This window comes from Ischnura elegans, chromosome 9 (genome assembly GCF_921293095.1).
Source record: "Ischnura elegans chromosome 9, ioIscEleg1.1, whole genome shotgun sequence".
Taxonomy (NCBI): Eukaryota; Metazoa; Arthropoda; class Insecta; order Odonata; family Coenagrionidae; genus Ischnura; species Ischnura elegans.
In genome coordinates, this window is record NC_060254.1 from 57,069,167 (window position 1) to 57,645,882 (window position 576,716).

A 576,716-nucleotide genomic window follows, 5' to 3' on the forward strand; every position below is an offset into this window, starting at 1 on the left:
GGACTAAATGATCCACCATATTTTTTATGATACCAACTTATTTTATTTTTCAAATAAATAACACATTATTTATTTATTGCACCGTAAACCGAGGCTTTAAATGGTGGGGCAACTTCAAATGGTTACTTACTTATTTTTAAAAGGTCTTACATTATTATAATCTTAACAATCATCTCAAGGCACACCACATCATCCACTGTATTTTATTTTATATTATCACTTCATCTATATATTTTATTAATAAATAATAGGTACATTATTTACCGCAAACCGGGGTTGCTTGAAATGGTAAATTACCGATTTTAAAATGCTCTTGAATCAATATAATATTAACAGTCATTAAACGACCCACTAAATAATGCACTGTATTTGTACTTTGCACATAATTGTGCACTGGTACGTAATGCCAACCCAAGCAAGAAAATGCTTCCAATTATTTTTTTTTTAATCCTGATTTACGGTACATATATTTTTACAAAAAAATTTGCAAAGAGCGTGAGAAATTTCCATGGAGTAAAAACGAGACTCAAAATTCCAATCCCAAAATCAATTCACAGAAATACTTTCAATACAATAGTTAAAGCCACCCTTTTAAGATAAACATTTCATACAGTTATGCCACTCCTAAGGAAGGTCTGAGATAGGTCCCTTATTTATGAATTGCAATTTTGACTCCAAATAAATAGCCATGTATACAATCACGTTATAAATTTAAGAGAATATCTGTTGCAAAATTTTGAGAAAAATGGAATCGATCTGCATTCATCTCTGCAGTGTAGAAATATTTGAAAGCATATTAAAATGCGATCCAATAAGCAGCGTTAATCAAGACTACGGAGTAGACTGGGGCATCATCTACTTAGCATGAGGTTCGTTCAATAAGTCCCTGGAATCTCCGAGAGATTACACTCTTAGAATCAAATATGTATTGTATCCAGAGAGCAGAACTCGTGAATAGTCAGCTGTTTGAGTTTCACCGGTTGCGATGGCCAAAATGACGGAATTGAAGCTACAATTTTTATTAAATGTACAGTGCTCACCAAATTTTGCCCCCACTGGGTGCTTTCCATTCATCGACACACGTCGACACAAGTCGACTTGTGTCGCGGTTTTCGTGTTCTGTGTGTGTCACCGATTGTTGTGACGCAAGTCAAACGATTACGCGCAGGAATTGAGAGTTATAAACAGTTACCGTGAGTCGACACTAGTCGAGTGAGTCGCATGAATGGAAAGCTCTCATTGACTTGAATTATAAAACTTGAAGAAATAGCTTGGTGAACAGCGGTTTACGTCTAAGGAGGTGGTTTTGCCTAAACTAATGTCAATTTTGATGAGATTCCGAATTTCTACCTTTTGAAAGGTTAAAAATGCTTGTAACAAATCCTTGCCGAAATTTTTAAGAGCTGAAAGGAGAGACTGTTGAAAAATAAAAATAAAATTGACCCAATAGTATTTGTTTTCTACCTTTTTCTGATGTCTTATGAAAAGATCCTCGTACTTTTGGCTATATTTCTGATTTCAGCGCTTATCTGCTCTACGCTACGAATTCCAATGAACTCACTCGGTGTTGTAACGCCTAACAACAAGCTGTTTCATGTTGATGAGTTTGATTTATTGGTAGGTAGGGATAGATAGGGTTTGATAGGTATAGATTCGTTAAAAGGCTTCCAACTCGTGTAGGATGGTGTCACCATGTTTTTTTTATATTTGAGGAGGGTATACTTGAAAGAAGATGGAGGAATTTTTGAAAAATGATTCCATTTTACTAATTAGAAGAAATAAAATTTGTGTTGATTCCGTGTCTTGGAGTAAAGGTCTTGAAGTATTTTAAACGCAGATTTTTTCCAAAGTTACAATATGTTTATAAACCTTCATTAAAGCTTAAATTTATCCCTGATCAAGTTGTATAAATATATCGAAATTTTGGCAAAAATTTGTATTTAAAATTCTTCATAGCCTTCTTCATAGCCTCTTCATATAATCTCAAGATAATGAATCAACATTTAATATAGAGGTCAAGAGAAAGAAGAAACATTTAATTAAATTTGTTGAAAAACAGTTACCCACGTGTGATCGACGTGACTGTCCTTGAATGCACACATTTATATTTTTGGCGCGATGCCAGTTTTTCCTCTTTCGGTATCAACGTGTATAATTCATCCTTTTCTTTCATGGAACCATTCGGGCGGATTGGCTCGACATCTCTCGGAAAAGGAATTTCTCCTAAAAGCGGCGTCCCAAGCCAAACTTTAGGTTTCTCCCGCCTCTTCGTCCATTATTCTTTTAGTGATATTCATTTGTTTGTCTGACCCGATAACGCAATGCAAACACAACCCCTCAACCCCCTGGGACCTCTCCTTTTCGCGCTTATCTGATGCCCTCAGACCCCTTGCCAACGTGAAGAAAGGGGGGAAAGAATCAGAAACTAAAGGAAAAAGTCGTTAAATTGAATGATATTTTCCCTTCCCACAGTGCTAAGCACCTCGTTTACATGCGTATACATTTATATTTGCGAATGGGAATAAATTTATGGTTTCACTTCGGAACCCTGAGTGAGCAATAAAAAGAGGCGGAAACTTAGGTTAGTTCCCTCTCTCCTTCCATAGTGTGCAGCTCAATGCTTTGTCACGCCTCCGACAGAGGCGCTGGCTCCGGCCTTAAGGCTTGACGCTGACCGATCGACGAAATTCGTGCGGGGCACGATAGGAAGGGGAAGGTCACGTGGTCTCCTTCCCCGTTCCCTTTTACCTTCCTCATTTTTCATATTTCAAACCCTCTGCTCGATATTTATAAGTATATATAATATTATTGCATCGCGTAGGCGTATATTAATATTTGCTCCTATGGGCCCTCGTTCGCCCGTTTGTTAGCTTTTAGCCTTCCACCACGGCGGCGCGGCGGTCGCTCATATCAATTATCAATCTCCGACCTGCCAAGCGTTTCATTTCCATATTTCACTCGTCTCTCCTTTTCATTTTTTTCCTGCTTTTTTTACATTTTCTTTCTCTTCAACGTGCTGAGTTTTTCCATTTCTTACCGATATTTTCCCTTCTCAAATCCTCACGCGCCTCTCATGGCGGATTGAACCCAACTTGTAAAGTCAATGAAAATGATAAATAACTAAGCTTTTCCTTTAGAAGTTGTGGAAGAAACATACCATATTTTGGTTTCTTCTGGTTTCAGCTATCCAGGGTTAAAATTTCGTGACAATTTTTCTCCCCCCTATTAAAAAAATGGCGGGAAAAGTAGTACACGCCAGAGCCAATCAGATTACACCCGAGCAATGGAATTCAGAAAACCCCCTGAGGTTGAAGAACAGGTCGTTCTTCGAGACGCTCGGAGACATGCAGCCAATTACACGATGGAGAACCCGAAAATCCTATCTGAAACCATTAAATTATACACAAATTATGTTGCGGTATTACATCATGGTACTAAACTTTGGTATTTCATAGTAGGGGGTACACGTACAGTTGTACCTAGGACATGGTGCACCTTGGACCAGTACACGTATCTAGTAAGTACTTCAACCTAGCAGATTCTGGGTGAACCCTGATCACCACTGTGGCCAAGGCAGTGCATATGTAGCTGTCAGTTCCTGATTTCGGTTTTGCGTGGCAAAAGTTGTTTTTTAGTAGTAAAAGTAAAATTTTCGTGTGTCGGTTGAGTCCCCGTGCTTTCGGGGATTTGGAGCTAGCATTTCTACTGACTGACAACGAAAATAAAGCATTTTTTGTGGGTAAAACGCCCACTCTGTTTTGAAAATTTGTTCGGTATTTACTTGTAGGCGGTCATTTTTGTTTAATACAAGACCATCGTGTACCTCGGATACAAAAGTCATCCTGTATCTTGGACTTCTGGTCCATGGTACAGGGCGTTGAAGCATGTGTGTTCTGGGTTAGGTTACAGATGTATGGAGGGAAATGCCGCGAAGCAAAGAAAGAGTTCAAGTAATCCAGAAAAGAAAATAACTTAAGCAACAAAAGTGTTTGGTAAAAGTAAAACTGCCCTAATGAGACATGTAAATAAATTTAAAAGCGCTGATAATCCCAATATGAATACCACTATTTACCGTACTTTGCGGGAAAGCTGATATTAACGGAAGAAGAAGAAGAAAAAGGCCTAATAGCCTATATTAAAAATGTAGCCCACATGCAGTACGAATCGACCAAAAGGGTGCGAGGCTCCTAGCTTCCAAGTATGCAAGGACCGATGAGAAAAAATGCTTGCCACTTAGAATGAGGAAGAAAATGCCGTGGAAGAATGGATGTGAGGGTTTTTAGAGAGGAACAACCCAGCAATCGTCTCTTGTTCAATCTTAGATCCTGGACCATCTATTTTATAATCAGTCGCTTCTTCGCCATCAAGCACATCTTCAGTTCCTGAGCCCTTAGATCATGAGCCTTCATCTGAATCAGTAATTTAAATGCCAAATACGACTACACGTAACAAAGCACGAAAACCATTCCTTCTCCCTGAAGAGGTTCAACCTCATCCCAAGGCAGAGCAACGTAAGAAGAAGATGCAAGGTGGACACCATGGAGAACCATAGTAGCCTCTGATTTGCCAGAGAAAAACGCTACTTAAGAACAAAATTCCAAAGGAGATGAGAAAAAGGAGGTGTTACTAAAAGGAAACCCTTTTCAAAAGATAGAAGATGAACAAACATAACAAGAAAAATCAAGACAAGAAGATGAAGAAAATCAAACAGGAATCAAGCTCCTCCTCCGATTCAGATGCAGCGTTAAGACTTGTTTCCACTGATGATGAGGACAGTGGAAACGAAACCCTAGGGCGGGTTCGCGGGGATACACTCCTGGGGCAGGTACTGTAAGCGCGAGCTTTTCTCCTCTGCACCCAGAAGGGGAAGGACGGGAAGGAACAAGGAAAGGAGGCGCCGCCGCGATGAGAGCCCGACGACGCCTCCGGGGAGGGGATAGGGAAGGAAGGGAAGGGACGAGGAATCCCGCACCGTCACAAAGGCGGGCGGGTCCTACTACTAACGAAACCAAGCTTACGCAATTAATATACTACCAATCCTAGTGGATTTTCCTATGAGAAAGAAAAATCCATCGATCGAATCGGTAGATTGATAATGAGGACAGTTATGAAGAAGAATGCTAATATTGTTGTCCTTCAAATTTGAGTGGTAAAGATGGAGAGAAGTGGTGCAAATACACTTCATGTGGCCGTTGGGAGCACTATTTTTGAACCGGAATTGAAGGGAAAAACTGTCTGTGCGACTTTGGTGAAATAAAAAACAAAAATAAACTTTCATGCAGCCGATTAAAAATCGATAAGGCCATGTTCAATTTGCATAATTTCATTTTTCTAGAAATTTAAGATTGTCACCACTAAAACATTAATTAAGACCGATACTTCTGTATTACCCCTTAAGTTTATAATACCTGGCCTAAGGCACACGAGTCTCGTGTTCCATGGACCACTTTACATGTCGATGGATTTAAATTCCTCTTGACTTAAATTATACAAATATATAATTTAACAATAACTTTTGTTTTTGGGAAAGGTTTAAACATAGCTGGATATGGTTTAAGTATAATAATTTCAAAAACCTTTGGCGTAAAAAAGTAAAATGTAAAAAGTGGTCCTGGGTACAACAATCTCCCCTAAATACTAGCTTTTACTGACCAAACCTCTAGATTTAAAAAAAACATTGATACTAATCGTAATCGTCTGGGAAGCAGATTTGGTGAAAGGGCCACCTCTTCCGAAGCTGTCCTCTATTACTGTGGACAAATCATTAATACGGATAAAATCCCCCTCCCCCTCTGAATCCCGATTGTGGTAATTAAAAGACTTTATAGCTCATGCTACCGAGAAACCGAAAGGGATAGCATTTAATTCATAAATGAAAAGGTAGATGGCACGCGATACGCCTCCTCGCTTTCCCTTTGCCCGCCACTCCGTCTCCAAGGCAACCGACGCCGCTCAAAGCAATTCTGCAATTCAAATTCACTCTGATTTTTTTTTTCCAAAATGTATTAATTTACATAACTTACCTCCGAGAACCTTATTCGTGCCCTTTTGAAGAAGGATAGTGGATTTTTCTGATTCAAAATGCTTTTCTCGAAATACCTACTTCTACTATATCATATTTACCAAGCTAGATCGGCGTTGAGCAGGAAAAGTGAATAAATTTCCAACATCTCGATAGCGGGAGCTGAATAAATAAACGATTAATCATGCGCAGAAAATCTATGGATCCAAATTTGCTTTGAAACGCTTCTATAAATGTAGTGAATTGTGGAGAGAAATAAAGGTCCAATATCTATTGAAAGAAATGAATTTTGCCATCCAAATGCACTATGGTGTTCAAAAATTTATTACTAGAAAAGTGACAGCGCGCATGAATTTTTGGCGTACACGGAAAAAAAAGAATTTTCAATAACTCTTGAGCACATCAGGTATATGGTGGGGAGTATATGAGTCAATCCTTAAAATTTGTTGCAAATAATAAAGATCTTACTTTATTTTATCAAGTGATCATGATGAATCCTATGAAAAATTTCGAATTTTTATAAATTGAGCAATCGTGCGAAATAGTTCGGTAAAAATAACGGTTGGTTTCCAAGGCTGACATTGAGGTCATCAGCAACAAAAAAGTGCGGATGATAATTGCTACCGTTTTCAATTAAAGCCTTATGCTTGAATAGGTTATAATTCCTATTTTCAACTAAAATATTCCCATAGTTGGGAACAATTACCGTAAGACCTAAGGTCTGAAGCCTCCTAACTACGTTCCTGCTTACAGGCTGAACTTTCCTTTCAAAGTGATAACAATTCCAGGTCTTCTTAACGAATGGCTTAGTTAATGCCCGCAGTGATGAGAAATGATATAGTACTAAAATACTTGGCAAACATCACATAGGAAGAAGGAAATTTTCAATGAGTTGTAAATATCGTATATAAATAAGCTATGCGTGTGTTCAAAAAAATGTCCATTCATAAATGTAATTTAAATAATATTTTTAGGCCATTGTACGCATGCTCACCAGATAAATGTAATAAGGCGAATTCCGTTCAGATTTAACTTGTATTTCATTAAGTTCGAGATTTAAACCTTTCGCTAACATGGGTCTTTATTAAGGTATTGACTGAATTACAGTCTGAGTAAAACCAATCAGAGTTGTCTGAGTAAGCGGCAAATTTATAACGATCAATGAGAGCCAATGGTAAGACGGATAGTGGATTTTTCAGGTGAATACACCATTACCGGTCCCAGGTCATCGCCTCACTCCAACTAAGGCGGCTTGCGCAATAGTATGTAGGTGTATATATACTGTATATATTCCCTGAAGAATCACGAGTAATGGAATCTTCCACGGAAGTGCACACAGCTTGGAGCTAGTAGTACAATACATCCTCAGTGGAATGGGATACAGCTCGAATTCGCGTATAAAAAGAATTCGTTGCTCAGAACTAGATCCAAAACACTGCATAGAACAAGTATCTTTGAACGCAGTCACACGCTCAGATGCAAAATTATATACCAAGGTTGATATTCGCCATACCACAATTCGCACGACATCGCAAAAGCCTTTGAAGACTCCCTACAGAGAACACAAAAATAAATACTTACACAAATCTGGACATACCAAGACAACCCACACTTAAAATACCACCGATCTAGAAGAGCACTCACTCACCCTACACAATAATACAATAAATAACCATATAACCACATAACCGCCGAACGCACACACTACCGAAAAACGATTACCATCAACAGCTGAATATCAGGACAATAACTGCTAACAACAGTTACCGATAATGCGATGCGATGCGATGCCATGGAAAAATCATTTGGTTTGGCTAGGATTCGAACCCGGATCTCCTGATTGTCAGTCAAGTAGGTATGCTACGAGTCACCATGTTACTAGTTACGCTACGATGGCATGGTTTGGCAAAATGACCCTCATGATTGCAAGCATAGACTTTTGTTAAGTAAATATGTAATAGTCCTAAATACGTGATAAAAATTATTCATGATGATGAAATTTTATAGCAGTTACTAGTATTTAGCATGCTATAAAGAAAATCTATTCATATAGCATTCATGTCGATGACTATCGAAATAGCATTCCTGAAAAAATATTCTTCCTGTTGCTGACCATGGCTTTTTGGTGCAACTTGTAGCATATCTGACCGGCAATAGGGTGACATAAGTTCGATTCCCGGCTAAATCAAATTGCTTTTTATGGCAGAGCTTGATGCCGAAAGCCACCAGCGTCAGTTAAAATCGATACTGGAAAGTAATCGTTCGACCCACCTCTATCCGATATTCGCCTGAATTCATTTGTTTATTTTTCCCGTCTGTAACAATGACGCGCCATAGCACACATTGTCGTCCTCCGGGGGGGAGGGGAAGGTCTCCAGGGAGACAGCACTTAGGACACGCAAATAAGCCAATCCACTAAAGTGACCCTCCATCCAAGTTTGATCCTGCGTGATCACGATCTGCCCCCTGTTCTCTCCCTAGGGGCAACCCTGGATGGCCACTAGATACGATAGGACAGGAAGGAATCACTCAGTCGCAATATGGGAAGCACGCCAGCGTGAAGCAATCGGCCGTGGAATGGGGGGAGTGTAGGAAGTGGACGTATTGATCTTTCTCTTCCCTTTCTTAGCTTCTCCCTTCCTCCATTCTTCGGCCGCGGTTGGAACTTGATTGAAAAACAATATGTGCTCTAGCGCGTCAGTGATGCCGGGGGAGGAGGGGGGGTTAGATAAACAAATGAAATCGAGCAAGCGCCGGGAGTCACGGAAACGGAAGGGGCATGCAAGCAGTAATGGAAAGGGCATTCGGACCTCTCGAATTTTTTCCGTTGTGGCGACTAACAGCGATACATCTGATGAGGCGACCACTAGCCCAGGAGCATCCATCCTCCATTTGTTCATAATGTTGCATTCCTTGAGATCTACCGACACGAATATTGCAAAAGAGGATACTCAAGATGGCCTCTAAATGTGCTGTCAACCGCATTTAAATACATTAAAACGGGTTTACAAAAGTCACCACTCGCGTCGCTGTCGAAAAAATTGATCTGAGTTACGAGGATAAATCTAAATATGATATATATAAAAGAAAGTCGAAAATCGTGTTAGCTAGAACACATAACTCGAGAACGGCTGCACCGATTTTAATGATATTAGGTTCTTTGGATTTGTCTCAGCCCCGGATAACATATAAAACCATAAAAAATAGGAAAAGTTCACCAAAAAATTCATCTTTTTCTGAGGGATATGTTTTAGATTTTATAATATTTCTTGGAGTTTAGGTCAATGTAAAACAAGTTACAGCCAAAGTTAACTATAGTTATAGTTAACTCCTAGAAATATTATAAAATGTATTGAACAAGGTCAAGAATAGAAGAGGAAAAAAATAATAATGATATTTTTTAGGAGTTGTTAGCACTACAACAATTGATAAGTCGGTCAAAACTACAACTTAAATTATTTGTTTTATTTTTACCAATTTAATGACTGAATTTCGTAGCAATTTAACATTTAAATTGTAAAATTAGAAATTTAAATAAAAACAGCCCGCTTTTGATCAATAAATGGTGTAAATAAACTGTTCAGTGATTAATAGGCAGTACGAAGTTCGCCGGGTCAGCTAGCAAGGTATGCGTGTTAAGAGAAATTTAAATACTTGATGATGTGATCAATCTAACTCATAACTTTTCAATGCTATTCGTCGCAATTAAAAACATTATACTACAAAATATTGCAATCTTCGCGAAATATTGCAAAAACATTATAATGCAAAACATTGGGAAAAGTGGGTCGCATTGCATTCATCACCATTCCAAGGAAATTTTTGAAAACCGATTAAAATGCGACCGAAGTGACAACAGAAATCAGCCTTCAATAGGATGGAATTGGATCCCTATGCAATCTATGCAGTCCCCTCCACCGATAACAAATATGTATTTAAATTTTAGAAGTTTCTTTTAAGTTTCGTAGCCCACGATGGTCACATGAAGTACGTCTAAAGACGTCGGGAAAACAAAGGCCCTTTGCACACACACCGATTTTGGACGGCCGGTAAAATATCGGCCGTCCACATTCCAATAGTGAACAATAGGAGAACATGGGAGCTTGCACACATACCGACCACGCGCCGGCACCGGCAAAATGCCGGTTAGCTGCCGGACATTGTCACTGTGGATCGCCGGCGCTGGCTCAAAAACATAGCAACTTATCGTTTGACCGGTAAAAATCCGGCGTGTGTGCAAGCATCGCTTCGCCGGTAAAATATCGGCCGTCAACATTCCAATAGTGAACAATGGGAGGACATGGGAGCTTGCACAATGATCGACCACGTACCGGACCGATAATAAGTCGGTTAGCAGACTGCCTTTGCCACTGAGGATCACGACAACCAAGTGCAAGTGATCGTTTTACTGGCTTATGTGTAAGCAGCGATCCACCGATAAGCTATTAGCCGGCAGAAAACCGGCCGTCCAACATCAGTGTGTGTAAGATGCCCAAGACACTAAACTGAACGAACACCGCAGGCAAAGGTAGGAGCGCAGATAGGAATTAAGGCTGAGGCGGGTTTAGGTGTAATTACACCCCGGTATTAGTTAACTACTGAGTTAACTAATTAGTTAACTGTGTGGGGGTATAGAATACCCACCAGGATAAGCGGTAGGTGCGATATTAATAAATGCAGAATTATAAGATAAATGGTTCAAAATGGAGAGCGTTACGACTTTGAGAGGGATATTTTATTAATGCTTACGCTATTCTATTAGTAATATCAATCCAATTAAGTAAAATGGATTAAACTAAAAAATTTATCTGAGCTCTGGGGGGGGGGTTATCCCCCAAACCCCCCCTCGCTGCGCCACTGGGCAACGGGACTGCATAGAAGAGGTCCAATTTCATTCCATAGAAGGCTACTTTCTGATCACACTTCGGTCGCATTTTAATCGGTTTAAAAAAATGTCCGTGGCACGTGATGAGTGCAATGCGATCCACTTTTTTCCATATTTTGCACTATAATGTTTGCCATTGCGAGGAATAGCATTGAAAAGTAATAAATTCGAAAGCCTAGGGTATATACGGTTGGTAGGGTATTCGATTTCCATTCCAACAGTGTATTTCTTGTGACACCAACACGCGGATTTCCTTTCGTCTAGAATGGGTTACCCTACCGAGAGAAATTTACAAGTACTCCTGCCAGTCCTGCTCTAGAGATCATTGGAACCCGCAAACCTTTCCACCGCTGCAAGGTTGTAGACCAGGGGTTCCCAAACTGGGGGGCGCGCCCCCCTGGGGTGGCGTGGAGAAAGTCCAGGGGGGGGGGGCGTTACACCCAAATGAAATAAATAAAAAAATGGCAAAAATAATTTCCTCAGATCTTTGAAATAAATTCTTTCTAAGTTTTCATAATTGTAATCTTTCCATTCTGCGTTACCGCATTCAACAGTGGACAAAAAATCTACCTACTCACCGTATCAAGTAGGCACATACTTGTACGAGTACAAGTACTTGTGCAAGTAGGAGTTGATACGTACGGCACCGTGGAAATAGGGTATTGCAAAATGGAAAGCTGATATGAGTAGCGGGAGGGGGGCCGTGGTACAAAAAAGTTTGGGAACCCCTGTTGTAGACTAAGGGAACAGTATACCGGTATTTAATTCGCAATATCAATTTACATGAGTGTTAGAATCCCCGCGTAAGCTTTTAGAACTCGTTTGCAGGACTAGTTATTAAATAAAAAATAATAAAATTTGGCAGTATTTCTCTGGAATCCTACTAATTCTCCATATATATATCCTTGATTCGCACGGAATTCAATGCGATAACTTCGTCTATCTGGGTGGAGTGCAATTCTACCTCTTACAGTCTGTCCTAACAGGAAAGTCGTGTAAGAGATAAAAGGCATCGCTCGAGAGCCCAACAATAGCCGCGTACCTGCCGACCGCCAAACAGTAGCCGGGGTCCAGTCGACAGCGTGAGCTATTATGAGCCACGAATCATGAAAAATTATCGCATAATAATAAGCGTAAGTAATTTGTAATTTTTTCACGAAAATGAAAAGGATTGATTTCCACAGATTTATTTCGTCCGTACGACATGCTTCGAACCATAGAGGTCATTATCAAGTACGTAGTCATGGTACCTAGTCAATCCTTTTCATTTTCGTGTATTAATTTCCACATAGTTGAGCCTAATACAATTGAACGTTGTAATTTTTTATTACAGTTTTGATTTCTCCGGGCGATCTCATGAAAAAAGGGTCTAAACATGACGAAGTAATGATAAATGAAAAATGAAAAACTTTTTTTATGTCCACAGTATTTATCGTACGACGCGTCTCAGCGAATCGCCTTCGCCATCATCAGGTACAAATGCGCCAACCACTCCGGTCTCCACTGGCTAACCATACTGGCAACGCTGCGCTGTAGCATACGGAGCTTATTACACTAGGTCGCCAGTCTCACGTTGCCACCCGGTCAGTACACATCGCTGGACACTGAGAAAAAACGGAAAAAATTCTGGCTACTGAACTGGCTAATAGGTTTGGTAGCCAGTGCGTCACCAGCTATTATCGCTGGCTACCTTTTCTAATGAGGGCCATAGATGACAACACTTTTAGAGTCCGACTTAAGAATTTCCTTGTGAAATATTCGTGGTGGCGGTACTTTCTTTGTTGGGATACCTTTATTCACATTGTACGTCCACGTATCAAGAAGGGTGTTCTTCAAAAGCACTAGTCACGTGACCTGAAGCCAAGGCCGTAGCCAGGGGGGGAGATCAAGGGGGATTGATCCCCCCCCGAAATGAAAAAAATTAAATAGATACTTTATGCTCGCTTGGTGCTCACACGACGATATTATATAGCGGCGCAGGGACATATAGTAGTCCAATGCGACTTAAGTCAATAACTATCTAAGCGAATTTGTAGGTGCAGTGTGTGCAGTTGTAGTGCAGTGTGTGAAATAATAGTGCTGTGAATTAGTAGAGAGGTGAGTGACTTATGAGCCTCCTGAGGGACCGCAGAATACGGTAGTTTCCTATTATTTTTTTATTGCCTAAATCGAAAGATTATTACTCCTGGAGTACGTATTTCACGCATTTTGATTTTTAAATGACGATATCTATTTTTCGCGATTAAATGAAAAGTGAAAATTTTCAAGCGCGCGAAAACGCGACGCGTAAGTAGGAATGATGGGAAAAAGTCCGTGCGACGCATTTCTGGTTCCCCCTCCCGCCTTGTGATGTGACCTTGATCGAGGCTCTGAGCGCTGATAGGACGCAGGATGCTAGCGGATAGCTGAGTACCTTGCTGGCTGGTAGCGCTTGGCTTAAAAAAGGTTTATTAATACCTTATCAAACGAAGAAAACTTTCCGACCTTAGCCAGTTTTAATAGGTGATTATTAAGACATGTTTCCCTGAGCTCTGTGCCTCATGCATGTATTGGTAACCTCAGACGATGTATAACTCCTATCCTCTCGTATAGAAACTAGGTCCCTGTGACGTCATGCGGAGTGGAATCGCATGGGCGCCAATCTGGCCTTTTTCAAATGAGGATAAAATTTGACCCTTGCCATTCGTCAAAACCGGTATTTCAAAAACCAAATAATTTGTGTATTATGAATACACTAATGGTGGGTAACGAATTACAATCAATGCCTTTCGTTTTCTTTGATGAAGGAAACTACCCTATTGACATCGACACCGAGGAGTTTATTCATTTGGTCGCTGCAAAAAAAGCTAGAAGGCTAAATTCAATTTTATAATAATATTTTTATATTTTCCTTTAAGGGTTTATAACAATTATGTATATTTAACCGTATACGCTATTTTATTGATCTTGTAAATATAATTTTATCTTTGTCTACTATTCCATAAAACCCCCCCCGAAAATATTTTCTGGCTACGGCCTTGCCTGAAGCGGGACGGTGGGACGGGAGGTTGATTCAGAAAGCTCATGCGTACGACTATCTCCGGAAAGTGAATTATTTCCAGTTTTAAGACTTTACGACAGGAGGCCAGGTAATGAGTGTACAAACAGGAATGAGGGGAGGGGGATAAGCATGCAACCCACTTGCAGCCAGCGCAGTGATTAATGACACACGAGGGCCCAGCAGAGCGGGTAGTCAAATGCTCACAAACCCGCACAATGCTTTTCCGTAATCATCTGCGATATCTCGACTGATGAGAGGCAAAGAAACGGCCTTTCACTTTCATGTGAATCTTACTGTGAGCGTATTTTTTTCGGTTGTCCTTGCGATACTTAATATTCTGCAGTGCCGTATTTTGCAACGAAGCGTCACAACACCACGCATAATAGCCATTTCCAAATGAGGTCGACAATAACTTTATTTTTATTCTCTTTTGTGGCTGTGATTAAAACATTAAAATACCCCATAAGAGAGTTTCCATTTTTTTCGATCCATCGACAACTTATGGAACTAATTGCGGTGAAGAATTGATAATCAACCCCTTCTCCGATAAGTTGCTGACGTCACAGGCTCATGCTGAACTGCTAGTTGTTCCTCAGCAGCTCCTCCTCACTTCCCCTCGTTTTCGCATAGTTCGCTACTGTTAAACCCATCGTAATACTGAATTATAAGGTTTTCGCGTTTATAAAAGTATTTAGTGGTGATGTCATTGGAGAGTATTTTCAAATTTTGAATCAAAACGTTTACATGTGTTACAAAGTGTTAGGATTAGTAGAGGTCGTGTGATGTCACTACTTAGATCCCAAAACACCTCGATCGTCTCAATGGTAACGACGTTTCGGTGACACAGACGCGTATCTAGGAATGTGCTTTGGGGGGATGGGATGGCTTGGGGTGGCGATCCTCCCCCAGGCAACGAGGGGTCCGGGAATATCCGGGTTCCATTTCTGTTTTTGAGGAAATATAAAATTATTTTGGATTAAAAACAATAATTAATAAATCGAAATCGATTATAAACTTTTTAGCCCTTTTTAAAATATCATTCTAAATGGAAAAATTGAATTCCTAGCGGTTAACTTCAACCATAATGCAATTAATACCATCGGTGTGGACAATGACTAAAGCTGTTTGTAATTTCTCAGATTTAGTCATCCAAGGTACCTACATTTCTGTTTCATCTGCGGTTTAGGCATAATATGGCCAATGCCCGCATTTCTATTGCTAAGGCTTGGAACGCAAGAGAATTATATCAGAGACAAAAGTCAGGGTATAATTTTCATTGGAAGTGCATTAAGCATGGGCTTGAATAAGTGACGTCATGGCACACTTTGCAGTGCCGGAACGTTCTTTCCTTAACTTTCTTTATAAGTAAAATATTACTCTGTGTTTTTTATTACAAGTCATAATTGACATTTCATTTCTATTTTTTTTTTTGTTTTGGTTATGAATTTATAAATAAGAAATTTTGAGGCAAGAAATTTGATTAAAGTGTTATTATATAGTGTTATAGAGTTATTATAAAGTATAAAGTATTGACTATTATGTCTTTTGTTAACCTGTTCCGGAACGGGGTTCCGGCATCATGGCACCATTGGCTTGAATTGACAGTAATAAACATTTACTGATTATGTGAGGAAAATTTGTGCAATGTTACTCCAATAGACATCAGGAGAAACAGTAAAGACCACGCATCATTCCAGCACGATCAGTGATCGTGACGATTCTTTTGTGTAAAATTTACAGTACCGTCTCTAAATTTTCAGATAACATAGAGACTGCCCTTATCAAGGGTTAACCGATTCTCAAATGCGAATATGGCTCGGGTAGGTGTGGCACGAGGGTAATCCCAAAAGTAAGATCTCCAATTTTAAAAAAATATTTAAAAATTATTTTTTTATTAATAAATTAATTATTTTTCGTTTTTTATTAATTATTAAAAAATATTTTAATGATATATGTATACATAATTTTAAAGATTCTTAGACTCTGTTACCATGAATGATAAATATGATCTCCATAGTGAATGCTGACAGGTACTGTGATACATCGAAAAAACTAAAACTATCAATTCAGAACCGGAGAAGAGGAATGTTGAGCAAGGACGCAGGCTCCACGACAACGCTGACCCACACCATGGACGGATCCAGGATTTCTTTCTGGGAGGGGGGAAGCAAGGCCGTATCCAGAATTTTGTTCTGGGGGGGGCACAAGGATACCTCGTAATACTAAGCGAACGCAATGAGAATGGGATCGTATTGAAAATCTTGCGTATTTTTTAAGGGTCTGGGGCTCGTACCCCGTGCCCCCCCCCCCCCCCTAGATCCGCCTATCGCCCACACGTTGCCCGCCAAACCGTCGCTCTCCTGCACCTGACTTTGACTGGGACACTGTCAACCACCCCACCCCATAGTGGCCTCTAGCGAATTTCACCTGTTCCCTAGGTTGAAAGAACAATTGCATCGTAGCGGCGCTCATAGCCTCGCACCAAGGTGGCCTCACACGGCGGAATCCGGAACCAGAATGACGTCACAAGGGCTTTTCCCAGCAATCATACTTAGCCGTCGTGTTTACGGTGCTTGAAAATTTTCACTTTTCATTTTATCGCGAAAAAGTAGATGTCGTCATTTAAAAATCTAAAAGCGTGAAATACGTACTCCAGGAGTAATAATCTATCGATTTAGGCAACAAAAAATAATAGGAAACCACCCTATTCCCCATTCCGCGAGCAATTCAGCTGAATTACGTGCTATTGAGGTTTGAAATTAAAATGCGTAGACGGTACGCTAGCTTTGTGAATCTTTTCATTTTTGAAAAACCAAAATATTGCGTCCATAGCGGGTGCCTAAGTAAAGCTTCTACGGGAAGGAATGGGGTCTTACCTTCGTATTCCCCAAAGCTTCCGAGTGAGAGAACCTCCTCAATAGGGAAGAGTGCCTTTTTATGGCGCTCATCCGTGACCCATCAACTCTCGGGAAATGCACACAAATGAAAAGGACACGAAAGCACTTGAGTAAACTGAAGGGTCGCCAATTTATAATATGGGACGACTCCTCTCTCTCCCATTTCCTTCCAAATGGGTCACAGTTCGCCCACAGATTTCCCCAGAGTGTAAAACACACACAAACACATATACACGCACCGTGCATATAATCACGTGGCCACTCACTCAACCATCCTCGCACGGTCACGTCGCTTCGGCTCTTGTTTGATTCCGCCAGATTGCGAGGGAGTGGACAGTCGCGTGCTTGGTCATTCAGCTGGGATAGGGAAGAGGGAGGTCGGGAAGGGGGTGGCAGCTGTCGCACAGAAGAGGGAAACGAGCTGAACCACCCCATACAAGCCCTTTATACATGTATAAGCGAGTGATTCGGCCATGGTCATGCCAGTTTGAGAGCATAAAACATACATCGCGCTGGCAGGGAGTCACCTTCGTAAATCATCGTACCTTCCCAGCCTACAGTTCGTTTAAAACTTTCCCCCGTGGCCCATGCTCGGACATAGGGTTTGAGCGAGTCTGTTTTGAAGAAGTAGGTACTGCCAGTGAGGCAGCCAAGAATTTTGTTCGGGGGGAAATTTTTGAAAAACAGGGTATTAACCCTTCGTAACCCAGTGCTTATTCTGGAAGAAATCAATCTAACAACTGGAAGAAATCAGTCTACATCAACCTGAAGACGCCTGTTGGAATACCGGAGAAACTGTCGTCGCAAAGAAAATCCACGCGGTGAAACCCAGAAGCATGGAGACATCATCTAGACAACGCCGCGGGAAACTACGCATCAATCTTCAAGATTTTTCATTTTGAGAACTTGAAAATTTTACACTCGGTTATAATTACCGTGGAAGCCAAATATTTCGTCATTAAAATTTACACAACAAAATAATTGGTATTTTAGATGTTTCCTAAAAAGAGCACAAAGTTTAAACGTTTTTGATGTTGTTTAGAAGCAGCATTGGGTTATAAAGGGTTAATTAGAGGGTTTTAAACTAATTTCAATACTTTTCACTATCGAAAAATCGATTTCTTTCACACACCGTCGAAAACAGCACTGATTTGGGCTTTAAATCGGGATTGATAACATTTAACAATCAAACGTTCGCAAACATCCATGCCCTTGTCGTCGTGACATTAAGGAATAAACAATAAGTACTTATTTGTTGGCCGCAGTTTATTACATATACATCTTACAGCAAAGTCTGAGCCCGGTGGTCGGGAGGAGGATCTTCGGGTCTTGCGAGGGCGCAGACCGGAAAGGAATAGTGGAAGGTGCGGGTCTTGCGAGGGCGCACACCAAGGGAGAGGTATGGCAAGCAGGGTCCCTTGTCCTTTGGGTACCCCATATTTATATCAATACGGGGGTCCCAAGGACAAATTGATAACAAGAGAGTGATGCGTCAGGGAGGGATGACAGTGCAGGCAGACGCGATGACTTCACAGGAGTTCCGTTACTGCACTCCACCCACCTCCCGCGACACCCTAGATAAGGATGACTCGAACCCGCGACCTTTGGTTTGGCAGACGAGGACTTTACCCCACCGCCACCGAGGCCGGCATATTTAGTAAAATCATGACTTTTCTATATTTTTTTCCTTTTGTGAAGCCAAGTGATTGTGTTATATTTCGGGGGGGGGGGGCAGAGGCCCAACACCCTCTCCCTCGCTACGCCACACGGAGGTATAAAATGTGGATCATCCGTACTACGCACATTTAACCTTCCTCGATTGGATAAGAACGTCCGTTTTCCGCACAGTGCCCAAAACCGCCTTGACCGCAACTGTCCGTTTTCCGCACAGTGCCCAAAGCCAAATTTCCTGACCGCGAGCATCCAAACCGACCGAATCAGGTCGATCTGAAGATGCCGGTTGGAATACCGGCGAAACTGTCATCACAAAGAAATCCACGCGGTGAAACCCAGGAACATGGAGTCATCATATATTGTCCAGTTACGTGAGACTTCAAATACACTGTATTTCCTTGTTCAGTCTCCCTTCCACCAAATTATCAGCAATAGAAACTAATATAATGTCCAAAATCATAATTTTGTTTCGACACATTTCGACGCCTCAGTTTCGTCATCAGGGTAAATTTTGTAGAAAAACAGATTAATTCACACACGAAAGGTCTTTTATGTAGTCATGGCTTTATTGAAGATCATGATAGAAGATGCAACCGACATCTGAGGTCATTAGTGCCATAAGGGAAGGGTAGGGAGGGAACGGTGGACAGAAACCCGGCGTCAGCATTACCCTTCTCTCAACGAAAAGCGCCAAGGCGGCCACGTCTTAACGTCCTAGCCGACGGATGGTGTACTGTACACGAACTTCCCCCCGCTAATAACTTAAGCAAGGGTCAGGAAGTCAATGAAAAATCTCTTACACCGACCCCTTATGGAGGAGTTTTCATGTGGAGCATAAGCTCATTGATTCGTAAGTGAGATTATCATTTGCGGTAGATTTGAGAGGTGACCAAAAGTTAAGTGAACTTTCGCCACGAGTGAGGGTGGATAGAAACCTCATTGGTAGAGATGCGTGAAAATCGCAAATGCGATAAATACGATATAGATGCGATGTGCGCAAATAAATGCGACATAGATGTGATGACTACACTTTTATGATATTTTTAAGCAAATTTGCCTTTTCGACGGAAAAATTCGTATGTACATTTTGTGCCGAGCGCAGTTTAAATGCTCCGCCGACACTCACCGCTTAACGCATGTGAGCGACTGGCCAGCTGCTAGTTGGCTGGGACTCTACGTGGCCGCGAACTACAAGTGGGCGCGGGCAAGCTACACCTCCGCCACTATATGTCTTAGTCCTTAATTTATTTTTGTTCTACAAAATAATTATTTAAAATATTCTGTATTTTGTCATATAGCTGTGTTTCACTACATTTTATCGTCATCTACCTCATCATGAAAATAAAAAAACAGACGCCACAAAATGCGATAAACTGTTATTGAAAATGCGATGAAATAAAAATGAAAGTACGATTTTCACGTATCTCTACCCATTGGGTTTTGCCATTAGCCTGCTATTTACGAAAAGCGCAAAAGAGGACCGCGTATGAACGTCTTTTCTGACGGACGGATTGCTGTAAGTACCTATACAGACCTCCATTTAGCACTCAAGCGAGGATCAGGAAGTCTATGCTTGGATTTAAATCGAGGCCCACGGGACGGAAGGCAAGCACACTAGCCAACACACCAACCCGATACCAAATAACTCAAGTTTTTAGAGTTTCGCCGGGTTGATTTCCACAAAAAGAATGCGGGGTTGCTAAATTTCGCCACTGAACAAGTTAAATGGAATTTTAATAAAGTGATGCCTTCATTTTATCCGATAGAAAAATGTCACACGAAAAAGGAGGGACGTAAGGGGCAGCCTATCGAATTTCACGGGAGACTCAGCCCCGCGCCTCTTCTTAAATTCAAATGTTCGCGCCGCCCGTGCTGGAAGTAGTCCTCAGATTGTCCGCTAAAGAGCAGCACTTACAGATATATTGCTCCTTTAAGGAACTCGATATTGCTATCTCCATCGTTCGAGGAGTTTTGGAACTAGAGGAATGCTCGCGGAAACTGCGTGGGTTTCAAACAACACCCAGGAAAATTCAATTTCAAACACCCATTTGGAATAAAGTACTTGAACAAAAAGGGGTTGAGGAGCAATAACAAGCATAAATAGCTGTCCTTACCATTCAATTGTTTGTGGTTTGGGAAATACAATCGACCGAAGCAAATATAACTCCTCCCAGCAATACTGTGTCAACTCAATCGAGATAATTAACACTAAGGTACACGTACCAAAATACCCATGTGATATTTTATTACTTTAGAAAATATACCCTTGGAGTAATGCATCGATAAATTATATTTTTGTTAACCCGAATATAATATCTAAAATTCCAATAAAAGATCATTTTCGGACTGTAAATTGTTATTATCCATACACATTCGTAAAATTCACTTTTAATAAAAGGGAATTTGTTCGAAACTGGGCTGTGTGATTAAACACCCCAGCACCATGAGCTAAAATTTCCATGTGTTTGAATACTACCACGGGAATTTATCCGATTCCCCTTGAAATAAACCGCAAAAGGTGTCAAGCGGCTTTCTAACTTCTCTAAAAACTGTATTCATTCATAACAAATTTTCTACACACTCAAGATCTACGAGATGCAAATTTTCTTCAACATCCTGATGTAAACATGAGGCGATTCGTGCTACTGCAATTCAAAATATTTGTTCTCCATTATTATATAAGATAAGGTTTGCCTACAACTTCGAAACGTTTTTACAGTAATGTAAGCGGATGATTTGGTTGGCTTTCCAGTTTTACTCGTCTAGTTTTAGCATATCATCTTACATATTTTACAAAATGATACTAAGTATAATACTGATAGGATTCTAACCATCCCAGAGCTTCACCGCAATAGGGTAGTTTCCTTCATCAAAGAAAACGAAAGGCATTGATTGCGATTCGTTACCCACCATTAGTGTATTCATAATACACAAATTATTTGGTTTTTGAAATACCGGTTTAGACGAATGGCAAGGGTCAAATTTTATCCTCATTTGAAAAAGGCCAGATTGGCGCCCATGCGATTCCACTCCGCATGACGTCACAGGGACCTAGTTTCTACACGAGAGGATAGGAGTTATACATCGTCTGAGGTTACCAATGCATGCATGAGGCACAGAGCTCAGGGAAACATGTCTTAATAATCACCTATTAAAACTGGCTAAGTTCGGAAAGTTTTCTTCGTTTTATAAGGTATTAATAAAACTTTTTTAAGCCAAGCGCTACCATTCAGCAAGGTACTCAGCTATCCGCTAGCATCCTGCGACGTATCAGCGGTCAGAGCCTCGCCTCAAGGTCACCTCACCGGGCGGGAGGGGGAACGAGATATACGACGTACGGAGAGATTTCCCAGCATTCATACTTACCCGTCGCGTTTTCGCGCGCTTGAAATTTTTCACTTTTCATTTAATCGCGAAAAATAGATGTCATTTAAAAATCTAAAAGCGTGAAATACGTACTCCAGGAGTAATAATATTTCGATTAAAGCAATAAAAAAATAATAGGAAACCACCCTATTACCGCGTTTGGAATTAACATACTCGGCTGTGGAGTCTCGTCTTCAGGAAATATAAACGGATGAGTCCACATTTGAATTCAAAGAGAAGAAAAACCTCCCTAAATAGTCCGAAAGAAAACACTCCCACGGCTCAACTTGTGCGTGGACGTAACTTTCCTCAACATATTCCTTTCGCTCGGGCTCTTGCCATGGAATTTGACTACAGTTTGACAATCGCGTTGGAATCCTCGTCCGTCCTTGTCGGCTTTTGTTGGCGTAAAAGTAAGGGGTATATCTTGTCTCATGCGCCCAACTTAAAGTTTTCTTCGAACCGGCCCCATCAATAAAACGGGACATGTGTCTCCATCATCATCATCACTGGTCAACAATCCTAGGGTTGGTTTGACGCAGCTCTCCACTCAGTTCTCCTATCAGCTAATCTTTTCACACCTACGTATTTCTTCTCTTTCACATCTCTCTTTGCTTGTTCCATATATTTTGTTCGAGGTCTTCCTTTTCCATTCTTGCCTTCCACTTGTCCTTCGACGATTGTCTTCATCAGGCCATCATGCCTCAAGATGTGGCCTATAAGGTTGTTCCGCCTTCTTATTAAGGTTTTCATGAGGCTTCTCTCCTCTCCTACTCTTCTTAGGACTTCCTCGTTACTAACTCGGTCGATCCATTTGATTTTCATCATTCTTCTGTAGCACCACATTTCGAAGGCCTCTATATTGTTGAAAACGATTGCACACAACAGGAAACACACCAAGGGACTTTGAGACGTCATTCTTAATACTAAAAAGAAGATAGCCGAGAAAGGTGAAGGTTTCAGAAACATTAACCAAACGACTAGTGCGTCGAATATGTTGACAAGAATCATTGACAGGGAAACGGAAAGGAAAGCAGAGGGGTGACTGAATGGGACCAATTAGGATTTAATAAAAACGACGGCAAATGGGTGGACACCTTAGCCCCTCGGTTACCCATAGAGAAGAGAATGTAGAAAAAAACCTACATTCTTCACGTTGTTTGACTTGGAAAAGGGTTTTCATTAACGTAGATTCTAGTGCAGTGCACGCATTCCGGAAAAACATCGAAGTTGATTATAATGAAGGGAGAATAATTCACAATAAATAAATTCCAAAAGGCTGTGATTAAATCTGAATCCAGCTTCGTAGAAGCAAGGATAAGGAAAGGGATGTGCACTGTCTCTCGTAATTTTCAATGTATTCATTGGAGACATAAGTGCAAAATAAAAGAAAAAGCGCCAGGATAGAAATTCAAGGAGAAAAAACAAGCATGGTAAAACGAATAATTCACTAATTAAGTATGGTTATTGCCTTAGCGACCAATTTCGTAGTTAAAAATAGTTGTTCGAAGAGGTGTTTGACTGTATCGGAATGGGAAAACGATATCTCAATCCAATTTGCTCATACAAAGTCATTTATGCGATGTAACCGTGCGGCAAATTCCGCGTGTGACCCCATGGTGAATTTTTTATCACCATAAAAATAGTATTCATGCCATCAGTCAAGGCAGAAATAAAACAGCTTTAATATTGTTTTATTTATTAAATCGAATGAGCGATATTATTTGAAGCAGAATAGCCCAAGAAAAGTGAGTATTCCATCAAAAGAGACACCTGCTTACGGCGGGAAACTTAAACATGGAAGTAAAAAACAATTTATAAGAACCTACATTTGGAGTATGCTTCTATACGTAAGTGAGGCATAGACAATGACAAGCGGAGAAAGCAAGGATTGATGCCTTCGAAATATCGTGCTACGGAAGAATGATGACGATCAAATTGATTGACCAAGTTAGTAAGGAGGAGGTTCTAAAAAGAATAGGAGAGAAGAGAAGCCTCATGAAAATCTTAATGAGAATACGGAAAAACCTTATAGGCAACATCGTGAGACGTGATGGCTTGATGAAGACAATCGTCGAGGGACAAGTGGATGGCAAGGACGGAAAAGGAAGACCTCGAACAATAAATATGGAACAGGTGAAGAAGGATGTGAAAGAGAAGAAATTCGTAGGTTTAAAAAGATAAGCTGATAGGAGCAGGGGCGCAGCTAGGAATTAAGGCTGGACCTGGGGTGTGTTGTATACCCGCCAGGATAAGCGGAAGATGCGGGGGCCCTCCCCCAGAAATGTTTTTTAGATAAATGGTTCAAAATGGTGAATTTTATGGCTTTCTGAGGGATATTTTATAAATCCTTACACTTTTTTATAAGTATATTAATCAAATGAAGTAAAATGGATGAAACTTAAAAGTTTCTCTGAAATCTGGGGGGGGGGGTTTATCCCCCAAACCTTATATCTATCTTATATCTAAACCTTATATTTATCCCCCAAACCCCCCCCTCTTTTTTTAAGATTTTCAGAGAGAGAATCCCCAATTATCTCCGGGAAATCTTTATGAACAGATCAGTTACCACCCATCTGTCTTCCCGCAAAAAGGACTATTTATGTTATCCTACTCCACGTACTAATATCTACCAGAAATCATTTCTGATAACGGGATCAAAATTCTGGAATTCTCTTTCTGAGGATCTTAGACAGAGGGGCTCCATCCATGCTTTTAAAATTAAATTGTACATGGATTTACTCAGTGGAGAGCTAAAATAAACTCCCACGAAAATACAGCCTATTATGTATCATTATTATGTATTATGTACTATTGCCCAATATTCCGTCTGCCTATGATGTCAAATTTCAATCCTTGTTACGTGTTATTTCTTTTTTTTATAGATGCGTATCAAACAACTTTACTTGACATTTTTCATGAACTTTTTGCTTTGATGAGCCATTTTTTTTAATTGTGTTTTTTGCTCCAAGGGTTTTTTCCCAGAGCATAATAAATATCTATTCTATTCTATTATATTCCCCTCTCGCTGCGCCACTGGATAAGAGAGTTGAGTGGTGAGGTGCGTCAAACCAGTCTTAAGGCCGTTTTACACGGGGCACGGAATTGCGCAGGTTAGAGCTGCATTTCTTTCTAAAATGGCGTAGAATTGCGCGAATGCATGAACGAAATTAGAACAGGGGCTATTTTGCCGTCTCGCATCCACGCATTCTCGCATGTGTTCTAGCAATTCACCGCTTTACACGACGCAATTTTGACTGCGCCTTCGCACGTACGTAAGTTTGCGCAATTCCGTGAATCGCGTAAAACGGCCTTTAGGATTTCTGGCTAGTGATGATGATGATGATGATATGAGCTATTCAATACAATTCACACTTTAAAATATTATGACAGCAATTAAGCACGTCGTTTGGTGCTGTGAATAAAGGTCTAAAGGGTAACCTGCAATATCTCATAAACGTTAAAACTTAATCATATTTAACTTATTTCAAAATAAAGAAATAAGATAAACCCTGCCACCGCATGGAATTACTGGCTGCGGCACGCGGTCGGCTGCCTGCGAATTCCACGCAAAATCAAACGAATTTTCGCTATGAAAATTGAACGGCAAGCTGAGGGTTTGATATATAAGGTTATCATAAAAGAATGGTGCGGGTTCAGTAATTTACAGGAAGAAAGTTTGTTTAGAGTAGCAAAGACTTTTCTGAGGCTACCCGATCCCTGCTTGAGTGCCTTGAGATGGGCACTTAAAGTGCAGAACTCCGTCCGTTGGATGGGACGTTGAGTCGTGGTCCCCTTGGTACCTTTCGTTAGGAGTAGGCTAATTCCGACGCCGGGTTTCTCTCCTGTCGAGCGATTAGTGGCGCACGTATTGAAATATATTAATAATAGAAAAAAAAAACTTTTAGGGACGAAAAATTGGAAAAATAAAACACATAAACTGTAAGTAATTCTGTTTTCATTTAAACCACTTTCAAAACCGCACCATCCTTAAATTATAACTCTGTACAATGGCCGCTATACGCAGTGAATGATCGTGCCAACATTCACGGGATCATGCGAGCAAAATAGAACACGCTCTAATTTTCACTGAATGATCATGCGTATGACGGTTCATTCGTGAATTTTTCCATAGTACACGGAGAACGATTTCATTCGCATGATCATTGACCGCGTATAGCGGCCTTAATACAGCAGAGAGGAATGATATAGTAATCATTAAGCAGTGATAATCTTTTTACGGACTAGTAATGTATCATATTATAGTGTATATATTCATTATCGCTATTCACGAAAAATATGCCCCCCCGGGAAATTTCACTCAGAAAAACATTAAGACAAGGTGCCCTCTGGGTACTTACTCGAAATGGTGAGATGTCCTCCCGCTGAATAACTGCAAGCCAATTGTCCTTCATTCTATCAAAAGTAATGCTAAAACCTTCGGTCTCACAGAGGCACGCAGTAATTTCGCCAAGGCAATTCTGGTGCCTTGCTTGTCCATCGTAACTTCTCAAGGAACTTTACCAGCCACGAATTATTCCATCAACACCAAAATAAAGATTTATCGCAACCAAACCAGGCTCAATATTGGCCCGCACGATTATTCCGCACGAAATCCAAACTCTTACTCTGCTCTTTGGACACGAAAACACTCGGTATGCACCGCGTAAATTCCAGCAGGGAACTGCGGCCGGTTTGCTATACCAAGCTTGTCCTATGGTGTGTCGTGAGCGAGTAGCATGAGGTCATGGAGATAAAGTGATCCTTTTTGTAAGCTTTCTAATGGGAGGTGTTGCCTAAGTACGAGATAGGGCCGCATCAGACAGCAGACAATACGCGACGGATTTGACTGCGAACCCTGTAACTCAGCTGTTTTTTTCACGATATTACAAAAGAGGATCCTCAAGTCTGCCTCTAAAAGTGCTGTCAACCACCGTGCATTTAAATGAGTTTACAGAAGTCGCCACTCGCGTCGCTAACGGACAAACTGATCCGAGTGTCACCGGGAAATGAGGTATAATCAGGGGCGGTCTGGGGTGATTGGGGGCCCTCGGCTGGGGGTCCTCCCCCGGAAAATTTTTACGAAATCCCCGGAAATGGATTTTGACGCTATTCTGGGACTTAAAAATCAGATAAAAGTTGATAAAAAAATAGAAATTTCTTTTAAAAAAATAGAATGCAAAGTGACAGCGTCACAGCATTATAAAATTTTAATAATGCATCATGGTTCTATTATCTATTATTTAGTGTATTTTTTCTTGAAGCTGCGATAGGTTTTCAGGGACCGAACGAGTAATCGCTCGACTGATCAACTCCTGAATCACACATTCAATCCCACCGTCCCACTTTCTATCGTTTTTTCCGTCAATTTCCGAATTTACAACTGCCATACAATAGGGTGGTTACCTATTATTTTTTTATTGCCAAAATCGAAAGATTATCTATTACTCGTGGAGTAAGCATTTCACGCTTTTAGATTTTTAAATGACGATATCTATTTTTCGCGATTAAATGAGAAGTGAAAATTTTCAAGCGCGCGAAAACGAGACGGCCAAGTATAAATGCTGGGATTAGCCCGTGTGACGTCATTCTGGTTCCCGCTGCCGCCGTGTGAGGTGACCTTGGGGCGAGGGTATGCGCGCCGCTGCGATGCTGGCTGCTAGCAGGTAGCAGAGTACCCAGCTAGCAGGTAGCTACTTGGGGTAGCCAAAATTGGCCCAATGTGGTAGGCTACTGGGGTTCTTACATAGAAAGGGTAATCTGATCCAATGTCAAATCATAACCTAACTACTTGAAAATAACGATCTTTTTCGCAAAATTTTCAAATCTCACACTGAATAGCATGAATTATTTCATATTTGAAGAGCTTTCACATTATTTATGTATGAATTTAACAAAGCATGCTTCTTACAAACTATTAAGAGACATTTATCTTCAAACTAGTTTTCCACCTCTGCAAAACTTTTCCTTGAGCAGTTAGCAGCTATAAATTAATTTTTTAAATGCGCAATAACATTTACACATACAAATTACCTTTTTTGTTGAGATATGTAGTGAAGTTGATGAATACATACATAATTCCCCTTTTCAAATTTCAAATTTTCAATGAAAGGATATTTTCTATTGTACCAGGTGCCCACGGGTAAATCCCTCACCTTGTGTTTTGCATGATGAATTTTGGAAAATTATTATTTCGAAAAAATGTGGACAAGATAATATGTGTACTATTAAAAAAATGACAGAATTTACCTTTATATAATGATACAGTTTAATACGAAACAACAAACTTCCTTTAACTACTTGTGGCCACCAACATCACCAGTTTACTTGCTCACCATGCAAACAAGATAAATGATAAGGACAGTTACCTTGGTGGGTGGACCCACCTCTGGGCAGGGCCGTTTTAAGGTCATCGTAGGCCCTAAGCACTTTCAAAGTCGTAGGCCCTCCCCGACTTCATTTTTAATATTTTTCAAAAATGCACCCACACTTCTTTGCGATTTGAAATCTAAATGAACTTTCCGCATTGTTAATTATTCTATGCAGACTCTATGCAGTGATGATGCAGTAATTCCGGTGTTACATCATGCGCTAGGCATTCGTTGTTAATTGTTAATCGTGTGCTTCTTTTTTCTTAAAAAATTTAAAAAGTTTTAAAGTAAGTTTCCTTTTCTAGACTCAAATTGATAAAAACGTATCTTCGGTCAACGATGGGACAAACACGACTATGCTCCCTGGCATTACTTTCAATTGAAAAGGATTTAATGAGGGAAATGGCATTTGAGGACGCCGTATGTGACTTTGTTAAGACAAAGAGCGGAAAAGTTTACTCTAAAGATACTGTAATTTACAGATCTAAAGCACTGCAGCTTGACTTGCTCAGGTGCTTATCTCACACGGTTATATATAGTTACTTTAATACAAACATTATTAAATTTCCTGGTATTCTGAACTTGTTTTCCCTTTATGTTCTGGCTTTCGTAGGCCTTTGAAAAGTCCGTAGGCCCTAGGCACAGTGCCTACTGCGCCTAATTGATGAAGCGGCCCTGTCTCTGGGTGCCGTAGATGGCAGGGAAAGATTAGAAATAAAGAAAGAAATCGTAGGTTGGAGCTTGTTAATAGCCTTTAATTGCCATTCCTATAGATGCTATACTAGGATAGCTGATCACCAAGACATTGTATGAATTAAGGCACTTCGCAATTCTCACAGTCCAATTGCACGTCAACATCTGCTACAATGTGAAGGTGGATCTTTTGAGACTCCTTCTTGCATCCTTCCCCACTGCTATCAACCACATATCCTTGCCGACACTGACAGCTGTAATCGCCAATCTCGTCCAGCTTGCACTCCATTCCAGGGTCGGAACAGCCAGTAGTCGGTATGCACATCCCTCCTACAGCTTCAGGGGAACGAATCAATATCAGCAAAAGCTTCATCACTAGAGGTAAAGTTTGCCACACAACCAGGGGAGGGGTCTGGGATGATTGGGGGCCCTCGGCTGGGTCTGGCCTTGTCTCATGGGGTCCTCCTTACCAGGGAATTCAGAGGTCCTCCTCCAGAAAATTTAAGGAAATTGTATGTGCGGAAATGTATTTTGACACTATTCTGGCTCTTAAAAAACAGATAAAAGTTAGTAAAAAGTAACTATTTCGCAAGAGAAATAATGTAAAAATTGAGAATTTCTAATAAAATTTCTCACTGCTCATAAAATTTAATAACGTACATACTATTGTTCCAGTATCTATTTTTTGAATTTGTTCCTCGAAATTGCACTGAAATTTGAAAAAACCATCTAAAATAACCTTGGAAATAAGGAATAAAACTCTTCAATGTTCACTATTATATTAATATGGGCTCAACCCGGGTTTTGTAACGTAGTTCAGGTGACTGATCTTACATGCATTTTATATTTACACATACATATTGAATACGACAGTAAGGACATCTATCGGAGGGGAGTGAATTGGTTTAGTGGGCGGGGTTGGGTGTGGGCAATCCACTCCATTCCCTGTTTAACCCCTACCCCCGTCCACTCAACCAATCCACCCCCTTCCAATAGATGTCCTTACTGTCGTATTCAGTATGTATGTATAAATATAAAATTGCGTTAAAATCAATTTTTATACATGCAATTTCCTAAAAATTTTCAGGGAGAGGAAGAACCCTGATTGTATGAGCCCCAGCTGAGGGCCCCCAATCACCCCAGACCAGTGGCGTAGCAAGCGGGGGGGTTTAGGGGTCTGGACCCCCCCGAAATATATAAACCCCCAAAATTACTATGCTTCATTAAAGATAAGAAATATTGAAAAATAATGGCTTACAAAAGATTTCTTTGACAAGTGAAGTTTGTTTGATTATTAAAAGTGCTAAAATTAGTTAAAAACCCTCTATTCAGGACTCAGTTTTTCCAAAATTTTCCCCTCTGGTTTTGGACCCCCCCCAACGAAATTCCTGGCTAAGCTACTGTCCCAGACCGACCCCGATGCAAATCCAAAATTTTCATACTATCCCAGTGAGAAATGGGTGGTGGAATCCACGTGGAACCCACGTGGAGATGTAACGTGGATACCACGTGTTTTTGGTCGTGGAATCAACGTGGAATCCACGTGGAAATTTGGTGGAAAAATTAAAACAGCAGTAGGTGCTGTCCTAAAACCATTAAAACCTCAACCACTCTATATCTAAACCTTCTATATATGTGTCTACGAATTTTCATGTGCTCTCATGGCTGCCTTTCCACGAATTATATAAAAATAGAATGTGCGATACATTTTCACATAACTAGTATGGTTTCAGGATGATAAATGACGCAATGTCACCAGAGAGTTAAGTTCCACAAATTAGAAATTCTGTTTAACATTTAATGCTAATCACCACAAATCCACTTGAAATCAACGTGGATTCCACGTGGGTCCAACCACTCAATATCCACCACCACCAAATATCCCCCGCTCAACATGGATTCCACGTGGGTTCCACGTGGATTCCACCACCCATTTCTCACTGGGATGGGACATATGAATAGCAGCATTTTCTGGGTTTCCAACGGTGTTAATTGTTTATAGTGACAATAGTTCCTGCAGGCCTGTAGTAGCAGAAAATAGTGCCTGTGTTCCAGCAGGTGTCTTCAGCTCCTAAAGTGTAATGATGATGCGGGTGGTTTCCCCTTGTATAGGGCCGTCTTGGTTCTGATTGGTGCCTGCAGGAACGCATGCCGCAATTGTCACTATAATCATCAAACCTCAGAACAAGTTCCATTCATCATGCACACCATGGAAGCCTTTGCACCATCGGGAGATGCATGCTTGACATGTTCTTGACTTGTGCGTCAGGATTCACTGAATGACCCATTGCATAATGGAAAAGACTGCATCTTCATTAAGTGGAAACATTTTGAATGAGAAAACAATGATTTTAATGCACTTGTAAGGTGACCTTAGCACAGTGGCAGGTACATATGGTGGGTGAGGGGGTCATTCAATGCTTAAATTCATTTTACATTATAATAACTTTGTAGATCATTGTAAAATTTCAATTGCAATAAAGTTTACTCGTGAAAATAAATGGGCAGTGTGGCTGAGCTTCTACTTCAATGTACCAGCACTAGGGACCGCCATCTGGCCTAGGTCGCAGCCCTATGTCCCCTAGGCCCCTGGCAAGACCACCAGGCACACCGATATGAAAACCTGACTGAGAAAAATGGGCACTTACTGGATATGCATGTATTATTCACACTAGGTGGCATTCCGTTTGCACACTGACATGATGATTCTGTTGAATTCCACATGCAAACAGAGTTGGGTACACCTATACAGTCGTCATTGGTGTTGCATGGATCGCCTAGTTCAGCTGGAAACACGAGATTGAATGTATAAGAATACCACTATGGAACCAAATCAAAACTGATTTGTGAGCCGCATTAAAATTTAGGGTAAGGGTACTTTACCCCACTTTCTGAGAAGCATAATATGTATGATTAGCTTAAACTCGGAAAGGGCGCATGGGGTGTTAATGACACCCCATGGTTCTTCTTTGACCCACTGCTTATACATCGTGGTACAGTGGAACCTTGATAATTTGAATTTTTTTAATTCGAAATATTCTTCAAGTCGAATATTTCTCTTGGTCCCTAGCATTTTGTATACATGCAATGCTAAAAATATTGGATAATTCGAATTTTAGGTGTGTCAAATTAAGGTATAAATTATAGTATGTGACTCAAAATAATTGTGAATCCATCGGGAAATATGCTTTACCGATGCTTTTGTCAAAAGGTTTGTGTTGGACAAAATTCGTGCCATCATAGAGTCAGATAACTCACCCTTCCCTTCCCGCCCGCCGCTCTGACCGTTCCAAACCAACTTCATAGTTAATTGAAATAAATATTCCTGTTTTGATGTTACTTTACTCATGTTAATAGGCGTTAATCAACGTATTTATATTCCAAGAGTATCGGTTAAATAAAGAGTTTTGATTGAAAATACGAATTATTGTTTTGGACCTACAGCAAACTCCCGATTATCCGAGCTAATGGCGGGTAGAGGGGGCACGGATAATCGGAAAACACGGATAACCCAAACTTTCACTTTAATTTCATGCTATTTTCACAATTTTCGTAAATCACAAAATGTACTATTATTTACGCACATTGTCCGTTGTTTCAGATAGCTTTCTTTTCCCAACCACTATCTTTTTAGTGGCGATAACGTGATTCTTCTCTTATTCCTAATGCTCCACATAATACCTGGTTTCCGAAAACCATACATCCATGGCTGCAAGATCAAGGATTTTGAATAGAGATGCGCGCAGTGATTATGCACGGATGCTGCATAGTTACAGCGAGACATCGGGTATTACACTGTCACTGTGTAAACTCATGCAAGGATAATCTGCAACACGGATAACCCGCATCCGGATAATCGGGAGTCGGCTGTATTTATTAAGGACTTCTTTAATTCGAATTTTTGGATAATACAAAGTTTTTAACTGTTCCCTTGATGTTTGAATTATCCAAGTTCCACTGTATCTACGGCGTTGTTAGTTCTTATACCTTCAAGTCTCATACATTTTGACAAAATACTGCCAGTATTCCATAAACTTTTCATTCCGCTTCGGGATCGGAACGAGTTAAAGTGTCCTGGGGTGTCACCTACACCCCACGAGCCCTTACACTTTCCTCTTCCGAGCCATTGGACTTCCCCTGCGCTTTTTCTATTCATGAAAGATAATTAATTTTTTCTCTTTTAGCACGAAACATGATAAAAGATACACTGTAGTATGTTCCACAGAATTTTACTTAACCAACCCACGTTTCGACATTATTTATTCCATATTTTTTATGAGTCGGCACCCCTGTTGACAGCAATTTAACAGATGGAAAATTTAGTGTTTGGACAATAATGCACAGGGTTTCAGATGCTTTAATAGGGGGTCGTTTCGACGACTTTTGTTGCATTTCGTCTCGTTCACTCCAAACATTTGAATGAAATAGTGAATCAGTCAGTGAGAGGTCCGAAGTGGGTTTTATAGTAAATACATGAAAGTTCAACTGAAATCTTTTGATGCACTCAGTCTCTCAAATTACTACTAAGCTTCACCGCTCCAAGATATAAAAATTCTAGACCAATGTGATACATCCAAGTTAACTTGTGTACTAAACAGTAATGGAATGAAATGAAGTGTGGGCTTGTAAAGCTTCTGGCTTCATTGTGATGTCTAGTGTTGAGAGATGATATGTATCTCCATTCGATTATGAGTTACTCACAGGGGCGGATCCAGGATTTTTTTCTGGGTGGGGCACAAGGATACCTTGTAATACAAAACGAATGCAATGATAATGGGACCGTATTAAAAATCTTGCATATTTTTGAGGGTCTGGGGGGGGGTACGTGCCCCCCCTGGATCCGCCTATGGTTACTCACACTAATATTAAAAATACGTACTTGGAACACAAAATTCATCGCCAATTACGTGGAATCCTTCCATACAGATGCAAATAGAGTTGTTACCACAAATTCCATTTGCCAGGCCAATGCAGTCAGAATCATAATGGCACAAGTCACCATACTTTGAATCTGAAAAATAAAATTGATTTTTATTTAAACCTCTCTCCCCCACTTTGATTCCAACAGTAAGCTGACTAATAATTGTCAATCATGGAAAATAAAGAAATAAACTTTGTAAAGTTCCCTCAAGGCATTTAAGGCGCTTTGTACGGCCAAATTTTGTAGATGTAGATGCAGAAATGAGATGAAACGTGGGAGATACAAGCTTCAATGCCATATCTAGTGGAGATAGGTAATATTTCCACTCCATATTCAATTATGATAAACACATTAATAATTAAACTATGTACCTGATACACAGAATTCATTGCCATCTACATGGAATCCATCCTTGCAGTTGCAAGTAGAGTTATCACAGATTCCATTTGCTAGACCAATGCAGTCAGCATCACTTTTGCATGAGTCACCATACTTTGCATCTGAAAAATAAAGTTCATTCTTATTTGAGCCTGCATGGATAAAAAAGAGGCAATTCTCTTCGTCTTATTTGGTGCCCCTAGATAAACACGTTCAAATTTAATTTTGTTCCCCCAGTAGCCCTAGATCTACAGGGTGTTTCAGGAGGTTACTGCTATTCTTCAAAAAGTGATAGGAGAAATTATTTTAAGCATTTTTTGTCCAAAAAGATGAGGTCGCAACTCCTTATTGCTTCAGCTATGGAAACACAAACAATTTTTTGAATGCACTTTGCAGAAATATGTGAAAACGGTAATTTTCGGTGCCCAGCCCATTAACATTTTCTTTAGTACATACTCTGAACTTTTATGGATGTTAAATAATTAAGGTTTGATGAAAATGTATTATTATAATTGTCTGAAAAAATTAATCTTTGAGCTTAATTGAACAAGAGCTTTGATCGAGTACATATCAACAATATGGTAGTTCAATCTCACCCATTTTGAGAAATAGGTATATACTTAAAATTGTCTCCCCAACCACCTCCTGAATAATTGAAGAATTCTCTTGGAATACTATGTACAACTGTGTACCAAAGATGGGAAAATTTATGTAACTTTTCATTGTCACTACGATTTTGCGAGAATTCTGCAGAGAAAAAAATCATTCGACTTCACCTGTGTTTGAACCTGGATCCCCCCATTTCCGGTTGAGTGCTTTAGGCAGTTAAGCTACCCAGATGCCATTCCTCCATTTGAAAAATTTGTGGACTATTCCGGAGAGGATGGTCTGGACTGCTGAGCATATTATGTGACTAACAGTCCGAATCATGTGCACTGTTCCACAGTGGGAGAGCGAAGCCCGATCTTTGAACTCTAGAGGTGTTCATTCAGGTAAGTCTCTCAAATTACCACTAAGCTTCATTACTGCTAGACAAAAATTATGGACTGATCTGATTCATCTGAGTTAACTTGATAAGCATAATGATGGAAAGATGCAAGATTGGTGTTCACTCATACCACCCACTGGCATGTGCTATGGCCTATTTTTGCAACAACTACGAATACATAGCTAATTGTTTGCCGCATGTTGGTGTATACTCAACCCCTGCCAAACACCATGGAGATTGCTCAGAGGGTATAACGTAGATGTTAATATGGAAATGAGATGAAGTGTGGGCGTGAAAGACTTCAATGTTAAATCTAGTGGAGAGAGCTAATATCTCCACTCAGGGCTGGCGACTTATCAAAAATATTGGGAGGTCCATACTGGGGTTTTGCTCTGGGAAATTTGATAAATAGTGAGTTTTGAAGTTTTTTAAAAGCATTTTAGAAAAGTCATATGATCAACATTAGAACCCTGAAAACTTGACGCTCGATAACTCGACACTACAGTAAAATCGACAAGCCTGACATCTTTTCTTCCCCCAATAACAACATTTTGGGGGGTTTCGGGCTCCTTCAAGCCCCATGGAGTCGGCACCACTGTCTCCACTCCATAGTGATAGCACAATAATAATTTAAATATGTACCCTTAACGCAGACTTCATTGTCATCAACATGGAATCCATCCTTGCAGATGCATGTTAAGTTTTTGCACATTCCATTTGCCAGGCCAATGCAGTCAGAATCACTTTTGCACGAGTCACCATACATTGCATCTGAAAAATAAGGTAAATTTATATTTGAGCGTTCATTTTTTTAGAGCACATTACAAATCTGTTTCTCTTCTTCTCCTTATTTTGTGTCTCTTCACGATCATGTTCCAATCATATTATGTATGCCTTCCAGCCAAGGGCATACCCAGGATCATAACTAGGGGGGGGGCAAGCCAAGTTGTGACAATTTGGTATGGAAAAGGTGAATGAAACCAACATTCTAAGGAAATTATAACAACGCTTTATTAGTTTATGGGATTATTTCCTTGAAAAAATAGTTTTATTTTAGTTACATATCTTATACTAATACATATAATTTTTTGTGATTTCAAATAAAATTTGTTGAATACTTTCGTTTCAATTCAGAACTGATTTTGCTTAAAGACATTTGTAATGTTTGCTTCCAGGCAGTAGGCAAGCCCCCCCCCCCTTTCCCTCGCTGGGTACGCCCATGCTTCCAGCAATGAATTCATAGCAATATACCAGAGTCAAAAATATTTATGCATGTGACTTTTCATTGTCATAAAGATTATTATAACCAGTTCAAATTCAGTCGTTCATACAGACTTGAAAACATAATGCATTGAAATAATTCCGTATACGCGAGGGAGAAACATGAATGACCCAGTCCTTCCCCAGTGAATCAATTGTGTGAACTTTTCTCAAGTTTACCACTAGTTGAGTGACTCCATCTTGGCTAATGTTTTGCTAATCATCTTGGCTATCATCCTAGGAATTTCCCAATGCAGTTGTGCTGACTTCTTCATCTTAATTAACACTTTCCGTCTATAAGCATGTGCCTCATCATTGATCAGTGGGTCCAACCAGGGGCGGATCCAGGATTTTTTTCTGGGAGGGGCACAAGCAAGGCCGTATCCAGGATTTTGTTCTGGGTGGGGCACAAGGATACCTCGTAATGCAAAACGAACGCAATGATAATGGGACCGTATTAAAAATCATGCATATTTTTGAGGGTCTGGGGGGGGCACGTGCCCCCGTGCCCCCCCCCTGGATCCGCCTATGGGTCCAACTTTCCTATCCTGTTGGATCTTCTTGAGGAAAATGGCGGATACAGATGGGGAGCGCATGCTAAATTTATCCAATTAGGTTAGTAAAATGGATTAAATTTTAAAATTTCTCTGAGTTCTTGGGGGGTGATATCCCCCAAAACCCCCCTCGCTGCGCCACTGATTACTGATATGAAAATATTAATAAGTTACATGTTTAATAAGGACAGTTTTTGAGCCCAATGGCTCAAAGAATTTCTCAGCTTATTAAATTTTATAATGCATTATGGTTCTATTATATATTTAGTGAATTTTTTCCTTGATACTGCATTGTAACCTAAAAATAACCTTTTCAAATAGCACTTTCAAAAAAGCCTCAGGTTCTCTTCTATCTTCTGACACCTTTATTTTATTTTTTTTTCATTTTGTCTTTTTACAAATGAGTCTGTTATAAATAAGGTAACTAATGAAAACATAGAATTTTATATTTGCAAAAAAAAGCTTTGGTTCAAGTAATCTGAGTCTTTTTTTATTACACCTTTCATATAGGCTTGAGCATAGATCGTCCTGACAATGCCGAGAAATGAAATTCTTGTCTCGACCTCCGAGACGAGACTCTTGCACAGCACAAGACTTATTACCCCTCCTTCCCCTAATTTGATATAAAAAGTTCTATCTTGAATTGTTTAACAATTTTTGTATCGTTGTAAAGGAGTTAAGGAAGTGTACATGCAAATGCATGGCTACAAGCATAGGCGGACAGATGGGGAAATGGTTGGAAAGGGGCTCAAAAACTGTCCTTATTAAACATGCAACTTATTAGTATTTTCATATCAGTTATCAGTGGCACAAGGCAGGGTTTTGGGGGATAAACCACCCCTCCAGATCTCAGAGAAATTTAATCCATTTTACTCAATTGGATAAATATTACTTATAGAATAGTGTAAGGATGAATAAAATATCCCTCAGAAAGCCGTAAAACTCACCATTTTGAATCATTTATCATAAAAACTTTTTGGCGGAGGGCACCTTCCCCTCCTGTATTCCATACACCCCAGTATTAGTTGCTCCTAAAACCCCCCTAGCCTTAATTCCTAGCTGTGCACCTGTCAGTAATAACTTTTACATTTAAAAAAAAAGTATGTTTTGAACAGTAAATGTAGAACGTTGTTTTTAATCTGAAATATGAGAAGACCATAAGCTTGTTAGCCCCTTGCACCTCCCGCAGAAAAAATCCTGAATCCACCCTTGGCCACAAGTCCCAAACGTGAAAGAAGTTTGGATTGCGTTTATCGTAGACCGTATTGCATTCCCTACTGTAAAAACGACCCTCTCTCCCAGGAGGTATTCCATACTCCCCAGGTCGTGACTCCACATCCTCAAATTTGATGCTGAATGTGCCCCTGCGTGGGAAGTTACCATAGGGGAAAAATTTGTGGGGTCCTGTGGTGGTGAAGTCCCCTAACACCCCCTCCCCCCAATATATATGCTTGCTTGGTCTTTTCAGAAACGAACAAAGTGATATCATTTATTTTGTGATTTGAAACCAATTATTTTTTATGTGCAGTTTACTTACCAGCCACGCACTTCTTTTCGTCATCAGAATGGAATCCCTTCTCGCAGGTGCAAGTTCCCTTCCCCTGGAAGGTACTACACATTCCATGAGCCAGAGTTTCGCACCCTAGTCCATTTTCACATACGTCACCGACCAATGCATCTGGGAGAGCAAACGTATTTATCGCACGTTAGAACAGGCATGCACAAAATATTTTGCCCAAGGACCAGGAATGTTTATGAAGGGCCCTCTAATAATTCAGTCCCTTGGTTATTCTCAATCAATCCTGTGCATATATGTACACCACAAGGGAGTTTTTAGGTTGATAACAGTTTTGCCAGTATGAGCACTTGCGTTGTGACCCCGCAAGCCCACCCTGAGTGCTCATTTCCATTGTAAAGCTTTACCATGCAGAAAGGTGGAAGCTGTTGACAAGAAAAGTCTAGGGGCATGCGAGATGTGGATGTGGAGAAAAATGGAGAAGTTGAAGTGGACTAAGAGGGAGAGGAACAAGGAAGTGCTGGTCATGAAGGGCAAGAAGAGAAGATCTCTAAATGAGGAACGTAGGTGACATAGGGTGTGAATGGACGGAGTACTATATGGGGAGGGAACGGTGACATAGCAAGGGGGGAGGTTCGAGGGGTCGCGACTCCCCCCCCAAATGTAAAAACGTAATTACTTTCCTTCATTAGAAAAACAAAATATTAAAAAATCTTGGATTTAAAAAAGATTGCTTTGACAAATGAAGTTTTTTCGATTATGAAAAGCGTTAAAATTAGTTTAAAACCCTCTACTTAGTAACCTGTTTTTTTATTTTCCCTGGTTTTGGACCCCCCCTAACAAAATTCCTGGCTACCCCACTGGTCTCTGTGCATTGAAGTTGCCAAGTTTTTCATATGTTTCAATTTCCTAATACATAATGTTTGAATGGAAGAAAATTATATTGAAAATTGAAGAAATAATATTGGGAGCTCTAATAAAATGGATGGATCAGTTAATTGTTCTTGTAGCCACTTATAAATCTGAATAAAGAAATGAAGTTTCAATAGTGAATAACAGATTTTCGAAGTCATTGTATACGTACTAGGTTACAAGCTGTTATAAAGGAGAGGAAAAAAAAGGATTATGAAAAGGGAAACACCACCTCTATTATGAATACTTTTAAAGCTTATTGCTACAAAGAACTTGAGATATCACACCGTGGTTTGAGAGGTTGAAATGGGGATAGAACAGGTAATATCATTGTTATTTTTGGGAACATTAAAAGGGGAGATCTCATTATCATTGTAACTCAAAAGTAAATGATCAATAATACAAAGAAAATTTTCATACCAGCCTCACACTTCTTCCTGTAATCAGTATGGTAACCTTGAATGCAGACGCACTTTCCATCGCCAGTATTGGTACTACACATTCCATTGGATAGACCTTCACATCCTTTTCCATCCATACACTTGTCTCCAACAAATGCATCTGGAAATATAAAAATATCCATGCTCTTATCTTACCACAGGGATTTAATTGTATTTCAAATTCCTGAAAATTTTTTTTACAGGCAATCGTTATTCATGTGCAATAGGGTAGTTCCCTTCATCAAAGAAAATGAAAGGCATTGATTGCAATACGTTAACCGCCATCAGTATATTCATAATATACAAATTATTTGGTTTTATAAATCCCAGTTTAGACGAATGTTAATGGTAAATTTTAACCTCATTTGAAAAAGCCCAAATTGGTGGCCATGCGATGCCACTCCACGTGACGTTACAGGGACCTAGTTTCTATAAGACTAGATAGGAGTTTTACATTGTCTGAGATTACCAATGCATGCATGAGGCACAGCACTTAGGGAAACATCTCTTAATAATCACCTATCAAAATTGCCTAAGGTCGGAAAGTTTCCTTCGTTTGATAGGGTATTAATAATCCTTATTGAAGCCAAGCGCTACCTGCTGGCAGCCTGCATTGTAGTGGCACTCTTAGCCTTGCTCCAAGGAGGCCTCACACAGCGGCAGCCGGAACCAGAATGACATCACTCGGGCTTTTCCCAGCATTCAAACTTAGCCGTCGCATTTTCGTGCACTTGAAAATTTTCACTTTTCATTTAATTGCAAAAAATATATGATCATTTAAAAATCTAAAAGCGTGAAATACATACTCCAATTAACCTTTCGATTTAGGCAATAAAAAAGTAGGAAACCACCCTATTGTAATAATAGCCACAGGCCCTGATTTGGACTCTATAGGCCCATACTGAAGGGAGTAATAATTCACTATTATATGAACAACAACAAACCGCTCATGGCCAAGCAGTAGCTGTGTAGCGGCGACCTGCTCTGCATGAGCTCATGAAGTCATCAACTTATCTGCAATAAGAATAAAGCTGTCAAAATGTGGTGTGGACCATTTCTAATACCAGCATGAGGCCCTGATTTAGAATCTAATGCCCATAGGCCCTACCTGTAATATGAACCCTTCGGGCTCAGAGCAGTATGGAATACCACCCTAGCATGGTGATCCCCAAAGTTCTTAAAAGAGCACCCTCACCACCTTGAAAATACAGTTAAACCTCTTTACATCGTAATGGAGGGGGCCAAAATTTGGGCAATTTGATGTATGGAGGTTCACTATAGAGAGGTTTTAGTGATATGCACCATTTTTTCATATCCTTTGGAAATGAAAGGCACTATGTATTGTCTTTTAAACCATTATGTTTATGAGTTTAAATAAAGATGCATGCATTAGTGAACATATATTTATTATTTAATGATAACAGAGAGTGCTATTGAGTGATTTTTTCCGTGATTCAAGAGAAAACGACGTGATCTCTCTTAATTCAACAGCCTCTGAAAATGATTAGGATAGTTGGATATCTTTTTTCTTATTTACTGTTAGGTATGCTTTCATATGGAACAAAATGGCCATAACTAATGGTTAATGTGAAAATTACAGCATCTTAAAGGTGTAAAAGAAAAAAATTAAGGGTGAAAAATTTATTGCTGAAAATGTCATTCCATATATGTATGTAATCGCGGCTGCATTAATGGTCTCTAGCTGTCTCGGTACAATTTGCAGAGGTAGTTGGGCCATCTTGGGGGTGTCTCCTTGGTATGATAAGTGGAGGTTTTATGATTTAAAGAGGTTCACTACATAGAGATTTTACTGTATTAACCCTTTCTAACCCAGAGCTGTTTCTGCAAGAAATCAAATTTCCAGATTTTTCATTTTGAAAGCTAGAAAATTTTACACTCAATGATAATTATCCAGGCAGCTAAATATTTCGTCATTAAAATTTACACTGCTAAATAATATTTAGTTTAGATATCTCCTAAATACAACTGAAAGTGTAAACATTTTTGATGTTGCTTAAAAGCAACATAAGGTTATAAAGGGTTAAGGGGATTAAGCAGTAAGCTGGGCTAGTGCATACACAAATGAATGGCTACAAGTCCCAAAGAGAATTTTGAGTTGCATTTATCATAGAGCGTTGTACTCTTTGCAATAAATTTGGCATGGGAGAATACCCCTCTCTCCAGGGGTTCATTCCATACTCCCTGCACCCAGGTCATGACCTCCCAAAGTTTGATGTTGAATTCACCCCTGGCCACCACAAAGCTACTCTTCAGTCTTGGGCATGCACCATAAGTTGTCCACTGTCCTTTACACCAGTGGCGCAGCGAGGGGGGGGTTTTGGGGGATAAAACCCCCCCAAGAGCTCAGACAATTTTTTAAGTTTAATCTATTTTATTTAATTGGATTAATGTTACCTATAGAATAGTGTAAGGATTAATAAAATATCCCTCATAAGGCTGTAGAACTCACCATTTTGAGCCATTCATCTTAATTTTTTCTGGCGGAGGGCCTTCGCACCTCCCTGGAAGGTATGCCATACCCCCAGACACCCCAGTATTAGTTGCGCCTGAAACCCCCCTAGCCTTAATTCCTAGCTGCACCCCTACTTCACACTCATTGTGAGTGATTCCTTCCCTCGACGAAAGCTCCTCCCCCGAACAAACAAATGATCTACCACTCTAATGGCATCCACAACTCATGAAAAAGGGAAACAAATTTTGGATTTTTTTTTAAACTTAATTTTCACTTCTTTCTACTGACTTTCCAAATAAATTTCAATATATGTCCTGAAAATGAGTAAACAAACGTACCCCACAAGCCATCTGAATAGGCATGTAGCAGGGCATTTAAGGACATCAGCCGTTTACTCATAAAAAGGAAAGGCTCTAACATAATTACGCATAGCATTTATTAAAGTTGTTTATCCTCAGAGAAACATGAATTCCCATACCTATCTGATAGGCAAAATACCTCTTAATTCATCATTTCTGTCAGACCTGGAAGTATAGTGGGGCTCTAATATGATGTTGTCCGTGTCGCTATTAAAGATACCTATTCTCCATTACTTAAGCAATCTAAGCCTAGTGTGCAGTTTCCGAGTCTCTAGTGGCTCCCAACCTAATTCATTCAATAATTTCTCTTTCTCTCATTATTAATTCATTAACCGAATTCAAGTAGGTAATACGGGCAGATTAAATTAGACAGAAGGAGAGCTGCAAAATGTAGCCTTCCAGATGTATCTAAAAAAATTTGCATCATTACCATTGTAACAACGCATCATACCAGAGTATGGCAACTTACCAACTATGCAGTTTCGATTTTCACCCTCTCGGTACCCTGAATCGCATTTGCAATGACCAAGTCCTGAGTTAGTGTCACATGTACCATGCATCAGGGTTTCACATCCAACACCATTCAAGCAGGTATCCCCAACCCTTGCATCTGAAAGTAAATTGCGTTAAGCCATCAACAGTTTAATGTGATATATTCATAGAGCATATTTACAGTATTAAGGAAGTGAGACGTACAAACTAAAATGATTATTTCAAGTAGTTGAATATTCTGCAGATCACCACAGCTATATTTGCTATTATCAGTCGTATCATGCATTTTAATTAAGATACAGCCTGATGTCAATTACAAAATGTGGGGGGAATGATATTTGTGGTATGCCTGCAACCTCATTTATAAAAAAATATTCATGAACATTTTGCAATGAATTAGGGAATACAATTGGAAGGAGCTGATGAGGTGATTATTACGTAAGAATTCGAAGAAAAGATTAGGGAAGAGTCTGATTGGGAGTTTGCACTTTTACGTTGTGAAAATGTGGATGTTAAGAAACCTCAGTAGTCACTCAATATTGGCTAATGATGGCTATTCAATGGAACCCCATATTGGCTATACGCTTGCAGTGGCATTAGAAGCAATGAATAGACAATATCTGATTTTTGAGAGGCTAGCCACGGGTCTGGGACATCTTGGTGTGGCACCCTTTGGCATGGCGGTCTTGGCACGGACCACCTTGGCAGTTGCTACGTTTTCTTTTCAATGAAATAGAAGTGGTAGTTTTTAGGTTCAGCTCATTACACACCATTAAAGTATGTATTCGAATAATTAAAGAATTGATAAATGAGCACAGGTATGCCGACTTACAAAAAATATTGGGGGGGCCCAAACCGGGGATCTTTCCCCGGGAAATTTTATGAGTATGTAGTGGGTTTTAAGTTTTTTAAGCATTTTAGAAGAGTCATATGATCAACATTAGAGCCCTGATAACTCGAATCTCGACATCTGGACACTCCAGGGAAAATCGAGAAGCCTGACACACTTTTTCCTCACACCCATAACGAATTTTTGAGGGGGCTCGGGCCCCCTCAGGCCCCATGGAGTCGGTGCTACTGAATGAGCATATTTCTTTAGCCTAACTTATAAAACAAATATTAATGGGTGGAGGAATTTTAATAAAGAATACAATCGTGCACAAAATTATGCATTCTTTTTTGGGTGCCTTGTATTACTATTTTTCTACGAGGGAGATCGAGAAATCAATATTGATTTAGCCTTTTGTGTGATGTTGAACCTTTTTTTTCTTTAATACCATCAGCTGCATTTTGTCATTGAAGGATTGAAGCAGTTCAGGCATCTATAATAAATTAATTTCAAATCATGAAGTACTGAGATCTTGAGATTCTGCCAGATCCTTTGCTTTTGTTTCACTTTGAAATTGTGAGTCATGCCTCGACTTCATGATTTCACTAATTTAAATGCTTTTCATATTAATCAGCCTGAAAAGTTGCCGTCATTCATCTTTCCTACCTCTTCCATTGGGTCGAAACACGCAGTAGATAAAATTGAAATTTTTTGAGGTTGCCATTTAGTAAAAAAGTATTTAGTTATATTTTTCGGTATTTTTTTCCTACTTTAACGAATTTAAATACAATTTAGCTCTAAACTTTGGGCCTATTTTACATGCTTTTGGCATGTCACAATCCGGTGGCAGATCCAGAGAGGCTATATCCCCCCTTGGGTATCCCATTTACACTAGATAGAATGGTAATTTTGTTAGTACCCCCACTACTGCTGGGAGGTTACCCCAAATAGCTCCCCCCTTGTCCCTATCCTGGATCTGTCGCTGACTGGTAGCACACCTGATTGACAATCGAGAGATCAGGGTTCGAATCCTGGCAAAGCTATATGGTTTTTTCATGGCCAATTTCATGCTTGGTGGAGTTAGCCATATTTTTATTTGATGAGGGAAGTCCGATTTGAGGGTGGAGAAGACCTGCTGTGATTCTTAAGTACCTACACCATGCAAACCTTTCTTAACTGCTAGAGTTCTTTCTTGGTGAAATGTGGTACTTTACCATTCATACAGTCAAGCATGCTGTTCGGATGGAATCCTGGTTGGCAGATACAAGTCCCAGATGTGTCAGAGCACATACCATTCTCCATTGATTCACAATCTTTCCCATCATGGCACTTGTCTCCATACTTCGCATCTGCAAATGAAAATGAATGGATAAAAACATATTAAGAAAAACACGCATTTTTCAAAAAGTGCTGATTAGCAGGTTTCTTAGAAATTAGTGCAGAAGAGGCTGATGGATGAGTAAGGATTGAGACCAAAGTTTAATTCTCTGAGTGAAGACAAGCCTTCTTTTGCTATTTAATGAATTTTATACTGTTTTGGAGAAAGCGAGTTTTTTTAACCTCTTTTGATCGATCGATCGATGTGGATAATTGATGTCGATCAATAATCAATGTCAATCTTAGCATCTGTTTTCAAATACCAAATATGTATAATATAATTATTATTTTCGGTGAGGGAGGTATATTTTTCATGACGTAGTATCTTCACGGTTATACTTCCACATGCCTTCTAACGGTTTCAAGCTGGGATTGTTTTTAATTCTATAGTAGCATGAATGGGATCGTCCACCCTGACTCGAAATTGACCAGAATCGAAAGACTAAAAAAAAAAGAAAATAATATAGCACTTTTGCCACAATTTTTATTTTTCCACTGCGCTTTTTAACCGCTAGGTAATCCTCAGGCACACACATAAGAAAAAAATAACCTTTTCATCAGTCAGAGAATAAAAAGTTGATGATATTAGGTTTTGATATTAATATCACGTGTCAATCCTCACTCACATATCAGGCTCTTCTGCACTTATTTGTAATTAACAAAACCAGCACCCGGTTTTACTCTACCAGTGAATAAATGCCTATTTTTTACTATTAAGTGCACTTTATACTGTTTTGTATATATGTGTGTGACGGTAACCTAGCGATTGAAATACATATAATAAATGGTTGCAGTGGGCTAACTATGGGGGTGGGGACGAGGGAATAGATTCCTCCTCCCACCCCCCCCCAAAAGCCTCAGAAAAAAAAATATTTTAAGCTACTTCCTAGGTTTGACATGCAACAACTCCGTCTGCTTAAAGTAAAATCCTTATAAGTGCCTAACTATAGTGCCAAAATGTTGTAAAATGTATTTCCAGGCAAGGGCGCAGCTAGGAATTAAGGCTGGGAGGGGTTTTAGGCGCAACTAATACTGGGATGTTTGGGGGTACGGCATACCCATCAGGGTAAGCGGGAGGTGCGGGGGCCCTCCCCAGAAACATTTTAGGATAAATAGTCAGTTTTACGGCTTTCTCAGGGATATTTTATGAATCCTTACACTGTTCTATAAGTAATATAAATGCAATTAAGTAAAATGGATTTGACTTGAAAATTTCTCTGAGCTCTGGGGGGGGGGTTAATGCCCCAAAACTCCCCCCTCGCTGCGCCACTGTTTCCAGGCATGTCATTTTTCAAAAATTTGCCGTTTGACCCCTTCCCCGTCGCCACCCCATGCCATCCTTTCCCCCCCCCCCCCCCAATAGCGTAATCCTAGTTACGCCACTGGATGTTAGTACCAAAGTAAAACTTAAGGAAAAAAGTGCTAACTTGTTTTCTCCCACTAATATGTAGATATTTTTTCCACGACATCTCGCTTGCCTCAATAAGTTTTATTCAGAATCTAAAATTTTTAAAAGAATTTTGTAGATTGGAAAAAAAAGATTCGTAAGGACAAAAAATATCACACGCTAAGCCATTCCACGTCGGTTTGAATGATAAAACGGGAATGTCACGCCCACTTTTCACAAGCTGGTGACATCATTTGAGTACCGATTAATATACTCGTGGAGAAATAGTAAGTCGTTGAGGGAAGTATTCGCTCACAACAACCAACAGACGCGAGCGTGTGCCAACTGAAACGAACTATGTTTGCACGACACGCGAGGACGAGGAGTAGCTGGGAAACGGCGATACTGATGGAAAAAAATGGCGTTCAAATCGATTTTTCGAGCAATCGATTATCAATCAAAACGAAAAGCTCTACTGTTCAACAGAAATCGAAGTTTAAACCAAAAGATCGATTTCGTGAATTTCTATTTCCCGGGTTTTCGCCGCGTTTTGTAGTCAGAGGTGACGAGAGTTTCGCCAGGAATCCACCAGACGTCTTCAGGTCTTCGAAACTGTCGTCACCTCTGCCAACAAAACGCGGCGAAAACCCGGGAAATGGAAGGATCCACGAATTCTGAACGGCATGGAAGACTAAGAGATAGCATAAAAGCGATTAATCGAAAACATCGATGGTTCTCTAATAAAGAAATACAGTTCGTACAAAAAGATGTTAATTTTTCACACGATTAACACGGCAAACACACATTGAAGTAGCATAAAAAAAATCCCAAAAAATCAACTCAGAATACATGATTGAATTATAAGGAGTAAAAATTTACAAATGCACGCACATTAAAATTTTTGGGATCACCGCTGGTAACCATTCGTCTCTTCTTAAATATTTAAGATGGATTTCTTTCTTAATAATAGAGGGCATGCTTTTCCAATTTTACCGGCCTAAGATATCAAGATGACTGCATAGAGAAGACCCAATTCCATTCCATAGAATGTTAATTTCTGTTGCCACTTCGGTCGCATTTTAATCGGTTTTCAATAATGCCCTCGTCGCGGTGATGAGTGCTATGCGATCCAATTTTTTTCCAATATTTTGCAGTATCATGTTTGCTATTGAGAGGAGTAACAAAATGAGCTTAGGTATATGAATTTGATAGATCACATCATTATGTATATAAACTTCGGCCAAAATCGCTGATTATGCCTTATTTTCCCGCGAAACTAACAAGGCGAGACCACGAAACTTGCTCCGCCTTTTTCAATGACGTATTTTTTATGGCCTTCGGAGTGGTGAACACATCCCTGAACTAGTAGTGGTTCCGTTGAATGGGCCTTGAGTTTGGCTGTAATTAATTAATTTTCATGCGGTACTTTTCATAAGCCTTGTATACTTCCATCATATCGCACCACTCATCAGACGGATCAAGTGGGGTAATGGTAGCGTTTAAATCTACCACCCAGAGGACAAGGATTCGGGGCTTCGTGACGGTTGTATATTTTGTTGTCTTCATTGTGATCATACGGCGTCAACTTTTTCATAAATTTTAATTGCGACAAACATAGACATGAGACTATTTTTTTTATCATCATCATGGCGCGTAGGTATTTAAGCAGTGTCATTTCAAACACGGAGATTCGGCATTGAAAAAGGCGGCCATAAAAATACGGCATTGAAAAAGGCGGAGCAAGTTTCGTGGTCTGCCCTGGTAAGATAAATTTGTCCGTCAGCGACGCTAGTGGCGACTTATGTAAACCCATTTAAATGCGCGGTGGATGACAACATATTTAGAGGTCATCTTGAGGATCCTCTTTAGTAGTATTCGTGAGAAAAGTCTTTCACTCCGGACTAGTGAAGTCACCATGGGGGGGATGAGGGGATAGATCTCCCACGCAAAGCATCAGAAAGTTTTATAGCATGCTAATGTTTTCCCTGCTGTGACGATTTCCCGTGGAATTACGAGCGAATCCCAATTTTTAGAGCCAAAATAGTGTAAAATGCATTTCTAAGCATGTCAGTTTTCAAAAATTTTCCCGTCGCCTGGGGGGGGGGAGGAGACCCCTCTATCCCCCCCAAAGCATATTCCTATTTACGCTACTGCTCGGGACGAATGACGTTATCATAGGGCGGTTGTGACGCAGCTGAAATCAAACGAAATGGTCATGATCTAAGTTGAAAAATCGAATTTGGATTGAAACTCGAAGATTATGGCTCGATTTCGATTTCCCCGATCTTTAACTTTATAAATTCTATTTTCATCCAAATCGATTTTTTTTATCACTAAACGATGATTCACTTGGCAGGAGTTCGTGATGTCATCAACTTTCGTGCGAAAGGGTTAAATGCCACCGATTTTTCACCTCAAACAGCTCGAATAGCGTGTAAATAATAATGAACCTCGTGGTTCATTATTGGTGTGGCGTACGCGAGACCCTCGCATAGAAGGGAGAGGTAGCCGAGATGCAACGACCCGCTCGACATGAGCGCGTTACGACATCAACTCATCTGCGGAAGGTTTTATACTTTATATTTTTCGTCGCGAATATCTTGAGAAGTAGTTGACTGATCGCAAAAACGAAAAAATACAAGTTTCCTGATTTTTTCCAGCTGGTACAATACACAATTAAATCATTGAATATGTAAGCGCTGTACGCATATCACATTCCTATTATACATCTCAACCCGCTCTTCTTGAGCTTTTTCTCCCGGTAGTTTTAGCCTGTGTGTTTTGGTGACTACGTGTGATTGTGTGCAGTGGTGCCGACTCCATGGGGCCTGAGGGGGCCCGAGCCCCCTCAAAAATTCGTTATCGGTGTGAGGAAAAAATGTGTCAGGCTTGTTGATTTTCCCCGGAGTGTCCAGATATCAAGATTTGAGTCATCAGGGTTCTAATGTTGATCATATGACTCTTCTAAAATCCTAAAAAAAACTTAAAACTCGCTACTTATAAAATTTCCCGGGGTAATATCCCCTGTTTGGGCCCCCCGAATATTTTTTGTAAGTCGGCGTCCCTGATTGTGTGTGAGTGAGTGAGTGAGTGCCAAGGCTGGCCGGTTGAGAGGCTATATATGGTCCCTGTAGTCCAGTGGCGCAGCGAGGGAGGGTTTTGGGGGATATCGTGGAAAATCGTGCAAGTATTTATTTCAACGTTATTTCAAGATTCGAGCATTCTTACCTCTCAGATGATGTGGTAACATTGAAAACTAGGTCGTAATAAATTTTATAATCGTGAAAAATGCTAATTATTTATTTCAATATGGAAATATCCCATTCCATCATGCTTGAATCTTCGAATTTTATCCCCATCAATGATTCTATGAAAAATATTTATCTTCCCAGATTAAACATCCCCAGAGCTCAGACAATTTTTTAAGTTTAATCTATTTTATTTATTTAAATTAATATTACTTATAGAATAGTGTAAGGATTAATAAAATATCCCTAAGAAGACCGTAAAACTCACCATTTCTAACCATTTATCTTAAATTTTTCCCGTCAGAGGGCCCTTGCACCTCCCGCTTACCCTGGCAGGTATGCCATACCCCCAGACACCCTAGTATTAGTTGCGCCTGAAACCCCTTCTAGCCTTAATTTCTAGCTGCGCCCTTGCTATAGCCCTTTTCCATCTTAGCAATCCATTGCAGCAAACCCGGGTCGGTGTAAAACAGCAAGTGTACGCTTCTCATTTTCCTACTATACATCTTGACCCGGTCTTCTTGAGCTTATTCTCCTGGCAGTTTCAGCTTGGCGTGTGGGTGTGACTAAGTGCAAAGGCTTACCGGTTGAATGGTTATTTTTGGCCCCAGAAGACCTTTCCATCTCGCAAAATATCTCGGCAAATTCCGGGTCAGTGTAAAACGGATACGTGTAACTTGTTACGGCTTTTGGAACATTTTATATAACATTTACACAATAGGGTGGTTTCCTCTTATTTTTTATTGCCTAAATCGAAAGATTATTACTCCTGGAGTAGGTATTTCACGCTTTTAGATTTTTAAATGACGATATCTATTTTTCGCGATAAAATGAAAAGTGAAAATTTTCAAGCGCGCGAAAACGCGACGGCTAAGTATGTATGCCGGGAAAAACTCTGCGTGACGTCGTTCTGCTTCCCGCTGCCGCAAGTGAGGTGACCTTGGGGCGAGGCTTTGAGCGCTGATACGACGCAGGATGCTAGCAGGTAGCCGAGTACCCTGCTAGCTGGTAGCGCTTGGCTTAAATAAGGATTATTAATACACTATCAAACGAAGAAAACTTTCCGACCTTAGCCAGTTTTAATAGGTGATAATTAAGATATGTTTCCCTGATCTCTGCGCCTCATGCATGCCTTGGTAATCTCAGACGATGTAAAACTCCTATCTACTCGTATAGAAACTAGGTCCCTGTGACGTCACGTGGAGTGGCATCGCATGGGCGCCAATCTGGCCTTTTTCAAATGCGGTTAAAATTGACCTTTGCCATTCATCTAAACCGGTATTTCGAAAACCAAATAATTTGTACATTATGAATACACTAATGGTGGGTAACGAATCGCAATCAATGCCTTTCGTTTCCTTTGATGAAGGAAACTACCCTATTAAATATTGTTGCATGTCCCCATTATACTTCCTTCCTAAACGTTACTATTAAAGGATCCAATCTTGGGAAGTGGTTAATTCTTTAGGAGCGCTAATTAATCACTTGGATCCATGAGGCTACATCAGGGTTCAGAGTTGTAGACAGTGGCGCCGCCCGACCTGGACAACTTGAACTGCATGCATTTTACAAAAAAAAGCATTCGTTACACCGGCCTTCTAGAAACATAAACTTGTTGGAGTAGCAAGGCTCCCGGGTTTTCCTCCGCGTCGATTCATATTCGTGACAACAGTTTCGCCGGCGTTGCAGTAGGCTTCTTAAGGTTTGAAGTAACATCAGGAAAACCCGGAGGATTATCCGGAAACCTTGCTGTGCCTACTATACCACTCCACGGAAGCCTTCTTCAACAGCGTATACCTGTTGCCCGACCTGAAAACCTGTCTCCCCTCTTGGACAATAATCCTGGTTACGTCCCTGTCAGAGTCACGTTTGTTCATATAAAAAATGTTTGCAAGGAGAAAGTCTTTTCACTTACTCAAACTTTTGTGCCTGATTTGGAAATTTTTAACTAAATTACTAACAAGTTATGTAAGTGTTTTGTATATAATTTTTATTGTTCACCTGCATGGAATCTCAAAGCTTACTTCTCTCGCAGAGGCCATTGGCATCAGCATGGAATTCTGGGGCACATAAACATTTCCCATCTCCATAATTTGAGCTACACACGCCATTTGCCAGTCCTTCACAGCCTTCTCCGTTCTTGCACGGGTCACCAACATGGGCATCTGAAACATTATTTTTTTTGTTTATTAATTCAATGGTTTGCGAGTTCACTTTGTGGAATGACGTCATAATAGATTCAAAAATAAACATTCTTCTACTCCACTAAGTATTTATTAAAATCCTCAACCGGTTTCGACCTTTTTACGTCATTATCAAGATGTGAACAACTACCTAATGACGAATTATTTTGTTAATGACCTGAAAAGGTCGGAACCGGTTGTTTTTTTAATATCGTCTGGTATATAACAAAGTTAATTTTTGAATCTATCAATTGGTTTTTTATTTAAAATCTATTTTACACACAGAAAGTACGACCAATTTACATAGAAAGGTTCATAAACACGAAAGGTTAAAGAAACAATTAAAGCATAAAAATAAGCAATCAATAACACAACATGGAATTTTAACTTTTTTAATTAGTTGACGGGTAAAAAGAGTAGGATAAAACATTAGGTGGCTGAATTTTTGCGTGAGAAATATAAATTCATCGATAGTGTGGGATATGTGAATTCAGTAGGGAGGAGAGGCGATATAAAACTGAGCATTTGGTGAGATATATCCAGGAACTCGCGAATGAGCTTAAAGTCACTGAGTACGTCGCGGGAGAAGCAAGAAATAAATTATCATCATAATAGCCCAAGCGAAGAGAGCCGAAAGAGATACCTGATTACAGCGGGAAATTTAAACATAGAGCTAAGGAAAAAGTTTATAAAAACCTACATTTGGAGTATGCTCCTATACGGAAGTGAGGCATGGACAATGACCGCAGCGGAGAAAGAAAGTATAGAGGCCTTCGAAATACGGAGCTATAGAATAATGATGAGGATCAAATGGGCTCAAACAAATCAAATGGACCGAGTTACTAATAATAATAAACGCATTTATTGCCCCACGAGCTTCAACTCCTTTGGAACATGGAAATTATCAAAGTGGTGAGCAGTACAATTAACATAGTAATAAACCAATCTGAAAACAAATAAAGGAAGTGGTCATATGCATTGCTACCAATTGGCATATACTATGTTATCATTTAACAATGAACTGGGACAGAATAATTTCTTTTTCTAATAAAAAAACGAACATTAAACATACCAAGAAACAAATAACACAACTTTTAAAAACGAAATTCAGCTTAACAATTGAAAAAAGAACTAAATTACTACTTCTCACACAACAATAGGTATTAATCACATCAATGAGCAGATAAATGATTATTAAATTACATGATCAATGTTCATGGGTCGCCAGAAAGTAGGTGGGTGACAATCCTTTTCTTAAATACGAGTATTTTCTGTGATGCACTGTCTTTTACCTGTTTCGGAAAATCACAGTTTCGACGGCTTTGAGGCAACAACAGTAAATGATTTCTGAACTGTAGCTGTGCGGAACTGTGGGGCATATACAAAAAACAGGGGTTTTTTCTTGTAACGACATTAGTGTGTTTACAACTGGGGAGAAAAAGATCCTTTAAATACAGAGGGCTACCATATTTAAAGAGATTGAACATAAACTAGGCCATGTTATATTTTCTCCTTGATATAAGATCAAACCAGGGCAGCTTTTTAAAATAATGACTAAGTCCTAAGAAGAGTAGGAGAGAAGAGAAGCCTCATGAAAACCTTAATAAGAAGACGGAACAACCTTATACGCCACATCTTGAGACATGATGGCCTGATGAAGACAATCATCGAAGCAGTGGCGCAGCGCGGGGGAGGGGGGAGTTTGGGGGATCAAATCCCCCCCAGAGATCACAGAAATTTTTAAATTAAATCTATTTTACTTAATTGGATTAATATTGCCAATAGAATAGTGTGAGGATTAATATAATATCCCTCAGAAGGCCGTAAAAATCACCATTTTGAACCATTTATCTTATATTTTTTCTGGCGGAGGGCCTCCACACCTCCCGCTTACCCTGGAGGGTATTGCCACACCCCCAACCCTCCCCCCAGTATTAGTTGCCCACAACCCTCCCCCCAGTATTAGTTGCGCCTTAAACCCTCCTAGCCTCAATTCCTAGCTGCGCCCCATAATCAAAGGAAAAGTAGATGGCAAGAACGGTAAAGGAAGACCTCGAACAAAATATATGGAACATGTAAATAAGGATGTGAAAGAGAAGAAATACATAGGCGTGAAAAGATTAGCTGATCGGAGAAATGGCTGAAGAGCTGCGTCAAACCAATCTTAGGATTGTTGACCATTGATGATAATGATAATATCCTGGGAATAGGCAGATTGATTCGGGGATGCGAGCGGGTGGATCGAGTTTTTGTCGTAAAGCTGAACAGAGAAAGCAGTCCAGAGTAGTCAATGGTAGAGTTTTGTGAAGAAGGTTTAGACCCATTTTAAGTAGCAAGGGAAGTCCCTCCAGTGTCACCACCAGATCTCGTTCAAATTTTGCTAAGTGATAGAAAATGCGTACCTATGAGGTGTAGTTTTTGTTTAAGCCGCCAACGATCAATAGCTTTCGAGCTATTAGCGACGGCAAGTGACAGGAAAGCGCCTAAATGTTATGCAACCCACAGCACGTCAATGCACCGTCGCGACTACAAACAGTGTCCACCATTTCGTAACTGCATTGTAAAAATTTATCGAGGATATTCGTTGAGATTACGGAAATCAAAATGAATAATACCATTATAATAGATAATATAGTTTTTTATTCCATAAGAATCCACCTTATTGACACCCTCGAGCAAAAACTTGCAACCACAAAAATGAGACAACAGATGTAATAAATGCACAAGAAGAAAACAACAGAATTCCCAATTTTAAAATAATCAACGAAAGTTTTATAGAACATTGGACAAAAACCAACAGCAGAAATCCATTTCTTGTGAAAATAAAAACCCGAGTAATAATAACTCTCAGGAAGTGGAGAAGTTTTGGTCAAATATATGGTCGAATGATACATCCCATAATGGAAATGCGCCCTGGATGAGAAATGAAAGAGCAACAGCGGAAAACATAGAAACTATGCTTCCCTCCATAATTACAATTGAAATTCTAGAAAAAATTCTTAGCCGAATCCATAACTTGAAAAGCCCAGGAAGTGATAATGTACACAACTTTTGGTACCAAAAATTCACAAGCTGCCATAAACATCTACTAAAATATACAAACGAATTCTTGAAGTTTCCAGAAAATATTACAGCTTTTTTGATGGAAAAGGGTAAAAAATATTTACTACCAAAAGAAGTCCCATCTAATAATCCATCAAAATATAGACCGATAACTTGTCTACAAACATTTTATACAATTTTCACCTTTTGCATAACGGAAGTAATCAACAACCATATAGATGAGAACCACATTTTAAGGGAAGAACAAAAGGGGTGTCGCAGAGGAAGCAAAGGGTGCAAGGAACAGTTGATAATTGATTCAATAATTCTTAAACAAATACAAGAAAAGAAGAGGAACCTACACAATTGCTACAGAGATTACAAAAAAGCTTTCGACTCTGATCCCCATTCCTGGCTTATAGAAGTATTAAACATCTATAAAATTCACACAGAAGTTATCAAATGCCTCCATACCGTGATGAAAAAATGGAGCAATATCTTGCACGTAAAACTGACGAGGGTCTTTCACAGACAAATAATATCAAAATCAAACGGGGAATATTTCAAGGTGACTCTTTGAGTGCGTTATGGTTCTGCCTTGCGCCAAACCCTTTATCAAACCTGAATAATACTCAATATGGAGTCAAAATAAAAGGAAAAGAACCAAGATGCCTTACTCTATATCACATCTTTTCTATATGGACGATCTCAAGCTGTACGCAGGATCTAATAATAATCTAAATCAATTAGCCCGTTTAACTGAAACATTTTCTAAGGATATAAACATGGAATTTGGAATAGATAAATGTAAAACTATCACAATAGTCCGAGGTAAAGTACACAGGAATGATATTCCACTACAAGATGGGCAAATAATAGAGGCCATGGATGAGGGAGATACCTAAAAATACCAAGGATTCCAAAATCAAGACGACTAGACCACTCTACGATAAAGCAAAAGCTTACAACTGAATTCCAAATCAAGAAACTTGTTCGCACTAAATTAAACAGCAAAAACCTTCCTAATTCAATTAATACCTTTGCTATCCCTCTCCTGACATACTTCTTGGGTATAATCAAATGGTCACAAACAGATCCAGATGACCTACGAAGAAAACTTCGGTCCCAAATGACAGAGAAAAGCATGCTGCATCCATCAAGGTCTTAAAACTGTAGGACTGCCGAAAAACTTGTTCATTACAATATAAATCGAATATAGAGAGGAGCAGGTTGCCCAGAAAATTTGGTGGAAGGGCTATCGTAGACATCAAGAATAAGCAAAACTCGCAACTTAATCAACTACGGAAATATTTTTTCAGCTAGAAATATACCTCGGATCTCCTGAGAACTACCTGCGACGCAGACAATAAATACACACCGTTAAACCTATCTGACGTAAGTACGCAAATTAGTGAAACCACTGGTACTATAGGCAGTAAAATGTCAATATGGAAAGCTAAATCCCATCATGGAATACACCCTCATGCCCTGGAGGTCCCTGAAATCGATAAAAATGCACCACACGCATGGCTCAGGCATGGGCAACTCTTCCCAGAAACAGAAGGATTTATGATCGCTATACAAGACCAGGTGGTGAAAACAAAAAATTATGAAAAATATATAATGAAAAACCAAAATTTATTGGGTGACAGATGCAGAATATGTGATATAGACCCTGAGACGATACAGCACATCACAAGTAGATGCACTAACTTATCCCAAAAAGACTATCTGCACCGACACAATCAAATATGCAACATCATCCACCAGAAATTAGCTCTGAAGTATAAAGTCATAGAAAATGCAGTTCTTTATAATAAATACGCACCTAAAACTATCTATGAAAACGATCACTGTAAGATTTATTATGACCGATCAATTATCACTGATAAAACAGTCCACAGCAATAGACCTGATCTAGTAGTGCAAGATAAAACTCACAATGAAACGTACTTGATAGACATTGCCGTATCTAATTCGCATAGCATCACGACAGCCTACACCAACAAAATGGAAAAGCACGAAGAACTTAAAGATGAAATTAAGAGATTATGGAAATCAGATAAAGTACACATAAATACCAATCATTATCTCTGCCACAGGAATAGTGCCTCATTCAATCCATCAAGGTCTTGAAACTATTGGACTGCCGAAAAACTTGTTCATTACAATACAAAAAGCAGCAATTTTAAATACATGTCGGATTGTCAGAAAAATTTTCAACACAGAGTAAAAAGACGAGAGTATTTGGTGATACCTGTACCTCCCCTAAAACCAGCATAAATGCTGTGAAACAAAAGAAATAACAATAATAATTGACAATTATTGTTAGTAAACAATTGTAAGAAATGGTGGTATGGTATTTGGAGGAGGCGACCGACAGCTGAGGTCATTTGCGCCATGAGGGAAGGGTATGGAAGGAAGGGTGGAGAGAAACCCGGCGTCGGCATTAGCCTCCTCTTAACGAAAGGTGCCAAGGGGACCACGGCTTAACGTCCCATCCGACGGACGGAGTGTTGCGCTTGAAATGTCCTCCTCACAACACTCAAGTAGGGATCGGGCAGTCTTTGAAAATTCTCTGCCTTTGCCGGAATTTGAACCCGAGTCCACCGGTTGGGAAGCCAACATTCTAGCCACAACACCAACCCGATCCCGCATTTATACGAAATCAATGTTCCTTTTGTTGTACTTGGTCAACTATTTAGTTTTAAAGGCCGTTTTACACGGGATACGGAATTGAGCAGGTTAGAGCTGCATTAATTTCTAAAATGGCGCGGAATTGCGCGAATGCGTAAACGAAATTAGAACAGGGGCTATTTTGACGTCTCGCATCCACGCATCCTCGCATGTGTTCTGTCAATTCACCGCTTTACACGACGCAATTTTGATTGCGCCTTCGCACGTACGTCAGATTGCGCAATTCCGTCTACCGTGTAAAACGGCTATAAAGTTTCATTTTCACGCAAACAATACTTCAGACGACAACAGTATCTACATATGCGCAAGCCATTTTTTTGTACTACTGCTATCTGACTGGTTGAGGTGAGATCGGCTCACCGGTACAGTTCCGTACATTGGCGCCTACGGCGGCGCTGCCAGTGAGTGAAGTATATTGGCATCATCATCAGCCCTGAAGATGTTGGGAAAGTCTCTTGACGAAACGTCGGCCTACACCATGCAGACCCAGACCCGGTTGGAAACCCGAGAAGCTTTCATTTAAATTTCCTCAAGTTTTCTGTTGGAGGACCTTTGAATTCCCTGGTAAGAAAGGCCCCGTCATGAGACCCAGCAGAGGGCCCCCAATCACCTCAGACCGCCCCTGGGAACGTTGGCTCTACATCGTCGACTAATAATAAGGCCCTCAACCCTTTAATGACAGAACTAAGTTACCAACTGATTTTCATCATATTTTGTATATACTATTTATTTTATAACTAATCAAGAAATATTATGAAAGAAAACCCGAACAAAAAATTTCAAATGCGTTTTCAAGCACATTCCAAATGTGAACACGGCACAAATATTTGCGATTGTTTGAGAAATAAATATACACCTGACCAAAAAACTAAATTTAACAACGCAATATATGTTACCTTTTTGAATAAATGAGCATTTAAAACTGGAGAGCGAGTGTAGAGAAAAATATTGAATAAACCGCGTCCTCACTACAGAGGTGGTGAAGATAACCAATTTTGAAAAGGTACAATTAACGACCAATGTATATACGTACAATCATACAATTCACTTTTAAAAATTTTTCCATACTATATTTACATAAAAAATTTGTAAAAGTAATCACAGATACGAAATATAATTTTTATGTATTTTTACAAATATGTTCCCAAATGGGAACGTATTTGTTAACGGTTAACGGTTAATCCTTATACGACGGAAACATAAAACTTATGGTAGAATAGTTACCAGAAATCGGAGTTATCAGGACGTGGCCGCTTCCAAGTCTCAATGCCGCGACCGAGATGAGCAAGGTGTGGAATAGAATGGAAGGCATCTCCGTTTCTTTTCCCAAACAATTGGAGCTTTTCTCGGCAGAGAAAAAAGAAGAAAATTGTCTCACGCTAATTTGAAAGGAATACATGATTAGCGCTTCCTACCATTACGTATGGGGGACATGTTCATTGAGTGTGGTGATGGAAAAAGTCGATTGAAATCGATTTTTCGAGCAATCGATTTTTTAATCGAAATGAAAAGATAGACCCTTCAAAAAAAAAATCTAAATTTCCACCGAAATATCAATTAATCTAAAACAATTGACGGCTCTTTTTTTAAACACAGTTTATACAAAAGCATGTTTATTATAAATGCGAAAATACACATTTGGATTTAGAAAAAAATCCAAAAAATGTAATAGAATACATGCGTAAATCATTGGCCGTGAGATTATTAGACAAACGATCGATTAATCAAAAACAAAATCGATGGTTCTTTAAAAACTAGTTTGTAAAAATAGGTTTATTATTGATTCGAAAGACATTCAAAATACACATTCGAGTGGAAGAAAAAATCTAATTCGAATACATTCTTGAATTACTAGAAGTAGAAGTTTACAATGCGCGAAAATTAAGGTTTTTGGATCACCGCTCGGAAGCATTCGGCTTCACAAACTTTTTTCTATGATGTCTGTGACGCTCTGAAAGATATATGTTCCTAATTGTTCAATCAAGGTAAGTCTAGCACTTAACCTCCAGTTCTAACAGCTCCAAGGTTAAGTCACGTTCGAGCTGCGCCAAGCTCTCTGTTCGATCGCTATACTTTTTCTAACAAACCAAGTCACTTTGATTTGCATTTTATTTAGTTCGCGGGTTTAGTCTTCTTGCGCTCTTCGCATTTTCGAGAAGCAACCAGATTAGCGCGAGGTTGAATATCTAAGAAATATCTACTTGAATCAATTCACTAGTTATAGCTGGAAAAAAAAACTTTTGGCAAAAGCATTTGAACGATTCCGGAAGACCCTGTTTTGAATACAGGCAAATGTATTTTTTATCTAATGACCGCTTTTGGCCTCTTGACCTTTTCTAACCCAGAGCTGCTCCTCGGAGAAATAAAATTTCAAGATTTTTCATTTTGAAAACTTGAAAATTTTGCACTCAATCATATATATCATATTCTATATATTATGTCTCGTAATTTACGCCACAAAATAATCCATACTTTAGATATTTACTAAATAGAGCTGAAAATGTATGCAATATTGATGTAGCTTGGAGGTAACATTGTGTTATAATGGATTAAAAGTCCACGAAAGTTCACATTCCTACATGTTTCAGAAGATAAATAGTCGCGTATCGAATATTTTTAATGCATACGTTTCTGAACAGTTGATAACTTTGCATCTATGTAACTGGGCATCTTATATGATGTGGTGGAATGTATCAATATTTGTTTATGAATAATACATTGCGATGTTTCCACTTAATTCAGTTTAGCACGATGCGTCTCGTTGTTACAGCAACATTCTCACTCAAAACTTGAAGGAAACAAAAGTGAAACACTCGTGGATATATTGAAATGTCTAATTTAACTAGTATGTACCTGGGAATTAGGGTTACATGAAATATTTTATGCAATAAGCTGCGTTAAAATATTCATTTTTTCCTTGAACGGTTCATGAGGATAGGGGTTCAAATAGTTTCCATGGAGATACTTAAACGGCAAAGATTATGGAGTGAATTGAATATTCATCCCCACCGGAGCAATTCCGTATTGACTATAATTGACCGTTTTCGACATTTTTCTACCTCACTGACTAATTATCTAATTATAATATTGAAAATACAACACGTATTCTGTGAAAAACACTATCATACGACGGATCACAGTGAGCTACTGGGAAAATGATTTATTAAGAAATAAATAAGCGTTATACATAAAGATAACTCTATGTAAACCTTTGTGATGCGCATAATCAAAAAGTACGACAGAAAAAAATGAGTTATTTAGAAATAAAATAATCAATTCATAGAGAGTATGTACTTAGAATGCTTTGTATCTTTTCCTTTAGGTGGCGGAAAACTCACAGAAAATGCACTTATTCTTCAACTGTTTGCTTTGAAAAACTATAGTTACTCTTACCGGGATTAAGATTGACTGCTGCACTAGGATGGAGATTGCTTTCACACAAACACCAGTATACTGGGGTATCGCATAAAGGCAACTGGAAACAAATTGAACTGGCAGAGTATAAATATCTCTATTTATCAGAGATTTATAATTTCATACACTTTCGATATTATCAGGAAAAAAATCTTAATTTGGAAAAGAACTTTATGTTATCTGATTTACTCTCACAGAAATCAAAAGATACGGGATATTTAAAAAAAACGTGTGCATCGAGTGTGAAGAACTGGCCGATTTTTCGAAAAAAATTTACAGTTGATATAATCTTGCACAGCGCAAAAAAACAGAAGGGCCAAGTAATTAATTCTCAAAGATGTCCAGTTCCTACGGCGCACCAAACGGTCTGCGTGAAAAGGGCTAAGGGATCTGACGTGAAAGAAGACGGACGAAATTAATTACCGTATCCAGAATTGGCTCATTGACTTTTTTTCATTATTTTCCATTGTAGAGCTTGGAAACTAAAGATGCCCATGTTTATTCCGTTCTTCGATCGATCCCATACTTCCTCGAGCTATTCCCGGCGAATAGTCGGCGGTCTTAACCCTATCGCACATCAGTTGATGACGTCACCGACTCTCGTCGCGTGGGTCAGTGTGTTTTAACTACTCTTGTGCCTCGTGCATCAATCTGGGGTGGTTTGAAGTTGCATTCGCTATCGTGTGAGATTCCTTCTTTCAATGAGCACCTCTCTCTGAACGAGCAAATGTGCCTCAACTCGAATGACGTCACCAACTCATGAATAGTGGGGGACGACCTTCGCGATATTTAATTTTTGACTCACGAAAAGAGGCTGAATAGTGATTCTGAGACGGATTATTTGACAATATTCCGTAACCCATTTTTAAATACTATAAGTTTAGATTTTAGATTTATATAGTTTAGTTATTTTAGGTTTTCACTCCCACAGAAGTTCAAAAAAATTAGGGAAAGGTATGAATTGATTTCATTGATATTGGTTTGCTATATTTTGATATCACTAAATTGATATAAATGTTTTAAGAAAAGTCTTGCCTTAAAATGAGTTATCATTCATGGCTGTACGACTATGTTGAGAAGGGATGGAGGAAAATTAAATGGTTCAACAAGCGTTTCTTTAATGTGAAATTAAAATTATAAAATTAAAATGCAGTTAAAGTGGCACGATATTTTTTTTCGCACCACGGTCTTGGGATATTTCATAAGAAGAAGTTTACATTCATGCAGAAATAGGGTAGTTTCCTTCATCAAAGAAAACGAAAGGCATTGATTGCGATTCGTTACCCACCATTAGTGTATTCATAATATACAAATTATTTGGTTTTAGAAATACTGGTTTAGACGAATGACGAATTTTCACTTTTCATTCACGAAAAATAGATATCGTCATTTAAAAATCTAAAAGCGTGAAATACGTACTCCAGGAGTAATAATCTTTCGATTTAGGCAATAAAAAAATAATAGGAAACCACCCTATTCTTATCAAATTCTGATACACTTAATGATCAAGCACTTTTTAGGTTGGTATACGTGGAACGGCACATTTGAAAAAATCGGAATCTTGGATAATGCTCAGCAACAGGACTGTGCACATATGACGGCTATTTTTTTGCGTAAACTCCTTAAAAAATTCAATCAAGATTTTGGATATAATCACTTGAAACGCGGAACAGTAAGCCCGAGGACACCGTGATCAGTAGATCTTCACTTGCGAAGATAACACTTGCATTCGCAAATTGAGCACGCTAATTGATAAATCGTGTACATCACTTCAAAATATATTTGCTAATCTATCTCAAGCAGTCACTAATCTCCGAGGGGTCCTGAATTTGATTCAAAGCCACGTCGCGTTGCTTAAGAGTCGTATCGGGGGAGAGGAGCGTCCCTTTTTACATGCTTTTTCTCAACGCATTATAACCAAGGATGGCAAGTGACACGAAACGAAAATATTTCGTTTCGATCCGATGGGATACGAAAATACAAGGCCAAGGTATAGTTCCTGCACGAAACCCTGAACCGGTGACGTGCGGTCTGAGAGACTTCTGCGTTTTTGAAATAATGAATATTTTCAAAATGACTGTTTTTAAATGTCCATGATCATCGTTAGCTTCATATTTCTGTATATTAAAATTAGAACACCCTTAATATGAAGCTTTTTTATTATTTGATTCCGTAAATTTGCAGATTAATTTTATTAGCGGTATGAGAGGCCTCACGCCATGCCTGCAGAATGCATCAAGAAAAGGAATAAACGAGATAAATTCAATTGTTTCTAATTAGCTAGTCTTATTTTGAAATGTGGCGAGATATTGACACTTAAAAACGATAGTAATAAGTCAAGTGTTTTTTTATCCCGTTTTAAATTACTTTTTAACTAAAAATTGATGCGTATTGATAACGCATAAAAAATAGAGTTTAGAATAGTTTAGCAGATAAAGAAAAATTAACCTAAGCAATAAAAATGACGTTGCAACATTTTAGGAATATTTGATTGATTGCGGTCACCCAAACAGCAAGCCACTGGTAGTGTAACAAATGTTTCACGTCGCTAGTTAAGGGTTAAAATCACCAAGGAGTTCAGTTTCAATCCGGGACGTAACTCTACTACCGGGAATGAAACTAAATTAATCGAAACTACGCAGCTCATAGTTTAGTTTCGATCCCAAAAGTAAGGTGGAGAGGGATAACAGAGAATAGTAATCGACCCATTACGTTTGACATGTGTAGAGAGGTTAAAACTATACACGTTAAAAACTATACTAAAAATATACACGTTGCCACAAAAATATACGCAAATAACAGTGGACTAATATAGTTGACTCTAGAGTCCGACTCATAATTAAGTACCCGTGCAATGATGGAAAGGCTATTGTTGAGTATAAAAAGCAGAAATAAGTTGTTAAATGTATACTGAAGTGCCGTTTGTAGACGAGGAAGTCGTAGCAAAGCAGGGAAAGTCGGTCTTTAGCGAGCGCGCCGTGTGCAAAATGTTGAGCAAAATGTATTTAAACTGAAGCATTTGCTCCCGCGTAGTAATAGTAGCGCTTATGTATACCAAATGGAGCACATGCTTATGATCTTACCTTTTGCTCGAAGCAAATGCTCATGCTCCGAGCTTATGCTCATGAGCATTTGCTCAACTTATATTCATCTGGCCCATTGAGCTTAAAAATAGAATGATCAGTTTGCGTTCACCGTTCTCCTGTTTGTGGTAAAAATATGAGTGCTCCATGCATCTAATGACTTTAGGCCGAACCTCTACTTCATTCGACCATTCTTCGCACTCGGTGTGTGAGTCGAAACTAAACTGTTCGAAGGTGAATCACGTGGTCTACTCTGTGCGAAACATTATCTACGTTTGGTTTCGTCCCAGAGTTTTTGTTTCGACCCGAAGTAGTTTTGACTCCGATTTCGTTTCGACCCTGAGTATAGCTCCACGGGTTTAAATCTATTTCGTTTCTACATTTCACTCCTGGGAACGAAACTATTGAAATTTTACTAGTTTTGACTTTCTTTTTGTTTCTATTGCCATCCCTGATTACAACCCAATGTTGCTTCTTGGTAACATAAAAAAATGTATACATTTTCAGCTCTATTCAAGAAAGATTTAAACTACGTATGATTTTGTCCTGTAAAGTAAAATGGCAAAATATGTAGCTGCCATAATAATTATGATTGAGTAGAAACTTTTCACTCTTTTAAAATGAGAAGCGTTGAAATTTAATTTCTCCCAGAAGCAGCTCTAGGTTAGAAAGGGTTAACTTGCTTCGTCAGCTTGTGAGTCTCATCGGTGTGATCTTTAAATTGATTTTGAACCCACTTCCAATTGCCGGATCGGCTTGGAATTTTCATTTAATATCGTAACCGGATAAAAATGCATTCTTACACTATTCCTCGATCTTCAGAGGCAGAATGAGCCACAAATTTATTTAAAGTATTCGCTCAGTTCCAGGGTAAGTGTCACCCCAAGCATCAGACGACATCCATCGAATATCTAAATAAGGTTGATATATCCAAAACGCGTTGTTATTACACGATGGATATATTGACCACGTTATGAGGATATCCTGTTCGTAGCATCCATGATGTGTTGTAAAAATTACGTTATATAGATATCCAAGTTGTAATATCCATGGCATAAAAAAATTTTATTCCAAAGAGTATCCATATGTAGCGATGTTCTGTATGGAATTAAAGAGCACAAATGTTTTGCTTTGTCTGGTGATTATCAAAAGCCATTATAAGCACACCCATTATCTGTTCATAAGATGGATGAAATCTTCTCGGATATTCAACCGGGTCAGGGTTTGCATGGTGCAGTGGCGCAGCGAGGGGGGTGGGTTTGGGGGATAAAACCCCCCCAGAGCTAAGAGAAATTTTAATCCATTTTACTTAATTTGATTGATATTACTAATAAAACAGTGTAAGGATTAATAAAATATCCCACAGAAAGTCTTAAAACTCACCATTTTCAACAATTTATATTAAACTTCCACAATTTATTAATCTCGCACCTACCGCTTATCCTGGTGGGATGACCATACCCCCACACACCCCGGTACTAGTTGCACCTAAACCCCCCCCCCCCCCCCAGCCTTAATTCCTAGCTGCGCCCCTGCCTGATAGCATCCTGCGTCGAATCAGCGCTCAAAGCCTCGCCCCAAGGTCACCTCACTTGGCGACAGCGGGAACCAGAACGACGTCACCCGGGGTTTTCCCAGCATTCATACTTAGCCGTCGCGTTTTCGCGCGCTTGAAAATTTTCACTTTTCATTTGATCGCGAAAAATAGATGTCGCTGTTTAAAAATCTAAAATCGTTTTAATCCAGGAGTAATAATCTTTCGATTTAGGCGATAAAAAAATAATAGGAAACCACCCTATTCCTAGCTGTGCCCCTAGCATGGTGTAGGCCGGCGTTTCGTTGGGAGACTTTCCCAACATCCTCAGGGAATGTGTACAGTAAAGTTGCTAACAGACACAATATTATACATTAATAGAAGTATCGCAAATGATGGGAAAAATCCGATGACAATCACCGGAAAAATACTAATGATTACGGTAGCATTTTTCACTTAATGTAGTTCATCTTCAGAAAAAAACATAGCCACCTAAAAATATCAGTCGGAGACTAAGCCCAAAAATTATCAAAACAAGATGGCGGAACTTTGAAAAACTCTAAAAACTCGGAAACAGCGCCTTCAGATGCTTACAACCTCCTTGGTTAACGCCGGCGATGTTGTCTGGATGTTTTTGGTATATTGATCGCTGGTTGGTTAGCGATTTCATTCCACGTCTGTTGAGAATGTGTCATCTGACGCAACGGTTAACGAGTCTGAAAAAAGATATGACACTTTCACTGTCGTATGCAGGTAGTGAAGGTTTCTCGGGTGATCCGAAGGGTAATCTGCACCATGGCCGCCTAGGATTTCCCCGTGGCAACCGAGGAGGAGATTACCCTTCGGAGTACTCGAATACCCTTCACTACCAGTTAACGAGTCTACCTAACGAACAGAAGAATACAGGTTTGATTCCTGGAATGGGGTGAAAATGATATTCAAATGGATTTGAAAAATCCATTTGAATATCATTTTCACACTCATTACATTAAAATCACATTTACATTCTTACTGAAAAGAAGAAAATAAAAAAGATAGAAATCTTGGTTTTTTTCAAAGTACAGAATAAAATTCTCTGAAAAAAAAGATTTTCTTCATTTGGAGAATAAAGCGTGGGAGCCAATCCTTACTCGCCTATCAGGTTATTCTAAACACATTTCTGATAAACCCAATCAGCAGATTTTGAAAAAAGCTCTTTTTTTATCTCTTTTTTTTACCGATAACTTTTAGTATCTAAATTCTAGGTATAGCTTGCGCAGTTACACGAATGACGTGTATTATTTCAAATGACGCAGATTTCAGTGGGCGGCAAAATTTTTGAAGTTTATTTTTTTAAAGAATGTTTTCCCTTGGGCTACAACCTTGTCGCGGTGGAAAGGCTTGCGCGTTCCTATCACCCCTAGAGCTGCATTGGCGGGATTAATTCTAAATTATTCCCGGTAGGGCCACCCATGCCAGATAGGTCGAAGGGTAGGAGCCAGACGAAAGGTTGTCCACGTGATGGTGTCACGTAAAAAACACTGTTGGAATGGAAGTGGGAAACCCTACCAACTATCTCTTCCCTGAACACATGGAGTACAACCAAATGAGCCTCGGAATCTCATCGCCCGGGACCCGTCCGCAAAGGGCGGGTGTCGGGCACGGCAGCGAGGTCGGCAAGGTCCTCGGGGTCGCCAACATGCGAAATCCTTGCAGAGACGTGGAATGCCGAAAGATTTGAAAAAGGAAAAAAAATAAATGCCCATTCAATTATAATTATACATCTAATTAATCACAGTGTTTTTTTCAGTCGCACATATCGAAAAAGTAAGAAAAACACGAAAAAAATAGCGCGAGAAGTTCGTATTTGTAGCCGTGGGGCGCTTGCCAGAACGTCCCAATCCATCGCCATGCTGTTATATGAAGAGTGGTAGTGGTGGGGGCTGCTGGTGCTATGACGCGTCTAACATAAGCTTGTGCCTCATGGAAGTCTTGGGACGCCGTCCGAGCATGCGCAGAGCGACTATGTAGTGAGTTCACATCGCGACATCGCCGCGCCGGCCGGCGGGCGTATAATCTGGCGTCTTAGGCCCGTATCATAAAAGTCCCCTCGAAGTTTGAGATGAGGAGGGCCTCGTTTGAAGCCGGCCTAGCTCGACGAGGAGATCCCTCGATCGCATCATATCATAAAACCCTCCTCCAGCTCGGTTCATAGGAGGAGGGGTTTGAGCCAGCGGAAATGACGCATTGTTGTCGACGATGTTTCGGGTTTCAGAGTTGACAGTCTTCCAGTATTGTTCCACGTTAAATTTTTCGAATCGTAATTTCGCAGACATGCGCAGTAGCGATACACCGAATGCGACCGGGGATATACCCGCCAATATCAACAATATAAACAGAAATGGCTAAGTCGGAGCGGATGGCCAGGCAGGAGCAGGAAATTTTGTGCAATTTGGTGGTCAAGTACAAGGACGTAATTGAGTGCAAGCGCACGGATGCGGAGTCCGTTTTGAGCAAGGCAAGATGTTGGCAGAAATTAACTGAAGAATTTAATAATCACGGATGTGTAAGACAGGTAAGTCGACATCATATAGAATGATCTAATAATCAAATAGTTTTTGATATATAACGCTTTCGAGATCGGTTCTGGAATATATATGTAAATCAGTTCAACTGTGCTTATCTTATGATGTATTTCGGTTTTATTTTATTCGTGTAACTTATAATTTGTTATTACTTAGCCGTTATATCTTTCACGAAATGTTTCTTTGTTTTCCATTTATTTAGCGAAACTGTAGACAATTGAGGAAGGCGTGGGATAATATAAAAATGAGGAGGAAAAGGGTGCTAGCAGAGGAAGCACGACGTCGGATGGGTACAGGCGGAGGACCTTGCCCATCCACGTCGAAAGACAGCACCATCCCAGAGTTGGAAGTGGCAATTCCATCGATCGATCACCATCTGTTGTCAGTTGGGGATAGTGATCGATTGATGGAAGCACCCAGCGGCCCTGAAGACTTTGTTATCATTGATGGAGACCTCGGAGGAGAAGGTAAGTTCAACGGGTCATTGAAATGTATTCATTAATAATGTTGATTACTTATTTAATATTTTTGTCGAACAAAATTCTGTCAACTGTACACCTCAAAGTTTATCAAGACATAATTAGATTGCACTAATGAGTGGAAGTAATGTTCAAGGATACCTAAATACCCATGCACTATTTTTCTTATCCCTGGCAAAAATATACAGTGACTTTTCAGTGATGTACACAGTGAATTCAGTGACTACTCAGTGAGACCGTGATTTGCCCCGTGACATTGGGCCAGTGGGCTTGACAGTGATCAATATGTAATTGATATTTTAAGTTAAAACATAGATATATTAAGTCAAAAATTGAACAAATCAGTCAATTTAAGAATAGTTTATCTCGCCATATTTCAACATGACCAGTGATTTGTTTTAAAATCAAGAATCACTGGCTAAGTCACAGGCTGCCACTGCCTAGGTCAATGGATATTTTTGCCGGGGATCTTGGGTGTTGTGCTGTGCAATGGCCTTTAAAATAATCAGTTATTGATTTTCAAAGATTTTCCATGATACTATGAAACTTGTAACATAACTTTCATAAGTAATAATTCCATGTAGTCATATCTGAAAGTATCCATTTTATGACAATTATTTCTCATGTTTGCAACCAGGTTAAAGCTTTTATGCAAGCCAACGTTTCGGAAGACTATTTGTCTCCCATCCTCAAGGCTGTGTTATTTAATGGAAGTCCAATTTCAAGATTTAACCTGGTTGCAAGCCCGAGAAATATTCATCAGAAGTATTCACCACTAAAAATTAAATTCGTTTATCCATTTTATTTTTCAAAATGAAGATGCCGCTGGGTCATGGAGTGAACCCCACCAGTTGGAGGAGACACCCATAGTGGAAGCTGTGGGATCCACAGCTGTTGTCTCTGGCTCTGCTTCGGAGCCAAGGCAGGCTGTGGATACCCTACAGTCCCCTATGGGACCTGGTCCCTCTCCACAGCAGCCAACAGACTGTGTGGGGGGAACCAGAAACACCACAGCACCAAGGGCTCTCACAAGAGCTGAAGCTCATCAAAGGGAGTTGGATGCAAGGTTAGCCAGAATCCAGACTGCCTCAGATGATGAAGCGAAGATGAGGCAGGCTGCCGCAGAGGATGAAGCTCTTCTGCGGCAGATAAGGATTCAGGCAGCACTCGAGGAATTGGAGCATCAAAGAACATTGCATGCAATGGAAGTAGAACATAAGCGGGTATGGTATCTCTGTTTGTAGATCCTTATGTAACTTAGTCACTTTAGGAACTCTTATGTTAATGTATGCTTATTGTTTTTATATCTTACTTGCATCATTTAAATAATAGTATGTTTTTTATCTCTCCTGTCTTCCATGTGGATTTGACTGATTCCTGAGTAACTTATAATTCATAAAATGGCATTCATGTACCTACACAAATTCATGATAATACTTGAATAATATAAATAACAGGCTGCATTTTTAGTTACATTTAATAATGACAATTTGTACTTGCAGGGGCATAGTGGAAGAGTGCCTTGGAATTTTAGATGATTAATTGTTAATTTTCTTTTCTTTCTAGCAACAATATAGTAAGTGAAAGGTGCTGCTTATATTCTACTTGCAATTCCTCGAGTGCTACAACCTTGCATCCATCTCTCCTGAGTGCCCTTGGTGCTGTTGGTTTACCTCCACTGCTGTGATTCACTCCATGTGCCTATAGCTCTGGGTGGTGCTTGTCACTTGCTTTCGCTCCAAGCACCCTTTTCCTCACTCCAACGCCTTCCTCAATTGCTGCATGTCCATGATTATTTCTGCCAACATCTAGCATTGCTTATGACGGACTGCATACACTCAATTATGTCCTTGTACTACCAAATTGCACAAAATAATCTGCTTCTGCCTGCATGGCCTGAAATATATTTATCTGATATGGCATGAAATTGTTTTCTTTACAATGCCTGTTTATCCCTTAATATGCATGCTGGTCAATTGGTGTTGCTTCTTTTAACTGTATTTATTTAAGAAAGTTATTAATTTCGGGGGTATGGAATTTGCAGAATTTTCCTCTGGGTCATTCAATCAATTAATTTGTCATTAGTTGGTAAAAACCACAATAAACATTGTCAAGTAGTGACCTTGGAAAAAATATACATTTTCATGCAAAGCTAAATAGGAAATTTTGAATCATTATCTAACTATATCATTGCTTGCATCACTATCTGCACTCTTTGATTTTTACAATATAGTTAGTAATAAAATTATTTTTAGGTTAGAATTTAAATTTATCTGGAAAGTAATCACCTAAGATTTTATTCAATAATATATTAGAAAAAAAGGCATCAGTTGCTTGATATTTTTTTAATAATTGCAAGAGCAGGGATAAAATACATAAATTTTGGCAGAAACCTCAGTAATCATATACTTTAGCAGGTATAACAAGTTAACAATAACATATTATCTGGAAAAGAAAATAATGTAATATGATGTAATACACAGTTACAGGTAGTAGGAAAGCATATGATTTTAGAGAATTTTCTTTTGTTAAAATAATTACATAATCTAATCAGTTAATATCCAGTGATAATTATTATGAGCCAAGGAGCAGACGGGGCAGCATGTCCACTAATGTCAAAGGCAGCATCACCTAGTTATAATAAGAAAAGCTGTAATTAGTCACAACATTTATTTAAACAAACACTGTACTTGGGAGTATTTTAAGTAAAAACCAATTTCCAATCCAAGGGTGGGTGGTGATATTGGTGGGTGGTGGAGGTGTGTGACAGCTGAAACATAATCACTGATACACTATTTCATGTTCCACAAAACCTTTTAATAATCTGACCTAGGTTTCGACTTGGTACAATATGTCATTCTCAAAAGTTAAAATACATGTTTGGTGATCTTATACTGTTTTCTTATACCTTATACTGTTTGATCTTATACCTTCAAATGACTTGTCTTTACCCCCCTTCACCTTTCCAAAACAGTATAAGAACATAAAACATGTATTTTATCTTTTGAGAATGACATATTGTACCAAGTCGAAACCTAGGTCAGACTATTATAAGGTTTTGTGGAACATGATATAGTATATCAGGGATTATGCTACCAAAAGCCAATTTAATTTGAAACTGGATCTCAAAAGTTTACATGCACCACAATATAGACATGCTAATATTGTTTAACCCCTCAAAAATATCATTTACCACTATCAGCAGCCAACCATTATTTGTCATAATTTAAAACCTGATTTATCTCTGTTTTCATGTATGTATGTAACAAAATGATCATGGCGTGACATTGTGCACTCTATGCTATGCTTTTGCGGTCTCTTGATGTCTTGCATACATTGCATTGCTTCATTACCCTCCTGACAATTTCATTTCCTATTCAGAGCCCAGACATCCCATTCTCCTATTTTCAATCATGTTGTGGGAAGTTTCCCCACCTCCCTCTTTCACCTTACAGCATGCAGTTATCCTTGGATGAAGGTAAAGTAGCGATTAGTGAAAGCCCTTCTTTCAACTATGGCACTGAGATTTCTATTTTGCACGGCAGGTATTGGAACATCAGCATGGGGATCTTGCAATTGTATGTGCTCTGGAACTGGCTCCCTCTGGCTGATGGCCACGTTGTGGAGCACAGCTCAAGCCAGTATTATTTTAGCTGATGTTTGAGTGGCTGTTCTCATTTTCATTGAGAGGCAGGGAAATCGCCTCTTCCATATCCCAAATGCCCTCTCCACTGCAGATCTGGTTGCAATGTGTGATGCATTGTACCTGAAAAAAATAAATAATATGTATACAACCGCTATCATTTCCATGAAATCATTTTGTCACTGCACATCACCCTTTTCAATAAAAGTTAGACAATTTATTTTTTCCTCTAACCAACCTATGCTCAGCTGGTGTGGCTGGGTTGTGCACTGGTGTGTAAAGGTATCTTAGCTATGCTATCTCCCAGCAATAAGCCATTGACTTCATCTCTGTTGAAGCGGAGACAGTCAGCTGTTGTGGAAGATCCCAGCATCGTGTGTAGACCCAGGCCATCGACAAACAATATCCAAAATCTCCAGCCTGGGACCAGCAACCACCTGTTACATGCAGAGCAAAGCAAATATCACTTGTATTTGTTCTAATACTAAGGTAAATAATCATATCAAATCAACCCCAGGAAAGTGTGCCACTCGATACAAAAGTCTTCTTGCAGTGGCTAATTCCTCGTGTGATTGAAGAATCTTCACTACCTTTGGCAGCTTCCCAGTAATTTCTGTACTAATAACCTGCAATTTAATTGGGTCAAATCATCAAACCAATGTATTGTATATTTTTAAAGAAGTATTAATCATTACATTTACGACGTAGTAACACAAGTTAAATTTAATTAGGTTTCCAACTCTATTGTTCTCTTTGACCAAGGCAAAAGATAAATGTAGAGAGATGATTCAGATTTGTGCACAAGGGCGTACCCAGGATAATGACTAGGGGGGCAAGCCATGGTCTAAATGGAGGGGAACCAAGATGTAATATTACTCAGGGAAAAATTTCTGATGTGTAAGTCATTTGGAACTGTCATTTATCTGCTTTGTACCACTGATTTGTATGTGCTTTTGAACTACTGTGGAATTGAAACACGGTACACAGCAGTTCATGACGTCATAGCATCCTACCATGTCATCAACTCATTTGTAACACATTTTGAACTGCCTTGGATTTCCATTGGAAACTGCTATGGGACTCATTTGGATTTAAATTTGGAACTCGTTTGTACCACTCGTTCATCCGTTTTGAAACTGATTTGTACCATTTGGAACTCATTTGTACACCATGCCACCTGCTTTGTAGCAGTTCAAGATGGCGTACTCAATTTTATTGAAGTTTATTTTAGTCTGTTTCGGATATTTAGGCAAGATGAGTATTACGAATTGAAGTGCGGCAGTGCCGCCATTTCGCAATAGCTCCATTGCTTTGAAAAGCATTAGTCATTAACGAAAGACCTTCAAGCTTGACAAGCTTTACTCAAGGTTCATGTTTTCCTAATGCGTAGTGAGGGGTAAGTCACTTTGGTGGTCAAGAAAGTCCTTATCGAGAGCTTAATTCCAATCTTACGTGGTTGATGTGGATCATTCAGTGTCCATTTTTGAGTGAAATGCCTTCGTTTTTGGGAATTTTTTCTTGAAAACCGTCATGTTAAATATCTAAAAATGCAATGGGAAATGCGAAAAAAGGCCTTTCCGGGTAATCGAACTTGTCAACCTCGACATAGAAATATATTTTCGAAGGAGGGATTCATGGCGAAAAAATTCAGCCCTAAAATACGGATCCAAATATGGACATAAACCATTTCCTAGGGATCGCGAAGACAATTAATACATCGGTATGTTTTATCATAGAGTAAGTATATTATATACTTACTCTATGGTTTTATGTATATTAATCTATGGAAAATACTACTTTTCCGGTAATATCAAAGAACGAAAGCAATGAAAGAAAAGGTTGCAAAAATGCCGTAAAATTCGCAATATTTATAATTGCGAAGTATACTTTGAAAGTATAGACATTGAATTTTTACGATAATAATATACTTGGAAACGCAAAAAAACGCGAGCGCTATGAATTTGTTATTGAATACCTTTATTATACGCAACCAAAATTCTCGGTACGTAGTGAAGATAATCTTGTCGCATTTCAAATCGGACCCAAAAATACGATTTAAGCCACAAGGAAAATAGAATAATTTTTAAACTAATTCGAGTGATTATTTGGGAGTTCCGTTTCTATTAACTGACTTGCGATTATTTCTTAAACCACTTATGCATTTTTATTGCATATATTAAAGAATTTTCGTTTTCTCGACCTAACGTATCAGACTGAACCTGGCCATGGTATGTTGGCGCGTAGAAGACAGTTCCAAAACAAATGATGACGTATATAAATCGCATGGATTTGTTCACAAAGAATTACAAACGTATGGAAAGCCGTTATACATGAATCTTCTCAGTACACAACAGTTACAATACGAATGATGACGCCCGGAAATCCTGTCATCTCGTTCAAAGGGAGTTCCAAATGAATTTTCTCCGTACACAGCAGTTACAATACGAATGATGACGTCTGGAAATCCTGCCGAATCGTTCAAAAGTAGTTCCAAATGAGTAGAAAGCAGTTCCAAACGAACACACTCTGTACAAAGGAGTTCCAAAGGGGATCACAAATGAGTTACAAACGTCTTCATATTTCTAATTTTTGGTACAAATGAGTAAAAATGAGTTTCACAGCAGTTCCAATGCAGATTTTGGTGTTCCAAAGCAGTTTCAAAAGGGTTCCAAAGCAGTTGCAAAGCAAAAATTTTTCCCTGAGTAGTGTATGAGATTATTTCCATGAAAAAATAGTTTTACTTTAGTTACATGTATTGTGCGTATAATTTTTCACCGGTTTAAATAAAATGTGTTGAATGCTTTCGTTTAAATTCAGAATAGATTTTGTTTAAAGACTTGCGATTTTTTCTTCTGGGGGGGGGGGGGAAAGCTGCCCCTCGCTGGGTACGCCCATGATTGAGCTTAAATAAACAAAACCGCATGCCTTAATTAACTTCGATATTGTCGACTGAGCCAGTTCGTGGAAATCGCCAGAGACTATCTACAACAATGACAGAAACACATGATAATTATCTATGGCGTTTCGAAGAATATAAATGATATACTATGTAAACATTTATCTGAAATTCGTAGAGAGTTGCACGTATGTAACACCTTTAGCTTATAATAAGTTAATATATAAATGCTTTCGTCAACTAATATAATTTGTGCCTGGTGTTTCATGATTATTAGTTATACAGTGACCGCGAGAAGAATAAAAGCAATGATGTACGTAACAAAAAATATCAATGCACTACTACACCACTACAAATATGTTAGGAAAAGTATTTAAATCACTCACCTGAAAACTGTCCGTGGAATAAAACCTTAGGAAAGCAAGCAATTATAATAACCTTGGGTCAGGAACGCCTCTCAAGTCGGCGTTATCCCGGCCGTAGCATCGGAAGTAACACGTCGGTTATATTTACTTTTTGAAACCTGTACCTGACGAAGAATTCCTCGTTCGTGTACCAATCTAGTGGATTGTCTCCATCCGCTAGACGGATTCTGGGTGCATATACGAAGGCATCTTCCTCAATATGACCCAAAAACTCTTCCAGATCGTATTAATCCTTCACATTCGGGAAAGCATCCATCTTCTCACAATGGCGGAAGACACCTCAAACGCTTTGAGCCGACAACAATCTAACCTCAAAGTTTGAGTCGAGGCTGGCTTCAAAATTCGACGTTTTTGAGGTTGAGGTCGGTTTTATGATATCGCATCTCCTCCTCCTGACGACAATGAGGTGGAGGCCGGCTTCGAGGGGACTTTTATGATACGGGCCTTAGTGTTGCAGAATACCTTGTTTTGGTTCAAATTTTATTATTATAAATATTTCAATTATATTATTTTAAATTAAACAAATTTGACACCTAGATAGCCTTAAAAACTAAACGTACACTAAAAGTACACAAAATATTCAAAAATGTTGACCCCCCGAGCATTTGACTCACGACCCGCCACTGTTTGAGGAACCTCTTTTGTGATATTTGTGGTTGCGAATGGAGCGAAGCGGAAATCACATACAAAATATTGCATCAGAGTCAACCTGGCTGTGGAGCAAGCAGGTTGGCACTGCCAGTGGCGTAACTAGGAATATGCTTTGGGGGGGAATGGGATGGCCTGGGGTGGCGACGGGGGGAGGGGTTAACGGCAATTTTTTTAAAAATGACATGCCTGGAAACAGTGGCGCAGCGAGGGGGAGGTTTTTGAGGATAAACCCTCCCCCCCCCCCAAGGCTCAGAGTAATTTTCAAGTTAAATCCATTTCACTTAATTGCATTAATATTACTGATAGAATAGTGTAAGGATTTATAAAATATCCCAGAGAAAGCCGTAAAACTCACTATTTATCCTAAAATGTTTCTGGGGAGGGCCCCCTCACCTCCCGCTTACCCTGGCGGGTATGCCGTACCCCCAAACATCCCAGTATTAGTTGCGCCTAAAACCCCTTGCGCCCCTGCCTGAAAATACATTTTACAACATTTTGGCACTATAGTTAGGCACTTATAAGGATTTAACTTTAAGCAGACGGAGCTATTGCATGTCAAAACTAGGCAATAGCTTAAAATATTTTTTTTCTGAGGCTTTTGGGGGGGGGGAGGAATCTATCCCCTCACCCCGCCATAGTTAGCCCACTGCAACCATTTATTATATGTATTTCAATCGCTAGGTTACCGTCACGCACATTTATACAAAACAGTATAAAATGCACTTACTAATAGTAAAAAATAGGCATTTATTTACTGATAGAGTAAATTCAGGTGCTGGTTATGTTAATTACTAATGAGTTCAAAAGAGCCTGATATGTGAGGATTGACACGTGATATTAATATCAAAACCCCGCTCTCAGGTAACGGAGGCCCGTGAAAATTTTTGAAAAATGAGATGCCTGGAAATGCATTTTACATCATTTAGACACAAAAAATTTAACTTTAACCAGATGCAATTATTAAATGTCAAAACTAGACAATATAATTAATTTTTTTTTTAATTTCTCCGAGGCTTTGGGGGGGATCTATCCCCTAATCCCCCGCATAGTTACGCCACTGGACACTGCAAGTCGATTATGTTATTAGAGGAAAATACAATAGGTGGCAGGAGTAACGAACGAAGAGGATTTTTAGGGATATGTGCAAGAACCCTATATAAGGACGATTGTCTTCGTGCGCTTCGATCGTCATTTGTCCAAAATTCGTGTCGCAAGTTAATATGGTTCCTAATCCCACCGATGGCAGCGACGACCAACAATAGGGTTGTTCACCATATTTTTTTTATTTAAGAAATCGAAAGATCGTGCTTCAGAAGGAGCAATGACAATAATATTATGCTATTTTCTTCATTGTACATGTTTAGAAGGCAAAAAAACAAATTAACGTAAAATAAAAACAGTGACAAATTTTACGTTACGCCAAAAAGCCCTACTTCCATCTTGAATTGGTGTGTGACGTCACAAGCCTGTAGATGCCCTACTGCAGTGTTTGAAGTGGCTCAGCAGGGTTATTCTACTTTTTTTTAAAGATCTCCAGCGTCTGCCGCCAGATCAGCGTTTAAAGAAAATCCAAATTTATCCTTTAATAAGAGTAATAATAAGCAAAATTACCCTTACTTGTACATATTTATTGCTCATCATATCACAAATGGCACTACAACGCACACATTTCACGAGCTGTCTTTTTGATACGTATAATCAGTATATTCCAAATCAACTGATTCAATAAAAAACTTTTCTCACAATAAATATAAAACACTATTATGTAACACTAATAAAACATGACAATCGGTTTTCCAATCACTCTGCACACACAAAAGAATTTGCACTCCATTGAAGTTCGTAAGGATTGTCCACACCTCACTTACCACTCATCACCAACGACTTAGAATCAGTTTACGTTATTTTACATTGACATTTTCGAAGACAATGAAATGAATAGGCTGAAACAAATTATTAAACTAGCTAAACCAGTTACTGTAACATCAAAAAACTTCGAATTTCACTTTCACTATTACCGTAACCAAAATATGACCAAAACAAACAACAGCGCAACGAATTTCGTGAAATGTAAACACTGACGAATGCTCCAAATGAATTGGCAATAGGTAATAAAATCAAACAGAACTTAGAGGCGAACAAACGAATGAAAATTAATATACGTTCGATGTATATATCCTCTAGGTACAACTAGCTCAAATATGAAACATATCCTTCGCAATAGTTAGATACCTTAGATCGAAATGTATAGGGTTGATTGAACCAGCATGGAAAAAATAAATAATTTCGTCGAAGATGTTACATTCACAACTCACTTCACTTGTCGCTTCACTCTTTACTTCATCGTCTATATGCAATCAATTCACTCAGGGGTACATTAAGGGCACAAATTTTGTTCACTTGCACTAGCGGCAAAATGAAAGTTCACTGCACGTAGGTAGTTTCCTTGCAAATGCAGCTAGACAAAACTTTCAATTCCTGTCAACAATTACACTACATACGTTGCCTGCCTAACTTGAATAATGGATTTTATGTCGCCTTGATCCATCCGGAAGCTTCATGCACAACATAGGCCATTTCAAAATAAGGAATAACCTTGGCAAATGTCCAGTCGGCACGCAGAGTGCTCAGCTTGGCATCGAGCGATCGAGGGTACAGGCCAGCCGTACAGGCTTGTTTCGTCATCACCTCTATTTCAAGATGGCCGACCGTTTTTGGCGGCGTTTAAAATTGTTCGAATTTTGATTGCTAATAATTCCATCATTACGTTTTCAACGCATCTGTCATTCATCCCAATCAAAATTAAATTACATCAGAAGTGATATACATTCGTTTTTTTAGACCGTTCTGATAGGCTTGAACAACCCTATTGGAGGCAGCGTCACAGCCATTTTGCCATTACCTCTTATGGGAGATAAGTGAGCGTCTCTTCTAAAATCGAAGATTACTCAGGAAGAAATGGGTTTACGTAATTTTTGGTAGCCAGGATTCTTTTGCGGAAATTCATCTGCGAATGTGAATAATAAACTTCAGGGTGTGAAGATCAGGAGGTTGTTTAAAGACAAAGTAAGTACACGTGAGTCATTGTCGTCCGCCATTGCGGTTGCATGAAAATTTGAAGTCATTTTGCTCCTAATTTTGTGCGTTAAGTCTCATTATTCACATTATTTTAATAAATATCGAAATTTAAAAGGGTATTACGATACTTTTGCAGATGGAGTCCGAGCTTGAGAAATGGATGAAGGCTATTCCAAGGAAGGATTGCGCTTTAGCACTTACCGTGTTTGCAAATGTGTTTTTAAATGTGTGACCTACACTTTCGCCCTGAAGACATCACATAATTAATTATTTAGGCGTATAATTATTTTATTTTGTGGTTAGTAGTGACAGCATTGATTTTATTGTGTTGGTGTGTATCTTTTAGCGTGACTTGTTTACATCGATTGCTTTAGTGTTCGCTACGAATCTACGACTTCCGCAGAAGTTTTTATGTTGTAAGATAACATTTCTGTTGCTTGAAATCACATGCGGAACGATTAAAAGGTAATTCGTAGAGAAAAAATGATCGAGTGTTGTGATTGAGAGTTCGTGTGATACAATTCTCTGCTGATTATAATTTCAGTGTTGTTAGAAACGATTGTTGAAGTGTAAATGTTTGCCTTTTGATATTATTCGTATGTTACTTCAACTGCCTTTGCAAGGATAAGACTCTGAATTACTGAATAGACTGGATCAGGGTAAAATTGTGATATATCGCTGCAAGTATGAAGACTTTGCCTTGTTCTACTGCAATGTATGCTGTTTCAAGATGAGTAATTCATTAAATTTCTTTTTGTCTCGAGCAATCATTCTGTTTATTGCCCGTTTATTCCGTTGGAATGCAAGGTACGTATTCGGTGATCTTAAAATGAAGAAAATCTTTTAAAGTCGTTTTAGGTGTTCGGTTAGTACCTGTGGTGAAAGAAATAGTATTGCTTGATACAAAATCCGTGCGCACGATATCGGCATCAGTGAGGGCGAGTGTTGTATTTTCAAGGGGCGATGCTGTCTGTGTACGTGAAAGAATGCCCGCTAAGGTATTTTTAGTACAATGACGATAAAGCCGATGTCCCACGGTCAAATTTGCGTCAAAATATTTTGATCAAAATTTGATGCAACTGACGCGCACCCTGTCCCACGGTCAAAATTTTGTCCAACTGGCTTTTGGTCCTATCGTTTGTACAAATCACCGATTTGTACAAATGGATAGGACAGGTTCTAAATTTTCATCCAATTGGATGAAACCAACCAATCACAGGGCCTTTGACAAAAAAGCATCGCCAAGCGCTGACACACAGGCCAAATACGTTAAACTTATTTATCGTCTGCATGAGTATTTTAATTAATAATTATGTATATTATGGACACAAAAATAAACTTTGTTGTATTCCACACAGTATGCATTAAAAACCCAACTGGTTTCCACCTTTTCAGGTCGTTATCTTAGTCGTAAACCTCTAGATAAGGACCTGAAAAGATCGAAACCGGTTGAGTTTTTTCATTAGTATTGTATGGAATACTAAAAGGTTTAGTTTTAAATTTATAATATCACCATACCACGAAGTGAATTCACAAAACATTATTTCAAATATATATACGTTCGTGATCGTCTATTTCATCGCCTGGTGTGGCCCTGAAGGTAAATATGAGCAAAAATTTGTCTTAGTGATAGGCGATGGAAGCTCTCAACTAGGAAATCCGTAATAATCAGTTGATCTTAAATAGAAAGGAAGCGATCTTTAGAATCGCAATAGCAGGAGGGATGTTCTGGAAATAATAAAAGATTTACTTAAGGTATCGAGGCCGAATTTTACGCTTTATGGAAGGCATACAATGCGAGCGAGCAGCTGGAGAAATGACTAATATGAACTGACGATTGTACCTGTGAAACACTACAGCTGCCCATTTCTATTACTATGATTATAGGATAAGGACCTTATTTTAGAAACTGCTAGATTAGGAGAGAAAAATGTGATTTAAATGCACGCTTACAGCACTATTCATAACATCTCCTCAACCACAATGTCCATCATTTATTAATAACATTTTCCTCGCGGGAATAAACTGCCTCACGTTTGTATCCTGGCGTTTTATTCTGCCCTCAACCTTGCTGATAAGGGACATGAAAATATCCTGACTTGTCGTCAATTATTATCGATAATAAAAGGGAACATCGGCGACCAACTCCTTCTCCAACATGTTTAGCATGCTTATTCCAACGCTTTCATACCCCTTTTCCAGCCAAGGCCAAGTTCAGCATTCCTTCTGTTTTCTTTTTTTCGCATCTTTAATGTTCAAGAGGCCTGTTCAAACAATTTCGCCTGCTTAAAAAGAAAGAATCCTCCACCTCCACAAGTTTCCTAGTTGTTTACATAAATATCGTCTTTCGTTTGTTTTTGATCAAAATGAGATGCATCGTGGGACACCCCCAGTCCAGTTGTATCAAAATATTTGCATCAAAATTTTTGGACAAAAATTTTGATCAAAATATTTTGACGCAAATTTGACCGTGGGACATCGGCTTAAGAAAGTTTAAGGTATTGTCGTTTTAATTCTATATTCTGCCGGTCACAGCAATTATTGAAGTTACGTAGAAAGTGAACTGAATGCATGAAAATTTGTCAACAACAATGCATCGATCTTGCATAGCGGAGCAGTTGTTTAAAGGCCTGGTTACACGGTACATTAGAATGTACAAGATTCTGTACGTTTTTCTGAATGGTTTTCTGAACAGATTCTTGTACATTCTCATGGACAAGATCCACGAGTAGGTGGTTACACGGTACATTTTTTCGGACATTTTTTCGTACATTTTTTAATGCGCAACAAATTATTTCAACTTCAAATATAAACCAATGGGGAACATGCAAACTTTTTTAAAAGTACTAGAATAATAAGATCCTTACCTCAAATGTACTTGCCGAAAATTTCGCTGATGAATAATGTTTTATAGCTGAGATATGAGTCTTTAAAAATAATCTTCATCGACTGTTTGAAAACACGTGACGGAGCGTGCGCGCGTTACATCACGGCCTGGAATCCACTGATGACAGACTGAGGAAGTGGATAGAAAAACTGTCTATTTAGGGACTCAAACGCAAATTTGGCGAATATAATTGCTGCTTTAACGTCAAACTTCGGATTGTGAATATATTGGGTTGCCAAGGCGTTGTTGAAATAAATAAAGGCGATTGTTTGGGGGGCTTTGGAAAGATTAAATTAAAATAAGTTGATTGCAGATTGTGATCTACGTTACACACCAACATCATTTGCTTAATGCAGTAAGTATATTGTAGCATGGACCTTCAATAGAAAAACGTGTGAAAACCATATAAATAGTGTATCCCATAAAACCATATAAAGTGCCCCGACGTCTAGTACCTCTATTTACTCGCCGGAGAAGTTTTTTGCTTGTGTTCGAAGGGACAAAAATAAGAGTAATGAGTGGTTGATGATTCACAGAATGGAGTCAAATACATTATCTATATTGTCAACGGGATATCCTCAACGTAAGTACACTATTAAATAAGGGTTACCGCAGGATTTTATCAAGTTACTTATTTCACCTTGTAAACAACTCTATAAATGTACCTATAATTCTACCCATTGTAGGATCAAATTATAAGGAAAGTGGCTGTTTACGAGAATAAATACTGATTACGATTAACCCTCATATGGATTCTCTGCGCCTTAGCGGCGCTCGTGGTTTTAAAAGTGGTGTAAAAATTTTCCATTCCAATGGATCATTCTGAAATTTTCAGTAGTCTATTTTTTCTGCCTTCTTCGTCTACGTATAAAATTTTGTTAGCATAGTGTCGATAGTTTACATTTTATTGGCCTCTAATGGAAAAAGTTACGTCGTTGGATTTTCGGCGCCGCTGCGGCGCTCAGTATTTCCTCGTCGCTACGTCATTGACTGCACTCCCAATGTTAATGTCAAATCATTTATGTTTCGTATGAAATGCTATAATATATTTATTATCATATTATTTATATTTTTAAACATTATAAACAAAATGAAATTGTTAAACAAAAGGAAAATTTTACCATACCTATTATGCTTTCTATTACAGCTAAAAATCAAAATATTTGCCTCAATATGATGTTCATTGACAAAACTTCATCTTTTTACAAAATTATTCATAAAAACTTATGGCTAGTCAAAGTTTTTTTTCTCATGGGCCGCCGACTTAGTTTTGCTTGGACCGAGAATTTCCTCATCGTTACGTCAGGGTCTGCACTTTCAACGCTAATGTCAAAGCAATAATGTTTCATATGAAATGCTATAATCTATTTTAATCCTATTATTTAATTTTTAACTTATAAACCAAGTGAAATTGTTTAACAAAAGGAAAATATTACAATACCAATTGTGCTTTCTCTTTTAGCTAAGAATCATTACGTTTGCTTCGTTATATTGTTCATTGACAAAACTTCATCTTTTTGCGAGAATTATTCATAGAAACTCATGGCTATTCAAAGTTGTTTTTCCATGGCTTCCGACTTAGTTTTGCTTGGGCACCTTCTCCGCTCCGCGTCCACGTTACTGCCGTGGTGATAGTCAGCTTTGGGTAAATACTAGAGTGACTCTGTTTAGAATTACTCCAAGCAGCAATTCTAAGAAAAATTTAACACAATGCATTATCCGAATTCGTAGAATAATGCTTCCTCACCGTTGTGTGAATATTTCTCGCTGAATGAGTAACTGTAACTTGCCAGGAGATTCAGAAGTTTCCCCGACTACCGTGAAGAACACATCGCACAGTTATTGTTATATGTCTTGTACCTTTCATTCGAAAAAAATCCCTTTGCGGCTACGATAGTCTATACAAAATTGCTGGCGTTTATATAGCTACTGATGACGTGACAGTTTACCATTGAGGTGAAATCAAGATAACTACCCAACTAATTTCGTGATAGAAAATAATTTCTCTTTCCTGACGATGAGTTTAGACTTTACATGGTAAAAATCGTTTCATTATGAATAGATGAAAAGACAATTTACCATGAGGTGAAAATTTGTAAACATATATCTCGTTTCTATGTGTACTGAAATGTACAGATGTTTTATGCATTGGGGGTGTTACTAACGTAAAGGGATGAGTGAGAAGGAGAAAGGAGAAGGAATGCCAGGAGGTTGTTTTGAGGTGAAGGGGCAGTAGTGTGTAGACTGCCAAGGATCGGGGAATACCCAGATCGTTAGGACAGGTAGGAGTAGAAAATCCTTATCGCAAAAAAGGTTGGGAGTGCAAGGAGGCAATTAGATACAAAAGCCTGCTTTTTCTTCATCCTTCCAACGCTGCATGAAGGACAGGGAACAAAAGCCTTGTCAAAACGCCCCGCGGTGGCCCTCCCTTCATTCCAAGAAGTTCCAGCTCGGTGGGTCATTAGGGTGGTGAGAAGTTCAATCAAGTTTTGTGGGAGGGGGTAAGAAGGTGGTGAATGAAGAATAAGGGAGCTTAGTGGGAAAGTATGGAGAGTCTCAATGTTTGGGTCAGTGAAACGCTAAGAAAGGAAACGGAAAGAAAATGTAAGGGAAGTCCTTCCAAAGTGAGGGTATTTTTGTCACCCCAGAGCATATTATCATCAGTTTCTCACGCAGATTTGGACGAAAAAAAGGCAGCCGCTCATTCCCCTCTACCACCAATAACACATACTTCTAAGAATTTATTTTTGGACTTCCCACCAATCCAGGAGTAAAACCTAATCTTATGCACTCCCACGCAAAACATTTACCCGTCCATATCTAAGGAAACCTTTCGCTTGGGCTACACGTCCCCAGTGGGGGAATGGGGCTCCGTGGTAGGAAAAGAGTACCGACTCTTCTAGCTCCATCTCCAAAGAAGCGTTGAGTTCTTTGACACGCCGCTTATCATCCCATATTATTTATATTTCAAAAGCCATAAGACTTGATTTTTTTAATTTCAGGACATAAGCTCCCAGAATATTCGTAAGATTTGTCTTGATCGCCAGAATCTTGTAAAAATCACGAAAGTTACACTCGTCTCTTCACACTTAACCTACATCTGTTCCATTATTAACGCTTAATAACTTATCCTTCTATATACACTACAAAGATATAACATATCGGTGGACGCATTGAAGCAAAATTATGTCATATGGGCATAAACGAATTTTATTTGGTCATCATTTTTAGCATTTAGATACATAAAATTATAAACAATATAAACATTAAAAAGCGGAGTTTGCCGAGCTCTGCATATCAGAAAAATATTTCAAACAACAATTACTCACGAAATTAAAACTTTCACTCAAAAATAACATACAAAGGGAACTGAAATAAAGAGCATTACGGCAAGAAATGGAAAAGAATGCAGCGTTTAATTTTTTTTGTTATTACTTCAACAATAAGGGTTTAAATCTAGCAAAACACGGTAAGAAATAAAGATAATAGATGTATTTACCATTATCAATCAAAAAACTTGTAAATTCAGGCTAACTTTGAAAGATAATAGCAAAAAATGACGCGGCGCCGCTGCGGCGCCGAGAATCCAACGACGTAACTAATTTTGTAAATCCATATGAGGGTTAAACCACGGAGAAAAATAAGGAATGCAAGGGGCGGCCGGCCTCTCGTCGAAAGGAGCCCCTAACAAGGAATATTCACGAAGTGTCTTTCGCCGATATCGTTAAAATTTTGTTGGATAGTAGTGTTCCATAATAAAAGCACATTTTCAAAATTTCTCGTGCCTTAAGCCTTGTGATATAATAAACAGGACATAATAAAGGCAGTTGAATTTTAGATTTGAAAGCGAGTGTGTCGTGATTTCTCTCCATCCTTCTCCTATGAATCGGCGCACGCTACAGGAATATACGAGAAATATGAGACTTTTGGCAAGGTAAATTCAATATTTATTACTGCGATGCCCATAATGTTCGCTGCATGTCAACGCAACACCTAAAATTTCGACTCGCTTTGCAGTCGGTCTCGATTCAAAAACAGGAACTTGAGTAAATACAGCGTAAATAGCACTTGAATCTTATTTCTTTGCCTATCACATGCTTTTTATGACCTTTTAACGATCATTTGGATCTCAATCTTGGACAATTCTCGCGGATCATACATTCAGCGCCTTTCCATCTGATCCTTCATTTTACCCATCCCCTTTTCTTGTGTTCCATTCTTTCGCTACATATATCCAATCAGTGAGATATCCAAGTCAAGCAAGATCATATCAAATCGAAATAACTATCGGGGCCGTACGTAAACAAAGAAGTCGCCTATACAAGCCAGATGAAATGAATGTGTCGTTTTCGTATTCTGCCACCAGGTGACTCTGAGTTCAAATTGTATGATTGTCTGAATGAAATTAGAGCAGGCGTTCAGAAATTCATACATTCTTACATTTTGCGTGGTTACACGGTGCATTTTCGCGTTCATTCTGAGATTCAGACATTCTCACATTTTCTTGTACATTCTCATGTACCGTGTAACCAGGCCTTAAGTATACTTTGATTTCAGAACCATTTACTTATTCAATCGTGGATACCTATGGACCGTGTTTACCTCTTTTTTAATGAGTGATATCGAAGCAATTTGTTTCAATCGTGAAATGAAGGAATAAATATAAATTCGTAATGCATTCATATGACGTAGTGTAATGTGAGTGTAAAATTAGCAATTAGTAAAGTTAATCACTGCTCCCACAGCGTAAATATTATATTTCGAGGGTTAAATCAATCATTTACTGTACAAACCTAAAATGTGAGCGCTTCCATGTCTGTATAGCGTCCGAGATAATGGTTTAAAGTCATCAGCTAGTACCGAAAAATTGTAAACAAAGATCCGCCATGTTTCAAATGTGTCGGTAGGCTGCAGCTGAGCTTTTCTCGAAATAGACTGTCAAGATAGATGGCTAACAGACTTGCATGCTGCAAATTTCTTGTATATTCATTCATTTATCGATTTCCTTCCTTGATTATATCGTGCACCTGAGGTTCATTGGCGGATTTTCGACTTTTTCAGACAGTTAAAACAGTTTCTTACGGATGGCACCGGTGCGAATATAATTTCACTTCGCTGTACTATCACAGACATCTGGGTTTATTCCATCCCATCAAATAGAGTTATGACTATTATCTAACTCATCCCATCAGAAAAATTGGTAAAACTCATCATTGTTCGCCGTAATTTGGTTAAACAAAATTGAAAAATAACATTGTTTCCCTATTGTAGCGTCTGCTACCAGCCTCGCCTGCGGTGGGCGGCGCCACAGCGGCCAAAGTAGGAACTTGAATTACTTGCGCAGCCATTGATAACATGTTTCAGATAGGACATTACCGTCCTTATGTAGGGTTCTTGGATATGTGTAACACGGTGTCTAAAATTAGTGTGAAATAGGAGAATGAAAGCCTGGATTGGCCGTATTCTCCGACATGAAAGCTTGGTGGAAACCATAGCGGAAGGTACAGTTTGAACTAGAACCCAGGGCGGGCTCGCGGAGTTACAGTCCTGAGGGCCGGAAACCAAGTCGGAGACTTCTACTACGCCCATACTCCTCAGGAGGGGTAGGAAAAAGGGCAAGGAGACGCCGCGGCGCGCGGTAAACACATCGCTATTATTTTGCTTGACGCCAACGGTCGTGGTTGATTTCTTCCCACGGACACTAAAAGAAGGTTGATGTAATTTTTATGTAAATATCTCGTAGTAACTCGGTGATCATTTTTTTAAATCGTACATGAACACAAAATTTCGACAAAAAATAGGGTCCACCATTTTGTATCGTATCGGCGATGAATATCGTAATACAGTGAATAAATTAGGTTATATGAAATGAAAAATAAATGTGGCACTAGTATATCATAGCTTTTACACAATTACTCTGCTTTAAATGATTCATTTCCAACATATGTCGAGCACGATTTTCCCGTGGCCAACAGCGAGCTCTGGACTGTGCCGCACGTTGGAAAAATCAATCTTAAATTCGGCGTCGCAGGTGGTAGCAATTCTCCTTTAGGTATCATTCTCGACAGGCTTTGCTATATATATCCCAGACAGCACACTGGTAACGGTATACGTATACCGTAAGTATACCAGGTGTATACTGTTTCCTTGAGAATCTGTATACATGTTTTAGATTCTAGGTATACATAAACAGTATCCTGAAGCGTATACGTATACAGTATACGAAAGGTATCTGTATACCTTTCATATACTGTATACGTATGTGCTACATATGGAAACAGTATCTGAGAGGTATACGTATACCTTTCATATACTGTTTCCATATGTAATCTCAGTGGCGGATGCATATGGGAGGCGCGCCCCCCAACCCTTTCCTGGCCGCCCGCATAACCAAAAATTGCAGGACTACAATTTTAACTTTTTTATGTCATAAGATGGCTTTGTATTTCATGTGCGTATAATCAGTTCAAATAACACTTTCTTAAACTTTGCATGTGACTTGATTATTTTTTTAGGATAAAAGTAAAGGTTGGTCAAGATATCTTTTACGCCCCCCTCTAGAGTTTTTTTCTGTATCCGCTACTGTGTAGCCATTAGTAAACAATTAGTGTCCTTTAAAGGTTACTCTGTCCGTATACTATTTCCATATGTAGCCTTCAGCATACACAGCGTCCTTTCCAATGGGCTAAAACCTTTCCGTTACTTGCGTGCTCCTATGACCCCAAGAGCTACACTGACAGGAATAAATCTAAATTACCTCAGGAAGGGCCACTCACGCCAACTATGTGGAAGGGTAGGAGCCAGACGAATGGTAGTCCACGTGATGGTGTCACGTGAAAAACACTGTTGGAATTTAGTTGGAAAACCTTACCAGCTAACTCTTCCCTGAAAACATGGAGTGGGACCTGTTCGCAAAGGGCAGGTGTCATTCACGGCAGCGAGGTTGGCAAAACAAATAATTACGTTTGTACATGTATCTTCATTCTATGTAAAGGTATCGGCTCGAGCCGCTACTCTCTTCTTATTCTCCTTCTGGTTTCATTGGATAAAGACGTCGTCTCATTTAATATCTTTAAACTGATTCATCAGTGAATTTATTTTCCCCGGTTGGCTTCAGGCAGCCCTGGCAAAAATGAAGGAGGCTGATAACGGTACTGGAGAGTGTTTTATCATTTCTGTTCGGAACACCCAAGAACGCCGTCCGCCTGGGTTATTAAGAAATCCAGATTAATTTAAAAAATCAATGAACTGCCTTAAGATGTAAAAAATCCTGCCATGAAAAGTCCCTCTTTTCATAAAGAAAAATGCTCTTCGAAATGTGATTTCAATCGTGCTTTTTTATCTACTGAGGCGATGAAACAAAAAAGATATTTTTCAGTGGAATTTATTCCTCGAGTCATAACGCGAAACTTAATTTTTTTGAATGCCAAGATTTGGACTCCCGCCCGTGATTTCGACCTATCGATAGTGGATTCCGTCGATAGTCGATTCCACCAGTTGTCGATTTCCACAGATAACATATGCAAATGTATGCAAACGTAAATGCGTCCATAACCGCTTTCACAATCAAAGACCACGGGAATTGTTGCGTTCACTGTGTTGTGTTCGTCGTTTGCGAAATTGATCCTGCCGAAGTTTATCAGCCTCTTAAGTTCTTCATTTACTTGTTTCACCTGCACCTAGGCAATCAATTACCGTTATAACTTAACTTTTGTAGTGTTGTGTTTGTTGTTTGCGAAACTTGTCCAATGAAAGTTTATCAACCGCTCAAGTGCTACTTTTGCTTCCTTCATCACAATCTGGGTAAGTAGAAGTGTTGCCATTGCCACATTTTTCTTTCTTAAATGACGCAAATTCTTAATATTTTCAACCTTCTCACACTTTCTGAGACTGAGGGATCCATCTTCTATTGATTGAAAAACTTTGCATTTGCGTAAACTTTAATTTATTTATGTGCTTGACGCATTTAATCACCGTAGTGTGGGAGGAATGTGAACAAACATTTCTCGACTTTACTATTTATTAAGTCATTTAAAGTTATTTACATTTTTTTAATTGGCTGTTGTGCCATTAGTGTTGCTTCCTTTAAAATGTAATCATATTTGTTGGAGATCATAGGGTATTTCACTCTTTAGGTTTAGACAAATCGGTTTTAAATTATTAAGAATTAAATTCTCAAATCAATTTAGTACTTCGATTATTCAAGGTGAATAACTTATCGTTTTTTACATATAGAACTGATGGGGAATTTTTTCGAAATATCCTTTGTTGATAGTTGGTATTTATATAGCTTAAGGGAAAATCACATCAATAGAGATTACTTTTTAACAAAATGACTTACTTTAACTAGACAAATTAGATGTATCACTAATAGATTCTAATAAAGTTTATGTGATATTATTTACAGGTGTAGAAAGGAAGACTTTTCCAAATTGCCAATGATGAAGAAATACGAGGAAAAGTGAGCTTGTTCTTCATGGATTCTTGTGACCTTAAGGAAGGATAATCAGGCAAAAACATTGATATTGATCCTATTGGTCTTTATTTTCGTTTACATTGAATAAAGGCATTTCTAACGGTATTTGTTATTTATCAACACTCATCAAAATATTCAGAAAATATTTGTCTAGTTATATTTGACATCTAAATTCTTACTACTACTTAAATTGACTTTTAACTTACTATGCTTAGTGAATTTACTCATACGATAAGATGTTTTTTTACATTGGATGAATAGACAGATTAAATAATACTGTGAGAGGATCCACTAAAACCTCTTGACGATAATTAAGCACAAAATGTGGTTTACCATCCGGGCTTGGCCCCTTTATTGTGTCTAATGAATTCAATATCTTATGTATTTCTGAGATTGTGTGGTATATTAGTAAAATGTGTAATATTTAGTTAAATATAATTATTTTGTTTTAACAGCACATTTGTTTTCCATTTCCTCTGTAGACCCTGTAAGACCTGAATCTCACAGATTTTTTTCTCTATTCACTTTATTGTCAGCAAGAAGTCTCAAACAAACTGGTAAGTGTTCCCACAGAACAATGCAAAACACACTAGCATGTTACATTATGTTTATGAACGCTCTCTGCTGCTTAGACAGGATGTTCTCAAATGTACGTAAACACACTGAAATGCTGGAGATGTCACTCACACTAAATGACAAAATGAATGTACTAGTACTTCCACGCTTGCACTAAATTCACACTGGCACCAGAACAGAGATTTAGTTTTCGTTTTGCTACTTTAATTTCAGTTTTAATACGGCAGTGTATGTCAACAGCTGCATTCAGGATTTTGCTCAATGAAGAAAAATATACTCAGGGTGTTTAGTGATTGGGAATCTGGAAATATGCATGATTTTTTGTCACTAAAAATATCCATGAATTTTTGCTCCTGCTTTGCATTTAAAATCTTTTATTTCAAACTCGTTTCACATGAAATTTGTCAGTGCAAGGCCAATTTTCAGGCCTATTTTATATACTTACATGCATGCTTCAAAATGCATTGATTGCATTTTAAATTGCACTTTATGAATGCAAACACTGTTTAGATAACTTTTACAATTTTGACAAATTTGTTGATATTCCAAGTGTTGCATTCATAAAATAAGTGAATAATTTCTTTTAAAAATGTAAGAATTTTAATTAGGTCAATACATAATTATAGAATTAATTAAAAGTATTAAGTAAATGCAGTGTTGTAAAATTCGTATACATAGCTTTTATCTCGTAAGATTGACCTGGAATTTAGTAAAATTTCCCTAGAAAACCTGGAATTCTGCAGTAATTTTCTGCTTTCATACATATATACGTCTTGTATACTGTATATATATATATGTCTTGTATACTGTATATGCGTGGTAGGAGGACATTTGCTGCGTTATATACATTTGGTAGATGGTGGGTAGAAGGTTTTTATACGTATATAGTATACGTGTATCTTCTACTGTATACGCATGTTATACACTACGTATACGTATATTTAATGTATACAGTAGCATGTGTGCTGTCTGGGATATGAGGTGTAAATATCTCGAGGTTACTCGGTGATACAGGGAAAGGTAGTGCCAGTGGCGCAGCGAGGGGGGGGGGGTTTGGGGGATAAACCCCCCCCAGAGCTAAGAGAAATTTTAAGTTTAATCCATTTTACTTAATTGGATTGATATTACTACTAGGATAGTGTAAGGATGAGTAAAATATCCCTCAGAAAGCCATAAAACTCACCATTTTGAACCATTTACCTTAAAATTCCGCAATGTATTAATCTCGCACCTACCACTTATCCTGGTGGGTATTCCATACCCCCACCCCCATACCCAAACACCCCTCATGGAAGGTTAAGCATATGAAGTAATTACATGTCAAAATTAGTCAATAGTTTAAAAATATATTTATATTGCTCTGAGGCTTTGGGGGGGGGGGGATCTATCCCCTCATATCCCCCCATAATTATGCCACTGTCTAGATTCCTCCCTAGGTTCTTCCCGTGATAACACATTCCGTATGGTCTGGACTTTGCCATCATTACTGTTCCAAGAAGTGAATGAAATAATGATTTTCAACAGGCTGACGTTTTACTCTGAAAGAAATACATTAAAGTTTTCATTCCTTCAAGGGAGATTCCTGTATATACCTACCCCAATATCGCTACATACATATTGACTCTTTTGTTTTACCTAACTTATTTCAATTTTCAATTCAAAAATATATTCTAATGTACCTACCACGCATGGCCTCAGGTAAAGCCTTCATCATGTATTTTATGCAATGAATTTAGCGAAATAATAATTATGAAAAAATTTGCGCAAGATAATGTGTAATATTAAACAGCAAAGCAACAGAATTTACATAATTATAATGGAACAGTTTCCAACTGTTTCAAAATACACAACAAACTTGCTTTTACAATTTTTGGCCACCAACCTCAGCAACTTGCTTGTGCACCATGAACACGACATACACAGTGACAGCACCAACCATGATAGGTGGCTACACCACTAGTTGCTGCAACTGGCAGGTAAAGATCAGAAAAAAAGAGAAAGCAATAACCGTCCGGAGCTTGGAAATAGCCTTCAAGTGTCATTCATATGGATACTGTACCAAGATAGCAGATCACGTGGACACATTTTTAATTAATTCACTTCACAATTCTCTCAGAGCGATTGCACATCCAAATCAATTTCCATGTGAATGTGGATCCCATGAGACTTTTTCTTGCAGACTTTCCCATCATCATCCTCATATCCTTCCCGACACTGACAGCTGTATTTGCCCATCTCGTTCAGCTTGCACTCCATAGTTGTAGGGTCGGAACAGCCAGTAGAAGGTGTGCATGACCCTCCCACTACTACAGGGGAACAAATCAAAGTCGATATCAGCAAATTTTGCATCACCAGATAATAATTGTTTCACAACTTCTCTTTGTTTTCATAAGGAAGCGATAAAGCTAAAATAGTACAAGACATCATCATGCTCATGTGCTTACTCAAAAGTAATGCAATTATTTTAAAAAGAAATTTATTGAAAATATTTTCACAAACTCTTTAAACACTTCAAAGTACTGCCCTTGGGCCTCTATACATTTTTCCAGCGACTCTATCGTGACAAGTACGTGCCCTGGAAGACTTCTCCGGGGACCTCTCACATGGTCTTCGTCATGGGTGACTGGATCTCTTCTATGGATGAAAAATGGTTTTTGTAGGGGACATTTCAAGGCTGCCTTAATCCAAGGGAACAGAAAGAATCCCAGCAGGCTTCTTCTGGGACCTCTTGCAAGATTGAATACACCAAAGGATGAAGTTTGCCATGAAAAAATATTTGACTTAGCCGGTATTCGAACCCGGATCTCCCAATTCACATGGCGAACTTCATCTTTAGGTGTATTTAACTTTGCACCCGTGTGCGTGACTGTGTACAAAGTCACTTGTTCCTGCAGCTCTTGCAAGGCCCTCATCACGATTGATTGCCTCTCTTATAAGGCCAAAAAAATAGGTTTATTTCAAGGCTACCTTAATCTGAGGTAATAGAAAGAAGTATGCTGGGTTGACTTTAGAACTATAAAGTGGGTTGGTCATCGTTTGAACCTGGAGTTTGGATAGGAACTCGTGGAATCGTAGCGTGTTGTGGCAAGGCATGTTGTCGAGATGGAGTAGCCACATAGCAGATTTGTCTTTCTCGTCCTTTTTCGGAGTCTTTCCCACCCAAACATATGATGGGCGCCAGCAGCAAAAATGCTGCACAACATTAACTGTCTGCCCTTGAGGAGCAAATTCCTTAAGGACCATTATTATAATTCCTCCTTATTCCTTATCTTCACTGTCGTAGAAGGCAATTCACACTGATTTCACTTCGGATTTGCTCATTCTTGCCTTTTTGGCGTGAACCTCTTCCTGGCCCTCTTGAAAGGCCTTTAGCCAACTCAAACTCGGTAAGCCTTACAAATCATTTTTATAGTCTCCTTGAGAGATTTTTCTTCAGTTTAGTACAAAACTTTAACTTTTCTCGGTTGTGGATTCCATTTTTTTGTGAGACAGGTGTTGTACAAAGGTTTGGTATAACTGATGCCCTGCTACTTCTATAGCTTGGAGAGCACTGAGTCTGATTTTGTGGTAAAGGTTAGTGTCCTCTCCACCAACTCCAATTGGTTTCATCCCTTTCCAACCAATAGGAGCGGTGCTGGAAATTCAATTGCATTACTTTCAGAATGTACCCGATTTTATGTTATCTGGTTAATTTGCAGGCTAATTTTGATTTTATGACCTTAATAATCAAACACTCTAGGCCTAGCACATAGTCTCCTAGTGCCAAATGGCTCCAAATTTAATTCATGTAAAAGCTGAGTAATGCTCTGTCTTTGCTGGTATCAGTTTTGTCAGACAAAAGCTTGATGAATCCTAGCTTCTTCAGGGCTCATCCTCAAATATTTTCCATTAGCATTTCCCATGATAGATTTGAAGCTATCCTCACTCCCACACATTTGACTTCATCTGATACCTTTGATTTCCCTTACAAATATTTACATATATGTAGTAGGTACGTAAGAAATTTACTAGCTATAGATAGTTCATTTTCTAGGTCATTCTACCTCTGATCCCATGAAAATCAGAATCTTTTTTCATTTGAGGACAATATATGCACACACTCTTGAGTCATTAACAGAGTTTCATTGCTACAGGGCCTGAAATCTCATTCTTCTTAGGATACCTACAGTGTAATGCTCATTCAGGGGGGAAGGTCCAGACCTTCTAGCCCCCTTTTCCCTATGATATTTTACAGTAGACCCCTGATTTAACATTGGTTCAAATTATCTCGGATACAATACACAATCTGAGATGATTTTTATAAACCTTTTAAAACTTCTAATTTCACAGATATTTCGTTCTGCTTGCTCAATGTATCAAATCTGCAATTATATGCCATATTTGAGGAGCTTAATTTCAACCAAAACATGCTGGAACAGCATTCCAGCACCTCTCTGGGGAAATAGAGTTCAGTCAAAAAATTTCATGGTTTTTTTATGTTTGGTATAACATAATTCCTCAATGTAACTTTTATTACAAGTTTTAAAAAGGGGCTTGTATTTGAAAATCATGTGGAATAAATATGTTGGAATGTGTTCCTGTACCTTCAATATTAGAAATTAAGCACTGCATATTTGTTAATGCAACATAATTCAAACATAGCAACTTTTTCATGCCCTAATGCTCTCTAAACTGATACTTTATACGGAACTAGGCAATGCTGATGCAACGTACGACGGAATTCGTTTTCCGATCGGTCCATTAAAATGCATCAATATGGTAAAGCAAGGTTCTACTATACATTTAAACTAATACAAATATTTAGTATGATTAGAGACATGAAATGGTATCACTGAATACCACGGCCATACCCTCTCGGATGATTGATTAAACTATTTCAGACTACAGTGCTTAAATTTTACTCATTTTTGAGTCAGGAGGACCCCTAGCTTTTAGGACCCCCATCATGCATGCCGGTGGTTTAGGGTAATGGCTTGAGGCATAGTGAACACAGTATTAACTGGCTCTAATGGATACAAATCAGTGGTGTCATGGTGCCGGATCGAGCCAGAACGACATTAACAAAACACTGTTTAAAAGTAGACACAATTGTCAATTAACATTTTTATCAATTTTGTTGCCCCAGAATTTCTAATATATGCATTCTTAATAAAAAAATTGCAATAAAATGTAAATAATAACTTGTAATAAATAACACACAAAGTAATACTGCACTTACAAAAAAAGTAACGGAAAGTGAGTTCCGGCACTGCTAATTTTGCAATGATTTCACTGATGCAAATCCAAAATATTTCATTCCAGGAGACACATGCTTGACATATTCTTGAATAGTAATGCATGGTAATTCTCCATATCACCTATTTCCCAATGGAAAAGACTGCATCTTCATTAAGGGAGGTATTTTAAACAGGAAAGCAAAATTTTATAGTACTTGCAAAATTTTCCAATGAAAAAAACTTTATTTGTGAAAATAAATGGGCAGTAATGAGTGCACGCACAGGAAGCCTGATGGATAAAAATGGGTACTTACTGGATTGACATGAATTATTCCCACTGGGTTGCATTCCGTCAACACACTGACATGTCTTTGTTGAATTCCCCACACAAACAGAGTTGGGCACACCTTTGCAGTCATCAGTGATGTTGCATGGATCCCCTAATTCACCTGATAAGATGAGATAGAATTTATAAGAATACCACCATGGCAACCCAATTCAAAATAATTACTGAATTTACTTAAAGGGTCAAATTTGCAATGGAAACACCATTTGGTATATACAGCTGAATTCAAAACCAGAACATTGCTTGCTCTCCATATGCTAGTACCACTGGTGGTGGCTTCTTGTAAGTCCTTATTTCTTTTGCATTCCAATCCTAAATTGATCACAAGACCCTAACTTCTACCACCATACATTATCATAAGTAAATATCCACAGTAATCAATGAGCCTAGATAGTTTAGCGGTCTGCACAGTGGCTTGGAAAGTCAAAGATTTGTGGTTTGACTCCATGTACAGGGGAATGTTTTAACTTTGCAATCAACATAAATTTCTCCACACTTCATGCAGAAGGACCAAAATATTCCATGAGACTTGTAAGTGTTCAAGAGACCAGTCTCTCTGTACTCAAGAATACATACATTAGATGGATGTACGCATACTACAGCAGATAGGAATTTGTGCATGTTCCATCCAGCCGGTTGGGAGTCTACCTACTGACATTTAGACCTCCAAAGCTAACCAAGCCGACCAAACAGGGCCGGCCCTAGCAGGTGCGGGGCTAGGGGCGAACCTTCAGTGCGGGGCCCTTCACTTAAAATATTTAACTCTATACCCCATCTACAAACTCGAGCAGCATTTTGAATCCCTACCACTCTCTGGCTAAGTATGTGTTCCCCTCCCAAATTCAGACTTTGTAATTACGCCGTTATGATACCATCACGCAGTTGAGTTCGAAATAGTATTATACAAATAAAATTTTTAATTATATTTATTCATAAAATTATAACGTAAAATAAACATAAAAAGCATGCTTTTTCAATAGGTACATATTTTTATAAGTTAGATTATGAAAGTTAATTAGTTTTAAGTCTAAAGCAATTACTGTAAAATGAAAAAAGATAGTTTTAATAGAATGCGGGGCCCCCCAAAGCATGGGGCCCGGGGCGGTTGCCCCGGTCGCCCCGCCCTAAGGCCGGCCCTGCGACCAAACACTTAACCACACCTTGCTGCATTAAACTTTTGGTTATAAGTAATTTTACCCCACTTTCTTGGTAGCATAGTACAGATGTTTGAGCTTAATTAGTACGTGATAAAGGTTAAACTGAAATCAATTCAGAAACACTCAGTCTCCCAAATTACGACTAAGCTTTACCACAGCAGCATAAAAATATTCTGGACTTATTTGATTCATCTAAGTTAACTTGATTCACATAGTGATAGAATGAGATGGAGTGTAGGTTTGCAATGCTTCTTTCCGACTTCACTGTTATAAGTAATGGAGAGAGCTGATATCTCCATTCCAGTTTTAGTAACTCACTAATGATTAAATACGTACTTGAGACACAGACGTCATTGCCAACTACATGGAATCCTTCCTGGCATATGCAAGTATAGTTACGACACATCCCATTTGCTAGGCCAGAGCAGTCATAATCATTTTTGCACAAGTCACCATACCTTCCATCTGAAAAATAAAGTTGATTCTTATTTGACCTTTCATTTCTCTTGAGAAAATTACAATTATTTTTCTCATAATCTTACTCGGTGCCTTTAAATGATCATATTCAAATAATATTTATTCATCTTATAGCTCTTCATCTATAACAGTACACTACAGTCAGAAATATTGATGTGACTTTTCATTGCCATTAAAATTACCTATTTAAATTAATTAGAATGGGGTCATTCACTTGCACTTGTTCAATCACAATGCATTGCAAGAATCTCGTACAAAGGAGGGAGCAAGAGAAAGATCAGTGAATCAATTACATGAGCTTTGAGCAACTTCCCCATTCTTAACATTTTGATTACCACCTTGGCAGTCATTCTCAGGACTTCTCTATGCCATCTTTCATTTTGTTTACTCTCCATCTACAATCAGGTGCCTGAGGTTCTTCGTGAATATCAGCCTTCCTGGTACTCCTTAACTGATAATCTGAACCTCTATTGATGTTTTTCTTTTACGGGCAGGTTTCAATGAATTCTTCTCTCTTGCTAAGGCTGTTTTACACAGTACACGGAATTGTGCAATCTGACGTCGTGCGAAGGCGCTATCAAAATTGCGTCGTGAAAAGCGGTGAATTGCTAGAACACATGCGTGGATGCAAGACGGCAAAATAGCCCCCATTCTAATTTCGTTCATGCATTCACGCAATTTCACGCCATTTTAGAAATTAATGCAGCTCTAACCTGCGCAATTCTGTGGCCTTTAGTTCACACATAATTCAGAATTGGAAAAAGCTGAAGGTGTACTATTCATGAGGTGGTGATGTCATTCAGGGGCGCAGCTAGGAATTATGGCTAGGGGGGGGGGTTTAGGTGCAACTAATACCGGGGTGTGTGGGGGTATGGAATACCCACCAGGATAAGCGGTAGGTGGGAGATTGATAAATTGAGGGATTTTAAGATAAATGGTTCAAAACAGTGAGTTTTACGGCTTTCTGGGGGATATTTTATTAATTTTTACACTATTATATGGGTAATATCAATCCAATTAAGTAAAATGGATTAAACTTAAAAATTTCTCTGCACTCCAGGGGGGGGAGGTTTCATCCCCCAAAACCCCCCCTTGCTGCGCCACTGATGTCATTAGAGTATCAGAAATTCTCGCCTTGCCCGGAAGTCTTGACCCGTGTCAAGAAATCTTGTAGGGTCGAGACTTCTCGACTCTCGTCAAGACTCTCGACCCAGGCGAGACTCTCGCCATGCCGAGAGTCTCGTCCCAACAATGCCGAGAAACGAAGTTCTCGTCTCGACAGCCAAGACAAGACTCTCGCACAGCTATGAAGGAGGCACGATGCAGGGGAGGACTACCGGAATGATTCAGAATGAATTAATTATATTAATTTAAATTATTGTTTCGTTCACTAAAGACGGTGTTAATTATCCTGTAAAATGAGACATGCTTGAAATCAAGGTCCCGGCGGCCAAATTTCGCAACACAAATTTTATTAGCATCAGCATGAAATCCTTCCTTACAGAGACATATTCCTTCTCCAAGTACAAGAACACAAGCTCCATTGGCCAGGCCGTAGCAATCGCTGTTACTTTTGCATCTGTCACCTAATTTTACATCTCAAAAATAAAGATAAATATTATTCCAGCCTCAAAAGTCTATTCATAAAAGGCAATTCTGTTATTCTACCTCTTATATAATGGCACCACCAAGCGAGTACATATTTTCAGGTCATGGATTTCAACCTTGGTATTGATATGTCTCTTTGCATTGAAGTTGCCAACATTTTTGTATATGTATTTCCATCATCTCTAAATTACTGCAAGGAAGAAATTTATATAAAAAACTTGAAGAAATAATATCGGGAGTTAAAATAAATGGATGGAAGAGTTGATAGCTCTTGCAGCCACTTACAAATCTGAATTAATAATGAAGTCTCAGTATTGTATAACAGACAGCCATTTCAGGTATGTACAGTGGAACCTCGTTAAAGCGAGTACGGGTTATAGCGACACCCCCGCTATTACGAGAGATAGCCGATGCACCGTCAATTGACCCTATAATAAGCGTGTTAAAAAATTCGTTTTTACGAGACCCTTTCGGTGTTGGCTCTCGCCATAGCGAGGGTTTCACCGCCGGAAGACTTTCATCAAGACTCCTTAACCTCTGTAATTGCTAGCGATCTGTTAGAAATGAAGTTAATGGAGTGCTCAGTCTCAAATTTATGTGGTAAACTGTCGTTCGATAAATATAATGATTGACGAAACAATGCTCTGCATGATTTTTATTCAGTGCGGCGCTTATAAATTGTTTGAATAGTTAGTCGTTATTTGAGTAAGGAAATTTAGTGATGCAAAAAAACATCGCCTTTCGTCTGGATTTATGCTTACGTTTATCGGATAGATGTTTATCTGTCGCCGCACCACTCCTGTTCCTGTATATCTGTTCGCAACAGGTATATTGGCTATTATTTGCTCCACCTCCGGTAAAGCGACAATTCGTTATAGCGAGTGTTTATTAGTGCACCGTGGGGTGTCGTTATATCGAGGTTTCACTGTAATCAGTTTATACTAGGTTACTGGCAGTCGTAAAAGAGAGGAAAGCAAGTGTTATGAAAAGAGGAAACACCAAAAACTCAACTATGAATACTGAAATAAAAGTTGGTTGCACTTTTCCACAATTATTTCATGTATACTGAGTCTTGAACCAGATGATGGCTCTATGAGAGCCGACATGCATTATACAGCTGTACACCTTAAATAATTGTGGAAAAAGGCAGCCTTTTAATTCAATACATTTGTCAAACTTCCACTTTATCATGCCTGAATCAGTTGTACTTATTCTACTATGAAATATAATAACCTTTCCACCTCCTGTCTCCATTTTCCATTTGTACATCTGTGCTTCTGACTCTGAATAGGGTGAGCTCTAACTTCACCTATCCAAACCAAAGTTCTGGTTGAAACACTAACTGAGTGAGTGGGTGCAGATACATATGTATTAAAAACAGCAGTAATTTTGGCTGGATGTAAAGCAATCGAGGTAACTTTTGCATCTGTCACCTAATTTTACATCTCAAAAATAAAGATACATAAATATTATTCCAGCCTCAAAAGTCTATTCATAAAAGGCAATTCTGTTATTCTACCTCTTATATAATGGCACCATCAAGCGAGTACATATTTTCAGGTCATGGATTTCATGGTTTAGACATGTATTAATCCATTCACAGTAACGTCATGCAATGAAATAAAGTAACTGAATTAACCTTTACAACTGCATCTTTGGTATTTTTTACGGGAGATACATAGATTCAAGCGTAAAAAATTAAGTTTTACTTATCTCCTCCAAAGCTCATACAAGTAATCCTAATCCACTGATACTATAGGGACTTTAATATAAGACTATATTTTTTTGGAAACTGAATTAATTGAGTGAAATAAAGGCTTAAAATAGTACCTAACTCATAGTCAGGTACTTTTTCTCCATCATCAGTCTAAGGTTGAGAATGAGATCGATCGAGAATGGATATGGGGAGATCTCATTATGATTGGAACTCAAAAATAAATGGTCAAAATTATTTTAAAAAAACATTTTCTTACCAGCCACACATTTCTGCCTATAGTCAGTATGATAGCCCTTCATGCAGACACATATTCCGTCACCAGTAATGGTATTACACATTCCATGGGGAAGACCTTCACACCCTTTTCCATCTGTGCATTTGTCTCCGACTAATGCATCTGCAAATGCAAAAATATCTTCGCTCTTATCTAAACACAAGAATTTAAAGGCGTGTCAAATTCTTGAAATTTTTTTTGTGTAAAATCGTGATTCATGTGAACTTGCACTACAAGAAACAGGCCCTGCCTGTTCAGAGGAGTGTGGACCCCTCGAGTTCAGAAGAGTCTGGAATACCACCCTATAGGGTGTTGTAGTTGATGCACAATGCATAGTTTTTAAAAGTACACCCTCACCACCTTAATATTAATGGGATCAAGTCATTGCACAGTATTACCTATCCATGATTTGAATCCCATTAAATTCAAATTATCTAATGCTTAGAGTGATCAAAATTTCCAATGCGATGGTTCACCGTTTTTTTATTATATGTTGTGATATTGTTTGACAATCAAAGAGACAGGTATTAATCCATTCACAGTAACGTCATGTAATGAAATAAAAGTAACTGAATTCACCTTTACGATTGCATCTTTGGTATTTTTTGCGGGAGATACATAGATTCAAGCATAAAAAATTAAGTTTTACTTATCTCCTCCAAAGCTCATGCAAGTAATCCTAACCTACATTTGAGTAACCATTACATTTTTTCTACCAAAATTTGAAATTGAAAATTCAAATTCAAATTCCACGCATTGTGATCAGAAGGCATTTTCAGCAGCATTAATCTCATCCACGGGCGAAAACTTTTGATAGAACATATTTATTTAAGTGCAAAAATCAAAAATTTTCATTAATATTTCATGGAATTACATTTAAAAAATTTGGCAGTGACTGTATCATGTCATGCCTTAAATTAAAAGTAATTCTAATCATAATGGTAATCCTACTGATTAATTTTCCTGAGAGCAATTTGTTATTGTAAGTAATTACAAATTTGAAAGTATAATTACAGTTTAGCCCAATCATATTTTTTCAATGATTTGGAGGCTTCTGTGGTACATAACTAAATGAGTGTATTATCCCTGGGTTTTGGCCCTTTAGATTCATTTTGAGAGACAACTGCCTGCCTTCTAGCTGGTGTCGTTAGGTCCTAAAATTTGCCATTCAGAACCCGATGTTTGTCCCATCACTGTACGTTTCTTCATTCATTGCCTACTTCCCCAAAAATTTGTATTATATTTAGACGGCCTAATTATAGATGAGTTGATGATGTCATGAGGTCATGCCGAGTGGGTCACCACAGCACAGCTACTACTCAGTTTCTTGTATGTGCCACAAGTGGTTCGTTGTCATTCACAAATATAGTTGCACAAAGGTTAAGAAAAAGACATTTACTTATTTTAAATTGTTGTCAACTTTGGCAGTGTTTGGAAAATAAATTGACCATAATTTTTCTGTTTTTCGAACCGTAACCTACTTCTCGAGCTCTTCTTGGCGAATAATCGGTGGATTTAACCATACGGAAGATGGATGGGTTTTTCTTAACCTTTGTGCATCATGAAGGAGTTTCACCATGTTACGCCAACCACCATCGCATTACACAAATATAGTGATGGATTCCTTCCTATATTTTTTTAAAACTTAATTGTCACTGCTTCCTACCAACTTATTGTACTCCATCTATAATTATTTCCTCTCCTGTAATTAAGTAATATGGCCCTGCCAGTAATCAGGCATTTTTTTAAAGGCAGTTAGTGTTCAAAATGTCATTTAGAGTAAAAAAAGCAGATAAAATAAAAAACTATTTTATGCCTTCCACTTCAACTTTTTTCATTCTCTGAGGCTTTGGAGGGGATCTGTCCCCCTCATCCCCCCATAGTTATGACGCTAGCTCCTGCTATTTAATTGCATCATTATTAGTGATTACCAGTAATTCGGTATCTGCAGCAACCCAGCAGTGCTCTGATCTGATATCTGCCAATTTACTGAGAAACCACTGTATTCAAATAATTTGAAATTTTGGGTCTGAGTAAAAAAAAACCCATTGAGTAATTTGGGCTGATTAAATTGAAGGAGAGTTGCAGAGTCTAGCTTTTCAGATGTAACTCAAAAACAATTTGCACAGTTACCATTGTAATAGCACATAACGATAGTGCATGGAAACCATAGAGTATTAATACTCTGTGTTGGCAACTTACCAATCACACAGTTTCCATCCACATCTTGTCGGAACCCAGAGAGGCATCTGCAATGTCCAATTCCTGAGGCGGTATCACATGCTCCATGTGTCAGCGTTTCACATCCAACGCCATCTTTGCAGTTGTCTCCAACCTTCGCATCTGAAAATAATTGGCATTAACTGCCCACAGTTTAATTTGATATATTTGGAGAGAATATAAACAATTTTAAGAAAGTGAGACCAACAAACTTAAATGATATTTGTTTAATTTGTTAAATACTCCGCAGAATTCTAAAGCTATATTTGCTGTTATCAGCCGTACCATGCCTACTGATTACAATATAGCCTGATGACAATTATAAAGTGCAGTGGGGCTGAGATGTGTGACATGTCAGTAGCCTCAGATTGAATAAATATTCATGAACATGTTGCAGTAAATAGGAGCAAATGAAGGGGCTGGTGTGGGGATCATTGTGAAAGAATTTGAGGAAAAGATAACGGAATAGTGAGTGACGCAGTGTATGTGGGACAGATGGGTAGGGCGTTCCGGACCAGAACTGAAGAGCACAAAAGGTGTTTACGCAGGGGGAATTTACAGCAATCCCACTTTGCAAAGCACCTGTGGGAAGAGGGACATCATAGTGACTTCGAACCGGACATTCTACACAAAGTCAAGAAGAGGAGTTGGAGATAAAAAGAAATTTGAGTTTGGGACATGTTCTTATTTACATCGTCTTCTTGAGAAACTCACCTCTCATTACCACTGCACTTAACCTTAACAATTTACCCTGCTCCAAACCGACCCTTTCCCCCGGCCCAGGAATCTTACCTGCCTCTCCTAGCGTGGGCTTAGTCACGCATCCCAACCATTCCCTCACCAACCCTCCCACTCCACCCCAAATTTCCCCCCCTGTATAACCCTTCTCCCTCCCCCCCGGCCAGAATTGGGTATATATTGGATTGTCGATATTATACAGAGTGTACTTGATAATGACGCCTCAGTGTCGAAACGCGTCGTACCAATAAATTTTCCTGTGAAAAAGTTACCAAGGTTGTATATTTTCATTTCAACATGAATTTTCACAAAGTTAAAGCCAAAGCAATTGAATTCGTGAGGGATCAGGTTGGTGCGGTGGATAGAGCATTGGCTTCCCACCCTGTTGGCTCCGTTTCAAATCCACAGGGTGGCAAAGAATTTTCAGAGACTGCCCGATCCCTGCTTGAGTGTTGCGTGGAAAGGAAATTCAAGCTCAACACTACGTCCGTTGGATGGGACGTTAAGCCGTGGTCCTCGTCTTTCATTAAGAGCAGGCTTATGCCGACGACGGGTTCCTCTCCACTGTTCCTTCCATACCCTTCCCTCATGGCACAAATGACCTCAGCTGTAGGTCTCCTCCTCCAAATACTGTACCACAAGCATAGAGTCATGGGCATCAGGGGTGCAGCTAAGAATTAAGGCTAGGGGGGGTTTTAGGCGCAACTAATACTTAGGGGTGTTGTGGTATTGCATACCTACCAGGGTAAGCAGGAGTTGCGGGGGCCCTCCTTCAGAAAATTTTTAAGAATAATTGTTCAAAATGGCGAGTTTTACTGCTTTCTGTGGGATATTTGATTAATCCTAACACTATTCTATAAGTAATACTGATCCAATTGAGTAAAATGGATTAAACTTAAAAATTTCTCTGAGCTCTGGGGGGGGGGGGGGGGGGGTTTATCCCCCAAAACCCCCCCTCGCTGCGCCACTGATGGGCATATCCAGAATCAAAACTAAGGGGGGGCAAAACTAGCTGCAGTCGTTCAAGTTGTAACTTTTTTGCACAGAAATGGTTAATGAAACCAAAATTATAAGGAAATTATGACAGAAATTTATGAGGTTTTATAATTATTTGCTTGAAAATTTCTTCAAAAGGAAAATTTGTTCATAACTTTTGTTTTGAAATAAATTTATTTTCGCTTCTAGGGGGTGTAGTTCCCCCCCCCCCCCCCCCCCCCCCCCCCCGCCACTTGCTGGGTACGCCCATGTGTAGAGTCTGATTGGGAGAGCAGATATGTGGATAATAAAAAGGAGAATGAGAAGAGACTAGAAGCATTCAAAATGTGGCAGTGGGAAAGAATGGAGAAGGTGATGTGTACCAATAGGAAGAGAAATGATGATGTTCTAGGCATGGTGGGTTATGAAAGAAAGACTTTAGATGAGATGAGGGAAAGACACATGGTTTAAATTGAAAGAGTACTGAGCAGGAAGGAGATGTTTAAAACTGCTAAAGGGAAGAATGCATGGTATGTGGGGAAAAGGGAGGATGAGAATAGGTTTCATAGTCAGAATGAAAAGGAGTTGGCAGTATGTTTATTTGATGAGTGACAGTGGCATAGCCAGGAATTTCGTTCGGGGATGGAGGGGTGAAAATTAAAAAAAAGGATACTATAAAGTAATGGGTTTTGAACTAATTTTAACACTTTTCATAATTGAAAAAACTTCATTTGTCGAAGAAATTTTTCGTAAATTCATCAGTTTTCAATATTTTGTTTTCTTTTATGAAGGAAAATAATTGAGTTTTTTATATTTTGGGGGGGAGGGGGGGTGGGCCCTGGTTACAACACTGATGAGGGATGTCCAATGTGGGGTTTATAGATAATCTCATGTGATACCCAAATTCTCCATACAAGCCTACGGTAAATGATGGAGTACTTTACTAATAGAATTAGGAACTTTACCATTCACGCAGTTACCCATGCTGTCTGCATGGAATCCTTGTTTGCAGGTGCAAGTTCCTGTGAGGTTAGAGCATTTGCCATTCACCAATGATTCACAACCTTTCCAATCTTGGCACTTGTCTCCATACTTTGCATCTGAAATTGAAAAAGAAGTCATTTTTTAACCCATTCCATAAGCAATGATATTATAAAGTTCGAATTTAATTTAATTTGTAAATTCACGAGAAATTAACCTAAGGCCTATTATAAGGGGAAGGGGCAAAGGACAAGGACCCCTTTTCTCTGCCCCCCCAAAATGAAGACCACTTAAGCCCTGTAGTCTCAACGGACTCATTGATTTATTTTAAATTATTGTAAACTTTGGAAGTGCTTGGAAATTAAATATACGATAATTTTTCTGTTTTTCGATCCATAACCTACTTCTCGAGCCATATGGAAGATAAGTTGATGACGTCACCAACTTTGGCCGAGTGGTTCACCGCCATTCAGCCACTCCTAGGCCTCGCACACTTATTTTGCGTGGTTCATCGTTAATCAAACTGCCGCGAGTGATCCTTTCCTTAAATGCATGCCCGTATTCCAGAACATCATTTAAAGAGCAAAGTCTTGATCCTCAATTGAGTCGTTCAATGAGTCATTCATTGCTCGAGGCAACAATGAAGAATGAAGGAAATTCCCAAGGACGATAGCCCTTAAAGTGAACTGTTACTCGCGCGCCACAGGTGATCATCCATTCAACTTCCAATCAGCGCCTATATTTAGCTTCATAATGCGACGTCATGTGACTCAAAATCCAGCCTCAAAAGTGTGGGAATATCGGTCAATCTTCTTTGTTGCCTCGAGTAATGAATTACTCATTGCAAATGATTCAATTGAGGATCCAAATTGAGAGTCTACTGATTTTTCAAACTATCAAAATACCCAGATAAAAATTTTTGAACGAGCCATCATACTCCCGCCAGACTACTAACAGTTTCAAGCTTGGGCAGTGGGTAATTCTTTAACAGTACATATGTATTCACAACTTGGATCTATGAGGCTATGTCAGAGTCATGTTTGCACATATAGAAACTTTTTGTCTCAAGAAAATCTACAAAATTACTTCTACTTCAATGCATCATAAGAAATGGTACCTAATTAAATTACGAGCAAGATATGTATTAGTTTGGCATATGTTTTTATGGTTCACCTGCATGTGGTCTGACAGCTTACCTTTCTCGCAAGCCCCTTGGGTATTAGCATGGAATCCTGAGGCACAGAAGCACCTTCCCGCTCCATATTTTGCACTACACAATCCATTCATCAGTCCCTCACAACCTTTTCCATCTTGGCAAGGGTCACCAACATGGATATCTAGAAAAATCACATTCGCTTTCACTAGAGACAAATCTTGTATACATATATTGACCAGAAATTATTAATTTTATTATCTCACATGCGCACCACGTTTTTCGTTTTTGATATCTGAAATGTTCTTCGAAAACTTATTTTCCTTTCCCATCAATCATATTTGAAATAGTCAATAATTTAAGGGGCCATAGGCAGTTATTTACTTCTTTTTTGGAAAACGTGGTATTAATAAAAATATTATTTTTATACTGGAATATTATTTAATATAGGAAAGAAATAAAGGCGTACCCAGGATCAAAACAAGGGGGGGGGCAAGCCATGGTTGTTCAAGTTGTAGGTAAGATTTAAGCATGGAAAAGGTGAATGAAATCAACATTTCAAGGAAATTTTAACAGCTCTTTTATTAGTTTTTAAAATTATTTTCTTGAAAAAATATTATTTTCCTCAAAGACATTTACGGTTTTTGCTTCCAGGGGGGGAGCTGCCCCGTCCTGCCCCTCGCTGGGTACGCCTATGGAAATAAAATGGAATGCTTCTGTATACAAGAGCACCTTGGTCAAATGGGGCCCCATCTCCCACTGCCAGCTTACCTTTCACGCACTTTCCAATCAGAGGGTGATATCCATCGTCGCATACGCACGTTCCATACCCCGAGGTGGCGCTACATTTCCCATTTAGTAATCCTTCGCAGCCTGTCCCATTCTGACATCCAAGTCCAATAAATGCATCTAGAGAGAGAGGGAGAAATATATTTAATTCAATTATTTAATACTTATTGTTACAACTACACTGGCGATGACATGAAAATGGAAATAAAGAGTCTACCATAAAAAGAGCAAAAAAATGGGAAAAAAAAGATGCATACAATTAATCTCAGAATGAGTGAGATTGCGCAAACGCATTGTTGATACTCACTCGAAGCTCTCGTTTAATTAAGCTCAAAGGTTAATTGTTTTCGATGATCATAGTCACACATTTTCGTCCAACCTGAATTATTTAATGTCCTTAAAACTCCATAATGTCGAAAAGGCCGGATACCCAAGAAAAACCGTTTTTATGGTCCCTAACTGCTATGAAAAAGTGTTTGCTTTGCCATAGGTCACTAACTAAGGAGTTCTGATCCCATGTTTATGGAGAAAAATATGCTTAAAATTGTCTCGCCTACCACCCCCTGAAGTATTTCAGATTCCTATCCATCAGGGTGTTTATGGAGGATATCACACTGTTGACCACTTAAATTGGAGACAAATCACCTAAATTTCGTTATTTTCCAATTATTTAAAGGCCATAAATTTCTTATTCTAAACATTCATATCAGGGCCGGCCCTAGCAGGTGCGGGGCTAGGGGCGAACCTTCAGTGCGGGGCCCTTCACTTAAAATATTAAACTCTATACCCCATCTACAAACTGGAGCATTTTGAATTCCTACCACTCTCTGGCTAAGTATGTGTTCCCCTCCCAAATTCAGACTTCGTAATTACGCCGTTATGATACCATCACGCAGTTGAGTTCAAAATAATATAATACAAATAAAATTTATAATTATATTTATTCATAAAATTATAACGTAAAATAAACATAAAAAGCGCGCTTTTTCAATAGGTACGTATTTTTATAAATTAGATTATGAAAGTTAATTAGATGTAAGCCTAAAGCAATTTCTGTAAAATGAAAAAAGATCGTTTTAATTTCACACGCGGGCCCCCCCAAAGCGCGGGGCCCGGGGCGGTCGCCCCACCCTAAGGCCGGCCCTGATTCATATAACTCCTTTATGACTTTATCCATGAAAGATTACTTCGCAATGTCCGTTTTCTGCTTCTGAAATTTAATTTCGCATTTTTGATCGGTTATTCCTATGAGGCAGTATTTTCTTCACTTGCCTCGTCTGTTTCTCTGTTTTGTCGACGGAATCTTGCAATTGATTTGTAACCCACTTCCCATTGCAGGATCGGCTTAAAATTTTGCGCATTCGCTTGCTTCTGATGACAACACAATATTCTATAATCAGACATTTGAAATTTTGTTTCAATTCGCTCTAATTACGTAACTTAATTTCCATACGGAAAAATAGTTTTAAGCTTCCTCAACTGATGGCGTTAGTTTACACTTCCCGGCAGCTTTTGGCCAATTCCCTCCCAGGTCCGCTTTTTAAAAACCGGTTTATAGATCCCGCGTAACCTAATAAAAGTTCTTAATTTCAAAGGTTTCTGCCCCCCTTTAATTCTTCTCTAGAGTTTACGGCTCTGACCTAGTTTGAGTTGGATATTGATCTATGGTGTGACGTGAGTCCAGTTTGTCAAGTCAGAGATATGCAATGCCACGAAGTAAATTATAATCGAATGAGATCGTTCACTCACGTAAGAATTCGCAATACTTCAAAGTAATTTATTAGAGAGAATAAACAGATGGTTAACTTAATTTAAATTGAAATAAGACGAAATTAACGTTCATCATTAATGATAATGCCTCTTACCTGAAGTCGACTATAAAGGCCGTTTTATACGGGGCACGGAATTGCGCAGGTTAGAGCTGCATTAATTTCTATAATGGCGTGGAATTGCGCGAATGCATGAACGAAATTAGAACAGGGGCTATTTTGCCGTCTCGCATCCATGCATTCTCGCATGTGTTCTAGCAATTCACCGCTTTTCATGACGCAATTTTGATTGCGCTTTGCACGTACGTCAGATTGCGCAATTCCGTGTACCGTGTAAAACGTCCTTAAGACTCTACTCAAATGTTCAGCAGCTATGAAGCTGTGAGAAGGGAGCACGAATCGATTGAGGTACTGATTCGATCTATTAGCGAAGTTGAAGCAGTTCAGCTTTGATAACAGTTTGAGTCGATGGCTATTGATATATCGCAAGGCGCAATTGTTGATCTAACTACGCAGGTAAGGAATAATATGTCATCTATTAAATTAGAACGAGGCTTTTTAGGTCACATAATATGCGGTCAAAGGGATTTTATTACAACCTCCATCGCTATGAGTTGGAAAGAATATGAATTTCAAAGATAGGAAACACAAATAATCAACGATTATTGTATTTAGCACATAACAGTAAGTGCCGAATCCGGTTGGGTGGATAATCGTTTCTTGGAATATTACAAAGTTGTTATTACTTCCATTAATAGTTAAGAAGGTTCATGGGTTTAACTTACCAAACTTGCATTTTCCATTTTCAACATGGTATCCGAAGATGCATACACATGTCCCATCGCCTTTGCTGGCACTACACCTCCCGTACGTTACTCCAGCGCATCCTTTTCCATCTTTGCACGGGTCTCCAAGTGAGGCATCTAAAAGAGGTAAAATCTTGCTTATCTTGCTAGAGGTGGGATTAGTGATGGAAAATTTTCAGTCAAAATCGATTTTTGAAGCAGTCGATATTTAATCGAAACAAAATGCTCGAATTAAAAAAATATTGAAATTTGAACTAAAAATATCGATTAATGGAATGTTCTTTTTCGAAAAAAACGATATGTACAAAAAAGTGCTTTATATTCATTCGAGAATAACTGGAATTACACATTTGAAGAGTAGAAAAAAAATCCTAAAAAACTCCTGAAAGTATGTACTTGAAGTTTTAGTGGTAAAGATTTAAAAATGCACGCACGTAGAAGTATGAGGATCACGTCCCAATAGAATTTATAAATTCTCAATTATACTCCTAGTGCAAATGCACTTTTGCGAATATTGAGAACAATTGAATTGGTATGCAGTTCTCGCCGCGTCGCGGAAATGTTTGGAAACCAATAAAATACGCTCATAGTGGCAACATAAGTAACTATCTACTATCGCCGCAAAAAGGTAGAACTCTGAACTTTAAGAATTTGTACGAAATTCTGCCGAAGCTCCAAAGGGTCGTATCATATATCGTTTTACTCATTGTTTATTCGACTACAACAATAAATCATCAAACATTGTTTAAACGTAAAATTTTACCTTCTACGGTCGAAAGAGTGAAGAAGAGCAAGCGAAAAACTACGAAAACGGTGAAACGGTCGTCTTCTTTATCTTTTCACGGGCAAAATATTTGATTGGTGCATATTATTGCATATTTTATAGAGAGAACGACATACTTACATTACAAAGAGCTTTTTAAAATTATTTTTTACCAATTCCTTGATTCTTAAAATGGCCGAAAGGCATATTTCAATTTTCGATGTTTAGAAGAATACCTGAATAAGTTCAACAGATTCAGGCTTCAATTGGTGGAAGTTAGAGATATTTAAATAAATAAAAGATCGTAGCACCTTTGATGAAAATCAAATGGATCGACCGAGTTAGTAACGAGGAAGTCCTAAGAAGGGTAGGAGAGAAGAGAAGCCTCATGAAAACCTTAATAAGAAGACGGAACAACCTTATAGGCCACATCTTGAGACATGATGGCCTGATGAAGACAATCGTCGAAGGACAAGTGGAAGGCAGGAATGGAAAAGGAAGACCTCGAACAAAATATATGGAACAAGTAAAGAGAGATGTGAAAGAGAAGAAATACGTAGGTGTGAAAAGATTAGCTGATAGGAGAACTGAGTGGAGAGCTGCGTCAACCCAATCCTAGGATTGCTGACCTGCAGCTCGATTCTGTAAATGTCATACCTGTGCTTCGCGTGGTTCGAACCACAGTGGAGTTCTCACGCCTCTCACCGTGAAAGACGTTCAAGCGATCCTGTAAGCCTGTGTCGTGAGATGTTTGACGGATTGCGAACGATCACTTCAGTTTCTTATGTTGGTAGCTGTGCGGACGCGAGGAACGAATCAGAATCTCCGATACAAACTTACTTCAGCGGCCAACTGCAACTTCAGTTACCATAGAGAAACATATACAATGCCGTGGAATATTCACTCCCAAAGTAAATAATACTTCTTTACTCAATTTTGAGTGAGGTCTTTTCTTTTAAAAGTACCTATTAATGATAAGTTACGGTTGCTTAATTAGTTTATAGCTATAAACTGTATATTACCTCTTATATGTTGTCAAGTGCTGCGTATCGAAGTCAGTTATCACGGAGCGGGCTCGTAATTGCACAATTAGCTCTAATTTCCTCATAGTATGGAGCTAATGCTTACGCGGAATGATAACAAGTGTTATTTTATTATTTAATAATGGTTCATTCTCGTATGCGTTTGAGCTGTTCTCATCATTTCAGTACATAATTTTAAATGCGCTGTGGTGCGTATACATATATGTCTGATTGTGCAAGCACATGCCACTATTCACGATTTATACTGATGGAAATGTTTCTGGCGCGAATATGAGTAGATTATTAACAGTTTCTGCTAGAGGACGAGATGTTTACATGTCTTAGTATTTCTATTATGTCAACAGAAAAACGAATCATGTTGGTCGTGTTACTGAACGGAAGCAATAATGCATGGAAGAGATGGAATAGATGATCAATGTTTATCTTAACGTACTAAAGTATGCCCCGGCAAGCCATCTAAACGTCTACGAATTAATCGTGGTGTGAACTCAGTGATCCATCGCCAATCTCGCGTCTCGAAGGGAATGTTGATATCGCGTATCTGCCGTCGAAGTATGTGCATCTATTGCCTCCGTCGACATTGATGCTCATGCAAAAGTAGCGGAGGTATGTAAAGAGCCTCCATTCTCGTTAATAAAAACAAATCGAAGGCTTGAACTTACGAAATAAATATTAAATAAATCTGTTAACATTCAATACCGCACAATACTTTTACCGTTGGTTCTACTCCAAATTATTATGAAAATTAAGTTGTCAGTATTTTAATTGTACATTCTAGAAGATGCACAAATATAAGATAATTGTCAAACCCTCAGCGCAAGGTTTAACTTCCCACCAACTTCAATCGCAATGAACGCCAATCAATTTAAATAGGACGCGAATGTAAATTTAACTTTATGCATTTCTTTTATTTGTTTTTAATACATATCACTTATGCGAAGTGACAATATGAAATAGCCACCATCGTAATTAATGAATAATGTGCTATTAATTATCAATCACAGCGTAAATTCATAATGAAAAATTAGAGCGCATTGCCGCGACGAAGCTACCACTGCTACCACGGGCCCTCTTGGGCGTGAATACTTTCACGGACGCGGCTGTGAGAGTGACGTCACTAAAAAGTTTCAGAATCGCTGCAGCGTCAAAGCCGTGAATACATTGACGAAATCCGCTTGTGACGGCCATATCACATTTACAGAATCGAGCTGCAGTGATGATGATATCTACTTAAAATAAGCCAAGAAGACGAAAATCGTCGTTTTGGTGGAGTGCAATGCCGCTGGGCGTTTAGAAATATTTTTTTGCATATTGCATACGTAACTTCAATATTCAGATACTCTTTTAAACGTAGAAAATTGAAGTCTGCCTTTCGGCCATTTTAAAAATCAAGGAATTGGTAAAAGTTAATTTTAAAAAGCCCTTTGTAATGCGAAGATGTCATTGTCTCTATAAAATATACAATGAAATGCACCAATCAAATATTTATTGTTATTATTATGTTGCCCGTGACAAGATGATGAAGACGACTGTTTCACCATTTTCATATTTTTCGCGTGTTCTTCTTCACTATTTCGACCGTAGAAGGTAAAACTTTCCGTTTAAACAATGTTTGATGCTCCATTGTTGAAGCCAAATAGTCAATGAGTATAACGATGTATGTCACGACCCTATTGAGCTTCGACAGAATAGGGTGGTTTCCTATTATTTTTTTATTGCCTAAATAGAAAGATTATTACTCCTGGAGTACGTATTTCACGCATTTTATTTTTAAATGACAATATCTATTTTTCGCGATTAAATGAAAAGTGAAAAATTACAAGCGCGCGAAAACGCGACGCGTAAGTATGAATGCTGGGAAAACCCCACGTGACGTCGTTCTGCTTCCCGCTGCCGCAAGTGAGGTGACCTTGGGGCGAGGCTATGAGCACTGATACGACGCAGGATGCTAGCAGGTAGCTGAGTACCATGCTATGTGATAGCGCTTGGCTTAAATAAGGATTATTAATACCTTATCAAACGAAGGAAACTTTCCGACCATAGGCAGTTTTAATAGGTGATTATTAATAGATGTTTCCCTGAGCTCTGCGCCTAATGCATGCTTTGGTAACCTCAGACGATGTAAAACTCCTATCTACTTGTATAGAAACTAGGTCCCTGTTACGTCACGTGGAGTGACATCGCATGGGCGCCAATGTGGCATTTTTCAAATGAGGTTAAAATTGGCCATTAACATTCGTCTAAACTGGGATTTCTAAAACCAAATAATATGTATATTATGAATACACTAATGGTGGGTAACGAATCGCAATCAATGCCTTTCGTTTTCTTTGATGAAAGGAAACTACACTATTTCAAACAAATGCTCTAAGTTCAGCGTTATACCTTTTTTTGCGGCGATAGCAGTCCACTTGATCTTACCTTTCTCGCATTGTTTATGAGTGTCAGTATGATATCCATATTTGCAGCGACACTTTCCTTCTCCCTTACTGACACTGCACTCTCCATTCGGCAAACCTTCGCAATCCCTGCCATCAAAGCACGTGTCTCCAACATAGTCATCTGCAATAGGGAAATAGATCACTTCTAAGAACGTTTCCCCTCATTTTATGCTACGTCCACACAGTGGCGTAACTAGGAATATGCTTTGGGGGGATGAAATGGCCTAGGGTGGCGACCCCTCGCAGACGACGGGGTCCCGGAAAATTATTAACATATGACATGCCTAAAAAAACATGTTGCATCATTTTGGCACTAAAAAATTTTTACTTTAAGCAGATGCAGTTATTAAGTGTCAAAATTAAGCAAAAGTTTCAAATACTTTTTTTTCTCCAAGTCTTTGGGGGGGGATCTATCCCCTTATCCTCCCCCCCCCCCCCCCCCCGATAATTACGCCACTGCATCCTAACATTGCGATAATTGCAGCCAACATATTGCACGGCGATGTCGACGGCAGTGCCTGTATCCGCAGAAACATCGCCGTGTTGCTTGGCGATAAATTATAATGGAGTTTTGCTGTTGTCGAAATTCACTCGGATTGGGAAAGGACTCTCCGCCTGGGAAAATGGAAGGTAGTTTTGGCAGGAACACCTCAATTGACATACCATAGTAGGAGGCCCCAGGGGCGGTTTGGGGCTCATGACGGGTTCCCCCTTACCCTGAGGGGGGAGTTCTCCCCCGGAAAATTTTTACGAAATTGCATGCCCGGAAATGGATTTTGACGCTATCCTGGCACTTAAAAGCTAGATAAAAGTCGATAAAAAATTGCGATTTCAGAAAGGAAAAATATGATGAAAAGTGAGAAATTAACATGTTATAAAATTTAATAATATATTATTGTTCTATTATCTACAATTGAGTGTATTTTTTACTTGAAACCGTGCTGAAATCTAAAAAAACTCAAAAATACCTTTTCGAATAACCCTTTCGAAAAAACATTAGGTTCTCTTTAATCTTCTGACATCGTTATTTTATTTTTTATATAATCTTATTAAGCAGAGTATGTCGTAAATAAAGCAACCAATGAAAACGTAGAATTTTAATACGGCAAAAAAACTTTGGTTCAAGTACTCTTGAGTCTTTTTTGACTTCGCCTATCTTATACCCTTTACGATGAACACGAACGTTGCGGGGGCCCATTAATCTCGGGGCCCTCGGCGATCGCCGACCAGCCGACCTGGCCAGACCGCCCCTGTGCCCCACTATTCCTCAAATAACGCGACTCCAATGATTCCCGCCGGTCGCCATATATAATGGCGCTCCAGTCGCTAGGATACTTGTCACGTGATACGTATTCAAGGTTCTTAAGCACCGTCATACGGATTAGCCCGTAAGAGATACGCTACACGGCGAATGTTATCGTTAATTGCCAAAAAAGAAGCTAATGTCAACTATCTAAGACCTTAATTTTTAGCAATAAACTTATTATCTTGTTATTGCGCCACTGTAAATTGGCAATAATTGTTGTATGTGGGCTTTTGAAATAAATAAATAAATAAATTCGCCGCGTACAGCATCTCTTGCGGGCTCATACATTTGAGCGGTGAGTGAAATTAATGCAGTTCTAACCTGCGCAATTCCGTGCCCCGTGTAAAACGGCCTTTATAAATTGTCTATTTACTATAGTCAGTCTTACTTTCAAGACATTGGAACATCCCTATTCAAATTTTACCTTCCATAATTTATTTCAGTGCGCATTCTATTACAATAAAACATCAGCTGCAAGCATAAAGAGAATATGGTAGGAAAAAAAGTCATTTTTTCCAAAAAGCAAATAACAATGTATCCATAGTAACGTGTCTGATGAAATTACGTTGCTTATTGAAATATATTTGGTGAGAATTTCATATCATAATCAAACACCTATTATAAAATGGATGCACAATGTGCTGCCATGATTTCAGGAAAACATAAATATGAATGGGTAAATATTTGAAAAATGGCCGTAGATATGCCGTTGCCGTTGGTATAAATAACAATAACCCGAGTTATTTTTAATGAAAATTAATGAAACGGCTGGAATTCTTATTTTGATTTATGGACTGTGTGGCCTCGGAAAGGAAAAAAAATATATCAGAGGCATGGGGTATTGGTGAGCCGATAGTGTTTTCTTTATCAGCGACGTAGTCACTTTCATTTATTTTATTTATTTATTTTAATTACCCCCTAAAACAGCACATGGAGACCTTTACATCGGAAGTTTAAACAATCGACAACAAACGATCACACACACCCATGTCCTGGAAGGTGCAACCTATCCAGGCGGGACACGAATCCGCGACCTTCGGTATGGTAGGCGAAGACTTATCCCCGCCGCCACCGATACCGATATGATTGTTATTCTACGGCGTTGAGATTCTGCTGACGGTTGTTCAGTCTCTTTGTAAGAGTCACACTATGTGCCTGTCGTATTTTGCCTTAAAATTTTCCGAGGCTGAAATTCTGTTGCATAACCCCTACGAGAGATTTTAAACAAAATGGTATATGAGAAGGACAAGCATCGCATTGCAATGGCGCAGCGAAGGTTGGATCGGAACTCTTTCCATTTCCCTCGTATGGGACGTCGCATTCACTGAAGCATAAATTTAAAATTTCGGATCCAGATTCATTGCCTTAAGCGAATTTGGATCCGAAGTATCCGATCCGACCATCCCCAAAGCCTGATTCACACGATCATTTTTTTTCGTCATTTTCAAGTGATCACTCGCAATAGGGTGGTTTCCTATTATTTTTTTATTGCCTAAAACCAAAGATTATTACTCCTGGAGTACGAATTTCACGGTTTTAGATTTATAATGACGATATCTATTTTTTGCGATCACATGATAACTGAAAATTTTCAAGCGCACAAAAAACGCGACGGCTAAGTATGGATGTTGGGAAAAGCCCGTGTGACGTCATTCTGGTTCCCGCTGCCGCAAAGTGAGGTGACCTTGGGGCGAGATTCTGAGCGCCGCTACGGTGCAGGCGCAAGCAGGTAGCAGAGTACCCTGCTTGCCTTAAATAAGGATTATTAATACCTTATCAAACAAAGGAAACCTTCCGACCATAGGCAGTTTTAATAGGTGATTATTAAAAAATGTTTAACTGAACTCTGTCCCTCATGCATGCATTGGTAATTTCAGATGATGTAAAACTCTTAAGTACTCGTATAGCATCTAGGTCATTGTGACGTCACGTGGAGTGGCATCGTATGGGCGCCAATCTGGCGTTTTTCAAATGCGGTTAAAATTGACCGTTGCCATTCGTCTAAACTGGGATTACTAAAACCAAATAATTTGTATATTGTGAATACACTAATGATGGGTAACGAATCGCAATCAATGTCTTTCGTTTTCTTTGACGAAGGAAACTAGCCTATTGATCGCCACCGGCATTTGTTTTTCGCTATCACTCCAATGATGAGGATTCCCATCACTTTTTTCATCACTCGTCTGGTCGCTTTATCCGTCGCAGAAACCGTCACTAAAACCCCATATCAGCCAATCAGAACGCATGGCCGTGTGGAGCGATTGCAGCGCACCGTTTGGCAAGCGTGGGAACGACATAGGTAAACAAAGACACGCCATATATTTTCGTGATGCGGGTCCTATGACAACGAGCTGTGTAAATAATGCGAAAGGTGACGGCGGGACCCACACAGCAACGAACCTCTCAGAAACGTCTCACTATGGTCTCGAATATCGCGTATGTTTCGGAGATGTAATCGTGAGACGTTCAGGAATTAAAAAAAACGTATTTAAACGCCATCAATGCCTTCTATATATATTTTACGGAGAAATTCTGCAGTTTTGATTATTAAAATCACGACATTTAATGTGGTTTTCTTATTTTCAAAAGGTGATCCATCACAAAATTTGTCGCAAAAAATAATCGAGAAAACTAGGCCATAACTGTATAATTTAAATTTAATTATTTTTTTATTTTTTTATAAAGCATACCATAGTACGAAGTCTCATGAGACATCTCAGAGACCATTTTTTTACATAGTTACATCTCAGAGATGTCTCTGAAGCTCTCAGAATGTCTCTGAGACGTAACATGTGATATTCGATACGTCTCAGACGTAACATGTGATATTCGATACGTCTCAGAGACGTATCCGAGACGAATTTCTGCTATGTGGGGAGTGACCGTGTGATTCAGACAAATGATCACTCGAGCGATCACTTATCGCGACGAAAAAAATGATCGTGTGATTCAGCCTTAATTTCCAGGCACGTAATTTCTCAAAAATTTTCCCAAAGCCCTGTTGCTCGGTCGCCCCCAGGCCTTCTCATTCCCCCCAAATACAGGGTGTTTCAAAAAGGACTTTACAACTTTGAAAATTCATATAAATTTTATTAAACAAGGTACAGAGCTGGTTTTGGTGTTAATTTAAAGGAAAAAACTTCAAGTTTTTTTTACCTTAAACTAAAGATGTTCTATGTGGGGAACGGGGGGGGGGGGGGCATGCAATTGGCGCTTCACGGCCAATCCATTGACCTGGGAAGCGGTCATTTAGAAAATCCCGGACGTCAGTCAGATAGTGTGGCGGTGCGCCATCTTGCATAAAGAAAACATTTCGTTCTCGGTCATCCTCATCAATCTATGCTATTAAAAATTGTTGACATAATACAGTTGTAAAGTCCTTTTTGAAACACCCTGTATATTCCTAGTTACGCCACTAATTGAAACCACTTAAAACAAATAGAAAAGAGTAACCTATAAAGTTTGCCAATTTTTTCTAGCATTTTCGAATTTTATGAATATTCTCTATTTCGATTGCTATTAAAGCGCGAAGACATATTTTATACTCACTCTACTGTTGTTATTTCCCAAGCTAGGAAAAATCATATTATGCCAAGGGTGTTTGATGATTTGCTTTTGAAGTTAGTTCGGATACACACTGTGTGCTTGTGTAGTAGGGAAGTTTACACCACTAGGTTTGAAAAACTGCCTAAATATCAGAAGTGAAGATGACGAAATCTAGGACAGTATTTTAGCCAATAAAATAACAATAGGAATATTTGATGAGGACATGAGCGAAAGAAAAACTTTAAAATTTCAATGTTTTCATTATTTCGACCTCTACGATACTCATTTATTGGTCTTGAATAAGCCTCTAGCAATTTCCCTGAACTGTACTTCCCTCTCTGTATTATGGCAGAGATTTGTAAGTTCTCATTTATTGCCAGAGGAAAAAATTCCTCAGGAACTGAGTCACAGAGCTCTGGCTTTTATATTTGTCATTACCACTGAGGCTTGTTGTGGCTTTTTGAAAGTACGTTGACAGCAGCAGAGAAGTCAAGAGTGGAAGCATTCGAAATGTGGTGCTACCGAAGAATGATGAAGATAAAATGGATTGACCATGTGAGTAACCAGGATGTGCTAAGGAGAGTGGGAGAAAAGAGAAGCCTCCTAAAAACATTAAGCAGAAGAAGGGACAACTTAGTTGGCCACATTTTGAGGCACGATGGTCTGATGAAGAAAATCGTTGAAGGACAAGTGGAAGGGAAAAAGGGCAAGGGACGGCCCCGAATGAGTTATATAGGACAGATTATAAAGGATGTAAAAGAGAATAAATATGTAGCAATGAAGAGATTAGCGGATAGGAGAGAGAAATGGAGAGCTGCGTCAAACCAATCTTAGGATTGTTGACTAATGATGATGACAATTCTTTTGAAGTCCAATCCTAAATGCATCACAAAATCGTAACATCTGCCGCCATAAACCTTAGTTAATTGCCATAGTAATCAATTAGCCTGGATATAGTAGTGGTCTACCCCGGGGAGTTCAATTCCCCGTCCAGGGGAATGTTTTAACAATGCAGTCAACATACATTTATCCACACTTCATGCAGAAGGACCGAAATATTCTATGAGACTTGTAAGTGTTCAAGAGACCAGGCTCTATGTACTCAAGAATACATTAGCGGGATGTACGCATGCTACAGCAGATATGAATTTGTGCATGTTCCATCCAGCCGGTTGGGAGTCTACCTACTGATATTAAGACCTCCAAAGCTAACCAAGTTGACCGAACACTTAACCACACATGGCTCCATTCAAATTTTGGTCAAATTAGTTTCACCCCACTTTCTTGGTAGCATAGTACATATGTTTGAGCTTAATTAGAATGTGATAAAGGTTCAACTGAAATCAATTCAGATACTCTCAGTCTCTCAAATTACAACTAAGCTTCACCACTGCAAGATAAAAATATTCTAGACTGATTTGATTCATCCAAGTTGAATCATATAGTGATATAATGAGATTGAGTGTGGGCTTGTAAAGCTTGTTTCTGACTTCACTGTAATATGAAATGGAGAGATATGATATCTCCCATTCCTGATTTAGTAACTCACTAATAATTAAAATACGTACTTGAAACACAGACTTCTTTGCCAACCACATGGAATCCTTCCTTACACGTACAAGTAGAGTTACCACACATCCCATTTTCAAGGCCAGAGCAGTCATAATCATTTTTGCACAAGGCACCGTACTTTCCATCTGAAAAATAAATTTTATTATTATTTGAGCCTAAATTGTATATAAGAAATTTACAATTATTTTTCCCTCCATCTTATTTGGTGCTTTGATATGATCATGTTCGAATAATAAGTGTTCATCTTATAGCTCTGCATCTATTGACATTATTGTAGGTATATTATTATATTATCACCTACTCTCACAGATGTGAAACAGACAAGGTGTTCCCATAAAAGGAAAAGTCAACTAAAATTCCTGTTGAGTACCAAGTGAGCAAACTTTAATACATAATTCACCTTGAAAAATCAAAGAATTATATTAAAAATTCAAAATCAGTTTGTCATGACCAAAAGTCTGAAATCCCTTCTCATCTTCAACAAATATAATTACATTTAAAAGGAAGCAAAACTAAGTAATGAATCAACGGCCAAATAAAAAATAATGTGAATAACTTTTAAATGATCTAAAATGGGAAGCGCTGAAAATTTTTCTTCACCTTCCTCCCACAATAGCTAGCTGCAGAGCTTGTATACATTTTTGCCCACAAACTTTCTCAAAATAAACGTATGTATGACAAAAAACGGACCAATATTCATGGATTGCTAGTGAAACGAAACGAAAATGTTCCGTTACGACCCAGAGGGAAACGAAAACACGAGGCCTAGGTCTAGTTTCGTTCCGGCACGAAATTAAAATCAACATGGAGTTTAGTTTCAACCCGGGACGAAACTTTACTACCGGGAACGAAACTAAATTAATCGAAACTCCGCTATTCATACTTAAGTTTCGATCCCAGAAGTTGAATGGAGAGGGATAAAAGGGAATAGTTTCGACCCATTACGTTTGACATACGGGTATAGGTTCAAACATTGAGCTTAAAAATCGAATGGTCAGTTTGCGCTCACCATTCTCCTGTTATTGGTAAAAATATGAGTGCCCCATGTATCTAATGGCGGTAGGCCGAACATCTAATTCATTCATCCATACTTCGTACTCGGTGTGTGGATCGAAACTAAACTGTTCGAAGGTGAAGCACGTGGTCCCTCCGGTGCAAAACATTACCTACGTTTCGTCCCAGAGTTTTAGTTTAGTTTCGACCCGAAGTAGTTTTGACTCCGATTTCGTTTCAACCCCGAGTTTAGCTCATCGGGTTTAAATCCATTTCGTTTCGTATCTTATACATTTCGCCCCTGGGAACGGAACTTTTGAAATTTACCGGTTTTACCCTCGTTTAGTTTTTATTGCCATCCATGCCAAAAACATGCTGCACACAAAACGGGAGAAAAAACGTGGAAAGCCACATATAATTCCTCTCTCCCCACTGTTCTCCTTTGCAAAATCTCGCAACAGGTACAACACTATGACAGTAAACAGCGCCTCAACGATAGCAGACAAGGCAAAGACCGGTGTCGCAAAAGAGTCAACCTGGCTCCCTACTGAGGCAAGCTGACACTTCTAGGCTATTTTTAATATAGAAAATGGGATGCTTCTGTAAGCGAGAGTACCTTGGTCAAATGGGACCCCATCATCCACTGCCAGCTTACCTTTCGCGCACTTTCCAAGCAGTGGATGATATCCATCGTTGCAGACGCACGTTCCATAGCCCAAGGTGGTGCTACATTTCCCATTTAGTAATCCTTCGCAGCCAATCCCATCATGACACTGAAGTCCAACAAGTGCATCTGGAGAGAGGGAAATATATTTTATTTTTTAATACTTATTGTTGCAAGTAGGCTGGTGGTAACATGAAAATGGAAATAAAGTGCCTACCTTAATAAGAACAAAGGAAAGGGGGAAAAAGATGCATACAATAGGGCAGTTTCTTTCATCAGAGAAAACGAAAGGCATTGATTGCGATTCGTTATCCACCACCCAGACGGCACAGGAATTTTACGTATCTGAATACGAGGGTGGACCATCAAGATACAGGAAATCGCGCTAAAGAAGTTGCTAAAAAGTATTGTTTCTTTATTTCCTTTAATGACGAAAAAATATACTAGAGGACTGGCAAATTCATATGCATCGATAAAATTGTATCTCATCGATAAAACTGTACTCGGTTTGGGACTATTTTCTTTCGCGGGTGATGCCATTACTCCTAGGAAGAAGGCCCGATCAAAGCCTGCACAAGCTTTGGAGATCGCGATGTTTACGTGACGTCTCAACACATTTCAAGGATTTTTGTGGTTAAGTTGGTGAATAATAGTGTCTGGTAATGGTGAAGTTTCCCTTATTTTTAAATTTCATTCACTGGGCATCAGAAACGTGTTTGTGAGGTATTTTTTTGTTGGAAATGCCTTTCGTGCATGACAGTTTCCCTAGGTGGCTGTGGTATTGTCGGGGTGTAAAGGAAACTCCGGGACATGGTTCAAGTTTTAGCTTTCCAAAAGATCGTGAGTTGAAGAAGAAGTGCATTCGGGTGATAAGAAGAAAACATTTCACCCCTACGAAAAACAGTAAGGTATGTACTCTTTCTCGCTGTAATTATTTGGATGTAAATTAAGTTAGTGGCTTCGGGATGTTGATGCATAACTTCAGTACTGAAAATGGTGATTCAAAATTTTGTAGCAGCAATTCATTTGAAAATTCTTGCATTTTAGTTGTCTTTTTTGTATTAATTCATTCGGTAAACGTGTGGTCAAGGGAGAAAATAGGAATAAACAGCCAAGTTTATAAAATCGAATATTGTTTCATAGCTCGCCCAATGGTTTGTTATACGTCGGCTTTCATCATTTCAAATTATCTTATACTATAGTTTAAAATAAAAAATATACAGGTATACAATTATTTACTCTATTTACTTGATTTCTCATGCAGAAATACCAAAAATTGGAAATGATGTTGTTGGAATGTATTTTAGGTTGGCAATAACCTCAGTGGGATAATTTTGTATAAGTAGGGTTGGTAGCACTTTTCTAGTGTGTGTTTTGTTTTACAAAGTTTACATGTGTATCAGTGCGTGTTTTCTAACAAAGTAAGTATATTAGTGAGTTGTTCTCTATAAGTGTTCCCTACCTTTATACAATAATTGTGACAATTAACAATAATACGACAGATGTGACCTAGTAAGTTACATGGTATTTTTATTAATTATTAGTTTCAGGTGTGAGAGCTTTACATCACATCTTGTGATATCAGAAAATAATCTGTGGTCTTGGACGAGAAGAGGGGGAGAAAATTCTTGTTGAATTGAAGGCGCCCAGATTGGAGGAAGGTGCCATTGCTTCGCTGTAACCTGTCGTCAAGAAGAAAGACGTCGTGGTGGAAGTGACATATAGATCTAAAGTGGATGTGGATTTGTTTTGTGCAAATGGATGCTGTGATAGTGAACGTTCATCGTAGGAGGCATTGAAGATAGTTATTATGTATCGGCCGTTCCTCTTTTAAATAATTTTCATTTCGAAGAGAATAAGAGTAGGTAATTGTTTCGCCAAATTAGATGTGGGTTAGAAGAGAAAATTGGAGATGTTATTGTGATTGACTAAAGAAAATAAATAATATCTGTAATGTATTTCTGTGGTTTTTTTCTTTCCTGCCTCGTAAAAGGGCCAAGGGTATGTAAGGGCCATGGTAGGTAGTTATCGATTGTGCTGCGTTCGATACATCTTTCGATCGTGCCAGTTACGATATATCTAATTTTCGACTTAAACGATTGAGATTAGCCTAAGCGCTGTGTTCCTGCGCGCTTCGTATCCTTTCGAAAGCACTTCGTAGCGGACATTCGCATACTACGTACGCGCTTCGTCGACAGGCCGTGAACGGAAATTATCCATAACGAAAAGCGACGATGCGGCATAGTATCCCCGTAGTCAATGGGTACTATGCACATACGAATTAGATACGGAGGTTTCTGTGCCGTCTGGGCATTAGTGTATTCATAATATATAAATTATTTGGTTTTAGAAATCAAAGTTAATTGTCAATTTTAACCTCATTTTAAAAAGGTCAGATTGGCGCCCATGCAATGACACTCCACATGACGTCACATGGACCTAGATTCTATACGAGTAATCAGGAGTTTACATCATCTGAGATTACCAATGCATGCATGTGGCGCAGAGCTCAGGGAATCATCTCTTAATAATCACCTATTAGAATTGGCTACGGTCGGAAAGTTTCCTTTGTTTGATAGGGTATTAATAATCCTTATTTAAGCCAAGTGCGACCTACTAGCAGGGTACTCTGCTACCTGCTAGCAGCCTGAATCGTATCGGCGCTCATAGCCTCGCACCAAGGTGGCCTCACACGGAGGCAGCCGAAACCAGAATAACGACATACGAGCTTTTCCCAGCTTTAGTACTTAGCCGTCGCGTTTTCGCCTGCCTAAATTTTCACTTTTCATTTAATCGCGAATAATAGATATCGTCGTTAAAAAATTAATAAGCATGAAATACGTACACCAAGGGTAATAATCTTTCGGTTTAATATGAAAAAAATCAAATCATATCATAATAATAAAAAAAAGGAAACCCCCTATTAATCTCAAAATGGGTGAGATTGCGTATACTTATTGCTGATATTCGCCCACGCTCATGTTCAATTAAGCTCAAAGGTTAATTGATTTCCAAAGTCGTAATCACACATATTCGTCCAACCTTAATTATTTACTGTCCTTAAAAATTCAGAGTATTAAATAAAATGTCGAAAAGGCTGGATAAAAAAAAACGTTTTCATGGTAACTGCAAAGTGCATAAAAATGTTTTCGTAGCCATGGCTCAGTAGCTAAGTGTTTACGACCCCATGTCAATGGACAAAAAAAATGCTTAAAACTATCTCCCCAACAACCTTCCGAAGTATTGCAGATACCTCCTGAAACACCCTATATATGGATATCACACTGGTGAAAAAGGAATTTTTAAACAAACCATCCGTAATTCGTATTATTCCAATGCTCCCTTAAGAACCACAATGCAATTGAAAAGAATGGTGGAGCACTTAATCTTAACAAGTTTTCATTTCTGAGGAAGATCTAAAAAATGTTTTCAGGTGAGTCTTTCTACTCTTCTATGCCTTTATGCATGAAATATTCCTTCGAAATGTTGGTTTTTTGCTTCTGAAATTTAAGTTTGCAATAAGGATTGATTCTTCCTACAAAGTGGGGTGAGGTAGGCTTTTTCTTAATTTCCTTCATCTGTTTTATTGATAAAATTATAATATGGAAAAATGGTTCTAAATTTCCTCAAATGATGGCGTAAGAATAAATTTTTGGCACATTTTGTCCTATTTACTACCAGGCACACTTTTAAAAATGATTTATAGATCCTGCGTGATCTATTTAATGTTCTTTTTAATTTCAAAGGTTTCCATCCCAAACATCCTGACAAATGTGTGACATTGTCCCCCCTTTATTCTTCCTGGAGTGTACGGTCCGGACAAGGTTGAATTTAATATTGGCCTATGGTGTGATGAGAGCCGTTTTTCGAGTCTAAGACGTAATGCCACGAAGTAAATCATAATCGAATGAGGTCATTCACTCATGTACGAATTCGTGATACGCCAAAGGAATACAGTATAGAGAAGATACAGATGATAAAATTAATTTTAATTCAAATAAGACGGACAAAACATCATTCTGCCATTTATTGATGCACATATATTGACATATTGGTCTAAATGATAAAGAAAACCCTCACTAACTTTCAGTCTCCAAGTTGCCATGGAAGAAACAGTACTGGTAGTTGTTGTTGATTTTAACCGGAAGAAGAAGAAGAACAGGAGAGTTCATAATATTGTACGTAAAATCTTCCGAGAAAAATAAAGAAAGAAATATTCTAAGTAGTGTTCTGAAAAACAATTCAATCGCTGCTACACGACAATCTGAAGTCGACTATTAGCCTCGACTTGTGCGTTCAGCAACTGTGAAGCACTGAGAAGGGAATCAATTGAGATCATGATTCGCTCTACTCGCGAAGTTTAAGCAGTTCAGCTTTGATAACAGTTGGGGCCGATGGCTATCGATACATTGCAAGTGGAAATTGTTGATTTACTACGCAGGCAAGGAATAAAATATCACTCATTCCATCAGCATGTAACTAAGTCTTTTTAAGTCATATACTTAGCGGTTAAAAAAATTTTATTACAGCCTCCATCGCTATGAGTTGACAAGAACACGAATTACAAAGTTAGAAAACACAATTAATCATTTAATGTGTAATGAGAGTAAAGTGAGTAATGTATCTGGTACATAATCGTAGGTACGTGCCGAAAACGGTCGCGTGGATGATTGTTGCGTTGAGTATTACAAAATTTACTGTTGGGGAGGCTCAAGGAATCACTTACCAAACTTGCATTGTCCATTTTCAGGGTGATATCCTTTGTTGCAAATACATGTTCCATCCCCTTTGCTGGCACTACACGTCCCGTACGTTATTCCATCGCATCCCTTTCCATCTTTGCACGGGTCTCCAAGTGAGGCATCTAAAAGAGGCAAAGTCCTACTTATGCACCGTTAGATGTGGGATTATGGCCCCCGCGCACTGGCAACTTTTACAAAGCAACTATTTAGTTGCTTTCAGGAAGTCCCTATGGAACACACGGCAGTTGCGGCAACTAAAAAGTCGCCTGTGCGCGAGGCTACAGTCAATTTCGTGTGTTTCTTTTGAAAATCCACAGAGCAACTAAATAGTTGTTTTGTAAAAGTTGCCTGTGCGCGGGGGCCCTTGATGTAGAAAAACTGTCGGTCGAAATCGATTTTGAATCGAAATAAAAAGCTAAACATTTGAGAAAAGGCGTCTTCAGGTCGAAGTAACCTGAAGACGCTAGAAACTAATATTACACCAGCGCACAAACTACCTTCATTATCAGCGCACCGCGGAAGCCTTCGCACCAACATAACCGATATTGCGCCTTATGGTACATTCTCGTTAGATTACTTACAAAAAGCCAACGTAACTCATGAGGAATTGGAGAGTTACTTAAGGTTCCCCAGAAGTTGTGGAAATAGATAGACAGATAGGTCTAATGTTTACTGCATCCTTCATTAACCGTTCAATGGAATTGCAAAGGGGTCTATGTGTGGAGGTAATGAGTTCAATAGGGAACCAATGCGGTAGAGAAACGAATGTTTAATTAGTGAAAGTCTGGGAATGGATATGTGGATTAGGGAATGAGAACGGGTCGGTCGGGGTGGAACTTCAAAATTGATAAAAGACAGCAATTTAGGGCAGTCGTTGGTGGAATTGAGAATCTTATAAATAAGTGTTTAATCTGCTATGAGCCTGCTGGTAGTGAAATTTGGGAAGGAGAGGGAGGAGAGAATAGCATTGGTGAACATGTTACGTAAATGTGAAATCTATTTTTAGTTATTTCAGCAAAGAAGTTGCTGACGCATACCAGGGAAGAGAGATTTGATTGTGATGTGATGGACCAGATGGGACAAGGATAAGTGAGAATTGGAAGAATGACAGAAAAAAAGAAAGTTTGAAGTCCTTGGGGGTCATTAATTTCAGTGAAACGGTACAGGAAGCCTAAGAAATAAATTAATTTAGACTTGATGGATTGTACTTATGAGGAAAAATTTAATTTATTGTTAGTAATAATGCCTGCATCCTTGGACTACATGAGACATGTTTGGGAGAGTGATTAAAATAGTAAAGTTAAATTGGGGTGTGGCCTTCGTTAGGGAAATAGACATCACATTACATTTATGTGGGTTGTATTATAGGTGTTCATGAACAGTATATTACATATATAAAGTAGCAAATAGCATTAACAAATATACAAACAGTATATTTGCTAATGCAAATGAGGCGTTCTTGAACAGGAAGAAGCTTATGAGAGGATAGTCATCTAAGAGTTTAAAGAAAAAATTAGTGAAGAGTTTGATCTGGAGTATAGCGCCTCACGGCGTGGAAACGTAGACACTAGGGAGGAAGGACGAGAGAAGACCGGAAGCGTTCGCGATGTGGGTGTGGCGAAGAATGGAGAAGGTGAAGTGGGCGGAGAGAATCGAAGACGAAGGAATCATTCGGTGGGAGTTTAGTTCTGAAAATGGCCACAAGGAGGCCTCACTATGGCGTATGCAGAGTCCTCTGGATTACCGGTAATCCCCGTTCACATTACGATTGTCCCAGCGATCGTCCTAACGATAGTTAGCAGAACTAGTCGTGTGAATGCCTGACCGGACAATAGTTCACGTAGTACCTAATGTTGCCACTTTACGATAGTTAGACGCTGGGAGACCGGAAAAGGAAGCGACAAGAGAAAGACGAAAAGTTCGTGAAGCTCTCTTCGCTCAATTTCTTTTCATGGATTTGTCCTAGGAAGGAAGAATATGGGCGGAAGAAAATCATTCGTTAAACACACGATTAGCACAGTCATATCTTGACTCTAAATACCTCAATAGCTTTGCTAACCGTCAATTTCTCGTTCAATTTAGATGTCAGCACTGGAGGGCAGCACAGGTTTTAGCCATCGTTGTGTGAATGCACGATAGTTTCAACGATTGCTGGAACAATCGTAATTTCAACGAGGCACAATACACCCTATGAGGGAGTAGTGTAGAGAACTGCCATCTAGAGGACTCTCGGCGTATTTAGGGGCAGTTAAGGTCAAGTAACGGCTGATGACGAATCAAGGGTCCGTTGCCATGCAGGGCTAACGAAGAATGCGGCCCTTAATCTTTCGGTGATGAAAACATCAAACTTATTTTCCAATAGTTACCAGAACTCCGAGTTGTCAGCACGCCCCCGCTTCCAGGTCTCAGGGACGTAACCAAGATGAACGAGGTGTAGAATAGGAGAGAAATCATCTCCGTTTCTTTTCCAAGCAATAGGTTCTTTCCTCGCTGGAGAAAAAAGAATAAAATATTGTTTCACGCTTCTTTGAAATTAATACATTGTTAACTTTTCCTGTGATCAAGGGTACGGGGCACGGCAGCCGAGTTTACAAAAGAGTATGAGAGTTCAAGGGGAAATTTTCAAATCTAAGATATGAATTTAGTCAAAAAATTATTATCTTTCAAATAAAACAGAAATGAGCAAAATATCCTGAACCATTCCTGAGATACGAGCATTATTACGAGTATTTTGTCCAAAATCACGAGCGAAAAATAGCACCCGCGGGTCCATGTTCGGTGGAATGTATCTCGGGCCAAAAATTTTTTGGACAAAAATAAAAATTACGTATTACTTACTTTATCTTCTTATTGTCTTATCTTCAGGGATACAACACACCGGGGCCGGGAACCAAGCCCGTGGCTTATACGCCCGATCACCCGGGGAGGGGCTGGAGAGGAAGGAGAAAGGATAGAGGCGCCGCACAGTGGTCCCAAATCGAAAAAAGCTGGCCAAAAGTCATTTTTTCGACTTTTTACGAGGAAGTTTTGAATTATGTATTCGGATTCTGCAGGATATGGCCTATAATATTTTGTACCTGATAGGTCTGTGTGAGTATTATGTTGACCTGTGTAACCCGTCAAACATGGGCATGTTCAGCCCAAAACGCACGAGGCGTAGAAATAGTCGATTTTAGGGTAATTCAACTTAATAAATGACTATTTTAATTTCATGGGATTCATCTGTCAATTTTAATACGATAAGTTTGCATATTTTTTCACAATATTATGGTAAGTTTTGTTCGTTTCAGAATTTATTATAACTATATTTAATTATTTATAATGTTAGCTATTTTTGGGCCTATTTTTAGTCAAATGTGTCAATATAGTTTCGTGCCCCTCCGTGCCCTTCAAAGATTCCTATGCTTAATCCTTAGGAAGAGTATGTACAACAAGATGGAGAAAAAAAATCTTGCCTATACTTGCCTATCCGACATCTAGAGGGTTTTAAGTTGAGCGGTGCACCGCTCCGCTGAGGGCGGCTGGCCAGCGGCCGGCGGGAGACAGTGGCATTATCGCTCAAATATTCCTGTATCGGTAGTCAAACTTGCATGGTGTATACTTAGCATAATTCTAATTCCTGTAAGATTACATCAATCAAGTGCTTCTCTCCCATCGTATGCACACTCCTTGTTTGTGCACTCACCTTCAAATATTCATGAAACAAATGAGGGCCGGTTTTCATGCTCTTAATGAGAAAAATTATGAGTGATCAAAAGTGACTAATCAAGTTCTCATGCGAGAACCTTACAGTAACCACAAGATGCTTTTCTCTGCAAAACTTTCCTCATATTGTTATAGAGAAGAGATCCCTTGAATGCTGTACAGCGTTGTAGGCACGTTATTCCGAAATAAGGTATTGGCGCTAAGAGAAATAAATGCTCCCTAATGCCAAAAATTATTCACAGAATCATTTCAACAGCCCATAGACGTACATAGGATTGAATTCGGAGGGATAAATTCGTCTAAACCCACCAATGGAGCGTGAATCTTGCTCGTGCATTTTTTAATAATAATGGAATGAGGATGACGGCCTCCCTCACCATAGCCATTGCATGGATGTGGTGAACATTTCCCACTCAGTTTTACTTCATGATTTTCTATGTGAGCAAGTGCTGTGCTCCGAACTGTGTTAACACGGCTAACTCGAGAAACTTCTCCTGTCCAGATAATTAAAGCACTTGGTTTGCCAATATTTGGCATTCAAATTTCAGGATACGCCGGAAACTCAGAGGCAAGTCTATATAAGCTTTTATTCAATGTCAAATCATAATTTCCGGTTTATTATTGGTTAAAAATAGACAACTTATAGAAATCACATTCATCGTTTCAGCCGTAAATACTCCTGTTAAATTTGAATTATGGGTGCCGCAAATTTTTTCGTACCTTGCGGTGTACAATAAAAATACAGAGAGGAAAGAATAGTCATAAGCGAAGAAGAAGGAATATGTCGTGGAATATTTGAAAACAAGATTTCGACTGAATGAAATGAAGCATGCAAAAAATATTCTGACGCGTTTTGTGCGAAGAATGTTTTCTCGAAATACCGGAGAAAGTGGAATCAAAGCTCGAGGACAGATGAGCATTGCAAAGAGACGTTCAAAAGCTGGTTACAGAAGGAAATGAAATTCCTTCCAGAAGTATATCAATATCTTCCTCTCGCATCTAGTGAGTGCAAATGATTACCGTGTATACACAGTCGGTGAATATATGCAGTGTATAAAAATAATCACTTATTAATCTCAATCATCATATATTTAAAAGTCAAGTTTTGATTCAGGATTTCATTTCAGACAAGATGAAATTACGTGTAAATATAAAATTATAATCAATAAGTAAGAAATATTGGACCCGTTTCTATAATTCTGAAAATTCTACGAATAAATGCTTTATGTGTATGAAATATAATTATTAATGTGATTTGTAATTTTCACGACGGGTATCGATGAAAGACATATTCATAGACTTTCAGTGATATTAAAATGTCTGTCCTGCGGCTATGAGATAAATAATGAAGCCTTCAGCCAGTATTGCATTGAAATAGCTGAGCTGTGCATCGATTATGCTTGGTATTATATTCTGCTCATGGTAAATAAAGTGGAACAGCAATTTCCAAAGAATCCTTTCTTACAATTGAAGTTTAAACGGAGGAGGCATTGGAGGCCAGGAACATAGACATGAGGAAATTCCGAGAGCATTGTACAAGAAAATACCCAAGAATGTTAAAATATGAAGATATATTTCGAAGACTCCTGCAAATATTTGAATCATACATTTTAATTACATCAGGAGTTACAAAAAAACGAGATCAGCCTATCAGGTGAGGTGAAAATTTGCTAATTTTAAGTGATTCGCAGAACGACAATGAGTCCGATGGTGTGACATCGGGAGACGATTATTTTTAAATTTGTTCTTTGTGATACATGAAAGCCATTTTATTGCAATTCGAACATTACTTTCCTCAATGTTCTTAATACCAGTCATTTTATTTCATCTTATGTGACTTATCAAATATATGGAAGCCAAAAATGAGTGAGTGTGAGCACTTTTTTCCGATTTTGGTATCTCACCTACTCTGCTGATGGTCGCGGGTTCGAATCTCACCAATTTCATGTCGTAAATTCTATAATGGGTTTTAACAACAATTCATACATCTTTTACCTTAAAATTATACTAATTTAAACTTTCCATGAACACCAAGTTATCACCAATCGCAATAACATCTATATTGAGATTTTCTAAAAATTGTTTAAATAATAACAGCTCAAATAATGATAAAATGAAGAGACATCGTAAAAATAATGCCAAAATCAGATTCAGACGATCAAAATCAGTGAGAGATATCCACTTTTGTTGCTCTTTTAGCTAAAATTACGACGTTATTAATTTTGGCCAGCTTTTTTCGATTTGGGACCACTGTGCGCCGCCGAGATGGGAGCCCGCCGACGCCTCTGGGAAAGGATAGGGAGGGGACGGGGAAAAACACCTTAACGCTACAGAGCGAAAAGGGCCCACTAAATAGCGAAACCAAGCATACGCAATTAATTTTCTACCAATTCTAGTAGATTTTCCTATGAGGAAGAAAAAACTATCGATCGAATCGGTAGATAAACCTAGTTTACAGTCCAGCCGCTGAGAGTTGTCCGATTACAGTTAGAAGGGTGTAGTTCTGGGTAGGGGGCAAGGCTGTCAGGTAAGAAAGAGAAACACCGACGTCACATGTAAACAAAAGGGTTCCATGAAGAAAGGAGCCATAAGGGACGACGAGCGTTAAGTACCCAAAGGAAGAAACTTTATTTTGGTGATTCGAAGAAAGGCCTTGTTCAGGTGTCTCAGTCTTGTTTCAGTGCTGCATAACAACGTTATATGATTAGGCGAGGGTGTAAGGTGCGTTTGATGGACAGCGATTGGCTGCAAACCGTGCTGGCGCAGGGTTCTCCCCCCCTCCTTTCGAACTGTCATTGGACAACTCTTTCCGGCTGGACTGTAGTGATGGAAAAATGTCGGTCGAAATCAATTTTTCGAGTTATCGATTTTTAATCGAAATGTAAACCTCGACTCTTCAACAAAAGTCGAAATTTGAACCAAAAGATCGATTGGTCTAAATAATCGACAGTTCTTTTGTTGAAAAAATTTCAACAAAAAAAAACAAAAAATTGCTTACTATTCATTCAAAAATAAATCGAAATACACATTTGAGCAGAAGAAAAAAATATCCTAAAAAACCTGCCAAATGCCTGAATTTTTAACAGTAAAAATTTACCAATGCACTCAAATAAAAATTTGCGGAACATCTCTCACATTAAAGTTTTGGGATCACCACTTGGAAGCATTAGGCTTCACTAAAACTTTTATGAAAGGTTAACTGATTTTAATGCTTTCTTAATTATCAAGGGTGTGCATTTCTAACTTTAACAGCCTAAGAGAGAAGTCTTTAACATATGACTGATGACGTTATGATAGGCCGGTGATGACGCTGCTGAGATGAAACGTAATGGTCAAGATCGAAGTTTAGAAAAAGAGTATGGTCGAAGCTCTAAGATCACGGCTGATCTATATCTTTCACTATTAAAACACGATTTTCGATTTTAATCGAAACTGATATTTTATCTCTAGCCTAGTGGGCAGAGCACTTAGGCGATGATCGAGGGATCCCTATTTCAAATTGAAGACCCCGGACACACCCAAGCAAAACCCTCAAAAAGCGAGGTAACCCAGTAAAATAAAACCAGCCCCCCAAGCCTGTTTCTGTGAAATTTACAAGCCTAAACTTCGAGATGATCGCTACCCTATCCTACCAAATCCTACCGTCGCGTGAAGTCATAGAGGAGTGGCCATAAAGGACAAAGATTGTCGTGTAACATGGAAGTTAGACCAATATTGATAGAAGATTGGCAATGAAAAAGGCTCAAATATTTACGTCTTTCACTACTCTAGGACAACAAATGAAACGTCCTTAAATCTTAACCAACCCACTACCCCGCAAGCCGCCTTAATAGGCGTATGGCAAAAGGTTGTTATGAGAAGAGCCATTTACATATAAAAGAAAAGGTTTTATAAGACACTACTACTTATTGTCAGATCTGGATATTATGTTAGTGTTGGTAAATTATTCTTTTTATTTGTGTTTGCCAAATAAGAGTACTAAATTTTTGGTTGAATTTCAGCCGCTGAACTATGACAATCACTTACATAAGTTCAAAAAAAGATATTGATGATTTATGAAAAAAGTTAAAAATCAATGTAAACAACATGAAAATTAGGGAAAAAATTGCAAATTATGTAAAAGAAAAAAATTCATGTACTACATAAATCTCACAACTATAACATTTGCAGTTTCCCTGAAACATTTAGCATAAAACTATGCAGCGTAATTCATAGTCGAGCGATTTTTGGAGTAGTTGGAGCAACAGAGCAAACCACGCACTCATATTATGCCGGGGAGAAATTTGGGCATCGTCATCTTTTGGAATAATGTACCTCAGTAACGGGTCGTATTCATGTTGAAAGGAAGGTAATCTATTATCGATAGTCATTTACCAGTATTACGCGAAGGTTGAAGCTTCTATCTAAAAAAAGTCACTTTAGACTTTTGTGGCATTTTTCGATTTCGGACTACTTTGCAGCGGTGCAATTTCGTCTCTACTCTATTCGACCGTTTTCAATTTTTTTCTTATCCATTGACTAATTGTCCCATTAAAATATTTTAACGATGAAACGTATTCTAGAAAAAAAACTCAATCATGCATCGAATAACAGTGCATGACTAAAAAATGATTTATTAGGAAATAAAAAAGCATTTAACATAAAGAGCACCAAAAATGCCTTGTCCCTTCCCTTTAAATGGTGGGTATTTGGAAAAAAATCCCCTTATTCCGTACTCGTTCGTTTAAAAAATCTATAGTTACTCTTACCGGGATTCTGATAGACTGCAACAATAGGACGGAGATAGGTTTTAAGCAAACAGCTGCTTCATACTGAGGTATCACGTAAAGACAAATGGAAGCAAATGGAACCTGCAGGGTATAAATATCTCTATTTATCAGAGGTTTATCATTGGTGAGATTTTAACGTAAAGGCACTTCCCATATCATAGGGGGGGAGGAACTCTTAATTGGAAAAAAGAGCTTTGCATTATCTGAGTCATTTCCGTAGAAATCAAAAGAGATGCGATCCTTTGAAAACATGCGCATTGTGTGTGGAGAACTTGCCGAACTTCGAAAAAATAGACATGATAGAAAGCTTTTCATCTTGCACAACGCGAAAAAACTAAGGACAAAGTAATCATTCGTTACAGAGTGATTATTTCGTGACCAAGTAGAAAGGCTCTGACGAGAAAGAAGGAAGATAAATTACCGAAGTCATAATTGGCTCATTTACTATTTTTTTTCCGATTTTGGTAGTGTTATAAAATCAATATTTACCCATGTTTATTTCGTTTTTCGATCAATCGCATACTTCTCTAGTCCTTAGTGGCGAATATTCAACAGTCTTAACCCTTTCACATATAAGGTGATGACGTCAATGAACCTCGTCGTGTGGGTCGCCGCGTCTCAGCTACTCTTGGGCCTCGTGCATCAATATGGGGTGTTTTGAAGTCGCATGCACTCTAATGAGAGATTTCTTTCTTCCTTGCACACTTCTCTCTGAACGAGCCAATGATCAGTAATTCGAATGACGTCACCAACTTATGAATAGTGGGGGACAAAAATTCGCTATATTTTAATTTTTGACTTTTGAGAAAATTGCTGAATAGTGATTGTGATATGAATTATTTGACAATATTCAGTTAATTATTTCAAAAAAATAATTAATTAAAACTTACAGGAAAAGGTCTATAATTGTATTTATTGATAATTGTTTTAAGAAAAGTCTTGGCTTAAATGAGCTTTTAAACATGGCTCTACGACAATTTTGAGAAGAGATATAAAGAATTAGACGATTCAATACCCATTTTTATATGAAATTAAAATTAAGATTTTAAAAATTGAATAAGAAATTGGTATAAAGTATTTTTCGATTTTTTAAATGAGAGGAGATTGCATAAAGAAATTCTTATATAAATCAGTATAGGAAAACACTAAGATATGAAACTGTTAGCATAAAAAGTTATTTTTGGAGTGAACTACGAAAAAATTCAATAACGATTTTGGAAATAATCACTTCAAACGCGGCATTCTATGTTGTACGGCACAGTGATCACGATATTTTTTGTGTGAATCACGAAAACATTCAATCAATATTTTGGATGTATAACTTCAAACGCGGCGTATTTAGTACTAAGGCACAGTGATCACCACACCCTCACTTAAGAAGATAACACTTAGATTGAGTTGCCCAATTGATAAATCGTGTATCTCACTTTACAAGTTATTTACTTACCTATGGATATCACAAGCGGTGAATAGTCTCCGTTGAGTCCTCAATATGATTTAAAGCCATAACGCGTCTTCAAGAACGAATTGTTTAACAAAAGAGTAGCAAAAACAAGTCCTATAGTGAAAATGGCCCACTGACCTGGAAGAAAAGGTGTTCCTGAAAGACTCCCATATTTGGTTCTGCATGCGTTCGAGACTTGGCACAATTATTCCGTGATTGGTTTCGACGGAATGAACCTTCTTCTTCCATTTCCCCACCCACTGATATCCGTGAACAGCTTTTGCGGTTCAAGGGAATCACTTCCCAACTTTCTATATAAATACTATACCTAGTTCTAATTGTAAGATTGGTACTACCGGTTATGAACGTATTGATGAAATATTGTTAAAGATGGGTTCTAAGCGGTCTTTGTCATTTACATAGTTTTCTTGTACCTGGTGCATTTAAGTTCTAAGGCCTCTAATTTTTTTCTAAGTGGCTACTCACCCGAAACTATGAGACTGGTGTTACGCCTCGACGTAATCTCCCTGCAAACGTACACATTTTTCTTAATATCGACACCGTGATTCCATGGCCGCGGTGAAGATTTTTTATGGGACTGTTTTGACCACTGGAAAATCGCCTTGAAGGTTTTGGTTTGTTGTCACTAGATGTCCTGCCTTGATGGACGCCTTTCGTCATATCCATAACTCCATCACTTCATGTCTTCTTTAACTGTCGATGGTGATAAAATGTTTCACACCATGATAATGCAGAAAAAGAATGATTACGCGCTGCTCGTATCAGGAAAACGTCGTAATTTCCAGTATCCGAAACAGTTCTCATCCTAGACGCTGCCGAAAGAGTCCAGTCAGTCCCACAGTTCAGCCATTTCTGCCACGTATTGATAAAAAAGTGCACGCTCGTTTAAAAAAAACACATATGTTTCTATTTGTTTCCAGTCTGGAGAAAAGCAATTGGAGGCCTTGGAACTTGAATGCACCTCGTAATTCGCCAGGCCCAGCTGATGTGTTGAATCCTTTCACTGTACATCTAGTTACTTTAAAGTATAGAGTGCATATGAATGTATTGTATCAATTTTCTGGACGAACAATAAATAACCCTTTTTAAATTTCAGACTCTATATTGTTATTTTTGAGGGAGAGATCCCGGGGATTGAGGAGAAGGCATTTTACACCTGTTCAGATTAAACGATGGCTTCAACCTTGGAAGAGCAAGCAAAGAGAAGAGGTATTAATCGTTTGGTCAGATTTAGAAACCTGTCAGCTGGTGTGCTTGAACAAATTTATGAAATTAGACTATTTAACGTTCAACGAATGGCTGGATTTATTAACGGCTCTCCGCGGGCGTGTATCGCTGCTGTATCGAGGATATCGACGGTACCTTTACGTCGTTGGCCAACATATATTACTGACTCGATGTTTTGTTCTTCTCATAGTATCAAAAAATTACGAGAGTTGGCCATATTCTGCCATGCAAATTCCATACCCACAGATTTGTTCATTGCATTGATGTTCATGTATCGTGTTACTTTCTCTGCGTACTGTCGTGGAAAATACAGCATTACATATACAGCAGTTACCTCTTCTGAAAAAAGAGCAGTTGTCCAGGCTGAAGGGTATTAATCTACATTTAACAGACACTGAATAATTATTCATTGCCTCAATGCTATCCTCTCCAATGAGTCTTTCTTGTATCTTAAAATTCTTCTAATCATACGTCATTCATTCCCATTTATTAGTATGTATTGCTGTAAATACATGAAATTTAAAATATTTATGTGAATACTTCACAAAAATAAGTTCACAAAAAAATGCAAAAATTAAATAAATTCGCTTCTGTGATTTCAAGTGAAACGAAATAAATGATAAATGAAAGTAAATTACCAGTTTGTAAGCATAAGATAATAATATTTCGATCTTTGCAGTCTATGCAAAGCGGTACGTGTGTAGCAACTTATAGTTAGTTCTGCCGTAAAACGATACGAGGGTGATGCGCCCGCCTCCATTGGGCTTCCCCCGCTCTTTTCAATGCAGGTCCACAGAGGGATAGGCGCGTTTCTAATTTTAAAATGTAGAAAAAAAGGCAGGGTCTTATGTACAAATTGAATTGGAATGTTCATGTACAAATTGAGGTCAGAGGACCTCTTTAAACACAACATTGGAAGTAATTACACTATCCTCTGCTAAACGCACATGATGACTCATACTTACGTATCAACAGGAGACTTGAATGTGGAATCAGCCGCATTTTGATAAAAGTTAATTAAAGAATGCGAGATATTGTCGCAAATGAACAAATGTATCAGTTTGTGCGCCGTTAACGTCAGGAATATTTACCGATTTTTTTTATTATTTAAAAACCAATTTTAGGAAACAATAGCAATATTTAGGAAGTAAGATATGCCGTTGCATGTTCTCTGATAAATTCTGTGCATTTTGGTACCTATTTGTAGAGTTTGGTTGCGTATAAGTTGAGAAAAAGGTATCTATAAAGTAGAAATAATATAGAGGATATGGCATTAAGAATGCGTTGCATCTTAACCTCCCAGTAGGGGCTTTCTCTAAATCGATAGCAAGTCTCATCGACGTTAAGACATCGTTAGCTTATCGAAAATCTTAACTAACGACAATTGGTTTTCTCTACGCTCGCTTAACGATAATTTCTCGATAGCACTAACGAAAAATGCCGATAGCCTATACGGGTGATTGAGATCACGTCTTAAGCTTATCGACGCACGCCATAATGTTTTTCGGTATCGGTTGCGCAATACGTGGTGAAGTTTAAATCTGCTACAACAAAGCGATAAAGGTTACTTTCGATACTTGGAAACTTTTAGGAACACTTTTGCGTAGGGAGAGGAAAGCATTAAAACGTTTTGCAGTAATCAATGATTATAAAAAGTGGCAACCGAGTCATAAGTTTTCGCGGGGGTACAAAAATGATGTTTTGAAGTAGATTTAAGAAAGTTACTCATCTTGTAAAAATTGTTGTGAAGATGATAGTTACAGATTCCAACTATAGTGCTTCGATTATTTTTACACTCGATAGTTTCCTTCGGCTAGATTGATGGTTCTTCACTTTTTAGGTAGGGAGCTAATCACTCACTCTTGAGGAAAGAGCAAATGTAATCAAGCGTCTAGTGCAGAGAAGACATTGACGCCTTTTATGGCATGCTAAAGCCACAGTTTATGGAAAATAGTTACGGCTTCCCTCTTTTACTCAGCACTCATTAGTCGTCAATTTTAATTTTTACAATCCTGTGAAACTAAGTCCCATCGAAAAATATGCCTGTGTTTGGATGGGTACATGCGTACACATATTTTAATATGATTTGCAGTTACTGATTGCAGTGATTTGCTATGCCTAATTGTGGCTACCAACGATTAACCTACGTCACGTTTGGCTTTTGTGTGCGTTTAATCAGTAAGTCGATGCCTCAACATGGTGGGCGACTATGAAAATATTTACATAACTTCCTTAAATACACCTATTTTTCTGTTTACTTTATTATGCCTATCTTCGCTTTGCGTAGAATATAATTATAAGTAACAACAACACTAACAACATTAACACTTCCATAATCATAACTCAAGAAATGGACACTAGAAAGCGTAAAGTATGATACTCGAGTTCACAATAACAACACTCGCGATGATTCCTTCCATTATATGCGCGTAATCTCGGTATTTTTTATCAACGAATTGATTTCAAATATCCCAAAATATGATGAAAGCGTCATAAAGGTTTTTAAATTGTATAATTACCCTTTTGGAAGTTGCGGACTTAAAGCGAACAACAAGGCAAACGATGTAAACAAGCCGTGGCTGAAGATGCAATCCGAAATTTACATTGTTACAATACTAATAAAAATAATTTTGTCACTACTAATCACGAAAGTAAAATTATTATAGGCGTAGGTGAACGAGTAAGTAGCAGACAAAGTCCTCTTCAAGATAATTTTACTTGAAAATTACGATACATAATGCACCAAAACTTGCCGATATTCTTCCATCGACGACTGCTGAATCCTTGAATATACACGATTATTTACACTACTTAATTTCCTCCTTCTTATATGGATCGTTCCTCATGGAAATATATTACGACACATTATAAAAAAACAATAAATACATCCACTGATCAAATAATACCCATTACTTTTCTCCATCATCTATTATTCTTTTCCAAATCGACCGGTGCGTTCTTTAGCAGCTTCTTGTTTATTTATGGTGACTATTTATTGTTTATTTGTGACCGTAGTTAGGCGTTGGTTCTTGATGCTACCGCACGAAAAAAAATCTAGGCATAGTGATTGGTTGAAAATTCTAGCCTCACTCGCAGGCGCCAATGGTGTGCTGTTTGCTATCGACGAGCTGTGGTCTTGTTTTGCAACGACGAGCTGTCGTTAAGGTGAGTTACAGAAACTCACTTTCGATAAAAGAGTGTCGTTGCAAAGAGGGACTTTCGTTAACAACAATTACAATTCGTTAACGACTTAAATAGAAAGCCCCTACAGAGTCGAGGAGACTCAGGGCCGTATTTATAGTCGTTTCCATGGAAGACTTCCACAAGTCTTCCATCCGGATGGCTTCCTGACGACTTCTCGAAATCGGTATTTATAAACCTCTTTTGGAAGACTTCCGACTGGGTGGCTTGTGGGTGTTATACATGGCAACGTTGCCAACGACAGGATAGAGATTTGTTTTTCGCCGTTCCATTGTTTCTAGCTTAACCGCTGGAAATGGCCAAGCGAATGTTGTTTATTTTCGGAAATAGAAAAGAATAGTTCGCTAGATGTGGGTGAAAACGGTTTGAGATCACAGGAAAATTGTAGGAAATATTAGAAAGAAGCAGTATCACGAGGAAAAATAAATCCGATTATCGTTTTGAGAAATAAATTCAACTGAATCAGCGAAGTTTCTTTTCATGACGAAAATCATTGTCCATAAAGGATAAATTGAAATAAAAGTAAGAGAAATGCGATTGATTGAGGTGAATAGATATGCAGCGAATATATTATTCTCCGTTAAACATCGCGGAAATATTTGTAGGTATTATGTATTCGTCAATTTCGTTAGCATTTTACGGTATTGCTTTTATTACAGTGTCAACAAAAATTACCAACGTGGTTTCGCGTGCTGAAGAAAGCAACTGGCGAATAAACCCTGATAGATAGTTAAGTAGTGAGGAATCGAAATGTCATTTGGAACCACATTACTTGTTGATTTTATGTTCCAACGTGCCAATCTATTACAGGTAACACAATGGTCAGCTGCTTGTTTTTTATTTATTGTTTCTCTTAAGTAGTTCTTTCTTTGACATACGTTAATGTTAAGTGGTAGATTTAAATGCCAGTCATTGTAACTTAAAATCCTTCAAAACTCACGAATATTCTCGAGTCAAATTCTTCGTTTTAGTTATATATTTCTCAAACAATTTATGTCGATCAGGGCCCTTTCGCCTTTACTAGTGCCATTTCTATCGGACAGTGGATATAACTGGCGTTCCCTGATCTGTATGAAATTTTTTCCTTGCGAATAAATGACATTCATGAGAGAAAAAAGTTCATGATAGCATTAATAATAATCTGGAATGGAATGCCAATCATGAAGGTAATGTAAATCAGCATTCTATCTTCATCATTAATGTACTGAGCCTTCAGCTTGATGTGTAGTAATTGAAAAGGAAATGTATAAATGATAAAGATGCAATTACCGAATTAAGCAAGAAATTAATTTTTTAAATAGTAAATGCAAGAGTAATGATAAAGCAATCGAAATATGCAATTTTGGTTAAGGATTAATTGCTTGCTGCTTATTTTGTTCATATCCATCCATTTATGATATTTTCAGCCCGAAATGTTTAGGAAGAAAGGTCTAAATTAGGGAAGACAGAATACAAAATTACATGCTGATTATCTTAAATGAAGAAGAGAAACTTTTCACTGGATGAAATGACAACCCAGAATTCTCATGTGCAAAAGCAAGTACATTGGAATCAGCAGCAAGAGAAATTCGAGAAGAGTGAGGAGCTCGCTGAAGCGCAAATTCATATTTCTGTTAGGAGAATTCTATACCTGATTTATTTTATATCAATTTTTTTTCCAATAAATTATTATTTAAATATTTGTTGTTGCCTATTCCATCAATTCAGAGGATATCTAATTTGAAATGAGGACACCAAGTTTGGAAATCATTGGCATGATAATGGTGGTAAAATGTAAATATTTATGGGGGAGTGAAGTGGCTATTTTGCCTATATTATATTATCATAATCATGCAAATTCTTCTGTGGCCCATATTCATCCTAATACAATGAATGAGATCCTATGTCAGATAATTAAAATTTCATTCAAAAATAGACCCACGATGAACAAAGTTAATATATGTTTGCTTCTTTTAAAATTGAGGTGGCCCTTAGATAAATTGTATGATGTAACCTTATGGGCTGATGATACAGGTTTAGAGAGATTTGCCTTTGGTAATGTGGTTAATAAGTCAAATTTTGTAGGAAATAGTGATGCAACCATTGATACTTATGAATCTTGACTAGTCCACAACCTAGGGTCTATTGACTCGAATCATTCAAAGTGACGTCCAGAGTTTAAAAAACTAGTTTTAAAAATTGAGTGCCTTAGTAGTAAGCTAATTGAATTAGAAGTACTAGCAGAGATGGAGAAACCTGAATTTATCTGTGTAAGTGAACATTGGATGAAAGAAATAGCCATAACAATACCAGGCTATGTTATTGGTGATTCCTTACGTTGGAAGGATCATCGTAATGGCATATTTATAGGTGTAAAATGTTCAGCAGTGTTTAGTAACGTGTCACATTTGGTGAAAAACCTAAATTCTGAACTGTTCTTTGAATGTGCTGCTGTAAAGTACACCATTGCCCATAGTGATGACATTTTTTTATCAGTATGCATATTACCCTGCTTGCTGCTTTAACAGCTTCTTGGAAAATTTAGATAATCTGTTGTACAATTTAACTAATCAAATGTCAAGGCCAACTGTTGTACTTGGTGACTTCAACTGCAATTTATTGAAGGATGGGTAGGAGAAAAGACAGTTTTTGCAAATGTCACAGTCCTATCATATGAAACCATTGGTAAAAAATCCAACAAGAGTTACTGCTGACACAGAAACACGTCTGATCAATGTTTTTCTGATTATAATGAAGTCAATATTATTACTAAAGTATTTCACCCAGTATTATCAGATCATTCGGCTATAGTATCTATTTTCCATGTGCATGACGAGCATCATCAGGCAAAAACACTAAGAAAATATAGGTTCTTCAATGAGCGTAGTTCGAATTATTTTTGTGTCCTGTTGAATCAAGAAGATTGAAAGGCATGTATAGTAAAAGATCTTTAAATGATAGCTAAAACAAATATTTATATAGATTTAAGTATTACTTCGATTTAGCTTTTCCACTGCAGTCAGAGCAATCCAGGAGGGATAACACCAAAAATTGGGTTATTACTGAAATCTAAAAATTATATAGATAGGGTGCTAAAAATGTTGTGTATGCAAATTCAGTCCAATAAAGATGATGGGTTGCAACATCAGTATTCTCTCCTTAAGAAATATTTTTAATATCTATTGAAAAAAAAAACAAAAAGGTAATATGTAATGACCTAAGGTTTCGAAATACCTCACACTATTCTAAAGTAGCTGGGGGATCTCAATACCAACACCGTCATAATGCCTGACCAAGTCACTGATAATCAAGAGAAAACTACAACAAACCCAGTTGTGCTATCCAATGCATTTAATTGCATGTTCTTGCACCTTTACTAGACAGCCCATTCCACCCAAATAAGAGCTACTCGGGTAAACTATAAGATATGTTGCCCCATGTACTTCAACTGTGCTTAGAGAGTGAACTGGGCTCCTATTTTACCAGGATAGGCAAGAAAAAGTTTGCTGAACTAGATAGAATAATGGGAAATACAATTAAAGAATGTGGGTCCCTCATAATTAAGACCTTTACTATCAGTCCCTGGAGATGAATAGTGAAATTAAGGTAATGGGAATATTTTTTTGATTTATGCAAAGCCTTCGATGCTGTGATTCATGTCATATTACTTAATAATGTGAATCAATAAGTATAATGGGTGTTCAATTAAATTGGCTTATAACATATCTTCATGAAAGAAAACAGGGTAGCCTACTGGAAAATGGGACTATCTATTTCTCCTCTATGTTAGAGGATAAAAAAGTTTTACCATAGGGGTCTGTGTTGGGTCCTTTGCTGTTTTTAAATATTTATCAATGATTTACCGAATAAAATTGTAACTTCCAACATAAAGTTTATTATGTATGCAGATATTGTAACCATTTCATAAAAAATTAAAATTGTTAGCATGATAATTATGCCTGTAAAAATATAATGCATGCAAACATGGTGTGATGACAATGAACTAAAGTTAAATGATGATCAAACCAAGGTGTATTGTTTTCTGTTAAGCACAGCCTCAAGGAAAATGATCTGCTGTGGTGCAAAAATAATAATTTGAATAATGTGGAATGTGTAAAACTTCTTGAAATTTATTAATTAGTAATTCGAAGTGGGATGCACATAGAGCACACTTGTGTTAAAAAGTGAAACCAATATTTTACCAAATTTCAATACTAAAGCACATTGCAAGCCAGTACGTTCTGACAACCCCATAATATTGCTTATTCTACTCTGGGATGTCATATGGTATCGTGATATGAGGATCTTCCTCACTACTTACCGATTTGTTCATCTTATAAAAGAAGTTTGTGGGAAGTATGTGCAGATGAAAGTATTGTGCTTATTGTTGCCCTTTCTTCTAAAGCCTTGAAATACTTACTGCAACTTGTATAAAAAGCATATTGCCAATTGTATTAGGAACAATAGCTTCTATTCATATGAAACCAGGAGATGTAATTCTGGTCAAATTCTCAAACTTTACCCTGCAATCTATAAGGCCTGAGTTCATGAGTATGAAATTGTACAACAAATTACCTGCATCCATTAAAAATATAAGTAGTGTTAACCTTTTTAAAAAGACAGTTTCAGCATATTTACTAGAGAAGTGTTTTTGTAGGGTAAAAGAATATCTATACAGTGAATTGTAACATTTCCTTCATAAATATATTTTCTTTTGACAGGCCCTATACACTTGATATCGTGTATCATGATGTATTAAGTCCTCTGGGAAACAAATAATAATAATAATAATTATTAATGAAATACTACGGCATAATTCGTCATGTATGATGAGTTTGTTAAGGAGTTTCCATTTATTCTGCCAGTCAGTCAGTCTGTAGTCTTGTTTTATTGCCTCTTAAATAACATTTTTAAACTGTAACTAAAATTTTCTGAAACTGCACATAATAAAATATATTAAGTTCAAGCTGAGATACACTGATAGGATTGGCAATTCATTAATAACACGGTGGGAAGTATTTTTAAAATTGCAGACGTCAAACGAAACATATTTGCCATAGCTAGCAAGTATATTAATCAATTTCATAAAACCCATAAAAATGAAGTACTAACTAAGGAAAATAAATTAAATTAATTGACGTTTACCGTTTGACACCGGTGATGTTTTGGAAACTATCACTTTTGGCCACGTTTATATTCAAATTGACATAACAAACGTAAATAGTAGACATTAGAAACAAGAAAACACTTTCGCCATGTATTTTAGCACCATTTATTATTATGTCTGTCAATAATTCTTAACAGATAACACTCGCGATGTCGGGTAGTTCTTGCTATGCATTAATGCACCTAAGTCATGATACGTAGCACTATTTCAACCACGATTCCACCGAAATTTTCTGTTGAAAACTAGTACCGTCACATAAACTTGTGATCACAACTCGTACGAAGAAATTCGGAAGGATTATGAGCATCAAGAAGGAAATAAACTTGCAATCCTGCGTAATGACACGTCATTCCCTCAAAAAATTCTTCCGTCGACTCTGCATCGTCCTGAAGAGTATCAAAAGGGTGTAAACGGAGGTTTCTGGAATTGTTTGGTGACCTATTTCATGAACGGGAATATATCTGCATCCTAAAGATAGAAACAAAATAATTTTTACACCGTGAAGAAACTACTATTAACATTTAAACTATACCGCAGGAATACTTAAGCATATGGTATCATATGAATCATAATAATAGCTAATAAGGTATAAATAAGTATACATAACTTCAAGAGAGCACTACAGAAGCAACTGAGCCTGAAAAACATTACACAATAAAACAGAGATTCATCTTCATCTCAAACTAATGTAGTTCCTGCTTCCACCACTTCACGATTATGTCGCAGGGCAAGCTTGAATCCTCACCCAGCTTGTTGTGACAATGGGTGTATTCCAGAAGGTTACTATGCGTCTATAAATACCGATTTCGTACTTGGAAGACATGTGGAAGCGTTCTATCGTTAGAAGGCTCCCAGAAGCGGACTATAAATACGGCCCTCAGTTGGTGGTATGGCTATTGTTGATTTCGTCGGGAAGAATGGAATGGGCAGAATCGAATGTGAATGATCTAATGGGAATAACCTAATGGGCATAATCAAATGGTAATAATCGAATGAGGAGAATTGCATGAGAATAATAGGAAAGGAAGAACCATTAACTGATTTGCCACGTTTCAAGATTTTGGGACAGGGTGGTGAAAGAAGCAATGGAAATCCTCCTGACGAAAAATAAATTGTAACCGAGACTAAGCAGCCAACTCAATGTTTACGTGCTTCCAGGGACGTAACTATATAGGAGTAAAGATCTTAGGTGGGGGGGGGCAAATATCATTTTAAACCGATAATGTAAATTCAAGAGCAGTTTATTTCCCGAAGAGTTGATGGATTCAGTATATCGTTTATTTCTACGATCGATATGAGACTATAATGGCAGCATTAGGACTTACTAATAGGTTAGCTAACTGGTAGTGTAGCTAACTAATTTATGCATTCCGTAATGCATGTTTCTGAATTTTCCTAATATTTATTTCTAACAGCATGTTTTGCATTTTCTAGCTTCATAGGCAGATTGCCTTCATTTAATGTTTGGAAGGAAATTTCTTAGCTTTTCTACAAAAGCTAAGAAATTTCCTTCCAAACATTAAATATGGAATTCTACAAAGTAAAGGCCTCAACAATTCAGTGCAGATTGCCTTCATGACTAGTTGGAAAGTTTTGCCTTTGCATGAATGTGGAAGCATAATTTGTTGGTATATGTAACATTTTCATGACCTCCGCGTGGTGTGCATGTGGGAATTCTATCGCATGCTGCATGCTGGTGATTGATCACCCCCTGCCAAACACTCTATAGGTGGCTCGCAGTGTATTATGTAGATGTATACAGTTACCTTGACATTGGGCAAAATCCGCGAAGCACCGACACATCAGCGTCGTCGCCCGATAGTCACGGACGAGTCGCTACTTTTTGATTGCAGATCTCGTAACGGACGCGTGCGAACACGATACGCAGCGTGAATCACTTAGCGATACGCGAGCAACGGGTAGATTGAATACGATGATCGAACACTCCGGAGAAGAGGATGGAAATAGTTTGCTATCGATTATAGCTACAGTAAACAACAACTGGAAAAATCCAAAAGGATTAAAATACACGACTCCCAATAGGGTGGTTTCCTATTATTTTTTTATTGCCTAAATCGAAACATTATTACCACTGGAGTACGTATTTCACGCTTTTAGATTTTAAAATGACGATATCTATTTTTCGCGATTAAATTAAAAGTGAAAAATTTCAAGCGCGCGAAAACGCGACGGCTAAGTATGAATGCCGGGAAAACTACGTGTGACGTCGTTCTGGTTCCCGCTGCCGCAAGTGAGGTGACCTTGGGGCGAGGATTTGAGCGCCTCTGCGACGCAGGATGCTAGCAGGTAGCAGAGTACCATGCTAGCTGGTAGCGCTTGACTTAAATAAGGATTATTAATAACCTATCAAAAGAAGAAAACTTTCCGACATTAGGCAGTTTTAATAGGTGATAATTAAGACATGTTTCCCTGAGCTCTGTGTCTCATGCATGCATTGGTAACCCCAGACGATGTAAAACTCCTGTCTACTCGTATAGAAACTAGGTCCGTGTGATGTCACGTGAAGTGGCATCGCATGGACGCCAATCTGGCCTTTTTCAAATGAGGTTAAAATTGACCATTAACATTCGTCTGAACGGGGATTTCTAAAACCAAATAATTTGTATATTATGAATACAGTAATGGTGGGTAACGAATCGCAATCAATGCCTTTCGCTTTCTTTGATGAAGGAAACTACCCTATTGTTTATAGGTTGAATAGGGCTTGAATTATTGTGATCGCCAATTGTTAGTTGTTGTTGAAACCTCTTAATGTAAAGGCATCATTGAGCTGTTTTGCGGGGTATTTGAGATAAATGAAATGAAAATAAAATGTGATTGATAAGGATATCGTACCGTCCGCCCATTCAGTAAAAAATGGAATAATATGCATTTAGTTTATAGCTCTTTGCTGTTCCAGAAATTTACTGTGGCCAAGAATTTTTTTAATTCTCAAATATTGAGAATTTTCCCTGGTCGCGCGTTTCCATGCAAAGCAAAATTAAACATATTTAAGATTTTCTTTACGTTTTAGTTTAGATATTATTTGGGGATTCGAGTACAATTTTTTGTATTGTAGTAGTGTCTTTTTTGACTACGTATCAATAATCAATCAAATAATGGCCTACAAATGTTATAACAGAAACATATTCTGCCCCCTTGAATATGAAAGCGGCTTTCATGGCAGGAGGGAGACTTACTTACAGAATGATTGAGTCATAAATTGCTAAAGTCGCAATTTCTGTTTCGATGCATCCAATTACAACTGCTGTAACAACACAATGGGATGTCATATTTTTTAACCATCATAAGAAGGCTACTACATAAGAGTGGCTGAACCTAAAGAAGAAAATTATGGTACTCTCGGACTCGAAGTTATCTGTAGACCTAGGTACCCGAATCAGTGAAATCAGTGAAGTAATTGTCGATTATACCTCGTTCAGACTACGATTGTTCCAGAACGCCCTCTAGTGCTGACATTTAAAGTGAACGAGAAATTGACGGTTAGCAAAGCTGTTGAGGTAGGTAGGGTCAGGATTTGACTGTGTTAATCGTGTATTCAACGAATAATTTTCTTCCGCCCATATTCTCCCTTCCTGGGAAAAAATCCATGAAAAAAATAGAGCGAAGTGAGCTTCATGAACTTTTCGTCTTTCTCCTGTCGCTTCCTTTTCCGGACTCGCAGCGCCTAACCATCGTTAAGTGGCAACGTTCGGAACTACGGTAACTATTGTCAGGACACGCATTCACACAGCTAGTTCGGCCAAATATCGTTAGGACGATCGCTCGGAAGATCGTAATCTGAACGGGGCATTACGAGCTAGTAAAGATTACAACGAAAGTAACGATTCTTCTTTCATCGTGAGGACAAAATAGAAATTTAAAAACATTGATGGTTTGAGGCGTGACTTGGTGAAACTTGAAATACAAATAAAAATCACGTTTCGTAAAAATTACAGCACGATTAATCCGATTACTTATACTCGACTACTTACTGAAAATGAGTGTAAGACTCTCGGAAAGAGTACGCTGCCTTGCACTCTGGCCCTGCAATAGGCCTAGGTAAATCAGTAAAATCAGTAAAGTTATCGTCAATTACGAGTTAAAGACGATTGAAAAAAAATAAAGATTCCCTTTCACCGTAAGGAGTAAATTACAAATAAATATTACATTTCGTAAAAATTAATCGTTACCAGGATATATTACTGCAAAAGAAATCAATACCAGTAATCCGATTACCTTTATTCGATTTACTTACCAACTTTGCCGGCCTCGGTGGCGGCGGGGTAACGTTCTCGCCTGCCAAACAAGAGGTCGCGGGTTCGAGTCCCGCCTGGGTAGGTTTCCCCGGTCCAGGTCGTTTGTGTACGTTTACTTGTTACATTTGTTGAACACCGCGGTGTAAAACGGCCAATAAGAGCTGTATCCGGTGGTTAGAGAATAAAATAAAATAAAAAATAAAAACAAATGAATACACCAAATATCTCCGCCCTACTGTACCCACATTTAGTGAAACACTCGTGCTTCCGGAATATTTTATTGCTCCTCTAAGCTCAAAGAGAAAGCACACGGAAAAAATATTTGTTAAAAACTATCCAACTGGAATGATAGGGAGTAGTTTTGCTAAAAATACTCAAACTTTGAAGCAAATAATAAAACACTTAATTAATTTTATGAAACGTTCTTCATAAATTTTATCGAACATTTTGATATTTCATAATTTGGCCAATTGTAGGAAAGAATTAGGTAAACGTAACAGAGTAAATTCTATACGCTTCAGAGTTTCCTAAATTTCATCCAAGTGATGATTAATTATACGAAAGTGCTTGCTTGTTTGAAAACAATTATCAACTCTATCGTTTGGTTTGATAAAATTTATTAATCGTTTTGCGTGATCTATCGAACAGACTGCCGTTCCTGTTTTGTTTATGCCAATACACAATTGCTCTTGAAACTTGCTAAACAAAATTTTTTTACATGATTTTATTTCTATTATTTGTAATGGTGAGAACGTTTTAATTTCGGTTAAGGTTCATTTTTCTGTTTTTTTTTCTGTATCAATGTGCTATGTTATACGTAAGCTGGTGCATCAAAGACACTGAATACTAGGATACGTAGGATAAGTGCAATTACAGGAATTTCACATTTAATTACATTTATTAGTGCACTAATTTAATTTTTTCGTGTTTTCGACTTGCGCACATTCCGATGGGGCAATCACATATATTATGCGGAAAGGTCTTTTTCTGTCATTCCATATATGCTTCGTTAATACTACAACCACCGTGATAAATAAGGTATCATTTTAAATGTCGAATCACCGGCATCTGACGAAAAATACAATCACAAATTATACTATTTATCTATACTTTGACTTAAAAGTTTTGCTTTTTCAATGTCGATTACTCACTAGAGGTAAATCGTCTCTTCGTATTTTTTTTTATTCTAAACTTCAAAAAGCCGACCGTGTCTTCCTAAAAACTACGAGAAAACAATTCCCAGTCAAAGTGACCTTTGCAATGACAATTAATAAAACACAGGATCAGACTTTTCAGGGAGCAGGATTGTAGCTGCCAGAACCTGCTTTTTTCGCATGGACAGTTGTATGTGGTATTTTCTGGAGTTCGCACTTTCCGTGATATTTGTTTATGTCAAAGAAACTCATAACCAAAAAGTTACAGACGACAACATTGTTACTTCTAATATGGTCTTTAAAGAGGGTTTGTGAATTAAGTGCGACGTCATGATTGTTTATACTGGTACCAAAATCTCTTGCCTGCATTGTATTCATATGTTTTGTATATTTTTTCCAGAAAACAAGTATAAAGAAAGTACATGATGATACAACTTCTTCTCTACTTAAAACCCAATCACACCGTTTCCTTGTACTTATTCGCGTGAAAATGCGAAATTTTCGCGCGGGTTAAATAGCCTGCTCTAAAACGGAAGCGGTGAGTAATTCATCGGTGGTCACTTCACGACGGCCTTCCACTGCAACCGCCGCATTTGAACTTACGTAAATCCCAAACTTACGTAAGGCCGCGTTTAGAGGACACGCAGTCGTCTTCCGGTGTCTCAACGTAACTTCCAATTTCCGCCTATCTAAACTCTTCTCGCATTCACGGGAACCTTCAATGGCGAGGTCGTCTCGCCCACTCGCAAAATTTTTGCATACTCGAGTTGCGAAACGAATGTGATTAAAAAAAAAAAAAAGACGGAGGACGCAGACAATGGGTCCGTATACCATTTTATTTTTTTTTCGGTTAACAAAGAGATTGAAGTACAGGGTGTTTCAGGAGGAATATGAATTACTCCAATAAGTGAGAGGGGAGATAATTTTACGCATTTTTCAATCGTCTCCCTCGCCACCTCCTGAAGTATTGCAGATTCCTCCTGAACACCCTGTGCGAGGGGTGACCCAAAAATAACCGGACAGTTTTCAAAAATTAAAATTTTTTTGTGTTACAAACGCTAGTCACCTTCGAAGTAAACTTCTTCGCCTTAAACTGATACATTGTTTAAAAAGTTTTATTCCACTCGGCGAAAAACCTTTGGTACTACTTGTTTCCGGTGCCTTGCAGGACCGCCTTCGATTCCATTTTCACCTCCGTAATGTGATGAAAACATTTCCCTTTCATCACCGTTTTCATCCGGGGGAACAAAAGGAAATCACAAGGTGCGAGATCTAGTGAGTAGGGTGGGTGAGAAAGCAGTGTCATGCAATTTTTTTACCAAAAACTCAAGTCGCAGCAAGCAGCAACACGTGCCGCATTTTGATCAGGAGTCAGCGAACGGGGGACGAATTTCGCCGCGATTCGTCTCGCTTCCTAATCTTCAGCTTAAATTCCGAGGAAAGTTGATGAGCGGGGTAAGATGACAAATGACTCATTTCTAACCCATCCTGCGACTCAGTTCCACCTTATTAATTCTTCTAACATTTCCATATTGTTATACAGTAATAACTCGCTCGGTGAATTTATCAGTTATGTTTATTAGTTTCCAAAGTGCGTGGTTTTTTTTTACCACACTTGTTATGATTTTCCGGACCTTCGACGAAATCTTGCGAGGATAAACAATAAACAAATTCTTTAATGATTTATTCTTTTATAAATGCCTTAGGCAATAGGCTATGTAAATTGTGCTAAAATATTTCTGTGCTTTCTTTTCTGTGTAAAGAGCATATTTTACGTTATAGAACTACAGATGATTTTTATTTTTCCTATTGCGCCATTTAACAACTTTTTCTAATTAACCATTTCATGTGAGTTTCACACATAGAAATAAAGTCCATTACAATTGTTTCTAGTGGGCAAAGGAACTGCAATGTATCTAACTATTTCAAAATGTTAATGCAAATTTCTCTCGGGCTTTCTTCCGCGTCTTGGGAATGCGGGAGGTACCCAGAGAAAATGCAGAGATTGAACCATTCGCCGCGGAAACCTTCATTCTAGCATGTAATGCGAAGTTTCAACTTCCTAGTCCAATGAAAACGTTTACATGGTTTTGGCCAGAACATTTTCGATTTCAGCCCATTGGCAGTCGTAGGAAAGAGGCATACATGATCAGCGTCCCTATGACACCTATTTGCAGTCAACTGTCTTCTCATTACCGCCAGTAGCGACGTGACCAAGCAACCGTAGAGAGGACATCGACAGCCCAGTCTCGTGGAGGAAATGAGGCTTTGACCCAATTTACTTATTGGAAAAGTTGGCGGGTTGTATAGTCCGGTTCACGGAGAGGAAATGTGGTGCTACAGAATTATGATGAAGACCAAATGGATGGACCGAGTTGGTATTGAGGAAGGCCGGAGAAGAGTAGGAGAGAAGAAAAGCCTCATGAACACGTTGATGTGAAGACGGAACAAACCTATAGAGCACATCTTAAGACGCAATCCTGATGAAGATAATCGTAGAAGAACAAATAGATGGCAAGAACTGAAAAGGAAGACTGCGAATAAAATGCATGGAACAGGCAAAGAAGGATATGAAAGAGAAGAAAGACGTAGGTATGTAAAGATTAGCTGATAGGAGCATTAAGTGGAGAGCTTCATCAACCAATCTTAGGATTGTTGACCAGTGATGATGATGGAGAGGGAAAGGAACTAGAAAGTGATAGACATGGAGGGTGAGTAACGGATTGTGCAAGAGGCAATAAGGAGGCACAGATGGTTTGTATAGAGCGAGTGCTATGGGGGGAAGGAGGGGAAAATCTATGTTGTAGGGAAGAATTCTTGGAAATTTTGGAAGGGAGCAGGAGACCGTTAATTTCATGAAAGAGTCTTATTGGGAGATAAAGTGAGAAGTTCAATTTATGGAGAGAGGAGAGGCCAGAATGGTTCAAGTGTCATTTTATCCATATTACTTTCAATAGTAAAACGCAAATTATTTTCTCATTTAATTATCTCAAGCAAACTTCAAATATTTCATGCATTGATTATTTTCATCATCACTGGTCAACAATCCTAGGATTGGTTTGACGCAGCTCTCCACTCTATTCTCCTATCAGCTAATCTTTTCACCCTTTCGTATTTCTTCTCTTTCACATCTCTCTTTACTTGTTCCATATATTTTGTTCGAGGTCTTCCTTTTCCATTCTTGCCTTCCACTTGTCCTTCGACGATTGTCTTCATCAGGCCATCATGTCTCAGGATGTGGCCTACAAGGTTGTTCCGTCTTCTTATTAAGGTTTTCATGAGGCTTCTCTTCTCTCCCACTCTTCTTAGGATTTCCTCGTTACTAACTTGGTCGATCCAATTGATCTTCATCATTCTTCCGTAGAAACACATTTCGAAGGCCTCTATCCTTGCTTTCTCCGCTGCGGTCATTGTCCATGCCTCACTTCGGTATAGGAGCATACTCCAGATGTAGGTTCTTATAAATTGATTATTTTATGCAAAATAATTATGGAAATTTGTTTTTAGACCGTTTATGCCGCTTTTCATTACTTTTAGAAATATGAGATGTGTTCAGAAAACAACAGGAATTTTAATGTTTTAAATATTTATATATTCGTCTACATTAATGTTGTTGCTTTCGAAATAGTCCCCATTAGTCATTATGCACGTGCGCCGGCGTTTCTTCCAATACTCTGAACACTTCTTTGATCTTTGGGATAGCCTTTGGCTGTCTCAGCGATTTCGTGTAGTGTCATGTATGCTTGTAAAGTCATACGGAGCCATGTTTGGCTAATACAGAGGATGGGGCATACTAAAGGCCTGTTTGCATGGTACATTAACCCGTACGAGTTAGTGTCTAAATGTATGGACGCGTGAATGGACACGAAAATGCACCGGGTAGCCACACAACTTGTGCGAATGCATGAACGGAAAATAGAAACTGTTCCAATTTTTTTCATGCATTCGTATAGGTACATGTTCCGTTCCGGTCCACAAAAATCATTCACGCAAACAGATATTAACTCGTTCGTGTTAATGTATCGTGTAAACAATCCTGAAGAGTATTCTTTTGAGCCAAAATTTCACGAATAAACAATGGAGTGTGAGCCGAACATCGCCGAGCTCATAAAAACAAGTCTAACCTTAGCAACTGCCATAGGCAAATTAAACACTGAATATTGGTGTAAATTTTGTCACACTTTAGGGGCATGCATACTATAAAAATAGGGTGGTGTCCTATTATTTTTTTATTGCCTAAATCGAATGATTATTACTCCTGGAGTACGTATTTCACGCTTTTAGATTTTTAAATGACCATATCTATTTTTCGCGATTAAATGAAAAGTGAAAATTTTCAAGCGCGCGAAAACGCGACGCGTACGTAGGAATGATGGGAAAAAGTCCGTGCGACGCATTTCTGGTTCCCTCCCGCCTTGTGAGGTGACCTTGATCGAGGCTCTGAGCGCTGATAGGACGCAGGATGCTAGCGGGTAGCTGAGTACCTTGCTGGCTGGTAGCGCTTGGCTTAAAAAAGGTTTATTAATACCTTATCAAACGAAGACAACTTTCCGACCTTAGCCAGTTTTAATAGGTGATTATTAAGACATGTTTCCCTGAGCTCTGTGCCTCATGCATGCATTGTTAACCTCAGACGATGTATAACCCCTATCCTTTCGTGTAGAAACTAGGTCCCTGTGACGTCACGTGGAGTGGCATCGCATGGGCGCCAATCTGGCCTTTTTCAAATGAGGATAAAATTTGACCTTTGCCATTCGTCTAAACCGGTATTTCAAAAACCAAATAATTTGTGTATTATGAATACACTAATGGTGGGTAACGAATCGCAATCAATGCCTTTCGTTTTCTTTGATGAAGGAAACTACCCTATTGAAAATCGGACTCTCATAACTCACGAGAAAATTACAAACTTAGTGCCCATTATTTTCTGAACACACCTCGTATGTATCTGTTTCGGGGGATCCAAGACGTTCTCGATGAATGATTCAGGTGAATTCTTCCCAGTTTTCTCATAGAGTTCTGCATAATGGATCCTGAGGGCCGATTGTGTAACTTTACGTTCGGACGTAAATATCCGGTTCCCGTGGAGTTTAGATCAACAGCTCGAAAACAATTGAAGGAGCGATTGTGTAACTTTACGTTCGAAAATTTTCCGGCTCTCGATCGAAAGTATCTCGTCGTCAACTCATCACTTGACGTTAAGACCATCGAATCGTTCGCAGGTGAGGTTAGGGATTGAATTTAAATGTTTATTACCTTTCATGGTCACGTTGGATGTACTTTTTTAAATTAAGTGAATTATGCAATCAATTTTATTTATAAATCGCAGTATTATGTTGTTAATTATGTGAATGAGTGGTAAAATGGCAGATAAATACAATTTGTGCGTGTTGGTTTACTATGATATAAAGGTGAGGAAGTTTACTTTTGCTTCGCTATGTAATGTGTGTGCAATTGAAATGAAATTATCTTTTTGGAATAATTAGAATTTTACATTCAAATTAATTTATTAATCAGAGTGTTACGTTTTTAATAACGTGAATGAGTAGTGAAATTACATAGATAAATACAATTTCTTCGTGTTAGTTTACTATGATACAAAGATGACGACGTTTACAATTGCTCCGCTATGTAATTCGTGTGCAATTCGTGTGTGCAATTGAAATGAAAATATCCTTTTTGCATGTTTGATTCAAACGTGGTTGCACTATAGAAATTAGCTAAATTATAGCTGCGCTATAATAGATATGCAAAATTATATTCTTTACTAGGTTTAATTTAATTCGGAACGTCGGGTGTTTATTGGCAAGTAAAATGATTTAATTTATGTACTCAAATAGATTTTATTTTAACTTCTCAATGACGTCGTAAATTAAGCAGAATTTATATGTTTTTACGTAATACTTCAATTAATGTCTGTGATGCGACATGGTTTCCTCAAAAAGGGTGAATTTTCGAACTGATATTCGGGTGTTTGAGACGAGAGGAGATATCAAAGATGACTATGCATTTTTGCTTTTTCTTTCAAGTAATGGGTGAAAGGTTCGTGATGATGAGAATGTTTTTGATTGAGAATATTAAGGTACTTATTTATTTCATGAGTTACGTGTTTTTTTAAACTGTTTACCTAACGACTATTATTAAAACATGTCGCACTAATTCACACTCGTCAGTTTCTTTCCTGGCAAATATTCAATATGCTGCGGCATTGCTCCTTGCGGACACACAAAGGCGAAGACGAGAGCCTATCAATATCAAATATCCGTTCATATATTTGATCTAAATGAATTAACTCAATTGAAAAAAATGATACAAGTTATTATTTAGTGAATTGCAAAAGTAACGAAACGGACACTTACCGCGGAATTTCAAAATAATCAGCGATATCTGGGTAATAACTATTTATCCCAAATATCAGCTACGCTCAAACGGAATGGAAGGTATTTAATATTGAATTGAAAAATATTGCTTTGTGCGCAAAGTTAAATTCTTTCAATAATATAAACCTAATTGGCCAATAGGGTGGTTTCCTATTATTTTTTTATTACCTAAATCGAAAGATTATTACTCCTGGAGTACGTATTTCACGCATTTAGATTTTTAAATGACGATATCTATTTTTCGCGATTAAATGAAAAGTGAAAATTTTCAAGCGCGCGAAAACGCGACGCTGAAGTATGAATGCCAGGAAATCTCTCCGTGAGACTTTGGTTCTTTTCTGGTTCCCGCTGCCCCCCTGTGAGGTGACCTTGAGGCGAGGCTTAGCGCTGATACGACGCAGGCTGCTAGCGGGTAGCTGAGTACCTTGCTGGCTGGTAGCGCTTGTCTTAAAATAAGGATTATTAATACCTTATCAAATGAAGAAAACTTTCCGACCTTAGCCAGTTTTAATAAGTGATTATTAAGACATGTTTCCCTGAGCTCTACGCCTCATGCATGCATTGGTAACCTCAGACGATGTATAACTCCTATCTTCTCGTATAGAAACTAGGTCCCTGTGACGTCACGTGGAGTGGCATCGCATGGGCGCCAATCTGGCCCTTTTCAAATGAGGATAAAAATGGACCATTGCCATTCGTCTAAACCGCTATTTCTAAAACGAAATAATTTGTATATTTTGAATACACTAATGGTGGGTAACGAATCGCAATCAATGCTTTTCGTTTTCTTTGATGAAGGAAACTACCCTATTGTCTCTGAAACCAATGTTGTCGCTTTTCAAAACAAACACAGCCAGTCTCAGCGTTACTGCGCATGCGCCCGAGGAAGACAATCGTGAAACCTATTTTTTCCGGTTGCTTTCTCCCGATCCTCGAGTACTGCTCCGTCATTTATTCAACTGCCAGCCCCTCCAACCTTAAAATTCTTGAACGCCCAGTTAATTTCTTTATTTCAGTAGTCCGACACCGTGTTCCTCACCTCCGTAATTCTTCTCGCTCTGAAGTAACGTCTGCCCTATCATTGGTCCCTCCATCCTCCCGTAGGAATTTCCATGATATTTCCTTCATTTACAATGCCTTAAATGGCAAGTTCCGATCCTCAGATATGATGCCTTTCTTTTCACTCCACATTCCCACCCGCTCCTTCCGTAATAACCACCTATTACACCAACCAAAATTCCGTCTTTCTCTCTCTCAGAGATCACTTTTTTACAGACTCCCTACCTCCTTCAATGCCATTTCGAGTACTCACCCTTCCCTGGATCTTTCAATGCCCATAAGATTATTCAAGAGGCAGCTTTGTGAAGCCATCTACTGAATCCCTTTTTTTCTTTTTTATATCCTTTTTATAGTTTTTTTTATAGTTTACATTTGTTAAAGCTGCAGATTTTATGTTTTGTATTCAATGTAAAGGCCATTTTGGCTGTGTTTGAATAATTTAATAAATAAATAAATAAAGAAACGTATTCCCAACTCCAAGTAAATATGACAACATCGTAACTTTCGATTGGTTGTTGACGATCGTCCATACACAATCGTACATACAGCTAACGTCCGAATACCGGGAACTCAATCGAGAGTGACCGGATCTCTAACGATCCGAAGGTAGCCAAGTTACACAATCGGCCCCCTGGTCTGCAGAGGCATTCATTGTACAGACCCCAATCCGGTGTGAAACCCGAAATTTTTTCACCGGAAGTTTGCTATCACGAATATTACGATAGAGTAATCTTCAGTCGGCTGCTTAATAAGCTGTAACCCAACAATAAATATATTTTTAAATTCATTAAAAACTATTGAAAAGATAAAAAAAATCAAAATGGATCATTTAATGCATTCCTTATAATGCAAAAAGAAATTAAATTGCTTTTCTTTTTCTCATTACAATCACTAGCACTGACAACACAACATATGCGCCATTTATTTAATTTTCTTCTGTAAACTAGCTGGTTGTGGTGAGTTTGTTCTCACCGGTACAGCAAAGTGAACGCGCCTTCGGCGCGATCAATGAATGATCTGCGCGGATTTAAATGGATTTACAAAGTTCGCCACTTGCGATGCTGGCGATAGTGCGATCCCAACTTCGCGGGAAAATATGCAATGGCGGAGGTTGTTAACCAATATTTATATACGAGATGATATTATCTATAGAATTTAGAATTTTACTATGCAATTCCCCGTGAGATCAAATATTTATTTGTTAATACTGAGAATAATTGGACCGCTCTGTACTCATCGGCGCGATGGGGACATTTTTAGAAACCAACTCGCTTTCGCCCTCCGGAAAAGGCCTGTGGACTAGGGCTGTGCGAAACTCTTGACCACCCGAGAGTCTCGACGGTCGAGACGAGAATTTCATTTCTCGGCATTGTCGGGACGAGACTCTCGCCGCGCCGAGAGTCTCGCCTGGGTCGAGAGTCTTGACGAGAGTCGAGAAGTCTCGCCCCTTCGAGATTTCTCGACACCAGTCGAGACTCCCGGGCAAGGCGAGAATTTCCGATGAATACCGCAATCAGTCGATGATTATTATTTGTTAGAAGTTATTGTAACTCCTAGGTACTTCACTTCGTCTGTTGCCTTTATGTTAATACCGTCCACACCATAAACATGGTTATAATGAAGGATGTGGTGATTTCCCTCCGAATCTTGCTGATGAAGTCTTCTCGGGGAATCAGCCCGGTCAGGATGGACATTGCTGCCAACGCTTCGACGGCCTTCTCTGCCATCATCATCAGAGACTTACGATCATGATGACGATGGCATGAAAGGCCGTCTAAACGTTGGCAGCAATGTCCATTATGACCCGGCTGATTTCCCGAGAAGACTTCATCATCAACATAATAATAGTTGGACGAACTCTGCAAAAATTGTATCGACATGCATTTTCTCAGATTAAGTTCGAGTCCCCACTCTTGGCTCCACAAATGAACGTTGTTTAAATCCAATGGTAGAATTTCATAGTCAGAGTGATCACTAATTTCGCGATATATAAGACGGCGTCGTAAGCAAAAAAAACTTATATTTCTGCTAATTCGGGAGCAGAGGGCATTAATGCATATAATGAATAAAAGGGGACCGATTACGCTTCCTTGTGGAACACCTGATGTCACTCACAACTACATCAGAGATATTACCGTCAAGAACTACTTTCTGTTTAGGATCATTTAGAAAGTCGCGTATTCGGTTTACCATTGTTTCGTTTAATCTGCATGATTTAATTTGTATAAAAGCTTGTTGTTAAGTACCTTGTCGAAAGGTTTCTTAAAATCCAAAAATAATGCGTCAACTTGTCCTTTCTATTCACCAAATTTGAGAACGTCGTTAAGAAAGAGCGCGAGCTGTGTTTCGCGTGATCTACGTTTTCAGAATCCGTGCTGACAGCCATGGAGAAAGTTACGACTGTCCAAGAAAGTCATGATTTTGCCTACAATCGATGTTGATGAAATTGGACGATAGTTGTCTGGGTCATGTCTGTTTCCCTTTTTGAATATCGGTGTAACGCTTGCAATTTTCCAGTCTAGCGGTAACTTTCCTTCAGATAGTGACTCCTTGAACATTATCTCAGGCAAAAAGTAAGGTGCGATCTATGGAGCTAGCTACTTGAGGTCCTCCGGGTATTCCCTGCTAACCCGGAGATTTACTATTCCTTATCGATCGCAGTTGTTTAGTAATCCCATCACTTTGGATAGAGATTTCTTTCATCGATTCTTCAGTATAAGGGACGTCTAAATTAAATTCAGTATCGTCTATAGTGTATACACTTTCGAAGTGGAAATTTAATATGTTAGCTTTCAAGTGACAAGTTCACCATCTTTATCAAATAACGAATCTACGGTATAAGATTTTCCCTGATATGTCCAGGGAGCACACTTCACGCTTACTTTTTTATGAAATAATTATTATCTTACTTAGGTATATTGCGTTAATGTAGCGCTATTTCTAACGGAAACGTGTTTTTCACGTTATTTCCGAAATTGCGTATTTTAGATTTGTTGTTGACTTTACGTCACCGATTACATACCGGTATACGTCTTAATACAATAATATATATATATTATATTGTGTTAAACTTTAGTTATCAACCTTTTAGTGATATTGACGATTGCTGTAGGAGTAAGTGAAGAGGAATCACTTTTTCGCATAAATTTACATAAATGTCTAATTATAAAAAACGTTTCGTCGATTTACGTGGATATGTATATTGGTGACAAGAAAATGTAGTATTACGAATATAGCAGTAAATAAATCGGCCGCGTTGTGGCTGGAGCTTGATCGATGTGCATTTGACTCGAAGCGACGATTACGCTCGCCCTCCTCTAAACTCCACTCGATTCGACCAATTGGAAAACATTGCGACGCACGAGTTCTTAGAAGGTAAAGGGAATATTAGAGCGGAAAATGAAGGCGTTCTTCTTTTCCACGTTCATTTGCTCCAACAGTCTTTTGAAATTTGAAATAGCTTAACCCATTACAACACAATGCTGCTTCTGAAGGCCGCTATACACGGTGAATTATAATGCGAATGATCATGATGAATGATCACGTAATCATTCCAAGGATCATGCGAGAAAAATAGAATATGTTCTTATTTTCACTGAATGATCATGCGCACGACGGTTCATTCGCGAATTTTTCGGTTATACCTACTTGGCGAATGATTTTATTCGCATTATCATTCAGCAGGATCATTCACCATGTATTGCGGCCTTTAGAAAATCCACGAGTCAACGCACACAAATCACAAACAGTTTGAAATTCAATCGTGGTAAGATCATTCTCACCCAGGCACTTAGCCTGAAAATGGTGCAGGGATTTGTTTGTATCCGGGTTGCCTATCCCGATATTTTGTTGTCAATTCGCACGCTATAGAAAACAATACCTTAAATTTACCCTTGGTGGTCCAACGTCGTGGCTAGCTCGACATTACAAGGTGTGCGATTAAACATGGACTATATTTCTAGAGATGTCACAAATTGAAAATTTCCATAGAACTTACTTTTTAAGACTCGACAGACTACACCATAAGACTCAACATGCTTAATATTACAACCAGTGGATTTTTACTTAAAAAATAATAAGAGCATTTAAAAGATCAAAAATCAATCCTTTCACTTATTTCTTTTTTTATAAATTAAATTTGAACCAGACTACTTGCAGTAAAAAATTGGACCGCTAAGGGTTAAATAGTTACATATATACATAGTTATATCCTTCAAAGGGCCCCCCTTGGACCCATATTCGATGCCATTTGCAACTCTTAAGCATTGCTTGCGCTCCAATCCAGAGGGTACCCTCGGTGAGGAGAAGCAATCGAGTCTATCACGACACTTAGGTAATATTTGGTGGCGATTTCGGCCCTTGGAGTATGGATTGGTAGAGGGCGGATAGTCAACACCCTCTTCACTAAACACCTGTAGCATCACATGTATCAGGTTACGTGGGAAATTTAAATATCAATGAGACTGGGAGGAAAAATTAGGCACATATCATAATGAATTACAATAAATTAAAATATTTTAAATTTAACTCACATATGAATGGTCAATGTGTTTCCCTTTAATGATTTTTCTTGACTCTTAAATGCATAGGATTAGAGCAACATTCACCAATCGTACGTAAGTAGCGTGACACAATACCACGTTAAAATCGGGGCGCTAAAAGTTTAGAGGACGAAAGTAGTGACGTCACCCACCCTCCACTATTCGTTATTCTTAAGGGCTTACCCCCATCTATCTCCCAAGCGTATGCTGATTCAATATAACTTAAGGTGGTAAATTAAGACGGATAATAGAAGGGGGTGCAAGACAAATGCATGGTGAGGTTAAGTTCTTTTTGAATAAGTACACCTCACGATATTTTATATTACAATATATTCGAATAATAAAAACCACAATATGAAATATACATGACAACTAACATCTAGAGAGACTACGTAATAAATTTACAATTTTTCTACGTAGTAATTTTAGTAATTTTCCTGCGCAGTAATTTTTCAAAATATTCTCGTAAATAAATTTTTGAGAGTCGTCTTGAAAATGACGTCAGACGCGTCGAAAACGGTTGAGTTTTAAGAAACATAATGTGGGAAATTACGGCGTTGTCTATCTTATCATTATAAGATGAATTTCCACCAAATTAACTCGTCGACAATTGACCTGATACATGACAAAGCATTACACTATGCCGAAGTCATACTTTCGCGCAAGTTCCATAAAAATAATTCATACGGCGGCGCTTAATTTTTATTTTTTTCATAATATCTGGTGAGGGTGGATTGAGGCCCTAACTCTATGATCACGTTCTCTCCCATTCCACGTGATCGCAACAGCCAAAGTTACCGACAAATTCGGAGATTGGGTTGGCATGATGGCTATAGAGTGCAGGCTCCACAACCCGTGGGCCTGGGTTCAAATCCTGACGGCGTCACAGGATTTTCAGAGACTGACCGACCCTTGCTTAAACCATATGTGGAGAACACTCCAAGCGCAACACTGCGTCCGTGCGATGGGACATCAAGCCGTATTCCCTTTGACGCCTTTCGTTTAGAGCAGGCGGAAGGCCGTGCCTTGACCAACTCCATATTTATTTTTTTTATTTCACTTTATTTATTTAATTTGTTCGTTATTTGTGTTTTTGATTGTATAAATGTATATATCTGCCGATTCGATCGATGGATTTTTCTTCCTCATAGGAAAATCCACTAGGATTGGTAGAATATTAATTGCGTAAGCTTGGTTTCGTTAGTAGTAGGACCCGCCCGCCTTTGTAACGGTGCGGGATGCCTCGTCCCTTCCCTTCCTTCCCTATCCCCTCCCCGGAGGCGTCGTCGGGCTCTCATCGCGGCGGCGCCTCCTTCCTTGTTCCTTTCCGTCCTTCCCCTTCTGGGTGCAAATGAGAAAAGCTAGCGCTTACAGTCCCTGCCCCAGGAGTGTATCCCCGCGCGCCCGCCCTAGGGTCTCGTTTCCACTGTATAAATGTATATATTAACGCATGTTTTGCTAAGTTGATGTTTCAGATTTTTTTACTGCTCGTTTAACCCTCATAGTGCTATCCTTCTTCCTGGGGTACTGTTGAGAAATGCAGAGGGTATTTTAATAAAATGTGGCAACTAGGAAAATAAAATAATACAAAGCTATTTTATTACATATCCATAAGCGTTTTTTTCATCATTGAGTTTAAACCGGTTAATATTGACAAAATATCTTTACGTTTACTGAAATAAAATATATCAATGTAATAAGTTATAGCAAGCTATATAATGTACCACGTAAGAGCCGATATATCGGCCCGCCGCACTATAAGGACCTTGTTCTATGTTGTTGATAAAAAGAAGCGGAACGTTAAAAAGAAAGTTTAAGAGAGAATACGTGTAATGAAGAGGGGCAATGCCAAATTGAATCATTTCGAGGAAGTTTATATTATTTGATGGATCCCGACGTCGCACAGGCTAATGCCGGCGCCGGGTTTTTCTTCACACTTCCTTCCATACCCTTCCTCCCTTCAAGGCGCAAATGGCCTCAGCTGTCGGTCGTCTCCTTCAAATACCATACCATACCGACAAATGCATGAGAGGATTAATGTCTCTTTTCAGCCTATAACGGGTCATAAAAATCGCCTTCACGCTACTCAAAGAGGTGTGAACGGCGTGCTTTCTGTACTCCATGAATTATTCATTCAATTACGTGCGTTTTTTGCGCGCGGCGCTATGCGTTTGAGAAGTACCCTCCCGAACGATCGCGATGTATTCAACCGCCTCCTCCCCTTCCTCCGTTCGTGTTTTATTTCGCGATTGAGCGAGGGCAGGTCGTCCGAGGTGACCTTGAGGCAGAAAGAGAAACTCGGCCCGAGAAGACGAAAGGTTACACAGCCGCGCTACGTACGAGACCTCGCCGTGTACGCAAGCTCACTTCGGACCGCACGCAAAGAAATGCCTCGGCTTTGGGGAGACCGACGCACGTGGAGAGTACAGTACACACTGGCATTCGTCCAAAAGCTGAGAGGTACATCACATCAGTGGCGCAGCGAGGGGGGTTTAAGGGGATAAACCCCCCCAGAACTCAAAGAAATTTTAAAATTAAATCCATTTTACTTAATTGGATACATACTGCTTATACAATAGTGTAAGGATTGATAAAATTCCCCTCAGAAAGCCTTAAAACTCACCATTTTGAACCATTTATCTTAAAAAATTTCAGGGGGAGGGAGCCTGAACCTCCCGTATTCCATACCCCCCCCCCAGTATTAGCAGCCCCTAAAACCCCCCATGGCCTTAATTCCAAACTGCGCGCCTGCAGCGTATCCCAAGTCAAATTCTTTGGAGAAATAAAGGAATTTTTTTATTTAAGTCGCGTTTGTTTAGCAAAAATGAGAACAAAAATTAAATGCGCTTATGATGCTGATTTTCTTCAGAACAGTCTCGCAGCCTTTTTCCTTTAGGTGAGAATAGATTATTTAAATGTTGTCTCCTCTCCGGCCGCTTTCCAAGTTTAGCAGTAGGTACCTTACTGATGAACGACTAGAACTGCATTTATTTCCTAGGATCGATCTTAACTCTTTCAAAAAATTGAACTTAAATTTTTCCTCCAGCGTTTGAACATTCACTAAACCAAGTATATAAACTCAAAAAACGCAATAAAGCTGAAAATCTCCTCCTCAACACACGGGTTGTTTAGGGCTGCCACCATCTCCTACGAATAATTCCCCCTTTTTCCTCTGTGTCCACGGGCATTGCTTTTTTGGGCTGGACAAATGTTTTTTTATATTTTATAATAAATATTCTGATATAAAAGCAACCGAAAAAGACTATTTTGGAATTTTTATATTGTTATAACTTCTTTAATGATAGATTTTACAATAAATTATTCTGTAAAAGTTGTTAATTCCATCAACACCTCTTCGAAAATCTTTGTGGGACTGTCTGCGAGCATTAAATTTGGGGAATAATTTTTTTTTCCTTTACTAATTTGTCACTAAAACTATTAAAAGGGTACTTAAAATAATATACTAGTTTAGTTTTGATTTAACAGTTTTTTTTATGGTGGTCCATGGACATTGTACTATCATAGGAGAAAGGCCCGCATAAAATGTGATACGACGTTAAGACTGCTTCATGTCAATAAAATAACAAGAGATATCAGAAAATACCCAGCAATGCTAATGAATTATCAGCGTGGTTTCCTAAGGTAATTGCACGAATATTACAATAGAGGATTTTCAAGTCAACCACTAAATGTGTTGTCACCTATCGCGCATTTAAATCGGTTTACAGATGCCGCCACTCCCGTCGCTGACGGACAAATTGATCCGAGTTTCACGAAGAAATAAGGTGTAATTAGGGGTATAAACAGAAATTTATGTAGGTACATGATGATATGATTTATCGAATTCATTATTTTTCAATGCTAAATCCTCGCAATAGGGTAGTTTCCTTCATCAAAGAAAACGAAAGGCATTGATTGCGATTCGTTACCCACCATTACTGTATTCATAATATACAAATTATTTAGTTTTAGAAATACCGGTTGAGACGAATGGCAAGGGGCCAATTTTATCCTCATTTGAAAAAGGCCAGTTTGGCGCCCATGCGATGCCACTATACGTGACGTCACAGGGGCCCAGATGCTATAGGAGAAGTCGGGAGTTTTACATCGTTTGAGGTTACCAATGCATGCATGAGGCACAGAGCTCAGGGAAAAATCTCTTAATAGTCACCTATTAAAACTGCCTATGGTCGGAAATTTTCCTTCGTTTGATAAGGTATTAATGATCCTTATTTAAGCCAAGCGCTTCCTGCTAGGAGGGTACTCTGCTACCTGCTAGCAGCCTGCATCGCACAGGCGCACAATATCCTCGCCCCAAGGTCACCTCACTTGCGGCAGCGGGAACCATAACGACGTCACGCGGGGTTTTCCCAGCATTCATACTTAGCCGTCGCGATTTCGCGCGCTTGAAATTTTTCACTTTTCATTTAATCGCGAAAAATAGATATCGTCATTTAAAAATCTAAAAGCGTGAAATACGTACTGAAGGAGTAATAATCTTTCGATTTAGGCAGTAAAAAAATAATAGGAAACCACCCCATTATACCGCAAACTCAATGACTTTCCCAGAATAATGAACTCACTCTTTTCCTGATTATTATCCTGTGCTTACATAATCGCTAAATCCTCCTTTCCTCACTATCCTCCCTCTCTGCCGTCAACCGAAGCTCTGATGTAACTCGAGAGACAGACTTTTTCTTGTATTTTTTACATGAAACACTGCAAATACGGTAAGGAGTTTACAAACGAGTCAATGGATCAGAACCTGAATTATGTTATCAACTCGTCACAAATGGACAACTACTTTCGCTTATTCGCAATTTAAACTTACAAGATAATGGATAGGTAAGTTATTCCCTCTCTACCGTCAACCAAAGCTCTGATGTAACTCGAGAGACAGACTATTTCTTGTAGTTTTAACATGAAACACTGCAAATACGGCAAGGAGTTTACAAACGAGTCAATGGATCAGGACCTGAATTATGTTATCAACTCGTCACAAATGGACAACTACTTTCGCTTATTCATAATTTAAACTCACAAGATAATGGCTATAGGTAAGTTATTTTTTTCGTCGTAACTCGTCTTTCCTCACTAACAGTGGAATTTTTTTCATAAATTAAATTATTATAAAAATTGATACAAATTAACGATTTCCAGTCCGAGTGAAGGGGCCGATTGAGATGTTAACTCTCTCATTAAATATATTTAATTAATTTAACACTTAATAATACACAAAATAAGATAAATTTGTGGGTAAATGTCAATTTTTATACAGAGTGTAGAAAAATTATGTAAGGTATACCGGGGTAAGTTTAAACTTGGGGGAAGTGAAACCTATGGCTATCGCCGCATAAATAGTATAATATTTAAAATTTCGCGTGATTTTCATTGCTCTACTTTTGATATAATGCGCGGGACTCGCTGCCTACTAAAACTCTCGGTAGAGGTGCTGAAATGCACTATTAATTGGAAGTGCATCATATCTGCTGAAATAGTGACCAAGTGCGGCACGTCATTTTGCGATCACACCAAGAAATTCAGGGATTACATTAAGATTAAATCAGTAAGTATGAGATAATATCTTAACACGCTGTCATAGTGTGGTAGATTAACTTACAGTACTATGAGCAAAATCAGTATAGGTTCCTCTTGCCCCAGATATATTGTCACCGGGGCAAGTAACCCATTAGTTCCCACTTCCTCATCTCCACTTCAGTTTTGATTGGGATATTTCCTTTTTGTAGGGGGTAATTCCTGCAGAAAGTTATGAACCACGGGTACATAGGAGATGGTTAAATTTTCAAATAAAGCCAAAACGAAATCAGTCATCACTCTTAATTAATATTGAAATACACTTTGTTACTGCCTTTTCTCATTATTAATATAGAGCCATTCCACCACGTAAAAGCTTCAAGTTTCGATTTCATTATCACTCATCAACAGTGACCGTTGCACGAAATCTTCCATCTCCACGATCAGAAGAGACTAGCAAAGAAACTCACCAAGCTCTGCCATTAGCAGTATCGCATGATGAACCTCATCCAGCTCTGCGGTGAACGTCCAATTCCAACGACATTGATGATTCAAACGACCTTGCCGTCCCAACATCAAGCACGCATAGGACCTCGTTTGAGGAGTTACTTCTGGAACGAGTAAAACAAGCAACAAGGGTTACGCGTGGAAGAAAAAGAATATGTGGAGGGGTAGAAGTTATATACCTCAAAGGAGGCATATCTAAAACTAAGAGAAAAATGAAAGAAGAAAATCTGAAAAGCAGGTGAAAAAAGACACTAGTGCATCATGAGACAGTGGCGCAGCGAGGGGGGGGGGGTTTGGGGATAAACCACCCCCCAGAGCTCAGAGAAATTTTTATGTTTAATCCATTTTAATTGATTGGATTGATATATCTACCGATTCGATCGATGGATTTTTCTTCCTCATAGGAAAATCCACTAGAATTGGTAGAAAATTAATTGCGTATGCTCGGTTTCGCTATTTAGTGGGCCCTTTTCGCTTCTATAGCGTTAAGGTGTTTTCCCCGTTCCCTCCCTTCCGCTCCTATCCCCTCCCAGAGGTGTCTGTGGGCTCCCATCGCGGCGGCGCCTCTATCCTTTTTCCTACCTCTCCAGCCCCTCCCCGGGTGATCAGGCGTATAAGCCACGGGCTTGGTTCCTGGCCCCGGTGTGTTGTATCCTTGAAGGGCTCCCCTGAGCCCTCATGCATTGATTAGATTGATAGTGCTAATAGAATAGTGTAAGGATTAATAAATTATCCCTAGAAAACCGTAAAACTCACCATTTTGAACCATTTATCTTGAAATTCCGCAATTTATTAATCTCGCACCAACCGCTTATCCTGGTGAGTATTCCAAACCCCCCACGCCCCGGTATTAGTTGCATCTAAACCCCCCTTAATTTCTAGCTGCGCCCCTGTCATAAGGAAAGTAGTAATGGGTATAATGTTGTGGAATTCTTACATGACTTGGATGATTATGAACTAGAATACGATATCAGAGAAATGGATGAGGAAGATAATTTCACGGGTGTAATGCAGAGATATTTATCAATAGTGCAGGTGGGTGACAGGATTCTTGCAAAATTTTGTCAAACGAAGAAAATAAAAATGTTTGTTGGACGGAAAAGGACGCATGTCTTCCAGTGAAATTTACTCGAAAAATTCATTCAACATGAAAATTTCATTGAGGACCAGAGCATAATTCAACCTGAAGAATTTTTTCAATTTCCACTGCGTCCAGCATTAGAGAAGTGAGACACATTCAAAATTGACATCTCATTCGACTCCTATAATATTGGTAAAATATATGAAAAGTAACGACATATTACATTACTATTGGTACTGTATGTCTTTGAATTATTTCTACTTACCTGGCTCACAGTTTTTTTTTCAAAAGAGGTGAAACCGTGTCCGGAATATTCCGGATCCAACCCGCCCATCCAGTTACAATTTATTAGAGGACACGCACTGGCGCACAACTAAGGCGTGGTGAACACGAGACTTGACATTAGGTATCCAGTTCAAGAAGAAGAAAAACAGCTCAGCTGAAATCTAGAAGCTGGGAAATCCCAATAAAAAAATTCAAAGTGGACCCAACGTTTTCGATACTCTGAAATCCAGGAACGCGTATTTTTATGCTTTATACTCCATGACCTTTCCCTGAATTGTGTTACAAACTCTGCTTTTTTCATAACGTACGGTAGATGACAATTTAAAAAAAATCTGACAAGCAAATACGCAGTAAGAAGATATGGAAGTTCTATATCTCGCTTACAATTCCTTCGATATCACAGAAATGAGAAAAACTATAATGACTCATAATAAAAGAACGAAGAATAACGTCATGTAATAGCAATGAGCTTAATAATAACAATAACAACTACAGAATGCGTAAATGGAATAATAAATAAATGTTGGTAAATATAATTGGTATGGATTTAATGGAGTCATTGATATTTGAGCTTAATTAAAAGAGAGGTTTGAGCAAGTATCAAAAATACGATTGCGCAATCTCACCCATGTTGAGATTAATTGCTTCAGACAATTAAATTCGTACATTTTCTTCCAACCTTAATTATTTGATGTCTTTAAAAACCATAGTCATCATCATCATTAGTCAACAATCCTAAGATTGGTTTGACGCAGCTCTCCATTTATCTCTCCTATCCGCTAATCTCTTCATAGCTACATATTTATTCTCTTTTACATCCTTTATAACCTGTCCGATATAACTCATTCGGGGCCGTCCCTTGCCCTTTTTCCCTTCCACTTGTCCTTCAACGATTGTCTTCATCAGACCATCGTGCCTCAAAATGTGGCCAACTAAGTTGTCCCTTCTTCTGCTTAATGTTTTTAGGAGGCTTCTCTTTTCTCCTACTCTCCTTAGCACTTCCTGGTCACTCACACGGTCAATCCATTTCATCTTCATCATTCTTCGGTAGCACCACATTTCGAATGCTTCCACTCTTGACTTCTCTGCTGCTGTCAACGTCCAAGCCTCGCTTCCATAGAGAAACATACTCCATATGTAGCATCTGATGAATTGTTTCCTTACTTCTATGCTGGTATTTTCAGCTGTAAGAAGATTCTTCTTTTCGTAGAAAGCCCTCTTCGCCTGCGCTATTCTACTGTGTATTTCTTTCTTGCTCCGTCCATCGCTGGTAATTCGGCTTCCCAGGTAAGAGAACTCGTTCACCTCTTCAAGCTTATGCTTTCCTAGGTTGATGTTTGTTTTAGCCTCCTCTCTTTTACTGCAAACTAATATCTTAGTCTTCTTTTTGTTGATTTTCAGCTGATATCTGGCCATTGTCCTTTCCATGTTTGTCAACGTCTTCTTCAAATCCTTCTCTGTCTCGGCTATGACTGCTATGTCGTCAGCAAATCGCAGCATACTAATTTTTTCTCCGTGGATATTGACACCCGAAGCTTTCTGCTTGATTTCGTTGATGGCTTTCTCTATGTAAACATTAAAAATTAAGGGGGAAAGCGAACAACCTTGTCTCACCCCTTTTCTTATTCTCGCTTCTGCACCGTTTGGTCCACATTTGATCACAGCTACTTGGTTTTTATACAAACTATGAATAATTCTACGATCATTGTAGAGTACGCCGATTTCTTTCATTAAATAAAATTTCGAAAAGGCTGGATAAACAAGAAAAACAGTTCTCATGGTAACTGCAAAGTGCATGCAAAAAAATGTACGTTGCCACAGCTCAGTAATTAAGGAGTTGCGACATTTTTATGGACAAAGATGCTTAAAATTATTTCCCTTATCACCTCTTGAAGTATTGCATACTCCTAAAATACCCTGTATGATCAAAATTAACTTCATATGCATTTATTACATAGTCATTTTTTTAAATTCCTTTGTGGCATTTTAGCTCTCTTTGAAATGCCGTGTTCATGTATAACAGCACTATTTCAATAAGACTTTTACAATTCATGTCGATATGATGGTAAAGACATCATAGAGATACGCACATTCATAACAAAGCACATGCCAAAAGAAATTTATCGGCATCAGTAAGCAGACCACCCAGGAGAAATGAGTAGGAACCAAGGAGGTAAATATACTGAAGGGGGCACCACTGGTTCCGAGCGTTGAGCGCTTGGGGATGCTTGAATGGGGGTGCTTGGGTAGGATAGCCACGCCCACTTTGACCAAAACACTGATAATCCCATAAGAGTCAATGTTAACTAATTGGTGAAATATTCGGTCATGATCGTTGTTACGTTAAAATAAACTATCGCAAATGAACACAGTAAACCTTTTTTCTATCATTATGGGAAGGCTTCGTGAAAACATGCCTCGAATATCTTTTCCCGAGGAAAAACTACTTTCAATCACCACGGTTCCGCCGTGCAACTAGCTTAGCCGAAAATAACATTTTACAAGTGTAAAATATCCATTCCCCTGCACTTCTGGTGGTAATTAATGAGATTGCAGACAATGGAAACCTTACGATAGCGGACCGGTCGCAATAATAGTACGAAAGTATGTTCACGACTATATATTATCACCACGATTTGACTATATCGACACTTTAATATACGCAGTAGTGAAACGAACGATTGGAAAACTACGACGACAATCAAGAAGTAATCGTTGCATTTTCATTTTATAAATCGGAGGCGATATAAGGAATAGAATACTTGATTATATACGTACACTGTTGGAGAATAAGTCCGAAAATTGTCAAACCAAGATGGCGGAATTCTGACCACGGTTAAAACTCTAATACATCGCCTCCAGTTATTCACAACCTCCTTCGTAGAAACAGCTAGAATGACTGGAAATTGAATTCAAATATCATTGAATTTTTTGTGGTCTTTTATCATCCTCGGGAAGAATGAATTTTTTATTCTCTCTGTTCTGGAATCAATATCCCTTTTATCATCATCGTTTTATCCACTGTTGTCTAAAAAATACCCTTGACATTTTATCTTGTAGTATTTGGTAATAAATTGGCTACTTCCGATTTCAAAGAAACTTCCCGTACAAAAAGAGCGTTTTCGATCCTAAGGACTAGAATAGGTTGGCCGGCCTGCTTCTCTATGAATGGAGTATCCTTACGAGCAGATGTTTTGCGTTGCATAGAAGCAATGACATAGAAAACCGATTGCCTACAGAGTGCTCTCATTTGGCTGCCGAACGCCCGATTTTCACAGGAGCATAAGGGGAAAGGGGAGTTGATATTGGGATAGATTACCTTAAGAGGATCATTAGTAATTAAAGAAAATACAAATTCATCGCCACCGATATTCGTATTTCACACATTTAAACGATGCCAATCACACCAAGCTCATGATTCTATCATCTATAATCCAAGTGAGCCTATTTTTAACATTGGCCCCCGGATTCGTAATGCACGATAAATGATTAAAAATGTTATAGTTAGATTAGAGGAAAAACCGGCCAATTCGATGTTTTGAGAATCATTTCTGAATGGAGTGCTTCACACGACCAAAATCGCAATCTGATAAATAGAAGGGAAAAACAAGTTTTACGAAAAACACCTTTCCCAATCAGCCACTATCTCGTTAGTTTATAATATGATAACGCAAAATTTTCCGTCCATTTTTCATGAGTTGGAGACGTCATAAGAATTCTGGCTCATTTACTCTGTCAGGGTTAAATTTGCCGTCTATGGACGGTCACTCTCATAAAAGTGTAAACAAAAATGAACAGCAAGAGGACAATAAAAATCCCTATGAGATTATCTGAGATTAGTCGGTGACGTCATCATCTTATAACCGAAAGGGTTGAGGGTCGTCGATTTTTCCTCGCTATTAGCTCCAGAAGCCGGCGAAGGATGGAAAAAAAGGAAAATGCGGGTCTTTCTTCATTTAAAAATCTATGGCGATCTTATTAATTAATGAAGGCGTCCTTTGTATTTTTATGGGGGAAAAATACGGTAGAAGATGTTTTAATGCTCGTTTAATTGAAAGGGAGAATATCCCGTCTCCGACTTCAATCAGACATCACATTCATTTATAATACCCTTAACTCCCACTTCGACAGTCCTGACATTGTTACCTTCCTCAACATTAGAGTACCTTCCCGCAACACCCGATCTACTTCTTTACTCCACATTCCTACACCCAGGCTATCTGTAATTAAGCGATCACTTTTCCATAGGCTTTCCCTTTTAATAAATACTCTACCCGGTGATATTGATCCCTTTGGTCTAACACTTAAGAATTTTACTCATCGGGGATTAACATATTTATCGCATAAATTATTAGATAGCCGGATAAATGTTTGTTTTTCTTTTTTATTCTATTTAAATTTGTAACAAATAAATATTCTTTAATTATTTAATATTTGTTGTTATAAGTGCACTTTAAATTGGCAGTATTGCTGTATGTGTATCTCTTTATTAAAATAAAATAAAAATAAATAAAAATATGTTTTTTATCATTATATTGGTAAAGTTTCTTTTGGTGATTTGAAGTTGAACTTTATAAAAAAAAATGTTTTTGAAGACTTTGATATCCAGCACCATTGCATTGGCATGTTAAAAAGATCGTTAGGAGAAATATAATTTCGCATGCCACAGAAACTCACTTCCGGTCAAGTAGTTACATAGTTACAACCAGTGATATTTGTAAGCGATGAGTTGAAAATTAACAATGACACTATTTTGGGTGGGTTGGAAGTATTTCAATAAAACGGCGCGTATTTTGAGAATAAGACGTGTTTACTCTTAACCACTGTCGATTAAGTCCGGGGAACCGTGAATGACCGCACTTCTCTCGGGGTTTGCGCGCGGGTAAAAAAAATTAAGGCAGCCGACGAACAGTGGGCGGAAAACGGAAAAAGCCGGTCAAAATTAAAAAATGGCTTTTTTTTAGTTATAAACTTGAAACTTCGCAGGCATACTAAAAAATGATTGAAATTTAAAATGTAAAACTGTTGAAAAACAGTATCCGCCATTTTGTAACTGCTCGGTAAGAATTTATCGATGATATTCTTTAAGATTACGGAAAATTAAAGAAAAAACCCTATGCCAACAGATTATGTGGTTTTTTTTATTCCGCGAGAACCCATAACTTCACCATTTACTCACTTTGGAAGATTTTCAGAAAAAATTGAAGACTGGCGTTTTTATGGAAATTTGTTCACGTTTGAGCCTCTGTATCTCAGTAACGGGTGGGATCTATGTCAAATGAGGTACATATCCATAAATTTCAATCATCATTTAGTACACCTGCGAAGTTTCAAGTTTATAACTCAAAAAAAGCCATTTTGTAATTTTGACCGGCTTTTTCCTATTTCCGCCCACTGTGCGACGTTTCGGCCTCCGACTCGTTTCCCTTTCACAAAGCTACTGATTAAAAATTCGAAGTGACCGTCGGCATCAGGAGGGGATGGATTGGTCGAGTTCCGATTGTTGTGGCGGTGGACCGTAGATGAGCGGAAACTTAAGCCTGAATCACACGATCATTTTTTTTTCGTCGCGAAAGTGATCACTACCGCGATCACTGCGCAAAATGATCGTCGGCGGCAATTGTTTTTCGCGATCGCGATGAGGATTCCCATCGCTATTTTTCATCACTCGTCCGTTCGCTTTTTCCGTCGCTAAAACCGTCACTAAAACCCCATATCAGCCAATCGGAACGCATTCCCCTATGGAGCGATTGCAGCGCAACGTTTGACAATTGTGGGAACGACATAAATAAACAAACACGCTATTTAATTTCGTGATGTGGGTCCTATGACAACGAGCTGTGATATTGGAAATGATGCGAAAAGCGACGGCGGGAGTGGCCGTGTGATTCAGAAAAATGATCACTAGAGCGATTGCTTTTCGCGACGGGAAAAGTGATCTCCATAGTGATCACTTTCGCGACGAAAAAAAATGATCGTATGATTCAGGCTTTAGCTTAGTCGATCCTTTTCAGAGTTTGATTATAAGAGCTGCTGATTGTATGACAGGTATCTCTGTTGACATTTTTCTTTTCAAATCGAATCTCTAATGCTTCTTTCGTTAATCGATCCCAAAATTGATTCAATAGCCCTGAAACTGTGGTGTCATACCACCTAATTTATGTTAAATCATGCATACCAAGGAACCGGAAAATTATCATGATCGAAAGGAAATTGTTACGTTATCTTCGTCCGATGATGAAGAAACGCAAGACATTGTGTCGGAAGATTACAAGATTACGATATATTCCCATTGTAAAAGTAACCGAAAACGTGTCACTTTTGCTGATATGATGTTGGGATTACAGTATAATGATGGTCCAAGGGGTGATAAAATATTTAATCTAATTGGCTTTCTACCTGGTGACCTTTTGACTCGCTTAAGAAACAGCCACCAATTCCGCGCAGACCTTTTATCTTCCGACTTTTTAAAAAATTACTTCCTTATATTTGTAAGACAATACGGTAGATATGTGATGTAAGCATGAAATTTCGCTTTCATTTTAACCTTCTGCGAACAGTGTAACACTGCGTTCATAATATTAAAGCCGTATAATATCCCTCTCTACCCGCTGAATTTCAACGGGAACATTACGCTGGTCGACAAAGAGTTTGAAGGTCCAAAGCGGACCCTTCGAAGGATACAACACACCGGGGCCGGGAACCAAGCCGGTGGCTTATACGCCCGATCACCCGGGGAGGGGCTAGAGAGGAAGGAAAAAGGATAGAGGCGCCGCCGCGATGGGAGCCCGCCGACGCCTCTGGGAAAGGATAGGAACGGAAGGGACGGGACGAGGGAAACGCACCCCAACGCTATAGAAGCGAAGGGGGCCCTACTAACAGCGAAACCAAGCGAAACGCAATTAATATTCTACCAATCCTAGTGGATTTTCTTATGAGGAAGAAAAATCCATCGATCGAATCGGTAGACGCTGGTCGACAGTAAAATTAAATGGGCGAAGGAGCCCAATCAGGAAGTAATAATGCATCAATAACGGCCAGAATTCTCCGGAAAGAGTTTTTACGGCCTTGAATTACACTTGTGTAACATTGACCGCAAAATTGGGGCGGGTGAATCGCCTCGAAGAGCCCCGAAGGCCGAGAGTTCTGGTCGCGTGCGAGCATCTTCAAGGGGAGACGACCTCCAGATGGCTCTTCCGGCATACACCACGTGCTGGTGAAATTTGTATTACTCACTTCCTTCCTTCTTCCTCCTCTTTTTACCTCACACCCAAGGGCTCACACCAATCTTCTCAGTGAAAAGGTCACGATAACCTTTTCACGGACAGGAATGCCAAGTAACGGAAAGAAAAAATAAAAAAGATAAAATTGATTGTTTGAGGCGTAACTTGGTGAAAGCGATTCATTGTTACAATTAAAAAGAAAAACTTTGTGCTTTCACATTAATATTTATTCACAAATTTACGACCATGGTTTCACCTGATGATGACGTCTAACGTTGAAACCATGGTCGTAAATTTGTGGATAAATATTAATGTGAAAGCACAAAGTTCTTCTTTTTAATTTTAATAAAAAAGATTAAAATAACGCGATTTTTCCTAACACACTATAAAATTCACTCAAATGCAAACAAGCTTAAAATCATTCGTAGATACATAGGAAGATAAAATAAGAATAAGAAGGTCCTTATTAGGTTTACTAGATATGGTTTCAGCAGAATTGTTAATATCTAAACATAATCAGCACCAACCCTTTTTTTCCGAGAGAAATTAAATTTATTTTTTTAACTTTTTTGTTCATTTTATACTGTTTCTGGGAAAAGAGGTGAATCCATTAAAGTAGAACTGTTGAAGAAATTTATGACTAAATATTTATAACTAACGCCATCTATTGAGAAAATTTAAAACTGAATGCCAAAGGAAATTTTCTTAATTAATTAAAGCACAATGGAAAAAAATTCAAAAGTCTGATTATTGAATATTGCAAAAACATAAGAAGTGAGCAAGTGCGCAAATTTGAAAGACAATAAAACCATGGGAAGTGGGTTTAAAATCAATAAAAAGATTCAATAGATGCAACATTCCAACAGGCGGAGCAAATTTAGAAAGAGCGTGTAAAAAAGGTGTTCTTCTGAATTAACCAAAAGAAATCACACTCACCACGTGAAACAACCCGAAGGTTGGTTCCGATAGATGAGGGTAGACCTCGCCTTGAACTGAACCACAGGGGTGTCAATTTCACGGTAGGATAGTGATGGGAAAATCGTTTTTTCCCGTGGATGTTTTGCTGCATAGAATAAAAAACGTTTTTCGAATAAAACTTTTTTTTCACATTTATTCCTTCCTTGAATTGAAATTTTTACCTGGAGAGCCTTGCCCACTAAAAATTTAATTTGTATTTTTCCTGATAAACTTGAACTGATATATTATCATATCCAAGAATTAATTAATACACCTAAATATTAAATGCGAAATTATTACAAAAGGTATTTTCAATGGAATTTATAGCGTCTGTGAAATCAAATGTCATTGTCAGTGAACTCGAACACGTACATCCCACGTGTTTGCGTTTTTGAATTCAAATATATAAATGCCAAGAGAGACCGCAAAAGCGAACACGGAAATAAAATAAACTCTCGCACGTGTAGATTCAAATGTCTCACTCACACGCGGTCACTCAACAGTTTCCCCCTTCTCTGCTTCCCGGCAAAGAAATAGAAACTGTCGAAAATTTGAATATACACGTGTGAGTGTTTATTTTCTTTGTATCGTCGTTTTTGTGGCCTCTCTCCTGATCCTTGACGGAATAAATCACTCTCAAGGTAGCTAATAGCAACGACACACGGGAGATGGATGCGCCGAGCCTCGGATTACCGGACATGCGTTGAGCCGCTCGTACAACGTCAGAGGCGTCATCAACTCATCAGTGGAAGGGCCCGTTTGATGGGTAATTGATGCCCGTTTTGGGACCCAAATCCCTCAAAACTCTCGTTTTTCATTTCTTAGCTACGCACTTATCTGAAAAGTATTGGCCACGAAAGTTGATGAGTCAACCATAAACATCCGACTAAAGGGTGATGCGTAAGTAGAAACGTCATTGATGGATTCAATATTCCACAGAGATTCCCGAAAATACCCATTATTTCCAATAGCGCCTTGTATATATGTACAATTTATAGAAAATAAAAATAAGATACCGACCTAGCTACATACTTTTCCTTGAATATATCGAAAACCGCATGCCTGTACAAGCAAAATCAGCTGTATAAGAACGGAACGTGTAGAAGCATACAATATAGGGGTGTACAGCGTCCTCATAAAGCGGTCGATTATCTGTGGAAAACTGCTCGAGAAGTTGGTGGCAGATCGAAAAACATAATAATTTGGGTCTCTTTATTTTTAAAACTCTATCACAATCAATAGTTAAATAAAATTAATGAACGAGCCACTTCTTCCCATATTTTACAATCACTTTTGCTTTTTCATAGTCAATATTGTGAGTGAATCCACTCTAGGCATGTTAAACTGAGGCTGAGAGGGGTAGCTGTTGAATTACCGTGGTTCTTTCTTGTAATAGGAGCCGTATCTTTAGGGCTGAATGTTTTCCCAATGTGCGCAGCAGGGGCACAGCTAGGAATTAAGGATAGGGGGGGGTTTAAGGCGCGACTAGTACTGGGGTGCCTGGGGGTGTGGTATACCCGCCAGGGTAAGCGGTAGGTGCGGGGGCCCTCCGCCAGAAAAAAATTAAGATAAATGGTTCAAAATGTTGAGTTTTAGGGCCTTATGAGGGATATTTTGCTAACACTCACACTATTCTATAAGAAATATTAATCCAATTAAGTAAAATAGATGTAACTTAAAAATATCTCTGAGCTCTGGGGGGGGGGGGGTTTAATCCCCCAAACCCCCCCCCCCTCGCTGCGCCACTGGTGCGCACTGCCCTAGTTGAGTTAACTTCGCATTTGGTTCCTCCAAGAACCATATCCTCTGCTTTGTAAAGAAGGCTGGCTGTATACGTTACCAAATTAAATCTACTCACGTTTAAAGAGTCCACGTGCGAACTTTTCGCTCGGGACTGGCGCAAGTGCACGGCGCCAGAGGGTGGCCGCGAAAACTGTTGAGTGACCGTGCAGCGAGAAGGGAAGGCGTTTGTTGCCATCACGTGTCAAGGGTAGACGCTGAAAGAGAAAAGAGAGGAGCAGGTTTGGGAGCCTCAGCACATCATGGCTCCACTTTGCACACATGAGAAGAGTCGATGATGGTTTTCTTTGATAGGAAAATAGGACGTCTGTTAGGTAGCGGCCAGGGGACCCGGGCAGTGGCGCAGCGAGTGGGGGGTTTCGGGGAATAAACCCCCCCCCCCCCCAGAGCTCACAGAAATTTTCAAGTTAAATCTATTTTACTTAATTGGATTAATATTGCTTATAGAATAGTGCGAGGATTAATAAAATATCCCTCAGAAGGCCGTAAAAATCACCATTTTGAACCATTTATCTTAATTTTTTCCGGCGGAAGGCCTCCGCACCTCCCGCAAACCCTGGCGGATAGGCAATACCCCAAGCACCCCAGTATTAGTTGCTGACACCCCCCCCCCCCCCCCGAGCCTTAATTCCTAGCTGCGCCCCTGGACCAGGGAACTCCCAGAAATGAGGAAAACTGAGAATTAAAAAAAAATATATCCTGAATTAGTTGGTGGAATTGAATTGTTTACGAGGACATTAAGTAGAAGGTCCGTGGTTCCATTCCCGGTTCGGGTGAACTTTTTTCCATGTGTTTTCGGCCTTCATTCCATCTCCACGCCACAGTGTGTCATCGTCCTGTATTTATATAATACTTTATTTTATAATTTTATAATATTTAATAATTTATATAATATAATATATATAATGAATATGCGAATGAAATCATTCTCCGTGTGTAACGGAAAAATTCGCGAATAAACCGTCATGTCATTCAGTGCAAATTAGAACATCTTCTATTTTGCTCGCACGATCCTATGAATGACAACGTGATCATTCACCGTGTATATCGGCCTCTACATCTAAGTACTTTTACTCATTAACGTCAAACTTAACGACTACTTGTTAACCTGAAAACAACCCAGCCTCTTTTCGAATCTCCTCATGCATGATGTTTCTTTCTTTTTTTCCAATTCTGTTATATTTACTCCTATATTGGCGGGAGGCTCATGCTTGGTGGGTGGCCCAGGGCCCGGTCCCGTTGGGTCCCCCCTTTGATTCGGCCCTCGGACATGGCCTTAGGCGGAAGTGCAATGCGCCACAGGCCGGCCGTGAAATTAAATCAGTGGTCGTGCAGCGTGAGAGGAAGATGTGAGTTGTCCTCACGTGTCAAGGAGATACGCCGAAAGAGAAAAAGAGAGACATGCTTGGGAGCCTTACCACATCTTGACTCCACCCCGCACACGTGTAAAAGTCGATGACTACTAACGGCAGCGGTATAACTCATAAATAGATTGCATGACTTTTAAGGTAGCCTACTAACCTATGTAAAACTTAATGCATGTTTCTTAATTTTATTTTTATTCCTAACAGCATATGGTAGCACAATTTGTTAATATACGTGACGTTTTTTGTACCGTGTGGTGTGCATGTGGGAGTCCAATTGCATGCTGCATGCTGGTGATTGATCACCCCCTGCCAAACACCCTAGAGGTGGCTCGCAGGGTATTATATAGATATAGATGGTTTTCTTAAATAGGAAAAACGGACGTCTATTACTGAAGGGCCGAAAGGACATGCCCCTCCATCATAAATGGAGAAAACTCAAAATGTTTTTAAAAAGTCGTAGTATGAATAAGCATCGTAGTATAATATGATTTTTTTGCGACCGCATGGTCTTAAGCGGAAGTGCAAGACGCCCAAGGCTGGCCGCGAAAATTGTTAAGTGGCCGAGCAGAGAGGACGGGGCGTGTTGCGTCACGTGCCAAGGAGATACGTAGAAAGAGAAAGTGGGGCGCTTATTTGGGAGCCTCACCGCATCACCAGTGGCGCAGCGAGGGGGAGGGGGTTCGGACCGCCCCCAAAAATAAAAGCACACATACTTTGCGTCACAAAAGATAACCAAACATTGAAATATCATGAATTTACAAAAGATTTCTTCAACAAATGAATTTTTTTCGATTATGAAAAGAGCTAAAATTAGTTTAAAACCCTCTATACAATACCCTATTTTTCAAAAATTTTAACTCCTGGCATTGGATCCCTCTCCCGAATAAAATTCCTGATTACGCCACTGCGCATCACGGCTACACCTTGTACACGTGTTAATAATCAATGATGGTTTTCTCTCATAGTAAAACTGAGCATCTAGTAGTGGGGGTCGCCCCGCCCCGGGTCCCCTCATAAATGAGGAATACTGAGAATTTACTAAAATCATAGTCTAAATTAATTGAATGAATTGTTTACGAAGGCATAGTGTTAGGTGGAAGTGAAAGGCGCCCGATTCAGGCGGCGAAATTTATTTGGTGTCCGGGCATCGTGAGCAGAAGGTGCCGTCACGTGTCAAGGAGAAACAGAGAAACAGAAAGAGGTGGGCTGTTTTGGGAGCCTTACCACATCACGGGTACACTTCGCACACGTGTAAATAGTCGATCATGGTCTTCTTTCACATCAAAAAAAGAGAATCTAATAGTTTGGGAGACTGGGGACCTCGGATCCCCCCGAGAAATAGGGAAACCTGAGAATTTTTAAAGATCGTAGTCTGAATTAGTTTCATGAATTATTCACGAGAGCACGGTCTTTGACGTAAGTGCAAGGCTTCCGAAACTGGATGAGAAATTTATTTAGATGCCGTGAAGAGTGTGGGGAATGGGTGCTTTCCTTCACGTCCAACGAGATACGCCGAAAGAGAGAAAGACTATAGAGCCATGAATAAAGCACAAATGGTAATATTCACACTATTTTATTTATCACTTAACCGACCATGGTTTCGACACTTGGTGTCTTTTTCAATACCTTGAATACATTGCATTTAATACTTGAATACATTTTCAATACTTTGAAAATGACACCAAGTGTCGAAACCATGGTCGGTTAAGTGATAAATAAAATAGTGTGGGTATTACCATTTGTGCTTCAATCATGGATATATCATTATTCCACAAAATTAAGCCGGAAGAGATTTTATAAGATTTCAGAGTATCAGTATATCATGGCTCCACCTCGCACGCTTGAGGATGGCCAATAAGGGTGATCCTCCTCCTTCTTTTCCAGAAAGCGTCCATCGGTCGGGAAGCGTTGGGACCACCCATGAATTGACGCGGCGACATAGCCCAAACGTTTTATTCAACATGAGGAGAACCCGCGAAAGTTTTAACGAAGAATTACTGTGGAAAGTATTATTTTACCGCTTATAAAATTCTATAATGCAAATCTGAAAAGACCTCAAAAATAATCTTTTTGAATAACCATAAAAAAGCATCAGGTTTTCTTAATTCACATGACTCATTTATAAAATTTATTTTTATGCAATCTTTTTACACCGAGAATATTTTAAACAGAGCAAATTAATAAGATCTTAGAAAGGATAGTTTCCTTCATGAAAGAAAACGAAAGGCATTGATTGCGATTCGTCACCCATCATTAGTGTATTCATAATGCACAATTTATTTGGTTTTAGAAATCCCAGTTTAGACGAATGTTAAGGGTCAATTTTAACCTCATTTGAAAAAGGCCACATTGGCGCCCATGCGATGCCACTCCACGTGACGTCACAGGGACCTAGTTTCTATACGAGTAGATAGGAGTTTTACATCGCCTGAGATTACCAATGCATGGATGAGGCACAGAGCTCAGGGAAAGGTCGGAAAGTTTTCTTCGTTTGATAGGGTATTATAATAATCCTTATTTAAGCCAAGCGCTACCTGCTAGCAGGGTACTCTGATACCTGCTAGCAGCCTGCATCGTATCAGCGCTCAAAGCCTCGCCCCAAGGTCAACTCACACGGCGACAGCGGGAACCCAAATGACGTCACAAGGAGTTTTCCCAGCTTTCATACTTAGCCGTCGCGTTTTTGCGCGATTGATAATGTTCACTTTTCATTTAAATGCGAAAAATAGATATCGTCATTAAAAAATCTAAAAGCGTGAAATACGTATTCCAGGAGTAAGTAAGGAGGACATCTTTCGATGAAGGCAATTTAAAAAAAAATGGAAATCAACCCATTTTTCAATTGCATAAAAAAATTGGCTCAAGTTACTCGAGCCTTTTTTTATTACACTTTTCATATAAGCTTCACGATAGGAGCGATTGTTGTAGGGCCCCCTCGGCGATCGCTGGCCAGACCGCCCCTAAAGCGACATAGCTTTCGATAAATAATCATCATCATCAGAGATAAATTATTATTAATAGTTATCCAACCATGAGACCTCAAAATGGTATACCACACAGAAATGACTCACAAGGAGACATCGCCAAAGTGACGTTCGGGATCTGCATGCGGATGTTATTAACTGAAACTATATAGGTAAGGTAGAAAAAGTGTCACGGCTTTCTTCCACATAGGCCCGGGTTCGAGAAATATTCGCTTGTAAAGATTTCGCGCAGTATGACATCCCTTGAGTAATCGCTACCTCTTAACTATGGCCGTGTTTTTCTCTCTTCTAATTTTTGAAATCACTGTTACATATTATCCCCATTCGTTTTATTTAGTTACTTACTTCGCGATTTTTTAAATTTAATATCAATTTATGGATTTTAAACGAAACTCCGAATTGTTCCTTACCAGGGCGATTACTCAAGGGATGTCATGTTGCGCGAAGTCTTTACAAGCGAATATCTATCGAACCCGGGCCTATGTGGAAGAAAGCCGCGACACTTTTTCTACCTTGCCTATATAGTTTGAGAAAATAACATCCGCATCCAGATCCTGAACATCACTTTGGCGACGTCTCCTTGTCAGTGAATTTTAGTCGATGATTGCTTTCTTTCAGGAACAGGAGGATGTCTATTAATATGGGGTTAGGGAATCCGGGTAAATCGTAAGGCGAGAGATCTGGTATTTTATTAAGAATTACCAACTCCGAACAATTGGTTTTTGATAATCCTAGATTATACGGATAGTGATATGTGCCTACGAAAGGTTTGTTGCAGTCGATATTTCGTGGCGAATGGCTCGAGTATACAGAATCACTGCATGCCGCGGTCATGAACTCGCAATCAATTCATTAAACTAATTCAGATTACGATTATTTTCAATTCTCAATTTTAAGATCCTTATTTTTTGGGTTTACCCGTGTCACAAATTAAAATTCCACCAGTTTCGTCCCCGCTGCTGGAGACTTCATCAGGGCGATGACACTTTTTCTTCGTGCGCGTGAATATATATTCTCAGAAAGGTTGGGGTGGGGGAAGAGTGGGGGATAGGTTTGGGGCTTTCGAGAATGATTTGGCGATTATTGGAAGCCAGGATGTGCTGATGTGTTGTCCTTGGTCCCTGTTGAAATTATCCCGGTGTTTTCTTATCTCAAGGGCCTCCCTTATTATTCTGGTTTTTAAGTGTCTTTCCTTCGCCAGGACTTCTACGCTGGTAGCCTCGATGTCATGCCCTGTTGCGGCGTGTTCTGCGACGGCTGATTTTTCGGTGTGGCCCAGTCGAATGGCGGCGGCATGCTCCTTCATTCTTGTCCGTATGGTTCTGCCCGTCTCGTCCACATACACTTTACCGCATGTCTGGCAGTTTATTTTATATACGGTTTCTAACAGGTCTTTTTCTTTGACATTCCGGATGATATCTTTAATTCGCCTGCGTGGTTCGAATATTGTTTTAATGTCATATTTTTCTAAAATCCTGGCTATCCTATCTGTAGCCCCCTTGATATAAGGCAGGTATCCTCTTTTTCCGTTGTCATTTTCGTCTGCGTTTACGGGCCGAGGAGTGGAATTTAGTTTTTTGTTGATGGTCCTTTCTACTAGAGGCTAATTTTACGGTGCGCGGAGTCATTTAAATTGCACTAGCGTGTGTACATTTTCAAAATGTATAAAAAACAAAAAAATAATTTAGAATTTAGGACAAAATTTTCTTTAAAATGGCCTAATATTCCTTATTTTAGCATGCAACACAATCCCAGATAAAAATTTGGTAAGTAGAGCGGTATACCATTTTGACGCCGACAGTAAGTGGCCGTTCAGCGTGTGAGGAAAGCCTGGCAGTCACGTGTAAAGGAGAACCATCGCGAGAGAAAGAGGATCACTGATTTGGGAGCCTCACCACATCACAGTTCCTACTCATGCACATGAGCATATTCGATGATGATTTTTCTTCATAGGAAAAAAGCAGCGTCTATCAGACGGGCCTCAGGGGACCCGGCCCCATAGAAATGAGGGAAACTGATTTTTTTAATAATAATAAACGTCTTTATTGGGCGAGATTGGGACTAGAAAGTCCCATTTTCCATCTAACCCCTCGTCAAACATGAAATATATGCAGTTAAATACATTGTCAAGTTGCTCATGAAATTACATGCAGAGAAATTACATAAAAAGAAATAGAAGTTCCATTTTGAATCAACAAATAAAATTATAATTTAACAAAGTTACCATTGACCAAGTGTAAAAAGATGTTAGTGAACGTGGGAAAAACATAAGGGTATTGACTTTCGTCCTTATTGGAAAAAAACCCATTGCAAGAAAAACGCCCACACAAGAAGGGGGCATGAAAAACCTGCGAAAACCTACGTAGTATGACTGAGATGGATGGATAGTTCACAATGGTATGGCCTTGGGAGGAAGTGCAAGGCGTCCGAGTCTGGCCGCGAAATTTACAAGGTGGGCGTGCATCGTGGGAGGAGGGTTTGAGTTACCGTCACGTCTCGAGGAGATACGCCGAAACAGAGAGGGACTCAGGTTTGTGAGACTCACCACATCAATGCTCAACCTCGCACACGAGTTAATAGTCGATGATGGTTTTCTTTCATTGGAAAAAAGGCGTCCCTTAAGCGGAAAAAAGGTGTGGGACTCGTCCATCTCCCCTCCGCAATAAGGAAAACTTAGACTCAAAAAATTTCGTATCTTGAATTAGTTTATGGAAGTATTAAGCGGGCATGGCCGCGGTATTCAGTGATTCTTCCTACTCGAGCCATAAAAATCGACCGCATTAACCTTTTCGTAGGCATACATCACTTTCCATTTACTACTGGATTTTCAAAAAAGAATTGTTAGGTGTTAGTAATTCATAGCAAGATACCAGATCTCAAATCTTGCGATATATTCTTGTGGGGATAATTCAAAAGCGTTGCTTGTACACAAAAAAATCCGTGACCTCAACCACTCAATAAACAGGATAAATGAAACAATGGCAATTTTTAACGAAGTAATGTAAACTAATATTTGGACAGAAGTTAAGTACCGTTTGGAAATTTTTGTCGAGCGACTGAGGTTGCATTTGTTAAAATTTTCAAATATGCAACAAAATTGTTTCTGACGAAAAATTCGGAAAATAAAAATATAGACCGTAAGTAAGTCTGTTTTCATTTAAACCAGGTCAAAAGCGTACCATTATTTCATGGTAACCCTGTACATACAAATACAAAACGCTAAGGCTGTGTTTTTTTTTCAAATAAGTAAATTCTCACATCTCCTAGCATTATGTATCCATCATCTTTAGTTACTGCTAAGCACCATTAGATCGGAATTAGTACGGATAAGGGAAGACAAATCAAATGCACCCTTTTTCGACGTCGATAAAAAGGTAAAAAAATTGATTCGCTTGGAACATGAGGATATATGAATATGATCTGACTTTTCCGGGGCGTTTCTTCACATTAGTGACGACTTTCGGTCGTTCCTCCGCGTTGTGTTGTCTGAAGGCGACGATAGCTTCTCCAGCCATCCTACTGGCCTCTTCGGATCATAAGTCAGGCGGGTCTTCTGACCTGAAGACGCCTGCAGGATGGCTGGAGAAACCGTCGCGTCGTCGCTTTTAAACAACATTACGCGAAGGAATGCCCGAAAGCCATTATTAATGTATGAGGAAATACGGTGCACAAAAATTCAAAAGAAAATTACATTTATTCCGTTTCATGCACCTACCTCTTTAACCTTTCACAATATCCATCCCCTTTCAGGAAATGCGGTGAAATAAAATGGCTAATGACAAGTGATACGCGAAAATCGCTAATGCGATAAATGCGATATTGATGCGATACACGTGAATATATGCGGCATTGGCGCGATGACTGGACTTTTATGATATTTATACCTCAAATTTGCCTTTTCGATGGCAAAATTCGTAAATTTAGTGCCGAGCCTGCCCCTCGCTACGCCACTTGACGTTGGGTCTTACTGCTTCATACATGGTGACATGTACTATGGGGGAAAAAAGTATCCCGACAAAGTTTGTGCCGCCACCATCGCTTCACAGGAGAATGGATTCCCTTTCTAACGGTATACAATCCTTGGAATGAGACGAGGTAAATTCAAATACGGTTTTATTTGAGCCACCAAGGTCGTGACGGTGAATTTGCCTGCCTCAAACCGAGGCTCAAATGCATTTCGTACTCCTCTCTAGAATGTTGGCGCATTCGATATCCTTAGGAATTGTGCCTTTCTTTTACCCGCTATCTCCCTCAAACCCTCCTTTCCGTTCCTTCTTCGCTCCTACTGCGGCACTCGTAATACAATTCACTGGAAGGTGATCTCCAGTTTTCTCTCGAAAATTTACGGGATAAATATTCGCTAGACGTAATCTGCAAGGCAGCATTAGCGATGAGAGATTTTGAGCATCATGAATAACTCTAAATACACTGGTCAACAAAAAACTTCTTTCTATCCTAGAGATGTTGTTGGGGTAATCCTTTTCGTCCTGATTCCAAATCTGGGCTCAGATCTTTTTTTATCAAGTCTACTTTCTTTAGGACGACTGTACTAAATAAGTGTTCAAGGGTATTTAAGCAAATAAATCGTGATTTTAAAAAATGTGAAAAAAAGTACTTTGATAGTATTTTCTCGTATATTTAGCATCTGGTAAGTCCCTATTCAGTGTCAATCAGTAATTTGCTAACATGTTGCTGAAATTTCCTAGGTGCTATTTTTCCAAATGTAAAATATGTTGGTCGAAACGCTCACTGTGTTCATCTCTAACAGCGCAGAGGTTTTGTGGTAAAAGACAGGGTTTGAGTCAAAATAATAAATTTTTAAATTCATATTGCAGCCCATATTTTGGTACGATTTAATTATATTAATCTAGCCACCAGATCATGGTAATTTTCAGCCAAGATATTTCATAAAACATGTTCAGATACATTTCTAAATGCGTTCCACGCGTTTTTCTCCGTTGATCTAACTCACTGTTGAAATTCCGAGTCCTTCAATTCCTAATCTTCATATTCCTTATTTGATCTTAGCCTCACTTAATCAAAGGACTTTTGTTTCAAATTAGTTAAACCGGCACCATTATTGCACATGGCTTCATCAAAATTTTAAAAAGTCCTTATTTAATATGCAGAGGTGGAAAAAGAATATTTTTTGGGTCGACCAAAGGCTAACAAAGGACGTTTTTGGATCCAAGGACGAGTTCTTTATGTTCCGAACAATTTTTTTCTGTCTGTGATATCCCATTCGCAGGTGAAGCAACAACATTTCGTATAGCCAAGCTGTAATCCAAGTAACATAGAAATTACTTTAAGTGGCCACAAATTTTCCATTTATATTTTTGGTAGTGATATTTTCTATAAGTAACCGCATATTCTCGTAAGATTCTTTCATTTCAGTTTCATGAGTTAACAGTATTGATGGGAGCTCATTTCCATTCTTTATGAGATTAGCCTTTAACATAACCTAGGAGGAATAAATGAACAAACGCTAATCATCTTTGTTTAATTCAAAATGAAGAGTATCCATAACACAGAGAACATCATTGCAAATAGCAAATCGTTTTTTGGAGAATAAACCAAATTAAATTCGTCATGGCGAGAGCGGGACATCTAAAGTTTCGTATTTGGATGCAACAATTTTCAACCCTTTAATCGTGATCCTAAGATTTCACCCTGCTTTTTGGGTAACATATAAATCGTGCACTAGATAATTTAAATCCTCTTACGTTATGAAATGAGGTCCAGCAGATTTACTCGGTCCAAAATTTGGGTCCTTCGAGTCTCCGAATCCTTCATTATCACGTTCTTGATTACTTTCTGAATCTTTGCTAAGATTAACATACTCCATTGGTTACGGCACTTTTAAATATTCGGAGTGAGGGAACGGTAGTATCGCTGATTCAAAGTTGTCTGGATATTTTACTGAGTGTTTTGACTTCGTTGTAATTCCTTTCATTTTTGAAATTGCAATATGATCTGCCAAATCATGGGGACGGCAAACTCCTTGTGACATTTTTTTGTCCAACCAGTAAGAAGCCCTACACTGGTGCCACACAACACATGGGGAGCCCATCCTTTATCTTGGCCATCCTACAGGCAGTCAAAATAAAGCTTATAACACTGTCTGAAAAAGGGAATAATTTTCCACCTTTGAGCCTTAAAAGTAATTTCACCGTATACATAACGAAAGTCATCAGGATGGTTCACGCACTATCTAAATAGCCTGGCCTGATTAAAGTTAGCCACTTATCAGCGATTAAATTGTAATAACCTGTAATTTCCTGCGATCATCGAAATTCTCCATCTTCTACTATCTTCAGAGAAAGCAAACGTCTTCACTCTTCTACACCTGGTCAAATGATGATGTGAAGTGGCAGCTGAGGCAGTATTGCTTTGAACAAAACGGTAGGATAGTACGATTTTAAACACATTTTGACAGAATAGGAAGGCATAACATCGTAGGACAACATGTTTTTTCAGGAAAGTTTTATTTTCACTTTCTCATGCTATCACGATACATAAATGAATTAATTTACTACTTTCGTAAAAGAAATAAACAAATACTAAGCTGTCCTAAAGAAACTAGATGTGATAAAAAGAATCTATACCGGATTCGGAATAAGCGCGAAAAATACGTCTAAGATCACTCAACAGCGTCTCTAGAACAAAATCTATGTTGACCGGTCATGCCTAAACAATTATCACTTTTAAAAGTTTTAGTGCGTCAATGGCGACTGAAAATTTCTTCAATCATATGGAAATGATTGCTACAAATTTAATTGACGACACATTTTTTCGAGGTAAATTACATAAATCGTAAAACAAAACTAACATTTTATTTTTTCCTATCCAGAGGCAAAAAAATTATTTTCTGCAGTTTGATACCTCACTTTTTATCAATGTATTTGAAAACAAATTTTTTAAATTAAAACAATGCATGAAATTTTGCTGCCAAATTACCTACTTTTGAAAATATTTAAGAGTTAAATAAAATATCTAAATTAATGTAGCAAAAATGAAAGACAAAAAAATATACTCCAATGAATTCTCACTTCACTTGGGACAATATCTCTCCTTTTATTAGATTCTAAATCTCAGCAGCACCTTGATGTATTATAATATGTCAGCATCAACATATCCGGTTGTTCATCTACGTCCTAATCGGTTACATCTCAGGTGGAGGTCTTCTCCGATTGTTCAATGCCTCATTACCCACCCTGTTGCGTTTCTTCGAGTAGCATACGGTACTTCAATTTTTATTCACCCTTCGCTATGTTTCCGCTACTGTTAAGCCTGCCCCCAACAAGCTGACTACTTTTCCCTCTTTCGCCTGCCGACAAAGGTATCTTCAATTAAGATAGGAAAATATCCTTCTCGATAGAAAGGAAAACGCGTTCTGGCAATGTGCACGGCAGTCCTTCCAGAAAAGCTAAAACTTTTCAAACCAACTGCATTCAAATGCGTGGCCCGCCGAATATTCTCGTTGACTGTCTTGTTTACGTTAAGAGAAAGCTTGCTATGGCCCTAGTGATTTAAGTCGTTTCGTTGAGATAGGCGAAGGAAAATTCAGAGGAGCGTTTCCAATGTGCGCTTATGATGCCGTCGAATGCGTCTCTATTCTACGGATTTCATCGCCAGTCATGCTTTGGGTTGCGGGAGACTCAGGCCGCGTATTTGGACGGCGAAGGCAGGAAATGGTTTGCCTTGTTTGAATTTCCCTCACTGACCAAAGAATAGCAACCCACTGGAAAGGAAACCCACTAACCCGCGGAGCGATAGTGGCGGCGCAAACTTTGTCGGGATACTTTTTTCCCCCATAGTACGTATTTTCATCTGCAGCTACTGGAGAGAATGAGAGAGAACCCTGGCAGCTTCTGCGATGTTATGCAAATATTTCTCCTTGTCTGCTTAGAAAAAAACTGAGTTTGGCTATGCTGCATTCCACACAATCTGGACAGAGGTTTGCTGAGAGGTTTTTGCAACCAGCAATGTTTTGAAACTTGTTCAATGTTGATGTTCAACCAGCTTAAATGTCATTCAGGCTACTAATATCAATTTTAATTATTTATTTTATGTCTTATTCTTTAATTTGCTCTTGTTATACCCCATAATTATTTAAACTACTCCGTTTTTTTTTTCAAATAACTGTATTCATCACACTTAGTCGTCAACTACGAGTGCTACTTTTTGAAAATAAAGAAAACAATTGGTGCTACAAAATGATACAAACTGTGATTGAAAGTGCTATAAAATTAAATTGAAAGTGATATTTTCACGTATCTCTACTTATGACGTAGCACACCCATCCCCTAGAGAGATCAGTACTCCTAGGTGGGTCCTCCGAAGGGTACAACACACCGGGGCCGGGAACCAGTCCGAGACTTAGGGCCGTATTCTTAGTGGACCCTACATATCCGTCCCTACATAGCAAAAGGCCCCTACATGCGTTTCTCAGTCGACCCTACATAAGTGGTGGGGGGTGATTCCGTCGTCAAGTTCTCTGAGATGACGTAGATGACGGCGCAGTGCTAATTTTACACTCTGGTGGTGTAATGGAACTAACTATGAAACTAAGAAAAGACGACCGAAAATTTATGACCGAGCATATTGTTTTTGTAGGGTGTAGGACTGGTTCAACTACCCTACATCAAGTAGGGCCCGTTTAGTTCCAAAAACGGCCATATGTAGGGCTTGATGTGGCGTATGTAGGGCGATATCGGTTTATGTAGGGGCTGATGGCGTATCCAGGGTCGTTTGGCCCTACAGGGTCGACTAAGAATACGGCCCTTATACGCCCGCGCTCCCGGGGAGGGGTTTGGATGGGAAGGAACAAGGAAAGAGGCGCCGCCGCGATAGGAGCCCGTTGATACCTCTGGGATAGGGATAGGGTTGGAAGGGAGGGACGGGGTAAACACCTCACCGCTATAGACGGAAAGGGCCCACTAAATAGCGAAACCAGACATCAGCCATTAATGTGCCAACGATTTTGGGGGATTTTCCTATTAAAGAGAAAAATCCATCGATCAAATCGTTGGATACAGGGATGCCGACTTACAAAAAATATTGGGGGGGTCCCAAACCGGGGATCTTGCCCCGGGAAATTTTATAATAGGGTAGTTTCCTTCATCAAAGAAAACGAAAGGCATTGATTGCGATTCGTTACCCACCATTAGTGTATTCATAATACACAAATTATTTGGTTTTTGAAATACCGGTTTAGACGAATGGCAAGGGTCAAATTTTATCCTCATTTGAAAAAGGCCAGATTGGCGCCCATGCGATTCCACTCCGCGTGACGTCACAGGGACCTAGTTTCTACACGGGAGGATAGGAGTTATACATCGTCTGAGGTTACCAATGCATGCATGAGGCACAGAGCTCAGGGAAACATGTCTTAATAATCACCTACTAAAACTGGCTAAGGTCGGAAAGTTTTCTTCGTTTGATAAGGTATTAATAAACCTTTTTTAAGCCAAGCGCTACCATACAGCAAGGTACTCAGCTATCCGCTAGCATCCTGCGACGTATCAGCGCTAAGCCTCGCCTCAAGGTCACCTCACCGGGCGGGAGGGGGAACCAGAAATACGACGTACGGAGATATTTCCCGGCATTCATACCTAAGCGTCGCGTTTTCGCGCGCTTGAAATTTTTCACTTTTCATTTAATCGCGAAAAATAGATTTTGTCATTTAAAAATCTAAAAGCGTGAAATACGTACTCCAGGAGTAATAATCTTTCGATTAAAGCAATAAAAAATAATAGGAATCCGCCCTATTAGTGAGTTTTAAGTTTTTTAAGCATTTTAGAAGAGTCATATGATCAACATTGGAACCCTGATAACTCGAATCTCGATTTTTGGACACTGCGGGGAAAATCGACAAGTCTGACACATTTTTTCCTCACACCCACGTTGCCATATTTTTTAATTTCCTTATCAACATTTCATACTTCCCTACAGCATGGAAACGTGCCAAAGTAATCATGCTACCAAAACCACTAAAATCTGCAACAAACCCTGCCTCTTACAGACCCATTTCTCTCCTCTGCACCCTGTCCAAACTATTCGAAACCCTAATCCATAACCGCCTCAAATATCACCTATCCATAGAAAATAGCATCAGGCCGGATCAAACGGGATTCCGGGTCTAAACAGCTACCACGCACCAGATCCTGCGGCTAACTGAAAAAATAGCCACCGGATTCAACGCCAGACTCGTCACACAGGCAGTTTTCCTGGACCTAGAAGCAGCGTTTGACATGGTTTGGACCTTGGGCCTTATCCTGAAAATTTCCACTTTCCCCATTCCCTTCTACTTGCAAAAGATAATAAAATCCTTTACCTCAGACAGAACCTTCTTCGTCAAATTGAATGCAGCCTTTTCTGAAACCCTTCCCATTTCCTCTGGTGTTCCGCAAGGCGCCATCCTTTCCCCTACCCTCTTCAACCTGTACGTAAACGACCTTCCCTTAATTCCTGGCAATGAAGCTTTCCTCTATGCAGACGACACTACCTTTATAGCCCAAGGCTCAAACCCCAGAACAACGGCCGAGCTGCTACAAAGACAGATTGATAGCTACGAAGATTGGGCGGACACATGGAAGCTGACTGCGAACCCAAACAAATGCATCCAAATGACCTTCACTCGACGTCCAAAAGCCGGCACCGCTCATCCTATTTTCTACGGCAGCAAAGAAATAAAAAGAAAAGGCACGACAAAATTGCTAGGAGTAACCCTGGATAAGAAACTAATCTGGAATCACCAAATAACTAATTCAATAGGAAAAACAAAAGCCGCAGCAGCAGCTCTTGGCCCATTGCTCCAAAAGAAATCAAAACTATCCTTAAAAACTAAAACTCTCTTGTATAAAACAATGTTAAAACCGCTGCTAACGTACGCATCCCCAGTCTGGCTGATGGCATCAAAAACTCATGTGTCAAAAATACAAAAAACAGAAAACATACTACTTAGAAAAATTGCTGGCGCCCCTTGGTACATAAGAAACAAGGACTTACGAAAAGATCTTAAAGTTACTCCGATATTAATCGAATTAAAAGAAAATCTACTGGAATTCAAAAAAACACTTGGACGCACAGGAAACGAGAAAATTGAAAATCTCTGGGACTACACTCCAGATTCAGGTTCCAATCACCGTACTCCAAACTCCGCATTTATCCCGAACCACATCCCTTCCCCGTAAATCAACATACCAACAGAAAGACTGAAAAACATCAAGATAATTAAATAATCAGAAACCAACTTTTACTGAAACCCACTGGAGACAGCCAGAAGGCTGGGACTAGTGACAAAGAATAAAAACAGAAATTCCGGCGAGGCGAGGGCCATCTAAGGCCGCATGGAGTCGGCGCCACTTGTTGGATACCCATCAACTGGGGTGCGTAACCTTTCGAGCACTTCCGATACCCACGTGCGAGGGCAAAGCGTGTTTGGTCGAGTCCTCCGCGTGTCAAGGCAACACGCCAAAAGGGAGGGATGAAGGCGAGTGTGCCACGCCACGCCACGACTTCCTTCCTTTTACACGCGCGGAAGACATGTTTCTTTTTGGAGGTTTTTTGGCGAATGCGGAAGAGAGTCAAGTGATCGCTCTCGCTTGTGAAGAGGTCGCCGGAGGACTGTTGTCCGAACCAAAATTACAGCGACTCCACTTTGGACGCTTATTACAACCACAGCCTTCATCAAGGACGTACTTAGGATCAAAACTAGGGGGGGCAAGCCTTGGTTGATCACGTTGTAGGTAAGATTTAAGCATGGAAAAGGTGAATGAAACCAACATTTTAAGGAAACTTTAAAAGCTCTATATTAGTTTTTAAAAATTATTTGCTTGAAAAAATATTTTCCTTAACGACATTTGAGATTTTTGCTTCCGGGGGGGTGGGGAAGCTGCCCCCTCCTGCCCCTCGCTGGGTACGCCCATGACCGTCATGATATTGGTACCATTAATTTACTTTTTATATTGTTGGGGTTCAAGGTATTCAATCTACTGCCCGCTGATATTGAACAATAAAATTCTAAAAGAAAAATTAAAGCTTGCCAAAGATTGTTTTTTTTTCTCAAGAAACAATGAGCAGTAATTAATATGTTACTACTAGCTGACCTGGCAAACTTCATACCGCCTAATAATCAATGAATAGTATAGTTACACAATTTGTTTTTTTTTCTCAAGAAACAATGAGCATTAATTAATATGTTAGTACTAGCTGACCTGGCAAACTTCATACCGCCTAACAATCAATGAACATTATAATCAAACAATTTATGAATCAAAATCGGCACTATTGATTTGAATAATTTTAGAATTATTATAATAAAATAAAATAAATAAATAAAACTACATACCTATAAAGTATCATAATGGCTAGTTAGAAAGAAATTACACACCAGGGTACATATAAGCGGATTTTTTTCAATGCATTTTCTAATTTTTATGCGTTAACTTACAAAATTTGTTACTTTGTTGATTACTTTATGAGGATATTTTTGACGTGGTCTTATAAAGAAGTTAATAAAGTCAAAATTTTAAGCAATCAATTGTTGGACCATTTGTGTTTTTATCCGTAAAAATATGTTTTATGGTCCTAGTCTATTGCATAAACTTACCCCCTTCTTGCAAGTTTACGCAACGCTTGACCGATGCTTGACTGACGCTCAAAATCTCGTGAGAATACCCAAGAGGGAGTAGCATCAATATGACATATACTCGTGGCGCGCTAGTTATAACTCGGTTCGGAAAAGTGCACTGCGTAAACGTGACCAATGCGTTAAAGTGTCCTGGTCTACCTTAAAAATTCGGCTTTATTCTCTTGAGTCAAGTACCGTCTGATATACGACAGTTTTTGTGTTTCTATTAAAAGGCGCAAGAACAAATGAAGCGGATGGTTTACCGACGCTTGGACATGCCACATATATTAGACCATGAGAAAAACATGAGTTTTCTAGATTCAAGCCAACAACACTCACTTCGTGATTTGTTAATCGTCATCGCGAATGCAACAAGAATTGAAAATTAAAGTCGTTTGAACTCAAAGGGCATATCGGTTGGGATAATGGGAATTCTCGGCATGAGAACTTCCTCATGTTTGAATTTTTCTTTGAGTATATTCACGTGAATCACATTGGTTAACAGTTATTTTGTCACCAAACGCATTCCATTGCATACTTTGGTTGGTTTAGGTTTCGGAGCATCATACGCACCGAGCCAGCATTCAGCCGTAAATTGTGCGGTGGCTCATTTAAGAATTTTAAAAATTTTTATGGATAGTTGGTGACTTCGCCTTCGTTTTGTACACAGTCAATACATTTGAATGAATACAGAGTACCTACGATTTGATTCTCAATTACGAAGTTTAAGTCATCCACATATTCGTTCATAGCCTTATTATCAATAACAGACACTTTGGTACTTACACAATATATTTTTTTCTAATTCCAACCATTTTCGGCTGTTACGACATTACCAAGTACAGAAAATATGAGTCGTCAGACACCATTGTTACAAGACACATATGTATGTCGTAAGACACCATTATTACAAGAAAAAAAATATAGTGGACGGAAAAATGGAAGATAAAGTCCCAAAAGGGAAGGCCAAGAGATATATATTCTGTACTTGATAATGGTATAACAGCCGTAACCGGTCGGAATTTTTAAAAATATATAGTACCAAAGTGATTGGAAATGATTTTTTTATTAGAAGCATGCAGTTATAGTATGGGATTTTGGAAAATATCCGAAAGAAAGTCAAAGATCACGGAATAAATAAGAAACAAAAATATTACTATGGAATGAATAAGTGAGAAAAATCATGAATTTACAGAGGGATGTCGTGGAGAATCTGGAATACAGAAGATAACAATGGATAGGGTACGTATAAATGATGGGGTAAGAAAGAATTCCGAAAGCTTTTGTCACATGAATATCGAAAGGGAAAAGTGGAAGAAGACCCAAGACACCATGGTTGTGAGGGAGTACGGAAGACAACGATTAGTACCATAGTAAATGTGGGAGAGGCATTTCTTGAAAATATTAACGTCTTCAGTGAAAATCGGAAAGTCCCAATAGAAAACATAGAGTAATTACAAAATTTATTTAATTCATATTTGACATTGGTACCTGTTTGCAACAAAAAGGAAAAATGAAAAATTTCATTTTTCGGAGTGAGGTTGAGAAAGGGCCGGAATTAGTTATCAGCCCGTGGGGGTATTAGAAGGGCCTGCTCCGCTGCTAGGGGACTATCGACAGTCCACAAGATAAGAGAAGGTACGTCGGTGATAAGCGAGGTTAAGAGGGCAGACGACTTAGGACCTAAACTAGGAAAGGAAACACCGTTGCTGCTTATACCGCGCAGATACATTTGTTTATTTGGGACGTATAGGAGGGCCGTTTATTTTCAACAACCTCCGATGTCAGTGGCGTAGCGAGGGATCCGGAGGGTCCGGACCCCCCCGCCCCCCCCCCACCCCCCCGAAATATAAAAGCACACTAACTTTGCATTAAAAAAATTGAAAAACTATAAATTTAAAAAATATTTTGAAAAATGAAGATTTTTCGATCGTGAAAAGTGTAAAAATTAGTTTTAAACCCCCTAATTAGTACCCTGTTTTTCAAAAATGTCCGCCCTGGTTTTGGGCCACCCGAACAAAATTCTTGGCCACGCCGTTGTCCGATCGTTCATGAACAGTGATTGATGGCAAATTATTTCATAGCTAAATATTGAGCATACTAATGGTGTACTTTCGGCATAATCGCATCGGCAATTAAGGAATTGGTCGTGCCTGTGGATAAGTTTTACTATACCTTCTTCATGAAATGTAGCCGCCAATGACTTCCAATGAATTTTGCCTTTGGCTCATCGTCCGTTTGAAAACGCATGTAATCTAGCCACATCTTCATTTCAGCGTAAAGATGAAAGTCATACGGCACTAGGTCGACATTATACGGCGGCTGATGGAAAATGTCCCATTGGAATTGCATAAGGAGCAGATTAATGTTTCAACCTCATTTCAATATCATACGTATTGGGTCGAAACAATTCCCTATTTCCCCTCCACTCAACTTCTGGGATCGAAACTTCACCATGAGCAACGGAGTTTCGATTAACTTTTTTCGCTCCCGGGAGAAAATTTTCGTTCCGGGTCGAAACTAAACTCCTTGGTGATTTTAATTTCGTGTGGGAACGAAACTAAACCCAGGGATCGTATTTTTGTTTTCACTTGCCATCCCTCATTTTAAGGCATACGTTTTCATCTTCTAACTTCCCAATATTTTAGCATCATAAATATATTCAAATCGATGGGAGATGCTCAGATGTATAATTTACTGAAAAGTCTAAAATAGATTACCAAACGCTTAATTTACTGTAAAACTGAGTCTAAAATAGATGATTTACTTCGTTAATAAATTCCAAATCACAATTAATGAGCCTCAAATCGTACTTGCCCGTCCTACCATGTAACATTGCCCAAGTCTTATATGGGACTATTATTATGGGCTCTCAGAGACCATCGAATACCATTTCACCCACCCTAATCCCAAATAAAATTAAAAATGTAACAAAACATTCAAAATCAGATACTTATTACACCAATGTGACAATTCAGAGGATAGAATATTTCTTTTCGTACCAATAGTAGCCCTTCATGGCTCAATCCTGCTTAAGTCTTGGCCTATCTTTTACTTTTGCGAAAACCTAAATCTCCTCCCAACTCATGGTTGCTAAAGTCAACAGAAATATATTATTCGGGGTTTTTCATCATAATTCAATTGACCTTTTGATTACTCCTTCAATCACATATATTCATAAGAAGGAATAAAAAAGTTGAGGAGTTGGGATTCGAATTTTTGGAGATATCTTTCAAATCAAACAAAAGTGATTATTTACTTGTGATGAATTTTATTGAATAGATGTATAAACTGCGATGATCCAGAGAGCCTTTGTCCTTCACAATATAACTCAGTATTTTTTGGATAAATAACCACGGGCCTTCACGGTGTAACCCACATTTGCAAAATTTTCGCAATAAGGCTTACGGATATAAAATCATTCACGATATACGAGCGATACGGATATAAAATCGGACACGAATCACCTCCCTCGTCATATAACTTAAGTCAATTACGTAAGCGTAGCTCTATAGGTTGAAGCTAGCGCGAATTAGAGAGATCATGATTCAGGTCGCGGTCAAGGCAAGTTATTTAACTCCCGTGAAAATTTTGCTAACTCGATAATCTCCGAGAAAACGTAGATGAGGTTGATTTCGATGATACTCTGGTTAGAAAATTTCTAGAAATAACCGCAGACTAGCCTTCGGCCTACCTTTACTCAGCCACCGCAAGCGATTAAGGGCGAATATTCCATACATCATCTAGCTATTCTGTGGTTGATTCCTTGAATGGTGCGTGTCGTTAACGCTCTATCATTGAAATTTTTCCTTTTATCCCCGGATATGCGGCTTTATTCCCTGAAACACGCTGTCTAATGATATGGAATGTCCGGAAAAGTAAACCAACTTTCCCTTTTAAGGAAATAACACTACGCAGTGGAGGAAAGAGTAGGAGAGAGAAAAAACTTACTAAAACCAATGCGAAATGTGAAGGTGGAACAACTTAATCATCTTTAGGCATGATTGTTTGATGAAGACCACCGTCGAGGGATAAGAAGGCATCCATTATTAGGGTAGTTTCCCTCATGAAAGAAAACAAAAGGCATCGATTGCGATTCGTTACCCACCATTAGTGTATTCATAATATACAAATAATTTGGTTTTAGAAATCCCAGTTTAGACGAATGGCAATGGTCAATTTTAACCGCATTTGAAAAAGGCCATATTGGCGCCCATGCGATGCCACTCCACGTGACGTCACAGGGACCTAGATTCTACACGAGTAGTCAAGAGTTACACCATATGAGATTACCAATGCATGCAGGAGGCACAGAGTTCAGGGAAACATTTATTAATAATCACCTATTAAAATTGCCTAAGGTCGGAAAGTTTCTTCTTTTGATAGGGTCTTAATTATCCTTATTTAAGCCAAGCACTACCTGCTAGCAGGGTACTCTGCTACCTGCTAGCAGCCTGAATCGTAGCGGCGCTCATAGCCTACAACCAAGGTGGCCTCACACAGCGGCAGTCGGAACCAGAATAACGTCACACGAGCTTTTCGCAGCATTAATACTTAGCCGTCGCGTTTTCGCGCGCTTGAAAATGTTCACTTTTCATTTAATAGTATAACGAAATTTTTCCCCGCAAGAAACAGCATAAAATTCCGAGAAAACTGGGTTGAATTGAGCATAACGAGCTTTTTTCTAAAATATGAGTAAATTCTTATAGTTAATAATATTTGTCAAGGTTATAACGTGCACCAAAAAATAGCACAGTAGCTCTTCAATTGTCTAGCTTCCGGCCAAACAAAAAGGTGGATCCATATTTGCGACATTCTATTGTGACATGGCTTCAAATTATTTTATTTTAATTTAAAAAATTGCTCTTTTTAATAAATCCAACGCAATGATGCATATATTAACGTATTTTCGCTGGAAATACTCTTTTGAACAATCTCACGTGAGATTGGAGAGAAGGGGCTCTAGCCAAATCTCATGATGTCTCACTGAGGGGGAAGGAGGGATCAAAAATTCGCAAAATAAACTCACGTAATTTGTGCTAATTACTAGTGATGATGAGTGCAAGAAAATTACTTGGTAGCTCAATGCAGCGCGATTTCAGGAGATCCGGGGTCGAATTCCGGTCAAAACATGTGATTTTTCCCGAGTGGAATATTCGAATTCTCCCAGAAATATTTACAGGAAAAAAGGCATGATCACGAGAAATTAGCGAATTCGCTTGAAAGCCGTGTGAGGCAGTTACAAAACAAGAATGGACGTTTCTATGAGCGACAGATGTTGTCTCATCGATCACTCTGAAATCCTCGCTGGACGTTCATAGGGTAAATTTAAATTAAAGAATTCTTAAAATCAATTGAATTCAATTGATTCGGCTTTAACTTTGTGAAAATCCATGTTGAAATGAAAGTATACAACCTTGGTAACTTTTTTTTAAGAATTCTTGTTTGTATTCGTCAGAATATTTTGTAAACATAGTTTCGTGCGATTTTTTTTTATTTAATACTGAAACTAAGGTGTTTCAATAAGTTATAAAAATACTAAAAAAGTATATAAAATTAAATAAAACTACTAGGAATTTTTCTGGTTGTGAAAAAATATATATATTAAACTGATAAATTCAAGCCTAACAGTGAGAAACATGTATTATAAGGAAAATTAAAGAATAAACTTTGTAAGGTTCACAAACAAATTCAAAAAAGCACTATCCGGGTTGCAAAACATAGTTACATTTTCTGGTACCTATATAGATATAGAACATATAAGTGAATCTTACAAACTGTATTCTTTTAGTTTCCACAAAAGAGACTATGTCTGCATCAAGGTTACACGGGTAGGTGGGATCCGGTGATACAAAATCGGCAATCGCGGAGCATGTCATCAACTTCGATATCTCCATACAATAGAAAAAAAACAAAATACTCGGCCACTCCAAGGGTTACTGGGATCGCCTAACCATGAAGGCAATAAAAAGACGGCTAACAGAGAAAAACTTCAATAGGGATGTGACGGCGCTGAAAGCAGCTTTTATTTTCGCTTACCTATATAATTTCATTTTTCGCGAAGTCTAACTTCTTTTTTTCCCTTATTAGGCTACCGTTAACTAAATATTTAGACACCACTCCGTCATTTTATATCCATCCTAACTATTAGTTTTCGGGATAGATAAGTCGTTGATGATCAATTCCTCATTAATTTTCAAGTTTTCGAAATATTTTGCGGACTCTTCCCGAATAATGTCCGCGATAATTTTGATTCCAGCCTTTTTATACAAGGCCACGTTATTATTGTTCTTCTAACCTTCAATATAGTCGAGTGGTTCAGCTTAATTAGAGCATGAAACACGATCTTGACAATGGGGGGAAAACGAACTCGGTCTCGGCCAAGCAGAATTGACCCAACATGACCACCTAAGATATATAAAGCTAGCACCCAAGACTCTTGCAGAGTTATGGTAGAGTTGAAAATGTTTACATTTTTAAGACGAGAAGTCTTGAAAATGAATTTATCCCAGAACCACCTCTGGGTTTGAAAGGGTTTACACTTTATTTTCGAAGTTAATTAATTTCTTTTTTGCAGTGACTTCTTTTAACGCAGCATGATGAGATTATCCGCATGAAATCCCGGGAAAGTGCAGAAAGCCGGTGACGCTTCCCGCGGCCAGTAAGATATCCCCTCGAACCTTTCACAGCAAACTGCGCGATGATAGAGATAAGAGAGCGTGCATTGGCAATGAACCATGTTATAAAAACCCGAGTCTTGCTTATTTAAATATATTAGAGATTTTTTCAAAGTTAATAAAGTTTGTGAGAGGGGCAGGAGAAAGAGAATAGGAAATTTTCTTTCTTCTAATTACGCTTCACAAACAATGTGCCAGATCAGCGGTTCCCAACGGGAGGTATGCGTACCCCTTGGGGGTACGCGACGAACCAGTTGGGGGAACGCCGGAAATAATTGGCAATGGCGGCCGTTACGTTACCTAATAGAAGCCTGTCAACAGTGGCAGTTTAGCTATTATGCATCTTCATGTGTGCAATAAACAAAACTGAGATACCAATCAATATTTAGTCTTTCATTTAAAATTTATTAGGTACGTATACTTACAGTGGAAGTAAATGAAAATAAAATACAAAAATAAATTATAAAACTAATTATAATATACCTAACTGGGAAATTAAAAGTCTACAGTTTAAAATAGTGAAAAATAAAGTGTCAACCAGGAAATATGTATACATATTAGATGGAGCATTTAAAATAATTCTTTAAAAATTTTCTATTTGTACAATTACTTATAACTAAAAGTGTCATCTACCCATAGTCATGTTTTGTAATAAAATGAGCACGTTATATTTTTGGGGGTACCATTTCAGTTGCTTACAAATAGAGGGGTACGGGAGGATCCCGCTACGCTAGCGTTTAAGGTAAAACGTTTTACTTACATTACTGTCGGGAAAATAGTTTACTCACTACTAAAAGGGGCCGACGCCCTTGGGTAATACGTGTATGTGAAATTGTGAGTTTGGCGATATTTCTCTCGGCCAGTTTGAAATCTTCGCGAACCTTTCAGTGCAAACTGCGCGGGAGATGAGATAAGAGAGTATGTATTGTCAATAACTATTATATTTTTTAAAAAGCACGACTCGGGTTTCTTAGCGTAGTTACATCATCAGGTAAATATATGAAACCTGATTATGTAACTATGTTATCAAACAATTATTGAGCAACATGCAACAATTATTGTCCAAATTTTATACTTTTTATATTAATATAAAAGTTGAAAAATAATGAAAATATTAGTAAGTTACATACATAATAACGACATTTTTCTTTTGTGTTTCCTATAGACAGCCTATATTTTTGATTACTCACTCGCGATCAATAGAGGATAAATTAGTACGGATAATTTTCATCTTTACATGGCATGCTCTCTGTGGCCTTAATGTTTTTCTGACTTTCGCGTCATACCATCTCGGTTCGCAACCTTTTATTTTACCTCATATATCACTTTTTATACCTGAATTTACGCGCGAAAGAAAAGCTTTTCAAGTATCCCATACATTTAACTCTATTACTATTTACTCGAAACAAAACGAACGTAATGCCTTCTATTTTGTTCTTTACTATCTTAAGCCACTGCTCTCTGTTCAAATTTTTTTATGTTAAAATTTTATGTTTGTTACTGCGTCACTATAAATTGGCAGAAATGCTGTATGTGAGCGACTCCTTAAATAAATAAATAAATAAATAAATAAATAATAAGACCGTATTAAAAACATTGTATATTTTTTAAGCGTCTGGGTGGCGTACGTGCCCCCGTATCTTCCCCCATAAATTCGCCTATGGTAACACTGGTAGGTGAAGTTATGTATCCGGCGAGGTGTCTCTCGACCAGTTTAAAACCTCGCGAACCTTTTAGTGTAAACTGCGTGAGGGCAGAGATAAGAGAGTGTGAATTGACAATGAAATAGAGTGGATGCTGAGTTCCCTACGAGGACGCGCTGGACAGCGCCCTGCGTTGAGTGAGAGCGAAGCGGTGGAGAGGATGAAACCGCAAAGAGGAGACGAAGGCGCAAGGACGGAGGGGAGTTCTCACGGAGAGGGGTGGGAAGGAAACCTTCCCCCTCCCCACCCGCCCTCCCCTACTCCCTTTCCCCCCCCCCCTCCCACTCTCCTCACAGGCAACGGGGGCGAACTGTGTGTCGGGTTGCGTGCGGGCGGATGGACAGTCAGGGTTTCCTTAGCGCATCGTGTGGTCGCTTGAGTTTGTGTCTTCCTCTCTCCCTCTCTAAGAAGAAGCTAGTGAGCCGATGAGGCTTGGAGTACGACAACGAACCAGAAGTACACCCATCGCTGAATGAGGTGAGTCCTTCATTTGTTCGACTCGTCCGGCATTGTTCCCACCACGAATATTACAATAGAGGATCCTCAAGTCGGCCTCTAAAAGTGTTGTCAACCACCGCGCATTTAAATGCGTTTACAGAAGTCGCTGACGGAAAAATTGATCCGAGTTTCACGGGGAAATAAGGTATCGTTTGGGGTGCCTGCCAAAATTTACATTCATGATGTTATTCATCAAACACATAACTCTCCAATGCTATTCCAAAATATTTTAACGCAAAATATTGGGGAAAAAGTGGATAGCATTGCACTGATCACCGCGTCGCGGACAATATTTGAAAACCGATTAAAACGCGACCGAAGTGGGAACAGAAATCCGCCCTCTATTGGATGGAGTTGGACCTCCTCTAAGCAGTAAGTCCCCTTGGTTCCCACGTTTCGCCACACGAAAAGGATCGAGTTCTCTCCCATGGATCCCAGTCGCCATCAACCTTCTCCCTTGATCGTGATTATTATTGAAGTGAATCCTTCACCGTCGGCATCGGTGGCGGCGGGGTAAAGTCCTCGCATGCGAGAGATCTCAGGTTCGATTCCCGCCGGTGTTGGTTACAGTTGGTGAGGGAATTTTCCATCCTCGAGGAATAGCTATTTTCTATGCTATAGTTACCAGCTAAAGTGGTCGTAATTTTTCGATGTATTCTCATTGAAATTCAGGATTCTATTTGAGAAAAGACCCTATCCTGGGCATGGCTGATTGTGAACGTCCATTATTTTTATTCGTGGCATTCCTACCCTTCCGACTTTATGGTGCGTGGTGTTCAGGGTAGTGATGATAAATAAAAAAAATTAAATTAAAAATAAAAAAAAGTTTTCTACCAGTTAAGTTGGGCTTAGCCGGAGCATTTATGAATTATTACAGCAGTCTCCCATCCCAATACAGGTTTCTCTCTTCAGTTCACTACAAGACCTACTCCCTTTCATTTTATCCTTATATTCCTCACTCTACTTCGCCTATCAAGCATTCTTCCCCCAGCGCTGTTTTCATCTACATCTACATAATACCCTGCGAGTCACCTCTAGGGTGTTTGGCAGGGGGTGATCAATCACCAGCATGCAGCATGCATCTGCACTCCCACATTCACACCACACCGTCCAAAAAACATCCCGTATACTAACAAACTATACTACTACATGCTATTAGAAATAATAATTGAATTAAGAAAGATGCATTAATTATTACATAGGTTAGTAGGCTACACTACAAGTCATGCAATCTATTTACGAGTTCTATTGCTGCCGTTATAATCTCTTATTGATCGTGGAAAAAATGACATTCGGAATCTCTCTGTTCTACAATCTAAAATTGTGAATTGTGAATTATTCCTGCTATTTCAACGTCCCCTCCGCCCTCAGTACTCGTTTCATCCAAAGCCTTTGCCTCATCCTGTCTCAACTACAAGCTTCCTCTCCACGGCATGCATTTCGTCGTTCCCCCTACCCTGATTATTGCTTACAGAAAATTGAATACGGAAGTTTATGGTGGACGAGAATATAGCAGAAATAAAGCACTCCATGAAACAAGTGCCTTTAGACGCAGTCACGCGCGCGGGTGCAAAGTTGATCATAAATGGAAAATATTTAGCCTAACCGGGGTTCGAACCCGGATCTCCCGATCGCCGGTCTAGCGTGTTAGCCAATTACACCACCAAGCCATCTTCTGAGAGCTGGACTGACAATCGGGAGACCCGGGTTCGAGCCAAATATTTTTTCATGGCGAACTTCATCCTTGGTTTATTTAGCAGGAATAATTCACAAACACTCCATCATTATCTGGCAGAGTACTTTAATAACAATATGTAACTGCAAGGTATTCTGAACAACAAAAGACACAATGGTCTAATGTTAGTCATCCTTGAAGGACAGGTGGAAGGGAAGAATGGCAAAGGCTTATGAGACAGAATATGTGATGAAGAATGTAAAGTAAAAGAAAATGTTGGTGTTTAAGGATTAGCCGATCGTAGAATGAAGTGGAGAGCTGCGCCAAACCAATCATATGATTGATGAGTGCCGATGATGATGCTATTCCAAGGACGACTAGTTTCAATATTCTGTAAATGTAAAAGACACCATAATATCATGGCTTAACGGAACTTATCGTCAAATTACTGTCATGTTGGTGGGTTATCGTCCATATCCCAATCCATCGCATAATATCGTCTCCCGAAAGTTGTCTTGTTCTCTTCGAATTTCATTGTTCTGGTGAGTGAGTCGAATTCCCAGCGGCAGTGGCATGTGTAGTTTATGAGAAGGACAGGAGAAAAGTATTGAAAAATGTCTTTCTCCGATTTCAGCTTTACAAATAATGCGCCATTGTCTAAGGTTCGACGTTTTATTTTCATTATTAAGCAAAGTGCACCGAAAAAATGTTTGCGTTGTCATAGCTCAGTAACTAAAGAGTTGCGACCATGGACTTCACCAGCGAGGGGCAGGAGGGGGCAGCTGCCCCCCCCCCCCCCCCCCCCGTAGAAGCACAAATCGCAAATGTCTTTAAGGAAAAAAAAATTTTCAAGCAAATAATTTTAAAAACTAATAAAGAGCTGAAATCTTCTCGGGAAATCAGCCGGGTGATGATGGCCATTGCTGCCAACGTTTCGATGGCCTTCTCTGCCATCGTCTTCAGGGCGAATGATGGACCTGGTTATTGCCGGGCTTATATACGCCGTTGGGGAGGTCAGGTCGTCCGTGATTGGTCAGTTTTTTAGAGTCCTCTCCTCCTCTCAGCTTACCCATTCTTTTTATGATTGGGTTCCACGATTTGCTAAGGTTGAAACCCGCGTCCCTATTCATTTTATTATTTGTGATTCGTATTTCGATAGCTTCCTTTGTAAGGCGGTCCCAATATCCCTTTGCCTTGCAGAGGATTTTTGTTTCATTGAACTTGATGGTGTGATTGTTTTTAATGCAGTGGTCGGCTACGGCAGATTTTTCCGAGTATCCAAGTCTAATGCACCGCTTATGTTCTGATATCCTGGTTTCAATTGTTCTTCCTGTTTCCCCAATGTAGCTATCTCCACATTCACAGGGTATTTGGTAGACGCCAGAGGTCTTGAGTCCCATTCTGTCTTTAACCTTCACAAGTTGGCTCCGTAGTTTTCCTGGTGGCTTGTGAATTGTCTCAATGTTGCGTTTTCTGAGAATACGAGACAATTTCCCCGAGATTGTGGAAACATATGGAAGAGCAGCCTTGGCAATGGGCTTAGCTTTGTCATTATCTTCAGGAGCCAAAAACTCTTTTGTTGCGCGTTGATCTTGAAAGGTCCTTTTAAGGGCCTTCATAATTTCTGTCTTCCCATAGCCGTTTCGTTGGAATGTGGTTTGTAAGTGGTTTATCTCTTGCGGCAGGCTCTCCTCATCTGCGATGCGTTTGGCTCGGTGAAAAAGTGAAGTCAACACTGCATTTCGTTGAGATGGGTGATGGTGGCTAAGTCCGTTGAGATATAGATCCGTATGCGTTGGTTTGCGGTATACTCTGTGACTTAAGCTTCCGTCTTCTTTTCTGCGGATAAGGACGTCGAGGAATGGGAGGCACCCATCTTTTTCCATTTCCATTGTAAATTGGATATTGGGATGGAGGCTGTTCATGTGCTGCAGGAAAGCAGGTAGTGTCTCTTGTCCATGCGGCCACACGATGAAGGTGTCGTCAACATAGCGGAAGTAATATTTCGGCTTGATCTTGGCTGTCGATAGGGCCCTCTCCTCAAAATCTTCCATGAAGAAATTTGCGATGGCTGGTGAGAGAGGAGAACCCATTGCTACACCATCAGTCTGCTCGTAAAATTCACCACGGAATTGGAAGTACGTTGTTGTGAGGACATGTTGGAAGAGGTTGACTATTTTTGCATTGAAGCGCGCACTCAGGAGCTGAAGTGTTTCCTTCAGGGGCACTTTGGTGAATAATGAGACCACATCGAAACTCACCATTATGTCACTTGGATCTAATTGGACGTTTTGAAGAGTCTTGACAAACTCTGAAGAGTTTTTGATGTTATGTCCACAGGTTCCTACCAGAGGTGAGATGATGCCAGTAAGATATTTCGCCAGGTTGTACGTTGGGGAATCGATGGCACTTACGATGGGCCTCAGAGGCACTCCGTCTTTATGGATTTTCGGCAGGCCGTATAATCTTGGCGGAACTGGAGCTTGTGGTACTAGTTTCTTCCGTTCTTCCTCAGGTATTTTTGCCTCCTTGATGAGGATCTTGGTTTTTCTGACTCTACTCTCCGTCGGGTCACTTTTTAATGGTCGGTATGCTGTATCTTTAAGAACATCCTCGATCTTTTTGTCGTATTCATCCCTTTTCATGATGACTGTTGCATTACCCTTGTCTGCTGGTAAGATGACGATATCCGAATTGTTTCGTAAGCGGTGAAGAGCAGCCCGTTCATCCCTTGTGATGTTGGACTTTGGCAGAGAAGGCCATCGAAACGTTGGCAGCAATGGCCATCATCACCCGGCTGATTTCCCGAGAAGATTTCATCAACAGCATTCGCCGGGAAAGAACCAAATCCTTCTTAATAAAGAGCTGTTACAGTTGCCTTAAAATGTTGATTCGATTCACCTTTTCCATGATTAAATCTTACCTACAACTTGAACAACCATGGGCTTTACCCCCCACCCCACCCCCCTAGTTTTTGATCCTGGGTACGCCCTTGGTTGCGACCCCATGTGTATGGACAAAAAATGCTTAAAATTGTCTCCCCTACCACCTCCTCAAGTATTGCAGATTGCTCCTGAAACACCCTGAATTTTGATACGTTGAACTTCCATTGTATCTAGCCGGAATTGGTTGAATTTATTAAGGGTTTTTAATTCCTATTATTAGCAAACGGATAACCTTTCATTGAAGAAAGAAATGGCTGATTCGAGTGCAAAGAATAGTTTACCACGTGATGATGTTTAGCGATGCCGATGAGTCGCGGAGAAGCGGTAGGCACGCTTGGCAGGAGTTGCTGACGTCGTCAACTCGTAATCGGAAGGGTTGAGGCCGTGGAATTTTCGTCGCGTGTAGCTCATGTATTAGTCGATGGATCGAGAGACGGTAAAATATAGTTTTACTATTAAAAATTATTCGTGACGTCATCAACTCATATGCGTAAGGGTTGTGGCCGTCAAATTTTCGTCGCATCTAGCTAATGAATTACGCGATGTATGAAGAGACGGAAAAATATGGGTAAATATAATTTCACATTTATTCTTTCCTGTTATAATTTAAAATCTATAAGAACTTACACTATAGGAAAGTTGTGGAACGAGCAGCCCATTTCTGGCATTGAAGGGCTGGTTTATGCACTGCGACTGCAGCTATCCTCTCGGGCAGAAGCTAATTCCATACGCGACCTCCTCAATGGAGCCTAATAGACTTCTCGTTACTGCACACTGCCTGGGAATTTTATTCCCCTCTCTTTTAAAATATCTCTTGTTCATAGCCGATCCTGTTCCCTTGGCCTCAATGAAATGTCTCCGTACAATCGTTGCTACTGAAAGTCAAGTACTTTTTAATACCACATACATGGGGGTACTCAGAATCAAAACTAGGGGGGGTAAAACTAGCCGTGGTCGTTCAAGTAGTAATTTTTTTCATAGAAAAGGTTAGTGAAACCAAAATTTTAAGGAAATTATGACAGAAATTTGTTAGTTTTTTATAATTATTTGTTTGAAAAAATTATTTCTATTTTAGTCCCATATCTTATACTAATACCATTTTTCTTCAAAAGGAAAATTTTTTCATTACTTTTGTTTTGAACTAAATTTATTTTCGCCTCTAGGGGGGTGGGCAGTTGCCACCCCCCCCGCTGACCCCCGCCTGGTACGCCAATGGCCACATAATTTATTCAATCGACCAGGTAGACAAAGATACCATGCTGTCTACTTATTTTAATTTCAAAATACTACAAGACGCGTTTCAATTGGCTACCTGATGATGGCTCGAGAAGCTTCAACACGTGTTGTAGTGTTTTGGAAATAAATAGATATCTTTTTGTATCTTTTCACTATGCTGTTCTGCGATATCTGTACAGAAAAGTGGACTTCACTCCGTATCTTGTTTGCTACAATGCGTTTGTGCCTGGTTATGTCGTTGTGCGTCTAAACCATGGTAGGTTAAATAAGTTATGTGCAATTACTAAGCGCAATCTAATTACAAATTACAATCCAATTACTAAGTACAATACAATTTTCAATCACGATTATCACCATCTCTTTAAATACACGATTGAAAGAAATACTTTCTAAATGTTTTTCGGAGCCCTTGATTTAAGAGATCGTGGTTCGATTTCTTACTTTGCATTACAACTTTTTTTAGTTCTTATTTCTTAACAAATGAAAAAATTCCATTTATTTCTCAAAGGTGGAGGTACATCTTGGAGATTTGATCTATTGCAAGGCTGATGACCTATAAGTTTGTTCTTTAACTTACAGACAGATGAAACAGATTTCACTCCACGCTTTCTTCGAAAATCTGTATGAAATACGTTTCTTTGATATTTCATAATAATTCCGTATTTTTTAATCAAGACTATTGATTTCGAAACGTAGGTACTTCCTGTTGTTAATTAACAAAATTATTCTTCTTATTCTTGAGATTAAGCCCCTTATAGTTCTAAGAGTCCCTGAAATATTTCTTTCCGTTTAATTGGCAATATGATAACCAATTCGTTCTCGCAATCAAATTAAAATTAAATCAATGAACTTGTAATAAATATTCGGGATCATAAATTACCTATTTTTATTGGAGTCTACGCCTTTCAATTTAGCGTAAATGGTTTTAAGCGTACATTAGATTAATACAAATATTTAAATAAAAATGACGCTGTTATAGGATTTTGTAAAGCTGCTCGATAAAATAAAAGATAAAAGAAGGTTGAAATTCGTAATAAAAATAGGGTAGTTTCCTTCAACAAAGAAAACGAAAGGCATTGATTGCGATTCGTTACCCACCATTTGTGTATTCATAATATACAAATTATTTCGTTTTAGAAATACCGGTTTAGACGAATGGCAATGGTCCATTTTTATCCTCATTTGAAAAAGGCCAGATTGGTGCCTACGCGATGCCACTCCACGTGACGTCACAGGGACCTAGTTTCTATACGAGTAGATAGGAGTTTTACATCATCTGAGATTACCAATGCATGCATGAGGCGCAGAGCTCAGGGAAACATGTCTTAATAATCACCTATTAAAACTGGTTAAGGTCGGCAAGTTTTCTTCGTTTGATAAGGTATTAATAATCTTTATTCAAGCCAAGCGCTACCAGCTAGCAGGGTACTCAGCTACCCGCTAGCATCCTGCGTCGTATCAGCGCTCAAGCCTCCCTCAAGGTCACCTCACAGGGCGGCAGCGGGAACCAGAAATACGTCACACGGAGAGATTTCCCGGCATTCATACTTACCCGTCGCGTTTTCGCGCGCTTGGAAATTTTCACTTTTCATTTAATCGCGAAAAATAGATATCGTCATTTAAAAATCTAAATGCGTGAAATACGTACTCCAGGAGTAATAATCTTTCGATTTAGGCAATAAAAAATAATAGGAAACCACCCTATTACGAGGGCTAGCCGAAATTCGGCTGGATAAACTTTTTAAAATTAAAAAAGTTCACAAAGAAGAATGATACAAGTTTACCTTTTGGCCAATCTCCGATATCGGTGGTGGCGGGGTAAAGTTTTCGCTTGCCAAGCCGGATGTCGCAGGCTCGAGATCCGCCGGGGCAAGTTGCCCCAATCCATGTGATTCTGATTGTCCATCGAAGTTTCCCACTGTCCCTATCTGGGATTTTTCTTCCTCGTAGGAAAATCTCCTCGGGATGGAGGAAAATAAATTGCGTATGCTTGGTTTCGCTATTTAGTGGGCCCTTTTCGCTCTGTAGCGTTGAGGTGTTTTTCCCCGTCCCCTCCCTTCCGCTCCTATCCTTTCCCAGAGGCGCCGGCGGGCTTCCATCGCGGCGGCGTCTCTATCCTTTTTTCCTACCTCTCCAGCCCCTCCCCGGGTGATCGGGCGGATCAAGCCACGGGCTTGGGTCCCGGCCCCGGTGTGTTGTAACCTCGAAGGGCTCCCCTGAGCCCTCATGCATTGTCCATCGAAGTTGCATGTGACAATTTAGTGGGCCCTCTTCGCTTCTACACCGGAGAGGCGTTTACCTCGTCCTTCCCTTTCAACCCTATCCATATCCCAGAGGCTTCGACGGGCTCCTCTAGCGGCGGCGCCTCTTTCCTTTTTCCTTCCAATCCAAACCCCTCCCCGGGAACGCGGGCGTATAAGTCTCGGACTTGGTCCCCGGGCCTGGTGCGTTGTAACCCTCAAGAGGACCCACCTTGGTGTCCTGATTCTCTGTGACAATCCCATGTCGTAAAGGCATATGCTGTTGTACACACAGTCACACGCATGGATTCCAAGTCATTCAAACCAAGCGTGTAATTCACCATGAAAATATAATTTGGCTTATCCGGGAGAATCGAATTTTTATTATATTTTCATTATTTTTTTTCCTTTTCTTGACCTTGTTTAATATATAATGTAGTATTTCTTGGAGTTTAGGTCATTTATAAAATAAGTATCAGCCAACGTTTCGATTTATTTTTTAAATCATCTTCAGGGCTATGTAAGAAAAAGTGTGAACAATATAAAATACAGAGAATAAAACGATACATCAAAATTAATGGTAACCTAGGTTGTGGCAATACCTTAGAAACAAAACATCAATAAATATGTTCAAAGTTTAGAGGTATGTCAACATTTTTGTGTATAAATATATATTTATTTAAATTATATTGTATAAAAAAACCGATTGTACCTTTTTTATGTATAAATTTGTGTATCGTTTTATTCTCTGTATTTTATATTGTTCACACTTTTTCTTACATAGCCCTGAAGATGATTTAAAAAATAAATGGAAACGTTGGCTGATACTTACTTCATAAATGACCTAAACTCCAAGAAATACTATATTATATATTATATTTTCATTTTTTTATTTATCTACACTTCCCCGAAAACAGCATTTGCCTTTACATCAGGGGATTATAAAAGGTGAAGAGTAGATATTTGTGCTTTCTTTATTCTGCACTTCAGTCCGAGTTTCTTGTGTGTCTGCTCAGAGAGAAAGCCGAGTGAATAGCCCGTTGATGCTCCACTTCATTGCATCGGCAGCTTGTTGATTGACCACTAAGGGCTCTACGTGACCGGCGGGAAAGATGACGCAGCAGGTCACATGGTCGGAGCAATTATCGATAAATATGCATGGGCGAGGTCCTTGGCTTGGTTGATTAAAGAAAAAATGTATCTTGGGATTCCAAAAAAAAAAAAAAAAACATTTTTTTAATTGCTAGAGGTAGTAATAGGTGCGGCTCGTTCGAGGCCTCAACTTTTTTCCGTCTTTCTACGGACAACCTGAAGGAATGTAGCAGCCTAGCGGATTGAGTACTTGGCTGTTCATCGAGGTGTCCCGGGTTCAAAGCATCGTTGAAGACTTCGGACGCCCCAAATATAAAAATCCTCGAAGTGCGAGGCGGTCCAGGGAATGGAATTAGTCCCCCTACCCTGATGGTGTCAATTTCACAATCCTGATGCCTAATCTGGGGTGAGCTCTACCCTCACCTAACCTAACTAACCTTAAGATTAAATGCCTTGGTGAGTGACGACCAACCTCCAAAAACTGTATTAACTCGTTCAGCGATACATTATATATTACGTGTCGATTGTGATGCCGTTTATTATATTAATATGCACGTACTTTTCCTTTTTTTCAATTCGTCACCCTCCGCTCACGAAGCGAAAAATCGATGGATTTGACCCTTTCATGGATAAGTTTATGACCTCACCAACGATCAACAATTGCCTATCACCGCCTCCCCGCTGCTCCTCATCCTCGCGCACGTGGTTCATTGTCATTAGCGTGCCAGTTAGTGATTCTTTCCAGTGTAACGTAAGACGATTAATTTTCATAACCTTTTTTATTTACTTCAATTCTCTCCACAATACTCCACAAAACCTCTCCTTTTCCTCTCTCCCTCAACAATCCCCTCTCCCCAAACAAACCCTTCACAACCAAAATAACAACTTCAAAAAATCAGACGTTACACCAGCAAGGATCAGGCCTCTCTGAGATAGTTAAGGAGGCTTAAATCCAATGACGTAACCAACTCATAAAAAGTGGGAGGTATCTTTCGCGTTTTACGTCACCATTTCAAGCTTACCTTTGCGGAAGCATTCAATGCTCGTAATGAAAGGTACTAAGCTTCATTCCACAACTAGTAGTATAAGGTTTTGGCAGATGGTGGCATACTTGTATTGAAAGCCAGATCGTTCCGTAATAATTATCAGAAAGTATATGTATTTAAAATTTGTGAGGAGAGCTGAATGAGGATGATTTTTTTGCCACAATGTGTCCTATCTCCAAAAACTAATGTAAGTATTGTTGTTTCGGGTCTCATTGAACGACGTAATTTTACGCGCACAACAATTACACGTTTGTTTACCATGAAACGCGTCTGCCTCACTGCTAGACCAAAAATTTCCGAATAACAATAAGAGAGAGACGAGAATCATCATGAATACCCTAATAGGATGATGGAACAACGTTACCGGGCATATCTTAAGACGCAACGGCGTACCCAGGATCAAAACTAGGGAGGGGGGGGGGAGCCAATGGTTGTTCAAGTCGTTGGTAAGATTTAAGCATGGAAAAGATGTATGACACCAACATTCTAAGGAAACTTTAACAGCTCTTCATTAGTTCATAAAATTGTTCGCTTGAAAAAATATTATTTTCCTTAAAGTCATTTGCGATTTTTGCTTCTAGGGGGGGCAGTTGCCCCCTCCTGCCCCTCTCTGGTTGCGCCCATGTTGCGACGTGAAAGCCTTATGAAAACAATCGTCGGGCGATAAGAAGATGGCGATCATAGGAAAGGTGTACCATGAAAAAAATATGTGGAACAGGTATAGAAGGCTGTGAAAGAGAAGAAATATGAAAGTGTGAAAAGATTACGTGATGGGTGAATTGCATGGAGAGCTGTGTCAAGCCAATATTAGGATTGTTCCTCATTGATGAAGATAACCAATCGAATTCAAAACTTTTCAAAGCTATTTCTCGGGAGTGCAAATACTCTATTGATAAATTGATAAAGAATGGATATTTCCTTGGATTCATCGCAGCGCTGCGGAAATTTTTGAAAACACATTAAATAGCGGTCGAAGTGGCAGCATATATCAACATTCTACGGGACTGACTAGGGGCTCCTGTGTAATATATATATTATAGTCCCCATGACTGTGACGACATTCCATGCATTGCTATTAAAGGGACAGAGTGCCCGGAGCTATAGAAACGATGAGAGTAATTAACAGCTGAAGTCAGATAATTAAGATTTCGATGGAAATAGCCTAGAGTAAAATTCTGTGTCGTTTTTTTTTTTAGTTGAAAACCCACATTAACCGGTATTTTACATGCATAAATATTAATAATATAATTATAACTTTCGCTTTTTTGAGCAATCCTGTTTCCAACTAGAAGCCTGGCTATTGGCTTAGCTGATTTTACATTTCTGTTTCGATTATTACCTTCCATTCACGTTATTTTTAGTGCATGATCCAATGGCAATATTTTGATAGGGAAGAACATGGAGAGAACTTGAAATGCTTCAATTCAATGTTGAGACATACGAAAAAGGTGGACGTGCTGCATCTTTAACCGTGGATTAAAGTATTTGATCAAATGGAACGTGAATAGATTGAGGACATCAGTTTGATTACATGTTAACTATTGTAAGTCATCGTGCCAGTGAATTTTATTTTTATTCCGAAACCACCGAATACAGCTTACATATGCCATTTTATATCGGGGTATCCAACAAATTGAACAATTAAACGTACACGAAAAACCATGCCCTGGAAGAGGAAACTTGACCGCGAACTCACGTTTGGCAGGCGAGGACTTAACCTCGCTGCCACCGAGGCCGGTCCTTGTGATATTTACGGAAACAGAATTTGTGATATTTACGGCACCATAATTTGAATAGTACTAATTCCGTGTGCCATGAAGGAACTTCGGTTATTTTAATCGTGGAAGTAATCGATTGTTGGTCGATTCGGCGAGTTTTCCCTAACATTGTTAAAAAGACAACTCCGGATGATATCACCTAACAAGGCATGAAGCTTAAACCTACCATGCATGAAGTGCTACGAGAAAAAATTCCACTTGACGACATACTGTACATAAATTGCCTTTAGAAATAAATCCCCTTGACCGGGAATCAAACCACGGACCTTTAGCTTTCCGGGACACTGCGCAGACCAATTCGCTATCCAAGTTCCTGAATTACCATGACAACTAAAAATGGAATACGAATAGCGTAGTTGTCAACGTAGTGATCCGAAATGCCAAAGGTCCGCGGTTCCCGGTCCTGGGGAATTTTTTTCTCATAGCAATTCATGTACATTTTACCGCCGTTCACGCGGCAGACTTCGAAATATTACTCAAACATACTATTTATTTTTTATGACGTATGACTCGCCAAATTAATGTACCTGTGCACATTATCTCAGGAAGAGAATTGCATTAGTAAAGGAGGCGTTCATGAACAGGAAGGAGCTTCTGAGAGGTACGCTATGTAAGAATTTAAAGAAGAGGTTAGTGAAGAGTCTGATCTGGAGTGTAGCGCTTTACGGACTCTTAGGAAGGAGGACGAGAAAAGACGAGAGAAAAATTCGAATGTGGGTGTGGCGAAGAATGGAGAAGGTGAAGTGGACGTAGATGAGGAGGAACGATGAACTACTGGACATTGTGGGCGAGGAGAAGAAGTGTTTAGATGAGATACGGAGGAGACAGAAGGTATAGATGGAGTGAGTACTTAGCGGTGAGGGGATGTTGAAAACAGTGTTAGAGGGTAGAGTGTTACGTAAACGAGGGAGAGGAAGGAAAAGAATAGGATTTTTAGAGAAAATGAAAGGGAGTAGGCCTTATTGTGAATTGAAGAGGGAAGTGGTTGATAGGGAGGGAGGATCCCAGAATTCTTCTCAAGTACTCCATATACCTTAATCGGTATAATACTAATAAATAATAACATTATCCTCACAATCGGTCATCATGGCAAGCAATGCAGACTGATGGCGCAGATTCCTCAAGTTTGAATATACCGGGACTATCCACGGTGGTAACTTTTACGGAGTCACCCGCAATGCACATATTGTGGGAAAAATCAACACAGGGAAAATAATTCGCCTTGACCGGGATCCCGGTCAAGGCGAATGATTTTTCCTGTGTTGATTGAGGTCTGGATTTTTCGCACAGATTGCTCAAGATTCAGCCACGAATAATTTCAGCTGTTCCGTCGGAAATTCCAGTTTTTTCCTGATTGGCCTCAAAATTGGAAAGAAATAAAGCGTAAAAGAAATATTTAATCGTCCTTCATCCCAGGTTTATGTCCCCTTTAAAACCCCTCTAACTCCAAGTGATAATGGTGAGACCTTCATATCATTCGACAGTTTAAGTACTCAACCGGCGAGGTCTCCGAGTGCTTGAAAGTCGTAAAATCTGGTGATTACGCCGCAGTGGGTTCGTTCATAAATTAAAGGTGGTGTATGGGACATTACGTAACGATTTTCGCATGCTTAATTAGTGGCACGGAAGTGTTACGAAAGGAAAACCCAAACATTAACTCGTCACGTCCGAGGGGCTGGCACAAAGCCTTGAAAATAAAAATGAAATGGCACGTCTTCCGGAATTGCTGCGACGTTCCGAATATCCCACTGCAAATACTGTGCCATTTATTTGTGGTCGTTTAGGTTTTATAAATTACTGTAGGTTTTTATTAAAATATATAACATTGGTAGCCAGTGGTTTAACTAGGATTATGATTTGGGGGGATGGGATGGCCTGGGGTGGCGACGCCCCACCCCCTCCCCCAGGCAACGGGAAATTTATTGAAAAATGACATACCTGGACATTTTGGATCATTTTGGCAATAAAAATTTAACTTTAAGCAGATGCAGTTATGGTACGCCAAAACTAGACAACAGTTTTAAACAACTTTTTTATTTCTCTGTAGCTTTGAGAGGATCTATTCCCTCATCCCCCCCCATAGTTACGCCACTGTTGGTAGCGTAGTAGGCAAGACGCTTGGCTGTCAATTGAATTGAATTCATTACCTTCTTTAGCGCCTCGGTGGTATGCAATACCTCACATAAATAATGCGTCTGAGTCCTGATATGCGTAGAAAAGTTACTTTTTCACATATTCATTAATTAATTTTTTTAAACATTGATCGTTAAACCGGTAAAATAAAAGCTATCATCGGCAAGCCAACTTGACCCATTTGCGCCCAACCTAGCTTTATGGCTACATCCTACCATTCTGAGTGTATTAGATTCTCGAAGAAAACCCACAGTCCTTTTTGCTGACGAACTGTCACAAGTATGTGTCTGGAGCCTGCAATAACTTAATCAATTTATTGTTTTAGTTTTGAAGCTAGTGGAAATAAGCCCACTGATGGACAGAGACGGGTACGAAACGAAAATTCAATACGGACGCCGACTGCCTCTAAATTGAATGCAAGTATCATAAAAGTAAGCAGAAAATTGCGTTGCCTACATTATTTTAACTTTCTTCCATAAAACAATATGCTTGTCCGGAATACTTATCCTCAATATTATGGCCACCCGTACATATTGAGCAACATTAGATTCTGGTCGCGTTACCATCCAACGTGGCTATATGGCTACGGGTCATTCTGAAGTTTTTCAAATTTTCCTAGATACGGATAGTTGCATGATGATATTGCTTGCGGAGTTTATGTTAATAAGGCGACCTCCCCTTAATCTCAATTAAATCCACCGCTGATAATCAATCACAAAACAAAACACGCTTTTTTTCTTATCCAATCTAATTTTAGTAAAATCTCGGAGTTGACGACTATCCTGTCCTTATGATGAAAGGAGGCTCTTCGAGCAAAACGTGTGTAACAATTTCAGCTGGCTAAGGATTCGATAGGAACGGAAGGTGAACGTGTTGCGGAAGTAGACCTTTGTATCACGCTGGATACTTTGCAGTACTCACTATCCTATGGTACTATACTCACTTGGAGCGGATTAGGGTCGTTTTATAAAAGGGGGGGTTTCATTACTTTTCTTTTCACCTTAGTGCAGCGGTTCCTAAAGTGGGGGTCGTAGGCCGTTCGGAAAGGGGTCGCGAGATACTAATAATATGGTGAACAACGTACTTAAACTTGGACGACCATTTTTAGGGGGTCGCGGCTGAAAAGAATGAGCTAAAATGGGTCGCGGAAAGAAAAAGTTTGGGAACCGCTGCCTTAGTGGTATGCAATACCTCGCAACAAATAATGCTTCTGAAGTCTGACAGGTGTAGACGAGTTGCTTTTATATATTAATATTTTTTTTAAACATAGTTCGATAAGCTGGTGAAATATGAGCTTTCATTAATCATCCATCTTAATCATTAAGTACCATCTATTCAATATTTCCTGTAATTATTGATAGTCGCGTAATGATAAGGCTCACGGAGGTTAAGTTAATTAGGAGACCTACTCTTAATTCCCCTTTAATTCAACACTGGTAATCATTCAGAAAATAATAATCAATTTTTTTTCTTATCATATCTAATGTTAGCACATTCTTCGATGTGAAGACTACCCTGTTTTTATGATTAAAGCAGGCTTTCCGTGTGTTACGAGTTCAGCTGACCAAGGAATCGATTGGTACGGAAGATGAACGTGCAGCGGGAGTTGATCTTTGTGTATATTTTTCCGAGTGCGCACTCCGTGACGCGACCGGTTTGAACCATGTCGCAAGGGGGACATTCTTCACGTCGACGCCGCCCACCGACCACAAGAACCCTGGAGAAAGACACCGGAACCGGTCCGGCCGCGAAAGAAATATCCGGAGAAGTGCATTTCATTGATACCAACCATTTGCAGTGCTTAGTGAAAAGTTTATCACTTACTCAGTAAACCTCTTTTAACCCTTTCTAACCCAGAGCTACTTTTGGGAGGATTCAAATTTCAAGATTTTTCGTTGTGAAGACTTGAGCATTTGTGCAATCAATCACAATTATCGTGGCAGCTGAGTATTTCGTCATTACAATTAACAACACAAAATGATGCGTAGTTTACATATTTCCTAAACAGAGCAAATAATATGTACATTTTTGATGTTGCTTTGAAGCAATATTGGGTTATAATGGGTTAAGGCCTATACAGCGTCCATGCGCGGAGCAAAGAGTCAGTGAAATATTTGTGGCGTTGCAGAGAAGGAGCTAGGATTAGTCAAACGTTTTGTGGGAAGGTTTTCGGTGGAAAAATTGGAAAAGACGTTGGATGGAGTCAACGTAAAGGCATCAGAGGAAGTAATGTATCGACGTTGATACCAACCATTGGCAGTGCTTAGTGAAAAGTTGATCACTTACTCAGTAAACCTCTTTTAAGGCCTAAACAGCGTCCATGCGCGGAGCAAAGAGTCAGTGAAATATTTGTGGCAGAGCAGAGAAGAAGCTCGGATTAGTCAAACGTACTGTGGGAAGGTTTTTGGTAGACAAATTGGAAAATAAGTTGGATGGAGTCAACATAAAGGCATCTGGTTGTAACAAAAAAATTTGTTGTTTTCCTAATTTGTATTATACCCCACGTTGTGGATAAGCTAAGCATGTAACACGAAAACTATTGATTCTTTTACCTGGAAAGAAACCACGATCGTGATACCTTCTCTTACCTTTAGATTAATGACTTTTCCCCAGCTTGCTCATCGGAAAAGAAAATACATGAAACATTGCAGGTTTAGAGATACTTTTGCAATTTGCTTGACAAAATAAAATGTCCAATTTACCGACAATTTAAATGATCAAAACTAATCCTTATACCCTCAGGTTATGACCAACTCTATATTCTAATTTAGACACAAATTTGGTACATGAATAATAATTCCTTCTTTAAAGTATATTGTCTAATTATTGGCCACACTTCATCACTAAAACTTTCCACAAAATCCAATTACTTGATACAAAGGGATACTAGTCAAAAACTTAATTCTTGGCCAATTAAAACCTCTTGCCTTATGGCTTCTTGTATCTTATATGTTAATAAAAGTTTATAGTTAAAACACAATTAGTCGACGATACAAGTTGGTTTGTCCCTCTGTGGTCTGGAAAATCCTCTCAGCCTGCGTGGTGTTCGTCCTTGGCGGGCCCTCAGCTTCTTGGGTTCCGTCGTGTTGTAAAATCTCCCATTCCTTAATTCCAGTTCCTTTTACAATGCTCCTTATCTACGTGGGCTATATCTCGCACTTTGCCCCACTCTAGAACTTCCCTCTACCAAAAACTTGCGTGCTCTCTCATTTATGACCGTAAACTCCTGCGGTTTGATCCACAATGCCCCTCGCGCTCGTCTTCCACTCCTTAGGTCTACTGTTTATTCTCAAATGGCGAGGCCAGCGTTATGTTACACGGTGAAGTCGTGTATCTTCGAGCGACTACACGTTCAAATCTGTCACGGGGAGCTTATACAATAAATATTAATGGTAGAACCATAGAATCAATGTCACTATTTATGGACAAAACTAAGAAGAAGTTAGGGTTGGTCAAGCAAGAAGTGGGAAGGTTTTCAGATTAAAAAGTAAATGAGAGATGCTGCTTAGCACTTGTCAGATTGCACCTTGAATACGCGGCGAGTGAATGGAATTCGGCACAGAAAAAATTAATCACATCTTTCACACAACCGCAGGAGTTTACGGTCATAAATGAGAGAGCACAGATTTCAGATAAACAGATTTCAGAGCGACACAAAGAACATCATGTTAGAACCTCACAACGCTTCTAGGTCAGACACGGTAACGGATACAGAAAAAAACTCAAGGGGGGCGGCGCAAAAGATATTTTGAGCTACTTTGACTTTCATCGTAATGAAAAATAATCAAGTTGCATGAAGAATTTAAGATACCTAGTCTTTATTCAAACTGATTATACACATATTCAAGACAAGGATAGACAATGACAAGACAATGAAGACATCTTAGATAAAAAAAGTTTGATTCTCCAATGTTCGGCAATGCAGGCAGCCCCGCAAGGGGGGCACGCCCCCCCCCCCCCCCCCATATATATTCACCACTGGTCAGACAGGGATTATAAAATAATAGATTTTTTGCCGATGGGATAACAATAGGATTCGTTAATTATCCGAAGAAAGAATTCTACGCAATACTAGGTGAGATTCAGCATCAGATATCTCCAACATGCCTTTATTTTCTTTTTCTGAAACGACTGGTGTCCCAAAACGCCCCACCACACGCCTATTGCAGGGTCTTGTGGGGATATTTACACGGGTAACATCATATTAGAACCTCACAGCGCTTTTAAGTCCGATAGGGCTAATGTAATAAGAGCGATATTTCGCCGAGGGGGTAAGAATAGGAACTCGTTATTTCCCCGAAAAAATGATGCACATAAGCTATATGTGGGATTCTACATTCAAATATCTCCTACTCGCAATGCGTTCTTTTCTTTTTCTGTTGCGACAGGTGTACCAACATCCTCCGTCACACGCCTGAAGTGGCTTGTGGGGTAATATACCATATAAATGTAGTAAATCGTTTTTCTTTTAATTCTTCGTTAAGTTCTTCTTTTAGTTTATTAGCTTAGAATTGAAGATTAGGTCGATCACACAATCATATTATAGAGACACGAGCAACTTCTGTCTCGTGAGGCCTTAGATACCCTAATAATAAGGCGAAGTTTTTTCGTATTATATAAGCACCCCTAAGGGAGGGAGGGTATAACAAGTCTAATTGCTTTTGCTGACAAGTGGGAGTGAGGGTGTCATAGCATTGCGTACATACGACAGGAAGACATTACTCAATATAGTGAATATAGGAGAATTAGTCGAGTAGTGCGTTAGGAAGATTTTATGCTCCAAATAATTTTTTACATTATCCAGAATGCCCATATAGAATATAGAGTTACTCTCAGGGGCGCAGCTAGGAATTACGGCTGGGGGGGGGGGTCAAGGAGCAACTGATACCGGTGTGTGTGGGGGTATGGAATACCCACCAGGATAAGCGGCAGGTGCGAGATTAATAAATTGCGGAATTTTAAGATAAAAGGTTCAAAATGGTGACTCTTACGGCTTTATGAGGGATATTTTATTAATCCTTACACTATTCTATTAGTAATATCAATCCAATTATGTAAAATGGATTAAACTTAAAAACTCTCTGAGCTCTGGGGGTGTTTTGTCCCCCAAAAACCCCCTCGCTGCGCCACTGGTTACTGTAACTAATACTAATTTATTAATAAATACTCATTGAGTAAGTTTTCTTGGATATTACTCAATACTTAAATCACTTTTTTTTACAGAGCGCGGCCCGTGTTTCGATGTATTAGCATCATCTTCAGGTGCAATTTATGAAAAAAACTGTAAAAAAGAAGTGGTATAAGTAATTGTGTAATATCCAATAAAACTTGTAATTGAATATTACAAAGTTAATCATGAGTTACTGAATCATTGAGTGAATTTTTCTCATTGAGTACACAAATAGCAAGCCTTTTTATAGCAATCATGTGACATTGTTGAATAGATTCTTCAAAATAGAATAAAATAATAGTTTTCCTTTTTAAAAAGACAGTATAATAAAATCGAAATAACTTACGTAATAAAGTGGAATTAGCGAGGTTGAGAAAGAAGTCAGTACTTCGAAAGCTTCCCAGTTTATTTTCCAGTGTGTTTCTTTTTTTGTGTCTCTGTGTTTATTGATATTGACTTGAACTATTTTATATATATAGCCGATCGAAGAAAACGGAAAAAAATTGACAGTTAAAAAACACAGAAACACATAAAAAAGGGGCACTCTCAAAAACTGGACGTTTCAACGGGTTGACCCACTACCTTCGGTGCCGAAGGAAATGAACTTCTTCTTGCTCAGTTAATACTCCACCTACAGTGATGAATGAGGTATCATTTAAAACGTTGAATCACCAGCTTCTGACGAAAAATACATTCTCAATCTCAAATTTCACCATTTACCAATTAATTTGACGTAAAAGTTTCGAATTTCACAAGTCGATTGCTCGCTCGAGGTATATCAACTCCACACATTTTTTAAATTCTGGATCTCAAAAAAAAAAATTAAAACCCGTCAAATCCAAAACTAAACCGAAAAAAACGTAACAAAGGCAGGAAAAAATGTTAAAACTAAAATCTAAGAAGCATGAAGACCGTTAAACGTTCTCATAAAGAGATTCTCTCATATGTTAGGAAATTAAAAGATAAAGTGTACCACGAATAAATAAAAATGTCGTGCTGAAAGTATTCAAGAATTATTATCAACGGGAATTGACCACAAAAAATGAAAATAGTACAAAATGCACATGCTAATTGTACGTGGGTAAATGCTATAAAACGATAATCTATAAGACTGAGAGTTTATTATGAATAATTATTCCCTGATAGCATTTTAAATTTAGGCACGGATTACCTAGTTGAGATTAAATACTCTATATTTTCATAGGATAAAATTTTAGTGTCTCAATTCTACTTCTTACGTTAACCACGGAAAACCGTTTATTTGGAGCAGACCATCTTAATATGCAAATATACTTGATTTCAGCCCTGTAACCTTAAAGTTCAAGGCCCACAGTTAATTTTTAGGTCATGTAATTACATAACCCTCTCCCTAATGGAATGCAGTAGGCGAAATAATGTAGCACTAACGCAACGTTTGAAATTCTTTGAGTCATGGGATAACTGTGGGAGTTCGTTACTTAATGCATCATTATCGGGCAAGTTAATAGTTATTCGAGAAAACCTCTAGCAAATTTTTAATTCAAAATATACCGTACTTTGAAATAAGTAGCTAATGAGTTTAATATGGGGTGTTGCACAATAATTTAAGTCCTCTCATTAAATTGTCACTGCGTTATCGCCGTTCAGTTTAGGTATCGTGTGATATAGTATACGGAGGAGGTGACCGACAACTATGATCATTTGCCCCATTGGCATGGGTAAGGAAAGAAGGGTAGAAAGATACCCGCCGTCAGCTCCCTACAAAAAGAACTAAAGCAGGGATCGGCCGGGATTTGAACCCAGTCTCACAAGATGGAAAGCCAAGATACTAGTAAAAACCCTAGAAACCATACCAACAGGTCCTCGCTCAGCATAAGTAATTATTATAAATATTATTATAAGAATTCTACAGTTGTTTATATTATTATACAGAAAAAAGCTGAGGGTATTTTTTCCGTTATTACGGTTACTTAAATATTGCCATACAATTTATTTGTGCAAAAATTTAGAACGAATTGAGATTAACCCAGGAGCTCCCGCGCCATGCCTCCTGTTAGGAGAATCTATGAATTTGGTGGCTTCGAGCATGAACGTTATGATGGGGGTAATTCTTTGAGAATAATTGATGATTTTATGTTACCAATCACTTAGCAACTTTGTCGATATGGAGTCATATTTTTCGGTCCAAAAGATAGTAATTTCTTTCTTAAGAGTGCTTAGATAACTCTGCTACTCCATCCACTACAAATATCGCTCGAGTATGAATTACGTTGCATAATTTTATGCTTCAAGTTTCAAGGAAATTTCGAATATTATAGATGCTGGAATCATTAATATATTTTTTCGTTCGAGTTTATTTTTATTTTTCTCATTGTCATGTCGTTACACTATTTTTACGATATAATTTTATCATAAATCATCAATGTAACAATTTAATCATTTTCAACAATGTAAGTGAATGCCTAAATTCAGCGGCTGAGAGTGAAATTTGGGGAACACAAATAAAAGGAATAATTTGCCAACTTACAAGTCTTATAATATCTTAAAGTGAATTACATAGGGAAAAAATCGGAATTACCGATATAATACTGGGTGTATCAGGAGGAATATTAATCTTTTGAGATGAATTGTATCTTAGAAATTAAATCGCACAATTTTAACCTACCTTAATTATTAAATTAATTAATTTATTTCTTTATTTATTTATCTTCGTCGCCCCGAAAACAGGTCATTTTACGCCTTTCATATCGGAGGAAATAACTTGTAACAACGGCTATCACACACCACCATGCCCTGGGTAGAGACACACTACCCAGGCAGAACTCGAACCCGCGACCTTCGGTTTAGCAGGCGAGGACTTAACTACTCCTGCATCTGAGGCCGGCAAATTTACATAAAAATCCTATGTGAAAAAATTTGCGATTGCACAATCGCACTGATGGTACTCGCTCAAAGTTCTCGATTAATTATGATCTCCTGAAAAAACAACCTGCTGCATTTTCTATTATTTCAAATGGAAATCCGAAGCGATTTATCATCATTGCTTTTTCCCAAAGTATCTCCGACAGCTTGTAACGCGGAAGGGAGTTCGAAAGGTTCACAGCTTGGACACAATTTTCTTCCGGAGGCAAAAAGACCCGAGTTTTATATCGCTAGACTCATGAATTTAGCGTAAAGGAGGGAAACCCTAAATGGATATAACCAATGGTCGCCGGAAAATGCACGCTCACGAGGGGTTTCCATGGGGAACCAGGAGGGTGAAAAAGGGTGGAGGAGAGGTGGTTGGAGGAAGGTGGGGGAGGGAGGAGGATGGGGTTTTAAGAAGCACTTCCTCCGCATTACGTGGAATTCCAATGAGTGCGTGAGGCCCCCTTCAGTGTTACGTAACAATGCCTCTCGTTCCCCCGAGCGAGCAGCCGGCCCATATCGCACCCCAATCCAACGGCGGTGGCCTCGTATGCCAACGAACGCCGCTCATGTCAACGGAGACTGCCAAGGGAACACTTTTGGCCGCAGCCACGAGATGGATGGATACGTTCATAAGAATTCTCTAATGACGATCGCCTTGGAATTTTCATCAAACCTACGCCGAAGACTGCTCATGATAAGTTTATCTACCGATTCGATCGATGGATTTTTCTTCCTCATAGGAAAATCCACTAGGATCGGTAGAATATTAATTGCGTAAGCTTGGTTCGTTAGTAGTAGGACCCGCCCGCCTAGTGACGGTGCGGGATTCCTCGTCCCTTCCCTTCCTTCCCTATCCCCTCCCCGGAGGCGTCGCACAGTGGGGCCAAACCCCACTTTTAAGTAGACAAAAGTCCAAAAATGAAAATTTGAAATGGTATTTTTTAAATAAAAGGTTGGGTAATAGGATGTATGAACTGCATAACAGTGTATTTCAAGGGTTAATATGTGTGCACCTTTGCGTAGAAATAAGTGTCAAAGTGAGAGAAAAGCGAAGCACTGGTCCCCGAGTCGCAGACGCCTAAATGGACGGTCGATTTTAAACTATGATTACTGTGCCCTGGTCCCTTTGATTTTATTTTTTTAACTTTCAATCAATTGGAATATTTGAGTATTTAAAATATAAATTTGCTTTTACTATTTATATTTTGGAGTAAATAGCCGTGGAGAGATTAATTATCATGAATGGAACGTCGTTGATTTTTTACGATGGAAAGTTTTATTTAATTAGAGAAAAGTTATATAATCGGACGGAATCGTAACGTGATTTTTAGATATATTATTAATTGAAGAATGAGCTAAATAATGTAAAAGAAATCTACTGCCATCGAGTTGCAAAAGGAGTTTTATGATAAAAGATTAGCTATGCATGACAAGCCGAAAGGGAATCCATCCGGCCGTAATGGCCGCATAGCAACGGGTAAACTATAATAAAAACAGTGTCTATCAAGATATTATTATTTTGTAATAACTGAAATTTGCAACACTATATATTTTGTCTACTCATAGATACAAGCGGTGAAGTTTTCTACACAAGAGCTGAGATTTTTAAAATGTAGAGTGGCCATTCCAGAGGCTCCCACCCTGTCGTGAATGAAGTGCTCGAAAAATTTATTTCCGTTCCACTGAGGTGTACTTATTCGATTCCGGAATGCCAATTTAGTACTTTTTCACTCTCTACGCGCAATAAACCATATTCTATTACATTTTATTTTAGAAAGTTAAAACTACCTCTTCAATGCAGTATTTTCTTTTTTTTAGTATTGGAAACTGGTACATGCAAACTTAAGAGCAAATATTTATTTTTCTATTAAGCATGAAGGTTTTTACAAAGATATTGCTAAAATAATTTTGCAAATTTTATGTCAGATTTTTTTATGACCACTTGGATTATTTACGTCAACTTTTTTATTTTTATTATTTCAAATTTTTATATATAATCTATTTTTACAACTAATCAATTTACTTTTCAAATTCTAAAAGAAATAAAATTTAAAAAAATCGAAAATATTGTAAACTTAATATTGGATTTCATTTAAGCGGTCTCTAAAACATATATATGAATATTTTAGGGTTGTTAGTAAAAGTTTTTGACTTTTGTCCGTCAAAAGTGGGGTTTGGCCCCACTGTGCGTCGTTCGGCTCTCATCGCGGCGGCGCCTCCTTCCTTGTTCCTTCCCGTCCTTCCCCTTCTGGGTGCAGAGGAGAAAAGCTAGCGCTTACAGTCCCTGCTCCAGGAGTGTATCCCCGCGAGCCCGCCCTAGGGTCTCGTTTCCACTGCTCATGAGTTCCAAGTTCCAAGGGGACTAAATAAATGGAAGAGTTCCCAAATCGTCCAATAGGGTAGTTTCCTTCATCAAAGAAAACGAAAGTCATTGATTTTGATTCGATACCCACCATTGTACAAATCATTTGGTTTTAGAAATCCCAGTTTAGACGAATGTTAATGGTCAATTTTTACCTAATTTGAAAAAGCCACATTGGCGCCTATGCGATGCCACTCCACGTGACGTCACAAGGACCTAGTGTCCATACGAGTAGATAGGAGTTTTACATCGTCTGAGATTACCAATGCATGCATGAGGCACAGAGCTCAGGGAAACATGTCTTAATAATCACCTATTAAAACTGGCTAAGGTCGAAAAGTTTCCTTCGTTTGATAGGGTATTAATAATCCTTATTTAAGCCAAGCGCTACCTCCTTGCAGGGTACTCAGCTACCTGCTAGCAGCCTGCATCGTATCAGCGCTCAAAGCCTCACCCCAAGGTCTCCTCTCACGCCGACAGTGGGAACTATAATGACGTCACACGGAGTTTTCCCAGCATTCATACTTAGCTGTCACGTTTTCGCGCGCTGGAAATTTTTCACTTTTCATTTAATCGCTAAAAATAGATATCTTCGTTTAAAAATCTAAAAACTTGAAATACGTACTCCAGGAGTAATAATCTTTCGATTTAGGCAATAAAAAATTATAGGAAACCACCCTTTTCACGGAAAAAATTATATTTACACTGTAACCTCTCATATGGGGACACTTATGGTCCTAGAAAATGCGTCCATAAGTGAGATGTGTCCGTAAGTCGGAGTTGATCCAGAGAAAACCTCATTTTTACGCTCAACCCCGTAAGTAATATGGTGTATGAATTTAAGCAAGTTGAATGAAGTTCTTTTATTTAAATAGCTCTCGATTTATGACAGATCGGTCACCCATGGCGATGGCGTGATTAAAATAGTAAACTTGTACTTATAAAGTGTCCGTCTCCGCACGTGGGAGAGTACGAATACTAGAGGTTCTATCCTTACTCTGTCGTGGAATTGAATACTGTCCATAGCCCTTTCTAACCCAGAGCTGCTTCTGAGAGAAATCAAATTTCACGATTTTTCATTCTGAAAACTTGAAAATTTTGCGCTCAATCATAATTATCGTGGCAGTTTAACATTTTGTCATTGAAATTTACACCACAAAGTATTGCGTCGTTTAGATATTTCCGAAATACAGCTGAAATTGTACATATTTTTCATGTTACTTAGAAGCAACAATGGGATAAGTCAGATGTGGTCGCAAGTCAGAGATGTTCATGAACAGAGGCTTTACTATATTTATTTATTATCAAGTCATCCCGAAAGCAGCACAAGTGTGGTCTTTTACGACAGTTAGTATTCAACAATTTACAATCAACGATCGTAATCATTGATGTCCCAGATAGGGGCTACTACCTATCCAGGTGGGATTCGAACCCGCTACCTTCGGTTAAGGAGTCGATTACTCTACCCCGACACCATCGACGCCGACAAAAATAACTGGTTAACTAGGATCCTTAGAATATCTTGGTTTTGACTACACAATCTAATAAAACATGAACCAACTAGATTCATCCTTACAATTACTGCAACTTGTTGTGTAAAGTAATTTGGTTAGATTTACTACACTTTCTGTTATTTGATTTCTTTATTGCTCGGGCGTGACTTCATGGAATTTACTCGCCATAGTTAAATGCAAAAAAAAAAAACTTTCTAATTCCATAAAAATTTGATACTCACGACATGTGTTACAACGAGGGGTGTCATCATCTGATGAATCAGATTAATGAGGAATTACAATTTTTTTTAAATTTCACTATTTGATTTTTGTGGAAAAATTTTTTGAAAAATTGACAACGTTAAACTGGCTTTATATAATACTTGAATGCCTCCTTGGACGTTGTCACCTAAAATTAACCCGGCAGTCGCTACCCGACTTCTGGCTCATTATACCGGTCTGAGTCTGGCAACACTATAACATTATGGCTAAGATTATGGTAATTTTTTCAATGATTCTCTTCATTCTACCCAAGTGGGTTTTAACCAGCAAAATAATGAAATTTTAACGGTTTTAACTACCCTTTCTTCTCCGTGCACAACCTTCATTTATTTTGTTATTTTTTGGGGAATTACCTATAATCGGATTTCAAAAATATCCGCAGGGTAGCATTCCATTCGTTTTCAATATTCGCAATAGTTTTTACACTCGCGAATGACGAAATTGAAAAGATGTGTATTCGATAGATTACGTCATCTCAAATACGAGTTTCATTTACTCAACAGCCTTAATTATTTGGCTTATTTTCCCATGAAATTCGGATCGCTTTGCCGTCAACGACGCGAGTGGCGGCTTATGTAAACCCATTTAGGTCCGCGATGGGCAACAGCATATCAAACGGCCGACAAAAGAATCGTCTATTGTAAATATTCGTGATAAGATCATTGATCAGTCTAGGAGCGTCGCGAGTGACTCGAATTTTCTATTCACCGGACGCCTTAAACGCAGGTGATTCTCAGGGTTTCATTAAGATATAGACGTGATATAAGAACCAAAACGTGCGACATTTCATGGGCATTCTTTTGCGAGCACACCGTCAGCATTATTAATCTCAATTTTCTGAACGACAATTCAAATTTTACATTTATGTGACGCTTTCTATTCCACTAACATTTTTTTTCTTACCAATAAGGTGGTTTCATATTTTTTTAAATTGCCTTAATCGAAATTTTATTATTCCTGGAGTAAGTATTTCACGCTTTTAGATTTTTAAATGACGATATCTATTTTTCGCGATTAAATGAAAAGTGAAAATTTTCCAGCGCGCGAAAACGTGACGGCTAAGTATGAATGCTGGGAAAACTCCGTGTGACGTCATTATGGTTCCCGCTGCCGCAAGTGAGGTGACCTTCTGGGCGAGGATCTGAGCGCTGATACGACGCAGGATGCTAGCAGGTAGTAGAGTACCCTCCTAGCAGGTAGCGCTTGGCTTAAATAAGGATTATTAATACCCTATCAAACGAAGGAAACTTTCCGACCTTAGGCAGTTTTAATAGGTGATTATTAAGAAATGTTTCCCTGAGCTCTATGCCTCATGCATGCATTGGTAATCTCAGACGATGTAAAACTCCTATCTACTCGTATAGAAACTAGGTCCCTGTGACGTCACGTGGAGTGGCATCGCATGGTCGCCATGGCCTTTTTCAAATAAGGTAAAAAATTGACCATTAACATTCGTCTAAACTGGGATTTCTAAAATCAAATAATTTGTATGTTATGAATACACTAATGGTGGGTAACGAATCGCAATCAATGCCTTTCATTTCTTTGATGAAGGAAACTACCCTATATTGGTATATTTTTGTTTGTGCTAGTTTTTTGCGCGTTTTCTTCAACCTTAGTTCAGCTGAATATATTGCCTGATTACATTAAATTGGGATTCATAATATATTGAAATATCACCTCTTAAATACCGAAGCGTTAGGAATATCATATTCAAATCTTCACTCCTGTTAGAAGATGTGCAGAAACTAGAACGGTTTTTCATTTTTAACAAGACCGTTTTATTTACTCTTTAATTATTATAAAGTTAAAAGGTCTATTTCACGAATTGATCTAATTGTAAGTTGACACCAATAGATATTAGCTATTGAATGCTTTTTGTCTATTTTTCCTACAGTTCTTTTTATAAGTACGTTCTAAGTAAATGAGAGTGCTGTCATCAAAGCATGTCTATGTATTTGCGATTAATGGTTTAAAGAAGAACTTTTTTAAATTTCACGGATAATTTTCTTAATCTATCGCATTCATTTTTGGTTTAAAGGTTTTACACAACGATTAGATGCACTGTTACTACCCATTTTCTGGTTTACGTCTGCGTCCTTAACATTTCATCTCGACGTTTCGTTTCTCCTGCTGGGAAACGTCGAACGACACGAGGAACGAAACGTCGAGTTTAAATATTAAGCACGCAGACGTACACCCGAAAATGGATTGTAATAGTGTATTCATTTTTCAACAAACATACTGTAGGACCAAAAGTTTAAAAGAAATACGCTGATTTTTTCGTATACTACTCAATACAGGTCGCGTTCAACATAAACGGTTCTAAATGTTTTTTTAACGCGTGATTTGGGTAAAAGAATTGGTTTAACTCCAAGGAAGGCACAAAATTAGTTAAATACGGCAGGTTATTAAGGGTGTAAAATGGAATAACTACGTGAAGATAAAAAGATTAAATTATAGAGGAGATCGGAGAGGAGAACTAAATCTAACGAATCTTAGGGTTGTTCAATTATGATGATAGATAATTAGCACCAAATAGACCCAATTATATGTTCCAACGCATCCCATCATCATTAACCTATAAGCCACACCTTCAGAGGTCCAAGAATTCATAGCCTCATATTATCACTGTCGGTAACGCAATTATATATTAATTGAGATAACCTGCTCAAATTTCGGGTCATAAAGGAAGCCAACCTCCCGATATTTGTGTTAGTTAAAAAACGCATCCTCGGTTCGTTTCCCGTCATTATAAATGCCATTAGTAATCTATAGACCTTGATACTCTTTCTCTTCCCCCGATTCCCCCTCACCCATCATCGTTTCCCTCCAGGAACATACCTACGGTGAGAGCGAGGGAGTGGCTGACTCCTACCTACTCCTCCCCCGAAATGAGGAAATATTTATCGTATTAAACATTGCCTATTACTTATTCTATTACATATTCGCCTATTATCTATCTATTATCCTATATCTATGAACTTGTACTATTTTATTTTCTTAACTCCCATTTTTCTACATAGTAAAACGTCTTGACTGGATGATTTACTCAATCACCACCGCAAAGCCAAACCTATTGAACATACAACCATGACGTCTTCCGGGTATATTTCCTGGGTGACACATGGGTCACTCAGGACCGCAGGGGGGCGCCACCTTACCTGAAAAAACTATTACTGGAAGCACTTTACAATTGTATTCAACCCCCCTCCCCCAGGTAGCATATGCCTGTTGCCCGACCTGGCAACCTGTCCGCCCCCCCTGGCCAAAGGCCGTGGGTGCACTGCGAAAGGATTTAAGAGAAAATCAATTTTTGGGGTAGTCGTCACTCCATTTACATTAACTTCTTGACTTGACCACAAGAAAGGAATTGGATTTTATGATATTTCTTCCGCTCTTTTATAATAATTTCCCGAGGGATATTGGGTGGAAATTTATGTTATTACGCGCAAAATGAATGCTGTATATGAATCGTTAAGTCTTCATATACTTCTAGTTTTAAATAATTATATATTATAGCCAAATATATGCATTATTTGATTAAATTAACTACAGAAATTTACCGCTGTTATCATGCGTATGCAATTAAATCATAATAAAAAGGGATTCCACCCATATTTGGCCAGTGGGTCGTTTACGATCTCTTCGAAGAAAGACGGAAGAAGATCGATCGAAGAAAAGATCGATTACATTTTTTAATCCTATCCCTACGAATGATGGGAAGAGATGAGAGTGCTCCATTTATATTATCTTCTTGACTTGACCATAAGAAAGGAATTGGATTCTGTGAGCTTTCTTACGCTCTCTTAATTACTCTCACGCTGGATATTGGGCGGAAATTTGTGTCATTACGCGGAAAAAGAATACTATAGTTTCCGAGTAGGCTTCCGCGGAGATTATGACGATATCTGGTGATTTTTCCGGGTATTATTTCGCGTTTATCCATTTTGAAGGACAATATTTCGCCAACGTTCCAGTTGACTTCCTCAGGTCCACTGAAGGACCTGACTGGAACGTTGGCGAAATATTGTCCTTCAAAATAGATAAACGCGGAAGAATACCCGGAAAAATCACCAGATATCATCAATGAATACTATATATGAATCGTTAAGTAATCATATACCTTTTTATAATAAATATATTTTTATAGCCAAATATATCCATTATTTGATCATATTAATGAGAGTATCATTATTGCATCCTTTCATTACTTGGTTATATTAACAAATATGGTTGGAAGAAAATTACTTTGCTTTTCTACAAAACACACACTTTGTTGCCGACTAGTTTCGGTACACTGTATCATTTTCAAGACTAGTGTCACTAGTCTTGAAAATGGTACAGTGCACCGAAACTAGTCGGCAATAAAGTGTGTGTTTTTTAGAAAAGCAAAGTAATTTTCTTCCAACCATATAATGGAATTCTACAAAGTAAAGGCCTCAACAATTCAGTGCATATTAACAAATGTTTGCTCCAACGCCCCAATTAGGAAAATGTTTACAATGTAGTATGCTTTCTACCACCCGCCACTCAGAGTTTTCGTAAAAGTTCCAATCCATCTACGGGTACCAACGTATTTTCTAAATTTCATTAACATATTCAATAAAAAATATCAATGGGTGCCCTTGTTGATCCTTTTTTACCCGAAATTTGCATTGATCTCGCCACCACCCTTCCCGAAAATATAATATTATACGTTAGCTACTATTTCACACTATATAGCGCTTTCCACCACACCCTAATTATATGAGGGAGGTTTTTTTCGACCTCCAATAGCTCAACAAAACACTGTACAAGCGACAAGCGAATGCTGCGCAGGAGGTCAACTGCGCGTCCCCCGCACTACACGCTCAAGTCATTTCTGACCCTAAGTAGTTAGCCTAAGGTTAGTTGCAATCTCTCTAACTACACTGCCTCAATTGATTCTCCTGCCACTGCTTAAATGACACTGCTTAAATACCTAAACGCCATTATGATGATAAAAAAATAGTCTCAATTCTATACTTGTCGCAATTAAAATTAATGAAAAAGTTGACGCCGTATGATCACAATGAAGACAACAAAATATTCAGGCATCACAAAGCCCCGGAACCTGGTCCCCTGGGTGGTAGCCGTAAACGCTACAACTGATTCAAGCTATTTATTATTTCAAGTTTTTTACAAGTACATAAATTCTTGAGAAATTGATATTGCATACATAAAAAATAAAGGAGATTATCATATAAAACACAATTCAAAAGCTGAAGGCGTTAACAGTTGTTTGTTTTTGTTTTCATAAGCCCTGAAGGAGCAAAAAGAACCCAACCTGGCTCGCCTGCTAAATGGTGCATTATCATGGAAGTATACACGGCTTGTGAAAAGTACCGGATGAAAATTAATTAATTACAGCCAAACTAAGGCCCATTTAACGGAACCACTACTAGTTGAGGGACGTATTCACCATTCCGTAGGCCATGAAAAATAGGGCATTGAAAAAGGCGGAGCAAGTTTCGTGGTCTCCCCTTGTAAGTAGGAATATTGGGAAAGTCCGTGTGACGTATTTCTGGATCCAGCTGTCGCCGTGTGAGGTGACCTTGGGGCGAGGCTTTGAGCGCTGATACGACGCAGGCTGCTAGCAGGTGGCAGAGTACCCAGCTAGCAGGTAGCGCTTGGCTTAAATTAGAATTATTATTACCCTATCAAACGAAGGAAGCTTTCCGAACTTAGGTAATGTTAATAGATGATTATTAAGAGATGTTTTCCCTGAGCTCTGTGCCTCATGCATTGGTAATCTCAGACAATGTAAAACTCCTGTCTACTGGTATAGAAACTAGGTCCCTGTGACGTCACATGGAGTGGCATCGCATGGGCGCCAATCTGGCCTTTTTCAAATGAGGTTAAAATTGACCATTAACATTCGTCTAAATTGGGATTTCTAAAACCAAAAATTTTTTAATATTATGAATACACTAATGGTGGGTAACGAATCGCAATCAATGCCTTTCGTTTTCTTTGATGAAGGAAACTACCCTATTATCAGCGGAATAGCCCAAGCGAAGGGGGTATTCCACCAAAAGAGACACCTGCTCACAGAGGGAAACTTAAATATGGAAGTAAAGAAAAAAATTATGAGAACCTACATTTGTAGTGTGCTCCTATACGGAAGTGAAACGTGCACCCTGATTGCAGCGGATAGAGCAAGAAAAGAGGCCTTCGAAATGTGGTGCTATAGAAGAATGACGAGGGTGAAATGGATCGACCGAGTAAGTAATGAGGAAGTCCTAAGAATAATAATACGCCTTTATTGGTCGAGATTGGGACTAGAAAGTCCCATCTTCCATCTAACCCCTCGTCAAACATTAAATTATAGCAACTTAATACATTGTCAACTTGCTCTTGGAATTATGTACATACAGTCAATTATGACAAGAGAGACATATAAGCACGGTTTTTAACCAACAAACAAAATTATTAGGCAACAAAATTAGTGGGAGAGAAGAAAAGCCTCATGGAGAACTTGATAAGAAGACGAAGTATGCTTTCCATTTTAATATTATTTTCATAATTTGTGAAGAGAAAATCCCAGGCGAAGAGAGCATTCCACCAAAAAAAAGACCTGCTTACAGCGAGAAACTTTAATATGGAAGTAAAGAGACAATTTATAAGAACCTACATTTGGAGTATGCTTCTATACGGAAGTGAGGCATAGACAATGACGGCAGCGGAGAATGAAAGAACAGAGGCCTTCAAAATGTGGTGCTATAGAATACTGATGAGGAACAAATGGATCGACAAAGTTGGCGATGAGTAAGTCCTAAGAAGAGAAGGAGAGAAGAGAGGCCTCATGAAAACCTTAACAAGAAGACGGAACAACCTTATAGGCCACATCTTGAGACATGATGGTCTGATGAAGACAATCGTCAATGGACAAGTGGATGGCTAGAACGGAAAAAGAAGACCTCGAACGAAATATATAGAACAGGTAAAGAAGGATGTGAAATCGAAGCAATACGTGGGTGTGAAAAGATTGGCTGATAGGAGAATTGAGTGAAGAGCAGCGGTAAACCAATCTTAAGGTGCGTTTACACTGTGTAACATATTATAAAAACAAGTTACATATAACATGTTTTACGAAAAAGTTACAAATCCGTGTAACGAGTTACGTGTAACACTTTTTACAAAACAAAAATTCGTGTTATATACCAAGTTTTTGGTTTCCCATACGAAGTGGGAAAATGTGTAACATGTTACAGAAAAGATGTGAGGCGCCAGTTCACGGATGGGCTATGATTGAATCTATAGCATGTTATTTGTGTATTTTTGGCTACGCTAGATTCTTGTTATAAAACGAATGTTATATAAAACAAAGTTTACAAGTAACTTGATACATATGACATGTTTATATAACATATAACACAGTGTAAACGCACCTTTAGGATTGTTGACCACTGATGATGATCATATTCTGGGAATTAGATTGATTAGGGGTTGCGAGCGGGTGGATCGAGTTTTTGTCGTAAAGCTGAACAGAGAAAGCAGTCCAGAGTAGTCAAGGGTCGAGTTTTGCGAAGAGGTTTTAGACCCATTTTAAGTGTTACAAGGAAAGTCCCTCCAGCGTCTCCACCAGATCTCGTTCAAATTTTGCTAAGTGATAGAAAATGCGTACCTATGAGGTGTAGTTGTTGTTTAAGCCACCAACGCTCAATACGCATGCGTGAAAATATTGCTGATAGGAGAAATGAGTGAGGAGCACCATCAAATCAATCCTCGGATTGTTCACCTGTGATGTTGATGAGGAGCGAACATATTACGAAAGATATTATTCAAGGAATGCTCATTTATTTAGTCGAAAGAAAATAAATTCCCCAAGGCCGTACTCTTTGGTGGGCAAAGTGGGGGGGGGGGGGTGAAAAGTTACAAGGCTGTACACTGTACACTTTGCCCACCAAAGAGTACGGCCTTGGGGAATTTATTTTCTTTCAACTATTCAACGGCCGTAGTTCGTTCAATCACGTATATATCTCATTTATTTATATTTTACTTCCTTTCAATAAATAAAATTGGCAAAAAATATTAAAAGTTAACAAAAAAATTAACTGGCCTAAAAATAATCTGTACGTTTTCATGGACACTTTTTCAAACCGAATACCAATTATTGCAATTAATGTTATGGAAATACATCGCGCACGGAAATACCATGTTGAGATCGAGTATTTTGCTTTATGAATTTCAAATATTTCCTGGAATTGTAAAAAAATTAGAATTTCCTTCAATGGGGAATCGGGTTGGTGTGTTGGCTATAGTTTTTACTTTCCTTCTTGTGAACTCGGGTTCAAAACCCGTCGGTGGCAGAGAATTTTCAGAGATTGCCAGGTACCTGCTTGAGTGTTTTGGAGCTTGTGGAGGAAAAGTCAAGCTCAGCACTGCGTCTGTCGGTTGGGACGTTAAACCGTGGTTCCATTGACGCCTTTCGTTAATAGCAATCTAATAACGACGCCGTATTTCTTTCCACCCTTCATACCATACCCTTCCCTCATGGCGAAAATAGAAATAAGAGAAAATAAGGACAAATACGTGTGAACTTGGGGAAAATATAGGTCCTATCTCCAGAATGGAAGTTGTTCTGAATCCGGAAAATGGATGCTTCACGCGAGTGATGAGAAGCAGCTGTGAGGGTTCGGATGAAGGCGGAAGGCGTCCTCGGGCAACCTTTCAATCGCACATTCAGGAGTCACGTCGCCGTCGTCTCCGAAGTACGTGACGGCCGTGGGCCAATGTGACATTCGATGTTTTTGGCGATTGAATTGATGACGGGGGAGTCAACGCCTCCTTATATAAGGCTCGTCTTTGTAAATTAGAAGGCGAAACGGCCAATGCTTCGGGGCTGACTTTAGCGCTGTCTAAATGAGTGGAGAGTTGCGTACAAAAAAAAAGCCCAGCCGGCGATAGCTGTCCGATGGCACTTTAGAAGGAGGGGGCGAGAACCCTGCGCCAACATGATTAGCAACCAATCGTTGTCCCCCAAATGCACCACACACCCTCGCCTAGTCACACAACGTTGTCACATGCTCATAAAGCACTGTGACTAGCCTGAATCACCAAAACAAGCCCTTTCTGCGAATCGCCAAAACAAAGGTTTCTTATGAAGAATCTGAGCTTTTCCCGGTGAATAGCGTGGATGAAAGCTTCTCGGGTTTCCAACCGGGTCAGGGTCTGCATGGTGTAGGCCGACGTTTCGTTGGGAGGATGAGGATGTTGGGAAAGTCTCCCAACGAAACGTCGGCCTACACCATGCAGACTCTGACCCGGTTGGAAACCCGAGAGGCTTTCATCCAAAGGTTTCTTGCTTTGGATCCTTCACGCTCGTCGTCCCTTCTGGCTGCTCTATTCACGGAACCCTTTTGTTTACACGTGATGTGGGCGTTCCCCTTTCTTACCTGGCAACCTTGCCCCCTACTCCTTCTAGCTGTCAACGTACAATTCTCGGCGGCCGGACTTTCTTACCTTTTTTTGAGAGAAGCTTTTCCAATTTGACGCCAAAAGTACGTTGAATTTAGTAATTTTGTTTTCCATATCGTTTATGACCTAATTCGAAACAGTATATTAGCGGACAGTGGTAATTAATATTTCAGTTTTATGCAGTTCTATCCTCAGTTTTATTCTACCAATCTCCTTTCGCTTAATGAAGAAAAGGTTCATTTGGAGTGTTGACATCGAAAAAAACCTACTGGACAAAAACATTGGATTTGGGAAAACAGCATATAGGGTGCAGAGTTTCATTTACGTAAATGTTTAGCAATAGAGACATGTTGTTGTATTCATGGTCTCTAAAAGGAACCCATGACTTGACTTACGTAAATTACTACACTTACGTAAATGCCAGCTTAATTCATACGCACAGGTACGTAACCGCCGTTTCTTTTACTTTCACTTACAGATAGATTAAGTGCAAGAGTGAGCTTATAAACAAATCGAGGTCAAATATTTCCGCCTAATAAATCAAATTACTGAACTGAGATAAAATTTAACAGCAATTCGCACTCGTTGAATTGGCAAAAAAGGACACTGAAGTTATCCAAGATCACTTCATTAAAAACTTAAGCAAGAGGAGAACAAGGCCAGCATTTTAAATTAATCACAGCTGGTAAACAACCCGAAGGTTGGTTACCTAGCCGACCTAGCCGCTCTCTTATTAGCTAATCTTTTCACGGCAAAAGTTTTCATCTTTTCAACATCAGAATGTTACAATAAAAGACTCTTGAATCGGCCACTGGATGTGCAATGTGCATTCAAATGAATTTTAAAATTCGCCGTTCGCGCAATGAGGGAAAAACGTCAGTGGAAATCAATTTGTTTTAAAACAATCGATTTTTAATCGAAATAAAACCAAAACTTATGAACAAAAATCGAATTTTGACCCAAACGATTGAAAAATTAGACCGTTTTTTTTTTTAAAGATTGTACAAAAACATGTTTATTATATTTTATAAAAGCAATCAAACTATACATTTGAGATGCAGATAAAAATCTAATTAGTGTAGGTGCATGAAATATTAGCAGTAAAAATGAACGGCTTCACTAACATTATTAAGAAATATCAACAGATTGAAACGTTGTTCTGATGATCGAGTGCGTGTGTTTCCAATTCACAGAAAAGTCTTTGCATGAGATGCATAACATTATCATAGGCCGGAGGTGAAGCTGCCGAGATCAAACGAAATGGTCAAGATCGAAGTTGAAAAATCGAATTTTTGATCGAAACTCGAAAATCATAACTCGATCTCCATTTCCTCGATTCCTATTAAAACTGGATTTTCGATTTTAATCGGAATAGAGTTTTTTATCACCACGTTCGAGTCGCTGATGGCGGAAAGATTCAAACTTCGTGGCTATAATAGGGTGATTTCCAATTTTTTATTGCCTAAATCGAAAGATTATTACTCCTGGAGTCCGTATTTCACGATCTTAGATTTTTAAATAACAATGTCTATTTTTCACGATTTAATTAATAGTGAAAATTTTCAAGCGTGCGAAAACGAGACGGCTAAGTATGAATGCTGGGAAAAGTCCATATGACGTCAGGCCGCTGCTGTGTGAGGCCACCTGGGTGCGAAGCTATGCACGCCGCTACGATGCAGGCTGCTTGCTGCTGAGCTTGGCGGTAGCGTGGAGTACCCTGCTATCAGGTAGCGCTTGGCTTAAATTACGATTATTATTACCCTATCAAACGAAGGAAACTTTCCGACCTTAAGCAATTTTAATAGGTGATTTTTAACAGATTTTCCCTGAGCTCAGTGCCTCATGCATGCATTGGTAATCTCAGACCATATAAAACTCTTATCTACTCGTACAGAATCTAGGTCCCTCTGACGTCACGTAGAGTGGCATCGCAATGGTTCCAATCTGGCATTTTTCAAATGAGGTTAAAATTGACCATTAACATTCGTCTAAACTGGGGTTTCTAAAACCAAATGAATTGAATATTATGAATACACTAATGGTGGATAACGAATCGCAATCAATGCCTTACGTTTTCTTTGATGAAGGAAACTACTATATTAGAGCTGTTTTTCGTGTACCTATCCGTTCGGTAAAATAACTTTCTTAATGTCTCGTTTCCGGCGGACATAGAAATATTCAGCGTTTCTAATATGATGAAACAAGGGTTTGCGAGCTCACTTTGTGGAATTGAGACATGATAGATTGAAAGTAAACTGTTGTATTCCACACAGTGTTTATAACCAAATTTATTTATATTTATAAAAAAAAAACAACCAGAGGCGGTTTGGGGGTAGGGGGGTGCCCTCGGCTGGGGCCCATGACGGGGCCCTCCTTCCGGGGAACTCGGGATTCGGGGGAACTCCCCCGGGAAAAATTTTTACGAAATTGAATTCCCAGAAATGGATTTTGACGCTATTCTGAGACTTCAAAGCCAGATAGAAGTTAATAAAAAATGGCAATTTCTTAAGAAAAATTATAATGAAGAGTGAGTATTTCACAGTTTATAAAATTTAATACTGCATTATGGTTCTATTAACTATTATATAGTGTCTTTTTTTCTTTGGAACTGCGCTGAAATCTAAAAAAAAAAAACTCTAAAATAGCTTTTTCAAAAAAGAATCGAGACTTCTTTTATCTTCTGACACCTTTATTTTATTTTTTTTAATAATCTTATTAGCCAGAGTATGTTATAAATGAAGTAGCCAATGAAAGCGTAGAATTTTATAACAACAAAAAAATTGGTTCATGTACTCTTGCATCTTTTTATTACACTTTTCATTAGGGATGGTCGTATCAGATACCTCGGATACAAATATCCGCGGATATTGCCCTCCATCGGATACATCGGATCCAAAGTCTCGGAAGACATCGGATCTGGATCCAAAATTTTAAATAATAGCTTCAGTGAATGCAACGCCCCAAAGGGTGGAGAGAGCTTCTATTCTAGCTTCGAATGCGCCGTCGCATGCGATTCTTGTCCCACTCATCAACCGTTATGTTTAAAAGCTCTCGCAAGGTTACGTAGGAGAATTTAAGCCACGGAAAGTAAAAATGGCAAAATACGACTGGCTTATAGTGTGACTCTTCCCAAGAGATTGAACAATCATCGGAGGAATCTCAGCGTCAGGAATTCGAAAATGCATTCGGATCCGAAAATCAAGGATCCGATCCGAATCCGGATCCGAAAAAAATCCTGGATCCGTCCATCCCTACTTTTCATACACGCTTCCCGAAAGACGCAGGCGATGCGAGGGCCCCCTAAGCTCGGGGCCCTCGGCGATCGCCGACCAGCCGAAACTGGCCAGACCGCCCTATCAACCGGTTCTCAGGAGGAGAACGAAAATATGATGTTCTGATTCGATGTTTCTAAATTCTAACACGATGTTCTTCGTGAAGCTCCAGAAGATACCTGTTCATAATTGAAAAAACTGTGACCAAAGTTTTCAGGGCATTACATTTTTTTATGAGGACCCTTGGAAAAAGCTGTGAAAAAACAAAGGAATTCGCGTATAAAACATTTGTTAGGCCTATTCTAGAATACGGGGCGCCATTTTGGGATCCTCATCTGAATCTTAGACCCCAACAAAAGCGATTCAGCGATTCAGCGATTAGCAGTTAGATTTGTTTTCGGAAATTTCAGAGGGAAGGCAAGCGTCACGGAGATGTTAATTACGCTGGGCTGGAAATCTTTAGAGTCAAGGAGATAGAAAGCACGCTTGAAGTGTATTTTTAAAGGAATCCTGCGTGGTGGTCCTGTGTGGAGGGACCTAACAAAGCGGTTAAAAGGACCAAGTTATCTGGCGAGGAGGGATCATAATTATAAGATTAAGGCTCCAAGGCAGCTATCAAATAGACTAAAATTTTCGTTCCTACGTCGGGGGATAGAGGAATGGAATGGTTTACCGCAGGAAATTTTTTTTTGAGCCCTTCCGAATTAACGCTACTATATTTAGCAATAGGATATATACAATTGAATTTTGAGGGCTTTATAAACGTATATTTTTTGAATTTGGTGTTTCTTGTTTTTTTTACTTTGGTCTTCGTATATTATTGTGTAAAAATGGATTTTGAGGGCAATGTAAATGTGGATGTATTGTTATTTTGCTTATTTGGTGCTATGTACATGGGGACATGTATTGTGTAAAAAATGGTATTTTGAGAGCTTTTCAACTTTTTTTGTACTTAGAATTTTGGTTTGTGTATATTTTTTTGTGTGATGTTACCTATCAACCAAGCTGGTACTTTGCATTTTATATTTTTGTCTTAATGTACTTCCTGCTTTCATGTTACCACCCGACTTCATGGTCAACTTGTAACAATTTATATAATAATAATAGTAATAATAACTAAATCAATGGCCAGATGTAAGGCCAGTATGTAGCCTCTTAATTTTTAGTCGTTACGATAAACGCTCACTATTCGGTAGAAGCAGTTTTTGACGTATCGTGCAGCCTCGCCTGTATTTTGTTCAGATCACGGATGAAATCTTTCTACGCCGAATGCCACATCCTCGACGCGTATTCGAGGTGCTCTCTGACAATTCAGAAGTTGCGTCGTCATTAGTAAACAATCCTAAGATTGGTCTGACGCAGTTCTCCATTCTTCCTTCCTATCCGCAAGCCTTTTCATAGCGACGTATTTCTTCACTTTTATATCCTTTACCACCAGTACTATGTGGCTCATTCCGGGCAGTCCCTTGCCCTTCTTCCCTTCCATTTGTCACTATACAATTTATTTCATCTGGCCAATATGCCTCATAATGTGGCCACAAAAGTTTTCTCGTATTCTTCGTAGAGTTTTTAGAAGACTTTTCAATTCTCCTACTCTTCTTAGCACTTCCTAATTGCTTACACGGTCAATCCATTTTATCTTCTTCACTCTTCGGTAGCACTACATGTCGAATGCTTCCACTCTTGACTTCTCTGCTGCTGTCAATGTGCAAGCCTCGCTTCCAAAGAGAAACATACTCCATCAGTAGCATCTGATTAATTGTTTACTTAATTCTATGCTTGTATTCTCAGTTGTAAGAAGATCATCCCGAAAACCTTCTGGTTCACAGCTCTGAAAGATTACGAAACTCACCCGGGGAATTATGGTGTAATTAGGGGTCTCAACCGAAATTTACATTCATTCTGATATTATTCATCAAATTCATAACTCTCCAATGCTATTCCCCGCGATTACAAATGTTGTTATGCAAAAAATGCCTTTTCAAGCTGCATTTTTTTGAGTCTCCCATGGGCGTACCCAGCGAGGGGCAGGAGGGGGCAGTTGTCCCCCCCCCCCCCCCCAGACGCAAAAATCGCAGATTTCTTCAAGGAAAATAATATTTTTTCAAGCAAATAATTTTAAAAACTAATAGAGTTGTTACAGTTTCCTTAAAATGTTAGTTTCATTCACCTTTTCCATGCTTAAATCTTACCTACAACTTGAACAACCATGGCTTGCCCCCCCTAGTTTTGATCCTGGGTGCGCCCTTGGAGTCTCCGATTCATCGTTTTGGTTTCTGAAGAAGCAATTGTCGTTGCAAGCATTCATTCTTGGGCTGACCCTTAGAGAGGGAAGTCGCCGCCGGGGGGACGATGCCGGCCAGTGGCTCCAAGAGAACAATGCAGCGGCGGGATGCTGCGCTGGACCAATTACTGTGAGTGACATGTAACGGGAGGCGATCGCCTCTGGCTGCTACAGAAATATTGCAACTCCGGCGGCGGGCCCGGGTGAACCTCCGTATAGTCTTGCGCTTCCCCGCGCACGTTGCTCATTTAGATTATGGGACCTCCATTAGGGCCTATTTACACGGTATATTAACACGCACGGGTTAATGAGTCTTATACGTATGTCTTTTCCTTCTTCAATCAAAATTTCTAGTGTCATTTATGTGGTATTTTTCAAGTAAAAAATAAAAATAAATTATTTTAAAAGGAAAAAAATATATTAAAAGATCACACGACAGATTTATCTGGTGCGGATTTTACCCCGGAATTGCTGCACCGAGTCAAAAAAGGAACACAGCTGGACATCAGAGAACAGTTGGAAATTTTAAAAATTGTAAAGAGGAAAGAACCCATTGCTAATGACCACCTTTTCCCTTTCCACTCCCCCCTCCTAGACATTCCACTATTACACCCCAAAAAATCCTTGTGACGCCAACCCACGCTCTTCTTTGTAACTACCTCTGGTTTTTCCCCTATCCCTTCCCTCCTTCACCGTTCCCGTCACTTACCTCTCCCCTTCCCCTCCAATCACCCGACCACAGAGTATATATACCGGCAAATTCTGATGTGTATCACTAGTCTTGAAAATGGTACAGTGTAACCGAAACTAGTCGGCAATAAAGTGTGTGTTTTTTGTAGAAAAGCTAAGAAATTTCCTTCCAAACATTAAATATGGAATTCTACAAAGTAAAGGCCTCAACAATTCAGTGCATTATCTGGTGTGCTTAAAAAACTTATTAAAAAAATTTATGAAAAGGAAAAATCAAAAAGAAAAAATAAATGAATCATTTTGCTGAATGTTTTCATTTAGAATTAAGTTTCCTACTTCACACGAACAACACTTTAATCCGATATCGACACACATGCGCCATTTCAATATGCTTTTGTCAACCGGCTGGTTGGGGTGAGCTTGACTCACCGGTACAGCCCTGATAGTCGCGCCTGCGGCGCGGACGATTCATGTGACATGTCAACATGTATGAACGCGAGAATAAACGCCAAAATTCACCGTGTAACCACCCAGCTTGTGCGAATGCATGCACATAAAACAGAACTTGTTCTACGATAATTTGGTTCATGCATTCGTACATGTTCCGTTCCGGTCCACAAAAATCATTTATGCAAACAGATATTAACTCGTTCGTGTTAATGCATCGTGTAAACAGGGCTTTAAATACTTGAGGAGTTAAAGGGGCAGTAAGTTGAGCCGAATATCACCCATGTTACATAGACAACCGGGTTACATTGAGTAAAACATGTTTACAGGCTAAAAAATGGCAAAATCCTAAGCAGTAATATTTATCGCGATCGAGCATGGAAGCGAGGCTCAGACGTTGACAGCAGCAGAGAAGTCATGAGTGAAAACCACGAATATTACAAAAGAGGATCCTCAAGTTGGCCCCTAAACGTGTTGTCACCCACCGCGCATTTAAATGGTTTTACAAAAGTCGCCACTCGCGTATCTGACGGACAAATTGATGTGATTTTCACGGGGAAATATGGTGTAATTAGGAGTCTCAACCGAAATTTACATTCATCCTGATATTATTTATCAAATTCATAACTCTTCAATGCTATCCCCCGCGATTACAAATATCGCAATGCAAAATATTGGAAATAAATTGATCAAATTGCACTCATCACCGCGCCGCGGACATTTATGAAAACGGATTAAAATGCGACCGAAGTGGCAACAGAAACTAGCCTTCTATGGGGTGGAAATGGGCCTCCTCTATGCAATCCCCTTGAGTGAAAGCATTCGATGTGTGGTGCAAACGAAGTATGATGAAGATAAAATGGACCGACTGAGTAAGTAATGAGGAAGTACTAAGAAGAGAATGAATACAATGAAGAGTGGGAGAAATGGGAAGTCTTCTGAAAACCTTAAGAAGAAGACAGGACGACTTAATCGGACATACTTACATTTTACTCTGCGAGCCACCTCTTGGGTGTTGGCAGGGGGGGGATCAATCATTCATTCAGCATGCAAGAGGATTACCACACGCACAGCACACGGTCATAAAAATGTTACCAGTGGCGCATACATATAGCGGGGTAGGGGGGCGCACGCCCCCCCTTGCAGGCCGACCGCATTGCCGAACATTGCATAACCGCGATTGTAACTGTTTTATATCATAAAATGGCATTGTCTTGGATATGTATCTTACGATTTGATCGTTGGATTATTCTTCCTCTTAGGATAATCCTCCAAAGTTGTTAGAATAGCAGTGGCTGATGACTGGTTTCGCTGATGGTAGGACCCGCCCGCCTTGTGACGGTGCGGGATTACTCGTCCCTTCCCTTCCTTACCTATCCAGTCCTAGGAGGCGTCGTCGGGCTCCTATCGCGGCGGCGCCTCCTTCCTTTCTCCTTCCTGTCCTCCCCCTTCTGGATGCAGAGGTGAAAAGCTCGCGCTTATAGACCCTAGGAGGCGTCGTCGGGCTCCTATCGCGGCGGCGCCTCCTTCCTTCCTCCTTCCTGTCCTCCCCCTTCTGGTTGCAGAGGTGAAAAGCTCGCGCTTATAGACCCTACCCCGGGAGTGTATCCTTGCGAGCCCGCCCAAGGGTTTCGTTCCATTTGTCTTGGATATGTATATGTATTAATTTAATGAAACTATCTTTAACTTTGCATGTGACTTGACCATTTTTTTACTGTGATAAAAGAAAAGGCATCTCAAGATATCTTTTGCACCCTCCCCCTTGAGTTTTTTCTGTATCTGCCACTGAGTGTTACGCATGCTAACAAATTGTAACTCCACATTCGTGCAAGGGCAAAACCTGCCAAAAACTTCCCAGTATTGAATGTCCGTTTCGCAGTCCTCTTACCGTCATTGGGCTTATTTCGACAACAAGTATAAACTAATTAGTGGATTAAGTTATTGCAAGCTACAAACGATATAATTGTGACAATACGACCAGTGGTATCGATACCGATATCGAATAATCTTTCGATTCAGGCAATAAAAAAATAATAGGAAACCACCCTATTACTTGTACCACTTATTTTTTACAGAGCGCGACCCGGGTTTCAATGAATCATCATCATCTTCAGGCGCAAATTATGATTTCCAGGAAAACTTATAATGATGTGTGATATCCAGGAAAATTTATAAAGGAATACCACAATGTTAATCAAGAGTTAGAGAAATTTTTATGACAATTAAATTAATAAAGATATAGGTACAGAGAAGTGAAGGTGGAATTTAAAATACCTATACTCGAAGACACTGAACCAAGATTTTATCTAGTGTAAATTGGATACCCCATGAGGGGGGAGGAGCTCTACTCCTCCCACCCATCTCCTCTCAGGATCCGCCACTGAAGTGGAGTGAAACGGCGATCATAAACCGTAACATTCGGAGCCGCGTTAAGAGAAATGCGATTCCGTTTTGTTTTGGCAGTGGCACGCTCTGATTACTTTCTCCAACCTTCGACGACATTCGATACACGTTTGCCTCCGAAAGAGTTCCCACGCTCGTTCGCCCCAAAAAGCAGTCCGAAAAATACATTTATCGAGTTCCGTCAAAAAATGGAATGAATTCTATGAATTTGCAATCAGAATAACCGGCGATTAAAAGGGCATTAACGAATTAATATTTTATTTTTATTTATTTTTTATTTTTTTATTTATTTTTTTTCACTTTTTATTTATTTAATATTAATTTATTTTTTATTTTTTTATTTAATTTATTATTTATTTTTATTTATTTATTTTTTTTTTATATTTTATCTGTTTCACTTTTATTATCCATTTGCCCCGAAAACGGCAGTAATATGTCCTCTTTACGACGGGGATTATTCAACTCTTAACAATGAACGACCTCAAATCTCCATGCCCCAGATATGGGCAAGGACAACCTACCCAGGCGGGACTCGAACCCGCGTATTTAGGTTAGGCAGGCGATAACTCTACTCCGCCGCCTCCGTGGCAGCAGAAATTATGATTGAAATAGCTAATTATGAGCGTAACTTTTAAAATGCCAGGAAATGCATGCAGATAGTCAGGGCCGGATTTACCCAAAGTTACACTATAGGCACCTCTCCATTGAGCGCCCTTCCTCACTTGAGCCGCCTCCCCCTCCCCGATTTTATGATTAGGCATAGCCATTCGCATGAGGTGAAGGCCGCTATACACGGCGAATGATTTCATTCGCATGATCATTCACCGTGTATGACGGAACAATTCGCGAATGAACCTCCATGCGCATGATCATTCAGTGAAAATTAGAACATGTTCTATTTAAAACGCATGAACCTGTGAATGATCACGTGATCATTCAGCAAGATCATTCGCATGATCATTCACCTTTTATAGCGGCCTTAAGGTTCGGAAAAAAGGAGTAAACAGATATGTGGGTGACAGCATAAGTTTATGCTTGAATTTTTACGCGGGGAAAACAGACAATGCAATTAAAGAAAAACAGCTTGGATTTAAACTACATGAAACAGTTAAACTTTTACGCAACTAAAACACTTAATGAATACCCTTTCCGAAAATCATGTCTAGCCTTAAATTATACAACAAAAAAGGATGGTAAATTCAAAAATAAAACATTACGTACTGCTGTAACTGAATGAACTTCCGCCTTTGAAGGCGCCCCTTGGACTGCGACGCCCCTAGGCACGTGCCTATTTTGCCTTACGGTAAATCCGGCCCTGCAGATAGTATTGAAAACTACATATAGTTAGATATTAACTACACATACAGATGCTATTTTACCTACTCCGAGTCAAGCTATCCTAGAGTTAAACTACCGCAGGTATTATGCATGCAGAAAAAAATTATATCTTTAATCTATCGGTTCTTTACTCTACTTCCCTAATCTTATCCTTGGGATCGTTCAAAACAGTAATAAATGGGCTTTCTCAAAAAATCTTGAACATCAGGCAAAAATTATTCTATTTTAAATTCCCGCAAAAAGATTTAATCTAAATTTTTCCCTTCGATCGGTAAGACTTTCCCATTCTAAATTCCTAATCTGTTCAATCACACTTTTATGGTTATGGTTGCAATTTTTAACAAATCAACTGATGATAGCTGATGGGAGAGTATTGAGTGGAGAGAGAAGTCAAACCTATCCAAGGATTTTTGGCCCATGGCGATGATGTTGTTGGCACATTTTTCTTCCTAAACCTTATTTCGACGCGGTTAATTCAAAGCCTTGATCATATCAGTAAATGTTAGAAAAACAATCCCCACTCAGTCAATCTCTCGTAAGTTTAAAAAAAATATATGCATTGAGTTTCCACCCACTTTTCTGGAATTGGTAACGTCATTGGAGTTCTAGTTCACTTTCTCGGTAAGGAAGAACCGAGGAGAAGGAGGAATCAGTCACAATAATGTAAAACTTATGGTAAGGATAAAGACAGAGGGCGCATAGCTAGCACCCTCGGCAAACACGTGTAATGAATTAGCTCCAAATGATGATATCAAGCCAATTGAATCACGTACAGTTTGTGAAATAAAATAAAGTGGACAGTAAGGGCCCCCGCGCACTGGCAACTTTTATGAAGCAACTATTTAGTTGCCTTGAGGAAATTACAATGAAACACAAGGCATTGACTGTGGCCTCGCGCACGGGCGACTTTTTAGTTGCCGCAACTAAATAATAGCGTCCGGACCAATTCCGAGTGTGAATAAACTGTTGCCGGCAGGAATAGGCCACGTGGTTATTTACCAACTAAATAGTTGTTTTTAAAAAGTTACCAGTGCGCGGGGGCCCTAGTTGCATCCAGGCCTATTCCGAGGGTGAGTACACTGTTGCCGGCGGAAATTGACCACGTGGGTTTTTAGAAACTAAATAGTTACTTTAAAAAGTTGCCAGCGCACGGGGGCCCTAAGATATTGTTGTGTATCATTTAATATGCTGTTACACTCCATCTCTCCAGAAAAAGTTGACTTTTTTCTAGGAAAATTTCTGAAAAATTCTTAATATTCCATGCCCCTCTATCTTCTACAAATAGCAGTTTTAACTGTTAATTGTTATTCAAAACTTGAGGCATGAAAACATAAATCATTCCACGAAAAAAACTGAGATATAAAGCGCTTTCGTCCGTGATTTCCCGCAGAGTGACTCATGTGGTGCTCGGAAGCACAAAGCTGGCACTCTCCAGACCGGACCTCGAATACGTGTTAAGCATACGAAATCTGGCAGAGAAAGATTTTATCGGTGAACTAAATAAAGTACAATGGAAACGGACACGATTTCAAACATACTACGAGCCAGCAGACGGCGTTTTACAACTTAGGTGGGAACCCGCCGGAGACTTCAGGAATACGCACTAGGCTTACACTCACTTGACAATTTTGTGAGCGTAGGTCCATCATTCCTGAAGATAGAATACCATTCAAGTAAAGTGAAGACATTTCGGGGTCGTACTATACATGTGGGCTCGATTGAAGTGATAAAATAAGATATAGGTAGCTTTACGATACACTTAGGAATTCGTTTCTATCACGGATAATAAGAGACCCTCACGAATTCGGTTACAATCAAGATATTCTAAACACACTCCTAAAGTTTCAAATTTTCCTCCTTTTTAAGTGATCGATTGGCAGCCTAACATCCTCCACCGCTTACAAATATAAGGGAATATAATTTCAGACATAGGCGGATCCAGGGGGGGGGGCACGGGGGCACGTGCCCCCCCCCCCCCCCCCCAGACCCTCAAAAATAGGCAAGATTTTTAATACGGTCCCATTATCATTGCATTCGTTTTGTATTACGAGGTATCCTTGTGCCCCACCCAGAACAAAATCCTGGATACGGCCTTGCTTGTGCCCCTCCCAGAAAAAAATCCTGGATCCGCCCCTGATTTCAGATGGACATTTTATAAAATTTTTAAAAACTCACTTTATTGTTTGTCATCTTGTCTAGATCAAATCTTGCAACACAATTTCAACCCATTCTTCGATCAGCTATCCATCTGAAATTTTAGGATAACTCAGAACTAGGTTAAAATACAATATTCTAACTCTATTTTTATGATTGGAACTGTATCTCGATTTATATTCAGAATTTAACGTTAAATATGGAGATAAGTTTAGATAATGGCCACCAAACTCCGATGGCGGCGCTGCGATCGTTTAAAAGTGAAAGTTTGTATGTCATATTGAAATTTCTGCTTTAATCATCATAATACCTCAGATTATTGCATTGTAAATAGTAATTCTGCATGTAAGAAATTAATCGATTAGAAGATTTTACCTAATCTTCTAATCGATAAATCTAAAAAGATGAAAAATAATATTATAATATATGCATACTTTTTTGTAAAGAACAACGTTTCTCTCGAGAAATAAAAGGAATAAATAAAGTAAATAAGAATGACAGAGTCTCTAAATAAAGTGCTTCAAATAAAATAAAAACTTTGGGTTCATGTTCCAATATAACACTTACTTTATTCTTAACATCAATTAAAATTTAATTGATGGAACATGCACCCAAAGTCTTTACTTGAATCAATTTCTTTAGAGACACTATCAGGCTCATAGAAAATTTGTTTTATTCTTTTAAGTTCGCGAAAAACTCTTTTATATAAAATTATTTTTACATTATACTATAATTCAAATTATTTCTTATGAGCGCATGCTATGTGTGGTAAGCCAAAATAAAATTAAAATTTCTTATAAAGAAAAGGGGATTAAAATTTTTGTCCTTCGCAAGCGTCATTTCTTATTTCACCTCAACCACCACGAATCGTATTTGACACTACTAGGGCTCTTCAAGGCAGATAAGAGTGGCCAGTTGTCTTTTTAGGCTACTGCTGTGCGTAAAATATTCGTAAGTCTTGCGTGTCCTTCAACGCGAATCCAATGGCAAGGTCGGGAAAACGAGTGACCATGAATTCAAGGCAATTCCGCGTTGAGTTGGGTGGAGAAAATGTTCACGTCATGGATAGCATAAAAAAGCCATCGACCGCAGTTCTTACTCCGACGACTGAATGAGAAAAAATCAGAAATGATTTCCAACGGCTGTCTTGTAGTTGGCACCGACTCCCTCCTCGCTTATGCAGCTCTATAATTAAATCAATTAATCACATGCATTAACGACGACATCGTCAGCGACAGTAATCGCTTGTTAACACGAAGCCACGGGTTCTTGCGGTGAAGCATTCCATTAGATGTCAAATCCTTCGTAAAATTCCGGCTATCCGATAGGAAGGCTCAAGATTGGCGATTATTGTCAAACCATTCTAATGCGCGGTGGGGGGCAAATGATCTATGGGCTGACTACAGAATCATCAATCGTAACATCCGTGACAAATACCGTAAAGCCCAATCAAGGCGACAGTATAGAGGAGGCCCAATTCTACCTCATAGACGGCTGATTTCTGCTGCCACTTCGGTTGCATTTTAATCGGTTTTCAAAAATGTCCGCGGCGCGGTGATGAGTGTAATGCGATCCACTTTTTTTCCCAATATTTTGACGTACAATATAATGCGGGGAATAGCATTGAAGGGGATCGGGTTGGTGTGGTGGCTAGAGTGTTGGCTTCCCAACCTTTGGGCTCGGGTTCAAATCCCGGCGGTGCTGGAGAATTTTCAGAGACCTCCCGATCCCCGCTTGAATGTTGTGTGGAGGACATTTGAAGGACAACACTCCGTCCGTCGGATGGGACGTTAAGCCGTGGTACCCTTGGCGCCTTTTGTCAAGAGCAGGATCATAGAGGTCCCTCTATGAGGAGAGGAGTCCCATAGAGAAACCTCTATGAGCAGGACAATGCCGACGCCGGGTTCCTCTCCACCCTTCCTTACCTACCCCTTTCCTCATGGCGCAAATGACCTCAGCTGTCGGTCGCGTCCTTTAAGTACCAAAGAATGGCATTGAATTTTTATGAATTTGATATATCACGCCATCATGTATATAAATTTCGTTTAAAACCGCGTGCTTAAAAAAATCTTACCCTATTTTCCCGTGAAACTCGGATCACTTTGTCCTTCAGCGACGCGAGTGGCGAATTTTGTAATCCGAATTTGTAATTTTTTTGTTTGACAATATATTTATAGACTGTCTTGAGGATCCTCTTGTAAATTCGTAAGCCAAATCTTCTCTGCGGTCCCTTTGAATATTTCGTTCACAAAATCTCATGCCAGTGCATTATTCACAGCAATCCAGCACAACGACTTTCGGGTCACCACGTGATTGAGCTGTCTTCCATGTCTGAGTCCAGAGTTTGCTTTCTAAAGAACCCCTCGACTCTAGTGAGTCACGCTGAAGAGTGCCACCGCCTTCAGTCATAAAAATATTAGGGCATCGGTTCACAATATATTTCCATCCCATTTCATACTTTGAAGATCGATTACGCAAAAAAATCGAAATTATTTAATCATTAAATATATTATCTTATAATTGTTTTCGCAAATTTTTGCTGGTTTTAGGCGAGGTACGGGTATCACCAAGCACTCTCGTCTTTTTACTCTGTGTTGAAAAATTTCTGACAATCCGACATGTATTTAAAATTGCTGCATAATTATTTTTATTATTATTATAATCATTATTATTATTATATTATTATCATTATTATTATACTATTAGTATATTGTTATTATTATTGTAATAACTAATTTGTATTATTATCGACGGCTCCTTTTGAAGAAATACTGTTCATTCAAATATGTTTGCAATTCATTCGAAAAAATGCCCATTGAAGTAGTAGAAAATAGTTAAAATTCCCGCTGGCTGGCAAGAATAAATAAGCATGTATGAGCCAAAGAGAAGCACATTTTGCGCTGTTTCGGTCAACCATGTTCACCACAACAAGGCAGTTTAGAATATTATAATTTCGAAGCGCATTTGTTTGTGTTGCGATGGTAGCTGGCCGTGACTGGACGTTGGCCGGCTGAAGAATACTCGGTTGTAATTTTTTTTGGTTGAAACGAGAAAAAATTAAAATGATATTCATCGGTTGTCTTAGAGACGGGCCCACCCAACTCACTCGTCACTCATTCCGCATAATAATTAAGTTAGCCAATTACATGTTTCAGTGAGATGACCTCGTTCGTGATTGTGAATGCTCATTTACAAGAATTCCTGGTTTCTTGCTGCGATGCATTCCATTAGAGCTGTGATGGACAAACTACGGCCCGCAAGGCCAAACGCTGCCACCTGAAATATTCTATACAGCTGGCGCGGCATTATTCCTGATCTGTTGGATAAAGAAAGAAATAAAAAATATTTTAAAACGTACTTTATAAAAAACAGTATTAAATGCCCAAAAAAAGCCTTTTATCAAACGGAGAATAAGGCGTGAGTGCTGCCTAGGTTTATTATAAATTAGTATAGAAAAGTCTGATAGGTTAATAAGGATTGGCACCCGCGTTTTATTTTCCGAATGATAAAGCTTATTATTTTACCTCTTAATACATTTTATACTGTTTTTGGAAAACACGTGTTATCATTAAATCTTTTTTATTTCCTTCTTTTCAGTTATAATATAGATGAGAAAATTCCATTATTTTTTAAAATTATTTTAATATTATGCAATTCACAACGCCGGCGCGCCGGTAGTTGCATAATTTTAAAATATTCATTTTAAAATCGCTCCTATGGCTGATGCATTTTAAGTGTTTAGCAAGATTACTTTTATTACTTTTTTCTTTTTACTTTTTCTCCTACACGAATTTATAATAAACTTAATCCGCACTTAGACGCCTTATTCACCAAGTTATGAAAAGCTTATTATTTAGTTTTTATGGATTTTATTCTGTTTTCAGAAACAGCGTGTTTTTTAATCTATTTGTATTCTATTCGTCATATTAGCAATGATGCCGCGCCGGCAGTAGAGAGAATTTCACCCAGTTGTCAGGCGAATTAGGCTGGGAGCCGCTGGAGACTCGGAGGCTGCGCGCTAGGCTTCGCTTGCTTAAGCAATTGAGAATAGATAAGAGCGACAAGGAGAATATCATCTTAGAGCCCCATTATATTTCCAGGTCCGACAGAGGCGATAAATTAAGAGACATATTTAGCCGAACGAATAGATATGAGAATTCGTTTTTCCCCCGAACCATAAAGGACTTTAATAAATGTTAATCGTAATTTCGTTAGAGCATTTCCTTTTTTATGTGTAAACGGCTGGTGTCCTAACACTTCCTGCCACACGCCTTTTAGGCAGCTTACTGGGTAGTACCAGAGAGGAGAGTAGTAGTAGGTAGATGGTAGTACGTAGATGTAGATGTAGATTTCAGGGGGCAGCATCTCGCCTACGAGTCATACTCTGTCCAACAATGCTTTAATCAAATGCTTCACAGCGCGATCGTATAGCTTCAGTAGCGAGCTATCACAGTCACGAACGTGGTCTCTACACTGATAAATGGGATTGGCTGACTTAGTAATAATGTTGTATGAGCGGTGAATGAGTTGGGCCCATCTACAAGACAACCTTTGAATTTCATTCTCATTTTGCCGGCCATCGTGGCGGCGTGATATAGTCCTTGCATTACCACACATAAGGTCGCGGGTTCGAGTCCTACTTCGGTAGGTTTTCCCCATTAAACATGCCCATGTGCGTTTTATGAGTTGAAAACCCCGATGTAAAAGGCCAATTGTGCTGTATTCGGTGCTACAGGAATAAATAAATAGCTTTTTTCTTGTTTTTTTCCACGAATATTACAACCGCATATTCTCCAGTCACCCACCAAATGTATAGTCAGGAAGCTACAATACCGATGAAGTGTATAACATGAAACTGCACATGACTCATGCGAAAGAGTTTAGCTACAACATATGCGGAACAAATTTTGCTATTTCACTCCGTTAGGCTGCTACGAAACCGTCAATGATAGGTATTCGCGGGGCAACTACAATTATGCGTTGAAATTCCGTAATCTTTTTATTCCGTTTAACTAATCTTTCCCTTCCAAGCGCCGAATTCAATCAATGAATTGCCATTTCGGGTATGGATAGGCAAACCAATACTTCTTAACAAGTTGGTTGGCTGGGCTAATATGTACCTTCTTCCTATGCCTTTTTTATTTACATAAATAACATTTATAAATAAAAGAGGATATTTGTTTGTAAGTCCGCTATGCATTTCCATACGGCTTCAAGGATTGCAATCATAGTTAGTACGTAGGTGCATCCCATACTTCCAAAGCCCGTAATGCTACTTCTGGTTGTGTCCGACGAGTCCTTTGCATCGTTTTCTCACTACAGTTCGTTACGTCACGTAATGCAATTTCTCATGTGTTTGGATATCCTGCCAGAAAGACACACCTCTAGACAAGCTCAAAGGGAAAACGTAAGTCAAAATATTCTACACTTAACTATTAATCCTTTTGGTGCAAACCTTTTTGCTGGGGTAGGCGTTCACAGGACATTATTAGTAACTATTATTATTAACATTAATAGTAACAGGACCATATTAGTAACTCTTACAACCGCCTTAACTGGCTTAAGTATAAAGAGCGTCGCGCCCTTCTGATAATAACTCTAGCCTTTAGTGTCTTAACGACCGGTTACCCGCCATACCTGTACGAGAAATTCGTTAGAAAATCTGAAGTACATAATATACCTACCCGTAATCTTACCATTGACCTCCACATTCCAAAACTTCACACGCCTCATATGAACAAATCATTCATAGTAACCGCCTCACGAATATGGAAATCTCTCCCAGCCCAAATAAGAAGCAGTACAAATATCAATAGGTTTAAACATAGCACATATGGGTCTCTGAAGAATGCCTCCTTAACCTCAAGTTGAATATCTTTTGTTTGTATTCATGTTTAGCCTAATTCTTATTATTATTGTTATTGTTATTTTTATTGATACATATGTGAATAAATGGTCGACTAAACTTAGAATTATGCTAAATCACAGTGTTATCCTAATGTTATGGTTTCTTTAAAAAAATGTTTGTTTGTCATAATTGTCATAATGTATAATCACCTTAAATTCTTGTATTTAGTATGTTATATCTAAGTGCGATTATTTATTTTTTTGTAGAAAATATTGTATTGTTTTTTCATGCTCTTAGCGATCTGCACTGATTGCATTTGTCTGTTATTATATTTATTTACTTTTTTACTTCTATTTATCTACCAAGATGGAAATGTAGAAAGCTGTACTTTTATTTTCCCATGGGCCCCAGTGCCTACGAAAATAAACGACATTATTATTATTATTATTGGTATAAACGCGTACGGACACACAATGATCAATGTTGTGGTGCGGGGTCTAAGCTGATCCCGTGCGCAGCATACGGAAATCGCTTTTTCCATTGTTTGCTGTTAGTTATGTATACTCTCATCATACCTGCTTTGTTCCTTCACCTAAAAACCCTTCCATGTGACCATGAATTCCTAGTTCAAAGTTTCCCACTTCTCTGGGCAGTGGCGCAGCGAGGGGGGGTTTTGGGGGTTAAACACCCCCCCCCCCCAGAGCTCAGGGAAATATTTAAATTTAATCCATTTTACTTAATTGGATTGATATTACTAATAGAATAGTGTAAGGATTAATAAAATATCCCTAAGAAAGCCGTAAAACTCACCATTTTGAACCGTTTATTTTAAAATTCCGCAATTCATTAATCTCGCACCTACCGATTATCCTGGTGGGTATTCCATACCCCCACACACCCCGGTATTAGTTGCACCTAAACCCCCCCAGCCTTAATTCCTAGCTACACCCCTGTCTCTAGGTCCTATTCTTCCCGAGCAACACCGGGCGGTCTGCTAGTTTCATCATCATCATCATTAGTCAACAATCCTAAGAGGGGTTTGACGCAGCTCTCCATTTCTTTCTCCTATCCGCTAATATTTTCATAGCTACATATTTCTTCTCTTTTACATCCTTTATAACTTGTCCTATATAACTCATTCGGGGCCGTCCCTTGCCCTTTTTCCCTTCCACTTGTCCTTCAACGATTGTCTTCATCAGACCATCGTGCCTCAAAATGTGGTCAACTAAGTTGTCCCTTCTTCTGCTTAATGTTTTTAGGAGGCTTCTCTTTTCTCCCACTCTTCTTAGCACTTTCTCGTTACTCACACGGTCAATCCATTTTATCTTCATCATTCTTCGGTAGCACCACATTTCGAATGCTTCCACTCTTGACCTCTCTGCTGCTGTCAACGTACAAGCCTCGCTTCCATAGAGAAACATACTCCATATGTAGCATCTGATGAATTGTTTCCTTACTTCTATGCTGGTATTTTCAGCTGTAAGAAGATTCTTCTTTTGGTAGAAAGCCCTCTTCGCCTGCGCTATTCTACTGTGTATTTCTTTCTTGCTCCGTCCATCGCTGGTAATTCCGCTTCCCAGGTAAGAGAACTCGTTCACCTCTTTAAGATTATGCTTATAAGAATGAATATCAACGTTGGCGAAGTGCCCACTAGACTTCCGCCTCTGAACGAACGGAAGGTGCTCTAATATAGACATAAACCATTATGCGTGCTCCACTGAATTTACTCACGCTAATAAAATTCTTTAGAGTGGAAATGGCGATCACTTATTAAACTAATTGACATTGATTCTAACTTTCATGACGGGTCGTCGTTTTTCATTTTGCTTCTGCATCGAACCGTACTAATCGACGTGAAAAACCTGCTTTTACTTTTGAAAGAGAATCTCAATTTTCGTAATGCGCGCTTGACACCCTCATACGATTCAATTTATGCGTCGGAATATATTAATGGCGATCAAAACCCCCGCGAGCTGCATTAGCATTCAGTTTAATCCATTATAACCCAATGTTGCTTTTAAGCAACATCAAAAATTTTACGCTTACATTTTACGCTGTATTCAGGAAAGATTTAAACTACGTGTTCTTTTGTGCTGTAAAGTTGAATGACGAAATATGTTGCTGCCATAAAAATTACGATTGAAGATAAAATATTCACATTTTTATAATGAGAAGGCTTGAAATTTAATTTATCCCAGAAGCAGCGATGGGTTATAAAGGGTTAAGATTCCCTTCATCCGGAATATTCGTATTATCGAAATACCAAAAATCTGAATTTAAAATATCAAATACAAGTGTATTTTAAATATGTATTAACTTTATATTACTTATTATTATGTTATTGACTTACTAAATATGTATTACTGCCCAGTACTTGTTCTCATCTAGATACCCTAAAAATTTTAATATTATACCGCAATTTTTTAAATGAGTAATACGTCAATAAAGAAAGACAAAAATCGACTGGCAGATATCGTACCCCGCCCCCCCAGAATTCCATTGTTTATAGTTCACTGGCGTCTCAAGAACTAAATTCGAGACTTATATCGTGTGCGCAACAGAACCAAGATTCTACGCTACAATGAGCGATCGCCTTTTGTTATGCAGTCGAATGACCTCGTTGTTGGGGACAGATAATCACGCAAGCCTTCCCGACTCTAGAGTTACTCGTCCACGTTTAATTGGCGCTCGAATTGCAAGAGTGCACAAGTGGATGCCGCGGAACAAAGACTTTATCTCCATCCTTTTACTCCATCGCTTTACGTCAGTTCCTCTCATTTTCTGACCTAATTTGAAGCGAAAGCTATAACAGCGCGGCACGAACTCATCTAGGATTCCTTACCCAGGATTATCTCTAGGATCGCATCCGTAAGTATTCCGTGCATTTTATGGCCGTCAAAAATGATCGAAATAAAAATATCTAGATAATCGAGGGGTAATTCCGTTTGTGACAGAATTACCTTTAGAGAAAACTATGCAATAGGATATTTGGATTAAATTTTACAATGCAAAAAAATAGGGTGGTTTCCTATTATTTTTTTATTGCCTAAATCGAAAGATTATTACTCCTGGAGTACGTATTTCACGCTTTTAGATTTTTAAATGACGATATCTATTTTTCCAGATCAAATGAAAAGTGAAAATTTTCAAGCGCGCGAAAACGCGACGGCTAAGTATGAATGCTGGGAAAATCCCGTGTGACGTCGTTCTGGTTCCCGCTGCCTCTAGTAAGGTGACCTTGAGGCGAGGCTTTGAGCGCTGATACGACGCAGGATGCTAGCAGGTAGCAGAGTACCCTGCTAGCTGGTAGCGCTTGGCTTAAATAAGGGTTATATATACCTTATCAAACGAAGAAAACTTTCCGACCATAGCCAATTTTAATAGGTGATTATTAAGAAATGTTTCCCTGAGCTCTGTGCCTCATGATTGCATTGCTAATTTCAGACGATGTAAAACTCCTATCTACTCGTATAGAAACTGGGTCCCTGTGACGTAACGTGGAGTGGAATCGCATGGGCGCCAATCTGGCCTTTTTCAAATGAGGATAAAATTGACCATTGCCATTCGTCTAAAACGGTATTTCTAATACCAAATAATTTGTATATTATGAATACACTAATGGTGGGTAAGGAATCGCAATCAATGCCTTTCGTTTTCTTTGATGAAGGAAACTACCCTATTGCAAAACTTCTGACTCAAAATGATCAAAAAACATTTAGGATGGTGATGTTCACATACAGAAACAAAATTAATTATCGATATACCTTCTAAATATGCCCAAAATTAACATGTGACGGAATCACTGCCAGGTCAACCTCCTAAGTGTAATGATTTCAAGCATCTCCAAACTATGTAAATCGAAGTATGATTTGAAAGCTTTTAATAAAGCTCTGAATAACGTTCCAAATACTGTTTTTATACAATTCAATCATTTGGCTGTTGATTTATCAAGGCAAAATATATCCTGCTTAAATTTTAATTTGAGAGAAAAAGTTAAAATTTTCATGGAAGTGCCCGAGATAACTGCGCCTACTTACACACACCATATTGTGCAATTACATGCCCCGTGAAAAACGGCCTTAATTAAAATATTGAGAATAAATGGATCGCTCTGTACTCATCACCGAGTAGCAGTTATTGTTGAGAAGCATTAAAAAAAAACTAAAATGCGCCCAAAGTAGTGACACATATGAAGCACTTGAAGCACGGTTTGGAGTACAACCAGACGAGAGAGACGATCTCGGTGGTCGTGTTTGGGAGCACCTCTAGAAAGTCCTATTGGAGATATCTATTCCCGCATATATGAACGAATGATATACACTTCTCGAGGGTCGTAACCATAGATGGGAAAAATGCATGTGAAATGTATTTTAGAAGAAAAATAAAAATTACTCTCTAAACTGTACTTTCGATACAAAATACAAAAGTAATATCAAAATACATTCCTTAATGTACCAACTGCTTACCTCAGACGCTGTGAAATTTAACACTTATACCTGGTAAAAAATTAAAATCGATGCATATATGAACTATTCTTTAAAATTAGAGGCTGAAATGTTCTTACCACATACGTTGGTAGCTGCTAAACCATAGTCCAGAGAAAATTTATTTTTAATTAATGAGAGTATTTGGTAATATAATTTATTCATTTCACAGCAATATCACCTACAAAAATGTGAATTTCCGTTCAAAAGAAATAACTGTTCAATCATGGAGTCTCCTAAATCGTTTCATTTGCAGTTGTGAATAAATCCTGCAAAAGAAAATGATCTTTCCACAGGAGTACTGAATGTGAGGCCAATGTTGCAACGCACGATCTTTTTTTTACTGCAGGATATTCATTTATAATGTTAACAGAAAATTCAATTTGTCACCAAGAAATTGCAATACTTCAGTTTCATTCCTATGTAAAACGCGGAATGATGAATGTCCCTTTTTAATCCGAAGAGACAAAAAAGTCCTCTCTCCATAATTTCCATAATCTATGGAACAGATAATTTCAGTATTAAGTTGTTATATAGACGGCAGGCTAATACCGAATCATACGGGATCTCTGACATCTCCGTTGCGCGCTCTTTTGAATTATGCACAAAAAACATTGCATGTGTTTTGACCTTGAATGTGTTTAAAAAATATAAACTACTCTTTAGATGTATTTTCGTCACAAAGTTAGTGTAGAAGAGTAACTTTGCTAAGCACTTAAAATGCAATTACCAGAGGAGTGACTTTAAAATGGATGTATTTGATACACAAATTACAAACTACAAAAGTATCGAAAAGACGTATTTCAAAAACGAGTATTTTCGATTCTCTCCATCACTGGTCGTAACCCGTAGTAGGCTAAGCGTATATGACAGAAACAATTGGTTGTGGCATCCAAGAGTTGGATCCCACATCCAATTTAGATGGTTGCTGAGGCGCCATCCAATTAGTTGGATGAGGGAGCCATTTTAAATGGCTGGGTAAGAGATGGCTTTGACAACCAACTCGTTGGATACCACAGCCAGCATCGTTGGGTCTTACGCCCATCTATATTGGATGCCACAGCTTAGCGAAATTGTTGCTTTAGCGTTTAATGAATGGGTAATATTTCAATATTTCAGCGGATATTATTATTAATAATGACACCAGTGGCGTAGCGAGGGGGGAGGTCCGGGAAGACCTGACCTCCCCCTCCCCCGTAATATGAAAGCACAATTACTTTCCTCCATAAATGAAAACAAAATATTGAAAAATCATGAATTTGTAAAAAATTTCTTAGATTGTGAAAAGTGTAAAAATTAGTTTAAAATCTTCCACTTAGAACTCTGTTGATCAAAAATTCCCCCCTGGTTTTGGACCGCCCCGAACGATATTCCTGGCTACCCCACTGAGTGACACCAAATGAAAGAAACATTATATTATCCTTTCGTGATACTACTTCCAACGAACATTTGAGTTACAAAATGCATTTGGTTAACAAAAATTGCTATGGTGACGCAGCCGCATTGCCAGACGGCCAACTTTCTTCCTATTCTCTATTCATTCATAGAAAACGTGCCGACAGCCACACGTCCCACGGCTAACCGCGTATCAAATTACACCGCTCGCATTAATGAGCGTCGACACATGATGCATAGTTATTCTAAGATTTATTCCGCCCGCGACGACGAGCGTATCAACGACTGCGTATCCTCTCGGCGGAATTCTTGCGAGTGGTCAGACGAGTTGCTGCGGTCATGGATGAGCAGGTTGTATTTTATTCCAGCCTCTCCTCCCATTAGATAGACTCGAGCATTTTCAAGTAAGCCCAGACGCATTTGAGAAGGGGAATAAAACGTCCACTTATTTAATTGAAATCGGGAATAAACGTTCGGGATTAGTAAAATTACGCATTACAATATTTCCGCTGAGTTTTATTATGACACTACGCGTTTCGTCGTTACAAACAACATTATTATATTATCATGTATCACTTGATAATATTGTTTGTAAAGACCAGGGCCGGCCTTAGGGTGGGGCGACCGGGGCGACCGCCCCGGGCCCCGCGTTCGTGAAAAAAAAATTAAAATATAGGATAGTTTTGAATCAAGGTATCATAACGGCGTAATTACGAAGTCTGAATTTGGGAGGGGAACACATACTTAGCCAGAGAGTGGTAGGGATTCAAAATGCTGGAGTTTGTAGATGGGGTTAGAGTTTAATATTTTAAGTGAAGGGCCCCGCACTGAAGGTTCACCCCTAGCCCCGCACCTGCTAGGGCCGGCCATGGTAACGACGAAACGCGTAGTGTCATAATAAAAATCAGTGGAAATATTGCATTGTGTAATTTGACTAATGTTAAGAACTTCAACCATATCGTGCCCAACATCATACAAAAAAAAAGTTCGGCTCTTTGAAATTTCAAATAAACGTTCAGGTTTTTGAATAGAGGCCTATTTTCATTTCAAATTTCATTTCAATAGCAAAAAGTTTCACTCGTAAAACTGAAATGAATGTACGTTTCGCGAAAATAAAGAAGCGCAAGAATATATTCAAGCAAATTTGCATAAACCAATAAAGTCACACCACGCATTACAGGGACACTGCCAATAGATATATGCGCCCAATGGGAATATATATATAGAAGACCCAAGTCCATCTCGTGGAAATTTTATTTTGTTGCCACTTAGGGGGGCGCTTAGCATAAGCGATAAAAGACCACGAGAGAATTCATTGCGTAATAAAAGGGTATTTTATAGGCAATTTAGTCGTTTGGTTTATTTGTTTACTTAATAATATGGTAAAATAAGCCCCGTTGTATGCACTAAAAGGTCGATACGCACGTAGCCCATTTTGCATGCCTTGTTGCCGGAACGCGCCGCAACGTCGTTCCGGCACTGGTTAAAAAAAGGCGTAATAGTCAAATAGCACTTTTACCGATTTTGTTGCCTAAAAATGTCTAACATATGCTTTCGTAACCAAAACAGAAAATGTTGCAATATAATGTAAATAATGAATTGTAATAAAAAACACAGAGTAATATTTCACTCCTAAAAAGGATTAAGAAAAGTGCGTTCCAACACTACTAATTTTGCCACGACGTCACTGCTCGCAAGATATCACACAGTTTAAAACAGAATCAATTAAATCCCACGCAAAGTCTCGCCGTTCAGCACTCCAATCTTCTTTTTGTTAATTGTGTAAACGGCTTAATTGGAAATATTTTAATTTTCCGTGCAATATGAAGACCGATTAAAAATATTTCAATAAAAACAGCAGAATTATATGTCTAGGCAATGACGTCGGCTCTTTCTCGTTATGCCATCATCATTGGTGGACTAATCTGAACTGACATACTCTTTTTAAATACGAATTGATCATCACGTAAATACAATCTTTGAATCTCGAGCCAAGGGTTCAGTAAATGATCCTAAAAGCAAAGGCATAAACTGAGTCAGGAGAGATGTAGCGGAAAGGCATCCCGACTTCATAATAAAGTGGTGGCATTTTTCCATAAAATTATCGAGTAGCGTTCGAAGCGTTACGACCGTGGTCATTCTACAATGGGTGCTTTCCATTCATGCGACTCACGCGTCGACTAGTGTCGACTCGCGGTAACTGTTCATAACTCTCCAATTTCCGTGCGTTACCGTTGTTGACTTGTGTCACAACAGTCGGCGACACACACAGAATGGAACACGAAAACCGCGACGCAAGTCGACTTGTGTCGACGTGTGTCAATGAATTGAAAGAACCCAATGCAATTGAGAATGACCTAACGGTCGAAACGCGTGGTAATTTACTCAATAAATGTTTGAAAATTGCCATAACTTTATTATGAAGTTTAGTATGATACAACTTTGGTAGAAAGTGGTAACGGTGATCAGCATCTATTATTCCAAATTCGAGAAAGAGCACGACAAAATTATCTCTCTAAATGCCCAGTCTAACTGGTCCATTAAAGTGGCCGCATAGGTCTTCAACGTGCTTCTTCAAACTATTTCTCAAAGAATCTCTTTAAGTTCTGCAAAAAAATTACCATTTCAATTGAAATTTTAAGTGCTTGCAAGATTTAACCATCACATGATATTATAACTTAGGCTCACAGCGAACTCCCTTTTGTTGTTTTTCCACTCTTATTAAAATGTCATCGGCCACCATTGAACCTTTACTCTCTGTGAATATAATGCTCCGAAAAATATTTTCTGTTTTTTTTTTTTATCCTTTTTTCATTGTTTCTCTGGCTTTTTGCCTGTATTATGTTTTTACCGAATACATTCTTAATAGATTCAAAAATTCCTCTCACGTAAGTCTCTTAAAAGTCTTAGAATAATATTATTTTTTATCAAATAACAAAATTCTTGTAATTTGCAATGTTGAATGAAGTCATAATGGCCCGGTGAGGTAGGCTTTAAAAATATACTTCAATATCCTCAACCGAAAAAAGTGGCGAAAACTTTTTTGAAGATTCAATTAAAGGATGACAGTTTTTTCAAATTTCTGAACATTATCTGATCTAAATCATTACACTCCATTTTTTTATTATAACCATATCATTCCCTAAACTTTGTTTAAACTAAACTAAAACTAAAGTTTATGATGAAAAATCACCCGGACCCAGCGTTAAGTTATGAAACGATTTCAACCACCTGCATATATTCGAACTAATTTACGCGATTAAAACGCGGTTACGCGAGATATAGCTCTACAAAAAAATCTATTATTTAATACGGTAAAGAATTAATCTCATTTCGATGATTTTTCTTTTTTTAATTAGGTTAGTATTTAAAATTTGTACTATTATTTTGATTTTACCTTCATATGATGAATTTATATAGTCACAATGGATCAGCAAACTATTTTTATGTAGCCAATGGACCGATAGAGCAGGAAAAGAGGACGTATCAACGTCCGAAAATGGGAGTTTGTAACGTGCTTCGAGCGGCAAAAATTCTGCAAGTAGCGACGAGATTTTTTGCTGAAATGTCAGGTTTATAGGTTTTTGTGCATGGCTAAAATAATGGAACTAGGTACTTCTATAAGCAAAAAATCTAACATGAACCCTTGTGAGATTGTGCGATGAAGGGACGATTATGATAACAATAATAATAATTCGTCTTTATTGGGCGAGATTGGGACTTTGGGAGATGGGAGAAAGTCCCACCTTTCATCTATCCTCTCGCCATACATTGAATAATGCAGAGAAATATATTGTCAAGTTATACTTAAAATTAAATGAAGTCATATTAGAACAAAAGATATATAGAATTATGCTTTCAAAAACAAAAAATGCAAAGTCAACAAAGTTACATTTACCAAGCTTAAAAAGATGTGAAAAAACGAGGGAAAACCTAAGTATTTATATTGACATTGGTCCTAATTGGAAAAAACACCTACTTGAGAAAAAACACCCACACAACAAGATGGGCGTGAAAATGTGCGTAAACCTATTGTGAAGGAGCTAATGTAAATATGGACGTATACAAATACATATAAGAAAACACATAATAACATAACATACAATCGTCATAACCGAGGTCAAAGGGGTGGCAAATGAGGTTTGGCTACAACTGAGTTGAACTTAGGGTCTTCAAAGGATGCCCAACTCAATAAAATCCTCGAGGTACCCATAGTGTCAACCTTTTGACCTCCACGGGTCATGCGCGTATCTTATGTCACTGTGTTTTTTTCCGAACCACCTGAACAAACGGCATTAGTTACCCATTAAGTTTTAAGGTTGAAAATTCGTTGACCGGGACCCCAGATACATTTTGTCCACCGATTGACCTCAAACGACTATGTGGAGGTAAAGAGTAACCAAGAATGAGGTGGAATATCGGGACAAACAAGGTGTGGAACCTTAGGTTTGGAAGGATGAAAAAGTCAATATCGATGTCCTTAGATCGCCATCGGCAACCATTTGACTACCAAGAGTCGCGTGGTGGTCAAAGGTCGCCGAGGTATCCTTCCGACTTTGTAGGCAAACAAATATGGGCTATTACTTGCTTTTAAGGAGGTCAATGACAGTGGTGATATACTTACCCTCGAACTTTCCCACCGTTTAACCTGCAATGGTTATGCGGAGGTCATTGTTCGCTGAGCCAGACCACGAAGCAACCAACGTGACGACCGCAAAATGGGTTTCTCAGGTTGCTTAATTCAAGGTAAGGTCCGCCAAAATGTAAGCTAAAGTTCATAACCACCAAAGACTTCCAATGGGAAGCATACTTCAGTGATCCTTGACTACCCCAATACCCCTGGTCAAATAGTTTCCGATGTCAATCGAAGGACATAGTCATTGAATTTTTCATCCTTCCGTACCTTTAGCTTGGCACCATGGTTTTCCAGATACTCCACCTCACAATTCAGTGGCTTTTGACTTCTGCATAGCCGTTTGAGGTCTATTGGTAGGAAAAATGGATCTTGCGACTGTGTGTGGTCTGTACCATTGATTTGGTCACTCTTAGCAACTAAGGTTCGACTCATTTGTCAGCAATCTTCATATCTGCCACCCCTATGACCTCGGTGATGACCATCCCTTTAACTCACAACCTTGCAAGTTTTTACCACGCTAGAAACTATGTATTGTTGTAATCGTGTATACATACGGATGAAAACAATGAAATTCACCCTACACGACCCCTAAGCACGTATTCAGTGTGGGCTTGACATTGCTATGTCTCGGAAATTTCATGAGGCTACATGCACTATGATTTTAAGTAATTATTCTTGAAAAGGGGTTCCCCTCACCACAAGAAACAGCTGAGTGATAGAGGTCATTCAATTTTTCAGTTGATTTAAATAAATGACTACTGTATCATCTTTCTTTTAGAAAAATGAGCTCTGACCATAGAAGATATAAGTTGATGAACTCTTCTGGGGGAATCAGTACAAAGAATGCTGATTTCCATAGAAGAGTACATCAGCAAGGCTCGCTGGGAAAGCACCAAATCCTCCAGATATGTATAATTGAATATCAATTTGGCAAGTTTTCAATAAGAGAAGAAATACGTAGGTGTGAAAAGGTTAGCCGAAAGGAGAATTGAGTGGAGAGCTGCGTCAAACCAATCTTAGGATTGTTGACTAGTGATAAGGTTTTAATATTATTTCCATTTAATTACATAATTGCACGTACATAACTTATGATCATCTTTACAATTTCTATAGCCTATCGTTACATGGGCGTACCCAGAATCAAAACTAGGTGAGGCAAAACTAGCCGTGGTCGTTCAAGTTGTAACTTTTTTGCACAGAAAAGGCTGATGAAACCAAAAATTTTAAGGAAATTATGACAGCCATTTATTAGTTTTTATAATTATTTGCTTGAAAAAATAATGAATTTTATTTTAGTTCCATGTCTTATACTAATATAAATTTTCTTCAAAAGGAAAATTTGTTCATAACTTTTGTTTTGAACTAAATTTATTTTCGCTTCTAGAGGGGGGCAGTTGCCGCCCCACTGCCCCCCGCTGAGTATGCCCATGTATCGTTAGGTTAGGCTACTTGTACAGGGTGTCCCATTTATCTTGACCACCCGAAATAACTTTCTGTCCAGATGCAAATTCAAAAATGTGTCAAGCAAAAGTTCATTAGCCGCCAGGTGGACATTAATCAGCAGGATTGCCTTCTTTGTAGCTTTGTTATTTACAAAGATATGAACATCGGTATGTCTTTTTTAAAGGGCAACCTATATTTTTTATTCAGCAATTCATTTCCTCTCCTAGAGACTTATTAAAAAATGTAGCGTAGTGGACCATTAACATAAACACAACGTTATGAAAACATAATAAACTCGTCTACTTACTGTTCTTATGACTGGTGTGCACTTTACTATGTTTTCATTTATTTACTGTCAACGTCAGCAAGTGGAGTAGTTCCAATACCCGCGTATATGCACACTAAGCGCTAGAGAGTCAGTCATTTTTCCTAACACCGTGTTTATGTTAATGGTCCACTGTGCCACATTTTTGAATAAGTCTTTAGGAGAGGTAATGAATTGCCGAATAAAAAATATAGGGTGCCATTTAAAAAAGACATTCCGATATTCACATCTTTGTAAATAACAAAGCTACAAGGAAGGCAACCATGCTGATTAATGTCCCCCTAACGGCTAATGAATATTTGCTTGACACATTTTTGAATTTGCATCTGAACAAAAAGTTATTTCGGGTGGTCAAGATAAATGGGACACCCTGTATATTAGATTGACGTCTCAACTTCGAGGAACCTCCAATTTTTAAATAAATGCACTGCTTTGAATTTGAAAGTTCTCGACATCAAATTCACGCCATCTTAGTGACTATCTTGTGGGTACTCAGTCTTCTGCTTTCCAATTTCACGTGAATGTGTTACGTAAAGGGGTCTGCGTTCCCTCCCACTCCTTGACCCACCACACAGGCCGCCGCCGGAAGGCCTTTATAGTGAGTGCGTGTCTGGAAACGACAGCTGGTTGTGGCGTTGACGTGGGAGGCGGGGGAGGAGTTTGAGAGAATATATGAGCCACCATGGCTGCGCTATGGCGGTCGTCCATCGAAGTGTCTCGTGACAAGGGCGCGGCACGCTAAAGTGAACCGCAGACGATCTCACGAGTTGAAGCGGTCCAGCGGTAAAGCGTGAATCACACGATCATTTTTTTCCATCCCTAAGAGTGATAGCTGTAGCGATAGCTTTCCAGGGACCAAAAAATTATCGCTCGACCTATCATTTCTTCAGTCGCACGGTCATTCCCACCGTCCCTTTTTCCATCGCTAATTTCGTCACTTTCCGTATTTACAACTGAAATTCAATTAAAAGCCGAGTGTGGCGTTACAATTGCTGTTAGTGCCCGTGCGTTCTTATTGGCTGAAGGACAATGCCATCGATGGAAAAAACGGACGTGCCAAGCAGGGGTGGAACCAGGATTTTTTCTGGGGGGCACAAGGGTCCGACAGGCCTTCTCACATTTGAGATTAAAAACAAAATACAACAATTACTGTAGAAAATATTCTCTTTATTATTATGTAAAAGTTATAAATATTAAATTAAACTATTGAGGCTCCGTAATACACAAAATGAAGCAAACATAATGACGACCGTATTAAAAATCTTGTCTATTTTTTAGCCATTTAAGGGGGAGGCACGTGCCCCCGTGCCCCCCCCTGAATCCGCCTATGGTACCAAGTGATGGAATAATGAATGGGGTTTCCATCCCTTGAGCAATCGCGGAAAATGATCCCGTGAAACGGTAATTTTTCCGCTATCATTGGAGCGATCGCTGAAGCTGTCCCTCGAAAGAGATGGAAAAAATGATCGTGTTATTCAGGCTTGAGCATCGACCTGGAATGATATACCCAAGGGGACTACATATAGGAGGCCCTCAGTGCGTTCTTGGAAGCTGGATTCATGTTGCCACTTCGGGCGCGTTTAAATAGGTTTTCAAAAATATCCTCAGCGCGGCGATGAGTACAGAATGATCAATTTATTCTCTAATTTGCGATGCAGTACAGAAGTACAGTAATGATACGGCTCTCCGGTTTATCCGCACCAAAGATTTGGGCCAATATTTCACGAAAAGTACCGCATAAGATTACACTTTTAAATGTCAAAATAAACAACAATTATAGTTGCAATATTTAAATTACAGTGAAATGTAGATATGTACCGTCAGTAAATTCCTTTCTCTGCGAACGAAATTATAATACATTTCTCCTTTGCATGTAGTTTATTGTAAAGCGAGTTGTTCGTATGGTCGATAACGTCATTAATAATTGGAAAGTTTTTCTATTACAGTACAGTACTAATTGTTTCTATTTACATTCCTATTGCTTACGGTTTATCCTGAATTTCATTAATCCGGATCATGTTTCCAGTTTATCTGGATAATCGAGTATCCTCTGTATGAGTATGTTTTAGCCTATTTCTGTAATGACCACTTAGTTCTGGAAATAATGGCACTTTTTATACTCAAAGTACTGCAATAGTAATTTTAATAACAAAACCATTAAAATCACGTAAGAGTACTCCTCTTTACGTCGTGTGGAATTTCCTTTGCTCCCAATGACATCTTTATCGTACATTTGATTTTCGTAAAATCGAAAATTAAAATTTTCATAGAACAGAGAAACGAAAAAAAACTAATTTACGAGATGACTGCATTCGCATCGTAAATAACTGAAGCCATTTTACTACATTTTCGAATCTACGTAAAATACGAGATTCTCCTTTGACTACGAACAAGTGGAATTTTGAGAGGTATTCTCCGCACCAACTGAAAACTTGCAATCGCGAGCAATAGCTTTGAAAAGTAATGATTTTGTTACGTCATATTATCACGATTTTAATATCGGATATAAGCCAAAATTATGATTTTTTCTTTGTAATTCGGATTGGTTCATCTCCAGGGAGCCATGTAAATCCATTTGAATGCGCGTTGAGTGACAGCGCTTCAAACGACCGAATTGAAAATCCTATGTATTTTAATATTCGTGAGCGCGTCACAGCAGATAGTGGAGTGAAACACAGACGACCGTACAAGACGAAGCGGTCAGGAGATAAGAATCTACGTGTAATAGTATACCAGACGATATCCTGACACCATCACGGTCCGATTAAAAAATAAACTAAAAGAAAATCACGGAGTGAATAAGGAAACTTGGAGACAAGATTGCGTGATGGCATGTGCAGTGTCCCGGAAAGCTAGAGGTCAATGGTTCGCTTCCCGGTCACTCACCCACTCTGTGATTCAAACCATAAGGCCCCTTGCACACACACCGATTTTGGACGGCCGGTAAAATATCGGCCGATATTTTCCGGCGAAGCGATGCTTGCACACACGCCGGATTTTTACCGGTCAAACGATAAGTGGCTATGTTTTTGAGCCGGCGCGCCGGCGATCCACAGTGACATTGGCCGGCAGCTAACCGGCATTTTGCCGGTTCCGGCGCGTGGTCGGTACGAGTGCAAGCTCCCATGTTCTCCCATTGTTCACTATTGGAATATGGACGGCCGATTTTTTACCGGCCGTCCAAAATCGATGTGTGTGCAGGGGCCTAAGTTTGTTTGTTTTCCGTTCAAGAAGTCAATATTATTAAAGTTAGGGGCGGATTCAGCATAAAATTTGATAAAATTTTGGGGGTTCCATGATCCCTGTGACCCCTCCCTAAATCCGCCCCTGATTGAAGTTCATCCTCCTTCACGTGACTAGTTTGCCTATAGCGGTTTAAAGCAAATATAACATTTCAAAAGCGTCAAAATAAGGATTATTCAATGCGCCACCATTCGGGTAACCTAGGCAAGTTAAACAAGGTTCAACGAAGCGGAGAATGATTCGTCTTCGACTTGATCAGTGGGGCGAGGGATACGAAATTGTTTCAACTTCCTTCGTAGCGAATTTTGTCTTAGAACGACATGCTATCAGAAAGCTGAGTTTCTCGCAGCACCGTGATGGCGGCACACTACAGATCAGGGATGCCGACTTACAAAAAATATTGGGGGGGGGGGGGGGCAAACCGGGGATCTTGCCCCGGGATATTTTATTAGTCGTGAGATTTTAAGTTTTTTAAGCATTTTAGAAGAGTCATATGATCAACATTAGAACCCTGATCACTCGAATCTAGATATCTGGACACTCCGAGGAAAATCGATAAGCCTGACACATTTTTTCCTCACACCCATAACGAATTTTTGAGGGGGCTCGGGCCCCCTCAGGCCCTATGGAGTCGGCGCCACTGTCAGGGATAGCAAGTGAAACAAAACGAAAGTCAAAACAAGTAAAATTTCGATAGTTTCGTTCCCAGGAGAGAAATGTAGAAACGAAACGAAAACGAATTAAACCCGGGGAACTAACCTCAGGATCGAAACGAAATCGTATTCAAAACTACTTCGGGTTGAAACAAAACTAAAACTCTGGGACGAAACGAAACACAGATGATGTTTTGCACCGGAGGGACCACGTGCTTCACCTTCGAACAGTTTAGTTTCGACTCAGGAGAATGGTGAACGCAAATAGGCCATTCGCTTTTTAAGCTTGATATTTTAACCTCTCCACACGTATGGCAAACGTAATGGGTCGAAACCATTCCCTCTTTTCCCCATCCACTCAGCTTCTGGGTTCGAAACTTAACTACGAGCAGCGGGGTTTCGATTAATTTAGTTTTGTTCCTGGGAGTAAAGTTTCGTCGCGGGTCGAAACTAAACTTCTTGGTGATTTTAATTTCGTGCGAAAACGAAACTAAACTCAGGGCTCGTAATTTCGTATCGCTCCGTGTCGAAACGAAATATTTTCGTTTCGTTTCACTATAAATAGCCATTAGCCATTTATATCCATAGCCATTTATAGCCATTCCTGCTTCGGATACTTCGGGATACTTCAGTGCGCCCGTTATATCTTCAGAATATCATAGTTTTTCGTAGGCTGCAATAAGGCGAACTAGCTAAAGGAGGGCCCGAGGGCAGGTTTAGCGTTTCGAGTTTTTGGCTGAGGAGAAGCACAATAGGGCTTCACTTCGGCTCAAGAAACATCAATCCGGCCAACTTGGCTCGCCTTTGGGGTGACTGAGCTAAAGTGTGGTCTTTGACTCATTTACGATGCCATCCAAGCAGCATCATATGCAGTGATGCGAAAAGAACTGAAAAACTGTAATCGGGCTCAATGCTATCACTCACATCAGTCAAAATTATAGTTATTTAAAAATCTTTGAAAAAGTAATCAGTATGATCACAATAATACGATTACTTTTAATTTTTTCTCCCGTGCATGATGCAAGCGCTGTCAATATTTTCCCAAACATGGAGGATTAACATAAGAACCAGCATTTTAATTGATTTTTTACTTATTTAATTCATTATTATTTTATGCCATTGCATAAAATTAAATTGTTTACTTCAGGCCATTTGGGCAAAAATAATTATGCTCCACCAAAATTTATATCTACGGATTAATAATAATAATAATAAATAATTTTATTACTCCACACACAAATTACATGACAATAGCAAAACTGAGTAATTTTAGGTAGCCGCGAAGGTTAACCTGTTTGAGGCTACCATCCAAAATAGTAATACATTATGCTTTACATATAGTGTAGCTCATTTTGTGTTACCTTGGTAATCTATACTAACAAAGCTTAAGTGCGTACGTGAAAAAAACAACTAAAGTGGTATTTATAATTCATTTACATCAATATTTTATAACAATATTTGTTCTACTTTTTCTTTAGTGAGAAGCCAAGAATGTGCATTTTGCAAAAACTTTTTCAAAGACTTTGAAATAAAGCATGACTGGGATAACAAATTAAAAACCTTTGGTCCTACATACAAAAAACATATTTTAAACAAATTCAAGATTACGTTAATACAGATGAAACTGCTTTTCGATCAGCGTACGTGGAAGAAATTCTTCAATCATAATAAATAAAATGTAACAGTTACTCTCATGTAACCATTACTCAAATGTAACAATTACTCGCACTGACTTTGGAGGAGATTACAAGTAAAAAGTATTTATTTTAATGAATCGATCACAAGTTAAAATTATCAGCCATGTAATAGTTAACTGTAATTCGATTACTTTTAATTCGTTTCTTCATATCACTGATCATATTTCATTTTTTAGTTTAAAATACATTAATTGTACATCGCCAATATCACTCTAATGTCTCCATTCTTTCGGTGTGTAAAATTGATATCACTGGCATATCACTTTGGATATTAATTCGATAAATTAACAAATTACGATAAAAGTGTCGCAAATATAAACCAGTGAATCAAAATTTCATATCACCACCGTTAAAGAAGAAAAATTTGTAACTTTAAAATGCCTCCTGGTAAAATAATAGTAACTCGCTAAACTTTGGCCAGTTAATATATTTCAAAGCAGCGTGCCAAAGTAGTTTAGTAGCAACAAGGTAGTATAGGTCGTTCAAGTCTACGAGTTTGATGTGAATTGTTCTATAAGAAATTCTAAATGATCGAATTGATTTATTTTACTCCTTTTATCAAAGATATCTTACCTGGTAAGATTTCGAAGATATATATTATTTGACAATCTGTGATAGCGAATATTATTATAGAAGTACAATCCTAAGATTGGTATGTTACAACCCAACATTTCAGATACCGTGCGAGTAATGAAAGAGTGACACAACGGCAAATGAATAGGGTGGTTTCCTATTATTTTTTTATTCTCTAAATCGAAAGATTATTACTCCTGGAGTACACATTTAACGCATTTAGATTTTTAAATGACGATGTCTATTTTTCGCCATTAATTGAAAAGTGAAAATTTTCAAGCGCGCGAAAACGCGACGGCTAAGTATGAATGCCGGGAAATCTCTCCGTGTGACGTATTTCTCGTTCCCGCTGCCGCCCTGTGAGGTGACCTTGAGGGAGGCTTGAGCGCTGATACGACGCAGGCTGCTAGCGGGTAGCTGAGTACCCTGCTAGCTGGTAGCGCTTGGCTTAAATAAGGATTATTAATACCTTATCAAACGAAGAAAACTTTCCGACCTTAGCCAGTTTTAATAAGTGATTATTAAGACATGTTTCCCTGAGCTCTGTGCCTCATGCATGCATTGGCAACCTCAGACGATAAACTCCTATCTACTCGTATAGAAACTAGGTCCCTGTGACGTCACGTGGAGTGGCATCGCGTGGGCGCCAATCTGGCCTTTTTCAAATGAGGATAAAAATGGACCATTGCCATTCGTCTAAACCGGTATTTCTAAAACCAAATAATTTGTATATTATGAATATATAATGATGGGTAACGAATCGCAATCAATGCCTTTCGTTTTCTTTGATGAAGGAAACTACCCTATTCATCCTCAAAATTAACCGCTTTACCATTTTAATTCAATCTCTCCATTCATGCCTCTATGAATAAGTGTGAAGAGAGCATTAATAGGCAATGAAAGTCATCAGAGGTGTGGAATGGGAAAATCTATTTCGCGCGATCTCTCCTCTCTCCATTCTAGGAATTAGCATTGACAGCAGACGTTTCTCAACTTGGAATTGTGCCAGAATCAAGTTTGGAACCAGTAATAGATGCTGAATGAAAAGGAGGAGAAATGACAAGTGGATGCACAAACCTGAAGTGATATTCTAGAGTATCCAGTGTCAGTTAACACGCTACACTAATAGAGACATCACCTGTGGCTAATTAAATGTAATTAACACCTAGTGCGAGGAAAAATAGTTCACAATTTGAAGGAATGATTCGCCTGAAAAGTCGCCAAAATTATGACAAAGTCTCGCAAATTCGGTGGTAATTCTTTGAACATACGCAACGCAAATTTTATACTATTTCTCCTCGCTTTAGGCATTAATTACATTGCAATATCCACCAGGGGCGCACCTTGGAATTAAGGCCGGGGGGGGGGGGGGATTTGGTGCAACTAATACCAGGGTGGAATACCCACTAGGATAAGCAGTAGGTGCGGAATTAATAAATTGCGGAACTTTAAGGTAAATAGTTCAAAATTGTGAGTTTTACGGCTTTCTGAGGGATATTTTATTGATCCTTACACTATTCTATTAGTAATATCAATCCAATTAAGTAAAATGGGTTAAACTTTAAATTTCTCTCTTGTGCGCTCTTGGGGGGGGGGGGGGGGTTACCCCCCAAAACCCCTCCCTCGCTGCGCCACTGTTATCCACAATGATGTCTCTATCAGTGTAACGTGTTAACTGCCACTGTATACTAAACGATGTCACTTTAGGTTTGATTCAACGCTATTCAGTCTTCAATAACCTAAGTTTCAACGCGATTAAAACTCAGAAATACGATTATGTCAAGTCATCAACGCTTCGGAGTCAAGTATTCACTATCTAGATTCTAGGAACACCTGTAAAATGATGAATGAATGGTGTTATCCCATCATCGCTAGGATAGCTCCACGCAAACATATGAAGGAAGCGTGAGCTCAATAACCCAAAGACTGAAGGTCATGGACTGTGAGGCGAATGCCGTGTTTACGCAGAGGAACTACCCAGTCAAACATACAACCGGTTCCCTTAAGCACCTCTTCACACCTCTACCATGAATGCAAGCAGGAGCGTTAGTAAATGGGTAGTCGAGGGCTGTGGCGGATTACATTAACGACCTCGTGATTCAGTGTAAGATTTGAACCCATAGCATCTGGGGACAGGGCGTTTAAATTCTTATTGTATTTTTCCAGATAAATTAGGTAATTTATACGAGTAGTAAATAGAATTCCTCTATGTGTTAATAAAACATTAGCTGTTTGAATTAGACATAACTGTAAACACTTATGGTCACTAATGCATGTTTAAATGCCTGCAGTACATGAAAATTAGCGGGTCAGTCCGAACTTACATCAAGGGGTAAAAAATCTTTATTGTTTTTTTAATCATGTCCGTTCCTAGGCTTTAAAAATAACTGAAAAGCGACATTTTGGGAGTTTTTTATGATTTGATTTTATCCAATTTGCAGAAAGAGTGAAATTTACCGTTACAATATCTAGCTTAGCTAAGCTTGTCCGGGAATCGAACTTGGATATCGGAATTGCATGGGGAAGGTATTTTACCATTTTAACCACAAAGCTTAAAGGCAATATTTTCATAGCATACTTCATCCTTGGTGAAAAGGACTTGGCAACCGTACGTGCGAATGCGTACAAAGAAGTCTTTATATGCAGTGTTTTATCCAAAGCTCTCATATTCAAGTCCTACGACTTCGAAAGATGAGCAGGAAAATATTTATAAGAGGATAACGATAGTTATTCAACCATGAATACAATCTATGTGAGAGTAAAAAGTTGATAATTTACCTTATGATTGCAGAGTTGAATGCAAATACTTCAGACACAAATGGCACAGACTCCTCTAGTATCTCCGGAACGCAAGTTAGGCAAGTTTATTATCTTATAAAATGTTCATGTCACCAACTAGACACACCATTCCACACTAAGCCTGCGATGCGCTAACATAGCGCCTACACCTTCGCGCACACTGACACGGCGATCCACTGCACACATAAGGATCCTTGCACATACACCAATTTTGTACGACCGGCAAAATATCGGCCGTCCCAGTTTCAACGGCGAACAATGGGAGAGCATAGGAGCTTGCTCACTGACCAGCCGCGACCCGGTACCGAAGTCGGTTGATCACCAAATACAAGCAAGTGATCGTTTGACCGGTTAAAATCTGACGTATCTGCAAGCAGCGCTCCGCCGATAAAATATAGGCCGGTTTTTTACCTGCCTTCCAAACTTAGTATGTGCGCAAGGGGTCTACGTGGTGCATCTGGAAATGTCAGAATGGATGTTTTCTCGATCCAAGTAAAGCGATGAAATAATTTACATGCACATCGAGAACTTAGCAACCTTAAAAGTAGATTACGCAAATCACAATTAATCTGTTACGACTATCTGATCGACTGACTATGAGAGTTAATCCAGTGATTTATGGAACTGAGGAAAAAATTGTTTGTGTCCTGACACGTGATGTCACACAAGGTTGAGTTAGGCTTCTTGCGCAATGCATTCTGATCAGGGGCCGTATTCTGTATTTCGTCGGTACCGCACCGGTCGGTTTCCCTTCCCAGCCCACCGACAGCACATCATTCCGTACCGACGACGGTTTCCATACCGACGACGGCAAATTCAGCGATTCAGTATGGTCGTCGGTATCAAGCCAGTCGGTACGGTTCCCTCTCCTTCCCAAACAGGGAAAATCCGAATATATCCGAAGTTTCACGTGTCTCCACCAATGAAAGAAGGGTAAAAACAAGTGAAGACTCATTGGCACAGTTTGTTGTCGTCATTCTCAATCTTTTTATTTGCGGAAATTATGATTTATTGCTAGATTAAAATAAACGATATTGGATAAGTTGTTAACAATGCTTATATAATGTGTGGTAGTAATGCTGTACCTACAGAATCGAAGGAAACAATATTACAACATCGCAATAAAGTTTGTATGTGATGGAGATTGTTGTTGCTGGAATGAATTATTGAAACTATCCTTGAGATCGTAGTTTCTTTTTTTAAATATTGGTTCCGTATATTGCTATTTATTCATGTTTTGGTAATATAGTTGTCATTAAGTAAGTTCCGTCTAAATGTTATCAACGGAAGGTTATGCCATTGGCACCGTAGCAGACGAAAATAACATACCATGGAACGTGAACGTAGGATTCAAAAGCAAATGTAAATGTCATATTAGAGGAACAAGTTAGGAAATTGTTATAAAAATATGGAGCTGGGTGTAATTAAAAGGAGTGTAATGACGAGGAAGTAAAGAAATTGTGATTGGGTGAAATACATATGTTTAAGTTGCGCATTCCAAGTGAGAGAAAATGATAATATTGCGGCAAACCTCATACTTATTAACAAATATCTTCTTTTATCGTCAAGGGAGTCAATGGCGGACGATAAAATGAAATATAGTTGACTATTACAGATGAAAGAAACTGATACCGTTGTGGCAAACTTCATACTTAAATAAAAAGATCTTATTTCTATGCCGAGAGGAACGCCAATAATGATGATTGAGTGAAATAATAGTTGCCTATTCAGAGTGAGATAAAGTGATAACATTGCGGCAAAACTCATATTTAATCAAAAATATCTTTCTAATGTCAAAGGAGCAAATAAATGATGATAGAGTGAAAGAAATCCTATTACAAGCGAGTGAAAGTGGTAACATAAAATGAGAGAAAGTCATTATATAGTGGCAAACCTCATGTTTATTAACCAATATCTTATATTTATGTCAAGGTAATCAATATAGATGATGACACAGTGAATTATAGTGGCCTATTCGAAGGGGCAGAAAAAGATAACATTGCAGCAAACCTCATTATTTACTCGGTGATGAGATAAAAACAAAATAAAACGTACAATGCGCACCGGGGAGTTGATGAAACCCACTAGTCGGTGGCCGTACCGACACCTTTTTGCTGTCGGCAAGGCTACCGACGATCTCTCGCCCTCACGTCGGTGCCGCACCGATCGGGTTCGTACAGAATCGCACGACTTCTTACCGGGAGTCGGTGTGACGTCGCACCCGACGAATCGGTGCCGCACGGATCGGTTTGGAGTTACAGAATACGGCCCCAGGGGCGGTTTGGCAAAGGCGGCTAGTCGGCATTCGCTTAGAACGCTCGCTTCTTTCATGAAGCGTATCGTATATGAAAGGTGAAACTGTTAAAAGATTACATGAACAAAAGTTTTTTTTGCAATCTTAAAATTCTACGTTTTCATTAGTTGCTTTATTTGGAACATTTTGCAAACAATTTGCAACAACAAAAAGATGATATAAAAAATATAAAATTATACGAAAAGGATATTTTAGGCTTTTCTTAGATTTTAGCTTAATTTCGTGGAGCAAATTCGCTAAATAGATAATAAATAGAACCGCAATATATAAATAAATGTAATGAGCTGTGAAATTCTCACTTTTCATAGTTTTTGCTCTAAAAAAATCGCAATTTTTATTCACTTTTCTCTAGTTTTTAAGAGCCAGAATAGCGTCAAAATCCATTTCCGGGCATGACATTTCCTAAAATTTTCCGGGGGAGGAACCCTGAATGCCTTGGTTATGAGCATAGGCGGTTTTAGAGGGGGGCACGTGCCCCCTCCCCAGACGCTTAAAAAATAGACGAGATTTTTAATGCAAATATTAATTAATTTTATATTATAATATAAAATATATAAACTTTTATATATTTATAACTTTTACATAAAAATTAAGAGTATGTTTTATAAAGTAATTGTTTCCTGTAGTTTTTAATCCCAGATATGAGAAGACAATTTGCCTGTAAGACCCTGGTGATAAAAATACCCTCCCTCCTGGTGGGGTGTGGTGGTGACCCTCCGAAAAAATCCTGGATTCGCCCTTAGGGTGCGATTCATAGACGGCACTTTAGGCTAAAGTATACTTTAGTCGGGCTAAAGTCTGCTTTTTCCGTTTCATAAACGGCACTTTAGAAGAAAAATGGCCGAATCGTCACTTTACCGTAAAGTGCCCAACCGGAGCTCACTTTAGGGCTAAAGTGTCCTTTACGGACGAATAAATATGGCTGCACCGGCTGTTATTGAAGTTGAAATATGAAGATATTTGGGTTACGGAAATGAATAGGAACTAATTTTTTGGTGAGAACACAGCAGCAAACTGGCAAGTTTCAAGAAATAACCAGACACGTAATATATGTCTTTTCCCTGAATATATATCGAGTCGGTATTGATGGAGATGACCCATTACTTATATTTTGAAGTTTAATTCTATCGGTCGTGTGATAATTACAACACAGTAAGTGGTTGAACAGGCTGGCATAATTTATGTTGATTTTATATACAAGTTAATTGTTAAGTTCGTAGGTTATTAATGCGTTTATTTTCTAGAAATTTCCTTAACGATACTTGAATATGATAGCAAAATTCTGTTTATATTGGCGTCAATAGCCTTCGTATGCAAAGACTTGATTTTCATGTCGTTTGGCCAGCCAAAGGCTAGTTTCTATACCTTGCATTGCATTTTAAGCGTTTTCATTCAATATTCGCTTTATGTACTCTTTCCGTATACCTCCATATCACGTTTAACGTTATTAACAGAAATTTCTGTGATTTTGAAACTAGAGTCGAGTTTCTGTTTCGTTTTTCGACTATGCATTTGAATGTTTACAATGATGATATAAGATCTCGTCATGAAAGGCAGCAATAAAAAGTAAAACTTACTTTCCTTCATGGTCATATTATCAGCAGAAAAGCAATGTTTTCTCGAGGGTGTAGGATTGGTATTGGTAAATTTTATTTACACAGCATCACAGACATTTTTTACTACAAAATTCGTGAATGGATACTCGGGTTAGGTATTCTCATATGTCGAGGCATCTTTTAAAGTAGACAAAGAGATATTTATTGATATAAGTCCATTCTCACATTCAACATGTTTCATTGCGTGGCCATTCATTCATTGGTTTTGATGGTATAGATATTCTTGAATGTACATTCTCGTTCATTTCTCTAGAATATATAACCCCTTACGTCAACATTCCAAGAATTAAAATATTGGTAAGCACAAAAGAATTCAACAAACACCCATACCTCATTCAAAATAAGCGTCCAACTGAGACAACCACTGATCGGTAAATCTCCAAATTAATTGGTACAGTTTCAAGTTAACGCGAGAGCATTTCACTATTTCACCCACCTTCAATGAACGTACACCATCAAACTTCGACTAACATGTAGTCCAAACAACCGTATGCAGTTAATCACACAAAATGATCATAAAATGACGTGAAAATATCAGCATTTGAATGTTTACTTCGCTGGAAACATCGAAGGGCATTCCCAATGCACGAAGCTAATTAAAAGTGAGCTTTTATTCAGCCAACTCAGTCATTAACGTATAAAAAAGATAGTGAGGAAAAGCTTTCAATGACGCAGTATTAATTTACATTTGCACATAATATGAGAAAACGAGAAAATGCAGCTTAATAAATCTTAGCTAAATACAACACGAAAATCCAGTCGCCAGAAATATGCAAACAAGTACGCATTTAATATCGTGTGTCATCTTTTTCATCACTTTTTCGCAGCGTTCATTGCCAACACTCAAAAATTTCAATGCATGATCGAGACTTTAGGAGCTAAAGTGCCACTTTATAAAGTGAGATCCTTGGAACGACTCTGAAACGAACTTTAGCTAAAGTCTCACTTTACCGTAAAGAGATACTTTGTAAAGTGAGCAATTTCAGTGTCGTCTATGAATCGCACCCTTAGTTATGAGGGCCCCATCATGATCCCTTTCCGAGGGCCCCCAAGCACCCCAGACCGCCCCTAATTCTGATAGCCGATTTCGAGTTAGTAAGGTCCCGGGAGGCTCACGATTCAATGGCCGCGTTCAAAAAGCCGTTCCGGTGACTCCATTGACTCACCCCAACCAGTCAGTTTTACGAAAACCACGCATTTATTTCGCACCTATGTTCGCGTTACCGAAATAAAATGCTGTTTTCCTGAAGAGGAAGCTTAAAACCAAGGGGACTGCATACAGGAGGCCCAATTCCATCCCATATAAGGCTGATTTCTGTTGACACTTCGGTCGCATTTTAAACGGCTTTCAAAAATATCCGCGGCGCGGTGATGAGTGTAATGCGATCCACTATTTTCAAATATTTTGCAGTTAGTATTTTTAAATGCAAAGAATAGCATTGAAAAGTAACAAATTTGATAAATCATATCATCATGTACATAAATTTCGGTTAATACCCCTAATTATACCTTATTTCTTCGTGAAACTCGGATCAATTTGTCCGTCAGCGATACGAGTGGTGACATCTATAAACCCATTTAAATACGCGATAGGTAACAACACAATTAGAGGTCGACTTGAGGATCCTCTATTGTAATATACGTGCCTAAAACAAATATTTTTACATTAACTAGAAACTGTTTAATACAAATAGTTGCAGATTTATGCAATGATTATAATTGATATAATTCTTCATTAATTTTGAATTTTTAATAAATTTTCTGTTTCCATCGATATACCAAAATTACAGGACCGCTTCTCGGTAGCCTTTTAAAGGGACTGAAGAATCGTCCGAAGTCCACAGCATTCCATAAGGCGTACAACCCCTCGTAAACTAAAACAATGCAACAAAATGAACTGAGATGTGGCCCCACCGAAAAGCCCAATCGAATTAAGCATTCATTAACTGGTAGTTACGACCAAGGGTATTACATAATGGAGACCCCAGTCCGTACCGCATTACTTAATTTTTCCACCCACGTGGCTGGCATTTAAAACTGTTTTCAAAACTGTCCGCAGCTTGGCGATTAGTACAGAGCGATTATTTAATCTTAACAAATCCAAAGGAAGTGTTGAAAATTTATGAGTTCATTGGAATATATCATCACGCTTATATAAGTTCGGTTAACAGCCGTAATTGAAGCTTATTTCCCGAGAAATTCAAGCTCGCTTCGCCATCAGCGGAGCAACTGGCGACTCTTGTAAATCCTTCGATTGTACGGTGGGCGATAGCATATCCAATAGTCAAATGGCGGGTTGATGTAATATTTCTGGGCGCGGCAAATCAGATTGCGCAGTGAAACATATGACCGCACAAGACGAAGCGGTCAGGAGATTAGAATCGGCCCGGAACTGTATGCCAGACAATATCTTGACACCATATTTTATGTCCGTGTCAAATTCAGATCGCTCTGATTTAAGCAACGCGAGTGGCTTTTGTGAACCCATTAAAATTCGCGGTTGGTGCAATAGCGGACTAAGGGGGGCGACTATTCCCTACCCCCTTCCCCCCGGGGTGGATACATATGGGCCTGCGAGGACGCCCGCATTGCCCAACATTGCAGATTTACATCAGGGTAGTTTCCTTCGTCAAAGAAAACGAAAGGCATTGATTGCGATTCGTTACCCACCATTAGTGTATTCATAATATTCAAATTATTTGGATTTAGAAATCCCAGTTTAGACGTATGTTTATGGTCAATTTTAACCTCATTTGAAAAATGCCAGATTGGCGCCCATGCGTTGCCACTCCACGTGACGTCACAGGGATCTAGATGCTACAAGAGAAGATAAAAGAGTTTTACATCGTCTGAGATCAAGCAGCCTGCATCGTATCGGCGCTCACAGCCTCGCACCAAGGTGGCCTCACACGGCGGCGGCTGGAACCAGAATGACGTCACATTGGCTTTTCCCAGCATTCATACTTAGCCGTCGTGTTTTCGTGCGCTTGAAATTTTTCACTTTTCATTTAATCGCGAGAAATAGATATCTTAATTTAAAATATTTAAAGCGTGAAGTACGTACTCCAAAAGTAATAATCTTTCGATTTAGGTAATAAAAAAAGTAGGAAACCATACCCTATTGTAACTCTTTTATTTCATGAGATGGCACTCTCTTGTGTATGTCTATAATCATTTTAATTAAAACTTTCTTAAATTTTGCATGTTACTTGATTATGTTTTTATTACGATAAAAGTAAAGATATAGCTTCTTGTAAATCTTGAAGAAGCCCTTTTAGTTTTTTCTGTATACGCCACTACCCTCACCCCCGTAATTGATGGAAAATCGAAAAGATGATGACTTATAAAGTGACCCTCCAATGAAAGTTTTTATTTCAGCTTAGCAGCCAATATTTAAAAATTTTCGACGAATATCCATAAACTCACTTTTCTGCGCATATCAGACGTAAGACTCATTATTGCTGAGAAGTATTGGATTACATTTAGGGGGAGCCGAAAGTAATGACCTTCCCCCAAAAACAACAACCTTGATCCGTCCCTGGGTGGGTGACACGCCCGTATTCTTTGCCGCTATCACTTGTATCTTCCAAGTGCTGATTAATTAAGCCTCCTGCACGCCACGTGACCTCTTCCTTCTCGTTAACTCGGATTATAAGCTTTAAGCAGAGGAATTTTTTCCGTAAAAGTATAAACCGATAAAGCTCTCCAAAACCGAGTTAATGCAACTTATGAAATGCGATTATTTTAATCTTGATTGTTCAGGAAAATTTTCCGACCCACATTGGGTCAATTTTGGAACAAGATGGTGATGTTGACATTCATTGCAATGACCATGGCCATGGCCAAGGACAATACGAAAGTAAAATTGGCAAACATAAAAATAGAAATGGAGGACGATAATACAGATCTATTGGGGCTCAGTTAAGTCCGTTGCGAAGGAGAAGGGCAAGCCACACATTCCCTGAAATTTATGTGGGAAGAGTCTCTATGTACTCTAATGAATATCCAGAGCCACATTTGGGGGAAAGTCCCCCTCTTCTGAAGGACGATTGTGGGGGGGGGGGGGTATAGTCCAGGCCCGTGCTGGACCCCTTCTTAGGGCAGTGAACGGCCATGGCCAGAGGGTGCCAGCATTATGCTGGGAGAGGACTGCTGGGAAATGCGGAGGTATTTATATATTGTTATATTTGCTCAAAATGGTGTTAATTATGCTGTTAAATGAGACATCATTGAAATCAAGTTAACAGCTCAATGTTGATATTCTGATTTTAAAACTTGTCATGGCAGTTTTAAAACAGGAGGACGCCAAAGATTTCCAGTCTTTAAGGCGCACCGGGATGCGTCCCAGTGTCCCGCCGGCCCAGCACAGGCCTGGGATAGTACCCCATTAATCAGATATTGGCTATTCATTGGTTCTCATCTCATTGCCAACATTTAGCCAACATGTTGGGGGGGTGGGGAAGAGAGTGCCTATGAATAGGCAAATTGGACAATATGGGCTACTGGGGGAGTTCAGTAAATCATCCTTGCTAGTGAAACTTGCATTTACTGGCCCACCGATCGCAAAGGGAAGTATATTTTAAGTCTGCATTATTATTGGACGAAGAAACTGTTAAAAATTTATCAGTGCACGTATAAGCATCTATGTTAAAAATCTGTTTCCCTAAGGAGAAGGGTTAAATAATTTAAATAAAAGTTAAAAGGAAAAAAAGCAACGAAATTTTTAATTGTAAAAAGTGCGCCCTCAATCAGCTTATGTCGTATACAGAATCCATCGTAGAAACTGAACCAATCGTTAAGCGGGAATCTACTGTTTTCTGCACTGTACCGAAATTCGCTAAGCACTGGAAAGGCCGACAGACATGATGATAGTTTAATAACGAATAAAGATTATCGCAAATAGAAAAATCTGATGATACATAAGGGAACGAATTAAAGCAAAGCCTGGTTTTGAAACCTTCTTAACGTTCAATGAGAATTTTTATTATTCCCAACTGGTTTCGACGATTATTGTATTTTTTCAATAACTGGCCTTTACCTGAAAATTTTCTAGGGTTTCTGCTCAAAGTGTACAAAGGCTTCAGCCAAAATTGGAGCCCAGAGCTCTACGGTAAGTTGCCAAACGCGAGACCCACTTGACTATCACACTATAGTACCTACTTCAAAACTATTATAGCGCTAGGCTAGATTCACTGAAAATACTAAAACAAAATAGGTTAAACTTTTTGTGAAATTGTAGCAATTATTTTTAATCACATTTTATGGTTATGGATGTGTAAATTGGTTTAATATTCCTTTTGGCATAGGAAAAAGCACATTTGAAAAATGAGAAATATACATGCAGCTTGAAAAATATTTCAATGATTAGCAAGAAACTATGTGCAACCCTCAAGAAAAGACATTGAAAACCTTCAAGAAAAAAGGTTATCACTGTTATTAAAAAATCTCCTGCCCCTCAACCCACTCACACCTCTTTGAAGCTTGCAGGGGTCTAAAGATCCTATATTCGGGTCTGAACCCTTATGCTTTGTTCCTATCTTACCATCTAACAAAATGCAATTTTTCTTTCTCTGCCTTGCAGCTGAATCAGAATACAAGATGATATTGCCATGAAAGAATGACATTGGCTGGAGTGGCAGAGGTTCATTTGAGGCAGGCTCGATTGCTGCTGTGAGTGAGGCAGAGGACACAAGATGGCTCCACCATACCACGACAGTTTCGATGATGAAGACGAGGAGCCCCTCTTGCTCAAGATAACGGGCCTCATCCCCGGCTACTACCAGAATGAGCCGTTCAAACTGCAGAAATACCAGTCGGTCACCCCGTTGCCCTCCATCGAGCCACCACGCCACCCTCTTGTCCCGGCAGCACCCTCTGGTGGCAGAGGTAAGTATCAACACAGGCCGAAGGCTTTAACCCTTTTACTGCCAGCCCATTTCATATGGGATGTACAAAGCCTGCCAAGGCTATTTTCCGTAATTAGCAACATTTCAGATTTAAAAATTTTTCAGCTACTTAATTTTATTTAAAATGTCTAGATTTTTTTCCCAATTCTTAAGATATATTTACATCTTATAACCATAGGTACAATATGGGGGTTTACAAAAATTACAGCCATTGAAAAGGCCACAATCACGAAAAAAAAGTGAAATAATTCGGGCCGATAAATCGGCCCCTAGCAGTTTTCGCTCAACCAGCAAGGGCCGCTGGCATAAGTGCTAAACTGGATGTTATTGAAAATTTTGAAAATATGACATTCATCAAGCAGTTCCATGAGTATTTGTAAAATGACTAGACACCATTGCATCATTCTCCTCTCTATCAAGTCCCTATCCCCCTTCAAGGAATATTTGGTTGCATCCACCAAAAGTCCGTAGGCTCACTTTAACCTCCAAACCTTAATCATTCTTTTACTCAGCAACTCTCTTCGCTCTCCTTACTCCACCCTTATAAGGGTAAAGGACTATAGTCATATATATATTAATGCAAACTCTATGGAAAACAAGTAGTACTTTCCTTGAGAATGACGCGTGGTTAACCAAACACAAAGTTCTATGGAATAATAAACAATTTAAATTTTTCCTGGTGAATACTTCTGATGAATTTTTCTCGGGTTTGCAGCCAGGTTAATGCTTTTATACAAGCCGACGTTTCGGGAGATGACTTGTCTCCCATCCTCAAGGCTGTGTTACTTTATGGAAGTCCAATTTCACGGTGAAATGGATCGACCGTTTACCGAGGACAACAATGTGGCTCAGGTGTCGTCCGATTGGCTGTAGGTCTTTTGAAATTTTTCACGTTCAACCCTTATGTTTTTCATACAGCTGATTACAGGTCTCCATGTATTGCTAAGATGAAAGCCTGTGTCCTGATTGAAATTTTTGGGATTGAGGCATATCTCTATCGCTTCCTTAATTATGCAGTCCAAGTAACGTTGAGAGTGGCAAAGGATTTTTGTATCTTCCCATCTAATAGCATGGTCTATGGAATACACTAAATTTCAGTCTATGTATTCATTTGCATGTTGACTTTCTTAAATGCCCACAGAAATTTCTGTAAAAATGTATACGAATTTTCACAAAATTTTTGATGGTGATTGGAATCCTATTCTCATCAAAAATAAATAAAATAAGGTGTTGCGTTGCATGTCCTATTCTACCTTATGCCCTGCAATCAAGGATGCTGTGTCCTATAAGTGCCATTGTCCACAGGTGGGCCCACGGTAGTGGTAGAGGGGCTGCCATGGTCAAGCAAGGCAGCATATGGCGTGGGCCACATCCTCAACGACATCTGTGCCTCTATGTGGTTCTCGTACACGCTGCTCTTCTTCCATGCTGTGCTCGGCATGGATGGAAAGGTGGCCGGTGCACTTCTACTCCTTGGACAGATTGTTGACGCTCTGGCAACACCCGTTGTTGGCATCCTGGCCGACAAGAATGCAGGCCAAGGGGTCTCGTGTGGAAGGTGGCAATATGGACGACGGAAGTCATGGCACCTTGGCGGTAAGGGCCCACTATGCATGGGCATAACAAAGGGAGGCAGCTGCCCTCCCTAAAATTCAAGCATGCAATATACTTGAGCCCTGGTTTCCAAGAACCATGACTGTGTGATGCGCAATCGTATGATCGCAAGCCAATTCCCTTTATGGGAGCTCTGTGCTTCTGGTTTCCAAGCATTGCTAATTGTAAAGGCCGCTATGCACGGTGAATGATCATGCGAATGATCATTCACAGGATCATGCGAGTGTTCATGTGATCAATGCAGATCAATGTTCATGTGATCATTCACAGGATCATGCGAGCAAAATAGAACATGTTCTAATTTTCACTGAATAATTATGTGCATGAAGGTTCATTCGCGAATTGTTCCATCATATATGGTGAATGACCATGCGCATGATCATGCGAATGAAATCATTTGCTGTGTATAGCGGCCTTCAGGTGGGGTAGTGTTACTGCGTGATCACAGAATTGCATCCCATAGCAGTTACCTCTTGGGCAACTTATACACAATGCTACCACCAGCGTGGCATGCTGCCTGAAATAATCATTGTCAATGTCACCCAATGGTTTGAGGGATCTTTACAAATCCCTTCTCCGATCCGTGATCATACCACCATGCATAGGCCGTCACATAGCCATGGATGCATGATCCTTGGAAACCAGGCCTATACAAGGTCCCCATCTACACGGGGTGACACCAACAAGCAAAGGAAAATGCCACGAAAAACACAAAGAGGTTAGAATTGAATCATGTTCATGAGGAAAAATTAATATTGGTCACCCTGATAATAAAAAACTTTGGAAATCAGACCATATCTGTGTTTGGCCCTGTGGAACAGAAAAAATTGACTCTTTTGGTATTAAAAAAATGATTAATATTGGTGGTATTGAATTGAAAATCATGAATTGAAATTTTCGGTTCAAGTAAAGAATCTGGCTCTGAAAAGAAACTTCAATCATTGTGCACTCTTGATTTTTGTCTACTCTGACAAGTGAAGTTTGACGACCCTTTTACTAATATGGCCATTTGGACATGACCATTAAATATCTTTCTTATGAGTTTATTTCCATCCTGCCGCATGAACAGTGGTTCTAAACACCTAAATATGTAATATACTGTGTCATACATATATGTAGGTACTTAAATAAACTCCATAATTAAGATACAGAGCTAATATAAACGTAGCTTGCAGTATCCATTAGCAAGTGCTGGCAAGGTTCACTTGCACCACTAAATGAGGAAAATGGTTACTCTCTGCTTCAGCACAAGGTCTGAAGTAAGACTTATATACTGTTATTTCTGAATGAATACAGAACGTGTACATACCGTATATGTCTGAATATAGTCCCCCCTTTTTTTCCAAAAATGTCTGTGGTAAAAGTAAAGGGGGGGGGGACTATATTCAAACGCATTTTTGTTAACTTTTCCCAAAACTGAAGCCTCAAAATTAGGGGGGGGGGACTATATTCAGAGGGGGACTATATTCGGAGAAATACGGTAATTCATTTTAATGAGGAGTTTTACGCCTAAATTTTTTAATACTTATTTTTCCAAACATTGTGCAAATACTCCATTGTCTATTCCAGGAACAATCGCAGTCGTCCTTAGTTTCCCCTTCATCTTCATGATGTGCGTTGTTTGCACCGGGTCAAGCACAGACGACTGGGCCATCGCCCTCTACTATTCGCTCTTGGTGACCGTCTTCCAGATTGGATGGGCGAGTGTGCAAATTTCTCACCTCTCACTAATAACAGACCTCACTCCAAGTGAACACCAAAGGACTGAACTCACTGCCATTAGGTAACGTAATTAAAGAGTTATAAACATGATAAAGAGAATATTATTCACTGAATTTATCAAATTGTTTGATGATCGATTATAACACAATTCACCATTATGAACACCTTGAGCAAAAAAATAAAACAATATGAGAATTCAGTTGTAAACAATATTAGGAGTACATGCATGATTTTATTTACCAGCCTGTGTGGGAGAGAACCAAGAAATATTTTTCCCTCTATCATCTATTCCATATTTCTATTTTGTGTGCATAAAATTACAACTTCATTTTAGTTCATTTTTCATAATTTTTAACTATGCTCCTCTACGCTAATTTAGTTGAAATTATTTTTACACATACATGAGTGTTAATTGTATGATGCATACATATTTCTTTTGGTGTGCCTCAGTTATCCCTTGGTGAAGTGATTTTTTGCAAACTTAAAAGGTCTGTTTAACGTTAGAAATAAAGCCAAAAAATATTTTAAAAATTTAGTCCATTACTTCCCAAGCTATGCATAGCATATTAACTTTTTATTTTATCATTTTTTCATTAATGAAGGAAATATTTCAAAAAGTCTGGAAATCACATTTTCATGGATAACTTTAACATTTTTGTGAATATGGGCTGACTATTTCACACGGCTTTTATACTTTATGAGGCCTATTTTGGTTCAAGAATCTTTGAAGTATCTCTTGGAGGTAGATTCACCATACTTAACCTACTATGTATTGCCTTAGCATAGGAATTGAAACTCTGTTGGATGAAGATGACTTTAAATGACTATCCGTGCTCAAATTAATCATCACGCTTGACACAACCATGCTTGCATGTAACATAGAAGTGAGCATTCTTGAAAAATTCTTTGATGCCTTATGCTTGAATACTTGTACATCTTCATGTTAGTGACAACTCTTAACAGAGGAATATTATATCATTATTTGTTTGCCTATAGGAGACTCAAAGACATCAGTTGGGTTTTTATGCTCATTTAATGGATTGGCAGGGAGTTTTTTAAACAATAAGGCTCCAGTAGTTGAGATACAGAATTGTATCAAATGGTTGCATTAGTTAATTATTCTAGCATTTAATTACCATGAAACTAAAGTTTTGCCTTTCATATTTTCTGATAGTCGTTTTCTGAATAATCAACTCATTTAATTTACAATCTAAAGGAAAGTTTGTGATGTTTCCAACACAAATACTATGCACTTTAAAGCCTGATACGATGGCTGCAACATGCTTAAGTTAGAGGCTAGATATTTCGGCCAATGGCTTCAATGCATAGGACATGATTTGGTTGCATTTAGAAACAATAGAATGGTCTCATGCACAAGGCTGAAGCATGCAAATCAGATTCAGCTAAAGAGGGAGAGATCTAGCTTGCAGTTACAGTTCCACACTGATGACTAAATCACATTTGATTTCCAGGTACAGCCTTTCCGTTTGCTCAAATGTCGCCGTTTACTTCATCACGTGGATGGTATTGCACCTTACGAAGGGTGGATCTGTGAACAAAATTGGGCCCTCAGATGCATACAAATTCAGGGTATGTGTTATTTGACTCTCCTCTCTAACCACATACACACACGGAGTCCTAAATGACCATGCTCTGATGTATTCTCTCTTTTGCCACCACCATTAGAATATAGTTCTCATCGGACTAGCACTCGGCCTGTTCTTCACCTTCTGGTTCCACCTAGGACTCAAGGAGATTACCTCTGCTAGGAGAACCCCAAGCCCTTCCAATTCAAGTAAAGGATCTAAATGGCTCTCACAGCCGCAAATGAAATTTTTCAAGAGTACAAGACTCTACCAAGTGGCATTCTTGTACGTGTCAAGCAGACTGTATGCCACACTGAGCCAAGTTTATATGCCCCTATATCTGGACGATTCGTTGGATCTTGAAGCAGAATACCTGGCAACTATCCCATTAGTGAGCTATGCCAGCAGCTTCATCACTTCCTTGATTGTGAAATACATCAATAAAAGAATGGGCCGCAAGGTAAGCAGACAGAATCAAAATCCTATCATGCACATTATCTACACGCTCATACTACCCAGTACGCTGAGACAGGAGGAGCTAGAATACCAGCCATTTAACTGCACATACATGAACAAAAAAATTAGTGTGTATGTAAGGTAGAGACTATGGTCTTGCAATTGTTAATCCTTTTTGTACCAGCCTCTTTCACTTGATATCAGCAAAGAATACCAGGGCATTTTCAACTAATCTGTATCATTTTACCTAAAATTTTATAAAAATTCCAACACATATTTTATGGAGTTCATTCTATTTACTTACAATTCCAATACTTGTGCTACACTAATAATTATACTTTAATTATTTTATACAATTTAAGCTATGTGACACATATGAGCGAGAGGAAGCAAGCAGAAAAACAACCAACTAACAGATGGGCCTGTAGCATTTTTCGTACATTCCCCTGGGGTCGATGGATTAGCCAATGGGGTTCAAAGTCCATTGTTGCTCATGAGCAAAATGAATTTGTAAGACCATATGTTCCCCAAAGTAAATAAATGATACTTGGAATATCTTTTCGGTTCTTAAGATGATGTTCTCCATTTTAACAGGTCCATTTGATTAAAAATTCAAGTGAAGTGAAACCTTAAGGTCATTCCATATCAGTATGTGAAATTTCTGAAAAGTCCCTCACTTGAAGGCTGCAACCATAAAATTTAAACCTTAAACATTTTTTCATGGAATCCCATCAAAATCATTAAGAAATGAAGGGAAAGGGGGCTGACCTCACTCAACCAAGACAGATTGCATTACATTGATGAAATATTTTTGCAAACATTCGCATTTAATATCATTGGTCTCTTCAATGGTGCTAGATGAGATCAAATAACAATTGTTGCCAGCAATATTTCCTCAAAAGCTTTATCTTCACAACTATCACAAACTAAGAGAAATGCCTTTAATATGAGTGGGAATTTCACTTCATATGCTATCAATCAGTACGATGATATTTACAATTGATTTCTTTCCCTACAGCCAACATACCTAATAGGAGGAATAGTAAGCATTGTTGCTTGCATTTGGATTTATTATGGAGAGGGACCTTCATACGTGGATAGTCAAATATACTTCGTGGCAGCTCTCATAGGTATGTAAATTCCTAAATTAGACGGTGGCGGCGGGGATAATTCCTCGCCCTACACCGAATTCGAGTCCCGCCTGGATAGGTTGCCCCCTCCAGGACATGGGTGTGTGTTATCGTCTGCTGTTGATTGTTTAAAAACTCCCGATGTAAAGGCCTCATTGTGCTGTTTTCGGGGGTAATGGAAATAAATTTATAAAAAAATAATAATGACAAAAAAATTCCTGCACTCCAAAAATATTTTGAGTAAATTTTAAGCCAGAACCACACACTGCGCATTAATGAAAAGAAAATAGTTGATGAGAGGATACTTGTATGAGACTATGAAGAAAAGGCTACAGAAGAGTGTTTGCAATACAATAGGTACATGCATTGCTGATCATTCACCTCATTTTGACTTAGATATACTACTTGTTTGTGACAAATGAGCCTCACTGGAGTTAATTGAAAATCTTGATATTGGGGCATTTTGAAAATGTACATAGAAGTTTCACGAATGAGGTACTACATATCAACATACTCGCTTTCTCTTAGCTATGCGAGTCCCTCCACTGCCTTAGACCTTTTGTAATGACCCTGAACCAGCAATTTCCTTTGAAATGACCAATCTTGTATTAACTCATGTTACCCTGCCTACCCTTCGAGCAGGGATTGCTGCTTGGCAATAAGACAGCTCTAGTCCGTTAAAATAGGGTGGTTTCCTATTATTTTTTTATTGCCTAAATCGAAAGATTATTACTCCTGGAGTACGTATTTCACACTTTTAGATTTTTAAGTGACAATATCCATTTTTCGCGATAAAATGAAAAGTGAAAATTTTCAAGCACGCGAAAAGGCGACGGGTAAGTATGAATGCTGGAAAAAGCCTGTATGACGTCATTCTGGTACCCACTGTTGCCATGTGAGGTGACCATGGGGCGAGGCTTTGAGCGCTGATACGATGCAGGCTGCTAGCAGGTAGCAGAGTACCCTACTATAAGGCAACGCTTGGCTTAAATAAGGATTATTATTACCTTATCAAACGAAGAAAACTTTCTGACCTTACGCAGTTTTAAGAGGTGATTATTAAAACATGTTTCCCTGAGCTCTGTGCCTCATGCATGCATTGGTAATCTCAGACGATGTAAAACTCCTATCTACTCGTATAGAAACTAGGTCCCTCTGATGTCACGTGGAGTGGCATCGCATGGGTGCCAATCTGGCCTTTTTCAAATGCGGTTAAAATTGACCATTGCCATTCGTCTAAACTGGGGTTTCTAAAACCAAATAATTTGTATATTATGAATACACTAACGGTGGGTAACTAATTGCAATCAATGCCTTTCGTTTTCTTTGATGAAGGAAACTACCCTATTGGTTGAGTAAAATAGCAAAAAATGGGGAACATTACTATTGTAGTCTCTTTGTCTGCTATGATGAATTTCCAAAAAGTGACCTAGACAGAAATTAATCTTATTTGGGAAAAGTACTTTATTCGCAGTTTTCCCCAAAAAGTTCCCAGAATTGCTAGTGAAATATGCTGATTCATTTCCTTCCACTGTGAACAGGTGGAGGCAGCTCCATCACTCTTGTGACGAGCCTTTGCATCACGGCTGATCTCATTGGAACAAACACGGAGAGTGGAGCATCCGTCTACAGTGCTGTCACTTTTGCAGATAAGCTATTCAATGGAATAGCAGTCATGACCATCGAAAATCTGTAAGCAATGATGATCCATAAACAGCATCATATGTAATTTTTAAAGCTAAATTTTATCAATTTTGTATCACCAATGTAACTTTTAGGTCTTCATCCTTGAGGTGATATCATTTAAATATCACCTTGGGTATTAAAATTTGATAACACTACAAATGACAAAAAAGTGATTACACACACACCTTTTATTTTTTGTCCTTCATAAATATTTTGTAACTATTTTTTAGGTATCTGTCACGCTTTAACATACCCATAAGTATTGGAAGCGAATTTTAAAAAAATAGTTTCAGAAAATGTATATGTATTAGGCTTTGTATAAATTTTTAAATTCAAACCTACAAATTTGGGTAAAAAAAAGCCCTGGCATTCTTCAGCATACCAGGCAAAATAGACAAACACCAAAAGGATTAATCTGCTACTTCAACATTTTCAAGGGAAAATTAGTCCACTGATTACATGAAGCATTTTAGGGAGGAGAAAGGGTCAAGCCAAATTTCACCCAACCTCATTTGGTGGTCAGCAGCGGCGCCGACTCCATGGGGCCTGAGGGGCCCGAGCCCCCTCAAAATTCATTATGGGTGTGAGGAAAAAATGTGTCAGGCTTGTTGATTTTCCCCGGAGCGTCCAGATATCGAGATTCGAGTTATCAGGGCTCTAATGTCGATCATATGACTCTTCTAAAATGCTTAAAAAACTTAAAACTCACTACTTATAAAATTTCCCGGGGCTAGATCCCTTGTTCAGGCCCCCCAATATTTTTTGTAATTCGACATCCCTGGTGGTCAGGGCAGGTCTTGGCAAATATTATATAATTTTCTCCACAAGAAACATATGTAGTTAAATCCGCAGGGCACCAGAGTGCAACACACACAGCAGGAGATATATGTACCAGGTAAATTCCATCTTGATCCCAGGGACATTGCAAATCATAATGGAATATTCTCTAATGTTGTTGTCCACTGACATGTCAATGATGTACACATGGTAAGTTAGGAATCATATTAAACAGTGCTTCCATATTATATTTAATAAAAATATTTTTAGATGAAGCCAGATGGTCATATAATGTATGTCATTTAACCTTTCATCAGGCGCAATACATATTGGAATTGCTTAGTTCAGGTGCAATGTGCCTAACGGGCACAGATGTGAAAATAATTATTAATTCTTAGCACGGCTCAGTGGTACACCTTTAACCTTTAAAGCACCATTATTAGTGTAGTCTAACACATAAATGATGTCTATCGTGCAATGCATAGATCCCTTTACACGCCATCACCCTGCCCCAGACCGATCCAGCAAGGTGTGATTTAAAGCTCTCTAGGATATTAAGCATTATTATAATTAAAGTAGTTTAGCATGCGTATTCAATATGATCAGTTTTTTATTTTGATAACTTATTTAGCTCATAAAGTTTTCATTTTGCTCTATTTTACCATTATTATTTTGCTTAATTATGCTAAATAATCAGCCACTGATCTGTCGGCATAAATGCGAAAAGCAAAAGGCTGCATAGAAAGTGCCAAAACAAACAGCTACTGTGACTATAAAGGGTCTATAGGAGAAATGAAAAAAACACTTGCACTGAGCCTGCCAGATTCATTGTGCCCGACGGAAGGTTAAACATTCCAACTCCTGAACTCCAAAAAATATCCAAAACAGTGCAATGGTATAATAAAGTATGTCACAATGAACCCAATTAAGCTAAAAAAAGACTTTTATTTGTATAGCTAAGATTTTTCAATGTCAAAGATGATGGTGATTAATATTTCTGTAATATCTTTTTCAGGAAATGCACAGGAGACTCGTGTCCAAACTACTACCGTGATGCATTAGCCTTTGTTTGCGGAGGAACAGCACTGCTCGGTTTAATTTCCTTAGCAACACTCATTACAACTCAAGTTGGAAGCAGACGAGGTAATAATAAAAATAGTGATCCTTCACCATTTGCATTAAACTTTTTCTGAGTTTGTGATTCCTAGAATAATTTCACAGTCCACTATTACAAAATATGCATCAAAGAGAATATCATTCTTTTCAGGGAACTGAGCAGCACTCCAAGGCAAAAAATTCTACAGCTATGTCCTTATGGATGAGATACTTTTGCAACAGATGTTTCAGAGAACGTCATTCCTTGCAGTATGCCATTTAATAAATGTGAAAAATCATTGAATTGTTACTGGTAATTTTGTACAAATTTTAAATTAATTGTTCTAAGACATCAATTATACAAAACAGCTTAATACCACCTATTTTTTTAAACTTTATTTTCTACCTTCCCATAAAAATAAACATGACAAGCATAATCGTGCAAGGTTATATTAACCATAAGACATCTTAATTATGTATTAAATAAGCCTATTTTTGGCCATTTTTGACGTCTGTCTCTCCCAAAAGTAAGTAAACTCATCATCTCCCCCTTACTAAGGAGTGCTAAAGTAATACTTGAACATCCTTTAAAGAACACTAATTATGTAATGCTGTTTTCTGTAAGACCATTACCTAAAAATGCATTTTTCCAAGCAAAACTGGATAAAATGAACTGAAATTAATAGAGCAAGAGGTTTATTCTACTCTAATAAAAATCTAACACAAAAAACAGGAAAGCCAGCATGTAGGCCTGGCGCAAAGCTGAGTGCTCATATAAAACATAGCTGGGTCAAAATTAAAGTGACTTGAGTCAATACGCTAATAACTTGATTAAAATAATTACAAAGAAACTTAATGTATTGACAGAAAATTGTTGTTTCTTAATTACATTGATAAATTGAAGTCAGATGTGATTTTTCTATCTACGTTAATTAACTTCCACTAATGCTTTCGCTGATGAAAGGGAATCTTTCACCGAAATGTTCAGGGGCTGTGGAAAAGCTGTACGAATGCTTCACAAATTTTCTGCTCTGTTCACTAAATGTGCAGGAACCGTTCATACAGCTACAACTTATCACCCATGAACAGCCCACAAATAGAACACCCTCTGAATAGGTCCTGCACAGTTGGCCATGTACACTTCATGAACAAACACTAAACAGAATATTAAATTCAGAAGTCCTATTTAGCTCCTCCAAATTTACTGAATGTATCATTTAATCTATGTTTACATCATTGACTGTTCCATATGAATGATGATAAGGGACATAAAATCATGAATAAAGCACAAAAACCATGAATGAGCTCCTGATTTTCTTTGTGGAATCAGCGTAAGAGATAGAAAAGAACAAGATCCTACAAGTAATCACATGATTAGACAGATAATCCTAAAGATTGTATTTTAAGAGGCATTTAAAAATACTATCTCGTAGTTTGTTTTTCAAATACCCAAGTCAAAGTTATTTGGTATTTTGCATTTCAAATACTCCTCGCCCAGTATTTTGCCCAGCCCCGCCTGCTGTGAGCAAGAAGGAGGGAAGGTATTCATGGAAGGCAGTGGTGCAGCAAGGGGGGGATAAAACCCCCCCAAGAGCTCAGAAAGATATTTAAGTTTAATCCATTTTACTTATTTGGAATAGGATTACTTATAGAATAATGTTAGGATTAATCAAATATCCTTCCGAAAGCCATAAAACTCGCCATTTTGAACCATTAATCTTAAAGTTTTTCTGGAGGAGGGCCCCCAGATACAATGCAATAACCCCACACCCCCAAGTATTAGTTGCACCTAAAAACCCCCATAGCCTTAATTCATAGCTGTGCCCCTGATGACTAAGGAAAAGGATAGAGGGGAAGAGGCAAGGAGAGAGGGATTGGTAGGAGAAGCAAACTACTTAAAAGAAAAAAATTGAAATTCCTCAATGAGTGCTGCACACAAAATATAAATGGACACAACAGCAAGGCATACATGATACAAATAAATACAATATGGAAAGTGAGCAAAGATTATTCTCTAAGATATCTCAGGAATAATTGTATCATGAGTTCCTCATATTCGCCAACAACATATTCTGCGAGGCATCTGCTGACTGCATCATTGGGCAATCATCATCATCAATAGTCAACAATCCTATGATTGGTTTGATGCAGCTCTCCATATCTCTCTCTAATCTGCTAACCTTTTCATAGCAACTTATTTCTTCTCTTTTACATCCTTTATCACCTGCCCTATTTGGGGCTATCCCTTGCCCTTCTTCCCTTCCACTTGTCCTTCACCGATTGTCTTCACCTTGGTCTAGTTAACTATTGTCTTGGTCTAGTCAATTGCTATTGTGGTTGGCTACGGTATTCAAGTGCATGGATTTGTAACCCATTGGAGGCATTGGGCAATATTCATAACAAAACACTATCGCTTTAATTTGAGCAAATACTACTTTGAGGTGGGATGAAATTAGTCAGTATGTACTATTTTCAGAAAACACGCACATCTCTAATAATTATGCAAGTTCATGAAAAATAAAAGGTAGAGCAGGAAACAGACAAGGTAGAAGAGGCACAGACCACACACATATAAGGATAGCAAGCAAGTGATGAACTCATCCATTGCCAAAACCTTATCTCAAAAACTAGGGGCAAAACTTCAGATGCTACATGATAAGATGAAACTGGTGGGAAGGTGAAAGTGCAGTGGTAGTGTTGGTAGCAACTAGAAAGTGTTTGCTTTAACCCTACACAAAATACAACCCAACTAACCCGTTCAGAATTATTTTGGGAGTTATGTGGTTAATGTATTAGAATTGTCCATTTTGCAGCAACACCATCTTTTGCCAGAGCTGTGCAGTGGAAGTTGCAGAAGGGTATTCCAGAGGTGAGATAGAAACAATTTGGTTGGAGAAGAAAAGGATTTATCAGGAGCAAAGATAGGAAACTGTTTCAGGATTCCAAGACGTATCTCAATGCTTACTTCCATTTTTGTTTGCTGGCATTCATTCAACTTTAATTTCCACTCTTGCAATCATATGTTTTTCATTTTTCTAAAAGTGTGAGCAACCCGAAAATGATCATTAATAAATGTTACGTTTACGAATTTAAATGATTACATCAAGGGCGTACCCAGAATCATAACTAGGGGGGGCAAGCCATGGTCTGCCACCCCCCTCCCCCGCTGCCCCTCGCTGGATACGCCCATGGATTACATCAACAAAGCATCATAAATGGATTCGTACACACCACGCGTTTCATTCGAAGTTGGCGCCTAAACTACCGAAAGGAAAAGCGACAAGCGTCAATCAAACCAGTACATCCAACAGTAATCGCGTTTTAACACCCATTCCCATGGACACACGAATGTAATGCCCAGCAAATTGAAGATGGATTTTCCTATTTTAGTCCAATAATACAAATGCAAAGTAGGCACACGAAACCTACCGACACATCTTGACAAACCATGTCCCTCGCATTTCATAATTAGTATGTTGGCAGCCCTGCGATTACAGCCAATGCGCTTCCATTCGTATCAGAGTTGTTTACTGCAGACTTGAGAAGGCGTAATTTAACGCAATCGTGGAGAATAAGTGATGTGAATGTAGCGAGGAGGTGAAGTTTCTCGTATCCGCTGTGCGCACTGATATTTTGTCGTTATTTTGGAAGGTAAGGTATGAAATTACCTCTAATTCCTTAAGTAGATAATATTAAAGTTTATACTGTTCTTGATCCCCCGGTCCCTTTACGTGTTTAAATGACATTTTTCGATGTTTTCAGATCTAATTGGCGAGTGGTATCTACTCGGGCCATTATGTCGACTTCAGTCAACAGGAAGGATTCCTTGAATCAATTCATTCAACAAATTTATGGAAGGCCGGTTGTTGTGAAACTTAACAGCGGCGTGGATTATCGAGGTATTACAATTCTTACATTTAATTCGGCGTTTTAGTACAAAGTCTAGTTGATAAGCCACCTTTGAACCAATTAATGGCTTTTCTGGTGCGGAAATTTTCTTTCATTCTATTCTGCGGCACAGTCCTCGCAGTATGATTGCAATAGCTCAGTTTGACATTTGATTCCTTACTTTGCAGGAGTTCTTGCCTGCCTGGATGGGTATATGAACATAGCTTTAGAGCAAACTGAAGAATATGAGAATGGTCAGCTGCAGAACAAGTATGGTGATGCTTTCATTAGAGGCAATAATGTATTGTACATAAGCACTGTTAAGAGAAGAACTTAGGTCCTATTGTAGCTTAGTCATTAAAGCTCTTCAACAATAACTTCTATGTTATTATTTAAGCTGTCCATGTATATCTTTCAAAGAGTTGGTGGTACATACGTACACAAATTGAATGAAGAAGCTGAAGTTTCATATTTTATTAAAATTATTGGTGGAATGTGTACGATTAACAAGTGTTATCACAAAGTGGAACTTCAATTTGTACAAAAATACTAAATGATCATGATAAAAATTGAACAATAGTTAACTCCATTCCTCATGGAATGAAAACAAAAACCTCACCAGTCAACCCGAGTATCATTTATAGACAATGGCGTAACACACCTAAATTTCTAGAATATATACCATCATGTACAATTCCTAAATTATCACCCAATATCCATGAACCACATAGGAAAATGTGCGCGCCAATTACAACAATACGTAACACGAAGCATCAAGACGGGGATAATTTTTTCGTTGGATCAATCAAAGACATTAGAGCTGCGATTGAAGATACTACACCGAGAATGCCGATTGCACCAGGGCTAAAAGATGTGTAACCCAAAGCAGTAAGAGGAATCAATAGGTCGCATGCGTTTTTCACAGTATCTACTGCAACATCTTGATGCTCACTTAAGAAAGCGAGAATTAATTTCATGGCACTGACAGGACACACAGAATCGATTCGGCACTGATAAGATCGGGAAGGACTGCCGATCCTGAGGGATCTTTTGTCAACTTGCCTTGTAAGACCTCGCCAAATTTCATAGACATCGCGCACCAGATTCATGGTCAGGGAATAAAGCCAATATTTGTAAGAGATAGTACTCCAACGAGAGCTGTCTACTACCATAAGTCCAGCTCTTCCAAACCAAAGAATGTGATCTGCCAAAAGAAAGAGCGCACTGGCAATTTTTGAAAGAGTTAAGGTGATTCGTACAACCAAATCAGCGTGATGAATGGTAGACAAGGCTGAATACAAGGAATCCAAGAACCTTCCCAGTCGAAGCACTGAAATGGAAAATAAAAACCATAGGTAAGAATAATATGCAACAGCACTTACTTGACGTAAAACGCACTAAAATGTACTAAATCGTAATCACACAAAATATTAGTTGATAATTAGGTTGTGGCAAAGATACATAAGTTAAATGCGAGGCTATTACATCTCCTGAATGAACCGAAGGTATATTCCAAGTTCTTTAGCTGTTCCACAGACCGACTGCCCAAAGGTCTACCTTGCATATAGTGCCAAGTTGCCTTACTTCCATACTGAAGCAACCTAAAAAATGCATTATTTTTAAATGGAATCAATCTTAAACTAAAGAAAACTAACTATTCAGTATTTTCAACCAACTAATAGCGGGTCTTTAGGTTCTCACCTCACGATTTTGTCACGTCCTGCAGTCTGATTATTCAAACTTACGATAATATCCATTTTAAATTTATAAAATCTGGTATAATCAGAATTTTAAAGTGTTTCAATAATTCATAGATAAGGAAGGAATGTCAACAGCGAATACTGTTGTTCAACTGATATACTTACTGAGACAAACGTAAAGCGCTAATATCAAAGCGTAAAATCCGAGATTCGCCTTGTCGCGCCTTGTTGTGATGGGTACAAACGTACAAATCACAACAATGGGACCCCGATACTACAGTCGCTAGGGCTGGAGTATATAATTTTTGATCTAGGTAACTCTATCGCTATAATATTAGTAATATTCCTGGTTCGGAAATACAAAAGGTGATGGCAAGTGTCGTTGGGTCCTTATATGTAAGAGCCATGCAACAAAGTTATGCGTCTGCGTACTTTATGCATAAACACCCAAGTGCAGAGGAAAAAATTAGAACCCTCAGAAAATATCAAGTAATTGTGCACAATTTTTTGTTGTAGAATACCTGAAAGCAGTGGCTTCTCAGACTTAAATGGCAAGCGTTTTTCATCGATCTTTGAGCACGTCGCGTGGAATGTATTTGCTTGGTGTTGGCCAAATAATTTCTGTAAAGAGGTATGGAATAATGATTTGAGACCTATGCCTTGATTTTGAAAAAAACAAATATTCAAGAACTTCAGTTGCCTTACCTGAATAAGGTATTCTTGGAATTTCGCTGGTCGATTCTAGCATTTTATGAACTGTCAGTAGGACCGAGCATGTTGTTAAAAACATAACTTGACCAGTTTCTGGCAATTTGGAAACCAGCTCACTTGGAACAGTTTCTAATGTCAACGTGTTTCCATCAATCTGTATTGTAAATGAATGCTCATTTAAATCAGGGCCAGATGAAGAGATATACTATAATTCAACTACCACACATCTGAGTATGAACTCCAAAATTTTAACTGAATCATGTAAGAGTGAGACATACTTCTCTAGGTAAAACAATGTCGCAAGGGCGTACCCAGTGTCATTATTATGGGGTGGAGGGGAAGTCACGGCCATTCTGGTCAGTGGCGGTTTCAGGATTTCTTTCTGGGGGGGGGGGGGGGGCACAAGCAAGGCTGTATCCAGGATTTTGTCCTGGGGGGGGGGGGACAAGAATACCTCGTAATACAAAATGAACACAATGATAATGGGACCGTATTATAAATCTTGCATATTTTTTAAGGGTCTGGGGGGGGGGGGCACGCCCCCTCCACCCTAGATCTGCCTATGATTCTGGTTGTGACATTTCAGCACAGAAAAGACGAGAAATCAAAATTTTTAGAAAATTATTCATAACTACATATTTGCTTTCTTATTTATTACAATTACTTGTTTGAAAAAAATAATTATTTTGTTCTAGTTAGGTACATGCCTTATCTTTTTTCATTACACTTAAGTGTGTGTAACAATTGTTCAAAAATCTTAAATCATTTCTCGCTTTGGCTGATGGGGGAGGGCTGCTGCATTCTCACACCCCCTCAATGTATAGCTATTAAATGCAATTCCTCATCCATTTTTATAAGAAGCAGATATCTGTTTTACCTTATATTCCCATACTTTATCTAACTTTGGGGAAATACCATTTGACAGAAAGGTAATTATTCAGGGGGGTTATTTATCCTTCCCCTTCTTCATACATACATCATTTCTGTTGGAAACCTCTCATTTACCATTACCTAAATTTATTCTTTTGCTCAAAAAATTTCATATTAGCTCAAATCAAGATTCGTTATGAAGAGGTTTCACATTTATCGAAGTTTTGACTTACATTTCAGGGGATTTTGGCCTGAACCACCCCTGAACCCTATCTTTTGATTCGACATATGTGTCCCTCGAGGACTTGCAAATAATAGCCCAGTCATTAGCTGGCTTGTGTGTTTGTCCTGAGGGTATTTTCTTCATAATAAAAGATAAGTAGTTAGAATGAATGTTTACATCATGACGTAGTGTGTGAGGAATTCTTACCTCTTTGCCTGAAGGTCCTTTTTCGAGTTTCTGGTCTAGTGCCTCAGCCAATCTGCACATGCTGTTTAGACATTGTTGAACAAATGGTGAAGCTTGGCAAGTAGAAGTGATGACATTATCAGACTCATTGGGTGTTCCCTTATAAGCAAACCAATTAGACGTTTTCCTCTGCAATGAATAGCATAAATTCAGAAAATTTCCACGTTAACTTAGATGAATTGATTAACTCCCAACTTTGTACTTAATTCTCCGCACATTTCGTTTCATGAATCTAGCTTTAAAGATCTATGATAAGGCAAAAAGAAAGTTGTATCCTTACTCCAACATGACTCTTCTATGATTTTTTCTCTGTGGATCTTTCGCACGATTGTGAATTGCCGGTGACTCCCATAAAAGTTATCACTGCGGCAAGTCCTAGTATACTTTAAAATCTAGTCAAGATCGAACACCTCTTTGTGTTCTATGCCCGGGCCTGCTCTCCGGCTGTGGCGCTGTGCGCACGATATGGACTGCTTGTGGCATCATATGCCCAGCAGTCCAGCCACACCTTGTCCGGTAGTGTCCACAAATATCCATACTAAGAATGACGCCTCGGTAGCTTAACTGGCTAAAGCATTCGACCGGAAATCGGGGGATCCGGGTTCGTATCTCGGTGGTATCGTGAAGGTGGATGATTTTTTTCTCTGTGCATCTTTCGCACTTCGAGTTAACACATTTTAAACTGTAACAAATTCATAAGAGGTGAATGTTAACAAAAACTATTCACTTATCATTGCCTTCCCTTCTTCTCGCCTTCCTTGCATGTCCCCCATCCTCTCTGACCTTCCTCATTTAAAAGCATTTACAGAATTCACTTGAATCTGTACCTTTATAACAACATGATTGTCGAAATCATTCTTGATGCTGATAAATATTCAGTGCGGAATGTACCAAGTGCATTTGCTATACCTTTACCATAGATAGCTCCACAAAGTAAAGCCACAAGCATTAAACAAGAGGTCTAGTGCCAGTGGCAGCTGATGCTTGAGTGCTGAAGCCATTGAATAGTTGAAAATAAAACTCATAGGATCCTTTCTGAAAACTGAGTGATTTTTCTCTACTGATCTGTCATACTTGTAATTCCCTTCCTGAATAGAGATAATTTACTGCTCACCATGGCATGTCCTGGCGAGTTCACTACGAGAGAGAATTCAGAGGGATCCTTATCATCTAGTGAGAAAATGCTGTTTTCCTCATGTGCATGCTACTCGAACTGTGTGCTCTATGTCAAAGAGTGCTATCCTGCATGCTTGAAGAGTTTCTCTCTGTTCAAGAGATTGATACGTTCGGAATACAATGTCATAGGAAAGGCAAATTGCACTGATGGTATTCTTCATTGAGAACAAGATGGTGTCCTCAATGCAGGGTCTCGATGTCAGGGTGATTAATATAAATTCTGTGGTAGGAAGAAGTGTCCACTTCAAATTTTATTAAAGGGAGAGGAAATATTACATATTCACACATTTCATTGGGGGTAGGGGAAAGAGGTTATCGTGTATAGAGGGGTAGCATATTGCTGATCTACTGCCGCAGCTGCCTTTGTCCCTTCCCTGAAATGGTTTTACTAAGAGGTGTAAATTAATAGCCAATGGGAACTGTGGCGGACTAGCAGAAAGCATTTCAACTGTTTTCCCGCCAGCTACCATGAGAAGGCGTTGGGGAGAGGAGACGTGGACTGAAGAGGAGAGAATCTGATGCCATGACAGTCCGGGCACGATGAGAGTTATGGTCGACATTGTAGAGCTTGTCCATGCTATTCATTTACCAAAATAAACCAACCCACCTGGTGATACGTTAATGGTGGTAGAATTTATTTACGACGTGCCAGATCATCCCCATGCAACAGGAACCTTTGAGCAAGGCTGGAGACAGAAAAATATTTTGGATGGGGCTCACTTATTGGAGAAGGAATGCATTTCATGGGGGTCCGTTTGGAGGACACCCAAGACTTTCAAATTTTGGTGGGGGTTTGAACTCTTCAACCAGTTGCATTATGACATTTTGAAATGAGGGGGTTTACCAAAGGTTTTGGGGCTTTTCCAGGATGTATGGAAAGCATCCCAGGGCAAAGGAGGGTACAGGGAAATTTTTAGAATTTTTGATCTAGAAAACATGATTCATAGGACTCAAAAACAGTAATTTTGTTCGAGAATTTATGAAAGCAAAGAATATAACATTTAAAATAAAGTAATAAAGGCTCAGGTGGGGGAGGGGGGGTTGTGACCCAGAAAACCCCCCTTGGCCCCTTTCCTTATCTGCAATGGCCTTGTCATTTACAACTGACCCCAACTACCACCCACATCAGATCACAGAGAGAGGATGGATTTTGTTGGTAAAAATAATTTATCACTCATTCAAAGAGGGGAAATACTTACATAGGGCACATGGGGCCAAACAATTAATACCCGCAAGTTGCTTAAGTCAGCTGAATTATCCATATCATCACACAGTATTTGAAAATGATTCACAATTGATTCTTCTGATCCCTGAATAAAAAAAATTAGTTTAGCACTAAGCAAGAGATATTACCAAAAAAGGAATGATAATTTTGAATATAAAACCAATGATTTCATAGAAGCAAATTAGAGACATTTTGATCACAGAATCAGTTGGCTGTGACTTTATTAATAACAATGATGTCCATCTAAAATCTTAGCTACATTTTATTTCTTTGAGTAGCTAGTTAAGATTGCTATCACAGTTTATTGGTTTCGACGCAAAGGCTATCAAGTTAATAATTTATTTCAAAAAATAGAAATGAAACTGCTCGTGAAAAATAACATTGATGCTAATGTTATTATTTCATGAATAGCCGAAGAAGCTCAGAGGGTCACTCGTGGTACACACTTTGCTGCTTGGGTAGTACCCACATAGCACAAAATATCTTCTAGATATCTAAGAAAATATCTTCAATGTCTTGGATATTTTAAATATCTGCAAGATGTCTAGAAAATATCTTCAATGCCTTGGATACTTTAAATAATATATCCTACTTTATCATACCTAGAATATTCTTGTGTTGCACAGTGGGGACCAGGGAGTTTGAACCTCCCCTACCCCCCTCGAAATATTAAAACACGCTCACTTTGCTTCATAAAAGAAAAAAAATCATTAATTTTTTAATTTGTGGGGGGGGGGGTCCAGAAGTCCGCCCCCCCCCCCTGAAAAATAAAAACACATTTACTTTGGAGGGGGAGAGTCCGGACCCCCTCCGATCCCAAAATCTGAAATATAAAAACATAGTCACTTTGCCTCATAAAAGGAAAAATTGAAAAAGTCATCAATTTTTATATTTTGGGGGGGTCCAGTGGGTCCAGACCCCCCCCCCCCTGAAATACAAAAACACATTTCTTGCCTTATTAAAGAAAATAAATTTGAAAATTGGGGGGGAACCGGACCCCCCAAACCCACCCACTCGCTATTCCACTGATTGAGGCTCTGTAATACACAAAATAAAATGATCATAATTATAAACTGTGTTGAAATTCTAGCCTAATTTTAAACCATCTGGGGAGGCCTTGCCTCCTTGCCCCCCATAAATCCTCCTATGTTGGCTGGGATCATTAGCGAATCATTTACCCTGAATTTTCCCAATAGATCCAATTTGAATATGAATGTCTAGAAAATATCTTCTCAAAGATATCTTGTAGATATCGGAAAAGTGGACATTCAGATACATATCTACAAAATATCTAGAAGATATTACAAGATATTTTCTAGACATTAGCTGAAGACATTCTAGATATTTTCTAGACATCTAGAAGATATTTTTTGCTATGTGGGTATTGCCTGCTGATGCAACAAGTTCTCATGGTATTCTCCTCCAAAAAACCTCGTGGCATCAGCCAGTTTTCAGAACTTGAATGAGTTGCTCATTACGACAGAGTTACTGTCCATTATGCACCTTGGAGAAAGGAATACCCAGAATACTCTTCAGCACAATGATTGGTGTAACAGGATATTGAGCTAGTTCTGCAGCTGAAATTTAGGTGGCTTAGTACGTTCATTTTATCATTATGGGTGATGTCTTGTGGCTAAAGCAAATGGGGGTGAGGGGAGGAAATTTTTTTCGACACATGACTTTCCCTTTGCCAATCAGCAAACAGGAGGCGTGGCCTAGTGCCTCGGAAATTCAGTTGCTATCAGACCGTCATGTTAACATCGTAAAATCTGCTCGTGGAGCAGTGTCGTCAAACCTGTAGCCTGTTTTTTGAAGCAACAAAATATGGAAAGTTATTCACAGGAAAAGCTGATAGGCCAAAGATTGCCATTTTTCGGGATGGGTAAAGAATATTCAAATGTGATTGATATATTCCATCACCAACAATCCAAATTAAGAGAACTTAGTGAAGTTTTGTCTTTGAAACTTTGATTATGATGTTTTGTTGTATTTTTGTGTAATGTGTAATTATCTAAATGCAAATTGGTATTTTTTGTAAATGGGAGTATTTCTATCATCATTTCTCATTATCCTGCAGTATTTCCTGCATTTCTCTTATTGCCGAAATACCTACATGCCATTCAGTTGATGGTAGCATTTAGCACCCAAAATGATCAACACTTCCTGTGTTGTATCGGCTCACTCCAAATATGAATAGATCAATAAATAGGAAATGAAAAACTCTTATGGAAGAAATTTACATACCTCAACCATGTGAATCAGTAGGCTGTCATAAATCAATAAAAATCCACTTAATTTTTCATCACAGAATGCACTGTTACATTTCTGAATATTATTCTTGAAGTATTCAAATAGCTGATTCAAATTCTGGTATGTGTGCTGACCAACATAAACTACCCGATATATGAATGTTTTCTTTAAAGAAAGTAAAACAGGTGCGTGAAAATGTATTAAGTTTGTTCATATGTGGTAAAAGTTCTTATTTTAGTCAATATTACATTAATTTTGATTTTTCTAGAATGAAAATAAATTAAAAGCATCCTTAATCTTGATGAAAATGATTAAGTATCATCCACAAACTAACATTTATCTCATGACTTACTTTGTTCGACAATTGTAGGCCTCGCAAAAGGCAATCAAGCAATGATGTGAAATTATCCATATTCCTTTTATTTGTCAGCCGGAAATAACGTTAAAAATATTTACAAATAAATTAAGTGATGAGTACGCTCACTACAATGCCAGTGTGCTCCCACAATTACCCTTGCTTTCTTATTTTATTACTATTGCCTCACAAAACTCAACACGCAATATTCATTTGAGATTCATTTCCTTTATTTTCAATGGTTTCCATGGTAACCAAATATTTCCCAATGCTTGTCATGCTTACCACCAAAATGAAGAAAAATATTTTCTTGCTTACCACGTGATAAATTATAATTTTAGTATGATAATTTTAGTATTGTTTAATATAATTAACTGTACATATTAGTTTTACCCATCAGTTCATATGTTGGTAAATAAATTTTAAGCATTGAATTCAAAAATAAACTGTGAACTCATCAAGTCATAACATGAGTATTTACCAAATGGAGTACTATTGCTTCTATTTCTAGTTTGTACAGTGGAGAAAAAATTAAATCAAAGTTCATTGGTGTCTGAATGCGGATACTGCGGTGGCATAGAGATGGAATGATAGCCAAAACACATGGAAAAATTTCAATTCCAGTGGAAATCGAACCACGATATATGAGAATTCCATGGGATATTTAAAAAGATAACAAAAATCAAAGAATATAACAATGAAATATGTTTATGATACTCAATAAACAAAGGATTTTTAATAAATTATTTCATGTATAAAACTTAACATAAATTATTTTAAAAAGATAAAAATCCATCATGAGACAAAAATTTATAAGTACATAGAGTGAATACTAACTTGGTGGAGCAAAAATTTAATAGCTGCATGATTTCAGGACTAAGCTACCTATGTTTAAAATTCTTCACAGACAAAATTGTAAAAATATTGCAAAATATGAACCTACTTTGATATACTAAAACTTTTTCAAAGTTTAAGTATAAATATAACATCACCTTTCTCACAGATATCACATCATAACTCAAATATGGCAGCTCATTCTGAGCAGTTGAAACGTAAACTAAAATTGTTTGATTTTTCACACGGCCCTATCACAGCATGTAGTCATGTATTCTTCATCTTTTCAATTCACTGGAATGTTTCTCTCTTAAGAGCCAACAAAAGCATCACTAGTATATGTAGTTATATTTTATATTTCACTCTTTACTTCACTAAATGCCTCTTAGTTCAAGCCCTAGTGGTTGCAATTCCCCTAAACATTGATTTCTCTTACTTCATCCTCTTGCCTTCCAATAGTAGTGTACTGAACTTTAGTCGTCACAGACTGAATCACGGGGGACATTTTAGCATTGATCCACGTACGATTCAGATAGGCCGCTCCAATGGCTAGAGCTATTATCGACAAACACAGGAAGACTGTTATGGCAACTGCAGCACTACTGTGTCCTTCCTCATCGGATGTTTTGGATGCAGAAACTGGATTCTGGGTAGAAAAAAGCAAAGAAATACTATACAATGCATGTACAATAAAAAATACAAAAAATATATGCATGCAAACAGTTCTGATTGTACGCATATTCAGTCATGAGTAGCAGGGGCGGATCCAGGATTTCTTTCTGGGGGGTGAGGGGCACAAGCAAGGCCGTATCCAGGATTTTGTTCTGGGGGGGGGAGGGGGCACAATTAAGGGTACCTCATTATACAAAACAAACGCAATGATATAACTAATAACTTCAGGCTTTACTTCGTGAAACTTCTCCATACTGGAAGTAAGGAAACAAAACTTTGTAAGGTTCACTGTTATTTAATTATGGGCACGACCCGGGTTTCATAACTTGGTTACATCGTCAGGCGACTGATCTTGCATGCATCATACATTTATACACAAAGTACACAAGTGACAGTGAGGGCATCTATCGGAAAGGAAAAGGACTGGTTGAACCCTCACCCCCGCCCTTTCAACCAGTCCTTTTCCTTTCCGATAGATGTCCTCACTGTCACTTGTGAACTTTGTGTATAAATGTATGATGCATGCAAGATCAGTCACCTGACGATGTAACCAAGTTACGAAACCCGGGTCGTGCTCATAATTAAATAACAGCGAACCTTACAAAGTTTTATTTCCTTTCATGATGATAAATGGCTCTTTTAGTGCTTCATTTACAGTGATGCATCTTCATAAGTCTCGATTCAGCCTCATTACATTTCCATGCTCCAAATATCCTGGCTCCAACTTTCCCTCCCTGGATCATTTGCTGAGATTTGAAAGCATTCAAAAGACTAGTCTCACACCACTCTCGAACCACAAAAAGCTATTGTGGGTGTGAGCAGGCCCTTGCTGGGCCACCCGGGACGTATCCCGGAGCACCCTCCAGCGTGGAAATCTTTGGTGCCCTGCTGTTCCGAAACTGACAAATTTTGCAGTCAGAATACCAACAGTGAACAGTTGACTTGATTTCAAAGGTGTCTCATTTAACAGCATGATTAACATTGTCTTGAGTAGGCAAAACAACAATTTAAATTAATATAATTCATTCTAGATCACTGCAGTAGTCCTCCCCCTTAATAGTGCTGGCACCCTCTGACCATGGCCTTCCACCGCCCTAAGAAGGGGTTCAGCACGGGCCTGGGTGTGGTGGCAAATAGATGTTTATGCATTGTAGTCCTCCCCAGCTTCTTCAGAAACATACAACCTATGATCAAGCATTTATGTATTATAAATGTTTAACAAACAATTTAGGGTATCTTTAGTCTCTCAGATTAACCTGTGGGTTCAGCTATGTTTTACAGAAAATGAGAGGATATGTAGATATAAACTTAGTCCTGAATAAGAAGAAAACATGGGATGAGTCATTCATATTGCTTCGAAGGATAGAAAAAAATTACTGATTCACAACTTACATGACCCTTAGAATCACAGTGAATATCATGAAGTCCGTGACAGGCCAGGAATTCCTTATTCCTCACAGAAACTCTTGTTTTCTGCATCCAATTTATAAGAGGCATGATTTTCTCACAATTGTTGCATGCAAATGGGTTCCCTCCAAGGTCCACCATAAACAGAGGATCTATGGCACGGCGCACAGCTGTGGATGAAAGGGTGTGAAGTAAAATTAAGAAAGGAAAAAAACTGCATGCAGGAATTATAAAGGGTGCATTAAACTATCAGAAAAAATGACTACCTAACTCACATATTGAATTGAATTGAATTTTAATACTCCAAGCTTGAATGTACACTTTTTTTTTAACAGGACAACACAAATGGAGCTTTAGGTAGCTCCAATGGTTAAAAAACCAGCATGGGAGCTACCATCTTAAAAAAATTAGTTTCACGGCAGACCAGAAACAAAAAGAAAGTATACATAGTTTTTTGAAACAATATCACTATGAAACATACATGTGATACAATCACTTACAATAAGCAAGAATAAAGTATGATATGTGGACAGAACAAAATTAATTTCTTTTTTTTCCTCCTTTCACAAAAATGTAAAAATAATATATAATATCTTATCCTGTCAACGCCCAAAGTTTTTTTTTAAACCACACATTGTTAATTTTTATAAAATATGATACATATGAGGTCAACACAATGAACACAATCCAAACTAACTGAATAATAGGGGAAACCTCAGGATAAGGACAACTTTTGTAGGAGAGCTTCCAAGTAGCATGCCTCATTTCACAGTAGGGAGTGGGGGGGAGGTGAAATGTTGGAAGGAAATGTGTTTTAGGAAATACTGAGGCCATGACTTTGTAATGAGGATAACCTTGGCCCCACTTTACCCTCAAACACATTATCACTTCTTGCTACACCCCTACTTTCCCCCACACATTACCAGTACCTCACCTGTATGTACCCACATAACGTTTGATATTTAAATACTGATCAATTTAAGAAAACCGGGACTAGCCACCGTGATGTCTTTATGGGGTCAACCACAATGCACAAATTGTGCGAAAAATCCACAGAGAAAAAAAACCATTCGCCTTTTGCCATTGGAATGCAAATGATTTTTCTCGAGGATTTTTAAATGCTGATGATGTTGATGTTGTTTGGGAGTTGTTGATGGGGGAGATTGTTGAGGAGAAAAAGCAAGAGAAAGTTGCTTGAAGTAATGAGGCAAAAAAGAAAACTAATAATCCATTTTTCTGTCGATAAGGATAGGACATTTATCACAGGTTGGAAAATGCAGGGGCCAGATTGAGCATAATGAATCAGAATTGGAGAGCGAAATCCTTTTGGAAACGTACCAATTGTATCTACAGTTATCAGTGTAAGGAAGCTGACTGGAGGCAGTAGGTATTTGTGTCAAGGAGATTAGGGAGTCAAGGAGAGTCAAAGAGAGAGAAAGGCACAACATTGAGTGACAAAGTCAGAGCTGCGAGCTGAGACATCTTGGTATTTTTGGCTTGGTCCCATCCTCGTCAACAAAAATGTGGGTTCACGTCTACGTCTCTGACATCAGATGTTTGTTTTTTTAAATCCTAATTATTTTCTTCAAGATACAGTATCCTTTTTGTCCTCACTCCTAAGAGCAACTTTCCCTTCCTTTTCCTGCTCAACAATTTCCCTCTCGTCCCATCAATAACTCTCTAATAATATCAAAATCAGTACAGATTTAAATATCAAAAGTTGCACCCTCTGTGTATGTCTAGCTCCACCTCTCAATAATAACACTTGGAGCATAGCAACCAATCAGGTGAGGCATTTTCTAGTGTAAACCACCCCCAAAATTTCTGGTACCCCCCCAGGAATTCCTCCGAACTTATCTGCAGAACTTCTCCTGCTAAGGGCTTTTCGCGCAAAGGTTTTTTGCTCTAAGTATTTTCGGGCAAAGGCTCTTCGACTCAAAGGCTCGGAGACTCTAAGTCTCGGAACTCGTCTCCAAACTCTGCCCTCCGAATCAGCCATACCTGGAGATCAAGACTTATATAGGTAGTACGGCGGAGGAATACCTACTCCTTGGCAATCGAGGGGAAGTGGGTGCTGAGGCATAAGAATGCAGTTTGGAGTGAGAAGTACTCCACTTGTCCTATCACAACTCTCTCTCCCTCCAACGCCTCATCCTACTTGTCTTTCCCCTCCTGGAATTCCAATGACTTACCTCTACCAGCTATCACACCACTTGGCTATGTCTCCAACCCAGGAGATAGAGTAGAGAAAACGGCAGGTAGGCGGTTCTCCCCCAACCCCGGCTTGGATGACGGACATTTTGCAGTGGCCCCAGTCAACGCGGGCGCCTACCGGGAGATTTACACCGATGCAGCTAACTTGGAATTTCCCAATTACCCCTCCACTCCTTTGCCAAGTCCCTCCCCTCCACCCTGACATGGTTCGGAGGTCGACCAGGCCTCTTTTTCCTTCGGCGCTGGCAGTGGACAGATTGCTCCGCTGAGAGGGTGATTTCTTAAAAATCATACAGCTAGTACTTAGTCTTTGGTAATGTTTCCTATGAGATTATTAGTTATCAACGTTGTTTTCTGTAATACTTTTGATTTTGAATATTTCTACTTGTAATAGATATTGACTGAAAATGACTCATAATTTTGTGACAATTGATTCTTTGAGTGCGGATTATTCTTGTTTGTGGAGTCTTTCCCTCAACCAGCTAGTGACAGACAATCGGAGTTCCCTGTGTCTGGGGCTTACGTTCAGAATCTGGAAGATTTAAAAATGTAACGCCACACAGGGTAAGGTAAATATACCACTGAGGAATATACAAAGAATATTTTTTTCATTCTTATTATCATTAGTATCTTTCATTCTTATTCATGATTGTCTTACAGTAAGCTTGAAGTACCTTATTTATCTGAATATAGTCCCCCCTTTTTTTTTTCAAAAATGCCCATGGTAAAGTAAACTATATTCAAACACATTTTTTTAATTTTCCCCGAAACTGAAGCCTCAAAATTAGGTGAGGGGGACTATATTCAGAGGGGGACTAAAATAGGAGAAATACGGTACATATCATTTAAATTTTCAAAGGATAAGCTCTTTGATTGTACATGCATAATATTAAAAAGTGGATTTTTACTTAAATAATAAAATAAGAAGTTCAACAATCAATTCTATCATTATGTATTTCTTTTTTTCAAAAAATTAATTTGGACCAGACTACTCTAATTTAAAAAAAATTTGGACAGCAAAGGGCTATGCAAGGGTCTACTATATAGTTACATTTAATGTTGCTCACCTGGCTTCAGTCTATCATTCATTATGTTATCCCAACTGTCGAGGGTCTCCTTTTGAAGAAACTCTATGTTGTTCTTCTCAAGGTCGAGGAAACGTAGGTGTGGCAGGCAAGAGAGGTTTAGTCCATTCAGGCCACTTATTTTGTTGTCTCCAAGGTGCAAGTCTGCAAGTGATGGCAGTCTGCAGAAGAGTTGAGGAACATCGGTGAACGTTTCAATTTCATTTTGTTCTAGGTGGATTTTCTCTAGCTTGCTGAGGTTGCTAGCCTTGAATATCTCTTCTAGTTGGACTAAGTAACCAGGAGAAGGACCTGCAATCATAATCACAAAAACAATGGCATATAAATGAAATTTTGGTCAAGTACAATCAACCTTCTTTATTATAAACCGACAAAAAAGAGAGTACAACATATACATCGGAATCGGGTACCCAGGATGCAAAGGTTACGCTCTTGAGGGCCAGGAAACAAGTAAGATACTTTCATGCCCGTGCTTCTCAGGAGGGGAAGGACTAAGGAAGGAAAAAAGGATATGAGGTGCCACCGCAATGAGAGCCCGACGACACCTCCAGGGAGAGGATAGGGATGAAATAGAGGGGATAGGAAAAAATCTGCACCGTCATTGGGACGACGGGGCCCACTACAAGCGAAACCATGCTTTGCTATTTCTACAGAAAGGAAAGATTTCCCTATGATGAAGAAAAACCCTACGATTTTCTGTAGATAGTAAAACACGTACAGTATCAATCATAGTTAACATTACCAATCTTAAGGCCATATCACACAGGGCAAGTAATTGCAATATCTGACATGTTTAAGAAGGCACAGTCAAAGTTGCAATGCAATGCGTAAAGCAGTGAATTGCTTGAATGCATGGACGTGAGATGGCAAAATTACCCCATTCTAATTTCATGCATACATTTGTGCAACACCACATCATAATGAGAAATAATTACAGTTGTAACCAGCACGGGACCATGAAAAACGGACTTCAGGATTACAATACTATGAAAACAACACACCTCCATTGGGGAGCTTCTCATCCTCATCTTCATCGACATCATCTTCATCACTGTCTTCATCATCACCGTCTTCCTCCAAGTCCCCAGGGTCAGCAAATGCATTTGTCAAGTGCAACTCTTTCAAATTGACAAAATTGCTGAACACCCGAGGGTGGTTCTTGTGCTTGGAGAGGACAATGTTGTTGTGGTTGAGGATGAGCCTCTCGACAGAAGCCACACGATGAAACGCCTTGCCCGGGATGTTGCGAATCTTGTTGTTGGAGAGGTCCATCACCCTCAGCAGGGGTGCTCCAGCCCCATCCTCCGGCTCCCCCAGGATGTTCCACATCAACTCCGTCAGTGAGTTGCCGGTGAAGATCAAAATCTGGATAGAGGGGGTGGTATGCTTCTATAACCAACATGTCCTACATTCATTTATTTTACATGTAAAAGTGAAGAATGGAGCAGGTCATGCCAAAAAAAGTGAGGAGATAATGATGAAAAATAGAGAAAATAATGAGAAAATTCATGGCATGGTATTTGGAGGAGACGACTGATACCTTAGGTCGTTTGCACCATGAGAGAAAGGTATGGAAAGAAATTTGGAGAGAAACCCAGCATTGGCATTAGCCTGCTCTTAATGAAAGTTGCCAAGGGATCAAGGCTTAGCGTCACATCTGACGGACCGAGTGTTGAGCTTGAAATGTTCCCCAGACAACATTCAAGCAGGTGCTGGGGAGTCTAAAAATTCTCTGCAACCACTGGGATTTGAACCTGAACTCACGGCGTGGGAAGGCAACATTCTAGTCACCACGCCAACCCGATCCCTTAGAAAATTGATGATTCTTAAAATATGAAGTATGTAATTCATTCCCAGCGAATCAATTGCATGAAGACTCTCATGATTTACACTGGTTTAATTTGTTGTAATACATAAATGTTTCAATGAACAACATTATCATGGTGAAAGAATAATTTATTTATGATTTGATAAAATTTTTTGGATGATTTCTACCAAATGCTTGACTTTTGGTAATGATTACCTATAATCAAAAACAGTAGATCCTCGTGTTATGATACTGATCCATTCCAGACAAGGAATCAGTTCCAATAGCATCGGTGCACGTAAATGTTGCCATTTAAAAATTTGGCTTCATTTAGAAATAAGGTATAGAATAAATATTATAAATATTATTGATGACATACCGTGTGAGTGGAAATAAAATTGGAAAATTTTGAAAAATGATAATGCTTGCACAATATCAGGTCAGATGTCATGAGCCAAATTCACAGAAAGTTGAGGTCATTATTAGACAGCGTACTCTCTACTGTACTTTGTAATATGTTTGGAAGCAATTCCTTGTTAAATAAGGAGCATCAGGGATTAAAATTATATATCAACAAAGACTTGGAAGATAGGAACATGTTACTCAGATTAAAGATATAATTTACAATGAGTATGCACGTTTTGATAGCCACACACTACTGTACTCTGTAATTTTTTTGGAAGGATCTACTTTTACAATAAGAAGTAGAAGGGATTAAAATTATAATATGTACAAAGAATCAGATAATGGGAACATGTTATTCAAATTTTACAAAATTTTTAATGAGCAGTCATGTTATTATAGCCACACAATAATGTACTATTTGTACTTCGTAATATATTTGGAAAGAACTTCTTTTTAAATAAGTAGCAGCAGGAATTAAAATCACAATTTGTACAAGGAATTAGATGATGGGAACATGTTATCCAGATTTTACAAAAATTTTAATGAGCAAGCATGTTATTACAGCCATACACTATTGATTGTACTTTGTGATATATTTGGGAGGAACTTCTTTTCAAATAAGTAGCAGCAGGAATTAAAATCACAATATTTACCTACAAGAAATTAGATGATGGGAACATATTATTCAGATTCAAAATTTTTTAATGAGCTAGCATGTTATGAAAGCCACCCACTTCGATTGCCCTACCAGTGGCCCATTGCTGAGCCTACCTTGCCCACAGTCCATATATGACACCTGCCTGGCTCTCCCAATGAAAGGGTGCAGAGAGACAGTGAACTATGTGCTACAGTTGCGGTTCTAGCATCTTCAGTGGGCCCCAAATTGCAAAGGTGACTGATTTTTTTTGAGAAGAGGAAGGATTTTGCAGTATGATAGGCTCATATAATCTAGAAGGGTGTAAATTTTTTGAGTATTTTTGGTGAAAAAGTTAGCCCATTTAAAAAAAGAGAGAAATATCACCCAGTTTTCGAATATGCGAGTAACAGGGAGACGATGACAATACAAGTATGAAATAAACAAATAAATGAAAGAATGAATAAAGAATGGAATAGTTTAAAGAGGGTTGAAGCCAGTGACATTAATAAATTAAGACTGCAAAAGTCCTTAAGACTGCGAAATTTTTTTTGTACGTTTTGCACGCGGACTGCCGGAAAAACGTTTTTAAAAGTTTGACCATTACTCGACTACCTGCGGCAGCTTTCCAAAATTTTTATTGCTACCCAAATATCTCGCAGCTGGGCACTTTTCCTCACCGTAAGGATTGCACATGGGCTTAACTCTCCTGAATTAGCTCTTATAGCAGGGGGTTCCACATGGAATTTACTATCGTACTCCCTATTTTGTATTGTTTCCTACATGCTGTTAATGTGCCTATGAGAAGTACCCAAGTGTAGGCCCATACCTAGGTAAGAAAGAAGGAAGGATAACCCTGGATAATAAGAGTTTTTTATACTGAAAGTCTTCAACTGCATATGTACATAGTCGCCAACTCACACACACTACACTCTCGGCTGTCCCAAAAAAACATTCTTTTTTAAATTTCAAAATCGTCAATCAGATTTCAATGACCCTCGGGTATACAAGGATAGGCAAAAAAAGATTTTCGAAAATTTTTATATAATTAGTTAGTGAGAGGCACCTAAATACCAACACCCTTAATTTGTCATAAAATTTTGCGCAAACTGCCAAAATAAGGGTAATCAGGGTAAGTTATGATCCACAGGTCTAAAATTTCATCGGTTTTTGTGTACCTTTCACCGTTTAGGCTTTGCAGCCCATGCAGCCTGGTGCCAAGAGTGGCACTAAGCCAAGCGGCTCGTGCGATGCGGTGCAACAGACGGCTGAGGCCGTCCCCCTCCCCTCCCCCTCCAGTTCACCTGCGGTCGCCCACCATGTTTACATGCTTCAGTGACTCTCTCTCTAAAATTCTGATTTTGAACTTGTTTCGCAAACCAAATCATGTTGGCATGTAAGGTAATCTTAACTTTATTTTGGAAAATCGTTACAAATTTGTTCATCTACTCATGCTAGCCAACCTAGTAGATTGGCTACAACAGGGTTCACTCCCTGCGAAACACACAGGTAGGCTAAAGAGGGAAAATATTTCTTGCTTTTCTCCAGCACAGGCTCGTAGCTAAAATCATGAACTCCAGCAGTCCAAGGGTTAACCCATTATTCCCCAGACTGTAGGTAAGGATTTTAACTTTGGTTTTTTTGCATTTTGCGATTTATTTTGGCCTATTTAGGATGAATTTATAGAAAAAAGTATTTTCATCATAGGTATGATTTCATAATGCTGTGTATACACAAAGTAAGGAAAATTTCGGTAAATAAATATGAAAAGACTAATTTTTAAAACTTAGGCTACATCTTTTATTTTTCGTTTTGATTTTCACACTCGAGATCTTCACCAGGAGTTATCAACATTCCTTTTGATCAAATGCCGTATTCTGTCTTGACGGACATGCTGGGTTATGCCATTTTTCTTATGGGTGTCTCTTAGTGCGCACCGATTTTTATGCCAAATGCCATCAGACATCAAAATATAATTATATAAATGAAAAATTTGATGAAAATGACAAAATTAGAGAAGCTTAAAAAAAAGTCAGTAAATCGAAGAAAAAATTATTCTGAAGTAGAAGTTTGTTCTGAGAATTGGGGTTCAAAAATGTTGCGTTAATGCAACGCGGGGGACTAATGCGTTAAGAGCAAACGAGCGTAATGCGCCCGTTCCCAGCTGGCTTCCCCCGCTCTTTTCAATGCAGGTCCACAGAGGGATAGGCGTTTCTAATTTTAAAATGTAGAAAAAAAGGCAGGGTCTTATTTACAAATTTAATTGGAATGTTCATGTACAAATTGAGGTCAGAGGACCTCTTTAAACACAACATTGGAAGTAATTACACTATCCTCTGTTAATACTTGTTTAGCGTTTTCCTTAATATTTACAAAAATATTTTGAAAAGATCTTATCCTAGAGAATGCTACATAGAGTTGGCCATGAGAGAATACAGGGTCAGGCAGGAATAAGCCAGCTCTTTGCAAAGTCTGACCCTGAGCCTTGTTAATAGTCATCACATAGGAAACCTTAATGGGAAATTGTCTGCAAGTCAAATTAAAAGGCATAGTGGGATCCGACGGCATTAACTGTATTCTTGGGATGAGGACAATCTTGCCGAAATCGATTATTTTTTTTAATCTTTTAAAACCGATTTTAGGAAACAATAGCAATATTTAGGAAGTAACATATGCCGTCGCATGTTCTCTGATAAATTCTGTGCATTTTGGTACCTCATTTGTAGAGTTTGGTTGTGTATAAGTTGAGAAAAAGTTATCTATACAGTAGAAATAATATAGAGGATTATTGACCAGGGTTACTCACTTCGGTGGCTGGAGGAAGGTGTGCGAGTGGCTCAGTGTCCGTGAAACCCGCATTGGTGCAGTTGACAACATACTGGATTCTCTGCTGGTAGATAGACTGTCCGCACGTGCAGGCCTCCTTGAAGGCTGAAGGACAGTTCCCTTTGTTGTGCGTAATGCTTGATTTGGACGAGTCCACTCTCCCGCTGACCACGTTCAGGGACACCACCAACAGAACCTCCAGCACACAGCATAACATCCACGTCAAATTCATTGCTACAAAAAAAAAGAGAGGAGCTTATAATTTTAAGAAATCATTGCATTTTTTTAGAGGACACTTAAAAAAATCACATTTCTTGAGTTACTAATGTGAATCCTGGAAACTGCCAAAGATGGCCAGGCACCCACACACCCACATCTCACTTACTTGGGTGGTAATGGCGTATAAAATAAGAATGGAAATAATTACGTGCAGTCTCTATTATATATTAGCATATGTAGTATCCCAGCCATGTGTTTCCAATCATGTGTCTCTGCTTTCATATTCTGTGCAGCCACATTCATCGATCCATATTTGTTTCCATCAGTAACCCAACAATGATGTAGTAATCATTCCATATGGCACACTTAACTCCCTGAAATCTAATAAGTTAAGTTTTGCTTGTATTGATCACCATTTTATTCTCATTTGACCATTTCTCCAATACATAGATCATTTTGTGAGACATCACCCATCATCTAATTTGTCCATTACTATATACATAATACAATGATCTCTGCATTTCCTCAGGGTTTTCTTCCACGTCAGCTTGTTTGTAGACAACAGTTTTGACCTTCAACCTGAAGACGCTGGCAGGATAGCCAGCAAAACTGTTGTCTACAAACAAGCTGACGCGGAAGAAAACCCTGAAGAAATGCATAGATCAAACCATCACCGCGGAAACCTATGTTCCTACATATAACAATTATCTGAAAACATTCCAATTGGGCTCTCTACAATCCCACTTATATCATTTGCATACATAATAAATATCAAAGGTCCCAGCACACTTCCTTGCGGTACCCCGGAAGTGGCATAGAATTGATCTCAGCATACATCACCAACTCAGAACTTTGTGACGTATCTGAGGAAAAGGAATACATCAAGTTTACAACCTTACCATCCAAACCATGCAAACATACTTTATTCATTAGAACTGCATGATCTACCCTGTCAATAGTTTTAGAGAAATCAATCAGAATCCTATTGATTTACTTGCCACTGTCTAGTCCCTCCAAAAACTCCTGATAAAGGGATGCTAACTAACTTTCAAAGGAGTAGCTTCTATTGAAACCAGGTTGCCCATCTCATGGCCCGTTTTTTTCTTAGGAATAATTAATTACTTCCAATATTTAGTCCCCTTTCAGATGCTACTTTTTTTGCACAGAATGCAACTCAAACTTACTGGTAATAGTAACCAATGCTGTCAAAACGCCCTTTTCTGTAGATGAGAATAATTTATGGCTTTACCCTGTCAGGTAAGTCGCCATTGTTTTTTTTTATATTGAATAAGTGTCTTAGAAAAGGAATCAAAACATTTCCGAATTATTTATTAGTTCCCCTGAGAGAAATCAAGGCTACAAGATGTGTGACTTATTATTTTGTTGATCTATCCCTTACATCCCTATCTTTGATTTCAAAAGGTTCATTCCAGATGTCATCCCCTATTTTTGGAGAAACTACTTTTGTTTTGCTATACGCATAGGAAAAAACATCTAAAAAGCAGTGGCTTTTGAGATACTTTCATTTATCATTTGGCCCTCTTTTTGAGAGAAAATTTTCTATAGCATCCATTTAGTTTTGATCCTGGGTACGCCCTTGCAGAGGATCAAAATTAGATGGGGGCAAGCCATGGTTGTTCAAGTGGTAACATTTTAGCACGGAAAAGGTAAATGAAACCAACATTATAAGAAAATTATCACAGCACTTTCTTATTTTTTAAATGATTCGCTTGAAAAAATATTTTTATTTTAGCTGCATGCCTTATGCTGATAGCACTTTTCGTGGGTTTAAAGAAAATTTGTTGAAAACTTTCGTTTCCATCCAGTCCTGAGTTTGCTTCTAGGGGGCAGCTTCCCCCTCCTCCCTCCCTGCTAAAACTGTAAATTACACATATTTTTAATATACACACCAAAACTAGTTTTAAGAACTTCTTCTAGCACACAAGTACTTTGTTATGAGTACTAGACATACACTTAGTGCACGAGTGCTTTGTATATTAGGGCCACCTATTCCAGGGGCACAGCTAGGAATTAAGGCTGGGGGGGTTAAGGTACAACTAATACCGGGGTGTGTGGGGTATGGTATAACCACCAGGATATGCGGTAGGTGCGAGATTAAAAAATTACGGAATTTTAAGATAAATGGTTCAAAATGGTGAGTTTTACGGCTTTCTGAGGGATATTTTACTAACCCTTACACTATTCTATTAGTTAATATCAATCCAATTAAGTAAAATGGATTAAACTTAAAAATTTCTTTGAGCTTTGGGGGGGGTTTTATCCCCCAAAACCCCCCCTCGCTGCACCAGTGACCTCTTCCATACAATGCTACTTCCTAACACTTCAAACAATACTAGTATGTGCTAGTTTTCATGAGACTGTATATGCTTACTTCTCAGTAAATTTTTAAAAACTTCCACGTCAAGTTACTTTTTAAATCAAAAACCCAATTCCCACTGACAGTTTATAGGCAGTAAAAAATTCTAAGCTTGCCATCAATAACTTTCGTCGAATAAATTTTTATAGTACTAAAGTTTATTTCGAGCGGCGACTAAAATTAAAAAGATGCTCAGCAGTGACGTCATGGCAAAATTAGCAGTGCCGGAACGCACTTTCCTTAACTTTCTTTTACAAGTGAAATGTATATTACTATGTATTAGTAATATTAATCTTAGTTTTTTTATTATTCATTTAAATTATATTACTATTATTTTTTTATTTATTATTTAATTTTAAATTTTTTGTTTTGGTTACGAATGTATTTCTTAGAAATTTGGAGGCAACAAAATTGATGGAAGTGTTATTTGACTGCTATGTCTTACATTAACCAGTGCTGGTACGGCGTTCCGGCGCCATGACACCAACGATGCTCAGTGAATAACGCGGTTTACTGAAAAAGCCGCGGCGGCAAACGGTTTTTTTCGGGACCGAGAACCGGTTCACGACTCTACGCACCGCCCAACACCACCTACACGCTGATCACGCACAAACAAGGCGACATCACAAAGGAGCAGATGCAAGGAAGGCGAAATGTCTGTTCAGTGAAATGCCCGCGAGCAGGTGATGGCGTCTGGAGGGGAGCACCTGCCTTCGCCACGCAGAGATAGCAAACCGAGTAAACCAGGGATGGACGAAGCAAGGAAGAAAAAGTCAGTAACAGTGGCGTAACTATGGGATGTATCCCCCAAAATCTCTGAGAAATAAAAAAAATTTTAAATCTTGTCTGGATTTGATATAAAATAACTGCATCTGCTTAAAGTTGAATTTTAAGTGCCAAAATGATGTAAAATTAATTTTCAGGCTTGGTATTTTTCAACATTTTTCCTGAACTCGCCGTTTCGTGGGGGGATAGCCCCCACTAACTCCCCTCATCCCCCCCGAAGCCTATTCCTAACTACGCCACTGGTCAGTAGACTAGCTATATTGCGAAAACGGCAATCTGCATTAAAAAAAGTCCACATACAGTGTGGTCAGCCCCATCGTAATTTCGTGAACAATCGAAAAAGATGGAAATCTGCAAAGAAGCTTTCCATCTCCGATCAGCGCCGGATAAAGCGGTAAGAAAAGTACGCGGCAGCGTAGGGCGCCAACCGAAAGTGGGAGCCTAAGCGCTCAGTCCAATGCTCAGTACCAATGAAACAAGGAGATTCAAGGTTGAGGATTGATTTGCTACACAAAATTACTGTAGAAGTATGGATATATCGTACTCATACCCCCACTACTCGGGTTAATGATGGTCGATTCGGACATCGAAACGTCGGTCGGCAGTTATGCAGTTCCTTACCCGGTGGCGATCCCGAGAACTCTTCACAAAATTATTGTAATATGTAGTTGAAAATAAGAGTGTTTATGACTCATTTTTATGTTTTTCGTATGTTTTTGGTAAAGTGTTTTTGTAATATATTTTTTTGAAAATGTTTTCCCTAGGGTTATTGGGAAAACGTAAAATAAACAAAAAAATAAAACAATAATGCAGTAGGTACCTCATAATTCGCGCTAGGAGTTCTAAACTTCATCTACATCTACATAATACCCCGCAAGCCGCCTAAAAGGCGTGTGGCAGGGGGTGTTAGGACACCAGCCGTTTACAGCTATTAAAAAAAAAAATGAAGTGCTCTAACGAGGTTGGGACAAGCGTTTATTAAAGTCCTTCATTGTTCGGGGGAAAAACGAATTCCCATATCTATCCGTTCGGCAAAAAATCTCTCTTAATTTATCGCTTCTGTCGGACCTGGAAATATAGTGTGGCTCTAAGATTATGTTCTCTGTGTCGCTCTTAAAGATATCCATTCTTAATTGTTCAAGCAATCTAAGCCTAGCGCGCAGCCTCCGAGTCTCCAACGGCTCCCAGCCTAATTCGCTTAACATCTGGGTAACACTGTCCGTACGCCCGTAGCGGTTTTTGACGAAACGCGCAGCCTTCCTTTGTATCTTATTCAGCTCGCGGATTAAGTCTTTCTGCACTGGATCCCATACACTCGCTGCATATTCAAGGTGCCGTCGGACGAGAGCGAAATAGCACCTTTCTTTTACTTTCTCATCCGAAAATCTTCCCACAATACGCTTAACGAATCCTCATTTCTTCAGGGCTATGCCGCAAATATTCTTTATATGTGTTCCCCACGTGAGGTTCGAGGTTATCGTAACTCCCAGGTACTTCACTTCGTCTGTTGCCTTTATGTTAATGCCATCTACTGCATAAACATTGTTAGTGTTGGACGAATTCCGCAAAAAATGTACCGCCATGCATTTGCTCAGGTTAAGTTCAAGTCCCCACTCTTGACTCCACAAATGAACGTTGTTTAAGTCCGATGATAGATTTCCATAGTCAGAGTGATCACTAATTTCGCGATAGATGACAGCGTCGTCAGCAAATAAACGTATTTTACTGCTAATGCGGGAGCAGAGATCGTTAATGTATATAATGAACAACAGGGGGCCGATTACGCTTCCTTGTGGAACACCTGATGTAACTTTTACAACATCAGAGCTAATTCCGTCAAGAACTACTTTTTGTTTACGATCTCTGAGGAAGTCGCGTATCCAGTTTACAACTGTTTCGTTTAATCCGCATGACTGTAATTTGTATAAAAGTTTGTTGTGAGGTACAGTGTCGAAAGCTTTCTAAAAAATCTAGAAATAGTGCGTCAACTTGTCTTTTCGATTCACCAGATTTAATAACGTCGTGAAGAAAGAGCGCGAGCTGTGTTTCGCAGGATCTATTTTTTCGGAATCCGTGCTGACAGTCATGGAGGAAGTTACGGCTGTCCAAGAAAGTCATGATATTACTAACAACGATATGTTCAAGTATCTTGCCTATAATTGATGTTAGGGAAATTGGACGGTAGTTGCCTGGGTCATTTCTGTTTCCCTTTTTGAAAATGGGTGTAACACTTGCAATTTTCCAGTCGGGCGGTAACTTCCCTTCGGAGAGTGACTTCTTGAATATGATCTCTAAGTGAAACTTGCGAACTATCAAAGCGTGTTATTCAAATGGGGAGTTGTCGAGGTAGTTCAAGTGGTGGAACACCTGCGGCGTACTTGGTCGATCTGGGTTCGAATCTCGATCAGCGCAAATTATTTTTCCTCTGGAATATTCGCACTACGTGCATTTACGGGTGACACTGTACAGGCTCAGCGCTAGTTAGTCCACGATCTATTCGCCGGGAAAGCACAAAATATTTCTTATTACAATAATCTTCCAAAGAAAATAATAAATAAAATCTAACAATTCATACTTTGCAGGTCACAATGGCACATTTTTCTTAATTATGATACTTTATATATAAATACATTTTAACCCATGATAAATCTAACTGTTTACATACAGTGTTGTATTCCCTACACATTCTTATGAGTGGTGAGTTGCAACAATATTTTGATTTTGCAAATGGGAAAATGAGGTTTGCTGGTACCATTGGCTATATAGTGGAACATAAAATTTAATTTGTGGAGAATAGCTCCGTCTTTTCGATACTTTGTATCAAAAACATCAGTGTACATTAAAGTACTCCGTTTTAAGTCGTGAGGAATTTCCCTTGCTCCCATAGACATCTTTATCGCAGGTTATATTCCCATAAAATTCGAAAAAAAAACTTTCCTGGAACATAGAAACGATTAAAAAACTAATTGATGAGATTTCTACAATCGTCTCGAAAATAATTGAAGCCATTCCACTACATTTTCTTATCTCCTTAGAACACGAGGTGCTCCTGTAACCACGAGCAAGTGGAAATTGGAGAGATATTTTCCAAACTAGCTGACGACTAACTCTGTACGTATTTTTATGCTGCGATAAGAAAATCTTGAAAAAAACAAAAGGAAATTGACGACGTGAAATACCGCAGATAGTGGCCTTATCTCGAATAGATTGTTACGATAAGACATCAGTTATCTCACTCAGGTTGGTCGCGAGGCGATTGAACACGTTCCCGCTCTAGGCCTCGCTTGAATCTCGCTAAGAAAAGCAAATAGCATTATAACTTCCATTTCTAAATTCTACGTTAATATTTTATCCACACGACTGAGGCTGTTTGGGGTGAACTATACCCTCACCTAACCATACCAACCTTCCGGGTTGAATCACTGAGTGAGTGAATTGAACATGAAGGAGCTTCTGAGATGTTCGATATGATAAGAATTTAAATAAAAGGTTAGTGAAGAGTCTGATCTGGAGTGTAGCTTTCTACGGTGCAGAAACGTGGACACTTAGGAAGGAGGACGAGAGAAGACTGGAGGCATTCGAGATGTGGGTGTTGCGAAGAATGGAGAAGGTGAAGTTGGACGGAGAGGAGGAGGAACGACATAGTGCTGGACATGGTGGGTAAGGAGAGACAGCTTTTAGATGAGATACGGAGGAGACAGAAGGTATGAATGGAGCGAGTACGTAGCGGGGAGAGGATGTTGAAAACATTGTCAGAGGGTAGAATGTTAGATAAACGAGGGAGAGGAAGGAAAAGAATAGTATTTTTTAGATAGAATGAAAGGGAGTAGGTCTTATTGTGAATTGAAGTGGGAAGTGCTTGAAGGAAAGGGAGGCTCCCAGAATGCGTCTTAAGTACTCCATGGAAACCTACCTTAATCGGTAGAATACTTAATAATAATAACCGCTGTATATTTTAAGGTAAAGCGTTCACTTAAGAAACTAATTTTAATAGCATTTACCAAACGTTCTAACGAAAAAAATTACCCGTCGTTGAGGCTGTTCGCGTGGAGAACCAACTTGGGAAAGCCTGAATCACATAATCATTTTTTTCCAATCCTTTAGGGGGACAGTTGCTCTAATAATGGCGGAATAAAATGATTCTTCCGCGAAAGCTCGAGGGATGGGAATCCTATCCTTTTTCCTTAATTTCCCTTTTCCCGAAGCTGAAATCATCGCTGGCACCGTCCTTCACCCAATCAAAACGCAAGAGCGATAAAAGCGATTGTAACGCCACGCTTGGCTTTTCCTTGAAGCATAGTAAGGAAAGTGACAGAATCAAGCGATTGAAAAAGAGACGGTGAAAACGATCGAGTGATTCAGAAAATGATAGGCCGAGTGGCCATTTATTTGGTTCCAGAAAACCTATCATTATGCCTTACAAAACCTACGAAAACCTAGCTCTCATTCTTAGGGGCGGAAAAAAATGATAGTATGATTTAAGTTCAACCATTAAATTGCAATCAGCGTATTAACTACAGCCACATTTTAGCACTAGTTAAACAAATATGTTCGCTTGATGTGTTGTGAGTTTTAATAATGTATCTTTAACAAAAAATAGGGGCTGTAATCAACTTTGTAAAATGCGGGAAAAACAGATTAGGGTGGTTTCCTATTTCGAAAGAGCATTAAATGAAAAGTGAAAATTTTCAAGCGCGCGAAAACGCGACGGCTAAGTATGTAAGCTGGGAAAAGCCCGTGTGACGTCATTCTGGTTCCGGCTGCCGCTGTGTGAAGCCACCTTGATGTGAGGCTATGAGCGCCGCTACGACGCAGGCTGCTAGCAGGTAGCAGAGTACCCTGTTATCAGGTAGCGCTTGGCTTAAATAAGGATTATTAATGTATACTATGAATACACTAATGGTGGGGAATCGCAATCAATGCTTTTCGTTTTCTTTGATGAAGGAAACTACCCTTTTGCGGCGTGTTTGATTTTCTTTCCTGATAGTGTCGCAATCTGATACGAAAAACAAATCTTCCTCAAACAGCCATTCTCAAAGATGTTACCGATTATAAAAACGCGAAAGATGCCGTCCACTTTGCATTGAGTTGGCGATGCCATTACAGTTGCAGACCACAAATTTGATCAGAAAGAACCAATAGCGCTAAAATGTTTACCTGAGCGGGTGTCCCTCTCGTGAAGGCTCCATAGGCACGCAGGGCCGCAGGTGCTCCTTTATCTTAAGATTCTGAAGTCGTGACGCTAGTCAATGGACCTTTTCGGCCAATTTCAAAGCATTGAGTGAAATTTTAATACATTCTTCTCCAAAAAATTCTTAGCGTTTTAGTTATCTGATATGGTATCATTAGATATTAAATTCATATTCCTGTATTCATACCTCACTATCAGGTAGTTTTTGAACCAGAGATTAAATTTCAAAATTTTCAAGTTTCCCACAGGCGATTCGCTTGTAGATGTATTTTCAAATAATTAGAGTAATATTAAAAGTGGTACAATCACACCATAAATCTAATTATACATTTTCAAGTTTTCAATACCCAGTCTGGGACTTTGTAGCATTAACTTACACCAGAAGAAAAAAAGAATTCGCCATCGAAGCATCACCAGCGGGCACGTAATCAGGAAAGCAAACATCGTCAGCACGAAATCGTCTCGAGAAAAAAATGCTGTCATCATCTCCTTGCTTCAGCAAACGCCTCGCGCACGTGGGCTCATGAAAGGAGCTCACTGAGGTAGCATATATCGCAGCGCGCATGCAGGCTGTAATAGCACGTGGTAGAGGCCAAAGTGTACCACGTGATGAGGTTTATTAACCCCTTGCGCTGAAATTACGAGTCCAGTCATGAACTTTCGATGTCAAATTGCGCAATGACGAGTGTAGCTCGTCATCAGAATTTAATAACTTTAACACTATTTAGAGGAACAACAGTAAATATTTTGAAAGTTAAAACGATGCTGAAACATCCAAGATGTACATAAAGAATTCATACGAGGGTCGTTCAATAAGTATTCCCCATATTTTTTTCTCAGAACATATTTATTGTTAAGAGTCAGAATTCGGTGACAATATGCATCAACATGTCTTGTCTATGTTCCATTTTTCTACGTAGTCCCCATTACGTTCTATGGCCGCGGACCAACATTTTGAGGGAGTATGTTTTCCCTGATGGTAAAAGCCCTCGTGTTGCAGGCGTAGCGATGGCGAACGTGGCTGATCATGGAGCTCCGTTTCAGCATCTCCTGAGGCTGTAACTTTCTTTACCCATCACCTAACTGTACTCCTACCAACTGCAGCATCCTCACATACTGCACACAATCGTTTATGGATGTCAACCACGGTTTCTTTTCCTGCCCACAAAAATTCAATAACAGCCCGCAGCTTTTAACATCAGTGGTATGAAGATGCTATTTTTGATACTGTACTACGGTTCTGGCATATGCTGGAACTGTGCCAAACTTCACCAGCGCAGAGACCAAACATCAACGGTGAAACACCGACAAGGACATTGATATATCGTAAGTATGTCAATGGCTTTTAAAAAAAATGTGGAACATTACTTTTGAACAACCCTTGTATTTCTTGAAATATGATGCAGTGGAAGTAATAAAATGATTTTATTTGAGTGGCAATAGCTGTGTTCTCGACGTATTTAACGAGATACTTTATGAAATGAAATAATAATCACTTTTAATTTTCTGTTCTAGTTTGATTACAAACTACTAAATATTATTTCATTATCTATCATTCCATTTAAAAGAACCACAGAAGAAATAAATAGAGGATAGGAGCACAGTATTTAGAAAATAAATTGGAAGTGGAAGGGGTGTATTTTCACTTCCGCGTAAACGAGTGATTCAACGCGCGCACTAAAGCAGTTCGGCGAATTTTAAGTTGATGTGTTATTTTCAAATTTCACAGCTAATTCAAAATAATAGCTCGTAAATAGAGGAAAGAAAAATTGAAAGTGTTTTGAAATGACGAAATGAAGTAAATGACAATACAGACAAACAATAAACCAAATGTAAATATCGCCAAAGAAAATCACCCGCTCATCATCGCCTTACTTATTTAGTTGAAAACAAATGAATGTCGTGAATGAAGTGGCATCACTTAAGTTAGGTACATGAAAATCGTGCCAGGGTTGACACAAATAGCTGGAATAAAAAAATAATATCAGGATTGAACTATCCACATTCTTTATCTCATATCTCACATCAACATTTAAAAAATTATTCTAGCAAATATCACGTACACAAGGGCAACCGATTCACATCAATTAATTATATATTAACACCTTTATGACAACAATAATTATAGGTATGAAAAAAAGAGGGCAGAATCAAGCCAAAAAATGACGCATTTTCGAACATCGCGTTACTCACGTGTATGCTTCATCAAAATATTTTTAGTTTTAGAATATTGTAACCATGAAACAAACAGTCCCTCCCCTCACTACAAGCTTTCAGTTAATGCGAGAAACATTTGAAAGTCTAAAAACGAAGTATTGATACATGCGAATGTGTTATAATTTAAGAAAACAGGAGGTAGGAAGGAAACATGGAAAACCAAATTTAAAGTGTTTAAAAATTACAAAATGACAATACAAGTATAATGAATAAACCAAATCGTAAATATCGTTTAAAAAAATCACCTAATGAGCTTCTTCCCAACAGCTATGGGGGGAGTGGGACGGGAGATAAAGTGATGTGGGACATACTGGCCTCATACGCAGAGGCCATTTGTTTATTAATCGATTTCCTCCGAAATAGCTTGCGAAATATTCCCGTTGAATTGGACAGGTGAATCATCGAAATATTTCCAGGCAGCTGGGAGGAAATTTAAAAAACAAAACACGAGAAACATAATCCCAAACTAATGATGATCTCAAAACTGAGAGTAGTCGAAACTTGTCATGAACATTCCTATTTCGCACGCGAGGACGGAGGAAGTATTAGTGATTCGATGAATTGAAGACTTGCATCATTGTATAGGGAATGATTCAGTCGTACATAGTCATATTAAAGGTAATTCTTGAGGAAGTTACACTGAAAAATGAAGTAAGTACCTAAGGTCACTTGCTTCAAAATATCTGAACATACTCCTCAAATTGTACGGATGTAGTCATCGACTTCTGGTAAAAACAAAAATTAGGGTACGTGCCCACCCCAGACGCTTCAAAAATAGATAAGATATTTAATTCGGTTATCATGACGTACGTTTTATTTTGTGTATCACGGAGCCTCTATCATTTAATTTAATAACTTTCATGTCAAAATAAAGAGAATAGTTTCTATTGCAATTGTTGTATTTCGTTTTTAATCTCAAACATGAGAAGACGTGTTAGACCATAGTGACCCCCTCCCCCCTCAGAAATAAATCCTGGATCCGCCCCTGCTTAGCTATGTACATGAAAATCTCGCCAGGGTCGAAACAATCGGCTGGAATAAAAATGGAATTAATAATATCAGGATTAAACTACCCACATTCAGAGTACACTAAACTTTGCTCCTTTACCACAAAACATGGACAAAACTTCTTGTTCGCAAAATACGCGACAAGTATTTTGTTTTGATTGGCGCAGGTGCGACCTCATTGAAATCTCTATCCCTTTGTTATTCTTCTCTGTTAACCCTCAGCCATTCCTCACTCTTACGGTTCTGAAATTTCATTCCCTAAAGAATAGGATATAACACCTAAATTTCGGGTGTTTAAATATTGCCGAACAAACATATAATTACGCCTAAAAACTATAATTATAAGTTTCTATGGGTATTTATCTAATGGTACCAATTAATAATGCGTAATAATACTCAAGGCCATGTGAAATACCTGTAAAAAACTTTTCAAATTAATTAATGAAATTCAGTAGATATAAACTAACTACAATATGATCTGTGAGTTACACGTTTAAAATTGTATCGATTAAGAGCAACTTTTTATAATATGTGCATAACAACAGTAATAACTTTGCATTTATTGTGTTTTTGTTTCCTACTACTTTAAATGTTTGAGGTATAGGTATTTATATTGCGGCTTCCGGGATATTTTTTTAAAACTTCTATGCTCTCATAGCTACAAATACAAAATCGCTGTATTGTCACTGGATTACATTATGCAGAGGCTGATTGAGGTACTGAAAATAATCCACACACCCTTCTGCAAGTTTAACTCTGAAGTAATTTATTGTCGACGCAGAGTTGATGAATACGAAACTTAAAACAGGCGCGTTGTATTACAGCAACGTTGCTTTGAGCCAACACCTTCTTCCCCCTCGTAATCCGACGAGTGTGTTTCCGCGACACTTTCTCCGACCACTCGTGTAGACGATGCAGTGGCGAAGGTTCGAGACAAGACCAGTCGGCAACGCAAGAATACCCTCTCTCAATCAGTTCGAAACAGAAATTCAATCAAAATAATTCGCTTGATGGAAAGGAAAAAAGTTAAAGAAAAAAAATAATTAGAATTCATTGGAAGGATATTAGATAATAAGTTAAATTTAGGTAGCAACGAATTATAACCTTCCTCAGCCAGCCATTCTCTGGGTTTAAAATAATTAAACAAACACGAAAGTTGCGCCCACTTTTCACGAGCTGGTGGCGTCAATAAGTTTTGGGTCAATTACTCCATCAGGAATACATTGAGGGAAGGAATTGCTAACAAGAGCGCAAACCATAACGAATCCAGCGAGCACATTTAATTACAAAGAGTAGCTGAAAAGCAGAAACACGCTCCACATGAGCTAGTCACGTCGTAGTGACGTCATCAACTATTTGCAAAAGGGTTGAGGTAGTCGATTATTCGTTGCATACAGCGGCGGGCCGAAAATAGAAAAAATAGGGTCCTTTATATTATTCAGTTCCTGTCACAAAAGTTGTTAAGTAAATTGATTTTATTATGATGACAGGACATTAATCTCTTTAAAGTAACAACTCGGTTTGTTTTGTTATGGCATTTTGTTTTTCCCTTCTCTGTTTACTCTCATCACTTGTGTTTTTAAATCTACTAAAATAGTAATCTCCCTTTTATCAATTCTTTGTTTATAGACTTCTAGATAAATGTTTTTCGCATTAACTGGAAGCGTGTAGTGAGTGAAGGGACTGTATACTTCATGTTTTGAAACACCGAGCCCTCCACCTTAAGTTCTGCCGCGGTCGCCGAGGAAAGAAAAGCGCATCTATATTAAGTGCATCTCAAAAATAGGAGTCGAGTGTCGCTTTTTGTAATTTTCCTGTTTCCCTGGAGTGGGACGAGTTTTGGATCAAGTACACAGCAGTTCCGTTGCCAGGACCAACTGTTGGTACTAACATCGAAACTTCTTCATGAGTAGCTTTCTCTGGACTATTTCCGTCACAGACATCATGAGTCGCGCTGCACTGGTGCAAACCCCAGCAACGATTTAGATCAAAACCATGTCATGAATGCAGTCCTAGGATGAAAATAGACATAGGGTGTTCCCCAAGGAAGCGCTCGTGGACCACTGTTTTTTAAAATCTCAACGATATTCCAGAGCAGTTAAAGTCTTCCGCTGGTGAGGTATGCCTTTTTCAGATGGTTGTACCAATCCTTTATCGTAAGATAGAGAGCAAGAGCAATCATGAACCTTTACAGAAAGACCAGGGGCGGTCTGGCCAGGTCGGCTTGTCGGCAATCGCCGAGAGGCCCGATATTAAGGCCCCCCCCGCAACGCTCGTATCTATCGTGAAGCATACAATATACATATCGTGAAGCATACAATATACATATAGTGTAGCGTAAATATGAAAGGTCTAATAAAGAGAACTCAGATTACTTGAATCAAATTTTGTGTTGTTGTTATAAAATTCTACATTTTCATAAGTTGCTATATTTGCAACATACTGAGTATAAAATATCACTAGGAGAATAAATAAAATAAAGTTGTCGGAAGATAAAAGAGAACCTATGATGCTATTTTGAAAGGGTTATTCGGAAAGGTTATTTTGGAGTTTTTTTTAGATGTGAGCACATTTTCAAGGAACAAGTTAACTAGTAATAGGTGATAGAACCGTAATATATTATTAAATTTTGTAAGCTGTGAAATTCATAATTTTCATAGTATTTTTTCTTACTAAATTGCAATTTTTTATTAACATTTATCTGGTTTTTAAGAGCCAGAATAGCATCAAGTACTAAAATTTTTCAGGGGAGGACCTATGAATCCCTCGGTATGGGGAGCCCCATAATGAGTCTAAACCGAGGCGGCTCCAAATCACCCCAGACCACCATGTGTTGTAGTGATAAAACCACTATCATTCAATAAAAGCATTCAATAACATAACAAACAAACCGAGTTGTTAATTAAAAGAGATTAATGTCCTGTCATCATAATAAAATCAATTTACTTAGCAACTTTTATGCCAGCAGTATAAATACAGCAAATTCTGAATAAAGATATACTTTTTCAGTCTTGGAACGTGTATGAAACTCGATAGGCGTACAATTGGTGGAGTTGGCTGTTTCCCTTACCGCGACCACGATTTCTCCAACATTCGAGGATTTGTATGCATAAACTCGCTTTCGCTCGCTGGGGGAGCTATGCCCCACCCCCTAGGCCTCCGGCCTTTTGTGGTCACCCTGCCAGTTCTTACAATTTTTGTAAAGCCCTACGACGCAACACCGTATCTCCCGCCGTCGCGTCGTTGGGAAAATAATAGGGTGGTTTCCTATTATTTTTTAATTGCCTATATCAAAAGATAATTACTCCTGGAGTAAATATTTCACGCTTTGATATTTTTAAATGACGATATCTATTTTTCTCGATTAAATGAAAAGTGAAAATTTTCAAGCGCGCGAAAACGAGATGGCTAAGTATGAATGCTGGGAAAACTCGGTGTGACGTCGTTCTGGTTCCCGCTGCCGCAAGTGAGGTGACCTTGGGGCGAGGCTATGAGCGCCGATACGATGCAGGTTGCTAGCAGGTAACCGAGTACCCTGCTAGCAGGAAGCGCTTGGCTTAAATAAAGATTATTAATACCTTATCAAACGAAGGAAACTTTCCGACCTTAGCCAGTTTTAATAGGTGATTATTAAGATATGTTTCCCTGAGCTCTGCGCCTCATGCATGCATTGGTAATCTCCGACGATGTAAAACTCCTATCTACTTGTATAGAAACTAGGTCCCTGTGACGTCACGTGGAGTGGCATCGCATGGGCGCCAGCCTGGCCTTTTTCAAATGCAGTTAAAATTGACCATTGCTATTCGTCTAAACTGGGATTTACCATACCAAATCATTTGTATATTATGAATACACTAATGGTGGATAACGAATCGCAATCAATGCCTTTCGTTTTCTTTGATGAAGGAAACTACCCCATTCACGACACAGTGAAAATGCACGATTTGGCCAAAATTAAATGCCCTCCGATCGGTTTAAAAATTGCGATATAGATTCGACAAATGATATTTTTGGGAAAAATCGATTTTATGACCCCAAAATGTGGTGGGATAGAGGCAGTTGGCAACACTGTAATAGATAAAAAATTTAGTGCTCCGACAATTTTTCCTGGTAAAGTCAACTTTTTGTGGACAGATGTGGAACAACATAACTAATGATCAACGAAGATATCGTATTGCCCACAACTTTATTAACATAGTACTACACGTGTTTTAACTGTTCTACAATCATCGTTAAGTACTAACAAACATTAACAAGAAATGCCATTTGCACATATCTGTATATCCTCAAAAATAGTGGGGGAGGGCAAAAGATGAGAAGGAAGAATGAGGTGGGGAGGAAAGAGGGAGAAAATCGGGGGGTTTAGAGGATACACAGAAACTAAGGTGAGCACTTACATCATACAGACAACCAAAAACCCGGGACTTGCGTCATGTCACAAGGAAAAGAGGTAAGGAAGTGGGGTTAGTTATCAGTTAGGGAATTACATCGAAAATAGAGGAGTGGCAAACTCATTTTCGTTTAATTAGTCTAATATCTTTTTAATAATCTTATCTGTTTCAATGTCACAATTTCCCACTGTTCGGCCGCATCTAATCTTGGTCCCTTTTCTTGGAACCGAATGATTTTCACGTCAAAAGTGGATATATGGTTTTCTTCCATAAGGTGCTTTGCAATGTAGGACTCTCAGTCACGGTTTTCGAAGCACCTTTTGTGTTCAGACACACGAGTAAAGAAAGTCCTTCTAGTTATGCCAATCCCCTTCACATGAGTCACATTTGAGTTCGTATTCACCGCATTGACGCATGGGAAGATATTGTATGAGACACATGGGAATATATAGTACGAGAAGCATGGGCATATCTGTGGAAAAGGAATTTTTTGTTACTTTTTGTGACTACCTGATGATGATTGTATAACAATTGAAACACGAGTATACTGTAGTGCTCTGCTAATAAAATTGTGAGCAATACGATATCTTCGTAGATCCTAGGATTTCAAACGATTTTAGAAAGGGTCGATTCAAAGACTATTTGTCCTATCTCGCTTCGTTCATTTCAAAAAAATATACGAATCAGTCAGTCAGTGGTCTGAAGTGGGTTTTACAGTATATAGATGAAATAATGTCCGAAGGAACATGATATTAACACATTTACTCCAGGTATTTCCAACTGGTAGGTGGTGATTAATCGCCAAATCATGGGTCGTGTGTCCCTTCAATTTGTGGTTACGGAAAGAACGAAACAAATTTGCTGTTTTCATTGCTCCCTCAAGTGATCAAACTTGAAGCCAGCGAGAAATTATGACCTCTATATTACGAGGCGAAATGCGAGAACCAATACTCGAGTCACAAACGACATTGTGATTTCCACGTTGCTCGCTGGAGCCTATGATCTCAAAAACTGATCAGGAGACCATACTTCCAAATTAAAATTAGTATAAGAACTATAAAACGCCTTAACCTTAATGTTCGATAACTAATTCATCTCTTAGTAGTAACAACAATGCCATCCATTGACCCTTACTGTTACACAGCCATACGAAACCAAGACGTCGTTTTAAACGTACTTTCTTGTTCGTGCGTTTTCATGGATGAAAATTGTGTCTCTTGTTCATGTGGTTACGTTCAGATGAAAATAAAAAGTCGAATATGGAATGAGAGCAAGTTGTGAGGTCTAGCAACAAAATTTTATAGTTTTCCTGCTTAAATTGTGGGTACAGGGGTTTTAGTGCTCTTTTTTCTCCGGCGTTATGATACATCGACGCTTTAATTTACAAGTCGGGTCTTGTCGAGCAATATTTCCTTTGAAATCATGGAATTTAGACTAGTGAAGATTGCTTAATAAAACAAAATTGACCGCACTTGTTCGCCTATTTGTTTAAATTCATTCAAACTAAAACGTAAATTTTATAGGCTACTGAAGCACAGCAATTCATTCATGCGTTCGTACATTCTTTGAAATGAGACAATAAATTTGCTAGATAAGCATTTTACGACATTTCGAAATCTAAGCAAGAAACCGAATGAAAAAGTTTCGTTCGCGGAAGAAAAATTTTTATAAATGACATCAAAAAGGTGTTTTTAAGACATACTTAAAGGCATTTTCAACAGTGATTGAAAGAAAAACTACGCAAGATCTAGTTACTCACACGAAGATTCCTAGGAAACCGATGAAAAATGGCTCAGTTTTTCTACAGTTATGCATTAATTATCTGAGGATTGCACACGTAAAAAACGAGTCGACCTCCTGAAATATTCCGAGAATTATGTGATCGCGGCAGTAAGCAAAGAAAAACTGAGGAAGGACAGAAGCTGTCACAGTAGGTCTTTTCGTCTTATAGATGAAAATGACAGCGACTAAGGGAGGCGAAGAGGACGACGATGAGGAAAATTAACAACTGACGCTAAATAAAGCTGTACAGGAACATTTTTTTATAGAAAGTTCACATTTTGAAATGAAAAAAAACTTAATGTATCATCTAGTATTATGTGAAGCACTATGTGGTGTAAGTTCTTAATATGTACTAATAAAATTAGGCATTGCAATAATTGCACTGGGTTTCATTTTAACACAACGCGTTTCGTTGTTTCAAACAACATTGTCAAGAGTTAAAATAAAACCCAGTGGAACTATAGAAATGTCTAATTTTACTAGTTTTATGTACAATGTTAAGGTTTAAAAATCCATGTGAAATTTTGAGGCTGAATTAAAATTATTGTAATTTTCACATGTATGAATATAGGTTAAATTATGCATACAAAAAATATAATTAAGTTTTTTTTCTCATTTCAAATTGTGGACTTCGCCGGAAAAATATTTCAGCAGAGCTTTATTAAGTGTCAGTTAATTACTGTCCACTTCGTAGTCACCTTCGCCATTCCTTCTTCGCTGTCATGTTCATTTAGAGGTAAAGACTGGTTCACAATAATACATGAAATTTAGGCAGTTTTTTTTTAATTCAACATGAAGCAGCTTTACGCAATGCAAATTAATTTTTTAATTATGCAAATTAATTATTTCATTAAATTCGGAGTTTTTGTGATGACGAACTTATTTAGTTCTGACTTCCGCGTAAACAGGACATAACGGCCTTCACAACGAGAATGTCAACATTAACTACGCACAACACAAACATCCATGACGTGAATAGGGACCACTTACCCCTGCGAGATTCGAACCAACGACCCTCGGTTTGGCAGGTGAGGACAAAACCCCACCATCACCAAACCCAAATTCATAATGCAATTGAGATCAAAAAGGTTTTCCATTCGATAAAATTGCAAAAAAAAATTTTTGAAATGGTTCTCACGTACAAATACTGCAATGTGCAGTAACGAGTAATAAGACACGAACAGACGATGGGAGCCCTGGTGGGAAAAAACACGATGGCGGTGATTTCAACGCTTCGCTTCCTCCCATTTCCTCTCTCAACGCTTCACTAATTCCTTCGTTTCCGAAGACATTTCCTTCGAATCGCGATTTCTTCGAAAAATATCAAGTGAGCTGCCAAGGTTAAATGAGAGGTTGACATAGCAACCGTGGTATCCTTCATCGGCCATACTTAATTTAGACCGACATTCAGCGATAGGCAAATCGCATTCGTCTAGAATGATTAACAACAAGGGTGGCCTGGCGAGGTTGGCATTCGCTGAGGGCCCCGAGCGTGAAGCGTATATGAAAGGCGTGATAAAAAAATACCCTGATTACTTTAACCTATTTGTTTTTGCAATAATAAAAATCTACGCTTTATTCATTTGCTTTACGCTGTACACATACTCAGTGTAAAATATAATAGAAAATAAATAAAATAAAGGGGTCGGAATATAAAAGAGAACCTGATGCTTTTTTTGAAAGGAATATTCGAAAAGGTTATTTTAGAGGTTTTTTAGATTTCATTGCAGTTTCAAGGAGCAAATTCACTAAAAAATAGACGGTATAATCATAAAACATTATTAAATTTTACAGGCCGTGAAATTCTCACTTTTCATAGTATTTTTACTTACGAAATTGCTATTTTTTATTAACCTTTATCTGTTTTTTAAGAGCCAAAATAGCGTCAAAATACATTTCCGGGCATGCAATTTCCTAAAATTTTCGGGGGGAGAACCCAGAACCCTCCAGTAAGGGAGCCCCCATCATGAGCCTCAAACGAGGGCCCCCAATCACTCCAGACCGCCCCTGATTAACAAGCTCACTGAAAATAATCATAGTTTGAGGCAGGCTGGGAGGAAATATTCCCTCTTCATTCCAAGGGAAAAAATATACTGCTGAGTACATTTATCCAAAACTTTGAAAATAAGTAATTCCAATTAAAAAAATAAAACATAAGGTGAGTAACATTTGATTCAGAGGTCGAAAAATACAAAAGTTGTCACCTAAACATTCCGAAAGGCTTAATTGAAAAGGATATGAAGTAAAGATGATTAGCTCTTTTCCTCATAAATATTTATTTACAAATGGGTCAACATGTTTCACTGCACTTCAGCATCATCGGAACTAACGCTGCACAGCAGTGAAACATATTGAATTTTAAATAAATATGTACTTGGAATAATGCTAACAATAAGTATCTTTATTAAATATCCTACAATGGACTTCCTCAAGGCATCAGTGTCTACTATCATTGAATTGAAAACCAAATTGAGTATTTCATATTGCTCATTCCTTCCGGAGCCCTCAACCCCCTTTCTCATGGGCTTAAATTATAGGGACATCCCGAAATGAGGAGAATGAAGAAAAAAATGAAACACCGCAGTCTGAATCATGCGGGAGGGGATTCACTTGCGAAAGTTAAACAAAGGCATTAATTAAAAATGGAAGAATTATAACAGACGCCTTAGAGATGTGCTGCTATCTGAGAATCCTTAAAATATCTAGGATGGATATGATCACAAATGAATAGGTTCTACTTTAGGAAATTTGATGAGGAGTCATGCCTGTGGAACACAATGAGAAAGACTCTTAAAACATGAAGGACTATGGAGAAGCCATATTATGGGATGCAATCAGAGTGAAAATGCGAGAGGTAGAACCACGAAGGAATACGTCGAACATATTGTAAGGGATAAAGACTGCAATTCGTTATTGGAGTTGAAGAGGCTGGCTCAAAACCAGGAGGAATGAAGAAAGACAATGAATGCCGCTAACCAATCTACAGATTAGCTAACTCAATAGCGAATGTAGGCAGTGGCGCCGACACCATGGGATTTGAGGGGGCCCGAGCCCCCACAAAAATTTGTTATGGGTGTGACAAAAAAATGTGTCAGGCTTGTCGATTTTCCCAGGAGTGTCCAGATATCGAGATTCGAGTTATCAGGGTTCTAATTTTGATCACGTGACTCTTCTAAAATGCTTAAAAAACTTAAAACTCACCACTTATAAAATTTCCCGGGGCAAGATTCCCGGTTTGGGCCCCCCAATATTTTTTGTAAGTCGGCATCCCTGGTGGTCAGGGCAGGTCTTGGTAAATATTACATAATTTTCTCCGCAAGAAACATATGTAGTTAAATCCGCAGTGCACCAGAGTGCAACACACACAGCAGGAGATGTATGTACCAGGTAAATTTCATCTTGATCTCAGGGACATTGCGAATCATAATGGAATATTCTCTAATGTTGTTGTCCACTGACATGTCAATGATGTACACATGGTAAGTTAGGAATCATATTAAACAGTGCTTCCATATTGTAATTAGGAGAGGGGATCCACCCCCCACCTTTACCTCCATTACGAGGACCTATGAACTGTATGTACTGCTCCTTCCCGTTTTTATGTCTGGATGCGCCGCACAGTGGGCTGAAATCGAAAAAAGCTGGACAAAACCTCGAAAATGGTTTTTTTGAGTATGGAAGTTGAAACTTTGCACAGTTGTTGCCAACACATTAGTGCATGTTTTGACGCAAAATGTTTTTCATGGGTTAATTTTTTATATAAAATACATAGCCTCAAAGTTGAACAAATTTGGCGCAAATTGCCCGCTTTGAATTTTTTTCGAAATTCAGCATGTTTAAACTAATGTCACACCTTTAGTAGTAATTCAATAGCAACAAAAATTTATGACATTGTTAAACCGTTTGTAAGCATTGATTACCATCAACTTTCACGACTTAGTTGTTGTATTTGTGACCAATACGATTTCATAATGGCGGACCCTGTTTTTCGTCGAATTTTTGTGTTTACGTAGGATTTTAAAAAAAGGATCACCGAGTTACCTCGAGATATTTACACCACATATACTACAATGTATATAGTTTACGATAATTGGAAGTACAGCTGCGACCACCTGCGACGCCGAAATTAAGATCGATTTTTCGAACGTGCGGTACCGCCCGGAGCTGGCTGCTGGCCACGGGAATTGCCGTACTCGACGGATGTTGGATAGTGAATCATTTTAAGCAAATTTATTGTATAAAAGCTATGATATATTATTACTACATTTATTTTCCTTTTGTTGTAACCTGATTTCTTTACTGTCTTGTAATATTTATCGTCGATGCAGTACAAAATGGCGGACGCTAATTTCAGTAACATTTTTGCCCGTGTGTGGCTGTATAAAAAAAGGACACCGAGATGCTCTCAGATATTTACATCGTAATTGCATCAAGCCATATAGAGTCTCCATCCACAGAAATAATCTGCGACCGTTCGCAAAAAACAAAATAAAATCGATGTTTTTACCGTGCCGCGCAGTCCGCGGCTGCTCCCTGGGCGCATGGAATGTCGTGACGCAGCGTACATTATAAAGCGCTATGAATGCATAGTCTTTGCTCAGGATGTATTTAATGTTATTATTAACTGTATAGGCTTTTAGGCTTTTTTCTCAGTCCTTTCATTTTGATAAAAGGTTATCAATGAATATCTAAATAACTGTTGAACTTTCCCCATGTACGTGCTATAGTATCACTCCGAGTCGGTTGAAGAACTGTCGGTTTCACTTCCAGGCTGCAGATTTCTGGGTCATCGTCATTTAGTAACAGTCAATACCTCACTTCTATCGGCATTCTTCGGGATATCTGCGTAATTAGGGGTGCGGCGTTGGATATTACAGAATCCGAGGTCAGGAGTAGCCGGCGAAATAAGTCATCGTTGGTAGATATTCTTGAGTGCTTCCTGCTGAAGCTTTCTCGAAAATTTCTGGTATCTTTATTGCGTGCTTCAATTTATTCTTCAGATAATTGCCCTAGAGGAAGAATCATCTCTGAAGCTATATCTGCTCCGTGTATTAGGACCTTATGAACGGTCGGAGGCATGTAAAACCATGGGTACAGAGTGGCAAAGAGCACAGCGGTTTCCAAACAATAATCGTTGAATTTATATTCTTTTATGGGTGTATCGCTGGAAATAGCCCTCAAAATCGTTGAAAATCTTTTGATAAACTCTTCATCAATTTCTGCAAATTCAGCATAAGAGATTTAGCTAAAATTTTAAGGCAGCTGTTGACAGAAATGCCAATCGAGGTTGTAAAGTCAGACCTGCTTTTATCATCATAATATGAATTAAAATGTTTTCACCTAATATTTCAGATGACAGAGTGGGATTTTCAAAGAAGCGGCGAGCAGTATTGCCGTCGTTTGTAGTTCCAGCACCTTGTTTCGTCACATCAACAATCAAACCCATTTCTTCTTTAAACTTATTTTGTATTAATCCTCTTCGGTTTAATAGCAGTTGCTTTTGCTCTCTACGGGCCTGATTGAGAAAGTTATATTGAATGATATGATAAATGATTTTCATAGGGTAAAAGAAAAAGTTCTCTTTCAGTGAAATTACAACCTGCCTGCCACTGCTTAAAATCCAATATGTATGAAATATGTAGAAGACATTAAAAAAATCTTATGTAGCAGTGCAATGTGGAAATGCCAAATTTCAGATTTTTCCTTTTTACAGGTCGGCTTTTCAATTCTTGAATTCGATTCATTTCCGAAATTTTTGCACCACGAACAAAGCATGTCATGCTTCCCGTTTCAGTCAATGAATTGCAGACCTAGAGTAATTAATTCATGCTATCAAGAATGAAAGAGTAGTTCGTTTCAGTTATATGGCAGTTATGCTCACCTTTCCATTGACCATTGTGAGAAGCATGGAGAACCCGATGGTGTAATCTCCCACATGAATCGGCCTCAATTTTTTTATTTGCTTCTTAAGGTGCATCTCTTCTACCTTGGCTATTTCCTTTGTTTCTTTTTGCTCTGGTTGGAGTTGTCGTTGTAATTTCCTTCACTAATTTGGAGGCCACCTCATCTCCTTTCTCTCTTAATGTCATCGATGCTGCGAATGATAAAGTTGCCGCTAGCCGCGAGAAGATCTAAGACTTTCAGTCATCCTCCTCTTTGTTCTTTCGCTAACTTTGTCAAATTTTTTCCGGGTGTTCACCTGCTCTTAATGGGATCAAAATGAGTAAAAAATCGCCCTTAAATCCATTGAGATAATGCAACAACTCAGGTCACTTATTAATCGAATATACTTACCCGAAGAATTAGAAGCTCTTGTAAATTCTAGAACGTTTTCTGGTACATATATAGGTGCTTTCAGCCACTTAATATTTCTCCTCAAAAATCTTTCATTTCTACTGCAGGATTCCCATTTATTTTAGTAGCGAATCTAAAAATATCGTTTAAGACAGTCACTAATGCCCTTCGTAGCTTCAATATTACCTTGCGCGTGAAATTTTTTTGTCAGATATTTCATTAAATATTCATATCTCTCAACAAGGGATTTACATCCGGATTTGACAACTTTTTTTTATGAAGCAATAGACGAGTTACCTCGGGACCAGACATTTTTATAATTGCTCCAAATTTGTTGTTCAATACAACACTGGTTCTATTTCAGCTCTACGAGTTACCAATAACAAGTAATATACATGAAAATCAAAGAAAGGGTAAATTCTAGAGGCGTTCATGGTAAATAAAAAAATGGAAAAGGGACCGCACACGAGCAACGTGGGGTCATAAAAAGAACATTTTCGCGACTACCGTAGGGGGTGGACGGGCAAATACCAACCAGCTGTGGGCTAGTCGGCTGGTTTTAAAATCTATTTTGTCTTTGAGGTTAGAAGCAGGCTAATAGAGCCGTTTTACCCATCGAAGGGGTACAATGCACGTGCGGAATTGTGAGAGTTTCAAGTCAACTAGTTTGCATTCGGGAATTTGGTAAATAAACACTAGTCAGTAAAAATGGATAGAGGAGCGAATTCATTTACCTAAAGTGACAACAAACCAACTTGAACTGAAATAGTAATAATTATGTTGGAATCAAACATAACCACAGCAAAGACTTCATAGCGCTTTATAATGTACGCTGCGTCACGACATTCCATGCGCCCAGGGAGCAGCCGCGGACTGCGCGGCACGGTAAAAACATCGATTTTATTTTGTTTTTTGCGAACGGTCGCAGATTATTTCTGTGGATGGAGACTCTATATGGCTTGATGCAATTACGATGTAAATATCTGAGAGCATCTCGGTGTCCTTTTTTTATACAGCCACACACGGGCAAAAATGTTACTGAAATTAGCGTCCGCCATTTTGTACTGCATCGACGATAAATATTACAAGACAGTAAAGAAATCAGGTTACAACAAAAGTAAAATAAATGTAGTAATAATATATCATAGCTTTTATACAATAAATTTGCTTAAAATGATTCACTATCCAACATCCGTCGAGTACGGCAATTCCCGTGGCCAGCAGCCAGCTCCGGGCGGTACCGCACGTTCGAAAAATCGATCTTAATTTCGGCGTCGCAGGTGGTCGCAGCTGTACTTCCAATTATCGTAAACTATATACATTGTAGTATATGTGGTGTAAATATCTCGAGGTAACTCGGTGATCCTTTTTTTAAAATCCTACGTAAACACAAAAATTCGACGAAAAACAGGGTCCGCCATTATGTATCGTATTGGTCACAAATACAACAACTAAGTCGTGAAAGTTGATGGTAATCAATGCTTACAAACGGTTTAACAATGTCATAAATTTTTGTTGCTATTGAATTACTACTAAAGGTGTGACATTAGTTTAAACATGCTGAATTTCGAAAAAAATTCAAAGCGGGCAATTTGCGCCAAATTTGTTCAACTTTGAGGCTATGTATTTTATATAAAAAATTAACCCATGAAAAACATTTTGCGTCAAAACATGCACTAATGTGTTGGCAACAACTGTGCAAAGTTTCAACTTCCATACTCAAAAAAACCATTTTCGAGGTTTTGTCCAGCTTTTTTCGATTTCAGCCCACTGTGCGCCGGTGAGTTTTCCTCGGCACCGATCGAAATTATTCCGTTCGGTTTTCATTCCGAACGGCTGATTCAGATAGGTTAGCAACGCGGTCGGAATTAGTTTTACCTGAAAATTACTATTCCTACGACGATGAGCCCACGTAGTGAGCTATCGGACTGAACATTTTCGAACACAACAAAATCCGATTGCATCGCAACCCTTCGGAATCCACTGTAAAGAATGAGACCCGTTCGGAATAATAATTCCGATCAATGCCGAGCGCAACCCCCCAGGCAGTGCAGTATACACCTGACCTTACCAAACCAACATTTCGGGAGGTGCACGAAATTCAGAGAGGGAAAAATCATTCGTATAGACCGAGATTGGAACCCGGATCCGCCGATTTCCGGTCAAGTGCTAAAGCCAGTCAAGCCACCGAGGCATCAACCCTCTGTGGAAATTTATGGACCATAGCGGTCAAGCTGGTGTGTTTAAGTATACCGGGACAAGCCACGTGAAGTTTTCACCGTGGTATCTAGGTGTCAAAAATTGAGCTTTGCTCTCCGGCTGTGGCACAGTGCGCACGACTTGGACTGCTGGTCGCACAATATGCTCAGCAAAGAGATCAGGACACCTAGGTGGGTCCTCAGAAGGATACAACACACCGGGGCCGGGAACCAAGTCAGAGACTTATACGCCCGCGCTCCCGGGGAGGGGTTTGGATGGGAAGGAGCAAGGAAAGAGGCGCCGCCGCGATAGGAGCCCGTCGACGCCTCTGGGATAGGGATAGGGTTGGATGGGAGGGACGGGGTAAACCACCTTGCCGCTATAGAAGCGGAAAGGGCCCATTGTCAAGCGAAACCCGGCATCAGCCATTAATGTGCCAACGATGTTTTCCTATTAAAAAGAAAAACCCAGCGATCAAATCGTTGGATAATATTCTCAGCAGTCCAATCGGGGGATCCGGGTTCGAATCCCGGTCAAGGCGAATGATTTTTTTTTTTCTCCGTGGAATTTTCGCATAATTTGTGCATTGCGGGTGACTCCGTACAGTTTTCACCGTGGCTAGTCCCGGTATACTTAAATTTCGGGTGGTGTCCATCGACGGACAGACTGGGAATGAGCAGGTACAAGGAGAATGCATAGAGGAGGCCCAATTCCAACCCATATAAGGATGATTTCTGTAGCCACTTTGGTCGGATTTTAATAGGCTTTAAAAATTATCCGCGGCGAGGTGATGAGTGCAATAGGATCAACTTTTTTCCCAATATATTGCTGTATGGCCCTTGCAAATGCAAGTAATTGCACTGAAGAGTTATGAATTCGATAAATCACATCATCATGAATGTAAGTGTAGGTTGACACCCCTATAATTATACCTTATTTCCCCGTTAAACTCGGATATATTTGTCCGTCAGCGACGCGAGTGGTGACTTCTGTAAACCCATTTGAATGCGCGGTGGGTGACAACACATTTAGAGGATTACTTGAGGATCCTCTTTTGTAACATTCGTGAGTAGGTATCAGACACAGGAGTCGGTCTCCTATCGGTTGGTTACATGCCTTGAGACAACGCGTTACACTAAGCACGCGCATACAAATAGATATTCAACGAGCAGCCTTCGGGGAGCGGCGGAATTACGGTCGGAGACTGGAGAAGAGAGTGGAAGATTGAGCGATCCTCTCCTTATAAGGAGCGTTCTCAAGGATTGCGCAGAGAGGAGATTGCAATTACGCACGAGAGAGGGTCATAACACAAATGCGCGACACAGATAGAGCACGGCCACAGCGAAAAGGCATGGAAACTTGTTGGTACAACTAAAATCTTCATGCTTTACTTTGTGATACCCTTCCACCGCGGAAAATAATACCAGTACACTTAATAGGGGGCATTCAGTAATTACGTTAGGAGTTTATGGGGAGGGATCAAGTCGATTCTCACATAATCTCACGTGGGGGTCCTGGCAAGTATCACGAAATTTATTATCGTAAGAAACGGTGTAAAATGTGATTAAAGACTACGATATTAGTAATGCTAAATGATAGCCTTTAATAATTTTAAATAAAAATAAATTTTTTTATAAAAATAAAACGCAATGAAACATAGATTAACTTATTTACACTGAAAATACGTATTTGAACGATATAAAGTGAGATTAGGGGGAGGGGTCCAGCCGATTCTCGCCTAATCTCACGTGGGGATCACGGCAAGAATCACATTATTTTTTTCCGCAAGAAACAGTGTAACATGTGATTGTAGACTCGATATTAGTAATCTTAAATGATAGCTTTTACTCATTTTAGATAGAAATAATAACAAATTGTTTTATGAAAAACAAGCGCAATGAAGCATAGATTAGCGTACTTAAACTGAAAATACGTATTTTGAACAATCTCAAGTGAGATTAGGGAGAGGGGTCAAGCCGATTGTCACCTAATCTCACGCGGGGGTCCTGACCAAAATCACCTCACGCAATTAATGGACGCCCCTCACTAAGTGGAGAGTAATAACGGAAAAAGAAGAGCTCGAAAAAAAATGTGGAGCTGGAAAAATAGGGAGAGAAAGTGAAGAAGTGCGTGCTTGCGAAAAGTTTAGCTGATAGGAGAAATGAGAGATGAGATAAATTTAAAAAATCTTGTGGTTTTCAAGATTTAAAGACTTTCCCGGCGAACAGAATGTATAAACTTTTCTCGGAATTCCGCACGTTTATATATTCTGTTCGCCGGGAAAGTGTTAAATCTTACAAAATCTTATCCCGAGTAATGTTTATACAATCTTACGATTTATAACTAATAACTTCAGGCTTTACTTTGTGAAACCTCTCCATATTGGAAGTAAGGAATTAAAACTTTGTAAGGTTCACTGTTATTTAATTATGGGCACGACCCGGGTTTCGTAACTTGGTTACATCGTCAGGTGACTGATCTTGCATGCATCATACATTTATACACAAAGTACACAAGTGACTGTGAGGACATCTATTGGAAAGGAAAAGGACTGGTTATTGTTGATCAGTAATGATGAATAGTGCAATGAAATGCCTTGGTGGCTCAATGTAGCGCGAATTCAGGAGATTCGGGTTCGAATTCCGATCAAGACAAATGATTTTTCCCATGTGGATTTTTTTGCACTTCTACTTGGAATGTTTACAGGAAAAAAGACAGAGACTTCGAGGGTTCTGGGCGAACCCTCACCAGGGTTACAACGCACCGGGGCCGGGAACCAAGCACGAAGCTTATACGCCCGCGCACCCGGGGAGGGGGAAGAAAGGAAGGAAAAAGGATGGAGACGCCGCACAGTGGGCTAGAATCGAAAAAAGCTGGCCAAAACCTCAAAATCGATTTTTTTTAGCTAGGAAGTTGAAACTTCGCATACACATTCTCAAATAAATTGTGCATAACTACTCAGATTATTTTGGTCCTGTGTTTTCACTTTAACAATATATGTGAGGTCAAAGTTGAGCAAATTTAGCGAAAAACGACCACCCTCGATTTTTTCTGAAAATTGCCGACTTTATCCTCGTGCAGTGGTTTTATAAATAGTTTTATCGACAAAACTGTTATACCATCTTAATTGGCACTTCTTATTCTTTCGTTTGAAAGGTTTTTAAAGATTTTCTTTCATCAATAACCATAGATACATAACAAAATGGCGGAGCCTGTTTTCAACCCATTTTTTTACATAAACGTAGAAAAAAAGTAGACATTGTCACCGGCTTACACTAAGTAACTTATATCATGTCGTTCTTTGAAGCTTCTACATTGTGAATCTAAAGTCAAACCTTGCACCAATTTGCAACCCCGAATTTTAAATCGTTTTTTCGAACGCACGGACGACTCCGGTCTGGCCGGCGGCGGCGGAGAGTACGGCGACGCGGCAAGCGGGTGGATGCAATATGGTCTCATTCACTTTTATGTGTGGATAACAGATATATTAGTGACAGAATATAATCACCAGAAAGTAAAATTTATAAATATTGCTACGAATGACTCTCATTATGCAATCGCTGGGCACTACAAGAGGTGCACTGAAAGGTTTCTTTCTTTGAGTGCATTCCATGGAGAATGGACTTAAATCGCGTTCTTAAAGTGGGGAAACGGACTCTTTTACTAACTAATAAACTTTTTAAAAATAACAGTTAATATATTCCTTAAACGTGATGGAAAATGGCTCAATACAGTACTTGATTTTGCCGAATTTTGCCAAATCAAGTACTGTCTTGGTGCTTGAAGAGTTCATTATTCTTATTTAGTTTATATTCTTGATTTAAAGCAATTAATAACTATTCCTTATGCAGCACAATTTACATGTTGCTCTAGTTTAGCCAGTGCAGATGGACGTCAATTCATGTTTTCAGGGTTGTATCGAAAGAACGAATAGGAGGAAAACGAATGCAAAAGGAAGATACAGTGACCATCCTCGGAGGCAAGAAGAACTCTTGCCAAGTGGATAAAATGCAACCCCGAATATTATGTTATGTCAGATTAAGAGGCCCTCTCAATAAGTAACTGTGTCCATGCAGCTCACCAAATTTCGGTGCAAGAATCTTCGAAAATCTGAAATGCCAGGGATATAATATTAACCCCAGCGATGAGAGAGTGACGCGAGCATATGATTTCATTTACCCGAGTGAAATTATTGTAGCAGAGATTATATAAGAAGTTTCAAAAAATGGTTCTGTTCTCTTACTGCGACTCGAATCTTAACGTGCATTTCCACAGATCCTAGTTTCGCGTCGCATATAAAGTGCACTTTAATGTGCAAACACGGCTTTGATAGCAGTGAGGACATGCGAAATATAATTGCACGTGGGAACGAGGGCCTATGTCTCATGAATTATTGCTCGTGAGCACCTTTGTGCCTTATTGTTTAGGTAAAAAATGCTGTTCCTTAGGCCAAGCATGAAACAGGCACAAGTATTCAAAATTCATCACAATTATTCTAGATTTCCTCTCCAAATAATTTAATTTTCTCTCTCTCTCACTGACGCTTTAAATACAATTATGGTATGCCACCAACCGCGCATAAGGTCTTCATTCAAGGAGCTGACATTGCAACAGAGTCCATTCTTAATTGCGACAACTGACAGGGGAAGCAATATAGGCACGATATAAGGACGTGAGAAAGTTCCGTGAACGGTTGACTAGAAAAATGGCACGAGTGGCCAAAATAGGGATTTATTTCGAAGACAACTCCTAATGTCATAACTGATAATGACAAAAATATGCCAATTAAACCGGAGGAAACACACAGCTTACCGAACAATGTAATGGATCCGTTTTTGAAAAAAGAAAACAATGCTTTAGCTCAGACAGTGAAAGTGATAAAAACTCGTCAGATAGTGAATGAAAAACAGTACCCTTTTATTGCTGACAGTGCTAATTGCAGTATGTTAGTTGGGAAAAGCGTAAATTGTGTTGCTTTTGTTTATGTTATGTTTGTATGGTAAAATATTCCTGAAAAATAACCATTTTGTCAGCAGCGCAGTTCATAAAGAATAATGACGTTGATATATAGGTAAGAGATTTAAATCAATACTTTATATTGAGCATAAGACATAGATTAAAATGAACTGTTATTCTTAGAAAGAATACATTATTCGATGTGAGTAATATGCCTTCCGAAGCTTTTAAAGCTAAAAGGAGTTCAAACCAAAAACAAGTTCGAAGGACTCGGCACTACAACAATACTATAAAACGACCGTTGTCCGAAGGCCTTTAAATATGTATGGCAGGTTAGGAAGTGGAGGCCATGATCATCGAGGGCTCTTGCCTAGAAATAGAGCTTGTTAGTTAATAAAAGAGTCCGTTTCCCCAGTTTAAGCACGCGATATAAGTCCATTCTCCATGGAATGCACTCAAAGAAAGAAACCTTTCAGTGCACCTCTTGCAGTGCCCAGCGATTGCATAATGAGAGTCATTCGTAGCAATATTTATAAATTTTACTTTCTGGTGATTATTTTCTGTCAATAATATATCTGTTATCCACACATAAAAGTGAATGAGACCATATTGCATCCACCCGCTTGCCGCGTCGCCGTACTCTCCGCCGCCGCCGGCCAGACCGGAGTCGTCCGTGCGTTCGAAAAAACGATTTAAAATTCGGGGTTGCAAATTGGTGCAAGGTTTGACTTTAGATTCACAATGTAGAAGCTTCAAAGAACGACATGATATAAGTTACTTAGTGTAAGCCGGTGACAATGTCTACTTTTTTTCTACGTTTATGTAAAAAAATGGGTTGAAAACAGGCTCCGCCATTTTGTTATGTATCTATGGTTATTGATGAAAGAAAATCTTTAAAAACCTTTCAAACGAAAGAATAAGAAGTGCCAATTAAGATGGTATAACAGTTTTGTCGATAAAACTATTTATAAAACCACTGCACGAGGATAAAGTCGGCAATTTTCAGAAAAAATCGAGGGTGGTCGTTTTTCGCTAAATTTGCTCAACTTTGACCTCACATATATTGTTAAAGTGAAAACACAGGACCAAAATAATCTGAGTAGTTATGCACAATTTATTTGAGAATGTGTATGCGAAGTTTCAACTTCCTAGCTAAAAAAAATCGATTTTGAGGTTTTGGCCAGCTTTTTTCGATTCTAGCCCACTGTGCGCCGTCGCGATCGGAGCCCGCCGACGCCTCCAGGGAAAGGAAAGGGTTGGAAGGGAGGGAAAGAGGGATAAAACACTCCAGTGCTATGGAAGCAAAGGAGGCCCAATCTAGCGAAACCAAGCGATGCTATTTCTCTGCCACCATCCCGGAAGGATTTTCCTATGAGGAAGAAAAATCCCAGATAGGGACAGTGGGAAAGGAAAAAAGACAGTGGTCACAAGGACCTTGCAAAATCGCATGTGGCAGGGGGTCGAGTCAAATCTCACTTAATGGGGGAGAGAGGGCACAAAAATAGCCAAAATTACCATGCGTAATTAATGGACTAAGGCTTACTGCACATGTATCTTTAATGCACAGAGCCGGAATAAAGTCGTTGTTTTAGGGGTCAGGAGGACGTTTCGCAGCGCCTCAGTGGCATGCAATGCCTCTCAGCGTTAATTAGACTTGATTACAGACAAGTAGCTTTTAGATATTCTTCAATTATCTCGAAATATTTCTTGTTGAGCTGGCGAAATAACAATTTGCATCGAAGAGCCATCTTACTGATTACCAACTTTCCTATTTTTTCAGTAATAATTCGATTAATCGCTTAACATGCCACAGTTTGACTGATTGATTTTATTTCACGGTAAAAAGTATTCCTTCAACAAAATATTTTATTATTTAATGATTGCATTTTTCATATGTTGAAGAAATTGCTACTATGTGAAAAAAATTTACGAAAAATAAAAATACACCTGAGATAATTATGGCACAAGTTTAGTTTATCTTTTAGTAATTATCGTATAATTAGCTATTCACATTCTAGGGCACAAATATAATGGGACTCTTCGGTTTGCATGAAGCGAAGGATGCTTAGCCGGAGCTCATACAGCCTGCAAGAATTATTGCGTCTTACTTTTATTATTTTATACACGTTTATGACAACCATGTGTTGTGTATGTAAAGCACTGCATAATGCTGACAATTCACTTAGCTAACGCCCTGAGGTAATTCGCTGGGTATAATGCAGACCAGTGGCGTAGCCAGGAATTTCGTTCGGGGGAGGGGGGGGTCTAAAACCAGGGGGGAACATTTTTGAAAAACCGGGTACTAAGTAATGGGTTTTAAACTAATTTTAACACTTTTCATAATCGAAAAAACTTAATTTGTTAAAGAAACATGTTGTTAATTTCTGATTTTTCAATATTTTATTTTCTTTCATGAAGGACAATACATAATTATGTTTTTACATTTCGGGGGGGGGGGGAGGGTCCGCAACCCCCCTGGCTACGCCACTGATGCAGTCGTTGATGCGTATGTCATGACTTCTGGTGAAAACCAAGAAAAAGTTCACTTCGTCCAAGAGAAGACGAAGATTTCAAAGTCTCGAACAGAGGAAATTATATCCGTTGCTGCGAGATCGCTATGTATTCTGCTACGCCTATCTACAACGCTGAGTTTTCGTCGGAAATGCCCAAGTGGAAAGGGAGACCAAACAGAATACCTCCTCTACCTACTCCTCCCAGCGCCCATTTGCCGCGCCCGAGACGGAAATGATGTCATTGTTTGCCTCCCACCCCACCCACGGCCATAAAAGTGAACATCACCTCGGCGACGAATGGAGCAGTCACCAACGAGACTGAAAGCGTGGAAAGTGAAAAATGCGAAGGGCAAGATTAGCTCATGCACTGAGACGGTTTGGAGAAGCATCAGGGCCGGATCAAAAGGCCAAGGAGCGCGGGCCCTGGCCCACCCATCAAGCTGTAATGAACTACTTTAGAACAAAAAGAAGGACGTCTATGAAACAGGAACGACTTGTAAATTGTGCTCCGATGAGCATTGAGTCAGACATGTTCAGTAAATTGGTTTTGAGCGGCATCATCAAAGATTTTGCAGCTCGTAAATGAAGGAAAGTGCATGGATTGTAATGCATTAGTAATATGTATATACCCATACTGTAAATAAATTTGCTGAAAGTTGTGTTACTAGCATTTCCTATTATAACGCTAGAAATTGCAACACCTTGAAACAGTGGGCCACCATGCCTCCCATTAAAATGGGCCCCGGGCCACTCACATCCAAGATCCGGCCCTGAGAAGCAGCTGTTTGAAAGGAGATATACCATGGTTCGATTCATATATATTATTTTCTTTACAAGCGACAAGTGTCATAACTAGCGATGGGAGAAGCAAGAAAGAAATTATCAGCAGAACAGCCCAGGCAAAGAGGGCATTCCACCAAAAGAAAGATCGACTTGAAGCGGGAAATTTAAACATGGAAGTAGTGAAACAATACATCAGAACTTACATTCGGAATACTCTTCTCTACGGAAGCGAGGCATGGACAATGGCAGCAGCGGAGAAATCAAAGGTAGAATCCTTCGAAATGTGGTACTACAGAAGAATGAGGAGGGTCAGATGGATCGACCGAGTTACGAGAAAGTCATTAGAAGAGTAGGAGATAAGAGAAGCCACAAGAAAACCTTGATAAGAACACGGAATAAACTTAATAAGCCATAAGTTGAGGCCTGATGAAGAGGATCGTGTGAAAAGATTAGCTGATAGGAGAATTGAGTGGAGAGCTGCGTCAAACCAATATCAGGATTGTTGACCAGTAATGATGATGATAAGTGTCATTCAGTTCAAGAAATTCCAGACGATGAAATCGTGGCATCATAAAGCCAACATGTGCAAGAAAACACGAGCAAACTTGCTAAATTACATACGCGTAGGGATCATGCTGTCTATCAAGTTTAAACCACGGGTCTGCATTTCGTGGCCTAGAAGCAATTACAAACTAGCGTGGCTAGAGGAGTCGCCTGACCCCAGAAAATATTGACAAATCAAAGAATCTAAACTTTTAGAACTATAAATTAAATATCATTAGAAATTAGGCTTAATTTAAAAAGTCTTCCGGCTTAGAAACATTTTATCTTGACGTGGGGACGCCCCACAGGCCATCCTGAGGTTGGGTGGTCCCATGCTCCACTGCCCCCCACAGCCAAATACCCTTGGGTTACGCCCATTAATGGAGTCCGCACAGCTAATAGCTATCCATGATTTTATGCTTCCAATGAGTAGATTGGGAACGAAGACAGTTATCACACTGACTATAACTCAATTAAAATATGCCAGAGACATCAAAGCGCTAATTTGAGACATAGGCCGCCTAGCAAATTTGAAGTAGCTTAACCCATTACAACCCAATGTTGCTTATAGAGGCCGCCATACACGGTGAATGATCATGCGAATGATCATGCTCAATGATCACGTGATCATTCACAGGATCATGCGAGCAAAATAGAGCATGTTCTAATTTTCACTGAATGATCACGCGCATGACAGTTCATTCGCGAATTTTTCTGCTATACGCGGCGAATTATTTCATTCGCATGATCATTCAGCATCATCATGCGAATACTCAAATCAGGAAAGATTTAAACAACGAGTTCTTTTGTGCTGTAAATTTTAATGGCGATATATGTAGCTGCCACAATAATTATGATTGGGTAAAAAACGTTCACATTCAAAAGATGAGAAGTCTTGAAATTGTATTTCACCCACAAGCAGCTCTGGGTTATGAAGGGTTAAGAGGGCTGGCCACATCAGGAGTGTGCAAGTCGTGACACTGAGAAAAGTTTTGGGGGGATCAAATTTTGGGGGCAAGCGATATACATATAAAAGAAAAGTACATGAGAATTGTCGAGTTTGGGGACGAGAGCGTGCCATCATTGGGGATAGGCACCCCTATCATTTATGTCTCACGATTATTCTGGATGCAACTCAAGTTCCACATAACTCAGAGTAAGAGTAAATTGAGCCTTAAGGCCTGATTACACGGTGCATAAACACGCACGAGTTAATGGCACAAATCCATGCACGCGAAAATGCACCTTGTGCGAATACATATGAAGAAAAAAATTGGTTCATGCATTTGTACATCTTATTTCCCACCAAAATTGTTCATGCATTCACATATTATTGGTACGCGGTGATGAATCTTGTGACCAGCCCTTAATTGTGAATAATCTAAATGTAATCCATCATCATCATCAGTCAACAATCCTAAGATTGGTTTGACGCAGCTCTCCATTTCTCTCTCCTATCCGCTAATCTCTTCATAGCTACATATTTATTCTCTTTTACATCCTTTATAACCTGTCCGATATAACTCATTCGGGGCCGTCCCTTGCCCTTTTTCCCTTCCACTTGTCCTTCAACGATTGTCTTCATCAGACCATCGTGCCTCAAAATGTGGTCAACTAAGTTGTCCCTTCTTCTGCTTAATGTTTTTAGGAGGCTTCTCTTTTCTCCTACTCTCCTTAGCACTTCATGGTTACTCACACGGTCAATCCATTTCATCTTCATCATTCTTCGGTAGCACCACATTTCGAATGCTTCCACTCTTGACTTCTCTGCTGCTGTCAACGTCCAAGCCTCGCTTCCATAGAGAAACATACTCCATATGTAGCATCTGATGAATTGTTTCCTTACTTCTATGCTGGTATTTTCAGCTGTAAGAAGATTCTTCTTTTTGTAGAAAGCCCTCTTCGCCTGCGCTATTCTACTGTGTATTTCTTTCTTGCTCCGTCCATCGCTGGTAATTCGGCTTCCCAGGTAAGAGAACTCGTTCACCTCTTCAAGCTTATGCTTTCCTAGGTTGATGTTTGTTTTAGCCTCCTCTCTTTTACTGCAAACTAATATCTTAGTCTTCTTTTTGTTGATTTTTAGCTGATATCTGGCCATTGTCCTTTCCATGTTTGTCAACGTCTTCTTCAAATCCTTCTCTGTCTCGGCTATGACTGCTATGTCGTCAGCAAATCGCAGCATACTAATTTTTTCTCCGTGGTGTAATCCATCAATAGTTAATACTAGAAGATTTGAATGAATTCTTTCCATATTAAATATATTAGATAGGCATTGAATAGAGTGATGACAGCTAGAAAGTGTAAATAAAATTAATTCCATACGCTTATAAAAAAAATTCTAAGTTTTTGCTAGGTATCTCACTCAATCCCTATCAAACACACTTTCAGACTCTCCTCGAAAATAAGTGTCCAAAGAATAGGAAAATCGATGGCGGCCGACCTTCAGAGATGAATGGGCTTGCTCAACAACTTTATTTCATTGTCGATTGTGATAGAGTTTGAAAAACAAAGAGAGTCGTATTCTTCAGTCTCTGGATCGCCTTTTCCTCAGACGGGTGCGTCACAGCGCCACCTTTTTGGAAGGTGACATCACCCGTGTAGGAAATGGGTGAGCAATTGACCACCACCGTGTCCAAAATATCAACGCACATTAAAGGTAGGGTTGGGCTAAGTGTTCATTTTCCGTTGTCGATTACAACTGATAGTGGTACACTTCTGTACAGTACGTACTGATTAGCGAATACTCTGAACTCGTCATTTCTTGCTGTATCCACTTCCAATGACGACTCCTTCGACATGCGATTCCTATCTTGTTCCGCATAGCTTAAAAATATTTTCAGTAACCTTGAGTACTTTGTGCTCAATAGAACAAGTACTAATGAAGGTATGAGTAATGAACGATCAAGGCACATTGAAACTGCGATTCCGATTCTTTGTAGTGAGCAACGACACATGGACATATTTCTAAATTTATCCTCGCCTAATCTATTTCATGGTAAACACACAATAGCTTATACAGTCCCCCGATACTTGGTCCTCGGCTCACCCTTACCACATAGCCACATCTTCATCACTATCCGAATACGCTAGAGAGCACATTCTCCAACAACTGGAAAGAGATGAAGGCCACTATCACCAGCACTGAGACATAGTGTTGAAAGGATGGTATACCATGCCTACGAATGTAACACCCTGCGAGCCGCCTCGAGGGTTTTTTGCAGGGAATGACCAAGCATCAACCTGTAGCATATAATCCATCGAAGCTTGCTCCCATTGCACACTACATGGTCATAAAAATATACGTCCTTTTTCCATTGCATGTTCCTATCCCTTTCTTTCTTTACCTCTGAATTTATTTGTATGTTTGCGCTGAAGGCGCCGTGTGAATGAATGAAGTACAATATTAAAAGTAATATTTATAAATTATTTATTATGCAGTAATTTAGTAATGCAGGTGGTGTGATCTCCCACCAAACGCGCATCACTGCATGCAACGCAGTGGTATAAGACAAACTTACACACAAAGCTACAATTGGCTAAAGGTAAGTAGTTTATACAAGTCGACGATAAGTATTAACATAACTACGACAGCATTTGGTTCGTTTTTGTTCATGTAAATTGGGTTGCTCAACGGCGGGCTACATCGCCACCTTGAATATTGAAAACATTGTGGACAGATTCGAGTAATGCCTGCCAACATGATGGAAAAGTCACTTCTATATGCTCTCATCGGGCGAATTCTCGTCTGCCAGGTGGTAAGGCGCGAGAGGTAACGTGTTTCCTCCACCCGAGACTGCCTTCCGTCGGAGCGGACACATTCCTGGAGTGCAGCAGGTGGTCGTAGAGCGTGAAATAGGAGCACCGATAAACAAAGATAGTACAGCCTATGTCCCGCGAGGCGGACGTCCGGGGATCGAAATAAGTGGTGAGAGTGGGCGAAATTAGGGTAGGACCCACCTTGATTCTTTGCGCCTCGATCACAGGACAGCAGCAGATAATATGGCGAGGGGCGTGGACGGACGAAGCGGAGACAGATGAGGAGCGCCGAGCGATGAAGAGGAGGACTGATCACGCAGGCTGCGGCATCCGGGCGGCATTCCTCATTGGAACTCCAAAGATAGAAAATCCTCCACAGCCACGGCAGGAACACAAAACATTCGACGCTCGCGACTTCTGACAATGTCAGCAAACAATAGGAGTACCCGAAAGAAGATAATACTCTTGAAAAATCACTATAATTACCTTCCTCTATAATCCATTGCACTAGGTATCACAGTATTCCGATTCGTGGAAGTGCAAAGATATTTCAAACAAGCGGAGAACACACATCAGCGATGGAATCGGAGGGGGGACGGAGGGCGTCACGGGGTATCTGGGACACTATAGAGGGAAGGAAACACTAGTGGTAAATGTTGAAGAAGAAAAGTTCCATCCGCTGAACAAAATCCTTCGATAATTCCTAAGGAGAGATCAACGCTTGCAACAACGGCTTGATGCATTGGAATCTTCACCTTTCTTTCTTCCCTCCGCGGTGGAACGTGCACACATGTGAAGCACCTCACTCCTTATTCCCCCCCTTGAGCGCCGACCGGTCCGCCCGCGCGCAGCCCTCCTAGCGGATCACCAACACAGGAGGGGACGGAGGGGAGGCTTACTAAAGCACAAAGGTGACGGCCCTGTTGCCAAATGTCCACGCAAACAGCAGGTTGAAGTCTTCGCTGGAAGTCAGGATGGCAGCGACCAGGGCGCAAGAAACCTCAGGGTTCATCTACATTTACATACTACTCCGCAAGCCGCCTCAACAGGCGTGTGGTGGGGGTGTTAGGACACCAGCCGTTTGCGCGTAAAAAGGAAATGCTGCAACGAAAGTACGCGTAGCACTAATTATAGTCCTTAATAGCGCGAGAAAAACGCCCACACCGACCCGTTCGGCATAATAATCTCCCTTAATTTATCTTTTCTGTCAGACCTGGGAATATAGTGGGGTTCTAATATGGTGTTCTCAATGTCGCTCTGAAAGATATACATTCTCAATTGCTCAAAAATCTAAGCCCAGGGCGGAGCCTTCGAGTCCATAGTGGCTCCCAGCATGGGCGTACCCAGCGAGGGGCAGGAGATGGCAGCTGCTCCCCCACCCTCCCTAGAAGCAAAAATCAGTAATGAATTGAAATGAAAGTATTCAACAAATTTACTTTAAACCCACGAAAAAATATATGTATTAGCATAAGATAGTTAACTAAAATAAAACTATTTTTTAAAGGAAATAATCTCATATATCCCATGGCTTGCCCCCCCCCCCCCCCCCCCTAGTTATGATCCTGGGTACGCCCTTGGCTCCCAGCCTAATTCGCTTAACATCTCTGTAACGCGAATGCGGTTAACATAAACAAAAGTTCGTTAACATCGTGGTAGCATAGCAACTTACTGCTGGGGCTAACATAGACATTCCCATTGGGCCTTTCAACAATTTTTGTAATTTTTTATTTTGATGAGCTATAGAAATATGGACGTATTTTTACGATTTTCTATCCGACGCCAATTACAACGAGGGAGTCGAACTGTATCTCACTCACGCTAGGGAGGGGGATTGTTTCGGTATATATCAAGTATTTTTTCCGTAAGAAGCAGACTAAAATCGGGTATCATTACGTAAAGCATGTTTCTACACAAAAATTTCGCTAAATCCTACCGAGTGATATTTATCACTCTAATGCAATCATTTTCTTAGGGTTGTTATTACACAACTATTTTATCCCTCCCTTTCTTCTCACTCGCACTTTACTTTCACGTTCACTCCTTTTAATCTCCGTGTGATGCTACCAGGGAATGAGGATTAAATGGACCGGCTAATCAATGCGGAAGCTGGGGAGCAGCTAGAAATTAAGGCTGAAGGGGGGGAGGGGATTTAGGTGCATCTAATACCGGGGTGTGCGGGGGTATGGAATACCCACCAGGATAAGCGCTAGGTGTGAGATTAACAAATAGGGTAGTTTCCTTCATCAAAGAAAACGAAAGGCATTGAATGCGATTCGTTACCCACCATTAGCGTATTAATAATATACAAATTATTTGGTTTTACAAATCCCAGTTTAGACATATGGCAATGGTCAATTTTAACCTCATTTGAAAAAGGCCAGATTGGCGCCCATGCGATGCCACTCCACGTGACGTCACAGGGACCGAGATGCTATACGAGTAGATAGGAGATTTACATCGTCTGAAGGCCGTTTTACACGGTACACGGAATTGCACAATCTGACGTACTTGCGAAGGCGCAATCAAAATTGCGTCGTGTAAAGCGGTGAATTGCTAGAACACATGCGAGAATGCGTGGACGCGAGACGGCAAAATAGCCCATGTTCTAATTTCGTTCATGCATTTGCGCAATTCCACGCTATTTTAGAAATTAATGCAGCTCTAACCTGCGCAATTCCGTGTACCGTGCAAAACGGCCTTGAGATTACCAATGCATGCATGAGGCACAGAGCCCAGGGAAACATCTCTTAATGATCACCTACTAAAACCTGCCTATTGTCAGAAAGTTTCCTTCGGTTGATAAGATATTAATAATCCTTTAAGCCAAGCGCTACCTGCTAGCAGGGTACTCTGCTACCTGCTAGTAGCCTGCATCGCAGCGAAGCACATACCCTCGCCCCAAGGTCACCTCACACGGCGACAGCGGGAACCAGATTATGCGGATGCTTCATGCGGATTAAACGAAACAGTTGTAAACTGGATACGCGACTTTCTCAGGTATCGTAAACAAAAAGTAGTTCTTGACGGAATTAGCTCTGATGTTGTAAAAGTGACATAAGGTGTTCCACAAGGAAGCGTAATCGGCCCCCTGTTGTTCATGATCTCTGCTCCCGCATTAGCAGTAAAATACGTTTATTTGCTGACGACACTGTCATCGATCGCGAAATTAGTGATCACTCTGACTATGAAATTCTATCATCTGACTTAAAAAAACGTTCATTTGTGGAGCCAAGAGTGGGGACTCGAACTTAATCTGAGCAAATGCATGGCGGTACATTTCTTGCGGAATTCGTCCAACTCTAACCATGTTTATGCAGTGGATGGTATTAACATAAAGGCAACAGACGAAGTGAAGTACCTGGGAGTTACGATAACCTCGAACCTCACGTGGGGAACACATATAAAGAATATTTGCGGCATAGCCCTGAAGAAATTAGGATTCGTCAAGCGTATTGTGGGAAGATTTTCGGATGAGAAAGTAAAGGAAAGGTGCTATTTCGCTCTCGTCCGACCGCACCTTGAATATGCAGCGAGCGTATGGGATCCCGTGCAGAAATACTTAATCCGCGAACTGAATAAAATACAAAGGAAGGCTGCGCGTTTCATCAAAAACTGCTACGGGCGTACAGACAGTGTTATCCAGATGTTAAGCGAATTAGGCTGGGAGCCATTGGAGACTCGGAGGCTGCGCGCTAGGCTTTGAACAATTGAGAATAGATTTCTTTAAGAGCGACAAAGAGAACATAAAATTAGATCCACACTATATTTCCAGGTCCGATAGAAGCGATAAATTAAGAGAGATATTTTGCCGAACGGATAGATATGGGAATTCGTTTTTTCCCCGAACCATAAAGGGCATTAAGGACTTTAATAAACGCTAGTCCCAACCTCGTTAGAGCACTTAATTTTTTTTTGCTGTAAACGGCTGGTGTCCTAACACCCCCTGCCACACGCCTTTTAGGTGGCTTGCGGGGTATTATGTAGATGTAGATTGACGTCACACGGGCTTTTCCCAGCATTCATACTTAGCCGTCGCGTTTTCGCGCGCTTGAAAATTTTCACTTTTCATATACTCGCGAAAAATAGATATCGACATTTAAAAATCTAAAAGCGTGACATACGTACTCCAGGAGTAATACTCTCACGATTTAGGCAATAAAAAATAATTGGAAACCACCCTATTGTTTTGCTATACAAACAAAATTACAAAATCCCTCTCTCTTAGCCACTGATTCCATCCTTCCCTCAGAGGTCCTTCCAAGTAAGAAGACTTCCCATCAACGCGGCGCGGCCGTTGCACTCTCCCCGCGCATGCGCCAAACGTCGCGCACTGATTGTCTGTCTCCCTCGGGAGAGTAGATTTCCCGGTGCATATCGCATGTCGCGGGTGTTACCTGCACAGCTACTTTCTTTACTCCCACGCCCTGAGTCATCCCCTGGTGCTGGCAGCGAGACATGGCCACATGCAGAGTCGCCACTGCTGCCGGCAAGATGACTCGACACCGCAGCGGGGCGCAACTTGAGAACGCAATGCGCGAAAGAAATGGGTCATTCCACACTGCCACTGAGCGAGGGGGCTTCAGACAAGTTCTCACCCAACGCATTAACGTGAAAATCACATATTACGCGAATAACCTCACATATTTCCAATAGATTAATAAGAAAGAAGGTGAATTATTGGAATTGAATATTTGTATCGGATGGTAGAGTAAATTAAGTTTTTGTTTTGCCAATTGTTTTCATTTTCATGATGAAAATTTCATCCTTTGTACTAGCTTGAAAATCAGTTAATAAGAAAACCTCACTTTCCCTCAAAGACTAATACGAAAATATGTAAATTGTATGCATGAAATCATCCAAAGGGAAGTGTCACCAAAGAATTCCCTGAGTACCTATATATAGTTTCCAAGAGTTATCAAAACCTATAATAAAGCCGTTTACATAATATTGAGGGGCGGTCTGGCCAGGTCAGCTGGTCGGTGATCGCCGAGGGCCCCAAGCTATGGGGTCCTACAACGTTCGCAACTATCGTGAAGCGTACATGAAAGGTGTTTAAAATAAGACTCAAATTACTTGAACCAAAGTTGTTTTTGCATTTATAAAATTCTGCGTTTACATTAGTTGATTTTTACACCATACCTACTCAATGCGAAAAGGTTACATAAAAATTTAAGAAAATAAAGGCGTGAGAAGATGAAATAGAACATGTTACATGTTTTTTTGAAGGGTTATTCGAAAAGGTTAATTTAGTTTTTTTTTGAGATTTCTGGGCAGTTTCAAGGAATAAGTTCACCAAATAGATAATTCAGCCATAAGTTATTATAAAATTATATACGTTTTGAAATTCTAACCTTTCTTGGCATTTATTATTATGAAATTGCTATTCAATTTCATCTAGTTTTACAAGCAAAAAAAGCATTGAACTGCATTTGCAGGCATGCAACTTGAATAACTTTTCTGGGGGAGGAACCCCGATTTCTCCATCACGGAGGGCACGATATCGTAATCAAACAAAGATATTCCAGGAATCTTCCCAGCATAGTTCAGGAATATTCCCGGGATATTCTTAAAGGAATATACCTGGGATATTTCAGGAATATTCCCAGCATAGTCCACAAATATTCCCAGAATATTCCTTCAGGAATATTCCTTGGATATCACCATAAGAATATTTCTGGCATATTTCTATTGGATTATTGCCATGAATATCTCAAAGATGTTCCGGAAACATGGTGCTTATTCCAAGAAATACAAAAATCCCATAAATATGCCAGCCTTCTGTATGGATATTTTAGCATTGCTGAGAGATGAATAAGGAAAATGCATTTTTTTGGATTTATAAATTAAATAATATTTCATTACTTAGTTGGATTTAAATTGCCATTTATTATGACCAAATTACAAAAGGTATTAACAAATGGAAGGCCTTAATGTGATAATATACCTCAAAAAGTACTGTTAATTGGTTATTTCTTTACCTGAAATCGGTTTTCAGAAATAAAAAGCATTCAGTGGCTCAAATAAAACTTGGAGCTGAAAATTCATCTGCGACATTATACGAGCTTGATGCTTTTTATAGGAGCATTGTACTTGGGTGGAGTCCTGGGGGACAACTCTCTTCCTCCAAAATCATTACAGTCAGTTAAGTGGGGTTTGCTCCTGCTCCAAGACACAATGTCTAGAGATCATTTTCCAGAATTTTAGCGCTTTCTGTTAGATATGACATTAAAATGTACCAGACCAAGTAGACTGACTACAGATAAATTTGTGTTTGTATCTGAAGTGTGGAGCAATTTCATTGAAAACACTTGCGGCACTCACAAACAAATTTCAGGGCCCTTAGTAACAATAGATGAACAACTTTTCCCCACTAAAACCTGTTGCAAATTAAAATGCAACTAATAAGGGGAGACCATATACATTGCTCCACCTTTTTCAATGCTGTATTTTTTATGGCATTCGAAATGACGAACACATCTCTGAACTGATAGTGGTTCCATTAAATGGGCCTTATCTTGGCTGCAATTAATTAATTTTCATGTGGTATTTTTAACAAACACTATATGATCCCAAAATAACATTGCACTATACAAATGGGTTCGGTTGGTGAAGTGGTGAGCGTCTCCAGCTCTCATCCTGGGGGCCAGGGTTCGAGGCTTGGTCACGGCAGTATTATTTGTAGTCTTCATTTTAATCATGCGGCGACAAGTATTTCACTAATTTTAATTGCAGCAAGCATAGGCATGAGAAAAGTTTTTTAACATCACAATGGCGTTTATGTATTTAAGCAGTGTCATTTTGAACGGGGAGATATGAAGACTGCACTTGCTACCATCCTCAAAAACATGACGAAAGGTTAACGGTGGGCAATAACAGTGGCTTTTTTTTCGAAGAAATTAAATTGTAATTGATCCTATTGTTATTATGCTGGAGGGTTGCAAAAGATTTTGGGAAGCGGCGAGCACAAGACACATTTGGCATAATTGTTTATTTTAAATAATCAACCTTTATTCCATCCTATTTGTTAATTGAACTAATGTTTCGGAATGGCTCTTTTAGTACGTACAGGTACTTGAAGAAAACTTTGGAGTAATGTGAATTACAAGTGTTAGAGAGATATGGCAATTTATATTTGTCTTGTGTTCTTATTTATTACATCTGCACTCACATTGCTGCTTGCCGCGAGCCTTAATGGCAGGTGCTTTCGCAAGAAAAGTTTTTCATTTTTAATTTGGAAGTTGATCAGCATAAGTAATACAAAAATGAACATTGTAGCGCACACCAACCCTTGCTAGTGTAGTCATCATATCTCCGCATCCGTAATGACACTGCTTAAATACCTAATTGCCGTTATGATGATAAAAAAATTTTCTCACGCTTATGTTTCCTGCAATTAAAATTAGCGAAATACTTGTCGCCGCATGATTAAAATGAAGACTACAAAATATACTGCCGTGACAAAGCCTCGAACCCTGGCCCCAAGGATGAGAGCCAAAGGCACTCATCACTACACCAACCGACAAATCTGTACTATGCTGCGTTATTTTGGGATTATATAGGCATTAAAAAAGGCGGAGCAAGATACGTGGTCTCCCCTTTTTAGTTGCATTTTAATTTGCCATTTACTACGACCAAATTACAAATTTTCGTCCTCCAAGTATCAATTATTTTCTTCGCTATCTCCATTTTGCAACAGCTGCCTCATTGCCTTCCTATGAGAAATGCAGAAAAAATAATTCATGTAAATGCAAAGTTACAATACTAAATATTATTAATTTCCATTCACAATACTATTCTGCAGTGATATTTCAGTTGACTTGTTAAGATTCTCACATTTACTTGAACCAAAAATAGATTTGAAATGAACAGCAATATAGAAGGAAATGAAATGTTTGAAACAGAGCCATGGCGAAACAGCAAAATACTGTGACAGAATTTTTTATCTATTGAGATACACATAACCGTAGCAATCCATAGGTCAACCAATTACATTATTAACTGAAATTACATTTATCATAACTTACTTCTTCCCCCTCTCAATCCTTTCCTTAGATTTAGCCAGCCACTTCGTAACAGGCTCAGATGTTTGATGCGACGAGGTCCCCTGCTACGGCCATTGGAGTTTTTTCATTTCCTGCCTGTTTTGTTAGTCTCAAACTTGATATCAGAATTGGCTACCACTACTATTCTTTAACTTGGGGGGGTTTTCTCAGACCAAGAACCTGATACAGGGTGTAGCATTCAAATCGTTGCGTGCTACCGCCAAAAGGCAGCACTGCCTGGAGGGAGACAGGCAGAGGACCCTTGGCACCATTAGGGTTACGGGACGCCAGGGGTTTAGCACCCTTACCCGGCAAGTAGCATCCCTGAGTGCATGAGAGGAAGACCTGTCAGCCCAAGCGTGAAGGTGTCAGTGGTTCGGTGGCCATCTACCAATTTCCGTATTCTCTGTGTGCCTGCATCATTGTTACAATAAACGGATGCATTGTTATAAAAGGCGCAGTTATTTTGCTCGACACGACCCCCGATAACCCTCGAGGATCCTAAATGGGGTACAAGAAACATTTCTTAAAACTGCCTTTAAGGAGAAAACTTATTATGATGTCTGCAAGTTGAAATTATGTATTATTCTTTGTAAATAATTAAATTAAAAGTGCCATTAGAAGTAATTATTGTAGAACATGGAATAAATACCTTCATGAAGCCATGGGGAATACCAGTAATGATTTAAATGTATGTAATAGTTTTCATAACAATGTGGAACTTAAAGTGAAAAATGTAATGTCTAATTAAATTAAATCAAATCTCAAGGCCACGTAATGTCTCAAGGGAAGAAAACATGAAAAATAACAATAAAATTGAAAAAAAAAACAATGAAATTAAGCAGGCAGGTCTTTTGCTCATAACTATTTTTTTTAAGTTTCCATTATATGTGACCAATTCCCATTAAGAATCTCATAAAAATATTCATATTCAAAATCACATAAAATTTGTCCCACAAAAGTTGATTTAAAAGATATTTAGAAGAAGTTAAGTCACAAGAAATATTTATATTTTGAAAGTCTTCAAGTTAAATAGTAAATGAGTAGGAGTATAAAAAATAAGAGAAATAAATACCTTAAGGCAACGATAGTCAAAAAACAAGGTTTCTTAGGTGGAAGAACAAAAAGAATTTCCCATTCTATTCCGACCAGGTCACACACTGCTGCAACACACATTTCAATGCGGTGAAGTCTGCTACGAAGGGTATCTTCAGAAAAATAGACAGGTAAAAGTAAAGATAAATATAAAAGAAATGATACACATTTATACATTATTGGTGAAAATGCAAATATGATACATCAAAATATATAGTACCATTAAACCCTTCTAGGGTAGATACATCAACAACAAAATTCACAAAATGTTAATGTTTTTGAAATACATTACCCTCTGGACGATTGATTAATAAAAATGAACACTAGGGCTTAATGTACGTTGTAGTCATTCTGCGTCAAATACATATGTATACATATTCAGTGAAGTAGCACTTTACAGTGGCGCAGCGAGGGAGGGTTTTGGGGGATAAACCCCCCCCCCCAAAGCTCAGAGAAATTTTTAAGTTTAATATATTTTATTTAATTGGATTAATATTACTCAGGGGCGGATCCCAGATTTTTTTCTGGGGGGGCACAAGCAAGGCTGTATCCAGAATTTTTTTCTGGGGGGGCACAAGGATACCTCGTAATACAAAACAAACACAATGATAATGGGACCTCATTAACAATCTTGCATAATTTTTAAGGGTCTGGGGGACGTGCCCCCCCCCCCCTAGATCCACCTATGATATTACTTATACATATATTAGTGTGAGGATTAATAAAACATCTCTCAGAATGCCGTAAAACTCACCATTTAGAACCATTTATCACTATTTTTTATGGTGGAGGGCCCCAGCTCCTCCCGCCTACCCTGGCGGGTATGTCACACCCCCAAACCCTCATAATTAATTTCGCCTGAAACCCCCCCCTAGCCTTTATTCTTAGCTGCGCCCCTGGCACTTCAAGCCCGAGCCTTTGCAATTCATTTTAATCTCATGTATCCATTATATGACCCTTGCAGTAAAGTAATAAATACATATCAGTTTTATTTTACAAGAATCAACAATAAAATTACAGTTTAAGAAAGTAAGAGCTCAACAAATTTGTGAAGTATGTGAATATCTAACAATATATTTACTATCGAATCTAATTGCTTGTAACATAGCGATAGCATTTACCTTAATGAAATAACATCACATTAATATGCATATAGCATTTTAATATGTATTAGAAAAGGAATGCAGAGAGCTTAAAACTGTTATGCAGCACACTTTGTTTCAATGAACTTGTAAACCAAGGCTTCAAACTTTGACCATGAATGCATATCTCAAAACACCATCCCTTCAATTCCTTTTAAATAAATATAATTCATCACCCAAGTGCATCGCTATATCCTCAAAAAGTATAAGAAGGGCAAATAAGTGGTGTCATACTAAAAAAAAATTCACAACTAACTTATTTAATATTTGGATATAAACATAATCATATCCTCAAATTCCACACAGCAGTAAAAATGTGGCTTCACCAGATTTTATTCAAGTGAAGAATTCATTTTGGCCTCTTTGCATAGGTTGTTCAGAGGGGAACGCAGAAGTTCCCCTCCGCTCTAAGCCTCAAGTGGAAGGCTCAAGTCGGGTTAGGGTGGCCAGAGGCGGATCCAGGATTTCTTTTTGAGGGGGGCACAAGCAAGGCCGTATCCAGGATTTTTTTCTGGGGGGGCACAAGGATACCTCGTAATACAAAACAAACGCAATGATAATGGGACCGTATAAAAAATCTTGCATATTTTTTAAGGGTCTGGGGGGGTCTGACACATGCCCCCGACCGCCCCCACCTAGATCCGCCTATGAGGGTGGCCAACCTAAAAAGGAATAATCCAAAATTGTTTGTCTCAAGCCTGAATAACACGATCATTTTTACCATCCCTTTGGAGGGACAGCTCCAGCGATGATTGAAAAAAATGATCATTTCTTGCGTTAATTTTCCCTGATGGCTCCAGGGATGGGATTTGCATCCCTTTTTCCATTGCTGAAACCATACTTTGCACCATCCTTCAGCCAATCAGAATGCATGGCTGATAATATCAATTTTAACGCCATGCTTGGCTTTGAATTGAATAACAGTTGTAAATACCGAAAGTGATGGAATAAGCAAAAGGAAAAACGGATGATGGGAATGAGCATGTAATTCAGAAAAGGATGGGTCCTGTGATCTATGGTCACGGAAAAGCTTTTTCATTGGAAATAAATGTGCCTGTATGTGATGGATTTTAACCGTTAGAGAGTGGGAACGTTTTTATATGGATTGCACGCTGACTGCGGTATTTACCCAAAATTTTTATTGCTACCTGGATATCTTGCACTTGGCATCTTTCCCTCACCATAAGGATCACTAAGGGGCTTAGCTCTACCAGACCAGCCCTCATGGCAGGGGGTTTCTTCTGCACTAGCTGGCAGCTAAAGTCATGAAATCCGCAGCCTAAGAGTTAAAACAGAAAAATAATGGTCTAACTACTCTTCAAACTCAATCAAAATCAAAAACAATAATAATTGTTGAACGAGTCCATAGCACCAAACCTCACCTTCTAAGCATACAAGTTTGGCAGAACCACATACCATGGATTTCCTATTCATTTAATCCAAGTTTGACCATTTCAAGCACAATTTTTTAAGACAATTCACTAATGAAAATTAACTAATTCAACAGCAATTTACGAAAGCTAATTACAAGGAGGAAATAAGATATAATCATAGGTGCAATTAACTACAAAAATTTCTCATTCTATGCACGGCAGGGTAGAGTCTATGTAAGTAGAAAAACAGACACATTTTGGCTCTTCGAAATAAACAACCAAAAGCCATTTCTCAATTCTATGCTAAGCTATTGAAAGCTATTTCTCTATTCTTCTTATCTCCATTCATGAAACTATGTACATTCCATGATTAATCTTGACACATTCAGGTTCACTTCCCTGAAATATTCTTTCTCCTGAAATGACTTACATTTTTAAAAACTCCCTTAACATAATGGTTAAATAATTTATTCCAAACACCAATTAAAACATAAAGTTCATATTTTAATTTTCATTTGAGGCACCTAAGTATTCAAGTACATACAATTTGAATGTTTTTAGGACTCTAATTTCTAAAGCATTCAAAAACATTTCTCGAGGATTCTGGCGCTGACTTTTAACTTTAATTAATATTCTTGGGTAGGATGAATTTTCAAAGATTCTAATATGACTATATGAAAATAAATGAAGCAGTCTTTGGGTGCCAACTTGCTTTTCTTTTGAGAGCATTAAACTTTCAAATGTTTAACTTATTTTCTTCCACAGAAAAGTGTATCCAACTGTTAAAGGAAGAGAAAGAATATAAGTAATCTCCAAAATGTATAATTAAAATCATGGTGATCAAAAGTTGACTGCGTTGCATCTTCCATGACTAATTTTATTCTAAGCTCCACCCAATCTAATCGAGGTGTCCATTGCATAGCAATAAGGTGGTTTCCTATTATTTTTTTATTGCCTAAATCGAAAGATTATTACTCCTGGAGTACGTATTTCACGCTTTTAGATTTTTAAATGACGATATCGATTTTTCGCGATTAAATGAAAAGTGAAAATTTTCAAGCGCGCGAAAACGCGACGCGTAAGTATGAGTGCCGGGAAATCTCTCCGCGTAACGTATTTCTGGTTACCGTTGCAGCCCTGCGAGGTGACCTTGAGGCGAGGCTTAGCGCTGATACGACGCAGGCTACTAGCGGGTAGCCTAGTACCCTGCTGGCTGGTAGCGCTTGGCTTAAATAAGGATTATTAATAACTTATCAAACGAGGAAAACTTTCCGACCTTAGCCAGTTTTAATAAGTGATTATTAAGACATGTTTCCCTGAGCTCTGCGCCTCATGCATGCATTGGTAACCTCAGACGATGTTTAACTCCTATCTTCTCGTATAGAAACTAGGTCCCTGTGACGTCACGTGGAGTGGCATCGCATGGGCGCCAATCTGGCCCTTTTCAAATGAGGATAAAAATGGACCATTGCCATTCGTCTAACCTGGTATTTCTAAAACAAAATAATTTGTATATTATGATTACACTAATGGTGGGTAACGAATCGCAATCAATGCCTTTCGTTTTCTTTGATGAAGGAAACCACCCAATTAAAAAAAATTACCTGGGCTTCATAGGTTTTCCATGGAAATTGTTTTGTTTACCAGGGTACTAATCAGTCCCAAACTTAAGCATCTTGGGGGATTATTCATAAGAGGAAATGGCTGACCAAAGGAACAGTTGTTAAGACATTTCAAAGCTGTTTATGTACATACATCATCTTGAGATAATAGAAACTTATCCACATAAGCTAGTCACCCTAATTATTTTTTTGCGTAAATCGAAAGATTATTACTCCTGGAGTACATATTTCACGCTTTTAGATTTTTAAATGACGATATCTATTTTTGCAATTTAATTAAAAGTGAAAATTTTTAAGCGCGCGAAAACGCGACGGCTAAGCATGAATGCCGGGAAATCTCCGTGTGACGTCGTTCTGGTTCCCGCTGCCACAAGTGAGGTGACCTTGGGGCGAGGCTTTGAGCGCTGACATGACACAGGATGCTAGCAGGTAGCCGAGTACCCTGCTAGCTGTTAGCGCTTGGCTTAAATAAGGATTATTAATTCCTTATCAAACGAAGAAAACTTTCCGACCATAGGCAGTTTTAATAGGTGATTATTAAGACATGTTTCGCCGAGCTCTGTGCCTCATGCATGCATTGGTAATCTCAGACGATGTAAAACTCCTATCTACCCGTACAGAAACTAGGTCCCTGTGATGTCACGTGGAGTGGCATCGCATGGGCGCCAATCTGGCCTTTTTCAAATGCGATTAAAATTTACCACTGCCATTCGTCTAAACCGGTATTTATAAAACCAAATAATCTGTACATTATGAATACACTAATGGTGGGTAATGATTCGCAATCAATGCCTTTTGTTTCCTTTGATGAAGGAAACTACCCTAATGCGGGTGACTCCATAAAGTTATCACCATGTCTAGTCCCAGTATAACCAAATTAAGAAATACAGTCGAGGACTTCAAATCCGGAAAGCTTGGGACCAAAGGGTTTCAGGAATTCTGGTCTTCGACATGCAGAAAAAGTGGTACCTTTTTTTTGATAACTTTAATGCAATATATGTCAAATCATTATTGTAGCTTCTGCAGAATAAACTATATGTGCTTGATACTGGATGAGAACGAGCAATAAATACATCTTTTTCTTCATGCTCAAACGCTGAATAGTATTTGCTAGAAGATTACGATATTTATTGATACCTTCCTTATTCAGACTAAATCTGTGCATATGCTTCCATGCTTTGTTAATTAATTAATTTATCAATGCATTCCGGCTCTCGTGCTTGATATTTGAGGTCCCTACATGTCCCTGCCTAGGTTGTTAGCGTATGTTCATAGAGTGTGCTAATTTTCTACTCATCCCAGAACAAGGCTAGGAGAGTGGTGCCACAAAGTGGCTAGTCGAAACACTAAGCAGAGGAATTTTCAAACGTTCCGGATTTCTGCTTTTCAGGGTTTCTGGATTCCAGATTTGACGTCCTCAACCACAGTTGATTTTTCCTGGACATTCGCTGGATTCCCACAATTTTTCCAGAAGACCACTAGTCCCCGAGTATTTCAGGATACCAGATACCGTGTTAATATGTTCACTGAAGATGCCCATCTTGTTCCCAAAGCAATTGCTCAGTTTGCCCAATTTCCAACACTTGAAGTGTGATGAGCTCACACTAATTTCACAATGAACACAAGAGGAAAAGAAAAATATTGAAATATATATCCATAACAGACTTGGATTGCTTGATCACTTCAATCCATACATTATGATTTGTCTGTCATCAGTTGTTTGTTGGGTAAAAATATAAAGTCCATATTCAAATGTTATCAGAGGTGCCCTATTGTGGGAATTGTTCGGTAATGTGCCACGAATCTTTTGACATATTTCTAACTCGCTGTATGAATTGTGGTGAAATTCAAAATAGTTGCCATCGGAAAAAAAATCCTCTGAATGTGGAATCACACCATGAACCTTCAGCTATCCAGGTTTGAGCTGACCACTACATTATCCAAGTTCCTTGATTCCTATGGCAATTTACAGAGGTTCATGGTGTTCTCTGTTAGCCCCTTGTACTCCATTAAGGATGGCAAGGCAGGGGACAATGGTTTTCAAAGCACCCATTATCAGTGGTGAACAGCAAAGGTCTATGGTTTCATTCCTTATCTACGGGAATGTTTTTTGCATGACAATGAATGTGAATAAAACTAGAATGGATCAACAAAACTTGCAGTGGTATATGCTTTGATGAATTTTATTAGGCTATTTTATCATCTTGTAAGACTTTTTGAGGTCTAAGATAAAGTGATCAATACTCTATGGTCTCCAACCAAACAATAGCTTCATTTAAATTCCAAGAAAGTGATCAGCAACACAAAAATCATTCAAGAAAGGCTCATCACCTCAGTTGAAGTAAGACTATAGGGTTTGACAATGGTAGGATTACATAAGCCATAATAGCATTGGAACTGGAGATACAATGTAGTAAAAAGGCGATAGATAGGGGTAGATGGAGCACTTGAGCAAGAGCATGGTGAGAAAATGTAAAAATATGAACTCTGATGAGGCAAAAATAAAGATCTCAAATCCATCTTTTTGATGAAAGTGCAACAAACAAATATTTTATTTAACTGTGAGTCACACTGAGTACAAAAATTCCTTGAGCGTACATAAAAGCCATGGAACATAAGTTCATTCATAGGCATTCACAGAAATTATCGAATGATGACAGAAAACTGACAACTGCAAATCCTTACAAAGAAACTACACCTAAGGAACGGTAGTGATAAGTACAGATAAATACAGGCAGAGGACGTTTGTCAGACACATCCTCTAATTTGAGGGACATGGAGAAGGGAAGGAAGATACCATCTGTCAGTTGTGATTATGCTGGCAGTGTTAACAGTACACTTTCCCGAATGTATTAAACTATCTTAGAAAAGAATTCGCAACCCGCATACCGATTTGCACTTAACTTAGGAACAAGCGAAAGGAACCATTTCATGTTTGGTGAGATAACCACTCCATAGGCAAGAGTAATTCATTTTACAGGCATAAGAACTCTTACAAATAAAAGATAGATCATGGGCAAGAAAAAGTTGGGAGCATGATAATTTATTCAATAGAAGACAGGAATGATAACATAAAATCATTACTGATGGAAAAAAATGATTTGTATCAACAACTAATGATGCTTCAAGGTTTAAGCGAGCAATTAGTGAATTGACATTGTAAAATCACTCGATTAAAATGAGCACTTTGATGAAATAGAAGGGATGCCATGGGTAGAGCTCTGTTAAAAGTTAATGGCACATGTGAAAAAATGCATTTTTGGAGCAGGCAAGTCTATTTTGAAGAATTGCACAGAATTGGGGTGGTGGTGAAAGTGAATAATCTCTTTTGGGATTACATAGAGAATGCTTAGAATTGCGGCCACCTCAATGATACATGATTACATTAGATAAACAGCTGCAAATTAGCCCTCTTGGGATGACCAGCTTAAAGACCCTTCCTTTCCCCTTGAGGTTTAGAGGGAACTTTTGCCTTCTCCACTGAACTGTAGCTCGGAAGGCTGTTTGAGGGATTGAGGGAGGGACTATGTAGCCCCCAAAAATTTTCCCATGTAGCATTTAGCCCACCATACATCTCCTTAGGTAAACCCTCTGACTTTCTTTTGAACATTTGAGCTGAGATCAGGGTCTCCGATCCTCTGAATCAGTTGATATAAACTACTAACCCTGTGCCCTGAAGTTCAAAATTTTCTGGAAAATCAAGTGGATTTTTTGGAAACATATGCCTTTGTAGGTTAAAGCCATAGGAAAAAGGACAATTATGGTAAATACCAACAACGACTGTAAACTTCAACATTATGTAAATGCAATTTATAGCTGATTTTATGAAATTTATGATTTTCCAATGGATAGGAATTGACAAAAAAAATTGCCAGCATAGATAACCCAAATACCACTCAAGTACCTCCTGAAGCAAATTTCTGGCTACAAGCCCGTCTACAAAACATCTATACTATGTTCACTTAACCCTCTTCTCCCGGTTGCTTCACCCACTGAAGAGCCATCAGCTTTTAACAGAGCTATGCACCATTCTAAAGAGGTCTGATTCTGGGGAGGAGCCTGCTGAGCCACCATCCTGGCACCAAACCGTCCAATCAGCACCAATCCAAGTACACATACAGCTGGTCCCACCTCTTCATTCACGCACGCAGAGGGAGTCGATTCCAGTCGTGCCTAGAGCACTCTCCGAGGCATGAGGCGGCATTTCACTTGCGTCAATAGCAACCAGTCAGAATAGGCACTTCTCAAAGAGACTTTTTTTTTAAAACAATTTTTGGAAGATTTTTTGGCAAGTTTGCATTTTTTACAAATTTAAAAGTTTACAAATCGATATCATCTGCAGGCATTGCCACACAAATTCACAGTCTTTCTTCTTTGCAAGATTTCTTTGGCAGTGTTTACGAGCCGAATGACACCTGATGCCTTTTCGCAGGACTGGGGCTGGCGTTGATGCGTGCGCTCACGGGTAGCCAGGCAACCAAAAGTGTTGACCACAAACTATCATCACTCACTCCTCTGATCAACAGATGCCGAAATTGGCTCATCTGACTCATACCAAGACTTCAAAATATTCAACCATTCTAAAGGGTACATACTAAGAATATTGGAAAAAAACCTTTAAAATGTGGAATCTAGTATTACCCACCATAATCAACTCTTCAGATGAGCTCTGGTTTGCTATCAATACAAGCAAGATGAACTTTCACACATGACAATACAGAGATCAAAATGGGACTGATAGAGAAACTGAAGAAAACTGTCCTTATCTTTCCCGCAAGATAATGTCGCTACTCTCACCAGAGTAAATAGAGAGTTCGTGTGAGAACCAAATACTTCACAATACAATGCAGACAATTTAAGAATTTGTAATACTGCAAAATGCCTGTACATGCAAACTCTCGTCTTTGATACATACCGTTAAGACTTTAGAACCATGTATTAGATGTTCCATGAACAGATTATAAGTATTTCCACTTAACATTATCTAATAACAACAGTCACAATTGAGATACATAATTAGTCCATTTACAAATAGGGACAAATCTACGCTAACAATACCCTGACTACAGTGGCTATGATTATGTCACTTTGAGGCAATTATGACAATGAGACAAATGAATTTCTTCTCAAGTTGATATAAAACTAAATTATGCAGATAGAAATTGTCAAGTGTGTATGAGCAGAATCACCCTAAAAGCCTAGCAGTGAAAGACAGCTTAAGTAAATTCAGATGCTCTATAAAATGATCGTTTGGTAAAGAAAGGATAAACAAACTACATTATAAGGAAGCAAAATGATAAAAAAAACAACAAAATTTTTGCATTGAAAATAAATAAATGGTTGCAGGTTTACAGTGAAGCTCTGAAATTGCACAGTGACTTTCAGCAAAAAATATAATCCAAGATGCTCTTAAATATGGGACGGCGTAACCTTGACTGTGAGGTATGTATGCAGTAGTAGCACTTAATTTTAGTATCAGCTCACTCATGAATTTACGACACACAATTTCAATTGCCCTTATTTAACTCATAGTAGCACTGCTGGATAAAAAGGAAGGATTTACGGAGGGAAATGTACGTGATTGAAAGTGATGTATCTTCAGAAAACCGATTCCGCATATTTAAGAATGGCCATAACAATTATTCAAGGAAATAACCACCGACCAACCATTGCTGCAACTTTACAGAGTCATTAGCAAATACAAATTATGCTATAAAATTCCACAAAGCAAAAATCAGAAGCCTTGTTTGTAATTCAAACTCGGGTCTCCCAAATTCATGACGGGTCCTCTACCAATTCAGCTAACATAGCATCTAATTCCTCTGCAGAATTTCTATGGCTTTTATGGGCATTGGATATAAATTCCATGAAACTTTGCAGAGGGAGAAGATGCTTTATGAGTTCAAGTGGCAGGGCAGCAGAGCTTAAAATGGGGGATCCAGGTTCAAATCAAGGTCAAGACAAAAGATTTTTCCATGGAGACTATTACATATATCAAACTTCCTGCAGGCAGTATAATCACTAAACTCCTGTGTTACCATGTAGATAACAACAGACACACCTCTGACATGGCAGATAATGATTTCAAACAAGTTTTCTGAGAGGCATGCTAAAAGGAAACTTTATCAAAATAATAAAGGAAATCAAAAAGTGAGCACTGCTGATATTTGAAAAAGCATTGAAGTACAATTGAAAGGTATCCCAAAATGAATGCATAGACATAACTTTAAGTGGTGGGACATAGAACAGAGTTGTAAGGCATTGCTGGAAATACTATGATTTCACTGGCCAAGGAAGTGAGGTAAGATTAGCTATTATTGCTTGGGAGAGTCTTAAAAATGCATAAGTCCACAGAAGCTCACTTGAATCACGGATAGAGGCTGAAATATTGAAGTATAACGTTCATTGGAAGGGGACACTCACAAAGAAACATGCTGCCTGCAAGGAGACCGTTGTGATGATATTTTCTCTGTATCTTGCATGTAAAGGCTATCTCTGACCATAGCAACAATGCACAAATCAACCATCAAAAGGAGTGGACAGTTTTCATAAGAAGTTGAATTTATGTTTTTTTTTTTAATTTCACTCATTTAAAAAAATATTCCTTCAATTGCCTCAGCTACTACAAGTTAAGAACCTAAAATCAACCTGGATAAAAATTCGCTCAATTAGCAAAATGAAAAAGCTGAGAATATGTTTTAGAAAAAATCAAAATTCAAGAAAAATTTGAAATTTATAATCACTCAAACATGGCACTCATGACTCAAATGATCTCTGCCAAGTTAACTTACTCTAGACAGAAGGTCAAGATTTTAAATAGAAAATTACCTCGAAATATACAACTGAAATACTCGTTGCAACAAAAAGGAGAAGACCATCCATCCTTTTGCTTCACAGGGATATTTATTGGAAGTGAACCAAACTAAGGACCTTCAAGCTTTGTGTGGAGCACCAACAATCATAAGAATTTCCACGTTAATGAAATCACTTCATTGCTACAAAACAGCAATTGATTTTCTATCGTATTTACCCACAAAAGTTTACTCACTACAGACTAGTAATTATCTAACGACAAAATCTAAAGATTTCAAAGTAATACTGCACACACATGTGTTACTTTTAATTGGATTCATGTGCCACTATATATACAGAAAAATTGATCAATATTTTCACCACAAAAATTTAGAATAGTATAGGGTGTCCAGTAAATCAGTACCGAAAAATTCATGCATAAGTCCAGGTTTTCCAGGCATTTTATAAAATTCCAGATTAATCTTACACAATTACTGTGATTGATAAGAAATTTAAAACACCCAAAATTACTTCAATACTTATGAATGATATTATTTTACCTTCTTACATAGGTCTTACGATAAGTAAAAGAAATTTAAAACTCAATTTTATGAATGTCTCTCTTGGCATCTCAAGACATTCGTCACAATTTAACGTGTTACATATATCAGGGGCGCAGCTTGGAATTAAGGCTGGGGGGGGGGGGGTTTAGGTGCAACTAATACTGGGGTGTGTGAAGGTATGGAATACCCACCAGGATAAGCAGTAGGTGCGGGATTAATAAACTGCGGAATTTTAAGATAAATGGCTCAAAATGGTGAGTTTTACGGCTTTCAGAGGGATATTTTATTAATCATTATACTATTCTATTAGTAATATCAATTCAATTAAGTAAAATGGATTAAACTTAAAGATTTCTCTGAGCTTTGAGGGGGGTTTTAACCCCCCTAAACTCCCCCCTCGCTGCACCACTGATATAGATAAATATATATTTTCACAAATTGCAATTTAAAATGTAATCAATACCTTGTAAAGCATACGTATACGTAAATCATGCCAGAAAATGGGTGTTGAACTGGCAAGATTTTATGTGAAATGTTTTTGAAATAAATTTTTTTGAAAATCCAGGTTGGTGCAAAAATTCATGAATAATTCATGCATAATTTCAAGAAATAAAAATCCACGCATGATAACACCCAATTCTCCCGGTCACTGGACACCCTCTGGTATGCTGATTTTCTACGGTAAGTCTCAAGTTTGTTATTTTGGTTGCGTCCCACTCCAAGAGATGGTTTCTTAGTTTGTAAATCGTTAATCCAGAGTTTATCAACAGCAATGAAACATAATCATGGCCACTAGGATAAAAGGCTTCGTAAAAATTAGCTCCATATCAAATTTATAACTTTATACAACCCTCTGTACACCGAGTACTGGTTAAAAACTTTTGTTATTAACAATATATGAATATTTATGAATATATATATTTTGATAACAGTCAAGGAACATATAATATGGTATGATTCATTCATCAATAAATCATGACATATTTTGATCACTTTAAAAATCCTCCTCACTCGTTCAAATTTTTGCCACTGTTAAGTTTGCAACCTGCCAGGCTGTATATGTATATAAACCACTACCCTGGCAAGTCTATGATTTAGTGCAAAACTTCACTAATTCAGCGTCCTATAAATTTTTGTTACCACTGCAGGGCAGAGGAATTCAGGTAAACAGTTGAGCAATTGTCAATTATTACATTATTCACAGTGGCACTCGGATACTACACAATGAGCACCGCTAGTACCAACTCCGTATATGGTTCATCAATTTAGTGAAGTGAGCCACGGCTGACTTGCGCAGCTGCTCTGTGACGTAGACACAACATGCGCAAGGGGCCACGTAATTATTGCACAAAAATCATACCATGACGATGAAAAGATAACCCCACAGAATAATTAGAACTCTGACGATCGAGCAGATATCTTGTACATAGCAAACACTCCCTAATGTCATACTCCAAACTATTTACATTACTCAATAGGCCACACAAAAATTCTAAATTGCAACTACATATTGCATTAAAATATTACACAAATTCCTTGTATATATGTTACCAACACTACAGTTGCTTTTAATTGACCAATCCAGTTTTATGTCCAAAAAATATATACAAACTTCTCATGATTATGTACAATGGATCAGGGTAAGTAGGGGTAAAAGCAAGTTTAAGACCTAGAAAAGGCAGGAGGCCCTTAATTAACTTCAAAGAGAACAACTGAGATATATATCCATTCTATGGACGCTAAAAGAACAATAAGATTCAAACAATGAAAGAGACCATTTACAGGCAGGAATAATTTACAGAAATCCTAGTGGCATTTTTTTAAAGTAGCGCACTTTGAACTAAGCCTACCAAACAAAATCCTGCACAAAAATGTGAGGCATTTTTTCAAAGTCATTAATGAGCAATCTATTGGAAAGAATATATCATGCAAATCCCCACTCACTGATGTGGAAATTCACTCTCCAGGAATTTGCATTTACTCAAAAAGAGATTCTGAGAAGCAAGGCTAAATCATTTTCCCCAGTTACCTTCAGACATTCCCTTCATAGACGGTCAGTAAACGGCTAGTAGATTGTCACTGCATAAATTTCTTCGGCCAGTAATTTTTAAGGTTTCCGCCATTCCTTAGAGTTACATTGATATAGATTAAGTCGAGAGCCATGATCAGCTCAGCTCTCATGATGCGTAAAAAGAGTCTCTCTTAAAGATCACTTGCGTCTCAAAAGAGCATGACTTGGATCAGACGTAAAAATCACAATATCATGATGACACCGATTCACATGGAGTTGGGCACCCAAATACGCAAAAACCACACACAGACAGACATTAGTATACCACAGCACATTTTCTTCCTGAGTATTTGAATCTCTCATCAAGGTGTTTGAAATGGAAAATTGAGGAAAATATTGCTTCAGAATGTTTTTCCCCAATGCTATAGCATGGTTGCCAAGAACTCTAAGAGGATCAAAGTTATTAAATCCTCATCCTATGATACCCTCAAGGCTAATTTGCAAATGCCTTAAAGAGTTTCCAAAATAAGACACGCTTTCCAAGTACTCAAGCTTATAAGTAATGGAATCATTTCCATAGGGATGAATATCACAACATAAACTCGATCACTACCAATGCTACTTACCACACATCATAATCACAACAAAATAAATATCCAACATAAAGGAATACCAGATCGTTAACTTTCTTCAAAAACGAATGAGGATCAAAACGAAAGTAAATGACTTCCAAATTTTATAAATACATGGCTGACAAGGCCTTGCGATGGCGACCTAGGACATCGGCTAACCTGCCACTCAAATTTCTCAGTTCACCCGCTCCTTCTTGGTGGCCGGCTGAATGGAAGAGGGCCGGTGACACCGCGAGATACTGTCCTCTCCACCATTTCCATCCCCACCTCCGTCACGATCGCCCTTCCCGTCCAGTTCGTCCATAATGACGTGCGAGCCTGCCACGCTAGCACGGTGGTAGAGGCGCAGGAGGTGCATCGCTTCCGATGCCTGCCTCTTTTCCGCCAGGAACCTCCCGCTTGCCTCTTTTAAGTGCTCTAAAAAAGCTATGTCAGGGCACTGGGCACCTCCCGTGCTGATTCCTGACCCAAGACCAAGTCCCAACAGCACCACCTATGGGAGTAAGAGAGACGTCACATTAACACGTTGCGTACCGGGGTATTTAAATTCCTAGGTACGCCGATTCTGGGAAATATGTACCTATTAGGGTGTAATGCCTTTGGTTTAAACATGGTTAAAAAGCTGATGTTTAGAATATAACTTTACCCAATCAAACTTTATGATGCATCAATTCATTATGAACAACGAACAACAACTGAAAACGTACTAACGAATACGTACTGTACGCTTTGAAATTGTTTAGGTTGACGCACGTAAATGACGAGAATCTTCGTCATCCGTCCAGAACGTTCGGGAAAAAATGACGAGTATTCTCGCCATCCGTACGCAACGTGTTAATGAAGGCTTTTAATTATGATTTCCAACCTCAACATTTTCTCTATAGTCACTGGCTCAACTTTGTGGTAGTTCATTTCAATGAATAAAAACCAACAAACTTTGTATTAATCCACCAATTTATTTACGCGGTACGACTAGTTTCGATGCAGCGGCGTCATCTTCGAGGATGACGCAGCTGCGTCGAAACTAGTCGTACCGCGTAAATAAATTGGTGGATTAATACAAAGTTTGTTCGTTTTTATTCATTCTCAATATTTTCGTCAACAATACATTTATTCTTTTGCATAAATGTCACAGTCATCATAACAGTTCCGTTATGAATGGAGTTAATGGTGACTCTACAAATGCTGAAAGTTTAAAATATTTTACACTTTATATAAGCTGGATCAGTGGCTGGAAGACTAACTAAATGTTTACTCACAACAGTTTTTACGTACAATTTCATGTTCAACCTATATTTTTATAGAAATTATTTTGGTGCTAATTATATTATGTGTGACTACTTATTGTTTTGATTTGAATAATCTTACACCACTGAGGTTAAAGTATGTACATTATACTCGAAGACCAAATTAAGATGCACACTGCAAAACTGTTATCCCATTATCTGCTCCTTACCATAAGACCAATATCACATGAGAAACCCACCCACAAGAGATTTAACTCATACAACAGGTTCACCACCAGGGATCACAGGTAGGTATAAGAAAGGACTTCAAATGATACAAAAATCATGATAAGGAAGATTTTCATTATTTAAAAGAATCTGGTATATATTTCACAATGCAATTCTCCAACAAAGGTACGTGGGAATGGAATGTTCATGGTAATAGATAGGGAAGGATCGGTGATACATACTGAAGGCATTGAGCAGCACTTACGCATTCAAAATTCACTCAATAAGGGATTAGGGGTCTTTTCAATTGATATTTACATTAGAACTGTATCTTGGAGTGAGGGTCTTGAAAAAATTGCATTTCCATTTATAAAGACCTACACTCCACGATAAAAATTTAATATTAAATACAGAGGTCAAAGAAAGAACAAAAAACTCATTTCAATATTTAGTGATATCAAGTCTCGCTTCAACTTTGCAATCAAATGCAATATTTCTAAAAAGAATACAGATCTCAGCAAGTTGTAAGTTTCAAGTAAGTTCATGAAGGCAGTGCATATTTCAAATAAGTCCCCAAAAACTTTCAAACCCATGTATCACATAGGAATATAAATGTGTGCAACTAAAAACTTGTGAAAATGTATAAAACTTCTGAAAGTAACAACCAATTTGTTTTTAAAGTCCTTATCATCAGATCATCAGCTGAGTCAACAGCCTGTGATGATGACAACAGCTAAATAATATGTACTCATAGCTGGCTGATAAATATGTAATGAACTTGTAAAAAACCACAGTCACTAACATACATCCACTGACTCAACCAGAATGTTGGTTTGGATAGGTGATGGTAGAGCTCACACCAGACTATGCTGCAAGCATGTAAATTTCACATATTCAGGGTAGGGCAGTGGCGTAACTATTGGGGGGGTTACTGATCTCAATTATGAGAAGACCCGTCAGACCCTTATGCCCCCTCCTTAGAAAAAATTCCTGGATCTGCCCCTGATTAACAGCACTTCAACACAATAAGATGAAAGGAGTATTTAATGTAGGGCACTCGAATAGAATCATCCCTCAGAGAAACCTTCACTGAAACACAATCTTGGAGACAAAAAGGCTAGGATTTCATGCAAAAATATCTCCAGCTCATCCAGGTTAAGCACCAGAGAATTGAACTCTATAGTGTTAAAGAGAATCCAAGTCTTGAGAAAATTTTATGATAAGTATTGTTTAATGTACATGCCTCATGCCTACCCACCAACTTTACAGCACCTTAAATGCTCATGAGTACCTAATGCATACACCTAACAAACTATACATTACAAAATACAAATTGCTTTTCATGACAACAATAAGAGGATTCTAACACTTTGGCCTCTTGAAGCCTGATTAAAGTATATGTCTGAATATAGTCCCCCCTTTTTTTCCAAAAATGCCTGTGGTAGAAGTAAAGGGGGGGACTATATTCAAATGCATTTTTTTAACTTTTCCCGAAACTGAAGCCTCAAAATTTGGGGGGCAGGGACTATTTTCATAGGGGGACTATATTCGGAGAAATACGGTACTTAGTTTTTATTTAGTTGACATCACTAAATGAAAGTATACTTTCAGAGATATTGCCGGGAGTGCACCTTTGCCACATATTAAGAGGGGATTTATAGATTTAACATCCATTAATTAAAGTTTCTACAGTACTTATTCACAGTCTCATGATTAAGCCTTGTTTGATAATCTCTCCAAGAATCTACGCCCTCCACTTTTTTCTTCTCCAATGCATTCCATGGGTATGATAGGCACACAGTAATGGTATAACAATGAGCCTTGAAGCTTTTCACGAGAATTGGAAAGATGCCATGAATTCAAAACACTAAATATTTGGTCATCATAGACACATGAGATGGGTAACTTGATGAGGATATAGTAATTGACCATGGTGGGAGCTGTGTGGAATATTTAGCAATATGATGAATGGAATGAGAAATTTTCCACCCTATTATACTCTGTTTTGATTTCAATAACACATCATCATTAGCGCAAATTGATACTTCCAGTTCTTACAACAACATTTATTCTGCCATGCACATTTGACACCAACTCTGAATGAAAGTTTTAATTTGATTTGATGATAATATGTTGTTAACATCAAAACCAGTCAGAATGAAATAAATAATGACAAAAAATATTGAGTAAATGCAATTAACTGAAAAATAGTGTGCACTCGGGAGCAATGAGAAAAATTAAGCAGCATCACATACCTCTTCAGGCTCCATTTCACTGAGCAATTCCAGCTCACGAGAACCCAGTAATGATATCAGGCCAATATCACGATGCAGTCTTTCAACCAGTTCCAGGAGTTCTCCTTCTCCAATGTCACAGCCAGTGCCATCCCCAATGCCATCCAGCTGATCAGACGTCAGCCTTTGATGCGAGAAAAACACTCCATCAGCAAAACTCCGCAAGCGTTCAAAACAACTTTCCACTTCTATTTTCCTGACTAAATATCAACGGGAAAGTGGTCATACATGTAATGGGATTAAAAGAAAATGCAGCAAGGTATGTTGTGAAATGAAGCCAAGCTGGCCTCAGTGGCATCGGGTATGAAGAGGCTGTGGTTTTGAGTCCAACCTGGGTTGGCTATCCATATCTAGGGCATGGTTATTTGTGCACATGAAATTGCTCACTTTCTGAATAATCCCCAATGTAAAAGGCCAAGATGCAGTGGCATAGCCAGAAATTTTGTTCGGGGGTGGTCCAAAACTAGGGGGGTAAATATTTTAAAAACAGGGTGATAAGTAAAGGGTATTTAACTAATTTTAACACTATGCATAATCGAAAAAACTTGATTTTTGCAAAGATATCTTTAGTAAAGTTACTATTTTTTAATATTTTGTTATACTTTCTGAAGCAAAGTAATTGTGTTTTTATTTTTGGGGGGGAGTCCAAACCCCCTGGACCTCCCCCCTGGCTACGTCACTGCCAAGATGTACTGTTTTTGGTGGTATGGGAATAAAAAAAAGCAGTGCTAAGTCCGCCTTACCTTAAACTGCCCAGCCATAAGGCGACGCCCACCTCTCCACTCAAACGAAGCAAAAAACTGTGATTCAACTCACGTATTCAAAGGGATAAATATAGGAAAGACTTCATTTTTTGTCTCCACGGATTAAATAATGGACCAATGAAATTCAAATAATCTCATTTCCCTGATATTTCCACGACACACAGTCCTCACTTTTATTTTCCTGACCAAAATGAACCCTGTCACTGTATCCAAATCATTACCTCCAGAATCTCAGCAATACATGCACAAACAGGGCACAAAGCTATTCAAAATTCAATGCATTATCTACCACTCTCTCTCTCATACTCATGTGATTGTGCATTACAATACAAAAGAAACTATATTAAAATCTATTTCAATCTGGATTTTCAGCAAATGTATGCCATACTAACATGAATAGAGCTTTACTTGGGGGAGTTCCCAACTTAGATGCTAAGTTGAGGTCGAAATGTTACAAAACTTTTATCAATGGGAAATTTAAGAACTACACCTCCTAAGGTTCACTACTTATTCTTAACGTGCATGAACCGGGCCTCATAACATATTCAACTTTCACAGCTACACGTTCTTCAACCATGAAACCACATTGGGCCCATTAAACATTTTGAACACTACCAAGAGTAATACACTTTAATTACCTTAATCAAAAGGTATTACACTGGAAAGCCTGCAGTTATAGGTATCACTACTAAAGTTTCAGAGCCTATTATTCAATTTCACCAAGACCATTTCTGGATTATCTCAATAACTTCAATCACTGCTTGCCCCGCTTATAAGCCATTAATCTTAATAAAAGAAAATCTATGAAGCACAAAATAATTCTGATTAGAAGTTGGTACTAGACTGGAAATGAAAGATCATTGACCAAGCAAAAGCAAAATAAGTAGGTTACTGGAGCACTCAACATAGCGCAGTGACATGATAGAAGGAATAAGAATGGAGTGAATACAAAATGATAGAAGAAAGGTGTACAAGTTCTCACTGAAAGACCACCTCAGCAGAGCACACCATTGGGCTTCGATTTCAATGATATTTTATGTAAATTAACCGCGGAACCTTCAAACGCACCAGCCACTACAGAACTTTCTTTGCCATGACATGATGTCGTTTATGATCACATGACCGTAAACACAGGAGTATAAGAACATACGTACAATGAAAGACAAATGATGACACCCACCTGGGCAATTTTCCGGGAGGCAGCCACCTCTGCTGACCCGAGAGCAACATGAGGCTGGTGTTCCTCTCGAGAGTGGCGAAATAGTCTTCATCGTCTACCTCCGTTCCATCCTGCTCCAACACAACTGTTACCTCTGCTTCATTGTCCAAGCCGAGTTTTTCCTGACCTACAAGATGACCCACCGCCATCAGCTCACTTTCCATTTCCTTGGGCATTTTCCCAAGCGTTTTTCACGACAAAAAGAAACACTTGAGCTATCGCAAGTGATGTATAGTGATAATATTGGAAATTGAGAATGAGATCATTGAGCACACAATATGAAATCTTGCTCACAGGTTGTCAATCAGTATTTTTTATTAATTGCAACAAATATACCACGATTAAAAATCTCGGATATAGTATACCATTCGAAATCTAAAATAACCCTATTTTTTGGGTAAAAGAGGGCAGATATGGGCAAAAATTTGAGGCATATTAGCTGGCATAAACAAAATGGATTTAAAATAATACCGTAAATAACTGCTAAGGCTGACACTACATCCTTCATAGGAACAATTATGAGTTAATCTAAAAGAAGCAGACTCTAACATTGTAACGCTAGATACCTCTAAATATCAACTCTTGAAGCGATGAGGCCACCACTCCTTTCTTCTTCTCACGTCGGTAGTCTACAACTTTGTACGGCAAGCATTCCGGGGCAGTGTTATCATTGGTGCTACTCTCCTCCTCCATACTTCACCTGCAAATTATGGAGTTAGTACTTAACAAAAACAACGGGCTAACATGAAATGTAATGGGTAATTCAGAATTTGATCAGAAAATTCAAGTGACACAGGTGATACACAGAGAAAAATCAGGGCGGGGCGTAACAACACAATCGCATTTTGGAAGGAAAATAAAAATTTGAAATAGCTGAAAATTAAGTCACTGGAGCTAGACCTACAACTAGATCACACGGTAACTGGGTCATATAATTATTACCTACCTGTAGGCGCATGCCGTGCAAAATCAATAGGATATCTGCAAGGGTAACGAAAGGGTAACCCAGTTATATCACAACAATTCAAACGATTAAATACGAAAGACCAGTCATAACATTCAAATACACACTGTAAAAGCAGTGATATCCAAGAAAAATATGTTGTGTTGACGGAAAAACACTCACCTAAGTACGGGCGACGAATGATAAAATACTGACGAAAGGTGCCACTAACTCATTTGAATACGGAGATTATGCTGTAAACCGAGCAGAAAATTCTAACTCTGCTGGTAGGCACCTGATGTAGAAGCTCCCAAAGCTTCCGAGCTGCGGGTTCTTGCTCCTTCGAGATTCGGGCTCCAACTGTGACCAACTGTCTCACAGCCGTTCAAACAAACAAAAGAGGCGCGCGACGCGCATTCGTAGCCCCTGTGACGTCAAACTAGTTCTCGTTTTTCTTTTCCCAGGCGCCGCCTCTTTAAAGAGAACCTACACTCTCTTTAAAAGCGCACAGACTGCCTTTGCACCAATCTCATCTCCCGAAGAAATGATAAATACTCTTCTCTCATATTTTCACAACCCATCCAAAATACTTTATTGAAGTTAACACAATTTATCATACAATACATGCGATTCAAACATAAAATGTTCCCAAAGTTAGTTTGAAGCCTGCTCTTAATTCAAAACTCTGGTATATCCAAGTAATTTCAACCGTACACAATTTCATAAAATGATCGAGGCATATGCTCGGCCACAAATGTTTTCAGCCTTTCTTGAGGTTGCACTGGCTGGTATCGGTGCAGTGGAAATGTGCGGCTGACTGCGTCTGTGAGGGCTCGCAACACGGCATACAGCTCGACTTCCGGTTGCTGGGCCATCATTTCGGTGTACAAGAAAATAAAAATAGACTGCATTAATTCTACGACACACACATAGTTATGAGTAATTTTTAACTTTACTTAATTTTAGATTACCTACACTAATTTACTTTTTTGTCTTTGAATTCCAACTTATGGCATAGACCCATATAGGCGGGGACAAGAGGGGCAGTTTACCCCAATCCCCTTTTTTACGCTGCCAACTAAACTTTAAAATGTTTTAAATGGAGGAGGGAAGGGTGCGGGAGGACATTTATCCAGACCCATTGATGTCTTTGTGCTGCAATGACGGCTCTTATCAGTGCCCTATTTTATTCATGTCACGCAACGTGCATTTAATCGGACTCACAAATGAGTTACATTCTTTTACCTCTATATCTTCCATAACCTGTAAACCCAATAGGCTCAATAAAAGTACCTTCGATAACATTTTCAGTGTGCCTGAGTCTTCATGATGGAAAATATTACGTCAACTCTGAACTCTCAAAGGAAAATTGGGCCAGGGTCTTCGCTTACCCCCTTTTCAAACATCTACCAATAAATAAAATATCATGCCATAAGAAAATGCTGAACCATCCAATATAAAAAAATTAATAGGATACGCAAAGAGCAATTTTTATTTCTAGCCGGTAAATATTGGGAGAATTACGTGGCATTGCGTTGAGACTTCATATCGATATTTCCTCTTTTTTAATTTTAAAAGAAAAAAGAGACGCGTAATTTTTTTCGTGGGGAGGGTGATCAGGGATAGGGGGGGAAGGGGTATGCTTGCCAGCTACGGAATAGAGGGGTAGCGAAGCAGGTCATCTAAGGGGTCGCTAACCTTCGGGGTAACTATGCCACTGGGGAATTGAGGGGGGGCGCTCTTCCCCCCGTTATTTCTGCAAAAAATTGAAAAAAATGCAACCTTTAAGGTGGCACTAGAAAGAAAGTTTTTATTTCACTAGTCTTAGAAGCAATGTTAAAAAATAATTGATTTCATTATTAGTATTCTACCGATTAAGGTAGGTTTTCATGGAGTATTCAAGAAGTGAGCTGGGAGCCTCCCTTTCCTTCCAGCACTACCTTCTTTAATTCACTGTAAGGCCTACTCTCTTTCAATCTACCTAAAAATCCTATTCTTTTCCTTCCCCTCCCTCGTTTCCCTGACATTCTACCCTCTAACCCCATTTTCAACATCCCCTCACCGCTAAGCACTAACTCCATCCATACCTTCTGTCTCCTCCGTATCACATCTAAAAGCTGCCTCTCCTCGCCAACCATATCCAGCACTTCGTCATTCCTTTTCCTCTCCGTCCATTTCACTCTCTCTATTCTTCTCCATACCCACATCTCGAATGCCTCCAATCTTCTCTCGTCTTCTTTCCTCAGTGTCCACGTTTCCGCACCGTAGCGAGCTACACTCAGGGGCGCCGACTTATAAAAACTATTGGGGGGGCCCATATCGGAGGTCTTGCCCCAGGAAGAGGTTTAATTGAAAGTGTGTCGCAGCACCGAAACACTACCATGATTCACAACACTTGATTCAGTTAACCTGCATAACCTGCTTAACCTTATAATTATTTGTTTCAACACTCATTGTTGAATTTATATTAAAAGGTAACTATCGTCAAGCATGGGAAATAAAAATCACCAATATATTTTTGTGATTTCACAAGGCATAATATAACTTAATTATTTTCTTGAATTATTGAGGGGGCTCCGCCCCCCCAAACGAATCTTTGAGGGGGCTCGGGCCCCCTCAGGCCCCATGGAGTCGGCGCCACTGGCTACACTCCAGATCAAACTCTTCACTAACCTTTTCTTTAAACTCTTACACAACGATCCTCTCAGAAGCTCCTTCCTGTTCATGAATGCCTCCTTCGCTAATGCGATTCTCTTCCTTATGTCCATACTAAATAATTGATGAATATCAAAAAAGACGCATATCAGAACTCAGACACGTAATCGCTAAGAGGTGTGGCATTCCACCAAGGGTTCGGAGACAGCAGTTAACCTTCCCCCAACCCAAAATAAAGACTTCATTTCGCCCCTGAGCTTTGCCGTGGGGTGGGGATAAATAGGGATGCTGATTTGTTGTCCTAATTTTATGAATATATTCCTTAAATGTTCAGCGCTTGGTATTTACATCAAAATACCATTTCCAATCTCTCCTCACTATTCAAATCAACTGCTTTTTGATGATTTCTTTTTTTCAGTTCATTTTTCCGACCACCGGAAAGAAATTTTGCATTAACATACAAATCAGATTGAAAACAGCTCGAAAATTGATCACTAAAATGATTCTAATATCTTTCTCGGGAGCATAAAAAAATCATAATTTCTGTTGAAATTTGTTTTAAACCCAGATCCTTTCAACCAAAATTTTTTCCATACTTCCCGTAATACCCTCCTGAGATTTCCTTCTTGCCCACTCAATTCAATTATTATTGCAAAAAAAAGGAATTCAAGGGATTACCATGGTACTAGTCCCTATCGTGCTACACGTTGATGAAAAAGGTTCTCCATTGGCCTTCCAATGGCCTTCCTTGAACAAATTCAAATTAAAAATATGTTAACAGCAACAGCAACATGATACTGTCCAGTGCATGCGTTTTTCCATCCTAGTTTCGACTGCAGTCAGCATTTTCAGCACTGATTCGGTATTTCCCAAAGTTTCGTGGCTGTGACTGGTCAGATTTTCTGGGGGAATAATTAAATTTTCCAGTGAAGGATACTTAAAATGATTCATGGAGGTTAATAGGTTGTAAAAGGTGGTGTAGACGTAGTTTTCATATTACTAGCATTCAAAATAGGATCCCACGAGTAGCTGATCATGAAATAAATCATCTCAATCCAGCCATTCTCCTCCACCTTTATGAGGTAAAACGCTAAAATTGCAGCCCAATTCTTATGAGTTGGTGACGTCATTATGGTTCAGGTTCAAATACTCGTTCAGGGAGAACCATTAATTGAAGGAAGGAATCGTTCACTAGAGCATCAACCACAACGAACCACACGAGACCCAGGCACAAGGCCGAGCAGTTCCTGAGGAGGAGTATCACGCAATGAAAGAATTTGTGACGTCATCGGCGTATCCGCAAAAGGGTTAGGCCCGTCGATTTTTCGTCGAAAATAGTTCGAGAAGGCGGTGGATCGTAAAATGGAAAAAATACGGTTCCCTTTATTTTTTAAACCCTAGTACAATCGGCAGTAAAATAAAAGTGCTGAATGAGCCCAGGGGTGGATCTAAGTTTGGACCAAGAGGGGGGCAAACTAGGGTTCTAGGGTACGAAGGAGGGTTTGAGGCTTTTGAAAATTAAGGACTCAAAAACGGCGGTTTTAGGTGAATTATTTGATTTAGAAAAAGACATTACTATGCAAATGTGGTAGTTTTATTAGTACCAAAGCCTGTAAAATAAGTCCAAGTTCAAAACTAATTTGTGCCTTTATTCGTAATAGCAGGTAAATTTACCGAAAAACATAACTAAATACATTTTTATAAAATAGTATCTTCCAAAGATTTCGATTTTATATATTTTATGTTTCGACCCAATTGAAAAATATAGCCAGACCCCTTACCATTCCCTCCCGCACAGATCCGCCACTGAATGAGCCCAATAAAAACTTTCAATGGAGAGGCACGTTCATGGTTAACATATTTTCTATTTTTTAGGAATTACGAGGGGTTAAGGGGCCTGACCCCTTGCTTCCCCCTAAATTCGCGCCTGAATAATATTGTTAGCAACCAGGTGCATTCAAGATTCATTTTTCTCACCCAGTTTGAGATTATTTGTTTCAGACAATAGGGTGGTTTCCTATTATTTTTTTTTGCCTGAATCGAAAGATTATTACTCCTGGAGTACGTATTTCACGCTTTTAGATTTTTATATGACGATATATATCTATTTTTAGCGATTAAATGAAAAGTGAAAATTTTCAAGCACGCGAAAACGCGACGGCTAAGTATGAATGATGGGAAAACGCCGTGTGACGTCATTCTGGTTCCCGCTGTCGGCGTGTGAGGTGATCTTGGGGCGAAGCTTTGAGCGCTGCTACGACGCAGGCTGCTAGCAGTAAGCAGAGTACCCTGCTAGCAGGTAGCGCTTGGCTTAAAAAAACGGATTATTAATACCTTACGAAACGAAGGAAACTTTCCGACCTTAGGCAGTTTTAATAGGTATTAAGAGATCAAGAGATGTTTCCCTGAGCTCTGTGCCTCATGCATGCATTGGTAATCTCAGACGATGTAAAACTCCTATCTACTCGTATAGAAACTAGGTCCCTGTGACGTCACGTGGAGTGGAATCGCATGGGCTCCAATCTGGCTTTTTTCAAATGCGGTTAAAATTGACCATTGCCATTCGTATGAACTGGGATTTCAAAAACCAAATAATTTGTATATTATGAATACACTAATGTTGGGTAACGAATCGCAATCAATGCCTTTCGTTTTCATTGATGAAGGAAACTACACTATTGTAAAAGTATGACGCTTCGTTAGGTTCAAAATACAGGGTGTTTCACGAGGAATCTGCAGTACGTCACGAAGTAGTGGGGGAGGCATTTTTAAGCATTTTTTTGTCCGTAAACATTGGGTAGTAACGCCTTAGTTACTAAGCTATGGAATCGCAAACATTTATTTGAATGCACTCTGCAGTTACCATGAAAACGATAATTCTTTGGTATCCAGGCTATTCGACATTTTATTCAGTTCTTTGGATCGTGAAGGACATTAAATAATTAAGGTTGGACGAAATCTGCGATCATAACTGTCTGAAATATTTGAGATTAATTTTACGATAGCCTTGAGCGAGTATGAACAATAAGATTGCAAAATCTCACCCATTTGGAGATTAATTGTTTCAGGAAATTATGAAAGCAAAAGAAAAATCGGCTTTAAAATAAAATTGGTCAACGAATGAAAGCAATTGTTATAATCTGAGGAACATTTCAATCATGGCGGTAAAAGAACCATGTATAAATAAATATGAAAAATATAAAAATATGATTATATAATCATAACATGTGATTATCCCACGAAAAGAATATGAATAAATATGAGTATTTACATTGCTTTTTATAAATAGAAGTACAAATACAAAAATAACACTTAGAAGTTGGGAAAAATGACCTTTTTTGATTTCTATAATTTTCAAGTTGTAGAAAGCAAAGTTGATTATTTTTCATAACTTAAATATGGAATTCTACAGGGTTAAAGCCTCAACAATATCAGAACATTTTACAAGCTACCCCAAAGATAAATAATACCATTGTAGGGGTATCCATAAAATTGGTGCAAATTACAGTTTTGAAATAATAGATGCTAATACACCTATTATGTGCAATATAATTAATACTATGTGATAAATTGTGACTAATTTTCATCTGAGAATCTCATTTTTACGCGATTAGCTCTACAATATACAAAAAATAATAATTTATTCTCAAACAGGCAATTTAATGAACATTTTCAAGCAACATTTCCACATTTTATTGAGAAAATAACCATTGTTTAATTAACATTTGAAATTTTATTATTTTTTCAATAAATCGACCTTTGGTTTACCTGCATGCCTAATACCTAATACAAAAAAGTGGTTTTAGCCCGAAGGTTTAATGCAGCATAATTAAATGTTTACCTGCATCTCGACGTATGGCCTCAGCGATCGCACCTTCATCTCGAAGTAGTCCTGTCCGATCTCCCCCTTGGCAGCATCTCCCAGCCACGCCCACATGCTCCTCGCCTGGTCCACGAGCCGCTCCTCCGTCAGGAAAGAGCCTGTCGACCAGTCATGCGGTCAATTTTATTGGCGTGAAATTTATATCATACCTCCAATACCTATTTAATGCATGAGTTTATCATACTTATAAAACTACTAGCGCGGGTACCCATTGAAATTCCACGGGGAATGAAATAAAGACGGAACGTGTTAAAATAAAAGTTGGAGATGAAGCATAAACTTCTTCGGAATGAATTCCGTCAAGTTAAAGGGTGAAATACTTAAATTGTTGGCTTGATATTGATTGGGTACATTTCTTTTTAAACCACCTAATTATTTTAGTATTGTTATATTTGATTCCAGGGCGTACCCAGGATCAAAACTAGGGGGCGGGGGGGCAAGCCATAGTTGTTCAAGTTGTACGTAAGATTTAAGCATGGAAAAGGTGAATGAAATCAACATTTTAAGGAAACTGTAACAGCTCTTTATTAGATTCTAAAATTATTTGCTTGATAAAATATTATTTTCCTCAAAGACATTTGCGATTTTTGCTTATTAGGGGGGGAGGCAGCTGCCCCCTCCTGCCCCTCGCTGGGTACGCCTATGATATGATTCTAAATAATGTTAACTATTTGTAGCTTGTTGAGTTCAGCTTTTTATTTTTTAGTGTTCCGCATGGTATATTTTTCCATTTTTTACTATCTTAATATTAATATGCTGCTAAATAAAATGGTGGATCCTTTGACAGTGCATAAATGAATAAACAAACCCTTTACCATGCAAATGAATGGCCTCCTAATTAAATTCATTAGTTTTATATCGGTTGTCAAGCACAGGCCAAAATAAATACAAACATATTCCACACCAATGGTTATTATCCGACGGCACTATTCAGGAACAGGGGTAGCCAGGAATTTTGTTCAGGGGGTTCCAAAATAAGGGGGGAAATAAAAAAAAACAGGGTACTAAGCAGAGGTTTTTAAACTAATCTAAACACTCTTCATAATAGGAAAAATTCATTTATCAATGAAATCCTTTGTAAATTCATGATTTTTTAAATGTTTTGTTTTTTTTATGAAGGGAAGTAATCGTGTTTTTATATTTCGGGGAGGGGGCTAGGGGGTCTCCCCGGACCTCCCCCTCGCTTCTCCACTGGCTGTGAAGAAAAAAATAAAGTAATTTTGACCTTATTAATGCAATCATTCAGGATATTATAAATCGTGTTGTAGAAGCAAATTGATCCAAAGAATAAGAAACTTCGTTTATTCGTTCCCTCAATTGAGAAAGTAAAAACCATCGATCCTAATTTTAAGTAATTAAAAAAAGAAGAATAAAGGAACTTTTGCATGACCCAGAGCCATCATACTTTTGCAGTTTGCAGCGTGCATGTGAGCCGTATATACCAAGGACCTTCCCTACAAATTTCGTTTCAATTGGCTGAGAAGTTTTTTAGTACTTGAGTAACAGACCAACACCACTCGATTTTCATATAAAATTACATATTGAATGACTTAAAATATAGCTCGATTTTCAGCATGTGCAGATTGAGCAGATTGTGTCAGCATTGTTGATTTGGATGAATCTTAAGCAGTGCCAATGGCTGAAATTGCTTGACATTAACCTTATAAACTTTGAGAATTCCACATCTTTCACCCACTTACGACTAGTTTTGTCATTGATGGTTTGAGGCATCACTTTGTGGAATTTACTCAAAATGAATGAAAATTGAACTTTGTTTTTCCGCATAAATATTTATTCAAGCACGACAGCGGTTTCGACGCACTGCGTCATCTTCAGGATGCCTGAGGATGACGCAGTGCGTCGAAACCGCGGTCGTGATTGAATAAATATTTATGTGGAAAAACAAAGTTCATTTTTTCATTCATTAGTTTTGTCATAGTGCGACATCCTCAGATATAATATAGGCGAAAAATACACGACTCACATTTTTAACTGTCCATATTTTCCATAAATATCCATAATATTTTTCTTGTATTATTCCTTTGGATATTTTACAGCGACCAAACTATTCGCATGAAAGGTATTTATGTGAGAATCTTATGGTCATTTAATTTCAAATAATCTTATAAATATCAGTATTACACTTCTTTTCTTCTGATATCAATACCATTTATCTTGAAGTCTCGTGAAACGAATAAAATAACAACAGCAACTGAAATCAAGCAAGCAGTCACCAAAACTAAGGGCCAACGTTAGAGCTGCAGAACTTACATTATTATGGGAAATGGAAACCATTTTCAAGGAAAATACTTAAAATTTAATGCTGTCAAAATTCTTATCCTTTTCCTTCTTCGTGAACATTAAATTTATTGGAGTTGGATTTTCCACTGGAAATAGACACCTAGAAAAATACCGTCATCGTCGTCGTAAGCCAATCAGGCCCATCATATCCAGGGGCGGATCCAGGATGTCTTCCCGGGGGGGGGGGGGGCACAAGCAAGGCCGTATCCAGGATTTTTTCCTGGGGGGGGGGGGGGCACAAGGATACCTCGTAATACAAAACGAATGCAATAATAGTGGGACCTTATTAAAAATCCTACATATTTTTCAAGGGTCTGGGGGGGTGGGGGGGGGTGGGGGGGGGGGGGGGGTGGCACGCGCCTCCGTGCCCCCCTAGATCCGCCTATGATCATATCCATCACCCCAGTCAGCAAAATGATAAAATATTCGTAGATTTCATTCATAGTTACAGAAAGAGATAAAATATTTTCTTTCCATAACAGAGTTATTGATAATGTTGTTATAGCAACGAAACGCGTCGTGTTCTTATAAATTCTGTGACAGTATTGCAATGTTTCGTTTAACTAGTATATTTTACGTAATTTCTTGAACGTTATCTAGGTTTTTGCCATTTCACTTATCACCGCAAGCGCAAATGCGCTCTTGTTATGTACGTTGTCAGGGAATAATCCAGGATTTTTTCTGGGAGGGGGGGGGGGTCACAAGCTGAGGTCACAAGGGTCTGACAAGTCTTCTCATATTTTTCAGATGAATAACAAAATACATCAATAACTTTAGAAAACATTCTCTTTCTTTTGATATGAAAGTTATTAATATGAAATTAAATGATTGAGGCTCCCTAATACACAAAATAAAACGAACGTAATGGTAATCGTATTAAAAACCTTGTCTATTTTTTGAGCGTCTGGAAGGGGGGGGGGGGATTGCGAAAACAAAACACGCGCTCCTGTTCCCCTCCGCCTATGTGCGTTGTACAGACTGTCCCAAGGGTCGTGTGTCATTTTTGACCTTCAATTTTAGTAACTTTGCATTGAGCAATATTCATGAAAATTGGCACACTTATGGGGAAAGGTCCTAAGTTTTGTTGAGTCTAAATAAAAGTGTTATTTTCGGGTTTCTCGTGTCCGAAAACCTAAGAATTTACATCTTGGTCAATGAAATTCAGACTTTTTTCTATCTCGATTTTTTTAACATTGGGCAAATTCAAATTTTTGGTTTGAACCCACATTGTGAGGTCTAAAGGTCAAAATTGTAAAATTTTGCTTACACTCAACAAAACTTAGGACCTTCCCCCATAAGTGTGCCAATTTTCATGAATATTGCTCAATGCAAAGTTACTAAAATTACAGGTCAAAAATGACACACGACCCTTGGGACAGTCTGTCTATTTTCGCTGAGGCCGTGACTGACTGACCTGAGAGTGACTCCCCCGGCGTCACGACGACCACGTCGACGCCCCAGCGACGCATCTCGAGGCGCAGGCAGTCAGAGAAGGCGCGCACGGCGGCAGCGCATGCGCAGTAGGGAGACCTCAAGGGCGTCGGAATGCTGCCCAGGGCGCTCACCACATTCACCACGCGACCTGCAAACGGAGAGGAAGGAAAAGAACGAATAGTGTAAGCACTCCATCCATGTTTCATAGACGCAACAGATCGTAACGCCTTAATTATTGCACCCTCCGACATCAAGTCATCATGTTTCCGACAAGATTTTCTGTTTACGCTACAGGTATCACAAGGTAACAAGAGCATTTGTTTACTTTCCACGCACCCGGTACATTGCTAATGATTACACCTGAATCACTCGATCATTTTTTCCGTCCCAAGGCTTTATTACATAAGCCTCTGGTAAAAATTAGATTTCCCACAAATTCAATTGTAGTTAATGTTTTTTTTTTTACCTCTTGGCTGCGTATTTGAACGATGGATACCAATGTATCATAGCTATACTTCCTAACAAATGATAATAATAACTATCCCGTAATTTAATTTATATTTTGTACATCTACATGTTTTGTACTACTATGAAGTTTTAATTATCGACAGTAATAGCCTATAACATAGATGGTAATATTAACAGAATTTAATGAAATGCTAAAGTCTGATTCACACGACAATTTTTTTCCCTCCCTCATAATGATAGCTCAAGTGATACGTTTTCAGGGACCAATTGAATGATCGCTCGACCCATCATTTTCTTAAACACACGTTTAATCCCACCGTCCCTTGTTCAATCGCTTATTCCGTTATTTTCCGTATTTACCAGTGTCATTCAATTAAATGTCAAGCGCGGCGTCACAATCGCTGTTAGCGGCCGAGCATTCTGATTGGCTATGCTAGCGACGGAAAAAGAGACGTGCGGAATGATGGAAAAAGGGATGAAATTTCCATCCCGCGGGCCATCGCGGAAAATGATCGCGTGAAATGGTCATTTTTTTCCGCGATCATTGGAGCGATCGCTGGAGCTGTCCCGCGGAAGGGATGGAAATGATGATCTTGTGATTCAGGATTTATTAATGATTCGCATAATTTTTTATGCAGAAGTTGTACTAAGAACAACCTTTTCTCGTTATTCTGATTCCACACAAGTCAATTTCTGCATACTGAATTAACTTTAGGAAATAAGGCGCTAGACCAGTGGTGTGACGTCTATCATTTGTCCAAGCTCCACATGATTCGGAGCTTCCCCTTTCAGATTTATTGCCGTAGTCAGATTAAAGTTGGGTTGTATGACGCTAGACCAGTGGTGTAACGTCCACCACTTGTCCGAGCTCCTCCTTTCAGATTAATTGCCTTTCCATAATATGTAGAGCCGGTGCGTCGCCCCCAGCAACCATATAATCAAACAACCGCGTCTCACTTAGGTTGCGAGCGTCGCACAGTGGTCTGAGATGCCCTTTTCCGCGGACAAAATTCGATTTTTCGAAGGTGTTCAAACTGGCCAAAAATACTAAATTAATGAAGCTAAAGCGTCATTCCATTGTAAATGGATCTTTTTATCTTCCTTTACTACCCTTTTTTCGAAATACAAGAATGGTTTTCAGCGGAAGTTGTTTGCGTGTTCTCACATTTTATTACCCCTTTTTAACTTTAAAAATACCCTAAGTTATAATACATGGATTGGGAATTGTGAAAATTCAATTCATCCCATTTGACAGTTTTTCAACGAAGCGTTGGAAGAATGGCACAAGTATATAAGAAGTTAACGTGAAAAACATGCCAGAAAAGTGTCTAGGATTACCATAAGCCATGACCTTTTCAATAGGCTTCTGCTTAAATCAAATCCTTTTATTTCTTGTTCTGCTGGATTTCCCCTTAAAGGAAAGAAAATACCAGAGGAGTTGAAAAATCTTCTGATTAGAATATGCTCCCGTTGGAAAATTTCGACTTGCCCCTGGCGGCTATGTCGCCCGCATAACTTCATCTACATCTACATAATACCCTGCGAGCCACCTCTAGGGTGTTTGGCAGGGGGTGATCAATCACCAGCATGCAGCATGCATTTGGACTCCCACATGCACACCACACCGTCCAAGAAACGTCCCGTATAATAACAAACTATACTACTATATGCTGTTAGAAATAGAATATAGAATAGAAATTCAGAAACATGCAGTAAGTTTTACATAGGTTAGTAGGCTACACTACAAGTCATGCAATCTATTTACGAGGTCTATTGCTGCCGTTATAATCTCTTATTGATCGAGGAAAAAATGACATTCGGAATCTGTCTGTTCTGAAATCTATCTCTCTTATTTTATTTATATGATCTGATCTTCCGTAGTACGTTGGCGTCCGCAAGATATGGTTAACTTCGTCAGAAAAGACACTGCTCTTGAATTTATCTAAAAGGTTTAGTCTATTTTTCAATCTACGGTCCGGTTCCCACTCTTTTTAGTTGTAATCGGACTCCTAAACAATATTGACTGTATAATCCTAAACAAGTTTCATTGCATCTTTACAATAAACAAATTGCAAAAACTTTCCTTAATTTATTAACATTTAACACTTCAGTGATTTTTGTCCAGCTTTGTTCGATTTCAGCCCACTGTGCGTCGTTTCGGATTTTTTATCACTCACTCACGTCAGACGTGTTTTGTTCGAAATCCTAATTATTTTCGTAATAAATAGTTTATTTTTGCCTCACCACTTCGACCAACTTCCCCTTTTTTCTCTCTTCAACAATGCCCCCTCTTCTCCCATCAACAACTCCCTAACAACATCAGCATCAATGAAATATCAAACGTTACAATATAGAGCATAAAGCCTTATTCACAACAAATAAACTTGGTCTAACTAGGTGTAACGAACGAATTTGAGACTTAAAGGAACGTCTGTTGGTTCACAATTACTTATATGGCGTAACTCGACAAAGGGTGGTCATTACCCGAGAAAACCCCGAATTTATCTTGACAATAAGCAGTCGCAAGGAAGATAGTTTTATCCAACGAGAGACATCAAAACTGCCCCTGTCCTCTAAAGTCGATTTCACAATTAATGGAGCGTTTGCATTGGGATTGAAAGAATGTAATTAATAGGTCAGGGTCATAATAAGTCCAGTAATCCCAACGTTAGAAGCTGTGAACTTGGCTTATCTGCCGTCATCCAAATGTTATGTTTCCTTGAGTTTTCTACCGGGTTGTTGTCTACATGATGGTGTCAAACCCTTTGTTGCAATGATATTCCAAAGAAATTTTCACCAAAATGGCATTCCCTTTGAGTCTAGTTGAGGTATACTTAAAGAGCCCCCACCATCCTCCCTTTCTCCTTAGTAAAGATAATCATAGCGTGACTGTTTACAATTTCGTATGTAAATTGTTCGTTTTTATCACAGAATAGGGACTTTTGAAATTTTTTTGTAGGTCCCTATCATGTGGTTTGTATATTAATCTGAACCATTTAGTGATTCTTAAACAATATAATTCTCGATTTCTTAAAATTTGAAATTATTCATGAACATTGAAATTTCTTAAAATTTGAAATTATTTATGAACATTGAAATCAGCATAAAAACTCAAATTTCGCTGATTGCACCAGAAAAGAACGAGGTAACCACAGAAACGAAAATCCAAATGTACCGTAAATCCACATCAGACGCTAGCATCAACCACCTGTTACTGCGTAGCCAGCATGCGCGCTCGTGTGTACAATATTTCATTCGTGGTTATAAACGGCTTTATATGTCATAGATTTAGAGTGGGGAGGGAGGTGGAAAAGGATGGTGGCACACCTTTGGTTCGGCGCAGCTGCGGCAGGAAGATCTGGGTGAGTCGAATGGAGCCGAGAAGGTTGACGTCGGCACAGCGCTTGACTGCGCCGAAAGGAAGCCACTCCGCTTCGCCGAAGCACGCCCACACGCCCAAGTTGACCACAGCCCACACGCCTACAACCGCAACGTCATGAGAGGGAAATAGAGAAAGGAGAAAATACACATGACACTTGGGTATACCAAAAAGGCGAAAGTTAACATGTTTTTAGTTAGTTTATTTAACATGTTTTTAGCATATATGCAGTGGCGTAAATAGACATATGCTTTCGGGGGGGATGGGATGGCCCGGGGTGGCGACCCCCATCCCAGGCAACATGGGTTCCGGGAAATTTTTTAAAAAGCGACATGCCTGGAAATATATTTTACATCATTTTGGCGCTTAAAATTTAACTTTAAGCATATGTATTTACGATAAGTGAAAAGTAGACAATAGTTTTAAATGATTATTTTATTTTTCTGAGGCTTTGTGGGATCTATCCCCTCATCCCCCACATAGTTGCGCCACTGCATATATGTATATAAAAATCGATAAATCCAACGTAAGTCCGTGTAGACTTTAAGAGAGTAAAATCGAGAGGCATCAAATAATAAATGAACAAATGTGAAAAACAGCCTATAATTACCACATTTGCAGGCGCGTCATATGAAGGATTTACCGGAGGAAAAGTCAACAGGGATAAATGAATTCGACTGGGACAAAAATGTCTGTGATGATGAAGCTCCCATTCCACCATATATTTTCTTAATGACCATAGAGACACAATGTTTTTTTAATAAAAGCAGTGATTTATGTATCACAGTTTTACAATGAGCCAAACAGAACGAACGCAATAAATGAAAGAACTTCCATCAATGATATTAAATAATTAGTATACGCTACTCTGGTAATAAACCGCACCTCAGCTATTAGAAGGAAATCATTTCGCACGTCCTGTTAATACGATACAATAACCCGCACGAGTTTATGCTTATATGTATGATCGTGTGAATGAAAACGAAAATGCATAGTGTAGCCACCCAACTTGTGCGAATGCATGAACAGAAAATAGACAGAAATCATCTCGCACAAGTTAATGTACCGTGTAGACAGACCTTAATATGTATTGATCTAAATATTCATTGTCATCACATATTACATCTCAAGCATAAACATTTTACAACGCCGAGGTAAAATTTTCATATATGAGGTTCATATAAATGTTGCCAAACTCTATGCACCACGAAAATTTTAAGATGACTGATTTATACGAGTAGGTATTACGTAAAAAATAGGAAGATTGTGTGGGGGTGTACCTTGATGATGACATGTGTTCAAGCCATGGTCACTAATACATTTTCAGTGTGGAACCTACAGAGTGAACCTGTATAGTGGGTTCACAAATTAAAACCGCAAACGCTGAACAGTGAACACGTCCCTGAAAGAAGGTTTTCTTTTTCCATTGGCGTAACTATGGGCGGGGGAAGAGGGGATAGATCCCCCCCAAAGCATCAGAGAAATAAAAAAGATATTTAAATATATTGCCTTGTTTCGAAATATAAGAACTGCATCTGCTTAAGTTTAAATCTTTAGTGCCAAAATTATTAAAATTAAAAAGAAGAACTTTGTGCTTTAACATTAATATTTATTCAAAAAATTAACGACCATGGTTCCAACGTTAGACGTCATCATCAGGTGAACTCTACAGAGGTCCATCACATCCTTTTATACCAGGCTAGGAGGGGGAGGGACGAAGGTAACTAGGTTGAACGGATTGGTCATCAGAGAAGAGGGAGGGGGAAAGAACTTGGTCATACGGTAGAAAAATGTTAGGGGGAGGAGGCTCACTTAGGGAGGAAACCATGGTCGCAAATTTGTGAATAAATATTAATGTGAAAGCACAAAGTACTTCTTTTTAATTTTAATAACGAATCGCTTTCACCAAGTTACGCCTCAAACAATCAATTTTGCCAAAATTATGTAAAATGTAAATTCAGGCATGTCATTTTTCAAAAATTTTCCCGCCCCAGGCAATCTCATCCCCCCAAAGCATATTCCTAGTTACGCCACTGCCTTTTTCTAATTTCACAATCGTGGTGAGCAAATGTGGCCAGGCAATACTGACCGGTGGCGCCCCTGGGCAGGTTCTCCTGGATGTACTCCTTGACTTTGTGGATCTGTTCCTCGGACGAGACGTCCAGCTGGACCACGTGGACGCGACCCGAAGACTGCTCTTTGAGAGCAGACGTGGTGGTCGTCAGCTCAGACGATGACTTCTCTCCGCCCGTGTCCTCGAAGGCAGCGAAAACAGTGAAGCCCTGTAACCGGGGAACGACAAAAATGATCAAGGATTTATTAATGATATAATGGCATTAAAAATACTAACGCCCTTTTCGAAAGCGCCAATAACCAAATAAACCGCATTTCTATTACACTTGATGACGAATTACAACGATCTCAAATGAAAATTTATGAACATAAGTATTGCATACAGCAATGTATGAGGGTCATTCCATTTCAATGCGTCCAATATGAGTAAAATTTGTTACTCGACGTTTTTTATTATCCTGATTTTTTTATCATTGGTTTGGTTCCCAACAAATAGACATTCACGAAACACCATTTGAAAAAAATTTAAAAGCAAATATTTATGGCATTAAAAAGTTAGTATTGACAAATTTTTCCCGAGTTTTTGCGGAAAGATGCTGACTGACTATCTTTTACGATGGAAAACTTTTAACAATGGTTTCCAGAAGTTCTTTTCGTGATAAACAAACTGGTTTTTAAATTATTCTGATATCTTTTAAAATAACTTCAAAATTAAACTTTATGCAAACCACGTTCTTCATCAAAATTTGCCCATCCGACAAAAAAAAGTATGGCTTGTAAATTTTTCAAACGGTGTTTTGTGATTTTCTACTTTTATGGAACCAATGATAAAAACATCTGGATAATTAAAAATGTTGAGCAACATTGCCTGGGTGATTTGAAATGGATTGACCCATGTATAAACATGTATGTTGTATAAAGAAATATATAAACTCTACGTTTATGAAATACCTGCTACGGAGGCGGCATCTGGCGGTCATCGCAGAGTTAAAGACATGAACATCGAATTTCCAATGGCATCCATAGTACCGAAGTCATTAACTCGACGATGATCGCATAGTGCCTCTTCCGTTGAAGATGGTTAATTAGCTGAGAACCTTACAAGCCCAGGAGGATACATGGAGGATACATACAATTTTTTGGAGATAATTCCGCATAATGGTTGGGGGGGGGGGGGGTACACAATATTGTTGTAACAAAGACATACATGTAAATGGCAGAATCTATATGCATATGGTTATCAGTGATTCACTTGCATCCCTGTGCCACAACAGTATTACGTACCCCACCTACCATTATCTGAACTTATCTCATAAAATAAAAAAATTGCACTCACCCCCCTCGGCTTCAAGGGTCCTCAATTATCATATGATCTCGTTGTGTTACGTCAGCAAGTGAACTCGCGATGAAGTTGAATGATTATTGGCGCACTCCAAATTTCCATCGCCGGAAAAATAAATGTGCGGTAAACTTGAATATTTTTCTGTGAACACCTTTAAATCTAAAATGCCAGTGTGAAAAAAATGGTAAAAATTCAGAATTACGTTACTTAAGCAATTAATAAGTAATTAATAATGAATAACAGGTGATCAAAAGATAATTTTTCTGAATAACAAAGTTTTTAGGCTAGTGCATAGTTGTAAGCAACAAGGATGAAATTCGCCATGAAAAAATCATTTTGCTCAGCCGGGATTCAAACCCGGATCTCTCGATTGCTGGTCATGTATGCTACCAGTTACAGCTGACGCGTACCTGATAGGCAATCGGGAGATCCGGGTTCGGATCCCGGCTTGGCCAAATGATTTTTTCATTGCGAATTTCATCCTAGGAGTAGGTATATAACTTTGCACCCGTGCGCGTGACTGCATACAGAGTTACTTGTTACATGCAGTGCTTTGATTAATAGTTATTCATAGTTGGTTTGAACTATTTTTGTAATTCTGGCCTAAAATCACTGTGTACTAAATATATTATATTAACTGTGAATAAAATGCTGAATTGGCTCATTATTATAGAGAACTATTTCAAAAATGAGCACAAAATTAAATGTAATAATACACATTCTATGGACAAACGCAACAGTCCTTTGTTGAAAACTTACCTTTATAATGACATGTACGGTAAAAGGTTGCTGAAGTATGTTGTACCTCATACCATTAATTGTATGCCAAAGGCTTTATGTAATCTCAAATATTTGGCCGACATTAAAAGAAAAGTGAAAGATTGGTTAATAAGTGGTATTGTAAACTTGTAATTTCTTAATTTTAATCTGAAATGTACAAAGTATATTAAATTATCATAGTTTTGTTTAAAAGCCCCTAAAGTTGAAGTTGAAACTTGTAATATAAATGCTATGCTCTCAATGTGCCACATGTTGTATTGAATAACTGGAACCTTCTGACAAGCCATTAGGCTCAGAGGGACCAAGTTTGTATATGCAAATAAAGACGATCATTATTATACCAGTTCGTCCAGCTGCCGGGCGAGGGCGAATCCGATCCTCGACTCACAGCCAGTTATGAGGACTGCCTTCCCGGCCGCGTTCACCTGAAAAGACGAGAAAGAAACGAGAAAACTTAGAAACGGCGATTAAAAAGAGATGAAGTTAGTCTCGAATTCATTTTACCAATTTCCCAAGGAAAATAGAAAATTTTGCATAGAGTTCCTTTATTTACGTTTGGGACAACAATGGGGAAAATGAATGAAATTTGATTTCGGTACTCGAGAAACAAAATATGAAGTCGGGTTTACGATTCGAAGTAGACTGCTATATCTTTAGGTTCAACACGGTATCAGGAAACGTAATAAAGATACACTTTTATATGTTCCACAGAAGTTTTAATAACCGACCCATGTTTCGGCAGTACACTATGTCATTATCAAGGTGAATATACACAAATTTGCGAGCTTATATATACCAGGGAGGGGGGGGGGGGGTTAAGTTGATCAAAACGGTATCTTGGTAATCATATCAACAAAAAAAATTCAAGAGTGCCAATACGTTTTGTGATGGCAGAGGAAGAAAATCTTTGAGCTTCATGAAACGAGAGCTTTGAGCGAGTATCAGAAATATGATTCCGCAATCTCACCCATTTCGAGATTAACTGTTACAGACAATTATAATTTTATCCAAAATTAATTATTTTTCTTCAACTTTAATAATTTGATCCTCTTGAAAATTCAGAGTACCTTTTAAAATGTCGAAAAAGCTAATATCCAAGAAAAACTACTTTCATGGAAACTGCAAAGTGCATAAAAAATGTTTCCATTTCCATAGCTCAGTAACTAAGGAGTTGCAACTCCATTTTTCTGCACAAATTTACTTAAAATGCCTCCTATACCACCTCCTGAAGTATTGGAGATACCTGCTGAAACGCCCAGTATTCTTTAATCATTAATACTTTTCGCAGTCTACCACCTAGCACTCTTGCTGTAATTCGTAAATTGCCGAAAGAGACCGTTGTTTTTCGCCATCAAGTTAACTCCACTGAAAAAAGTTTAGTTAGAAATATCAGATTCTGATGAAATTTATCGAAGGTTTCGGTTCGTATGGGACATTAAATATTTCGGTAACAATGACCAAACCAGTTTGATAAATGCATTTTGATAAATTCTATCAAAATGGCCATAGCAGTTCGATGAAAACTACTAAGATCAAAAGGATAATAAAACCGACGTAGCGTGCGTATTTGAAAGATTTTCCGCACAGAGAAACATTGTATAGAACGAAAATTATAAAATTAGGAGTTAAACGTAAGTTCCCGCAAAAGAAATACATAAAAAAAGTGGAGAAAAATACGTATGAAATGCCGGCATGTTTGAAAAAAATTAATCAAGAAATTGATGAAATAAATCAAGTGCTTTATTATTTGCATCAAAGTTTAGGTATATCTAACAAAACTACCCCCTATCACGCCTGTGTAATAGTTTTTAAGGTTGTTAGAGCGTCATCTGCCGAATACAAGTGAGGAACTCGGGCTACCTATTGTTTACGCAAAAGAGTTGCCATCACGCCAAAAATTATTTTTTAGAAGGTATTCAACTTGACTAGTTTCAACACTGCTTCGAATCTTTACATGCTGAACTGTTGACGACACACCTAGAATAAATATTCACAATCTAATTGGTAAATACTAAATACTTATCTTTATTTATAAACAAAATACATGTAAGACGCATTTAAAAGCCGGGAAACTAAATATATTTGCATAATTTAGGCATAGATGGTGTAGTGGTTTTCGTTTTGGCATGTTGGTACCAGAGCTTCCCAGCTGCATTCCCAGTTTCAGGCAGTTTTTCGAAAATAGCTTTCTTATTTTATCATTAACTTATACTTTCCGGTACATGTTTAAATTCGCCACAAGATTTCTCTTCTAATGAGTGCCGTCTCAATAACTTCAAGTTACAAACAGATTCGCTAACTCGAAAAAAACGTATTTCTCCATAAGAGCCCATGTTAATTTATCCAAATTTTACCGTAAAATATCTCAAAAACGGCACAAAGGGAGACCCTTTTGCGATGTATCACTGAAAGTGCGTCTTAAAAAAATATTTGATCATATTTTCACCTAATTTCTGTTATTTTTACCGAGGTACTACTACCTTAACAAAAAGATTTGTTAAGGTAGATGCACCTTACTGAGGTATTACTACCTTAACAAATCTTTTTATCCCATGTCTAAATCAAGATATCAAATCTTGGAAATTGAAATCACCCGTAATGAGTACGGCCGTGCGTAAGTAGCGAGAGAGTAAATATAGCCACGAGCGGAATGCGAAGATCGAATCGAATGAATGACGATCACGCGAGATATCGCGACCTAGGAGAACGATCTCATTCGGAATTTATGTGCAGGGGAGGGATAGGGTAGAGGGACGGGGGGAATAACCCAGGAAGGAATGCAGACGGAGACGACTACTTCCATTCCGTGCGCTCGAGATAGATGGAAAGGCATAGAGATAGAAGTAGAGAGAGGAGAGGAGAGGAGGATGAGTATTCTATAAATAGACCATAAGAGTTTCTCCAGTGTTATGCCTCTCCTGCTTTCACGTATTCCGACTCCTCGGTCTTATTCGCGGTCGAGTACTCCGCGTCTACCTGATGAATTTCTTCCTCGGAAAGTTTTTCGTTAATTTATAGTGCAACGAACATATTGAGCTGGTTTTGAGAATCATGTCTTGGCTCTTTCTAACAAGGAATTAAACAAGTGTCACCTCGAGATTTCGTTCAATTTTTGCTAGGTGATAAGATACAGAGACACATAAGGTGTATTTTTTGTTTCAGCCGCCAGGGCTCAATATTTTCCGAGATATTAGCGACGGTAAGAACAAGGAAAATGCCTAAATGTTTGCAACCCTGCGCAAAACAATAGGCCCTTATACCCTGTTGCGAGGACGAAGAGCACTGATGGTGCATTGTTGTGCCGTATGTTGCAATAATTTAGCATTTTTTCTAGCAAAATTTGGACGAGATTTGGTGGTGACGCTTGAGGGGCTTCCCTTGTGAGCTTAAATTTGGATCAATACCATCACCGGCCAACAATCCTATAGTTGGTTTGACGCTGCTCTCCACTCAGTTCTCCTATCAGCTAATCTTTTCACACCTACGTAGTTCTTCTCTTTCGCATCTCTCTTAAGCTGTTCCGTATATTCTATTGAAGGAATTCATTTTCCGTTCTCGCCATTTCCTTGTCCCTCGACGATTCCCTTTATCAGGCTATTGTGTCTCAAGATGTAGCCTTTAAAGTTGTTCCATCTTCTTGTCAGTTTTTCATGAGGCTCCTGTTCCCTCCTACACATCTTAGGACTTACTCATTATTAACTCGGTCGATCCAATGTACCCTCATCATTGGATCGACCACCATATTTCCAAGGCCTTTATCCTTGATTTCTCCGCTGCTGTCATTGTCCATGCCTCACTTCCGTAGAGAAGCATACTCCCATTGTCAGTACTAATAAAAATTCTTACTTCTATGTTCAAATTCCCAGCTTTAAGTAGATCTTTCTTTGTTTGGCTCTCTTCTCATAGGATATTCTGCGGATAATTTCTTCCTTGCCTTCGCTAGTTAGATGGCTTCTTCCCAAATAACGGATTCCATACACCTCAAACCAGTTTTTGTTTTCCCATTTAAAAGCTAGTCTTGACTTCTTCTCTTTCGCTTGGTTTTATCATGGTTTTCTTAGTGCTTACTTTCAGTAGATGTCTACCTATTACCCTACTCATATTAACCAGAATTTTAAACATCAAATGTTTCCCTTATGGCTTAGTTGTGATAGTCAAAATTCAAAGTACAGATTGATATCAAGTTAAAAAGTTTTGATTAAAAATGGGACAGGAGAATTGTAAAGGTTGCGCTGACCTTGCAAGATAAATAAGAATATCAATTATGGACTGTTTTGAAGAAAATCCGTCGGCGAATACAATTTCAGTGTCATGGAAGTGTCAAAAAATGAAAATAAATCAGCGTGACCAAAGATATGTTCTACTTCGAAGGAATAACGTGCTTTTTGAAAACGAAAACGTAAAATAAACCCAGGTAACGATATGTAAGATTCGAAAAATGTTCAGATAGATGCTTCTTTTATGGTCACTTTGTCATACACCCTGCTGCGTGGTTATCCCTTAAGCATATACACTCAAATATGCATGTAAGATGAGAGTAAGGCCTATCTCCAAAGGGACGAGAATCGATTCTGAAGGTTAAAAAATACAAGCTGTGTTGGAAATGCAATAGCGAGGTATAAGCTGAAAAGTGATGCAAAGGTTTCCAAGTGCTGATCATCATAATAAGTCAACAACACAAAGATTGGTTTGACGCAGCTCTCCATTCCTCTCTCCTATCCACTAGTCTTTTCATAGTGACGCATTTCTTCTCTTTTTCGTCCTTTATAACCAGTGACGTCATGGTAAAATTGGCAGTGTCGGAGCGCACTTTCATAAACTTTTTTTACGAGAGAAATATTATTATTTGTGTTTTTTATTACAAGTTATTATTTACATTTGATTGCAAAAAAATTTGTTCTGGTTGCAAAACTATATATTAGTAATTTTGAGGCGACGAAATTGATAAAAGTGTTATTTGACTACTATGCTTTTTCTTAAGCAGTGCCGGAACGGCGCACAGTGGGGCCAAATGCTTAAAAGGTGGTCATAACTATTAAATATCATGTAATGTGTTTGAAATTTGGAGTATATCTGTTTTCGAGGTTGCTAATTCCGAATATGATATTGAAATATAAGGAAAATTAATATTTTGCCAAAAAATTGGAATTTTTGCTAAAATAAGGCAGTAATTGTTCCTTATATCCAGTAAAAAGGGGGGAATATTTTTTATTGTATTATATTACGAATATGAAACTGATTTTGAAAATTATATGAAATACATTTCAAAGCTTTAAGGCAATCGATTAATAATTTTATGAATTATTTTAAATAAATATCATCATTTTATGGCTATTTTTAATTTTCAAACATTCTAAACGAATTAATTTCCGATATTATTACATATATCTTAATGTACACGTTATAAGCATGTATACATACTTATGGCTTAAAAATATATCCTGGAACATAATAAGGTAGCAAAGAAATTATAAAACTAAAAAGTCCGCGGCGTTCCGGCACCTTGACACCACTGTTTTTAACCTGTCCTATGTAATCCATTCGGGGCCGTCTCTCACCTTTCTTCCCTTCCACCTTTCCTTGTACGATTTGATCGTTGGGGTTTTATCTCCTATAGAAAAATCCTCCAAATTCGTTGGAACAGTAATGGCTGGTCCAGGCTTCGCTAGAATTTCAATTCCACGTCCTCCTCGGTTTTATTTGGACCTTGGGGAAGCGTGTTCCTGCCTTACCCCTCCCATCCCTTCCCTCCCTCTTGAAAGTTCGATGGATTTGAGCCCACGAGGCTAGGTGCCATCGCTAAAAGAATTCCCGCAAAAGCATTTATTCTGTCCTTCAACGATTTTTTTTATCAGGCCATCATGCCTCATAGTGTGGGCAACTAAGTTGCCCCACCTTCTCATGATGGTTTTTAGAAGACTCCTCTTTTCTCCCGTTCTTCTTTACCTACTTGGTTTATCAATAGGGTGGTTTCCTATTATTTTTTTATTGCTTTAATCGAAAGATTATTACTCCTGGAGTACGTATTTCACGCTTTTAGATTTTTAAATGACAACATCTATTTTTCGCGATTAAATGAAAAGTGAAAATTTTCAAGCGCGGGAAAACGCGACGCTTAAGTATGAATGCCGGGAAATATCTCCGTACGTCGTATTTCTGGTTCCCCCTCCCGCCCGGTGAGGTGACCTTGAGGCGAGGCTTAGCGCTGATACGTCGCAGGATGCTAGCGGATAGCTGAGTACCTTGCTGCATGGTAGCGCTTGGCTTAAAAAAGTTTTATTAATACCTTATCAAACGAAGAAAACTTTCCGAACTTAGCCAGTTTTAATAGGTGATTATTAAGATATGTTTCCCTGAGCTCTGTGCCTCATGCATGCATTGGTAACCTCAGACGATGTATAACTCCTATCCTCTCGTGTAGAAACTAGGTCCCTGTGACGTCACGCGGAGTGGAATCGCATGGGCGCCAATCTGGCCTTTTTCAAATGAGGATAAAATTTGACCCTTGCCATTCGTCTAAACCGGTATTTCAAAAACCAAAGATAATTAGTGTATTATGAATACACTAATGGTGGGTAACGAATCGCAATCAATGCCTTTCGTTTTCTTTGGTGACGGAAACTACCCTATTTTATCTTCATTATTCTTCGATTCATGCCGATAATGAAAAAAATGAAAATTCTCTCCTACACTTAAAATTTGCGGAGACGTTGAATATTTTTGTATTCTCAAGGAGTGTAATGTTATATATCTGTTTACATGGAAGGTACGACATGTATTCGTCCTTTTTTTATAAACTGTCCAATATTACTCATTCGGGGTCTTCACTTACCCTTCTTCCCTTTAACCTGTCCTTATAATTATGCATCAAAACGTCGGTAAAGAGTCAAAGTTAGTTATTTTTAATCTAGTGACCTGTCTTCGAGATTTTAACTGAAATTTATCATTTTGGCCAAATTCCTTCTGTTTTAACTTCCTCCCCCATGTTCCTCTTAAATGAAACATCAACAGCGAAATAAATAAACTGAAAATTCTCTCCTACACTCAAAATTTGAAGAGACGTTGCCGAAACTTATCGTGTTCTCAAGTAGTATAAAGTTGGATAAATAGTTACATGGAAGATACGACACGTGCCCGCACTATTTATGAATAAGTGCTGTTTCGCAAACGGAGGGAAATCCGTTTCGTCGCTGCTTTGTTTATTTTTTTCGGAGCGTATCATTCCGACGCATTAATCGTGCAAAAACGTGCTTCTCGCCTCTCCGTCCGTCTCTCAACCCGAAAAACATCTCGCTGACTCTAAATTACGAGAATAGGTGAAGTTTTTCATTCCATTAAGGGGCGGCGCACAGGGGCGAGAGAACGGGGATTTCCCGAAACGACAAGACATTCTGTGAAGTGAAGCGAGAGAGGGAGGGCAGTGGAGGGGGGAGGAGGCAGTGTGATGTAATACGCGGTGATAGAGGTCAAGGTGAGAGCAAGATGAGACGAAAATGCGGAAGATGGGACATAAAACAAAATGACGCACCGGGAGGAGGGGATTGAAATGGAATAAATGCGGCCAAAATCATAAATTTCAGTTTAAATCTCGAGGACAGGACATGATATTAAAAATAAATGACTTAGAATGCTTGCCGACATTTTGGTGCGTAATAAACACCTTCATTAGGGCTCAGAGTTTTCCAGGAACATCATGTTTCCACAATGACCATCTTCCGCTATGTGTAACCATAAATGGTGTGTCATGAATCTTTAATTATTTAATAAATTGGTCATGTGGGTGTATGCCGTGAGATAAATCAGTGGGTCGATTTCATAAATCGTTTTATAATTCTGAAGAAATGTGCTCTCGATCTCTTTAAGGAAAGTCAGTTTAAATCAAGAGGTTAGGTTACAAGATTTAAAATAAGTTACAATGACTTATTTAAGTATACCGGGACTAGCCGCGGTGATAACTTTTACGGAGTCACCCGCAATGCACAATTTGTGCGAAAAATCCACAGAGGAAAAATCATTCGCCTTGACCGGGATATAGGTTAAAATAAGCAACCAAAACCCGTGTATCACACAAAAATTTCGAAAAGCAATCCTAAAAACCGTGGTTGGGCGCGATGAACTCGATCTGAAATTCACACAATTCTCCCAAACGAGGTTTAAGGTAATTTATACGATTTTCCACATTTATTAAGTTCTCCAATCTTTATCTTTTGCTTTTAAAAATATCTTTCCAGTTTTATGCGGTCTTCACTCAAGAATCAATTTCCTCAAACAATGTAATGCACAAGGGAACAGAAGGAGCCACGCTGAAACTCGTTCGGGTCCTATACAAATCATGGCTGACTCCCATGTATTTTGATAAGAAATGCGCAAAAGTCGATTCTGACCATGTAATGCATTTTGAGGTGTTGAAACTGGTACATGGAATTCCATTAATTTACCTTCTGAGTCGAAATCCTATCCGAATTGTGAGCTGAGGAAAACATTTCAAATTTGCGTGATTTAAGAGGTATTGAAAATTTTCGCAGTTCTAGATATGCTATTCAGTTGGACTGGATGCACAATTTCTTATTTATACATGGGTAGGAATAATAATCATTCAATTATTTGGAGATTCATCGTAAAGAATCAACGTCCGGTAGCAGCAGACAAAATTTGAATTACCCTTGCTGATAGGCAACCGTCGCGAATACTCGAATGCGGAGTTGCGTGTATCCCAGGGGAAAAAGTTCCCAAGATATCCACGCGATGCATTCACATTTTTCCTGTCTTTCTCGGGTTACAACTCAAAATAAACGAATCCATATTCAATGTTCAATTGATTGAACGCATGAGCTTTTCTTCATTTTGCTTTTTTTGTGTTAAGTATAACATAAGCTACATTGGAGAAGCAATTTTTTGCTCATTACAATCTAGTTTGTGTTCAGATATGTTGTAATATACAAGAATCAAACTATTTTTATTATGTTATTACTTACTATTCATTCAGCTTTTATGCACATTAGCTATTTTTAATACACATTTATATAAATACGTATAAGTCGAATACTGTTACTATCATTAAAAAAAAAACATTTGACTAAAATTCCATGTTGTGTCATAATTAACCAAAAAATGCCAAAAAATTTACTAATGTTACCTAAGATAAAAGATGAAAGCCTCAGACCTACCTAAGAAAAAAACACATTTGACGAAAAGCCATCATCACCGGTGCACAATCCTAAACTTGTTTTGACGCAACTCTCCACTCAATTCTCGTATCAGCTAATCTTTTCACACCGACATCTTTCTTCTCTTTCACATCCGTCTTTACCTATTCCATATATTATGTCTGAGATCTTTCTTTTCCTATATTTCCATCTACTTGTCCGACGACAATGGTCTTCATCATGCCAATTTGACTCAAGATATGGCCTATAAGGTTTTTCTGTCTTCCTTTCAAGGTTTTATTGAGCTTCTCTTCTTTGTATTTCCAGGATTAATTATACGGTAAAAATTAATATAATAAGATTTAAATAAAAAAATAGTTTGTTGATATGGCAAAAAATGACAAAATAGAAATTGTTTCCCAAATATTTTATATTTTATTCAAATACCATCAGAATTTCTCGCCAGTGCCACTCCAAATAGGTGCCACTAACGGCCGTATTCTAGAGCGTTACTCTAGTGTCGATTTTCGTCTGAAGACTTTCACAGCTTCTTTTATCTATGTTGCTGGTGGTTTTCGGGTATTGCTGTGTAGAAAACATTTTAACTCGACGTTTCACTCCTCCTACTGGGAGCGTTATCAAGAGAATGGAAGGAATTTATACTCGCCCCGAGCTTATATATGTTTTTCGCTACCCATTGTTGTGCCGGATTTGAATTTTAGCCGATAGCCGTTGGCCATTATATTGTGCTAGGAACCCTCTGTGAAACGTCGAGGAGTGAAACGTCGAGTTAAAATGTTTTCTACACAGCAATAACCGAAAACCACCAGCATTCTAGTGTCGATCCCGACTCACTCTCGACTCTATTGCCACGTTGGTATTACGAGACCGCACTTGACTTCCGAAAAAATCAGTCGCCTAGTTCAAAGATGTCCGACACTCTCGCCTCACGTTTTTAAAAAGAAATATCTTGATCACATGTGATATTGCGCTCCACTTATGCCAGTTTTTAATGAGCAGTAGGACATGATTTGGTGATAGAGAAGAATGATAAGGATCAAATGGATCGACCGAGTAAGTAATGAGGAAGTCCTAAGAAACCTTCACAAGAAGACGGAACGACCTTATAAGCCATTTCTTTAGACATGATGAACAGGTAAAGACGGATGTGAAAAAAGAAGAAATACGTAGGTGTGAAAATATTAACTGATCGGAGAATTGAGTGGAGTTGCATCAAAACAAGCTTAGGATTGTGGACAGGTGATGATGATTTGATCCTGATTTTTATTGAAGAGTTTAGTTACTGCATTATTTTATGAACAATTAACTGCCTCAAAGCCGATATTTCGGCTTGTGGCACTTATCGACTGAGAAGCAAAAGCCTGCCGCACTAAGAGATTTAAAAGGATACAGTCGTAAGGACATCAGGAAGAGAACTGCGTTTGCAAAGCAAGCGTTCATGCAGAGGAAAGGGCTTATGAGAGGATCATTATGTTAGCGTTCAAAGGAAAGACTAGGGAAGAGTCTGATTTATAGACCTCCAGATTTTCACGTAACGACTACGAATCAGAGCCGACGTAGTCCACCACTGTTTGGCTTATCAGTAATGGCGGACGAAGTTGAAGCATAGGCGTTGAGACGCGTGGAGTTTCCAATTGAAATTTCCAATTAAAAATTTAAATAACGGACAATTCTTCAGCAAAAAAATTTCTAATAAGTACCTACTTAGCCTGGCGAAAACAAAATTCGAGGGACACGTAGATGGCAAGAACGAAAAACGAAGACCTCGAACAAAATGTATGGAACAGGTAAAGAGGCATGTGAAAGATAAAAAACGAAGGTATGAAAAGATTATCTGATAGGAGAAATGAGTGGAGAGCTGCGCCAAACTAATCTTATGATTAATGGCCAGTAATGCTGATGATGAAGCCATGAATGTTAAACAGTTAAGGTAAATGTAATTGGAGATATATTAATTCTTAATTGGAGATAGATCTCTTCGATTCTCAAAATTTAAAGAAATTAAAAAAATTCTCCTTTGAATATTTTTTAATAGCAGTATTCATTCGTTGAATGAAAAATAGCAATCTTTCCACTATTTTGAAACCAATAAGTTATACTTTGTGTCAAGAATGAATGGTATCTATTTGAACATGACTCATTTCGTTGTTAATTCTCACAGTTATCTCCAATGAATTGAGTTGAAGCTAGTTCCTAAAAACATAAACTTTAACTCGAACTCAAGACTCAAGAGTTTTGAGATCCGAAACGTTGAGGTAGAGCGAAAACTCAATATTGAGTAATTCCTGGAATGCGTCCCTATGAGGGTTAACTAACGTGAAAATTTGCTGCCTCCAAGCGTGTGCGTGACAGGTGCAATAGTGACGCGTGCAATATGGTGACGGCGAGACGTGCGCGTGTGATTCTGTCGAGAGGGGAAATGAAATGTTGGAGGGGTGGGGTAGCGAGGGGTCGGGGGGAAGTTTAAAATTGTTCGTCCGAAATAGAAAGTGTGCGCTCGCTGCTCTGGAGGGACAGTGTCAGGGACGCTGCTGCGGCTGCTTCCTCCCCTCTCCACCAGAGGCTCTCCAGTCGCTATCGGATGCCATTTTGGCTCCAAGCGTGTGTGACTCTTGTCTGGCGAACACGTCTGTGCACGGGGGGGAGGGGGTGATTCACGAATGGTCCTGTTCACTCAGGCCCTAAATCGCAATCCATTTTAAATACTCGTTATGTGGGAGGCGAAAATAATTTCCAAATTTTTTTCTTCAAGAATATCTGCGTATCACTTAAATATGCACGAAATTTGAAGAAAAAATAGTCCTTTAAATATTTTTTTAAATACAGTATTTATTACTTTAATAAAAAAATTGCAATCTTTCCAATAAATTTATTCGAACATGACGCATTTCGTTGTTACAACAGCAGTATCAGGTAAAACAACATTCTCAAGTACCACTTAGTCCATACTGAAATAATTTCAGCCGAAAGATTGCAACATCACATTTGACTTATAACATCCACAACATCTAGCCACATATAATAATTGATATAGTTTTCATTATTTATTCAATATTTATCTTGTCTTGAAATTTGAATCCAAAAAGTTATACTTTGTGTCAAGAATGAAAGGTAATGTTCATACCACCCCGTGGATGACAGCTCCAAAGACACAGCGGAAAGGTTTACGAAATATGCGCCGGGTGTATCCATCTAGGTAGACGACAGTATCGCCGGCATTATAGATCGATGGAGAATTAAACTTACGGCCATTAACTCAAAAAAGATCAAATATACCTAGAAGGTAGACAGCCATATGGGAAATAATAATATCTATCAACAATCATATAAGTTCTTTCAAAGTTCAAAGTTCTTCCAAATCGATTTCAGGATTTTACCTCGGTCTGAGAATTTATTGGAGGAATAATTCACCAATATCTCTCGGTGATATTAAGTCAAAAATTTCGTCAAGTTTAATTACTACTAACAGTACTGAACTAAGTGCCGTAATTCATGAAAAAGCACGGCAAATTTTGCATACTTTTTTTTAATTTATGAGAGAAAAGATGAATGTGGAAGTTTCGTTCCTACGTTTATTTTCCCTTCTATCTACCGAAATATTTTTTTAAATAATTGAAACTACATTGTATACGGGGATTGGGTTGGTGTGGTGGCTCGAGTGTTTGCGTCCCACCCCGTGGGCTCGGGTTCAAATCCCGGTGGTGGCAGAGAATTTTCAGAGACTGACCGATCCCTGCTTGAATGTTGTGCGGAGAACATTTCAAGCGTAGCAATCCGTCCGTCGGATGGGACGTTAAGCCGTGGTCCCTTTGGCGCCTTTCGTTACGAGTGGGCTAATGCCGACGCCTGGTTTCTCTCCACCCTTCCTTACCTACCCCTTCCCTCATGGCGCAAATGACCTCAGCTGTCGATCGCCTCCTCCAAATACCATACCTGCAATTGTGCAACAGAGTAAAAACTTCCACTGACGTGAGGGTAGGTAGATTGAAACTTGGAGTTCAGAAAGGCTTTGGAGGACGAGAAAGCGTCGTTACTTGATGATGTGGCGCGAGGTTTGGCGAGGAAGAAGAACAGTGAAGAGAGAGAATGCGTAAGTCAGGAATTGCTGCCGAGCTTCGTGCGTTTTTGGATTTGTTTCTTCAAACGCGTATAATCCCCTGGCTCTGCCGGTGAATCCATCTCAATTTCGGAATAATCCTGCCATCTCTCGTTTATCATTCACGTCATTCCCCTCCTTTTTTATCTTGACGAGCACTCTCCACATTTAGATGTCTTCCGCAATTTGTCCTTAAGTAATGGGATCAAAACGGCATTTGACCTGCTTTCATTTTGTTTTCAGGTTATACCGACTCGACAGAAATTTGAGTTTTCATTGAGAATAAACCTTCAGTGCTGTTAGAATCATTACTTTGCCTTCTAAAAATGGAAAAATTTCATTTGAGCGAGTATTTTCGCCGTTTTGGACTTCAGAATTAACTATTATCGGGCAAAATATACAAATCGCTTAGAGCAAAAGCACCATCAAAACGTTGCGTGGCGGAGTATTTAAAGACAGAAGAACGCCATACCTGGGTAGTGGTGTTGAGAATGAAAATATGTTCCAATTTGGGTCCAAAGTACCTTTGATTGAAAAATTGTTAAAAAGGATATTTTTAAAATATAACTTTACCTAATCAACCATTACGATAAAGAACGACAACTCTAAACATACTGCCAAATACCTAGAGTATGTAATGAAATGTAAAAAAAACTTTTACTTAATTCACGTCATCTGACATCCCTGGTCGAAACCTAGGTCGTAAAGTAATACATTTTCGTGGAACTACAAAGTTTTTTTTTTTAAATTCCATTAGGTTAAGTCGATTCCGTGGAGTCACGCCCGAGATAAGGAACCTAGATGGTGCTTAAAAATTATTTTACATGACGCGTCAAAATGACGAGATTCTTAATCACCCTTCCGGAACACACGGGGAACAAAAATGACGAGAATAGCGTGGTTTCCTTTTATTTTTTTATTGCCTAAATCGAAAGATTATTACTCCTGGAGTGCGCATTTCACACTTTTAGATTTTTAAACGACGATATATATTTTTCTCGATTGAATGAAAAGTGAAATATTTCAAGCGCGCGAAAACGCGACGGCTAAGTACAAATGCCGGGAAAAGCCCGTGTGACGTCATTCTGGTTCCCGCTGCCGCAGAGTGAGGTGACCTTGGGGCGAGGACATGTGCGCCGATACGATGCAGGCTGCTAGCAGGTAGCAGAGTACCCTGCTAGCAGGTAGCGCTTGGCTTAATTATGGATTATTAATACCTTATCAAACGAAGTAAACTTTCCGACCATAGGCAGTATTAATAGGTGATTATTAAGACATGTTTCCCTGAGCTCTGTGCCTCATGCATGCATTGGTAATCTCAGACGATGTAAAATTCCTATCTACTCGTATAGAAACTAGGTCCCTGTGACGTCATGTGGAGTGGCATCGCATGGGCGCCATTCTGGCCTTTTTCAAACGCAGTTAAAATTGACCATTGCCATTCTTCTAAACTAGGTTTTCTAAAACCAAATAATTTGTATAATGTGAATTCACTAATGGTGGGTAACGAATCGCAATCAATGCCTTTCGTTTTCTTTGATGAAGCAAACAACCCTATTCTCGCCATTCGTATGCATCGTGTTAAGCATTAGTATTACCATTCGTTTTCATCTTTCCTACAGTTGATTTTTTTCACATTTAGTCATACTTATAACTAGCGGCCATCTATTTTTCATTTCAAAGGCAGGGAAACCAAATTCCAATTAAAGTTTGAAGGAAAATATCCCCGAAGATGATATTTTGATTGCCTTTGTCAATCGTCAACAAGGACGAGATGAAATACTAACCCACCGAGGACTGTATTAAGGGCCGTAATCCAGAATGTTACGCAAGTCTTAATCCCTACTCAAACTCGACTCAGTTGCCATGTCAGTATCATGAGAGCTCGCTCGAATCCCGAGTCAAATTGGGCCACTTAGTTCCAAGGAGTCCGCCACCATCGCCTTTCGTTTTTAAAATGAAATATATCTCGTAATAATACTTCTACGCGTGACACTGTACTCCAGTTATGCCATTGTTGATGAGCAGGGACCGTGAATGAAAATAATTTCGGTAAATTCATTATTTCGTAAATTTTACCGCATTTTCTCTTCCAAATTGAATTTGAGATCCGAACCAGCGACATGAAGCGAGGACTTAAAATTGAGTCAGGTTTTGGAATGCGACCCTAGTAGCCTCCTCCTCAGTAAAGATTTCCTCCTTTGACCGTCTTTTAATAGATTGAAATAAGTGGAGAACACATCAAATTGTTTCTTCAGAACGACCCGTAGCTACACAGCTACACTGGCCGTTAATGAGGTCAAAATCGAAATTGTTCAATTACTACGAATGAATATGATACAAAGGATGAATATGCAGGACGAATATATTTTTGGATGAAGAAAAGTTAACGTAATCAATAGAATATCATTTTCTGCTTACTTTTATTTTACTTGCATGTAATTTACGGACATGAGTAGGCGTCCATATTCAAATTCCGTTTTGCACCCGTCTCTTCACACCAGTGTGCTTATTTCGACCGGTCGAGTCGAGTGTGCTTATTTCGACCGGAATTGTGAATGTCGAGTCGAGTAGTATAGGTTACAGAGCTGCCTAAGTGAGTAATTCAGAAATCTGCCGTCTAGTGTGTAACGATAGACAATGTTCTGCAGGCAGTAATACTGTTACATGGGGAAGTCAAAACCTGTTGCCTAAGCATGCAGAGCAATTGGTTTTCCTGCATGAGGACTTAAAAGGATCAAATATTACATGATTCATTTACGTATATAATCTTTATTACAATTGTGAACGCCTTTACTCAGGGCCCCCTCTAGCAGTTTAGATACATAAATTAATTAAATTGTTGACATATTGATAGATTTTGATTAATTTCCGTCGTGCTTATGGAAATATTTAAGACACATTATTTTTCATTCATCTCCTAATTTTGAGACAATTACCGTCAACGTTCGTCATTATCTTTTTCTTTTAATATCAGGCTAAGCATTCGGAATAGAAAATTCACAAAGGAATTGGAAAAATGAGAATTTGTTGGAGCATGCATTGTTGTATTGCCTGGTCCAGAAATCACTATACTCGACTCGACTCGATACTCGCGAGTGGTTTCTAATTGGACTCTATACTCGACTTGAGATCAAACAGTACTGCTCGCACCTTCGAAAGCATTATATTTATGATAATAGGGTGGTTTCCTATTATTTTTTAATTGCCTAAATCGATAGATTATTACTCCTAAATAAGGATTATCAATACCTTATCAAATGAAGAAAACTTTCCGACCTTGGCCAGTTTTAATAAGTGATTAAGACATTTTTCCTTGAGCTCTGCGCCTCATGCATGCATTGGTAACCTCAGACGTTGTATAACTCCTATCTTCTCGTATAGAAACTAGGTCCCTGTGACGTCACGTGGAGTGGCATCGCATGGGCGCCAATCTGGCCCTTTTCAAATGAGGATAAAAATGGACCATTGCCATTCGTCTAAACCGGTATTCTAAAACGAAATAATTTGTATATTATGAATACAGTAATGGTGGGTAACGAATCGCAATCAGTGCCTTTCGTTTTCTGTGATGAAGGAAACTACCCTATTCGACAGCAAAGGGGTGTGCGGGTTTTTGTCAAGAGACTCATATGCATAGAATGGTAGGATGTAGCCATATGGCTACGATGGGTGGAAATGGGTTAAGCAAATGAGTAACTCTAATTTATTATTCCTCCGTTAAAACAAAACAGCAGCGTAAAATGAGGTTTGGTAACAACGCGCGCCCGACTTATGTATTCACCCTCGAAATTAGATCACGAGCATAACAGCCGAAACTTGAAGTATTCTTTAGCAGTTCCCCAACTTCTCTCGCATATCGTATTTTCAGCGCTGTTAACTTCTCACAACTTTGAAAATAAATCATCTCTCTCATGATAACAACTCCTCCCCGCAGCTCAGCATATCGCTCGCGTAAGATCGCCTCATCTCGTTTTTCCTGTTTCCCTAAATTTAAGGAGCGAGATTTGACTGAACTCTCTTTACCTTCACAACTGTTAACCGAACATTATAGTCGCGATGATATAATCCCTCAAATGTACAACTGTGCTATTCCTCTCAAGAGCAAAAACTCTAAAGCAATAATCTATAATTATAAAAGAGGATGTTTGTTTGCATGCCGACTTAATCTCTTAACAATAATTCATTACCCGAAGTATACATCTTATACTTCGGGTATTGAATTTTTGTTAAGGGCTAATGATGGGTACGCCATTTATATCTAATCCTTACCATCTTCACTAGATCAATGCGTTAAATGGTCAAGTTGATCGATCCATTATCCTGGTAATAAAGTTTTAGGTCAACATTGACTGTGTGCCATGCTTAAAAGGACGATTTTTAAGATTCAATTCTTAAAAAAAATTGACAAATCGATCGCAGTTACCGAGCCTCAGGGCCCCGCCTCGCGTTGTTCATACTTGACGCGCTATCGAAAAATGACTATCATATCCTTCGTCGCGAACTATTACCATAGATTTCTTCGCAGTATTCTTAAGAAATCTCTACTTCACACTGTGATGTAAATTTCCCGAGTTATACGTTTCGTAAACGAAAGATAATGTTTACTTTATTTCAAATTTCACGCGAAAAATGGGTAAGCCATTTTGTGTTGTAAAACCATGCGGATGTGAACCAAAATTTAAAAAAATCATAGATAATACAGCAAAAGCATTTGGTCAAAGGAATATGGTGTTTTTTGTTCCTTGAAAATCATACCACCGCAACACCAACTGCTTAAGTTCAAAGATTTTTTGGAGAAAAACGAGATCACGCGCGTTTTTGAAAAATTGGTTATGTTTTTGGCTACTGTATCTCAGTGACGGATCAAATTAATGTAAAAATGGCCTATAAATCCACACTAGGCAATTATTTATGAGTATTTACGCAATTATTTAAGTTTCAATACTCTATTTAAACAAGCCATTTTGGACTTTTGTCCGGCTTTTTCCGATTTCGGATCACTGTGCGCCACCGCAATAGGAAGGAGCCTGTCGACGCCTTTTGGGAAAGGATAGGGGTGGAAGGTAGGGGACAGGGGCAAACCCGCGTTGCTATGTGAACAACGGGACTTGAAACCATTACTTTTTCATTTACCAACGAAATTGGAAGATTTTTCTATGAGGAGAAAAATCCAAAGATCATTTCTTTGGAGAACCCCTCTATGCAGTCCTCTTCCTTCTGTCTATTCCTCTAGATTTTTACTCTGATAGCCTCAAACACCGTAATGATGGCATGCCTGGATCTTCCCTCTCAGCCACCATTTGCTATATCAACCGGATCAACATCCTCCTCCTCCCACTTCACCCACTAATCCTCCTTCACCTCCCATTCTTTGAACCATCTTCTCATTCGCGAGATAAAATCCCCCCAGATTACAACTCTTCGCCTCATTCCTTCCTCCTTATTATATCAATCTCTCTCCACCTCTATCTCTTCAGGGCTTTTCTTCGAAATTATATACGAATTTCCTCACTTATTTGCTTTGATACACACAATCGGCTCATCATGTGCAAATATTGCTTCGCCTTTAAATAGCCTAATATCATAGGTTCCTTTCTAACACAGTAGGGGTGAAAGGACTCAAGGACTCAGAGGGAAGAAGGTCAAATGCTGGACTCCCACTGCCACATAGAAAGGAACGATCTTAAATTGTAAATTAAGTTCAAGAAGCAGAAAAACGAAAATTTGGGAAAAAAATCCTTCATACTCAGGGGAATTAAGGAGTGGAACGATATAATTGAAGATATTTTTAAGGTCTTCCCCGAAAATATTACCATTTTTAAGAGTAAGTGTTCCTCAGTCCTTGGTTGGTGTCATTGTTTTTATTAGGGAGAGTTGGAAATTAGCTTATTTGGTTCAAATTTCATTTGTCAGTGCTATGATATTCTAATTAATGTATTTTTTAATCTTATAGGTGTATTTTCTGTTCCATTAATTAGCAGTCAGGTAGGTTAGGTTTTCATTCGTTTATTTTAAATCTCATGCTACCAACAGGTGATAGCCTACTTCAAGCAATAAATAATAAATAAATGCATACTGTGTGGCGTCATAATTTGCTTTGATACTGTGACCAATCGACTCGATTAAAATTTTATGAAGGTGTGTTTTTCTATCCTTGTTTTAACAAAGGAAAAAATATATGTAAGCTACCAGACACAAAAACCACCCAAACTGGCTGTGCAGTTCCCAAAAGTAGAAGTTAAAATTGAAACCTTGTGATTTCTTGATAATTCCGATAATAATGAACAAGAAAGGAAAATATATGCAGTTGAAAGCCTTGCAAATACATCTATTGGAAACCTCTCCTCTTTTGTGAGTGTTTAATTTCATGTTCGTATAATTTTCAATCGAAACAAAAAGCACTATACTTCAATAATTTTTTTACGCAAGTTGCCAACTTTTAGGTCTTAATTCTAATGGAAAAGAGAAATGACATCACCATATCTACATCCATACATTACTCGGTAAGTAACCACAATTTCCGCGAAGCGAGAGGTGTTAGGACACCAGTGATATACAAAAACGAAAAGACGGTGTGATTTGGACATATTTGACTACTGATCACTTTATTGATACCCATTTTAAGACAAATAATGATAGTCTATGACTGAGACCCGTAATCGCATTCAATGGAATATTTCGGCAGATGGAAGGGAAGATAATTTACGAAAAAAATCTTTGTCATTCAGTAATTTTGTCACAAGGTTTTAATGAAAAAAAAAACGCGAAATTTGCATCCCTTTTCCTCAAGTTGGTGACGTCATTGAAATAATTTTTATTTTTTCTTTTCAATTTTGCCCATTAAAGGAAGGAATCGCGCGAGCCTCGTAAACAACAACGAACTACGCAAGGTCGATGAGCACGGAATAACCGACCCGCTCGACAGGAGTTTGTCACGTCATCAACTTATCTGCAAAAAGATCACGGCGATTGATTTTTCACCGTAAATAGCTGGAAGAAATTAGCTACGAGTAGACAGACGGAAAAATCTGGGAATCTTCATTTTATAACTCTATTCTTATCAACAATAAGGAAATAATACGAAAATTAGGAAAACGAGCCATCACATAGGCATTGATCCTAATAATAATTATCTTCATGAAAAAATTCAAGGCTGCGTTTGATTATGATATTTATCGTTCTTTTTTTAATGACTTCTGCAGTTTGTCATGAAAAAATACACAAATTGATCCCACTTTAGCCGATATACGCACCTACCTAGATGGGGTAATCGGTGTCACTCGACACATCTCCCACCTAACGAGCGTATTTGTCCTGCTACGTCGCCGCACGAGTCCCATTCGGTCCAGAACGGACAGAAGCAGCTTCCTTTCAATCATGACGTTTCCCCGGCAACAGCCCGCGTGGCTCCATCGCGCGAGGAGAGAATCTCTCATCCCTCCCCTCCAAACAGCCCCGAATAAATCCACACCCCGTCCACTCCCTTCGAGATATTCATGTTATTAATTGAAAGTTTGTTTATTCTGTTGCTATATTCCGAGAAACAGTGATGAAATTAAATGCGTTTTTATGTTTCGTGTTTCAAGTTGTACCTCAGGGACAATATAAAATTGAAATAAGATATTTATCAATTATCCCTGAAAAATAAAACGTAATTCCATTCTATTCATCCAACTACCCTCTATCTTTTCAACATTCCGGTTTATTTTAAAACCTTCATCAGGGCTTCAGTATGTTCTAAGGTTCCTCTTGTATTCCTGCTTAAATTTTCCATTCACGACGTCCAAAATAAACAAATTTTTGGTTTTGGTTTGATGTTGTTACACAGTTACTTCCTCAAATTCATCACCTTGCACTTCTTTATTGTAGAATGAGATGACGGTGATATGAAAGTGATGATTAATTTTCCTCCTTGGTTGATTAGATAATTAGATTTTCTTTTTTATTTCTTTTCTTTTTTTTTTGCATTATATGACCTATACTCCAGGAATTATTTAATCAATAACTAAAAGAGGTTAAGACAAGAGAAAAAAGTAAATCTAATTCTCTATCTTTTCAGCACATCTCCATCAATCTATATCGCATCTCTTAAATCTTACGACAGTATGCTCACACGAGTAAGAAGGCTCCCGAGGAAAACTGTTTGTACCGTTATGAAATGAATATATGAAAATAAATGAATTTAGTGCCTAAAACTTGTCATCATCGCATCTTTGTTTTTGTTGTTGCCATGTTGTTGAGAGCAAACATAAACCTATAAAAATAGGGCCTTTCTTAGAGGTACTCCCTCAGAGGGGCCAGTAAATTCAGGTTAGGTTTTTCCTCTTTCGATATTGATTAAAAAAACACTGTGCCTCAAATGAGTTATTTGATTTTAAATATGCAACAAAAGAACGGTTTTGAACCGGAGTTGACTCCATTAAGATATATAGTATCGCTTATAACTCACTCATTGCCCAACTCTGACCCTTGGAAATACTTAAACGAAAAAGCTCGCGAGATCCACGGGCATGAATTTAATTGGGTCATTTAGCGGTGAAAATGTTACCTACGTGAATTATAGTGCAGTGCATTAAAATTCTGGCCTGCTTTTTTCATATTTAACGTATTTTGGTTCACTCATTTTACAGCAATTTTATCACTAAATTCATTCGATTGCCGTTGACACCGTTACGTTACAGAAAAAAATAATCTCGAATCTGAAGAATTCTACACCCGGTAAATTGCTATTTACTCTCTCACGCAATAATTTAAAACGAATCGTAGCGTATCAGTTAAAAAATTTAGAGACACACGTGAAATATACGGACGAATGCCCATGAAAGTCATACCAAAAACACATTTTCTTTCTCTTTATTTTCTGAAAAACCTAGAACCCATTATGAAATATTCTCGCGAGTCTATCGTATACAAATACTAATTTGAGTATTTGCGAGGCATTGAAATAACAGCCACGACATATTTTTAAAATTTTTAGCATTCCTAATTTTTGGTCCCTCCATAGAATACGTTTCCGGCAGTAGGTGCAAATTATCTCCCTTTATGGTGAGAATCTATCGTCTTTGGGGGAAGTAAATGTTTCCAAAGATTCAATATTCATATATAGTCCAACTGTGAAGCGTTTACAGTTTGAATAAAATCACGGATGAATCGTTGAAGTACCTCTCAATAGTTTGACCAATCAGCTTTTCTCCTTTTTTCCCTTAATAGAGAAGAACGACGCTAAGTTTTTGAATTACCTTCGTCGAGAATTAGGTGCTAGAATATCATTCCACGAGGAAAATAACGGATTTTGTCGCAGAAGATAGCGGCGGCACCAACTTTTTCCGGATACATTTTTCTCCAGAGTAGTTTTAAGGAAGATGAATTAAAGGTGAGGTATGTAGGAGGAAATTCTATTCATTGTAAAGTTATGCAGGAGTAAACCGTGACCTAATGGAAAGGTGGAACGTGGAAACTGAAGAAGTGCATCGAGGACACCCGCTAAGGATGGAAAATATTAATTTGAATTCCTACGCAGGGTGGTGCTTACGAAGCTCAATACTTGAAGAGATGGTAATAGGAGCGGATATTAGCATTCTTTGGCATGCGTGTCAATTACGTAAATGTCATTGGCGTCATATCTATTGTTGAATTGGCGTGGATTTCGAATTAATTGACCATTGGTAACTGGAATTGTTCGACTTTCTATTGACTATTGACGCCTATGACATTCACATAACCGATTCACTAAACCGGGACAGCCACAACTTTTTTGTTTTAGCCCTACGGCTACGCGAATAATTTCAGTGAGACGAAGAAGAATTCCTTTCGAGAATAATATTTATGAGAGACGAATTCCATTACTATGGAAAAGAAAAACTTTAGGTAAATTTAGAATTTATGTGGAATGTAACCTAATGAAGAATCATTCATTTCTGATTGAAATCCGATTCCAGTCATTTCCACGAGCCATTAATGAACGAAAAGATGTAATATTTTTTGCCGCCCATCGCGAATATACACAAGATAATCAGACGCGTAAGGTAAAAATGATGATAAAATTGATTCCAATTACAACTGATTAAAAATGTCATTAAATTTAGATTCATGGATATGATGAGCCAGTGATTCGATTTTAAATGTCGCAGGCGTCAATTGTCAACAGGGGGGCAAATAATTCATATGACCAATGCTCAATTAATTCAATGGCCACATCAATGCAACAAAAACAATAGACTTCACGCCGATAACATTTACATAATTGACACGCTAGATTTTTGTCCGACTTTTCGTGATTCACCATTGGTCAATAATTCATGAGAAAGGTATTTTTCGACAAAAAAATGTTTCTTCAGTGAACATGGCAATCTTGAAACTTGAAAGTATAACATTTTAGAGATGAAGAAAAGTATCAAGTTTGTTTGTGACGTATTCCGCACTCATGAATGACAGCCTCCTCTCCATATTGGATGCGGAATTTAGAGATGGAATTCGCCTTCCTCTTCGACTGGCGGTGAAACCTATAAATAGCACATCCCTCTTGTACTCAGTCGAACCGAGATCTAGAGAAAAAAATGCATTTGTAGAATGGAATCTGCTGCAAAGGGGAAGACAGGTCCGTTTCACAATTTCCCATCACTCAGTAGACGTTTCGCCCTTTGTTGGTCATGACTTATTTCCTCGCTCGAACCTAAATAACATCCGTCGGTTTCTGAGGTGGAGGGGATAAGTACTCGCCTTCCATGCAGAAAGTCTGGGGTCCGAGTCCCGCTTAAATATGTTCCCCCAATCCAGTGCATGTATGTGTCTGGTTGTCTATTGATCGTTGCTGCTGAAATCCTCGATATAAATGCAAGATTGTGCTATTTTCGTGGTAATTTAGTTTTTTTTTCTTTGAAAATTTTCAGAGAGAGGAAAAAGTTTCGTCTTCATTATTCTTTTAATCGGATTGTGGTGGACTCATGGCACGGGGAATGAATTTTTATGAGGCACAAATTATTGGTTTGAATTGATTGTTACTTTGATGCCCGAAAAAACAATATTCAGGCACCACATAAAACAGAACAATATTTTTATGTGCTAATTTTAAAAACTGCACAAGATAATTTTTTTACACGAAAGGCTCTTATGAGTACATGGTTCCCAAAACCAACTTTAAATTCTCGAAACTTTCCGAATCACGCGATATCTTCCTGTATTACCAAGCAATGCTGTGATAACCTTCCCAATCGCGAAATAAGTGATCACTCTGACTATGGAAATCTATCATCGGACTTAAACAACGTTCATTTGTGGAGTCAAGAGTGGGGACTCGAACTTAATCTGAGCAAATGCATGGCGGTACATTTTTTGCGGAATTCGTCCAACACTAACAATGTTTATGCAGTGGATGGCATTAACATAAAGGCAACAGACGAAGTGAAGTACCTGGGAGTTACGATAACCTCGAACCTCACGTGGGGAACTCATATAAAGAATATTTGCGGCATAGCCCTGAAGAAATTAGGATTCGTCAAGAGTATTGTGGGAAGATTTTCGGATGAGAAAGTAAAAGAACGGTGCTATTTCGCTCTCGTCCGACCGCACCTTGAATATGCAGCGAGTGTTTGGGATCCAGTGCAGAAAGACTTAATCCGCGAGCTGAATAAGATACAAAGGAAGGCTGCGCGTTTCGTCAAAAACCGCTACGGGCGTACTGACAGTGTTACCCAGATGTTAAGCGAATTAGGCTGGGAGCCGTTGGAGACTCGGAGGCTGCGCGCTAGGCTTAGATTGCTTGAACAATTAAGAATGGATATATTTAAGAGCGACACAGAGAACATAATCTTAGAGCCACACTATATTTCCAGGTCCGACAGAAGCGATAAATTAAGAGAGATTTTTAGCCGAACGGATAGATATAAGAATTCGTTTTTCCCCCGAACAATAAAGGACTTTAATAAACGCTTGTCCCAACCTCGTTAGAGCACTTCTTTTTTTTTTTTAATAGCTGTAAACGGCTGGTGTCCTAACACCCCCTGCCACACGTCTTTTAGGCGGCTTGCGGGGTATTATGTAGATGTAGATGAATTGTCAGCGAATGAGAAGCTTCTTTGAATAACATATAAGCTGAAAATATTCGGTTTTGCTTTCGCAATAGAAAATGTATATTGACTGAACCAGGGTGCTATGTCCTCTTTAGATTTTTTGGAATAATAAATATACATACATTTTCGCGAGAAGTTCTTGATTTGAAGTATCATTGCTATATGAACCGATTTTTTAATAAATAATTTTAAGTAGATGATCCCATTTACTTCATCATCATCGGTTAACAATTCTAAGATTGGTTTGCCGCAGCTCTCCACTGAATTCTCCCATCAGGTAATTTTTTCACGCCTACGTATTTCTTCTCTTTTACATTCTTCTTAATCTGTTCCATATATTCTGTCCGAGGTACACCTTCTCCATTCTTGCCATCAACTTGTCCCTCGACAACCGTCTTCACCAAGCCGTAATGCCTCAAAATATGGCCTATAAGGTTGCCTCGTCTTCTTATCAAGGTTTTTCATGAGGCTTCTCATCTCTCCTACTCTTCTTATGACTTCCTCATTATTAAATCAGTCGACCATCCTGATCATTCTGTAGCACCGCATTTCGGAGGCCTCCACCCTTGATTTCTCCGCTGCTGTCATTGCCCATGCCTCACTTCCGTTGTGAAGTATACTCCAAATGTAATTTCTGATAAATTTCTTACTTTTATGTTTCCTTACTTCAATGATCAGATTCCCAGCTCTAGTTATCTTGCTTATTATATAACGGAATTCATCCACCACAAACCAGGTTTTGTTTTCCTATTTAAATGCTAGTCTTGACATCTTCTCTTTTGCTTGGTTTTATCATGGTTTTCTCAGTGCTTACTTTCAGTTCATGTCTACCTATTACCCTACCCATATTAACCAGAATCTTAAGCATTAACTGTTTTGGCTCAGTTTTCACACTCAAAATTGAAATTACAGATTGATATCAATTAAAAGTTGTTGATTAAAAATGGAACAGGAGAATGATATAGGCTGCTCTGATCATGCAAGTTAAATGAAAATATGAATTATAGACTGTTTTGAAGAAGATAAGTCGGCGAATACAATTTCAGTTTCACGGAAGTGTCGAAAAAGTTCTGATAAATTGTTTTCTAACTTCTACATTTAAATTTCCTGCCGTAAGTAGGTCTTTCTTTCGGTAGAATGCTGTCTTCACCTGAGCTATTCCGTTGATTATTTCTTTATTGTTAAGCGTGAATTACACGATCATTTTATCCTTCATTCCCGAGTGATCACTGTCGCGGTCACTAGAGTGATCACTCGTAAATCAACGTCGCCGGCAATTGTTTTTCGCGATCACGATCGCGATGAGGATTCTAATCATTTTTTTCATCACTCGTCCGGTCGCTTTTTCCGTCGCTGAAACCGTCACTAAAACCCCATATCAGCCAATCAGAACGCATTCCCGTATGGAGCGATTGCAGCGCAACGTTAGACAATCGTGAGAACGACATAGATAAACAAACACGCTATATATTTTCGCTATGCGGGTCCTATGACAACGAGCTGTGATATCGGAAGTGATGCGAAAGGCGACGGCGGGAGGGACTGTGTGATTCAGAAAAATGATCACTAGAACGATAACTTTTCCCGTCGCGAAAAGCGATCGTTCTAGTGATCACTTTTCGCGACGTAAGAATATGATCGTGTGATTCAGGCTTTACTCCCGTCGATAGTTATCCTGCTTCCCGAATAACAGAATTCCCGTATGGAATTGAAAGGTAAAATGGGAAATGGTAAATTCGAGGAATCGAAGAAGAGATTTGATTTATACATCTAATATTTGCAAAGGAAGAGTTTTCGACAAATCGTTCTGGGGAAACATTCATCGCGTGAGTTCACGTCATTCGCCAACTGACTGTTTTGAAGTTCGCGAGGCACACAAACAAGACGAAGTGAAGGGAGTGCGAGAAATAATTAACGTAGGCATCCAAGCCGTCGTTCGACGCAAAGCAATTGGAAAGGGAAGCCACGGGTTCACTGGGCGCGCGTCACAGCGCGCAGAGCGGAGAAATAACACGCGCGTCCCTCGTCATAACAAGTGAGGAGCGAGGGGCGGATTCGCTACGAATGACTGCACTGGAAGCAATTTGGGAATCCGATGAGGACGGAGGTACGGAAAGCGACACTTTGAATACGGGCGATTTATAATTCCACGCAAAGAGCGTATTTTGCATTTTTTAAAATAAGTTCGTCGTTGAACTCAAATTCATATTTTGAGTTATTTTTCCTTTTCCTGAATTCGTTTAACATTTAATTTGAACCTTGGAGTGTAGGTCTTTAAATTTCAAAAGGGGATTATAAATGATAATAAAATAAATGATTAATTTTTCGAGTTTATTGCTTTTATTACATAAAACTACACTTCAAGATTCAAGTTTAATATCAAATTTATATTCCAGCTTGGAATTCCAACTTATTTGAATTACATTTTCAAAGCGAGGTATGTCACATTTACAACTTTAAAACAGAATAACATTCGTGACGACTAATTTTCTAAAGTTATAAAACCGAGTGTTTAGTGAAGCTGGGTGTAATAAACGAATGAATGTGTGCCTGCTCCGGAATTATACGAGGGGTGTTTATTTTCCACCTACGATCGCTCAGCAAAATTGCCAAACAAGAGACAGGCGTATTGCGCGCAAAGGGTAACTGCACGACCTCCTTACCACACTCTCAGTCGTTTGAGAGCATAAGTTGTCAGTTAAAGGTGAGTAACAGTCTTAGTTACAAGTTTGTCTCAACTGATTCTCCCACTAAGTTTAAACTGTAGAGCGACAGCCAGAAGACTCGACAAATGGCTTCAGCATGTTTCGACCGATATATGTCGATGAAGTAAAATATATTTTAAAAATCAACAGTAGCTAGGGATGATACGGATTCCATATGAAACCCCTTAAACAAAATAATAATCGCAACAATGGATGCACCAAAACTCACCGATCCAGCCAAGAAAATTCAGGACATCCTTCAATAATGACAACGGTATGCTACCCTGTTTTGGGAGAAAAAAAGGTGTTTTTTGCGCATTGCATAGAGCAAGGATAAGTGCAGCTGCTTAATGTGAAACATAACGCCGATTTCGCAGTCTTTCGAAACGGAAAAGGAGACATGTTAACTTCTGGAAGTGTTCTAATCCACACAATGCCCGTCCACTTAGCGCTGATGCACCCAAACTACTCCTAGAGCGAATTCAATTGGAAATTTTCGACCGTTTGCCCTGAAATCCCGACCTAACGGCGTGTGATTTTTACCTTTTCGCTTGACTGAGATAGTGGCCAGAAGGGAAACGTAATCAAACGGAGCTTCAGGACTTCAGAAAAAATGCCATATCGACTGATTTCAACTGCTGCTGCATGTGGAAGAAAATCATGAATGTAGGAAATAATGTTTTATAAGGGGGAGCTCTTCCTGGAATGTGTGGAGGGCCAAAGATTTTTTTATTCACTGGGATATCTATATCCCAAAAAACTCAAATCAATAAAAATATTTATTTCAAAATGGTCACAATTGGTCTACAAAAACAATGCTCATTTGTGTGAATAAATTTTTCATGTGGAAACGTAATAATTGAAGGTCAGTAATCTTCTAACGCAAAGAAAACGCTGAGAAATCGCTCGAAGCAAGAGCTATATGATTTCTATGGTAGTTCCCGGTTACAGAAATTTGGTCACTGCAATAAAAAATACATGAGGAAAAATCAAAACTTTTAGCCTCCATCGAGGGAACATGCCTCTCTTTCATGTTTTCATTTTTCCGTTTGCTTGTTTGATGTCCCTGGAGGAAATCCTGGAGATGGGGTGAAAAGGGGCTGATGGGAGGGTGAGGGACCCAACAGGTCACGTGACGCCAATACCAAAACACACACGCACGCTCGCATCGAAGTGCCGGCGATCGTAAATTTCGACTGCGCGGGCGAGGGTGTTTATTTCGGACCCGTTGCCACGCCAACTTCTGGCCGACCTCATAATATTCGGCTCATTTTTCATCCACTTCGATAGCATTCCGGCATTTCGAAGCGAATGGCTGGTGAACTTGCTGGTGCGTCAGAACAGAAAGAGCTTAAGGAATTGCGCGATCGGCATGCGCGAGCTCAGGATTTTTACCACGTTTTATTATACTCGCTCTCTTGTTTGTTTGTTTATCCTTCCGGGTAAAATCTTTCAACTCAAATTTCGACTACTTCCAGATTAGCTACAGCGCTAAAATTTTCAGGACAGCTCATACATGGATGACAATGCAATGTTGAAATACATTTACAATGACAATAACAATATCTCGAGTAATTTTCAGAAAAATATCAAATATGGAGTTCCAAAAATGGCCACTAAAATCGTTAGCGCTGCCATTAAAATATTGCTAATCAAATATCGACCACTTCCTAATTAGCAAGAGCGCTGGAGTTACCAGGATCGCTCAGAAATTGAAGACAATGCGATATTCTTACGCTTTTACCATGATCGGAACAGCATCTCGAGTAATATTATGAAATGAAAATTAAATATATAGATTACTTCCAAAAATGGCCACCGAATTAGAATAGAGGCGCTGTGATAGTTTTTGGTGCAATAAACTCTCCCATCTTAAATGTTCTTCTAAAACATATTTTAACTTCCTCATCGTTTTATTTGAAATTTTTAATAATTTAGAAGGCCATTGGCGTTTATTTGCGTGGGTTCCAAAACTGCCGATGGAAGTAATATTTAGTCAGCTGTGAATGTCTAGCGAAAGGTATCCGGTTGAAATTCAACCGTTAGCGGATACTTAAATATAATTTTACATTTACTAAAGCGGTGGTTCACCTTAAAGAGTAGGGTTTCTTCGTAAAAGTGAAATTATTTCAACAAATCGCTCTGCCCTCTACCCATAAATCTTTTTCTATTTCTCGTATCTCACGTAAACAATATCTTTCAAGTCAAATGGATTTGGGAACTCTCTCGCCTTTTTACGCGGCTTGAACAATTATCTCTTCGTTTAACAATAATTCGAAGTTTCAGTTTCATTATTTTAGCATTTTTATGGACAAGACAAATCTCGTTTGATTTTTTTAACGAAAATAAAAATTGTTGATAAAATCACCATTGCAGTATCATAAGATATTGAGGGCTTGAAAGTTTTCTATCTTTGATTTAGAATCTAAAGCTATTTTCTATTTCTTATCTTGGATTAGCAGGATTAAAGTTTACATTATACAAGAGAATTTAGGTTTTCATTGCTACATCTCCGTCCCTTGAAGACGCGCGGGGACTCCACCGACTATATACACGACTGTGGATATTCATATTGAGTTTTAAAAGGAATACAAACGAGACTTAATCTGCCATTGGAATTGGTTACCCGCAGGTTTCGCAGAAAGATAAGATATAATGAAGCTATTCATGCTTACGAATAAAAAAAGTTGGTTTCATCTCCATGATGATGATGACACTGATTTACTCGGAGATAAACCAGCATTTTTATTTATACGCATGAATGACCTCATTGTATCTTATATTTTACTGTAATTCGTGGGTGAGCAATTCCAATGGTAGATTGATTCTCATGTGTGGTCCCTTTCAAACTTAATGTGAATGTAGTCGGAGCGGTGTAGTCTCAATACGATTTTCAAGGGGAACAAATGTAGCCATGAAACCCAAAAATCTAAAGGGAAATGTACCTACATTTTAATCCTACATATCCAAGATAAGAAAAACTCAACAGCTTTAACTTCTATATCCATGATAAAGACCACAAATTGTAATTTCCACACTTTTTTTAATTCAACACTCAGCAACCGACTAATGTTTTCAACACTTTGTGTCATTTTCAAGGTGATACAAGCGACATTCTCTCAGTATTTATACCCAGGCCAAGGTAGGAGGTGGGGGCAGATGGAATTGGTGTGAGGGAAGTGGGAGGGGAAACAGTTTGGGAGAACGAATGAATGGAGGAAGTTAGCAGAAAACATACACAAAGTGGGGCGTCGGTGAAGATCAGGTTTTGACGTCATAGGGAAGCTTAACTTTAACAAAGGTGAGTCAGTACAAAATAAAACATCAATGCGAAGTCCATCCGGGCTATTGGCAATTTCGAATTTTTCCATAAAATCTAATTTAAGCCCTTTGTCAATACAATGTAAAATATCTATGTCAAAATTGCTAAAATGGTTATTCAGGAATAATTGGTTAGAACAACCAGATTTTCCATCATTATATGTAAAACTTCTTCTACATTCCTTCACTCTGTCTTCAAGCCTTACACCAGTCTGGCTAACATAACACCTACCACAGAGAGTATGAGGCTTCTGGGCGAACCTTTCGAAGGATACGGGCCGGGAACCAAGCCCGTGGCTTATACGCCCGATCACCCGGGGAGGGGGAGGTAAGGAGGGGAAAAGGAAAGAGGCGCCGCCGCGATAGGAGCCCGTCGACGCCTCTGGAAAAGGATAGGAGCGGAAGGGAGGGGACGAAGGAAAAACACCCCAACGCTATAGAACCGAAGGGGGCCCTACTATTAGCGAAACCAAGCGTAAGCAATTAATGTTCTACCGATCCTAGTGGATTTTCCTAGGAAGAAAAATCCATCGATCGAATCGGTAGAAACACCTACCACAGTCCTCACACTTTAATTTGTAGAATCCACTTTTGTCAATTAAAAAAATGCGAAAATTACCATTTGTGCTCTTCATCATGGATATAGCGAATGTCCACCAAATAAAGCCTGAAACGATTTTATACGTTTTACTTCTATATTATAGATAAGGTTAACCAGGTAGCAGAACTCTTTTACCTCCACAATTATGGTGTTCTCTTCTCCTCTATTGCAGACAAAAATCATTGTTTTCTTTGCTTTGATTTTCAGAAGTATGAGAATATGGCATGGACAGAGACTATGAGGGTTCTAGGTGAACCCTCTTAAGGATACAACGCAACGGAGCCGGGACCCAAGCCCGTGGCTTATACGCCCGATCACCCGGGGAGGGGCTGGAGAGGAAGGAAAAAAGGAAAGAGGCGCCGCCGCGATGGGAGCCCGCCGACGCCTCTGGGAAAGGATAGGAGCGGAAGGGAGGGGACGAGGGAAAAACACCCCAACGCTATAGAAGCGAAGGGGGCCCTACTATTAGCGAAACCAAGCATATGCAATTAATTTTCTACCAATCCTAGAGGATTTTCCTATGAGGAAGAAAAATCCATCGATCGAATCGGTAGATAAATCGGTATGGCATGGACAATGACGGCCGCTGAGAAATCAAGGGTTGAACTGTATGGGTGTACCCAGAATCAAAACTAAGGGGGGCAAAACTAGCTGTGGTCGTTCAAGCTGTAACTTTTTTGCGCATAAAAGGTTAATGAAACCAAATTTTTAAGGAAATTATGACAGCAATTTAATAGTTTTTATAATTAGTTGCTTGAAAAAATAATGATTATTATTTTAGTTCCATGTCTTATACTAATATCGTATTTCTTCAAAAGGAAAATTTGTTCATAACTTTTGTTTTGAAATAAATTTATTTCCGCTTCTAGGGGGTGGGAGGCGGTTGCCTTCCCCTATGCCCCCCGCTGGGTACACCCATGAGTTGAAGCCCTCGAAATGCGGCGAAAAAAAAAGAATGATGAGTATCAAATGGAATGATGGAGTAAGTAATGAGGAATACCTTTTAGAAGAGCTGGAGAGAAGAGAAGCCTCGTGAAAACCTTAATGAGAAGGCGGAACAACGTTATTGGCCATACGTTAAGACATGAATGCCTAATAAAGATAATCGTCGAGGGATAATTAGATGGCAAAAACGGAAAAGGAAGACCTCGAACAAATAATATGGAACTGGTAAAGACGGATGTGAAAGAGAAGAAATACGTAGATTGGAAAAGGTTGGCTGATAGGAGAAGTCAGTAGAGAACTGCATCAAACCGATATAATCATTGTTGACTAGTGATGACGTTGATAATAATATGAAAATAAATTCGGCATGGCCACATTTCAAACCGCAATTCAATGAGATAATTACTTAATGAAGATTAGAGGCAAACAGGGACAAAAAATTATTCTGCTAACAGAATAATCGAAAAGTTTTCGCAGAGCAACTCCTTGAAGCCAAGCAAGTTTATTCAGGATTAAGATGTGGAACACTAATTCCGACGCAAGACCGTTTTGTGCCGAAAGGTGAGTTTTCACAATAGTTCGATATAACACTATTCAACTTAAATTTTCTTTTTTACCTTACATTATTTATCGGTACGACAAAATCAATTTTGACGATCAGCTCACTGTTTCACCCGATATTATATAAATGAAGCAAGTAAGATAAATCTTTTACGCTTTTTAAAAATGAAAATCATTCTTTTTGACAAATTCATCGTAAGAGTATCTTGCGGTATTGAGTGCGTGAGGGTTTACAATTTAGAAGTTAATGCTCAATGAGGTAATTACTTAATGGAGGTCAGAGGTTAACAGCGACGTCAAATTTATTCGCTGACGGGAAAATCTAAAAGTTTTCAGAGAGAAATTTCTTGAATGCGAGCAAGCTTATTCAGGAGCAGGTATGGAATGGAGATGCAAAGACGCGAAACACAAATTCCGAGCGTTGATTGGCTAAGCCCCTATCGATTGCTCCAACGCTTCCTCTCAAGTGCGGTTCTCTTCTGGATTCAGCAACCGTTAAATTGAGCTATTTTAGAACCCCTTGCGCAAAACGGCAGCCCGAGTAAATCGAATCACTGATGAGAGGCATCCCTTAGTGATTGACTCCTTCAGCGTCACGAGTTTCCGCTTCAAACACGAAACAGATACAAACAGATGCCTATCTGAAAGCGCTCTCTCCATGCAATCCCCCCCTTACTTCAATGCTTGAGTGATAGAGGGATACCATTTCTCACTCACTCTTTGGGCCGCACCTTGAATATGCGACGAGCGTAGGTATTGGGACCGGAGCGGAAAGATTTCACCCGAGAACTCATTCGTATGCAGAAACAATGTAAGCTGCGTGATTCGCCAAAAACTACTACGTGCGAGCAGAGAGGGTCATACAGATCTTGCATGAAATAGGCTGGGAGCCTCTAGAAACTCTAGGATGCTATTTGTTAGGCTAATGTGGTTCAGCAAATAGTAAACAGATATCTTACAGAGAGACACGGAAAGATCAGTTACGAATCTCGCTGTGTTTATAGGTCCGAGAGAAACGATAAAATAAGAAGTCGATATTGCAGGTATTGTAGGTAGAGGTTTTACCGAATAGATAGGTATACTAACTCGTTTTTTTCCGTGCAATGAAAATCTTTATTAAATTTTATGTGTAACTTAGCAATTCGATCACTCCAACCTTCATTTTTAATTTTTAATTTTTGTAAACTGCTGTTAAAATGAACTACATGCTCATTTGAACCACGTGGTGAATGGCAGCTATGCTTCACGTCCCATAAAACTCTTATTTCCTTTGATTTACTCCACTTATGCTACAGTGACGTAACGTGATTGTTTACATTTATTTGAGTCTCTGATTTGAGTGAAATTTTCATTTGAATCACTTTGTGAATGATAGACATACCTCAATTTTCTCTACAGTATTATTTCATTTGATAGGATATTTTCGCTGCGCGGTTCGTCAAAATCTTCTACGACCGAGCAAACTTAGTTTGAAGCGGATTAGGCTGGGCGTCATCAGAGACTCGGAGGCTACATACTTGGCTCATAGTGATAGAGCATCTAAGAAAAAAAAATCAGAGCGACAAGGAGAACATCATCTTTGAATCTCACCATGTTTCTAGGTCCAACAGAAACGTTAAAATAAGGTATTTTCTAAAATAAGGAAAAAGTATGGAAATTTCGCCTAAGGATTTAGTAAAATAAGTCGTTTTTTTCCTTCACGCAAGAAAGGGCATAAATAAAATGGTTGGTGGAACGCAGAAGTTAAATCACTTTAATAGGAAGCTTCATTTAATTTTTTTGTCAGCTGATGTCTTATTTAGGCGGCTTGCGAGGAGGTAAGTACATAGAGTGCACAAAAGGGATTCAAACATATGATACATACCGCAAATTCAGAGTCAGAGTAGAATTTCAAATTGTTAAACTCGCTGTTCAAATGAAGACACTACTGTTACCGTTATGAAAACCGAAACAGGAAAATGACAACAGTTCTCGATCTTATTTCGGCAATTTAGTACTCTCTCCTTATCCGGAACTTTGGAAGATGCATTTTATAAATTAAGTCAATATAAATGAAGTGGTCCATTGTTGTTCAGCACTAAAAGTCATAATTTTTTTACACTTTTACCACAGAATCAAAATATACAGAAGAGAAAAAGTATAATTATAATTCAGTTTTAATTTATTCTTATGTTTTATTCTTACATGAACAAAACGACAGATTGAACAGATTTTGGCTTTGCAAATGCCTCCAGTTCGCTTCACGACGCTATAGACCTACTTATACATGATTACTATTGGGTTTCTATTCAAAAGAGGAAAAATGATGGAATGCAACAGATTATTATCATCACTTGCCTTGAGGTTGTGGAAGAAGAATAGCGCTGCGAGGACAGCGGGTGCGATCCAGAGAAAGAGACGGAGCATGGAGGCGGAGTGGAATCCCAAGATGGCGGCGGGGACGGACAAGATGGCGGCGGCCGCATGGGCGAAGATCACTGGTATCACACACCTCTCGGCCAGCTCCCAGGGGAAGCCAGGAGGCGGAGGGGCCGGGCCCACGGGGCCCCCGGGCACTAACGAAGCCCTTCGCATCACTAGGTGCTATCTGCCGATGTGTGACGATGCACTCTCCTGTTCGTGAAAAAAAAATAAGGATGAAGCTGAAAATTTGCATCATCGTGACTAAACAAATAATTTTCGCTTTTTTTCTAACATGGATGGCACCCATTGATGTTTGACGGAAAAAAACAAAGAAAATGTGGGCACAAAGGTTCATAAATATTAAAAAAATACTTTTCTAAGCGTTTTGTTCAGATCTTAACGCTATTATTGTGTCATTAAGTCGAATTGATTTCAACGAGAGCATAAAGCCCAAAACTGGAAAATTATTATGGTGACGCGACCGCGCATTCTTTTAACCGTAATGATGATTGCATTATTTACTTTACATCAAATTTTTGTGACGAGTTGCACATTGTAGTTTTAAATTATTAAAGTTCTATTTACGAAAGGGGGACAAATTTAACCCAATCATTTGTGATAACAAAATTAATATTACATTATAAACTTTGAAAGAATTGTTACTCCTGTATTTTCCGATCAAGAGAGAATAGTTTTCCATCGAAACTGAAGAATAAGAGGCCAAATATGCTTACCTAAGACTATAGTCTCATATTTCCTGAATATTGATGATTTATTTTCATCACGATAGTGCAAAATAGGCATTTGAAAAGGGAATGAGTTCGAACTTTCATAGACGAAGTCACATTTAATTAAAAGAAATATGTAAATGGAAGATATGTTACGGCAAAAATTAATCCTTGACAATTATTCCACTCTCCTTTGAACAGCAAAAAACTTCGACAGTTGAGCCCACTTTTCATAAGTTGGTGACGTCATTTGAGTTCTGGTTCATTAACCCTTCCAGGGAGAACCGCCCATTAATAAAAGGGATTGCTCAACGGAGTGTAAACCACAATGATCCACATCATGTCAAATTGCACAAGGCTGAGGAGAGGAGGGGAACCGCTCGGTTTAAGCTCTCGACGTCATCAACTCATTTGCCTAAGGGCTAGGGCCGTCGCATCGCGGCGTAGTGGGCGTTGGATCGAAAAACGGAAATACTCGGGTCTCTTTATCTTTCTAACTCTGTCAAAATCGATACTCTTCAAAGTACTGTGAACGAGCTCCTTTAGTGTTCTAATAACACTGGCCAACTGAAATTTTGTCCTAGTAACGTAGTTGACTTAGATTACATATATGATAGGATGAGCAGGTGAAAATTTTACTGTCAAAACATGTTGTCCTACGATGTCATACCTTCCTATCCTGTCAAAACATGCCAAAACTCGCACTCCATATTGTGACTGTCGGCGAAAGAAGACGTTTGTTTTTTTTTCTCCGAAGACGATTTCAGAATTTTGCAGCTCGCAAGTAATTGAAACTTATTACATTGTAATCGCCGTGAAGCGGCTTAGCTTTAATCATGCGTAGAATTTATTTAGATGACAGGTTTCAGAGGCAGATAAGAAATAATTTGCGGAAAATTTGAAAGTGCCTATGGTCATTTTTAAAGTGGATCTTCAATGTAAGTTTTTATTTCATCAGAATGACAAGAAAATTTTAAAAATAATTTATGAATATTTAGAATCCAATTCTTTTCGCATGCCAGACCTCAGATGCATTTTCGCTGCGAAGCTATGCATACCACCAAGGCGCAACGAAAAGTAATGAACCGACTCCCAAAGCAAAAACCTTAATCCATCCCTGGTACTAATATAGGAGAATGAAGATCACGGCCGGATTTTCCGATAGGATAACAAAGCTTCAGCCTAAGCATCAAGGGAGGCCTAGTTTCAAATTGTCAGCGAAATGAAATTACGTTATTCTAAAAATCTGTGAACACTAAAACACTGAAACGATAACAAGGAGGGGATCGGGTTGGTGTGGTTGCTAGAGTGTTGGTTTACCACCCGGTGGGCCCGGGTTCAAATCCCGGCAGCGGCAGAGAATTTTCAGAGACAGACCGATCCCTGCTAGAATGTTGTGTGGAGGACATTTCAAGCGCAACACTCCGTCTGTCGGATGGGACGTTAAGCCGTGGTCCCCTTGGCGCCTTTCGTTAAGAGCAAGCTAATGCCGACGCCGGGTTTCTCTCCACCCTTCCTTACCAACCCTTACCTCATGGCGCAAATGACCTCAGCTATCGGTCGCCTCCTCCAAATACCATATACCATACCCGATAACAAGGAGAAATGCTACTTATATGACTAATAAAGAAACATAAAAAGGCGTTGGTTAAGATCAACTAGTTTGGTTCATTTGGCCATTTCATTTGTATGAATACTAGATTGCACCATAGTATAGTTCATACGTGGGTTCACCGATTGCTATGACAATATTGGTAAGCAACAATCACAACATGTTTCATTTTACATATCAATGTATATCACAGTAATGGAGTATTTTATTATCTTTCTTATAATAAAAAATTTCATTTTCTATTAATTTCTGTATTTTATGTTTCTTTGTAGTGATTGTGTAATATCCAAGAAAATTTATAATGGAATACCACCAAGTTAAACATGAGTTAGCGATTTTTTTTAATCTTTCGTGTAATTTACAAACACAAAAATTGGAGAAAATCGGCCTCTGTTCCACTAAATCCGGCACTGATAAGGGATTGTAATTATTACAACGATTTGTACCGCATGCTATCGTTTACAGCTGTTCAAAATTCTGCCTACATTCCCACTATAACATATCCTTTCGATTTGCCACCGCTACGTTGCCACGTCCGATGACTCGGTATGGGAAAGAGCGCGGGAATGAAGATTTTTCCCAGAACACCCCGCGAATTTAAGTGCAGCTGCTATCTATTCCATGAATACGTCAGCACTAATTAGCGAGAGTGACATATCGAGGTGAACTAGGTCGAGGGATCGATAGGAAGTGTCGCTTGTTCGACTCAAGGGCGAGGTCGCTCATTCCGCCATCAGTCAGATATACCTACTCTTCACTCGAAAAAAAAAATTGAAAACCGCGAGAGACGCGTCGAAATATCACCAGATGGTGCTGCAAACACCATTGCTCTAATCAACGTCCCCTCACTCAAGAAGAGGGTCGATGAAAAATATACTTTCATTAAAAAGGAAAAAAGTAATGGGTTCGTTTCTTTTTTACTGTTTCAATTAGCCGCGACATACATTTTTTCAAGTAGGTTATTCATGCTTAATATTGTGAGGGCCTCGCTGCAGTAAAATTTCAGTAAAATGCTTTCAGAACTAATAAAATTTTTCGAATGGAAAAATGAAAGAGATAGAGACTCAAAGGCCTCCTGCTAGACTTAAATTTCTTGGAAAATTGAGAGCAGATACATTGAGTATTGTGACATGGAGAGCAACATCTTAGAACCTCATTGCATTTAGAGGTCCGGCAGAAAGGATAAAATAAGAGATATATTTAGCGTAACAATGAAGAATTTAAATAATAGGACTATTTTCCTTCATAAAAGAAAACGGAAGGCATTGATTGCGATTCGTAACCCACCATTTGTGTATTCATAATATACAAATTATTTGGCTTATAGAAATCCCAGTTTAGACGAATGTTAAAGGGCAATTTTAACCTCATTTGAAAAAGGCCTACTTCGCGGCCATGCGATGCCACTCCACGTGACGTCACAGGGGCCCAGATGCTCTACGAGCAGTGGGGAGTTTTACATCGCCTGAGATTACCTATGCTTGCATGAGGCACACATCTCAGGGAAACACCTCTTAATAATCACTTATTAAAATTGCCTGTGGTCGGAAAGTTTCCTTCGTTTGATAGGGTATTAATAATCCTTATTTAAGCAAGCATAATAACAGTTATTATTTTTACTATTTATTGATCTCGGTGGCGCCAGGATGACGTCTCCGACTGCTAATCTAAAGGTCGCAGGTGGATTGATGGGTAAGGATGGATGTATTTGATTTTGAAACACGTTAATTGTAAGTGCTATTTCGCTTGAAAAATAAAAAAGACATTATTATTATATAATTTTCAAAAAGATTGTGTATAAAAAGAATATTGAGTTATACATAATACGCCTCTTGCATCTGATTGCGTGGTAGAATGTAAATAAATTATGCAATAGTAGTTTGTGTAGCACATACGTGATAGTGACATAATATGTTTTGGGTGAAAAACTTTGGCTCTCTGCGCGCGCATCCACGTGTATCAGGCGATGACGTATCTTTTCCCACTCCCTTCCCCTTCCAAACCCCTTGAGTCGCTCTCCGTTGGACGCCAGTCCCTTGACCTTGCGAACACGGAGATATAATTGTGCGGATGAGTGCTACACGCCGAAGACAAAATTAGAACGTACGACGACGAAGGGACTAAGGATTCCCCATCTATCGCTTTAACTTCCATCGTGCACGCATCATCTACACGAAGATCTTGACTTTTCAGCTACGCTGATGGGCTCGCTTTTAACCAGCTTAACTCGCTTTTAATTTCATAAAATTGCCGATTGTGATAGAGAGTGAAAACTTCGATATTATTCATACTCCGATTACTCTCCGTTTTTCGGTACAGTTACATTTAATAACGTCTGCCACAAAATCACTTTGAAGGGACATGTCGATTATTCAAACCCAAAAGTGGGATATTTTAGCGGATATGTTCATTTTTTCGTTAAAGCCTCTATTTAATCACAAAAAACTTCACCTCTATACAGACAAAATTAATGGCTTATTTTATGAAGCATACTTTGTAATGATTTTTACAAATTGACACTAAATTACCAGTAAAAGTAACCCGCATGCCACACCCAACCACCATTAAGCTACACCCAAAATTAACTTCTGGCTACGTGCCTGTGGAACAGCTTATAAATGATGTGAAATAGAGGAAACACTAATTGTAAGCTCAGGAAAGGTTATCTCATAGAATAATTGTGTGGAGAACTGCGACAAACCAATATTCGGATTGTTGGCCACTGATAACGATGGAGAGTTCCAGAGTCATAACTTCAGGGTAAAAATTAAAACGATACATCTTTATAGTATAAAACCTTTTTCCGACCACTAATTGACTGAATCACTCATACAAAGGTTTGGGGTGAACGAGACGAGATACGACAATAAGTCGTAGAATCGACTCCCTCTAAAAATCGTCCGAAAGACTAAGAAAAAATTGTCGACAAACTAAATTTTTAATCCATTACCGTGTTGCCAACTGTCTCTATGTTTCTACTTTTTGGGGAAATTTGGGGGTAAAAATAGACTTTTCCAAATTTTCATTTTTCGAATCGAGACCACGTGATACGTCGTGAAACCAATTTTTCAGACCGATCGGAGCTCTTTAGATTTTTAGCCAAAATATTGCAATTTCACCATTTCGTGAATTTCTACCGCAACCACTGAGGGAGATGCGGCGTTGCATCATAGGGTTAAGCAAAAATTATAAGAACTGGCAGAGCGACTAAAAAAACACACATGCCTATTTCTGAGGGGTCTGTGGCTGCAGAGCCCACCCATAGTGAGGGAAAGCGAGTCTTTGATTAAAATGGCAAGATATTAATTTTGAAATCGAGTCTAGTAGCGCAGATTAAGTTTTTTTCCACTTTTGAAAACAGTAGGGTGGTTTCCTATCATTTTTTTATTGCCTAAATCGAAAGATAATCACTCCTGGAGTACGAATTTCACGCTTTTAGATTTTTAAATGACGATATCTATTTTTCGCGATTAAATTGAAAGTGAAAAGTTTCAAGCGCGCGAAAACGCGACGGGTAAGTACGAATGCCGGGAAAACTCCTAGTGACGTCGCTCTGGTTCCCGCTGCCGCATCGTGAGGTGGCCTTGGGGCGAGGCTCTGAGCGCTGATACGACGCAGGATGCTAGCAGGTAGCAAAGTACCATGCTAGCTGGTAGCGCTTGGCTTAAATAAGGATTATTAATACCTTATCAAACGAGGAAAACTTTCCGATCTTAGCCAGTTTTAATGAGTGATTATTAAGAAATGTTTCCCTGAGCTCTGTGCCTCATGCACGCATTGGTAACCTCAGACGATGTAAAACTCCTATCTACTCGTATAGAAACTAGGTCCCTGTGACGTCACGTGGAGTGGCATCGCATGGGCGCCAATCTAGCCTTTTTCAAATGAGGATAAAATTGACCCTTGCCATTCGTCTAAACCGGTATTTCTAAAACTAAATAATTTGTATATTATGAAAACACTAATGGTGGGTAACGAATCGCAATCAATGCCTTTCGTTTTCTTTGAAGAAGGAAACTACCCTATTGTCAAGCATAATTTTTTCTTTTAATAATATTAGTAAATATTTGAAAAATGGACACTTTTCTCAAGCTACTATTTGTAAAGATTATGCCTTTTATAAATTATTCTTTAAAAGGCACATAAAATGGTTTAACGCACTACGGGAGGGAGTGAAAGTTTTTTTTTTTTACGAAATATGCCGATTTGAAATTTTAAAGATTTTGCCCATCATAAAGAGTTTCTGCTGATTTGGTGATTGAAATAAAAATAGGCGACGATGAAAAATATTCCTCATTCGCCATTTTCTTGTGAGTAGTTTTGTAGCATCCAGCAGCCATTGCTACGCGTGAGCCGGCACGTAGGCATGCTAGTCCAAAGTGCAAGACGACGAGATGACCCGCTCGTGATCGGCGGATGTCGGTCCAGGGGTAGATGAGAGGATTTTTTGGACCTTCCCTTGGGGAAGATTAAAAGGGAATGCCTAGCTTGGCTCGGGGCTGAGTTGTGGCGTGGCGACTGACTGGGCTGGATCGGCCAAGCGGCTGGGGACATATTTGTTCATTCTTAAAGGGAATTAAGTCACTGCTTTTTTTATTCAGAGTGACTCCTTTTATTTCCGGCACTAGATCCTTACATTCGAGAGACGCTCGTATTGTCGCTAATATCTCGTTCGAAGACGAGCGGGATACGACAGTTTGCTAAAGTTACCCCGAGGATCTTTCCAATCTCGCTGCCGTGAACGACACCCGCCCTTTTAGGGACGGGCCCCGTTCGATGAATTTGCGAGGCTAATTCCATTACACTCCATGTTTTCAGGGAAGAGATAGTTGGTAGGGTTTCCAACATCCATTACAATAGTGATTTTTTTGTATGACATCACCACGTGGACTACCATTCGTCTGGCTCCAACCCTTCAACCTATCTGGTAAGGGTAGTCGGGAATAATTGGGAATTAGCACCGCCAGTGCAGGGTAATAGAAACGCGCATCCCTCTCTAAAGCAGCAAGGTTGTAGCCTAAGAGAAAGGTTTTAAATAGTAGTAGTGAGGAAACGAGAAAGTTTCCGCCCATTTTTCATGAGTTAGTGACGTCATGAGAGCTCTTGTTTATTTTTTCGTTGACGAAGAACAATTCATTTAGGCAAACCACTCAGGAAAACCATTAATTCAAAGGTTGCTGAGATATCAATCACTCGCGTTAGTATGAACGTTAATGAGCCTCATGATACCGATTCAAAAGGCGGAAGAGTAATTGAGAAGCGCTGATCCGCACTGAATGAGCTCCGGATGTAATCAATTTAGCTACAAAATAATTAGGAGTTAAGTTCAATATTCGACGCGAATTGCGAAGTAAGAGTCGGATGGATAAACGAAAAAATAAGGTGATATTTATTTTTCTAACCTTATCACAATCGAAATGAACAAAATTTACGAACGAGCCCTCTACGGAATTTAAAATTAAATTCGATAAAAAAACAGTTTCCGATTCGAGAGGTGGACGAGAGAAGTTTGGAGGCGCTCGAGATGTGGGTGTGGAGAAGAATTGATAAGATGAATTGTGCGGAGAGGGGGAGTAACGACGAAGTCCTGGACATGGTGGGTGAGGAGAGGCAGCTTCTAAATCTGATACGCAGGAGACAGAAGGGATGAAGGGAGTACTTAGCGGGGAGGGGATGTTGAAAACTGTGTTACAGGGTGGAATGTTGGGTAAACGAGGGAGAGGAAGGAAGAGAATAGGATTTTTAGATAGAATGAAAGGGAGTACAACTCATAGTGAATTGAAGAGGGAAGTGCTTGAAGGCATAGGAGGCTCCCAGCATGCTTCTTAAGTACTCCATGGAAACCTTCCTTAATCGGTAGAATATTTCAATAATGAGTGGCGAATAGATACCAGTATTAAATGGCTCAGTTGTGTTTTCAGAGTGATCCAGTTTTGACAGTTAACATTTTTCTTCAAAGTTGGACTGCTGCCTCGCCAATTTATTTCGAACGACCCATGTCTTTGATCAGCTGATGGCGGCTAAAATACCATAGCGGTGAGTTTCTCATAGTCCTTGAAAGATGAGGCTGTTTATTTGTTTTCCTAATTTCCTCTACAACAGCGATTTGGTGAGAAAAAATTGGCGTTGGCTAAGGGAATGGAGACCCTATTACGACTTCACGACTATGAAAAAATTCATTCGGTACTTAACGCTTAATTATAGCCATTGTGTATAATATAGTGTATTTTAGGCACGATTGCACCAATGAAGGCCACCTATATTAGTGTATACGATTTCCACAAAGATTTATCATTCAAAAGAGATCCTAAAATGAAAATCGCCGCTGAACTTACTATTTACTAAAACGTTTTTCTTTCAAAAAAATGTATGTATTAAGAAACAAATGTGGGAAAAAGTAAACTTGCATTGATGATTATCCTATCACCACCTAAATTCGGGAAAAAGATGTCCGTTGATATTTCAAAATACATAAATTACGGAAATAAACGAAAATATTATAGAGAAACGACAAATTCTGGCATGCCGCGCCACCGCCTTAACTACGATATACATGCTGAGTTTTAGTAAAATATACTATGGCTTCGAAGAAGTTAACTGCCCAATGCTCAATCTTGAAGTTCGTGTTCAAAATATGGTCTCTCAGAATGAAGTATCTCAGTGCCTCAAACCATTGGTTTGTTATGATATAGCTAAATACGGACAAAGCCATAGGCATGTAAATGTCGCATATCTAGCACAAGGGGGCCAGTTTATTCTCCAGGTCATCTCATTCTAATCATTAGTCTTTGAGCTTAATTAAACGAGAGCTTTGAGAGAGTATCAACTGTACGATTGCACAATATCACCCATTTTTGAGATTAATTGTTTTAGAAAATTATGATCACACATTTTCGTCCAACTAATTGTTTAATTTACTTCAAAATCCAGAGTATTAAATAAAATTTCGAAAAAGCTGGGTACACAAGAAAACAGTTTTCTTGGTTAATCCCAATTGCATCTAAAAATGCTTGCTTTGCCATAGCTCAGTAACGAAGTAGTTGCGACCCCATGTTTATGGACAAGAAAAACTTACAATTGTCTCCCCTACCACTTCCTGAAGTATTGCGGACTCCTGAAACACCCTGCATAAAAAAATTGGAAGTTTTTTCTTCGATTGTAGTTTTTTGTTGGGGATTTAGTTTTTTGGGGATTTGGTTTATAATTTTTAAATTTGTTGGAAGATGATGTTCCTTTCAGTGTTTAAAGTTTTATTTTTTTCTTAAGTGGTCGAAAATATATATTACTGACAATAACTAAGGAGGAATACTGTGGAAGACAAACAGTTGAAATAAGGTGTGTTTTTATGTATTTTTCGGAAAAAAAAACAAGAACAAAGGTATCGGATTAAGAGGTCAACAACGTGGCGATATCAAGAAAAAATGGAAATACAAGATGGCGCAGGAAACAAAACACGCCTTCTAGCATATTTACGCATAAAATCTGCCACTTAGCACATTTCATTTCGTTCTGCCAAGTTGTGCTCACCAAAAATGTTGGAAAGTATCTCCGCTAACCGTAAGGGTAGTTTTCATCAACGTCACCTTTTCGTAGCTTTGACTCTGGAAACAGCGCAATTTTTAATTTTCTGTGAATTCCAAGAGAAAAATGTCCACTCATCTGTGCACTCATTGCGAGAAAATGCTTACTTCAGCGTTGATTTGGAGGGAAAATAGTATTTCGACTAAACGCCGGGTACGTCATATTCTCGTATATATTGACCTCTAGTGATTCATTGTTGTTTAGACGCATGTGAGCGATTCCTTCCGTCAATGAAAGGTTCTCAATGAACGAGTTAATAAGCCGAAACCCTGATGATGCCAAAAACTCTCGACGAGTGGCCGGGTCTCTTCAGCGTTTTTTATTTATAACCTGTGACTAAATGATAATGATTTTTGTCGTAACTTATATTTACCTTCCATCTACCGAATTCTTTCAATGAACGTAGGATTCGGGTGTGAGCAAATTACCCAACTCCTATTGTAACTCATCTTTACGCGTTCCACGTCCATCCCGAAGCCACGCGTTGGATTTTTGCCAAACTCAATAGGACCTTTTTGCCTGAGAAGCAAAAAGCGTAAAGTTTGAAGATTAAAAGTAGACATTTAGTCATTCACCTCATCATAAAAAAGGCTGCGATGTAACATTTTGTAATGCCTTATGCAGGATGAGACCGTCTATTTTAAGTTGTATATTCACTAACGCCGCCGTACCGTTATTAAATTCGAAAAATAAGTTCCGATATTCCGTGAAGTATCTTCATTTTCACAAATACAGAACTATGCACTGTTTTTATGCGAAGATAAAAGACCAATATTTTCATAAACAACATGATTTCTTTTTTTAAAGGCCAAAATTCTTCATGATAGTTATTTGAAGAACTAAAATAATGTTTTACATATCCACGAGTATTTGAGTTCACGAGAAATAGCATTGATAAGTTTTGAAGTTGATGGATCAAATCCTTACAAATATATGTTTTTAATTACGACCATAAATATAGCTTATCCCGCTGTGAAATTCTGATTGCTCTGCCATCAGCGAAATGATTGGCGACCGTTGTAAATTCATTTAAAGGCGCAATGGGTTACGGTGAATATTAGAGCCGTCTGGTAAATACTGCATTAGAATATTAGTGCGCTAACACACTCCATAGACTCGAACCCGGCTCTCTTTGATGGGATGCCATCATCGCTCACCTCCTGTCAGCCGCTTCCACAGGCACTCGTCTCCACGGTCAAATGCCCTCCACGCACCCACAAACACCGTCTCTCTCCCGGGGTCAAATGCCGCCCTTTCCGATGGTCCCTTCGCAGCCTCCCGCGGTCCGACTTGCACCCGCTCGCGATCCCTCCTCGACTGACTGATTCGCCCCCCTCCCCCCAACCCTCCCCTTCGACTGGCTAAAGATCAACCCCCCCTCCCCTACCAACTGCCTGCACCTATTCCCGACCAACTAAAAAAAAACTCGCAGAAGAAGATGAAGTCGGCCGAGCGCTGGTCCAAGAACACTCTCGCTCTCTCGCGACCATTGCCATCAGGGACGCATATAAGGGGCGAAGAGGGGGGGCGGATTTCCCCCCCTCCCTCCGAAATTAAAGGTAATTAAAAGAACAAAGTAAGTAATCTAGTCGGAATTAAATCGATGAATCACCTCGTGGGAATGACCGCGGCATGCAGCGATACTCTATCATCAGTGTTGATAAGTAATCGAGTAAAAGTAATAGTAACACTTTTAAAGATTACTTTTGCAGTCATGCGTACTTGTAACGATTACTTTTTACAAAACGTAATTTTTATTCGTGATGTATTCCTTACGCAGAAATGGAATCCTTACTTTCGCGCAGGTAGGGATTAAGGCGCAACTAATACTGGGGGGTATGGAATATGGGAGGTGCGATTGCATTCCCCCAGATAATTTTTAAGATAAATGGTTCAAAATGGTGAGTTTTACGGCTTTCAGAGGGATACTCTATTAATACTAATACAATTCTGTAAGTAATATTTGCCCGATTAAGTAAAATGGATTGAATTTTAAAATTTCTCTGAGTTCTGGGGGGAAGGGTTTTTCCCCCAAAATCTCCCCCTTATTGCGCCACTGCTTTCGTGTAATCGTTACATTCTCGTAATCGACGATTAATTTACTGGATTCACTCATATACCTAGGCCCACAGATATATTCGAGTTCCAGAGTACTATAATTTGCTTGTTTAGGTTAAGCCACTCTTGTGTTGTAGCCTACTTATGATGGGTAAAAAATATGATACCCCTTGTGTTGCTACATCAGTTATAATTGTATGGATCGCATAGGAAACTGCAATTTAATTAGCAATTGCAATAACTCAGTTATTCCACATTTTTCTGCAATATTCGACAGTTGCCAGGTGTTCTCCATTGATGGATAATCGTAAAAGAAGTAATTGTAATTTTACGGATTACTATTTAAAATCAGTATTTGTACTCGTAGTTGATTATATTATGTAAGAAGTAACTGTAATTGATCCTAGTTCCTTTTCTTAGGTACTTTTATTAACACTGTCAGCCATAGATACTATAATTAGAATACATTTGAAGTGCTGGAAACGGTGGGTGAGGAGAGGTAGCTTCTAGGTTAGATACGGAGGAGACTGAAGGTATGGATGTTTAAGACAGTGTTAGAAGGTAGAATATTAGTTAAACGAGGGAGAGGAAGGAAAAGAATAGTATTTTTGAGATAGTGAAAGGGAGACCGTCTTAGAGTGAATTGAAGTGGGAAATCCAAGAAGGGAGGGAATAATGCCGGAATACTTGCACCATAAAATCCATGCATAAAATAATCCATGCAAACCGACCTTAATCGGTTAAGTATAAAAACCATTTTATAGAGTAAATAAATAAAAGAAGAAGACGCTACAAATTAGCAGTCAGCCGACCGGCAGCATCACACGACATAATTCAATCGTCGCTGGCTAAATTTTGTTGAATATCGTCATATTTGTGGAAGCAATGACGACTAAGTGATATTCCACACAACGTTTATTTAGCTTAGCAACTTTCGACATTTACTGAGTGATCCTCACATCAGAAGTTGTGTACTTAAGAATGACACCGTATGTGTCAATATCAGTGGGGTTAAATAAACGTTGTGGGGGAAAATTACTAAGTCGTTACTACTCGCACGAATATAAGACATGATGAGATGAGACATGAATATAAGTCTGATGAAGATAATCTTGGAAGGGATGGGAAGAAGGGAAAAGTAAGAATTTTCATAGCACAGGGTATTAATAATATAAAAGGAGAAGATTACTACGTTAATTAACTGCATAACTTGCATTAACTGCCGGCCTCGGTGGCGGTGGGGTAAAGTCCTCGCCTGCCAATCCATAAGTGGTGGGTTCGAATCCCGCCTGGGTAGTTGATCCCTAATCAGGGCATGGATGTTTGTGACGTGATTTGTTAATGTTGAAAACCCGTTGTAAAGGCCACAAGGTGCTGTTTACGGGGAAATTGGAAATAAATAAATAAATAAATAACTTCAATCTTCGAAGTTAATTTTTAGTACTTATTAAGTAAATCTCTTTATCTTCTTCCAATACATTTTTATTCGGAATAACGGGATACATAGCAGTTCAACTTAGTTCGCGGGGTGGGCCGGATCTGGGAATTCCAATCCAATTACAGGGAAGCATCCGAATTTGACGTGATCAACACAATGGAGAGAAATCTCTTTTAGTTCTCTGGAATGCCCCTGCGGCTCTGCAACTCAGGGACGCGTGAATACGATTGGGCGGAAAATGAAATTTTGTCCGAGGTGCATTTATCGGATTTGTGCACTTGAGTGAACACTGGAATACAAGTGGGCAGAGAACGGTGATGTGTACATTCGATACCAGACGGCCTGTCGATATCAGCAGCTGAACATTCTCACGCCCAAATCCGCCGTTCTCGAAATGCACGTACAAAGATATCCATGCCAATTTCAAATAAGCCACGGGAATGAAATTTAAAGTTCTCATACAAGATTATTTCATATTAGAGCACAAACCTGTACAAAACAATGGCATGAATACATTTCACTTTCCTCTGCGCTTCTTTATCTTCATTGAAAGTTCATGACGATAACGATGGTATTGGTGAAGACATGTCCAAGCCAATATATTTCCGCTTTTGAAATGCTTTAACATGTCGGGTAGAGCAAACTGAATTAAAATACCCCCTGCTAATCTCACTAGAACAGTATTACAGGCATATTTATTAAATCGAAGATAAATGGTCTACAAAAAAATATATACCCTTCAGGGACTGCACTGCAGCAAACTGAGAAGTGACTTTCATTGCCCACGCAACACAAACAAGCACGTAACCAGGAAAATTTTGGGGTAAACGGAGGAGGGCCATTTGGAAAGATTACGTATGCTTAATCCTATATCTCCAAAACATTTCATAGGCACGGGGGGTGTGACCCGCCCGCTCCGTACGGCGGTCTATGTCTACATATTCGTAACTAGCAGACCACCCTGCATTGCTCGTGAAGGATAGTACCCAGAGAAGCGGGAAACTTGGAATTTGGAATTCATGGTCATATGACAGGATTTTTAGGTAAAATTGCAAAGCAAGTATGATTATGGTATACTTATGAAACAGAAAACAATGGAAAAAACGATTTCCCCATGCTACGCACGGTAATAGCTTATACCTCGCTCCACAACATTGACCGTGATATGCCCGCACCTGCGTAGACCAAAAACGTCCTGTGAACGCATATCCAAGGAAAAAAGTTTGATCTGAGAGGATTAATAGCTTTGTGCAGAATCGTTTGCCTCATATTTTTCCTAAGATCGCGTCAAGGGTATGCATACCCGACATGGTGTCCAACCACAGAAGTATGGCGTGACTTCGCTAGAGGTAATGAAAAAACGACGTAAGGGCGCGTCGGACGCAACCAGAGGTAGCACTGCGGGCTTTGGGAGCATGAGATGCACCTACGTACCACCTTCAATTGCAATCCGTGCAGCCGTATGGAAATGCATTGCGGACAGACAAACAGACATAGTCTTTTATACATATAGATACCCTGCGGGATACCTCAAGGGTGTTGGCAGGACATCACTAACTCCAGCAAGCAGCACTCAATAGATAATCCACATTCACACCACATAATTATAAAAAATTGATACATAATGATAAAATTAATATGTAAACATTCATGATGCTCTTGTGAGCTTTTGCCTAGCATACATAGTTCAATGCAGCGCAGGATCATTCACATCAATCCATGTAAGGTTGGAAGCAATCAAGGGAATACCCCTAAGAAAAAGTTGACAAACAGCGCTAAAAATGACAAGATAAAGGTAAGAAAATCCTGTACACATGCCGATAGAAAAATATTGAAATGCAAAAGAAAAACTTCAGTCGTGCGTCCAAGAGAGTTCCGCGATTAATTTTACTAAACAGTTAACTGTTGATACCGCTGATAATACGAGGAAAAGTTGACATCTAAAATTTCCCTCTTCTGCTTTTCTTCTTCTCGTGATCACTTGTACCATAGAAAGTCCTGAGCGCAAGGGGAATCAAAATCCATTCAATTGATGCCAAAATCACTTATTTTGTTTTACGAGTTGAGGTAATTAATAAATATGAGTTCGGTATGCCCATTGAGATAGAATCCATTCTAAACAAAACCTTGGCAACACAACCTACGCAAGTTGCATGTCTTCAAACGCATTGCTTCCAGTACATCAAACTCATCAGCATAAAAGTGCCGGGCGAAATAAATCTTCTTGTAATTTTTTGTGGATATAGTTTTGTTTTTGGGAAGCAATGAAAAAGGTATGATACAATCGTTTTAGATGCGTTGAATTCGTCTTGTGCATTGTGGATAACGTAACAGGCTATTAACTATATTTTCTCCTCCATATCCCACCCCTATCCTCACCCCTCTCTTCCTCTCCTCCGACTGAAAGACCGCGCCTCTATTTCCAGACATCCTCGGCGATGTGCCTTCTTCCACTCCCAATGCTACCGCCGCTCCACACGCGCGCCGCGCCGTGCGATATGTGATGGGAGGGATGGTGTACGTACAGTAGTTGGACGACGTCCAGGAGCCATGGTCCAATCTCACTCCACTCCGCATTCAAGACTACCCACTCTGCAATCCACCGATGAAGCCGAGCTGGGCAACACATAAAAAATACTTTGAACCAAGAGAATAACTTTTCTCGGGTTTTTAGTGGGGTTGAGAGATTTCTTTTCCCGAATCAGGAAGATTTTTTTTGTTTTTTTCCCGCCCGAATGAAAATGAACCAATTCGGAGAGCATTTCGGATCTTCAAACGAATCGTTCAATGAGTCATTCCCTGCTCGGGGTCCAACAACGATGAAATTGAACAGTTCCCGTGTGAATGAGCCGTTACTCACTTTTTGGCCTTTCAAAAATTTCATGTATTTGGAAATACCGATAACGCTGTAAAATCGTTAGCCCAAGCTCGAATGCACAGAATAACTCCCCTTCCCTCCAGGTATCGTGAGTTGGAAAGACTCTAGCATATTATGATTCATTTTACCGGTCCCGAAACCTTGAACGATATTCTCCAGAGAACGCCAAATCTTATTGTGACTCCATGGGCCCTTTCAGTAATTTTGTTTCAATTCTGATTGTGAAAGAGCTTGAAAAATAAAGATATTAATGTTTTACCGTTTATTGATGCGTCACCTACATCTCGAACTATTCACTACCAAAAATCCACTGTCTTAACACTTTCGCATCTTAGAGTAAAGATAAATAGAAGGTCGGTGGCGTCACTACGTGGGTCCCAACATGCCTCGGGCATCTCTAAGGTATGGTATTATATCACGTGATACGCAGACGATTGACGAATGACAAACTATGAATGTGAATTTGGATACCATGAAAAATCGTTCAAGGAAAGCTCAGTAGCCTTTCATTGGCAAATGAAGCTTAAAAGTAGTTAAATATAATTTAAATCATTTTATTATGTGACTAATTTTTCCTTCCGACCTCATTGATGTGTAAATTTCCCATGTCACGTGATAGATTTGATGGGTACATCATAACTATCACGTGACATGGGAAGCATTGGTACAGGATGGGTATGTGAGTTTACCGAATGGGGTGCTAACAACCCGTTCTCTACTTCCATCCTTACTCTTTAATTTTCTAGATGAATTTATGACGTAACGAACTCATGTCGAAAGGGTCGCCGCTTTTCCGTCATTCCTCAGGTTTCTGCGTGCTCCATACTTCTTCTCATTTTTGTTTACATTCTTGAGCTTTACTTTTTCTCGATGAAAGGTTACCCCGGAAACGGTGATGAGAAGTAGAGTAGTATAATGAAGTCATTAGCTCTTGAAAAGTGGTTGGAAACATTTTCGTTTTCTCGAGTTAACCTTGTGAGATAATCACTGAATGAGGAAGATTTTTTTCGTTCTCTACAAATTATTAAATTATATATCTGAATTGTGAATTCAGATGAATTCACAATTCGTGAACTCAAAAGGTGAATTGGCTATCAATCATCGCCAGTACCTGACGATGAATTCAAGCCAATCAAAACACGTGTAATGGAGTTGGTGAAATTGAAATTAAGCGGTCAGTACGATATCTTTGTGTATCATTGTATATGCTGTTCCACGATAACTTTCCGGAAAATTTGACGTTATTATAATTTTTTGTTTATTTTACTAAGATGTTTTGCATAAAACTGAGATTTAACTTTAATACTAAATACAGGGGTCGGGTGAAAAAGGAAAAAAAAAACTCATTTCGTAAGATTTTTGATGTGATAATGCCATGAATGATATTTTCCTCTAAAAAATTCTGCATGTTTCACAAAATTGACTTGTTCGTACAAGGGAAAAATTTAGGGGTGCTAAAGCCTGATTGATGAGTGGAAACTGGCGGCAGAAGATTATATTATACAATTTTGAGCACATTTTTGAATTGAGACCCTTATATAATTTCTCAAATTTAGATGGTGGATAGAAAATCAGTGGCTACGTGCACCTGGCCTAGTTGTCTCTGATACTTTGCGGGAAATCGCTACAAGAGAAAAAACTTTTGGGAGGGCTAAAGCCCGATGGATGAGTGCAAAATCACTCACACAGTGATTCAACCCGGAGGTTTGCTTGAATTGGTGAGGTCAGAGCTCACCTCGAACTAATCCTCAGGCGTGTAATTTTACACAGTCATGGTAGGTTGACCAGTTCCTTACCCTGGGCCACTTCGTACTTCGAGCATTTTGTTAAAGGGTGCCCGAAGGCTTTACCCGGGCAGTAAAAGAGAGTAATGGTCATTTTCTGCTCCTTCGTCCATATTCATATTCGGAATATTTTGAGAGGAGCGGAAATAACTCATGTGGGCAGACGGATGAAGGGACTCTCACTCCACGATAGATACGTGGATAGATATAGAGGGAGGATGCGTCGGTGGTCGAGATCCGGCCTTCTCATTCCCATTATACATCAGGGGTTCCCAAACTAGGGTGGGGGCGCACCCCTACGGGGGAGAGAGCGCAAGGCCAGTTAAAAAGTAAAAATCTCTCAGTGAATAAAATCTATGAATTTCTTTGATTAATTTAGTGTTGTGGATTTTTAAATTCATGATAAAATATAAACATGTTTGTTGTAATTCATTATTTGTAATTTCCACACCTTAATATATAATTCCACTACCATCCTTAGAAGAGTAGGAGAAGTGAGAAGGGTGAGTAAGCGCGAGGCAAGTTAAAAAGTAAAAGTCTCTCAGTGAATAAAATCAATACATTTATTTGCTTAATTTAATGTTGTAGATTTTTCAAATTTATGATGAAATATAAACACACTTGCTGTAATTAATTACTTGCAATTTCACAACACTTAATTTTGCAACACTTAAACATATGTAACTGCACTACCGTCCTAAGAAGAGTAGGAGAAATGAGAAGCCTCATGAAAGCCTTGATAAGAGGACAGAACAACCTTGTGCGCCACATCTTGAGACATGACGGCCTGATGAAGAAAATCGTCGAGGGACAGGATGGCTTCGATTCCTCGAATTTTCGATTTTAAGCCTTTCCATTCCATACTGGAAGCCTGTTATTTGTGAAGCAGGATAAATATCGACGCACAGTGGGCTGAAATCGAAAAAAGCTGGCCAAAAATCAAAATATTGACTTTTTTATATCGAACCAGGAATAGTATATTATCATTTTAGAATGTCCAGGGCATGTAAAACTGAAGTTAGTTATCTGTCAAAATTTTTTGTCTAATTTTTATAGCTCGCCAAAAATCAATAAAAATCGGTGAAATCGTGAGTGCGCGCTTTTTTCGAAAAAGTTCAACGTTTGTTCCCCATGCAATGAAATACAGTTAATAATTCGAAATTTTTGAGGATATTTATTGATAGTGCCACACTTTTAGGTAATTATGAGTGAACTTTTGTTTTAGTCAATTGTTTTTTATTAACTTTATGAATTTTTAAAAATACCACTATTTTTCGTTAATTTTTTACCTAATGCTCGGATAAAAGTAGTTACCGCCGCTTGCCGCCGCTAAGATATTTACACCAGGAGTTAGACTGAAGTCTATATTATTAGACGGAAAAGAAAAATCTTGCTCCAACTTGCTCCCCTCCGATTTTTTTGTGATAAAACAAAATGATGTCGGGCGGTTGTCGCACCCCATGACCCGCAATACACGGCGTAGGCACTCGAGAACATAGGATGACATGCGTAGTAGTCCGTTTGAGAGACTGTTTCCCTTAATTGTGAGTGCATTGTACTCAACTACTTGTTATTTGCGGTGTATTTATGATTTTTGCCTTCTTCTGACCATTATACCCCTGGGTCTTTCCGCGGGAGCCACGTGCGGATGGCAATAAACCTAACGGTTCGCGCGCTCTTCAAGCCTTTTGTCCTCGGCGGCTACCCCTATGCACCCGGATTTGTTCTTTTACTATGAACAGGTGCAAGTGTTTCCATTCTACAAATTGGGTTTTCCCAAAATATGCCGTCTATGCGATTGGCACGCTCATTTCTAGCTGGGTGCTCAGCTTCAGTCTTCCGTCAGTATTCCTTGTTGAAGTGTGTGCCGAAGGACGTTCTGTTTAGTTGCCAAGTTATGGATAGAGCATTAGTGACACGCCAAGATTTACATAGTGTGATCTTGGAAAATAGAAGGAGTACCATTAAGCAGAAGAAATCGTTAGTACTGGAGTTTTTACACAAAAAATATTTTTTGGGAGGAGATGAGAAATTAAAAACTTTACTTGCGGCCTTCATTCAAAAAGTGTTTTTTCATCAATACTTTCGAAAGTGGGATGCGTGTACTAGAGTGAATAGTAGATTTCTTAAGTTGAATCATACTTGGTTACAACAGCCAATAACACTTCCTGACGCTGTGTTAAATTATCTCCCGTGTTCGTCTCCTCCAGGTGAGTGCTAATGTTTACGGATAAATGATAATATTTACTGCACGTATATACAACTGCACCAGTTTTTCATTCCTCGTTGTATTAGTCTGTGAATTGTAATTATTTCGTAATTTATTTATACGTTGTTTTAGGCTCCACTGAAAGCACTCCTCGTGGAAGACCGTCACTGCATTTCGACAGTACAAGTGAGAGGTCTAAACGTAGAAAAGTGATAAAACTGAGAAGTTCTACTTCACTGGAGGAATTAAGTGTAGCAACTTCCATGGAATTACGCGCCACAGGAGACAATGCAGCAGCTAAGATTGTAAAAGAGGTCACAACTACTACCCCAACAAGAGGGAAGCGAATGCTTTCCAAATGGAGGGCTAAAGATGTTCCTCGAAGACAGCTCTCGGAAGAGGAAGCCGTTTCTCTAATTATGACGGCACAATTGACGAAGAGTCAATACCTCTTCATTCGGGAAACAGCGAAATTTCATGGGCACGATATATACCCAAATTATGAAAGGGTTAAAAAAGCAAAAAAGGTGACTTATCCGGAAGGGATAACCATGGAAGAGGAAAAATGTGAAGTAGACTTGCAATCTCTGCTTAATCATACGGCTTCAAGAATTATTTCTTTCATCGTGCAATCAGGCAAGGAAATCTCCGCTTCGACATGCAAACTGATATGTAAATGGGGTTTCGATGGTAGCTCTGGTCACTCTCGCTACAAGCAAACATGGCAGACATCAAATGTGAAAGATGACAGCTTGTTTGCCACCTCTCTAGTGCCTCTGCAATTGTTGGACTCAGCATCAGGTAAACAAAAATTGAGCATAAGTTTATAGTGATATCTAAAGTCATGATCGTATCTAATATTTTCTTCTTTTGTGAAACAGGAGAATACATATGGTCAAACCCTCACCCGTCTTCGGCTAGATTTTGCAGGCCTATACGGATTCAGTGGGTCCAGGAAACGAAAGAGATCTCAAAAGCTGAAGAGAATTATGTACGCGACCAAATAAACAACCTTCAGCTCGCTAGCGTGGGCAATGTTGTGGTCAAATTTGAATTACTACTTACAATGATCGATGGAAAGGTAAGGTTTCTCTATCAAATTCAATTTTCACTCGGGAAATAATGGAGTAGATATTCATAACTTTTTTGCTACAGGTTTGCAGTGCATTGACTGAAACGTCTTGTATGAGGTGCTATCTTTGCGGCGCAAGAATTTCAGAAATGAATAATTTAAATAAAATAAAAAAAATGAAGGTGGACGAATCAAAATTTTCTTTTGGTTTGTCAATTCTTCACTGCTATATAAGATTTTTTGAATGTCTTTTGCACATATCTTACCGCCTGGACATAAAAATGTGGAAGGTAAGATCAAAACGTATATACATGTGTTGCATTACTTATCAGAGAAAAGTAAATGAATATCTCCCAGCATAATTATTTTTACTAAAACTTGAATCTTTACTGACAGGTTAAGTCAGCAGATGGATCTAAAATAGCAATGGAAAGGAGGAAAAAAATTGTTCAAAACGGATTCCGGTCCAGAATGGGTCTTATTGTTGATTTGCCTAAGCCAGGTTTTGGTACGACCAATGACGGGAATACTGCGAGACGCTTTTTCGCAAATCCAGCACTATCGGCTGAATCTCAGGTAAATTGTAACATTATCTTCATTGATATGATAAGAGATACACGAAGCATTTTATTCCTAAAATATTCTAATGTAAGCAATTGGATGTTAAAATTGAAAATCGTCAAAAGTTGATATTGATTGTAAATTCCATAAAATATTGTGGAAATGGAAATAGTATTTTTACTTTAAGGAATTCACTTTGTCAACTTGGTGGGTTTTCTTAATCGTTAATCAGTTAGGATGTTATTATTGCGTGAGTTGCTAAATTATTAGTAATCGACAATCATAATAGAGTGCCATCTACAATTCTCTTCCAGGAATTTCAGAAGACCTAATTACTCGCTTCTCGGTAATTTTGAGAGCTGTGTCGACTGGAATTCGAGTAAACGATAAGACTTTCTTTGCTTATTGCCTTAAAACCGCTAAAAGCTATGTAAAACTCTATCCATGGTTTCATATGCCGCCAACTATTCATAAAGTTTTACTGCATGGAGCGGAAATTGTGAAAAATGCCATACTTCCCATTGGACAACTTTCCGAAGAGGCGTTGGAAGCCCGACACAAAGATATAAGAAGATATCGCGAAAAACATACCAGGAAAGTTTCTCGAATTGCCACAAATTATGATCTTTTCCATAGGCTTCTGCTTACGTCAGATCCGTTTATTTCTTGTTCTGCGGGAGTTCCCCGTAAAGTAAAAAAACTTCCAGAGGAGGTGAAAAATCTTCTGGTTAAAAGCAAAAATATTTTAGAATATGAAGAGTCTTCATCCTCTGACTCAGACTAGAATTTAATGTGGTGTACCTTTGTTTTGAGAAATTTGCAATAAACATATTTGTCAATGGTATTCATTTTTATTATTACGCTTCAATGACCAAATTTTCAGGTGTAATAGACTCAAAAGCAATTTTAAATCATCACTTACCTTAGGAGTAGCTATTAGATAGCTTAAATATAGTTAAAAATGGAAGAAAATCTGTTTTTCTCTTGATACTCCCGTATCAAAATTTTGCTTGCCCCTGGGAACTATGGTTCCCGCAAAACGTCTCGCTATTTTTAAATTTTATTGCCCTCCTAAACAATGTTCTGGACTAAATCATCCTAAATAAGTTTCATTGTGTCCATAAAATACCCATTTCACAAAAAGTTTCATTTATTTTGCGGTACTTTAGACTACAGTGATTTTTGGCCAGCTTTTATCGATTTCAGCCCACTGTGCGACGGGAGTGACAAGAAAGAAATTATCAGCAGAATAGCTCCTGCGAAGAGAGCATTCTACCGAAAGAAATATCTACTTACGGCAGAAAATTTAAACGTGGAAGTAAGGAAACAATTTATCAGAACTTACAATTGGAGTATTATAAATTATGGAAGTGAGGCATGTACAATGACCGCAGCGGAGAAAGCAAGGATAGAGGCCTTCGAAATGTGGTGCTACAGAAGACTGATGAGGAACGAATGGATCGACCGAAATAGTAACGAGAAGTCTTAGAAGAGTGGAAGATAAGCGTCATGTAAACCTTAATAAGAAGACAGAACAATGTTGTAGGCAACATCTAGAGACATGAAGGCATGATGAAGACAATCGTCGAGGGACAAGTGGAAGGCAAGAACGGAAAAGGGAGACCTCAAACAAAATATATGAAGCAGAAGAAGGATGTGAAAGAGAAGAAAAAAGGATGAAAAGATTAGCTAATAGGAGAATTGAGTGGAGAGCTGCGTCAAACCAATCTTATGACCGTTTACCAGTGATGAGTGATATTAACAATATCAATTCGTTTAAAAATGTCATTGGCATTAAGATGAGTCAAAACCACCCCAAAATGCGATATAAATTACACTTTCACAAAATCTTCAAGACATTGTAACTAACTTCAACAAATAAATCATGATCACGAAGGGAAGAAATACGTAGGTGTGAAAAGATTAGTTGATAGGAGAATTGAGTGGAGAGCTGCGTCAAACCAATCTTAGGATTGTTAGCGGTCGGCGACCACGGTTTTGACTCTCTGATGTCATTCTCAAGTTCAACGAGAAAATGACCAAAATGTCTCGAACCCATGGTCAATAGTGGAGTGGCGTATAAAAGTATGTAAATTACTATTAATGTTTAAATTTCATCACGGATACTTCGCATTTCCACCACGTCAAGGCTGAAACGATTCTATATGTTTAAAAACCTATCTCGATGTTTAGAAAAAATCCACTTGCATAAAACATAATCTTGTTTATCAAAAATATGATCCTATACTTTCTTTTCATTGGTGTGTTCTCTTAACAGTATTTTTTTCATTTGAAATCTATAACAATTTATTTTGTGACAGTAAAAATACATGATTTTTTCGATGCACACTTTTTTTTTCTCATTCCTATAAAATTTACTTGGGGTCGTGTGTCCAGGTTTCCATTTTAACACGAGGGGGCGTAGTAAAAAAATTTTTTTTTAAATACCCCTGCCCTATATCGTCAATCACATCCTCCCGCACCCCCGCCCACTCAGACCCCTTATGACGCCAGCTTCCGGTTGCGTCCCAAAAATGAAGAGTGCCAAACAAACCCACAACCACCCCTCCATTTCATTCAAACTGACAAATTTCAGGAGGGAGAGCGTGGTGACCCGGAGGGGGGGGGGGCGCAATTCTGTAATTCCGAATGAAATTCAACCACATTCGGAGACCTGTTGGATCTTCAAATGAATCGTTCAATGAATCATTAATTTCTCGACCCTATAACGTAGGCATCATGGAAATGAACCATGAAAGTGAACCGTTTAAATGGGCAGATAATCACGCGCCGCTGACGGACACTTATTCAACTCTCAGCTAATGCCCTTATTCGAATAAATCTGTGTCTTCATCCGAATTTGAGCCCAATTTCGGGATTAGAGGTTAACTCCTAGAGGGTAGAGGGGCTGGCTCCCGATAAAAACGGTTCTACCTTCAAATACTGCGTGAAGATTTCGGACACCCCTATCTAAAATCCTTCAAGTGTTAGATGGCCTAGGGAAAGGAACGAGCCCCCTGAATGATAGACGAGTGTCAGATAGCCTGAATTTGAGAAATTTAGACGTCCTTGAGTAAGTTCGAGGTGAGCTCTGCCCTCATCTATTCAAACAAACATTCGGATGAAATCAATTAGTCAGTGATTTTACACTCATCAATCAGATTTTAGAATCAGGTTTTAGCCTCGTCGAAATTCTTTTCCTTGTTGCAACTGCCCGCGATACATTCCCTTAGGGGACAATTACGCCAGGGGCACGAACTCACTGCCTTTGTCTCAACTATCAAAAGTTGTGAAATCATATTAGGGTCTCAATTCCAAAAGGTGCTCTAAATTGTATACAGTGAACTTCTGCCCGCAGATTAAATTTTTCGAAAAATAATACGTATTCCGGAAACAAACGCCGCTGGATACCAAGCCATGATGACTATCGCGGAGTCAGTAAAATCAAAAGATAATTTTATATTTCAGTATGTGCAGAAAGGATTTTCGGGTTCTCCACCGGATAATTGGCTGCAAGTCTCCCGGCATTTCGAATGACGTTTTTGCTCTTCATCCTCAAGGAAAGACAGTACACGCCAGAGCCAATCAGATTACACCTGATCCATGGAGCCGTGGGTGCGCATATTTAGGGTGGTCCTTATTTTTCGAGTTTTCGAATCTCTTTCGGGAGACACACTCATTTTATGCCAACTGGTGTAAAAAAATATCCAGTTAAATATTATTGCAGGTTATCGTTGGTTACCATTGAAATTCACTAAATATTGCAACCCGCGTGCCACTCAAAATGCCTACCTATGGGTAACACGCGTTCACTCTTGGGGCCTTATCTCGATAATCACTGATCACAATTGGAAAATATTTTAGGTGTAGCATATCATATGTCAAATTTATCCTTGTTTACGATAGAACATTAGTTGAAAAATATCAGCGCCTTCTTATCGCCATTCATATCTGAAAAACGGCCAAAAATGCCAAAATTTCTCAACTTTGAGTGGATTGCGGCAAATCTTCCTATTATCCAATTGCAATAATATTTTACAGGATATGTTTTTACACCAGTTGGCATAATATGAGGGGGTGTCCCGAAAGAAATTGGAAAAATCGAAAAATAAGGACCGCCTTATAGGGTGCATATCGATGGCTAAGTTTTGACAACACGTAACTCAAAAATAGCAACTTTTCGGGAGTGCAAAAAACGATTTATTTTTTTAATTCTATAAAATTTTAATTGATATTAAAAACCAAAAATACATACAAATGAAAAAGAAACATACATTAGCTAACAAAGAGTTGTTTTTTGCTTGAATTTTATTTTTTGTTAACAGTATAAGCAATATTAATTTAGACCGGGCAAATTTTGAGATACGTGTTGCTAGAATTTAGTCATCGATATACTGGACCACCTTAAAAGACGGCATTCAGAAGATCCTCTGAAAATGAAGAACAAGTTGTTAGAAACGTCGAAAGACATTCCGCCGATTAACCGGTGGAGAACGCGAGAATCCTTTCCGCACCTGAAACGCCGGGAAAATCTAAGAACTTACATGTTTCAGCATATTTTTGGCGAATGAACCGGAATTGAATTGCTCGACGGAAATTCGCTTCCATGCCAACCATTATGAAAGACTCAAGTTCCCGGTGCTTCATCTTTCCCATTAGATCGCGATGCCAACGACTTGATGAACTTCCACATAAAACTTCCAAGAGACTCGTCAGCAGCTTCACTTTCACTTTCACAAACTTTCTCTTCGTTTAAGGGGACTTTTCATTTAATTGTCGCTTAACTTTTTTACTTCGTCTCGTCTCCGTCTCCAATGAATTCTCCCAAAAATCCCTCACGATCGCAAACAACAGCCATTTTAATTAAGAAATTGATATCCCAAACATAGACTCTAATGTATTCACAATGGACTGGGCCCGTTCACCATTTTTTGTCGACATAGATAGCGTTTGAAAGTTAATGAGACCCATATTTTTTTCTCGAGCTATTGGCGGCGGAATAAATCTTTTGCTGAAAAGTTCATGACGTCATTGACTCTTGCCTGGTGGCTAAACCATTATACGCTACTTCTTCGCCTCGCGAATACGTCTCTGGTGATTCGTTGTCATAAATAGTCTGTTAAACGATTCTTTCCGCCAAAGGTTGGTTCTCTCACGACTTAGTAGTTAAATGGCGTCACTGACTCATGAAAAGTGGGCGTTTAATTTTGCATTTTTTCATTTTAAGGTTATAACCAAATGGATGAATGAGGAGGATTTTTTACACGCTTTTTCTTAAGTTACTTCGTCTCTTTGTCTGTTTTATCGATGGAATCTTGTAATTGATTTGTACCCCACTTCCCATTGTATTTTGGCTTGACATTTTGCACTCTTGACTGATTCTGACGACGATGTAATACTCCATAATCAGACAATAGTAACTTTTCTCCATTGAGCTCTGATTAATTAACTAAATTTCAATTTGAAAAAATAGTTCCATATTTTCTCAATAGAATTCTTTAGGCAGAAAGTTCTTTAATAGCTTTGCTTTTGTTGGTTACATGACACACCACTAACAATTAAAAAATAAAAATAATATGAAACAAGATTTTAAAAACACGCCTTTTCCAAATAAGAAAACAGTATAAACGGTTCAATAGATTCATGGTGGAAGTTCGACATATTTAAATAAAAGATGTTAGGTAGCACTTTTCCACAATATTTTAATGCATACTAAACTAATACGTAACCAATGCGTTTCGTCATATAAATACGTAAACTAAATAACGTAATGCGTACGTTACTATTTGATTAAATGCGTACAGTATAAACGGCACTAAAAAAATTAAGCTTTTCAACACTTGGAAAATGAAGTGTGGGTGCTAATCAGATTTACGCAGAAGCAAATCCAGGGAGGAGATTGGGGGGTCCGGGCTGGATCATTGGGGGGGTACAAAGGGCCAGGGCCACCCACCAACCAAGAGCTACCCACCTAGTGAACCTTCCGCCAATATTGTGGCAAATCTCAAAAAAATCAGAAAAACAGAAACAACCATGTGTGAGGGGATTCGAAGTGAAGCTGGGTTGCTTTTTGCTAACATGTAATAATAATAGTAATAAAAATAAATAATTTTATTACTCCACACAAAAATTACATGACAATAGCAAATTTGAGTAATTTTAGGTAGCCGCGAAGGATAACCTGTTTGAGGCTACCATCCAAAATAATAATACATTGTGCTTTACATATAGTGTAGCTCATTTTGTGTTACATTGGTTATCTATGCTAACATAGCTTAGTGCGTACATGAAAAAAACTAAAGTAGTATTTATAATTCATTTATATCAATATTTTATAACAATATTTGTTCTACACTTTCTTTAGTGAGAAGCCAAGAATGTGCATTTTGCAAAAACTTTCTCAAAGACTTTGAAATAAAGCATGACTGGGGTAACAAATTAAAAACCTTTGGTCCTATGTACAAAAAATATCTTTTAAACAAAGTCAAATTTAATTGTGGTAAGGGCATGTAGTAGTCAACATTGAAGTGAATAAATGCCTAACGCTGCTGATTAAAAAAACACTATGCTGGAAATTGTGTTACTTGAATTTCCTGCTATTACTTGAAAATTTTCTTTAAAGATTCGATTCAATCTCAAGAGGGTAAGGATTTAAATTTCAGCTTTTTTTTATATTCCACACCCCCAGAACCTACTCCATAGTGCTGGCGCCTTCTGGCCATGCCCGTCCACCGCCGCGCCGTAAGAAGGGGTCCAACTCGGGCCTGTACCTTATCAGTGTAAGCAAGTGGCATTGTGGCAGCGTACCAAAACAGTTTATGTCAAAAAGAAATCACCGTTGAAATAAAGTGATATCAAAACGATATCACCGCGTTGCTTAGGATTAAATGTCTCATTGTTTGCTGTTCGCCCCGTCTCGTGCCTTGGTACGAATGCACGCAGTGGCGCAGCGAAGGGGGGATTTTGGGGAATAAACCCCCCCAGAGCTCAGAGAAATTTTTTAAGTTTAATACATTTTACTTTAATGGATTGATATTACTGATAGAATAGTGTAAGGATTGATGAAATATCCCTCAGAAAGCCGTAAAACTCACCATTTTCAATCGTTTATCATAAATTCCGCCATGTATTAATCTCGCACCTACCGCTTATCCTGGTGGGTTTTCCATACCCCCACACACCCCGGAATTAGTTGCGCCTAAACCCCCCCCCCCCCCCCAGCCTTAATTCCTAGCTGCGCCCCTGAATGCACGTACACCTCCAATCCCCCTCCAGCATTCGTGGACAGGGATATATTTTGAACCGCCGATCGTGAGTCGCCACAAGGGAGACATCTGGTGGACGACCGCATTGACTAAGTTGCTGAGAGACTCGCGAAGGATTATTTGTTCCCGAGGTGCTGGCGACGGAAAATTCAAAGCAATTATCTCCGGGAGACAATGTAGACGTCGGCATTATTTAGCCGGACACAAGTATTTTTGTTTGTACGTACATTCATAATGTATTCGCATAGGAATGTTTGATTTGGTGACCACAAAACGGGAGTTTCTTCCCAAAGGGAAATCTGATTTATGGGGCACAAATAGTTCATGTGCCATGCGTATTTTGTAGAATGAGCTATTGAAATAATTAACAGTACATTATTAATGTTTAGTAATTGGCTTAAGTGAATATGTCCGAAGTTAGTGCCGCCACTACTGGTCCAAGGAAATTAGTTTCCACTCTGACGGAATTAAATTGTCATGTCAAATTAGGACGAGGGAAATTCAAACGTATGCCACCGTCTTCCCTTTGGCCGTAAAATTTGGAGACTCCTGTGAAACTCGGGTGTGTGCAAGGTGTTAATAAAAAAAGTGGGAAAGAGGATACAGAGGATATTTTCTGGCGATGGAGTTAAAATTGAATATTATAATGTCTGGCTTTTGGCATACGGTCCGGAAGATCTCCTGGATACAGAAGACGTTTGATATCGACACCATCCACTTTACTTCATTAAAAATAATTAATAAACTAGTGAAGGCGAAGCAGTAGCAGATACAGAAAAAACTCAAGGAGGGTGCAAAAAATATTTTGAGCTACCTGTACTTTTATTGTAGTGAAAAATAATCAAGTTGCATGCAAAATATAGGATAGTTTTATTTAAACTGATTATACGCATATACAAGACAATGCTATCATAAGATATAAAAAAGTTACGATTGTGGTTCTGCAATGTTCGGCAATACGGGGAGCCCTGAAAAGGGGGGGGATGCGCCCCTTGTGCCCCCCATATGTATCCGCCACTGAGGCAACGGACTCAACCGGACTGGAAACTAAAGGAATATACATCATACATGTGAATGTGGCCTATATTACTCTAGATAGACTAGCTACATATTAGAAACCAGGTTGAAAGAACATCGCTGACACCTTCGACTATGAAAGCTTGAAAGATAAGCAGTCGCGGGGTACAGCATCCATCCATCACATTCATATAATTCACTGGGAAGAAAGGAAGCTCATGTGCCAATCCTATGGGTACCGGGGTCACTTGGTGACAGAATTTATTCAAATCCGACACCATGGCAACGCGATTACTGAGGAAGACGATGAGACGTGTTTGGATTTCCATCGTCCGAATTTGGTCTAAGAATAACACACCATCGAAAAGGACAGCGACCCTCCCGCAGACCAATAGCGGCGCTACAAATTTTGCCGGGATGTTTTCGCCCCCTCACTCACAATCAGTGGCGTAGTCAGGAATTTTGTTCGGGAGGGGGTCCAAAACCAGGGGGGGAAATGTTTTGAAAACAGGATGCAGCATAAAGGGTTTTCAACTAATTTTTAACTCTATTACGCAGGCTTCCGCGGTGAGTTAATTCATAATTGGTGATTGTTTTTCGGGTTCATTCCGCGTTGACTCATATTTTGAAGACGGGAGCTGGAACGCGCCCGAAGCTGACGTCCGCAAAATATGAGTCAACGCGGAATCAACCCGAAAAACAATCACTAATTTTAACTCTTTTCATAATCGAAAAAACTTAATTTTTCTAAGGAATATTTTGTAAATTCATGATTTTTCAAAATCTTGTTTCTTTTGTGATGCAAAATAAGTGTGATTTTATATTTCAAGGGGGTTCCGGACCCCAACCTCACTACGCCACTGCTCATACTAAGGCCAATTTAAGCGCTCACCAAAACTTTTCCTCTTCAACTTCATGTTTTCATCTGAGAGCAGAGCGCTTCATTTGATTATACACGTCGGTCACTGGCCTCAAGAGCTTTTATCTCGATTAATTAATGAACGAGATGGAAACAGAGTGAACCACTGGACGTGAGCACCAAAAATTACGAAGGAATTCCATTAGGTTTAAATATTTTATCGCGCGTGATGACTTCTCCATTCTCCATTTGCATTAATGATTCAAATACCGTTTACAGGGAATGATGAAGCTACACGTTTACTCTAAAATTAATTTTGCATCAGACTCTTATTGGAAAACATGAAGTAGATGACTATTCCACCAGTGTCTTAAAGTCTTCCTTACATCATGGATTCTAATGAAATTTTTATACAAGGTCCTCGGTGAAAGGAAAATAATGCCAAGAATATTATGTTGACGGCGTTGTTACAAACTATTTTATTACAATCAACGGCTAAAGCCTTCACTGCTATTTATTTTATTCTTCTCATTTTAAGAAAATGAGCAACCCCATAGCTATAATTTAATTACGTCACAATAAATGCCCAATATTTTTACAATTAAAAAACATAGTTCGTGGCTATAACTAATCAATACGCATGAATTCTACTTTCTGCCAGCACTAAATAATTGAAAAATGCTAGATTCTCATTAGTGTGAGTAGATATAATGAACTTCAATAAAATTCAATAAAGGTTATTTTTATTCGCGACTATTTAGCGGGAATGTGTAACTAAGAGACCATACAAGCTGTGAAGTTACGAATAATAAAATGCATTATTGAAATTAGTTCGTATTTTCTTTAGCAAAGATGTTACTTAGCTTATTTAGTAAATTTAGGTGGGAAAAATTACAATTTAGGGTACAAAAATTCTTAAGTAAATTTCAATTGTTGGAAGGAAATAGCCTAACACTGGTTTGTAAACAAAATCGAGACACCCGTACTTGCGCAGTTCGATCGACGAGACAAAGCAATCAGTTTAAATGAAAAAAAAATCATAATAGAGACCGTTTTTTGGTCTCATAGTTAAAAAATAATCTGCTCTGAATAACTTCTTTAAATCAGTTTCTTATGAAAAAAATTACAATTTTTTGCGAGTAATATTGCGTTGTTCAAAATTAGAGCGCTCGATACTCCTATAGCTTTCTTACTAGGAATTCTGATACGCTGGAATAAGAACTATTCTTTGCCATTTTCAGAAGACATATTTTTTATATCAAGAAAAACATGTCTATAGCAACGCAAAGCCTTTGGAAATTTTGAAGGAAAAAATGGTTCAATTGAAAATATATTGAGAGTAGTAGTTGGTTTTTCCTTGTTTACGTGGTAATATGAAAAACTTTTTCGAATCGATGAAGGCAGTGATACACTGAGTCCCCAGGAAAGAAACAGAACTTTTCACAAATTCTCCAACCAAACAGACGATGAAGTTTGCAACTCATAGCACCACACCATTACAGTGGAAGAATAAGACGGACAAAATACTGGAAGGAGTAATATCGATGTGTTCGGAGAGCAATGCAACTGGAAGATGAAAGCCTATTTTCTCTAAAAAAAAAAAGCTACCGCTTGTTTTCATAGAGTTTTTTGATAATTTAACTTCCTGTTCCGCACTTCTTTTTGTATGAAAGCAAAGATTACATTTAAACTTTTCGTAGGATCAGTCTGAAAGAATTCTAACCGAAGATGTAAGATAATATTTTCTTTAAAAGTTTTCTCCATATTCTACCTTTTAAGTCAAAGCGTTATCCGAATTAAGCATCGCAATCTAAGATACTTTTTCCCCTTATCCCGAATGGATGAAAGTTTTTTCTCAAAGTTCAACACAAGAGGTGAAGTTCGTGTAGGGCAAACAAAAAAATGTTGAAATCAGGATTAGGGGAAAAATGAAGTACCTTACAAACCCTAAACCCCGCGTAGCCAAACACCTGATGCTTTATTCGTTTACTCAAAATCATTACAATGGGGAGGTTTACTATTATTTTTTATTGCCTAAATCGAAAGAATATTACTCCTGGAGTACGCATTTCACGCTTCTAGATTTTTAAATGACGATATCTTATTTCGCGGTTAAATAAAAAGTGAACATTTTCAAGCGCGCGAAAACGCGACGGCTAAGTATTAATGCTGGGTTGTAGTTGTATTGGTATTGTAGGTAATTTATTTTTAGATCGGCAAGAGGAACCGACACCCATGGCATGCAAAGTACGCCGCGCGACCGGCCCTGCACCTTTCTTTGCTTTCCTTGAATCATTTGCATATTCTTACAATATCATTTTGACTATCTGTAGCGTGAGTTTTAGCGTGAGACAAAGTATTGTAGAATTTTTTTTAATCGGCAACAGAAACCCGGTACCCGTGAGTATAAATTACGCCGCGCGACCGGCCGTATACCAACTGCATCATCTGTGTACCTTTGTATCTGTATCGCCAATAAATGCAAAAGCTTGAACTAATTTCTGCAAATAAAGATAAATTTTAACAAAAATCGAGAGTTATCATAAAAATGCATGTATCGTGGACAAAGTAGGTACGCCACAAGCCCGGTGGTGTAAAAACATGAGGCTCGCCCACTGCAGGAATAATTACATATGGCCCTTAACACAACTCCACAATCTATATGATATAAACTATCGCATGCATAGCTTCTCAAATCTATTCCTCACGATTTTGGAGCTTTCGGTGACCCCATAGAATGTCACATTAATGTCACCTTCAGAAATGCAATCGTAATACTGTGCATATCGGTGCATAACAAAAAATTTCTTTTAGATGATCAGTTGATACATCTGTAATATTCATTAAACATATGCTAAAGAAAAAGTATGGAATCCTAATCAAATTTCCAAAATTAATAAAAGATATATGGTTTGAAAATACTTTCTATTTTCTTTGAAAATACTTTGTTGCTCTCAAGTCTCACTCTACATTTTAAGGAACTTTTATCAAAAAGGAAGGAGGATAACACTAAATAGCTGAAGGGAGCCGCGCAACAACGAACTTGACACACGACGGCTGATCTCCTCGGGCCGTGTTTCAGACTTTGACCACCGGGCGGCCTTGGCGCTGCCACCCTTCAATAGTCAATCAGCTTTCGGGGTCAGTTCATTCCTTTTTCCAGTTTTGAGCGCTGCTCTGCATCTGCTCGAGTTTCCGAACGATCCCAGAAGCGTAAACATATTCCACGAAAGGAACTGACCACTCAATCCTGAACGTATGAAATTCACCCATCAATTGCTTAGTTTGGGGTGAGCTCTAACCCTACGCATCCAAATTAAACTGCGGGTTGAATGACTTAGTGAGTGAGTGACGTTCCTTTTTCCAGTATTGGGCACTGCGTAGAATATGCTTCAGTCTTCGAAAGCTACCTGAAGCGTAAAAAAATTACATCTTTGGGGAGGAGTGGGAAGTTCACTCGCCTGTGGGTTAGTTCGGGGTGAGCTCTAACCTCATGCTTTGCTCATGTTAATTAGGGAATATTCCATAAAATACAGCATTTCTAAAAATCGAAATAATACAATAATATAAATAATTACAAAATTCAAAGTGCTCAAACACGACTCAGCAGGGTCGAATTTTGGCGATCGTGCCGATCATTGTATGGTTTCTCCACTAATGGAACTACATAAAAAATTCATTCTTACTTGCAACATTAAAAAATATTTGGGACCGAACAAATCATTGGTATGTTTAATTCTTGATAAATAAGTTGATGTATGAAAATAAAATAAATAAAATCATATAAAAAATGTAAATTTAGTTTATTTCATCGGAAATATATATGTGTGAGATTTTTAAATTAATGATTGGTCCTGGACGCCTGGTGATTTCCTGTGAAGAAAGAAAAAGAAAATACTTTAAAAATGCCACTTTCTCGAAAAGATTATTCACTATAAGCAATTGCTGAAAGTGTATGACTTTCGAAAGCGCTAAAGATTTAAGAGTAATGTATTGACTAAGAATGTAATTCACTGAAAAAAATTTGTTAGAAGAGATCAAGAATCTAACCCGAATAGTCTTTATTCCAACCCGTTCGGGCGTGTCACATAATATTACAAAACCAAGTTTCACAATTATTTTAAAAGTATTGCTGATAACTAAAGGTTATGGCCAATGGAACCTTTCTATTATTCTATTGTAGTGTTCGGCTTCGTAAGACAAACATTTTGAGTCCACCCGACATGGGTTTTTGTATGCCATGGTATTTGAAGGAGGTGACCGATAGCTGAGATCATTTGCTTCATGAGGGATGGGTGGACAAAAACTCGGTGTCGGCTTTGCCCCAATCTTAAAGAGAGGCATTCAGGGGACCACGCCTTTGCGTCCCATCCGACGGACGGAGTGATATGCATGAAGTGCCTTCCACAATCCAATTAAGTACGAATTGGGCAGTCTCTGAAAAATCACTCCCACCACCGGTATATGAACCCGGACCCACAAGGTGGGACCAGCCAGCACGATACCCAGGAGGCGAAGAATGGGAAAGGTAAGAACATAAACGTTTGGTGAAAAAATAATCTTATTCCTGGCTCACACGATCATTGTTTCCATCCCTTTAGAGGGACAGCTCCAGCGATCGTTCCAATGATGGCGGAAAAATTACCGTTTATCGCGATCATTTTCCGCGATGGCTCCAGGGATGGAAATCCCATCCCTTTATTTATCATTCGGCACGTACTTTTTTCCGTCGTTGAAGCCATCGATGGCACCGTCCTGCAGCCAATCAGAACGCACGGCCGCTAACAGCGATTTTAACGCCACGCTTGGCTTTAAATTGAACATTTTTTAATATAACAGTTGTAAATAGGGAGTGATGGAAAAAGCGATGGAAAAAAATAATGGTGAGAATGACGGTGTGATTCAGGAAATAATGGGAGGAGCGATGATTTCTTTGGCCCCTGAAAAGCTATCGCTGGAGCTATCATTCTAGGGACAATGAGAACGCGCGCCCGCTAAAAGCTATAGTAACGCCAACGCTTGTCTTTAATGAGGATAATAGTAGTTGTAAATACGATAAGTGACTGAAAAAGCGATGGATAAAGGACGGTGGGAATAAGTGGCGTAACTAGGAATATGCTTTGGGGGGGGGGTGATGGAATGGCCCGGAGCGGCTACCCCCCCCCCCCCCTAGGCAACCGGTCAACTAGGCTACCCCCTTCCCCCCACAGGCAACTAGGTTCGGGAAATATAAAAAAAAATGACATGCCTGTAAATACATTTTGCATCATTTTGGCACTAAAAATTTAACTTTAAGCAGATGCAGTTATGATATGTCAAAATGGATAATGGTTTTTTCAATATTTTTTTATTTCTCTTGAGGCTTTGGGGGGGGGGGGATGGTCTATCCCCTCATCCCCCCTATAGCTACGCCATTGGTGGGAATAACCGCGTGATTCAGAAAATTATCGGTATAGCGATTACTCTTTTGATCCCTCGAAAGCTATCGCTTGAGCTATCCTTTATAGGGAAGGAAATAATAATAATAATAATTTTATTACTCCACACACAAATTACATGACAATAGCAAAATTGAGTAATTTTAGGTAGCCGCGAAGGATAACCTGCTTGAGGCTACCATTCAAAATAATAATACATTATGCTTTACATATAGTGTAGCTCATTTTGTGTTACATTGGTTATCTATGCTAACATAGCTTAGTGCGTACATGAAAAAAACTAAAGTAGTATTTATAATTCATTTACATCAATATTTTATAACAATATTTGTTCTACACTTTTTTTAGTGAGTAGCCAAAAATGTGCATTTTTGCAAAAACTTTTTCAAAGACTGAAATAAAGCATGACTGGGGTAACAAATGAAAAAACTTTGGTCCTACATACAAAAAACATCTTTAAAAGAAAGTCAAATGTGGTTGTGGTAAGGGCACACTTATTTTACGCAGGGTAAAGGGAGAAGGCAGGGACTGAAATATTTTAGAGTACCACTTCTGGCATGAAAACATCGTATGACCTTATAAATATATAGATGCCTCATCGGAAGCAAACGCAAATGAAGAAAAAGTGGGAAGGATCTTTCAAATCTGTCCTTTTTCAAAATAATACGAACAATTCATTTTTATAAAAAATGGCAGGTTTCAAGGAGTTCAAATAAATGATCGTTTGATTCAGGGTTTATACTTACGTGAAAAGATGAAGGATGATAGTATGGCTGCTTAATAGTAGTATGCGGGAAGGGCGGGGTGCGATGCGTGCCTGTAGAGGCCACTGCCGTACACTGGGCCCGTGCGGTAGAGTCCTCCGAGGGGTGCGTATCCGCCGCTGTGGTAGAGCGGCGATCCGTAGAGACCGGTATTTGGAATGAACGCTGCTGAAGCCATAGCCAACACGGCCAGGACCAATAGAAGGGCCTGCAGGGAATGCGGAAAATGGTAAATGCGGAAGGCGATTTTATAAAATGATTGCAGTTCGTAAGGAAAAAATAAAAGATTGCTACTTGCAAAATAAAAAAGAAAATATTACTAAAAACCAATAAAAAATATATATAATACTAATGAAAAGCAAGTATTGAAAAAAATAACAACATTAAAAAATAACTTTAAAAAATAAATAATAAAATTATAAGTTCATGTCAAATAAAATTGTATTAGATGTAAATTTCCGTTCACACAAACCCAACACTACACACACAACACATTAATTGGCGCAAAATAATTAGTCTATTGTGAACTGGCTGGCTAAGGTGAATATGGTTCATCGGTACAGCTGCATCGCGCCTGCCGTCAAGTAATGAGGTGATTATCACAAGAAGCACTAGACCCGTCATTTTTGACGGATAACCTCTGCTCACTTTTAATCTCTATTGCCACAGGCTCAACTTTATGGAAGTTCAGACGACAAAAAATTAAGACGACAGAAAAGAATTTTAGGCAATAGGATTAAGTAAGCAGCGCAAATTAAAAGATAAAATTTGCCAACAATTGGCTGCTTACTCAATCCTATCGCCTAGAATTCTTTTCTGCTGTCTTAATTTTTTATGACTTTCATTTATTTATAGTGCGTATTCTTTTAAAATCTAATGTAATTTTTTCACACGAGAAAAGGAGTTTTACCACCTGTCCACCTTAAAAGACCAACAAAATTAACCGTTTCTTATCCAGAGCTACTTCTGGGGAAAATCAAATTTCAAGATTTTTCATTTTGAAATCTGGAAAATTTTGCACTCAATGATAGTTATCGTGGGAGCTAAATATTCTGTCAGTGAAATTTGCACCACAAAATAATACGTTGTTTAGATATTTCCGAAATAGAGCCGAAAATTTAAACATTTTTGATGCTGCTTATAAGCAACATTGGGTTATGATGGTTTTAACTTTTATACTCAATATGTAACGGTAACAATGTTTTTATTCAGGAAATCACTACACTATAAAACGTGTGGCCATTTTGATGTTTTACTTACAAGTTTAGATGTTTTACTTTACTTTTACTTGTTAGTATGTTTATGCATTTAAGATTCCTTATTACATTTTGAATGGAAATAAGCGTCATATCTGCAATACCGAGTGGAGAGTTATAGGTCAGGGGCAGGGGTAGAAGAAGCGACGTGACCGCTGTTAATTTAAAAATTTTTAAAATTTGATATGAATTGTAAAAAATACTCATATTTATTTATAAATAAATAAAAAGGTAGTATGAAATGAAGTCATTAATTAATTTAAACATACACGACGAAATGTTACAAATAATTTTCCTGGGTAATGATCCTGTTAGGTAGTCACCCAACCCTAGCTCTTCTAGTGCTAAAGGATGCGTGCTGAATGCAATTTTTAGAAGAAGACAATGACTTCCGGTCTGTTTGGGAGGAAGGATTCCAACTAACAGAAAACTGCGGAAGCTATAAAAAGACCCACACATTGGAGCAAAAATCAATAGCAGAGAACTCACTCAGGTAGGCAGTCATTGTATCTAGGAGAGAACATACCACGATGGTAAAAGTTGTATCAGAAGGACAGTGGCGCAGCGAGGGGGGGGTTTGGGGGATAAACCCCCCCCCCAAAGCTGATAGAAATATTTAAGTTTAATCTATTTCACTTAATTTGATTAATATTTCTTATAGAATAGTGTAAGGATCAATGATATATCCCTCATAAAGCCGTACAACTCGCCATTTTGTGCAATTAATCTGAATATTTTTTCTGTGGGAGGGCCCTCGCACCTTATGCTTACCCTGGCGGGTATCCCACAACCTCAGATCCCTCAGTGTAAGTTGCGCCTAAAACCCCCCTACCCTTGATTCCTGGCTGCGCCACTGCAGAAGGATAACACAGAGGAAAGCGACGTGGGACGGTCACGACTTCACTGGAAGGAACTATTGCCGAGGCCAAAAACCTTCTGAGGTTTGAGATGTGTAATAGGTTAGGTAGGGGTCTCTTTGGAGCCATATAAATAAAAAAATCCACGTAATTATTAGATCCTTAACAGCACATTCAAAATCAGGTATAATGAGTTCAAAAAAGGTCCCCAGCAATTAGAGTGGCACTGCATACGCTCGTGGATTATTTTTAATTTCCTTTTGGCTATTGGAAGAATAAATTCACAAAGATAAAAATATGAACACCATAATGTTCAATACGACTAACCATGTCCCCAGACGTCCACCGCCTAAGGAAAATCAAGGAAATAAGTGAAATATAAATGAAATGTGAGAAAGTAAACGCTCAGTATCCCATGATTATGGTGGAAAACAAACGAATACACTGGTTTCGATCTTCACCAGCTACGTAAACAAACTTTAAAAAATCATGGAGGAATATGTGAGCTGCTTTGGAGGCAACCGAATTTGAGTTTTCTTACACGAGTTTTGGTAAGTCCATCGAATGCATTAGGTAGTAATCCTACCGTTAGTCATTCATGCTACAGGTAGTTGCTATGATACGTTTCCGTCATGTTCGTAGTACAATGATTTCTGTCGTCGCAACGAGACCTAGAAATAATCATATTTAAATCTATTTTATCGATAAGTGGTAGATAATGAGGTATTTTTCCTATTTTATACTGAACCACTATAACTACTTAGGATGCAAGATATGTCAGTAACAGGCAGTGGCGTAACTATAGGGGCTAGATCCCCCCCTCAAATCCTTAGACAAAAATTTTTTTTTAAACTATTGTCTAGTTTTGATATATTACAACTGCATCTACTAAAGCTAAATTTTAAGCGCAAAAATGAGGTAAAATATATTTCCAGGCATGTCGTTTTTCAAAAATTTTCCCGGAACCCCTATTGCCTTGGGGGGGGGGGATCGCCTCCCCAGGCCATCCCATCCCCCCCAAAGCCTAGTTATGCCACTGCTAACGGGAATAGTTATTTCGTTCAGCTCTGAATTTTACTACATTTCATGTGAATTTTGATTTTTTAAATAGAATAGAGTATTTATGAAACAATAGCTAGGTGTAATCTGATCAGGGGCATAGCTAAGAATTAAGGCTAAGGGGGGCTTTAGGCACAACAGATATTGGGGGCTTGAGGGTTTAGAGTAAGGTAAGGCCAGTGTAAGCAGAAGGTGCGGAAGCCCTCCCCCAGAAAATTTTTAAGATAAATGATTAAAAAATGGTGAGTTTTACGGCTTTCTAAGGGATATTTTATTAATCCGCGCACTATTCTATCAGTACTTTTAATCCAATTACGTAAAATAGATTAAAATTAAAAGCTTATCTAAGCTTTGGGGGGCTTTATCTAAGCTAAGTTCATCCCCCAAAACTTCCCCCTCGCTGCGCCACTGACTCTAGTTAATATCTTTTACTGCTTCCACTATATTCCAGAGATATCACAAATAACATCCATCCGAGGCACGCTGAAGAAATGCGATATTGCGAGTAATTTGAAAAAAAATAAACTCAGGCCACCGTCGGGATATAAAACTGGACCTACACGGTGGGAAGCCAGCGCTATAGCCACAACAACGACCCTATTCCCCGAAGTAATAAGAGCTAAGCACATAGAACTCGGGATGTTTAGGGAAAAAATAAACGAAAAATACTCACGATCTTATGCATGATGATTGTATGGTAGTTCCCTGGTTACTCTGCAGGTATACAGTGTCTTGGCCTAGGTCGAGGATTTGTTTATATACCTGAGACGATAGGAGGAGAAGTAGAAGATGGGGAAGGTTCGTCTTTTGTGAGCCTTTTTTTTGCTTTGCTTTGGGGAGAGTGGGGTGCGTAGCTTGATGACGTGAGAGAAGAGGAATCTCTGTTGTGCGTGGACAGGTTTCAGATAGGCATTCTTTCTTTTGGGAGGGACTTTTCTCACTCCAAAGATTAGAAGAAGAAAAGGAAAAAAAGGGGGAATCAAGCCTTCCCCAAATGATACCCCTACACAGATTTCGGCCGCAGGGTGTGAGCTGGGGGGGGGGGGGGAGGGGAATGTTTAAGGTCCTCCCCCTATATCCTCCTTGACCTTGTCCTTGGAGCCAATGCCACCGCTACTTCGTACGTCCGCCACCAGAGAGCGTGGCCGCAGCGCGCATCGTGCCGACAGGACAAGAAAGCCCGCTTATACTATTTCAACGCGGTACGTATGTATCTCCCAGTGGCGGATACATATGAGGGGTGCAGGGGCGCGCGCCCCCCCTTGTGGGACTGCCCTCATTGCAGAACAACAATTGTAACTTTGTGTATGATAGGATAGCATTGTTTTGTACATGCGTACTTTCAGTTTCAATAAAACTATTAAATTTCGCATGTAACTTGATCATTTTTCAATACGATAAAAGTATGGGCAGCTCAAAATATCTTTTGCGCCCCCCCCTGAATTTTTTCTTTTTCCATTATTGGTATCTCCTCCCGGAAGATCAGAGAACTTTTGGTCAAAATAGTATTTTAAAACATTACTCTCAAATAATACATTGTGTGATAATAGAAAACTGCCAGTAACTTGTAATTCGCTATTATAATGCTACTAGCAGATTATCCGGCGTTCCTCGGTAAGGATAGTACTCAGAGAACGCGTCGGACGCAACCGAAAGTAGCACTACGGGGTTCGATAGCATGAGATGAATCTATGTACTAACTTTGGTTGCAATCCGTCCAGCCGTATTATTATCATCATTACATTGTTACAAGTAGGCCATTGGCCTGGTGGTAACATGAACATACGATGAAAAAAGAAATGAAAACATCATAACGAAACCATTGGTCCCTACCTCTCCAACCGCTTATTAAAAATATGCAAATTTTTTGGGAAGGGCTCAAATAGTTTTGCTGGTAGGTCGTTCCTGTCCCTTATGGTCCTATTGAAGGAGAACTGCTTTGCATTTGTCGTTTGCAGCGGATAGACAAACAGATAATCATTATGCATGATGCATGCATGCATAATGCGTCGACCTCTAGATATCGAGGTTAGGCAGTCGTAATACAAAAAGATAGCCATTAAGAATAATTGGTATATGAGTTTATAGTTAAATACCAATTCAAGTATTATTGTATTTTCATTTTGAGAGAGCGTTAGTCCACTTTCGATTAGAGTTCTGTATATATAAACTGCGGGAAAAAATATGTAGACAGGCAGAAAGTCATCTACTGAGTTTGGGTATTAATTGATAAAGTCGCGGGAAAATTTTGTGTAAATATGGAGGGATACTTCAGAGTTAAATCTGGAGGAAGTCTAATACATCAGTTTACAATTTACAGTTACTGGGCATTCTCTAAACAAAATTTAATTTTCCTTCCACGCCCGGTTGTCATATACTTTGTATTGCCGTCAGGAGACTAATTCTCAAAACATGCCGCGTAAATAACCTCTAGGAGAAACAAACAGGGAGAGGATGAGGGAATTTTGGAGTCATTCCGTATTCCAAATACTTGCTAAATTTCCAGTAAGTTTTATTTTACTCTGCATGAATATTAGAAGTTAACAATTCTTTCAATCAGTATCCTTTACGATTCGTATTTTCATAAAAATCTTTGTTTTGATGTGAAAATTTTACACATTTCGTTAAAATCATCGATTAGATAGTTCCTTAACAACCAGTTTTCATAACGATATACAAGAAATTTCCGACATTAGTAATTGGGGTGTGAGTATGATAAGTATTACCATTTTTGCAAGAAATTTACTCGGAGAAACAAAGTTATTCTTATCAATTTTAAATCATACACACCAGTGCTTAATTTTTAAAATTTCAAGTACCGGAACGCGCATCAACACATTAAATTGACACGATTTTACAAATATAATCCCCCAACCCTAAAAAATCCGATTTTTTTAAAACAAGTAATAAAAGTTAAAAGGAGGACTCGACTGTGACGATAAGTGTAACAATTAAGAGACATCCATTATCAAGTCAACTTCTGATTTGAAATAAAAGCTGTTTTGATGACGATTCTGTCCGCCGACACCCCATTTTTCGACATGGTTATTTATCAAAATATCTACGAATGTTAAATTTTTATTTGAATGTAAAGTTTTTTTTTAAAGATGGCTCTGTCCACCGACACCTCATTTTTCGATATGATTGCATTTTACAATGTCTACCAAAGTAAACCTTAGATTTTAATTTAAAAGTGACCCGAACTGATGCTAGGCTTTAATTCGCGTTGTAAGTAACCTTCGTCAACAAATACATAATGCTTCCGCGCCTTGTTTGAAATACATCTATAAAGTATTCTGCAAGCCTCCACCAGGGTGTGTGGCACGGGGTGACTCTATAATAGGCATGCAGCACTCATCAGCCTCATAGCCTTAATCAGAAACGCGCTCGTTCGCGGGACACAGCAGTACGACACGCGGTTAGACTAGAAACTAGGAGAGTGCTAAGGACACGAACATGCTGCAGGCTGCAATTATAACTACTAGTAATAGTGAACGAAAAGTGAGCTTAGTATGTGATTCGTGCATTAATACAGTAATTAAATGTTTTTGTTTTAATTTTCTTAAATAAAACATAATGTTGATGGAGGCTTCCGCAGATTGGTGCATTAGGTGCATCAAGGTTTTTGGGTAGTCCTCCGCGTCGATTCATTTTCGTGACGAGGGTCTTGTCGGCGTAGCAACAGGCGACTTCAGGTCTCAAGTGATTGGAAGTCTCCCGCTGAAACGCTGGTGAAACTGTCGTCACTTTGATGAATCGACGCGGAGAACAACCCGGAAACTTAGCTGGCTACAGTAGATAATTATAAAATTAGATTTTTTCCTCTTTTCTTGACCCTATTCAATTAATGATAAAATAATTCTTGGAGTATAGGTCAAATGTATATGATACAAAAAAGTTTTTAGCCAACGTTTCAGGTTATTTAAAACTATCATCAGGGCTATGAATGGAAACATGAAAACACAATAAAATACAATGATATACAATATTTTTACATAAATAAATGTTACGAAAGAGTTTTTTACAAGAATATCATTTAAAAAATCAAGAAGAGAATACACAAAATTTTTGACATACACTCTTAGCTTTGCACATATTTATTGATATTAGGTTACTAAGCTATTACCAAACCTAGTTACCATTAGATAATTATGTAAATTTGGTTGACGAGCCCATTGGAATGAACCAGGTGGAAGGAGGTTCGAATTTGCTTTTGATGAATGAAAAATGTAGGTATACTAAATAAGAGTTGGCCATATGCTGTCTTTTTATGATTTCAATAATTCCTGGATTGATCGGGGGGGGATCTAGAGGAGTGGGATGAGGGAGCGTTGGATAGACAGGCAAGGGAAGGTGGGGGGAGCCGATGACCGAAATAAGGAACAGAAATAACTCATGGTCCGAATTTCGCCTCTCCGCGAGTCCCATATTTCGCCGTCATTCTCAAGGCGGCGTGCGTGTGTAAGCACCTCCTCGTAGAATGGCCGCTCCAATTCCGTATGATCGGCTGCGCGTGATTTATTTCCGCATTATTCCAAACTTAGACGCACTTCATGATTTATGTGGCCTGTTCCGAAACCGTCCATTAGGGATTCTCTGGTTAGTGGTAGTTTTCTGGGGCCAAGAAATGGTCAGGTATACTGGACGGAAGGGCGAACCTTTTTCGAACCCTTTCTCGGGCTCTCAGCTATAATCCGGGTCCTCGCGGTCCTCGCCGTCACAGTATGAGGTAACCGCTGCCGATATGACCTTTCGTAGTACATTTTTTACTTTACTAATGCCAGTACTTGGAGGTAAACAATTACACCTATCATACTCATTGCCGTTGAGCGATTAAATGCGTCTTTTGATCGAGGTTCTACGATGAGAAATAAGGATTTTACGAAAAGTGATCAAATTGACGCCCATTGCCTCCCCTGACTTGGCAACGCCGAAATTTTGTGAGTGGAGGGGGGAACGCGAAAAGCTCCTTTTTCTCCCCCACCCCAATTTTTAGCTTGTCCACGTGTTTCAAGAATTCTGTTGACGAGGTTCCTCAAAGGTGTTTGGCAGGGTGTGAGCTTTCGCTGACCTTCACTTCTTCATTTAATCTTCTGTATCTACATAACTCCATGCGAGTCAAGGGTGTCTGGCACGGGGTGTCCAATCACCAAGATCACCACAAGCGCATGGAAAAAGAAAAGCCTGTAATCGCCATCTACATAATACCTCTAGGGTGTTTGGCAGAAGGTGACAAATCACCAACATGCAGCATGCAACAGGACCGCCACATGCACACCGCACGGTCATAGAAATATTAGTGTTTGGCAGGGTGTGAGTTTTCACCGACCTGCACTACTTTATTTATTCTTCTACATCTGCATAACTCCATGCGAGCAGCCTCTCGGGTCTTTGGCAGGGGGTGTCCAACCACCAGCATGCAGCAAGTAAAAGAATCCCCACCAGCGCGCTCCCCAATGGAGCAATGGATAAATGAAAGCATATAATCTACATCATTTTTATACGTGCACATTCATTCGTAGTTAAAGTAGATTTATATCATTGAAGCTATTATCGAGGCTCTTCTATGGCCTAGGGAGACAACAGAATGAAGCCAATATCTACCGCTACATATTACTCTGCAGGCCTCCTACAGAGGTGTTTGGCAGGGGATGATCAATCACCAGCATCCAGTAAGCAAGAGTCTACCTTCTGGCTACCTTCGTCGGAAAACAAACTGCCCTTGGATTAACATATCAGGTTTAATCTAGTTGCCAGTCAACGGTCAGACAAAGATTCCTTTCGAGTTGTTCTAAGAGGTTAGTTACACTAAGGACCTGGCAGCTCCTCTCTCTACGCGTTCTAACTTCTATGCTTAAAGCCTATTTCATGAGGATGACAACATTGGTCGTTATTGATCACCCCCTGCCAAACAGCCTAGTGGTGACTCGCGGGGTATCAAATACATGAAGATGTATTCCGAATGGGGTCTAACTAAAGTATAAACTAACTAAAAATGGGGGACTACGATTAGTTACGATTATCTTGACCTGTCATTTCCCGAATATGTTTACTCCACCATACATCATTATTGAGTCTAACTCCTTCATCTTTTGGAGTCTACAGTCTCAAATTTTGTACCTTGAATGAAATATCTTCGTTGCGGGTACGTTATTTTCAAGAATTCACCATTGCGCAATTTTTCAATTTTAACTTTAACTAGCACGCATCGTAACATGCTTGGACTGCTGTCAGTTTGTTCGTTAATTCACCCCTATCTTCAGTGCAACGGATTTCCGTGACTTTTACTCGACAGATTGATTTTATACTTTGCTTTTATATGAAAAACTAAATTAAAATTCATAAAAAGTGAACTGTTGCCATCTATTCTCCTGCGAAAAAATGAAATTTGTGGAAACTTCCCGTTTTTTCCGGACAGACCTTTAATATTTACTCCACTCCTCCAGAATTATGGATGCCATCTGGATCATTTCTCTTACTTATGAAGTACGGTTTTAGTTATGACTTACGGTCATAGAAATATTAGTGTGGCAGGGTGTGAGTTTTCACCGACATGCACTACTTTATTTACTTACGTAATATTTATCTTGCGGACGCCAACATACTACGGAAGATCAGTTCATATAAATAAAATAAGAGAGATAGATTGTAGAACAGACAGATTCCGAATGTCATATTTTCCACGATCAATTAGAGATTATAACGGCAGCAATAGAACTCGTAGATAGATTGCATGACTTGTAGTGTAGCCTACTAACCTATGTAAAACTTAATGCATGTTTCTTAATTCAATTATTTTTTCTAACAGCATATAGTAGTATAGTTTGTTATTATACGGGACGTTTTTTGGACGGTGCGGTGTGCATGTGGGAGTCCAAATGCATGCTGCATGCTGGCTATTGATCACCCCCTGCCAAACACCCTAGAGGTGGCTCGCAGGGTATTATGTAGATGTAGATTTATTCTTCTACATCTGCATAACTCCATGCGAGCAGCCTCTCGGGTGTTTGGCAGTGGGTGACCAACCACCAGCACATTTTTAGTTTATTATTAAGTCGCGATCATTAGGGGATAAATCCGTGACTCTTTATAGGGACTCTTTTTATTTTTGTATTGCATACTCTCTGTCGCCTCAATGAATTTCTCCTTTCCGCGTAATACCATCCCGGTTCGCTACCTTCTTTTTTGTTTTACTAGGGATGTAGCTATATATTCCCAAAGTTACGAGCGATATAAAAGCTTTCCAAGTACCCACTACCTTTTGCATTACCATTGATTATTGAAACAGGGGGAAAGCATTTTTCAGATAACTCTTAAACCAATCAAAATAAGCTTTTTTAAAAATGAAAATTGTACGTTCCGTTTTAAAACTTCCAATGGTATTTAGAGACAACTTTGCTATTGCTACCTTATGGTCACTTATTCCCTCAACAGTGCTCACGTTTATTACCTGATGAGGTATATTTGTCGCTAATAAATGAAGAATACTCTCTCCTCTATTTGGTACGGTTGCTATTTGAAATGATGAATCTGATGTATTAACGACACTCAGATCACTTTACCCCTTTCACCAGGAATGACACTTTAGTCTTCTTCTCTCTTCAGTGAGTAAAAAATGTGATGAGAACGGAAGCGAAAAGGCCATGAATGTTAAAAATGCACTATTGGGTACCACCAAATTAAAGTTATCTACAGAACTGTTGTACGCTCTCAAGTCTACCGCTAATATCAATTTGAATGACCATTCAAATAAAAGCCAATCAAACCAATACCTGAGGTAGCCCTGAAAAGGGCATTGTCAATAAGCTACGATCACAGACGATGTAAGCATTGTCAAACACATGAGCGGCTAAAAGCCTTGTCAGGTTCTTATATATTTTATTTATTTGGATAAAAGTATGTCAACGCTCTAAAAAAATCAGCGTACAATTCCTTCTTTGTATGGTGCCTACTTCTCCACACATATTCCACTAAATGTGTCTCAAAGGACTCCACGCATATTCTACCGATCCTTCTCCTCATATCCCTCTTTATTGTAGACCACAAATTTTCTATATTCTGGGTGTGGGTCAACTTTTCTCCTGGCTTAACGAAGTTGACCGAGTGGTTTACAACGTCGTGGTGATATCCCAAGTCAGCCAGCCCACTATAACCCCTCCACATATCCGTCTTAATTATCGACCCCTTCTTGACGAACTTTTGGATCGCCTCGTTGAGTGTGGAAGCGTCTCGTCGATCAACATGACAAAGGAAGGTTTCTCGGGTTCCTCTATCAATTCCTCCCAATACCCACTTGGTCCTGGTCATCCTGCCACGATTGTACTTCCGGCGACCAAAGGCGCTCTCGTCAATTTCTACGATGTGTCCTGGGCCCCCTATCTGCCGACTCTCCTCCTGTAGCCATACAAGAATGAGCTCCCTCAAGCTGGAAACTATTCTTGCCACAGTGTGTCTTTCCAGCCGTACTTCCATCGCAATGACATCGGCAGGATAGCGATTCAGCCAGCCGACAGCAACCGCCATAACATCGGCTATGCTGGAATGAAATCCTGCGAAGAAAGTCTGCGCCTTTATGGTGGTCGACTTCAGGCACTCCGGATTCCTACAGCTGTAAGTGGGAACCCTGCCCTTGCCCTTGGACTTCACAGCTCGCAAGCCTCCACATCCGCATCTCTTCGCTTTAGGAATGATTCCCAAAGTTAGTAGAAAATTGACTATCCCTACGAGAGCGATATGCTCCCGGAACAAGGAAATACTAGCCATGAACTCCATCTCCTACTGGATGTCAATAATTGAGAAGTATGCGAACAACTGCGACGCCCTCTCCTTATATATAAAGGTTTGGAAGGTAGTCACGTGACATTTGGCATTGTTGGTGGCTGCATTTGGGAATTTAGGAATGGGTGTTCCCATTTCCCTGGCTGAAAGCTCTGTATATTTATGCTCAAAAGCTTAATTGCTGCTGTGATTAGTGACCTCCTGTGACGCATATTGGTGGTCAGTCTCTTTGCGCACACTTTGCCGAAACTGCAAAGGTAGCCCTTATCTCGAGTCAGGAACAGCAGATGGCCTTCATGAGACGAAGGGAAAAGTGAGTAAGACCACCTTTCCCTCATTTTTCAGAATTGTAGGACTCACGCTCTTAGATTCTCATGGCCTAACGTTACCCCCTGATGAGAACCTATTCCGACTCCCGCACTCACCACCCCTCGCATGAAGGTCTCCTTGTATGGGTCGTTATTGCATTTGAGCCATGTTAATGGGTGCCATGTAGGGATTGACACTGTCGGTGAAGTTCAAAGCATTTGACACTATACATTACAATGAATCACTAATTGGCTGAGTTTAAACGACTAGCCATTGGGAGAAACCAAATCCTGAATCACTAATGGCAGGCATTATACCTCACGCGAAAAATCCATCCATTCGTAGATGATGTAGCTGTATACAGAATACTCAAAGAAGAGTAACTCCCTACAACATAGCTGTATAGTTTGGGGCACCCAATTAGAGGCTGTTGAATCCGTGAAATATCTCGGAGTTAGACTCAATAATGATCTATCGTGGAATAAACATATTCGAGAAATAACCAGTCAAGATAATCGTAAAATGGGTTTTGTTAAAAGAATATTAGGAAAGTTCGACGTAAAAGTGAGAGAAATTAGCTACTTTTCCCTCGTTAGACCACATTTGGAATACGCTGCCAGTATTTGGGACCTTCATGAAAAAGGCTTAATAACAGAGATAGAAAGCGTGCTAAGAAGAGTTGCCAGGTATGCGAAAGATCGTTACGATAGCCTTGTCAGTGTAACTGACCTCTTAGAAAAACTCGGAAATTGAAAAATAGACTAAACCTTTTGGATAAATTCAAGAGCAGTGTATTTTCTAACGAAGGTAACCATATCTTACGGACGCCAATATACTACGAAAGATCAGATACCTAATATAAATAAAGTGAGAGAGATATATTGTAGAAGAGACAGATTCCGAATGCCATTTTTTCCACGATCAATAAGAGATTATAACAGTAGCGATAGAACTTGTAAAAAGATTGCATGACTTGTAGTGCAGCCTACTAACATATGTAAAACTTAACGAATGATTGTTAATTCTATTTTTAATTCTAACAGCACATGGTAGTATAATTTGTTAGTATATGTGACGTTTTTTGGACCGTGTGGTGGCAGTTAGACGGCAGTTTTCAAATAACGTCAGATTTATTCAAGGAAAACATGAATTTGTTACCCAAACACGTACATCTACACATCCACAGCTACATAATACCCTGCGAGTCACCTCTAGGGTGTTTGGTAGGGGGTGATCAATCACCAGCATGCAGCATGCATTTGGACATGCACACCACACCGTCCAAAAAACGTCCCGTATAATAACAAACTATACTACTATATGCTGTTAGAAATAGAATATAGAATAGAAATTCAGAAACATGCATTAAGTTTTACATAGGTTAGTAGGCTACACTACAAGTCATGCAATCTATTTACGAGTTCTATTGCTGCCGTTATAATCTCTAATTGATCGTGGAAAAAATGACATTATGACAGTTACTGTAATGACAGTTACGGTAATGTTGATGTGTCCATAAGAAATATGTCTATCTCCCTGAAGCCAGAACTTGGTCGGAGTCCATGCAGAGTCTGAAAATTTATTTTTTGGTCAGACGCCTTTGAACATTAATGAGGAAGAACTTGCTCTTCAGCGTTGCAGCACGTAATCACGGTGTTGGTTTTTTCTCTCTCCATAGATATCAGAATCTGAACATCCTTAGCACATTTTGTGGATAAAATCTTCCCCAGGACGTTATTTAGCCGACAACCACACTCGCCCATATTGTAGGCGTTGGCTGGCCTGGTAAAGAAATCATTCTCCTGAAATAATTCTGAGAGTATTTTAAAGAAGTGACTAATGCTTTATCTAGTCATACCTTCACCTCTAGCAGTTGACAACCCTTAAGACTGCCTAGCACTAAGTTCTGGATTTTTTTAAATGAATTAAGCCACTCACAACCCGACATCTTCAGCTCTACATTGAAGGACAAGCTTTTCAGCATACTGATAGGCTATTGATATACTAGTCTCTCGATCAGGTGCAAACCCAGATTTTTCCAGGCGTTGATTATGACTGACGAGACGCTTTTTCTGCTCCATGCCAATTGGACCTAAAGCTTTGCTTGCATTACCCTATGCCTGCATCGGCGATGAGTCCGAGAGGGGACTAGAAGTACCTCGCAGCCTCACTTATTCCGCTATCACCAACTTTAAGCCTCGTGAGAGATTCTTTAAATTGCTCCTCAGCATTATCGAAAGTGAAAAAGATAAAAAAACAATCCATTGAATCACTCAAGTGAATAGTGAGCGATGATCGACATCACCTAAACAAACGACTTAGTCAATCACTAATGGAGATGGGATTTAAATATTACGCAGGTCAGAAGGAGGCAGTGCTGAGAAGAGGAATGTGTCTGCTGCAACAAGTGATTACCTATAGATGATGATGAACCTGTTGCGAATAGTTTTATCATTATTTATATTGTTGCCAAGGAGGCTTAGCTGATTTGTTTATGCTTGAGGCAATAAGTCATGGACTAAGATTGTAAAGGGCATTGCATAAAAAGCTTTAATAAACTGATTCGATAATCGTGGAGATCGTCTCCATACTCATCTCCACAAATCAGACTATATCAAAGCAATTAAAAATTAGGAGGCACTTTAGCACTCTTCTATTTACTAATATTACTTCTATCCAGTGGCGGATCCAGGATAAGGACAAGGGGTGGTTAAATGGGGTTAAAAATTCCAGCAGTAGTGGGGGTCGATCCGGTAGTAAATTGGATACCCAAGGGGGGGGGGCTATAGCCCCCCTCTCGGGTATCCAATTTATCCCCCCCATACTTCCCCCAATAGATCAGCCACTGCTTCTATCGCATTGGTTACAATTAATTGAAAAAAATACAGGTAGGGAATCTATACCTTAATATAGCACTGGGGCATCTATCCCGAGGGGCATCTATCTCCTTTCAGTACGGGAGAGTTGCCCTTACAGCCAGCGCGCCAACACATCGTCTAAGATGACTTGTCACTGCTCTCGGGCATTTGATAAAGATGCCGCTACAAGTTTTCACCCGTTAATTCAAAGTATTCAAACATTTCAACTGATGCTGACCAGAACCGTTATGCTCTTTCTAATAGCAGAGCGGATAATTCGGAGTACTCAATTGAAATGTTGTTCTAAAGTAGCGTAAAAAAATCGAATCACCGCAAAACTCATGCAGCTTGTCTTTAGTTGTCCAACTAATTGACGGACATCATCAGCAGAGCAATCTTATTGTTCTTTTTCAAACTAATACGATCGGGGCATCTCTCCCGGTGGGGCATCTCACCCGGACTTACCTTAAAATAATGTATAGAGAATTAGCAAATGTGATGCGATTTTCACATCGTTTTCATCATTATATAAATATTGAAATATGACATGAAATATCATTGGCATACAGTTTCCTCCACAGCAAAGTAAAAGAGGTTATTGACAATATAAGATTTTTTTAAAGTATTTTTTTTGGCTTATTGGACCCTGTCGAATGCTAATGTCATCTGTGTAATTATGATTGTTGTTACTAAAAAGCGGTTGAAGGTTCAGCTGTGGAATAAAGAGTCAGTGCATCTAGCAAAAGGAAACTTAAAAAGTGAAGAAGATATTCGATCGGTACATGACATGACGAATACATTTTGAAAGTCGGAAAGAAAATTAGCGACTTGCGACTATATGCTGTTAGAAAAAATAATTGAATTAAGAAACATGCATTAAGTTTTACATAGGTTAGTAGGCTACACTACAAGTCATGCAATCTATCTACGAGTTCTATTGCTGCCGTTATAATCTCTAATTGATCGTGGAAAATATGACATTCGGAATCTGTCTGTTCTACAATCTATCTCTCTTATTTTATTTATATGAACTGATCTTCCGTAGTATGTTGGCGTCCGCAAGATAAATATTACGTAAGTAAATAAAGTAGTGCATGTCGGTGAAAACTCACACCCTGCCACACTAATATTTCTATGACCGTAAGTCATAACTAAAACCGTACTTCATAAGTAAGAGAAATGATCCAGATGGCATCCATAATTCTGGAGGAGTGGAGTAAATATTAAAGGTCTGTCCGGAAAAAACGGGAAGTTTCCACAAATTTCATTTTTTCGCAGGAGAATAGATGGCAACAGTTCACTTTTTATGAATTTTAATTTAGTTTTTCATATAAAAGCAAAGTATAAAATCAATCTGTCGAGTAAAAGTCACGGAAATCCGTTGCACTGAAGATGAAGATGAAGTGAATTAACGAACAAACTGACAGCAGTCCAAGCATGTTACGATGCGTGCTAGTTAAAGTTAAAATTGAAAAATTGCGCAATGGTGAATTCTTGAAAATAACGTACCCGCAACGAAGATATTTCATTCAAGGTACAAAATTTGAGACTGTAGACTCCAAAAGATGAAGGAGTTAGACTCAATAATGATGTATGGTGGAGTAAACATATTCGGGAAATGACAGGTCAAGATAATCGTAACTAATCGTAGTCCCCCATTTTTAGTTAGTTTATACTTTAGTTAGACCCCATTCGGAATACATCTTCATGTATTTGATACCCCGCGAGTCACCACTAGGCTGTTTGGCAGGGGGTGATCAATAACGACCAATGTTGTCATCCTCATGAAATAGGCTTTAAGCATAGAAGTTAGAACGCGTAGAGAGAGGAGCTGCCAGGTCCTTAGTGTAACTAACCTCTTAGAACAACTCGAAAGGAATCTTTGTCTGACCGTTGACTGGCAACTAGATTAAACCTGATATGTTAATCCAAGGGCAGTTTGTTTTCCGACGAAGGTAGCCAGAAGGTAGACTCTTGCTTACTGGATGCTGGTGATTGATCATCCCCTGCCAAACACCTCTGTAGGAGGCCTGCAGAGTAATATGTAGCGGTAGATATTGGCTTCATTCTGTTGTCTCCCTAGGCCATAGAAGAGCCTCGATAATAGCTTCAATGATATAAATCTACTTTAACTACGAATGAATGTGCACGTATAAAAATGATGTAGATTATATGCTTTCATTTATCCATTGCTCCATTGGGGAGCGCGCTGGTGGGGATTCTTTTACTTGCTGCATGCTGGTGGTTGGACACCCCCTGCCAAAGACCCGAGAGGCTGCTCGCATGGAGTTATGCAGATGTAGAAGAATAAATAAAGTAGTGCAGGTCGGTGAAAACTCACACCCTGCCAAACACTAATATTTCTATGACCGTGCGGTGTGCATGTGGCGGTCCTGTTGCATGCTGCATGTTGGTGATTTGTCACCTTCTGCCAAACACCCTAGAGGTATTATGTAGATGGCGATTACAGGCTTTTCTTTTTCCATGCGCTTGTGGTGATCTTGGTGATTGGACACCCCGTGCCAGACACCCTTGACTCGCATGGAGTTATGTAGATACAGAAGATTAAATGAAGAAGTGAAGGTCAGCGAAAGCTCACACCCTGCCAAACACCTTTGAGGAACCTCGTCAACAGAATTCTTGAAACACGTGGACAAGCTAAAAATTGGGGTGGGGGAGAAAAAGGAGCTTTTCGCGTTCCCCCCTCCACTCACAAAATTTCGGCGTTGCCAAGTCAGGGGAGGCAATGGGCGTCAATTTGATCACTTTTCGTAAAATCCTTATTTCTCATCGTAGAACCTCGATCAAAAGACGCATTTAATCGCTCAACGGCAATGAGTATGATAGGTGTAATTGTTTACCTCCAAGTACTGGCATTAGTAAAGTAAAAAATGTACTACGAAAGGTCATATCGGCAGCGGTTACCTCATACTGTGACGGCGAGGACCGCGAGGACCCGGATTATAGCTGAGAGCCCGAGAAAGGGTTCGAAAAAGGTTCGCCCTTCCGTCCAGTATACCTGACCATTTCTTGGCCCCAGAAAACTACCACTAACCAGAGAATCCCTAATGGACGGTTTCGGAACAGGCCACATAAATCATGAAGTGCGTCTAAGTTTGGAATAATGCGGAAATAAATCACGCGCAGCCGATCATACGGAATTGGAGCGGCCATTCTACGAGGAGGTGCTTACACACGCACGCCGCCTTGAGAATGACGGCGAAATATGGGACTCGCGGAGAGGCGAAATTCGGACCATGAGTTATTTCTGTTCCTTATTTCGGTCATCGGCTCCCCCCACCTTCCCTTGCCTGTCTATCCAACGCTCCCTCATCCCACTCCTCTAGATCCCCCCCCGATCAATCCAGGAATTATTGAAATCATAAAAAGACAGCATATGGCCAACTCTTATTTAGTATACCTACATTTTTCATTCATCAAAAGCAAATTCGAACCTCCTTCCACCTGGTTCATTCCAATGGGCTCGTCAACCAAATTTACATAATTATCTAATGGTAACTAGGTTTGGTAATAGCTTAGTAACCTAATATCAATAAATATGTGCAAAGCTAAGAGTGTATGTCAAAAATTTTGTGTATTCTCTTCTTGATTTTTTAAATGATATTCTTGTAAAAAACTCTTTCGTAACATTTATTTATGTAAAAATATTGTATATCATTGTATTTTATTGTGTTTTCATGTTTCCATTCATAGCCCTGATGATAGTTTTAAATAACCTGAAACGTTGGCTAAAAACTTTTTTGTATCATATACATTTGACCTATACTCCAAGAATTATTTTATCATTAATTGAATAGGGTCAAGAAAAGAGGAAAAAATCTAATTTTATAATTATCTACTGTAGCCAGCTAAGTTTCCGGGTTGTTCTCCGCGTCGATTCATCAAAGTGACGACAGTTTCACCAGCGTTTCAGCGGGAGACTTCCAATCACTTGAGACCTGAAGTCGCCTGTTGCTACGCCGACAAGACCCTCGTCACGAAAATGAATCGACGCGGAGGACTACCCAAAAACCTTGATGCACCTAATGCACCAATCTGCGGAAGCCTCCATCAACATTATGTTTTATTTAAGAAAATTAAAACAAAAACATTTAATTACTGTATTAATGCACGAATCACATACTAAGCTCACTTTTCGTTCACTATTACTAGTAGTTATAATTGCAGCCTGCAGCATGTTCGTGTCCTTAGCACTCTCCTAGTTTCTAGTCTAACCGCGTGTCGTACTGCTGTGTCCCGCGAACGAGCGCGTTTCTGATTAAGGCTATGAGGCTGATGAGTGCTGCATGCCTATTATAGAGTCACCCCGTGCCACACACCCTGGTGGAGGCTTGCAGAATACTTTATAGATGTATTTCAAACAAGGCGCGGAAGCATTATGTATTTGTTGACGAAGGTTACTTACAACGCGAATTAAAGCCTAGCATCAGTTCGGGTCACTTTTAAATTAAAATCTAAGGTTTACTTTGGTAGACATTGTAAAATGCAATCATATCGAAAAATGAGGTGTCGGTGGACAGAGCCATCTTTAAAAAAAAACTTTACATTCAAATAAAAATTTAACATTCGTAGATATTTTGATAAATAACCATGTCGAAAAATGGGGTGTCGGCGGACAGAATCGTCATCAAAACAGCTTTTATTTCAAATCAGAAGTTGACTTGATAATGGATGTCTCTTAATTGTTACACTTATCGTCACAGTCGAGTCTGAAGTTGACCTGATGATGACACCATGCATGGAAATGCGTTACAAGGAACTTGCGCGAATATGAAGAAGTGGATGAGAAAAAATAAAAGATTGTACGTCCACAACACTTTTGTCTTCTCTTCCTACCCCTCCTATTCGAAGCGAAGTCCATAAAGCCATCCATCGACGAGGGAACAACAACATTTCAGAGAGGCAGAGACGTAAAAAAACATCTCCTACATAGGTACGGATGCCCATCCTAGTGATAAGCAACGTTATGCGACGAGTTAGAGTACCTACCTACCGCGCCCTCGTAGAACAAACGACGAACAACCAGCGTGCACTGAGTGCAGTGCGTTTTCACAACCATGACAACGTAATAGCTCTCGGAGACTCGCGCAGTGGGGCAATGGATATGGGAAGAAACGGAGCAGGTTATAGCATTACGGAATGAAGTTGCTCTGTACGAGGAAAGAAATAAAAAAAAGGAATTGAAACTTCGCTCGGGAGCATGGAGGTCAACAGCATTTCTCTCTGTCTCGCAATCGCCAACACAAGAACTCCTGATTGTTAGGCATTACATTTGTCCTCCGTAACGAGAGTTACTCTGCCGACTCGCAAACAATACGAAACTACCTCTTTAGTACTCACGGAGGTTTTTTTAAAGATCCTGGACTCGTGTTTTCAAGAAGCCGAAAGAAATAATTTCGAGCCGCACAAAATCAAAATGTGTGAATTAGAATAGAATTATTTCTTTTTCCCCGAGGATTTTTAGGATTTGCTGGCATATTTATGCCGCATATGGATAAATTTCAATTTAAAAATTCCATAATTTATTTATATCGTCATTACAATTACCACTACATTATCGATATTGACTGAATCTGCCCAAATCAAGGACAATGAGAATGAATCATCGATGCTTCTTACTTCAAAGAACTCTTTATTAGTTTATAATTGAACTCAGGTCATAAAATGTAGCAAATTGTGAACTGCTGAGGAAAAATAAACCAGACTAGGGTATTAACAAAATTACTTAAGCTTCTTGACCAAATATTTGCGTCATAAACCTATCCCCGTGATCGCAATGCCGTTATGTAAAGAACAAATTTTCCTGTTCTCTAGAGATTCTTTACATTGAATAAAATGCAAAAAAAGAAAGGGAAACCATGCATAAACAAGTAAATTAATCGAGATACTTCTTATAAATGAAAACTGCCTTTCCATAAATGAACATTCACCCCGTCTCACGACCGTCATCAACCACAACGCCACGTAAGTAAGAGTAGCGGGAGTGATTTGGTGATAATCCTTTATCGTAGGAGTTGAAGGGATTTTAAATCTGATTTTTCTACATGATGTTTTATTTTTTCGACCATGGTTCCGTTACAGGATAATATTTTCTACGCGAAGAACACAGGAAAATTGAGCAGTTGATATATGGTTAAATATGGAGTGGGATATTTTCGTGTACCTACTGAGGACTTCTCGGTTGAGTATGTTGACTATGTCATTACATTCACGCACTTAGGAATGTCCCTCAAAAAGAGACAGTTCTAACTCTTTCAACTCCTACCACAACGCTATGAGCGAATAAGTAAAAATAAAACCACCGACAGTCATGTATTCCTCAACCCCAGGAGATAACTCCAGCCAAGGAACTCAGTTTACATAAATTGTCTTCGGAAATTTCATCTACACCTACGATATACCGTGAAAGCCTCCCCCGGGGTGTGTGGCATGGGGTGTATCCACACTAGCCATGCAGCACTAATCCTAGCTTTAATCAGAAACGCGCTAGTTCGACGGATGAACAGAATTCTAACTCCCAAAATATAATTTGCTATCAGCTTGACCCGTTATCCTCTGATTTCTTTCCCCAGGTTATGTTTTCAATCATTCTCACTCCAAGGCATATGATTTATTCCACGCTTTCAAAAATACAGTGTCCTATGGTGTATGAATACTAGAGTTCAGTGGCGTAACTATTGGGGGCGGGGTTGAGGGAATAGATCCCCCCCCAAAAGCCCCAAGAGAAATTTCAAAAAAATATTTAAAACCATTGTCTATTTTTGAATATCTAACGATTTGATCGTTGGATTATTCTTCCTCATAGAATAATCCTCCAAGGTCGTTAGTATATTAATTGCGTTTGCTTGGTTTCGCTTATAGTAGGGCCCGCCCGCCTTGTGACGGTGCGGGAATCCTCGTCCCTTCCCTTCCTTCCCCGTCCTTTCCCTGGAGGCGTCGTCGGGCTCCCATCGCGGCGGCGCCTCCTTTCCTTGTTCCTTCCGTCCTTCCCCTTCTGGTGGCAGAGGAGAAAAGCTAATCGCTTATAGTCCCTGCCCCAGGAGTGTATCCCGCGAACCCGACCCAAGGGTTTCGTTCCTATTGTCTATTTTTGAATATCTAACGATTTGATCGTTGTATTATTCTTCCTCATAGAATAATCCTCCAAGGTCGTTAGTATATTAATTGCGTTTGCTTGGTTTCGCTTATAGTAGGGCCCGCCCGCCTTGTGACGGTGCGGGAATCCTCGTCCCTTCCCGTCCTTCCCCGTCCTTTCCCTGGAGGCGTCGTCGGGCTCCCATCGCGGCGGCGCCTCCTTTCCTTTATCCTTCCCGTCCATCCCCTTCTGGTGGCAGAGGAGAAAAGCTAATCGCTTATAGTCCCTGCCCCAGGAGTGTATCCCGCGAACCCGACCCAAGGGTTTCGTTCCTATTGTCTATTTTTGAATATCTAACGATTTGATCGTTGGATTATTCTTCCTCATAGAATAATCCTCCAAGGTCGTTAGAATATTAATAGCGTATGCTTGGTTTCGCTGATGGTAGGACCTGCCCGCCTTGTGACGGTGCAGGATTCCTCGTCCTCTCCCTTCCTTCCCGTCCTTCCCGTGGAGGCGTCGTCGGGCTCTCATCGCGGCGGCGCCTCCTTTCCTTGATCCTTTCCGTCCTTCCCCTTCTGGTGGTAGAGGAGAAAAGCTGATCGCTTACAGTCCCTGCCCCAGGAGTGTACCCCGCGAGCCCGTCCTAAGGGTTTCGTTCCACCTGTCTATTTTTGAATCTACCGATTCGATTGATGGATTTTTCTTCCTCATAGGAAAATCCACTAGGATTGGTAGAATATTAATTGCGTATGCTTGGTTTCGCTGTTAGTAGGGCCCGCCCGCCTTGTGACGGTGCGGGATTCCTCGTCCCCTCCCTTCCTTTCCTATCCTTCCCCTGGAGGTGTCGTCGGGCTCTCATCGCGGCGATGCCTCCCTTCCTTTTTCCTTCCTCTGTCGTCCCCCTCTCGAGCGGCTCGGGTGTAACTTGGTTCCCGGTCCTCGAGAGCGTATCCTTTGCGGGGCCCGACCTGGGACCCCCGACTCCACTGTCTATTTTTGACAATCTACCGATTCGATCGATGGATTTTTCTTCCTCATAGGAAAATCCACTAGGATTGGTAGAACATTAATAGCTTACGCTTGGTTTCGCTAATTAGTAGGGCCCCCTTCGCTTCTATAGCGTTGGGGTGTTTTTCCCTCGTCCCCTCCCTTCCACTCCTATCCTTTCCCAGAGGCGTCGGCGGGCTCCCATCGCGGCGGCGCCTCTTTCCTTTTTCCTTCCTCTCCAGCCCCTCCCCGGGTGATCGGGCGTATAAGCCACGGGCTTGGGTACCGGCCCCAGTGTGTTGTATCCTTAAGAGGGTTCACCTAGAACCCTCATAGTCTTTGTCTATTTTTGACATTCGAAGGGTTCGCCTTGAACCCTCAAACTCTTTGTCTATTTTTGACCCATAAAAGCTGCATCTGCTTAAAGTTAAATTTTTAGTGCCAAAATAATGTAAAGTGTATTTCCAGGCATGTCATTTTTCAAAAAATTTTCCGAACCCACCGTTGCCTGGGGGAGGGAGGGCGAAGCCACTCCAGGCCCCCCCCCCAAAGCATATTCCTAGTCAGTGGTGGCTGATGATTATATATCCAGAGTGCATTAGAGAAGATATAAGATGATGAAGAAGGGCATGAAGTTCAATTGAATGCTGCTTAATGACACTGAATGCATTGACGGACTAGGATCCTGAGCGCAGGTAGTGTATGTGGCAACTACATCGCTACACTACCTGCGGGTTACTCACCAAATATGCGCGTGCGCACTCGCATCGTTTTGAGTCTGCTCCCATCACCCATTTGAACTGTACATACCCCCCCGCTTACTTCGTCCCGCCCGATCATCCTCAAGCGATCGCTTATACCGAATATGCGTCCGGCGCGATGCTACGGGATCGCACACTAGTAGAGCGATGATTCATCTTCCTCTTTGCAAAGGAATACATAGTTTTTTTTAATAATTCATTCATCTTTGGGTGTGCAGTTGCTAACATGCGTATATGTATGCACCATCACTGTTCCTAGTTACGCCACTGCTGGAGTTAAGCTCCCAGCCGTAATCATTGTTTAATAAACAAGGCATAACAATTTAACTTTAAGCAGATGCAGCTTTTATGGGTCAAAAATAGACAATGGTTTTTAATTTTTTTTTTTTTTTATTGAGGCTTTGGGGGCGGGATCTATCCCCTCACCCCCCCCCCCATAGTTACGCCACTGAACTCTTGCATTCATACACCATAGGACAGAGTATTGTTGGAAGCGTGGAATAACGTATATGGCGTGGAATTGACGTCAGCGGTTGATGCATTCATAGAAGAGTGCATTGAACTATTCCCTCAATGCCCTCGTAGCGGTATCAAGGGCAGTGACAAGAAGTCACTGGACTCTCATTAAAAGTGCCTTCTCCCGCTCCAACGAACAAAACAAAGCCCCCCCACACCCTCTTGCGTTTCTCCTCCACCTGACCTTTGGCCAGTAACCATGCCGACACCCTCCTCCAACACCCTCCTGATATACACGCGTATAAAATAAGAAGAAGTGGAACTTGGAGAGAGGGCACTTAAGTGTTGGGTTTTGTCCGCCGTCACTCAGGCGTCGAGTTGAGAGGGAAGGCCGCTCGACAGTGCTGCCACTCAGCCGTTTCAACATGCCACCCATTCTGGGATGGGGATTTCGAACGCCTCTCAATCAATGGGGGCTAACTACCTACAGAGAGGATGCCCCATTCCATTCCACAGAAACCTTTAATCATGTTAGGGCGCAATTATATCGATATTTAACCTTTTATAGTCCAATTTTCCCAATTGGAAACAGATTCATAAAAATTCATGTAAATTATGTTTCGTATCGGTGATTACTTTTAAAGCTTTTGTTATTTGAATACAGTATGGAAGTATTTTTTAAAGTCAATCGCATGAATTGTGTACGCATACAACTTTTCAAAATTGTTTTTTTCCATAACCTCAATAGTGAGTAAGTACGTGGTTTATTCGATATTTTCCCTACACTCGCTCTCCAGTAACAAATGCTCATGTATTCATAAGGACAATGTATATTATATTGTAAAACATAGTTTTTTGGTAATTGCACATTTATTTTTCAAGTAATAGAATAATTTTGTGGCGTGTTCTTATTTGGGAACATGCTTGGAAACGCATTTAAAAATATTTTTTCGGGGTTTCTTTCATAAAAACTCTTAATTAGTTGTAAAATGAATAGGACACTCAAAAAAATTATGAAAATCAGTTGGTAAGTTATTTCGGGCTTTTAAGGGCTTATATTCATAAAAATGCCGGCCTCGGTGACGGCGGAGTAACGTTCTCGCCTGCCAAACAAGAGGTCGCGGGTTCGAGTCCCGCCTGGGTAGGTTTCGCCGGTCCAGGGCATGGTTGTTTGTGTACGTTTACTTGTTACGTTTGTTGAACACCCCTGTGTAAAAGGGCCGATAAGAGCTGTATCCGGTGGTTTGAGAATAAGATAAAAATTTAAAAAAATAAAAGGAATAAAAAACATGATTTTTCAAAAAAAATATAAAATGCAATATAAAGTAAAATAACACACTTTTATCACTCGGAGGATAAAGCGTGTGTGCTGATGAGGTTCATTAGAAATGAGTACAGAAAAGCGGGTGGGTGAGGTTCAAGGTGGGTGGGTGGGTATAACAGGTGAGTAAGGATTGGCACGAAAGATTAATGTCTAAACCTAATCAGCACCCAAGTTTATTCTCCGAGTGATGAAAAGCTTTTTTTGTGCCTTCAACCTGTTTTTTTTTTTTTTTTGAGAAATCGTGTTTTTTTTTACTTTTTATTTTAATTTTATAGTTTTTATTCGTGAATCATCTAACCGATTACATCAGAGCTATGAAGAAATTTCTGCCAAAAATATTAGTTTAAAAACTTTCCTTATCGAAATTTATTAGATGTATTTTAGGACAACGGTATTAATTTTCAAATATGTATCTGATTTTATAATATTGTATAGTCATCAGAAGCAAACAAGTGCACCGTGCATTGTCTTCCATACCTCCTTCCGACGTTCCGATTGTTGTGACTCGAAAGACAGAACGCAACATAGAATAACAATTATAGATCTCCGACCCGAGTGGCTAGGCAGAAGTCTCGAAGAGTGGGTATAGGCACCAAAGAGTAGAAACTCACGCGTTGGCTACGGAAGATGTTTATAAAGCCGTGGCCGGAGCTTAGCAGAGCCTTCGGCAGCACCTTGGAGATTGCTCCCCGAGCACAGAAATTTTAGGGTATTTATACGAATCTCTGGACCAGGAGGCTGCAGTGGGTGTTGTGATAAGAGTCCTTTGCAAAGGATTCCCACGGAAACAGTTTCCCAGGGAGAGAACTGCAATATTTGGCCAGTGTGCAGGTGGTCCATTAAGCAAAAAACCCTTATTTCACAATAAAATCCCAAAACGGCTTGGGAGGACGTCTGCCAAAATTATGACGTCTGACCAATCGACCTAACTCTTGGATGGACCTTAAAAATCTCCCCTTCACTTTAGGCGAGACCCTCGAACGCTCCCACGCCAGCCTCCAAGAAACCATAAAGTACCACGACAGCTTCCACCCAGATACTGACAGCAAGAAGAGAGGGCGCCATACATAACAAGCTAACCGATAACACCAGAACTATTAAAGAAATTTCTGACAAAAAATTTATAATCATTTTTTCCTTATGGAAATTAAGTATATTTATTGGAGCAAAATGGAATAAATTTTCAAAAACCTGATTTAAAAAAATATTTTATGACCTTCAGAAGCAATCAAGTGTACAGTACAGTGCCTGCCATACCTCTTTCCGATGTCCCGTTGCCCAAGTCGCCCGTCGTCCTCCATGAAACTCTGAACCCAATTTGAATTCCTGAATCTCTGAGACGATGGGCGAGTTGCACATCGAAACGTCGGAAGGATGGTGTGCCTCAAGGCTCGAACCTGGGTCCACTTCTGTTTTTGATATTTGTTAATGACTTGCCACAATGTATCCATCATTCAAGATTCCAATACGCCAATACGAAGGATCTGTGTACTATATAACAAAAACTTCAATGATTTAGACCTGTATCAAAAGAAAAACGGCTTTTTAAAAGAATATGTTTCGCGACTGTGATAGTATTTAGTTAATATTTTTACCATTTGTTATCATGATTGTTACTTTTTTGTGGCTGTGACCAATTTATTTTCTATTTTTTGTAGTTATAATCGTGTATTGTTCGCCCTATAATTATGTACATGTTGGGCGAACATTAAACATAATAAATAAATAAATATAAATAAATAAATATGTGGATGACCTTACCCGGTGTGAGACCTGAGAAGTAATCTATTGTTCATTCGAAAAAAACTGACATTATATTACAGATAGTAACTAATCAATGCCCTGCACATCATAAAAACTCATCATTAATCTGACCTCTTGGTGATGTATCATATAAATTTAACCTATCAATCCTAATATCTGTTTACATTGAGCTTTAAATTCCGTCGCGTTGGTAGCGCTGACGGCCTTTGGAGTCGTAAATGCAACTCAAGATGGGACGAATAGTAAATGGGGTTCGAAAATAACGGACGCCCATTTGAATTCCTCACGCGTGGACAACGACCAGATCCTTTCATCTCTCTGACTTCACTCCCCACACGACGAACTGGCTCCTCATGAGTGCTCCGGACGAGCTATACTCCTGTGGACTGTGGTGCATCACGGGAAATTCCCATTAGAGATCAAGGGAGAAGTTGGATTGTCACCTGCGGGTAATAATGAAGCGAGAAGAGGCTCCAGTGGTCGCACTGCTGTGATACTCCAAACAGCAATACATTGGTGCTTCATTCATGATCGCTATTCCTTCTCAAAAACTTAATCTGGAAGACAATTTTTAATAACGCACACAGCATTATGATTGTTTTCTAAAGGTGATCTAACCCACGGGAAATAGCCTCTGGGCTCACTTAAAGCTCCAAACATGGTATTGTATCTATGATATTTTAAAATACTTAAATAGTTCAAGGAGCAATAAATATATTATTGGTATTATCATTATAATTATTAAGACTAGGATGAGTGCTGCATGAGTGGTGTGGATTCACTCCGTGCCACTACCCCTGATAGTGGCTTCTACAGTACCTCGTGGATGTAGATAATTGCTATTACTTTGATGACACCTGCTGACCTTACACTACCAATGCCCGGTGGGTAGGTAGACGGGTGGAACAGAGCTAATGAAGCTGTAATGTAAAGGCAAGGAATGGGGTAGCTGGAATTGGGAATGAGACGAAAGATGCCAAGTCATTGGGTGAACTTAGGCCTGGTTACACGGTACATTAACGCGTACAAGTTAATGTACGTTTGCGTGAATGATTTTGGTGGACCGGAACGGAACATGTACGAATGCATGAACCAAATTAGAACTGGTTCAATTTTCCGTTCATGAATTCGCACAAGTTGGATGGTTACACGGTACATTTTCGTGTTCATTCACGCGTTCATACATTTAGACATTAACCCGTACGTGTTAATGTATCGTGTAACCAGGCCTTTAGACTTTTCTAAATCCGATATTAATCACATGGTATTTGGAGGAGGCGTATCTTGTGAACCGAGGCCTTATATATTTGTATGACTGAAGACGGTGGCACACTTCAGCGTGACTTACTAGAGTTGAGGAGTTCTATAGAAAGATTTGCACTGGAATAAGTCATTAAAGACAGGTCAATAACGTGGTGAGCCGAAAGTTGCTGTGCTGGATCGATGTGAATAATTCACTGGCATGAAAGATTGTAAACGAAATATTCAAAGGGACTACTGCATAGAAGATTGGGCTTACGAATATTGCAAAAGGATCTTCAAGTCAGTCTCTAAATATATTGTCAAACACCGCGCATTTCAATGGGTTTACAAAATTCGCCACTCTCTACTCTAACGGACGAAGTGATTCGAGTTTCACGAGGAAATAAGGTAAGAATTTTTTAAGCACGCGGTTTTTAACCGAAATTTATATAATTCATGATTATTTAATATAGCAAAGCCATAAAAATTCAATGCTATCGGTATAGTATTCTTGAGGAGGCGACCGACAGCTGAGGTCGTTTGCGCCATGAGGGTAAGGTAGGTAAGTAAGGGTGGAGAGAAACCCGGCGTCGGAATTAGCCTGCTTTGGACGAAAGGCTCCAAGGGGACCACGGCTTAACGTCCCATCCGACGAACGGAGTATTGCGCTTGAAATGTCCTCCACACAACCTTCAAGCAGGGATCGGGCAGTCTCTAAAATGTCTATGTCACCGCCGGGATACGAACCCGAGCCCACGGGGTGGGAAGCCAACACTCTGGCCACCACACCAACCCGATCCCCGATAGTGATCGTGGAAAGAAAATCTGGGAGCTTAGAAAAATGTTCAATATTCAGTAACCATTTGGGATTTTTAGTGGCTATTTCATCATCAATATTTAAAATTATATTTCGTTAAAGTAACGATATGGAATGTAAAGCGTGGGTGCCGATTAGGTTTAGATATTAATTTTGCGTGCCAATCATCACTCACCTATAAAGCTCGTCTACACTAATTTCTAATAACCTAATGAAAATGATGTAAAAGTAAGGGATAAAAACTTTTTTGTACTTTTTAGAGAATTTTAATTGTGTTTAAAAAACATGTTTTTTATTACTTTTTTATTAAATTGAAAAGTATTTAAGACCATTGTATTTTAGAGAAATAGAGAAAATTATTTTTTTTACATATATAAGTATTATTATTATTTACTAGTCCAGAAAACTGAAATCACCAACTATGCCGCTGTTGATCACGTCATTATTGAAGGGCTTAGTAAAAGGATTGACAGAACTCACTCCTGAGCTTACGTAAGCAGTCCGCGGAGAATGAATTTTGAGGTGGAAAACGAAGGTATAAGTGCCCCTAAATGTCACAGGGGATCTCTAGAGATGAGACTACGAAACGAAATAGCTCGACACGCTGGTTTTCATTCGAGCGAGGTGAAATGATTAAGTAATCATGACGCCAGCCACTTGACCCAGTCATACGCCAGCACGGGACGTACACTCACCAGCGTGGACAATCGGTGGCTGTGTAAACGGGACGAATCAAGTCGGAAGAGAAGGACAGTGATGAAAAATTCAGAGCACAAAGATTCGCCTCATTCTGACTGCAGTGTCAACTCAACATTGAGCCAGAGAGAACGGAATGGCACGGAATAAAGAGGGAATTTGCCGGGAATGTCACAAATAAAAATTACGGGGCACATTTTCTTTTAGAGCCATATTTGACATGATTCCGTCGCGAAAGCTTGAGCATATCCTATGAATTTACACAACCCTAGAACTCGATACTGAGGAAGCATACTCCTCTCCCTGCAACTATGGAAACAATAGAGGTATTTCGAGGGTTATTCTTTATTTACAAATGAAAATGACCACAAAGGGAGAGTTGCTGAATCTTCAAATGAATCGTTCAATGATTCATTCACTGCTCAAGGAAATTACGATGACAAGACGGAAATGAATAGTTCCCGTGGAAGTGAGTCCTTTACGTGAATCGTTCACTACCATGGAACGTTCGCGTACCGTTGGCGACCACTTATTGAAATTCTAAATAATGTTCGTATTCGGCTAAATGTGTGACATAATCGGAATTGTATGCGAAATTCTGGAATACAGAATTACCTCCCTGGAGTTGGCGTTACCTATACATCCTACCGTTAGCAGGTTAAGCCATATGGCCAATGGCCCTGTTTTATTATGTCTAGTTAAAATTTTGCAGAGTATAAAAAGGTAGCTAACCAGTTTCTCCATTAAAGTTTGCTTCTTTTAATGAAATGTCATTCCGAACTACTATGCTCTGTAGTAACTCTAAGAGTATTCATTCTCAAGTGAAAGTGGGGGCTCTATCAAGTTCTGATTAAAGTTACTCAGACATTAAAAAAAAACTGGCTCTGAATATTTCTACCTCGTGTGAAGAAAAAATTCACAAAATATTATAATAATACTGACAACGAAAACTCAGTATTTTCTCTTATGAAAGTTCAATCATCCCTTTTCAATATACGCATGGTAAGATATTTGAATGGGACTACCGACTGCTTACGTAATTTTCGCCATAGTAACGGGTAGATTAACAAGGATGGAGAGAAACTGAGGATGGAGAGAGTGCTCTACTTGAGATTCCCTCCATAAAACAGCCAATCTGGGATTAGAAGCCTCCATCTACGTTGGAATGCGAACTCGGCCCCACAGGATAGGAATCCAACACACTAGCACGATCCCCATCGACACAAAGGCAAAGAAAGTTGTGGGATGCGTCAGCTACAAATATAAACGTTATTACGAGTAATTCCGTGTCAAAGGTAGTATTATCCATTGTGATGATGAAATGTATCTTTGCAGCGTACTTTGTAAATGTACCGCAGCCTCGGATTATAGATAAATTGACGACAAATTCAACACTGAAAAAATTCGAGATAACTGAAGAATAATCACTTCTAAAATAATAAGGTAAGTTCCAAACAATTTTTCTTCTAAACTTTATAGGCGGAAAACTATTAGTTGAACTTTCATTGCTTAATTTTCTTAAAATCGCATTTGAAAATCAACATTTCTGTTTATTCTCCCATTTTCGGGGGAAACCTAGTCAAAACATAGACAAAAGGTTGGTTTTGAGTTTTTTAAACTTATTTTGCGACAAAAAAAGGTATAAGTTTCATTATTACCTTATAATTATGATGATTTAAATCCATGTCATAATATCCTGCTGCTCCCTAGCCACTATCTACCCTTCTCCGATCATGCACGTGAAAAGATTTTTCCCTTTAAACACAATACCATTAAGGTAATTGGTCCCAGTATCAATCCTAACCACTGAAGTCAAGGTGTTTATATCGTATCTGCAAACTGCGAGCCCCATTTGTGTCATGGTATTTATCTAGTTACTCGAGTGAGACGTGTGTCGACGGTGGTTCAGAGAAAGCCGTTCATGACTCTAAATGAAAATGTTTTGATTTTGGGACCAGTAACGTCATGGCAAAATTAGCAGTGCTGGAACGCTATTTCCTTAACATTTTTTAGAAGTTAAGTATTACTCTGTGCGTTTTCTATTACAATTTATTATTTAAATTTCATCACCTTTTTTTGTTTTGGCAACGAATGTATGTATTACAAATTTTGAGGCAACTAAATTGATAAAAGTGTTATTTGAGTATATGCCTTTTATTAAACCAGTGCCGGAACAGCGGTCCGGCACCATGACACCACTGGTTGTGACCAATATTTTGCCCTAGCAACGCATTATATCGATTGAAGCTTCCGGTTAATAACAAATGGATACTGTAACTGAAGGAAAGTGACGCTAGTTACACGAAAGCGGCGCTATGGTCAGATATGGCTGAAATTTAAAGTTAATTTTCTAATTTCTATACATCAATACATACTAATACTAATATTAATTCACGTTATGCATGAGAGGAACACCTTTTCTACAAAGCCGGTGAAAAGTGATTATTTTTACTTATTTGCGTCGCGCCATTTCCATTAAAACCTATACCTTCCTATCACTGCGCTTATCCTAATTGACCTTTCGTGTACATACGTCCTATTTGTCAACTGTGCGAGTGTTCCCTGCAAGCAAGACCGCCCTAACATGTCTGCCCTAATGCGCTGAATAGTTGACGACAGCGAGCCTCTCTAGAAACATCCGGACCTCAGATACCTGAGGAGAGTGCTTTTAATTTGCAATGGGTATGAAAAACTCTCCCATAAGTGTAAAAAATAGACTAAAACTATTAGATAAATTGAAGAGCAGTGTATTTTTTAACGAAGTTAGCCATATCTTACGAACGCCAAAATACTACGGAAGATCAGATCATATAAATAAAATAAAAGAGAAAGATTCAGAATGTCTTTTTTTCACGATTAATAAGAGGCTATAACGGCAGCGTCAGAACTCACAAATAGATTAGATGACTTCTACTGTAGCCTACTAACTTATGTATACTTTAATGTATGTTTCTGAATTTTACTATTATTTCTAACAGCATTTTTTGTGAGTTCTAGCTTTATATGAAGAAAACCTTGTTCAGTAGTTGGCAAGCTTTTCCTTTGAATGAATGTGGTAGTATAATTTGTTAGTATGCGTTACTTTTTTTGGACCGTGTGGTGTGCATGTGGGAATCCTCTTGCATGCTGCATTCTGTTGCTTAATCACCCCCTGTCAAACACCCTGGAGGTGGATCGCAGGGTATTATGTAGATTTAGAAGTGTGAAACAAACTGGGTCTGTTGTTTTACGACTTTATTGACCTTACAAGAGTTGCATGGATGATTTTTGTGGACCGGAACGGAACATGTACGAATGAGTGAATCAAATTAGAACTGATTCTATTTTCTGTGCATGAATTCGCACAAGTTGGGTGGTTACACGGTGCATTTTCGTATCAATGTACCGTGTAAACACGCCTTTACAAAAGATTTTCCAGAATTTCCTTTAGAAATAGTCCACTTTCCATTGTGGTATGGAATAAAATGGGTACACGAAAAAAACGATATTCGCATCTGTGCATCGTTAAAATTCGTTGCGTCCCGACCACTGATGCGGTGGCGCCACCTAGAATCGAACGCTGTCCACCAGGTCAGAGGCGCAGCTAATAATTAAGGCTCGGGATGGTTAGGGGCAACTTATACTAGGTGGTATACCGCCAGGGTAAGCGAGAAGCGCGGGGGCCCTCCCCCTGAAATTTTATGAAGATAAATGGTTGAAAATATGAGTTTTACGGCTTTCTGAGGGATATTTTATTATTCCTCACTCTATTCTACAACTAATTGCTTTATATTAGTATTTGTATAACAATATTAATCCAATTAAGTAAAATGGATTAAAATTTAAGTATTTTATAATAAAAATCTAGAGGAATTTTAAACGTGAAGAAAAATTATAGTATACTATTAAATGACCTCAGGTAATGTATATTTAAGATTTCATAATTTTATTTTTTTTAATCCTAAGAGCTCTAGGGGGGTTTATCCCCCAAAATTCCCCCACTCACTGTGCCACTGCACCGGGGGCAATTCCTTATCTGCAAGCAGATTAACAGCAAGGAGATAAAGATGAAAAGTAGAACGATGTACTGGGCTATTTTAGGAAATAACATCAATGGAAACCAAAGACGATAGTGAATGGCAAAAGTGATAGTAAAAAACAAATAGTAAAATGTAATGGTAAAGTCATAGATAAAGGAAACAGAGAAACAACAGTTGTCAAATACATATCAAGAATTCTAATTAAGCCCATTCATTTCATAGATGGGAATGAAAACGAAGGTAAATGAAGTAATAATATAAAAAAATGAATGGAAATTTCTTGATATTTTTTAATCAATGCATACTTAATGTAACTGTAGATAACATAAAATATTTTTTTAAATAAACGAAAACTTTTGCCAAGGAATCGCAAGTTTTATTTTTGCATCATCAGGGATAGAGAATTTTCATGTACTAAAAAATCACGGTAGATTTTACAGTCCTCCACTAAATTTGAAAATTTACCTACTCAAGTTTAGTGTAGAATTAGAGATGCAAATTTATGGCCTTTTGATACAAAAAAAAATAAAATTTATAGACATAATTTACGTGAGTAATGAGTGAATTTGGTTTTTTATAGATAAATATTTCATTCTGTATTTTATGCATTACATTTTGTTTTCAAAGTAAAATTTTCTTTTTATTTTATTAATGGAATTTAAAAAAATATATAATTCTTTGTTGAACGCCTGGTGAAATGAAGAATGTACTGAAGTGATTTATTGGATATTACTTGTGTAAATCGTAAATTGTATGTTATCTGCGTCTGTTAGTATAATATGATGGTAATCCCAAAAAAATATTGGTTCTAATGTGGTGCGTATTCCCAAATGGTACTTGAAAATTTTAACTTTGTTTCATTCGTGTCGCAGATGGTGGCATAAAATATTTAGGCTCATTATTGTCACTTTCAAGTCATTTCTTATTCCATATTATTTTTCAATCTCACATGACACCAAAATAAAAATTACGAAACGTTGTTTGTATTTGTTTGACATTTAAAACCATTCACTGATCTCTTGTAACATCATGAATAAAAAAATCTCAAAAAATTGTGAATAGATATATTATCAAAAGGGTAAATGATAGAAATATTTCCGTGAATTCAGTATGCTTGAGTGTGTTTATTTTTCCAGCCTCATTAGTGAAAGGAGGAAAAGACCGCGCGATGTTTAAGTATAAAGGGAATGTTGAAGAGAGCGGAAATGTCCTCCAAATATGCCTCGGCGCTTGAGAGTGGTGGAGGAAAACGGCGCTGAGTAAAAAAAAACAAAGGAAAGATTTAGCGATTTGACAAAAACGCCCTCTGCGTTGAAAATGAGGAATTAGCGAGCAACCCAAGACAGAAATAAAAAAGGATTTTATTCTTTGGAGACGAATCGCACATTTATTTTCTTTTAAGGAAAAGGGCAAATATTAACGGCTTTGAAAAAAGGAGGAAACTCGAGATAATTCTGATGAATTGTTACCCGATAAGATGCTAGATATTATTTTTATCCTGAACACCATGGGAAAAGCACAGGAAATTTAAAGGGGAAATGTGAAGGAAAGGGGAAAATTATCAGGAGAGTTTACTACACATGGATGGGAAGATTTTAGGCATTTATTAAGGCCCTTTTACACGGTACACGGAATTGCGCAGTCTGACGTACTTGTGAAGGCGCAATCAAAATTGCGTCGTGTAAAGCGGTGAATTGCTAGAACACATAATCAAAATTGCGTCGTGTAAAGCGGTGAATTGCTAGAACACATGCGAGAATGCGTGGATGCGAGACGGCAAAATAGCCCCTGTTCTAATTTCGTTCATGCATTCGCGCAATTCCACGCCATTTTAGAAATTAATGCAGCTCTAACCTGCGCAATTCCGTGTACCGTGTAAAACGGCCTTTAGGCCAATGAGCATGGAATCCAATAAGTTATGGAAATATTTAAATAAATAAATGATAGCATAGGATAATAGCACTTTGCCCAAGATGGTGGAAATCTTGTGGAAAAGTGCTAAGATATTTTATTTATTTAAATATGTCTAACTTCCACCAATTGGAGCCTGAATCAGTTAGACTTTACGTTACTACTTTACGTTTACGTTACTAATCTGTTAGAGTTACGAACAATTCGATTTCGATTAAAATCTTAAATCTAGTTTTAATAACCAAAGATCGAGTAAATCGAGATCGAGCCATGTTTTCGAGGTTAGATCCAGATGTGATTTTCGACTTCGATCTTGACCATTTCGTTTGATCTCAGCAGTGTCATTTCTACCCTATGATAAAGTCATCCGTCCCATCTGAAAGACATTTCTCAAAGGTCAGAAAAATTGGAAAGGCACGCCTTCGATAATCAAGAAATCATCTCAATCAGTTGATCTTTTTTTAAAATTTTAATGAAGCCGAATGGTTCCAAGCGGTGTTCCCCAAAACTTCAGTGTGTTTTTCTACGGCTAAAATTTGTTTTATGAGTGGTTTACGAATAAAACAATAAATACGTTTTGTTACAAACATTTTTTAAAAGAACCGTCGAGTTTTTCGATTAATCGACCTTCTGGTTCAAATTTCGATTTATGTTTAAAAGTCGAGCTTTTCGTTTGATTAAAAGTCAATAGCACGAAAAAGCGATTGCGAACTACAATTTCTATCATTAAATCCAATCTTCTTTTTTAAACGAACCGTCGATTTTTTCGATTAATCAATCTTCTGGTTTAAATTTCGATTTACGATTTTTTCAGTGCCTCATGAATGCCCTTTGAAGATATGTGATTTCATCTATTGATGAAGATTTCGTTAGCTAGAAGCGGAAATTAAATCTCTCTCTTTCAGCCATTCCCTCGTAAGTTAATGATACATAACGTGAAAATTAAAGCCCAATTTTCATGAGTTGATGACGTCATTAGAGTTGGTTTGTTTATCACCTATATCATTCACCTGTCATAGGGGGAAGGAATTCCTCTTAAGAGTGTGAACAAAAACGAACCACGCGAAATCCATGCGCGAGGCTGGGCAATGATAAGCGTTCTCAATGAGCTCATGACGTCATCAATGTCATGACGTCAATTTTGTTCGCCAATGGAACGAGATGAACGCAACGGATTGAAAAATGTAAAAATAGTGTTTTTTACACTTCGAACTCTATCACAATAGGCAATGAAAAATTCTTAAGGAACCCATAATTGGATGTGTAGTTACTTATCTCATTTAATGGTGTGAAGCTTAGATATATAAAGATAAAATGGTCAATGATAACTAATGAGATAGGCTTTGCACCAAGGCAGCTCAAAATGCTGCATTACAGAGTTCGATATCTATTCTCGGTGTTGGCGAACGTTTTGGAGTGCTATTTTGGAGCCAACTTAAGCTGAGAGCACTTCAAGTGTGCCTCAACATGGATGAGTATCCAGCTGCTGTCTGTTATCAGAGTTATCCCAAAATAACTGAGACGTCGTTGGCCACCTCCCTAAGAAAATGACTCCTTCTTAAGGGTCTTTGACCCAACATGTGCAAATGATGGATATTTGGGTCCCTCACTGAATCACTAAATCCTAATTCACAAGAAGAATTTGTTAGATGAAATGGAAGAATAAACCAAGTCGAAAATTTATCTTTCTTTTTCTCCTTTTTCCACAACTACGTCTGTAGGTTAACGGAAAAGGGTGATAAAAAAGGAAAATTTTAGTTGATTTCGCCTCACACCAAAAACAATCACTCCAATGGATACCACAATCATATGTTTCACAAAGTGATAATAATATCACAATATATTTACTAGTTTTCTATATGTTATTTATTAATTATTTACACTTTGTGATTAATATGACTGTGATATTTATTACGTGATAAATATGATTGAACAGAAAGCTGATGGTTATCAGCAGATGTGCACGAAACCAATAGAGTAAGATTAAAATGGTGCTTGTAGTGCGGTTTGAGTATACATAGTCTATAAGACTACCATATTTGACTGATTTTCGGAATGGTAGGGAAACAAAAGATCGCAGCAATTCTTTTTTGATTATCTTGTTTTGGCAAATAAATCCTCATAATTTTCTGATACTATTTCGCGGCAAATACTTCCTTGGAATTTGAAATTTCAGCCATCGATTAAAAGCAAGTGTATTCTTCGTAATACCTACGTTTTGACACTGTGGCACAATAAAATGTGAAAGAAAAAACCTATTTGGACAAAAAAGTTTAGAAAAACGCATGAGGTACCAATTGTCTAGTTTTAAAAATATTTTCCACTTCCAAAAATATTTAATTCTCATTTTGCAAATTGATTGGACAATGATGCCAGTTCGGAGATTAATGTGCTAATGCAGGAGATATACATTGAAGTAAGAAGACAAAATCTAAATTTAAAACTCTGGATTGAGACCTTGGATAATATTTAGAACAAATACAGCGAGAGTTTTCCGCTTAGTGGATATATTCTTTAGTATCGGTTTGCTTCCTACTAGAAGCCTTCATTCATGGAGTTCCTTTCGCCTGTATTTCCGTGCCTTATTCTTCGGTGCCAAGGCTCATAGCAATCTGATAAGAAATTGGGCATTCTTAGATTCTTTAATCCCTACCTGTGGCGTATTTAAGAACCTTAGTGTGTCAGGGAGTTATTTTTCGTTTTAATTCTCAAGGTTCAATATATCAATGATTTGATTCCCATAAGTTCTTTGTCACGCTCGCGATGTCTTTGAGCTTTGTGAGTATGCCATGTGTTCAGAAGCGGAGATTTAATCACAGATTTATCTCAGAGACGCAAAAAATCACTTAAACGGGAAGCAAGAGCTTTGTCCTTGGTGGCGAAAAATTCAGGAGTGAACGGAATGCCACGCATATTAATTATTGGCCGCTGTTCCATCGCACGAAAACTTTTTTCACTTTGGTCTTCTCTTCTTGAGACCACCTTTTTTTGTTACAACGCGCGCACAAACAATGGCATGAAGACTACATACTGTGGTTTATACTTGTTGCAATTTACGAGCACTAGAGCTACTCAGTAGTGTATACAGAAAAAAACTGTGTCGAACATAGTAGATCTCAGCGATAAAATTAATTTTCAAACTATTCTATCGGGTAATATATGCAAGGTAACCCAGAACATTAGTGTAAGAAATCCTTAACGATCAATTTATTGAAAATGAAAATACTAATTATACGTTTTTTATAATACGAACGTTGGGCGTAAATACACTATTTCCACTCATTCTGCCAGCTCTGTCAGGCTCGCTGAAACATGTTTGAAACCCCATGAGGCCCCTTGTTACAGCCACTGTCACTGCATCAACTGTCCTATAACGATGACCCAAAGATTAGTCAAAGAAACAAAAGGAAGTCTGCTGATGCTAGATCTTGGCCTTCGAGCCTGATTACCCTAACGTACTACAAAATTTAACGGCGTGTCCCAGTGAATCATGGCATTTTGACTCTTCTCTCTTGACTAGCCTGTCACATGTAGACACATGTAGAATCGTAGAGTCTACATGTGTCTACATGTACACTCTACGAGTAATCTGGACTCAAGAATGGCACGCTGGTCACTAGCAAAGGTCAAGTTACATTCCTAAGTCCCACACCCACTTTTCCCCCCTAGACGCAACATTTTGACCTTCTCGGTTGTCAAGAAAAAAAATCATTCTACTTATTTTCTACATGTATACTGTATACTTAACATAATGAAATCACTTAGTCTTACTTCCATACTATTTTATTACGAGGGGCCTTGTTTCGAACGCGTGGTGATATGTGCAAAGCGATCCAATTGCTCTCAATATTAGCAATAATTAACATTAAAAAGCTGTGGGTTTGATAGAGTACATCATTATTTACATATATTTTGGTTAACGGGCATAATTGGCGCTTATTTCCCCATAACATACGGATCGGTCTGCAGACAGCGATGCGAGACATTCGTCGAATCATTTTGACGCGCGGAGGGTGGCAAGTAGATAGTCCTAGTAAATTGCAACAATAGGGTAGTTTCCTTCATAAAAGAAAACGAAAGGCATTGATTGCGATTCGTTACCCACCATTAGTGTATTCATAATACACAAATTATTTGGTTTTTGAAATACCGGTTTAGACAAATGGCAATGGTCAATTTTAATCTCATTTGAAAAAGGCAAGATTGGCGCCCATGCGATGCCACTCTACCTGACGTCACAGGGACCTATTTTCTACACGAGTAGATAGGAGTTTTGCATCGTCTGAGATTACTAGTGCATGCATGAGGCACAGAGCTCAGGGAAACATCTCTTAATAATCACCTATTAAAACTGCCTTTGGTCGGAAATTTCCTTTGTTTGATAGGGTATTGAAAATCCTTATTTAAGCCAAGCGCTACCTGCTAGCAGGGTACTCTGCTACCTGCTAGCAGCCTGCATCGCAGCGGCGCACATATCCTCGCCCCATCGTCACCTCACACGGCGCCAGCGGGAACCAGACTGACGTGACACGGGCTTTTCCCAGCATTCATACTTAGCCGTCGCGTTTTCGTGCGCTTGAAAATTTCCACTTTTCATTTAATGGCGAAAAATAGATATCGTCATTTTAAAAAATGTTAAAGCGAGAAATACTTACTCCAGGGGTAATAATCTTCCGATTTAGGCAAAAAAAATGATAGGAAACCACCCACAAACTAGAGTTCATTCTTGGGCGTACCCAGCAGGGGGAAGGATGGGCCAGATACCCCCCTAGAAGCAAAAATCGCATAAGTTTTTAGGAAAATTAAGACTGGATTGAAACGAAAATTTTCAACATATTTTCTTTAAACCAACGAAAAATGATATTATTACTATTAGTAACTAAAATAATTTTTTTCAAGCAAATAATTTAAAAAAAATAATGAAGTGCTGTTATTATTTCCTTAAACTGTTGGTCTCGTTCACCTATTCCATTCTAAAATGTTACAACTTGACCGAACATGGCTTCCCCCCCCTAGTTTAGATTCAGGGTATGGCCTTGAGTTCATTGGAAACTTACTAACCGCTACACGGACGTCGATTTTGGGTATGGGCGAGTGTATTTTAAAGAAATACTATCACAAGGGTGTGTAGGTTAATATTTCATTTTTGCTTAGGACTTATAACTCCGAACTCTGGCTCCGAAGCGCTTCTCCACCACAGCACCTTCCCCTCCACTCGATGCAGTTCTATGCGTGCAATGGCCACCACGTTTTGAGCGGACTGTACTAGCAACACATCTAGTAGCCGACTGTATAATTCTCTATTGTAATAATATAAAATATAAAAAATAACATTTTTTTATAAAAAACCACTTATTATTAGACAGAAGAAAATAAAGGTCTACGTCCATTACACTTATAAAAATTTCAAAAAGTTTGTTAAGAAATTAAGAATAAGTTTTAGAAGGACATTTAAGGCATCAAAAACGAAAATCGTGGTGCACATGTAATGGTATATTCGCTTTCGCCGTGAGACAAGGCTGATATCCGGGAAGTGTTGAATTTAAAACCTTATATGCGCACCACGTTCTTCCTTTTTGATAACTGAAATTATCTTTTAAAACTTTTTGTAACTTTCTCATCAATTTTGTTTGAAAATTTGAATAACTTAAGGGACTGTAGACAGCTATATTCTCCTTTTTAGTTAAATGTTGTTTTTTTAATGGCATTTTTAACTGCATATTATTTTGGGGTATTTTTACCTTGGAATAGTGGAAAAACGGCTGCACAAGAAAAACGAGTTCTCAAGAGCCTCGAACTGACCTACCCTGCTCAGAAGACTTCCGCTGTAATCACCGGTTTGTGGCGGACGTTAATTAATGATCAAGGGTTCTGAAGAGTTTTTATTACACCTATAATGAATGCAGCGCCTCCATTGAATTTTGGTGACCATTTCTGGAACTAATACCCACATTTGATTTTTACTTCTGGATATTACTCGAGATACTTTTCCGATTATGGTAATAGTGTAAGAACATTACATTGCTATCCAGTTCTGAGCTATACTGAAAATTTCAGCGCTCAAGCTAACCTGGAAAAGGTCGAAGTTTGAGTTGCAAGTTTTTTCCCGGAAAGACAAATACACAAATTAACAAGAGTGTGAGTATAATAAAACGTGGTGAAATTCATAAATTCGTGGTGGCAACAAAATCATAGTGTGGATACATTTTTCTCCCAGAGTACAGACTGATTGCTTTGTCTGCTTCGGCCTCCATCTTCTTGCGACTGGCGAGCCTCGTCCACCCAAAGGTCTTCAATCATAACCACTCAGCGATCATTATCATGGTCACGCCAGCAGGATTTCGGCGTGGGCGTAGTTTAGGCGTTGCCGAATATGTATTCATAGGCATAACTTATATATATCAAAGGGCACTCTCCGCATCTCAGAGCTCGATCTTTCATTCTTTATCGAGGAAGGGACAAGATAAACCACATGGCTAATGCGAGAACGAGTCTTATTATACGTATTGAAGTTTTAAATCATGTATGCGAAAATCTCGTATCTCAGAACACTTACAACAACTTCCCCGTTGTGTTCTTATATGGAATCTTATATGTATACGATGTGAGCTAGAAAATAAAGGGAATTTCAGTTTTTTTTTGACAGAAAATATTTATTTATTCGTTTCAATTAATGTCGACACCTTCAAAATTCAAATTAATAACTAACCTTCAAATAAATTTTGTCACCAACTTCTCTTAGTTTGTTGCCTTTATGTTACTACCATCTACAGCATAAACTTGGGAATCGTTAGACCCAGTAGCGGATACAGAAAAATTTCAAAGAAAATTTTCAAATTTTCGCAGAAAACACTCAAGGGGGGTCGCAAAAAATATCATGAACTGCCTTTACTTTTATCGCAATAAAAAATAATCAAGTTACAGGCAGAGTAAAAGAAAATTTTAATTAAAGTTATTATACACATATAAAAGACACAATGATTATATTATGATATATTATGATATAAGTAAGTCACAATTGCGGTTTTGCAATGTTTGGCAACACGGGCGAACCCGCAAGGGAGAGGAGCGCGCCCCCCGTGCCCCCTATCTGTAACCGCCACTGGATTTAGACCACCTCCGCTAGAAATGTACCGACGTGATAAACCCATTTACGACCAGAAAATAGTTTCTACTTGCGAATTCGAAGATATTTTGGTTACGTAATGTTACGGTTAAGTAATCTAGTGAAATATTCTGGTGATACAGCAACTTATTTCTTCAGAATGACCGAGGGCCGGATTAAGGATGTAGATCGCCCAGGTCCAATTTTGATGGAAGGCCCACTGTTTTAGGGTGTCGCCTTTGCTCTACCTTAACGAAACTGAGCTCTTCGTCTTCCTGAATACATAAAGAGGTGCACGCCCAACTCGTGTTTCCGACAATACTGCTTGGCGTACCACCGGTTGCGTTCAGAACTACGTTAACAACGCCAACGGATAAATTTTTTTCATCAGCAGCAGTTGTATCAGCGTCAATGTTGACGACTACATGTTGACCAACAAACAACCCACTTTAACATCGAATCCCCTAATATATGCTGTTTTCTTTCTTCTGTTTTTCCGATTTTGTGAGATTAACCTCTACATTGGCGGAAGGCTCATGCTTAGCGGGTGACCTAGGGCCCTACGATCAGGCCCTGGAAAGACCCGTAGACATATACCTAGCTACACTTGCTGGAAACGAGGTCAGAATATAATTTTGTTCAAATTCTTTGAGTGAAATTGATAGAAAGGATGAATATCCAGGGTAAACATATTTTTATGGAGAAAATTATATAAATGCGGCGAATGATATTGAATTTCTGTTACGCAACCGTCTCTTTCCGTCATTGGACTTATTTATACCGGCTTCAAAAACAAACTAATTAGTTGATAAATTTTCAGATTCTGCAAGCTTCAACCACATACCTATTTGTGAACAAAAATTAGTTCAGGATTTCTTCAAGAGACTCCTATTCTCAGAATGGTAAGACGTAGCCAAATGGCCATGGTGGGCGGAAATGGGTTAATCATATAAAAAAATTATCAAAGTCAATATGATTTTTACCGCCTAGTGACGCCCGGAGGAGTTTCTTTCAAACCATTTTGACGGTGACAGTATAAACCAGTGGTTTCCAAAGTGGTCGACACGGCCCCCTGGGGGAGGGTTCTCTTGTCTATAAGGGTGAAAAGAGTCTAGTGAGAGGCAGGAGGGCAAACTATTTTTACTTTTGCTAAAAGTAAATCGATGGCTAAGTTCTAACAACCAATATCTCAAAAATAGCAACTTTTCAGGAGAGCTGAAAAAGCAATTAATTTTCTTTACTTTTACACTGAAATTTAAAGCCACAAGTTCATAAAACTGAAAGAGAAGAATTTATTGGCAAACAAAGGGTTGCTTTTTGTTTGTATTTTATTTTTTAATGTCATTACACTTTATTTAAGATACCTATCTCAGAACGGCCGAATTTGAGATACGTGTTGTTAGAACTTAGCCATCGATATATTCACCTAATTCCTTTTATTGTGTATTAAGTCTTTTGCATAAATGTGCTGTGAAAACTATCTATCTATTGGGATCTAAATAAATATTCGATTAGTCATTGTTTTTTATTTAATCGCCGGCCTCGGTGGCGGCGGGGAAAGTCCTCGCCTTCCAAACAGGAGGTCGCGGGTTCGAGTCCCGCCTGGGTAAGTTACCCCTATCCAGGGCATGGTTTATGGCTGTTCGACGTGAAGGCCGAATATTGCTGTTTACAGTGGTATGGAAATAAGTTAAAAAGATAAATAAATTATTACAATGTTACTCATTTGGTAATAAAGTTACTGATTAGGCTAAGTTGAGTATAGGTTTATGGATCCAAGTTAATTTATTATTTAGTTATTTAGTGGTGGCTCGAAAAAGCTTGGGAAACTATGGAATAGACCTAATATCGTCTTCCACGCAACGATGCACCTAGCTCTTGCTAGCACTGTGGTTAGTTCATATTCCTAACGTACCGCGCTGTTGTGTTTGGGCGTGGAGGCGTGGATCACGGGTGGGTAAGAGGCGGCAAGGTCTTCCTTCTCTGGTGGTCGGATCTCGTCTGACGGACTCGGCGATGGAATTATTTTGTCACCTGCTTCGCAAAATTCTAGAGAGTAGATTATAGAGTTCGCTGCTCGTGAAGCAATCATTTCCCTCTCGTCCGACCTTGAAGAAGTTCAGGGCGTGGTCCAAATATTTCGCCCTCGGCGGCGGGCAACCGAAACAAGGCTCGGAAGAGAAAAAAAAGACTGAACGAGAGCGTGGTCGTGGAAGGAATAAGAATGTGTGCGGAGAGTGGACGACGTCCCACAATATGTGAAGCCAAAATAATATCCCATACATGTGACGCGTCACATTGTCAAAGTTATAAACAGGTGTTCGTTTCGCTACACGGTGGGCTGGATGGAGAAAAAACTGACCGAAAACTTATAATAGCTATGTTCCAACCTCAATGCTAGTATGTACTTACGTAATCTTAAAAGCATATACGATGCTGGGTTGCACAGGGTATTAGGTCGCGGGTGAACACGCAGCCTATGCTCCAGTGTTGAGTTGGTTACTAATCAACGTGATTATAATGTGTATTGTCGTCATGGAAACAGGAATTCAAGTAATGCAAAAGTAGACTTGAAGCTCATCATCATCATTAGTCAAGAATTCAAAGATTGGTTTGACACAGGTCTCCATTTCTCTCTCGTATCCGCTAGCCTTTTCATAGCGACATATTTCTTCTCTTTTTACATCCTTTATAACATGTGCTATGTAACTCATTCGGGGCCGTCCTTTTCCACTCTTCCCTTTCACCTTTTCTTCTAAGATTGTTTTCATCAGGCCACCATGCCTCATAATGCACCCAACTAAGCTATCCCGTCTTCTCCTTAAGGTTTTCAGAAGTATTCTCTTTTCTCCCACTCTTCTCAGCACTTCCTCATTATTCACCCGATCGATCAAATGTATTTTCATAATTCATTCGGTAGCACCACATTTCGAATGATTCCACTCTTGACTTCTCTGCTACGTTGTCAACGTCCAAGCCTCGCTTCCATAGTGAGACATGCTCCATATACAGCATCTGATGAATTGTTTCTTTACTTGAAGCTCAGCGATATCGAAGTTTGCGGCGTAAAAAAATGACACACGAAATACGATTCATGGCAAGGTTGGTGCCAATTATTATTCACGCAGATGAATAATTTACGCGATAATCAAAATTTTACCCAATCTATATGGCATACGAAAATGATCTTTAAAATCTCTCCGTTTTGATGTAATTACTTCAATTTTGTGCTCAGAAATAAGTTCACCCTAAAACGATGTTCTAATACGTTTTAAATTTATTCAATTCTTAATGGAGCGTATTTGGTCAATATCATCGCCTCTCGCCCATGAATTCACTAACTTTCCTCTTCAATTCTCATTCATTCTATCTAAAAGTACTATTCTCCTCCTTCCTCTCCCTCGTTTACCCTACAGTCTACCCTCTAACACCGATTTTAAACTCCTGTCTCCGCTAAGTACTCGCTCCATCCACGCCTTCTGTCTCCTCCGTTAAACTCATCTAGAAGCTGACTCCCCTTACGCACCATGTCTAGCACTTCGTCGTTCCTTCTCCTCTCCGTTAACTTTTCCTTTTCTATTCATCACCACACCCACATCTCGAATTCCTCCAATCTTCTCTCGTCCTCCTTTCTAAGTGTCCATGTTTCCGCACCGTTTAACGCTACATTCCAGATCAGACTCTTTACAAACATTTTCTTTAAACTGTTACTCGTTTATAATAAGTAAGAAAATAACTAACTAAAAACTGTTAAACAGACCGCCGTTTTTAACGTTGCGGGAAATTCTGTGGTGGTCATGTAGGCTTCCACATTGCTCCTGGCCAGGCCCGGAGCTATGGAGGGGCAGAGGAGGCAAGTGGTCCGGGCGGCAGATTTCATTGAATGACAAAACTTGAAAAGTTTATGATAAAAAGTTATTTAATTTTTCTCATTTTTTTAACCCCAAACCACTGAGTGCAGCTCATACTGACAAATTTTATATCGGGGTATTCAGCAAATGTTCAAATATACGTACACGAATAACCATGCCCTGCAAAGGGGAGACCTACCCAGGCGGGACTCGAACCCGTGACATCTTGTTTGGCAGGCGAGGACTTTATCCCGCTGCCACCGAGGCTGGAACGAGCCATTTATCAATAATTATTAATTTATAGATTATTAAACAATAATAATTTTAAAAACTTCTTAATAGCAAACATACTGTGTGTAATTTCCACTGTTGCCTCTCAAAAAAATAGCTGAGGGATGTATTATATTTTAGTGGTGTGGGGAGAGGTGGGTGGGAGCGAGAGAGGGTCAAGGTAGGGGGCGGCAAACTGATCTTTCCCCCTCCTGACAAAACTCCTTGTTCCGGCCCTGCTCCTGACCTCGAGTTAGTTCAAGTCGGAAATTTGCCGATTAATAGCTTAGATCTGTCGCTTCCAATGATATTTCTTCGCCGACATTTTCCTACGATCTGAACGACGTCAGTTAGACGACACTTCAAGGGCACACGTGTCCCACCGCTCTTCATTTATTTTGAGCCGTTGTAAAGGAACCTCCCATGCCGACCGGAAAAAGCAAAAACGGAAAAGCGGCACACCTCTACCACCACCGCACTTATCGGCGAATAAATGAATTCGGACGATAAAAATAGCAAAACTAATTTCTTCAAAATCAGTTAAAAAAAGATACCCTCAAAGTGCTACTAATGAATCCTTCCGCTACAGAGCGTTTCAAGAGGAATCTGCAGTACTGAAGGGGTAGGTAGGGAAGACAATGTTAAATATTTTATGTCCATAAAAATGGGGTCGCAACACCTAAGTTACTGAGCTATGGCAACGTTAACATGTTTTTTGATACACATTCCAGTTACCATGGAAACGATTTTTCTTTGGTATCCAGCCTTTTCGAGATTTTATTTTTTTAACTCTGGGTTTTTTAGGACATTAAATAATTAAGGTTGGACGAAAATTTGCGATTAAAATAGTCTAAAACAGTTAATCTCAAAATGGGTGAGATTACGCAATCGTATTGTTGATATCTACTCGCTCAAAGCTCTCGTTTAAGCTGAAATAATAATTGTTTCACGCAATTATAATCGAAAAGATAGGTACTTTTTCTCAAAACTAAAATACCCGTTATTTTCTGAACACACCCCTTTTTACAATTTTTTATAGTTAGGCCCCTCGATATAAGAATCGAGTTTTCCATAGATAAAAATCGAAAATCAAGTTTTAATTGTCAAAGATTGAGTAAATCGAGATAGAGCCATGATCTTCGAGTTTCGTTCCGAACTCGATTTTTCAACTTCGATCTTGACCATTGCGTTCGACCTCAGCAGCGGCACTATCGGCCGAAGATACGTCCCGAGTGAAAAACTTTTCTCTAAGACCGGTAAAATTGGAAAGACATGCCTTCGACCGTCATCAAAGCATCTGAATCAGTTGATATTTCTTAAAAGATTTTAGTGGAGCCAAATTGCTCCAAGCGGCGATCCCAAAACTTTAATTTGCATAGGTACATTCGCAAAATGATTACAACTAATAATTCATATATTGTCTATAAGTAGATTTTCTTCTTCCACTCTAATGTTTATTTTTAGAGCTCTTCGAATTAATAATAAACATGTTTTGCACAAACTGTTTTTTTAAAGAACCGTCGATTTTTTAAATTTATCGATCTTTTGGTTCAAATTCTGATTTATTTAGAAAAGTTGAGCTTTTCATTTCGTTTTAAAAATCGATTGCTGGAATTATCGATCTCGACCGACATTTCCATTGCCAACCCGGTGTACCCCTGAACCAGCGGAAGCAGACAATCACCGGGAGAGCTTGGAATCTTTCGCACTAGGCGATGTTTTACGATGTTTCTGAATGAACCAGTTCCGATCTGCGCTGACCCTAGCGCCAGAGACGAGGCCGAGCGTAACAGAGAGCTTGTCTCGTTGCCTTGACGACCTTGGCCTTGAGACCTCGGCGAAGAAATGAAAGCGAAACGAGGCGAGAGGGAAAAAAACGACGATCTAGATGCGGAAGCAAAAGGAAGAGTGGAGGAGTGTGGGAGAGGTTGGTTCATTTTGATGAGGTGAGAGATCTCTGTTCATTTCGAGTCCAACGCTCTTCCATTGGATGGACGGCCGATGGATATTGAGATACCCTTGAGCCACGAAACTTCTGTACATTGCAGTCGGAAATACATCGGATCACAATCGAATTTCGTGTGTGTACAGCGCCATAAATAAAACACGCTCTATCATAAAATCAAAGTATCATAAAAGCTTTCTTACCTTCACTCGAGATATAGCTCCAGTTCATACACAATGACTGATCACCTGTTTTTCGAGATACACCTCTATAATAGGGCACTTAAATCCGTTTAGGAAATGGATGTTTTGCGGCATGACTTCGGGATATTGCATCATTGAAACGAAAAGGGTTATAAATTTCGCAGAGGTAACTTTGGTATACTTAACCGGATATTGGGGGGCGATGGGGGCACGTCCCCCCCCCCCTCCAGACGGTTAAAATATAGACAAAATTTTTATTGCGGTTATCATTACGTCCGTTTTGTTTTGTGTATTACGGAGCCTCAATTAATTAAACTCATATTAATAACTTTTGTATTAAAATAAAGATAATATTTCGTACAGTAACTATTGTGTCTTGCATTTAATCTGTAGTATGAGAAGGTCGTTTGCGGGTGTTTTCCTCTTTGACACTCCCCTCCCCCCCCCCCCCCCCCAGAAAAAAAATCCTGGATACGCCGTTGTTGATATATACCGCTTCTGTCATCCGTGAACATCCATCTAGATTCCAAAGTCAGGTCACGAGAAGTCGATCAAAGGCTCTAAACATCTAAATAGCACCCACTTGATGTTACAACCCAAAGGCTGGCTGGCTGGTTGTGGTAAACATGGTTTACCGGACGGCGTTTACGCGCCTTCGGCGCGACATTTGATGTGATTCCTCCTCTTTTGACAAACACTCTTTCTAGGCAAGAGCCGTCCATGATCCATGGTCTCCTCTTCCCAGCCACCCACACCTATTTAAAAGTGTAAAGACAAGGTGTACGCGAGTGCTTTTTGCTGATATTTTCGCAGGCATACTCTCTTTTTTTTCTGTTGAAATGCGCGATGAGCCAAAGGTCCGTGGTTCAATTGCCGGTTCAGGGGAAATTTTTCTCGTGAGAATTCCTGTACATTTTTTTCATCGCCGTTCACGCGGCAGGCTTCGAAGTATTACACGATAAAGGACTTTAGAAAACGCTAGTCATAATTTCGTTTGAGCATTTTCTTTGCACATAAACGAATGGTAACCTAACACCCCGGCCACGCGCCTTTTTAGGCAGCTTGCGGGTGAGAAATTAGATGTAGCTTAGGGATGGTCGGATCGGATACCTCGGATCCAAATATCCGCGGATATTGCCCTTCATCGGATACATCGGATCCAAAGTCGCGGAGGACATCGGATCTGGATCCGAAATTTTAAATGATAGCTTCAGTGAATGCAACGCCCCAATGCAATACCTCATAAGGGTGGAAAAAGTTCCGATTCTATCTTCGAATGCGCCGTCGCATGCGATTCTTGTCCTACTCATGAACCGTTTTGTTTGAAAGCTCTCGCAGAGGTTACTTAGGAGAATTTCAGCCGTGAAAAGTAAAAATAGCAAAATACGACTGGCACATAGTGTGACTCTTCCCAAGAGATTGAACAATCATCGGGGGAATCTCAGCGACAGGAATTTGAAAATGCATTTGGATCCGAAAATATCCGATCCGAAAGATCTGGCTCCGAAAATCAAGGATCCGATCCGAATGCGGATCCGATAAAAATCCTGGATCCGTCCATCCCTAACATAGATGAACAGGTTTTATTAGCGACGCGGATCTAGCCTTGAATTTTCGAAGGGCATTCCCCTCTATCGCAACACCCACTAACGCCACGGTCTCTCCCCTTCGAGAAAAGAGGCGGGCGCTACAACAAGGATACAATCCCCCTCCAACACTGCCCGCTTGCTTCCTTTCTTCGGCGAAAGTGGCGCCCTCCAACCGCGAACAATAGCAAGCGGGAGAAAAACTCTACCTCACATTTCAAGGGGTGCTGGAGAGCATTGTACCTGCAGCGGCGCCGCGCGAGGGTTTATGGGAAGGGTGGGCGGGGGAGGGGAGGGTACGTTCACTTCCGCCTCCTTCTCTCTGGATCTCACGAGGGAAGTATTAGAAGGTCCCCGTGATATCAGCAGGAGATTATAAACCATCGTAATGGCTCCTTGATTTTCGTGAACAAAAATAATAATAATATCGTTTATTTTCGTAGGCACTGGGGCCCATGAGAAAATGTAAGTACAGCTTTCTACAATTCACATTGAGATAGATAAATAAGAGACAAAAGTAAATAAATATATACACTGTCAAATGTGAACAGTGCATATCGCCTAGTGCATGAAAAAAAGACAATACAATGTTTTCGACAAGAAAATAAATAAATAATCGCACTTAGATATAACACACTAATTACAAAATTTAAGGTGACAAACAAAAGAATTATGAACAAGAAATATGGACATTAGAAAGTGAATATAAACAAGAAATATGAACATAAGAAAGTGAATATAAACGAGAAATATGAACATAAGAAAGTGAATATAAACAAAAGAAGTTTAACTTGGGGTTAAGGAGGCATTCTTCAGAAACCCATATGCGTTATTTTTAAACCTATTGATATTTGTACTGCTTCTTATTTGGGCTGGGATAGAGTTCCATATTCGTGAGGCGGTTGCTATAAATGATTTGTTCATATGAGGCGTGTGATGTTTTGGAATATGGAGGTCAATGGTATGATTACGGGTAGGTATATTATGAACCTCAGATTTTCTAACGAATTTCTCGTACAAGTATGGCGGGTAACCGGTCGTTAAGACACTAAAGGCTAGAGTTATTATGTGAAGGGTGCGACGCTCTTTGTACTTAAGCCAGTTAAGGCGGTTGTAATAGTTACTAATATGGTCCCATTTTTTTAAATATTCGTAGCTTCATATTTCTTGCATTTTTACCCATAGATTCCATGCCATTTAATGATTTTTGGCATATTTGGGGTTATTTACGACTTTTCACGATATTGGATGGTGTTCGGACCTTACTACAACATTAAAAAAACTACAAGCAATGAATAGATTGCGAAAATTCGTATACAAGAAAATTAATTAGCCCTATTCTATTATAGAATGAATGACGTAACTATGTCATTTTACACAAAATTTATTGAGGACCGCTGTCGATAGCGCCCTCATATTTAATAATTTTTTTTACAAAAATCCCCATATGAACCCATTAATCCCCAGCGTTGCGTAAACGCAACATTATTGAATCCTAATTCTCAGAAATATTTTATACTTCAGAATAATTTTTTCCTCGATTTACTGACTTTTTTAAAGAATCTCTGGTTCTAATTTTGTCATTTTCACCATCATTTTCATTAATATAATTGTATTCTTATGACTGACGGCGTTTGGCATAAAAATCAATGCGCACATACGAGACACCCAGGAAAAATGACATACCCCAGCATGTCCGTTGAAAGGCAGAATGGGGAATTTCCTCCGAAGGAATACCGATAACTCCCGGCGAAGATGTCGAGTGTACAAATCAAGATAAAAATAAAGGATGTAACCTAACTTTTAAAATTACTTTTTTTTATTTATTTAATCGGAGTTTTCCCAGCGTTGCGTATACGCAGCTTTATGAAAATCATATGATATGATGAAAATATTTTTATTCCAAAAATTCATCTTAATTACGCCAATATAAATCGGAAAATGCAAATAACCGAAGTTAAAAGCCCTTCATACAGTCTGGGGAATAATGGGTTAATATACCTATAGTGGTTACGTGACTGTCAGAAATCATGTTCTCCTTTTTCTTATTCAAATATATGGGAATGTCTGGAGAGTGTTTACCTGAAAATGAGAACTTCGAAACCGATGGCAAAAAATTCTATTAGAGTGTTAGCTAGAGAGAAGTTAAATTAACCATTTTCATAATTAATCCATGTATTAACGTTACCCCAGGAACTATCAGTTACATCCAGTTGCGTTGCCAGGATTCTGAAATTGAGGGGGGATTACCGGAGATTTCGGGGCCCTTCCAGGATTATATCATTCCAAATATTTCGGGAAAATCTTGGAATTTTTGATGTTGAAAGAGTGATTTTTAGGACTCAAAAACAGTATTTAGAAAACTACCACTAACCCAGTATTTTTCACGACTATTTATAAAAATAATTATATAACATATATATAATACTTAAAGTATTATTCCGCGGCAATCTCCATACAAAAATGATTCGTTTGCACATTAAGATGACAGAGCCATCCTTCTAGAACTTTTGTTTTTGATAGCGTTTTACTCCTTCAATACTCACGGTATAAACTTGAAATTTAACGGGCAGACAGTGTAAACCTTTTTCAACATTTTCCATTTTCTCAACATAAAACTCACGTTAGCACTGTAGGAAATATGCGCTTTTATCAAGAGTCTCTAGTCCAATGTAATTTCCCTTCCGTAAAAGTGTACTTGATTTTATCAACACAGAATATGATTGCCTGTGCAACTAAAATGAATACAACAACAAAGATAGATATAGTGAGTACGTAAGATCTATTAAATACATTTCCCCGGAACTCCAGATATTAATCACTCAATATTTCTAAATTATACGTGATTGAAAAGGGATTGCATATGTATTTTCAGCAAATTTATTAAATATGGTTCTAGAACCAATTAGTTTTTATAATAAATCCAGTATCTCCATATAGTAACGAAGCACTAGGCAATGATAGGGTCTACCCAACGCTATGATGCAAGTATTTTTTATCTACGTATGGATACATCTTTGCTCCCAATTCTCATTTGAGGGCTAAATCCAGGATGAATTGGAAAGAAGTTATGACCTCTTAAATGGAGGCAGTGAAGTGGAAGGAACTCAAATTACAAATATTGGGCTGTCGTCTCAACTGATATTTCGTCGATAAAGAGAAAATTGGTCGCTCTATAGGACCATTGCTCGCTCAATATCCATCTGGGAGATACAGATTATTCAATATCTTTTTTTCCCTCGGTTTATTGGTTATTTCTAACTTATATAACCTTCATTAATTCTTTCCGATTCCAATCCAGACGAAATCTGATATTCCCAGTAGTTTGAAAATGAAGAATATATTGAGTACAACTCGATATTAATTATTTATTGAATAATGAATTTCCTATTCCACGAAAATTCGCGATGACTATTTTCGAAATGGGGGACATTATAATAGCAGCTGATTGTATTTCTCAGGAAATTTGCGATAGAAAAATTTTCCACTCGGACGAGGGGGATTCTCCAAATATTTATGATGCTGGAATCACCGATCCCGACACCAATGTTCGCCCAACACATAAAATATTGCATTATTGCAATTATGGCGTACTGAGAGTTTATTCTCATAACTTATTATCATTCTATTCATATTATTAATAACTTAAAATAATAAAAAACGTGAATAGTTTTAAAATACTAAATAACGTAAATAGTTTTAAAATAATAAATAACGTAAATGTTGTTAATTTGTTATTGGATGTTAAATTCAGAGCCCGAAAAGGTGATGGTGACTTATAAAACTCAAAATATTAATTGATCTAAATTGGTAAATAATATGTACTCAATAAGGGATTTCAAAGTGTATTTTCAGAAAAAAATTATTCTATAAAATATGGAGTCGCGATAAATTTTTATTGCCTCAATGGAATATAAATTTAATGTTAAAATAGCTGCCGGAATGCACGGTGACTCCGATAATATTTGCAAAATTAATTGTGATTGGGAGGGACTGCTTTCGATCCAATGCAATTTTCGTGGAAAGGCATTTATCGACATTTTTACAAATTATAACGAAAATAAACAAAATACAGAGTGATGTGGTAAGGGGCTTGTGAACAGCTGAGAGTACATTGATATCGCAAATGTACAATAACAAATGCGAGGAATATACTCCATCAGTTTAAAAAAATTTTATAAAAATTTATCCAAATATATTAGAGTTGTTAGTTAATTAATTAATTTTCATTGTTACTTATATATTTGGTAAAACAATCTACGTGGCATATTCATAAATAAATGGCCGTCTATTCACAGGAAAAATATTCTCATATGCAACACATTTTATTGGCACTTTTACTTGGCTATAAATCTACTTCACTTCTCTACACAATCGCCGTTCAATTTTAAGTATTTTTCATACCACTGCACCAGCTACTTTAACCCCTCCTCACAGAAGCTCGTCGCCTGAGAGCTGAACCGATTGACAACGCCATTTTCTGCAGTGTCAGAGAAAAATACCCTTTTTGAAACACAAGCCGTAGAATTTAGTTGGCTGCGCATTGCGCAACTTAAAAATATACATCATCATTATAAGTTAACAATCCTAAGATTGCTTTGACGCAGCTCTCCTATCCGGTACCCTTTTCATAGCGGCGTATTTCTTCTCATTAAATGATAATAAAAATATTTATTCCACATATATATACAATGTTTAGTAGTTTTACATTCTTTACAACCTGTCCTATGTAACTCATTCGGGGCTGTTCCTTGCCATTCTTCCCTTCCGCTTGTCCTTCCACGATTGTGTTCATTAGGCCACCATTTCTCAGAATGTGGCCAACTAAGTTGTCCCGTCTTCTGCTTAAGGTTTTTAGAATACTTCTATTTTCTCCCACTCTTCTTAGCACTTCCTCGCTACTAATGCAATGATTTAGGAGTAAAATCATTTGAAAGCATTATCAATGGCATTTTAAACAACGAGCTGTTTCGGATATTGATCATTGGATGCAGATCATCAGGTCATCATGCCTAATGATGCGGCCAACTAAGTTGTCCCGTCTCCTCTTTAATATTTTTAGAAGACCTCTCTTTTCTCCCGCTTTTCTTAGCACTATAATATACGTACTCTAAATTTTATTTTCATACTTAGCACAAAAATATGCATGCTTTCAAATACTTTAATTGCTTGTCAAGTGTCATTTACTCAAATTCGAAATCGCAGTCCTATGAAATAAGTTGGTAAATGGTAAGGAAAGATAAAATTTAAGTGAAAATATATGTAAAAATAACATTTTTAATAAAATTTCACTGTATTTTTTATATATCAAATCGGTACTTACTTAAAAAAAACGCGCCTCGTATGAGCCTCACGTATGATACAAGAGAGTTAGTAGGTAAAATTTCTGTTGTCGACACGACATTTATAAGAATGATAGACAAATATAGAGGCAGCTGATTGTTCTTCGAAAGCACTAGTTGAAAAAGTGTTTTGAACCAAAGTATGTACAATGTATATTTCCCCTTGAAATATCTCATGCCCGTCTGTGAGCAAGCGTATCTTTTTTTGTTGTAGGAGGGTGGGGTGGGTGGGTTGGGAGGAAAGTGAAAAGAGAAAGGGAGGCTGCAAGATGAAATTGAAGAGAGAGCTCTCGCTGAAGAAGGAGAAAGAGGCTTGTTCTCCGTATACACTTCTTCTTCTTTCATTTCCATATCTCCTGCTGTAGTCCCACCGGGCACTCGTCGAAGGGAGAGAAGAACAGCCTATTTGAGCGCCGCCACCCGGAAGAAATATAAATGGAGAAGAGGAGGAAGAGTCTTATTCCCATTCATTCTCCTTTCCGATACTTCCCGTATTCTCGTCTTCCATTAAAACTCCTATCTCATTCTCCACCGCTGCCATTTCAATCGACGAAATCTTTCTTTTTTTAGGATAGCCTCGCACGTGGACCCGGAATATATAAAAGACGAATACCTTCTCCTAATGATGCGAATATATTGCACGCGCAACTGTTTTGACTATCTGATATGTTCCTTTCGGAAAATACTGCGTGGAAAACATTTTCACTCGCCCTCCCAATTTCTTACTGATAGCGTTATCAAGAGAAAGAGAGCAACGTTCCCGTCTCGATCTTAAGGCCATTTTACACGGGGCACGTACTTGCACCATCTGACGTGCGTACGAAGGCGCAGTCAAACGGATAGATATGAGAATTCGTTTTTCCTCCGAACCATAAAGGACTTTTATAAATGCTAGTCCCAACTTCGTTAGAGCACTTCAGTTTTTATGCGTAGACGGCTGGTGTCCTAACACCCCTGCAACACGCTTTTTAGGCGGCTTGCGTGGTACTATGTAGATGTAGATGAAACATTCCTGGGCGCGTGGCATTCCATGGCAGATCGCTGAAAAAAAATTAGAAACCCAAGGGCAGTACTTTGAAGAAATATTCAATAATTTTCTATTTAAAAAATAATTGCATTACTTTCGGAACGCACAATGCATATAGGATCCGCTATCTCATTGTTGGCCCAATTTGAATTTTCTGCGGAAGACGATAGATACTGGGCATTATAATGGGCAAAGAACCTTTTTCATACCCGACTCAGGTTATAACCATCCTCCCTATTGATATTATATGGACTTTACGCTATTTTGACGTGGCGTGATTGGTAATTTTCCGTCTTTGCAACGCACGTGTATGGTTGAATATTACTTAATGCTCAGGTCTGTCTAGTTTGACTATGTTGCAAGCGATATGGACTGATAACTTCTAACCCGCGAGCCGCCTTAATTGGCGTGTGTTAGGACGGTCGCATCCGTATTTCACGCAATTTACGACCGACAAGAAGGATCGAATCCAAGGATGTTGTAAATATACTGGAGGGAGCACCACTGGTTCCAAGCGTTGAGCGCAGTGTTTCAGAAATGGGGGTGCTTGGGTAGGATGGCCAGGCCTTCTTTGACCAAAACATTGATAATCCCTTGTCTCATGCCTCCCAAGACTCAATGCTAAATATTTGGGTGAAATAATCGGTTATGATCGTTGTTACGCTAAATAAACTATCGCAAACGAACACAGTAAAGATTTTTTCTATCATTATGGGAAGGCAGGGATGGGAAAATATGCCTCGAATAGCTTTTCCCAAGGAAAATTTATTGCCAATCATAACGGTTCCGTTGTGCAGTTAGCTTAGCCGAAAATAGCACTGTACAAGTGTAAAATATCCATTCCCCTACACTGCTACTGGTAATTAATAAGATTACAGCCAATGGAAATCTTACGATAGCGGACCGGTCGCAATAATTGCAGGAAAGTATGTTCACGACGATATATATCACCACGATATGGCTATATGGACAGTTTAATAATCACAGTAGTATGACGAACGATTGGAAAACTCCGACGACAATCAAGAAGTAATCGTTGCATTTTCATTTTATAAATCAGAGGCGATATAAGGAACAGAATACATGATTATGAACTACACTGTCTGAGACTAACAAGGGGAATACACGACCTTCGCATCGCCGATCGAGCTCAAATTTTGCGAATCGGTAGGTTATGAGTACAAATGTAATATGCCGAAGCGAGACGACGCACTTCTCGTAAAATTCCGATAAAAAAGCAATTAAAAATCGTTAAAAATGAAGGTAAGGTATATAACCTGTTTTGAACGCCCACGTTGAACAATAAGGCGCAGTGGATACGGTGTCCGACTGTGGAGGTGAAAGTAGCGAGATCGATGCTCGCTCAGGGAACTTTTTTTTGTGTTAATTTTTAAGAATTTTATTGTTTAAATTTTTAAAGTTCGTTTTCTTATCTTCGTTACTACTATGGAATATATTTTTAAAAGAGTTTTTTAAAATATTTAAATCAGGAATGGATCAGCTTGGGATTAGGAGCTGAGGATGAAGGGTGGATCGAAACCCGGCGTCGGCATTAGCCTGCTCTTAACGAAAGGCGCCAAGGGGACCACGGCTTAACGTCCCATCCGACGGACGGTGTACTGCACAACTAGTGTAATCCACATTACACGCAGGGATTGAATTTAGGATTGCCCCTTAATTCTTTACCGAGATTTGGATGTGGAAGGCCAGCAAGGTTCTTGCAGTCTAAGAACCTTGGAAGGCCAGTACACTGCCTCACCACTCCAGTTAATCCTTTATTTGCAATTTTCAGGATGGAACTCATCATAAAGACATGCAAAGCAAAGTGATTTGCGGTACCACGAACAAGCAGAAAAGGCTGATCTATCGGAATGTTGAACGCGTGGTTCGCAGCTAATATAATTTTTATCGATGACCAGCTCCCAGCAATAGTGCCACGCACACGTTAACTCATCCGTAGGAATATCCAAGGATAGAGTCTCTATGTTCAAAAGAAGTGTGCACCCCTAACGTATCAAAGCGATTAAACCAAAGGAAAATATCACTTGACACACTGTATCTTATGTACATTCACTCCAAGATGGCTCTCTGCCTAACAATCTACTATTTATCTCTCCTCACCATAGTATCAAATCAGCAAAAAAAAAATCAAAACAAAAACAAACATGCTCACAGACAAATAAAACACAACAAATAAACTCAAAAACAGAAAACAAACCAAACACATACAAAAGTGATTCCGGTCATAAATACACATACATCACCCCTTTCCGCTCATGCCCGTCGGCCGCGAAAAAGGGAAACAATTTGCAAAACTTTCCCCAATTATTCGATTCTTCTATTACAGGTTAATCGAGTACCCACATAACATTATATGTTTCCGGGAAAATTATTGAACATGCATGTTTGCTTCGAAGCTCGCTGGCACGAGGCAATTTTTCGTAAATGTAAATGACGTGTGTTTTCCTTCAAAAATTATGGACAGTCGTTGCAGTTGTGGAAAAAACGCCTTTTCTACTTGTTCGTGGTGCCGCAAATCACTTTGCTTTACATGTCTTTATGATGAGTTCCATCCTGAAAATTGCAAATAAAGGATTAACTGGAGTGGTGAGGCAGTGTACTGGCCTTCCACATCCAAATCTCGGTAAAGAATTAAGGGGCATTCCTAAATTCAATCCGAGAAGCGATCTAATGCCGCTGGCATAGCAGCAATATGCGTAGTTTGGACGCTCGCGGTCACAGAAAATTGGGTTTGAGGTAATGTGCGGAATACGGGCCGTTGCGATTTAGGCATCTTTGAGCACTGTGCGAAAAACGGTCGTCCTTATCTACCGAGGAAGGTAAAATGTGCGAAGGACGGTCCAGGAAGCAGAAAGGGCCAGTTAAAATGGTTCTAGAATCAGAGGCTGAATTTAGTTTAAACATGAAAAAAGGATACTCTTATAGATAAAAACTCGTTTTTTCTATTTAAAAGAAATGAATGTTGTTGAAAGACAGTTCAATTTGATCAACGCTTCAGCGTAAATACAGTAAAATCTCTGAAATATGGATTTGCGGTAATCCGACGCGCTCAGTAATTTGGCGTTCCGGGCTCGCTACTTCATATCGACTGAAATAATCCCATCATTCTTAAATAAAAGATATTTCCATGAAAAGTATGCATTTTTATGCTTAACATTCTTGTCATATTTGTATGTAGTTTTGGTGATACGATCCACTGTATCGGGAAAAGAAAAGCAATTTAAAGCAAATGAAGAAAATATGAGGGCACACGACGAACGTTTAATGATGGAGTAACGGTTTACTAGAAAGTCAATATTCAATCCTACTTAAATTTAATGCAAAATATTTAATCTAATTTTATTTGTTTCCTGCGCATTTTCCAGTAATTTTCCGTTTTTAATAATCCGTTAACGTCAATGTTTCATAAGTAACGGAGTACTGTGATCGAATTGTATCTATCTGCAGACCTTTCTCTCTCCCCCTCCCCTTCTCCTCAACATCAATCCCCCCCGGGGTCCTTCTCCCCCCCCCCCCCCGTCACCCCCTCACGTGATCGCATCTGAGCCGATTACTTCCGCTCTTCAACGGATCGAAATTCTGCGCTTCGCGTTTCTTTTTGCTCTCGTTCGCGTTTACTTCCGCGCCAATTGAGCTCCACGAGGATATATGCGAAGAGGAAGAGATATTCACTATACGAACGAAAATAATATGCATACTCATCCAGGCGGGTATAATATAGGAAAAAAGGAAGAAGTAAAGCGAATGGAAAAGTTATTTTTTCGATATTAAATAGCAAAAAGCAAACTTTTACCGCTTTTTACCCTTTTTCTACATTGATTGCCCAAAAGCATATATTTTGGATCGGAGAGATCTATTATATGGATCTTCAACCGAGGTAGAACGAGATGGCAGACCAATTGATTCACCTGCCAACGGTAGAAAGCACAGCCAAAACCCTCTCTAGAAACTTCCATCTATTGGACATCGAGTGGTAGAAAGAGTTTAGCCGTTGTAGCGTCTGACTACAAGCTCTTTAATATTGATGACTTTGATTTATTGGTATTAAAAAATATGAATAGGCATAACATATATATATAGGTATTTATTGGTTATTTGAATTGTTATCTGAGCGAGAACTTTCGTCGGAAAAGTGTACACTAGTGTCTAAAAGTTAAGAATAATTAACGAAGATGCAGGGAGACAAGAAATAGACCGCAAACTGCTTGACATGTGCATCTACCAACCTTACGTGATTGCTCTGTATAGGAAAGGAGTATTCGCTGCTTTTACTATCGACGTTACCGCAAGGTAAACACGGCCAGTGCCTGAACCCTATATTCCCTCAATCGTGAATGTTTTGCTGTGGAAGAGATTGCCAAGTTTTGTTAGCTGTTGTGTACCTTAGCTATCAGAATCGTTCAGACACTATTTTTTTGAACAATTTGTGTGACATATGGTATGTGATTTAGCTTCCGTTTCTTCAGAAATCTGTCTGATATTCCTATTAGGCGGTATGGTATCATTTAGAGATTATTATTCTTAACTTTTTGAAACTAGTATATTTATTTTTGTGGCGTGCTATTAGTTATCTCGATGTTTTTGTCTGATTTTTCTCTTTATCCTACTTGTTCCTATATGTTATCATTGTTTTCTTGGGGTTATTTTTGCTTCGTTATATTATATTATCTTCTCCTCCTTTCCCCTTTCTTAAAAAATATTCACTTTTTATCACCAATAGTTTGAACAAGTCCGAAGAGTGATAGCCCGAATTCCAATCCAATTGAAGAGTTGTAATTTGAGTTTTCTGTCTGCGGACTAACTCAAACTATTGGTGATTAAAAAAATATAGGAAAAGGAAATGAGGAAAAGATAATAAATGAGTAGAAGAAAAAGGCTAAATATTTTCCTCGATCAAGAATATATATCACTCATTGATTCAACCCGAAGGTTGGTTTCGTTAGGTATGGTTAGAGCTCACCTTGGTCTAGGTCATTTGCGTGTGAACTTCACACATTCAGGTTAGGGGGCAAGTTCTAGAATAAAGAATGTAATTAAATATATACTACGGTAAAAATTTATAAATTGGTAAAATATTGCTTTTATCTTAACCTAGAGTAAATATTAAACCACCGTTATGAACAATTATGAATCCATATTTTTTGTTTTCTCCAACTGCTGAATTATAACGGGCAATTTTCAGTACTTTTTTTTGCGATTTAACGCGATTAACATTCCTTTTATGTTCTCTTCGCTAGGCACAAAACGAATTCTTTACGACGGTACCACGAACGGTCCCGCGAGTTGGAACAAAAAGTGTCATACATCTCCTTTCCTTCTCCATTCTTCCAAACCCTCAAGGTCTACGACGACAAACTGAATCATCCTTTCGACAAACATGCTCTCTCCAACACGTCGTCAACGCCCAGAAGCACCGCTGCCGTCTGCCTGTGTTCGCATGTATCGACTGTCTCCCACGATACATTTCAGGGAGGAAAATTCCAGTGGATCCTAGAGTGGAAAGTTAAATCGTCAAAGTAGCCTTACGTACCTACGGCAACAACTTAGACTATCACCATTGTCTGAGCATCGTTAAAATCACAGTTTTTTCAGCCTCCGATCGCTCATCAAAAAAAACATAAAAGCGACAGGCGGGTACCGCACAGGTAGGGCAATCAACGTCTTTCATACCACACGCCCAAGTCATTTCTGACCGTAAGTTGTTATTTTAAGGTTATTGGCAATCTCATTAACTACACTGCCTCAATTGATTCTCCCGCCTAGTGAGCACTGCGGAGCGACAGCCAGAAAACTCGCCGAATGGCCTCAGCATTGACATGTCTTGACCTTTATGCCGATTAATGAGAATTTGTCTTTAATGCAATGTGGCTAGAGTGTGAAACATTACGTCCATTCCCATCTTAGACAATATAACAACTTACTTACATTACTTACGTATTACTTATATGGTCTAAGATTCCCATTCAAAACAAAAGAAGAGGCATGCTGACTTTTGGAAGAGCTCTGATACATGACAACGCCCGTCATCTCAGAGGTGATGCATCCCAAATTCTCCTAGAGGAATTTCAAAGGGATATTTTCGATCACCCGCCGTACAATACCGTCATAGCGCCGCGTGACTTCCATCTTAACGATGAAATGAAGAACAGGCTAAGAGGGAAGCGTTTTAAAACGGGCGATGAGCTTCAGGGCAAAAGCAAAATTCGTAGCAAGTCATTGGCAGCAACATCTTATGAAGAAGGAATAGTAAAGCTCGTCCACGGGCACGACCAATTCCTCAATCTCCGGGGCGATTATGTCGAAAGGATGCCACAAGTATGCTCAACATTTAGCGATGAAATAATTATTAATCAATCTCTTCTTCTTCTGTTCATGACCCATCGGAGGTTGAAAAAAAAACGACCCTCGTAATATAAAACCCACTTTCGACAACGCACTCACTGACTCGCTCATGCAAGTGTTTTGGGTGCACTAGACGAGACACGACAAAAAGTTATAGGATCAACTCCTTCTGAAATTGTCGGAACACAAAATTTTTTATCAGTGACACTGTTGCCAACTACCTCTTCTTCTTCGGGAGACAAAAAACCGATTTTTCAAATGTAGACCACATGATACGTCGAGAAGCCAATTTTTAGACAGATCGGGTCACTTTTAACATTGGCTGCATTGTGCAATTTAACTATTCCATGAATTATTATCTCAACAATGGAGGGAGTTTCGGTGTTGCTTCATAGGGTCAGTACGGAGGGTCTGGGGGGGCTGAGCCACGCTGAGCCCGCCCCCCTCAACCAACGAAATCGAGTTTTATGAATAAGCTGGAGGGTGAAACAATTCAGACGGCACCAGAGGTATTTTAGAAGACCTCAATTTTTTCTACGAACGAAAGATTCGACGATGAACACCAAATCAAGGGAATATAATCGAGAATCTAAAGGTCAAAACATGCATTCTTCCCGAAAACTTTAAAAAGACTATAACTCAGTTCACTACCATTGAAAACCCGGCCTCACGTCAAGCATTAGTTACTTTTTAGATTCCGAGTACAATAGGGTGGTCCTTAAATCTTTAAAGTTTTCGAATATCTTTTGGGACACCCCCCAGTTTTGTTCCATTTGGTGATAAAGTAAATCATGATAATTATTTTTTCAATCGGATAACGGGAAAACGCGCCGCATCGCACTTAAAGTTTTGAAATGTTGGTATTTCTGGGTGTTTTTCGGACATACAGGTAACTGAATATGATGTTATTCTCTGATTATTCAATCACTTTTCTGAGCTACATTGTACAATTACCTAGTGCCAGTGGCGTAACTATGGGGGGGATAAGGGGATAGATCCCCCCCCCCAAACCCTCAGAGAAATAAAAAGAAATATTTAAAACCATTTTTTAGTTTTGACATATAATATTTGCATCTGCTGAAAGTTAAATCTTTAGAACCAAAATTATGTAAAATGCATTTCCAGGCATGTCATTTTTCAAAAATTTTCCCCGACCCCGTTGCCTGGGAGGGGGGGTCGCCACCCCAGACCATCTCATCCCCCCCCCTCCCCCCACAAAAGCATATTCCTAGTTACTCCACTGCCTAGCGCGGGAGTATAGGCTCATTTTTCTCGAAAAAGTAACTCTCAGTTTTGCGTACTGACGTGTCGTTCAATTGACGTTTTGAGCCATAAGTACCCCCTGCCAAACACCATAATCAAATTCCTTTCGTCTTCGGATTTCTGTCTAATAACTGCGATTTTGGCTATGGCAATGAGTGAACGACGATATTGCTACTGTTGTGAGGTGAGCTTTGCTTACGTTCCCCAGTTCAGAAGGCGGAGTATCTGAGGAGGATAGTTATAGCTGTCCAGTCACCATTACTCGCATCTTCCCTCTAAGCATTCCTCGAGAAGGAGCAATTGTGAAAGAAATAATAATCCTTGTGCTTCAACGCGTCGGCGCCTCAAACAGGCCGCTTATGATTGAAGACACAAATTCCTAGGGAGTTCCAAAAATATTTTTTTATTGCAAAAGTGAGTGAAGAGTTTGATGTAGTTTCATTAGTGAAGAGAGCACTACTGAAAATCATATTGATTTCACAATATTTTACCCCTATATTCCTTGAGAAAGATAATTGCTTATTCCAAATTATTTTTCGTTACCAATAGCAACAATTTCTGACGTTGAAAAACGAAAAACCCATGATTTATCTTTGTTGCAGTGGACAGTGCCACCGTAATGTTTCAGTACGAAGCTTTAGACAAAATGAGCCTGAAATATTCAGACTCGCGTCGGCAAGCTTCTGAAGCGTACTGAAGTTCATTACCGATTTAATAGGAATCAGAAATTCCATTTTCCAGTGTTTTCAATTCCATGCTATCGGGTTATTAATGGCCATGGTTCTGTTTTATCATGATAATGTGTAATCTGAATGGGAATTTTTTATATATTTTGTATGAACTGATTCAGTACGCAGTCAATTTTTTATCCAAATTAATTATTAAGGCCTAATTTTATTAGAAATGGATCATATTATTGCTATCTCTTCATGACAGCTTAAATGAGATCAATGATTTAGATGAGAGATTAAATTACTCCTTTCTCTTATTTGCTTTGTTTTTGTGGTTTGAGAACCTCCTTTCGAATTTTAGCTTATTTTAGAGTTTTGCCAAAACTTGAATGTTGTTTTGGAGTATTTTTTACGTATTTCAACCCCTGTGTGAATACCCGGATGTTCTTACAAACAGGCGCACCAACGTATAAAACTCTAAACTCAAAAATAAGCTAATATTCGAAAGGAGATTCCCTGACCGCTAAAACAAAACAAATAAGGGAAACGTGGATGATAACTGGAATATATGGCGTATCCATTGCGTTGTCGGTATTTATTTCATTTGGATATTAGATAACTGAATTCAATGAAATATGTTCATGTTTAAAATTTTTAACAATTAAATTTAATTTTATGGGAGTATCTATACATGATTAATCTAGACCAAGAATATTGTAATAATGACTTTAAAAATGCATATATATATATAACTTTATATTGCCAACTAATTATTGTTGGTAAATAATGAAATTTTATATGATTTTACAGTAAAAACCATTAATCATGCAAATAATGGAGACGTTACATTATTAAATTGAAGCGAATACGCCTGGATACCCTGCTGTGGCTGGGAAGATAACGGTGTAAAACAGCTATCGTATCGTTATTTTTCGCATCAACCTTATCATTTCGAGTTAAAAGTCTTTTCTTATATTTCAAATGCAAAATAATGCAAATGCGGGAGCTCGAGGTGACAAATCTTTTACACAATGATATATTTTTTCAATTTTCTTTGATTTGGATAGCGGGTTATACACTAGAGTTAACTTTCAAAACCTGTTTTTCTATTAAAAAATTAATTTTGTAGTTATCAGGTTACTCTCCTAAGAGTTGAAATCTTTGCCTGAAATGAATCAGACCTAGACGTAGGATTTCGTTAAACATGAATCATCTTTTTCCTTCACCATGGCAATTTTAGCTCGTTTACTCATGAAACCCAATGTCCATGTATCCGTGATGGAAGGTGCCCAAAGTGGGGGAGAGGGGCGTTGGTCAGTCTCGGTCGTGGCTGACCGCCAAATTCGGTGCGCTGTCGGAATGGCAACGATATCGCGACATGACGTGATCGAGAGAGTTGCGTGCAGTCACGCGAGGAAAATCACTCCGCCAACCTCACGATCCTCCCCTCCTACAATGCCGCGCATGCGCAAAACGACGCGACTTTTAGGGGAGCTTGAGAGGACACTATACCTACTATTCAACCGATCTTTTTCGGTACCGTATAACTCGTCGAAAATTAAAACGTCGGTCGAGATGGAGTTGGAGAACCTGACCCGGCGGATTAGGGTGGTTTCCTATAATTTTTTTATTGCCAAAATCGAAAGATTATTACTCCTTGAGTATATATTTAACGTTTTTAGATTTTTAAATGACGATATCAATTTTTCGCGATTAAATGAAAAGTGAAAATTTTCAAGCGCACAAAAACGCGACGGCTAAGTATGAATGCTGGGAAAACTCCGTGTGACATCGTTCTGGTTCCCGCTGCCCGCGAGTGAGGTGACCCTGGGGTGAGACTATGAGCGCCGCTACGATGCAGGCTGCTAGCAGGTAGCCCTTGGCTTAAATAAGGATTTTTAATACCTTATCAAACGAAGGAAACTTTCCGACCTTAGGCAGTTTTAATAGGTGATTATTAAGACATTTTTCCCTGAACTTTGTGCCTCATGCATGCATTGGTAATCTCAGACGATGTAAAACTCCTATCCTCTCGTGTAGAAACTAAGTCCCTGTGACGTCACGTGGTGTGGCATCGCATGGGCGCCAATATGGCCTTTTTCAAATGAGGTTAAAATTGACCCTTGCCATTCGTCTAAACTGGGATTTCCAAAACCAAATAATTTGTATATTATGAATACACTAGTGGAGGGTAACAAATCGCTATCAATGCCTTTCGTTTTCTTTGATGAAGGAAACTACCCTATTCCCGAGTAACCTTCCACGACCATATAACTCGATTGATAGTTTTAATAAATTTGAAGGTAGATTTTGAAGTACCACCATAGACACTAGATACACATGGCAATTTGATCATTCATATAGGATCAATATTAAAATGATTCCACACTACCAACATTACAACGCTCAGAAGAAGTCGACGACAATGTTGTGCGCCTAGAAAACTTTACTGACAATTTAAACGACTGTTGGAAGCACGTTCGTATATAAATTTGTTATTTGAAGTAGTAATGGATTTGGAATCGATTGTTCGCCTTGGTAAATATTAATTTTCGATTCCGATTCTTAGCATGGAATCGACGAATAGAATCGACCCATCACTATTTGAAACTTAGGTTATCACCTTAAAAATTTTACAGATTTTAAAGTACATTTAGGGAAACATTTGCATGTATCTCAAATTTTTACTATTTTAAATTTTATTTTCTTAAATTTTATAATTTTTTGTAATTTTAATTTATAAGTATTACCTCAGATGTATTACTGAGGATGTTAAGGGTTTATGATGAGCGATATATCGCTAACTTTGATTGAATCACCGTTAGGTACTGCTAAAGTAGCACTCACTGCAGGTGATTTAATGCTTGAACTTACTGTGATTATGGATTCGGTGAACAGACAGCTACCAAGTGATGTGTGATATATCGCTTCCTGTGATTGAAGAGAAGTAGCCATCACTGCCAGTGTACTCGAAATCACTGTGCCGGTGAATACGGTAAAGGTAGCTTCGGCTGCTACCACTGCTACCAATTGTATAGTAAAGGATGTCTTATTCATCTTTTATAATGAATAAGATATCCTTTACGTAATATACAGCCAAGGATTTGTATATAAAATATGCTAAAAATGCCGACGGGGTTCTCATGATTTCCACTCATCAATTACTTCACCATATCGAATTTACTTTACTATCGTAATTAAGGTCACAATCAGAACTATTCCCTCAAAAAATATATTTTGCCTAATTTTCCAATTTTCAATAAGTTTTGCGGAGAGCTCATTAATTGGAATTGGACAAAATAGTAGGAAAAGCAGCGTCACATATCACGGCTGACTTTTAGGAGTGATTCTTGTCCGTGATCGCAATCACAGTTAAGAATCACCGCTACTGATGAGTAGCAGTCTCAGGTAACGAAGTGATTGGAATATCACCGCTCCGCTCATTACTAACAAGGGTGTCTCAATTTATTTTAAAAACAAAAATAAAAGAGATTTAAAACAAAACACGCTTCATCGAAAAACAGCGTTATATGTACTGGTAGGTGAGTAAAATACTAAAGTGTGAAGTGAAGTTTAATTTGTCTTCGTTAGCAGAATAAAGCGTGGGTGCTCATAGATTACTTATAAGTTGGAAATTCCTCATAGGAGTAAGAATTGCTGCGTAATATTAATATCTAAATCTAATCAGTACACACACGTTATTCTCTTGATGATACATAGCTTATATTTTGCTATTACACGTATTTAATACGGTTTTTGGAAAATATGTGTATTTTTATTTTTTTACTTTATTTTCATTTTCTACTTTTTAGCGGTGAATCATGTATTGGATTAAATCAGAGCTATCGAAGAAATTTTTGTCAAACATTTATAGCTAACGCCATCTATTGAAATAATATTAAACTCCACATGGAAATTTAGTTAATTATTTAGGGCATAATGAAACAAAATTTCAAATTTTTAATTTTTTAAAAATATTGTATTGTCATCAGAAACAAGCGTGTGTGGAAAATGTCAAGCCGATTCGATGATGAGAAGTGGGTTAAAAATCAAATTCAAGATTCCACCAATGAAACAGACAAACACAAAGAAATTTAAGAAAAATTATGTAATTAATGGCGACACTCGCTAGGACGACTCATGGCATTTTTTTAATTTTTCAATTGTTCTAATCTTGCATGGATTTTATACAGGTATAACAAACCGTGGGTAAGGTTTTACCTTTAAATGAATGTGGACCTATATTTTGTTAAAATGAGTAAAATTTGTATGACCCTGTGATGTATATGTGTGGATCTTTTGCATGTTGTATGCTGGTGATTGATCACCCACTGCCAAAAATCCTAGAGATGGCTCTTAGGATTTAATTGATTGACATGTATACTTTTTATTTTTGTATTTGAGACACAGAAAAGTGTTGGCTAATGTCTACTCCAAACATATTTTACAAATTCAAGACGTAAATGACCAATAATATATACATACATAATAATATATCGTAAATATTGAACGAGTACTATGTCACAAAAAAAATACGTCGGGTCGGGAGGAAGGTATAGGTCACCATGAGCATCTCATTTCGTATAGGAATTCAAGAATATCACCCAAAAAGGTTCATAACCTCAGCGCAAAGTACAGTTGATGATCAAAGGGGCTACATAGAGGAGTTACGTTCGGTCGAAGCTTGATTTATGTTGCCACTCAAGGCACATTGCAATCGGTTTCCAAAAATGTCCGCACTGCGGCGTTGATGAGCGCTGAGCGATCCAAATATTTTCCAAAGTTTTCAATAGAGTTTTACTTTCGGTAGGAATTGGGATGAAAAGTTACGAATTTGATGGATATTTTCATCACGTATATATATTACCGTTATCAGCTTTATTACAGTTTATTTCCGCGTAAAAAAAGGGGATCGCTCTTATGGCAACGTCGCAAGTGGTGACTTTGGTGAGTCCATTTAAATGCCTGGTGGTCCAAGATTCTCCAGTTGTCCACTACAGTAAGTGTAGTGGCCAACTTGAGAATCCTTTAATTTAATTTTCGTGATAAAGGTACTCCTAACGTCAGGTTTCTCTCCATCTTTCCTCACAAGAGAACAACATTATCCAAGATTTTCTTACAAGGATCCAACAAATCCTTGGCTCCGTAACTCGCTCTGCGTTTTTTACGTCCGCCATTGCCCGTCGTCATGTATGGGGCTGCACGACGGTTATTTAACCAAACACGAGAATGTGCTCGAGCACCAATTTCGTTTATCCTCAATTCTAGTAGTGTGTGAACCAAGGAGACTGCGTGGAGTAGGCCCAATGCCATCCCATACGGGGTTGATTTCTGTTGCCTCTACGGTCGCTTTTTAATCGGTTATCATAAGTGATCTGTCCATTTCTTCAGAATTTTCTTCCGCGTCAGCTTGTTTACAGACAACAGTTTCGCTGGCTTTCCTGCCAGCGTCTTCCGGTCGAAGGTGTCGGCTTTTGGTTTCTGCCTCACTTATATACCGTAGGCTGGATGGGAGCTGCTCTGTGATTGGCTGTCTGACTGGGCGCTTCTCTCTGATTGGCTCTCTCTTTGATGACTCTTTTCCAGGCAAATGCATCCTCCAAATATTCAGCAATTTCACTTTCTTTTAGTTAGAAACACTGCCTGTGCCCTTAGGAATTCAGATTTAAAATTAGCAATAAACCTCAACAATAGAAGGCATTTTGAATTTTTATGACTGTGTATAAGAAAACCCTGAAGAAATGCAGAGATCAGACCATCGCCACGGAAACCTACGTTCTAATATAAGTATCCGCAACGCAGCGTTGAGTGTACTGCGTTCCATTTTTTCCTATTTTTTACAGTATAGTACATTCCATTACGAGGAAGAGCAATGAAAAGTTATAACTCTGATGGATCACATCATAAGGAATATAAGTTTTGGTTAACAGCTGCGATTATAAGTTGTCTCTTCATGGAATCAAAATCACTTTTCCCGTCAGCGACGCGATTGGCGACTTTTGTAAGCCCATTTAAATGCGCGGTGCGTGACAACACATCCCGAGGACACTTGAGAAACCTCTATTGTAACATTCGTGCTTCCTTTCATGCCCTTCCATCACGACGTAAGTAACTCGCACGGTTGTCCACTTCTCCATATTCTCCCCTACCATCACGGCAAGTAATCGAGTCCGTGTCAGTGGCGTAGCGTTCGGGGGAGGGTCCTCTAAAAGCAGGGGGGGGGGGGAAATTTTCGAAAATCAGGGTACTAAGTAGAGGGTTTTAAACTAATATTAACACTTTTCATAATCGAAAAAAACTTCATTTGTTAAAGAAATATTTGGCAAATTCATGATTTTTTAATATTTTGTTTTCTTTTATGAAGGAAATTAAGTGAGTGGGTTGGAAGCCTAGGGGTACAAGTGATTTCTTTTTTCTATACAGAGTTAGGTACAGATATTAGGAATACAAAACAAACGAGATCGCCTACATATTTATTAGTGCATTTTATATTCCACTCAATTTCAGCACAGAACTGAGACTCTCGTAACTCTTGGCAACCAATTTTTGTGTATTTATTCCAACAATTAGCTTCACCTAACTCTGTTGAGAAAAAAATCACTTGTACCCCTTGGCTTCTCAACCCCTCAATTGTGCTTTTATATTCCGGGGGGTCGCCCGGACCCCCCCTAAGCCAACCCCCTCCCTGGCTACGCCACTGGTCCGTGCATTATTGACTGCCCACCCTCTGTGACTTTGAGTCCTTCACTTTTCTTGAAATCGGTCGTCACGCATGAGCTCTTCTTCTAAGGTCACTGCTTGAAATGACCACCGAAGAAGAAGAAGAATACGGATGAAAACGATGGCTGAGTGCCTCAGCATCCAGAGCCAAGGCCCATATCTCCCTTCCTCCCTCACCCGAATCCGTTAAAAAAAAAGAGAAGCGTTTTTACGCTGTTCACCATTATTCATTCTTTACCTTCGCTGCACCTGGATGGCTCATAGACGGGAATGCCCATCTTTACGCTCCTTGCCGCCTCATCGCTCACTGCTCTCCGCGCATGCAAAGAAAGGAATGCGTTCGTTGGGACTTCCCGAGAGTGAAGATGCGACCGCTATGGTATCACGAGCGACGAGATGAGATCTAAGCGGAGTGACCACTAAAAAAAGAAATCCTTCGATTTGAGGAGGGCTCTGTGTGTCCTAGACTTAGACTTCTGCTGCTACAGCAGCCGACTAGTATAATAATAATAATACAATTAATTGTTATCAGATTATTACATTCGATTTGAATATATTTTATAAAAAATTTACGGCTCAGCAATCAGTTTAATGGCTTAGTATAGCAACAAATTGAAATCCTCCGATTTGAGGAGGGCTCTGTGTAGCCTAGGCGTAGACATTGGCTACTACAGGAGTCGACATGTAACATAATAATTTAATTTATTGATATCAGATTATTACATCCGATTTGAACATAGTTTATAAATAACTTAAGGCTCAGCAATCAGTTTAATAGTATAGTATAAAAACAAATTGAAATCCTCCAATTTGAAGAGGGCTCTGTGTAGCCTAGGCGTAGACGTTGGCTACTACAACAGCTGACTGCTATGATAATAATATAATTTATTGTTCTCAGATCATTTCACCCGATTTGAGCATTGTTTATCGACAGCTTACAACTCAGCAATCGCATTGACGGTTTTGTAAAAAAAAAATTGAAATCCTCCGATTTGAAGAGGGCTCTGTGTAGTCTAGACGTAGACTTCTGCTGCTAAAGCAGCCGACTGGTATGATAATAATGTAATTTACTGTTCTCAGTTCATTTCATCCGATTTAAACATTTTATGTAAACAATTTACAGCTCAGCAATCAGGATAATTACTTTTTAGAGTAATATATCGAATCGTTACCAAATGAAATATTGTTAACTAATCGGAAATAATGAATATATCTAAAGTGTGATTTTTTCAATTAATTACCTAAGAGGAATGAACTGAAAGGCAAAATATTATTTTAATTTCTCTTCTAGAAAATATGAAAATATTTATCTTTTTCCAGCGTTATTCCTTTTGTTTTTCAGCCTTTATTAGCACGAAACGTATTTAAACTCTCTATAATTTCATGGGGTACTAAAAGACAATCGCTTTTGAGCAACTGCTGTAACATTCAACTTCGAAATGTAGAGCAGGTTAACATCACTTCGGCTCGTGTATTTTTATCTTCCTTATTTTTGGAGATATGACGCCATATATTCGAAGACTCTTTTATAAAATTCTAGCAGTACAACATTCAAATACTTTGTAAGACGTAGTTGTATGACAAAAAGACCTTCATATTTTCGTTTTGTAATCAAATGAAGACGATTTGAAAAAACTTTTCTATAAATCAGTTGTGCGAAGAATCAGTTTTACCAAATTCTGGACGAATTTTGGTGGAATGACCCATTTTAAAAAATCTATGCTTCATGCCATTCAATAGATGCAGCAAATAAGAAGGAATTCGATTCCGATATAATTCAAAAACCCAAGCGAGAAGAATACAAAACACGAACCAAGTGAAAAGTTGAATTAAACACGAAGTCGTCGGAAATTCTAAACTTCGTGATGCTCTCTATAAACTGAGCACGGGTAAGTTTGATGGCGAATCTTGTTCTGCTTGTATTCAGGAAAACATTTTGTAATGCGGCAAAAATCCGAAGCTTTGGCTTAGTGGCGAGAATGAATTGGACAGAGAGTAGTTTTGATTGAGTACTCGAACGACTCAGAGGGACTCGGATGACTCAAAAATGTATTAGTATGGGATTTTTTTTTCATTGGAAATCAAAAAATCGAACCCATTTTGCCGCATTCGAAGAACCGTTTCCATCGATATAACATCGATGTGAATGGAATGATTGATAATATAGTCAAATTGGGCCAAGGACCACACATTAAAATCAAACGTTAAAAGGAGTCGAGCGATTTTTTTTCTTGATGATTCGGATGGAAGCGAAGTGAAGTCAAATGGAACTACATTGAGGAAGTTTCCCATCCGCTAAAGATTTATTTATGCAGCCACTTCGCTCGCTTCTAAACCAGTTTCCAAAAATGTCCGCAGCGCAGCGGTGAGCACAGAGCTAACCATTTATTCTCAATGGTTGCAATCAATGGGACTGAATGGAGGAGGCTCAATTCCACCTCATAGAAAGTTGATTTCTGTAGACACCTCGGTCGCATTTTAATCGGTTTTCAAAAATGTCCACGGCGCGGTGATGAGTGCAATGCGATCCAATTTTTTCCAATATTTTGCAGTAAAATATTTGTGAATGCGAGAAATAATATTGAAAATTATGAATTTCATAAATGATATCATGATGTATATAAATTATGGATAAAACCGCTAATTATACTTAATTTCCCCGTGAAACTTGGGTCAATTTGTCCGCCAGCGACGCGAGTGGTGACTTTTGGAAACCCATTTAAATTCCCGGTGGATGACAACACATTTAGAGTCAAATTTGAGAATACTCTTTTGCAATGTTCGTGGTTGCAATAATTTTTGCGAATAATAGCATTGAAAAGTCACAAAATAAGCAGACTATAAGGTGTGGAGAAAAACTGTGTCACAAAATTTTAACCCTGGACAGCTGTATGAACCAAAATTACTGATGAGGTTTAGGATGAAAATGCACCATTTTTAAACTTCAGAAACTTTGAGCCAAGCGTTCCTATTGGCCGCGAGTTGGCCCTTTTGGCCTGGCGGATGCTCTGGACACCTCATTACTTCGAATGATTTGCCTGAATTTGCTTTTTACCTGGGATGGTAATAGAAACTAAAAAACGAAAGTCAAAACCAGTAAAATTTCAATAGTTTCGTTCCCTGGAGCGAAGAAGGAGACAAGGATATTAGAGACAACAAATATTTCAGCAATGAGGATTCTCCAGTCAGCCACTAAATGTGCTTTCACCGACAATTTGATAGCCGTGAGGTGTGAAATTCGTCTCCAGCAAAACACCTCCACTAAGGGACGTCATGTGGATCACGGAATGACAATAAAAGATTCTATAGTCGGCCATTTGATGTGCTATCACCTACCGCACATTTAAATAGGTTTGAAAAGGTCACAACTCATGTTTCTCACAGCAGAGCCATCCGATTTCACACGGGAAAATAGGCTATAGTCAGGGCTGTTAATCGAAATTCATGTGCGGGGTGATGTGATCAACCAAATTCATACTTTTTACTGCTATACCTCACGAGTGCCAATACTTCATTGTAAATATTGAGAATAAATAGCTTTCTCTGCGCTGGAAGAAGCGTTGCGGATATACAGGGTGTTTTAAAATGAATATCGGGGTTTTAACCAAGGATGGAAATAGAAACTAAACGCAAAAATCTAAACCAGTAAAATTTCAATAGTTTCGTTCCTGGGAACCAGATGTAGAAACGAAACTAAATGGATTTAAACCCGGGGAGCTAAACTCATGGTCGAAACGAAATCGAAGTCAAAACTACTTCGGGCCAAAACTAAACTTAAAGTCTGGGACGAAACGAAACGTAGATAATGTTTTGAACCGGAGAGACCACTTGCTTCACCTTCGAACAGTTTAGTTTAGACCCACACACTGAGTACGAAGTATGGTTGAATGGAGTAGAGGTTCGGACAACCGCCATTAGATGCATGGAACACTCATATTTTTACCACTCACAGGAGAACGGTGAGCACAAACTGGCCATTCGATTTTAACCTCGATTTTTAACCTCTATACACGTTAGTCACACGTAATGGGTCAAACATATTCCCTCTAATCCCCTTCCACTCAACTACTGGGATCCAAATTTAACTGTGAGCAGCGGAGTTTCTATTATTTTAGTTTCGTTCCTGGGAGTTAAGTTTCGTCCCGGGTCGAAACTAAACTCCTTATTGATTTTCATTTCGTGCGGGAACGAAACTAAACCTAGTCTTCGTATTTTCGTTTCCCTTCAGGTCGAAACGAAACATTTCCGTTTCGTTGCACTTGCCATCCCTGATTTTGACTCTCCTCAAGACATCCGGAAACAGGGCAAACCCGCGGCCAGTCGGAGCCCTTCGCTTAAAGTTTCAGTCATTTAAAAAAAAGGTGCACATTCGAACTAAAATTCATAAGTAATTTCGGTTCCATCAGGCATCAGCTGCTCAGGGCTAAAATTTCGTGACACACAATTTTACTCCTCTCTGTATATATCATCTCGGATATAGTTTTCGTGAAAAAGCCCTAACCATAGTTTATTTCCCCGTGAAATTCAGATTACTATACGTTCAACGACTTTTGAAAACCCATTCAAGTGCACGGTGGGTGATAGAAAATCCTATAACGGAATATTTGTGATAAAGTTAGTTCTTGTGGTAACGCCACGCGAGATAAACGGTAATATTTCAGATATAAATGTTCATATATGTCATCTAAAGGCCATTTTACACGGAGCACGTCATCACGCAATCTGACGAAGGTACGGTAAGGAAGGAAATTGAAGGCAATTAAAACTGCGTCGTGTAATGCGGTGAATTGCACGAACACTTGCGAGAATGCGTGAATGCTTGATGGCAAAATAGCCCTTGCTCCATTTCCAAGATCGCATTCTCGCAATTTGAAGATGCTTTCAGTGCTAACCAAGCTTAATGGCGTGCCCCGTGTAAAACGATCTTAAGAAATGATTGAGGGAACATGACAAAATGACAGGAGCGAAACGGGGAGAAGTGGTAGAAAAAGTGTGGTACTAATAGTTATGGTGTATCTATGTCATAAATAATTCACAGATAAAATTGAATTTTTTCGAAATGGTTCTTATTGCGCAATCTTAATCTTACTGTTGGTTTTCACTCAAAGCTCACGTTTAATTAAGCCCAAATATTAATTGTTTCAGACAATTATGATCGCACATTTTCGTCCAACCTCATTCCACAGATTCCTCGAGAAACACCCTGTATTCATTAATTAAATACATCTCGTACGCCGCCGTCTGACGTGGGTGGTGACTTTTACATTTCCATTATTACGATAAGATTCCACAAGAGCTAGGAAGGACCGCCCACAAGAAGTTACGACCTGGGAATAAGGCGCTGAAGATGGGAGAAAAACAAATTTGAATGAATCACATCTTATTTCTCAGACGGAAGCTAATTTGAAAATATTTCGTAGACCATCATTATTTATGGACGAGTGATAAACTGACTTAGCCATACCTAGGGTTTAAATTATTAAATTTTCATCCATGATACATGCTGGTTGCAGGCTGTAACCTGTCAGAGAATTTTCACTGGTCACTATAACGTTCAGAGAATTTGCAATAGAGAGAAAATTATCATCCTGTTGCTTTTTCTATCCTTTAAAAATCTCAAGCACTCGTCAAGGAGAGAATAATCGATCAATTTTCCCTCAGGAGCAGTGGCGTAACTATGGAAGGATGGGGGGGATAGATGCCCCCCCAAAGGCTCAGAGAAATGAAAAGTTTAACACTAATGTATAGTTTTGACATTTAATAACTGCATCTCCTTAGAGTAAAATTTTTAGCGCCAAAATGATATAAAATTTATTTCCAGGCATTTCATTTTTCAAAATTTTCCCGAGCAGGGGGGGGGGGGGCGTCACCCTTGGCTATCCCATCCCCCCCTACTGCATATTCCTAGTTACGCCACTGCTGAGGTTCAACATCTCGTTAGATAACAATCTGTCCTTTTCGCAGATTAACGTTGAAGTTGAGGAACTTTAAAGTTCAAATACATTCTTCTGGTAGGGTGGTTCTGTGCTACCTCAATATGAGATACTGCTCATTTTAATGAATAGATTCTAGGGAAAACAAATTTCTGACATAAACTTTACTCTAATTTTTTTATGTTCTGTCATTCAGTTTCCGACTGCATTAATAAAGATCTCTTTTAAAGGCCGTTTTACACGGGGCACGTCATTGCGCAATCTACAGTATGTACGAAGGTGAAATCAAAATTTCGTCGTGTAAATAATTGGTAGAACGCGTGTGAAAATTCATGTATTTTAGATGGCAAAATAGCACCTGCTGTAATTCAAAGGTCGCATTCTCTCATTTTCAACGTGCTTTTAGTCCTAACCTGCGCAATGACCTGTAAGACGGCCCTAATACCAAAGATCAAAAGTTAAAATGTAATGTAATCATGTTGTTGCTAAATGTAGTTTTGGTTCGAGTATTCCGACAGTAGGGAGGTCGCCATATGCCGATAGCATATCACTCTCATTCTTTTTCTTTCCACAAAGCTCCTTTGATTTCACTCACGCGTTTATTTTCATTCTAAAACAGTCCCAAAGGGTGGGATTGTAAACTCCACCTCGGCATTTTGACTCACCATCTCCAATGTGTTGCGGAGGGTTCGCTCGGAAAAAAAAGTTGACGATCGCAATTCGAGGGAGAAAGAGTGAGGGGAACTTCGAGAGCTTCGTTCGAGAGCACTTTGAGGGGAAGAGAGGCAAAACGTTGAGATACAGAGAGTGTTGATTGCTTTCCTCTCGAGCGACGAAGAACACACGAGACTGAATGCAAAAAGTAACAAAAAGGAACACGGGCAGAGACTGAACTTTTCATCCAAGTGGAGAGCATAGAGGAGTCCCCAGCCCTTCCCTTAGAAGCTTGAGTTATTTTGCCACTTTGGGAACATTTTAATCGGTGCTCACGAATGTCCGCAGCGCTGCCTATGAGTTTAAAGTCGTCCATTTATCATAAATACTTTCGGTATGGTATGGTATTTCGAGGAGGCGACCGACAGCTGAGGTCATTTGCGCCGTGAGGGAAGGGTAGGTTAGAAAGGGTGCAGAGAAACCCGGCGTCGGCATTAGCCTGCTCTTAACGAAAGGCGCCAAGGGGACCACGGCTTAACGTCCCATCCGACGGACGGAGTGTTGCGCTTGAAATGCCCTCAACACAACATTCAAGCAGGGATACGGCAAAATTCTATTATAATTCTATTATTCGATCCCCGATAAAAAATCGTATTTTAAAATCTCTTAAAATTCTCTGCCACCACCGGGATTTGAACCCGAGTCCACGGGGTGGGAAGCCAACTTTCTAGCCACCACACCAACCCGATCCCCGATAAAAATCGCGGGAAAAAATCTGGGCGCTTAGAAAAATGCTCAAAATTCAGTATCCATTGTGATATAGAATTTCGGCCTAAAGCCATTAGATGCATGGGGCACTCATATTTTTACCACAAACAGGAGAACGGTGAACGTAAACCGGCCATTAGACTTTGAAGCTCAATGATTTAACCTTTGTGCGAAATATCCACAGAGAAAAAATCATTCGCCTTGACCGGGATTCGAACCCGGATCCCCCGATTTCCGGTCGAGTGCTTTAGCCAGTTAAGCTACCGAGATGTCATTCTTCCCTGTGGATATTTTCGGACACTACCGGACAAGATGCTGCTGGACTGCTGAGCATATGATGCCACAAGCAGTCCAAATCGTGCGCACAGCGCCACAGCCGGAGAGCAGGCCCGGACATAGCACGATTTGGACTGCTTGTGGCATCATATGCTCAGCAGTCCAGCAGCATCTTGTCCGGTAGTGTCCGAAAATATCCACAGGGAAGAATGACATCTCGGTAGCTTAACTGGCTAAAGCACTCGACCGGAAATCGGGGGATCCGGGTTCGAATCCCGGTCAAGGCGAATGATTTTTTTCTCTGTGGATATTTCGCACGATTGTGCATTGCGGGTGACTCCCGAAAAAGTTATCACCGCGGCTAGTCCCGGTATAATTTAAACTTATTTAACCTTTCTAAATGCATGTCCAATGTAATGGGTCGGAACTATTCCCTCTTATCCTCCTCCACTCAACTTCTGGGATCGAAACTTAACTATGAGCAGCGGAGTATCGATTAATTTCGTTTTCGTTCCGGGGAGTAAAGTTTCGTATCGGGTCGGAACTAAAATCCTTGATGATTTTAATTTCGTGCGGGAATGAAACTAAACTTAGGCCTCGTATTTTCGAAACCAAACGTTTTCGTTTCGATCCATTCGCCACCCCTTGTTTTCATCCACCGTACATTTAAATGGGCTTACAGAAATCGTCACTCGCGTCGTTGAGGGACAAATTGATCGAGTTTCAACGGGAAATGAGATATAATTAGGGTTGTCAACCGAAATTTACATTCTTAATGACGTTATTTATCAAATTCATAACTCTTCAATGCTATTCCCGCAAACGGGTAGTTTCCTTCATCAAAGAAAACGAAAGGCATTGACTGCGATTCGTTACCCACCACTAGTGTATTCATGATATAGGAATTATTTGGTTTTAGAAATACCGGTTTAGACTAATGGCAATGGTCAATTTTATCCTCATTTGAAAAAGGCCAGATTGGTGCCCATGCGATTCCACTCCACGTGACGTTACAGGGACCTAGTTTCTACACGAGAGGATAGGAGTTTTACATCGTTTGAGATTACCAATGCATGCATGAGTCACAGAGCTCAGGGAAACATGTCTTAATAATCAATTATTAAAATTGTCTAAAGTCGGAAAATTTCCTTCGCTTGATGAGGTAGTAATAATCCATTTTTAAGCCAAGCGCTACCTGCTGGCAGGATACTCTGCTACCTGCTAGCAGCCTGCGTCGTATCAGCGCTCAAGTCTCGCCTCAGGGTCACCTCACAGGGCGGCGGCGGGAACCAGAAATACGTTACATGGACTTTTACCATCATTCCCACTTAGCCGTCGCGTTTTCGCGCGCTTGAAATTTTTCACTTTTCGTTTTATCGCGAGAAATAGATATCGTCATTTAAAAATCTAAGAGCGTGAAATGCGTACTCCAGGAGTAATAATATTTCGATTTAGGCAATAAAAAATAATAGGAAACCACCCTATTGTAAACAATATACTGCAGAATATTGGGGAAAAAAGAGGATCGAATTGCGCTCATCACCGAGCCGCGGACATTTTTGAAAACCGATTAAAATGCGACCAAAGTCATAGCAGAAATCAGTCTTCTAGGGATGGAATTAGGCCTCCTTTATGCAGTCCCCCTCGGCGGGAATGTATTCAGTGGGGAGAGAGACGCGAAGCAGTGGTAAGGTGGTCGCAGGTGCCTTCGCCCGGATCGAATGGACCATAAACATCTCTTTCCTCCAACGACCGCACGGTCTATACGATCCCTCTTCAAACTCGCCGAATGTGTTCCTTTCGGACTCCCTCTTTGTAGAGTAATAGAGTTTAACAGCGGCCTCAAACGGCTCGCTGCCATTACCTCCCATTGACTGTAACAATGAGTGGACCTACTCCGTGACCTCCAGACAACCTGTTCTTCCTCAGAATCGGCGATGATAGCCATCAATGTCCACAATAACCACGCCACCAAAAAGGTAAGGAAAAAAATAAGAATACGAAGCAATCTAGGAATCTAAAGATAAGGTATCCTTCTATTCCACTAGCCTTCTTTGGTGACGGATATCATGCTTAAAAAATTGTCCTAATATCTTGCTATGGTATATTAACTTAACCGTGGTCAAAATATTCCTGTATTTATTTCCAAATTTCACCCTGAGAAACATTTTTTCATATTTGAGGAACAGGCAAGTTAAAGTATACTAGCCACGGTGATAACTTTACGGGAGTCATTCGCAATGCACAAAATGTGCGAAAAATTCGCAGAGAAAAACAAACCATTCGCCTTTGGCCGGGATGTGAACCCGGATCCCGGTCGGAAATCGAGGGATCCTGGTTAGAATAGCGGTCAAAGTGAATGATTTTTTTCTCTGTGGACTCTTCACCCAAACAGGCAAATGTAGACATATAAAGTTATCTGTTGCAAGTGGACTTATATTTGAAGACGGACTTACATTTGGAGTAGGCTTATTTATGATACTGAGGCATGAACGAATACAGAAGCAGAGATGCCAAGGTTGGATGATTTCGAAATACGGTGTTACGAAAGAATGATGAATCAAATGGATAGCTGCCAGGATAATTATCATTGAGTGTAACATTTTTAAGTTTTGAAAATGAAAAATCTTGAAATTTGATTTCTTCCAGAAACAGCTCTGGGTTAGAAAGGATTAAGAAGAGTTAGAAGAGAGATTTTGAAAGATTTAGGTGGAAGACCGGAAAACTTTATCGGGCACATCACGAGACTTGGAGAGACGGCAGAGGTAGACCACGGACGGGACACATGCATCAGATGATGAAGAATGTAAACCAGAATAACAATGTAGGTTTTAAGAAATTAGCTAATGGAAGAATTTTAATTGGAGGGCTACTGAAACCAATCCTAAGAATGTTTTGAGTATAGTTGATGAGGTCTAAGTTTTATTAGAGCCATCTTTTCCTCTCCCCCATGATGGGTTTGAAATTATTTTAACTCATGGATATTTGACTGCATCCAGCGCCTTTATATTAGTAACTCATACTGCTTATCATATATTTTGGGGACAGGGACTCGAACCCCTAGACCTTTGCCACGACTTTTTCTGAAACTTAATATCGGCGTATCTAATTACACGTTTCCTACTTGCACTGAATTAATCACAGCATCACCTTCAAATCGCACAATATTTTCTAGCATGATAAGAAATATAGAATAAGGGAATAATTTACTGAACGGATTGATAGAAAAATTCGTTTTTACCATAGGCAATCAAGTAATAATGTAATACTTTGATCATAATGAAAATTAGAACAGCTTATTGCTATTAATTGTGCTAATATGCTATTGATTGTACATCTTCACAGAGGAGAACCAAAATTATAGTACCTAACCGAATTTTTAGGTCCTACAGAGACTATAAAACAAAAGATTCGTTTTAGTTTTTCTCCCGAACAATTACGGTCTTCAGTCAATTCTATGCGGGACTCAGTCGTCAAATCGTTGTCGTTCAAGGCGCGCCATTTTTTTTAAACGGCTGGTGTACTAACAACCTCCGCTACCCGCCAATTAAGTCGGATTATAGAGTAGAATGTGGGTGTAGATACGCGTATGAGTCCATCCATGCGTTAATTGGAGCAGCATTGTCCCTTCTCGATCCATATCAGCAACACTTTCACCAAAAATCCCCACTGAAGGGTGTGAGCAGGTGTCGACAGCTTTGTGAGCGATCCCACTTCATCTAGATAAGAATGAAAATGTCACGGCCGTGAGTAAAAGATGCGTGTATAATGAAATGAATAGAAACCACACCTCGGCATGAGCTGAAAAAAATACCCGTGGTGATAAGCATTCTTGGCGTTTCACTCTCAATAATCCGACTGAAAAAAATGCTGAGATTAGCGCAGAGGAAGGGTCCTTCAGAAAAAAATTCGCAGTTCCACGAACAAAAGAGTGCAAATCTTTAGGGAGTTCCCCTACTAGATGGAAAGCTTAGAGATGTAAAAGTTAAAAAAAAAACGAATGGTATTATTTAAAATTAAGTCGAGATTAGCTCGGAGGTTGGGTCTTTCAGTAATTATTCTCAGTTCCACGAAAAAGGCATTAGAATTAGGTAATGTGTTGGTAGGAAGAGCCAACTCGGGCCCACACTCGAAATTTGCTGACTATTATCACCTATCGCAAAACCATAGAACACCTTAAACAAACTTTTGACTACGTAAACGTAATGCTGAAAGCAATATTAATCATGATTTTTTTCGAAATTGGCATATTTGCAGTATTTTTTCTCTATAGGTTTTTTTACTCAAAAATAAGCCTGTATTTTTGCAAAATTGTAAAATTTAGGGCTAAGGCGGTACCGGTGAATACAATTTGATTTTCAAAAAATTTGGATCTGACAATGAGACCCAGATATAACCACTTTCCGGCGCAGGTCAAATTTGATCTAGAAGAAAAGTAATTTTTCGGTCCATCCTGATAGACATATAGACATAATGAAGTTTATGGTGGGTGAATTAACTGCGTGGAAGTTATGCATACTAAAATAAAATAAGGCATTATGTACTTTCCACACTATTTTAATATTCTTCAACCGGTTTCTACGTGTTTTTCATTTTCAACCTCTAAGCAGTTGATCGAAGGTTACCGGGTTAAAATACCGAAGCCTTTTAACACCCCAAATCAAAAGTGTGAGATGATCCAGGGAAAGGAAGTAGCTCTCCTATATGATTCGTTCTTTCCCGGCGTTTGATACTGGTGAAAACTACTCGGGGTTTCCACAGGGTGAGTTGATTGTAAGCCGGCGTGTCGATAGCTACCATCGAAACGCCGGCCTGTAAGCAACTCATCCGGTGGAAAACCAAAGAGGATTTCACCAATTACATTCCCTACCCTAAATGATCTTCACACGCCTGTAGCCTAGTTCGGGGTGAGCTCTACCCTCTTCTAACCAGGTCAACCTTCAGGGTGAATGAGACCTACGACGAGAAGTGAGCAGCAAAAACGACTCCGCGCATGTAAATCTCGCGGGTGTGCCCCAAGGAAGCGCTACTGGCCCTCTTTCCTTCACTTCCCACGCACACAGACGGATCGCACCAGTGCGTTGGCAGGCCTTCATCTCCATTCGGACACGCACACCTTGACCATGGGCGAAAGCACCCAACCCCAGCCTTCTCTTGCCCTCGGCCATTCTCCTGGAACATCGCCTCCACATCACAGCAGCCACGCCCTCGCAAACCTCAAGGGCTTAAGAGGGGAGACCTTATTTGGCTTGGAGTGGACTACTATTCGATGCAAAATTCTGTCACCCTAGTTTGAAGACCAATTTCTCAAGGAATGCTCATGTCATTTCAAAACAAAGTATTCAATATTTAAGTTCTTATCTATCTCATGGGGAATATTGTGAAAGAGAATTCCATATCATGGAACGGACATACAATTATCATTTAAGACTCTTCTGAAGTTATGAATCCCATGTTGAGTTTGATAATTAAATAATGACATTTTTGCTCGACCTAGGCATGGAGCGTCGAGACACTTGACAGCCACGTGCCAAGTTAGATGGCTTGCGCTAATAAGAACAGATAAATACCAGCTACGACAACTCAATATTTGACAGTAGGTAAGACAGTCCCATTTGAACACATAGGTTGAGAAATTTTGTAGGGTCCCTAACCAGCCGGCCTCGCCTGCCAAACCTTAAGACGTGGGTTCGGATCCCGCCTCGATAGGTGGTCTCTAACTAGGGCATGGATGTTTGTGTTTTCTTTTGTTAATCCTCCGCTGTGAAGGCCTTTTTGTGCTGTTTACGGGGATGTAATAAATAAATAAAATATAATTAATAACCTACAAACATACAATATAATTAATGGCTTGCTAAAGGTATTGAGTTTTTTAAGGTCTAGGTCCGACAGAAGCAATAAAATGAGAGGGATATTTAGCCGAACGGATGGGTATAGTGATTTGTTTTAGCCCCGAAATATTAAGAACTAAAAATTGCTATATGAGAATCAGCAATAAAATCACTCCAACTCACGCCTTCCTTTCTTTTCCGAATTTTTAAACGACTGATACCCCAACACCACCTGACAAACGCCTATTAAGGTGGCTTGTGGCACATTATGCAGATGTAGATAAGCGAGAGAGTAGGTAGATGGATATCCTCAGAAACAGATGCATACCATGTCGTTAATTGCACACCTGCTTCTCGCGATTGTCAATCGATTCTAACGACCGCAATTCCGATATCTCACGAGTGCGTGAGTGATGGTCCTCAACCACTTCGCTATACTCGCTCCCTTCCCTAATCTCGATGGCTGACTGTTATTGGTTAGCACCATTGGGGTATGTGAAGGTGGAGTTTGCTGTACTTCATACCGTCGGTTAAGTTACATTGTTCTACCACAAGAGTAGCAGAAATGCATTGGCTTTTCTGATAAATATGGCCACGATGACTCAATATTTCTTCCAATGAAAGTGCGACAATCGCATTTTAACACATCCGTGGAGGCATTTAGTAGAATTCCTAACCTAAAAACATGATTAATGGCCTGCCAAGGTAATGAGAATTCATATTTTTTATGAAACGTAAAATGGCAACGTACATTCAGAATGCTAATTACAGTTACAATTCTGGGATTACAGTTAAATTGACGATTTAAATAGCACACACGCCGAAATTGGCCCCTAAACGGTCAATTTTATTGCTCAATATTTTGGTTTGTGTAATTTAATTGATCGTATGTGGGTAATATTGGAAGGTTGTGCAATTTATTGTGTGATTTTCAAAATCTTAAAAATATATTGTGCAAACATGATAATATTGCGCCTTCTGTTGGCAGTATTGGGCAATATAATTTCAGCTGGTCTATAGCGGTGTTTGAAATAGTCGTCCCAACCACGTGTTGTTGTCATATTAAAAAATGGTGTAAAATTGTCATATAAAAAATTGTGTAAAATATTGACCGTTTAGGGGCCACCATTAAAATATTGTGCAACCCAGATTACATAATAATATTGAACGTCTATGGGCCGCTTAAGAGATAGACAATAAACGTGGTAGACAACAATGGTGGTCGCATCATTTAACAGGCTTC

General features: G+C 38.9%; 10 protein-coding genes across 15 annotated transcripts; 2 read left to right on the plus strand and 8 right to left on the minus strand.

Annotated features, from left to right (window-relative positions):
• Positions 1-28,985: 28,985 nt before the first annotated feature.
• Positions 28,986-61,506, minus strand: LOC124165374 (cell death abnormality protein 1-like). 3 transcript variants are annotated; one of them, XM_046542751.1, is made up of 12 exons: positions 61,398-61,506; positions 59,229-59,344; positions 52,107-52,247; positions 45,285-45,419; positions 43,219-43,359; positions 39,898-40,038; positions 38,587-38,727; positions 35,878-36,006; positions 34,241-34,369; positions 33,828-33,959; positions 31,597-31,734; positions 28,986-29,284 (listed from the first exon to the last, which is right to left on the minus strand). In XM_046542751.1, the coding sequence occupies exons 2-12, from the start codon at positions 59,314-59,316 to the stop codon at positions 29,070-29,072; spliced, it is 1,530 nt and encodes a 509-aa protein (XP_046398707.1). In that variant the 5' UTR covers positions 59,317-59,344; positions 61,398-61,506; the 3' UTR covers positions 28,986-29,069. The 3 variants fall into 3 exon arrangements, with proteins under 3 accessions (XP_046398707.1, XP_046398705.1, XP_046398708.1); XM_046542749.1 differs by having other exon boundaries at positions 59,229-59,349; positions 61,398-61,495; XM_046542752.1 differs by lacking the exon at positions 31,597-31,734.
• A 31,976-nt stretch (positions 61,507-93,482) lies between these two features.
• Positions 93,483-137,542, minus strand: LOC124165339 (cell death abnormality protein 1-like). Its single transcript, XM_046542697.1, has 15 exons — positions 137,463-137,542; positions 131,376-131,499; positions 128,994-129,131; positions 124,259-124,396; positions 122,607-122,735; positions 116,164-116,304; positions 111,916-112,053; positions 109,344-109,481; positions 108,616-108,756; positions 107,404-107,538; positions 104,708-104,848; positions 102,488-102,628; positions 98,766-98,894; positions 97,241-97,375; positions 93,483-94,016 (listed from the first exon to the last, which is right to left on the minus strand). The coding sequence occupies exons 2-15, from the start codon at positions 131,461-131,463 to the stop codon at positions 93,823-93,825; spliced, it is 1,926 nt and encodes a 641-aa protein (XP_046398653.1). The 5' UTR covers positions 131,464-131,499; positions 137,463-137,542; the 3' UTR covers positions 93,483-93,822.
• An 11,588-nt stretch (positions 137,543-149,130) lies between these two features.
• LOC124164935 lies at positions 149,131-213,486 on the minus strand. Its single transcript, XM_046542173.1, has 2 exons — positions 212,205-213,486; positions 149,131-149,159 (listed from the first exon to the last, which is right to left on the minus strand). The coding sequence occupies exons 1-2, from the start codon at positions 213,484-213,486 to the stop codon at positions 149,131-149,133; spliced, it is 1,311 nt and encodes a 436-aa protein (XP_046398129.1).
• Positions 208,987-304,917, plus strand: LOC124165709 (major facilitator superfamily domain-containing protein 12-like). Its single transcript, XM_046543195.1, has 10 exons — positions 208,987-209,145; positions 294,144-294,448; positions 295,774-296,064; positions 297,652-297,865; positions 299,277-299,394; positions 299,491-299,850; positions 300,865-300,976; positions 302,518-302,668; positions 304,455-304,582; positions 304,707-304,917. The coding sequence occupies exons 2-10, from the start codon at positions 294,256-294,258 to the stop codon at positions 304,712-304,714; spliced, it is 1,575 nt and encodes a 524-aa protein (XP_046399151.1). The 5' UTR covers positions 208,987-209,145; positions 294,144-294,255; the 3' UTR covers positions 304,715-304,917.
• Positions 304,918-308,004: 3,087 nt separating this feature from the next.
• On the plus strand, positions 308,005-308,799 carry LOC124165108 (U6 snRNA-associated Sm-like protein LSm6). Of its 2 annotated transcripts, none has more exons than XM_046542397.1 (3): positions 308,005-308,185; positions 308,297-308,433; positions 308,611-308,799. In XM_046542397.1, exons 2-3 carry the CDS (start codon positions 308,331-308,333, stop codon positions 308,757-308,759), a joined length of 252 nt encoding a protein of 83 aa, XP_046398353.1. In that variant the 5' UTR covers positions 308,005-308,185; positions 308,297-308,330; the 3' UTR covers positions 308,760-308,799. The 2 variants fall into 2 exon arrangements, with proteins under 2 accessions (XP_046398353.1, XP_046398354.1); XM_046542398.1 differs by having other exon boundaries at positions 308,011-308,190.
• An 82-nt stretch (positions 308,800-308,881) lies between these two features.
• LOC124165106 (peroxisomal membrane protein 11B) lies at positions 308,882-310,291 on the minus strand. The gene is made up of 3 exons (XM_046542394.1): positions 310,124-310,291; positions 309,908-310,023; positions 308,882-309,752 (listed from the first exon to the last, which is right to left on the minus strand). The coding sequence occupies exons 1-3, from the start codon at positions 310,177-310,179 to the stop codon at positions 309,196-309,198; spliced, it is 729 nt and encodes a 242-aa protein (XP_046398350.1). The 5' UTR covers positions 310,180-310,291; the 3' UTR covers positions 308,882-309,195.
• A 361-nt stretch (positions 310,292-310,652) lies between these two features.
• LOC124165107 lies at positions 310,653-317,257 on the minus strand. The gene is made up of 6 exons (XM_046542395.1): positions 317,176-317,257; positions 316,818-316,988; positions 314,548-314,658; positions 312,134-312,301; positions 310,828-310,987; positions 310,653-310,743 (listed from the first exon to the last, which is right to left on the minus strand). The coding sequence occupies exons 1-6, from the start codon at positions 317,233-317,235 to the stop codon at positions 310,685-310,687; spliced, it is 729 nt and encodes a 242-aa protein (XP_046398351.1). The 5' UTR covers positions 317,236-317,257; the 3' UTR covers positions 310,653-310,684.
• A 624-nt stretch (positions 317,258-317,881) lies between these two features.
• On the minus strand, positions 317,882-368,898 carry LOC124165105 (trophoblast glycoprotein). 2 transcript variants are annotated; one of them, XM_046542392.1, is made up of 6 exons: positions 368,279-368,898; positions 329,043-329,296; positions 324,392-324,755; positions 323,373-323,681; positions 320,077-320,261; positions 317,882-318,658 (listed from the first exon to the last, which is right to left on the minus strand). In XM_046542392.1, exons 2-6 carry the CDS (start codon positions 329,292-329,294, stop codon positions 318,428-318,430), a joined length of 1,341 nt encoding a protein of 446 aa, XP_046398348.1. In that variant the 5' UTR covers positions 329,295-329,296; positions 368,279-368,898; the 3' UTR covers positions 317,882-318,427. The 2 variants fall into 2 exon arrangements, with proteins under 2 accessions (XP_046398348.1, XP_046398349.1); XM_046542393.1 differs by lacking the exon at positions 368,279-368,898 and adding an exon at positions 337,602-337,708.
• Positions 368,899-377,175: 8,277 nt separating this feature from the next.
• LOC124165101 (DNA fragmentation factor subunit alpha-like) lies at positions 377,176-398,390 on the minus strand. Of its 2 annotated transcripts, XM_046542390.1 has the most exons (7): positions 398,207-398,390; positions 398,027-398,061; positions 397,647-397,780; positions 397,042-397,207; positions 395,059-395,221; positions 391,509-391,842; positions 377,176-377,327 (listed from the first exon to the last, which is right to left on the minus strand). In XM_046542390.1, exons 3-6 carry the CDS (start codon positions 397,771-397,773, stop codon positions 391,525-391,527), a joined length of 774 nt encoding a protein of 257 aa, XP_046398346.1. In that variant the 5' UTR covers positions 397,774-397,780; positions 398,027-398,061; positions 398,207-398,390; the 3' UTR covers positions 377,176-377,327; positions 391,509-391,524. The 2 variants fall into 2 exon arrangements, with proteins under 2 accessions (XP_046398346.1, XP_046398345.1); XM_046542389.1 differs by lacking the exon at positions 377,176-377,327 and having other exon boundaries at positions 389,739-391,842.
• A 195-nt stretch (positions 398,391-398,585) lies between these two features.
• Positions 398,586-463,451, minus strand: LOC124165622 (D-beta-hydroxybutyrate dehydrogenase, mitochondrial-like). The gene is made up of 8 exons (XM_046543093.1): positions 463,287-463,451; positions 452,143-452,418; positions 416,680-416,763; positions 414,233-414,425; positions 412,092-412,244; positions 408,277-408,444; positions 404,520-404,659; positions 398,586-398,889 (listed from the first exon to the last, which is right to left on the minus strand). Exons 2-8 carry the CDS (start codon positions 452,377-452,379, stop codon positions 398,728-398,730), a joined length of 1,137 nt encoding a protein of 378 aa, XP_046399049.1. The 5' UTR covers positions 452,380-452,418; positions 463,287-463,451; the 3' UTR covers positions 398,586-398,727.
• Positions 463,452-576,716: the final 113,265 nt, after the last annotated feature.

Excerpts from the sequence above, each read along its gene's own strand:
- LOC124165374 (XM_046542751.1), bottom strand. The coding sequence starts at position 59,316 with ATGCCTTCCATTCTATTCCACACCTTGCTCATCTCGGTCGCGGCATTG. Across the intron at positions 31,735-33,827 it reads CGATGAATTTTGTGTTCCAA|CTGAACTAGGCGATCCATGC; the intron begins GTACGTATTTTT and ends TCGTGTTTCCAG. Across the intron at positions 29,285-31,596 it reads GAATAATACATGCATATCCA|CTGTAGGAGGGATGTGCATA; the intron begins GTAAGTGCCCAT and ends GTTCCCCTGAAG.
- LOC124165339 (XM_046542697.1), bottom strand. The coding sequence starts at position 131,463 with ATGATTTCTCTCCTATTCTACACCTCGTTCATCTTGGTTACGTCCCTG. Across the intron at positions 107,539-108,615 it reads CCAAGGGGCTTGCGAGAAAG|ATGCAAAGTATGGAGACAAG; the intron begins GTAAGCTGTCAG and ends TTTCAATTTCAG. Across the intron at positions 104,849-107,403 it reads CATGGGTAACTGCGTGAATG|ATGCGAAGGTTGGAGACAAC; the intron begins GTAAAGTTCCTA and ends AATTATTTTCAG.
- LOC124164935 (XM_046542173.1), bottom strand. The coding sequence starts at position 213,486 with ATGAAAAGGGATGAATACGACAAAAAGATCGAGGATGTTCTTAAAGAT. Across the intron at positions 149,160-212,204 it reads TGGCGTCTACCAAATACCCT|GCTCAGTTGCTTCTGTAGTG; the intron begins GTGAATGTGGAG and ends AATGTTTTTCAG.
- LOC124165709 (XM_046543195.1), top strand. The coding sequence starts at position 294,256 with ATGGCTCCACCATACCACGACAGTTTCGATGATGAAGACGAGGAGCCC. Across the intron at positions 294,449-295,773 it reads AGCACCCTCTGGTGGCAGAG|GTGGGCCCACGGTAGTGGTA; the intron begins GTAAGTATCAAC and ends CATTGTCCACAG. Across the intron at positions 300,977-302,517 it reads CTTCGTGGCAGCTCTCATAG|GTGGAGGCAGCTCCATCACT; the intron begins GTATGTAAATTC and ends CACTGTGAACAG.
- LOC124165108 (XM_046542397.1), top strand. The coding sequence starts at position 308,331 with ATGTCGACTTCAGTCAACAGGAAGGATTCCTTGAATCAATTCATTCAA. Across the intron at positions 308,434-308,610 it reads CAGCGGCGTGGATTATCGAG|GAGTTCTTGCCTGCCTGGAT; the intron begins GTATTACAATTC and ends CTTACTTTGCAG.
- LOC124165106 (XM_046542394.1), bottom strand. The coding sequence starts at position 310,179 with ATGGATATTATCGTAAGTTTGAATAATCAGACTGCAGGACGTGACAAA. Across the intron at positions 310,024-310,123 it reads GGACGTGACAAAATCGTGAG|GTTGCTTCAGTATGGAAGTA; the intron begins GTGAGAACCTAA and ends TGCATTTTTTAG. Across the intron at positions 309,753-309,907 it reads CTTCGGTTCATTCAGGAGAT|TGCTTCGACTGGGAAGGTTC; the intron begins GTAATAGCCTCG and ends TTTCCATTTCAG.
- LOC124165107 (XM_046542395.1), bottom strand. The coding sequence starts at position 317,235 with ATGGATAATTTCACATCATTGCTTGATTGCCTTTTGCGAGGCCTACAA. Across the intron at positions 314,659-316,817 it reads TACTGATTCACATGGTTGAG|GGATCAGAAGAATCAATTGT; the intron begins GTATGTAAATTT and ends TTTTTTATTCAG. Across the intron at positions 310,988-312,133 it reads AAGGACCTTCAGGCAAAGAG|ATTGATGGAAACACGTTGAC; the intron begins GTAAGAATTCCT and ends TTTACAATACAG.
- LOC124165105 (XM_046542392.1), bottom strand. The coding sequence starts at position 329,294 with ATGAATTTGACGTGGATGTTATGCTGTGTGCTGGAGGTTCTGTTGGTG. Across the intron at positions 324,756-329,042 it reads ACCTTCCTCCAGCCACCGAA|ATTTTGATCTTCACCGGCAA; the intron begins GTGAGTAACCCT and ends CCCTCTATCCAG. Across the intron at positions 323,682-324,391 it reads TGAGAAGCTCCCCAATGGAG|GTCCTTCTCCTGGTTACTTA; the intron begins GTGTGTTGTTTT and ends TTATGATTGCAG.
- LOC124165101 (XM_046542390.1), bottom strand. The coding sequence starts at position 397,773 with ATGGAGGAGGAGAGTAGCACCAATGATAACACTGCCCCGGAATGCTTG. Across the intron at positions 397,208-397,646 it reads TCAAGAGTTGATATTTAGAG|GTCAGGAAAAACTCGGCTTG; the intron begins GTATCTAGCGTT and ends GTCATCTTGTAG. Across the intron at positions 391,843-395,058 it reads GTGAAATGGAGCCTGAAGAG|GTGGTGCTGTTGGGACTTGG; the intron begins GTATGTGATGCT and ends TTACTCCCATAG.
- LOC124165622 (XM_046543093.1), bottom strand. The coding sequence starts at position 452,379 with ATGCGAAGGGCTTCGTTAGTGCCCGGGGGCCCCGTGGGCCCGGCCCCT. Across the intron at positions 412,245-414,232 it reads CCTGCCCAGGGGCGCCACCG|GCGTGTGGGCTGTGGTCAAC; the intron begins GTCAGTATTGCC and ends TTGCGGTTGTAG. Across the intron at positions 408,445-412,091 it reads GCAGCTGCGCCGAACCAAAG|GTCGCGTGGTGAATGTGGTG; the intron begins GTGTGCCACCAT and ends CTCCGTTTGCAG.